The sequence below is a fragment of the Crotalus tigris genome, unplaced genomic scaffold (assembly GCF_016545835.1).
Source record: "Crotalus tigris isolate CLP2741 ecotype Arizona unplaced genomic scaffold, ASM1654583v1 scf7180000017864.473447, whole genome shotgun sequence".
In the NCBI taxonomy this organism is placed as follows: Eukaryota; Metazoa; Chordata; class Lepidosauria; order Squamata; family Viperidae; genus Crotalus; species Crotalus tigris.
Window position 1 is genome coordinate 1 of NW_024096685.1, and position 473,447 is coordinate 473,447.

General features: G+C 40.9%; 1 protein-coding gene across 8 annotated transcripts; it reads left to right on the forward strand.

Moving 5' to 3' along the window:
- Positions 1-63,828: 63,828 nt before the first annotated feature.
- Positions 63,829-438,433, forward strand: LOC120308080 (protein NEL-like). Of its 8 annotated transcripts, none has more exons than XM_039343560.1 (17): positions 63,829-64,331; positions 64,659-64,787; positions 131,220-131,370; positions 136,229-136,402; positions 136,504-136,600; positions 178,157-178,229; positions 178,476-178,558; positions 179,570-179,698; positions 186,745-186,847; positions 251,347-251,438; positions 259,686-259,788; positions 275,570-275,698; positions 323,871-323,996; positions 421,315-421,370; positions 421,486-421,542; positions 422,170-422,265; positions 438,239-438,433. In XM_039343560.1, exons 1-17 carry the CDS (start codon positions 64,274-64,276, stop codon positions 438,431-438,433), a joined length of 1,851 nt encoding a protein of 616 aa, XP_039199494.1. In that variant the 5' UTR covers positions 63,829-64,273. The 8 variants fall into 8 exon arrangements, 7 of the variants coding, with proteins under 7 accessions (XP_039199494.1, XP_039199496.1, XP_039199495.1 ...); XM_039343562.1 differs by having other exon boundaries at positions 63,830-64,331; positions 438,235-438,433; XM_039343561.1 differs by lacking the exon at positions 421,315-421,370 and having other exon boundaries at positions 63,831-64,331; positions 421,420-421,542.
- The last annotated feature ends 35,014 nt before the right edge of the window (positions 438,434-473,447 follow it).

The following is a 473,447-nucleotide window of genomic DNA, read 5'->3' on the forward strand; positions in this document are numbered from 1 at the left end:
GGTTACAATAAACACACATTCAGCATTCAGCTCTTTGAAGTCTACTGAAGGAAGTGAGGGCCATAAAGCCCCTTTGTTCTCCCCCTTCTCCCCCTCTTATGGCAGAATCCAAAGAAGGCAGAATTGGGAGTTTCTATATTTGATAATTAAAGATGAAATATGATTGGATTCTGACATCCGGCCCCTCTTAACAATAAGAGAGATCCACCTGAAAGAAAACACAAGTATAAAATTTAGTCAGGCTTGTTAGGATACTCTGTGTGAAACTTCTTCAATAGCTTCAGGGCTCTGACATGACGTTTATGGACCCACTCATTTTGTGAGGGAGGGAGGTGTTTCCAGGCAACTAGGTACTGAGTTGCTCCATGATATCTCCTAGAGTCAAGGACTTCCTTTATTTCGAAGTGTTGTTCACCCTCCACCATGATTGGAGGTGGTGGGGGGGGATTTTTGGCCGTAGAGGTGACTGATGCTCCCTTTTCAGCAAGCTGCAATGAAAAATTGGGTGTATTTGCCTGAGATTTTTGGGTAATTCTAATTCTACTGTTACTGGATTTATGATTCTTTTAATTGGAAAAGGTCCTATGTATTTTGGTCCAAGTTTTTTACATGGCTGTAGGGACTTTAGGTATTTTGTAGATAAGTACACCATTTCTCCTATAATGAATGGTGTAGGCTCAACCCTTTTTTTATCGTCTTGTGTTTTGTAAGCCTGCCTAGCTTCATCTAGTGCTTTTCTGACTATTGGCCAGGTGTTTTGTAATTTTTCCATCCATTCTTTCAGCGAGGGGATCGTTGGTTCGTTGGGGGTTAATTCTGGCATGGGGTTGAAACTTTGACCGGTGGCTATTTGAAAAGGAGTGTAACCTGTGCTGGATTGGACTGCATTATTGTAGGCAACTTCTGCAAAAGGGAGTAAGTCCGCCCACTCGGTCTGCTGGAAACTAAGAAAACATCTTAAATATTGCTTAAGTACTGAGTTCATTTTTTCAGACCCCCCATTTCCTTGAGGGTGGTGGCTAGATGTCAGTCCCTGAGTGGTTCCTAAGAGGGATAAAAATTCCTTCCAAAATGCAGACGTAAATTGCACCCCCCTGTCAAAGATGATGCGTTGGGGTGCCCCATGCAATCTGTAAATGTGTTGGATGAAAAGTTTTGCTAAGGCTTTTGCAGTGGGAATCTTTTGGCAAGGGATAAAGTGCACCTGTTTGGAAAACAAGTCCGTGACCGTCCAGACCACAGTCTTCCCATTGCTTTCTGGCAATTCCACTATAAAATCCATGGCTCTTTCTCTCCAGGGGGCTGAGGGAGATAAGAAAAAAGTAAAAAAAAAGAAAGATACAGAATAAGAGTCCGGACAAAAAAAATACCTTTGAATGCCCACTAGTTTGCAATAGTCTCGGCACTTTCCTTGCAACCTCTTTGCCCGTGGCACATTTTGGACAGCTGCTATATCTTTCAATTTCCTTTTTCATGGATGCCACCAACAATGCCGTTTAAAATTAATGTAAAGTTTTTACAAATCCAAATGGCCCTGCTGATTTTTGTGTCATTGCAAGGTGCATGAAAGTTTACTCTTTGAGTTGTTGGTATATTTAACTTTTCCCATAATCCAAGCAACCCGTCTTTCGATTGTGCCACATTTTTGTTTTCTGGACCATCATCTGTTTCCAAACTTTTTCTGAATGCAATTCCAGTTTGGCTGTCCAGTTGTGGTTTTAATTTGGCTTGGGTTCTTGTGGTTACTGGTGCTGCCAGTTGTGACTCTGCCATTATTGGTCTAGAGTCTGTGGTTCGTGCGCTGTTATATTGGGGCATGCGAGATAGTGCATCTGCCAGGAAGTTCTTTCTTCCTTGTAAATGTTTGAGCTTAAATTGGAATTGGTGAAAATGCTGGGACCAGCGGGCTTGTTTGGGATTGAGTTTCCTGGAAGTTTTCAGGGCTTCTAAATTTTTTTGATCAGTCCATACCTGGAAGGGGATTTTGTTGCCTTCCAGGAACTGTCGCCACGTGAGTAATGCCCAACGTATCCCATAAGCCTCCTTCTCCCATACGGGCCAGCGCTGTTCTGTTTCCGTGAGTTTCTTAGATGTATATGCACATGGTTGCAATACTGCATCATCATTTTCTTGTAATAGCACAGCCCCCACTGCCACATCACTTGCATCTGCCTGTATTATGAAGGGTTTGTCCATGTCTGGGTGCCGTAGTACTGGTTCGGCAGAAAAAAGTCTCTTTAGTCTCTCAAACGCTGCTTGGCACTCCATTGTCCATTTTAGTGGCTGGCTAGGTTTTACTGAGGATGTTCCCTTCGTTTTTAGTAAGTTAGTGGGGGGCAAGGCTATCTGTGCAAATGAGGGGATGAATTGGCGGTAAAAATTTGCAAAGCCCAGGAAACTTTGTAGTTGCTTTCTTGTGCGGGGTGGTGCCCATTCTAATACTGCTCTGACCTTCTCTGGTTCCATTTCAATGCCCTGTGGGGATATGCGATAGCCTAGGTAGTCTATCCTTTCCTGGTGGAATTCGCATTTTGAGAGTTTGGCATATAGGTGAGCGTCTCGCAGCTTCTTTAAAAACGCTCTGACAAGTTTGACGTGTTCTTCTTTTGTTTCGGTAAAGATAAGAATGTCGTCCAAGTAAACAAGGTCCCCCTTAAACAGGTGCTCCCTTAGAACGTCATTGATTAGTTGCATAAAGACTGCAGGGCCCCCTTGTAATCCAAATGGCAAGACTTTGAATTGATAGCACCCCATGGGGCAGTTAAATGCAGTCTTCCATTCGTCCCCTTTCCTTGATTCTTACTCATAGTAAGCTTCCCTTAGTCAGTTTAGAAAAGAATTTCCCTTTCGATAGGTGTTGACAGCATGTCTTTCAGGGGGCACTCGGGTATAGGTTGCTTTCACTGATTGTATTCAGGCCCTATAATCCACGCATAAGACGTGAAGGAGCCATCTCTTCTCTCTAAAAAGGCCGGGCAGCCATTTAGGCTTGGCTGGCTCAATGAAACCTCTCTCCAGGTTTTTTTTTTATAAATCTTTCCATTTCCTCCTTCTCCTTTGGGCTCATGGAGTATAATCTGGGCTTTGGGAGTTTTGCCCCAGGCTTGAATTCAATGGTACAATCTGTGGGTCGGTGGGGGGAAGCTCATTCGCCCTCTCCTCACTGAAGACTTCAGCAAGGTCTCTGTATTCCTCTGGTATTTCTGTTAGTCCCTTTTCCTCTCCTATGGATGCTTTTTCTATTCTTGATTCTGGTAGCCCCCCCTTTGGATTTTAAGTCCATAGGTTCCCCCTTCGGGAATTTGATTTCTGTCGTCCTCCAATTTACCCAGGGGTTCCATTTTTTCAACCATTCCATCCCTAGAATCATTGGGCCTTCCATACCTGGGGTCACCACAAACGTTAAGTCCTCTTCATGGTTGCCCAGGGAGCGATGTATTGGCAAAGTGGCTAGGGTAGCTGGCACCCCCCCTGCTATGGATCCATCTAGCTGGCCAAATGAGATTGGTTGTTCCAGTCTCCTGGATGGGAGGCCCAGATTCCCCACTAGTGTTGGGCTAATGAGGCAGCGGGTGCAGCCAGAGTCTATTAAGGCTTTCACCTTCACAGCTTCGGGCATGGGGGGGATTAATATAGTCACTGTTTTGAGGATGGGTATGATGCATCCACTTACCAGGGGTTCGCCCTCCGAGCTGTCATCTGAGGCATCCACCGGCCCTGTGGTGTAGGCTGGAGTTCTTTCCCCTTGGTGAGCAGAAGTGGGGGGGTTCTGCAATTTCCATCATTCTCATGGCCGTCTCTTTTGGCTTAGCTGAAGACTTTCCGGGTTTGTTGATTGGGGATCTGTCGGGGTTGTGCTGGGGGGCCTTTGAGCGGCATTCTACAGCTCGATGCCCTTCTCTTCCGCACTTGAAACATCTCATTTGCTTCTTGGCTGTATCCGATGATTTCACCGGTTGGTGTGTCAGCTCAGGCGGGGGGCGGCTCCATTGTTTTCCTCGGCGGTGCCTATTCAATATGTCGATCTCTGCTTCCTCTGCCAAGACGTACCATTCCTCAAGTCGATGTGGGTCCCCTCGGGGCAGGCAAGCATCATATAGATCATAGTTTAGTCCGTATTTGAAATGGCCAAGGAGGATGTCTTCTGGCCAATTCAGTTTGCTGGCAATGGCCCGGAATTCTTGTGTATACTCAGCCATTGGGCGTTTGCCTTGCCTTATCGTTTTTATCCTTTCACGGGCTTTGCGATCAGCCAGGGGGTCTTCAAATCGTCTTCTCAAAGAGGACATGAAACGGTTGAAGTTACTGAGTTCTGGGGCATTGGAGTCATGCAGGTTCACCACCCAATCGGCAGCTGGTCCATCCAGGGCAGATTGCACGATCCGGATGCGGGCTTTGTCGCTGGGGATGTCCTGCCCATATTCCTCCATGTAGCTGAGGACTTGGGTTAGGAAAAACCCCAAGCGTGTTGGCTCCCCTTTGAATTTCACCTCCAACGGTGGACGTCTTGGACTGGATCGGTGCCTCCGGTGTGGGTGGTAGTGTCTTCCGTCCAGATTGCCATCTGTGGTCCGGTAGGGGGTGGGGGCTCCTGGATCAGTAGATGTCCCTGGGGTTGCAGGTTCCACGTCCCCCTCGGTGTCTCTCCCTTTGCGGCTCCAGGAGCTGGGGCGGCCGTAGGGCTCAGTATTCTCCTCTCCTAGGAAGCTGAGAGTTCTCTTCATCAGTCAATAGCTTTCTCTAGGATCCAGTCTGAGTACGGTGCCCAGCTTCCTCCCTCTTCACTTGCGTGCAGGGATTTCTCCATCTCCTGCTTCCATTCTGGTTGCTTGGTCCCCCGTCTCAGGGTCACCTTTCTTGATTCCTTTCCCCACTCACTTTTCTTTCCAATGCCCATTGACCAGCAAGGCTTGTGGTCCCGTGTCTCCACCACTTCTTCTCCTGAGGAATCTGACCTCTCAGATCCCAACATCTGGCAAGGTTCCAAGTGGGTCAGCGGCTCTCTTTCCAGGGAGTTTTCCCCGTCTCTTGCTCCATTGTCTGACATGGTAAATTTTTGCAAAATCCCCCGGCAAGGGTCTCCCTTCCAGGCGGATTAATTTTGCAAGTCCTGTCTAATGTAAGGACCCACCCTACTTTGCATCTTAAGAAGACAGAACTCTTGGAATAATTCTTCCAACAGGAATCCTTTATTAAGAAGAAGTGGTTGCAGGCATGCTAGACAGGACTTGGGGTCCAAGCTCTCCCATTCAAGGTTTTAAGGGGTTCCCCAGCAGTCCCACCCAATCACCCCCCCTTCCAGTGATAGTTTCAGGCATCACAATTCCACCCCCTTGCTCCTTTCTTTCGTCTGTATGGAGACTTCAGATAACTACATGAAAGGTAATTAGCTCTCTTTTGTGATGGTAAAGTTCTTTGATGCTATTTACATTCAAAGTCTCTCTTTGAAGTTGCAATAAACACATTCAGCTCCCTAGAAGTCTACTGAAGGAAGTGAGGGCCATAAAGCCCCTTTGTTCTCCCCCTTCTCTCCCTCTTATGGCAGAATCCAGAGAAGGCAGAATTGGGAGTTTCTATATTTGATAATTAAAGATGAAATATAATTGGATTCTGACACTTAGTTTTATATTCCCAAAGTAGGCAGGAGCCACAGAATTGAGAAGGGGGAAGAAGGTATTCATGGGCTTTTACAGGAAAATCCATGGAAAGCAGGAAAGGTAAGGTAAGGTCTCACCCAACTCCTCCAGGTTGCTTTCATCGTGCTTAGTAGTGCTTTGGACGTTCGGCAGGAACGGCTTGGTGATCGCCTATGTTAACGGCCGATCTTTTCTTTGATGGTCCAGAGGAGCTCCCTCAGATCCAACGGGAAGGTTGCCACCCTTCCGCGGTCATCGAGGGTCCTTCTCAATGGTAGTCGCCCCTCCAGTGTGATTTTTGACCCTTTGCAGGGTCTTCCAACGAAGAAAAACCGGATGGCGGAGAGAGCAGCCTCTCAGAACGTCCACTGGTGCCACGATCCCAAACCGGAAGCCTTTTTGTACTTGTGCCTTTTGTCTTTCAGTTTGTCAGAGAGATCTTTGTACAGCCATGCTGATTTTTTCTTAGATTTCTTGTTTTTCTTTTTCAGTGGTATTGTGTTCGACTGGGCTTTTGTGATCATATTTTTCGGTTTCCCACTCTTCTTGAGTTGTTTTCCTCTTTAGGATTTTCATCCATAGAATTTTTCTTAGGCTCTCTCTTAGTTTGTTAAAATCAAACTCTTTTAAAGTTTAAGACAGTGGTTGGATTATGTTCTATTGCTTGTGTTTGCATTATATTGAATTCCAATATGACATGGTCATTCTTGCCCAAGGTTCCAGCAACTTCAACTCCCTCTATCACTTCTTCTCTATTAGTAAGAATTAGGTCTAGTTTAGCTTTTCCTCTAGTTCTCTCCTCTACCTTATGGATGACAAAGTCGTCAGCACTCTGATCCCCACTTGCTGCAGTTTGTCTCCCAGTTGATATGAGGGTAGTTAAAGTCTCCATTACTTTATTGTATATTTCCTACATACATTTGTTAATTGTTTAGCAAAAAGTTTATCTATTTCTTCTGCTTGTTTGGGTGATCTATAGCAGGGCTTTTCAACCGGTGGTACGTGTACCGCTTGTGGTACATTAATGAGTGGCAGGTGGTATGCAGCCCTGCCTAGCTAAGTGTAGTGGTAGAGGGAAAGAGCCAGTGCAGGCAAGGACTTACTGTGAGAGAGTCCTCTGGAGCTGCAAAGCCGCTGGGGCGCCCCAGGCTCACTTCTGGCTCACCCTTCCCTATGAGAAAGGAGGAAGAGGGGGGCAGAGACAGGAGAGGCTATAAAATGAGGCAGTTTGGGCAGGAGAGGGAGAGAGAAAAAAAGAAGCAGCCTTGGGAGGAAGCAGAGTCAGCTCTATAAGAGCCGAGGTGGCGCAGCAGTTAGAGTGCAGTACTGCAGGCCACTTTAGCTGACTGTGTTCAGCAGGTCAGCGGTTCAAATCTTACCGGCTCAAGGTTGACTCAGCCTTCCATCCTTCCGAGGTAGGTAAAATGAGGACCCAGATTGTTGGGGGCAATGTAATATATATATATATATATATATATATATATATATATATATATATATATATATATATATATATATATATATATATACATTGCTTATTGGTGTACACCGCTTAGAGAGTGCTTGCACTTAAAGTGGTATATAAGTCTCATAAAAATAAAATAAATAAAATAAATAAAATAGCTGCACCAAAGAGAAAGAAGAAGAAGAAGAAGAAAGAGGAGGGTGGGGGGAGAGGAGATCAAACAGGCTGACCATGAGCTGATCTACAACTGCTGTGGCAGCAATCTGTGCTGGCAGCAGCACACAGGCAAGAAATGCAGTGGGGGAGAGGTCGCCCTCCAAGCAGAATGAAAAAAGACAGCAATGGCTGGAGGTGAGGGATGGATGGAGAGTGGAAGGATTCTTATGTGCTTTTGTGACTTTGAAGTTCTGGGATTTGTGCAATGTGGGCTTTGTGTTCTTAAGGAGTGTTTGGCAATTTCTATTTGGCTGATGACTGATTCTCGTGTTAGATTCTATTGCTCTGCTATTGTTAGCTGTAAGTTTTGCTGCAAGGGATTTTGAAGTATTTTTCTCCTGAATGGATTTTGCCTGTAGCATTCCTTTACTTATGAATGGAGCCATTTGGGGAGGCTGCCTTACTTACTACATTTTTTTTCTTCCTTAAGTGCTGGCTGCCAGCTCCTTAACTTCCCTTTCTAGCCAGTAGCTAATTCTTAAAGGGGAATGTGTTTTTTAAAGCTAGTTCACTCAGCAGTTTGTCTTTTCTGTCTCTGGAGGCTTTTCCTTGTTTGATGAGTATATGGAAGAGAGAAAATATGGGGTTTTTTTTTCAAATTCTTCCTTCAGAAGGAGGTAAGAAAGAGGAAGGCAGGGAAGGAGGGAGGGAGGGAAGTCCCACCTTAGCACTTGGCCACCAGCAGCCCTGCCATTGACTTTGCTTGTCAAAAGATTGCAAAAGGGGATCACATGACCCTGGGACACTGTGACCATCATAAATATGAATCAGTTGCCAAGCATCCAAATATAAATCACATGACCCTGGGCATGCTGCAATGGTCATAAGTGTGAAAAATGGTCATAAGTCATTTTCAGTGCAATTGCAACTTTTTTTGGTCAAGTTTTTGACACCTTGCTAGGTGGTACTTGAATATTGCCATATCCTAAAAGTGGTACATTCAGTGAAAAGACTGAAAAGCCCTGACCTATAGTATACATCTATAGCAATATCATTCTTTTTTCCTTTTATATTGACCCATTTGGATTTTATGAGGTTTTCATCCTTGGTTTTGTGGATTTCTGTAGAGATGTAGTGATCTTTTAGATATAATGCAACTCCATCTCTTCTTTTGTTGGGTCTGTTTCATTTGAATAGTTTATATCTTCCACCAATACATTCCAGTCATGAGTTTTGTTATGTCCTGGGCCTGCTGAGTCACTCAGCAGGTGCAGGAAGCTGCAGAAATGCCTGGGCAGACCATGTTAATGCCTGGGACCAGACAGGCTGTTTTCCGCCTTGTGCATGCGCAAGGTGGGAGAAATGCCTTGCATTGATTGGCTGATACTGTCCCTGAAAAGGGGTATAAGAGGAATCCATGCCATTTTGTTTTTGGTTCTGTTGTGAATTGAATAAATACAAGACTGTTTGTTACTCCTGCCTCATCTCAATGCCTTTTATTTGGAAACAGAACATTGACTACGAGGATGGGATGTGCTGCAAGAGAAACAATGAAAGAAGATAGACTGACTCACCAAGAGAGGCCTGAAGCACTGGGAAGTTCGGCGTCCGGAGAGTGCGACTCTGCCTGCCAGTACGAGAATGCTGGAGGAGAGCTCAGCAAAAGGGACCCCTTCTCAACCTTTGCAGCATGAGGCATTGATGAGGCTACCGGGCAGTAATGATGTCCAAACTAGGCCGTCTCTCTGAATTTGACACAGCTCATCCAGAACACTGGAGTTCTTACGTGGCCCGGGTAGAGAACTACTTTCGGGTAAATCAAATCTGAGTAGATGGTCTTAAAGCTGCTATGCTACTGTGTGTCTGTGGGCAAGAGACTTTCAATATTGCAAAGAATCAGGTCACCCCAGCACCACTTGAATCAATTGCTTATGCTGAGCTGAAAAGAATGTTGTGAGAACATTTTGAACCGAAGCTTTCGGTGATTGCATAGCGATATGCATTCGAGCAGAGGGACCAGAGGCCTGGTGAGTCTTCTGCAGACTTTATTGCTGCATTAAGACAAGCAGCTAGGCCATGCAAATTCAAGGATCTGGAAGAGAGACTTCGGGATCATTTAGTTTGTGGACTGAGAAGTCGTGAGCTGCAACAGAAGATCTTCGCAAGGGAAGACGTCTCTTTCCAAGATGCCTTGAGAGAAATTGCAGCCGAAGAAGTGGCGGTTGGAGCTGTGAAGGCTTTGCAGCTCGCCAAAAACCTTCCAACTTCGATCTCCGTCCATCAAGAGGTTGCTCGAGAAGAATCCGAACAGGAGCCAGAGATGGAGATGGACTGACTACAACAGCCAGTGGAGAGAAGCCCTCAAGAGTGCAGAGACAAGGCAACCTCATTCCCTCAGTGTTTCAGATGTGGAGGATGCCACAAGCACTCCCATTGCCATTTCTGCTCCGCCATTTGCCGGGCATGTGGTAAACAAGGCCACATTGCCTCTGTCTGTTTGGGTTGCCAGAAGGACCGTTCTTTGGAAGAATTGCTTCAGAAAGGTACCAGGGTCCCCAGCCAGAACAGGGTGAGTTTTTGCGTGTCCCGTAGAACCATTTTTAAAGCCGGGGCCCAAAGGCCGCTTAGGAAGAAGCTTCACATTGACGTGAAGATGCAAGGGGTTCCCTTATCGATGGAGTTGGACACAGGGTCCGCTTTATTGATCATTTCCCAAGACACTTTCAAAAAGATTTATTGTAGAAGTGGCCTACGAGTTAAACTCAGGCCTTTGAATTTAATTCTTACTGACTTCCAAAATTCCCGAGTCAGCGTGAAGGGGGAAGCCACGCTCAAGGTGCAGCATAGGAATTTTGAAGGGTTGCTAGATATGGTGGTAGTTGGGGGTGATCACACGAGTCTTATTGGATTCGATTGGTTCGAGGCCCTTGGGATTCAAGTGACTGGACTTCACAATCTGCAAACATCAGGCCTGGCAGAAGTTTGCAAGGAGTTTGCTGATGTGTTCAGTTCAGAGCTTGGCTCGTACAAGGGGACTCCCATTGCTTTATGTTTAGACCCAGCCATCACACCCATCAGGATCAATCCCCGAAGGGTGCCTTTTGCCCTAAAGAACAAAATAGATGCAGAGCTGGACAAGCTGCTCCAGCAGGGCATCTTAGAGCCTGTGGACTCTAGTCCATGGGAAACCCCTATAGTCACGCCACTGAAGGCCAATGGAGAAGTCCGAATTTGTGCGGACTATAAATGTACACTAAATAAGGCATTGCAGCAGCATGCCTACCTGATGCCTGTGGTGAGCTACATTCTGGCCTCACTCAAGGGGGGGGGGCAATTCTTTGCAAAGCTTGATTTGGCTCAGGCCTATCAACAGCTACATGTTGATGAGACAACGGCTGAGGCCCAAACAATTGTGACGCACCGGGGAGCCTTTAAGGTAAAAAGGCTGCAGTTTGGGGTTAATGTGGCCCCTGGAATATTCCAGAGTGTGATGGAGCGAATGCTCCATGGTATTCCAGGCATTTGCCCATACTTTGATGATGTCCTCATCGCTGGGGAATCATCTGAAAATCTGGCTGAAAGGCTTAGAGCCGTCTTGCTGCGTTTCCACCAAGCAGGGCTGAAGCTAAAGCAAGACAAATGTGAAATTGGAGTTACCTCCACAGAGTTTCTGGGGTTCCGTATTGATGCTGAAGGCATCCATCCTGCTGAATCCAAACTTAAAGCAATTCAGCAGGCCCCTAGTCCTAAGTCCAAAAGCGAACTTCAGGCTTTTCTGGGACTGTTAAATTTTTGTCATTCATTCCTCCCTCACAAGGCTGCAGTGGCTGAGCCGTTACACTGGCTCTTGGATAAACAGGCTCCATGGCAGAGGACAAAAGTCCACAAAAAGAGCTTTGCAGAGGTCAAGGCCTTGCTGTCATCAAATGCGGTTCTAGCACATTTCAATGAGCAATTGCCTATATGCATAGCCTGTGATGCATCCCCTTATGGTATTGGGCTGTGTTAAGTCACTTGAAGGCTGATGGAACACAAGTCCCTGTAGCCTACTATTCTAGGACCCTATCATCTGTGGAACATAATTACGTACAGATAGATAGAGAAGCCTTGGCCATAGTGGCTGGCATAAAAAAGTTCCATGACTTTTTATATGCCCGGCATTGCACGGTCTTTACAGACCATAAGCCACTGCTGGGGTTGTTTACAACCAACAAGCAAACTCCACATATAATTTCTCCTAGAATGCTGAGATGGTCTATTTTCCTTTCTGCATATGACTACACACTGGTTCACAAATGGCCTCAGCAGATTACCTCTACAGCTAGTAGAGTCAGATCCTGCTCCAGCTCACCACATACTTTCCATTCAGGAATTGCCTGAGTCTCCCCTCAATGCTAGGGACATGGCTGCAGAAACAGCCACTGATCACATGCTAACACGCGTGCTGACATGGGTGCTATCAGGATGGCCTGACACATGTCCTGGAACAGAGTTCCAGAGTTTCTGGAAGAGGAAGCACAAGCTATCCACCTTCAAAGGTGTGTCCTATAGGGTAGCAGGGTAGTCATCTCAGCCTCTTTGAAGACTAGAGTCTTGCTCTCTCTGCATGAGGGACATCTGGGAATAGTCCAGCTGAAGGCGCTTGCACGCAGCCATCTTTGGTGGTCTGGGCTTCATAAACAGATTGAGGCTCAGGTCCATGGGTGCACTGTTTGCCAACAGTCTAGGCCTGAAATGCCTCAGGCTCCTGTACATAGGTGGGAGGTGACACATGCCCCTCGGTCGAGGGTTCATATCGACTATGCTGGGCCCTTTCAGGGGCAATTCTTTCTCCTCTTCGTGGACAGCCATTCCAAGTGGCTAGAGGTCATTCCAATCTCCTCCTCTACTACTGCCAGGACCATCCAGGTGTTGAGAGGGATTTTCGCCTCTCATGGACTTCCAGATGTCATTGTCTCCGACAATGGACCCCAATTCACTCCCTCTGAGTTTCAGGCTTTTCTACAGGTCAACTTGATCCATCATGCCACGTCAGCACCATTTCATCTAGCATCCAATGGCCAAGCTCAGCATATGGTGCGCACAACTAAGGATGCTTTAAAAAGGCTCACTCATGGAAATTGGCATCACAGGTTAGCTGACTTTCTTCTTTGCCACCGCACCACACCTTGCACAGCCACTGGGAAGAACCCAGCTGAACTCTGCTGGGGTCGCAGACTCATTACTAAATTGGACAGGTTGTACCCAGACCAGGTGGCTTCACAGGTGTCACAGCCACAGGCACCTAGGAGACTATAGGTGGGCGATCCGGTCAGAGCACGAAACTATGGACCTGGACATCTCTGGGTGACAGCAGTGGTATGTAAGGTCTCTGGGTTGCTCATACGAAGTGGCTTTGGATGATGGCCAGGTGTCGGTCGACACATCAACCAACTGCACTGGAGGCTTCGCAGCCACACTTCCACTCCTGGCTCTGCTCTCGGGGGGGGGGGGAGGACCCCAATTACGATTGTGGACCACAGTCTTTCCATGAAAGCAGAATTTCCGAGGCCCAGTAGGGAGTCTTGCCATGGAGGCGGCTCTTGACTCTAGCACTCCTGACTCTGGCACCGGCACCAGGTTCATGGGACATTGCTTGCAACTGGCTTTTCAGGCCAATCCATTTGCTGGTCTTGGGTTCACAGGACATTGTGGGTTTGGGGAATTCCACTCCACCAATGGACTTGGGGAATTCGACCCCACCAAGGAACTCTGATCTAGATTTAGAGGATCCAGCCAGTCAGCAGCATGGAGGGTCGCCTGAGTCTAGGGGGTATCAAAGTCCTGGTCTGCCTAGCCTGGCAGGCGAGCTGGCAGACCAGGCAATCACACCTGCTACTAGAAGGTCAGAGCATACCAAGGCCAAGGGTCCACCCATATATTTAAAGGACTATGTGAGGTTCATGTCAAGTATGGAGGAAGCTTAACAGTTCTACATAAAGTAGAACGCTTCAGAAGAAAAAGTGTTGAAGTTATAGTAGTACAAAATATTATTACTGTTGTGAAGAAAGGAGATGAAGAACTGGAATAGTTTGTAGTAATTTAAAATAATTATTTGCTTATTGTTTTATCCAAGGGGGGAGGGGTGTTATGTCTTGGGCCTGCTGATTCACTCATCAGGTGCAGGAAGCTGCAGAAAGGCCCAGGCAGACCACGTGAATGCCCGGAACCAGACAGGCTGTCTCCCGCCTTGCGCGCATGCGTAAGGTGGGGAAAATGCCTTGCATTAATTGGCTGATACTGTCTCTGAAAAGGGGTATAAGAGGAATCCACACCATTTTGGTTTTGCTTCTGTTGTGAATTGAATAAAGACAAGACTGTTTGTTACTCCTGCCTCGTCTCAATGCCTTTTACTTGGAAACAGAATAAGTTTCATCCCACCATGTTACAATAATGGCAACTATAGAATATTTATCTTAATGTACTAGTATTTCAAGTTCACCCTGTTTGTTCCCTAAACTTTGAGAGTTTGTGTATAGGCTTTTGGGTCCTTTATGGATCTTGGATATGTTTCTTATATCTCCTACTTTGTATCTGGGTTTTTCATTCTTTCCATCACTCTCTACTTCACTGTGTTTTTCCTTTTCCCTTTCTTCTTTCTCTTTACTCCCTACCTCCTTGTATGATTGGTTATCTAGTGTTTTTTTGCCTGCAGTTAAGTTCTAAAGGTCTTGAAGTGACTAAATTAGTAGACCAGTGAAACACTGTGGACATAGCATACTTAGATTTCAGTAAGGCATTTGACAAAGTAGATCACAACCTGCTGCTTAGTAAGCTAGAAAAAGGTGCAATAACAACAACATTATCAGATGGATCTGTAGCTGGCTGACAAACCATACTCAGCGAGTAGTCCTCAATGGCACTACATCCACATGGAGAGAAGTAAGCAGTGGGTACCATAAGGCTATGTCTTTGGCCCAGTACTCTTCAATATCTTCATTAAGAACTTAGATGAGGGAATAGAATGGGAACTCATCAAATTGGCAGATGACACTAAACTAGCAGGAAGAGCCAACAACCCAGAAGACAAGCTCAGGATCCAAAAAGATCTTGACAAACCTGAACAATGGGCCCTATCCAACAAAATGAACTTTAATGTAGAGAAAAGCAAAGTTTTACATTTAGGCAGAAAAAATGAAAGGTACAAGTACAGATTAGGTGAGACCTGGCTCAAAAATAGTAACTGTGAGAGGGACCTTAAAGTCCTAGTGGACGATCACTTGATTATGAGGCAGCAGTGTGTAGCAGCAGCCAAAAAAGCTAATACAATCCAAAGAAGAGCAACTAAGATGGTTAAAGGTCTGGAGACCAAAACATTTGAAGAACAGCTGCAGGACTTGGGTTTGGTTAGTCTAAAGAAATGAAGAAACAGGGGCAACATGATAGCAGTATTCCAGTATTTGAGGAGCTGCCACAAAGAAGAAGATATCAAACTATCTCCAAAGCACCAGAGGGCAAGACAAGAAACAATGGTTGGAAACTGACCGAATAGAGAAGCAACCTGGAATGAAGGAGAAACTTCCTAACAGTGAGGACAATTAACCAGTGGAACAGCTGGCCTTCAGAAATCATGTGTAAGGACCCGCTTCAAAACTTCTTCCCAAGAAAGCAGAACTCTTGGAACAGATTCATCCCAAAAGGAATTTTTATTAGGAGAAGTTGACAGCAGGCATAGAAGGCAGGATCTGAGGGTTTCCCATTCAAATCAATGTTAAAGGAGCAAAAAGCAAACCCCACCCCAACATTTCATCCAGTCAGTTCAAATGGGCCAATCCCCAGGTAAGGAATGAAGCTGATAAGACACCATTCCCAAGGCTGTGAAAATTTTGTTGGATCTTCACACCTTCTCTTCTGCAGTGAGAGATAAGCCAGATGGCCAAAGGCACATTCCTTTCTCACCCCAGGTTGACACCAAGGGGAGAATAGTTCAAAGAGCAAGCAGATAGAGGAAGCGGAGAGGATACATTGTAACAGCTAAGAGAAAGGGCAATACACATACAATCCCCCAAAGGACTTCTCCCTCCCCCCAGGAGTATGGCAGAACCCATAGAAGGGGGAAAAAGGCCCCTTGTCTGAAATGGCCTAGGTTCTCCTGCTCGAGCAGGAGGTTGGACTAGAAGACCTCCAAGATCCCTTCTATTCTATTCTATTCTATTCTATTCTATTCTATTCTATTCTATTCTATTCTATTCTATTCTATTCTATTCTTAATTGTCCCCCTTCCCCCTCAGTTTTAATTTAAAACCTTTTGATAAGACGAGCCAGTTATTTTCTGAATATATTCTTTCAAGTTCTTCTGAGTTTCACTCCATCCCTTGTCACTAGCCCTTCATGTAGGTAATGCAGACCATGGTCTAAGAAATCAAAGTTCTCTTGATGATACCAATTTTTAAGCCAGTGTGTCAGAACCCATTTCTATTTCATTTCTATCTATCTCCTCTGATCTAAAAACAAATCTCACTTTTCCCTGGGTTCTGCCATACTCCCAAGGGGGAGGGGGGATATGCCTGCGGGGTTATTGCTTTGGCTTCCTCCGTTCGCTACAATGTAACCTTTTGTTTTGTTTATTGCTTCTGTGTCTGCTGTCCACTGCAATGTAACAATTTGCTTCCTACACTGCATCTCTCTCTGAACCTTCTTCTCCCTAACCTGTCAGCTAAGAAAAGGGGGGGGGGAGAAAGAAATACAACCTCTGGAGCCTGGCTTATTTCTCTGGTCTCAAAAGGAGGTGCAAAGAGCTGCTTGAACATCGTGTTATGACCGGAGCCAGACCGATGTTATCTCCCCATTCCCACAATGGACTTAACACCTGGGGATTGGCCGGTCTGAACCATCCGGATGAACTATGGGGTGGGGTTTGCTTGGGGACACTTTAAAGTATCAATCTGTAAAGGAATCCCTCATATCCTGTCTATTATGCCTGCTATCAACTACTTTTAATAAAAGTTCCTGCTGGAGGAAACCGTCTCCAAGAGTTCTGCTTTCTTAAGATGTGAGATTGATGTGGGTCCTTACACAGTGGTTCACTTCTAAAATCCTTTGCTTCCTCATTGGATGTTGGCCTTTTCTTGGAAATATAGATGAAAACACTACTTGAGCTCCTAATTCTTTAACTTTCTTCCCTAGCTGTTTGTTATCTCTTGTTACTGTTTTTAGAGTCATTGTTGTGTCATTTGTCCCCACATGTAGGAGAAGAAAGTGGTAGTAATCCGTGGGGTTGATTATTTTAGTACGTTTCTCAGTTACATATTTGATTTTTGCTCCAAGGAGACAACATACCTCCTTAGACTGACGGTTCGGTCTGCAAACTATAGTTTCTGTTCCCCGAAGAATTGAATCTCCTATCACAAATATTCACCTTTTTTTCTGTAGGGAAGACTGGGATATTATTCTTCCTGTCACAGGAATGCTGGGTTGTGTCTCCTTTTTAGAAACTATTGATGCCTGCCCTTTTATAGGTGTCTGCATATTTTCCTCCAGGGGGAGGCTATGAAAGCAATTGTTCAGGGTCCTCACTGGAGTAAGCTAGGATGATAATAGGGGCTTTGCTCTTGATTGTTGTTTTCTTCTAAAAGTGACATGTTTCCATTGGTCTTCCTCTTTAGGTTCATATATAGGGTCATTTTGGTTTTGGAAGCTGTTTGTTCCTATTGTGTTCAATTTGGGTGTATCAGTTTTCTTCTTTTTTGTTCATATATGGCATCATATATGTCAATCAGTATTTTCTAGAGAGAAAGGGAGTGTGACTTAATTGGCAGTGAAAGATTTAATTGGCTATGTAACCTTTTTTTAAGAAATGGAATTTAAAAAAAGATGCGCTTGGAACTTATACTTTTTGAAATGACTTACAGTAATCTGTACACTGGCTGAGGAATTCTGGGAGCACGCTGGCTGAGGAATTCTGGGAGTTGAAGTCCACAAGTAATAAAAGGGCCAAGTTTGAAGATCCCTGAACTAAACCTTTAGATTTAATCTAATGATTTTAGGGTGGGTCTATATCCAGAGAATTATTGTTTCTCTTAAATGTAAAGAAACTCCAAAAAGACAAAAACTGGTATAGAAAGCAAGATGGTTCTTTTAAGAGGATTTCCTATCAGTGGATGTATCAAAATGAAGAATGTTTTCAAGAAGTTCAAGGATGAGCCACAGAACACCTTTAATATCTATGGTAATTTAACAGAGAATCTCTAGAGCAAACTAATATCAAAATAAGTGATGCAATTAAAGGGTCAGTAATGTAATTTCTAACTTCTGGTTGCATTGCAGTTAAAACCAGTTAAAAATTTCCTAAGTGATAAGTGTAGATGATATTGAGAAATAAATTTTGCACATATCAAGAATCTTAGTTGATATTTTTTAAAAAGCCAAATAAAACCTATTGAAAAGAAAAAAAGCACAAGGCATAGAAATAACTCTGGAATAGCCTCAAATAGATTTTCAGGTTAAATTACCAAACTACATTCTGGTATATAGTTAGGAATCAAATGAAGAAAAATGGATACACCAAGTATGCACTTCTTGCTGAAGACTGCTTGGGTAAATATTTTATGATTTTCAGGCATAATCTAGCTCTCCAAGAAACTGCAGCATCAAGAACTTTTCTCGGGAATCAATCACTGTTTTGGAAATAATTCAGATTATTACATTTTTTAAAAAAGGGAAATATTTATGACAAGTTGTTAAAATCAAACATGGACTGTTAGAACTTAGGGCTGGAAGCATTTTTCTCATATATGAAAGGTTACTCTATGCCCCCAAAGTTTAGAAACTATCTATTACGTATGAAGAAAAAGAATGATAGAGTTGACCCTAATATCTTCCTATTAGCCTGGTAAATATCATTAGCAAGCTGTATGTCAGACATCTCCTGTGGAAATAACAGGAATGGATGATGAAGAAGAAGAAAAAAATCACTGATGAGCAGGCTGTTATTAGAGTGAGAAAGTTCACCTTAGACCAGGGATAGGCAACCTTGGCTCTTTTATGACTCATGGACTTCAACTCCCTGTCAGAATCCAATTATACTTATCTCTAGTTATCAACTATAGAAAACCCCATTTCTGTCTTCTCTGGATTCTGTCATACAATGAAGGGAAGGGGGTGAACAAAGGGGCTTTATGGCCCTCACTTCCTTCAGTACACTTCAAAGGGACTGGATGTGGATATCACCAAAAGGACTAACCATAACAACGGGGCTATTACCTTTCATGTACTCCTTTCTGAAGTCTCCCTCCAGCCGGCAGTAAGGAAAAGGGGGTGGGAGTGTATTGCCTGAGACTGTCGCTGGAAGAAGGGGGTGATTGGGTGGGGCTACTAGGGAACCTCTTAAAACCTTGAATGGGAGAGCTTGAACACCAAGTCCTGTCTAGAATGCCTGCAACCATTTTCTCTTAATAAAGGATGCCTGTTGGAAGAACTATTCCAAGAGTTCTGTCTTCTTAAGATGCAAAGTGGGATGGGTCCTTACATTAGACAGGACTTGCAAAATTAATCCACCTGGAAGGGAGACCCTTGCTGGGGGATTTTTGCAAAAAAAAAAAATTACCATGTCAAACAATGGAGAAAGAAAGGGGGAAAACTCCCCGGAAAGAGAGCCAATGCTCCGACTGGAAGCTTGCCGGATGTCAGGATCTGAGAGGTTAGATTCCTCAGGAGAAGAAGTGGTGGAGGCAAGGGACCACAAGCCTCGCTGGTCAATGGGCATTGGAAAGAAAGGCGAGTGGGAAAAGAAATGAAGAAAGGTAACTCTGAGACAGGGGCCCAAGCAACCAGAATGGAAGCAGGAGATGGAGAAATCCTTGCACGTAAGTGAAGAGGGAGAAAGCTGGGCACCGTACTTGGACTGGATCCTAGAGAAAGCTATTGACCTGATGAAGAGAACTCTCAACTCCCTAGGAGAGGAGAATCCTGAGCCCTATGGCCACCCCAGCTCCTGGAGCCGCAAAGGGAGAGACACCGAAGGGGAAATGGAAACTGCAGCCCCAGGGACATCTGCTGATCCAGTAGTCCCCACCTCCTGCCAAACCACAGATGGCGATCTGGATGGAGGACACCACCACCAACAACGGAGGCACTGATCCATTCCAAGACATCCGCTGTTGGAGGTGAAGTTCAAAGGGGAGCCAACACGCTTGGGGTTTTTCCTAACCCAAGTCCTCAGCTACATGGAGGAATACAGGCGGAACATCCCCAGTGACAAAGCCCGCATCAGGATCGTGCAATCTGCCCTGGATGGACCGGCTGCAGATTGGGTGGTGAACTTGCATGACTCCAATGCCCGAGAGCTCAACGACTTCAACTGTTTCATGTCCTCTCTGAGAAGGCAATTTGAAGACCCCCTGGCTGATCGCAAAGCCCACGAAAGGATAAAAACGATGAGGCAAGGCAAATGCCCGGTGGCTGAATATATGCAAGAATTCCGGCCCATTGCCAGCAAACTGAACTGGCCAGAAGACATCCTCCTTAGCCATTTCAAAGACGGACTAAATTATGACCTATATGACGCTTGCCTGCCCCGAGGCGACCCACACCAACTTGAGGAATGGTACATCTTGGCAGAGGAAGCAGAGATCGACATATTGAAGAGACACCGCGAAGGAAAACAATGGAGCTGCTCCCTGCTTGAGTTGACACATGAACAAGTGAAACCATTGGCTACAGCCAAGAAGGAAATGGGGTGTTTCAAGTGCGGAAGAGAAGGGCATTGAGCTGTAGAATGCCGCTCCAAAGTCCCCCAGCACAACCCAGACAGATCCCCAATCAGCAAATCCGGAAAATCTTCAGCTAAGCCAAAAGAAAATGCCATGAGAATGATGGAAATTGTGGAACCCCCCACCTCTGCTCATCAGGGGGAAAGAACTCCAGCCTACACCGCAGGGCCGGTGGATGCCTCAGATGACAGCTCGGAAGGCGAACCCCTGGTAAGTGGACGCATCGCACCCATCCTCAATACAATGACTATATTAATTCCCCCCATGCCCGAAGCCGTGAAGGTGAAAGCCTTAATAAACTCTGGCTGCACCCGCTGCCTCATTAGCCCAACACTAGTGGGGAATCTGGGCATTCTGTTGAGGAGACTGGAACAACGAATCTCATTTGGCCAGTTAGATGGATCCATAGCAGGGGGGTGCCAGCTACCCTAGCCACTTTACCAATACATCTCTCCCTAGGCAAACATGAGGAGGACATAACGTTTGTGGTGGAAAGCCCAATGATCCTAGGGATGGAATGGTTAAAAAATGGAACCCCTGGGTGAATTGGAGTACAACAGAAATCAAATTCCCAAAGGGGGACCCTATGGACTTAAAATCCAAAGGGGGGTTACCAGAATCAAGAATAGAAAAAGCATCCGTGGGAGACGAAAAGGGACCACCAGAAATACCAGAGGAATACAGAGACCTTGCTGAAGTTTTCAGTGAGGAGAGGGCAGATGAACTCCCTCCCCCACCGACCCACAGACTGTGCCATTGAATTCAAGCCTGGGGCAAAACTCCCAAAGCCCAGATTATACTCCATGAGCCCAAAGGAGAAGGAGGAAATGGAAAGATTCATAAAAAAAACCTAGAGAGGGGTTTCATTGAGCCAGCCAAGCCTAAAGTGGCGCCCCGGTCCTCTTTAGAGAGAAGAAGGATGGCTCTTTACGCTTTTGCATGGATTATAGGGCCCTGAATACAATCAGTGAAAGCAACCTATACCCTCTGCCCCTCATGAAAGACATGCTGTCACACCTCTTGAAAAGGAATTTTTTTTCTAAACTAGACCTAAGGGAAGCTTATTATCGCGTGAGAATTAAGGAAGGGGACAAATGGAAGACTGCATTTAACTGCCCCATGGGATGCTATCAATTCAAAGTCTTGCCATTTGGATTACAAGGGGGCCCTGCAGTATTTATGCAATTAATCAATGACGTTCTAAGGGAGCACCTGTTTAAGGGGGTCCTTGTTTACTTGGGCGACATTCTTATCTTCACTGAAACAAAACAAGAACATGTCAACCTTGTCAGTGGTTTTAAAGAAACTGCGAGCCACCCACCTATATGCCAAACTCTCAAAATGCGAATTCCACCAGGAAAAGATAGACTACCTAGATTATCGCATATCCCCCCAGGGCATTGAAATGGACCCAGAGAAGGTCAGAGCAGTATTAGATTGGGCACCACCATGCACAAGAAAGCAACTACAAAGTTTCCTGGGCTTTGCAAACTTTTACCGCCAATTCATCCCCTCATTTGCCCAGATAGCCTTGCCCCTCACTAACTTACTAAAAATGAAGGGAGCATCCTCAGTAAAACCTAGCCACTAACATGGACAATGGAGTGCCAAGCAGCGTTTGAGAGATTAAAGAGACTTTTTTCTGCCAAACCAGTACTAAGGCACCCAGATATGGATAAGCCCTTCGTAATACAGGCGGATGCAAGTGATGTGGCAGTGGGGACTGTTCTATTACAAGAAAATGATGATGGGATATTGCAACCCTGTGCATATACATCCAAGAAACTCACAGAAACAGAACAGCGCTGGCCCGTATGGGAGAAAGAGGCATATGGGATACGTTGGGCATTACTCACGTGGTGACAGTTCCTGGAAGGCAACAAAATCTCCTTCCAGGTGTGGACTGATCACAAAAATTTGGAAGCCCTGAAAGGGCCCAGGAAGCTCAATCCCAAACAAGCCCGCTGGTCCCACCATTTTCACCAGTTCCAATTTAAGCTCAAACATTTACCAGGGAGAAAGAACTTCCTGGCAGATGCACTATCTTGCATGCCCCAATATAACAGTGCATGAGCCACAGACTCTAAACCAATGATGGCAGAGTCACAACTGGCAGCACCAGTAACCACAAGAACCCAAGCTAAATTAAAACCACAACTGGACAGCCAAACTAGAATTGAATTCCGAAAAAGTTTGGAAACAGATGAATGGTTCCAGAAAAACAAAAATGTGTGCACAATGAGAGACGGGTTGCCTTAGGTAGGGGAAAAGTTATACATATCAACAACCCAAAGAATCACGTTCATGCAGCTTTGCCATGACACAAAATCAGCAGGGCATTTTGGATTTGTAAAAACTTTACACTTAATTAAATGGCAATTTTGGTGGCCATGAATAAAAAAGGACATAGAAAGTTATGTAGCCAGTTGCCCAAAATGTGCGACTGCAAAGAGGTTGCAAGGGAAATCGCCAGGACTATTACAAACAGTGGCAAATCCCTCAGGCCCCTGGAAGGAAATAGCCATGGATTTTATAGTGGAATTGCCAGAAAGCAATGGGAATACTGTTGTCTGGACCGTCACGGACTTGTTTTCCAAACAGGTGCACTTTATCCCTTGCCAAAAGATTCCCACCACAAAAGCCTTAGCAAAACGTTTGATCCAGCACATTTACAGATTGCATGGGTACCCCAATGCATCATCTCTGACAGGGGGGTGCAATTTATGTCTGCATTTTGGAAGGAATTTTTATCCCTCTTAGGAACCACTCAGGGACTGACATCTAGCCACCACCCACAAGGGAATGGGGGGGGGCTGAAAAAATGAACTCCGTACTTAAGCAATATTTAAGATGTTTTCTTAGTTTCCAGCAGACCGAGTGGGCGGACTTACTCCCTTTTGCAGATGTTGCCTACAATAATGCAGTCCACTCCAGCACAGGTTACCCTCCTTTTCAAATAGCCACCGGTCAAAGTTTCAACCCCATGCCAGAATTAACCCCAAATGAACCAACGATCCCATCACTGAAAGAATGGATGGAAAAACTACAAAACACCTGGCCAATAGTTAGAAAAGCACTAGATGAAGCTAGGCAGGCATACAAAGCACAAGCCGATAAAAAAGGGTTGAGCCTACACCATTCATTATAGGTGAAATGGTGTACCTATCTACAAAATACCTAAAGTCCCTACAACCCTGTAAAAAACTTGGACCAAAACATATAGGGCCTTTTCCAATTAAAAGAATCATAAACCCAGTAACAGTAGAATTAGAATTACCCAAAAATTTCAGGCAAATACACCCAATTTTTCATTGCAGCTTGCTGAAAAGAGAGCATCAGTCAGCTTTACAGCCAAAAATCCCCCCCACCACCTCCTCCAATCATGGTGGAGGGCGAACAACACTTCAAAATAAAGGAAATCCTAGACTCTAGGAGATATCATGGAGCGACTCAGTACCTAGTTGCCTGGAAACACCTCCCTGCCTCACAAAATGAGTGGGTCCATAAACATCATGTCAGAGCCTCGAAGTTTTTAAAGAAGTTTCACACAGAATATCCTAACAAGCCTGACTAACTTTTATACCTATTTTGTTTTTTTTTCAGGTGGATCTTGCGTATGTTTGAGGGGGCCGGATGTCAGAATCCAATTATATTTCATCTCTAGTTATCAATTATAAAAAACCCCATTTCTGCCTTCTATGGATTCTGCCATACGATGAAGGGAAGGGGGTAAACAAAGGGGCTTTATGACCCTCACTTCCTTCAGTACACTTCAAAGGAACTGAATGTGTGTATTGCCAAAAGAGCTAACCATAAGAATGGGGCTATTACCTTTCATGTAGTTTTCTTTGAAGTCTCCATCCAGCTGGCAGTAAGGAAAAGGGGGTGGGAATGTAATGCCTGAGACTGTTGCTGGAAGAGGGGGGTGATTGGGTGGGGCTATTGGGGAACCCCTTAAAACCTTGAATGGGAGAGCTTGGACCCCAAGTCCTGTCTAGAACGCCTGCAACCATTTTCTCTTAAGAAAGGATGCCTGTTGGAACAATTATTCCAAGAGTTCTGTCTTCTTAAGATGCAAAGTGGGGTGGGTCCTTACAGGTAGCTACATGTGAGTGCCTTCATCCAGACTATTCTCTCATGCAGAGATTCAAGGATTCTAGCCCTCAGTGAGGTCGGGATTATGACCCAGCTGCCCCACAAAATGCAACCCTTCTTCCTTCTCCAAAAACTCTGAAAGTTAGGGCCCAGACACATTTCCAGCCATCCGGTGAGCACACAGTTCAACACACGGCTCAGTGTGTTGTCTGAAACTGTCTCAGCAGCTACATCCCCTATGTTAAGGGGAGACTCCGGCAAATCCTTGAGGATGCGGTTAGCTGGAGTGGGGTCTGACTCTATGTGCAGTAGGGGTAACCTACTAAGGCAATCTGCATGGCCCATTTCTTTGCCTGGTTTGTGAATCAGACAATAACTATAAGCAGACAGGAATATTGACCACCTCAACATCCTAGGAGAAATAATCTGGGGTGTTTGCTTGTTCATAGTGAACAACCCCAGAAGTGGCTTGTGGTCTGTGAAGACTGTGAAATGGTGGCCATACAAATAGTCATGGAATTTTCTTATACCCGCCACGATGTCCAATGCCTCCCTATCAATCTGTGCGTAATTGCGTTCCACTGAGGAGAGGGTTCTAGAATAATAGGCTATGGGAACTTGTGTCCTGTCAGCCTGAAGATGGCTTAACATAGCTCCGATCCCATATGGGGATGCATCACAGGCAATGTTGATTGGAAGCTGCTCATTAAAATGGTCAACACCGCATTTGATGACAGCAGTGATTTAACTGCTGCAAAATGTTGCTAGTCCACTTCTATTGAGCCTTCTTGTCCAAGAGCTGGTGTAACGGCTCTGCCACTGTGGCCTTGTGGGGAAGGAAGGCATGATAAAAATTAAGAAGTCCCAAAAAGGCCTGAAGTTCTCCTTTTGTCTTGGGACTGGTGGCCTGCTGAATTGCTTTGAGCTTGGATTCAGCAGGATGAATGCCTTCGCATCTGTATGAAACCCGAGGAACTCTGTGGAAGTAACCTCAATTTTACATTTTTCCTGCTTTAGTTTCAGCCCCACTTTGTGGAAATGCTGCAAGATGGCCCTAAGCCTTTCAGTTAGGATTTTGACTGATTCCCCGGCTATGAGGACATCATCGAAATACGGGCACACACCTGGAATGTTTTGGAGCATGTGCTCCATTACACTGTGAAAAATCCCCTGGGCTACACTAACCCCGAACTGTAACTCCCACACCTTGAAAGCTCCCCGGTGGGCTATTTTGGTCTGGGTCTCAGCTGTGGCATTGTCCATCGGCAGCTGTTAATAGGCCTGGGCCAAATCTAATATGGTGAAAATGCAACCTCCCTGTAGAGATGCCAAAATGTGGCTGACTACAGGCACCGGATAGGAGTGGTGCTGGAGGGCTTTATTTAGCACGCATTTATAGTTGGCACAAATGCGGACTTCCCCGTTGGCCTTAAGTGGCGTAACTATGTGAGTTTCCCATGGACTGCTATTCACCGGCTCTAAAATGTCTTGTAGCAATAACTTGTCCAGCTCTGCATCGATTCTCTGCTTCAGGGCAAAAGGCACCTGACGAGGCTTTATCCTTATTAGTGCTATTGTAGGATTAAGCCAGAGGGCAATTGGGGGGCCTTTGTACTCCCCTATCTCTGAGTTGAAAACATCAGCAAACTCTTTACAAACTGCTGAGTAGCTCGACATTTGCAAGCTATTTAATACGGTCACTTGAATTCCCAATACATCAAACCAATCAAGTTCGATGAGGCTAGTGCGATTGCCCTCAACTACTACAACTTCCAGGGGACCCTCAAAATTCCTGAACTGCACCCCGGGTGTGGCCTCCCCCTTGACTTTTACATGGGAGTTTTGGAAATCAATTAGAACGAGGTTTGACAGCCTGAGCTTAACTTGCTTGCTGCTTCAACTACAAATTTGCTGGAGAGTCCTTTGGGAGATTATTGATAAGGCTGACCCTGTGTCCAACTCCATGTCAGAATAAACCCCTTGCAACTTGACATAACAACAACAACAACAACAACAACAACAACAATAATAATAATAATAACAAAGTTGGAAGGGACCTTGGAGGTCATCGAGTCCAACCCCCTGCTCAGACAGGAAACCCTACACAATTTCGGCAAATGGCTGTCCAGTCTCTTCTAAAAAACCTCCAATGTTGGAGCATTCACTGCTTCTGGAGGCAGGTTTTTCCACTGGTTAATTGTTCTAACGGTCAGAAAATTTCTCCTTAGTTCTAGGTTGCTTCTCTCCTTGATTAGTTTCCATCCGTTGCTTCTTGTCCTGCCTTCAGGCACTTTGGAGAATAGCTTGACTCCCTCTTCTTTGTGGCAGCCCCTGAGATATTGGAACACTGCTATCATGTCCCCCCTCGTCCTTCCCTTCTTTAAACTAGACATACCCAATTCCAGCAACCGTTCCATATATGTTTTAGCCTCCAGTCCCCTAATCATCTTTATTGCTCTTCTCTGTACTCTTTCTAGAGTCTCAACATCTTTTCTACATCATGGTGACCAAAACTGGATGCAGTATTCCAAGTGTGGCCTTACTAAGGCATTGTAAAGTGGTATTAATACTTCACCTGATCTTGATTCTATCCCTCTATTCATGCAGCCCAGCACTATGTTGGCTTTTTTGGCAGCTGCAGCACACTGCTGGCTCATATTTAAGTGATTGTCCACTAGGAGTCCAAGATCCCTCTCACAGTTACTTCTGTTGAGCAAGATATACCCTATACTATACCTGTACATTTGGTTTTTCTTGCCTAAATGTAGAACTTTACTTTTTTCACCCTTGAATTTCATTTTGTTAGATAGCACCCAGTGTTCAAGTCTGTCCAGGTTCTCCTGTATCTTAAGCTTGTCTTCTGGAGTGTTGGCTATTCCTGCCAGCTTGGTGTCATCTGCAAATTTGATGAGTTCCCCATCTATCCTCTTGTCTAAATCATTGATGAAGATGTTGAAGAGCACTGGGCCCAGAACAGAGCTCTGGGGCACCCCACTACACACTTCCCTCCATGCAGATGCAGTTCCATTGAGGACCACACACTGAGTACGGCCAGTCAGCCAGCTACGAATCCATCTGGTGGTGATGCTATCTAACCCACATTTTTCTATCTTATCAAGTAGTAGGTTGTGATCTACTTTATCAAATGCCTTACTGAAGTCAAAGTAAATTATATCCACTAATTTTGATCCACTAATTTTGTCACTTGGTCAAAGAATTCAAAAAGGTTTTTTCTGGCTTGCTCTGTTTGAGATGTAACTTTTCCTTGAGTGGGCGATGGGCGCCTGTCCTAAACACGCTCCTTCTACTAGCGCAATAGCCCACCCTGTTTTGTCCAAGCACCCCAGTACCTTTCCGAGGCATCTCTTCAGATGGGTGTTCTCTCCTGCGGCCCCTACACACAGCGGTGATGTGGCCTTGCTTGCCATACGCCTGGCAGGTTGGCAACTGTGAAAAGTGAGAGTATAAGATTAGCACTGGCATTGGCAGTGGCATATAAGCATAAAATCTGGCAATTTGATATCACATTTGATATGCATTCCTCAATGCTGAGTTAGAGGAAGAAATATATATGATCCAAGCACCAGGGTATGAAATTGCAAAGCCTAACATGGTATATAAATTAAACAAGGCTATTTATGGGCTGAAGCAGTCAGCCAGAAACTGGAATATCTGTTTAGATACTGCTTTAAAGGGTCTTGGATTTAAGAGTTGCCAAGCTGATAATTGTATATATACTGGACAGTTACAAGGAGGGAATTGTCTATTGTTATCATTTGTGGATGATCTTTGCTTTATTGCAAAGGATGCATCACAAGTCAAGGAATTTGCTGATAAATTAGGAAAGAAATTTGAATTAAAGAATTTGGGATAAATAAAAAATTATCTCAGTGTAGAGATATGGAAAAATGAAAAAGGTGGTTATATTCTCAGTCAAAGGAGAAAATTTGAGCAGTTATTGGAAAAATATAATATGAAAGATTGCAATACTGCTCCCACACCCATGAGTACGGATTTTTATAATAGTTTAAGTGCGGACAAAGGTGAAACCTGTGATCAAGAGATATATCACTCAGCAATAGGGAGTTTGTTATATCTATCACAGTGGTCCAGACCAGACATAGCTTGCGCAGTAAGCATTTTGAATTGTTTTACTGCTGCACCTATAACGTTACATTGGATGGGTGTAAAAAGGGTTCTCAGATATTTAAAGTGAACCATAAATTTGGGTCTTCAAATACAGATTACTGAGGAATTGAAATTAAAGTGTTATGTCTATAGTGACTATGCAAATGACATAAACACAAGGAAATCAAATTCTGGGATTATAATATTGTTTGGAGGGATTCTTATTGGATGGAAGTCCAGAAAACAAACAACTGTTGCTATTTCAACAGCGGAAGCAGAGTTTATTGCTTTATCTGAATTGTGTTCTGAAGTAACATGGTATGCACAGTTGTTGCAAGATTTAAATATTAATGTAAAAGAATCTGTAAAGGTATTTGAAGACAATGCTGCCTGCATAAAAATGGCAACTGGTGACAGGGTGAAGAACAGAAGTAAACATGTAGACATTAAGTATTGTAATGTCAGGGAAGCTGTGAAAGGAAAATTGATTAGTTTACATCATTGTTCTTCTGAGGATAATTTGGCGGACATGATGACTAAACCATTGGGTGGTGTTCACTATGGAGAATGTATTAAGTCTATAGGTCTGATGTCTCTTCCTGTCATGAAGGGAGGAGTGTTGGAATATTCATAAGCAGGAAGAGTCATGTGGTAACTCAGCCAATGTGAAAAAAGTGCTACTGAGTCTGTGCAAAAAGGTATTGAGTTAGAAGCTGATTTTGTATATTCAGTCTCAGGTCTGTCTCTGTATCTCTCTGTAAGAAGTCTTCATTGTGCTATGTTGCTGTAAAGAAGAATGTATGGTACTGTAAATATTTTTATATGAATATAAAGAGGTTATTTGAATCAGCTAAAGGCAGTCAGTTGTGAGAGCTTCTGATTTATTTTTACCAACAGAGAAATTAAAATTCTCTAACAGGTTATGGGCCCAGAGCTTACTAAGGACTGCATTGTAATTTAAAGCTGGAAGAAATTGCCTGTGTTTAGAAAGTATAAGATCAAGGCAGAATTAGCAGAATGGCTGCAATGGAATTTAAGGAAAGCTCTGTGCCTTGTTTGGGCCAGAAAAATTACATTGTGTGTGCTGCAAAAATGGAATGTTTGCTGAAAGCTAAAGAGCTGTGGTATAATGTAGAAAATCCACCACAAGTGTTTGCAGCTGCTGATCAGAAAAGTCATGATCAAGCAATGGATTATCTCATCTTGAATTTAGAGGATGAACAATTTTTAAATGTTGCAAATTTAAAGACTGCAAAGGAGATTTGGTTGAAGTTGAGAGCTGTGCATGTGAATGTTTCTGCATGCAATATAGTGCAATTGTCAAGAAAACTTTACAGGGCCTGTTTGCAACCAGGCAAATCTGTGAAACAGCATTTAAATAAAATGCAAAGTTTATTTTTGGACTTAGAACAATGTGGGATTAAATTCCCTGAGTCCCAGAAGGTTTTATTGGTGTTGAACAGTTTAGATAAAACCTGGGACACAGTTTCTGCAATATTTGAGTGTAAAGAAGAGCAAGACTTAAATTTTGAGGCTTTAAAGGCATGTTTGCTTAATGAAGAAGAAAAGTACCATTTTAGGAGTAGCCACAAGGAGGTGAAATTCCTGAGGAGGGGGTCCAGACTGCAAGTCTCTGGAGAAGGAACAAGCAGCAGATGGGACCAAGTTGCAACAAAGGAAAGATTGTGCAAGCAGAGGGCTCAGCAAGAGAAAAATTGCTACATTTGCGGTGCAAGCACACATCTGAAAAGGAACTGTTTGCAGAGGAACAATTTGCAGCAAAGGACATTTGTGTAAGCAAAGAAGACTGATTTGCAAAAGGAACATTTTGGTGTTGCAACAGAGACAAGTGGCTAATAGATAGTGGGGCAAGTCAAACAATTGTTAATGACTCTGAATTATTTTGCAGGTTTGTTCCAGTAGCACAAGAAGTGGTGGCTTTGGCAAATGGCCAGAAAGCAAAAGTCATCAGAAAAGGCGATGTAAAAATTCCATATTTGGAGTCAAATATTGTTTCCATATAACAATTAAAGTTATAGTCTAACAGTTAATTTTAACTCATTATAAATCTAAGTGCTAAATATAAAAAAACCATTATCTCTAAAAAGCTGCTTTATTCATTAGGTAGATTTCTAAATCCCATTTTTAAATCTGACTCCGGCTTTCCTTTTGTGCCAAATAGGTTTCCATGCCAGTGCCTCTAAAACCTTGAATGTATCTTCCTTCATTCCTACACTTGTTGTTTGAATCAAGGAAGAACGTCCAGTTATCAGTCTTTCAAAAGAACTGGCCTCTTTGTAATTGTTAAGTTGTTGCCCTAATAATTCAAATCTCCATGTTTGGTTTAGGATATTTATAGTCGGTTCAGTAGACTGGTCCTCTTCTTCTTCTTGCAATTTCATCTGAGTAGAATAGAGAGTCATATCCGGTGTTGTTGTTGTTTGATTATCTAAAATGTCTAAGTTCTCTGCTTTGGGAGTTACAGGTGCTGTAATTAAAGTCATCTCAGCCAGTTGTGCATGTTATATGAAGTCTTCTTTAAAGTTAAATTATTCATCTTCTGTTATTTTTGGGGTTATAGGTTGATCAGTTTGAGTCTGAAGTTCAATTTGTAATTTTGTAAAAATGTCTTTGGCTTTCACTCCTAAAATGATTAGCTGTGCTGCTTCATGGATTTTTTCAAGGATAAGTTTGTAATTAAGTTGTGGATAGAATTCATCCATTTCCATGGTGATTAAAGATAGTCCTTTAGTGGAAGCTATGTTTAGTAAGACTCAGCTATTGTCATTTTAGTTAGACTGACAGGTTTCGAGGTTGTTAATAAGGTAAAATATTTGGGGGTTATCTTATCTGCTTCCAATGCAAAACTGTATAAAAATAATTATGAAAGGCTGTGGTTTAAAATACAAAAGGATTTAGAGAATTGGAAAAAGCTGCAATTGTCTCTATTGGGGAGAATAGCAGCGATTAAAATGAATGTCTTGCCAAAGTTTCTTTTTCTATTTCAAATGATACCTATTTTAAAGAAAGAAGCAAACCTAGATGAATGGCAGAAAGGTATCAATAAATTTATCTGGGCAGGGAAAAAACCAAAAGTAAAACTTAAAATTATACAAGATATACGAGAGAGAGGTGGACTCAAGGTACCGAATTTGAAATTGTATTATGATGCTGTGGTTTTAACATTAATTAGTGATTGGGTTAATTTAACAAATGTAGATATACTCCTTTTGGAAGGGTGGGATTTATTATATGGATGGCATGCCTATTTAATTTATAATAAAAAAGTTGACAGGGTTTTTAAATATCATATTTTAAGAACTTCTTTACTTCGGGTTTGGAAGAAATATTATAGAATTGATTCAAGAATTCCATTATGGGCTATTCCATGGCACGCAATAGAAGGAATAAGAAAAGGAGTTAAGATGGATAGTATTTCTTATATACAATTACTTAAGTGGGATGGTAAAAATTGGCAATTAAAATCCATAGATGAATTAGCACAAGAAAATATTAATTATTCATGGTTTCAGTACAGACAATTATTGGAAAGGTGGAAGATAGATTATAAAGTGGGTTTGCTTAGAGAGGATGAGAACTTGCTAAAACAAATTAGAGATCAAAGCCGAACCCACATAAAAAGAATTTATGGTGTATTAGTGGAATTGGATTCAGAAGCAGAATTAGTTAAAGATTGTATGGTTAAATGGGCTCAAAATTTTGATGAACCGATTTTATTAGATACATGGGAGACTATTTGGGTGAGGAATGTTAAATTTACACAAGCGCAAAATTTACGGGAAAATTTTTATAAAATGTTTTATAGATGGCACCTTGATCCACAAAAAATGTCTCGTATGTACTCAAATTTGCAACCTAAATGTTGGAGATGTTGTTGCTTGGATGCAACGTATTATCATATCTTTGTGATCATGTAAAAGCATAAAAGCCTTTTGGATCAAGATATGGTGGAATATTCAAAGAATTTTCAAAATAAGGATAAAATTTACCCCACAACTGTTTTTGTTGGGTATTGTTTCTGATTGTGATGACAAAGAGATTATTTTAATGTTAAACTTAATTACAGCGGCAAGGTTGTTAATAGGGCAATATTGGAAGAAGGAATTTTTGCCTACTTTGTAGGAATGGTTTTTTAAAGTTTCTTACTTAGCTGAAATGGCAAAAATTTCAGCTTTTTTGAAAGATCAATCGCAAGAGAAGTACCTCTTGGTGTGGAAAAGATGGATAAATTTTATACAATATAAGTATGATATAAGAAAATATTATTTAGCTTTTGAATAATTTATATTTAAAGTTTAATATATTATTTAGAAGTGTAGAATAGTTTTTTTATTTTTTTATTTTCTTCTTTTTCTCTTTCTGTTTTTTATATATAATGGAGTTAAAGTATTTTATAATTTGTTTACTGAATGTAATTATATTTGTTTGAGGTTTATTTGAGTTTAAAAGTTTTTTCTTTTAAATTCTAGTTAACCCTGTACTCAGCTCTGGGAAGAATGGGGGAGGGTTTTGGGGTGGGTTGGGAGGGATTGGGGAAGGGGTTTTTATTGTAAAATTGTAAAAAATTATATAAAAAAAGACTCAGCTATTGTCCACCTCCACAACTTGTAAGAATTATTGTCACCAGAGCTGTTTCTACGTCTTATCTTTTTTAATAGTATGAAGGCAAATAAAAGTAATCAGCAAGCACAATTGAAGAGAAATTCCGGTTGCTATGCCAAATTTTGTCACAAGATGTCCCCAGCAGACCACAAAATCTTTTCCCAGATGCTGAATAGCATTCAGTTAACACAGAAAAAAAAGCCAATATTTTGCAAAGTTAATAGTTAAAGAAGTTAAAAAAATGCTAAGTCTCTATAAAAAAAGTTTTGGGCCCCCAAGGTATCCACAAAACAAAGATCCAATTATTTGGTTGTTGAAATTAGTAGTTCTTTCCTTTTCTTTCCAAGCTGTACAATCCCATGTATGCAAATGCTGCTGAATTGAGAGCGGGGGAACGAATTTCAAAAGGCTTTCACAGGAAGGTAATTAGGAAAAAAGAGAGGTAACAAAGGATCTTACCCAAATCCTCCACTCCTGCTTCATATGCTGAGCTGTGATTGAGATTTTCGGCTGGTGTGACTAAGTGATCGGCCATGTTAATGGCTGATCTTTTCTTCGTCAGTCCTAGGGAGCTGCCTCGGATCAAACGGAAGGGCTGCCGCCCTTCCGCGATCTTGCAAGGGTCCTCCCCAACAGTGGTCACCTCTCCAGGGTGACTTTTGACCCTTTCCAGGGTCTTCCAATGAAGGGAAACCAGACAACAGGGAGAAACTTCCCCCTGCGTGTCCGAAGGCATCATGTCCTCTGACATAAACATCTTTGTTGTTTTTCAATAAATGCTTGTTGTCTGGAAGAAGGTTCTCCATGAGATCTGGATGCCTTCTGGTATTTCAAAGGGCCTTGAAGACCTGACTCTTCATGCACACCTTTGGTGAGGGTGAATGAAAACCTCTGTCAAGCCTGAAGACAAAAATGACACATAGTGATTCTTCCAAGCTGAGTTTTTATTGTTTTTATTCTTATAGGCAAAATGTTGTCAGTCTGAGGACTCTATTATCTGCATCTACAACATATTCTTCTGTACTATTAGAAGGGGATGCCTTCACCCTCTTTCTCTCACATCTAGTATCTGGGCTGAGTCACCTCTTACAACTTTGTAATGCAGCCCTTCCCTCCTGGGATTCCACCTTCTTACTACATGCCCTCACACCCTCTTTGGATTATGTGGATTTGTTTCTTTTTCATTCTTTTCCAGTTTTTGTTAATCTTGGCATCTTTTGTTCTTTTATTTCTGTCTGTTACTGGATTTTGTTTTCTGTCTGTTACTGGATTTTGTTTCAGAGTCATTAGGAGTTGGACAGCATACAAATATAACAACATTAGAAGCTAGTAGGGAATGAGAAACATTTTTTTCAGTTTAGCAATATTTGTCCTCTAGAAAATTTTCCAGAAGATATCACTAGGTCTTTCGTATCAGTCCTGATGTTTAAATAAATGGTGAAAATATACTTGCTATGTAAATTTTGTTATTCTTAGTTCTCATCTGATCTTTTTCTACTGCAATTTTAAATTAAATTAGGTTGTCTCATTTCTTATACACCCTTGGAGACCTTTTCATATTTAAATGCTCTGCATGAATGTATAGATATATATTACATAATATCAGTTTGGAGATTTTTGTCCTTAACTTCACTGGAAACATCTCATGACAGTCCATGCCCATCTGGGAATTGCCTTAGCATAGTAGCATGTATAGTATCAGAAACCATTTCTTTGGTGGGGGGGGGACTTTTACTAGTTGGGTCTTTTCTTTTCCCTTCTGCGGGTTCTACCATACTCCTGGGGGGAGGGGGAAACCTTTGGGGAATTGTTGTGTATCTTTTCCTTTTGCTTAGCTGCTACAATATATCCCCTCCGCTTCCTCTATCTGTTTGCTCTTTTGAACTGTTCTTCCCTTGATGCCAACCTGGGGTGAGAAAGGAATGTGCCTCTGACCATCTGGCTTATCTCTTGCTGTGGAAGAGAAGGTGTGAAGACCCAACAATGTTTTCACAGCCTTGGGAATGGAGTCTTATCAGCCTCGTCCCCACAGCAGACTTAACACCTGGGGATTGGCCTGTTTGAACTGACCAGATGAACTGTTGGAATGGGGTTTGCTTTTTGCTCGTTTAACGTATTGATTTGAGTGGGAAATCCTCAGATCCTGCCTTCTATGCTTGCTGTCAACTTCTCCTAATAAAAGTTCCGTTCCAAGGGTTCTGCTTTCTTGGGAAGAGGTTTTGAAGCGAGTCCTTACATATAGTCTGTTGAAAGGCAACATACCTTATTAAAAGGTTTGGGAGGGGGAAAGCACATTTGTTCTTATATTGTAGAATATTATTGTGCAGATAACATACTCAGGCAGCATTTGCAAGCATTAAAATGCATCTCTCTGATAAAAACCACATTAAAGGATAGCATTTTATTTTTGAATATATGAAATGGGGAATAGGGACCTTAGTAATACTTAATGTACAATATATTACTATACATAGTATTATTGAGAAGATACTCAACTGAGAGATCAATAAAATAAAATATTCATAATTTTTCATGGCAGTTCTGTTATTTTTCCTTCACAATTCAAAAGAATTATTTTGCTGTTGTTTTGAGTAAACCTGGAAAAATAGAAAAAAAACCCCTTTATCTTGAATTATACTTCACATAGATCTTGACTGATCTGTCTAAGCAGAATGCTCCACTCAATCAGACTTGTCAATTTAAATATTCACCTCTACCAGTCAAAGAAGCTGCTGTCTTTGGCAATATGGAGGATATTAACAGCCTGCTTTGATTAATCTTGTCAGGGCCCATTACGTTATTTCATAAACATGGTTCTCGAGATAGGAATTGGCAGACCCCAGATTCCAAATGGTTTTCTCTCCCTGACATTCATCATAATCAGTCTTCCGGCCAGAGAGTAATATTTTTCAGTAGTCACATCACCTGTGCTTGATATCAGATTTAATATATTTTCATTGACTTGTTAAGGCCTTTGGTTTTTTAAAATTATCCTAATCTCCCCATGCATATGACTGAAATTGACAGTAGTATGATTTATATTAGTGGTGTTGGAATTACTTGCTCACTGTAAGGTTTTAATTGCTCTGTTGTAGTTTTCCTATTTCATCTCATTTTGGTCTTTAGTTTTGGTTATATGAAAAAAGAGCAGAGAAAGGGTTTTAAATTTATTTATTTATTTCAGCAATGTCTGCATTTTTTTTGTAACATTCTGTATTTCCCATTTTGTATTGAGAAATACAAATCAGTTGCAATCTAACATCCAATTTTCTTACTGTCATTCCTGTGCTTTCTTCACAGGTAATGGTAGGTGATTCTGTAGAAAAGATGTTGTCTTAAATTCACCCTCACCAAAGGTCTGCATGAAGAGTCAGGTCTTCAAAGCCCTTTCCAACAGACCGGGTGGGCGGACTTACTCCCTTTTGCAGAAGTTGCCTACAATAATGCAGTCCACTCCAGCACAGGTTACACTCCTTTTCAAATAGCCACCGGTCAAAGTTTCAACCCCATGCCAGAATTAACCCCAAACGAATCAACGATCCCATCACTGAAAGAATGGATGGAACAATTACAAAACACCTGGCCAATAGTTAGAAAAGCACTAGATGAAGCTAGGCAGGCATACAAAGCACAAGCCGATAAAAAAAAGGGTTGAGCCTACACCATTCATTATAGGAGAAATGGTGTACTTATCTACAAAATACCTAAAGTCCCTACAGTCCTGTAAAAAACTCGGACCAAAATATATAGGGCCTTTTCCAATTAAAAGAATCATAAACCCAGTAACAGTAGAATTAGAATTACCCAAAAATCTCAGGCAAATACATCCAATTTTTCATTGCAGCTTGCTGAAAAGAGAGCGTCAGTCACCTTTACGGCCAAAAATCCCCCACCACCACCTCCAATCATGGTAGAGGGCGAACAACACTTCAAAATAAAGGAAATCCTTGACTCTAGGAGATATCATGGAGCGACTCAGTACCTAGTTGCCTGGAAACACCTCCCTGCCTCACAAAATGAGTGGGTCCATAAACGTCATGTCAGAGCCCCAAAGCTATTAAAGAAGTTTCACACAGAGTATCCTAACGAGCCTGACTAACTTTTACACCTGTTTTGTTTTCTTTCAGGTGGATCTCTCTTATTTTTGAGGGGGCCGGATGTCAGAATCCAATTATACTTCATCTCTAGTTATCAATTATAGAAAACCCCATTTCTGCCTTCTCTGGATTCTGTCATACAAGAAAGGGAAGGGGGTGAGCAAAGGGGCTTTATGGCCCTCACTTCCTTCGGTACAACTTCAAAGGGATTGAATGTGGATAGAACCAAAAGGCCTTATCATAACAAAGGAGGCTATTACCTTTCATGTAGTTTTCTCTGAAGTCTCCATCTAGCCGGCAGAAAGGAAAAGGGGTCGGAAATGTAATGCCTGAGACTGTTGCTGGAAGTAGGGGGGGATTGGGTGGGGCTACTGGGAAACCCCTTAAAAGCTTGAATGGGAGAGCTTGGACCCCAAGTCCTGTCTAGAACACCTGCAACCATTTTCTCTTAATAAAGGATTCCTGTTGGAAGAATTATTCCAAGAGTTCTGTCTTCTTAAGATGCAAAGTGGGGTGGGTCCTTACACCCATATCATAAACCATATTTACTCTACATATCATTTATCCATCTTCACCTCGCTGAGTTGTATATTTCTTTTAAACAACCATTCGTCCATAATAAACACAAAATTTTCCCTCCAATATAACCTAACCAACAAACTTACGTTCGATAAAATTGGCTCTTTGCTTTTTACCCCTAAGAAAGTCTATTAATACCCTCCTACTTAAAAAGTTTCAGCAAACCATTCATCTTCTAAAATTCTCACCAACAGAGATCATTAAAATTTTGAATTCTTTTACACATTTACCCATAATATCTCATAATTATTTTTCACTTTAAATTAAGAATTTATAATATATATACTCCCAAATATTTAAACTTTTCCACTAAATCAACACCTTCTATTATTCTTTTACTTTACATCTACATACTACAAGGAACCCTTTTCTTGTCAGCCTGCTCTTTGTACATTTTTGAAGCTTTCGCTAAAGGCTTTTTTTACATTATCCCAAACAGTTTTCCAGGAAGTCACCCACTGTTCTAAGGTTTGAGAAGTGGGATGATCCTGCAGGTATTCAGGCATAGGAATGAATTCTCTACCAGTAGCTATCTTAAAAGGAGTGAGTCCAGTGCTGCTATGTACTGTGTTATTATAAGCCACCTCAGCAAAAGGGAGAAGGTCAGCCCAGGTTGTCTGCTGGTAATCAACATAACATCTAACACCATTGTATTCGCTTTTTCAGCCACTCCATTCATAGATGGATGAAAAGCCGACAATAGTCCTTGCATAGATCCAATCAGTGTAAGGAAGTCCCTCCAAAATCTAGCAGAAAACTGGACCCCCCTATCAGAAATAATCTGTTTTGGTGTACCGTGGAGCTGGTAGATAGGTTTGAGGAACATGTTGGCTAACTTTTTTGTGGTGGGGAGACTGGAACAGGCTATGAAATGAGCCTGCTTTGAAAAAAGGTCAATAACAGTCCATATTACCATATTTCCCCTACTTTCTGGTAATTCCACAATAAAGTCCATAGCAATCTTTTCCCAGGGTTGGGAAGGGTCTGCAACTTGTTACAATAATCCAGGAGGCTTACCGGGACTTTCCTTCATTGTTGCACATATTGCACAGCTTTTTACATAATTTTCAATATATTTTTTTAAACCCGGCCACCAGAATTGCCTCCAGACTAAATGTAAAATCTTTAGGTATCCAAAGTGGCCAGCTTGCTTGATATCATGGCTGTGCTAAAGTGCTTGAACTCTAAGTGTTTCTGGCAAATACAGTTTTGACCCCTTCTAGGCTAATCCATCTCAATAAGTCAGTATGACGTTTTTTTCCTGGAACCAGGAATTGGCTTTCAACTCCTCCTTTAGCCTTTTCATTAATGGGCCATCTGGTTCAGGTGGATTTACTTGCATTTGCCCCCTAGGCAATCTCTGAGAGATTGACTGTGGTTGCGGAATAATGGAGTTTACAATATCCTCATGGTAACTTTTATACTGAGGCATTCTGGATAGGATGTCAGCCAAGACGATTTTTGCCCCTGGGATGTACTTTAGGGTAAAATTGAAACAGTTAAAATACTGCACCCATCAAACTAGTTTGGGAGATAACTTACAGGAGATTTTCAGTGCCTCTAAATTTTTATGATCAGTCCATACTTCAAAAGGCACCTTGCCCCTTCAAGAAAATGACGTCAAATTAGTAGGGCCCACCTTACTGCAAAAGCTTCCTTCTCCCAAACAGCCCACCTCCACTCAGTGTCTGTTAATTTTTTGGAGGTGTAGGCGCAGGATTGCAAGTCTCCCTTTTTGTTCCTTTGCAAAAGGACTGCCCCCACAGCTACATCGCTAGCATCGGCTTGGATGATAAAGTGCTTCTCAGGGTTAGGGTGTTTGAGAACAGGCTCGGCTGCAAACAGACTGTTTAAGTTCTCAAAAGCAGTTTGGCATTCGATAGACCATGGCAGGGGGTGACAGGGTCATGGCTTTCCCCCATTTTTCCCAGTTTTCAACAGTTCAGTAATTGGCAAAGCAATCTCAGCAAAAGGGGATAAATTGCCAGTAGAAATTTGCAAATCCCAAAAAGCTTTGGAGTTGTTTACAGGTCAGTGGGGGCTGCCATTCTATAACAGCTTTAACTTTGGATGGATCCTTCTCCACCTCCTCACTGGAAATTCTGTATCCTAAGTAGTCTAGACATGTTCGATGGAATTCACATTTTGAGAGTTTAGCGTAAAGTTTGGCATTCAGTAGTTTTTTGGTATTTTGTGCACTAATTTAATATGTTCTGCCATGGTCTCTGTGTAAATGAGGATGTTATCAAGGTAAACTAAAAACCCCTTGTACAGGTGATCATGCAGCACTTGATTGATCAATTGCATGAATACAGCAGGGGCCCCCTGCAGACCCAATGGCATAACATTGAACTGAAAACTTCCCAGGGGGCTGTTAAAAGCCGTCTTCCACTTGTCTCCTTTTTTGACTCTCACTCAATAGTATGCCTCCCTTAGGTCCAACTTGGTAAAAAAACCTTTCCTTTTTCCAAATGGGCTAACATGTCTTTCATTAAAGGGAGGGGGTACATATTCTCCACTCTGTCCACATTTAACCCTTTAAAATCCACAAACAGCCTCCGCGACCCATCTTTCTTCTCTTTAAAAAGCACAGGGACAGCTACTCAGGATTTTGCTGGCTGAATGAACCGTCTAGCCAAGTTATTATCAGTGTACTCCCTCAGCTCTCTCAACTGGGGGGGGGGCATCATTGAGTACATTTTCGGCTTGGGCAGTTTGGCTCCCGGCAAAATCTCAATAGCATAGTCAGTCATTCTGTGGGGAGGTAGGATGTCACACTCCATCTTGCTGAATGCCTCAGCTAAGTCTTGATATTCACTTGGGATGAGCAGCATTCCAGGAGGGGAGTTTACAACAGATTTCAGAGTCTCAAGGGATTGCCTCTAGCTTTCACTTGTGCTGCTGGCAGGGGCGGGAGGTGAAGGTCCTGTTGCTAACCTTAAAGTCCTCACTCTGTTTTCCCACCAGATCATGGACTGCCACTTATCAAGCCAGGTTAATCCCAAGATTACTGCCTCAGTCATTTTTGGGACCACCATGAACCAGATATGTTCCCAATGCTCTCCCACCTCTAGGCATACTGGTTTGGTCAAGTGAGTGGCTGGAACCCTTCCTATAAGGGATCCATCTGCCTGCTCAAACCTCATAGGTATGGGCAATAATTTGGCATGAATGCCTAGCTTAAGCACCATGGGGAGGTTGATCAAGCATTGGGTGCAGCCTAAGTCAATTAAAACATGTAAATCCATTTGGGCTCCCATTTTAGGGACCAAGAGCTTTGCAGAGAAGGCAAAAGTTTGGAAAGGCTGACTCACCATTGGGTCATTTTCTCCTTCGTCATCACTGTCACAAGGAGCAGGCATAGGAAAGCATTTGGCTGGAATCTCAAGCTCCCCTTGGGCAGGAGAGATAACTTGTGCTGCTTGCTCCTGGCTGGCCCAATTCGATTTCTCTCAAGGTCTTCTTTTGGGTTTGTAGAAGTGGTGGATGCACTCTTAGTTGGTGTGAAAGGGACTGGACAGTCAACTGCCTAGTGCCCTAGTTGTCCACATCTGAAACACTTGATCAGGGGCCCAGCAGGTACTCTAGGGGACCAAGTGGCCACAGCAGGTGAGGGCGCTGAGGTACCTGGTGTCTCACTTGGTCTCAGCTTGGTCTGGATCCTGATGCTGCAGGTTTTTGATAGCGGTTCAGTTTGATGTCTAAGTTTATAGCCAGGCGGTACCATTCATGTAGTTTGTCAGGAATTCCCCTGTAGGTGCACACTTGGAACAAATCATGGTCCAAATTGGCCTTGAAGTGGTGAATCAGTGATCGCTCAGGCCATTGCCTGATCTATCCAGCCACTCTTCGGAATTCCCTTATGTATTCTTTTGCTGATCGGCCCCTCTGCTTCAAATTGTGGATGTCTTTTCCAGCTTGTAGAGCTTGGGATTCATCTTCAAATCTGGCTCTCAGATCTTGTGTCATGCAGGCCACTCACCCACTCAGCTACTTCCCCTTCTAAATTTGCTGCCACAGCATCAACCATGACCTCATCTGAGTAAGCATGGGCATAATGATTCATGTGAGCCCACACCTGGTTCAGGAAGAAGGAAAGCTTCTCGGGATCTCTGTCAAAGGTGGGCTTGATTAGAGGTGGATCCAAAGGTCGCTGATCCCAAAGAGCTTGAAGTATGCTGAGTGTTGGGGTCGCTGAAAGCACTCTCATTGGAAAGCCCTTGGCTGGGGTCCTGGACTGGCATGGCATCAACAGCAGTCAGAGCTGGCATGATGTTGGTAGCGGTCAGGACTGGCGTGGCATCAGCAATGGTCAGAGCTGGCATGGAGTCTGTAATGGTCATGGCTGGCAGGACATTGGTAACAGTCAGGGCTGGCATGGCATCAGTGATAGTCAGGGCCGGCATGGTACTGATAACGCTCTGGACTGGCAAGGTGTCAGTAATGGTTGGGACTGCACCAGCACACTGGGCTTGTTGTTAAAGCTGGTCTAAGTAACGGGGAGGTAGCATGAGCCATCACTATGGGATTGGGGCTTTGCCATGGCGGTGGATGTCCATGGGGACGCCTGTCCTCTTGCCCACTGGAGATCACCTAGTGGGTGATTGACTCGCCTTCTCCCATCTCAAGTCAATCAAACTTCTCTCTCAAGCATTCAACGGAATGACTGTGGATGGCTGTCAGATACCTCCATTCCCCTGATTCATCCCAAGTGGCTGGCCACTTCGCCTTTCTCAGCACCATCAAACGAGATCCATGGGATGAGAGCAATGGGAATTCAGCTTCCACAGCCTTCACAGTGCTTTTTGACCAACAAGATGGCAGTGCCTTGCTTGGCTGTGGCTGCTTCAGCTCTCAAAAGTGTGGAGGTTAGGGAGGGAAATCAATGATCCAGACTGAAATACTCTTCAGAAATAGGGACAACTAAACAGAGTTGAGCTGCTAAACTTTCTTATGAACATCAGTCCATATTGGAGTTGAAGAATTTCAGCGTGAAAGGAACGGTGGAGAAAACTGTCTGGGAGATTCTGCATGGGCTCCGATTACTATGGAAGAGTAAATCAACAACGATGTTGCAAGCAGCTGACATGGAGGGTGAGAGATCAGCTGCAAGATCTGGAGGAGCGGGGAGGAAGAAAGGAAATTGCTGGGGGTGGAAATAGCATTGTGCTCAGTGTTTTGAGCAACGAGGACAGTGTTTCATGCTGCAGGGGCTGAGTGGAGGAGCAGCCATTGCAGCTGGGAAGTTTCCCTCCGTTACTGACCATCTTCGGAAGAAAAGGAGGAGGTGCGACCGTAAGAGGAAACATGGCAAACGCAGAGGCCTAACATCTAGGCTAAAAGCTAGACCTTACAGAGTGTCTCTTCCATCTATTTTGTTTGCAAATGCTCACTTCTTAGAACTAAAAGTGGATTACTTGAGGCTGGGTTTAACAACAAACTGGGAGGTGAGAAATTGTTGTGTCCTTATTGCAACAGAGACTTGGTTAAGGCCCTCTGTCCCAGATAGTGCTGTTAGCTTGATGGGTTTTTCAACATTTCAGCTGGACAGGAGTCTTGCCCTTAGTGGCAAATCTCGGGGAGGGGGTGTCTGTTTTTATAAAAATGACAGATGGTGTAATAATGCCAAAGTGGTTTCAAGTCTGTGCTCCCTAGATATGGAGCTTCTGACCATCAAATGCAGACCCTTCTATCTGCCTAGAGAATTCTCTGTTACCATTATCACAGCTGTGTATATCGCTCCTGATGCAAACAGAGGAAAGGCCCTGAAGGTTCTCTGTCATACCATCAGTGACTTACAAACTACTCACCCAGAGAGTGCATTTATTGCAGTGGGAGACTTTAATCAAGTGGATTTGAAAACTACCCAGCCACACTTCCATCAATATGTGGACTTTGCAACCAGAGGAGAAAATACATTGGATCTTTATTATTCCAACATCAAGAAAACTTTCAAAGCTATCCCCTGCCCCCAGCTGGGCTCCTCTGACCATCTCTCAGTGCTGCTTATTCCAGCATATAAACCTTTACCAGTCAGAGTGAAACTGTAAGGACCCATCTCACTTTGCACCTTAAGAAGACAGAACTCTTGGAATAGTTCTTCCAACAGGCATCCTTTATTAAGAGAAAATGGTTGCAGGCGTTCTAGACAGGACTTGGGGTCCAAGCTCTCCCATTCAAGGTTTTAAGGGGTTCCCCAGTAGCCCCACCCAATCACCCCCTTCTTCCAGCGACAGTCTCAGGCATTACACTCCCACCCCCTTTTCCTTACTGCCGGCTGGAGGGAGACTTCAGAGAGGAGTACATGAAAGGTAATAGCCCCATTGTTATGGTTAGTCCTTTTGGTGATATCCACATCCAGTCCCTTTGAAGTGTACTGAAGGAAGTGAGGGCCATAAAGCCCCTTTGTTCACCCCCTTCCCTTCATCGTATGACAGAATCCAGAGAAGGCAGAAATGGGGTTTTCTTTAGTTGATAACTAGAGATGAAATATAATTGGATTCTGACATCCTGCCCCCTCAAAAATAAGACAGATCCACCTGAAAGAAAACAAAACAGGTATAAAAATTAGTCAGGCTTGTTAAGATATTCTGTGTGAAACTTCTTTAATAGCTTTGGGGCTCTGATGTGACGTTTATGGACCCACTCGTTTTGTGAGGCAGGGAGATGTTTCCAGGCAACTAGTACTGAGTCACTCCATGATATCTCCTAGAGTCAAGGATTTCCTTTATTTCAAAATGTTGTTTGCCCTCCACCATGATTGGAGGTGGTGGTGGGGGGATTTTTGGCCGTAAAGGTGACTGACGCTCTCTTTTCAGCAAGTTCCAATGAAAAATTGGGTGTATTTGCCTGAGATTTTTGGGTAATTCTAATTCTACTGTTACTGGGTTTATGATTCTTTTAATTGGAAAAGGCCCTATATATTTTGGTCCAGGTTTTTTACAGGACTGTAGGGACTTTAGGTATTTTGCAGATAAGTACACCATTTCTCCTATAATGAATGGTGTAGGCTCAACCCTTTTTTTATCAGCTTGTGCTTTGTATGCCTGCCTAGCTTCATCTAGTGCTTTTCTAACTATTGGCCAGGTGTTTTGTAATTGTTCCATCCATTCTTTCAGTGATGGGATCGTTGATTTGTTTGGGGTTAATTCTGGCATGGGGTTGAAACTTTGACTGGTGGCTATTTGAAAAGGAGTGTAACCTGTGCTGGAGTGGACTGCATTATTGTAGGCAACTTCTGCAAAAGGGAGTAAGTCCGGCCACCCGGTCTGTTGGAAATTAAGAAAACATCTTAGATATTGCTCAAGTACTGAGTTCATTTTTTCAGCCCCCCCCCCATTCCCCTGTGGGTGGTGGCTAGATGTCAGTCCCTGAGTGGATAAAAATTCCTTCTAAAATGCAGACATAAATTGCATTCCCCTATCAGAGATGATGCGTTGGGGTGCCCCGTGCAACCTGTAAATGTGCTGGATGAAAAGTTTTGCTAAGGCTTTTGCGGTGGGAATCTTTTGGCAAGGGATAAAGTGCACCTGTTTGGAAAACAAGTCCGTGATTGTCCAGACAACAGTATTCCCATTGCTTTCTGGCAATTCCACTATAAAATCCATGGCTATTTCCTTCCAGGGGGCTGAGGGATTTGCCACTGTTTGTAATAGTCCTGGTGATTTCCCTTGCAACCTCTTTGCAGTAGCACATTTTGGGCAGCTGGCTATGTAGCTTTCTATGTCCTTTTTTATGGATGGCCACCAAAATTGCCATTCAATTAAGTGTAAAGTTTTTACAAATACAAAATGCCCTGCTGATTTTGTGTCATGGCAAAGCTGCATGAATGTGACTCTTTGGGTTGTTGGTATATATAACTTTTCCCCTACCTAAGGCAACCCGTCTCTCATTGTGCACACATTTTTGTTTTTCTGGAACCATTCATCTGTTTCCAAACTTTTTCGGAATTCAATTCCAGTTTGGCTGTCCAGTTGTGGTTTTAATTTAGCTTGGGTTCTTTTGGTTACTGGTGCTGACAGTTGTGACTCTGCCATCATTGGTTTAGAGTCTGTGGTTCGTGCGCTGTTATATTGAGGCATGCATTCTCCCTGGTAAATGTTTGAGCTTAAATTGGAACTGGTGAAAATGCTGGGACCAGCGGGCTTGTTTGGGATTGAGCTTCCTGGGCCCTTTCAGGGCTTCCAAATTTTTGTGATGAGTCCACACCTGGAAGGGGATTTTGCTGTCTTCCAGGAACTGTCGCCATTTGAGTAATGACCAACGTATCCCTTATGCCTCTTTCTCACATACGGGCCAGCGCTGTTCTGTTTCTGTAAGTTTCTTGGATGTATATGCACAGGGTTGCAATACATAATCATCGTTTTCTTGTAATAGAACAGCCCCCACTGCCACATAACTTGGATCCGCCTGTATTACGAAGGGCTTATCCATGTCTGGGTGCCTTAGTACTGGTTCGGCAGAAAAAAGTCTCTTTAATCTCTCAAACGCTGCTTGGCACTCCATTGTCCATGTTAGTGGCTGGCTAGGTTTTACTGAGGATGCTCCCTTCGTTTTTAGTAAGTTAGTGAGGGGCAAGGCTATTTGGGCAAATAAGGGGGTGAATTGACAGTAAAAGTTTGCAAAGCCCAGGAAACTTTGTAGTTGTTTTCTTGTGCGGGGTGGTTCTCAATCTAATACTGCTCTGACCTTCTCTGGGTCCATTTCAATGCCCTGGGGGGATATGCGATAACCTAGGTAGTCTATCCTTTCCTGGTGGAATTCGCATTTCGAGAGTTTGGCATATAGGTGGGTGGCTCTCAGTTTCTTTAAAACCGCTCTGACTAGGTTGACATGTTCCTCTTTTGTTTCGGTGAAGATAAGAATGTCATCCAAGTAAACAAGGACCCCCTTAGAACGTCATTAATTAATTGCATAAATACTGCAGGGTCCCCTTGTAATCCAAATGGCAAGACTTTGAATTTATAGCACCCTATAAATTAAATGCGGTCTTCCATTCGTCCCCTTCCTTAATTCTCACGCGATAGTAAACTTCCCTTAGGTCTAGTTTAGAAAAAAAATTCCCTTTCGAGAGGTATGACAGCATGTCTTTCATGAGGGGCAGAGGGTATAGGTTGCTTTCACTGATTGTATTCAGGGATCCTAGGGATGGCATAAGCATAAAGAACCATCTTTCTTCTCTCTAAACAGGATCAGGGCAGCCACTTTAGGCTTGGCTGGCTCAATGAAACCCCTCTCTAGGTTTTTTTTATGAATCTTTCCATTTCCTCCTTCTCCTTTGGGCTCATGGAGTATAATCTGGGCTTTGGGAGTTTTGCCCCAGGCTTGAATTCAATGGCACAGTCTGTGGGTCGGTGGGGGGGGAGCCCATCCGCCCTCTCCTCACTGAAAACTTCAGCAAGGTCTCTGTATTCCTCTGTATTTCTGGTGGTCCCTTTTCCTCTCCCATGGATGCTTTTTCTATTCTTGATTCTGATAGACCCCCTTTGGATTTTAAGTCCATAGGGTCCCCCTTTGGGAATTTGATTTCTGTCATCCTCCAATTCACCCAGGGGTTCCATTTTCTTAACCATTCCTAATCCCTAGGATCATTGGGCATTCCATGCCTGGGGTCACCACAAACATTATGTCCTCCTCATGTTTGCCCAGGGAGAGGTGTATTGGTAAAGTGGCTAGGGTAGCTGGCACCCCCCCCCTGCTATGGATCCATCTAACTGGCCAAATGAGATTGGTTGTTCCAGTCTCCTCGAGGGAATGCCCAGATTCCCCACTAGTGTCGGGCTAATGAGGCAGCGGGTGCAGCCAGAGTCTATTAAGGCTTTCACCTTCATGGCTTCGGGCATGGGGGGAATTAATATAGTCACTGTCTTGAGGATGGGTGCGATGTGTCCACTTACCAGGGGTTCGCCTTCTGAGCTGTCATCTGAGGCATCCACTGGCCCTGTGGTGTAGGCTGGAGTTCTTTCCCCCTGATGAGCAGAGGTGGTGGGGGGGTTTCCACAATTTCCATCATTCCTCATGGCATTTTCTTTTGGCTTAGCTGAAGACTTTCTGGATTTGCTGATCGGGGATCTGTCTGGGTTGTGCTGGGGGGCTTTGGAGCGGCATTCTACAGCTCGATGCTCTTCTCTTCCACACTTGAAACACCCCATTTGCTTCTTGGCTGTAGCCAATGGTTTCACTGGTTCGTGTGTCAACTCAGGCGGGGAGCGGCTCCATTGTTTTCCTCAGCGGTGTCTCTTCAATATGTCGATCTCTGCTTCTTCTGCCAAGACGTACCATTCCTCAAGTTGGTGTGGGTCATATAGGTCATAATTTAGTCTGTCTTTGAAATGGCTAAGGAGGATGTCTTCTGGCCAGTTCATTTTGCTGGCAATGGCCCGGAATTCTTGCATATATTCAGCCACCGGGCGTTTGCCCTGCCTCATCGTTTTTATCCTTTCGCGGGCTTTGCAATCAGCCAGGGGGTCTTCAAATCGCTTTCTCAGAGAGGACATGAAACGATTGAAGTTGTCGAGCTCTGGGGCATTGGAGTCATGCAAGTTTACCACCCACTCTGCAGCCGGTCCGTCCAGGGCAGATTGCACGATCCAGATGTGGGCTTTGTCACTGGGGATGTCCCGTCTTTATTCCTCCATGTAGCTGAGGGCTTGGGTTAGGAAAAACCCCAAGCGTGTTGGCTCCCCTTTGAATTTCACCTCCAACGGCGGACGTCTTGGAATGGATCGGTGCCTCCATTGTTGGTGATAGTGTCTTCTGTCCAGATCACCATCTGTGTTTCGGCAGAGGGTGGGGACTACTGGATCAGCAGATGTCCCCGGGGCTGCAGGTTCCACTTCCCCCTCTGTGTCTCTCCCTTTGCGGCTCCAGGAGCCTGGGCGGCTGTAGGACTCAGGATTCTCCTCTCCTAGGGAGCTGGGAGTTCTCTTCATCAGGTCAATAGCTTTCTCTAGGATTCAGTCCAAGTACGGTGCCCAGCTTTCTCCCTCTTCACTTGTGTGCAGGGATTTCTCCATCTCCTTCTTCCATTCTGGTTGCTTGGCCCCCCGTCTCAGGGTCACCTTTCTTGATTTCTTTCCCCACTCGCTTTTCTTTCCAACGTCCATTGACCAGCGAGGCTTGTGGTCCCGTGTCTCCATCACTTCTTCTCCTGAGGAATCTGACCTCTTGGATCCCGACATCCGGCAAGGTTCCAGTCGGGACAGCGGCTCTCTTTCCAGGGAGTTTTCCCCCTTTCTTGCTCCATTGTCTGACATGGTAATCTTTTGCAAAATCCCCCAGCAACAGTTTCCCTTCCAGGTGGATTAATTTTGCAAGTCCTGTCTAATGTAAGGTCCCACCCACTTTGCATCTTAAGAAGACAGAACTCTTGGAATAGTTCTTCCAACAGGCATCCTTTATTAAGAGAAAATGGTTGCAGGTGTTCTAGACAGGACTCGGGGTCCAAGCTCTCCCATTCAAGGTTTTAAGGGGTTCCCCAGTAGCCCCACCCAATCACCCCCTTCTTCCAGTGACAGTCTCAGGCATTACATTCCCACCTCCTTTTCCTTACTGCCGGCTGGATGGAGACTTCAGAGAGAACTACATGAAAGGTAATAGCCCCCTTTGTTATGGTTAGTCCTTTTGGTGATATCCACATCCAGTCCCTTTGAAGTGTACTGAAGGAAGTGACGGCCATAAAGCCCCTTTGTTCACCCCGTTCCCTTCATCGTATGACAGAATCCAGAGAAGGCAGAAATGGGGTTTTCTATAGTTGATAACTAGAGATGAAATATAATTGGATTCTGACAGAAAAAACAGGTGAGGGTGTGGACAGAGGGAGCTATAGAAGCATTATAAGACTGCTTTGAATGCATAGATTGAGGCATATTTAAGGAAGCAGCTACTGATAACCAACTTAAAAATGTTGAGGAATATGCCACCATGGTGTCTGCATATATCCAAAAGTGCATAGAAGATGTCTGTGTCCTGAAAAGCATTGTTGTGAGAGCGAATGAAAAACCATGGCTGACTTATGAGGTCCACAAGATGCTGAAAGCATGGAATGTGACTTTTAAATCTGGTGACATGCTGGCACTTAGAACAGCCAGAGCAAATCTGAAAAGTGTCATAAAAGGTGCAAAGCAAGCCCATTGCCAGAAAATTCAAAACTTTTTTCAGGACCCAACAAACACCAGGCGAATGTGGCAAGGGATCCAGGCCATCACAAATTACAAGGTGACCCTATCAAGATGCAAGGACGACACAGACTTCCTGTTGGAATCCAATTATATTTCATTTCTATCTACCTACTCTGATATAAAACCAATTCTTACTGTCTTCTGGATTCTGTCATACTACAAAAGGGGAGGAGGGTAAGCATGGGGGTTTTATGACCCTCACTTCCTCCATTAACTACAAAGTAACCGTTTGTTGATTCTCTTCGAGAGTACTAACCAAAACAATGAAGCCATCCCCCTTTCATCTTACTCCCTCTGAATTTCTCCCCTTTGCTGGCAGCAAGGGAAAACAGGGGGAAAATGCAACACCTGGGGTCTGGGAAAAGAGAGAATGAGTGATCGTGCCAACGGAGCGGACTGACGATATATTTCCTGGACTTAACAACTAGACATCTGCTGAATTGAATCGCCCGGAAGAACTGTGGGGTGGGGCTCCTTGGGAACACTTTAAAACATTGAATGGTAGGGGGGATCCCCCAGATCCTGTCTAGCATGGCTGCAATCAGTTTCTCTTAATAGAAATTCCTGTTGGAAGACATGTTCCAAGAGTTCTGTTTTCTTAAGATATAAATTGAGGTGGGTTCTTACATTAGACAGGATCTGCAAAATTAGTCAACCTGGAATGGAGAACATTGCCCGGGGACTTTGCAAAAATACTATGTCAGATGACAAAGCAGGGAAGGGAGAAAGCCTCCCGGAGAGGGATCTGTTGCCCCGACTGAGAATCTGCCACATGTCGGGATATGAAAGGTCAGATTCCTCAGGAGAAGAGGTGGTAGAGACACATAACCACAAACCTCAGTGGTCAATGGGCGTTGGAAAGGAAGGCAAGTGGGAAAAGAAATCAAGAAAGGTGACCCTGAGACGGGGGGCCAACCAACCAGAATGGAAGCAGGAGATGGGGAAATCCCTGCACGCAAGTGAAGAGGAAGGAAGCTGGGCACAGCACTCAAGCTGGATCCTAGAGGAAGCTATTGACTTGTTGAAGAGAACCCTCAGCTCCCTAGGAGAGGAGAATTCTGAGCCCCATGGCCGCACCAGCTCCTGGAGCCGCAACTGGAGAGACACTGAGGGGGAAATTGGAATCTGCAGCCCTGGGGACATCCACTGATCCAGTAGCCCCCATTCCCTGCTGACCCACAGATGGCGATCCAGATGGAAGACAATATCACTGACAACGAAGGCACTGATCCATTCAAAGACTCCACCGCTGGACGCAAGATTCAAGGAGGAGCCTACACACTTGGGGTTTTTCCTAACCCAAGTCCTCAGCTACATGCAGGAATACGGGCGGCACATCCCTAGCAATAAAGTTCGTATCTGGATTGTGCAATCTGCTCTGGATGGGCCGGCCACAGATTGGGTGGTGAATTTGCATGACTCTGATGCCCCAGAGCTCAACGACTTCAACCGCTTCATGTCCTCTCTGAGAAAGTGATTTGAGGACCCCCTGGCTGATCGCAAAGCCCGCAAGAGGATCAAAACGATGAGGCAAGGCAAGCACCTGGTAGCCGAATATACGCAAGATTCCGGGCCATTGCCAGCAAGCTGAACTGGGTGGAAGACATCCTCCTTAGTCATTTCAAAGATGGCCTAAATTACGACCTATATGACGCTTGCCTGCCCCGAGGGGACCCACACCAACATGACGAATGGTACATCCTGGCAGAGGAAGCAGAGATCGAACTACTAAAGAGACACCACTGAGGAAAACAATGGAGCCGTTCACCACCTGAGTCGATGTGCGAACCAGCGAAACCATCAGCTATGGCCAAGAAGCCAAATGTGGGAGAGAGGGGCATCGGGTTGTAGAATGCCGCTCGAAAGTCCCCAGCACAACCCAGACAGATCACCGGCCAGCAAATCTGGGAAGTCCCCAGCTAAGCCAAAAGAATCTGCCATGAGAGTGATAGAGGCTGTGGAATCCCCTATCTCTGCCCATCATGGGAAAAGAACTCTAGCCTACACCACAGGGCTGGTGGACACTTCAGACGACAGCTCGGAGGGTGAACCCCTAGTAAGTGGACCCGTCGCACCCATCCTCAAGACAGTGACTATATTAATTCCCTCCATGCCCGAAGCTGTCAAGGTGAAAGGCTTAATAGACTCTGGCTGCACCTGCTTCCTCATTAGCCCAATGCTAATGGGGAATCTGGGCATTCCGTCGAGGAGGCTAGAACAACCAATCTCATTTGGCGAGTTAGATGGGTCCATAGCAGGGGGGGGGTCCCAGCTACCCTAGCCACTTTACCAGTCCACCTATCCCTGGGCAACCATGAGGAAGACATAACAACTTTAGTGACCCCAGACATGGAATGCCCGATGATCCTAGGGCTGGAATGTTTAAGGAAATGGAACCCCTGGGTAAATTGGAGGATGGCAGAAATCAATTTCCCAAAAGGGGACCCTATGGACCTAAAACCCCAAGGGTATCTACCAAAATTAAGAACAGAAAAAGCGTCCATGGCAGAAGAAAAGGGGCTACCAGAAATACCAGAGGAATACAGAAATCTGGGAAAAGGGAAAAGAGGGAAAACAGAGTGGACTGACAATATATTTCCTGGACTTAACAACTAGACATCAGCTGAATTGAATCGCCCAGAAGAACTGTGGGGTGGGGCTGCTTGGGAACACTTTAAAACATTGAATGGTAGGGGGGGGGGAATCCCCCAGATCCTGTCTAGCATGCCTGCAATCAGTTTCTCTTAATAAAAATTCCTGTTGGAAGAGACATTCCAAGAGTTCTGTTTTCTTAAGATGTAAATTGAGGTGGGTCCTTAGACTTCCTAAACAAACTGAATACATTTTTTGGTAGATTTGAGGCATCAAATAATATTCCTGCTAGGAAAGCTATGCCTCATCCTGACGAGCAAGTGCTAAGTTTTGATGTCACCTCTGCCTGGAAAATACTGCAGAAAGTTAACATTCAGAAAGCAGCAGGCCCAGATAACATCCCTGGACGTGTCCTCAAGGAATGTGCAGAAGAACTGGCTTGTGTTCTGATAGATATTTTCAATCTCTCATTGCAGCAGGCAGTGGTCCCATCGTGTTTTAAGACAGCCATCATTTTGCCAGTGCCAAAAAAGTCTACAATTATAAGTCTCAAATATTACCGTCCGGTTGCACTGACATCCACCATTATGAAATGCTTTGAGAAGCTGATAAAGGACATTATTGTATCTAGCCTCCCACCAGCATTTGACCCACTTCAATTTGCCTACCGACCAAATCGCTCTACGGAGGATGCTATTTCTTCTGTTCTACATCTGAGCTTGAAGCACTTAGAGGAAAGAAATGCTCATGTGCATTTGTTGTTTGTCGACTTCAGTTCAGTGTTTAACACAATCATTCTCCAGCATCTAGTAGACAAACTGGGCCTCTTAGGCTTAAACACTTCCTTTGTGCAACTTGATTTTCTTATCAACAGGCCCCAATATGTGCGAGTTGGAACAAATACTTCTAATACCACATCCTTGAGTACAGGTTCCCTTCATGGCTGCATCTTAAGTCCGCTGCTGTTCACCCTGTTGACCCATGACTGTTGTGCTAGGTTTTCCACCAACCATATTGTGAAGTTCGCAGATGATACAACAGTAGTGGGCCTTATTCATGATGACAAGATGGAAGCTTACCACAAGAAGGTTGAGGGATTGGTGAACTGGTGTAAGGAAAACAACCTAGTTTTAAATACTGGAAAAAACCAAAGAGATCATTGTTTATTTCAGAAAAGGCAGGCACAGCCACACATCTCTGTGCATAAATGATTCACCAGTGGTTACCAGCATCAAATTCCTGGGTGTGCAGCTAACGAATAGGCTGGCTTGCTCACTCAACAGTGAGAAACTGGTAAAGCGGGCACAGCAGCGCCTGCATTTTCTGCGTCGCATGAGAAAAGTACATCTTCCTTCTCCTGTCCTGACCACTTTCTGCAGGGGGACGATCGAGAGCATCCTGACATACAGCATCACAGTCTGGTTTGGAAGCATCATTGCTTCAGATAGGAAGGCAGTGCAGAAAGCGGTGAGAATGGCCGAGAAGATCATTGGCAGTCCCCTCCCTCCCATCCAGGACATAGTACAGAAGTGCTGCTTGAACAGGGTCTGTAAGATTATCTGGGATACTACACATCCTCTTCATGACCTGTTTTCCTTGTTACCTTCTCGGCTTTGTGGTATCCACAGCAGAACATCCAGATTCAGCCATAGTTTCATTCCATATAGCATTAACCTTGTGAATTCTCAAGCTTCCTCCTTCCGTTATATATTCAAGATGGACAGTATTTAATATTTACTTGTTATGTATATGTAGGGGTGTGGGTCTATATATATGTTGTATATAGTATGTTTTTAGGGCGTGTCATGTACGTGTTTCACTTTGAGAGTGGGCAACTAAATTTCATTTTTGATGTGTGTCGTTGTGCCCACAATAAAAAAATGTCAATAAAGGTTATCTTATCTTTTCCATGGCAGAGCAGTATCTGACCACCAAGTCCCTCTGAGGGTCAATGCTTCTTCCAGCTGCATCAACATCTCTGGTGGGATCTCCCAGGCTTTTGGTCTTGCTCTGGTCACAGGGGCTGCACCTGGACTATAGCCTGCATTCCGAGGCTAGCAGCCGATTCCCCCTTCTTTTCCATCTTGGTGTCTTCCCTGAGTCTTTGTTGTCCTCCCAAAAGTTTAGGTAGGCGACTGGGGCTCAGGACCCCACATTTTAACATAAATTGGAATCTTGGTTGAATGTCATGGTTCCAATAGATGAGACCAGTAAAAACAGAACTCCAAGGCAAGAAGTTTCCTTAAAGAACATATTTATTGCCTACAAAGTATCGGCATGATCATAAGTGAAACCAAGACTGAAGTTCCCTCCCAAAGTTTACAATGTTACAAAGTTGAATTTCCCACCCCAGTAACATAAATCACATTCCCCAAATAAACTCCTTTGGTGGGCTTTCTAACAGAAGCTTAAGCCTGCCAAAACTCAGGCAGCAATGACCTTGGTTCCCACAGGACAATTTATTGTTTAGTCTAAACTTAAAAACACACATTCCCCCCTCCCACCACTGTGGCAACTGAAAACGAAGTAAAAATGGCTTCAGCTAATTTCATTGCAGCATTGACACTATAATTATTTTTCTTGGCTCCATAGTTCCTTCCTTCCTTGTTGCTGAGTTATGTCTTGCCACTGAGGAAGGTCTTCTTCAAGGTGTACCTGGACTGTTCTAGGTTTGTACAAACCTACATAAATTGACTGAACTTTAAAAAGAGAAATACAAAATTCCTAGCATGAACATTTACTTTTAAAATTGTTCTTTTGTATTTACGATTTATGTTCCTACAATAAGCACAAATGAAATAGTATGCAATTATAATCCTGTGACTACTCGAGGCGCATTCCTATGATAAAACCCTCATCAAAAGATAACATTTTAGTCTTTAAAAGAATAAAATGGGAAATGGGAACCTTACTAATATTTAAGGTACAGTATCTAACTATCCATTGTGAATATTGTTGAAAACTATTCAACTGAGAGATCAATAAAATAAAAATATTAATAATTTTGCATGGTAGTTCTGTTAATTTTTCTCCATAATTCAAAAGGATTATTTAGCTGTTATTTCCAATAAATTTAGAAAAATAGAAAAAAAGTTTAATTCTGATAGAAATCTAACCATCAATTTTAAATACTGTATATTAAATTAGTATTGCATCTGTAGATAACATTTTTTCCCAACCCAGATAGTATAGAATTATTTGCTTTTAGAAATGTTAGATGCCAGTTTTTCGCAGATCAGACAGAGAATTCTTCCATGATGTTTCCTCAAGTGGTTAATCACAATTTGATTTGATTGAAAAAAGCACCTTGGTCATGCATTAGATACAAATTAGATCTCACAACAAGCATGATATGGACTCTTCCATGCTTAATTGTAATTCATTATGTGTGCATGTGTGTGCCACAGAAAAGAAAATATCCATCTCCATTATGATGAAAGGAATATACTTGTCTTTTCTCATTATTGCCCTGGAAGAGAAAATGGCATTAGCCTCTTACAAACAACACATTGGTATATGATACAACTTTGAAATAATAGAAAATACTTGTAGCTAAGATTTTAGATTTTGGTAGTGGTTTGCTCTCCAAGCTTGTTTCAATTTAGTTTCTGAATGTTTCGTTACCAGGCTAGGTAACATCATCACAGGATTTTCTTGTCTTATTTTCCTTAGCTTATAAATGTGTGGTTAGTTAGTCATGTGACTGGTTGTTCGTTTGGAGCTATATTTAAATTCTGGTACCACATTGATAATAAACAACACCAGTTCAACTGAGAAGGAACAAAAATCATTGGGCATGCCAACACCCGCCACAGATGTGAATTTATTGAGGCCTGGTATTCTACCAAAGGAGCAATTAACAAGCATATTGATCTGGATCCAGCATATGAATATGTAAGAAACCAGACTATTTGAACTACCAGTCAACAAGAGAAGCAGTCCACTGCTCAGAATTTAAATATAGCTCCAAACGACCAACTGACCACACTGGTATACAAGACATTTATAAGCTAAGGAAAATAAGACAAGAAAATCCTGCTGCTGATGTTACCTACTCTGATAACAAAATGTTCAGAAACTAAATTGAAACAAGCTTGGAGAGCAAACTACTGCCAAAATATAACATAACTGTTTAATGGCCAAGCCAGGTGGATCTCTCATTTTTTAAAGTGGGGCAGCATGTCAGAACCCTATCTTTCTATGGGCATGGGATTTCTTGTTCTTTTGGGGTTCTGCCATTCTCCTGAGGGGGGAGGGGGAAGCTTGGGGTTGCTAATGTGTATTTTCTTTGCTTTGTTCTTTGCCCTATCCTGTTTGATGTTTCTTTATCAGGGTGAGAATGGAATGTGCCTTAGGTCATCTGCCTTATCTCCGGGCATGGAAGAAGCAGCGCAGAGACCCAACAGCCTTGGAAGCGGCACCTTGTTGCGTTTTCACATCTGTGGATTGGCCTGTTTGAACCGTCCAGATGGACAATTGGGGTGGGGTTACTATTGACTCTTTTGACTTATTGATTCGTGCAGGAAACCCTCAGTTCCTGCCTTCTATTCCTGCTATCAACATCTCCCAATAGAAGTTCCTTTTGAAATGATGCCCATTTCAAGAGTTCTGCTTTCTTGGGAGGACTGATTGAGGCAGGTCCTTACATTAGGCAGGATCTGCAAAGTGGTCAACCCGAAGGGAGAATCCCTACTGTGGGGACTGTGCAAAAGATGTTGAACCATGGCAGTGAGAGAGGAGAAGGCACCCTTTGTTGGGAAGCTCCCCCCAAGGCTGGCCTGAGCGGGAGCAGCTCGGATTCCTCCAGCTTGTCTGACTAGGCCGTGACTGGTGTATGCTGGCCTAGGAAGCCAAGATCAACCAAGCCCAAAGGCAGCAACGCCTGGGGTGAACCTGGAGATGCTCCCCCCCCCGAGAGAAGATGATAGGTGACAAAAAAAACCCACCACAGCACCATGCTCAACAGATTGCTTCAAGTGTGGTAAGGAGGGGCACCAGGTGGCAGAATGCTGTTCCAAGACTCCTGTACGCAAGCCCGACCGAGCTGGTAGAGGGAAGCCTGGGAAGATTCTGCAATGACCTTGGGAGACTGTCATGAAAAGCATTGTGGTTGTCGAGCTCCATTCCTGAAATCCTGGGGGAAGGAACTCCGGCTCCAGGTGGAAAACCACCCAACTCTCCTGATAGCAACTCTGAAGATGAACCCCTGGTAAGTGGACCCATCACACCCCTCCCCAGAACTATAGAACTGTTAAGTCCAGGGGTGCCAAGAAAGGTGACCTTGAAGGCCCTATTGGGCTCAGTTGTACCTGTTACCTCATAAGCCCAACCTTGGTGAGGAACCTAGGAATTCCAGTGAGGAGGTTGAAGAAGCCAATTTCTTTCTGCCAATTAAATGGGTCCATCTCAGGAGGGATACCAGCCACCCTTGCCACACAGCCAATCCAGCTCATGATGGGGGATTACACAGAGACTTTGACATTTATAGCAACCCCTGGCATGGAGTAGCCCCTAATATTGGGGATGACATGGTTGAGGAAGTGGAACCCAAGGGTGGACTGGTGAACCGGAGAGTTGAAGTTTCCAAAAGAGAGATACACCATACCTGGAAAAAAAAGTAACTTCTGCTCCCTCCTCTGCTTCTGCAAGTCCAGTTTATCAGAGATCAGTTGATACAATGCTCCAACAAGAAAAGGCTAATAACTTCCAAAAAGAAACTCAAGCAATACTACAAGCAATTCAAGAGGCAATTGCTACTCACATGGCAGCTACAACGAGAAACCATGAGAATATGAAAAAAGATCTTGATAAAATGAACCAAAAAATTAATAACATGGACTCTCAATTTGAAAATTTCAAACAGATGGTTACAAACAACCAACAAAGAATTTAAAAACTAGAAGATAAATCAACTGAGGTTGACCAAAAATTAGAAATCTTTAAAGATGAAAACCAGAAATTGATGCAAATAAATGGAGAACTAGAAGACTCAATTGCTGTCATGGAAATGGAATAGGCCTCATACTTTTTAAGATTTCAAAATATAATGGAAGATAAGGAAGAGGATCTTCTAGACCTGATAACAGAATTATTGGCAGAAGCATTAGGAACTAGAAAACAAGAAATGGAAGGAGAATTAGATCATATCTATTGAGTCAGCTCACACTATGCTAGAAGAAATAAAGTCCCCAGAGAAGTACATGTTAAATTTCTTAAAAGATCCATAAGAGACGAGATTTTGAGAAGAGTAAGAGATGAACCTCTGAAATACAAAGAAAAAGAAATTGTAGGTTCTGAAACAAATCCCTAGGAGAATAAGAGAATCCCAAAGAGAATACCAGTTTCTAACTAGAAAATTAATTGAAAAAGGAGTGAATTTCAGATGGCTGATTCCAGAAGGGATTTTAATCTATTGGGACATGAAAAGATATAGACTGGATACGACACATAAAGCAATGGAATTCTATGACAACCATAGAGTATTTCTGGAAGGAGGTGATTTTGAACCAATGAGAGAAACAAAGAAACAGGAAGAGATGGCAGTAGAAGGAGCAGTTAAACCAAGAAAGGAGGAAGAAATTAAAAATACATACATAGAAGAAAGAGCAAGACCAAGAAAACAGAGACAGATAAGATTGACTAGAAGATTAAGACCTGGATATAATTGAAAGAGATGGAGAAGGAAAGTGGGATCTTGTCAATGAATATAAATGGACTAAATTCTCCCTTAAAAAGGAAAAAAACTTTACACAACTACAAAAATTAAAAATGGACATAATTTGCCTCCAAGAAACACATATTAAGAGACAACACTATAAATTGTTAGAACAGCCGAGAATTGGTAAACTTCACTTTGCATTAGCACATCAAAAGAAAAGAGGAATAGCTCTATACATTAAAGAAACGATGAACCCTAAACAAATGTATGCGGATGAAGAGGGAAGAATATTAATGGTGGAAATAATGATGAATCAAAAACAGATACTGATGGTAGCAATATATGCACCAAATGATAAACAAGAACAATTTTACCAAAAATTAAATAAAAAATATTAGAATAGGACGATTAAAATCTTTGTATAATGGGAGACTTCAATGCAATAACAGATGGAACTTTGGACTATAAAAACACCAAACAAGTGAGAAAAGAAAGAAATATATTACCTAATGCATTTTTAAAAATGGCAGAAGAACTCTGTATCCAAGATATATGGAGAGAGAAAAAAATCCCAAAAAACTACAATATACATTTTACTCAAATAGACATAAATCATGGTCTAGAATTCATATGATATGGACATCCTCGGAACTTAGCACGATGATACAAGAAATTGAGATAGAAACTAATATCTGGGCAGATCATAACCCAATAAAGATGACTTGGAGAGAAGCCAAGAAAAAATTAAGATGATCCTTGAACAAATCTATATTGAAAGAAAAAGAATTCATACAACTAGCAACAAAGGAAATGGACTTTTTTTCAAAATAAATACGAAAGAAGAGACTTCGCTTCAAAATGTGTGGGACACAGCTAAAGCATATTTCAGAGGGTTGGCTATAACTTATACTGCTAAAAAGAATAAAGAAAAGAAACAACAACAGTTAAAGTTGAAGGAAGAGTTCAGAAAATTAGAATCAGAATTACAAATAGACCCACAAAGAAAATACTTAAGAAGCAAACGGAGATAATAAAACATAAATTAAATCTAACTGAGACGGAAACAGTGGTGGGATTCAAATATATGAACAACCAGTTCTCTGTGTGGATGCTGCTTCCGGAAGTCCATTCTGGGCCTGGCCAACAAAAAATTAGCTACCGGTTCTGCCGAAGTGGTGCGAACTGGCTGAATCCCATTACTGGATGGAAATAATGACTTAACAGATTAAAAGGGGTAAACAGAACTTGTTTGAAAATGCTAATAAACCGGGGAGATGGTTAGCACATAGACTGAAAAAAGAAAAAGAGAAAACACTGATAAACAAGTTGCAAGACTCAAAAGTGAATTACAGTTTCAAAACGATACAATTAAGAAAATTAGCAAAGATTATTACGAGATACTTTACAATGCAGAGGAAATTTCAAAAGAAAAAATACAGCAATATTTTTAAAAAGCAAACTTACCAAAAATCTCAGAGAATATCCAAAATTTATTAAATGGAAAAATATCAATGATAGAGATTAAAAAGGCAAAAAAATGATAAGACTCCGAGTCCAGATAGATTACCCGCAGAGCTTTATAAATCATTACAAGATATACTAAGCCCAATCTTGAAAGAATTGTGCGATGAAATACTTTTGGAGGCTAAAATACCAAATAATGGACTGAAGCCAATATTACCCTAATACCCAAAGAAGACTCTGATCTAACACAAATTAAAAATTATAGACCAATATCGTTATTAAATGTAGATTATAAAATTTTCACCTCAATTATAGCAGAAAGATTAAAGAAATTTTTGACCGAATTTATACATACAGATCAAAATTGTTTTCTATCTAAAAGACAGATAAAAAATAATTTAAGAATGATTCTAGATGTGAGTACTATGAAATTCATCCAGGGAAACAGATGGCTTTAATATTTCTTGATGCACAGAAAGCCTTCAACAACGTAAACTGGCAATTTATGTTTCAGCAACTAGAGGAAATGGATTTTGGAGAAAACTTTATAAATGTAATCAAAACAATTTATTATAAACAAAAAGCCAAAATAATTGTAAATAGAGATTTTACAGAAAACCTTGACATTAAAAAAGGCACAAGACAGGGATGTCCACTATCTCCATTATTATTTATAACACTGGAAGTATTGAATAGAAACATCAGACAAGATATAGAAAATTAAAGGATTGAAGATAAAAGATGAAAACTACAAGCATTTGCAGATGACTTGGTTTTTATATTGGAAGAACTGCTTGAAACAAGCACTAAACTTATGGAAAAAATAGAAAACTTTGGAGAAGTGGCAGGGTTGAAAATAAACAGAGAAAAGACTAAAGTTCTAACTAAAAATCTAACAGAAAAACAAAAAAAACAACTAGCAAAAAACAAATCTTCAAATAGTTAAAAAATTTAAATACTTGGGAATTTATTTAACAACAGAATGTGCAACAATAAAAGAAGAGAATTAGGCAAGATCGCTAAAACAAATAAAATTGGATTTGGAAAAGTGGAAAAATTTACAACTTTCAATGCTGGGGAGAATAGCAACAGTGAAAATGAGTATCTTACCAAAAATACTCTTTCTGTTCCAAACGATACCTATAAGGCTGGGAAAAGCCTTTTTTGATGAATTAAATACAACAATACTGAAATTTATCTGGCAATGAAAAAAAGCTAGAATCAGACTGAAAATGTTACAAGAAGTGAAAGAAAGTAGAGGATTTGGACTGCCTGTCTGGATGTTATACTACCAAGCAACTATATTAACATGGCTTAAAGAGTAGATAATGCTCAGAGATAAAAAGACTATTATACTTAGAGGAGCATGACCTACAACTTGGTTGGCGTGCCTTTCTGTGGTATGGGAAGAATAAAATTCATAGATACTTTCAAAACCACTTTATATGAAATGCACCTGGATGGCTTTCAACAATGGAAGCATTTGCTTACCCAAATTTAATTAATTATGAGAAAGGTGTGACCTATAAAGATATTTTGGACAATGAAGAGAAATTGAAAGACAGACAAGATTTACAAGAACAAGGTATTGATCTATGATGGTGGCCATATTTGCAGACCCAAACGAGATATGAAAAAGATGCTAAAACATGAGATTTTATAAAGAACAGAAAGAATTCGACCAGATACTGCTAAAAACAGATAAAAAACTGTTTAAGAAACTCTATAAATATCTGTTAAGCTTAAAGATGGAGGAGGAACAAATAAAAGAAACAATGATAATGTGGGCAAAAAACTTTGGACATAATATAGAATTAGAAAACTGGCAAAGGTTATAGGAAAGAAATTCTAAATTAACAAAAGCAGTGGCATATAAAGAAAACTTATATAAAATGTTTTACAGATGGCATTTAACAACAGTGAGATTAGCAAAAATGTTTAAAAATACTTCAAACAAGTGTTGGAAATGCAAACAATTACCATATCTGATGGACATACCCTAAAGTTAAAAGATTTTGGTCAAAAATACACTTATGGTTGGAGAAAATGACTCAAAAACAAATAGATTTTAAGCCAGAATGATTTTTGTTAGGAGTAATAGGAGCAAATTATGAGAAAGACTATATATATTTAATTTTACACGTACTAACTGCAGCAAGAATTGTATTTGCCCAATATTGGAAAAATTAAAATTTACCAACAGAAGAACTAATTAAGAAAATTTTAGAGTGTGCAGAAATGGATAGATTGACTTTAAAGATTAAAGAGAAAGAAGATTCAGTGTATTTTAGAACACGGGATAATTTTTATCAATGGTTAAAAAAATGAGTTAGAGAGAAAGGAACGTGATATGTAACATTGAATATATACTAGTAAGAAGAAGACTACTGAGCAATTAATTAACATATTGTTTATGATAATTATTCTTCATTGTTTTTTTAAATACATGAACCCAGACAACATGCTGTTTGCTAAATATTAAGAATGTGTGTATGTGTGTGTGTGTGTGTGTATGTATATATATGTATATGTATATATATAATGTTGTATGTAGGTCTTTGGTCATTCGGGTTTTCTCCCGCATCAAATTGGAAATTCGTCATCTTCAGGCTGCTGTTTTCAGCTTCCTCCTTTGATTTCTCCTCTTCCAGATCTGGACTGTCCACGAAAAGCTCGCTCTTGGGCGGAGAAGCTTCCAACTGGGTTTCTTCTGAAGCTTCGCAACCAAGATCTTCCACAGAGACAGCCTCTGCTCCTGTGATCACCCAGCTGTTGTTTTCCGTCTCCTGCGAATTTGTGTGTTCAGCCATGCCTTTTCATGCCCTGAAATACTCAAATATCCACCTTAATCTAGGGGGCGCCCCGTTTGCGCCCAGCCGAGTCGGGGGAAATCCGGACGCGGCTGCAAAGTTGCCAGCCCCCATATAATTTCTCCACAGTTTCCAAGTCACATGAGAATTCTGGGACCTCCCCGAATGTGTTACTTTAGCCATGAATGGAGATGCGCACCGACGCTCTACAGGGTAAAGGAGGATGAAGATGTGCCGTTCTCCAACTACTGGAGACGGTTCAACTCCCAGTGTAGGAATTTCCAGCTTTAGATCAAGAGACGGTTGCGCGCTGTGGGAGTACCGAATGGGGACGAAGGTGGATGGCTTTGCGTCTCTTTGGAAGAAAGATGAACCCAGAAACGAAGCCTGCGAAGAGGTCCAACAGGAGAAGGATTTCCCGGTGCTCGGCGCTTTCCAGCCAAAGGCACCTGCGGTAGGAACCGAGGCGCGCGAGGAGGGTGCCTCCCTTTCGCCGCCCACCCGCCTGTCATCATCGCCCCAGCCCGCCTCCTCTTCTTCCAAACTGTCGCCGTCTCGGCCCCTTTTAATGCTGCTGCAAGGAGGAGCCTGAAGCCTCGCTGGCGCCGGTGGACAGAGCGGCGGCGGCGGCAGCGGCTCCTGTTGCTGCCATTGGTAACGGCCGCGAGGTTTAGCCAGGAAGCCCAAAGGGAGAAAGCGATCTAGGCGCGCCTTAGATGCCTCTTCCCCGCGCTACTCGCCTGGCTTCCCCCGGGAAACTCTCGGCATTGCCCCAGGCGCGACGCGCTCTCCGGCTCTTTTTTGCCACTGTTGACAGAGGAGGCTTCAGGTTTCGAGGCGCCGGGAGGATGCTGCTCTCGGCTTGACACACCCGGGAGGATGCTGCGAGCTTTGGGGCTGGCTCTGACCTTGTTGATTTTCGCCTGCGGGATCTTCAGTTTGTCCTGAGGGAAAGCTTGAGAGGCTCCGAGCATTGCTTTTTTCGCCGCGATCCTCTTCCTGAGGAGAACTATGGACTGATCACCGCTCCTTCTCCAACCCTATGGCGTCCCCGTCGGTATCCGCGAGCACTTTGTGCCTGCTCTTCTGCCTGAGCTCCGGTAAGGGCAAGAAGCCGTGGGTTCCCCACCTATTCCTCTTCTCCCCGAACCCTTGATCCTGCTCTTTGTTTCTCATGGGGAGAATCAGAGTCTTTCTCCGCCAGGGAAGAGGTCGGGAGGATTGTTGGGAACCAACATCCGACTCCCAGAACTTTGTCAATAGACCGCACGACACTAGGTCTCGCAGCCAAACTGGCAGGTGCGGCTGAATCAAGGGGATCTCAGGTCCTGGGTCGTTAGAGGGGAGAAAACCGGGGTCGGGTGAAGAAAATGTCGGAGGGAAAATAGTTGCCCTATTCTGTGGTAATCTTATTTTTCTGGATCCAGTGTTCGGCATTGGCGTGGACCCGTCGGTGCAGATTGATGTGCTGAGCGAGTTGCAGTTGGGGGATTCTGTGGCTGGAGTGCGGCAAGTTCAGGGACTGCACAACGGCAGCAAAGCTTTCTTCTTCCAAGGTAGGGACGCCCACCCTTTCTGGGTTGCAGCGATGGCCGAGAGCTGATTCTCCGGGAAGGGTCGGCTGAGTCCACTTGAACAATTCCAGAGCTTGCGGACTCAGGCATTTGATCGAACCTTTTCCATTAGTTTTTAAGGCAGGCGCTATTTCATTGGGCTCACCAGGCAAGATTTGCTCAGCAAGGATTCTCCCAGTGCTTTTAAAGCATCGCCTATTTCCTACTCCCCCCCCACTCCCCCACCTCCCTTCACCTTTCTAGTTCTTCTTTGACTGATAGGCCTTTCATTAAGGGTCAGCAGGAAATCTGGTGAGAGATGGCTTATTTTGCTAGCCATAGAAAGTCCTGCATAATAAATACAGATTGGTTTAGACAGGCTGAAATTGGTTTATTTGCTAGGACAGACTAAGCTTTTGATTTAGTTGTTGCTTAGAAGAGAATGCTGGCAATAAATACATTACAGCCTATATCTGGCATTGCAAATGTTGCAGGAATAATGTCAGTCACTCAAAAATATTTGCCTTTTCCTTTGATTATAACTCCCCAAAAGAACAAAATTGAAGAAACCCCATTATTTCTGTATACAATAACTTTAGCAGTTTCTAATTAAGCTATTTTTTCCCTTATGGTTCCTTTATTCTTTAGTTTGCAAACAGCAACACCTTCCATGAGATTGATACTTAATGATTTTATAAAAATAAAATATTTTCTGTTGAAAGTGCATTTGTTGTTTCTATTCTGATTTATTTTGGCCAAATTACATAAATTAATGTGTTGTGAAATTAAGCTGTAGAGCTGATTGCCTTTTTTAAAAAAATAATTAATATATAATTTCTTTAATGTTGATAATTATTTTAATGTTTGTTTAGAGAGTGAACTAGTAATAATATATTGTTAGGTATTCCAGTAATGAGAAAAGTTTTTTCCCCCCTGGTGTCAAATGTAAGATAAATGTAACTTTATAAAACAAATGTACAAGTGTTTTTACCTGTCAAAAAAAATTACAGGCTTTTTCAGATTGAGGTAGAATCCAAAAACCCAACCAAACTCAGATTTTGATAATGAACAATTCCAAACATTTTTAGAGGTCACCAGGTTGGGAAAAGCAAGTCCATAGCTGCCCACATAATCACTGGGGGTTCTGTAGATACTGTTCTTCTATAGATCAACCAGAGTGTGTCACTGTAACCATCATAGAATATTCTGGGCATTTAAATAAAAAGATTGGTACATACTATTTTTATATAGAGGAAGCCTCATTGCCCCAAGATCTACATTAACGGTCATTCAACAGAATGAAAATCTCAAAAGTTAGCTTTGGTACTAGTAACACGGACATTTTAGAATGGTGCTCATTGTTGTAAGGGATAGATTTATTCTTGACTTTTGTTGAAAGAAAAAAAATTAATGGGTTTTTTTTTTGACATTTTAAAAGTTTAACATTTATTTTTGTTTTGCTTCTACTTTCCTTTTTTATTCTCTCCCTTATCAAGTCATTCAGTAGAAGCGTTCATTTTTATTTCCTATCCATTCTCAGATACCATTAATCTGTGGTGCATCATAGGAAGTGATATAATTTTTTCAACTTGAATGAAAAATAAATGAATATAGATAGGCATCTGCCCTACCTTATTTTAATTTTTATTGCTGCCATTTCCCCATTCTCAGAGTTCTAAAAATCTGTGTAAGGTCTTGTCCAAATCATGACAATATATTTTGATATATTTGGCAAATAGAGATCTGGAGGTATTCAAGAGTTTTCCTTACCTAAGCTAGCATTTTGCTTAACATATTAGTGCTTTATAGCTAATTGTAAATTGATTCCAAAATCTGGGTAGATGCCTGGAGATCTTACTGCATCGTACAGAGAGAAGAGTGATGGCTTTGTGAGCCAATAGTGAAATGCTACATAAAAATTGCCTACTATTAAGGAAATGTCTCTTTCTCTGTGGCCCTACCCCATCACAAAAGAGAGAAATCTGGAATGAAAGACAAAACAGGAATTGGATTACCTTTAACTACTCAAGATTATTATCTGATCAAATTAAGATTGATGAAAGGAATTGGGGAAAATATAAAGACATAACATTGGGCCATATAAAATTGTTTTGCCATGCAAATTTGCTTTGTCCTGCTATTCCTGGAGTAATATCACTAAGAAACCAATCAGATGTTTCCTTGTGATGCATTCTCATGAAACCCATTAGTTCTGTGCTGATCAGGTTGTGTAGACCTGGCAATATAGATGGTATTTCTGGTTTTCATTGCTTCTATTGGGATTATTTTTGCTATTAATTATTCCACTCCTGTCTCTCTCTCCCTCTCTCTCTCTCTCTCTCTCTCTCTCTGTGTGTGTGTGTGTGTGTGTGTGTGTGTGAGAGAGAGAGAGAGAGAGAGAGAGAGAGAGAGAAACATGCACAGAGAAAGGAATAAAGAGAGAGAGAGAGAGAGAGAGAGAGGGAGGGAGGGAGGGAGAGAGGAAGAGAGGGAGGGAGGTGACTATTTCTTTTGTCACTGGGAAATCTGTCAGGCCTCCCTACCCCTTCCCTGGCAAAACAAAAAAACAAACAAATAATCAAATAAACCCTTTGAAGAATAGATTCCAAGGCAGCAACATTTTAGATAAATAGGCACAAATAAAGTTTATTTATGCAAAGTTTCAGATAAATTGTACAAAAGCAATATAGTTATTGTAAATGAATCTCAGTGACTCTGGTATCAAATATAAGCTTTATTTATAGTGAAATTAAGGCTTAAATTCTTTCATTTTTTTCTCTTGCCTGTATAATGTGGCATCTGTCTTTAGTAACAAACAGATCTGGTATCAGGCTGTTTGTTTTTGACCATGCAAGCTTTCACACCACCTCCCACTTCAAAAGCAATTCTTCCCATCCACTTTAGGTAAGGAAGGTTGGTGCTTCTTTCCTCCCTCTTTTACACATAGCCAACTCAGCAAGGTTCTGTATTTTTTCTGCAGATTCTCTGCATCTATTGATGTTGAACACCTCTCCTCCCTTCTTTCTCCCTCCGGAGAACTTGGATGAAAAGGACTATCTCTTCCCTTCTCCCATCCTAAAATGTCATTTTTCAGAGGGAGAGAAGTGGGAAATCTATCTTTATATCCCCCAGAGAGATAACTACAAGTGGGCAGTTTCTGATACAATAGCTTGATCAGATGCAGTTCCCAGATCAAAACTCATCCCTCAAGGATCTAGTGAAGCTGGGTGGGAGGCAGAAACTGCCTATTGTAATTTGGGGATCAGAGGCAGGCAAGGAAAGAATATTCATTTCAGAAATGTATTCACTTATTATTCTCCCACCCTCCCATCCCCATCCAGAAGTTTGTCCTGCAGAAGGTTTCTGGTTGGCAGTTAATATATCATCTACCAGACCAAGTGTTCCAATTATATTTCATCTTTAATTATCAAATATAGAAACTCCCAATTCTGCCATCTTTGGATTCTGCCATAAGAGGGAGAGAAGGGGGAGAACAAAGGGGCTTTATGGCCCTCACTTCCTTCAGTACACTTCAAAGAGCTGAATGCTGAATGTGTGTTTATTGTAACCTCGAAGCGTTAACATACCAAAGGAAGGTATTTGCCTTTCATGTAGTTATCTGAAGTCTCCATCCAGACAGAAGAAAGAAGAAAGGGGGCGGAAGTGTGATACTTGAAACTATCACTGGAAGGGGGGTTGATTGGGTGGGACTACTGGGGAACCCCTTAAAACCTTGAATGGAAGAGCTTGAAACCCAAGTCCTGTCTAGCATGCCTGCAACCATTTTCTCTTAATAAAGGATTCCTGTTGGAAGAATTATTCCAAGAGTTCTGTCTTCTTAAGATGCAAAGTGGGGTGGGTCCTCACATTAGACAGGACTTGCAAAATTAATCCACCTGGAAGGAAGACCCTTGCCGGGGGATTTTGCAAAAATTTACCATGTCCGACAATGGAGCAAAAGAGGGGGAAAACTCCCTGGAAAGAGAGCCGCTGACCCAGTTGGAACCTTGCCAGATGTTGGGATCTGAGAGGTCAGATTCCTCGGGAGAAGAAGTGGTGGAGACACAGGACCACAAGCCTCGCTGGTCGATGAACGTTGGAAAGAAAAGTGAGTGGAGAAAGGAATCAAGAAAGGTGACCCTCAGACGGGGGACCAAGCAACCAGAATGGAAGCAGGAGATGGAGAAATCCCTGCATGCAAGTGAAGAGGGAGGAAGCTGGGTACCGTACTCAGACTGGATCCTAGAGAAAGCTATTGACCTGATGAAGAGAACTCTCAGCTCCCTAGGAGAGGAGATTACTGAGCCCTACGGCCGCCCCAGTTCCTGGAGCCACAAAGGGAGAGACACCGAGGGGGACGTGGAACCTGCAACCCCAGGGACATCTACTGATCCAGGAGCCCCCACCCCCTACCGGACCACAGATGGCAATCTGGACGGAAGACACTACCACCCACACCGGAGGCACCGATCCATTCCAAGACGTCCACCGTTGGAGGTGAAATTCAAAGGGGAGCCAACACGCTAGGGTTTTTTCCTAACCCAAGTACTCAGCTACATGGAGGAATATGGGCAGGACATTCCCAGCGACAAAGCCCGCATCCGGATCGTGCAATCTGCCCTGGATGGACCAGCTGCGGATTGGGTAGTGAACTTGCATGACTCCAATGCCCCAGAACTCAGTAACTTCAACCGTTTTATGTCCTCTTTGAGAAGACAATTTGAAGACCCCCTGGCTGATCGCAAAGCCCGTGAAAGAATAACAATGATGAGGCAAGGCAAACGCCCAGTGGCCGAGTATACACAAGAATTCCGGGCCATTGCCAGCAAACTGAATTGGCCAGAAGACATCCTCCTTGGCCATTTCAAAGACGGACTAAACTATGATCTATATGATGCTTGCCTGCCCCGAGGGGACCCACATCGACTTGAGGAATGGTACGTCTTGGCAGAGGAAGCAGAGATCGACATATTGAAAAGGCACCGCCGAAGAAAACAATGGAGCCGCCCCCCGCCTGAGCTGAAACACCAACCGGTGAAATCATCGGATACAGCCAAGAAGCAAATGGGGTGTTTCAAGTGCGGAAGAGAAGGGCATCGAGCTGTAGAATGCCGCTCAAAGGCCCCCCAGCACAACCCAGACAGATCCCCAATCAACAAACCCAGAGAGTATTCAGCTAAGCCAAAAGAAACAGCCATGAGAATGATGGAAATTGCAGAAACCCCCACCTCTGCTCACCAAGGGGAAAGAACTCCAGCCTACACCACAGGGCCGATGGATGCCTCAGATGACAGCTCGGAGGGCGAACCTCTGGTAAGTGGATGCATCACACCCATCTTCAAAACAGTGACTATATTAATCCCCCCCATGCCCGAAGCTGTGAAGGTGAAAGCCTTAATAGACTCTGGCTGCACCCGCTGCCTCATTAGCCCAACACTAGTGGGGAATCTGGGCATCCCATCCAGGAGACTGGAACAACCAATCTCATTTGGCCAGCTAGATGGATCCATAGCAGGGGGGGTGCCAGCTACCCTAGCCACTCTGCCAATACACCTCTCCCTGGGCAACCATGAAGAGGACTTAACGTTTGTGGTGACCCCAGGTATGGAATGCCCAATGATTCTAGGGATGGAATGGTTGAAAAAATGGAACCCCTGGGTAAATTGGAGGACGACAGAAATCAAATTCCCGAAGGGGGACCCTATGGACTTAAAACCCCAAGGGAGGCTACCAGAATCAAGAATAGAAAAAGCATCCATAGGAGAGGAAAAAAGATTAACAGAAATACCAGAGGAATATAGGGACCTTGCTGAAGTCTTCAGTGAGGAGAGGGCGAATGAGCTTCCCCCCCACCGACCCACAGACTGTACCATTGAATTCAAGCCTGGGGCAAAACTCCCGAAGCCCAGATTATACTCCATGAGCCCAAAGGAGAAGGAGGAAATGGAAAGATTTATAAAAAAAAACCTGGAGAGAGGTTTCATTGAGCCAGCCAAGCCTAAAGTGGCTGCCCCGGTCCTTTTTAGAGAGAAGAAGGATGGCTCTTTACGTTTATGCGTGGATTATAGGGCCCTGAATACAATCAGTGAAAGCAACCTATACCCACTGCCCCTCATGAAAGACATGCTGTCACACCTATCGAAAGGGAAAATTTTTTCTAAACTAGACCTAAGGGAAGCTTACTATCGCGTGAGAATTAAGGAAGGGGACGAATGGAAGACTGCATTTAACTGCCCCATGGGGTGCTATCAATTCAAAGTCTTGCCATTTGGATTACAAGGGGGCCCTGCAGTCTTTATGCAATTAATCAATGACGTTCTAAGGGAGCACCTGTTTAAGGGGGTCCTTGTTTACTTGGACGACATTCTTATCTTTACTGAAACAAAAGAAGAACACGTCAAACTTGTCAGAGCGGTTTTAAAGAAGCTGCGAGCCGCTCACCTATATGCCAAACTCTCAAAATGCGAATTCCACCAGGAAAGGATAGACTACCTAGGCTATCGCATATCCCCACAGGGCATTGAAATGGACCCGGAGAAGGTCAAAGCAGTACTAAATTGGGCACCACCCCGCACAAGAAAGCAACTACAAAGTTTCCTGGGCTTTGCAAATTTTTACCGCCAATTCATCCCCTCATTTGCACAGATAGCCTTGCCCCTCACTAACTTACTAAAAACGAAGGGAACATCCTCAGTAAAACCTAGCCAGCCACTAACATGGACAATGGAGTGCCAAGCAGCGTTTGAGAGACTAAAGAGACTTTTTTCTGCCGAACCAGTACTAAGGCACCCAGACATGGACAAGCCCTTCATAATACAGGCAGATGCAAGTGATGTGGCAGTGGGGGCTGTGCTATTACAAGAAAATGATGATGCAGTATTGCAACCCTGTGCATATACATCCAAGAAACTCACGGAAACAGAACAGCGCTGGCCCGTATGGGAGAAGGAGGCTTATGGGATACGTTGGGCATTACTCACGTGGCGACAGTTCCTGGAAGGCAACAAAATCCCCTTCCAGGTGTGGACTGATCACAAAAATTTAGAAGCCCTGAAAACTTCCAGGAAACTCAATCCCAAACAAGCCCGCTGGTCCCAGCATTTTCACCAATTCCAATTTAAGCTCAAACATTTACCAGGAAGAAAGAACTTCCTGGCAGATGCACTATCTCGCATGCCCCAATATAACAGCGCACGAACCACAGACTCTAGACCAATAATGGCAGAGTCACAACTGGCAGCGCCAGTAACCACAAGAACCAAAGCCAAAATAAAACCACAACTGGACAGCCAAACTGGGATTGAATTCAGAAAAAGTTTGGAAACAGATGAATGGTTCCAGAAAAACAAACATGTGTGCACAATGAGAGACGGATTGCCTTGGGTAGGGGAAAAGTTATATATACCAACAACTCAAAGACTAACTTTCATGCACCTTTGCCATGACACAAAATCAGCAGGGCATTTTGGATTTGTAAAAACTTTACACTTAATTAAACGGCAATTTTGGTGGCCATCAATAAAAAAGGACATAGAAAGTTATGTTGCCAGCTGCCCAACCTGTGCATCAGCAAAGAGGTTGCAAGGGAAATCGCCAGGGCTATTACAACCAGTGGCAAGTCCCTCAGCCCCCTGGAGGGAAATAGCCATGGATTTTATAGTGGAATTGCCAGAAAGCAATGGGAATACTGTTATCTGGACAGTCACGGACCTATTTTCCAAACAGGTGCACTTTATCCCTTGCCAAAAATTCCCACTGCAAAGGCCTTAGCAAAACTTTTCATCCAGCACATTTACAGATTGCACGGGGCACCCCAACGCATCATCTCTGATAGGGGAGTGCAATTTACGTCTGCATTTTGGAAGGAATTTTTATCCCTCTTAGGGACCACTCAGGGATTGACATCTAGCCACCACCCTCAAGGGGATGGACAAGCGGAACGGTGCCAGTCGGTACTTGAGCAATATTTGAGATGTTTTTTAAATTTCCAACAGAGTGATTGGACGGACTTACTTCCTTTTGCAGAAGTTGCCTACAATAATGCAGTCCACTCCAGCACAGGCTACACTCCTTTTCAAATAGCCAACGGCCAAAGTTTCAACCCTATGCCAGAGTTAACCCCAAAAGAACCAACGATCCCTTCACTGAAAGAATGGATGGAAAACCTACAAAACACCTGGCCAATAGTCAGAAAATCACTAGATGAAGCTAGGCGGGCATACAAAGCACAAGCCGATAAAAAAAGGGTTGAGCCTACACCATTCATTATAGGAGAAATGGTGTACTTATCTACAAAATACCTAAAGTCCCTACAGCCCTGTAAAAAACTTGGACCAAAATATATAGGACCTTTTCCAATTAAAAGAATCATAAATCCAGTAACAGTAGAATTAGAATTACCCAAAAACCTCAGGCAAATACACCCAATTTTTCATTGCAGCTTGCTGAAAAGAGAGCATCAGTCACATCTACGGCCAAAAATCCCCCCACCACCACCTCCACTCATGGTGGAGGGTGAACAACACTTCGAAATAAAGGAAATCCTTGATTCTAGGAGATATCATGGGGCAACTCAGTACCTAGTTGCCTGGAAACACCTCCCTCCCTCACAAAATGAGTGGGTCCATAAACGTCATGTCAGAACCCCGAAGCTATTGAAGAAGTTTCACACAGAGTATCCTAACAAGCCTGACTAAATTTTATACTTGTGTTTTCTTTCAGGTGGATCTCTCTTATTGTTAAGAGGGGCCGGATGTCAGAATCCAATTATATTTCATCTTTAATTATCAAATATAGAAACTCCCAATTCTGCCATCTTTGGATTCTGCCATAAGAGGGAGAGAAGGGGGAGAACAAAGGGGCTTTATGGCCCTCACTTCCTTCAGTACACTTCAAAGAGCTGAATGCTGAATGTGTGTTTATTGTAACCTCGAAGCGTTAACATACCAAAGGAGGGTATTTGCCTTTCATGTAGTTATCTGAAGTCTCCATCCAGACAGAAGAAAGAAGAAAGGGGGCGGAAGTGTGATACTTGAAACTATCACTGGAAGGGGGGTTGATTGGGTGGGACTACTGGGGAACCCCTTAAAACCTTGAATGGAAGAGCTTGAAACCCAATCCTGTCTAGCATGCCTGCAACCATTTTCTCTTAATAAAGGATTCCTGTTGGAAGAATTATTCCAAGAGTTCTGTCTTCTTAAGATGCAAAGTGGGGTGGGTCCTTACACCCTTCAGGGTTTGAATTGCTAGCAAATGTTATAGGAGGACTGTAGGGCCAGTGAGGAGGCTTGGACATATGTGGATATAACAAATGGAATTGGTAAAAAATACAGAATGTCCAGCCCCGTGGGCTTGACATTAATGGGAGAGGGGAGTGAGACGATACCTGGGGAAGTCAGGAAGCCAGCAACGCTGCCGAACAGCTGATGGTAACAATGCTGAATGCTGAATATTTAGGAGGACCCTCAGTCAATTACCAGACAGCTGTTCAGCACAGGAAATCCCTGCAGAGGCTGGTGGCAGGGATCACACCCAGGGAGAAGCCGGGACGGTCCTACCTGCCCTGAGAAACCACCGAACAGCTGAGCAGCTGCGCCACCAACAACCAGCTGAGCGGTGCAGGAACGACACCCGGCAGCAAGGACTGAGTAGCAGACCAGAGAGGAAAGCCAGGGACCTCCTTTGCTGCTTTTGAAGTTACTCCACCAGATCCTGGCTACCTGGATGGGGGGTGGAGCTGAGGGGACAGACTGCATGTAAGGCTCTGGGAGAAGATCACTCCCAGTACTGACTTTGTTTTGCTGTAAATAAACGCTGGTCAGGCCGTTCCATTTTCCAGCCACCTTGACGATGTCGACCACTTGTCTTCTGTGGGACCAGGGGTTGGTAAGGACACTGACAGAAAGTCAGCACCACCACCATCACCCATTGGGATGGATAACACCAAGCGTATTGGTCAAAATGGCTAATGACCTGACTTAAGAACATTGCCAAATGATCCAGGTTCCCATCGAATGTCACCTTCAGCGGTGGAGGATCCCAGGCTACCCCATGGGCCCACGACCCCAAGGGCCACCCTGGGCCTTGTAGAGTGTCGACTGCAGGGGGAGAACACTGTTCCCCGGTCCCTATTCCCTGCCAGGCCGCTGCTCTGGCCACTGGAACTGGACGCCTAGGGGGAACTCTGCTTGGAGCCATCAGCGACCTGCGGTTGTCCTTTTGGAACGGACAGGAACATACCTTGATCAGACCTCCCACCTGTGGGGTGTCAGGGGCATGGCCGGTACCTAACTTCAGCTTCGGCTAGACAAACGAAACCTGGTCGGCCCCGACTAAGGCGGCTGGGTCCCTGTCCATGGCCATGCAACCGTCTCAGGTCTGACCTCCCACCTCGGCCAGGAGGGAGGATCCTGGAACCCTGCCTCTCCAACCTTTCACAGTGAAAGTGTTATTCCAGGACTAAATAGGTCCTTTAAGTATCACCATGAGCTTGTGGTTGATGTATCCAAGAAAAATAGAGCTTAACATCTAAATATTGGGGGAGGGAATATACTTCCAAAACAATCCATGAGTTGAATGCTATTTGAAATAAGGTGATTGGGGACATCTTAGTACCAAAAATATAGCAGATGAGTAAACAAGCATTCTGTACTGCACAAACAAGGCTGTTACAGAAAATAATATGATCCACCATTGTTAAAAGGTTAACAAGTATAGCAAGCTTCATTGCTAAAGGTTTAACTATGATAAGGTATGATAAGAAGTCACATATGATAGGTTTTGACATTTGCTTGGATGTGAGGGCACTCAAATCTTCAAGTTAAAAATGGATAGCCTTAAATATTCAAACATGTCTGGCTAGTCTGCTGTCATAGCAAAGCTTCACTAGCCCCATGTATTAAAATGTATATTTGGAATGCATAATCAGTTTTGTGCAATTCTCCCTATTCCCAAGAAAAGAGAAAGAATGAACTCCATGTTCCCAAGAAAAAGGGAAAGATGAAGTTACCTGTCTGAGTTTTTACAAAAAAAGCATACACATTTATTCAGTGTGGAGTGTGTATCTCAGTGTCAGATCCACCATCTTCGGCTTGGCACCTTGCTGTGTTCTGCCATTAACTAGGGAAGAGAGGGGGGAACAAATGGGCAATAAAGCTGGATTATTTTATGATGGGAAATTGGGAGGGGGGATTGACAGTTGAGGGAGAACAAAGTGCTTTGGAATCCAGTTAGGGCTAGCATGCTGGCATCTTCAAGGCTGTTTGTCCTGAGAGTGGAATTTCACCAGCCCAAACACCTCAGCATTTCCTAAAACATCTCAGCTGTGCAGGATTGGCTACACACAGATGGACCACAGGGGGAGGGCTAGGGGAACCAGGGGTTTAGTTCTGTATTGGTGCCCAGGAATTTTAGATTCCACTTGATTTTACTGCAACCAGCATCTCTTAGTAAAAATACAGTATCTTTTGTCTTCAACCAAATGAAGTCAAGAGTTTACTTCCCTAGGAGATCAGACTGGGGCAGGTCTGACACTCAGCTTCTAGAGTTTCTCCAATCAAGACTAGTTTTGATGGTGAGATGGGATGGATGCTCAGGCTTTCAGATCACTAGATACAAATGAAATTATTCAGGTCCTTCAGGTCAAGGAAGGGATGTCGATAACCCTTAATGTTAAAGGCATTCTTCCAGTGTTCAGAGATGCTGATAACAACAAAATCAGGTATGACTGTCTTTATGTTAGATCTGGCTATGTAGAGAAGCTAGGAATGTTCCTGGTATAATGACTGAAACTGGTTTCCTGGCTGATGATAGAAAATCTCCTCTCTTTGGTAGTTGAGGAATTCAATCTGCCAACTCTGGCCAGCTTCATTAAAGTTTGGAAGCTCATGTGCTCTATGGAGACCATGGACTTATATCTAGTAGTCTCAAATCCAACCACCTTGGTGAGCATAACTTGGTTTTTGTCTTTATATTAGAGCAGCTAATGGATGATGTAGAGAGAGGAAATTTTAATCACCCCATTGATATGAAGAGAACATCCCAGATGAATTCTCTGATCTGATTATAATACAAAATCACCTGTGATTTCCTTAAGGTGGTTGAACCCACTCGTGTGGTCTGCCCCAAATGTCAAATGGACTCAACACAATACTGTAGGGGAATTTCCCAGCACTTTAGCACTCAATTCTGTACACTCTCTGATATGTAACTGGCAGCAAGAAATGCACTGGGCATTCTAGAATGGTTTCCCCTTAAAGATCAGACTTGTTCTGTCCCAACTGACTTTTAGGAAATTTCTAAAACAATTATTCTGAGGGGTCATATTCTTGATTTAATGCATTGTGCCATTTTCATTATTTTATTTGCTTATAGTTTTATTGTCATTTTTATTGTTATTTTGTGATGGATGTTTATTTATGTGTGATATACTTACAAGCTACCAAAATTTAGTTGAATGAAGAAGTGCATAGGTCAAAGAAGCAAATAATTCACACATACAAAACAGCTCTACTTGCTTATTTTATGAACCAGGAATAAAGTTGACATGAACATTAAAATGGGGGGAAATTGTATCCATCCAATTTTATGTTCTGTTGGATTTTGCAAAGTTTGTAGATGTACAGTTTTTGACAGAGTAAGGATATTTCCAAGAAGTGGTGGCAGTGTTTAAACACATCATTAATCCAAAGAATTTCTTGCTAAAATGATCATCTTTTATTTTAGCAGAAAATAACTCTCTAAAATAAAAGGCACAAACCAAATGTTTTCTTCTACGAACAACAAAGAGGGAAGAGTCTTTTTGGCAGATGAGAGGCTTGTTTTAGTGATAAATAGGCACGTTGTGCATTGGAATCTAATTTAAATGTTCCCCACCTTAGCAAGCTGAGTTGAAACTGTTCTGCAAGCTGCAAAATTAAGTATGAATTGCTGAATTTTTTTAATTTTTTTTATTTATAATATAGTTAAAACAAAAATGGACATAGCGTAACATTCCAGTATAAATATTTCTAACAATTTGTTCCTCTTCATACATATAGTTCTTAATCTCTATAAATACATACATATATATTTTTCTATACAATACAATATCTAATTTATTTCTCTATATACTATCATACAATTATATATGTTTCTATCTTAACACTAGCTTATAACCCGAACAGTCCTCCTTGACTCACACCAATAGTAAAATTTGTCCCAGATTTCAAAATAATGTGACTCTGTCTTGTCTTTCATTTCCATTGTGAGCCTATCCATATCCGCACACGATAGAATTTTGTATAGAATCTCTTCTTCTGTGGGAGTTTCTTTATTCCTCTAGTTTTGTGCATACGCCAGTCTAGCAGCCGTGAACATGTGTAGCATCAAATAAAATATCCCTTTATCGTATTTCTGCGTAGTTATGCCTAATAAGAAGAGTTCTGGTTTTAACTCTATCTCCATCATTAATATTTCTTCCAGCCATTTTTTTATCTTGTTCCAAAAGTCACGGGCTTTTGAGCACTCCCACCACATATGGTAATAGGTCCCTATTGCCAATTTACATTTCCAGCATATGGAAGAAAAATTTTAGCTAACCTTGTGGGTGGGAGGTGCCATCTATAGAACATTTTGTAGAGATTTTCTTTGTAGGAGGTGGCCAAAGTAAACTTCCTATTTCTTACCCATAATTCTTGCCATATGTGCAGATAAAAGTTGACATCAAGATCCCTGCTCCACGTTAATATGATTTCTTTTACCTGTTCCTCATACATTGCCTGATCTAACAAAAAATGATATAGTTTTTTAATAATTTTGTTCTTGGTTCCTAATAATATTTTGTCCAGCCCTGTCGGCTCTATTTTTATGCCTAGCTCTTTTTTATCTTTCTAATATCTTGCCTGTAGTTGAAGATATGCCTACCATTCTAATTTTATCCCTTCGTCTTGAAGGGTTTTCCTGGATTTCAATTCCCCTTTCTTGTCTAGTACATTTTTATATGTTATAATTTTCTCTAATTGTATAAACTTTGGGTGTATATGCATTTCTAACATTGAAATCCAGCTGGGGACTTGTCTATAATTTGGTTGCCAAGTTTTAACCCATACGTCAATTAGAGCTCATCTGATATAATGCCTTCGAAAATATTTGTTTCTTTTATATTTCTGATCCCATAACAAAGCATGCCATCCTGGCTGTAAATCATGATCTTCCAAACATAATAGTCTCCTATTCTTCAATAATATCCAATCCCGCACCTATAATAATACTATGGCCTGATAATATTTTTCCAGGTCAGGGAGGCCAAGTCCACCCCTTTCCTTCGCATCCTGCAATAATTTTAATTTAATCCTTGCTATTTTTCCTTGCCAAATAAATTTGTGTATGGTTTTATTAAAGTTTTGAAAGAATTTCTTATCTAATTTTATGGGTATACATTGGAACAAAAATAGAATTTTAGGTAGCACATTCATTTTGATTATGGCAAATTAATTGCTGAATTGTTGATGAAAGTTATATAGTTCCCCAAAGTTCTGTATTTCCTTAACATTTCTTTGATGGTGCAAAGATAATATTATAGGATCTATTTGGATTTCTACAGAAGAGATATTGTACGCTAAATAACTTAAGACAGGAAGACTGAAGGATATGTTTTAAGCTTAGCATACAAATTGTGTTGGTGAAACACAAACACAATTCAAGCATTGGGGCAGGATTTAATGTGAGTAGTTGGGTCTTTAGAATTAAATAATAAGTCAACTAAATATAGAACCAAGTAAAATGCAAAAATCATTAAAATCATTTAAAAATTCAAACTTTCCAAACTACGTATCAAATATACTTACATATTTGTGTCTCTTCTTTATGAAAATCAGATTCTAAACCATCCAAGATCCAGCTTGGTAGAAGCACATGTTTGTGTAACTGTTTCTTATATTCAGACATGAAAAAAAGAGATAATAATGATTCCAAACTCTGAAATCAAAGCCTGATGCCAAAAACCTGAATGCAGAAGTAGAATTTGGGACAAACTTTTTCTGTACATAATCATCACCAAACTCCTTTGAACAGGTTAATTCTGCTGATGACGTGTTATGGACATTTAGTAAGGATGTAAGCTCCTGAAATCAAGTTTATAATACTGTCACAGGGTTCATGCAGGGTAGTGTTCATGCATCTTCTTTCTCAAAAACTTCACATAATAATCAGTAAGGATAGGAGAACTGCAACCCAAACTGCAACCCAAAACCCACTTATTTATTGCCGGGTGCCAGGTGGGCATGGCCCACTGGGTGGGTGTGGCTGTGATGGTCATGGCAGACTGCGTGGGTGTGCCCAAGGTGGGTGTGGTCATCTCGATGTTGCTTGTGGGGAGGGATGCCTGTGGGGCTGGGCAGGGTTAGGGGAGATCCAAGGGGTCTCTGGCAGGTGGGGCGGTTGGCAGGAGGCTCATCCTGTGGGGTGAGGCAAGGTGAGGCAGGGCAGGGGTGCCATTGCCGCAGGGCAAGGCGGAGCAGGGGCTGGGGTGGCTGCTGCCTGACATCATCGACCCCGCACTAAGAGGCCAGTGAGTACATGGGGGCTGACAGTGTCCATCAGCAGCCACAGCCTGCCAGCCCCTCGACTGGCACACTCTGGGGCTCACTCTGGGGCCAGCAGTTCAGAGAAGCTACCTCTCAGCTGGACGGCTGGACGACAGATGAGGAGGCGATGCAGTGGGTTGTGCCAGGGAAAAGGAGAGCATGCGAGGCCAGGAGGAATGGGATGGGGGGAGGGAATCCAGCCATGGTGGGATGCATCTGGCCATGTGGACCTCGTCAAGTTAGCGGGCGGCTAGTTGAAGAGGGATGGTTGCCATCTCCAGGGCATGGCGCGCATGCCCGCAGAGAGGGCTCTGAATGCTGCTTCTGGCACACGTGCCATAGGTTCGCCACCACTGGTCTAGGAAACTAAAATGAAGCAGGAGAATTGCCAGTCTCTGCCAGTCCAATAATTGCTTCATTGATAACACAGTTTTTGTTATGTGATTGACACAGCAGGTGCAGGAAGCTGCAGAGAGACCCGGGCAGACCACGTGGCTGCCTGGGCCAGACAGGCTGTCTCCAGCCTATGGCGCACGTGCAAGGCGGGAAAGATACGATGCATTGATTGGTTGATGCTGCTCCCTGTAAGGGGGTATAAAAGGGATCCGCGCTATTTTGTGTTGTTCTGTTGAAGATTAAATAAAGAAGCAATTGTTGTTACTCCTGCCTCGTCTCAATGCCTTACCAACGCACAGAAAAGAACATTGGCAGCGAGAATGGGATTGTGCTGCAAGAAAACAACAAAAAGAAAATAGGCTGACTCACCATGGAAGGCCAAAGTGCTTGGAAGTTTGGCGTTCCGATTGTGCGACTCTGCCTGCCAATACAAAGATGCTGGAGGAGAGCTCGGCAAGAGTCGTCCTGGAACCCCTTCACAAGCTGGAGCAGCATGAGGTGTTGACGAAGCTGCTAAGAAGTAATGATGTCGAAGATAGGGCGTTTGTCCAAATTCGATACAGCTCACCCTGAACGTTGGAGCTCATATGTGGCCAGAGTAGAAAACTACTTCTGAGTAAACCAAGTTCGGGAAAACAGGCTCAAAGCCGCAACATTACTGTATGTCTGTGGGAAAGAGACATTTAATATTGCCGAAAATCTTGTTGCCGCAGCACCTCTGGAATCCATTGCTTACACTGAGATGAAGAAAATGTTAAGGGAACATTTTGAACCAAAGCTATCGGTGATTGCCTGGCGTCATGCATTCGAACAGCAGGACCAAAGGCCAGGAGAGTCTGCTGTGAACTTTATTGCTGCGCTGCGACAAGCTTCTAGGCCCTGTGAGTTCAAAGACTTGGAGGAAAGACTTTGAGATCGTCTAGTTTGTGGTTTGAGGAGCCGTGAGCTGCAACAAAAGATTTTTGCAAAGGAAGATGTTTCCTTCCAGGATGCACTAAGGGAGATCATGGCCAATGAAGCAGCGGGAAGAGCTGTTAAGGCCTTGCGGCTTTCCAAGCATCCTATGAGTTCAGGCTCTGTCCATCAAGAGGTTGCTCGAGATGTAGCTGATCCTGATTCCGAAAACGAGGTTGACTATCTACAGCAGCCAGCGGAGAGGAGGCCCCGTGAGCAAACTGACAAGCGAGCTGACAAGGCAGTTCAATTCCCTTGGTGTTTTGGATGTGGAGGCTGCCACAAGTGCCCCGATTGCCATTTCCGCTCTGCCATTTGCTGGGCATGTGGCAGGCAAGGCCACATAGCTGCTGTCTGTTTGGGTCGCACAAAAGACCATCCTTTGGAAGAATTGCCTCGGAAAGGTATCAGGGTCCCCAGCCAGAATAGGGTGGGGTTCTGCACATCCCGCAGGAGCATTTTGAACACAGGGGCCCATAGGCCATTAAAGAAGAAGCTTCACATTGATGTCAAATTGCAGGGGGTCCCCTTAACGATGGAGCTGGACATGGGTTCAGCTCTGTCAATCATATCCCTTAAACAAATCTGATACAGACGCGGCCAGTGAGTTAAACTCAGGCCGTCAAATCTGGTCTTAACAGACTTTAAGAATTCCCGAGTAAGGATAAAAGGGGAGGCTCAAGGTGCAGCATGGGAAATTCGAAGGGTTCCTGGACATTGTTGTGGTAGAGGGCAACTGCACGAGTCTAATTGGACTCGATTGGTTCGAGGCACTTGGGATTCAAGTGACTGGGCTACACAGCTTGCAAACGGCAGGCCTTGCAGAAGTTTGCAAGGAGTTTGCTGATGTGTTCATCCCAGAACTAGGGTCATACAAGGGGCCTCTGATTGCTTTGCGGTTAGACCCATCCATTGCCCCGATTAGAATTAAGCCTTGTCAGGTGCCTTTTGCGTTGAAGCAAAAGATTAATGCCGAGCTGGACAAACTGCTCCAGCAAGGTATTTTGGAACCTGTGGATAGTAGTCCATGGGAAACACCCATAGTTATGCCACTGAAGGCCAATGGGGAAGTCCGCATTTGTGCTGACTATAAATGCACGCTAAACAAAGCATTACAGTAGCACGCTTATCTGGTGTCTGTGGTGAGCCACATTTTGGCCTCACTTAAGGGAGGCCGTGTTTTCACCAAACTTGATTCGGCTCAGGCCTATCAACAGCTACCGGTTGATGAGGCAACGGCTGATTGTAACGCACCAGAGAGCTTTCAATGTCAGAAGACTGCAGTTTGGGGTTAACGTAGCCCCTGGCATTTTCCAAAGCGTTATGGAGTGAATGCTCCATAACATTCCGGGAGTTTGTTCATACTTTGATGATATCCTCATCGCAGGGGAAAAACCCGAAAACTTGGCTGAGAGGCTTCGGTCCATTTTGCTGCGGTTCCGTGAAGCGGGGCTGAAGCTTAGGCAAGACAAATGCAAAATTGGAGTCATTTCCACTGAATTCCTGGGGTTTCATATAGATGCAGAAGGCATCCATTCTGCTGAATCTAAGCTCAAAGCGATTCAGCAAGCCCCAAACCCCAAGTCGAAGAGCGAGCTTCAAGCCTTCCTTGGGCTTCTAAACGTCTATCACTTCTTCCTACCTCACAAGGCTGCAGTGGCAGAGTCGTTACACCGGCTCTTGGACAAACAGGCTTCATGGAAGTGGACACAAGTCCACGAAAAGAGTTTTGCAGAGGTCAAGGCATTGTTATCTTCAAATGCTGTTCTCGCTCATTTCAATGAGCAGCTGCCAGTGTGTATAGCCTGCGATGCATCCCCTTATGGGATCAGGGCTGTCTTAAGTCATTTGAAGGCTGATGGGACACAAGTCCCTGTAGCCTACTATTCTAGGACTCTGTCATCTGCTGAGCGTAATTATGAACAGATAGACAGAGAAACCTTGGCCATAGTGGCTGGCATAAAAAAGTTCCATGACTTTTTGTATGGTTGCCACTTCACGGTCTATACAGACCATAAGCTACTGCTGGGGTTGTTTACAACAAACAAGCAAACCCCACACATATTTTCTCCTAGAATGTTGAGGTGGTCAATTTTCCTTTCTGCATATGACTACTCACTGGTTCACAAACCTGGCAAAGAAATGGGCCATGCAGATGGCCTTAGCAGGTTGCCTCTACAGCTTGTAGAATCAGATCCTGCCCCAGCTAACCACATACTAGCTATTCAGGATTTGCCTGAGTCTCCCCTCAATGCAAGGGATGTGGCTGCAGAAATAGCCAATGATCACACGCTAACATGTGTGTTGACATGGGTGCTGTCAGGATGGCTTGACACATGTCCTGGCACTAACTTCCAGAGTTTCTGGAAAAGGAAGCATGAGCTATCCACCTTTAAGAGTTATGTCCTGTGGGGTAGTAGAGTAGAGATCCCAACCTCATTGAGGACTAGAGTCTTGCAATCTCTGCATGAGGGACATCCGAGCATAGTCCAGATGAAGGCTCTGGTGCGCAGCTATCTTTAGTGGCTGGGGCTTGATAAGGAGATTGAGACCCAGGTCCAGCGCTGCCAGGTTTGCCAACAGTCCAGGCCTGAAATGCCACAGGGTCCTATACACAGGTGGGAGGAAACATATGCTCCTTGGTCAAGGATTCATATCGACTACGCTGGCCCCTTTCAGGGGCAATTCTTCCTCATTGTTGTGGACAGTCACTCTAAATGGCTAGTAGGTGGGCAGGCTTAAAAGTGTACTTAGAAATAAGAACACGCTCAAAAGAACTGAAAGGGTATTAGATTTGTAATAATGTGAAATTATTCTATGTGTTTTTGAGCTAAGTTCTATGTGTTTTTGAGCTAAGAGGGGAGGGGTGTTATGTCCTGGGCTGTGATTGACACAGCAGGTGCAGGAAACTGCAGAGAGACCAGGGCAGACCATATGGCTGCCCAGGCCAGACAGGCTGTCTCCAGCCTATGGCGCATGCGCAAGGCGGGAAAGATACGTTGCATTGATTGGTTGATGGGTATAAAAGGGATCCACGCCATTTTGTGTTGTTCTGTTGAAGATTAAATAAAGAAGCAACTGTTGTTATTCCTGCCTTGTCTCAATGCCTTACCAATGCACAGAACAGAGCAGTTTTCCTACTACCAGATGAGTCCACAACAAACATATTTATTATATTATCACTAGTATAAGGAAGTGAAGGAGCTTAGTTCTAACAATAAAGACAAGCCCATGATTGAATGTCCTTGGGAATGTGGAAGAGATTATGAACGGCCCATATGTAAATTCTACATTAAAGCTAAAGTAGAAGATAAAATCAATCAGTTTAAATGACCAAGATATTGACTATCTACCTGTCATTTTCAAAGGCAACATCAGAATTGTTTTAAACTACTTAATATGGAACCAGAGGAATTGTGGATTGAAACAAAAAAGGTTGTTAAGGATGAATGTGAAAAGGGACTGCCAAAAACTAAGAAATATAAGGTAGAAAACTGCATGTCAGAATTTTGGTGGACATTTCCAGAAAGGGAAAAAAACTATGCAAGATAGAAATCTCGGGAAAGAACTTAACAAAGATTTTAAGAGACCTGTTAGAAGAAACGGGATAGTATTACAAGGAAATCTTTAAAGACACTGAAGATAGAAACAGACATGGAAAAATAAGAAATGTCTTCCAAATAATCCTCCAACAGAAGGATGTTCCAACCTCAAATTCTGTACAGTATAGGTGCAATCCTCCAAGATACATAAGCTGATATTCCATTCTTGAAAGAATCTCAACAAGTAAAAGATGAAGTTAGACTCCTGCCATTACCAAGTTGAAAGATTACAGGAATTGATGGATTCTCTATAGAAAAATGGCAAACAACACAAGAAGAATCTATAAAAATATTTGGTATATTTTATATTCTTTCTATTCTTGTAGTGTTGTGCTTTTATTTTTGCATTGGATAATTGAAAACAGCCTTCAGTCTGCCTTTGAAATAAGCATAATTATTCAAAATGTTGTTATTTTGCAGAAAAGATATCACTAAATTTGCAGCCTCTCTGATTGAAAGACCATGTATCAATTCTACCCTGAAAGAGTTTGTGGGAAACCTCTCTAATCATAAAGGAATCCAAAATGCACCTGGATGCCCTTAATATTTTGGTGGATCTATTAAGAAACCATTGAATAAAGAATCACAGGTGCCATGAACCTTTGAAAAAAATGTTAGTGTGGTTGAAAAGAAATAGTCTTTTACTTGAAGTATATCTTCATAATTCATATTTAGAAGTAGAATAGAATACAATAACAGAGTTGGAAGGGACCTTGGAGGTCTTCTAGTCCAACCCCTGCTCAGGCAGGATACCTATACCATTTCAGACAAACAGTTGTACAATCTCTTCTTAAAAACTTCCAGTGTTGGAGCATTCACAACTTGGGGAGGTAAGTTGTTCCATTGGTTAATTGTTCTAACTGTCAGGAAGTTTTTCCTTAGTTCTAGGTTTCTTCTCTCCTTCATTAGTTTTCAAACACGGCTTCTTGTCTGACTCCTTCTTTTTTGTGGCAACCCCTGAAATATTGGAACACTGCTATCATGTCACCCATAGTCCTTCTCTTCATTAAACTAGACATACCCAATTCCAGCAATCGTTCTTTATGTTTTAGCCTCAGTCCTCTGATCATCTTTGTTACTCTTCTCTGTGTTCTTTCTAGAGGCTCAATATCTTTTTTTACATCGTGGTGACCAAAACTGGATGCAGTATTCCAAGTGTGGCCTTACCAAGGTATTATAAAGTGGTATTAACACTTCACGTGATCTTGATTCTACCCCTCTGTTAATATAGCCTAGAACTGTGTTGGCTTTTTTGGCAGCTGCAGCACATTGCAGGCTTATATTTAAATGATTGTCCATTAGGACTCCAAGATCCCTCTAACAGTTATTACTATTGAATGAGGTACCACCGATATTGTACCTGTGCATTTGGTTTTTCTTGCCTAAATGAAGAACCTTACTTTTTTCACCATTGAATTTCATTTTGTTAGATAGCACCCAATGTACAAGTCTGTCAAGATCCTTCTGTAGCTTAAGCTTATCTTCTGGAGTGTTGGCTATTCCTGTCAGCTTGATGTCATCTGCAAATTTGATGAGTTCCCCATCTATCCCCTCATCCAAATAATTGATTAAGATGTTGAAGAGTAGTGGACCTAAAACAGAACCTTGGGATACGCCACTGCATACTTCCCTCCATGCAGATGCAGTTTCATTGAGGACTACACAGTGAGTGCAGTTGGTCAGCCAGTTACGAATGCATCTGGTGGTAATGCTGTGTAACCCAAATTTTTCTATCTTATTAAGTAGTAGATTATCTTCTACTTTGTCAAATGCCTTACTGAAGTCCAAATAAATTATATCTACAGCATTCCTCTGGTCCACTAATATTATTACTTTGCCAAAGAATGCAATAGGATTTGTCTGACATGATCTGTTTTTGACAAATCCATGTTGACTTTTGGTTATGACTTTGTTAGCCTCTAGGTGTTCACTGATTCGTTGTTTGATTATCTTTTCCAGAATTTCCCAGGTATTGAGGTCAGGTTGATAGGTCTGTAGTTTCCTGGATCCATTTCCCCCCATTTTTGGAGATGGGAATCACATCAGCTCTTTTCCAGTCATCTGGTAGTTCCCCGGTGCTCCAAGATCTTTGAAATATATAGTTCAGTGGTTCTGAGATCACATCTGCCAATTCTTTCAGAGTCTTGGGGTGTAGTCCAACTGGTCCTGATGATTTGAACTCATCTAGGGTGGACAGGTGCTCACTTACTATTTTCTTGCTTATTTTAACTTGTATTCCTAATCGGTTTTTACAATACTGTTTTTGATAGGTTGGACTGTTTTTTCCTTTTGTGTAAAGACAGATGTAAAAAATGAGTTAAGTAGTTCTGCTTTCTCCCTGTTGCTTGTCACCTTCTTGTCACTTTTTCCCACTAATGGACCAATCATTTCCTTGACTTTTTTCTTGTTTTTTACATGTTGAAAGAAGCTTTTTTGGTTGTTTTTGACTTTTGTTGGAAGCCTTAGTTCATTTTGAGGCTTAGCTTTCCTCACTTCATCTTTGCAGGCTCGGGCTATTTGCTGATATTCTGCCTTAGTTATGTGTCCCTCTTTCCACTTTTAAAATTTGTCTTTTTTGTCTTTCAATTTATCAGAGAGTTCTTTATGTAGCCATGCTAGGTTTTTTTGAGAGCTTTCTTCTTTTTCATTGGTATTGTGCTAGACTGGGTTTTTAATAATCTCACTTTTCAAAATTTCCCAAGCTTTTTGAGTTGTTTTCCCCTTTAGGATTCTCATCCATGGAATCCTTCCCAAGCTCTAAGTTTATTGAAATTAGCTCTCTTAAAATTCAAGTTTCTAGTTTGACTATGTTCTATTGCTTGTGCTTGCATAATGTTGAATTCCAATATTGCATGAACACTGCCCCCCCCCCAAGGTTCCTCTAGCTTCAACAACTTCTATCATTTCATCTCTGTTAGTGAGAATTAAGTCCAATATGGCTGATCCTCTAGTTCCCTTCTCTACTTTTTGGGAGACAAAAAGGTTGCTAGGTTGATCAGGAACCTATTGTCAACGCTGCTAACATTGGATGTTCTTGCTTTGACAACATATGGAGATGCAGCCTTTTTCTTTCTTATGCTTTACTCTTAGAATTAGATGATGCTGTGGGAGGAGGCAGAATGTGGTGGAAGTTAGTTAGACATAACAATATTGTACTAGTGTGTGAATTCAGAGCTTGTAATAAGAGATGATAAGAATTGGTGGGTTAGAGAACAGGAGGGAAAGCCTGCAATTCAAACTAATTGGAAAATGTGATTTATGACTGTTAATTAGAGGAGGGAATTGTGCTTTGATACTATGTGCTCAGGGAAGGGGAATTCAGATTTCAGCTTCGACCACGTACATGCTGATGCCATGCAACTTAAATACAGATTCTTTAAGGTAAACAATGCTTCAAAGTTCTTTGAAGAATTTCATTTGTTGGAACCATGACACCTGTTTGATCTTCCACTTGGTGCAGAGTTTGTCTCCCAGTTGATGTCAAGGTAGTTAAAGTCCCCCATTACTATTGTGATGTGCTTCCTATATACCTTAGTTAACTGTCTAGAAAAAAGTTCATCTATTTCCTATTTGGTTGGGTGGCCTATAATATACACCCATGGCAAAGTAATTTTCCCCCCTTTTATATTGACCCAAATGCATCAAGACAATTTTCATCATTGTTGCACTCTATTTCTGTAAAGATGTAGTTATTTCTTATATATAGTGCAACTCCACCTCCTCTCTTATTTGGTCTGTTTCTCTAGCTGCATGTTCCATTTGTGGGTTTCATCCCATCAAGTTTCTGTAATGGCAACAATATTATATCTGGCCTCATTTACTTAAATTTCTAATTCACCCTGTTTATTGCTTATATTCTGCACATTGGTGTATAGACATTTGAATCCTTTTTGACTGACCCTGTGTTTACTTTCTACATAACCTGTGTGGTGGTGCCTGAGTTCCCTTACTGCCTTGCCATCTTATTTGATTAGTGCACTTGGTATGGTACTCACTATTAAAAGCTTGATCTTGCTTGACAGCAAGGTTGATATTCTTACTCGCACAAACATCTATGTTATATGCACTGATAACGCTATTAGTTTCAGATTGCTGGGGACAGAAATGTTCTATATCAATTAACTCACTGTCCCTGTTGTTTAGTTTAGTTTAAGTATTAATCTATACCTGTAAAACATACATTAAAGAAATGCCTAAATGAAAAAAACTTTTCACATAATAATTTTGTAGTGTGAGATTTTTTTGGTCATTTTATTAAATAGAATAAAAAAGCTAGAGAATAAAGGATAAATAAATATTCTAACTAATATTCTTGTATTCTTCTTTGCATTCCTGCATGAAAAACAAGTCAATGCAAATAAAGGGAGCAAATAAAATCCAAACATTAGTCCTAGATTTGAAATATCTTTATTTATTTAACTAGAAACTTAAATTTGCATTATGTATACATGATTTTATTCAACAGTTATAAATGCAGCTACTAAATAAATTCATGCATACATAATGCAGAATTTTTACAAAATGTCATGTTTTATTCAATTAATGAATTGTTACCTATCATCCAGTGGTGGGATTCAAATATATGAACAACCGGTTCTCTATGTGGATGCCGCTTCTGGAAGTCCATTCTGAGCCTGGGCAACAAAAAATTAGCTACCAGTTCTGCTGAATTGGTGCGAACTGGCTGAATCCCACCACTGCTACCATCTATTTTATAGTTTTTGACACACTGAGGACAATATTACATATCTAGTAGTGTAAATAACACTGACATGCTGAAAGAACTGTTATGAATACACTGTCATTCAGAAATAAGCTTTTGCTTCATTATTTGTGGCTAACATTTAAGGTTATACTGAGTAAAAAAATGAAAATGCATAATATCAAAGAACAGATTTAACATGTCAGAATGATACATGAAGGAAATTTAGAATAAATGTTTTCTTAAATAAATAGTTATTTCTGGCACAAGCTGTTGCCATAAAATAAAGCTGAAATAGACTGACTTGAACAACAGAATAGCTCTCATTATGACTATTACAGGTAGTGACCATTTTGCATAATAATGTTTTATTTGTCCCTGTATTTTATTTTAGAACCAATTATGATGTTGAAAAGAATCAATTATAAATCTATTTATTCACAATATTAAACAAATGAATTACCAGACTGAAGTGAATGAGTGACAGCAAAGAGTATTGTGTTCAGTTTTACAGAAGTACCAAATGTTGCAAAAAAAAAAAAAATTAACAGTGCAACTAGATTAGACTTCATCAAATCCCTGATAAGCAACATGTGCACATTAAAAAAAAAACAGCAAGGATTAACAATTCTTCTTGGCCTCCAAGTGTCATGGAATGTTGTGGGTCAGTGAGAAAAAATATAAATGGGAAAAGTGGTAGTAAGAAACAGATTTGGTCTTTTAGAACCTCTTCACAATTCATAGCATCTTGACTGAGAATAGGCCAATTGGAATCCAGAGCAGAACCAGATAACTAGTAGGCATAGGTAGAGGCCCTGGATTTGCACGAAGCCCATAAATGTTTTGAATACAAGCCCTTGAAATCCTTCCATTTTGGCATCCTATTCAATTACTGTATAATCAACTGAACCATATTAAAATGCCACTTCAACTCAATCAGATTTAGTTTTTGTTCTAATCTTATGCATACCTTTCAAAGCTCATATGTTTGGTCCTAAAAGACATTGATGCCCTTGCATAAAGAGCAGAAAATACATTGCAAGGCTTACTTTGGGTAATCAAAAATTGAATAAATGTTGAATCCTCTCTTTCAACCTTAGTTCATTCCTAGATACCTATTCAAGTGGAAATAAAATACTAAACAAGGTTAGGAATAAAACTGAATTAAAATTTGTAACAGCCCAAGACAGCAAGGCAAACGGTAACATACAGGTAGTCCTTTACAGTTTCATCATATCAAATTAGACAAAAAATTAAGAATTAAATATTTTGGGTCACAGTTATAATTTAGAATGATAAAGCCATGGAACATAAATGCAGTTTTACAGTCTATACTTTATTCAAGTATTATAAAGAATTTAGTCATTCCCTTTATAAACATCTTATATGTTTGCCTATAACACAAATAATTTAGTTTAAGATAAGTAATCCTATTGAAATCTTCCAAATGGAAAATTATGCATATTTTTTTAGAATAGTGTAGCTTATAATTTTCACAGTAGTTATAATCATAGGTTTCTACTACTAAATATTGGTCAAATATTTGACTTTTATCACTAATAGTGATACAGGATTGGTATAATAAATCAGTCCAATCACTTCATTTCCAAATGATGTATCATTCTAAACTGAAACATTTTTTTTTCAAAACATGGCTTACTCATTCTCAGCTGAAAATATTTTGTTAAAATGTTGGATTAAAATGAGACGAGATTGCCATATATGCTGCCCTGTTTTCCCCGAGAGAAGGTGGGATATAAATGCAGCAACGGACAAGTCATTTATTTTAATTAGTTAAGTTTATTTTTATTTATTTATTAAATTTATATGTCACCCATCTTATAGTCACCTGACTTTGGAAGGCTTACAAAATAATAATTCCATTCCATTGATTCCATTGAGTTGATCTGAATTGAGGAAAATTAAGTGAACAAATACTCCACCTGTTCTTAGCAGTGACCATACTATCTGAAGGGACATTCCAATAAATTCTATGATTCGATATTATCCATTGTCATTTCCTATTTTATTCAATCTTGCCTAATAATTTTTCCAGGTCCATTATCTACCTGGATCACATATCCAAAGTATGTGAGTTTCTGCTTGTTCAATATCACTTCAAGAGAATAGTCAGTTTGTACAGGATTGGCTGACTGAGTCTCCTTGCAGATCCTGATACTCTTAGTAATTATATTTGAATCTTTAATTCTAATGTATCTATTTTCTTTCTTACTTACAAAGGTATTAATCATGTAGTCTATCCATCAGTTGCTTGTGCACTTTCATATCTTCTATACAAAACATTTCTATATTATGTGTAATAAATCTCTCCTTGTTGGAAGATTCTTAACATGAGATTTTTCATATTGGCCTGGATCATATAACAACAGAGGTAAAATCACTAGTTTGGGTATCATTCTAGAAAGAGTAATGTAACAGCATATGGAAAATAAATTCAACGAAACCATCATAACCAAAGCAAGTTTATCTAACTGCAGGAATTTTATTAAATCACCAGCATAATAGTAATAAAGGCATACTATTATATTTGGCTCAGAAGAAATTTTTTGTTGAAATTGGAAATTATTGAGTTGATGTAATTAACTAGTTTCATTGAAGGCATGATGAACATTTTGAAAAAAATTGCTTCTATCCAAGAAGCATGGAATTTGTTGAATAAAAGAAATTGGATCAATGCAACTGGAAAGGAGATAAGAGTCAAACCCTTCTATCTCTGGTGCCTGGAGAAATTGCTGAAAGGCTGCACTGCTGGACATTTTTTTAAAAAAATTAGAAAACTTGAAAATTCAATGGGAGAAAATAGTAATTAAAAGTCAGCATGGTTTCAAACAGCAACTATTCTATTTAGATCTAGGAACAGAGCCTTTGTTACCATTGCCCTGGGCCTCTGTAACAGCTTAGCCCCAGAAGTGAAGCAGCCCCCCCCACTCTTTGGGTCTCCAGAAAGAGTGTTAAGACCTGTCTCTGTCTTATTAATCCAGATATTGAAGAGGGATATGTGATCCTGGGATAATTGGTGTCATAAGAGTGTTTTTGTCACTTTGTTAACTTTTTAACTTTTAATACTGTACTTTACCTTTCAAATGTTGTTTTTAACTTTGTTTTATTTATGTTTTTAAACTCTGATATGTTTTTATTGTAAGCTGCCCAGAATCATTTAGGTGAGATAGGAGATGTTGAAAAGTGCTGGGTGAATGAATGAATGAATGAATGTACATTCATAGGAAACAATCTTTCAGAGGTACCTGAGGCCATTTATAATCACTGATTTTGTTGAAGGAGCATTTCTGCCTCCAAGATGAAGGCAATGAACTGCTCGGGTTAGCCTGCAACAAACTGTACTACTCAAGTCAAAACAGACATGAACATGACATGCGGTGATACATCATGGGAAATTATATATTAGGAGTAGAAAAACACACAATAAGAGTCATCAGTCTTGCTTTCCAGAAATGTAAGTCTAGTCTACTGACAGGGCAATTGGGAAGTGTGGCTAAACTCTGTTGTATAGGTACTTTCCTGATGTGTCTATCAATGAAGTTAAAAATGGGTTGGATTTTTTGCAAAAGGAGGAACATATGGTGAGGAAGCAGAATAGTTTACACCTTTTGGCTCTATAATGGATTACACATGACAAAGTGTGTATTTGCTTCTGTAGGATTAATATAAGATTGTTTAAAATATTGGAGAGAATTCCTGTAGATTTTACTTCGCTAGTTGTTGCCAACTACACAGGGCAGTGCTCATATCTGTTTCAAGGCCATTGAGCCATGCAGTCTGAAGATATTTCTATAGTCATGTGTTTAGCATGACATCACAAAGCACTGTTAAAATATAGCCTGGGTATAACATAAAGCCAGGTTATATATTCAAGGTAGAACATTGTGTTTACCAGAGCATTTTGGTGCTAATTTAAATTGTGAGTGGGAAAAACTCATATATCTCTTTTTTCCTGTTTGATGTCTCGTGTACTGATACAAATGAAAATCTATACTTAAAAATAGATCTGGCTTGTTGCAAAAGAGAATCATAAGAGCACCGCATAAGATGCTTGGAAAAGAAGTGCTTCATTAGAGTTTATTTTTGGTCTTCATCATAGCCATTGTCAGAGAAGAGGCACACTGGGGAGCATACATACATTTCTTATTTCTGACTGGCTTGCTCCTATATTTAATTTGCTGACAATTAAGGCAGAAAAAGTCAGATTGATGATAATGAAAGATATTTTTTTTCAGATATGCTTGTTTTAGAAGTTGTGAGGAATTTTACAGTTAGTGATGGCAACAGTGCAGTGCAGTATCATTAATTCACTGCCATTATGCTACGATCCTTGCACATCTGTTTGTGTCTCAAAATCTCTAGTTTTTGGAGACTTTAGAGTTTTGAATGTATGCTCTTATCTGCATTTGATGCTAATCTTTTCTTAAACTTGCTTGTTTGTTAAACTGAATTTTTCATGGACTATTTAAGCATCTTAATAGCTAATTGGACTGAACAGGTTTTAGAGAGTGATTGATTGATTGATTCTGTTTTGATATTTACCTTTCTCAGCAATGAATATTTAGACAGCATGGTCCTGAAAGTTTTTTAGACAAAGAGTCATGGCATTATCTATTGGGATATATATCATAGAAAGTAAAGTTTTAAATGAGGATTTCAGTGTTGATTATTTATCACAAAGTAGCCTAAACAAATTCAAGGAAAGTAATCAAGAGCAGGAAATTTGAAAGGCGGAGCCAGCTGTCAAACAAAATGGCTGTGCTGAAACGCCGCTCCGAATGAGCGTGCCGATTTCACAGCCATTTCTCTGTTCCCGGTGGGTTTTTAAAAGCCCCAGATCTCCCAGAGGGAGATCAGAAGTGGAGGCGCCCAGCTGAGCGGCTCAGGACGGTGGTCCGAGCCACAGAAAGCAGGAAAGTCTAAGAGAAAGCTGGGTGAAATGAGAAAGCTCATTTATTCATGGCAGCCGTGAATAAATGACAGCTGTCAGAAATAGTGGTGAATCAGCGGGACAGTAACTCAACTAACCTGGTGGAGTGAACACTCAGCAAACTCTTGTAAGTGTCCCGGATTGTGAAATCATTCCAGAGAATTTCAAAGAAGAGAAGAAAAGAGGAGAAGCCCCAGAGCGAAAGAGGAAAATCACCTCCCCTGTCAGTTAGTGGCAAAAAAGGAGGCAGGGGAAAAAAGAGATCTGACCTTAAAGTAACAGACTCACAGCTGTAAGGACTGGTGATCAAGGGTGGTTTCTCTTTCTGACTCTTACAGCAAAGCCAAGAAGAAGTTTAACAAAAAACAAAATAAACTTGAAAAATGACAGTGTGGACTGAGCAGAGAGAGTGGACATCTTGAATAAGAACTGTGACCAATCAGCATTAAATGAGGGAAGAGTGATACTCAGAACTTAAGAAGTGAATTAATTGCTTTAAAAAGTTTCTAAAACAAAAGGGATAAATTGTAATTGATTTGAGAGCTTAGACCAATAAGAATTAATTGAACATAACATATTGTATGATGGAATTGGAGGAGGCTAACTAGGAACAAAAGGTTGAATGCCCAAGGAGGGTGAGAAAATTTATTTACTTGTCTCCTTGTTGAATATAATAATATTTATAACTGTTAAGGGATTGACTGTAAAACCTGGTCTTTATTGCTAATGAACTGAATATTGGTTATAATATTGAGGTAATTTAATGGTTATATCTCTTCAGGAAAATTGGAGATATGAAGGGAACGTTACATGCAAAGATGGGCATGATAAAGGACCAAAATGGCAGAGACCTAACAGAGGCAGAAGAGATTAAGAAAAGATGGCAAAACTACACAGAAGAACTATACAAGAATGAGCTTAACATCCCAGATAACCACAATGAGATGGTCATTGACCTCGAACCAGACATCCTAGAATGTGAAGTGAAATGGGCCTTAGAAAATCTGAGCAACAACAAAGCTAGTGGAAGTGACAGTATTCCAGCTGAGCTATTCAAAATCTTAAAAGACAATGCAGTAAAAGTGCTACACTCAATTTGCCAGCAAATCTGGAAAACTCAACAGTGGCCACAGGATTGGAAAAGGTCAGTTTACATTCCAATTCCAAAGAAAGGCAATGCCAAAGAATGTTCAAACTATCGCACCATTGCGCTCATTTCACATGCTAGTAAAGTTATGCTTAAAATCCTACAAGCTAGACTCCAGCAGTATGTGGATCGATAACTACCAGAAGTACAGGCAGGATTTCGAAGAGGCAGAGGAACTAGAGATCAAATTGCCAACATACGCTGGATCATGGAGAAAGCTAGGGAGTTCCAGAAAACCATCTACTTCTGCTTCATTGACTATGCTAAAGCCTTTGATTGTGTGGATCACAACAAATTGTGGCAAGTTCTTAAAGAGATGGGAGTATCAGACCATCTCATTTGTCTCCTGAGAAACCTATATGCGGGTCAAGAAGCAACAGTGAGAACCGAACACGGAACCACTGATTGGTTCAAAATTGGAAAAGGAGTCCGGCAAGGCTGTATACTGTCACCCTGCCTATTTAACTTATATGCAGAGCACATCATGAGAAAGGCAGGGCTAGATGAATCAAAAGTTGGAATTAAGATTGCCGGGAGAAATATCAACAACCGAAGATATGCAGATGATACCACTCTAATGGCAGAAAGTGAAGAGGAACTAAAGAGCCTCTTGATGCGGGTGAAGAAGGAGAGTGCAAAAGTTGGCTTGAAACTCAACATTAAGAAAACCAAACTCATGGCATCCGGCCCTCTCATTTCCTGGCAAATAGATGGGGAAGAAATGGAGGTAGTGACAGATTTTATTTTTCTGGGCTCCAAGATCACCTCAGATGGGGACTGCAGCCAAGAAATCAAAAGACGCTTGCTCCTGGGGAGGAAAGCTATGGCAAATCTAGACAGCATTCTAAAAAGCAGAGACATCACCCTGCCAACAAAAGTGCGTATAGTCCAGGCCATGGTTTTCCCAATTGCAATGTATGGCTGTGAAAGTTGGGACCATAAGAAAGGCTGAGCGCCAAAGAATTGAGGCCTTTGAACTATGGTGCTGGAGAAGACTCCTGCGAGTCCCTTGGACTGCAAGGCGTTCAAACCGGTCAGTCCTAGAAGAGATAAACCCCGACTGCTCTTTAGAAGGCCAGATCCTGAAGTTGAAACTCAAGTACTTTGGCCACCTAATGAGAAGGAAGGATTCACTGGAGAAGAGCCTAATGTTGGGAAAGATTGAGGGCAATAGAAGAAGGGGACGACAGAGAATGAGATGGCTGGATGGAGTCACTGAAGCAGTAGGTGTGAATTTAAATGGACTCCAGAAGATAGTAGAGGACACGAAGACCTGGAGGAACATTGTCCATGGGGTCGCGACGGGTCGGACACGACTTCGCAATTAACAACAATGGTTATATTATTGTTACATGTTATTATATAGATAAATTAGGACTGTAGTGGAATATAAACACTTGCAACTGATTAATATTGATTATTGTGTATTAGAAATGTAAGTGTAATAGGTTTCATATTGTGTTAGCAACAAAATATATCATTGTTAAGATATAAGGCACTAGTGATTATAACCTTGGAAGAATAATAAATTCTCCAGGTGTGGTGGAGGGAAAGACAAAGATCATGTACAAGTTGGAGGATTGGTTGACATCATTTAGAAAGATGACAAGCATCCCAAATCTAACAAGAGTTGGGACTGGAAGAAGGCAGATAACCCAAGCCTCATCAGCGGAATTAAGCCCTGCAGGGCAAAGATCCATAGAAGAGATGATGCCACAGGAGAGAGCAGGCTCACTTAAAGACCTACAAGCAATGCTACAATCCATGCAAGAGGTTATACTGAGAAATCATGAGGATTTAAAAAAAGAAATAGGTGAAGTAAGGAATGATACTGGAGAACTTAAAGAGAAGATAGGAGCAATGGACAGAAAATTTCAATGTTTCCAACAACAGATATTGAAAAATGAACAGAAATTATTAGAAATGGAGGACAGAATGAATAAGGAGGAAAGAAGAGTAGATGAAATGAATGAAAAACTCTTGCAATCAAACAAAGAATTAGAAAAAACCATCATCCTGCTTGAAACTGAGAAAGCAGACCATTATTTACATTTTCAAAATGTGAAAGAAGAGAAGGGGGAGGACCTCTCAGAAATGATGATGCACTTGTTAGCAAGGGCCCTAGGGACAGGGAAAGAAAAGATGGCAAATGAGATTGATGAAATATACAGAATCCACACAAATTATGTGAGAAGAAATAACCTACCCAAGGAAGTACATATCAGATTTGTGAAGAAGTCAATTAGGGATGAAATTTTGCATAGAACAAGGGGCGACCCAATAGAATACAGAGGTAAACAACTTACTGTTCTTAAACAAGTCCCTAGGAGGGTAAGAAACCTGAGAAGGCCCTACCAACATATTACATCAAAATTAATAAGACAAAACATCAGTTTTAGGTGGCTAATGCTGGAAGGGATTCTGGTGACCAGGCAAGAAAAAAGATATAAGCTAGATTCGATTGACAAAGCAGAAGAGTTTTTCCAGCAGCACCTAGGCAATGAAGATGAACTAGAAGAAAGAGAGTTAAGAGAAGAGAACAATACAGAGAGATATAATAGAAAGACACGAGAATTATAAGGTAAAGAATGAGAAACGGAGAGAAGAGAAAAAATGAGAATGAAGTATGACAATGATGATGAAAGTAGACACAAAGAACTCAAAGAAGATAAACTGACAAGAGCAACAAGATCAAAACAGAGGCAGTAATGTAGAAATATTAACAGTATTATCATTAAATGTAAATGGACTAAACTCCCCGGCTAAGAGAAATATAATTTTGAATAAGCTCAGTAAGAAAAACTTCGATATAACAATTTTACAAGAAACACATATAAAGACTCAAGATCAGGATCTACTAAACTACTCTAAGTTAAGAATCAAATTTGTATCGCTTTCACAGCAGAAGAAAGGAAGAATTGTGATATATGTTAAAGAAAGAATCCTCAAATCTATCGAGATGAGGAAGTTAGAATACTGATTATTGAAATTTCCCTGAATAAAAAAAAGGTCGCCCTGGTAGGAATTTATGCCTCCAATGAAAAACAAAGACAATTTTATAAGAAACTGCATAAGGTTATTGCTGATATGGAATCCGAGAGTATTTGTATAATTGGCGATTTTAATGCAATTATAGACAGAGAATTAGATTATAAGAGTGAGTAAGTAAGGAAACGAAGCAGGAGAATGTTACCTTGTACTTTTTTTTAAAATGGCGGAAGAATTAAATATTCAAGATAGTTGGAGGGAGAGAAATCTGAATGAAAAGCAATTTACATACTATTCAGGGCGGCATCAATCATGGTCCAGAATTGACATGGTCTGGACAACAAAAGAATTAAATTCAGATATTGATGATGTAGTAATAGACATTAATACTTGGGCAGACCATAATCCTATTATAATTAAATGGAAAGAACAGAAGATAACAGCAAGGAGGTGAACTCTAAAAAAGGCAATCTTAAACCAAACAGAATTTAAACATAAGATGGAGGAACAAATGCGGACATTCTTCCAGATAAATAAGAAAGAGGAGACTAGCACTCAAAATTTATGGGACATGGCCAAGGCTGTTATGAGAGGAACTGCAATTGCATACATGGCCAATGAATATAAAAAGAAAAGGCAATATTGAAAAAGTTTAGAGGAAGAATACAAAAAAATAGAATCAGAACTACAAAAAAGCCCACAATGTAGAGACCTAAAACAACAGCTAGATTTAAATAAGCATAAATTGAACATTATAGAAAGGGGAGAAATGGCAAAAAAATATTTAGTTGAATTTATCCATACTGACCAAAACAGCTTCTTGCCTAAAAGACAAATTAGATTTAATGTTAGGATTATACTAGACATCTTAGAATATTATGAATTACATAGTGAAAAACAAATGGCAATGATTTTCGTTGATGCTCAGAAAGCGTTTGATAATGTCAAATGGAATTTTATGTCGACTCAACTTAAACAGATGAAATTCGGGGAAAAATTTATAAACATGTTTAAAGCAATCTATTCCAAACAAGAAGCAAAAGTAATCATAAACGGACAATTAACAAATAGCGTCCAAATACAAAAAGGCATGAGACAAGGTTGTTCACTATCTCCTCTATTATTTATTCTTTCGTTAGAAGCACTCACAAGAATAATTTGAAAAGATAAGCTGATTAAAGGATTAGAAATCAGAAAAAATACATTTAAATTACAGACTTATGCAGACGATTTAGTTTTCATTCAGGAAGACCCCTTAGAATCTGGAATAAGATTATTACAGGTGCTGGAAAATTATGGAGATGTCACAAGGTTGAAGATCAATAAAGAAAAAACTAAAATGTTAGTTAAAAACATGTCCAATTTACAAGAAACTGAGCTAGTAGAGAAAACCAATATCCAGACATCTAAAAGAGTAAGGTACTTGGGGATCGGTAAGATATATTACACTCGAAAGAGAAAATTATGATAAATTAATAGATCAAATTATAGCAGACTTAGACAGATGGAAAAACTTGCAGCTCTCCTTTATGGGGAGAATAGCGACAGTCAAGATGTATATACTTCCCAAATTACTCTTTTTATTCCAATGTGTACCAATTAAATTAGGCAAGGACTTTTTTGAAAATTTAAATAGAATTACATCCAAATTTATCTGGCAAGGTAGAAAACCGAGAATTAAATTAAAATTATTACAGGATGCAAAGGAAAAAAGAGGGCTCGGCCTCCTGAATTGGGAAAATATTATCAAACAGCAATATCGGTATGGATAAACTATTGGATACACTTAAGGAACAGAAGACTACTGGCATTAGAAGTCCATGACACGCAAATAGGGTGGCATTCCATAATGGACGGGAAATATAAGGCTCATCAGTACTTTCAGAATCACCATATTAGACAGGCACTATTAGACGTGTGGATAAAAATTAAAAAAATTAATTATATAGAAATTTCCAATTGGCTATCCATATTAGAGATATTCATACACCCCAAATTCATAAATTTAGGAAGAGTAATCACATATAAAGATATCTTAGACGAGAATGGAGACCTGAAAACAAGGAAAAGATTATTAGAAGATGGTATAGAGTTGGAATGGTGGGCATACTTACAAATAAAGTCGCGATACAGAAAAGACAAAAAAGAACCAGGGATAAAATTAGAGCATACACAATTAGATAAAATCCTTCTAGGAACAGAAGATCAAATGATAAAAAAGATATATCAATATTTATTAGAACAAAATTTGTTAGAAGAACAGGTAAAAGAAACAATGTTAATCTGGAGCAAAAAGTTTGGTTACAGTATTGACCTAGATAATTGGCAATCACTATGGGATAGAAACAGGAGGTTAATGCTAGCCACCTCATATAAAGAAAATCTATACAAGATGTTTTATAGATGGCATCTTCCCCCTACAAGGCTAGCAAAAATAGATTAAAAAACCTCACCGACATGCTAGAAATGTAGAAGGCTTCCAGGGACGTACTATCACATGTGGTGGGAATGTTCATAAGCGCAAAAATTTTGGCATCAGATAAAAAATTGGTCGGAAGAAATACTATTACAAAAAATTGATTTAAAACCAGAAACCTTCTTATTAGGGATTATTAATGACAAACTCAGCAAAGCATCTTTCTACTTACTATTGCATAATTTAACTGCAGCAAGATTGGCATACGCCCAAAAATGGAAAAGAAAGGAAACCCCCACTGAAGAAGAAATAATAAATAAAATCTTATCCTGCGTCGAAATGGACAGGTTAACTCTAGAGATTAAAAATAAAACTGAAATGGGGTATTATGAAATTTGGGAAAATTTGAACAATTGGTTAGAGATAAGGAGGAATGCTCAGATGATTATCGATTGATTAGTTGATATCGTAAGGACTTCTTATTAACATCTATATTAGGACACAACTGAAAGATATGTAAATACAACGTTGACGACTGAAAAATAGTTTACCAAAAAATTTACAGATGTTATATGTACAATTTGTTATAGTCTGTCCTGTTATAGAATGTATTTTAAGTTTCTGTTTTTCTTTCTGTAACATAAGGTAATACTAATAGCAGTGTTGTAGCCAGGGAAGTTGAATCATATCCACTTCTGTTTTTAAATGTACATTTAATAAAATTTGAATTTTTTAAAAAAAAGAGCAGGAAATTTCTTTTTTTGATGGGATTCCTACTTCAGAATAGCAGTTCAAATATAAACATTTTGTTGCAATATAGTTTGAATGTTTAATTAAAACCTAAACGTTGCATTTTATTTTATTTTTAATATATTTTATTGATTTTTTACGATAACAGTCTTTAGTGCTTAGTAAACAGCATGTTGTCTGAGTTCATATATTTTTTTTTATTTTCAATTTTACATTACATTCATAAAAAATACTACAGATAAAAAATAAAATAAATTTATACACACAACTTTCGGTATTGCTCACCCATTTCTCCCCAAACCGCATCCACCCTCTAACCTCTTCTCTCACTTCCCTCTTTCCCTCTTCTTCCTCACTCTCCCCCTCTCTTCCTTCTCCTCAATCTTCCTACTTACTTCTCCCCTTCCTCCTATCTTCTCACTCCGGATGCAGTCCAGGGGAAATGCCCAAGCAATTCCTCTCTCCAAATTAAAACATCAATATTATATACAATAAAACTATTTCTATTTATCTGACCTATTTAACCTCCAACCCATCCTCCCCCCACCCCTCCCCCCCAACTTCCCAGAGCTAAGTATAGGGTTATACAAACATATTAAACATAATCTATTTAAGTTTACTAATTATACGATAACCAAAATCATACTAACCCTTAACTCTCTTCAAACTTTAACATCATAATTTTATAAACAAATCCATTACTCATAAAATAAATGAAACTTTGTAGTTCCATATTTCTTCTGAACATATTCTATCCATCTTCTCCATACAATAACATATCTCTCTTGTGAATGGTCCTTTAAATAAGCAGAAATTTTAGCCATTTCTGCTAAATTAGAAACCTTAAATACCCATTCTTCTAAAGAAGGCAGAGTATCCTGCTTCCAATATTGACCCACAAATAATCTTGCTGCTGTTATTAAATTCAACATTAAAATAGTTTCTTTAGCATCAAAATCCACAAAAATACCCAAAAGAAATAACTGGGGAGTAAACTTAATCTTCCTTTTAAAAACCTTTTGAATGTTCCACCAAATCATAATCCAAAAGGCTTTAATATTTTTACAGGTCCACCAAACATGAAAATAGCTTGCATCCAAGCAACCACATCCCCAACATTTAGGTTGCATGTTCGGGTACATACAAGACAACTTTTTAGGATCCAGATGCCATCTATAAAACATTTTATAAAAATTTTCCCTCAAATTTTGAGCTTGCGTAAATTTAACATTTCTAATCCAATAAATCCAGTGAAATCAGTTCCTGAATATTCTGGGCCCATTTAATCATACAGTCTTTTACTAACTCTGTTTCCGAATCCAATTTTATTAACTCATTGTAAATTCTTTTAATATGAGCATATTTCTGATCTTTAATCTGAATTACCAAATTTTCATCTGCTAAAGTGATTCCAACTTTCTTATCTAAGGTCCACCTCTCCACTATTTGCAAATATTGAAACCATGATTGTAAAATATTTTCTTGCCTTAACACATCTGAAGACTTTAGTTGCCAATCAGTACCCGACCAGATAAGTAATGCTTTATAAGAAATATTATCAAAATTCACCCCCTTAGAAGCCCCCTGAATTGCTTGTCCAGGAATCCCCCAAATAGGTATTTTATAATTTAACTTATAATAATACTTCTTCCAGACTCGAAGTAAAGCATTTCTTAAAATGTGTGACTTAAAAACCAGATCTACTTTCTTATCAAAAATTAAATATGCGTGCCAACCATATAATAAATCCCAACCTTCAAGAGCAAGAATATTTTTATTTGTTAAATTAAGCCAAACACTTACTAAAGTTAAAGTGGCCGCATCATAATATAATTTCAAATTAGGTGCTTTAAGTCCACCTCTTTCTCGAGCATCTTGTAAAATCTTAAACTTTACCCTTGATTTCTTCCCACCCCAATAAATTTATTGATACCCTTCTGCCACTCATCCAAATTAGCATCCTTTTTTAAAATAGGTATCATCTGAAACAAAAAAAGAAAGTTTGGTAGAACATTCATCTTTACTACTGAAATTCTCCCCAGTAACGATAGTTGTAATTTTTGCCAATCATTTAAATCTTTTTGTACTTTTACCCATAAGCGTTCATAATTATTTTTATACAATTTTCCATTAGATATTGTGATATATACTTAACCTAAATACTTAACCTTATTAACTACTTCATAACCTGTTGCTTCAACTATAATATCTTTTCCCTTCATAGACATATTTTTCAATAATATTTTAGTTTTATTCTTATTCACCTTAAAACCAGAGACCTGTCCATACTGTGCTAAAATTTCAACCAAGTCTCTGACCGAATCTGTTGGGTGGGATAACGTCACAACCAAATCATCAGCAAAAGCTCTCAGCGTATAATCAATCTTACTTATTTTTATTCCTTTTAATCTAGATGAATCTCGAATTTTAATAAGTAAAATCTCCATTGTTAATACAAATAGCAAGGGGGATAAGGGACAACCTTGTCTCGTACCTTTTTCTATTTTAAATACATCTGTTAATCCCCCATTAATTATAATTTGTGCCGATTGTTGCTGATATATGGCCTTGAGAGCACACAAAAATTTGTCTCCAAAGTTCATTTCCTCTATGACTTTCAATAAAAATTTCCAGTCTAATTGATCAAAAGCTTTCTCAGCATCTATAAATATTAAAGCAGCAGGGATTTGGTTGTTCTTATCCAAATACTCTATTAAATTAACAATTTGTCTTACATTATTTTTCATATATCTTCCCATTATAAATCCAGATTGGTCAGTGTGAATCAATTGTTTCAAAACCTGCATTAATCTATTTGCCAGTATCTTTGCAAAAATCTTATAATCTGTATTTAAAAGAGATATAGGCCTATGATTTCTAGGTTGGGACAGATCCTGGTCTTCCTTTGGAATCAGTGATATGAAGGCCCTTCTCCAAGATGGAGGTAGCTCTGCTCCTAACAAAATGTCATTAAAAAATTCCTTTAATGGTTCTATCATTTCTTCAGATAGCATCTTATAATAAATTGCTGTTAGTCCATCAGTACCTGGAGTCTTGCCAACCTTCAATTGTTTAATTGCAGAAATAATCTCTTCAGAAGTAATTAAGCCATTAATCCCATCACGTTGGTCAATCGTAAGTCTAGGAAAATGTGCTTCTTGTAAATATTTTTCTGTCTGAAATTTGTATAGTTTCACTAGCATATAACTTTGAATAAAAATCTAAAAAAGTCTTTTTAATCAAATTTTGTTGATACACTTCTTTACCATTATAAATTATTTTATTAATAGACCTCAATTTCTGTTTCTTACGTAATTGATAAGCCAACCATCTATCAGGTTTATTTGCATTACAAAATGTATTGTGTTTCATATACCTCAAATTAGTTGCCATCTGATCCACTATTAACATATTAATCGCTCCTTAAGCAGAGTTATAGAAACCTTTAAGTTATTATCTATTGGGTTTGATATTAAATTTTTTTCCTTACATTTAATCTCATCTTCCAACTCTTTACGTTTCTGAATCTGTTTACGTCTATGAGCATTATTCATAGAGATCAAAATCCCTCTCATATATGCTTTACTAGAATCCCATACCATTGGCATCGAGGTACCCTTATTCATGTTCCAAGCAAAAAATTCCTTTAAGTAACCTCTACATCTCTGTATATTCTCTTTATATCTAAATAAATTCTCGTTCAACCTCCAAAACCTTCTAGTCCCTTCTTCCAGTGAAATTTCCAACCATACAGGACTATGATCTGAAATTATTTTAGGAAATATTTTGGTATTCTTCACCCTAGAAAAGAAATCTTTAATAACTAAAAAAAAGCCAATTCTAGAATAAGATTGGTGCCTATCTGAAAAAAAGGTAAAATCTTTTTCCTGGATGTTCCGTTCTCTCCAAATGTCTCTAAGTTCCAAATCATCCTTTAAATCAAAAAATGGTTTAGGAAGTCTTGTGTGATTAGACACTTTAGAAGAACCCTTCTTATCTTTACTTGAATCTAAAACACCATTCCAATCTCCCATCATAATAACTGACTTATAGTCCAAAGAAGTTAATTTCTGGTGAATCATCTTGTAGAAATATTTTTGTTGTTGATTGGGAGTATATAATCCAACAAGAAGAGTTCTCTTATCATTTATTAATAAATCAATGATGACATATCTACCTTGTGAATCAAAATCAATTAATTTCGGTGAAAGCCGCTGTCTCACATAAATAACTACACCTTTTTTTCTGCAAAGCAGGAGCTATGAAATGTACCCAAAGTGAGTTCATATATTTAAGAACAATTAATAATGTCTATAATTCCATAATCAATATATTAATTAATAGTATATTTTGATCTTCTCTTCTTCCAATATTATTCTCCTTTGTCAACATTAAACAAATGTAATTCTTAATATTTTTAATACATATAAAGTCGATATAAACATTTTTCTTGTGTTTGTACAAATTACAATAACAACCATATATAACATCTTTTCTGGTTGGCTTATGTTTCAATTGTATTTGTAAATGTCATCTTATTAGGTCACTATATGTCCTGTTTTCAAGATTCTTATTTAGGCTTGATTTCTCCTTAGTATTCAAATCATTCTTACCAGTCATAATTTTCTTAAAATTAATTACCTTTAAATGTCCAAACTTTTTATTCACATACATACTATTTTTACATTTCATATATTATAAAAAAATACTATACTACTTATATATCTTATATATCCTCTTACTGTAGGCCCTTTTATATCCAAAATTTATCTATTTTTTTAACCATATTCAAACAAGTGTTTCATCATATAGTACTCCATCTGGTAAGTCGAGTCAGGTCTCTTGAGTCTAACTCTAGCCTTCTTCTTTTGCCAAGTAGCTTTCCAAGTCAGTATGTTCCTCTTACCAGGGAATTCCTGTATTTTTGTTTTGAAATCCTGAAAGATAAAATACCTTTTCCATTTTCATTGTTGTGGCAAAATCTTGTAGATTTTCTTCTGTTTGTGTTAAGTTGTGGTTCTCTTCCTTTGTAGCTTCCATGTTTAAGTCACTTTCTTCTAGTTTGTGTTCTGTTATTTGATTTGTTTGTTCATTCTTTATTATCATTTTCTGAGAGTTTTAAAACGTTTAGGTTGAAGATATGCTCATTTATGTCATCAAAGTTGTTTTTAATCTCATAGTAGTTTGAAATCATTGTCATTTGAATCTGTCACAGCATTGCATACATTTCCTCCTGGAAAGTATTTGCCTTATCCTGAAATATTGCTCCTGCAGATCTCTAATGTTCCAGGCTAGGGCCTTCAAAAGGGAATATTAGATGTGGTTTCATGTTACTTTTAGATAGGTATGCAACATCCATTTTCTCTCCCCCCTCCAGATAGTCTTTCACCAGCGCCATAGTCTCTGTGATTAGCCTTTTCAAACCAGCCAATCTTAAAATCCAAACAACCAAATCTTATATAGTTCTTATCTTTATATATGGTTTTTGTAATCCAATGTGTTTCCAGTTGTCAAAGCATCATTGAAAGCAGTGTTTTATAACAGTTCTTCTGTTCAAGGATCTTAGAATTATCAACCAGCCATAATTGCAGTCCAGAATGTTTAGCCACCTAAAAGCTTTCCAGTAAATTCCCCCCAGATGATTAGCCAAAAGTCAAGGTTTTTCTTTCTCTGCAAATAATTCTTGGACTTAGAAATCACAGCTCAGTAAGTATTTATAGTCCCAGAAGGTAAGCAGTTTTTAAAACAAATGTAGTTCTCAATCTATAGTAGATGGCCTTGTATTTTCTTTCCTCTGTTCCCAGCTGTTCTTTATTTGGGTAAAAATCACTGAGATACAAAGGAACAATTTTTTTTGTTTCTGGGCATCTTGCCAATTTCTGAGTCAATGCAGCTATAGTTATGCTCTAATCCTCCACTAGATGTTAGTATCTATTCATTTTCCAACTTTTAAAACAAATAATTATTTTCTTATAGTTTCATCAATACTCTTTTAGATATAAAATCTTAACAATTTTCAGAATTTTCAGATTTATCCAGTCTGTAGTATTATTAACTTCATTTCAATATATTTCTGTCCCCCATAAACATTAATTCGCCACTTCCGTCTATGGAAGGGTGGCAGTGTAGTCCCCTCCCTTCTCCCTTTTTGCTTCTTGGGGATCTGTTCACTGTTGTTCTGATTAGTGCTTTTGGACTTCGGCTTCCGGTAGCTTGGGCTAGTCACCGAGGTGTGGCTAGCCTTTCTCCTGTCTGGTTGGAGGGCAGATCAATTGCCATCATTTCATGATCAGCGGGGGGCTCCTCCTTCTTCAGGGTGACTTTAGACCCATTTAGAGCCCTGCAATCCCTTGGCTGTAAAGTGGTACCTGGAAAAATACTGATGGTCCAACAAAGGATGTGTATAAAAGGCAGATGGCCCAACAAAAATGTGGGTAAAAGGGAGGTTTGTTTTACTTACTAGACAACTCTTAAATTTAGGATGGCCAGACATCCTGTTCCCAGCTCTGCACATGATATATTACTAACTGCCTGTCACATGGTGTAACTAAACTGCTTAACACTTGATATATTACTAAAAGCATTCCAACGTAAATGAGGCGCTATCGATTATAGATCTGTCTAGTAGTTTTCCTATGTTAGAATAAGGACCTATAGAATGTAACCATGTGAGGAATGTGACCTGCTCAGGAAATAACTCTGCTTGAAGGGTTATAAAAATGGTAATCAATGATCAGGCTTTCGTTCAGAATTTTTAGCCACGATGGCTCTCTGAACCTGCGCAATAAACTTCCCTTTCCTGGAAAGAGCTGACTCAAGTCTTTCAATTCTACAACATTTTCTGGTGCATTGGCCGGGAAAAGCTTGAGTGAGGCGATATTTCGCTGAGGACGGCTTGACCCTTCGGATCTGCTGGTAAACCATCTCTGAACAATTCTCCAGGCGCCGTGGGGGTGTGTTTCCTCCAGGAGACAGCTGTGGCTTCTCAGCAGAGCCGACAGTACTGGAGGCCAGTCCAAGAACCCTTTGGGAAAGGAAAGGAAGTCTGAACCAACTCCTGGCCAGGACGGGTGTAACTACAAGGCAGGCGAGTATGTGTTTAAAGTAATGGTACCTATCTCATTTGAAGATAGAAGAGGGGGCCTGATCACTCCCCTGGACTCGGGACGGCGATCCTAAAGAAGTCCGTGTTAGGTTGTGTGGGTGGTTAAGCCAGTGCATTCCCTACTAGTGACCGTTGGAACGTCTGGCGCTGTAGGTCATTGGCAGTGTGTTAGGATGGGGGGGGCATAGTAGCGTTCCCAGCACCCCGCTGGAATGCATGTTAAAAGGATTTGATAATTATTTTAATTGTTACCCTAAAGTAACTAAGGATAGACTGAGGTATCTGTGTGAATATCAATGGCCCTTCATGGATGTGGGGTGGCCCCCAGAGGGAACTTTTAACCTTCAAATCATTGATAACCTAACCTCCCTGATAGCAGCAAATGAAGAAAAATATCCTAACCAATTTCAGTATATTGATCAGTGGGGGGATGTGGTTGCAGGACAGGCAGAGGATTTGTTGGAGTGTCAGGCTGAGATGGTTCGTTTGTGTGTGGCTAGACCCAAAGAAAAAAAGCTTCAAGTGCGAACTAAAAGAGTGAAGGATATGAAGATTTCAGAAACCAAGGTGTCAGATGCTAAGAAGGAGATAAGGATGGAGGTAGAGGAGTTGATTCTCAGACCTCCTCCCTACGTTCCACCTCTCTCCCCCTCCCCCCCAGTGCCGGCTCCGGCAGCAGCCGCTCTGCCGGAGGAAGGGCTGATTGCCCCTGCTGTGTCTGAAGAAAGGCAGCCAGCTGTGAGACGAAAACAGAAAGGGAAGCCGTCGGCCCCTACGGAGGAAAGGGAGCTACGGGAGACAGATTTCCCTTTGGAAGTTAGGGAGGAGCTGGGTGAAGAGGATGAGATAGAAAGCGATGCAGGAACGGCTGTGGCATCTGGCATTGTGACGCGAGCGGCTGCTGCAAAGGCTAAGGCTGTAAGACCTGAAGTGGTAGCTCCCTTGAGACAGGTGGACCAGGCAGTGCCAGATCAGCAGGGAGCCGTACAGATTAAGTCCATGTTCCAGTATGTTCCGTTCACTACGATGGATCTTTTGAACTGGAAGGAACATTTTGGCCCTTTGACTACTAAGCCGGCTGAAATGGCAAGCTTGTTTCAGACCATTATGCGCACCCATAATCCAATGTGGCAGGATGTGCAACAGTTGTTAGATACTTTGTTGACTCCTGAGGAAAAGGAGAAGTGGAGAACTGCGGTTAGGCAGTGTTTGAAGGATAGGTTGCCGGCTGTGCGGGATATACAGCCAGAGATGGAAGCCAGGGCACCAGAAAAGGACCCTGAATGGGTCACACATGACTTGGTTAAAGGAATATCAGAATCTAGTGGTGGAGGCTCTTCGCAAGGCTGGAAAGCCTCCTGTGAATATGTCAAAACCCTCTTTAGTGATGCAGGAAGCAGATGAAAGTCCGGAAAGTTTCTTGCAGAGGTTGATTGAAGCTTATGAGCTTTATACACAGGTGGATCCAAGGAGTGCAGACAATGTGCGGATGTTGAATGAGAGATTCATAGCGCAGAGTTATGAAGATATAAGAAAGAAGTTGCAGAGGCTGGAGGGAGCATTAGGAAAGAACACTACAGAATTGTTGGAGGTGGCTAGGAAAGTGTTTGTTAATAGGGATAAGGTGGGAAAACAGGAAAGAAATGCTAGAATGCATAAGAAAACTGGGTTGTTGGCTGTGGCATTGCAAGGAGGGATCATGCTGGGACCTAATCAGTGTGCTAATTGTAAGGAGGAAGGGCATTGGCAAAGAGAATGTCCAAAAAGGCAGATGCGAGGTAGAGGTTGGAGAGGAAGAGGAGGAAGAGGCCGTGGAGGTGTTGGCAGTGGGCCCCCCATGCGCTCCCCCTTCATGGGTAGAGGGCAGAGAGGGGCTCCAGGGAATGTAAGAGATGGTCTGAGGAATGGGAGAGATTGGAATAGAGACAGGGAGATTGAAGGAATTGGATTGGCAGGAACTAACTGGTCGGATTGACGGGGACCTGGCTTGGAGGAAGCCCCCCCTGAGCCATTGGTTACTTTAAATATAGGGGGCAAACAGACAACGTTTTTGGTGGATACTGGAGCAGGCAGATCAGTTGTGAATAATCAAGTTGCTGAAATAGGACCCCATAAAATTCAGATTCAAGGAGTGTCAGGGGAGATTCTAGGGCGTTCGGTCTTACAGCCTGTCACGTGTGTGTTTGAGGGCTCAAAGATTCAACACGAGTTCTTATTTGTCCCCGAATGTCCAGTTTCCCTGCTAGGTAGGGACCTACTTAGCAAGCTAGGGGCCACTATTTCTTTTGATGAGGGACGACAAACACTTCAGATTAAACACCAGCCAGAGGCAATGTGGAGATTGATGGTTAACAGGACTGTGGAAGAGGAGGTTGTGGATGAGACATGGAGGGAGTTTGGAGTGCCGGGGCTGTGGGCTGAGGATAACCCCCCTGGTTTCGCAGCTCACCACCCCCCTGTGATTGTGGAAATGAAACTTTTAGCAATGCCTGTGTGTATCAGGCAGAGATCTTGCTCCAAGGAGGCTATAACTGCTATATATGAGAGCATCCAAAACTATTTAAAAGCAGGCATTTTGGTGCCCATCCAATCACCTTGGAACACCCCTATTTTGCCTATTAAAAAGCCCGATGGTTCCTTTCGACCAGCACAGGACCTAAGACTCATAAACTCCATAACTGTCACGATCCATCCTGTTGTGCCCAACCCCTACACGTTGTTGAGCTTGATTCCTCCAACTGCAAAGTGGTTTTCAGTTGTGGATTTGAAAGATGCTTTTTTCACGATTCCTATTCACAAGGCTAGCCAGCCGTTGTTTGCTTTTGAGTGGGAAAATCCAAATACTGGGCAAAAAGCACAGTATACCCGGACCAGGCTGCCACAGGGCTTTAAAAATTCACCTACCCTGTTTGGAACAGCCTTAGCAGAAGATTTACAGCATTTTGTGCCCCGACAGAGGGGTGACATGCTTCTGCAATATGTAGATGATGTGCTGGTGACAGGCAGAACTGAAGAGACATGCTGGGAGAACACGGAATCTCTTTTACACTTACTGTTGAAGTGCGGCTATAGGGTCTCCAAAAAGAAGGCACAGTTAGTCAGACGGAAGGTGAAGTATTTGGGATATGAGATTGAGGAAGGGCATAGGGCTTTAGGCTGGGAGAGGAAACAAGCTGTGCTAGCTATTGCTGAACCCCTTAATAGGCGGCAACTGAGGGGCTTTTTAGGTCTGGCAGGGTTTTGCAGGATATGGATACCAAATTTTGCTCTATTAGCAGCACCTCTTTATTCAGCTACAAAAGGAGGTGATAGAGAACCTTTTGAATGGGAGGGAGAACAAAAGAATGCCTTTAGGGAAGTGAAACGAGCCCTCACATCAGCTCCAGCTTTAGCCTTGCCTAACTTAGAAAAGCCTTTCAATTTGTATGTTGATACCAGGAAGAATGTTGCCTTGGGGGTGTTAACTCAACAATTAGGACAGTGGCAACGTCCGGTGGCTTACTTATCTAAGCAATTAGATGGGGTTGCCCAAGGCTGGCCACATTGTCTGAAGGTCCTTGCTGCTATAGCAGTCCTTTTACAGGATTGTAATAAATTGACCTTCTCATGTCCCATAAGTGTCCACACCCCTCAAGTGAAAATCCTCAAGTGAAATTAGTGGTGTCTAACCGGCTAAACCCTGCCACCCTATTGCCCACAGAAGTGGATTCAGAACACAACTGCTTGCAAGTTTTGGAAACTGTATATTCAAGCCGTCCGGATTTATCTGATATTCCTCTTCAGGATGCTGCCCTGAATTGGTATACAGTCGGCTCGAGTTACATGCAGGATGGGAGGAGGGTTTCTGGATATGCGATTGTGAATGATGAGGAAGTGGTGGAAAGTAGTCCGCTAGGAGCAAGCTGCAGTGCTCAAGTGGCAGAATTGTGGGCATTAATTAGGGCATTGGAAAGAGCTGAAGGGGAAACTTTAAATGTCTGGACAGATAGTAAATATGCTTTTTTGACTCTGCATGCTCATAAGGCTGTGTATAAGGAAAGGGGATTCAGGGATTCTGCGGGCAAACATGTGTTGCATGGACATTTGATCAAGCGACTTCTCGATGCTGTGCAGAAACCAGCAAAAGTTTCTGTGATGCATTGCAAAGGACATCAGCAAGGGGTGGATCGGGTGGCTCAGGGGAATAGAAGAGCTGACTTGGAAGCTAAGAAGGTGGCAATGAAAACAGGGCCCATTCCTGATCTGTCAGTATGTGTGGCAATAGACATAGGGGACTTGCTCCTATCATTAAACCAACATACTCTCAGCAGGAGTATGTGAAAGCAGTGAATGATCTCAAAGCTACTATTAGGGATGGGTGGTATCTTTTGCCTGATGGACGTATTTTTGTCCCTCAATCTTCAGCATGGGCTTTACTTCAGGCAGCACATGAAACAACACACATGGGGAAAACTGGATTGGATGCTGCTATTGGGAGGGATTACTATGTACATGAGTCGGCTGGGATAGCTGCTCGAGTGATTTCACAATGTGGCATCTGTGCTAAGGTCAATCCTCGACAAGGGCCCCTACTACCACTTGGGACCATATCTGTTTCTTACTTTCCTATGGACTCTGTCATGGTTGACTTTACAGACATGCCAAGATGTGGACTATACAAAGCTTTATTGGTATTTGTGGATAAATACACTGGCTGGCCAGAGGCTTTTCCTACAAAGACTAAACAAGCCAGGGAAGTGGCAAGACTATTGTTAAAAGAACTAATATCTCGTTTTGGTTGCCCACTGCTGTGGGATCCAAATGGCGGTTTCATTGTGCTTTTCATCCTCAGTCCGGTTCGAATTCTGAACGAATGAATCGCACACTGAAAGAGAAAATTACTAAGATCTGTGCTGAAAGTCACCTGAAATGGCCTGATGCATTGCCCTTAGCTCTCTACGCTGTGAGATGTGCTCCACGTAGACAATACAACCTATCCCCATATGAGCTGATGTTTGGGCGTCCTCCTATGCTGCTGAGAAGAAGTTTGGCTGGATGGCCTGATTTGGGCCATCAGGGGGGAGTATGAGCTCTGAAAATGGTGCAGGAACTGAATAAGCAAGTGGAAAAACTTAGGAATTATGTTGTTGAACAAACACCTCCTAAACTAATAACAAGATGTCATCCCTTTAAACCAGGGGATAGGGTGTGGGTGAAACATTGGAAACATGAACAACTGGAGGGGAGATGGAAAGGACCTTATGAAGTAATAATGGCCTCCCCTTTAGCAATAAAGATTGCAGGATCTAAATCTTGGATTCACTGGACCAGAGTTAAAGCAGCTGCAGAACCTCTGTGGACAGTGAACAGGGACCCCAAGGTTCCCACCAAACTCACTCTTAAACGTGTTTAGTATGTTTAAGGAATATTTTATTGTTTGTAAACCAGATATTGTATTAGCACAAGTGTTTCCTGCACATATATCTACGGCTGTCTGGCTGAAATTCAACCCCCTGCTAAGCCACACCCGGAAGCTGGCTTTCTACGCACGGGAGAAGAAACGTTTAAGGAATATTTTATTGTTTGTAAACCAGATATTGTATTAGCACAAGTGTATCCTGCACATATATCTACGGCTGTCTGGCTGAAATTCAACCCCCTGCTAAGCCACACCCGGAAGCTGGCTTTCTACGCACGGGAGAAGAAAGGATGAAAGGCTTCCTTCTGCTTTTATATAGTACTATTGTTGCATGTAATAATGTTTGTCTTTCTAATTTAGGCCAATGGAGCAAGCCAGAAGAAGCTCCACGCATTATTCAATCTTATGCTATAGGCACGGGCACTTGTAAAGGTCACCCCCTATTGGATTTTCCCCAGAATGCTGGAATGGTAGCTGGCCTCATCCTTGTCAATTTCCCCAAGCATTTGACAGAATAGTTAAAGAAGCCTGTATGACAAGACAACCTGTCAATCCCGAAGCCTGTCAGTATGTTGGGTATATTCTTAGGAAAGGCATATGTGTAAAGGCCCCATATAAGAAGCCTCCTCCTCCTGTTACTCTGGAGTGTGGGCCTCCCTTATTCTGGGGATGGGAGCGGGTCACCCTAGTCTCGCAGTTGAAGACGGGATGGAAGGGGACTTGCATCGTACATGTTATCCCGGTGGAATTTGGAGTAACTATCCAAAGACCCCCGAGGAAGCGCCCAGAGAGAAAGCGAAGTAAAAGGTCCCAGCAGAATAAGGATATGCCCCATCCATTGGAGTCAAGGATGCAATATAATTTGTGGGTCCAATTGGCTAAACTAGCCAACACAACTGATTTTTGCCTTTCTGAAGCATATGACATGGAGAATCTGCTGTCCACATGTTTAATACCGTATGTGTTCCTGTCACAGCAGCCAAGGAGTTCAGTCACACGAGTTTAAAGAACATATAGGCTATGAAACAATGTACAGCTGGGGTCACATTTCCAAGTTTCTACCCACTGATGCTTTAGCTTTACATACTCCTAACGTAGCCATTCCAGAAGACTTACAATGTGCACATATCACGGGGTGTGAGCAGAATACACCTTCACCTCATTGCCTGAAAGTGAGCCAAGAAAGGCTAAATTGCACATCTTTCCAAACAATGTCTTTTGGGTATGCAAACATATAGTTACCTAAAGGGTGGTTCTTCACTTGTGGGAAAGACACTTTCAATTATATTCCTGCCAACATAAGAACACTACCTAAACGAGTGTCCCTGCTTGCAGAGAGAAAAGCTACAGCTCAGGTTATGGCTATGTGGGAATTCCAGAGACAAGAATATAACAACATAAATACATCAGACCCCAGTGTTATGGAATGAAACTTATCTGCAAGGATGAGATAAGTCTCATCAGGGGGGAATAAAGTGATACCTGGAAAAATACTGATGGTCCGACAAAGGATGTGTATAAAAGGCAGATGGCCCAACAAAAATGTGGGTAAAAGGGAGGTTTGTTTTACTTACTAGACAACTCTTAAATTTAGGATGGCCAGACATCCTGTTCCCAGCTCTGCACATGATATATTACTAACTGCCTGTCACATGGTGTAACTAAACTGCTTAACACTTGATATATTACTAAAAGCATTCCAACGTAAATGAGGAGCTATCGATTATAGATCTGTCTAGTAGTTTTTCTATGTTAGAATAAGGACCTATAGAATGTAACCATGTGAGGAATGTGACCTGCTTAGGAAATAACTCTGCTTGAAGGGTTATAAAAATGGTCATCAATGATCAGGCTTTCGTTCAGAATTTTTAGCCACGATGGCTCTCTGAACCTGCGCAATAAACTTCCCTTTCCTGGAAAGAGCTGACTCAAGTCTTTCAATTCTACAACAGCTGTGTCTCTATTATGCAAGACCAGAAGTCCTAAAAGTTGCATTTTAATTGACTATATATATTAAAGGTTAATAAATAGGGATTTATTCTATTGGGAACCCCTGCTATATATAATAAGCATTATTGTTGTTAGTTGCGAAGTTGTGTCTGACCCATCGTGACCCCATAGACAACGTTCCTTCAGGACTTCCTGTCCTCTACCATCTTCTGGAGTCCATTTAAGTTCACACTTACTGCTTCAGTGACTCCATCCAGTCACCTCATTCTCTGTTGTGCCCTCAATCCTTCCCAGTATTAGGCTCTTCTCCAGTGAGTCCTTCCTTCTCATTAGGTGGCCAAAGTACTTGAGTTTCAACTTCAGGATTTGGCCTTCTAAAGAGTAGTGAGGGTTGATCTGCTCTAGGACTGACTGGTTTGATCACCTTGCAGTCCAGGGGACTCGCAGGAGTCTTCTCCAGCACTATAGTTCAAAGGCCTGAATTCTTTTGCACTCAGCCTTTCTTATGGTCCAACTTTCACAGCCATACATTGCAACTGGGAAAACCATAGCCTTGACTATACGTATTTTTGTTGGCAGGGTGATGTCTCTGCTTTTTAGTATGCTGTCTAGATTTGCCATATCTTTCCTCCCCAGGAGCAAGCATCTTTTAATTTCTTGGCTTCAGTCCCCATCTGTGCTGATCTTGGAGCCCAGGAAGATAAAAGCTGTCACTACCTCCATTTCTTCCCCATCTATTTGCCAGGAATTGAGAGGGCCGGATGCCATGATCTTGGTTTTCTTTTTTTTTTAATTAAAAGTTTTACAAATTTAATATAATAAAACCCAAACCCCTCCCACCCCTTCCCCCCTCCCCCACTTCCCAGAGCTGATTACAGGGTAACAAATTGACAATCATAATCTAACTAACATTACCTGCCTGTACTATCAATCAAACTATAACATACTTTAACTCCTTTTCAAAACTTTCTTTTGAAAAAATTAACAAATTAAAAACAAAAATAATAATATAGTTAAATCTTAACACTAAAAATAATATAAATTCAATCATATTAAACTATTAATAATAACCTAAAATCTATTCATAAGCAAGATAATACTTTTCAGTCTCATATTTCTTTTGAATATAATCAATCCATCTTCTCCAGACCGAAATGTATTTTTCTTGTGAATGGTCCTTCAAATAAGCGGAAATTTTCGCCATTTCTGCTAAGTTAGATACCTTAAGTATCCATTCTTCCATAGTAGGCAAAGAGTTTTTCTTCCAATATTGACCCACCAATAATCTTGCAGCTGTTATAAGATTCAGCATCAAATCAATTTCTTTGACATCAAAATCAACCATAATACCCAACAAAAATAATTGCGGAGTAAACTTTATCTTTCTCTTAAAAATCTTTTGAATATTCCACCAAATCTTAATCCAAAAAGCTTTTAATCTCTACAAGTCCACCAAATATGAAAATAGGTTGCATCTAAGCTTCCACATCTCCAACATTTGGGCTGTAAATTAGGATACATGTGGGACAACTTTTGGACAACTTTTTATGCCATCTATAAAACATTTTATAAAAAATTTTTCTTAAATTTTGTGCTTGGGTAAATTTTACATTTCTAACCCAAATTGTCTCCCATGTATCCAATAAAATTGGTTCTTGAATATTTTGAGCCCATTTAACCATACAATCTTTAACTAACTCTGTTTCGGAATCTAATTCTACTAAAACATTATAAATTCTCTTTATCTGGGCTCAAGTTTGATCTTTAATCTATTTTACCAAATTCACATCCTCTAAAGTAATACAACCTTTTGATCTAAACTCCACCTCACTAACAATTGATTATACTGAAACCAAGAGTGTACAATATTTTCTTGCTTCAGCTCAGTTAAAGTCTTTAGTTGCCAATCCTTCTGTACCAAACTAAGTAATTCCTTATAAGAAATCCTATCCAAATTCACACCCCTAGATATTCCCTCTATCGCGTGTCCAGGAATTCCCTAAATTGGAATTTTATAATTTAACCTATAATAATACTTCTTCCCGACACGCAACAAAGCACTTCTCAAGATATGGGATTTAAAAACCTGATCCACTTTTTTTTATCATAAATTAAATAAGCATGCCATCCATATACTAAATCCCATCCCTCAAGAGAAAGGATATTTTTATTTGTTAAATTGAGCCAATCACTAATCAGCGTTAAAGCCACCGCGTCATAGTACAATTTTAAATTAGGCGCCTTGGTTTTCTTAATGTTGAGTTTCAAGCCAACTTTTGCACTCTCCTTCTTCATCCGCATCAAGAGGCTCTTTAGTTTCTCTTCACTTTCTGCCATTAGAGTGGTATCATCTGCATATCTTAGGTTGTTGATATTTCTCCCGGCAATCTTAATTCCAACTTTTGATTCATCTTGCTTTGATTCATCTTGCCTTGCTCATGATGTGCTCTGCATATAAGTTAAATAGGCAGGGCAACAGAATACAGCCTTGCCTGACCCCTTTCCCAATTTTGAACCAATCAGTGGTTCCATGTCCAGTTCTCACTGTTGTTTCTTCACCCGCATATAGGTTTCTCAAGAGACAAATAAGATAGTCTGGTACTCACATCTCTTTAAGAACTTGCCACAATTTGTTGTGATCCACACAATCAAAGGCTTTAGCATAGTAATAATAATAATAATAATAATAATAATAATAATAATAGTAAAGTTGGAAGGGACCTTGGAGGTCATCTAGTCCAACCCCCTGCTCGGGCAGGAAACCCTACACCATTTCGGACAAATGGCTGTCCAGTCTCTTCTTAAAAACTTCCAGTGTTGGAGCATTTACTGCTTCTGGAGGCAGGCTGTTCCACTGATTAATTGTTTTCACTGTCAGGAAGTTTCTCCTTAGTTCTAGGTTGCTTCTCTCCTTGATTAGTTTCCACCCGTTGCTTCTTGTCCTGCCTTCAGGTGCTTTGGAAAATAGCTTAATTCCCTCTTCTTTATGGCAGCCCCTGAGATATTGGAATACTGCTATCATGTCCCCCCCTTGTCCTTCTCTTCGTTAAACTAGACATACCCAATTCTCGCAACCGTTCCTTATATGTTTTAGCCTCCAGTCCCCTAATCATCTTTGTTGCTCTTCTCTGTACTCTTTCTAGAGTCTCACATCTTTTTTACATCGTGGTGACCAAAACTGGATGCAGTATTCCAAGTGTGGCCTTACCAAGTCATTGAAGAGTGGTATTAATACTTCACGTGATCTTGATTCTATCCCTCTGTTAATGCAGCCTAGCACTGTGTTGGCCTTTTTGGCAGCTGCCGCACACTGCTGGCTCATATTTAACTGATTGTCTACTAGGACTCCGAGGTCCCTCTCACAGTTACTACTATTGAGCATGGTGCCACCTATGCTGTACTTGTGCATTTGGTTTTTCTTGCCTAAATGTAGAACCTTGCTTTTTTCACCATTGAATTTCATTTTGTTAGTTAGTGCCCAGTGTTCAAGTCTGTCCAGATCCTTCTGTACCTGAAGCCTGTCTTCTGGAGTGTTGGCTATTCCTGCCAGCTTGGTGTCATCTGCAAATTTGATGAGTTCCCCATCTATCCCTTCATCCAAATCGTTGATGAAGATGTTGAAGAGTACTGGGCCCAGAACAGAGCCCTGGGGCACCCCACTACACACTTCCCTCCATATAGATGCAGTTCCATTGAGGACCACTCGCTGAGTACGGCCGGTCAGCCAGCTACGGATCCATCTGGTGGTGGTTCTGTCTACCCCACATTTTTCTATCTTGTCAAGTAGTAGTCAATGAAGCAGAAGTAGATGTTTTTCTGGAACTCCCTAACTTTCTCCATGATCCAGCTTATGTTGGCAATTTGAACTCTAGTTCTTCTGCCTCTTCAAAATCCTGCCTGTACTGCTGTGAGTTCTCGATCCACATACTGCTGGAGTCTATCTTGTAGGATTTAATAATAAATTTAATAATAAACATATACCTTCAATAACCTGCTACACTTCAGAATTTACTATTTTATTACTTGCCCATTTATTCAGTCATGATCAACATTTAGAAGTCAATTCCTCCTATAGTTCTGCATTTCATTTTTAATAGGTATGTACAGCTTCATTATGGGGGCTGTTCTGTTACACACATATTACTATATTACCATTTAACTTTAGATTTATACATGTAGTAGGGAATAGAAGAGAATATTTTAATAAATAATTACACAAGACTAGGACTTTCAATCTTGGGTAAAAGCATAGCTCCAGGTGGGGGAATGTCAACCCTACAAGACAGTCCAAAGGGAAGCCAAAATCATATATATCTTTAGCCACCCTTCCCTGCCTTTACTTTCTAGGGAACTAGAGAGGGTCCCTTCTGAAATGCTAATTCCTTCCCCATTTGTCCTTTGAACTCACATTGTAGTTATTATTTGTGTCATTTCCTCCTGTCTCTCAAACTATTTTCAAAACCCATTATAGAATTCCACTTATTCTTGAATGGATGTTGGAATCTGGGTAATGAGAACAGAAAATTATTGTTTCCTGGGAATGAGATTTTAAATAAATGGCTCCACTTTCCCCTTTTAAGCCTAAGCATTTTTGCAGTGTGTAATGCTAAGGGCAATACCCAATATCAAAGTAAAAATTAGCTTTTCAGTTATATAAGGCTGAGATCTGCATGCTAAAACTAGCAATCATTAATCTGGGTAAACAAAGATATAAAAGAACAGAGAAAGGGAGCACAAGTAGCAGTGAAAAGAAATAAAAAGTACATCTTGCATTTGTCTCTATTTTCTCTGCCAACTTTACCTTACCAATTCCCACTCTCTCAGGGCTCTTTCTGGAATTGAACTATCAGTCAGAAATGTTTTCTCAGTGCATTTGAGTCTCAGCATTTCTAATTTTAAATAATGAACACCACTGCCAAACAGATAAAAGTCACAACGCCATGAATGTGTGATAGGTTTCCACTTCTCCCATGCCCATAATATTGATCCAGCAACATAGTAGAAAGACTTAGTAGTCCAGAAAGGTCCCTAAAAGGTCCTTATGCTACAAATCTTACCATGCAGAAAGCAAAAGAAGAAAATAAACCAATTGTTTGTCTACAGCTCTTGCTGTACTTTATTGTTATATTTTAGCCATAATAGTTTGTATTTTAATCAATAAATGGTGAATCTGAACTCGCAATCTTTACCCTGCTTGCTAGAACTATCACAGAGCTAAATTAGATTTACTTAATGAATAAATCTGTATAGGCTAAATATAACAAGTACAGATAGCTAGCTCTCCACCATTAATGATGGTAATTGGAACCCGCAACTCAATCACTAAGCAGTGCATTGTGAAAATGTGACCACACCAACTTATGACAGTAGTTCCTGCAGTCCCAGTTGCCATTGTTAGATGAATCCCATGCAGTCGCAGTGCCCACTTGATTGCCATTTGCAACCACCTGGTGGCTTTTCCACTGACTTCACTTTTCAGAAGCTGGCAGTGTAGGTCACAAATGGTGATCCCATGACTGCAGGGTGCTGTAACATAATTGGTTGCCAATTTGCAATGCTATGACCATGGGCTTAGTGCCACAGCTACAGCTATAAGGAATATTTGTGACTCCCCTATTCAGCACTGAATGGTCAGTGAACCAGTGGTTGCTGAATGAAGACTACTTATGTGTCTTTTTTAGATTTTTTTCCCTCCCATATTTTATTTTTCTTTTCCATTTTCCATTTCCATTTTTCTTATCAGTTTAGCCCAGCGGATCTCAACCTGTGGATCATGACCATTTTGGGGGTTGCACAAGCCTTTCACAGGGGTTGCCTAAGACCATCGGAAAACACATATTTCTGATGGTCTTAGGCAGGGCTTGTCAACCACCTTCTTTTCCTCCCCCCCCTCCGCTCCACCTCACTGTTTGTGGAAAATATGCTGCTTGGCGGCAGTCTGCATGAACTCTACCAAATGTGCCCTGCAGGGGGCGCATGAAGAGCGCAGGCACAGAGCAAGGCCCTGCCCTCCCCAGAGACTCATTGTGCAGCAACTGGATTGACTTCTTCTCGTGCATGCAGGTCAGCAAAGGGAAGGCCGCCACAGCACCCAACTCCTGCATCCATCAGCTGGCGACCCCCAAACTTGCGCTTGTCAGCCGGGAGGCTGCCAGTCTCCTTTGCCACCCCGCCTGTCCTCGACTCCTCCTCTGCCCATTCATGTTGAGCCTGCTGGGGCTTGACAGGGAGAGAGGGAGGGAAGGAGGAAGGGACTCCTCCTCCTCTCCTAACTTCAAAGCATGATCGGCTTCCCAAGGGCGCCACAACCCTCACGAAAGCGGGGGGGGGGGAGAAGCAAAGGGGGTGAGAAAGCTCATGGCAGGCTCGAAGGAGCACCTGTCAGCGTTGGTGATGAGAAATTCCCCACAAACCCAGGGAAGGGGTGGAGAAAAGGAGCCCCCTTTGGGAGGAAACCGCCACCTTCTTCTCCTTGGCTTTGTGCTCTTCTGTTTCTCGGCACCAGGCTGCCAAGCTGGAACTTCCTTTCCTTCCCTCCCTCTTGGTTTCTTCCTCTTTCCCTCCCTCTCCCATTGTCCCTTCCTTCCTTCCTTCCTTCCTTCCTTCCTTCCTTCCTTCCTTCCTTCCTTCCTTCCTTCCTTTCACCTCCCTCTTTGTACCTCCTTCCCTTCCTCTCTCCCCTTGTCCCTTCCTTCCTTCCTTCCTTCCTTCCTTCCTTCCTTCCTTCCTTCCTTCCTTCCTTCCTTCCTTCCTTTCTTCCTTCCTTCCTTCCTTTCCTTCACCTCCCTCTTTGTCCCTCCTTCCCTCCCTCTTTCCCCTTGTCCCTTCCGTCCTTCCTTCCTTCCCTCTTGTCCAGGATCGGAGTGAACCTCTACAGCTGATCCGTGCTTTTGCAGAGCAGCCAAGAAGCAGGTCAGCTGTAGCAGCTGTCCTTGGCTCCTGCCCAGCAAACTTGCTCGAGCTTTGCTAGAAAACATACTGCTTGCTAATTTAGCAGAAGCACGAATCAGCTGTAGCCCGGCACTGATCCTGGGGCTTCTGCTAACTTAGCAAGCGGCTTGTTTTCTGGCGAAGCTGAGCAAGTGAGCTGGGCGGAGCTCTCCTCTGCCTCTGGCAGCCTGTACCCCTCCCCTTGTCCCTTCCTGGGCACGGAGGGGGGGAGGAAGGAAGGGACGAAGAGGGAGAGAAGTAAGGGACAATGAGAAAGGGAAGGAAGGAAGGAACAATGGAAGGGAGGGGAGGAAGGAAGGGACAAAGAGGGAAGGAAGGAGGGAAGGAAGGAAGGAACTAAGAGGGAGGGGAAGGAAAGGAAGGAAAGAAGGAAGGGACAATGGGAAAGAGGAAGGGAAGGAGGAAGAGACTAAGAAGGAGGTGAAGGAAAGGAAGGAAAGAAGGAAGGAAAGAAGGAAGGAAGGAAGGGACAATGGGAGAGAGGGAGGGAAGGAGGAAGAGACTAAGAAGGAGGTGAACGAAAGGAAGGAAAGAAGGAAGGGACAATGGGAAAGGGAGGGAAGGAGGAAGAGACTAAGGTGAAGGAAAGGAAGGAAAGAAGGGACAATGGGAGAGAGGGAGGGAAGGAGGAAGAGACTAAGAAGGAGGTGAAGGAAAGGAAGAAAAGAAGGAAGGAAGGGACAAGGGGAGAGAAGGGAGGGAAGGAAGGCAGGCACCCACCCCAGTCCCATCCCAGAGACCCACAGATTCCCCCCCCCCACAACCTGAGTGATCAGCTGGCCACGCCCCCTGGCCATTGTTCACGTGACCCTGGGACACTGTGAACGTCATAAGTATGAATCAGTTGTCAAGCATCCGAATGTAAATCACATGACCCTGGGGATGTTGCAACAATCATAAATGTGAAAAATGATCATAATTCGCTTTTTCAGTGCTGTTGTAACTTCAAACAGTCACTAAGTGAATTGTTGTAAGTCGAGGACTACCTATACTTTCCAATTTTTCCTTTTTTTTTGGTCAAGTTTTTGATACCCCCCAGCCAGCTGGATGGGGGGGTTGGGGGTCACCACAACATGAGGAACTGTATTAAAGGGTCGCGGCATTAGGAAGGTTGAGAACCACTGGTTTAGCCAAACATCTCTGGACAATAAAGTGTGTGTGTGTGTGTGTGTGTGTGTGCGCGCGCGCACGCGCGTGCATATGCATGCACATACATATATGTGTGTGTGCATATCTGCATGCATTACCAAAACAGGCAAGATGGAAGATGCAACAATTGAATCTCATATGTAACCACAAAGTGACAGGATTTCCATTGCAATGCCATAGTTATCACTTTTCCTGTTTTGATCCTCCCCTAGAGATGCTGCTAGTCCTGGAGAACTAAAATAACTTGCAAGCTGTTACTTAAACATGGATTGTCTCATGTGTCATTATAGCTGTTTTAATTTTTTAATAGAGAAAAAAAGATAATTTAAAGTCTCTTTGAAGCTCTGTTACATAAAAAGGATACATAGGCAGTAGGGGATTTCCCTGTGTGCTTAGAGTAATAACCAGAATTATTCAAACTTCTTTTTAAAATTACTTTGCAATGGTGAAAAAATATATTTCTACATCCTAGTTTTTATCACTAAGCATATTACACTTAGAATTGGGAATTTTATTTTATTTTTTTAAAAAATATATTTTATTGCTTTTTTACAATAATAATCTTTAGTACTTCGTGGACAGTGTGTTGTCTAGGTTCATATATTTAAAACAATCAACAATAATTAATTTCTACAATTAATCAATATGTTGGTAATATATTTCTTGATCCTCTCTTCTTCCTGTAATATTCTTCTTTTGTCTACATTAAACAAATATAATTCTTAATATTTTCAGTATATACCAAGTTGTTTAGTCATATAATATTCCATCTGATAGGTTGAATCACGTCTCTTGACTCCAACTTTAATCTTCTTCTTTTGCCAGATGGCTTTCCAAATCAGTAAGTTTGGCTTGCCGGGTTGTATTTTTGTAAGTCTTGTTGGGGACAAAAAAGACAAATTAAGTAAAGTATCTGTTTTTTGTCTCCCACGTTTTAATGATTCTTCTGACAGTTCTTTTTTTTTTAATAAATATTTTTATTGAGTTTTATAAAGGTAATAAGGGAATAGGGTCAAAAAAGGTAAGACAATGGGAAACATACAAAAAGGTTAGACCAGGGAAAAGGGATAACACAAAAGTGGGATTAATCCCACAAAATAACATTGCTTCAGCAAGTCTCATTCATTTCACTACTTAATAATGCTTAATATTAATTAATTATAATCACTTTAAAATAATAATATACTACATATTAATTGCAGTTTACCATATTATTTAAGATCACAAATATACAAAGAGGAAGAAGAAGAAGAAGAAATAAGAACAAGTTCATAAAAATAATCATGGAATATAAATACAAATTATCAATTATCTCTTTAAATTTCATAACCTTTTCTCACTCTAGCGTGTTTCTAACCAATAATAAAATTTTCCCCATATTTTAAAGTAAACTGTGTTTTCTTTCTCTTTCATTTCTAAAGTCAGTCTATCCATTTCTGCACATTCGAGTATTTTTGTTATTATAGCCTGGTCAGCTGGTAAATTTTTATTTTTCCAAAATTGGGCAAATATTATTCTTGCGACTGTCAGCACATGCAATATTAAATACTCGTTCTCTTTTCCATAATTCAAACCTAATATTCCTAACAGAGTTCTGGTTTAAATTCTATCTGTATTTTAATCATCTCTTCTAGCCACATATGGATCTTAAACCAATTTTTTTTTAACATTAGGACATATCCACCAGAGATGGTAATAAGTGCCTGGTTGTTGTTTGCATTTCCAAACATATTTGATACATTTTTAAACATTTTCTCTAATCTAACTGGTGTCATGTGCCATCTATAAAACATTTTATATAAGTTTTCCTTATATGCAGCTGCTTTAGTAAATTTAATATTTCGGTCCCATAGTTTTTGCCAATCTTCTAAATCTATAGAATAACCAAAATTCTTTGCCCACACTATCATTGTTTCTTTCACTTGTTCTTCTTCCATCTTCCAGTTTAGCAGGAATTTATAAAGTTTCTTAATCAGAGTTTCATCTGTTTTCAAAAATATTTTATCTAGTGATGCTTCTGACAGTTCTTTAATCAATTTTATTAGTTCTTTTTTATTCTCAAATTTGTTTTGAAGTCCTGGAGGATAAAGCATCTTTTTTGTCTTTATTATAGTAAGGTTTTGCAGATTTTTTTGTTTGTATTAAGTTTGTATTCATTTGTAGCTTTTCTATTTAAGTCACTTTCATTTAATTTATATTCTGTTGTCTGATTTGTTTGTTCATTCTTTGTTGTCATTTTTTGAGTGTCATTTAGTTCTAGGTTTGTTAGAGATATGTTCATTTATATTGTCAAACTTATTTCTAATCACATCATGGTTTGAAACAATTATTGTTTGAATCTGTCACAGCATTGTGTATATTTTCTCCTGGAATGTATTTGTTTTGTCTTCAGTCATTGTTCCTGCAGATCTTTGAAGCTCCAAACTGGGGTCTTCAGGAGAAGGTATTGGGTATGGTTTTCTATCACTTTTAGATAGGTATATAATATCCGTTTTATCTCTCTCCTCTAAGTAGTTTTTTATCAGTGTCATAATCTTTTTAATTAGCTTTATCAAGCCAATCCATCTTAAAATCCAAACAGCGAAATCTTATGAAGTTCTTATCTTTATATAATGGTTTTATAATCCAATATGTTTTCAATTGTCAAGGCACCACTGAAAACAATAATTTTGACAGTTCTTCTTTTCAGGAATCTTGTAATTATCAACCAGTTGGGATTCAGTCCAAGTATTTGACCATCTAAAAGTTTTCCAGTAATTTCTCCTTTAGAAGATTAGCCAGAGATCAAGATTTTTCTAACTCTGCAAGCAGTTCTTAGATTTAAAAGTGCAGCTCAGTGTGTTTATAATTCCAGAAGGTCAGCAGTTTGTTGCTATTTCTAGGCATCTTGCCAAATTCTGTGTCAGTGTTGCTATAGTTTTTCAATTTTTTAGAACAAAAAAGTTATTTTTGTTCATATATATATATATATATATATATATATATATATATATATATATATAAACAAAAATATATATATTTCTGAGGTTTTCGCGGGTGTTTGTATGTAGGTCTTTGGTTATTCGGGTTTTCTCCCATGTAAAATTGGAAGTGTCTTGATGACGTTTCGACGAAGTCCCATTCGTCATCTTCAGTCTGGTGTTTTCAGCTTCGTGCTTCGAGGAGCAATGTGTGGTCTTAGCTGTTTCTTCCTTTTAACTGCCAGTGGGGGTATGAATTGATTGGGTGGGAGCTTGGCTATGTTCTGATTGGGTGGAGGTATGTTCTGATTGGTTAGGGGCTTGGCTGTGCTCTGATTGGCTGGGGGGTTGGCTGTGCTCTGATTGGCTGGGGGAGTGTTCTGTTTGGGTGGGGGCTTTGTTGTGCTCAGGTTAGTCTGAGTTGCAGGGGGATTTAAGATGGTAGTCTGCCTTGCTATTTTTTGGCTTCACGTTCGTGGTCATGCCTCATCTTCATAGTGGGTGTCAGTTTGCTTCATGTATGGATTGGAGGGGTTTAAAGTGGCTAATGATGCAGCTGCGGTCTGGCTTCTGGTCTGTGGTCATGCTTCATTATCGGTGTGGCTTTGGGTTTGCTTTTTGCTTGGATGTCTGGTGGTGACATTTGTGTGGTTTTTGGAAGTGTGGGTCTCATGTCATTTTTTGTGTTAGGGAGTCGTTTGTCAATAAGGGCGGCTTTCCAAATGGCTGGTAGGCAGGAGGTATCATTACCTTTGAAACCCAAGCTCTAGAAAAATCTGAACACAAACCCAAACTCTGGCTCAGATACGTAGACGACACCTTCATATTCTGGCCACATGTGAAAGAAAAACTGGACAACTTCCTCACACACCTCAACAGCCTACACCCCAAAATACAGTTCACCATGTAAACAGAAGCTAATAACCAACTTCCCTTCCTGGATGTCTTAGTCTACAAGAATTCCAATGGGTCACTAGGACACACCATCTACCAGAAGAAAACACACACTAACCACTATCTGCATGCTCTCTCACACCACCACCCAGCAGAGATCAACTCTGTAGCCAAGACACTCATCTCCAGAACAAAACATTTAGCTGACGAACAACACCTAAAAACCAAACTACACACTCTCACCAATGTACTAACATCCAATGGATTCCAAAGAAATAAGATTACAAACCTAATCCAAAAAGAAACCCCCACTAAAATCCAAGACAGAGAACAAGAAAACGGCAAAGCCCTCCTCCCATACATAAAAGGCACTACAGACAGAATCAGTAAGATCCTCCATAAACACAACATCAAAACAGCATTCTGCACAAACAGAAAAATATCCACCATCCTAAGAAACCACAAAGATAAAATTGAGTTAGAAAATCAAGGAGTATATGAAATCCCATGCACTGCTTGTCCCAACACATACATCGGACAAACCAACAGAAGAATAAGTGCACGCATTGAAGAACATAAGAACTCAGTCAAAAAAGAGGAACCAATATCTTCCCTGGTCCAACAGCATGAACAAATGAGATGATACCTCCCGCCTACCAGCCATTTGGAAACCCGCCCTTATTGACAAACGACTCCCTATCGCAAAAAATGACACCAGACCCACACTTCCAAAAACCACACAGGATGTCACCACCACACATCCACGCAAAAAGCAAACCCAAAGCCACACCGATAATGAAGCACGATCACAAACCAGAAGCCAGACCACAGCTGCATCATTAGCCACTTTAAACCCCTCCAATCCATACATGAAGCAAACTGACACCCACCATGAAGATGAGGCATGACCACGAACGTGAAGCCAAAAAATAGCAAGGCAGCCCAGCATCTTAAACCCCCCTGCAACTCAGACTAACCTGAGCACAACAAAGCCCCCACCCAAACAGAACACTCCCCCAGTCAATCAGAGCACAGCCAAGCCCCTAACCAATCAGAACACACCTCCACCCAATCAGAACACAGCCAAGCTCCCACCCAATCAGTTCATACCCCCACTGGCAGTTAAAAGGAAGAAACAGCTAAGACCACACATTGCTCCTCGAAGCACGAAGCTGAAAACACCAGCCTGAAGATGACAAATGGGACTTTGTTGAAACATCGCCAAGACACTTCCAATTTTACGCGGGAGAAAACCTGAATAACCAAAGATAGATAGATAGATAGATAGATAGATAGATAGATAGATAGATAGATAATTTCATCAATACTTTTTCAGGTATAGAGTTTTAACAATTTTCTTAGCTTTCAAATTTATCCAAACTGTGGTATTTTATATTTTTATTCCCCATAAGGTTTTAGTTTACCGTTTCCATCTATAGAAGGGTGAGGTAATCCCCCCTTCTCACTTTGGAAGGGTTTTTGCTTCTTGGGGAACTTTTCCAGGAAATCAGATATAAAATAAGAGAGAGAAGATCAAATTTCTCACCCAGTTTCAAGCCCGCTGGTCACGTTGTACTGGTTAGTGCCTTTGGACTTCGGCTGCAAGTAGCTTGGGCTAGTCAACAAAGTGTGACCAGCCTTTCTCCTGTCAGGTTAGAAGGCTTTCCCCAAATCAAGTGAAATGACCACCATCATTCCAGAATCATTGGGGCACCCTTCTTTTCTTCACTACCTCTCCAGGGCAACCTAGACCCATTTAGGGTTCCCTGGCATGGCAAAACTAGCTGTGGAGTGTGGACATCTGTGACCCCACAACTGGGTGCTACAGCGCAAAACCAGAAGTCTCCTAGAATTGTGAATTTTATTGTCTGTTTCTTGCAAAGAGTAAATGCCACAGTGTTTTGTAAAGAGCTGCAGTGTGTTTTAGCCTTTGGGTAAGATACATGTTTTCCTGAGTATTTTTCCTTTGTTCTTTGCCAACTTTGGTAAACAAACTGTTTATATTTTCAGACTTTGGTGTACACTTTACAGAATACAAATGTGTAATACTTTATAATTTTAATTTATGATTGGTAAAACAATGAACACTGAAGTGATTACATTTAAATTGCTCCATAATTTATTAATACTGATATTATGTAACAAAATAAGGAATACTAAGGAAATTAAATGTAATTTCAAAATTAATACAATATTGTTACAAAAATGAACAGTTTAAAGATCCTAAACTGAATTTAAATTTCTCTTCTTGATGAAAATTTGGTAAAAATTTCTAGGAAGACATGGTTCTAATAAATGGAATCCATTGAAAACAACATGTTTATATGTAAAAAAAACCTTTAAATGTTTTAAACAATTTTAAAAAATAGCATTTCAGCGATGATGAATACTTGACTTTAATTCTATACTAAAATACATAATGAAATAGGTCTGAAAGTTTTTTTTGCATTTGACTAATCAATTATTTTTTCATTATAATGAACTCTAAAGATGTTGCTGTGCCTAATTTGCTTTTGAATTAGAATAATTTGTTTTTGTTTTTGTTTTGCTTTATTTCAGGAACTGCAAGAAATATAAAAGCATCTCCAGAGAAAGCTGAACTTTTTTTTCAGAAACTGAGAAATAAACATGAATTTACCATGTTGGTATCTCTCAAACAAACACTTTTAAATTCAGGTGTTATTTTTTCTGTTCATCATTTAGATCACAGGTATGCATAAACATATACATTTCTTGACATTTATTTATTCATGGTATATTTAAACTGACTTATAAAAAAATTAGGATCAAACCTACTTTATAGTTAACAAGGGAGACCATTGGAAAAAAGAAGCAGGATTAAGCATTGAAAAAATACTTTTGGAATAAAACAAAAGCAAAAAGAATGCTTGGCTATAATAGCACCTAGCTGAGCTCAACTCCAAGAAGTTTAATTTTCCCAACTTAGAACAAGCCTAAAATAAATCTAAAAGATGACAGACACTAACTTGGATGGTGATCCTATGCATATCAGAGGCAAATTTTATTGAAGCAGATTAGATTTATTTCTAATACATTTATTGAGGACTGTGAGAGTAGTTAAAACACAGCTTTTAATTTTGAAAGAGTGAACATTCCCCCAATTTGTAGAAGTCTACCTACAGTAAAAACAGAAAACTAAAGAAGATGACCTGAGGGCATTTGAGAAAGATTTCTTTATCATATGGTAAGGCAAATCTTATCACAGGTAAAACAGTTGTTACCAAAGTTCTTGTGTATCTGCTATAGCAGATGAAACAGTCAATATATGTCTCTAGCAAAGAACTATCAACCTGATCCTTAAAGATATAGAATCTAATGTAGTTTTGGGCTATAAATTGCATGTGATAAGCTGCTGAAACATTTTTTTTGTTGGTTGTCTAATCAGTAATATAAGCCATTGTAATCTTTTTTCCCCTCCTTTCCTCTGTCCCTTTCTTCATTAAAGGGATGTGTTTTTTTTCCTGCATAGGCTGTAAAACATTTACCAATGAATTTTGTTTGGAGTATGATTGTCCAGATGCTAGTTTTAAAATGAACATTTAATAATATACTTATTAAACTGCTTTTTGGATATCTGAGGCCAACAGGATTTTTTTTTAGAAAAATTGTTTAGGCCTTAGAAAGCTACTTATAGAATAAATAACAGTTTTACTCTCTAGAATTGGCTAGCACAAAACTTTCTGTGTTTAAAGTCATATTCAAGTGCCATATTTAGTTAGTCTTTTACAACTTTCAGACATTATTGTGGAGTGAAATAAAACATATAATGTCTATTATAGGGAGATAGGACTCAATTATTATTCATGAAGAAAAAAGCCACGAGGAATCATTTAGAATGTGGTCCCGTAATTTCTGCATGAGATATTCCTGATTTTGTGAATCTTTCAGGGATAGATGTACTATAGATCATAGCATAATAGCCAATATACAGTAATTATTGAGACTTCTTTCCGGAAAGTATTGCCAATTATTTTTGTTCTTAATCTGTCTATTAAACTTAGGAAAAGGAATAGTTATTTGAGAAGTATTAATAACTAGTTAATGAAATTTACTGAATCTATAATAATAGTGTCAAACTTGCAATGAACCCGACTGAAGGCATCTTGTTCATTTTCGGTTGCCACAAAATTGGAGGAAGGAGGTATGGGAAGTTCTATGCTAACCTAAACAATTCTTTGTCCCATGGGAACCAAGGTCATTTCTGTTCCCTCAGTTGTGGGGGGGGGGTTTGAGCTTAATGTCAGAAAACCCATCAAACTATTCTATTGGGAAACATAGTTGATTGCATAGATTTGGGAATTTTAACTTTGTAATATTGTTGCTTTTGGAGGGAACTTTAGTCTTGGTTTCACTTTTGATCGTGCCAATACTTTGTAACCAATAAACATGTTCTTAGAGGAAAACTCAAGCCTTGGAGTTCTATTTTAATTGGTCTGATCTATCAGAACCATGTGCAGGTGATGTGCACTCTGATTTTATTGGAATCTTACAAATAAATAGAACAGATATGACTAAAATGATAAATAAATGCAATATTTATATTAATTATTGCTAGCATTCAGTGCATATCGTGATATTTACTGCCTGCATGTAAACTTTAAAACAAGATAAAGATGTACAATTTAACAGATGTTGACATATTTGCCTCCCATTGCCAATTCCATTGCAGGAAATGAGGGCTTATTGAGATTTTACCACTAGCTGTTGTTGGAATATTATTTTGATATAATTCAGCTAACAGTGACATATGCCTCATGGATTAAAAATGAGTTGAAGTCATCCCTTGGGAAAAATGGAAAAAGTGCTGCAAAGCAAAGTTGTAATGTTGTTAGGTGCAAATGAGCTTTTTCTGCTGTATCATCTGCATTGTATTCTTCTCTCATTACTCTTGACCTTTCAAATGTCTCTGAAGACCTGGTCATGCCAGCAGGGCTGGGGAACCCAGGGATGGATGAACTCATATGGGGCTCCATTAACATCTCTCCATCTACTATTTTCTTTTTCTTTTAGTTCCTCTTTTATACTTTCTAATGCTTTTTAAATAATTATTACATAATGTTTTTTAGGAAATTATTGTATTATTTTATTGGATTTTTGTGCATCATCAGAATCATTTCCCATGAGATGGATGGCCATATAAATTGCATTAATAAATAAATAAATAAATAAAAACAGGAGCATAGCCTAACAATCTATGTTTTGAACTTATGTGTTGTAAATGGCTAGGAAGACACTTTGATGCTTAATTGTTCTATATTTATTTTTCCTTATTACTCTAGTTCCAAATGATTCTCTATATATCTATTAGTTATCTTAGAAGAACCCTTCACATGCACACGATAAAATAGATAATATTTTATGAAACGTTATCCTAAATGTAATCAATATCATTTGTTGCTTTTGCTTCAACATTGTGACTGATAACTTTCTTATGACACTAGTCTTATTGGCAATACTGACATTTCTCTGCTACATATACCAGCTTATGCGATTATTAAATACATAGGCTAAAGATTTAATACACTTGATATTCAACATCTCTAGGTATTCAGTTTGGAAAAGCTGCTATTAATAAATCAGTTGACATTATTTTACAGTGCTGATAATTCTCTCCATCCTTTACTTTCTTTTAAGTAAACTGTCATGGTTCCGAAGGAAGAAACTCTTCAAAGAACTTTGAGGCATTGTTTACCTTAAAGAATCTTTAATGAGAAAAACATAGCTTCCGGCACGTACATAGGCGAAGCCAAAATCTGAATTCACTCCTTCATTTAACAGTCATTAATCACATTCTCCAATTAGTTTGAAGTGCAAACTTTCCCTCCAGTTGCATAACCCACCATTTCTTATCTCCTCTTATTACATACAACCTGAAGAATACTCTACTGAGATATTGTTATGGCTAACTAATCCACCTGCACATTCTTCTCCCCTCCCCTCCAGCACCATCTAATTCTAACTCTAAAAGTAATAAATAGGTTAAATAGAAAATGTCTACATCTTCGTATATTGTCACAGTAAGAACATCCGATGTTAGCAGCGTTGACATAAACAGCATTAATACTGTCTAATATTGTCTTATTCCTTTATATGCCAATTCATCAAAAATAGCAAAAATGTATACTTTTATAGTTTTCTAATCTAATCTATAATATGCATTAATTTTTATCAGCCACATTCTTTTACATCAGAAGCTTAATAATGACATATTGTTTAGAATATTTTTAAATAGAATACAGTCAAATGTGCATAACTAAGAGTAAGCTTAGAAACTCAATAAAACAGGCTTCTGGGTCTTTATCTACAGAAGTAGCTATAGAAATATATATTTTGTGGAGCAACAGTATTTTTATATGGCTTTTATGTTTTTATGGTATACTGCCAGGGTCACAGAGAATTACATAGGCAGTTTCTAATTTTGATGGATAAATAAATAAATATATGTATTTATAACATATAGTATTTTATATCAGGCTTCTGTAGATGGCTTAGTACTAGATTATATGAATACAACCACTATTCTACATTTTATATGGATAGAAGAAGTGAATGTTAGATTTAATTAATGCTAAAATTTTGCAATAACATATCTCTATTCCTATGAATAACTCAATTTTATTTGCTTCAGTCAATGGCTTTACAAATTGATTAGGAAAGAAAATAAAATTATTGAGTTTTCTCCTTTTCTCTTTTGTAAACAATTATTTTATCCTTTTCAAATTTTGAGATGGAAGAAATTATTATATTAAATTATGTACCATTGATTTTTTTATATGTTCATTCATTTATTTATTTTTTAAATCAGTAAACCCAAAATATTTCCTTGTGTAAGAACTACAGAAGGAAAGAAAAAAAGAAAGAAAATGACAGAACATAAGACTGCTTATTTCATGGAAACATGCATTTATACCGACATTTATGACAGTTATATGTTTAATTTTTGATATAATTTCAAATTTGAGTTATTCTTTGCCATACTGAAACCAATTTAGGAGAAAATCTAACTATGCAGTCCCAAAGATACTTTTTTCATGAAGCAACTGGACTTTCTTGTTTTTCTTTAAAGACATTTCCCTTCTCATCCAAGAAGCTTCATCAACTCTGACTGGATGGCGGGGAATGGCAGGATTTATATTCCTTGCAGACAGCTGGTCATTTGTATTCTTTTAGCGAGTCATTGAAGCCCTTGGAGGCTTATCTGTGTTGTCAGGGTCACCTGAGTAGTGCCAATGGGTATGGAGCCTTCTTGGAACTGTTGAAAGGACTGTGTTGTAGACTGGAGATAGCTGATGTCATATCCCTCCCCCACTGTTGAGAGAGGGCTATTCAATTTTGACATAGATGGCCTCTTTGACCCCTCTTTCAAACCAGCGGCCCTCTCTGTCTGGAATGTGGACTTTACTGTATTCGAAAGAGTGACCTCTATGCAGTATTTGCTTTTTATGAATAGCTGTTCATTTTTATTGTAGTATGTATGCAAAGAAGCATGTTTTCTATTTCTTTGTTGTTAAATTACTTCATAACTTTCTGGTCCATTTCTGATGCAGATACTTGGAACTAGAAAGCAGCGGCCAGAGAAATGAAATTAGATTGCACTATCGTTCAGGAAACCATCGCTCACACACCGAAATATTTCCTTACATTTTGGCAGATGACAAGTGGCACAGGTTGTCCTTAGCAATCAGTGCATCGCATTTGATTTTGCATGTAGACTGCAATAAGTAAGTTAAAAGTTACAATTTGTATCAGTAACGTGTATGAATTGAAAGAACAGGACTTCTTCTAAAAAGTATTTTACTCCTACTTTCTTTTTTAAAAACAGAATATATGAGAGAGTGGTGGAAAAGCCGTATATGAATTTACCAGTTGGCATTACATTTTGGTTGGGACAGAGGAATAGCGCTCATGGTTTTTTCAAGGTATGTTTTTTTTCTTGAAATCCTTTTACCAAGTTTAGGTAGACATAGTCATTTAGCTTAAGCAATGCGTATATAATTGTCTTATGATTTTAGTTTCTCCAGCTTACGACACTCTGGGATTTTTTGCTATTTAAATTAGATTTTTTGTGTTTTTGTTCCATGTTTTATAAAGTTAAACTTGATATGAAGTTCTTTTCCTCCTATCCTGAAAGAAGAACAGGTTGAGCTAAACATTACACTAATCGTCAAATCCCTCTGTTAACTATCTGTTATTATATTTAGCACATAGAAAGTCCAGAAATGGTTTCCAATCTCTTATAAAGCTGTCTAGTCCATTATCTCTACTCCAAGAAGTTAATTTTGCCATCTCTGTTAATTTAGTCAATTTCAAAAGCCATTCTTCAACAGTCAGCATCTCTTCCCCCCCCCCCCAGTGTTTGGCAAATACAATCCCCGCAGTCATTACCATGTGAACGAATAGCACCCCAAATTGTTTTTCAGTTGGCTTGTCCATCATACCTAAAAGAAAAACTTCAGGTTTCATTAATATTTGTATCTTAAATGTATTTTGCATTGTCATTGTTATGTTTATCCAGTATGTTTTCACATGTTTGCAAAACCATCACATATGATAAAATGAACCTGGATTTTGACTGCATTTCCAGCACTTACTAGAAATCCTTTTATATATTTTTGCTAGTCTACCTGGGGTCAAGTACCAATGATACTACATTTTATAAAGTTTTTCTTTCGAACTATAATTTAATGTAAATTTTAGTCCATTCATCTGATTTATCTAGCATTATACCCAGCTTATTTTGCCCATTTTACCATAACTCTTTTTAATGTATTACCTTCTAGGTTCATCTTGGTTTTTTATATTTTAGAAATCAAGTGGTCACTTCCAGTGACCTTCAGTTCAGATTTAATTCCTGTGAAAACAAAACTTTTTAAAATCAAATTTAAATATTTCAAAATTCTATACTAATTAAACCAATCACAAGCAAATTCTTCACTTATTAATTGTTCTTTTGTCTTTATCTTAAATCCCTCTTTTTCAAATATCAATAAGTCTCGATATGCCATCCATTTACATTTTGATATCATCTCTGTTCTATGTAGCACTTTATCAGTTAATCTTCTTTTATACTTCCTCTATCGATTGCCTAATAGCCTGAATCCTAAAACCAGGGTTAATTTTTATTTTATCATACTATAGATAGGCATGGCACCCAAATCTCAAATCAAAACCTTCGAGGTCTAACAGCCTTGAATTTGTTAAAGTTCTTTTAAAACTTTTAATCTTTTAATCATACCAGACAACAAGCATCATAATATAATCTAAGATCTGGTAAACCCATTTTTAGAATCTTGTAGAACTTATATTTAATTCTTGGTTTTTTATTTTGCCAAATAAATTTAGATATATCTTTCTGCCACTGTTTGAAAATGGAACCTTTTAATCAATATTGGTATAGTCTGAAATAAAAATAACATTCTAGATAGTTTATTCATTTTAATTACTGAAATTCTTCCCATTAATGAAATCTAATTTTTGCCAACTATTTAAATCGAATTTTATCTCCTTCCATATTTTAACATAATTCTTTTATAAAGCTTAGAATTTTCCTCAGTAAGAGTCACCCCCAAGTACTATACCCTTTTCACAACTTTAAAACCAGTTTTAAATTCCACTTTTTTGATCTTCCACATTTATGTTCTTAATATTGTTGTCCTTGATTTATTTATTCTGAAACTCACCATTTCTCCAAACATTTTAATCTTTCTCATAACATATTCATTGTTCTCTAGCAGGTTTTGCAAATCAATAATTTGTAATTATGCACTTTAATTTGTAGTCCTTTTGCTCTGTTATAACAGTTCCAACATTATAATAAATAATAAAGGGGATAAAGGACACCTCTTGTTCCCTTCTGGATTTCATGTGGTTTTGTAAAATCTCCATCCGAGCTTTTAGGAGTATATAGATTGACTTCAGACTCTGTATAAAACCTGCCTCAACTAGATCTCCCAAGAAAGCAGAACTCTTGAAACAGAGATTGTCTCAAAAGGAACTTTTTATTGAGAGTTAGTGATGGCAAGAGAGCAAAGTAAGGTCTAAAGATTTGGCACGTAAAGGATTACATCAAAAAGGCAATTCAAAACTCCTCCCCCCAGTGTCCAACTCTCTGGTTGAAATCCAGCCAATTCACAGGTGCCACCATATTATGAGAAACTGAAGATTTAGTGCCTTTCTCAAGGTCTCTCTTGGTTTTGTTTCCCAACGGTCCCAGGCTCTGTTGTCTGGAGATAAGGCAGATGTTTTCAGGTGACATTCCTCTCGCCCAGAGGAAGGGCATCTCATACAGAGCAGAGCAAAGCAAAGCAAATAATAATCCCCATGCAAGCACCCTCCTCCAACAGTACGGCAAGCCTGAAAATACATAGGCAAAACCAAGAAAGGAAGAAATGGAAGGATTAAAGGCAAATACTGTATATTTGAGGGGCTCTGACATTCCCCCCCCCAATAGAAAGACAAATCCACCTGCAAAATAAAACAGGAAGGGGGAAAGGAAACAAAAATAAACACATTAATCAGGTTTATCTTGATAGCATGTATGGAAGCTTATGAGCAATCTAGGGGCCCTGACATGTTTTTTTTTATAAACCCATTCATTCTGTGAAGCAGGCAAGTCTTTCCAGGCCACTAAATACTGTGTGGACCCGTGATATTTGCAAGAATCTAAAATATCTTTAATTTCAAAGTGTTGCTCACCCTCAACCATAATAGGTTGAGGAACCGGAACGGTAATAGGTCATGGTTTGGAGGTGACCTCAGGTTTCCATAAGCTACAATGGAAAACTGGGTGGATTTATCTCAAACTCTTAGGGCAGCAGTTCTCAACCTGTGGGTCGTGACCCCATTTGGGGTCAAACGACCATTTCACGGGGGTCGCCAAACAACGCAGTCCACCATTTTTTCCCCTTTTCCTTAGCTGTGCTACTCCTTTTTATTCTATTGGCTTTTGAAAGCCAATAGAATAGACTGTCTTGAATAGAGTCTAATTCTATTGGTTTTCAAAAGCTAATAGCAATTGTCCAGGCTGTCTCTGCCCTGCTGAGCCCGCCAAAAGCCCCAGTCTGCAAACAGTGCTGCAAGTTGTCTGCAGCGAAGACGAGCTGTCTGGAAGCTTCCACCCCTCCCTGCTGAGCAACTACTAAAAATGTAAGTAAAAGAGGGCCAGGGGTGGGAGGTGGGAGGCCAGCAGGCACAGGGAGGGTTGCTGGCGCATGTGGGGCCTGGCGGGTGCTTTACCTCCCTTGGGCTGGACTAGCTGGTGGCCCAGCCAGTGGTCGCCCTACACCGTCGCTGCCCCTTGCCAGATACACCTTGGCCGGCGCAGGGGGCAGCACCACGCATGCGCGGCACTCCCGGGCAGGGAAAGTCCTCGATTTATGACCAGTTGGGTAGTCCTCAACTTACAACCGGTTGGGTAGTCCTTGATTTACGACCGGTTGGTGTCGCGGCATTAAAAAAGTTGAGAACCACTGTCTTAGGGAGTTCCAGCTCCACTGTAACAGGATTGATAATGCATTTAATAGAAAACGGACCAATAAACTTTGGCCTCAGTTTCTTTGATGGCTGCAACGACTGTAAAAATCTAATGGAAAGATGAACTCTATCTCCAACATGGAAAGGCTTAGGCTTCATTCTTTTTTTGTCAGCCTATGTCTTATAAACTTCCCTAGCCTCATCCAAAGCTTTTCTAACTACTGGCCAGATGTTCTGCAATTGATGAACCCACTCTTTTAGGGAAAGAATGGCAGGTTCATTGGCAGGCAACTCATGCATAGGAAGGAAACTCTGGCCATTTGCCACTTGGAAAGGAGTGAACCCAGTACTGGACTGGACTGCATTGTTGTAATCCACTTCAGCAAACGGCAACAGATCAGTCCAATTGCCTGCTGATAATTAATAAAACAATGGAGGTATTGTTCTAGAACTGAGTTTGTTCATTCTACACCCCCCATTCATTTGAGGATGATGATTAGATGACAGTTCCTGATCCGAACCTAAAAGGTCCAGAAATGCTTTCCAGAACTTAGAGGTGAATTGAACACTCCTATTGGATATTATGTACTTTGAGGCACCATGAAGGTGATAAATATGCTGCACAAACAACTTAGCCAAAGTCTTTGTGGTTGGGATATTCTGAGACAGGGTAAAATGGGTTTGTTTAGAAAACAAGTCAGTGACAATTCAAATGACAGTGTTTCCCTTACTTTCAGGTAGCTCCACAATAAAATCCATGGAGATTTCTCTCCAGGATGCTGAAGGGCTCACTACCAGCTGCAGGAGAACAGGCATTTTCCCTTGCCTATGTTTAGCAGCAGCACAAGACGGGCAGCTAGCCACATAACTTTCAATAGCCTTCTTTAAGGAAGGCCACCAAAATTGCCTCTTAAGTAGGTGAAAAGTCTTTACAAACCCAAAGTATCCTGCCATTTTTTAATTGTGACAGGTCTGCTTGATTCTCAGTCTCTGACTTGCAGGCACATACAGCTTTCCTTCAACCCAAGCCAACCCATCTTGCACTGAGCAGAGATTTTTATGGCCGCTGAACCACTCATCCTTCTCTAGCATCTTCTTGAATTGCCCAATCACCACATTATCTAACAGTGGGGGTTTCTTAGTCTGAGCCCTTATAGTGTCTGGGGCAGCCAATTGCTGTGGGGAAAGTAGAGATTTAACCACTTCTGCCTTCCCACTGTTATATTGTGGCATTCATGACAAAGCATCTCCCAGGAAGTTTTTTCCCCCTGGCAGATAGTGGATGGAGAAATTAAAAGGATGAAAGTGCTGGGCCCAGCGTGCCTATTTCAGAAACAACCTCCTGGGGTTTTTCAAAGCTTCAAGATTCTTATGATCAGTCCAGAGCTGGAAAGGGATTTTACTCTCTTCTAGGAAATGCTTCCAAGTTAAGAGGGCCCATCTCAGTGCATAGGCTTCCTTTCCCCAAGCCCACCATTGTTCAGTCTCCAACAATTTTTTTGATGTGTAGGCACAGGGTTGTAACTGGCCCTGCTGGTTTTTCTGCAGTAACACTGCCTCCACCGACACATCGCTAGCATATGCCTGAATTACAAATGGCTTTTCCGGTTCTGGGTGTTTCAGCAACAGTTCCGTGGAAAAAAGTCTCTTAAGTTTCTGAAATGTGGCTTGGCATTCAGCTATCCATTTTAGTGGCTGGTCGGGCTTTGGCTTACTCCCTCCCTATGTTTTCAGTAAGTTTGTGATAGGGAGCATGATCTGAGCAAACAAGGGGATAAATTACCTGTAAAAGATGGTGAACCCCAGAAAGCTCTGCAGTTACTTCCTAGTGCAGGGAAGGGTCCGTTTCATGACAGCCCGCACCTTCTCTGGGTCCATCTGCACCCCCTCGTGAGAAATACCATAGCCCAGATAGTCAATTCTATCCTTATGGAATTCACACTTTGAGAGCTTGGTGTACAATTTAGCAGTATGGAGATTCTTCAAGACCTCCCTGACTAATTTCACATGCTCAGCTTTAGTTTCGGTGTAAATCAGGATATCACCAAATACACCAGGACCCCCTTATACAGGTGTTCCTGGAGAACCTCATTGATCAGTTGCTTGAACACTGCTGGGGCTCCCTGTAGCCCAAAAAGGAGCACCCTGAACTGGAAGCAGTTGAAAGCAGTCTTCCCTTAATCCCCCTCCTTAATCCTGATGCAATAATAGGCTTCTCACAGGTCTAACTTAGAAAAGATTTTTCCTTTTGCCAGGTGGGCTAACATGTCCCTCATGAGTGACAGGGTACTTTCTATGGATACCATGTTTAAACACCTATAATCTATGCAGAGTCAAAGAGACCCATCCTTCTTCTCTCTGAATAGAATAGGGGCTGCTACCCGAGGTCTGGCAGGCTGGATGAACTCCTGGGCTAAATTCTTGTCGATGAACCTGTGGAGCTCATCCCTAAGTGTCATTGAATACAGCTTCAGCTTTGGCAACTTAGCCTCAGGGTTGATCTCAATAGCATAGCCCATAGGTCAGTGAGGGGGAAGCTCATCTGACCTCTTCTCACTGAAAACCTTGGCTAGATCTCAGTAGTCTTTCAGAATGCTCTGAAGTTCTTGCTCGCTCAGCACAGAGGCTAGTTCCTGCTTCAGACCCTCTATTCTATTTCCAGGCAACCCTGGGAGAGGCACTCTCTTCCTTGGGAACCTTAGTCACCTCTCTCTCCAGTCAATTAGGGGGTTCCATTTCTTTAACCAAGTTAGCCCAAGAACCAAGGACCATTCCATGCTGGGAGCCACGATGAACACTAAAGTCTTTGAGTGGCTTCCTATGGTCAGTCCCAGGGGTTCGGTGACAAAACATGCCAGGATGCCCCCTGCTATGGACCCATTAAGCTGGCAAAAAGTGATGGGGTTCCTGAGTTTTCTTATGGGCATGGTTGTGGGGTCAATCAGCCCACTTACCAATGGATTGTCATCATAATCACTCCCCAACTTGTTCTCCATTGGGGTTGGAGCTCTATCCCTTGCCTTTGGGTCTTGGGAAAGCACCATGACCTCTGTGGACTTCAGGGCTGTGTCTTTCAAGCGCTGGGTGGATTTACTTGGCTTCTCTCCAGAAGTGCAATCCGACTTCCTAACTGAGGTTTTGCTGTGGCACTCCGCAATGTGATGCCTTTCCTTGCCACAGTTGAAGCAGGCAGTGGAATGTGGTTGGGGTGTGGAAGCTGTGCCGGTCTCTCCCCTTCTCTCAGGCTTGCTTCATCTCCCTGATTTCACAGGATGGTACTTGTTCCAAGCCTGGTCAATTTCCAACTCTTCAGTCAAAAGACACCATTCATAGAGACAAGCAGGTGCTCCATGAGCCACACAGGCATTGTACAGCTGTTGTTTAGCCCTGTAGATCCTGGAAACAGCTTATCAGGATCTCTTCAGGCCAGTTCAGGAAGCAAGTGAAGTCTTGAAACTCCTTGGCCCCTGTTTTATGGTTTCTATGTGATCCCTAGTTTTCTGCTCTCCAGGCAGTCTTCAAAATGGAGTCTCAGTGCGGTCATGAAGTGGTTAATGTTCAGAAGCTCAGGAGCATTGCAGTTATATAGGGTCACCATTCACCTGGCAGTGGTTCCTTCCAGGGCTAAGGAGATGACCTGGTTTCCTGACATGAGCCAGGAAAAAGTCCAACTGCTGAGGATCCCCATCGAATTTGACTACAAATGGAAACAGCTTTGGTTCCTCATGGGGAGTTTTCTCTCTGGGCAGTCATGGGGTCTGAGCTCTCTGGGGGTTTGCTTGCTGCCACGATGCTGGTATAGCCTCTACTGTCTCTGTTGCACCCGTGATCCCTGCTGCCATCTCCATTATCACTGTCTCTCCTTCTCTATTTCCAATCTGCTCAGTCAGTTCTTCCTCTTTTTCTGGGCAGCTCAAGGATTTGGCTTTTAGATCCTCAAAAGCTTCCACCATGTAATGCATGGCTCACCTCAGGATCCCCTCCATAGGGTCTGACTGTGGGTCCAGATAATCATCATTAGAAAGCAGCTCCATCTTTTTTTTTTTTTTTTTGGCGAGTCTTTTTCCAACCTCTTTGGATGAGAGTTACTTTTGGGGACCTTTCCTCCCAGTCCTCTCTCCTCCCAACACCAAGCAACCATCTTGGCCTTAAGGCATCTTTTAGGGCAGCAGATTCCTCTACTCAGGTGGAGGTGCCTCCTCCAAGATAAATCTAAGTGGCTACCTCACTCCAGTCTTCAGTTTAAATTTCTCCCATTTCACTATCATGCAGAGACATGCTGTGCACAGCCTCACTCAGTAGGGCAGATGCCTCTCCAAGTGGGGCACTACTACAGACCTTACTTTATGTAAGGACCTACCTCAACTAGATCTCCCAAGAAAGTAAAACTCTTGAAATAGGCATTGTCTCAAAAGAAACTTTTACTGAGAGTTAGTGATGGCAAGAGAGCAAAGCAAGGTCTGAGATTTGGCACATAAAGGATTATATCAAAAAGGCAATGTCCAACCATCTGGTTGAAATCCAGCCTATCCACAGATGCCACTGTGTTATGAGAAGCTGGTGATTTAATACCCATCTCAAGGTCTTTCTTAGTTTTGTTTCCCAATGGTCCCAGGCTGTGTTGTCTGGAGATAAGGCAGATGTTTTCGGGTCACATTTCTCTCGCCCAGAGGGAGAACATTTTGTACAGAGCAGAGCAGAGCAAAGCAAAGCGAATAATAATCCGCATGCAAGCACCCTCCTCCAACAGTATTGCAAGTCCTGAAAATACAAAGGCAAAAGCAAGAAAGAGACAAATGGAAGGATTAAAGGCAAATACATTTTTTTAACAATATTTTATTGAGTTTATATAGGTAAGGGAAAATTAGGAACAATATGGGTATGGTAAGGGAGGGGGATGGGAGGGAAGGAAATAGGGGATTTAGGATAAAATAAGGAAAGGTACAATCACATATTTTAACAAACAAGCAACTGTCCGGATCATAATAATGAATGAATACCTTAAAATAAGCTTAACTATAGCCATATTACAAATAGTTAATACACAAATAAATTCATCTATTAAATAAACACGAATAATAAAATCTCAGAAAATCCTAACTATCAACATAGATAAAAATCACTAAATCACTAAAAATAACAATGTCATCTACCTATTAATTAGAACTTGGTTAGAAATCAATCATCTATTCTGAGATGTTAGATCCTTTTCAAATTCTAACATGTCTCTAACCATTGATAAAACTTATCCCAAGTTATAAAATAAACTGAATCATCTTTTTCTTTCATCTCCATTGTTAATCTATCCATTTCTGCACACTCTTAAGATTTTAGTAATTATAGTCTGGTCAGATGGTAGATTCTCATTTTTCCAATATTGGGCAAATTACTATCCTCGCGGCTGTTAAAACATGCAGTATCAGATAATCATTCTCTTTACCATAGATAGGTTTTAATATTCCTAACAAAAACAATTCCGGTTTATATTCTATCTGTATTTTCATCATCTTTTCCAGCCATCTATGAATCTTAGACCAGTATTTCTTAGCATTGGGGCATATCTACCAGACATGGTAATAAGTGCCTGGTTGTTGCTTACATTTCCAACAAATATCCGAAACATTTTTAAACATTTTCGCTAAGCAACTGGTGTCATATGCCATCTTATATAAGTTTTATATAAAACATATATGGTTAATAACACTAATAGTTTTATTACCTTGGTGTTCATTTTATCTTTGACACAAAACATATATGTTTATATGTTTTATATAAAACATCTTATATAAGTTTTCTTTATATGCTGCGGCTTTTGTGAACTTAATATTTTTATCCCAAAGTTTTTGCCAATCTTCTAAATCTATAGAATATCCAAAGTTCTTTGCCCATACTATCATTGTTTCTTTCACTTGTTCTTTTTCCATCTTCCAGTTTAAAAGAAATTTATAGAGTTTCTTAATTAAGTTCTCATCTGTTTTTAAGAAAATTTTATCTAGTGGAGTCTGTTCTTTATAAAATCCTGTTGATTTTACATCTTTTTCATATCTTGTTTGCATTTGCAAGTAGGACTACCATGTCAGGTCAATACCTTGTTGTTGAAGAGTTTGCCTGTCCTTAAGTTTTCCCTCTTTGTCCAAAATATCTTTATAACTAACCAGTTTATCATAATTAATCAGGTTTGGATAAGCAAATGCTTCCATTGTTGAAAGCCACTCAGGTATTTTCATATATATATATTATGTTTGATTTTCTTCCATTCTGAAAGTAGTACGTTTCTTACTGCATGGTTTTGAAAGTATTTATGTGCTTTAATTTTCTCATACCATATAAAAGCATGCCAACCTAATTGAAGATCATGTCCTTCCAGATAAAGCAATCTTTTATTTCTCAATACAATCCATTTTTTTAGCCAAAGGAGAATAGCATCTTGATAATAAAGTCTCCAATCTGGCAGTCCAAAGCCCCCTCTCTCCTTAGATTCTTGTAACAATTTACATTTGATTCTAGCTTTCTTTCTTTGCCATATAAATCTTAAAATCATTGCATTTAGATCATCAAAAAAGTTTTTAGTAAGTTTAATAGGAACTATTTGGAATAGAAAAATTAGCTTTGGTAAAATGTTCATCTTAACCGTTGCTATTCTTCCTAGAAGTGATACTTGAAGATTTTCCCATCTTTCCAGGTTTATTTTTATTTGTTTCATTAATCTCTCATAATTATCTTCTTTTAATGTAGTATATTTTGCAGTTAAATAAATGCCCAAATATTTGACTTTTTTGACTATTTGAAGGTTTGTCATTTTAGCAAGTTGAATTTTCTGTTTATCTGTTAAGTTTTTTGTTAATACTTTGGTCTTTTCCCTATTTATTTTCAAACCAGCCACTTCTCCAAATTTCTCGATTTTCTGCAAAAGTTTATCAATGGCTCCTCTAAAATAAAAACCAAGTCATCCGCAAAGGCCTGTAGTTTATATTTCTGATCTTTAATCTCCAAACCTTTAATTTCTGTATCTTGTCTGATATTTCTTGCCAGTACCTCTAATGTAAGGATAAATAAAAGGGGAGACAGTGGACATCCCTGTCTAGTGCCTTTTTTAATCTCAAATCCATCAGTATAATCTCCATTTAGAAGTTTTCTTGCTGTTTGTTTCTTATAAATTGCTTGAATTGCTTTGTTAAAATTTTCACCAAAATCCATTTCTTGAAGTTGTTGAAACATAAATTGCCAGTTTAAGTTATCAAAGGCTTTTTGTGCGTCAAGAAATGTAAGTGCCTTCTGGTTCCCTGGATGAATTTCATAATATTCCAAAACATTTAAAATAATCCTCAAGTTGTTCTTTATCTGTCTTTTTGGTAGGAAACCATTTTGGTCTGGGTGTATAAATTCAATCAAAAAGTTTTTCATTCTTTCTGCCATTATTGCAGCAAAGATTTTATAATCCACATTTAGTAGTGATATTGGTTTGTAATTTTTAATTAGTGTATGATCAGTATCTTCTTTAGGTATCAAAGTAATATTAGCTTCAGTCCATGAGTCCGGTATTTTTGTCTGTGTAAAAACTTCATTACCATATTTTCCGGTGTATAAGATGACTTTCTAAACCATGAAAATCTTCTCAAAAGTTGGGGGTCGTCTTATATGCCCAGTCGTCTTATACACCAGAAAATACCCACATGTGCATCAGAGGCCAGCCGGGCTGGGAGGGGATAAGCGGTACCTTCCAAGTGGGAGCTAGCGCTCCGGCCGTGCCTCTCTCGTGGGCGATGGGCTGCGCGGTGTGGAAAGGGGCTCCCACAACCCCACTGCTGTGATGGCACTTAGGAGGCTGGAGGGATGGGCAGGTCCCCGGGGGTGGCTGGGAGAGGGCAAGAGGTGCCTGGATGAGGATGGGGGGCTCCTGGTTGGTGGGTGTGAGAGTGCAGCAGGCAGCTCCGAGGCGCGCAGATCCTCTGCGCAGCTTCCGAGGCCCTGGATGTGCTGCCGCTTGGCTCTCCACCAGGCTCTCTCCCAGAGCCTCCACCCCTCCCCGGGCAATTGTGCGGAGCTGCTTGTGCATCCTTGGCAGTGTCTCCCCCCTTCAATCTCTCTCTCCTTCCTTCCTTCCTTTCTTTCCCCTTCAATCTCCTTCCTTGTCCATCTCCTTCCTTTCCCCTTCAATATCTCTCTCTCCTTCTTTCCTTCCTTCCTTCCTTTCCCCTTTAATCTCCTTCCTTCCTTCCTTCCTTCCTTCCTTCCTTCCTTTCCCCTTCAATCTCCTTCCTTGTCCATCTCCTTCCTTTCCCCTTCAATATCTCTCTCTCCTTCTTTCCTTCCTTCCTTCCTTTCCCCTTTAATCTCCTTCCTTCCTTCCTTCCTTCCTTCCTTCCTTCCTTCCTTCCTTCCTTCCTTCCTTCCTTCCTTCCTTCCTTCCTTCCTTCTTTCTTTTCCCCTTGTCCATCTCCTTCCTTTCCCCTTCAATCTTTCTTCCTTCCTTCCTTCCTTCCTTCCTTCCTTCCTTCCTTCCTTCCTTCCTTCCTTCCTTCCTTCCTTCCTTCCATCTCCATCTCCATCTCCATCCCTTGGCGGGTGTGAGAGGGTGGCCGGCGGCTCCGAGGCACGTCCAAGGCCCCGGATGTGCCACTGCTTGGCTCTTCACCAGGTTCTCTGCCAGAGCCTCCCCTCCCTCCCCGGGCAATTGTACGGAGCTGCTTGTGTATCCTTGGCAGTGCCTCTCCCCTTCAATCTCCTTCCTTCTCCATCTCCATCCCTTGGTGGGTGTGAGAGGTCAGCCGGCTGCTCTGAGGCACACAGATCCTCCACGCAGCTTCCGAGGCCCCAGATGTGCCGCCACTTGGCTCTCCACCAAGCTCTTCGCCAGAGCCTCCCCCCCTCCCTGGGCAATTGTACAGAGCTGCTTGTGCATCCTTGGCAGTGCCTCCCCCCTTCAATCTCTCTCTCCTTCCTTCCTTCCTTCCTTCCTTCCTTCCTTCCTTCCTTCCTTCCTTCCTTCCTTTCCCCTTCAATCTCCTTCCTTTTCCCTTCAATCTTCCATCCATCCTTCCTTCCTTCCATCTCCATCTCCATCCCTTCCCCTTCAATATCTCTCTCTCCTTCTTTCCTTCCTTCCTTCCTTTCCTCTTCAATCTCCTTCCTTCTCCATCTCCATCTCCATCCCTTCCCCTTCAATCTCTCTCTCCTTCCTTCTCCCTTCAATCTCCTTCCTTCTCCAGATCCTTTCTTTCCCCTTCAATCTTTCTTCCTTCCTTCCTTCCTTCCTTCCTTCCTTCCTTCCTTCCTTCCTTCCCCCTTCAATCTCCTTCCTTTCCCCTCCAATCTTCCTTCCTTCCTTCCATTTCCATCCCTTCCCCTTCAATCTGTCTCTCCTTCCTTTCCCCTTCAATCTCCTTCCTTCTCCATCTTCTTCCTTTCCCCTTCAATCTTCCTTCCTTCCTTCCCCTTCCCTCCCTCCCAACATTTTTGAGCAAGGAAGAGTAAGCTTCTCCAGCGAGCATTGCTATCGTATTTTCCGGCGTATAAGATGACTTTCTAAACCATGAAAATCTTCTCAAAAGTTGGGGGTCGTCTTATACACCCAGTCGTCTTATACGCTGGAAAATACGGTACATAAGTCTTTCAAAGTTGGAGTTATAATATCTTGTAACGCTACATAAAATTCAGCGGGAAGTCCATCAGGTCCTGGTGTTTTATCTTTCTTTTGCTTTTTTATTGCCTCTGTAATCTCCATCATTGAAATATTCTCGTTTAACCTGTGGCAATATTCTCAGGAACCTTTGGGAGGTTTGCTTCTTTTAAGTAAGCCTGAATTGCCTCTTTAGGAATCGTCTCTGCCTTGTAAAGTGTCTCATAATAAGCCTTCGTAATTTTTTTCATTAAATCATTATGGCAATGTAAGTTACCCTCTGAGTCCTGTAGCTTATTTATTAATCTTTTTTCTCTTTCTTTTTTAAATCTATATGCAAGCCATCTCCCTGGTTTATTAGCATTTTCCCAAAAAAATTCTGTTTAGACCGTTTAATCTGTTGTGCCATTGTATTTGTCTCAAATAAGTTTAATTTGTGTTTTAATAGTTCCATTTGTATTTTTGGGAGGACTAGCTGAGGCAGGACCATACATTAAGCAAGATCTAATGTTCCAGGTATGTCTAGGTACACCAAAACTTCCTTATATTAGGTGCTAATGTAACACTCATTGATCAGCTGCATGAACACCTATATAAGGGAGTTTTGGTGTACCTGGATGATATATTAATCTACACTGAAATGAAGGCTGCTCAGGGCATCCTGAATAAACTCCAGGCAGCCAAACTGTATGCAAAGCTGTCAAAATGTGAATTCCACAAAGAAAAAAAATCTACTATCTGGCCTACCGGAACTCTCATGAAGGGGTGGAGTTGGACCTGGAAAAAGTATGTGGCATTTTGGAATGGATGGCCCCCTGCACCAGAAAGCAACTACAGAGTTTCCTGGGCTTTGCAAACTTCTACCTGACAATTCATCCTTTCATTTGCCCAGATTGCCCTACCTATCACAAACCTGTTAAAAACCAAAGCCCAGCCAGCCCCTGAAATGGACTACAGAGTGCCAATTGGCATTCAAAAAGCTAAAGAGTCTTTTCTCAGCAGAACCGAATTTAAAACATAATTCAAGCTGATGCCAGTGATGTTGCAGTGGGGGCTGTGTTACTCCAAGAAAATGAGGGCCAATTCTTCCTGTGGCTGTGTTGGTGTTGATGGCAGCTGTTTTATAGCTGCCTCTCCCGGGAGATCATAAAAGCCGGTTAAACAGCGACGACCAGCTGTTTTATGGCTTGAAACCTTCTTCCCGGGTGAAGGGAAGAAGGTGAGATTTCTCCTGGATAGGAGCTGAACCTCACCAACCTCCCAGGGATTTTTTCTCGGGAGGTGAAGTGTGAGAGCTCCTCCAAAGTCCGGGTGTTGCTCCGTTTCCTGGGATGTCTTTGTTCTCCGAAGAGAACGAAGCCAGATGCCGCCTCCACTGCTGCTCTCCTAATGAAAACTGTAAGTGACTTTTAAAGCAGACAGAGCTCTCAGGAGGACAATGACTGGATTTTACTTCTAACTTAACTTGGGGAGAACTAACATCTTCTCCTGTTACTTATCTGAACAAATTGCTGCAGCAAGAAAGATGGCGGAGGAATATTGTTTCTTTGTTACTCTTCTTGTTTGAACACTTTCATTTTCTACTTTTTACTGATCGAGCTTTAACAACGTAATGGACTTGATTTGTTTAAGAGAATTCTTTTTTTTTAAGAAGTAAACTTCTTTTTTTTTGCTGTTCTTGCTCTTTTTACTTTTATTAGTTTTTAATTCTTTAAAAAAATTTTTTGGGGGTTAAAATGGCCTCAAAACGTCCTGGACCTGCTTCTCTTCCTAAAGTTGCAACTCCTTCTTCAGTAACTCAGACTGTACAACAACAACCCAGACCTAAACTTTCTCCACCCTCACCACCACCGCAGTCAATAACACTTAAAGATTTGCAAGATGCTTTGGAGAACATTTATGAGAAAACTATACAAAAGACAGCAGAACTTATTGAGAAAAAAAATGATCAGATGAGAGTAGATATTATTTCTACACTGAAGGGGCTTGCTGGACTTGTAGAAAAAATTGATGACAGGGTGGATGAAGTGGTGGGGAAGGTTGAAATACTACAAGATAGAGTTGATAAAATAGAAGATAATGCAGACAATGTACAGGATGAGATTTTAATGTCACAATATAGAGAAATGGAGTTCGCTTTGAGAATAAGAGGCTTGAAGGAGAATGTTCAGGAGAATTTGAAGGAAGAAATTGCAATTGAACTGGCTTCTGTTTTGGAATGCGACCCTGAAGCAATGTTGAGAGATATAGAAAAGATTTTTAGAGTTAATTCATGGGTCGCAAAACAGAGGAAGCTACCAAGAGATGTGGTGGTTTATTTTGCTAGAAGATCATTGCGGAATGAAATTATTCAGGCTTTTTATAAGCACAGATTTCAGATTGCAACTCAAGATGTGATAGTCTTAAAAGAAATACCTTCAAAAATCCTTAGGAGAAGGAGAGATTTTGCTTTTTTGGTGGATGAACTTAAGAAACAACAAATTCAATTCAGATGGGATATTCCTGTGGGGATAGTGGTGACTTATCTTGGCTTACGTTATCGTCTTAATACAATTTCTAAAGCAAAAGATTTTTATATGACTGTGTTAAAAGCAGAGTCACCACCATCTCCAAGATCAAAAAAAGATGAGAGCAAGGCAGAAACACAATCTGATGTAGGCTTAAAGCCATTCCCAGGAGAAGAGTTATTGGTTGAATCTATTCAATTAATTGATGACCCAAAACAACCGAGAATTACACGTGCTGCTTATAAACATAGAGAAAGAGAACAACAACAGCAACAGCAACAAAAGGTTGATGATGGATTACACTTTACTTCGGAGCCAGTGGGAGGAGCAAGGCCAAAGAAGTCATCGACTGCAAGTCTACAGGTTTTGTTCCAAAGGCTTTGTAAGGACCCACCCCACTTTGCATCTTAAGAAGACAGAACTCTTGGAATAGCTCTTCCAACAGGAATCCTTTATTAAGAGAAAATGGTTGCAGGCATGCTAGACAGGACTTGGGGTTCAAGCTCTCCCATTCAAGGTTTTAAGGGGTTCCCCAGTAGTCCCACCCAATCAACCCCCCTTCCAGTGATAGTTTCAAGTATCACAATTCCATCCCCTTTCTTCTTCCGTCTGGATGGAGACTTCAGATAACTACATGAAAGGCAATTACTCTTCTTTGATATGTTAAAGCTTAGAGGCCACAATAAACACACATTCAGTCCTTTGAAGTGTGCTGAAGGAAGTGAGGGCCATAAAGCCCCTTTGCTCTCCCCCTTTTCTCCCTCTTATGGCAGAATCCAGAGAAGGCAGAATTGGGAGTTTCTATGTTTGATAATTAAAGATGAAATATAATTGGATTCTGACATCCGGCCCCTCTTAACAATAAGAGAGATCCACCTGAAAGAAAACACAAGTAAAAAATTTAGTTAGGCTTGTTAGGATACTCTGTGTGAAACTTCTTCAATAGCTTCGGGGCTCTGACGTGACGTTTATGGACCCACTCATTTTGTGAGGCAGGGAGGTGTTTCCAGGCAACTAGGTACTGAGTTGTTCCACGATATCTCCTAGAGTCAAGGATCTCTTTTATTTCGAAGTGTTGTTCCCCCTCCACCATGATTGGAGGTGGTGGGGGGGGGATTTTTGGCCGTAGAGGTGACTGATGCTCTCTTTTCAGCAAGCTGCAATGAAAAATTGGGTGTATTTGCCTGAGGTTTTTGGGTAATTCTAATTCTACTGTTACTGGATTTATGATCCTTTTAATTGGAAAAGGTCCTATATATTTTGGTCCAAGTTTTTTACAGGGCTGTAGGGACTTTAGGTATTTTGTAGATAAGTACACCATTTCTCCTATAATGAATGGTGTAGGCTCAACCCTTTTTTTATCGGCTTGTGCTTTGTATGCCCGCCTAGCTTCATCTAGTGATTTTCTGACTATTGGCCAGGTGTTTTGTAGGTTTTCCATCCATTCTTTCAGTGAAGGGATCGTTGGTTCTTTTGGGGTTAACTCTGGCATAGGGTTGAAACTTTGGCCGTTGGCTATTTGAAAAGGAGTGTAGCCTGTGCTGGAGTGGACTGCATTATTGTAGGCAACTTCTGCAAAAGGAAGTAAGTCCGTCCAATCACTCTGTTGGAAATTTAAAAAACATCTCAAATATTGCTCAAGTACCGACTGGCAGCGTTCCGCTTGTCCATCTGTCTGAGGGTGATGGCTAGATGTCAGTCCCTGAGTGGTCCCTAAGAGGGATAAAAATTCCTTCCAAAATGTAGACGTAAATTGCACTCCCCTATCAGAGATGATGCGTTGGGGTGCCCCGTGCAATCTGTAAATGTGCTGGATAAAAAGTTTTGCTAAGGCCTTTGCAGTGGGAATTTTTTGGCAAGGGATAAAGTGCACCTGTTTGGAAAATAGGTCCGTGACTGTCCAGATAACAGTATTCCCATTGCTTTCAGGCAATTCCACTATAAAATCCATGGCTATTTCCCTCCAGGGGGCTGAGGGACTTGCCACTGGTTGTAACAGCCCTGGCGATTTCCCTTGCAACCTCTTTGCTGATGCACAGGTTGGGCAGCTGGCAACATAACTTTCTATGTCCTTTTTTATTGATGGCCACCAAAATTGCCGTTTAATTAAGTGTAAAGTTTTTACAAATCCAAAATGCCCTGCTGATTTTGTGTCATGGCAAAGTTGCATGAAAGTTAGTCTTTGAGTTGTTGGTATATATAACTTTTCCCCTACCCAAGGCAATCCGTCTCTCATTGTGCACACATGTTTGTTTTTCTGGAACCAATCATCTGTTTCCAAACTTTTTCTGAATTCAATCCCAGTTTGGCTGTCCAGTTGTGGTTTTATTTTGGCTTGGGTTCTTGTGGTTACTGGCGCTGCCAGTTGTGATTCTGCCATTATTGGTCTAGAGTCTGTGGTTCGTGCGCTGTTATATTGGGGCATGCGAGATAGTGCATCTGCCAGGAAGTTCTTTCTTCCTGGTAAATGTTTGAGCTTAAATTGGAATTGGTGAAAATGCTGGGACCAGCGGGCTTGTTTGGGATTGAGTTTCCTGGAAGTTTTCAGGGCTTCTAAATTTTTGTGATCAGTCCATACCTGGAAGGGGATTTTGTTGCCTTCCAGGAACTGTCGCCACGTGAGTAATGCCCAACGTATCCCATAAGCCTCCTTCTCCCATACGGGCCAGCGCTGTTCTGTTTCCGTGAGTTTCTTAGATGTATATGCACAGGGTTGCAATACTGCATCATCATTTTCTTGTAATAGCACAGCCCCCACTGCCACATCACTTGCATCTGCCTGTATTATGAAGGGCTTGTCCATATCTGGGTGCCTTAGTACTGGTTCGGCAGAAAAAAGTCTCTTTAGTCTCTCAAACGCTGCTTGGCACTCCATTGTCCATGTTAGTGGCTGGCTAGGTTTTACTGAGGATGTTCCCTTCGTTTTTAGTAAGTTGGTGAGGGGCAAGGCTATCTGTGCAAATGAGGGGATGAATTGGCGGTAAAAATTTGCAAAGCCCAGGAAACTTTGTAGTTGCTTTCTTGTGCGGGGTGGTGCCCATTCTAATACTGCTCTGACCTTCTCTGGGTCCATTTCAATGCCCTGTGGGGATATGCGATAGCCTAGGTAGTCTATCCTTTCCTGGTGGAATTCGCATTTTGAGAGTTTGGCATATAGGTGAGCGGCTCGCAGCTTCTTTAAAACCGCTCTGACAAGTTTGACGTGTTCTTCTTTTGTTTCGGTAAAGATAAGAATGTCGTCCAAGTAAACAAGGACCCCCTTAAACAGGTGCTCCCTTAGAACGTCATTGATTAATTGCATAAAGACTGCAGGGCCCCCTTGTAATCCAAATGGCAAGACTTTGAATTGATAGCACCCCATGGGGCAGTTAAATGCAGTCTTCCATTCGTCCCCTTCCTTGATTCTCACGCGATAGTAAGCTTCCCTTAAGTCTAGTTTAGAAAAAATTTTCCCTTTCGATAGGTGTGACAGCATGTCTTTCATGAGGGGCAGCGGGTATAGGTTGCTTTCACTGATTGTGTTCAGGGCCCTATAATCCACGCATAAACGTAAAGAGCCATCCTTCTTCTCTCTAAAAAGGACCGGGGCAGCCACTTTAGGCTTAGCTGGTTCAATGAAACCTCTCTCCAGGTTTTTTTTTATAAATCTTTCCATTTCCTCCTTCTCCTTTGGGCTCATGGAGTATAATCTGGGTTTCGGGAGTTTTGCCCCAGGCTTGAATTCAATGGTACAGTCTGTGGGTCGGTGGGGGGGAAGCTCATTCGCCCTCTCCTCACTGAAGACTTCAGCAAGGTCCCTATATTCCTCTGGTATTTCTGTTAATCTTTTTTCCTCTCCTATGGATGCTTTTTCTATTCTTGATTCTGGTAGCCTCTCTTGGGGTTTTAAGTCCATAGGGTCCCCCTTCGGGAATTTGATTTCTGTCGTCCTCCAATTTACCCAGGGGTTCCATTTTTTCAACCATTCCATCCCTAGAATCATTGGGCATTCCATACCTGGGGTCACCACAAACGTTAAGTCCTCTTCATGGTTGCCCAGGGAGAGGTGTATTGGCAGAGTGGCTAGGGTAGCTGGCACCCCCCCTGCTATGGATCCATCTAGCTGGCCAAATGAGATTGGTTGTTCCAGTCTCCTGGATGGGATGCCCAGATTCCCCACTAGTGTTGGGCTAATGAGGCAGCGGGTGCAGCCAGAGTCTATTAAGGCTTTCACCTTCACAGCTTCGGGCATGGGGGGGATTAATATAGTCACTGTTTTGAAGATGGGTGTGATGCGTCCACTTACCAGGGGTTCGCCTTCCGAGCTGTCATCTGAGGCATCCACCGTCCCTGTGGTGTAGGCTGGAGTTCTTTCCCCTTGGTGAGCAGAGGTGGGGTTTTCTGCAATTTCCATCATTTTCATGGCTGTTTCTTTTGGCTTAGCTGGATACCCTCTGGGTTTGTTGATTGGGGATCTGTCTGGGTTGTGCTGGGGGGCCTTTGAGCGGCATTCTACAGCTCGATGCCCTTCTCTTCCGCACTTGAAACACCCCATCTGCTTCTTGGCTGTATCCGATGATTTCACCGGTTGGTGTGTCAGCTCAGGCGGGGGGCGGCTCCATTGTTTTCCTCGGCGATGCCTCTTCAATATGTCGATCTCTGCTTCCTCTGCCAAGACGTACCATTCCTCAAGTCGATGTGGGTCTCCTCGGGGCAGGCAAGCATCATATAGATCATAGTTTAGTCCGTCTTTGAAACGGCCAAGGAGGATGTCTTCTGGCCAATTCAGTTTGCTGGCAATGGCTCGGAATTCTTGTGTATACTCAGCCACTGGGCGTTTGCCCTGCCTCATCGTTGTTATTCTTTCACGGGCTTTGCGATCAGCCAGGGGGTCTTCAAATCGTCTTCTCAACGAGGACATGAAACGGTTGAAGTTACTGAGTTCTGGGGCATTGGAGTCATGCAGGTTCACCACCCAATCTGCAGCTGGTCCATCCAGGGCAGATTGCACGATCCGGATGCGGGCTTTGTCGCTGGGGATGTCCTGCCCATATTCCTCCATGTAGCTGAGGACTTGGGTTAGGAAAAACCCCAAGCGTGTTGGCTCCCCTTTGAATTTCACCTCCAACGGTGGACGTCTTGGAATGGATCGGTGCCTCCATTGTGGGTGGTAGTGTCTTCCGTCCAGATTTCCATCTGTGGTCCGGTAGGGGGTGGGAGCTCCTGGATCAGTAAATGTCCCTGGGGTTGCAGGTTCCACGTCCCCCTCGGTGTCTCTCCCTTTGTGGCTCCAGGAACTGGGGCGGGCGTAGGGCTCAGGAATCTCCTCTCCTAGGGAGCTGAGAGTTCTCTTCATCAGGTCAATAGCTCTCTCTAGGATCCAGTCTGAGTACGGCATACAGCTTCCTCCCTCTTCACTTGCGTGCAGGGATTTCTCCATCTCCTGCTTCCATTCTGGTTGCTTGGTCCCCCGTCTCAGGGTCACTTTTCTTGATTCCTTTCCCCACTCGCTTTTCTTTCCAACGCCCATCGACCAGCGAGGCTTGTGGTCCTGTGTCTCCACCACTTCTTCTTCTGAGAAATCTGGCCTCTCGGATCCCAACATCTGGCAAGGTTCCAACTGGGTCAGCGGCTCTCTTTCCAGGGAGTTTTCTCCCTCTCTTGCTTCGTTGTCTGACATGGTAAATTTTTGCAAAATCCCCCGGCAAGGGTCTACCTTCCAGGTGGATTAATTTTGCAAGTCCTGTCTAATGTAAGGACCCACCCCACTTTGCATCTTAAGAAGACAGAACTCTTGGAATAGCTCTTCCAACAGGAATCCTTTATTAAGAGAAAATGGTTGCAGGCATGCTAGACAGGACTTGGGGTTCAAGCTCTCCCATTCAAGGTTTTAAGGGGTTCCCCAGTAGTCCCACCCAATCAACCCCCCTTCCAGTGATAGTTTCAAGTATCACAATTCCATCCCCTTTCTTCTTCCGTCTGGATGGAGACTTCAGATAACTACATGAAAGGCAATTACTCTTCTTTGATATGTTAAAGCTTAGAGGCCACAATAAACACACATTCAGTCCTTTGAAGTGTGCTGAAGGAAGTGAGGGCCATAAAGCCCCTTTGCTCTCCCCCTTTTCTCCCTCTTATGGCAGAATCCAGAGAAGGCAGAATTGGGAGTTTCTATGTTTGATAATTAAAGATGAAATATAATTGGATTCTGACAGGCTTCAACCTGCCAAGAATGGCAAAGCTTCTAACCTGGAATGTTAATGGGCTAAACACTCCACAGAAAAGAAAGAAAGTTTTTTACTATTTGAAACAACATAAAAATGATATTATTTGTTTGCAAGAGACTCATATTATTTCCAAAGATCAAAAATATTTGTTTAACCCTCGGCTTGGGGTACATTTTATAGCTCCTGCATTGCAGAAAAAAGGAGGTGTAGTTATATATGTAAGAAAAGAGCTTTCACCAAAATTAATTGACTTGGATTTACAAGGCAGATATGTTATTATTGATCTTTTAATAAATGATAATAGAACTCTTCTTTTTGGATTATATGCTCCCAATCAGCAACAAAAACATTTTTACAAGATAATTCATCAGAAACTAATTTCTTTGGATTATAAATCAGTTATTACGATGGGGGATTGGAATGGTGTTTTGGATCCAAGCAAAGATAAGAAGGGTTCTTTTAAAGTGTGTAACCAGACCAGACTTCCCAAAACTTTTTTTGATTTAAACGAAGATTTGGAACTCAGAGATATTTGGAGAGAACGTAACCTTCAGGAAAAAGATTTCACCTTTTTTTCAGACAGGCATCAATCTTATTCTAGAATTGATTTTTTTCTAGTTACTAATGACTTTTCTTTCAGAGTGAAGAATACTAAGATATTTTCTAGAATTTTTTCAGATCATAGTCCTGTATGGTTGGAAATTTCTTTGGATAAAGGGTCTAGAAGGTCTTGGAGGTTAAATGAGAATTTATTTAGATATGAAGAGAATATACAGAAATGTAGAGGTTATTTAAAAGAATTTTTCTCTTGGAATATGAATAAGGGCACCTCGATGCCAATGGTTTGGGATTCCAGTAAAGCATACATGTGAGGGATTTTGATCTCTATGAATAATGCTCGACGTAAACAAACTGAGAAGCGTAAAGAGTTGGAAGATGAGATTAAATGTAAGGAAAAGATTTTATTATCAAATCCAATGGATAATAATTTGAAAGCTTCTATAACTCTGCTAAAGGAACAATTTAATATGTTAATAGCGGATCAGATGGCAATTAATTCGAGGTACATGAAGTATAATACATTTTGTAATGCAAATAAACCTGGTAGATGGTTGGCTTATCAATTACGTAAGAAGCAGAAATCAAGGATTATAAACAAAATATGTTTTAAAGGCAAAGAGGTGTATCAACAAAATTTGATTAAAAAGGCTTTTCTAGATTTTTATTCTAAGTTATATACTAGTGAAGCTATACAAATTTCAGATGTAGAAAATTATTTACAACAAGCCAATTTTCCCAGACTTACGACTGAACAGCGTGATGGAATTAATGCTTCAATTCTAGAGATTACCTTTGCAATTAAACAATTAAAGGTTGGTAAGACGCCAGGTACTGATGGATTAACTGCAATTTATTACAAGATGCTATTGGAAGAAATGATAGAACCATTGAAGGAACTTTTTAATGACATTTTGCTGGGAGCAGAGTTACCTCCATCCTGGAAAAGGGCCTTCATATCATTGATTCCAAAGGATGATCAGGACTTGTCCAAGCCTAGAAATACGGATTATAAGATTTTTGCAAAGATTTTGGCAAATAGATTGATGCAGGTTTTGAAACAACTGATTCATACTGATCAATCGGGATTTATAACGGGAAGATACATGAAAAATAATGTAAGACAATTGGTTAATATAATAGAATATTTGGATAAGAATAATCAAATTCCTGCTTCCTTAATATTTATGGATGCGGAGAAAGCTTTTGATCAATTAGATTGGAAATTTTTATTGAAAGTGGTAGAGGAAATGAATTTTGGAGATAAATTTTTGTGTGCTCTTAAAGCTGTGTATCAGCAACAATCAGCACAAATTATAATTAATGGGGGATTAACAGAGCAATTTAAAATAGAAAAAGGTACTAGGCAAGGTTGTCCTTTATCCCCTTTGTTATTTGTATTAACTATGGAAATCTTACTTATTAAAATTCGAGAATCCTCTAGATTAAAAGGAATAAAAATAAATAAGATTGATTATAGGTTGAAAGCTTTTGCTGATGATTTGGTGGTGACATTATCTTATCCAAAAATTCGGTTAACAAATTGGTTGAAATTTTAGCGCAGTATGGACAGGTTTCTGGTTTTAAGGTGAATAAGAATAAAACTAAAATTTTACTTAAAAATGTGTCTATGAAGGGAAAAGCTACTATAGTTGAAGCAACAGGTTATGATGTAGTTAATAAGGTTAAGTATTTAGGAGTATATATCACAACATCTAATGGGAAATTGTATAAGAATATTTATGAACAATTGGTGATAAAGGTACAAAAAGACTTAAATGACTGGCAAAAACTACAATTATCATTGTTGGGGAGAATTTCAGTAATAAAGATGAATGTTCTACCAAAGTTTCTTTTTTTATTTCAGATGTTACCCATTTTGAAAAAGGATGCAAATTTGGAAGAGTGGCGGAAGGGTATCAATAAATTTATATAGGGTGGCAAGTTTAAGATTTTACAAGATGCTAGAGAAAGGGGTGGACTTAAAGCACCTAATCTGAAATTATATTAGGATGTGGCCATTTTAACTTTAGTAGGTGATTGGCTCAATTTAACAAACAAAAATATTTTGGTTCTTGAAGGCTGGGATTTATTATTTGGTTGGCACGCATATTTAGTTTTTGATAAGAAAGTAGATTGGGTGTTTAAGTCACATATTTTAAGAAATGCCATACTTCGTGTCTGGAGGAAGTATTATTATAAATTGAACTATAAAATACCCATTTGGGGGATTCCTGGACAGGCAATTCAAGGGGTTTCTAAAGGGGTGAATTTTGACAATATTTCCTATAAAGAGTTGCTCATTTGGTCAGGTACAGATTGGCAATTAAAGTATTTTGATTTGTTAAGGCAAGAAAATATTTTACAATCATGGTTTCAATATTTACAAATAATGGAGAGATGGAGGGTAGATAAGAAGGTGGGAATTACTTTAACAGATGAAAACTTGGTAATTCAGATTAAAGATCAGAAATTTGCTCATATCAAAAGAATTTATAATGAGTTGATAAAATTGGATTCAGAAACAGAGTTAGTAAAAGATTGTATGATCAAATGGGCCCAGAATATACAGGAACCAATCTTAATGGATTCTTGGGAGATAATCTGGGTTAGAAATGTTAAATTTACTCAAGCACAAAATTTGAGAGAAAATTTTTATAAAATGTTTTATAGATGGCATTTGGATCCTAAAAGGTTATCTTGTATGTATCTGTAAGGACCCACCCCACTTTGCATCTTAAGAAGTCAGAACTCTTGGAATAATTCTTCCAACAGGAATCCTTTATTAAGAGAAAATGGTTGCAGGCGTTCTAGACAGGACTTGGGGTCCAAGCTCTCCCATTTGAGGTTTTAAGGGGTTCCCCAGTAGTCCCACCCAATCACCCCCCTCTTCCAGTGACAGTTTCAGGCATCACAATCCCACCCCCTTTCCCTTTCTGCCGGCTGAATGGAGACTTCAGAAAAAACTACATGAAAGGTAAATAGCCTCCTTTGTTATGATAGGGCCTTTTGGTGCTATCCACAGTCAATGCCTTTGAAGTTGTACCGAAGGAAGTGAGGGCCATAAAGCCCCTTTGTTCACCCCCTTCCCTTTCTTGTATGACAGAATCCAGAGAGGGCAGAAATGGGGTTTTCTATAATTGATAACTGGAGATGAAGTATAATTGGATTCTGACATCTGGCCCCCTTAAAAATAAGAGAGATCCACCTGAAAGAAAACAAAACAGGTGTAAAAGTTAGTCAGGCTTGTTAGGCTACTCTGTGTGAAACTTCTTCAATAGCTTCGGGGCTTTGACATGACGTTTATGGACCCACTCGTTTTGTGAGGGAGGGAGGTGTTTCCAGGCAACTAGGTACTGAGTTGCTCCATGATATCTCCTAGAGTCAAGGATTTCCTTTATTTCGAAGTGTTGTTCGCCCTCCACCATGATTGGAGGTGGGGGGAGATTTTTGGCCGTAGAGGTGACTGACGCTCTCTTTTCAGCAAGCTGCAATGAAAAATTGGGTGCATTTGCCTGAGATTTTTGGGTAATTCTAATTCTACTGTTACTGGATTTATGATTCTTTTAATTGGAAAAAGTCCTATATATTTTGGTCCAAGTTTTTTACAGGGTTGTAGGGACTTTAGGTATTTTGTAGATAAGTACACCATTTCTCCTATAATGAATGGTGTAGGCTCAACCCTTTTTTTTATCAGCTTGTGCTTTGTATGCCTGCCTAGCTTCATCTAGTGCTTTTCTAACTATTGGCCAGGTGTCTTGTAATTGTTCCATCCATTCTTTTAGTGATGGGATCGTTGGTATGTTTGGGGTTAATTCTGGCATGGGGTTGAAACTTTGACCATTGGCTATTTGAAAAGGAGTGTAGCCTGTGCTGGAGTGGACTGCATTATTGTAGGCAACTTCTACAAAAGGGAGTAAGTCCGCCCATTCGGTCTGCTGGAAACTAAGAAAACATCTTAAATATTGCTTAAGTACGGAGTTCATTTTTTCAGCGGCCCCATTTCCATGTGTGTGGTGGCTAGATGTCAGTCCCTGAGTGGTTCCTAAGAGGGATAAAAATTCCTTCCAAAATGCAGACGTAAATTGCACCCCCCTTTCAGAGATGATGCGTTGGGGTGCCCCTTGTAATCTGTAAATGTGCTGGATGAAAAGTTTTGCTAAGGCTTTTACAGTGGGAATCTTTTGGCAAGGGATAAAGTGCACCTGTTTGGAAACAAGTCCGTGACCGTCCAGACAACAGTATTCCCATTGCTTTCTGGCAATTCCACTATAAAATCTATGGCTATTTCTCTCCAGGGGGCTGAGGGACTTGCCACTGTTTGTAATAGTCCTGGCGATTTCCCTTGCAACCTCTTTGCAAACGCACATTTTGGACAACTGGCTATATAACTTTCAATGTTCTTTTTCATGGATGGCCATCAAAATTGCCGTTTAATTAAGTGTAAAGTTTTTACAAATCCAAAATGCCCTGCTGATTTTGTATCATGGCAAAGCTGCGTGAAAGTGACTCTTTGAGTTGTTGGTATATATAACTTTTCCCCTACCCAAGGCAACCCGTCTCTCATTGTGCACACATTTTTGTTTTTCTGGAACCATTCATCTGTTTCCAAACTTTTTCTGAATTCAATTCCAGTTTGGCTGTCCAGTTGTGGTTTTAATTTGGCTTGGGTTCTTGCGGTTACTGGTGCTGCCAGTTGTGACTCTGCCATTATTGGTTTAGAGTCTGTGGTTCGTGCGCTGTTATATTGAGGCAACTGCCAGGAAGTTCTTTCTCCCTGGTAAATGTTTGAGCTTAAATTGGAACTGGTGAAAATGCTGGGACCAGCGGGCTTGTTTGGGATTGAGTTTCCTGGGCATTTTCAGGGCTTTCAAATTTTTGTGATCAGTCCACACCTGGAAGGGGATTTTGTTGCTTTCCAGGAACTGTCACCACGTGAGTAATGCCCAACATATCCCATAAGCCTCCTTCTCCCATACGGGCCAGCGCTGTTCTGTTCTGTGAGTTTCTTGGATGTATATGCACAGGGTTGCAATATGCCATCATCGTTTTCTTGTAATAGAACAGCCCCCACTGCCACATCACTTGCATCTGCCTGTATTACGAAGGGCTTGTCCATGTCTTGGTGCCTTAGTAATAGTTTGGCAGAAAAAAATCTCTTTAGTCTCTCAAACACTGCTTGGCACTCCATTGTCCATTTTAGTGGCTGGCTAGGTTTTACTGAGGATGCTCCCTTCATTTTTAGTAAGTTAGTGAGGGGCAAGGCTATCTGGGCAAATGAGGGGATGAATTGGCGGTAAAAGTTTGCAAAGCCCAGGAAACTTTGTAGTTGCTTTCTTGTGCGGGGTGGTGCCCAATCTAATACTGCTCTGACCTTCTCTGGGTCCATTTCAATGCCCTGGGGGGATATGCGATAACCTAGGTAGTCTATCCTTTCCTGGTGGAATTCGCATTTTGAGAGTTTGGCATATAGGTGGGCGGCTCGCAGCTTCTTTAAAACCGCTCTGACAAGGTTGACATGTTCCTCTTTTGTTTCGGTGAAGATAAGAATGTCATCCAAGTAAACAAGGACCCCCTTAAACAGGTGCTCCCTTAGAACGTCATTGATTAATTGCATAAAGACTGCAGGGCCCCCTTGTAATCCAAATGGCAAGACTTTGAATTGATAGCACCCCATGGGGCAGTTAAATGCAGTCTTCCATTCGTCCCCTTCCTTAATTCTCACGCGATAGTAAGCTTCCCTTAGGTCTAGTTTAGAAAAAATTTTCCCTTTCGATAGGTGTGACAGCATGTCTTTCATGAGGGGCAGAGGGTATAGGTTGCTTTCACTGATTGTATTCAGGGCCCTATAATCCACGCATAAACGTAAAGAGCCATCCTTCTCTCTAAAAAGGACTGGGGCAGCCACTTTAGGCTTGCGTGGCTCAATGAAACCTCTCTCTAGGTTTTTTTTAATGAATCTTTCCATTTCCTCCTTCTCCTTTGGGCTCATGGAGTATAATCTGGGCTTCGGGAGTTTTGCCCCAGGCTTGAATTCAATGGTACAGTCTGTGGGTCAGTGGGGGGGGGGGAGCTCATTCGCCCTCTCCTCACTGAAAACCTCAGCAAGGTCTCTGTATTCCTCTGGTATTTCTGTTAGTCTTTTTTCCTCTCCTATGGATGCTTTTTCTATTCTTGATTCTGGCAGCCTCCCTTGGGATTTTAAGTCCATAGGGTCCCCCTTTGGGAATTTGATTTCTGTTGTCCTCCAATTTACCCAGGGGTTCCATTTTTTTAACCATTCCATCCCTAGGATCATTGGGCATTCCATGCCTGGGGTCACCACAAACGTTATGTCCTCCTCATGTTTGCCCAGGGAGAGGTGTATTGGTAGAGTGGCTAGGGTAGCTGGCACCCCCCCTGCTATGAATCCATCTAACTGGCGAAATGAGATTGGTTGTTCCAGTCTCCTTGATGGGATGCCCAGATTCCCCACTAATATCGGGCTAATAAGGCAGCGGGTGCAGCCAGAGACTATTAAGGCTTTCACCTTCATGGCTTCGGGCATGGGGGGAATTAATATAGTCACTGTCTTGAGGATGGGTGTGATGTGTCCACTTACCAGGGGTTCACCCTCCGAGCTGTCATCTGAGGCATCCATCGGCCCTGCAGCGTAGGCTGGAGTTGTTTCCCCTTGGTAAGCAGAAGTGGGGGGTTCCGCAATTTCCATCATTCTCATGGCAGTTTCTTTTGGCTTAGCTGAAGACTTTCCGGATTTGTTGATTGGGGATCTGTCTAGGTTGTGCTGGGGGGGCTTTGGAGCAGCATTCTACAGCTCGATGCCCTTCTCTTCCGCACTTGAAACACCCCATTTGCTTCTTGGCTTTAGCCGGTAGTTTCACTGGTTCGTGTGTCAACTCAGACGGGGAGCGGCTCCATTGTTTTCTTCGGCGGTGTCTTTTCAATATGTCGATCTCTGCTTCCTCTGCCAAGATGTACCATTCCTCAAGTTGGTGTGGGTCCCCTCGGGGCAGGCAAGCGTCATATAGATCATAATTTAGTCCATCTTTGAAATGGCTAAGGAGGATGTCTTCTGGCCAGTTCAGTTTGCTGGCAATGGCCCGGAATTCTTGTGTATATTCAGCCACTGGGCATTTGCCTTGCCTCATCATTTTTATCCTTTCACGGGCTTTGTGATAAGCCAGGGGGTCTTCAAACCGTCTTCTCAGAGAGGACATGAAAAATTACCATGTCAGACAATGGAGAAAGAAAGGGGGGAAACCCCCTGGAAAGAGAGCCGCTGACGCAATTGGAACCTTGCCAGATGTTGGGATCTGAGAGGTCACCACCTAATCTGCAGCCGGTCCATCCAGGGCAGATTCCACGATCCGGATGCGGGCTTTGTCGTTGGGGATGTCCTCCCCGTATTCCTCCATGTAGCTGAGGACTTGGGTTAGGAAAATCCCCAAGCGTGTTGGCTCCCCTTTGAATTTCACCTCCAACAGCGGACGTCTTGGAATGGATCGGTTCCTCCGTTGTTGGTGGTAGTGTCTTCCGTCCAGATCGTCATCTGTGGTCCGGTAGGGGGTGGGGACTACTGGATCAGCAGGTGTCCCCAGGTTTGCAGGTTCCACGTCCCCCTCGGTGTCTCTCCCTTTGCGGCTCCAGGAGCTGGGGTGGCTGTAGGACTCAGGATTCTCCTCTCCTAGGGAGCTGAGAATTCTCTCCATCAGGTCAATAGCTTTCTTTAGGATCCAGTCTGAGTACGGTGCCCAGCTTTCTCCCTCTTCAGTTGCATGCAGGGATTTCTCCATCTCCTGCTTCCATTCTGGTTGCTTGGTCCCCCGTCTCAGGGTCACCTTTCTTGATTCCTTTCTCCACTCACTTTTTTTCCCAACGTCTATTGACCAGTGAGGCTTGTGGTCCCGTGTCTCCACCACTTCTTCTCCTGAGGAATCTGACCTCTTGGATCCCAACATCTGGCAAGGTTCCAATTGGGTCAGCGGCTCTCTTTCCAGGGAGTTTTCCCCCTTTCTTTCTCCATTGTCTGACATGGTAATTTTTTGCAAAATCCCCCGGCAAGGGTCTCCCTTCCAGGTGGATTAATTTTGCAAGTCCTGTCTAATGTAAGGACCCATCCCACTTTGCATCTTAAGAAGACAGAACTCTTGGAATAATTCTTCCAACAGGAATCCTTTATTAAGAGAAAATGGTTGCAAGCGTTCTAGACAGGACTTGGGGTCCAAGCTCTCCCATTCGAGGTTTTAAGGGGTTCCCCAGTAGTCCCACCCAATCACCCCCCTCTTCCAGTGACAGTTTTAGGCATCACAATCCCACCCCCTTTCCCTTTCTGCCGGCTGAATGGAGACCTCAGAGAAAACTACATGAAAGGTAAATAGCCTCCTTTGTTATGATAAGGCCTTTTGGTGCTATCCACATTCAATGCCTTTGAAGTTGTACCGAAGGAAGTGAGGGCCATAAAGCCCCTTTGTTCACCCCCTTCCCTTTCTTGTATGACAGAATCCAGAGAGGGCAGAAATGGGGTTTTCTATAATTGATAACTGGAGATGAAGTATAATTGGATTCTGACAGTATCCGAATTTGCAACCCAAATGTTGGAGATATGGTTCCTTGGTTCCAACTTATTTTCATGTTTGGTGGACTTGCAAAAATATTAAAGCTTTTTGGATTATGATTTGGTGGAACATTCAAAAAGTTTTTAAAAGGAAAATTAAATTTACTCCCCAATTATTTCTTTTGGGTATTTTTGTGGATTTTGATGTTAAAGAAACTATTTTAATGCTGAATTTAATAACAGCAGCAAGACTATTGGTGGGTCAGTATTGGAAAAAAGATTCTCTGCCTTCTTTAGAAGAATGGGTATTCAAAGTTTCTAGCTTAACAGAAATGGCTAAAATGTCTGCTTACTTAAAGGACCATTCACAAAAGAGATAGGTTTCTGTATGGAGAAGATGGATAGAATATATTCAGAAGAAGTATGGAACAACAAAGTTTCATTAATTTATTTATTAAATTATGAATTCAAGTTTGCAGAGAGTTAAGGGTTATTAGGATTCCGGTTATTGTATAAGTAGTAAATTTAAGTTGACTATGTTTAGTTTTCTTTTTTTTTCTTCTTTTTTTTGTAACCCTGTACTGAGCTCTGGGAAGACGGGGGGAAAAGGGGGTGGGGGGAGGGGGAGAGGAGAGTATGGGTAGTATGTTCAATAGTTCAGATTTTGGTGATAGAGGATTGCTTGGGCATTTTCCCTCAGACCGCATCTGATTGAGAAGAAGAGGAGAGGGATAAGTAAGTAGAAAGATGGAGGAGAGAGGGAGGGGAGGAGAGGAGGTAGAAGGAAGGGGGAAGTGAAGAGTTGAGAGGGGGATGCGGTCTGAGGGGAAATGGGTGAGCAATGTCGGAATTTGTGTGTTGTATTTTAACTTCTTATGTATCTGAATTTTTTTTCTTATGATTGTAATGAAAATAAAATAATAAAAATTAATTAAAAAAAAGAAAAGAAAATGAGAGCCAATTACAACCATGCATCTACACCTCCTGAAAATTATCAGAAACTGAACAGCGCTGGGTGGTCTGTGAAAAGGAAGCTTATGCAGTGCACTGGGCCCTCCTCACCTGGAAGCACTTCTTAGAAGGGAGAAAAATCCATTCCCAAGTGTGGACTGATCATAAAAACTTAGAAGCTCTAAAAATGCCTAGGAAGCTGCCCCCTAAACAAGTGCTGTAGGTCCAACACTTCCACTGATTCAACTTTACCCTCCACTACTTGCCAGGAGGGAAGAATTTTCTAGCTGGTGCTCTATCCAGAATGCTGCAGTATAACAGCACCAAAGCAGAAGTAGTCAAGCCTTTATTACCAACACAGCAATTGGTAGCCCCAGTGGTTATGAGATCACAAAAGAGAACACCCATGCCAGTGGACAGTGCTACCTCAACAGTGTTCAAACAAGCCTTAGAGAAAGACGATTGGTTTTAAAGCACAAAAATCTGTGTTTGATTCAGGATGGACTAGCATGGGTGGGGGGCAAGTTGTATGTCACAGCCATGGAAAGATTAAGAACTATGCAAATCTCCCACATTTCCAAACTTGCAGGACATTTTGGATTTGTTAAAACACTACACCTAATAAAAAGGCAGTTTTGGTGGCCATCGCTGAAAAAAGACATTGAAAGCCATGTCACCATCTGCCCTACATGTGCTATGGCAAAACAAAGGCAAGGGAAAAAGGCATTGAAAGCTATGTCGCCACCTGCCCTATGTGTGCTGTGGTAAAACGAAGGCAAGGAAAAATGCCGGGCCTTTTGCAGCCGGTAGCAAGCACCCTGGAGAGAGATCTCTATGGACTTTATTATGGAACTGCTGCAGAGTGCAGGAAATACAATTAAGTGGGTCATGACTGACCTGTTCTCAAAACAAGTCCATTTCATTCCATGCCAGAAGATTCCCAACTAACAAGATCCTAGCTAAAATGTTCATCCAACCCACATATTGATTGCATGGAGTCCCTGAGCATATAATTAAAGATAGGGGTGTCCAGTTTACCTCTAAGTTCTGGAAGACCTTTTTGGACTTTTTGAGTATTGAACAAGGCTTGAGTTCTATTCATCATCCTCAAATGAACGGAGGGACAGAATGAATGAACTCAGTTCTGGAGCATTACCTTAGATGCTTTATTAACTACCAGCAAGACAATTGGGCTGACCTCTTGCCATTTGCTGAAGTGGCATATAATAATGCTGTCCACCCCTTTCAAGTAGCTACTGGGCAGGTGTTCAAACCAATGCCTGAACTAGCAACCAATGAACCAACCATCCCTTCCCTTAAGGAATGGATGATTCAGTTGCAAAACACCTGGCCGGTAGTCAGGAAGGCTCTAGATAAAGCCAGGGATGCCTATAAAGCTTACGTTGATAATAAAAGAACAGAATCCAAACCTTTCCATATTGGGGATAGAGTGTACTTATCCACTAGATTTCTGCCATCACTGTAACCTTCTAAAAAACTAGGGCCCAAGTTCGCAGGCTCCTTTCCTATTAAGCCATCATAAACCCAGTCACTGTGGAATTGGAACTCCCTAAAACCCTAAGGCAGGTTCACCCCATGTTTAATTGTAGCTTGCTGAAACCAGAAATAACCTCACCTTTAAAACCAAAAGCCACAGCCCATTATGGTAGAGGGTGAACAACACTTAGCTTTGTGTAGGCATCATGGGGCTGTCCAATATTTGGTGGCCTGGAAAGATCTACCACTTCTCAGAATGAATGGATTCACAAAGAGGATATTAGGGCCCCTAGACTACTTAAATGCTTCCATGAACGTTACCTTGATAAGCTTTGTTGATCACCTCTTCCATTTTATTGTTTTCTCTCTCCTGCAGGTGGATCTCCCATTCTTTTAGGGGGGTGCCATGTCAAACCCTCAACTTTTATATTCCTTTTTACTTTTGGGTTCTGCCATTTTGCTGGGAGGAGGAGGTTGCTCTGCCAGGCTGTGGGGAGGGAGGAGGTCTGTCAGTGTTTCCTCCACTTTGTTCTATTCCCCTTTGATGCATCTGGATGTGAACAGGAGAGGAATGAGCCCTGGGCTATCTGTCTTATCTCCACTACAATGGGAGGAGGATGCAAGGAAACAAAACCCTGAGAATAGTGCCTGGGAACTGCGCTTATCACCTCAGTTCCCATAACAACTTTGCACCTGATTTGACCATTGGGGTGGGGTTTGAAAGGGATGTTTTAATGTAATGTTTCGCACAGGAAAACATTAGATTTTGCTTTGCTCTTCTGCTATCACTGACTCTCAATAAAAGTTCCTTTTGAAAACAATGCCTGTTTCAAGAGTTCTGCTTTCTTGGGAGGACTAGCTGAGGCAGGACCTTACACTGTGTCCAGACTGTCTTCAGAAGGGCCGGGACACACTGCAGCACTACAACATTAAGAAAAGCAGACGAGAAATGGCTGCTTGAGGACTTTGTCCATAACAACTATCAAAAAAACTTTATATTCGACACACAGCACCCAAACAACAACATACCACATAGCCAACCACCATGAAAAAACTAACCCTATTATACACAAAAGGGGTATTGGAAATGACAGCCAGAATTCTCCAACCCCTAGGAATAACAATAGCCCACAAACCCACAGCCACACTCTCCTGGGAATTATCCAGAACCAAAAACAAGATACAGAAGGATGAAAGAAACAATGTAATCTACAAAATCAATTGAAACCATTGTAACCAATTCTACGTGGGATAAACATCACATAAATTAAAAACCAGGATCCACGAACAGTCAAATGTCACAATCCCAAGTCTTTAAACTCTACCCACACTGACACCAAACAATACCAGTTCGACTGGAGCAACACAAAAATCATTGGCCACGTTACCACCTGCCATGCTCATGAATTCATCGAAGCTTGGCATTCCACAAGGAATTCCATCAACAGACACATCGACCTACAACCAGCCTATGAGACAGCACCAACTTTCAACCAACCCACGCAAGCCTCCCTCCCACCAGCAGTTCACCTCCCAATGACCCTGACCTGATGTAACTTCCCCATCACAAGACTCACTGATGACTCACACCTGACTCATCACAAGACACATCACAGACTCTCACTTGATGCACCCACACCTGAAGCCCTTATAAACAGAAGAACACTGACACTGACATCCCCTAAACTCTGCTGAAGATGTTACCCAACCTGGTAACGAAACCAACCCACAAGCTCAGAGAACGAACCTTCACCTTCATGAACAGCAATAACCAGTGGGGTTATTGAGAAGATGGACTTTATTCCTAAAATATCTTCTGTTCAGTTCATAGTTAACTTTGTATATCTTGGTAGAACTAATTTCACATAAGTGTTCAAACCAATATATTTTATCATATTTTATTCCATCGTGTTTCACTCTAATGGCCTTTTTAGATGTATATGCTTCATTTAAATAATCATTAAGACTTGGATTTTTATTTATTTATTCTGAATTGAATTTCACAAATATACCCAAAACATTTGAAATCAATGTGGCTGCTAAAAAAGATTAGTACTTGATTTGTAATCAGGAATAATCAGCTGCTGAAATTTGGAATATGATCATATCTTATTTTATGGTACAAAATAATTTGTTTCTTTAATAACTGTATACTATATATTGCTTCATATATTTTTATGGATAAAGTATGCCTTTGAAATTCATACAGGATTATGTAAAAAGAAATTAATAAATATAGCTGTCTAATTTGTTTAAACACCAATGGTTGTGTATTCCATTTTACTATTAAATCAGGTAACTTGTGATCCTTTAGAAGCTGTTTAATTACCATTCCTACTGTCTGTCACCATGCCATGCTGGCTAGATGTAAGCATTAAAGTTCAGCAAAAAGGAAGTTTTAAAAAAATAAAACCTAATTTTCATTGAGTTAATCCCATCCCCACCTCCCAGTACTATAAATCTTTTTCTCAAGTGTGTAAAAATAATTCCAGATTAGGAATAGAATTATGTTTGCACTTGTTTCTGTACAATTATTCTTAAGACATTTATGAAGTATAATTGTTGAAGACCTTCATGATTTGGAATACAGTCTACCATGCATTATCTTGCCTAAACCCTCCTTAAATAAATTAACGTCACCATTGTAGCTATATTGCCATATTTTATTTGAAGAATGTCTCAAAACTCAGTTAAACTGCATAATATGTCTAAATTTCTTTTAAAGGTCACTTGAAAACTTTCCTTTGGCAACTAAATAAAAGTGACAGTGAATTCACAGCAAGCAGTCTTTTCCTAATTAATTACACCTTGACATTTAATCTTAAATCTCTGAAAATTGTTGAATGCATAGATATATTGGTATGTGCATGCATTAATACCTATAATTGTACAATATATAAAATAGAGAAATAATAATTTCATAGAAACCGTGTTTTTGTTTACAGGAAGGTGCAAGTATACTAAAACTGTGACAAACCTTTTTATATAGAAATATTTTTGGGATATTATACAGATAGTCTTCAACTTGTGATCACAATTGAGCCCAAAATTCACGTTATTAAGTGAGCATTTGTTAAGTGAGTTTTGCCCCATTTTATGACCTTTCTTGCCACAGTTCTTAAATAAATCATTGCAGTTGTTCAGTTAATAATATTGTTATTGTCTGACTTTCGGTGGCTGCGCCGGTGACAATGGTGGCTATCTGACAGCTGTCTGTCACAGGGAAGCATAAAAGCCAGCAAAACAGCGCCAATCAGCTGTTTTGTGGCTTGAAACCTTCCTCCCGGGCGAAGGGAGGAAGGTGAGGTTTTGCCCGGATAGAGGTAGAGCCTCACAAGTCTCCCAGTTTTTTCCTGGGAGACGAATAGTGAGAGCTCCCTCGGAGTCTGGGTGCTGCTCCATTTTCCTGGATGCCTTTGTTCTCCGTTGGGAGAACGAAGCTAGACGCTGCCTCCACTGCTGCGGTTTAAAGGAAAACAGTAAGTTAATTTAAAGCAGACAGAGCGGTCAGAAAGATAAGAATTGGATTTTATTTTAAACCTAACTCAGTGTGACTAAACATCTTCTCCTGTTATTATTTCAACTGGAGTGAAGAAATATGGCGGAGGAATCCTGCTTCTTTGTTACTTTCTTTGTCTGAGAACTTTCACTTTTTACTTTCCATTTACTATTTTCAACTGGTAACAAAGTTTTAACAATCTGACAGACTTGGTTTACTTAAAGAAATTTTTCCTGTCAAAGGGGGAACTGCTTTTTCTTCTCCTTTATTTTTATTTTATTACTTTTTGAAAAAAGAAGGGGGGGGAACCCTTTTTTCCCCTTTTTAAAATGGCTTCAAAACGTCCTGGACCTTCTTCTCTTCCTAAAATTTCAACTGCCTCTCCAGTAACTCAGACTGTACAACAACCTAAACCTAAACCTTCTCCACCTTCGCCTCCACCTCAGGCACTTACTCTTAAGGATTTACAAGATGCTTTAGATAAGACACTGGAAAAAACAGCAGAGCTCTTGGCTCAAAAACATAATGAGTTCAGAGAAGATATTGTGTTGGCACTTCAAGGGCTTGCTGGCCTTGTGGAAAATATTGATGACCGCATGGATGAAGTGGCTGGTAATATTGAAATATTACAAGATAGAGTTGAAAAAATAGAAGATAATGTGGATGTTGCACAAAATGAAATCATAATGTCACAATATAGAGAGATGGAGTATGCTCTGAAAATAAGAGGCTTGAAGGAGAATTTGAAAGAAGAAATTGCAGCAGAACTGCCTTCTATTTTGGAAATTGATCCTGAATTAATGTTGAGAGATATAAAAAAGAGAATATACAGCGATGTAGAGGTTATTTAAAGGAATTTTTTACTTGGAATATGAATAAGGGTACCTCGATGCCAATGGTATGGGATTCTAGTAAAGCATATATGAGAGGGATTTTGATTTCTATGAATAATGCTTATAGACGTAAACAGACTCAGAAACGTAAAGATCTTGAAGATGAGATTAAATGTAAGGAAAAGATGTTAATATCAAACCCAATGGATAATAATTTAAAGATTTCTATTACTCTGCTGAAGGAGCAATTTAATATGTTATTAGCGGATCAGATGGCAACTAATTTGAGGTATGTGAAACATAATACATTTTGTAATGCAAATAAATCTGGTAGATGGTTGGCTTATCAATTACGTAAGAAACAGAAATCGAGGATTATAGATAAAATAATTTATAAAGGAAAAGAAGTCTACCAACAAAATTTGATTAAAAAGTCTTTTTAGACTTTTACTCAAAGTTATATGCTAGTGAAATTATACAAACTTCAGATATAGAAAAATATTTACAGGAAGCACATTTTCCTAGACTTACGAGTGATCAACGTGATGGGATTAATGGTTTAATTACTTCTGAAGAGATTATTTTTGCAATTAAACAATTGAAGGTTGGTAAGGCTCCAGGTACTGATGGGTTAACAGCAATTTATTATAAGATGCTATCTGAAGAAATGGTAGAACTATTAAAGGAACTCTTTAATGATATCTTGTCTGGAGCGGTGTTACCTCCATCTTGGAGAACGGCCTTTATATCATTGATTCCAAAGGAAGACCAGGATCTGTCCCAACCCAGAAATTACAGGCCTATATCTCTTTTAAATACAGATTATAATATTTTTGCAAAGATACTGGCAAATAGATTAATGCAGGTTTTGAAACAATTGATTCATACTGAGCAATCTGGATTTATAATGGGGAGATATATGAAAAACAATGTAAGACAAATGGTTAATTTAATAGAGTATTTGGATAAGAACAACCAAATCCCTGCTGCTTTAATATTTATAGACGCTGAGAAAGCTTTTGATCAATTAGATTGGAATTTTTTATTGAAAGTTGTAGAGGAAATGAATTTTGGAGATAAATTTTGTGTGATCTCAAGGCCATTTATCAACAACAATCGGCACAAATTATAGTTAATGGGGGATTAACAGACGTATTTAAAATAGGAAAAGGTACAAGACAGGGTTGTCCTTTATCCTCCTTGCTATTTGTATTAAAAATGGAGATTTTACTTATTAAAATTCGAGACTCATCTAGATTAAAAGTAATAAAAATAAGTAAGATTGATTATAGGCTGAGAGCTTTTGCTGATGATTTGGTTGTGACATTATCCCATCCAACAGATTCGGTCAAAGATTTGGTTGAAATTTTAGCACAGTATGGACAGGTCTCTGGTTTTAAGGTAAATAAGAATAAAACTAAAATATTATTGAAAAATATGTCTAGGAAGGGAAAAGATTTTATAGCTGAAACAACCGGTTATGAAATAGTTAATAAGGTTAAGTATTTAGGAGTTTATATTACAACATCTAATGGAAAATTGTATAAGAATAATTATGAACGCTTATGGGTTAAAGTTCAAAAAGTTTTAAATGATTGGCAAAAACTGCAACTATCGTTACTGGGGAGAATTTCAGTAGTAAAGATGAATGTTCTACCAAAGTTTCTTTTTTTGTTTCAGATGATACCTATTTTAAAAAACGATGTTAATTTGGATGAATGGCAGAAGGGTATCAATAAATTTATTTGGGGTGGGAAGAAAGCAAGGGTAAAGTTTAAGATTTTACAAGTCGCTCGAGAAAGAGGTGGACTTAAAGCACCTAATTTGAAATTATATTATGATGCGGCCACTTTAACTTTAGTAAGTGACTCGCTTAATTTAACAAATAAAAATATTCTTGCTCTTGAAGGTTGGGATTTATTATATGGTTGGCATGCATATTTAATTTTTGATAAGAAAGTAGATTGGGTTTTTAAGTCACATATTTTAAGAAATGCTTTACTTCGAGTATGGAAGAAGTATTATTGTAAATTAAACTATAAAATACCTATTTGGGGGATTCCTGGACAAGCAATTCAGGGGGTTTCTAAGGGGGTGAATTTTGATAATATTTCATATAAAGAGTTACTTATTTGGTCAGATACTGATTGGCAACTAAAGTCTTCAGATGTGCTAAGGCAAGAAAATATTTTACAATCGTGGTTTCAATATTTGCAAATAGTGGAGAGATGGACTTTTGATAAGAAAGTGGGAATTACATTAGTAGATGAAAATTTGGTAATTCAGATTAAAGATTAGAAACATGCCCACATTAAAAGAATTTATAATGAGTTAATAAAATTGGATTTGGAATCAGAATTGGTAAAAGATTGTATGATTAAATGGGCCCAGAACATTCAGGAACCGATTTCATTGGGCTTATTGGAGGTAATTTGGATTAGAAATGTTAAATTTACGCAGGCTCAAAATTTGAGGGAAAATTTTTATAAAATGTTTTATAGATGGCATCTGGATCCTAAAAAGTTTTCTTGTATGTACCCGAACATGCAACCTAAATGTTGGAAATGTGGTTGCTTGGATGCAACTTATTTTCAAGTTTGGTGGACTTGTAAAAATATTAAAGCCTTCTGGATTATGATTTGGTGGAACATTCAAAAGGTTTTTAAAAGAAAGATTAAGTTTACTCCCCAGTTATTTCTTTTGGGTATTTTTGTGGATTTTGATGTTAAAGAAACTATTTTAATGTTGAATTTAATAACAGCAGCAAGATTATTGGTGGGTCAATATTGGAAGAAGGATACTCTGCCTTCTTTAGAAGAATGGGTATTTAAGGTTTCTAATTTAGCAGAAATGGCCAAAATTTCTGCTTATTTAAAGGACCATTCACAAGAGAGATATTTCAATGTATGGAGAAGATGGATAGAATATGTTCAGAAAAAGTCTGGAACTACAAAGTTTCATTTATTTTATGAGTAATGAATTTGTTTATAAAATTATGATGTTAAAGTTTGAAGAGAGTTAAGGATTAGTATGATTTTGGTTATTGTATAATTAGTAAACTTAAATAGATCATGTTTAGTATATTTGTATAACCCTGTACTTAGCTCTGGGAAGTCAGGGGGAGGGGGGTTGGGGAGGGGGGTGGGGGAAGGATGGGTTGAAATTTTAGTAGTTCAGATAAGTAGAAATAGTTTTTATTGTATATAATATTGAGGTTTCAATTTGGAGAGAGGGATTGCTCGGGCATTTCCCCCGGATAGCATCCGGAGTGAGAGGATAGAAGAAGGTGAGAAGTAAGTAGGAAGGTGGAGGAGGGGGGGTGAGGGAGAAAGAGAAAGAAGAGGGAAAGAGGTAAGTTGGTTAGAGAGTGGATGCGGTTTGGGGGGAAATGGGTGAGCAATACCGAAAATGGTGTGTATTAATTTGTTTTATTTTTTATCTGAAGTATTTTTAAGATTGCAAAATTGAAAATAAATTTTTTTAACAAAAAAATAATAACAAGGTTATTAAATTAATCTGGATTCCCCATTGACTTTGCTTATCAGAAGGTCACAAAAGCTGATCACCTGATTCCTGGATACTACAACTGTCATAAATATGAACCAGATGCCCAGCATCCAAATTTTGATCACATGACATGGTCATAAATGTAAAAAATGGTCATAAGTCCCTTTTTCCAATGCCATTGTAACTTTGAATCATCACTAAATGAACAGTTGTAAGTTGAGGACTACCTGTATTGCCAGGAATATAAACTTTCTTGTATCACTTTGCTACAGGGCATAATGCAAGATGCGAAATTTCTTATCATGCCTCAAGGATTTATCTCTCAGTGCCCAGATCTTAATCGCAGTAAGTCCTCTAGTTTTTATGCCACAATATCCAGTATGATGGATCTTGTTTAATTTTTTATACATTAAGATTAGTTCTTAAAATGTATTGCTCTTCAGTACAACTTGAGATTGAAAGGACAATCTTATGAATGTCTATAGAGTTGCTGTTTGTATTAAGTTCAGTCAGCTTTGGTAGATATATAAGATTGCAATTTTTTTGCTTAAAGGAAGTACAATGGGATCAATGCAGTGTTTGTAATTTCAGCATGCCCAACGTGTAATGACTTCCATGGTCTTGTGCAGAAAATAATGGAGTTGCAGGATATTTTAGCCAAAACATCTGCAAAGGTAATAAGCTCCTCAGAAGCTTTTTAGTGAACTGAATAACACTAACGTATTTCACTTAAACAACAACAAAAATTGATTTGAAGTGCAGTTTTTACACAAATCTAACATTGAAAATCTAAATAAAGCTTCTTTATGAACTACTTATGTATATGTAATTATTATTGCATTCATTCATTGGAAGTATCAGGTAATTTACTCACATTGTAGTAACATTGTTGCTGTTAGTTTAAACTGATAAAATATAAGACATTTTTAATATCAGTGTTCTGAAAAATGATCCTAATTTTAAATATAATTGATTCAACAAATGAATATATGACGTTTTTAGCATTGTTATACCTAATAGCTTGGTCTTTGTGAATTAATTCTATATAATTAGATGATTATATTATTACCATTACTGTATTACTATATTAACTACCTGAAATGATAATTACATAGGCTCAATTATGCTAAGAAATTCCCTAAGTGCATGAAATTTTATTGTAAAATTGCCATTAAAAGCAAAGGAAAGAAGAAAAAACAGAGAGAGAGAATAAGTTAATAAAAGTTGTTTCTTATACTATGTTAATTAGTTGGGGATCTGTTTATTATTCCATAAAGAAGAAATAACATTCTTCCAAAATATTGTGTGAAATATAGTACTGTCTATAGTATACCTCTAAAGTAACAAAATACATTGGCACATAATTGTGCAATTTGATATTTGATTCTTAAAATATTAACAGTAATGTTTAGAACAATTTCACTCCCTCCTAATAGTCAATTGGACATGCTACAAAATTTAAAGTGTTGAATTAGGTACTTATCATAAGAGAAAATGTAGCATATTGAAATTAGTGGTCATAAGAAGTTAAGACCTTTCCTTAACTTTTTAGCTTCAAGCTAGGATCAAAATTTATGTTTTCATATTTAGCAATATTCTTCTGTAGATTGAGATGAATTACATAGTGAGCTTAATTTGTGAAGGCAAATCTTTCTGCAGTTAATAAATCTCTTTCTGTGACCTAGCTGTCCCGAGCTGAGCAAAGGATTAATAAGTTGAATCAGTGCTATTGTGAAAGAACCTGCACTATGAAGAGTATCAGCTACAGAGAATTTGAATCTTGGACAGATGGCTGTAAGAACTGCACTTGCATGGTATGAGTGTAAATTTGAAAAAATTCTAGGACCTAATTGTATATTAAAAATGCTTATGTGTTTTGATAAAAAAAAATATCAAACTAAATTACTTAAAAGCAAAAGAAATCCTAGTGGCCAAAAAATTGCAGAATCTGTAATTAGGCCAACCAATGTTATAAAATCATATGCATAATTTTTATAAATTTTATTTACATTATAATATGTTGTACTTCCTCTTTTAAAATGTTGCAACATGCTTTTAGACAAATATTTTTGATGAAATAGAGCTATTCTAATATTCTAATGCTGAGAAATATCAGAATCAGCAAAAGTATTGCCTTTTCAGCCTGTTCTCCCTGTGGCTGATGTTTGTTTATTTATAGCTTTTATATGGCTTTCCAATTCACAACATGAATTGGGTAGCACTAAAAGTACCAATAGAAAAAATAAGACAAAATAACAGTACTAGGTATAACGAAGGTATAACTATTAAAAAGCCAAAAGGGGCTCAAATTTGTTAAATGTCACCAGAAGGGAATTCATTGTAAACCAAATGCCTGAGGAAATAGCCTGATCTTCTCTGTTACAATGAATAATAGGATTTGTGGTCGGAATGTATTAAAATATGGCTAAAGCTTATAGAAAATAGAAACTTGAGTGAAAGCTTAATAAAGCAAAGAAATAAGTGTAACAAATTCAGTTCATTTCAGTGAAACTGGTATAAGGAGTACATTAAAAATAGCAGATGGCTTTAGGATCAGTTCACAATTATACTGTATTTTATGCTGTCGGAAATGTAGCTGCATTTAAAACATGTTAACCACAATTTAATGCTTCATGAAATACTCTTCCATTATTGGGACTGTCTATTTTGTGTTAGTGAAGCAATCTCAATGTTGTAAAAAATGTTAATTATTCATGTAGAACATACCCAATTCACTAGATTAGGAAGTTGGCTTATTGCATTTGATTTTATCAGAACTATGCAATTATTATTAATAATTTAAGAACAGGAAATTTCAAATGATGATGTTACTAAAGCATTCATTGGTTAGGGTGGCTAGTCTTGTCTACATTCTGCTCTGCTTGCGTTTCTCCAACAGATTTACATTTTAGAGCTGTGCTTTATCTTCTCAAATTATTAGGTGACTTCTTACCTAAAGGAATGTTTCATAAGAAATTTATAGCTGGGGACTTCCGATTTTGCCCAGTAGTACAAGGTCGTGCCCCTTTATGGATTACTGCCTTGTTGGGTAACTCAATGAAGCTATAAGCTATGCCGTGCAGGGCCACCCAAGACGGACAGGTCATAGCAGAGAGTTCTGACAAAATGTGATCCACTGGAGAAGGAAATGGCAAACCACTCCAGTATCTTTGCCATGAAAACCCCATGGACAGTACTAAAAGGAAAAAAGATATGATGCTGGAAGATGAGCCCCTCAGGTCGGAAGGTGTCCAATATGCTACTGGGGAAGAGCAGAGGGCTAGTACTAGTAGCGCCAGAAAGAATGAAGCGACTGGGCCAAAGCCGAAAGGACGCTCAGCTGTGGATATATCTGGTGGTGAAAGGAAAGTCCGATGCTGTAAAGATTTTTTCTCCATAGGAACCTGGAATGTAAGATCCATGAATCAAGGCAAGCTAGACGTAGTCAAAAAAGAGATGACAAGACTGAACATCGACATCTTAGGAATCAGCGAACTAAAATGGACAGGAATGGGTGAATTTAACTCAGATGACCATCAGGTATACTACTGTGGGCAAGAATCCCTCAGAAGAAATGGAGTAGCCTTCATAGTCAATAAAAGAATAGGAAAAGCAATACTGGGATACAATCCCCAAAATGACAGAATGATCTCAATTCGAATCCAAGGCAAACCATTCAATATCACAGTAGTCCAAATCTATGCCCCAACTACTGGTGCTGAAGAGGATGAAATTGACCGGTTCTATGAAACCCTACAGCACCTTATAGAATTAACACCAAAAAATGATGTCCTTATCATCATGGAGGATTGGAATGCTAAGGTAGGAAGCCAAAAGATAACCGGAATAACAGGCAAGTTTGGCCTTGCAGTACAAAATGAAGCAGGGCACAGGCTAATAGAATTTTGTCAAGAGAATACGATGGTCATAACAAACACTCTTTTCCAACAACCCGAGAGACGGCTCTACACATGGACATCACCAGATGGTCAACATAAAAATCAGATTGACTATGTGCTCTGCAGCCAAAGATGGAGAAGCTGTATACAGTCAGTAAAAACAAGACCAGGAGCTGACTGTGGCTCAGATCATGAGCTTCTCGTTGCAAAATTTAGGCTTAAATTGAAAAAAGTAGGGAAAAGCACTAGGCCACTCAGGTATGAATTAAATCATATTCCTGATGAATATGCAGTAGAGGTGACAGATTTAAGGAATTAGATCTGATAGACAGAGTGTCTGAAGAACTATGGATGGAAGTTTGCAACATTGTACAAGAGGTAGCAACTAAAACCATCCCAAAGAAAAAGAAATGCAAGAAAGCAAAATGGCTGTCTGAGGAAGCTTTGCAAATAGCTGAGGAAAGAAGGGAAGCGAAAGGCAAAGGAGAAAGAGAAAGATACACCCAATTGAATGCAGAATTCCAGAGAGTAGCTAGAAGAGATAAGAATGCCTTCTTAAATGAACAGTGCAAAGAAATAGAAGAAAACAACAGAATAGGGAGGACCAGAGATCTCTTCAAGAAAATTGGAGATATGAAGGGAACGTTTCATGCAAAGATGGGCATGATAAAGGACCAAAATGGCAGAGACCTAACAGAGGCAGAAGAGATTAAGAAGAGATGGCAAAACTACACAGAAGAACTATACAAGAATGAGCTTAACATCCCAGATAACCACAATGAGATGGTCACTGACCTCGAACCAGACATCCTAGAATGTGAAGTGAAATGGGCCTTAGAAAATCTGAGCAACAACAAAGCTAGTGGAGGTGACAGTATTCCAGCTGAGCTATTCAAAATCTTAAAAGACGATGCAGTAAAAGTGCTACACTCAATTTGCCAGCAAATTTGGAAAACTCAACAGTGGCCACAGGATTGGAAAAGGTCAGTTTACATTCCAATTCCAAAGAAAGGCAATGCCAAAGAATGTTCAAACTATCGCACCATTGCACTCATTTCACATGCTAGTAAAGTTATGCTTAAAATCCTACAAGCTAGACTCCAGCAGTATGTGGATCGAGAACTACCAGAAGTACAGGCAGGATTTCGAAGAGGCAGAGGAACTAGAGATCAAATTGCCAACATACGCTGGATCATGGAGAAAGCTAGGGAGTTCCAGAAAAACATCTACTTCTGCTTCATTGACTATGCAAAAGCCTTTGATTGTGTGGATCACAACAAATTGTGGCAAGTTCTTAAAGAGATGGGAGTACCAGACCATCTCATTTGTCTCTTGAGAAACCTATATGCGGGTCAAGAAGCAACAGTGAGAACTGGACACGGAACCACTGATTGGTTCAAAATTGGAAAAGGAGTCCGGCAAGGCTGTATACTGTCGCCCTGCCTATTTAACTTATATGCAGAGCACATCATGAGAAAGGCAGGGCTAGATGAATCAAAAGTTGGAATTAAGATTGCCGGGAGAAATATCAACAACCTAAGATATGCAGATGATACCACTCTAATGGCAGAAAGTGAAGAGGAACTAAAGAGCCTCTTGATGCGGGTGAAGAAGGAGAGTGCAAAAGTTGGCTTGAAACTCAACATTAAGAAAACCAAAATCATGGCATCCGGCCCTCTCAATTCCTGGCAAATAGATGGGGAAGAAATGGAGGTAGTGACAGATTTTATTTTTCTGGGCTCCAAGATCACCTCAGATGGGGACTGCAGCCAAGAAATTAAAAGACGCTTGCTCCTGGGGAGGAAAGCTATGGCAAATCTAGACAGCATACTAAAAAGCAGAGACATCACCCTGCCAACAAAAGTGCGTATAGTCCAGGCCATGGTTTTCCCAGTTGCAATGTATGGCTGTGAAAGTTGGACCATAAGAAAGGCTGAGCACCAAAGAATTGAGGCCTTTGAACTATGGTGCTGGAGAAGACTCCTGCGAGTCCCTTGGACTGCAAGGCGTTCAAACCGGTCAGTCCTAGAAGAGATCAACCCCGACTGCTCTTTAGAAGGCCAGATCCTGAAGTTGAAACTCAAATACTTTGGCCACCTAATGAGAAGGAAGGACTCACTGGAGAAGGGCCTAATGCTGGGAAAGATTGAGGGCAATAGAAGAAGGGGACGACAGAGAATGAGATGGCTGGATGGAGTCACTGAAGCAGTAGGTGTGAACTTAAATGGACTCCAGAAATGGTAGAGGACAGGAAGACCTGGAGGAACATTGTCCATGGGGTCGCGATGGGTCGGACATGACTTCGCAATTAACAACAACAACACGGTCATGGGATTGCGAAAGCTCCACTTCCCGCAGCTCTTTTCGCTCTGCCAGGGGACCCTAAATGGGTCTAAAGCTGCCCCGAAGAGGCAGTGAAGAAGAGGGGTGCCCCAGTGATTCAGGAATGATGGCGGTCATCCCATTCAATTGGGAAATTCCCTCTAACCCGATAGGAGAAAGGCTGGCCCCATCTCAGTAACCAGCCCAAGCTACTTGCAGCCGAAGTCCACAAGTACTCACCAGAACATCAGTGAACAGTGTGCTGAAACTGGGTGAGGAATTTGATCTTCTCTCTCCTACTCTATATCCTGAACTTTTGGAAAAGATACTCCAAGAAGCAAAAAAGACTCTGAAAGTGAAAGGAGGGGGAGCTTTGCCCTACCCTCACACAGAAGGAAGTGGTGAATTAAACTATTAAGGAGGACAAAACTTACTGTTGCTGACATCTAGTGGTGGAAGAGAATATATAACTTTAGCTGCTTTGTTATAAGTATTGGCAGGATGCCCAGAATGAGATAACACAGGGCTTTTCAACCAGTGGTACGGGTACCACCTGTACATTGGCACCTGGCAGGTGGTACGCGACCACCCTAGAAAAGTGGTAGTGGGGGAGGGGAATGAGCTGAACTGGTGGCAGCACCACCCAAGCCTGAGCGAAAGATGTCTGGAGCTACAGGGCTATCAGTGCTCCGTGGAAGCACCAGGATCAGTGCCAGGCTCCAGCTGGAGCTCAGAAGAAGCACTGATCAGCTGAAATGTTGCAGCATCTACAGGGTCTTGAGATAGGTCTTGAGCCCTGAGATAACATACTTCTTTGATCTTTAAAAAGAGCTAACAAAGATTCTGGGCCAGCCACAAGAAGCAAAGATTATAACTGAAAAAAACATAACTGACCTTCCTGGATGATAAACACCTATTGACTGTGACTTTAAAGCTGTTTTCAGAGAAAGAAAAATATTTGAATTCTAGTTATCATGGAATCTCAAGAGCTTGCAAAAAGAGCTTGTCAAGAAAAAACCAAATGCTTTCCAGGAGGACATGCTCGCTATGTTGCAACTAATCCAAACAACAATGGCTCTAAATCACAATGAAATTAAAAACAACTTTGATGACATAAATGGACATAACTTTACGTTAACCCCACAACATAAGAATTTTCAGAAAATGAAAGAATCTACCAATGGAAGGGATTATGATTTAATGCAGATGGAGGAAAACACACAAGACATGAGTGAAGCACCCGAATTGGAAGAGATAGTCCACACCCCAGAATCACAAAACAAAGCCAAAGATAAGAAGAAAAGCCTGACAAAATGGATTACAGAGATACCAAAAAATCTACGACTTAAGAGACAAAAAAAGATAAAAGAAATCTTACTTGGTTTGTTTCTCCCATCCTTAACAACATCCACAAGAAAATGGCAAGACTTTTTAACTAAATGGAATAGATGGACGAGAAAAGCTATTTGGCAAAAGAAAAAAGACTAAAATCAGATTCAAGGGATTAGAAGATTGGACCTATCAGAAGCAATTTTTAAAGATTAAGCATTTGTTTGAATATGGTTAAAATATAACATGGATTACTTAATTAGTAAATATCGAATGGAATAAAGTTAAAAAATGAAAAAATGGGGGATATAAATGCATTTTAGTTTTTCCTCTTTTGCTTTTTCTTCTTTCTTCTGAGTAGTATTGTATTTTTTTATGATATGAGAAATATAATTGTTGGGAGGATTATTGTGAGGGAAACAGCTTAGATATTTAACTGTAAATCAACTGAGAAAATCTTAACAGATAAAAATGATTTCAATTTTGTGGAGAAAAAGTCTAAATGAGAATGTTGAAAACAGGACATATAACGCAACCAAGAGGACTAACTAGAAAAGAAGTTCTATATTGATGCTATTATTAATTGGATAAATGTTAGAAAAATGTTTATATTTAACCTCTTTGTTACTAAAATACTAATGCTTGCAAAAGAGAACAATATGGGAAGAAGAGAAAATCAAGGAAAGCTGTTATGCAGAGTACTAATGCTTGCAAAAGAGAACAATATGGGAAGAAGAGAAAATCAAGGAAAGCTGTTATGCATAGTACGATATGATAGAAATTGACTATTATTGATTGTTGTGAAATGTGAATTCAGACAACATGCTGTTTACTAAGCACTAGGTTGTTAGTTTTTTAAAAAATCAATAAAATATATAATAATAAAAAAGAAATGTATAGCTGCACAATTATTCCTTAGCAGTTTACAGAGTAGAGAGATGTAAAGACAGAGATGCAGAATAAGATAAGAGAGATATAATAGTTGATTTGTGGAAGACACATCATAATTTGAAAGACTTTGATTTATGAAAAATCATACTGAAATGTAATAGTTGCTAGCCTTCCAAATTACAGTACAATACAGCATCTTGTTTGAAAATGACAGGATTTGGAACATTTTTAGGAATAATTGAAATGGTTTATCAGAAATCTAAATCATCTTAGAATGTTTTTCGCCTTCATAATTACTGTTATATAAGGTATGATATGTTTCAAAGAATTCATGTCTTCAACTGCCCAGTTTTATTTATTTGGAAAATTAATAGTCTAGGTCCTGGCAATGATTTTTAAAAGAAGCTTTTGTTTTTTAGAATGGTACTATCCAATGTGAAAGATTGATTTGCCCACTTTTTGATTGTCCTCATAATTCTGCGCCTGCGTACGTTGATGGCAAGTGCTGCAAGGACTGTCAACGTAAGTCTTTAGATTTTTATATATATAATATTCATTGTTCCTTATTAGAGTATATACAACCCTTCATTTCTGTGCATTTGTCTCAGGTTTTCACTTTTCATCATTGAAACAGAGTGTAATTTTATTGTTAATGAGATTGGTGCCAAGTGTTCACAATGAACATTTATAGATGTTGCATTAAGAGAAAATATAGGCAGTTCAGCCAAGCTTAAAGTTAAATGGAATAATTGTTATTTATCATTTCCAATGAGTTTCTGGATGTGACTGTTTAGTATGTGAACTGATCTATTGAATATCAGAATTTTCTTTTCTTTTTTTTAATTTTTTTTTTATTTTTCACCATACACCATACACCAAAACAAACTTAAAATACATAAACCTAAATCTTTTCTTTTAACAGAACAGTACTATACATTTTAAGCATTCTTTACATCTTATTTACATTTTATGTACATCAATAGTTATGTCTTTTCCTTTCTCTGTTCTAGCCAATTATAACATTTATTCCAAATTTCATAAAATTCTGTTGCCTCCTTGTCTTTTAATTCTTAAAGTAAGTTTGTTCATTTCTGTGCATTCCAAGATTTTGTACATAATCATATCATTTGTGGGAATATTTTCACTCTTCCAACATTGAGCATATGCTATACGAGCTGCAGTCAATATGTGTATAATGATGTGTTGGAGTTGTTTTTTTCATCTTTAAATTTATTATGCCCAAAAGAAATAATTCTGGTTTGAAATCCATTTGTATCTCAGTTATCTCCTGTATCCAATCTCTTATTCGTTCCCAATAATTTTTTGCTTTGGGGCACAGCCACCACATGAGAATATCTTTTCTTAAAGGAAATTGTCCAGAAGAAATCATGAAATTTAGATATCTAGCAGGTTCCATTCCTTGCAGTTCACAAAGCTTTGTGTTAGGTCTATTAGTCTTTAACATACACCATAATTTGCTAGTCTTTAAGATACCATAGCATTCTTTCTTGTAATTTATGTTACCTCTGTATGCATATGATTTAGGAATGGGTAATAATATTAGTTATTCTAGAAGAAAATTTTGCTCATGTTACTCTGCCTAATTGTTTTCTTTAAAATCAATCTGCACTTTAAAAATCATTCCAAATTTATGGAGTATAAAAATGCAGATGACTGCAACCCTATTTCTATCAAATTTAGATACATTGTAGAATTGTGCTTTTATTAGGATTGAATCCTCATTTTCTCAATGTTGTTTCTACTTAATTTCAGCAATGTGTATTACTTCTATGGTAATATTTAAATAGCATTATTTTCTATTGCATGTTATCATGGGACAAAATGATTTTTATATAGGTAGTCTTCAACGTATGACCAGTTGCTTACTGTCTCGCTGAACCTACAACAGATCCCCAAAAGATAACATCACAGTTCCAAAGTTCCAACAGCCCCTCCTCTGTCACATGACCACATATTTGTGTTTGTGTATTTGTGTGTGTGTGTGTGTGTGTATGTATGTATTCAAAAACTGGAATTTATTTCCATTATGGAAAGTAAAATTTCCATTATGGTCGTAAGTCAAGGATTTCCTGAAATATGTATTTATTTGTCATAACATTTTTCAGAATGTCAATTTTGAATGTAACATTACTACTTTCTTCCACTCCCCCTACCCACTTTCTTTATGAATATATATCACATATATGTATTAAACTTTATTCTTTATTTTTAGTTTATTTCTTGAATTAAATCAGGACAATATTTAATTACACTCTATTTTTTTCAAGTCATCAATATTTTTCCCATTAAAATGAATCCTATATTTGATTGAATCTGAAAAGACAACAGAAATCATGCCATTACACAAAAATTCTATGGCTCTTATAACTACTAAATCTTACAATATATAGGCTCAATTATCTTCTTTCTAAACTTATATAAATGTACAATATATCATATAGCTACTTGTATATAGTAGTTAAGGCACCAGGCTAGAAATTATGAGACTGTGAGTTATAGTTCTGCCTTAGGGAAGAAGCCAGCTTGGTGACTTTGGCCAATGACTCTCTTTTAGCCAGGCCTAAGAAGCAGGCAAAGGCAAACACTTTGGAAATCTTGCTTAAAAAAACTGCAAGGACTTGTCTATGTAATCATGAGGAGTCAACACTCCTTTGAAGGGACGAACATTATTTTTTTTAAAAAAAAATATAATAATAGTATATATCAAATTACATCTTTATAATCATGTTCTGTTCTAAGTTTTTTTATATTCAATAGCTTTTTTGCAGACTTGTACATATAAACACAAATATGATAATTATGATAACAAATCAAATCAGTTTATTACAGCCCTAAGTCCAAATACAATAAAATATATCATGGTAGAATATGAAACACAATAAATATAATAGGATATAAAAATAATTAAGAACAGATGAAATAAAATAGAATGAAAAAATAATGTTGTGGGTTTTGTATAGATGGTAGCACCAAATTGGGAAGCTTGGAAAAATATTTTTGACTTCTTGTGTGCATAAATGAAGGTCTCAATAAAGGAGAATATTTGTAGCTCATGGTTGAAATGAGGGATTCTTGGTGCTGTCTGAACTTGGTTGTTTTCTTGCACATGTATGATTACCCAAACTAGGTAACTTCATCAGTGCTAGTCATCACTGAAAACAACCAAGAAAACAACCAAGCTCAGAGCGCGCCAAGGGTCCCTCAAATGAAGGTCTACTTAGAGTTCTTATATAAGGAGTAGCATAGTAATATGAGTTTCTATTGAGCCATCACCATATGGACATAACTCAAGGTACCCAGAAGTACCCGCAAAAGATCCAGAAAGGACTAGTGAGGGTAATGCACCCAGCCTGCTAAAGTGAAGACCTGACAAAATTTCAGAATCATAATGGATGATAAAAAGGAGATTGCAGCAAACCATTTCTGCAGGAATATAATAAATATTGGGGTAGCACCTTGCTTGAATTTGTTTGAGATCTGCAGTATATACCAAATTTATTGTTTCAGAGCAGTTCTAGCATCATCAAAATATCTAAGAACAGAAGTTTCCATAGAGAAATCCAGTGAATAAATTTTATCTAGGACTTTTTGAAACCATGCTTATTTAAAATGATCTCTAAATACCAGTGGGGCCAAACCTATAGGAAGTAGCTTTACCTAGAAGGTAATAAGAAACGATGGTATAGTGTCCACTGAGACTATAACTACCTCTATATGTAAGATGGCATTTTGGGAACCATTGGCATAGCTTGAATAAACTTATTTTGGGGCTTCCGGCTGTGACGTCATCGTGCAGCGGGTGAAGAAACAGAGCTTTGTTTCTAAATCCCGAAAAATCTTCACTAAGAGCCCAGCAAGGGCTTTACCAATCCCGGAGAGATTGGTAAATTAAAGAGGAAGCTTCAGAGAAGCCGGGTGGAAAGCAAAAGGAGCAGCACTTTTAAAATTGGCGAAGAAGAAGCCGGTCTTTAAGGCTGGCCTGGAGCGATAGCAGCAGTCTGAGAGGGAGTGAAAAATAGAACTGACAGCTTTGTAACGGAGACGAGGAAAACCCCTGAAGGAGATGAGAACATTTGGCTGAGAGAAGATGCAGAAAAAGCAAAGCTATAAGGAGAGAGACACAGCGGCAACTGAATTGGAATAGAGCGGAGAAGGGAGCAATGGAGCAGAATGAGAGCAGCGTGAAGATGCAGTGAGTTCACAGTAAAGTTTATAAAATGTGAGAGACTGGAATTTAAGAACTGCAAGAAGTAGAGACTGAAACCAGAGAAAGGACTGGAGAAAGGACTGTTGGAGGCAATAAAGGGTGATTAAGAAGGACTTTGAAAAATTAACATAAGGATTGAAAGGTGAAGTGAGACAACGGAGAAATGTAATACTACTTAGTAGAACCTATTTTTGAAGAACAAACTGCATTGAAATTTGGACTTTAACTGACATATATCTGGGTAAAGTGACGAGTGGACGTTTTGGAAATATTGGATATATAGAAGAAGAAAGAGGTGACATTTGATGGATCGGTGGATATATTAAATTGAGACAGAGAGAAAAAAAAGGCTGATGCAATATTGTAGCACTCATATACAAGCAGTGACTAAGCTACAAGTAGAAAAGGGGCATCAGGCAATGTATTAAAAGTAATGAAGTAAATGAATTGTATTAACGAAATAGAAATAGGCATAATTGTGTAATTGAACTAAATAGAAGTGAGAAAGTAATTATAGTATTGTAAAGAAATATAGACAGGTGATTATTCAAATAAGAGTGATAGTGAATGAAATTAAGAGTGGTGATAATACATATACACATGATGCATATGTATATGCATCGTGTGTAGTGCTATAAAAATATATATAAGAGGTGTTTAGAGTATTATAAATTGTACTAGATAATACTGATATAAGGAAAGGTACAACTCTACTTGTAATTTTATTTTTCAACGTTAATCCTAAGAATAACGTTCTATAAAGGTATTATAGTCATATATATTGATACATAATTAGAAATATTATATATATATATATATATATATATATGTGTGTGTGTGTGTGTGTGTGTGTGTGTGTGTGTGTGTGTTCACTGATGCAATCTTCGATCTCCTGGAAGAGTATACTCCAGTTATTTATTGTTAAAACAACATTTAAAACAATAAAAACAGTTATATACAAGATTAAAACAACTTAGCTTTCGCTGGTCCTCTGCCAGAGTCCTCAGAGTGGGGCTTAGGGGGTGGGAAGTTCTTTTTATTCCCTTGCTGATCCAATTGCCTATTCTTTGCTAGCAATCCAAATTTTAGAAAAGTATATGATGTCACAGTTGTGACTGCTGCCTGTGGATGGCTCTAGTTTGAGCTGATACAAGGCAGGACATTAAAATCACAGGACATGAAATTGACTTTAAAAAGACCAGAACTATCGCCAAAACTGAACATTTTAATAACAGAATAATCAGAGAAGCCATCGAGATAGAAAAACGCCCACACAGCATGAACAAACGAGATGATACCTCCCGCCTACCAGCCATTTGAAAACCCGCCCGTATTGACAAACGACTCCCTAATACAAAAAATGACACCAGACCCACACTCACAAAAACTACACAGGCTGTCACCACCACACATCCACGCAAAAAGCAAACCCAAAGCCACACCAATGATGAAGCACGACCACAAACCAGAAGCCAGACCACAGCTGCATCATTAGCCACTTTAAACCCCTCCAATCCATACATGAAGCAAACTGACACCCACCATGAAGATGAGGCACGACCACGAACGCGAAGCCAAAAAATAGCAATGCAGCTCACCATTTTAAACACCCCTGCAACTCAGACTAACCTGAGCACAACAAAGCCCCCACCCAAACAGAACACTCCCCCAGCCAATCATAGCACAGCCAAGCTCCTAACCAATCAGAACACATCTCCATCCAATCAGAACACAGCCAAGCTCTCATCCAATCAGTTCATACCCCCACTGACAGTTAAAAGGAGGAAACAGCTACAATCACACATTACTCCTAGAAGCACGAAGCCGAAAGCACCAGCCTGAAGATGACGAATGAGACTTCATCGAAACGTCGCCAAGACACTTCCAATTTTATGTGGGAGAAAACCCGAATAACCAAAGACGTACATACAAACACCTGCAAAAACCTCAGAACACCAGGAGAGTATAAATATAAAAATATACTTTACTAAAAGCTGCCAAGCTTTCGTTTGGAAACTCCAAACATCATCAGGGCTAAGGAGCCAGTAAACAATGATGACTTAAATGGGTTTTGCCGGCATCTGCACCCGGTTCATGGACCGCGTCACTGGTCCCGGCCGGTTAATTAGTGTTCCAGATGTTTCTTTATTACTCTCCTTACGCTTCCTTCTATGGTTCTTCTGGATCATTCCTTCCACTATCTCATTACTGGTATTCATCTCCTCCACCACCCTTTTATCCTTATTTCCTTCCATAGCACTGACCCTCCTCCCCTTTTTGTTTTCATTCTCCACCCTGGGGGCATCTGTTTCTCCTCTATCAGTGTTACAAGCTTCCCTGGGCTCACAGACGCTCCCCCACACACACGCTTTTCCCAATCCCTGCTCCACACCCTTTCTTCTCACTCTTCCACTGTCATGAGTAACTTTCATACAGGTGTTACATATTTGGGGGTCTATGCTCTCCTCCTCCGTCCTGGTAATCTTCGTGTCGACAGTTCTCCACTGTTCCATTTGTTTGCTGCGTGATCGGGTGCTTACCCCGTCTCTCAATTCATCCCTCCTCCCTATCGCACGCTCTTCCCCATTGCTGATAGGAACGGTATTCAGGCGGACACCAGGTCTCCAGATCTCTGCATTCTGATTCCCCGTGTTCTCACTCCCCTCTTCTGTGCTCGTCTTTGGGGGGACTTCAAAGTGTTTGTCCCGGGAGGGGGCTGTATTGTTGGTGGGGGTATTCCTTGTCTGCAGGGAATCCAGGCAGAATTCCGTGTCTCTCCCTTTCACCGTATGCCTAGGCAATCGAGCCATGCTTTCGATCTTCTTCTCCCCCCTACCCACAGCGTCAGGCTGCAGGCTCCTCATGCTGGATCTTCCACACTCTCACAGTTGTTGTTAAGTTCTGGGGGTGGGGGTCTATCATGATGATATTGGGGAAGGGGGAGGTCTTCCATCGGTGGATGATTATGTGTGTTTGACAGTGGTAGCCTCCTCAGACGTTCATTAGAGCGGTATTGGTGTTGATCGGGCGAAACGGGGGTGCCCCTGGAGTGTAGAGGGTTGGCCAAAGTTCCATCTATCTGTTCAGGATGGAGGCCAGGTATCCCATCACGTTTACAGCTGTACAAGCATTGTTCAGGCCGCTTATAATGATTGGCATGGTGTTTAAAATCCCATTTCCTCAATGCTTGTTGCGCTGGATGTAAGTCAATGTGACGATTAACCGCATCTTTGTTGGAATACCACGCCTCTTTCAATAGCCGGCCTCCCTTAGTGGCATCCTCAGACATAACGCAAACATTCACAAAGTCAAACTGGTGGCCATGTTGTGCCATATGCATCCACAATTGAGAATGCTGCTCGCCCCTTCTTATAGCTAACGGATGTTCATGCAAGCGAGATCTTAAACGCTTAGCTGTTTCACCCACATAGTTGCCATCGCAGTTCTTGCAATTGATTTTATAGATTACTGCTGATCTATCCATGGCAGGGAGTGGGTCCTTGGGGAGAACGACTTTGGACCGTAATGTCTGATTGGGTCTGTGGGCCACTTCTATTCCATGGGGGGCCAGCAGTCTGGCTGTTGCTTCCGAGACGTTATTAATATATGGCAAAGAAACACGCATTCTTTGTAATAATGGTTCCTCTCTCTTTTGGTTGTTCCGGGACTGGGGTGTAAGACCGTACTGTCTGATAAACCTCAAAGGATACCCATTACATTGACAAATCCGGAAAAGGTATTGCCTTTCTTTCTTCTTAAACTCCTCAGTGTTGCAGTGGGAGTCCATGCGCTTAAACAATGCTTTAATGCAGCTAGCTTTATGAGATACGGGGTGGTTGCTCCTATAGTGGAGTATTCTGTCCATGTGGGTGGGTTTACGAAACACCCCTGTAAGTAACGTCCCATCCAACTGGCAGTATATTGACACGTCCAGGAAGGCTAGGTGACCTTGTTTTTCTTCCTCCACTGTAAACTGGATGTCGGAGCAGATCGAGTTGAGTACTCTCATAAAGTAGATGCAGATGCCGGCAAAACCCATTTAAGTCATCATTGTTTACTGGCTCCTTAGCCCTGATGATGTTTGGAGTTTCCAAATGAAAGCTTTTAGTAAAGTATATTTTTATATTTATACTCTCCTGGTGTTCGTATTTTATTTGTACCATAGACATGCCCAGGAGTCGTATTTTTATGCAAATTTTCCAGCATATATATATATATATATATATATATATATATATATATATATATATATATTCTTTACTATCTATATTATATATACATTTGCATATTTAAGCTTAGACTATATAGATTGAAAACTAACTTGATCAACAAAAATAACTTGCCATAAATTGGTATATGCAAAAGTGGAGAAATATTATTCAAATAATAAAAATGACAAGTACCGCAACAACAACTAAAGTTGGCAAAAAAACAGTTACAAATCCCACACCTATAATGGCCTCTCCTACAGGATAAAGAATAATAGCGACCATGTTGGGGAAAGAAAAAGAAAAAGCAATGAACCCACAGAGCATGCAGATAACTCTACAAATGATTCAGGAAACAATGATGATGACCCAAGAGGCAATAGCAAACAATCATGAAGAAATGAAAATATATCACAAAAAAATTAAGAATGATATTGGAGAAATGAGAGATGAAATTAAAAACATGAATGATAAGATAGGCAATATACAACAAACAATGATGGAAAATGAACAAAGAATCCAAACAGTTGAAACAAAAATGGAGCATGTTGACAGCAAAATAGAAAGGATGGAACAGAAATCTGAGCAGGTAAATAGGGAGTTGACTGATTTTTGGAAATGAATAAAGCTTTGTTCTTTCTAAGATTCCAAAATATTGTGGAGGAAAAGGAAGAAGATTTGGGAGAGAAGATGGTGGAGATGTTGGAGGAGATATTAGGCAAGGAAAAAGAGGAAGTAAGAAGAGACATAGACGAAATATATAGAGTATATACAAATTATGCACGAAGGCATAGATTGGCGAGAGAGGTCCATATAAGGTTTACTAGAAGATCAATAAGGGATGAAATCTATAAAAAAAACAAGAGACGAACCAATAATATATAAGGGTGAAGAAATAATTGTATTAAAACAAATACCACATAGTATACGAAATCAGAGACGAGAATACCAATTTCTAATGACCCAATTAATTAAATATAAAGTTATGTTTCGATGGTTAATACCTGAAGGCATATTTCTAACTTGGCAGGAAAAAAAATATAAGATAGATACACTTGAGAAAGTGCAGGACTGTTATGAATGTTACTTTACACAGGGAGAAGAACAAGAAAGTAGGGAAGAGTCAGAGAGTAAAAGTCAGGATGAAGAAGTATTAGAGGAAGTCGAACGAGAGAGAAAAACAAAAGATACAAGAAAGAGAAAGGTTAGAAAGAGAAGGAGCAAAAGGAAGAGTAATAGAGACAAGAAGCATAAAGAAAATAGATCAAATAAAAAATGGGAGACGCAATTAAGCTCTTCTCTGTAAACATTAATGGATTAAATATACCAAGAAAAAGAGCACAAACGTTTAACAAATTCAGGAAATTGGATGCAGATATGATATGTCTTCAGGAAGTTGATATAAAAAAGGATTATAGAAAATTACTAGAGAATGTAATATTAGGAACACTATACACAACATTAGCACAAAACAAGAAAGGAGGAATTGCTATATATGTCAAAGAAAAAATAAAATCAAAATCAATATACTCGGATGAAGAGGGGAGAATTTTAATGTTGGAAATAGAATTAGAGCAAAAACAAATCTTATTAACGGCAATATATGCACCAAATAATAATCAACAAGAATTTTTTTTAAAGGTACATAAGAAACTAGTGGATCTGGATTATGAAAATATTTGTATGATTGGGGATCTAAATGCAATAGTTGATGTTAGGAAAGATTATAAGAGTAGTAAAAATAACAAAAAGAAGAAAAATATATTACCAAAATCGTTCTTTGACATGGTAACAGAACTCAATCTTCAGGATATATGGAGAGAGACACACAGATCAGACAAACAATATATGTTCTATTCGTATCCACATCAGTCTTGGTCTAGGATCGATATGGCCTGAGCAACAACAGACGTACAAAAAGGGATAGAGGAAATTGAAATAGGGCTTAATAATTGGGCGGATCACAACCCAATAATTTATTTTATTTATTTATTAATAAAATTTATATGCCGCCCAATCCCTAGGGACTCAGGGCGGCGTACAAAATTAAAACAATAAATATAACAATAAAAATGAGTGCATTCATACAGCATGTCCCAATCGTATCCCGCCCCCCCCCCGGGGACATCAACCCCAGGCCTGCCGGAACAGGAGAGTTTTAATGGCTTTCTTGAAGGCTGGTAAGGTGGGAGTAGTTCGAATCTCGGGGGGAAGTTGATTCCACCACGTCGGATTCATCACAGAAAAGGCCCTTCCCTGAGGGCCTGCCAGTCGACATTGTCTGGCCGACGGGACCTGAAGGAGGCCCAATCTGTGGGACCTCACCGGTCTCTGGGAACTATGCGGCAGTATGCGATCCTGTAAGTAACCTGATCCTAAGCCATGAAGGGCTTTAAAGGTGATAACCAACACCTTGAATTGCATCCAGAGACCCACAGGAAGCCAGTGCAGCTCGCAGAGGATAGGTGACACGTGGGTGTACCTTGGTGCACCCACAATCGCTCTTGCGGCTGCATTCTGAACCAACTGCAGCCTCCGAACACTCTTCAAGGGTAGCCCCATGTAGAGCGCATTACAGTAATCCAGTCTTGAGGTGACAAGGGCATGAGTAACCGTGAGTAGAGCCTCCCGGTCCAAATAAGGCTGCAACTGGTGCACCAGGCGAACCTGAGTAAAGGTCCCCCTGGCCACAGCCGATAGATGTTCCAAATTTAGCTATGAGTCAAGGAGGACACCCAAGTTGCGTGCCTGCACTGAGGGAGGTAAATTTACCCCCCCCAGGACTAATGATGGACCATCAGGATGACTCTTGGGGGGCAAGACCCAGAGCCACTCGGTCTTGTCAGGGTTGAGTCTAAGCCTGTTCACCCCCATCCAGACCTCACATCTTCCAGGCACTGGCACATCACGTCAACTGCTTCACTGAAAGGACACGGGGTGGAGATATACAATTGGGTATCATCTGCATACTGATGATACCTCACCCCGTGTCACCGAATGATCTCACCCAGCGGTTTCATGTAGATGTTAAAAAGGAGGGGGTACAGGACCGAGCCCTGAGGCACCCCATAATCGATTTACCTAGGGGTCGATCTCTGTCCGCCCGCCAACACTGACTGCGACCTGTCAGAGAGGTAGGAGGAGAACCACCGCAATACAGTGCTGCCCACCCCCACCTCTCCGAGACGACGCAGAAGGATACCATGGTCGATGGTATCGAAAGCCGCTGAGAGGTCAAGGAGCACCAAGATAGAGGAATGACCCCTATCCCGGGCTCGCCAGAGGTCATCGGTCAGTGCGACCAAAGCAGACTCAGTGCTGTAGCCGGGCCTGAAACCAGATTGAAAAGGGTCCAGATAATTTGTTTCATCCAAGGATCGCAAGAGTTGGGACGCCACCACCTTCTCTACAACCTTCCCCACAAAGGGACGTTGGAGACAGGATGAAAGTTCTTCAAAACAGCTGGGTCCAGGGAAGGCTTCTTGAGGAGGGGCCTCACCACCGCTTCCTTCAAAGGTTTTGGGAAAGACCCCTCCATCAAGGAGGCGTTGATTATCGCCTGGAGCCAGCCTCGTGTCACCTCCCTACTGGTAGAAACCAGCCAGGAGGGGCACGGGTCCAATAAACAGGTGGTGGCATTCATCAGCCTCACGGCCTTGTCAACTTCATCAGGGGTCACAGGCTCAAACTCACTCCAGATAACATGACTAAGACCAGCCCCCGGCATCTCGGCTGGCACTGCCCAGTCAGAGTCCAGGTCCCTCTGAATCTGAGCGATTTTGTCCGAAAGAAACTGAACAAACTCCTCAGCTCTCCTCTGCAAGGGTTTCTCAGCCTCCTCCACTTTAAGAAGGGAGTGGGTCACCCTAAACAAGGCGGCCAGGTGAGATTCTGCAGATGCAATAAGTGCGGAAAAGTGAACACGCTTTGCCACCCTTATCGCCACTAAATAAGTCCTAAGATAAGCTCTTAATTGTGATCGGTCAGATTCAGAGTTACTGGCCCTCTAACGTCGCTCTAGACGTCTCTTGTGGTGCTTCATCTCCCGGAGCTCCTCAGTAAACCAAGGCGCCCTCCGGGGACCACTACCACAGAGAGGTCGCAAAGGCGCAATTCGATCCAGGGCCCCGGATGCCGCCTCATTCCAGGCCGCAACCAGGGACCTGGATGAGTTGTGGACAAGGGAGTCAGGTATTTCCCCAAGCTCCTCCTGGAACCGATCTGGGTCCATTAGGTCCCTGGGGCGGAATCACCTAGTTGGCTCCACCTCCCTGCGGTGGGGGAGTGATGATCTGAAGTCCAGACTCAATAGGAAATGATCTGTCCATGACAAGGGAGAGATCTCTATTCCCCTTAATTCCAGATCATGTCTCCATTGCCCCGAGAGAAACACAAGGTCGAGCATGTGACCACCCCTGGATTACCTGGGTCAGGTCCATGGTTGCCATGGAAGCCATGAACTCTTGCGCTGCCTCTGAGTGTTCGCCGAGTGATGGCAGGTTAAAGTCCCCCAGTACCATAAGTCTGGGAACTCCACTGCCAACCCGGCTACTGACTCCAGCAGCGCAGGCAGGGCTGTTGCAACGCAGCTGGGAGGTAGGTACGTCAGCAACAAGCCCAACTGAACCCGTGAACCCAACTTCAATAGGAGGGACTCACACCCAACAATCTCCGGGGCAGGAATCCCACGAGGACTCAGGGACCTCCGAGCGATGACTACCACTCCCCACCCGTGCCCTGATGTCGAGGCTGATGAAGCACCACAAACCCGTCTGGGCAGATCTCCGAGAGGGGAACACCCCCCTCAGGGCCCAGCCAGGTTTCAGTTATACATGCCAGGTCCGCTCCCCTGTCCAATATTAGATCACGGACAAGGGGGGCTTTGTTGACAATGGACCTGGCATTAAGCAACAGCAGCCTACAACTAGGGCCCTGTACTCCCCTGTCACCAGTACTACAGGATGGGACTTTTGAGGGGCCGGAACAAGGAGTCGCTCTAATATAGCGAGTCCTCGTTCCCCGAAAATGGCCTGCCCCTCGGCTCCCACCATAACTGCCCATCCCAGTCATAACCAGGATGCTCCGACCTTCTCCCATCCCCGGAGTACCCCCACGCTCACCAACCTTCTCCCTTCCCTACCGGACTAGCATTCCATGCACACCAAGCCCAAGGGTAAGTCCTGCCCCCCCGCTTTTGCTATTGCACTCAGCAGAGGGGGCACCAGGCTCCACCCCTGACTCTACCATTCTCCTACCACAGACACTCAATACACATACACATTCAGTTAATGTACATAAAAGATAATTCACATTCATATGCCCTTAAATACAATAATAAAATTTATAACTAACAGGGCAACCATTCATCTGCATACATACACATACTCACAACAAACATTCTCTAAAATGGCGGACAACAGTTGTTACAGTATAATAATAAAATGGAAAGGCCAGAAACAGAGAAAAAGATGGTCAATGAATCAAAGACTGTGTAAAAATAAACAATATATACAGATACTAGAAAAGGAGTTGACATTATTTTTTCAGGTAAATAAAAAGGAAGAGACATCAACACAAAATTTGTGGGATACTACAAAAACTTACATTCGGGGATTGACAATTGCATACAACTCTAAGAAAAACTAAGATAGGAGACGTCAACAAGGAAAATTACAAGAAGAATTAAAAAAAAAATAGAAGGTGATCTACAAAATAAAAAGATAAAAGAAAAATGGAATATTATAAAACACAAGATTAATCTGACAACACAAAAAGAAATGGCACAGAAAATCAGGATGGCAAAACAAAATTACTTTGAAAATGCAAATAAAACTGGTTGATGGTTGGCCTATAAATTAAAAAAAGAAAAAGGCAAAAGAACAATTCACCAACTACAAGATGAAAGTGGAACACTACAATATAGACAGGAAGAAAAAAAGAAAATAATACAAAATTTATTTTCAAAGCTATACCATCAGGAAGATATACCGGATGATAAAGTCAAACAATATATAGAGGCAGCAAAAATGAGCAAAATTACTGAAGAACAAAAGGAAATGTTGAATAGACCAATAACTGCAATAGAATTAGAAACAGCATTGAAAAAACAAAAAAACAACAACAAATCACCAGGCCCAGATGGAATTCCGGTCGAGTTTTATAAAAATACACAAGAGTCACTACAGTGGATAATGTTGGAGATTTATAATGAGGTGTTGGAAGAGGCGAAGATACCGACAACTTGGACTGAAGCAATCATCACCCTCATTCCTAAGGAAGACTCAGACCTACAACAAATTCAAAATTATAGACCAATTTCTTTACTGAATACAGCTTATAAGACATTTACAACAATAATAGCAGAAAGGATTAAAAAAAAATTTGAATAACTACATTCACCCAGATCAAAATGGATTTTTACCAGGACGATAAATAAAAAATAACATGAGGATAATACTGAATACTTTAGAACAGTGGTTCTCAACCTTTTTAATGCCGCAACCCCCAACTGGTCGTAAGTCGAGGACTACTCAACCGGTCGTAAGTTGAGGACTACTCAATTGGTGCAGCACCATTTGTAGAATGGGACTTTTGGTGGGCTCAGCAGGGCAGAGACAGCCTGGACAATTCCTATTGGCTTTTGAAAGCCAATAGAATTAGACTCTATTCAAGAGAGTCTATTCTATTGGCTTTCAAAAGCCAATAGAATAAAAGGGACTAGCACAGCTAAGGAAAAGGGGGAAAAAATGGCGGACTGCGTTGTTTGGCGACCCCCATGAAATGGTCGTTCGACCCCAAATGGGGTCCCGACCCACAGGTTGAGAACCACTGCTTTAGAATTTTACGAAGTTCATCCTGAAAGACAAGCTACACTGGTTTTTCTTGATGCCCAGAAGGCATTTGATAATTTGAATTGGAATTTTATTATAACACAATTCTACTATATGGAATTTGGGACAAAATTTGGAAAGATGGTTGAGAAAATATATACTAAACAAACAGCTAGGGTAATTATAAATGAGGAAATGACAGAAAAATTGATATAACCAAAGGAGTAAGACGAGGATGCCCCCTTTCCTCTCTTCTATTTATTTTATCATTAGAAATACTTCTTACAAAAATCAGAGAGGACCAAGAAATAAAGGGTTTAAAAATTAAAAAGGAAGAATATAAGGTCCAGGCCTTTGCTGATGATTTTGTATTTATTTTGGAAGATCCATTAGAAACTGGCTTTAAATTGATTCAAAAAATAGAAAAATTTGATGAGGTAGCCGGACTTAAGATTAATAAGAATAAATCCGAATTAATAACAAAAAATCTTACAAAGGCACAAGAAAGGGAATTGGAAGATAAAACAAAGATAAGTATAACCAAGAAAATAAAATATTTAGGGATTTGGCTTACAGCGAAATGTTCCTCGGTTAAGGAGGACAATTATGATAAAATACTACACCAGATAAAAAAAGATTTAGAAAATTGGGAAAATTTGCAAATTTCATTTTTAGGGAGGATCGCTATGGTCAAAATGAATGTATTGCCAAAATTATTATTTCTGTTCCAGGTTATTCCAATAAAATTAGGGAAAACATTCTTTCAAGAATTAAATAAATTGATCACTAAATTTATATGGCAAAGGAAAAAACCCAGGATTAAATTAAAACTCTTGCAAGATACGAAAGATAAAGCGGGATTGGCATTACCAGAGTGGGAAATATACTACCAAGCATCGAGCTTAACTTGGCTAAAAGATTGGATGGATTTGAAAAATACTAGAGTTTTAACAATAGAAGGACGTGACTTGAAAGCAGGGTGGCATGCATTCCTATGGGACGAAAAACATAAAATACACAGATACTTTCAAAGACACATAGTTAGGAATGCATTGCTACAGACTTGGGAAAAAATAAAACAAAAACATTATATAAGAATTCCAATGTGGTTATCCCCAACAGAAGCTCTGAAATACCCAAACCTATTGGATATAAATAAGATAATTAGATACAAGGAATTAGTAACAGGGAAATTTGAAAACAAAACAAGAATTGGAACAAGACATTGGCAGAGAGATTGATTGGTGGACATTTACACAAATTCAATCTAAATATACAAAGGACAAAAAATTATATGAAATCCAAAAAGAGCCGCAAGAATTGGATAAAATTATACATGGAACAGAAATAAAATTAATTAGCAATTTATACAAATACCTATTGAGATATAAAATGGAAGACGAGGTTGTCAAAGACACAATGATTAGATGGGCAAAAAATTTCAGATATAATATAGAAATGGAGAAATGGGAAAAATATGGGAAATAAATATAAAATTGACTATGTCGGCAGCATTCAAGGAAAACCAGTTGAAGATGTTTTACAGATGGCATCTTCCACCAGCAAAGCTTGCAAGATGTTCCAGAATAATTCACCAACATGCTGGAAATGTAAAAAAGTACATGGAACATATTATCATTTATGGTGGACATGCCCAGTTGCAAAAAAATACTGGTCTACAATAAGAAAATGGATCCAAGAAATAATAAACCAACCCGTAGACTGGAAACCAGAGATCTTTTTGTTGGGTATTTTAAATAGAAAATATAGTAAAGAAATATGGTACTTAATTTTATATATAATAATGGCGGCAAGAATAGCATATGCACAGTGCTGGAAAAATGAGAATATACCATCAGAGGAAGAAGTTATAAGAAAAATCCTGGACTGTGCTGAGATGGACAAATTAACAAAAGAGATAAAAGAAAAGGAAGACACAGAGTATTATATAATATGGAACAAGTTGTATGTCTGATTGGAGACTAGAAATAATAGAGGAGAATAAATATGGAAAGGTCAAAAGTGAAAATATGTGTATAATAATGTATAATAATAATAATTTGAATTATTCTTAGTAAGAAGTAGAACATGAAGGAAGAAAAATGTAAATAAGAAATAACGGGGCTATAAGGACAAATATTCTAAAGAAGAATAAGGGGGAAATGTAAATAATAGATTACTGTCACGCAATTGCTGTAAAAAAAAGGAGGAGTATATATTGTGTGTGTATGTGTGTTATGTTTTGCTTTGTTTTGTTTTGTCTTGTTGGTTAAAAATATTTTTTTTAAAAAAAAGAATAAACTTATTTTGAATAGTTTCAAGAATGTGAAGCTTTGCAAAAATAAATTTGAGTCATAAAGAAGCCAGGGATGTAATGAGCTCCTGTTGAATAATAAAAGTAATTTTAAAAAAATGTACAACTTATAATAGTTGTAGAAGTAACCTATGCAACACTTGCCCAACAAAGAAAAAAAAGAGCATTCCAGATCAGAAGAATACAGAACTGCACTCCAAAATATTTATAGATATACACCTGTTCAATTTGAATCCCATTTACTTAACATTTGTGAATTTGATGATAATGTCAGACAAACACTGAACCTTACTTCTGTTGGTTTAGTAATAGTTTTTGTTCAGAAATCAAATTATGCAGAATAAAACTAGTGCCTTTTTGTCAGGTCTGCCCCAGTCAGGTCCCTTAGGAAAGAAAGATCCTCGACTCCATGTGGGTGGAGTATAGGTTCTTTTATTAAAGTTGCTGGCTGCAGGAAAACCAGGCTAGAACAAAATTTCTCACACAAAAAGTTATACATTTTTCCCCTCATCCCAGCCCTCCCCCATGACCAATTTCTCTTAAGTCAATGAAGAGCCGAATAAGTGTTTTGAGAATGCTGAGATGTTTGAAGTAGTCCACATTCCAGGGTATGTTGCCTTGAGTGCTGGCACAAACTGGTTCCGGGCTTCCCTGGTCTTCGTCAAGCTATTATCCCCCTCCCTATTTCCCATCACATCCCCATATGCATTTATTGCCCATTTATCATCCTCCCCTCCACTCTGTCCCTCCTAGCTTTTGATGACAGAATGCCAGTGAGGTGCCAAACTGAAGATGACAGACCTGAGATACTGCCCCCCCTTAACAGAGATGTTAGTTCTCCAGAGGAAACAAGGAGGGGAAGACACACATGAAAACACATAATTAATTAAAACAGTCATCGAGATTTATCTCGGTATTCATGGAACTTTTTAAGCAGTTTAGATGCTTTAATGTATTCTGAATTCTTCCTTTAGTTTCAGAGGGACAGAAGTACATGCCTAAGGGTTTTTGTTAATTCGAGTTCCACAGTCACTGGGTTACTAACTTTTAGGATAGGGAAAGGACCAACATACTTCAGACCCAGTTTTTTGTAAGGTTGTCTAGATTGCAGGTATTTAGTGGATAAATAGACCTTGTCCCTGATTTTGGTCTTTCGGCTTCATGCGCCTTTTGACACCTTGTTTTTTATTTTCTTCCCTCACCTCCTCCAGCGCTTTTCTCACTACCAGCCAGGTATTTTATAGTTGGGTAATGCATTCTTTTAAGGAGATAGTCAAGGGGGTGGCCTGGGGCCACTTAGGGATAGATACAAAATCCTGCCCCCTGGCCACCTTAAAAGGAGTGAATCCAGTGCTATTGTGCATTGAGTTATTGTAAGCACCTTCAGTGAAAGGAAGAAGATCCGCCCAATTGTCCTGTTGATAATTAATATAACAGCTGAGGTACTGCTCCAGGACCCCATTCATATGTTCACAGGCTCCATGCATTTTCAGATGATATGAAGAACTAAGCCCCTGAGTGGTCCCCAAAAGTTTTAAAACCTCTTGCCAAAATTGCAAAGTGAATTGAACTCTGTGATCCAAGATTATTCTTTCTCAGGCTCCATGCAGTCTATAGATGTGCTGCATGAACAATTTGGCTAAAGTGCGAGTGGAGGGGATTTTTTGACAGGGCACAATATACACTTGTTTGGAAAATAAATCAGTTTTCATCAAAATCACAGTGTTTTCTGAACTCTTGGGTAGTCCATTGAGATCTCTTTCCATGGGACTTTGGGTTCCACTACCGGCTGGAGGAGTCCTGGTGTTTTCCTTTGTTGCCTTTTGGCGGAGGCACAGAAAGGTAGCTAGCTATACAGCTCTCTCTGTCTTTCTTTAGTGATGGCCACCAAAACTGGCACTTAACCAAGTGCAAGGTTTTGACAAAGCCAAAATGCCCCCATTACTTTTGAATCATGGCTTTTCTACAAGACCGCTTGTTGCTGACTTTCAGGAATGTAAAATTTGGCCCCCACCCAAGCTAAGACATCCTGCATCGTATATTCGCTCTTATGGGTTTGGAACCACTTGTCTTTCTCCAGTGCCAACTGGATTTTTAGCTTTCACTCTGGTGATGACTGGAGCTGCTAATTGCCAGGATGGGATAACTGATGTAATTACCTCCAGCTTTGAATTGTTATATTGTGGCAATCTGGGATATCTGCTAGGAAGTTCTTTCCCCCTTGGAAGATACCGCAGCATGAAATTGAATCAGTTAAAGTACTGAGTCTAGCGGACTTGCTTGGGTGACAATTTCTGGGGAGTCTTTAAGGCTTGTAAGTTTTTTATGGTCAGTTCACATTTCAGAAGGGGTTTCTTTTTCACCCTTCCAAGAAGTGCCTCCAGGTTAAGAGCGTTCAGTATACTGCATACACTTCCTTTTCCCAACCTACCCACCTACATTCAATTTCGGTAAACTTTTTTGATGTATAGGCACAGGGTTACAGGACCCCCTGCTCATTTTGTGGCAGGAATACTACCCCCACCACCACTACCCCCACATCATTAGCATCTGCTTGAATGACAAAGGAGCCATTGGGGTCTGTGTGTTTCAGTACCAATTCTGCTATGAAAGGTGCTTGAGTTTTTTTGAATGCTGCTTGGCATTCCATTGTCCATTTCAACAGCTGGCTAGGCTTAGGCTTCCCCTCCCTTTTCATCTTGAGTAGGTTGGTGATGGGGAGGGCTATCTGGACAAATAATGGGGTGAATTGGCAGAAAGGTTTGTGAACTTTTTGTGAGCTTTATAGTTGTTTCCAGGTGTCCACTAAAGCATTGACAGCACTTTCTTAGGGTTCATTTCTATTCTTTCTGGAAAATGTGGTATCCCAGATAGTCAATTTTACTTTGGTGGAATTCGCATTTGGACTGTTTGGCATACAATTGCACTGCTCGGAGCTTTTTGAGCACAGCTCTGACTAATATTACATGCTCCACCATAGTCTTGATATAGCTTAAAATATCATCCAAATAGAATCAGAATAGAATAGAGCTGGAAGGGATCTTCGAGGTCTTCTAGTCTAACTGCCTGCTCAAGCAGGAAACCCTATACCATTTCAGACAAATGATTGTCCAGTCTTTTCTTAAAAACCTCCAGTAATGAAGCACCCACAACTTCTGATGGTAAGATGTTCCAATGGTTAATTGTTCTCACTGTTAGGAAGTTTCTCCTTAATTCCAGATTGATTCTTTCCTTGATTAGTTTCCATCCATTGTTTCTTGTCCTGCCCTCTGGTGCTTTGGAAAATAAATTGATTCCCTCCTCTTTGGGGCAACCTCTGTAATATTGGAATACTGCTATCATGTTCCCCCAGTCCTCCTTATCTCTAGACTAGCCAAACCCAAATCCTACAACCGTTCATCATATGTTTTTGTCTCCAGGCCTTTAATCATCTTACTCTTCTTTGAACTTTTTCCAAAGTCTCAACATCTTTTTTGTAAGATGGTGACAAAAACTGGATGCAGTATTTCAGGTGTGGTCTTACTAAGGCTTTATAAAGTGGTACTAATACTTCACATGATTTATATAACCAAGGATTGTGTTAGCTTTTTTTGGCTGCCACCGCACACTGCTGGCTTATATTTAAGTGATTGTCCATTACAACTCAAAGGCCCCTCTCACAGTTACTGTTTTTGAGCCAGGTTTCACCTAATCTGTACTTGTACAGGTTTTTACTGCCTACGTATAAAACCTTGCTTTTCTCCACATTAAATTTCATTTTGTTGGATAGGGCCCATTGTTCAAGTCTGTCATGATATTTTTGGATCCTGAGCTTGACTTCTGGGGTGTTGGCTATTCCTGCCAGTTTAGTGTCATCTACAAATTTGATTAGTTCCCTTTCTATTCCCTCATCTAAGGCATTTATAAAGATATTGAAGAGTACTGGGCCTAAGATGGAACTTTATGGTACCCTACTGCTTACTTCCCTCCATATAGATGTAGTACCATTAAGAACTACTCATTGAGTATGGTTTTTGTCAGCCAATAATAAATGCATCTGGTGGTGATGCTGTCTATTCCACATTTTTCTAGCTTACCAAGAAGTAGGCTGTGGTCTGCTTTGTCAAATGCCTTGCTGAAGTCTAAATATACTATTTACATAGCATTCACTAGTCTACTAATTTAGTCACTCTGTCAAAGAATGAAATAAGATGGTTTAGGCATTATCTGTTTTTAACAAACCCATGCCGGGTACTAGTAATAACTTATTTGTTTCTAGATGTTTTTTTATTATTTTTTCCAGTATCATCCCAGGTATTGATGTTAGGCTGATTGTTCTGTAGTTTCCTGACTCTGTTTTTTTCCTTTTTTGAAGGCTTAAAAACTGGTGTTGTCAACAGAAGTTCAGCTTCCTAGACCATGGTCTGCATTCCCTACATGAAGGGCTACTGGCAAGAGATGGACTGTACCTCACAAGAACTGGAAACAATATATTCAGAAAATGACTGGCTTATCTTATCAAAAGGGCTTTAAACTAAAAATGAGGGAGGAGGAGGGCCAAATTTCATGATCTATAGAATCTGTTGTTGTTAATTGCGAAGTCGTGTCCGACCCGTCGCGACCCCATGGACAATGTTCCTCCAGGTCTTCCTGTCCTCTACCATCTTCTGGAGTCCATTTAAATTCACACCTACTGCTTCAGTGACTCCATCCAGCCATCTCATTCTCTGTCGTCCCCTTCTTCTATTGCCCTCAATCTTTCCCAGCATTAGGCTCTTCTCCAGTGAATCCTTCCTTCTCATTAGGTGGCCAAAGTACTTGAGTTTCAACTTCAGGATCTGGCCTTCTAAAGAGCAGTCGGGGTTGATCTCTTCTAGGACTGACCGGTTTGAACGCCTTGCAGTCCAAGGGACTCGCAGGAGTCTTCTCCAGCACCATAGTTCAAAGGCCTCAATTCTTTTGCGCTCAGCCTTTCTTATGGTCCAACTTTCACAGCCATACATTGCAACTGGGAAAACCATGGCCTGGACTATACGCACTTTTGTTGGCAGGGTGATGTCTCTGCTTTTTAGAATGCTGTCTAGATTTGCCATAGCTTTCCTCCCCAGGAGCAAGCGTCTTTTAATTTCTTGGCTGCAGTCCCCATCTGAGGTGATCTTTGAGCCCAGAAAAATAAAATCTGTCACTACCTCCATTTCTTCCCCATCTATTTGCCAGGAATTGAGAGGGCCGGATGCCATGATTTTGGTTTTCTTAATGTTGAGTTTCAAGCCAACTTTTGCACTCTCCTTCTTCACCCGCATCAAGAGGCTCTTTAGTTCCTCTTCACTTTCTGCCATTAGAGTGGTATCATCTGCATATCTTAGGTTGTTGATATTTCTCCCGGCAATCTTAATTCCAACTTTTGATTCATCTAGCCCTGCCTTTCTCATGATGTGCTCTGCATATAAGTTAAATAGGCAGGGCGACAGTATACAGCCTTGCCGGACTCCTTTTCCAATTTTGAACCAATCAGTGGTTCCGTGTTCGGTTCTCACTGTTGCTTCTTGACCCGCATATAGGTTTCTCAGGAGACAAATGAGATGGTCTGGTACTCCCATCTCTTTAAGAACTTTCCACAATTTGTTGTGATCCACACAATCAAAGGCTTTTGCATAGTCAATGAAGCAGAAGTAGATGTTTTTCTGGAACTCCCTAGCTTTCTCCATGATCCAGCGTATGTTGGCAATTTGATCTCTAGTTCCTCTGCCTCTTCGAAATCCTGCCTGTACTTCTGGTAGTTCTCGATCCACATACTGCTGGAGTCTAGCTTGTAGGATTTTAAGCATAACTTTACTAGCATGTGAAATGAGTGCAATGGTGCGATAGTTTGAACATTCTTTGGCATTGCCTTTCTTTGGAATTGGAATGTAAACTGACCTTTTCCAATCCTGTGGCCACTGTTGAGTTTTCCAAATTTGCTGGCAAATTGAGTGTAGCACTTTTACTGCATCGTCTTTTAAGATTTTGAATAGCTCAGCTGGAATACTGTCACCTCCACTAGCTTTGTTGTTGCTCAGATTTTCTAAGGCCCATTTCACTTCACATTCTAGGATGTCTGGTTCGAGGTCAGTGACCATCTCATTGTGGTTATCTGGGATGTTAAGCTCATTCTTGTATAGTTCTTCTGTGTAGTTTTGCCATCTCTTCTTAATCTCTTCTGCCTCTGTTAGGTCTCTGCCATTTTGGTCCTTTATCATGCCCATCTTTGCATGAAACGTTCCCTTCATATCTCCAATTTTCTTGAAGAGATCTCTGGTCCTCCCTATTCTGTTGTTTTCTTCTATTTCTTTGCACTGTTCATTTAAGAAGGTATTCTTATCTCTTCTAGCTATTCTCTGGAATTCTGTATTCAATTGGGTGTATCTTTCTCTTTCTCCTTTGCCTTTCGCTTCCCTTCTTTCCTCAGCTATTTGCAAAGCTTCCTCAGACAGCCATTTTGCTTTCTTGCATTTCTTTTTCTTTGGGATGGTTTTAGTTGCTACCTCTTGTACAATGTTGCGAACTTCCATCCATAGTTCTTCAGGCACTCTGTCTATCAGATCCAGTTCCTTAAATCTATTTGTCACCTCTACTGTATATTCATCAGGAATATGATTTAGTTCATACCTGAGTGGCCTAGTGCTTTTCCCTACTTTTTTCAATTTAAGCCTAAATTTTGCAACGAGAAGCTCATGATCTGAGCCACAGTCAGCTCCTGGTCTTGTTTTTACTGACTGTATAGAGCTTCTCCATCTTTGGCTGCAGAGCACATAGTCAATCTGATTTCTATGTTGACCGTCTGGTGATGTCCATGTGTAGAGCCGTCTCTTGGGTTGTTGGAAAAGAGTGTTTGTTATGACCATCGTATTCTCTTGACAAAATTCTATTAGCCTGTGCCCTGCTTCATTTTGTACTCCAAGGCCAAACTTGCCTGTTATTCCGGTTATCTTTTGGCTTCCTACCTTAGCATTCCAATCCCCCATGATGATAAGGACATCATTTTTTGGTGTTAATTCTATAAGGTGCTGTAGGGCTTCATAGAACTGGTCAATTTCATCCTCTTCAGCACCAGTAGTTGGGGCATAGATTTGGACTACTGTGATATTGAATGGTTTGCCTTGGATTCGAATTGAGATCATTCTGTCATTTTGAGGATTGTATCCCAGTATTGCTTTTCCTATTCTTTTATTGACTATGAAGGCTACTCCATTTCTTCTGAGGGATTCTTGCCCACAGTAGTATACCTGATGGTCATCTGAGTTAAATTCACCCATTCCTGTCCATTTTAGTTCGCTGATTCCTAAGATGTCGATGTTCAGTCTTGTCATCTCTTTTTTGACTACGTCTAGCTTGCCTTGATTCATGGATCTTACATTCCAGGTTCCTATGGAGAAAAAATCTTTACAGCATCGGACTTTCCTTTCACCACCAGATATATCCACAGCTGAGCGTCCTTTCGGCTTTGGCCCAGTCGCTTCATTCTTTCTGGCGCTACTAGTACTAGCCCTCTGCTCTTCCCCAGTAGCATATTGGACACCTTCCGACCTGAGGGGCTCATCTTCCAGCGTCATATCTTTTTTCCTTTTAGTACTGTCCATGGGGTTTTCATGGCAAAGATACTGGAGTGGTTTGCCATTTCCTTCTCCAGTGGATCACATTTTGTCATATAGAAGCTAGTTCCAAGCAAAAACCATTACATAACCGATCACATAAGGAGGAAGGGAATAGAGAAAAAAGAAATAAAAAGAAAAACATAATGAAATAGTAATGGAAAGGATGGAAATCCCAGTTACAAAGTAGGAAATACAAGAAACATATCCAAGACCAATAAAGGACTCAAATGACTATATATTAAGGCTCAACGTTTAGGGCACAAACAGGGTGAACTTGAAGTATTAGTACATGAAGGCAGATATGATATAGTTGCCATTACTGAAACTTGGTGAAATGAAACTCATGAATGGAAGGATATAAACTATTCAAAAGAAACAGACCCAACAAAAAAAGAGATAAGAGTTGCATTATATATAAAAGATCACTACATCTCTACCGAAAAACACAAAGCCAAGGATGAAAACCTCCTAGAATCCATATGGGTAAATATAAAAAGAAAAAAAAAAGAATGACATTGCTATAGGCATATACTACAGGCCACCCAACCAAGCAGAAGAAATAGATGAACTTTTTGCTAAATAATTAACAAATGTAAGTAGTAAATATACCACAGTAGTAATGGAAGACTTTAACTACCCTGATATCAACTGGGACATAAACTTTACAGTAAGTGGGAGATCAGATTTCTAACCAACGTAGCTGACAACTTTGTCATCCAAAAGGTAGAGGAGGGGACTAGAGGAAAAGCTATACTAGACCTAATTCTTACTAATAGAGAAATTTGTTAACTGGCTGACAAAGAATTCATCTATTTCTTCTGATTGGTTGGATGGCCTGTAATACACACCCTTGGCAATGTCACTTTTTCCCTTTTATATTGACTCATATACATTCTGGAGGGATTTTATCTTTGATCATGTGCATTTCTGTAGATATGTAGTGTTCTCTTACATATAGTGCAACTCCCCCTACTCTTTTTGTAGATCTATTTATTAATTTATATCTTTCCATCAATACATTCCAGTCATGGGTTTAATCCCACCAGGTTTTTGTTATGCCAACTATATCATATCCACTCTCATGTACTATTGCTTCCAGTTCACCTGTTTGTTCCCCAAGCTTTGAGCATTTGCCATATTTATGACTTTTATGCCTGTCCGTGGATATGTCTCCTGCATGTCCTGATTGTTGTTTGAATTTTTCTTTTTTTCTCATCACTCCCTACCTCATTGTTTGATTTGTTTTCTTGGGATTTATGATTGGTTTTGTGTTCTAGAGATTCTATAGATTGGTCACCCTTCCCCATCAATTTTAGTTTAAAGCCCTCCTGATGAATTGGGCCAGTCTTTTTCCAAGTACATTTCCCCTGTTTTCATGATGTGCAGTCCATCTCTTGCCAAGAGTCCTTCACGTAGGAAATGCAGTCCATGGTCCAGGAAACCAAAGTTTTCTTGGTGGCACCAACCCTGTAGCCAGTGGTTTATTTCTACAATTCTTTTTCCCCTCAATGGGTGTTGGCCTTTCGTTGGGAGTACTGATGAGAACACTACTTGTGCTCCTAGCTCCTTAACATTATTGCCTGGCTGCTTATAATCTCTCAATATTACACTCAGGTTCTTTGGTGTGTCATTCGTCCCAATATGAAGGAGAAGAAAAGGGTAGTAATCTATGGGTCTAATTATTTTGGTTAGGTTCTTAGCCACATCTTTGATTTTTGCTCCAGGGAGACAACATACCTCCTTGGATTGTATGTCCAGTCTGCAGATGGCTGATTCTGTTCCTTTGAGGATAGAATCTGCTATTACCAACACTTACCTTCCTTTTTTGGTGGGTGCAGTCTGGGGTGCTTTTTTGTTTATCTGAGGTGTGTTTGATGATGTGACCTTTTTAGGGATATTTTATGTGGCTTCTTTGCTAGGTGTCCACATGTTGTCTTTGAGGGGGAGGTGGTGGGTCTACATATTTCCATCTAGGGAGGGAAATAAATTGCTCAGTTTTAATGGAGATGCTTTTGTTGGGATAGATTGGGTAGTAGTTTGTTAGATATATGCTGCTTCTTTCTTTGATTATTGTGTTTCCTTCTGTGTGTGACATACCTCCATTTGTCTTCCTCCAAGAGTTTATTAGTAGGGTCAAATCATCTGGGGGTTATTCATTCATTATTTGGTTTGGTTTGGGTATAGCTTTCTTTTTTTTTTAATTGAAAAGTTTTATAAAAGTTACAATATACACCCCAAAACTCACCCACCCTAAACCCCCCTCTCCCTCCCCCACTTCCCAGAGCTGAGTGCAGGGTAACAAATATAATAAGCATAATCTAACTAACATTAACCAATTATATAAATAACCAAGTCCATAATGCGCTTTAACTCCCCTTTAACATAAAAATAAACAAATTGAAAATAAACATAATAATATAAACAAGTTAATATCGACTTCCGGTGGTTAAAGCGGTGGAGATGGCGGCTACTTTGTAGCCGTCCTCCTGAGAAGGTGTCAGATCCGCGGAGCACAGCGTTTACCAGCTGGCCCGCGGCTCGCAATCCCCTTCCCGGGCGAAGGGAAGGGGTAGAGATCGCATGAATAGAGGTAGAACCTCTTAACTCTCCCTGGATTTTTATTTTTAGGGGGGTAGAAAGAGGGTTCCCTCGGAGTTCATTGCCTTCTCCGCCTCTCAGCTGTCTTTGTTTCTTCGGAAACAAAGCGAGACGCCGCTACCATCTCCGTACTTAAAGAAACCGTGAGTAATCTTAAACCGGACAGAACTGTTTAAAGGATTTTATTTATAGTTTAGCTTTATTTTATTTTTTTTTAGTTTATTTAGTTTATTTAGTATGTGCTGATTTTTTTTTATTTTTTTGAGCTTTCTCTTTTTTTTTTTTGGGCGGAAAAGTGAGAGTGAAAGTAAAATGGCGTTTTGAAAGTTTTTTCCTTTAAAAGACGGATCGGCTGAATTGTTGTTTAATACTGCTTTTTTTTTACTTTTCTACTTTTTTATTCTTGGTGACTTTTAGATTGATCTTATTTTATTCTATTTTATCTTATTTTTAATTTTTTTTTTTTGGATTACTTATTTTTATCGGTATTTTTAAGAAGAAAGGAAGATAAATTAAAATGGCTTCAAAACGACAACCAGCTACTGCAGCTTCTAAAGTAACTTCTTCTCCTGCTACTTCTACTGTGCAACAACAACTTAAAATAATACCCTCAGTGCAGCAACCTAAATCCACTCCACCTTCACCTCCCCCATCTGGCACATCAGCACAAGACATTAAAGAAATAATGGTAAGTGCTGTCTCACAGTTTAGGGAGGAAATGAAACAACTTTTGGACCAGAATAAATCTGAAACTAAGGAGGAAATGAAGAAAGAGATGAAGGAGCTTTTAGAACAGAATAATGCTATTTTGAGGGATGATATACTTCTAGCTCTATCTGGAATGGCCTCAGTGGTTGTGAAGCTGGACTCCAGAGTAGAGGAAATTGAAGAAACAGTTGAACTTTTGGATTATAAATTTCAAGATATGGAGAAAAAAGTGGAGACTTCACAAGATGATATTCTTATGTTCCAGTATAGACAGATGGAATATGCTTTGAGAATAAGGGGTCTGAAAGAAGATAAAACTCAAGATTTGATGGAAATGGTGATTAATGACTTGGCTGTTATTTTGAATATTGATAAAGAAGAGTTACGTGGGGATGTGGAAAGAATTTATAGAGTTAATTCTTGGATTGCAAAACAGAGGAATTTGCCTAGAGATGTGGTGATATATTTTGCTAAGAAGTCTTTGCGAAATCAGATTCTACAAACTTTTTATAATAAAAGATTTCAGATTGCTGCCCAAGATATTATTATTTTAAAGGAAATTCCACCTAAAATTTTAAGAAGCAGAAAAGATTTTGCTTTTTTGTAAATGAACTTAAAGCAAGACAAATGCCATTTAGATGGGAGATTCCGATGGGCATTGTTTTGAGCCATGCGGGGACACGTTATAGACTTAATACAGTTGCTAAAGCTAAGGAATTTTATAAAACGGTCCTGGGAGCAGGCTCTCCTTTGCCCATGATGCATAAAGTCTTGAGTGACAAAGAGATGGAACAGAAATCTGAAGGTACAGGGATGATGACTGCTGGACAGGTGGTATGGATGTCTCAACCAGAAGTTAAAGAACAGAGAATGACCCGTGCAGCACATAAACGTAAAGAAAAAGAACAACAGAAAAAAGAAAAAGAAAAAGAAATTGAAGAATCTACTCAGCAAATTGCTTCAGTGCCGGTGGGAGGAGCAAGACCCAAAAGCTCTGCTACATATTCATCAGCAGCAGAATTTGAGCGGATCTTCTCCAGGCTGAAGGCCAAGGGAGATGGCAAAGCTCCTGTCCTGGAATGTTAATGGATTAAACATTCCTCAAAAGAGAAAAAAAATTTACCACTATTTGAAACAACATAACAATGATATTATTTGCTTGCAAGAAACTCATATTACAGCTAAAGATCAAAAATATTTAAATAATCCTCGCTTGGGATCTCATTTTGTATCTCCCGCCCCTGGGAAGAAAGGGGGTGTGGTAATCTATGTTAAACAGAATTTATCTGCTACCTTGTTAGAATCAGATCCTTACGGAAGATATGTTATGCTTGAACTTGGTTTATATGGCAAGAAAATTCTTATTGTGGGGTTGTATGCACCAAACCAGCAACAGGAGCAATTTTATAGGTTACTACATCAGAAAATAACTTTGTTGGACTATAGATCTGTGATTTTAATGGGAGACTGGAATGGTGTCTTAGATATACAAATGGACAAAAAAGGCTCTTCTACCTTTTTTAAACAGGCTAAATTACCTAAAGCCTTTTTTGATATGAAAGAAGATTGGGAATTGAGAGACTATTGGCGTGAACGTAATCAAGAAGAAAAGGATTTTACGTTTTTTTCAGATAGACACCAATCTTTCTCAAGAATTGATTTCTTTTTGATCACAACAGATTTATACAACAGGGTGAAGAATGTAAAAATTTTTCCTAGGACATTGTCCGATCATAGTCCAGTTTGGATGGAACTGTTTGTAGAGAAAGAAGATAGGAGATCCTGGAGGGTGAATGAGAATTTATTTAAACAAGAAAAAAATGTTCATAAATTAAAGGAATGTTTAAAGGAATATTTTACTCTAAATATGAACAAGGGAACATCAATGTCAATGGTCTGGGATGCAAGTAAAGCTTTCATGCGTGGTATTTTGATAAAAATGAATAATTTGCATAGACAGAAACAGACTCAGAAACGGAAAGACTTGGAAGAGGAGATTAAATTAAAAGAGAAACTTTTAATTTTAAATCCCTTAGATGAAAAGGTTAAAGGAGCTTTAAAATTGTTAAAAACACAATTTAACATGCTGATGGCTGATCAAGCTGCAACTAATTTGCTATTTATGAAACAAAATACATTTTGTAATGCTAATAAACCAGGGAGATGGTTGGCTTATCAGTTAAGAAAAAAACAGAAACAGAGGAACATAGATAAAATAAATTATAATGGTAAATTGGTTTATCAGAAAGAATTGATTAAGAAATCTTTTTTAGAATACTATCAAAAATTATATAAGGGTACTAATATTCAAATTACAGATATAAATAATTATTTAGGCAAAGTTAACTTTCCTAAATTAACAGAAGATCAGGAAAAAAAGATTAACGGTTTAATTACTAAGGAAGAAATTGTTACAGCTATTAAACAATTGAAATTGGGCAAAGCGCCGGGTACGGATGGGTTGACATCTATTTATTATAAAGCTTTAGTAGAAGAGATGATTCAACCGTTGTGTGAACTGTTTAATAATTTATTACAGGGGTTAGAGATCCCTCCATCCTGGCGTAATGCATTTATATCATTGATTCCAAAAGATAGTCAAGATCTTACTTTGCCTAAAAATTATAGGCCTATATCTCTTTTAAATGTGGATTATAAAATTTTTGCAAAAATTTTAGCTAACAGGCTTATGGGGATCTTGCAGCAGTTTATACATAGGGATCAATCGGGTTTTATAACTGGAAGGTATATGAAGAATAACGTTAGACAAATTATTAATTTATTAGAGTATTTAGAAAAGAATAACCAAGTCTCTGCAGGCCTGATATTTTTGGATGCTGAAAAAGCCTTTGACCAAGTGAATTGGCAGTTTATGCTGTGTTTAATCAAGGAGATGAATTTTGGACAAAATATATTACAAGTATTATCCAATATATATCAAAAACAGACTGCTCAAATTATTGTAAATGGGGGTTTGTCAGAGGCTTTTGTAATAGAAAAAGGAACAAGACAGGGATGCCCGTTGTCTCCGTTATTGTTTGTTTTAACACTGGAAATTTTGTTGATTAAAATTCGGGAGTCTCAAGAAATAAAAGGAATAGAAATTAATAAAAAAGAATATAAATTAAGAGCCTTTGCAGATGACTTGGTTGTTACTTTGTCTCAACCTGTTTCTTCGGTGGTGAAATTATTACAATTGATTCAACAATATGGACGTGTTTCTGGCTTTAAAATTAATAATAATAAGACCAAAATATTAGCCAAAAACATGACTAATGGTGATAAACAGGCTCTAGTTAACTTAACAGACTTTGAAATTGTTGATAAGGTAAAATATTTGGGGGTTACATTATCTGCTTCTAATGTAAAATTGTATAAAAATAATTATGAAAAGCTGTGGATGGAGGTACAGAAGGATTTAAAAAACTGGAATAATTTACAGTTATCCCTTATGGGCAGAATTGCAGTTATTAAAATGAATGTCCTGCCAAAGTTTATTTTTTTGTTTCAAATGTTACCTATTTTAAAGAACGAACGTAATTTAGATGAATGGCAAAAAGGTATTAATAAATTTGTTTGGGCAGGGAAAAAACCAAGGGTGAAACTTAAAATAATGCAAGATTTTCGTGAGAGAGGTGGACTCAAGGTACCAAATATGAAATTGTATTATGATGCTGTAGTATTGACATTGATTAGCGACTGGGTGAATTTAACAAATACAGAAATACTTCATTTGGAAGGCTGGGACCTACTTTTTGGATGGCATGCCTATTTAATATTTAATAAAAAAGTGGATTGGGTTTTTAAGTCTCATATTATAAGAAACTCTTTGCTAAGAGTGTGGAGAAAGTATTATAAAAGTGACTTCAAAATACCATTATGGGCTATACCTCGGCATGCCATAGAAGGTATAAGGAAAGGGGTAAATATGGACAAGGTCTCTTACGTACAGTTACTAAGATGGGATGGCCAAGACTGGCAGTTAAAATCTTTGGAAGAATTAACACATGAAAACTTAACTTATTCATGGTTCCAATATAGACAAATAGTGGATAGATGGAAGATGGATTGTAAAATGGGCTGGCTTAGAGAAGATGAAATTTTTTTAAAACAAGTAAGAGATCAAAGGCCAACCCATATTAAGAGAGTTTATGGGGTTTTAGTGGAATTAGATTCAGAACTTGAACTAGTTAAAGATTGTATGATTAAATGGGCACAGAATATTGGTGAAACGATTTCAATGGATACTTGGGAACTTATTTGGATAAGAAATGTTAAATTCACACAAGCGCAAAATTTAAGAGAGAATTTTTATAAGATGTTTTATAGATGGCACCTTGACCCAAAGAAAATGTCCATTATGTACCCTAATCTACAGCCGAAATGCTGGAGATGTGGATATTTGGATGCTACCTATTACCATATTTGGTGGACGTGTAAGCATATAAAAGCTTTTTGGATTAAGATATGGTGGAATATTCAAAGAATTTTTAAAAGGAGGGTAAAATTTACTCCGCAATTATTTTTACTAGGTATTGTTATTGACTGTGATGCTAAGGAGGTTATATTGATGTTAAATTTGATTACAGCCGCTAGGTTGTTAATAGGACAATATTGGAAGAAGGAATCTTTGCCTACTTTACAAGAATGGTTTCATAAAGTTTCGTATTTGGCAGAAATGGCAAAGATTTCGGCTTTCTTAAAGGAGCAATCTCAAGAAAAATTTTTTGCGGTATGGGAAAAATGGATAAATTTTATACAACATAATTTGGATATGGAAAAATATTATTTAGCCTTTTTATAATTTGTAATGATTGTTTTTTCTTTCTTTCTTTCTTCTTTTTCTTTTTTATATATATACATTTTTTTATGTATTATTATTCATATATTTTTTTCCCTTTTTTTTTTTTTTTATATATATATGCTTTATTCTTCGTCTACTTTCTTCTTTCTTCTTTCTCTCTCTCTCTTCTTTTTTTATTTTTTTTTTAGTATATATTATTCATTTTAAAGTTCATGTTATGTATATTATTATTATATATATTATTACTGTGATTTTTATTATTATTATTAATTATTTTATAAGTTGCAAATGTTATTTTTAAAATATTTGTTAAATAATCCTATATTCAGTTCTGGGAAGTCGGGGGGGGGTGGGGTGGTTGGGGAGGGGGGGGTGGATTCTTACTTGTAAAACTTTTGAAAAATTTCAATAAAAAAAAAAATATATATAAACAAGTTAATATCCTAATTCTTGAACAATACAATATCCAAATTGTTAAACAATACTAATACTAAAAATAATAATAAAACTAATAAAAATTCCACTATAATAAACTATTAATAATAATAATACTCTAAAATTTACTCATAAGGTAAATGGAACTTTTTAGTCCCATATTTATTCTGAATATAATCTATCCATCTTCTCCAAACCGAAATGTATCTTTTTTGTGAATGATCCTTCAAATAAGCAGAAATCTTAGCCATTTCTGCTAAATTTGATACTTTAAGCGTCCATTCTTCTATAGTAGGCAAACAATCCTTCCAATATTGCCCTATCAATAACATTGCAGCTGTTATCAAATTCAACATTAAATTAATTTCTTTAACATCACAATCTACAATTACACCCAATAAAAATAATTGTGGAGTAAACTTTATCTTTCTCCTAAAAATCTTTTGAATGTTCCACCAAATCTTAATCCAAAAAGCTTTTATATTTCTGCAAGTCCACCAGATATGAAAATAAGTAGCATCCAAACCACCACATCTCCAACATTTAGGCTGTAAATTAGGATACATACAAGACAACTTTTTAGGATCCAGATGCCATCTATAAAACATTTTATAAAAATTTTCTCTTAAATTTTGGGCCTGGGTAAATTTTACATTTCTAACCCAAATTACCTCCCATATATCCAATGGAATCAATTCCTGAATATTTTGGGCCCATTTTACCATACAATCTTTAACTAATTCCATTTCCGAATCCAATTCTATTAAAGCATTATAAATTCTCTTTATATGCACTTGGCTTTGATCTTTAATCTGTTTTACCAAATTCTCATCCATTGAAGTAATACCAACCTTTTGATCTAACTTCCACCTAGCCAACAATTGATTATACTGAAACCAAGATTGTACAATATTTTCTTGCTTTAACTCAACTAACGGTTTTAATTGCCAATCATTCCCTACCAATTTAAGTAATTCCGTATAAGAAATCCTATCCAAATTCACATCCATAGATACCCCCTCTATCGCATGTCCAGGAATCCCCCAGATTGGTATTTTGTAATTTAACTTATAATAATACTTCTTCCAGACACGTAATAAAGCACTTCTTAAAATATGAGATTTAAAAGCTTGGTCAACTTTTTTGTTATAAATTAGGTATGCATGCCACCCATATAATAAATCCCATCCCTCAAGATAAAGTATACCTTTATTTGTTAAATTAAGCCAATCACTAACCAGTGTTAAAACCACCGCATCATAGTATAATTTCAAGTCCTCCTTTTTCCCGTACATCTTGTAAGATCTAAAGTTTAATTCTTGGTTTTTTCCCCGCCCAAATAAATTTATTAATACCCTTCTGCCATTCATCCAAATTGGCATCTTTTTTCAAAATTGGTATCATTTGAAACAAGAAAAGAAACTTTGGTAGAAAAGTGGCAAGATAATTGCACTTTTTTCCAATTGTTTAAGTCCTTTTGAATTTTTACCCATAATATCTCATAATTATTTTTATATAATTTTGCATTAGAAGCTGTAATATATACTCCCAGATAGTTAACCTTTTTCACTATTTCAAAACCTGTCAATTTAACTAACATTTCCTTTTCCTTCATAGTCATATTTTTAGATAATATTTTAGTCTTATTATTATTTACCTTAAAACCAGAAACTTTCCCATACTGAGTTATAATTTCCATCAAGTCTATAACCGATTGAATCGGTTGAGATAATGTCACAACCAAGTCATCCGCAAAAGCTCTCAACCTGTAATCATTCTTTTTTATTTTTATTCCCTTTATTATAGTTGATTCACGAATTTTAATCAGTAAAATCTCCAATGTTAAAACAAACAACAATGGCGACAACGGGCATCCCTGTCTTGTACCTTTTTCAATTTTAAATGTCTCTGTTAATCCCCCATTAATTATGCTTTGTGCCGATTGTTGTTGATATATAGCCCTAAGAGAAAATCAAAATTTATCCCCAAAATTCATTTTATCAACAACTTTCAATAAAAATTGCCAATTCAACTGATCAAAAGCTTTTTCAGCATCCAAAAATATCAATGCCGCAGGGGGGTTGGGTATAGCTTTCTTGTGTAGGTTGGAGTTTGGCTAGAGTTGCCTTTAAGTCCCTTATATTTTCCTCTTGTAGTTCATGTAGTTTACATTTAATGCATCTATAATTTGGGTATTTTTTGGGCATAAGCACATACATGGAACATGTATTGCATACCACAATAGTATCAGTCACTTGTTTGTTGTTTGAAAATCCCCCTTTTTTGGTGGATGGATGTGCTTTGTTGTTAGCCTTGTTCCTTCCTTCTCTGTTCTAGGTAATTATTCCTTTATTTAATCCTTTTTTCTGCCTGTTTGTGCTCATTTTTCTACCTTGTTATTTATTTAACTTTCTTACTATTATGTTAGTTTTATTTATCCTTTTCTTCCTTATATTTTTTAAAGTTTTTGAGCTCCAATTCCTCCCTACCTTATTATTTAAGATTTGCCTTGTTAAGATTTGCCTCTTCATTAATCCTATTATTCCTTGATTTCTAATGTTCCACTCTTGTTCTTATTATTTGCCTATTTATTTAACTTTTATTTTCTGTCCTATATTTATTTTTATTCTCTACTGGGGTCTTCCCTGCATTTCTATTGGGACTTCAAACTTAATTGTTGCCTTCACTTCTGTTGCTCGCTGCTCTGGCCTCTTGTTGTCTCTGTTCTGATAAGGCCTCTGTTCAGCTTTCTGATCGGCTCAGCTCCCCTGTCTGGTCTGCTCTACTCAGCTAACCACTCAATTTTAGAGATCAGAGCTCTCTAACTTGATGTGCCTCTGCTGCTGCTTCTGCGTTTCTCCCCTCCACAAATTTTGCCACCATCAATTTCTCACAATCACCAGTTCCCTTTGTTGTTGCTCCAGGCCCTTTTTCCTCTGCCAGATGGGCTGCCAGGCTAATAGAAGGCGGTGGGGGGGGGCTTGCTGATCTCTCTGGGGAGAGAATGTTGATCAAGTCCTCCACCTGGGGAGGTCACTGGGATGGGCTGAGGGGCGGGAAGGAGGCAGGGAGAGGGCTGTGGTAGTCAGGCTGCCTCTAGTTTGCTGGGCCCTGGGTCAGGATGCCTGGTTGCCCCTGGACCCGAGCTGCCTAGATTGGAGTATGGGTCTAGGCTATTCCTGAATATACTGTGACCCACTGGTTTGCTGCCTCCAACAGTCTCCCTTCTTGTTTGTTGTTCAGTTGCCGGGTCTGCTGTTCTTAGTTGCCTCTTTTTCAGTGTTGGGCTGCTTAGTTGGGCTCCTGAGCTGGATCTGTCATTCTCTACTGCCAGTTGCCCCCAACTCCATGTGCATCCATTTGTTCATTGCACTGTTATTTGCTGGTGTTTTCCTCCTTACTCCAGTTTCTTCTTTTCCTTTATCTTTTCTATCTTCCTTATCTAACTTTCTGCTTCTTTTTCCTCCCTTTTTCCATCTCTTTGTATCTTCCTAGTTTAGTAACTTCTCTCCCTGTGATCTGATATTGCTTCTTACGCTGCTGCCATCTTGAATCACAGGTGAACAGCAAGGTCAGCACTGCTTCTATAATTGCAGGGCTATGGGGGGGTGCGGCAGATGAACAGAGGGGACACGCAAACTGCCCATTCAGTGTCCAGGAGCAGAGGCAATGGAGAGGAGGGTGGAAAAAAAAGGAAGCCACTGCTCCACAGGTTTTTTTTTAAGCTATCAAAGGCTCCAGGCAGAGGGAGCAACAGGCAGGCAGCAGTGGGTGGAGGCTTCCCATTTTATTACCCTTGCCTCCATTGCCTCTGCACTTGGGCTCCAGTGTGACAACAAATGGACAGTTTGCGTTCCACCTCTGTTCACCTATAGCACCTGTCCATGCCCCCCTGCAATTGCAGAAACTGTGCTGGCCTTGCTGTTCACCTGCACACACACTCCCATGCCCCCCGCAATTGCAGAAGTCGGGCTGGCCTTACCGCCCCAATTTAGAAGCTATGATGGCTTTGCCATTCGCCTACGTGTCCCCCCCAACCCCAATTGCAGAAGCTCTGCCAACCTTGTTCCTCCTTCCCCCTTTCTTTTTTTTTAAAATATATTTTACTGATTTTTTTTAACATAAACACCTTAATATTTGGTAAACAGTGTTTTGTCTGGGCTTATATTTGCAAAGTAATCACTAACAATCAGTTTCTATATTCCAAAGTTCACATAATAGCTTTGCTTAATTTCTCTTCTTCCAATAATATTCTCTTTGCCAACCTTGAATTGATACAATTCTTATTAGTTTGATAGGTAACAATTAAATATAAAGATGTTTCTAAAATTTCTACAAATAATAATCACATCAATATCATGTTTCTTTTCTATCTGGTCATCTTGGTTGCCTCATCATAAATCCTGTTTACAATTCTTATTTAAATTTGTTTTCCCTACAATGTTCGAAACATTCTTACTGGTTAAGATTTTTTCAAGGTTAATTACATTTAAGTATTTAAATCTATTTTCCCCGTACAGGCCATCCCAACACTTTTAGATTTCTCATGTCTTAAAAAGTAAAAAAAAGGCAAAAAAGAGAGAAGAGAGAAAAAAGAGAGAAAAGAATAAGAAAATAATATACTATTTAAAATACATATCCCTCTTAAACTAATATACATTTATTTCCAATTTTTTTCTGTTCTTTTTATCCATAATTAAACATATGTTTAATGTTTAGATGTTTTACAAGGATAAGGAAAGGGTGAGATCGATATGGGTATTAGGTAGGGTTCGGGAGTGGGATTAGGGTAAGGGTAGATATAAAAATGGGGTTGCCCCCAACAATAATTCCACACTTTAGCAAGCAGACTGTCATCCGGATACAAATATTAAATAACAGCAATTTATATAATGGTAAATAGTTATAATCAATAAGAATAGCAGTAATCATGAAAATATTAGTCAGTAAATATCACTCATCCTATTAAATTTCACAATCCTTTCTCGCTAGATCAATGCTAAGCATTGATAAAAATTTTCCCATGAGTCTTCTTTCTCTTTAATCTCTAGGGTTAATCTGTCCATTTCTGCACATTCTAAAATTTTTGTAATTATAATCTGGTCAGATGGTAAATTTTCATTTTTCCAGAATTGGGCAAATGCATTCTCGCAGCTGTCAATACATGTAATGTTAAATATTCATTCTCTTTTCCATAATTAAGTCCTAGTATTCCCAACAAAAAACAGTTCTGCCTTAAATTCTATCTGTATTTTAGTCATCTTTTCCAGCCATATATGACTCTTAAACCAAAATTTCTTTGCACTAGGACATACCCACCAAATATGATAGTAGGTACCTGGTTTTTGTTTACATTTCCAACAATTATTCGAAACATTTTTAAACATTTTCACTAAGCTAACTGGTGTCATATACCATCTATAAAACATTTTATATAAATTTTCTTTGTATGAGGCTGCTTTAGTAAGTTTGATGTTTCTGTCCCAGAGCTTTCGCCAGTCTTCTGAATCTATAGAATATCCAAAGTTTTTTGCCCAAATTATCATTGTTTCTTTTATTTGTCCTTCTTCCATCTTCCAGTTTAGGAGGAATTTATAAAGTTTCTTGATCAAATTTTTGTCTGTTTTCAAAAGTAATAATAATAATAATAATAATAATAATAATAATAATAATAATAATAATAATAATAATAATAATAATAATAATAATAATAGTGCCATACCGGCTCGGATGTCGCCCGGGTTAACAAGGTCCGCGCTAGATATTGGAGTTCCTGGATATCTGGTGAAAAATGGGTTACAGGACTCAGGACTGTTGGCTGAGCAACCAGGGCCAGCAGCTGCAGAACTACTGGAAGAAAAGGTGTTTACCCGTCGCAGATACACAGTGATGGAAAACAAAGAAATAATGATCTGTTACTACAGATCAAGTCCAACAAGAAGAGGATATCTAAAACGAATGCACCAGTTCTGGAAAGAACAACATCCAGAATCAGAAATAACAGAACAGAGACTAGCAGATCAACGCCAATTTATAACACGAAATAAAGTATTCACAGAAACAGAATTGGACGAACTGCAAAGGTTTACCCAGGGCAAAGAAATCAAAGCCTTACAAGAAGTAATTCAGAATGTAGAGGCAAACCAGGGGGAGTTGGCAGTGAAAGAATCCAGTAGAGATATACAACTGTTCTCATTTGGAAACCAGGCACCTCTTCCTCAGGAAGAACAAAACCCTCTAACTAAAGAAATAAAAGAATTGAAACAAAGAATAACTGAGCATCTAGAAAAGCACAAAAACAACAGAATAAGGCTGCCTGCATTGAAGCTTGTTTCAAAGAAACAGCTAGCACAAGCATTAAAAGATGCAAATACTGCAATAGCAAGTATAAGCACCAATTCACTGCAAGAAACAAACCAATTAATGTACAGCACAGCTGCAGTTATAACTGAATACCTGGGATGCAAAATCAACAAAGAAGAAAAACAAACAAACAGTGCATCACAAAAATGGAAGGTTAGACTAGAAAATAAGATCAGCAAGTTAAGATCACATGCAAGCAAGCTAGAAAAGATGAAAGAAAAGAAGCTGAAGAACAAGAAGACCAAAGAATACCTAATCAAGAAATACCACTTAGAAACAAGGAAGATCAAGGAAGCACTGGAAATAATAAAGCAACAAATAACAGCTATAGCCAGGAAAATCAGTAGATATGAAGCTCGAATTGCAAACTATAGGCAGAACCTCCAATTTCAATCCAATCAGAAACGTTTCTACCAATCCATCAATGGAGAAACTGCAAGGAATCAGTCAGTACCTGACAAGGAAGAAACAGTGCAGTTCTGGAAGCAGATATGGGATAACCCAAAGAAATACAACAAGGATGCGGCTTGGTTAAAAGAGGTGGATGCAAATAAAACAGAAGTTGAAATGAAAGAACTAGTAATAACAACAAAAATGGTAGAAAAAAGAGCAAAGAAAATCAAAAATTGGTCAGCACCAGGTGAAGATGAACTGCATGGGTTTTGGTTGAAACATCTAACTGTTATACACCCACTCATTGCCAAGCAGTTCAACAATATACTACAAGGAGGAGAAATTGAAAAGTGGCTAACAACTGGGAAAACCTACCTAATAATGAAAAATCCAGCAAAAGGGGCAACACCAGGTAACTACAGGCCAATTACCTGCTTACCAACAACTTTCAAATTACTAACTGGTGTGGTAGCTGATGCAGTACAACAGCATCTAGTTGAAAACAATCTCTTTCCACCTGAGCAGAAAGGAAACCGCCCCAATAGCAGAGGAACAAAAGATCAACTCCTAATAGACAAAATGATCTTGGAAAACTGCAAGAGAAGGAAGACCAACCTGAATGTGGCATGGATTGACTACAAAAAGGCATTTGACTCTCTGCCACATGATTGGATAATCAAGTGCCTAGAAATAACAGGAGTCAGTAGAAACATCAGAAAATTTGTGCAAAGATCGATGGCACAATGGAAGACACAGTTGCAGATCAATGGTGAGAAGCTGGGAGAGGTTAATATCAAGAGAGGGATATTTCAAGGAGATTCATTATCACCATTACTATTTGTTATTGCACTGTTTCCTCTGTCAACAATACTGAATAACTCAGGACATGGCTATCAAACATCAAAAACATCTGCTAGATTATCCCACCTCCTTTACATGGATGATCTGAAGCTGTATGGAAAAACATCATCTGAAATAGAATCGCTGCTCAACACTGTCCGTATATATAGCCAAGATATTGTAATGGAGTTTGGCTTGGACAAATGTGCCACACTTACTATCAAACAAGGAAAAATAGTGAAAACTGAAGGAATCAAGATGCCCCACGAAAATAACATTAAGAGTCTGGATGAGGAAGAGTACTACAAATACTTGGGTATCCTTCAAGCTGACAACATCAAGCACACTGAAGTCAAGAAAAAGATTAGAGGTGAATACATCAAGAGAGTGAAGAAGATCTTAAAGTCCAAACTCAATGGAGGAAATACCATAAAGGCAATCAACACCTGGGCAATCCCAGTCATTAGGTACACAGCTGGAATAGTGGACTGGACTCAAGCAGAACTAAAAGCAATGGATAGGCAGACCAGAAAAATAATGACAATGAATCATGCCCTTCATCCACGCAGTGACATTGATAGACTTTATCTACCAAGGCAAATAGGTGGGCGTGGAATGCTACAAGTACATCAGATGGTTGAAGAAGAAAAAATGGCTTTGGAAGAATATCTGAAGAACAATGATGAAGATGCACTGAAATTAGTATATCAGGAAGGTTTACTAACTACTGGAGAGACCAAAGTGGCCTACAAGAAAGACCAAATGAAGAACAGAATAGAGGCATGGGAAGACAAAGCACTACATGGCCAATACATGAAAAAAATAGCTGGGAAAGCAGATAATAATAAAACCTGGCAATGGCTAAGAGCAGGAAAATTGAAGAAAGAGACCGAGGGACTAATTCTGGCTGCACAAGACCAAGCCTTAAGGACAAATGCATACAAAGTCAAAATTGAGAAGACAGCAACAGACAGTAAGTGCCGCCTATGCAAAGAAGCTGAAGAAACAGTGGACCACTTGGTAAGCTGTTGCAAGAAGATTGCACAGACTGATTACAAGCAGCGGCATGACAAAGTAGCAACAATGGTGCATTGGAAGATCTGCAAAAAATATCATTTGCCTGTAAGCAAAAACTGGTGGGATCATAAAATAGAGAAAGTCATAGAAAATGATAAAATTAAACTGCTCTGGGACTTCAGAATTCAAACAGACAAGCACCTGCAACATAACACCCCAGACTTAACAATTGTCGATAAGAAAGACAAAAAAGTCTGGATAGTGGACGTGGCAGTGCCTGGAGATAGCAGAATAGAAGAGAAAGAACTGGAGAAGATAACAAAATACAAAGACCTACAAATAGAAATAGAAAGACTGTGGCAAAAGCAAGCAAGGGTAGTACCAATAGTAATAGGCTCCTTGGGTGCAATCCCAAAACAACTGGAGCACCACTTGAACACCATTGGCATTGACAAATTCGCTATTAGTCAATTGCAAAAGGCGGCCTTATTAGGAACTGCTTCCATCCTGCGACGATACCTGTAATACCATCAAACATCCACATCTGCCTATCCCAGGTCCTGTAAGGACTCGATAGGTAGACAAAATGCCAAATCCAGTTTGAACATCTGGCTGACTGTGTGATGATCCATATATAATAATAATAATAATAATAATAATAATAATAATAATAATAATAATAATAATAATAATAATAATAATAATATAAAAAGTTGGAAGGGACCTTAGAGGTCATCGAGTCCAACCCCCTGCATAGGCAGGAACCCTACACCATTTCGGATAAATGGCTGTCCAGTCTCTTCTTAAAAACTTCCAGTGTTGGAGCATTCACTGCTTCTGGAGGCAGGTTGTTCCATTGGTTAATTGTTCTAACTGCCAGGAAGTTTCTCCTTAGTTCTAAATTGCTTCTCTCCTTGATCAGTTTCCACCTGTTGCTTCTTGTTCTGCCTTCAGGCACCTTGGAGAATAGCTTGACTCCCTCTTCTTTGTGGCAGTTGTATTTTTTATCTAGTTGTATTTGTTCTTTATAAAATCCCATTGACTTTGCATCTTTTTCATATCTTGTTTGAATTTTTAAATAGGGCCACCATGCTAAGTCAACACCTTGTTGTTGAAGGTCTTGCCTGTCTTTAAGTTTTCTGTCCTTATCCAAAATGTCTTTATAAGTAACGAGTTTATCATAATTAATTAGATTTGGGTAAGCAAACGCTTTCATTGTTGAAAGCCACTCAGGTATTTTAGGATAATTTTTTGGTTTAATTCTCTCCCATTCTAGCAAAAGTACATTCCTTATAGCATGGATTTGGAAATATTTGTTGTTGGAATATTCATGAGCAGGAAGAGTCATGTGGTAACTCAGTCAGCCAATGTGAAGAAAGTGCTACTGGGAACTTCCTGTGGCTGCGCTGTGCCGATGGCTGCTGTTTAACAGCTGCCCGTCCTGGGAAATAGTAAAAGCTGGCAAAACCAGCAATGATCAGCTGTTTTACGGCTTGAAACTTTCCTCCTGGGTGAAGGGAGGGAGGTGAGCTTCTGCCTGGATAGAGGTGAAGCCTCACAACTTTCCCAGTTTTTTTTTTCTGGGAGATGAAGTGAGAGCTCCCTCGGAGTCTGGGTGTTTGCTCCGTTTCCTTGGATGCCTTTGTTCTCCGAAGAGAATGAAGCTAGACGCTGCCTCCACTGCTGCTATCGGATGGGAACAGTAAGTTAACTCAAAAGCAGACAGAGCGGTCAGGAAGAGAAGAATTGATGATTTTACTTTAAACCTAACTCAGTTTGAATTAACATCTACTCCTGTTACTATTCTAATTGGAGTGAAGAAATATGGCGGAGGAATCCTCCTTCTTTGTCACTTTCTTTGTTTGAGAACTTTTACTTTCTATTTTTTACTAACTATCTTTAAACTGGCAACAAAGTTTTAACAATGTAATAGACTTGGTTCATTTTAAAGGGGAAAAATTCTTATTCCCTTTTTTTTAAGGGGGAATTGCTTTTTCTTCTCCTTTGTTCTTATATTATTATTTTTTGAAAAAGGGAAGGGGGAAAACCCCTCCCTTTTAAAAAAAATGGCTTCAAAATGTCCTGGACTTTCTTCTCTTTCTAAAACTTCAACTGCCACTCCAGTAACTCAGACTGTACAACAACCCAAACCTAAACTTCTCCACCTTCGCCCCCACCTCAGGCACTTACACTTCAGGATTTACAAGATGCTTTAGATAAGACTTTGGAAAAATCACTAGAAAAAACAGCAGAGCTTCTGGCTCAAGAAAGCAATGAGCTCAGGAAAGATATTGTTTTGGCACTCCAAGGGCTTGCTGGCCTTGTGGAAAAGATTGACGACAGGGTGGATGAAGTGGTCGGGAATGTTGAAATATTACAAGATAGAGTTGAAAAAATAGAAGAAAATGTGGATGTTACACAGAATGAAATTATAATGTCACAATACAGAGAAATGGAGTATGCTTTGAGAATAAGGGGCCTGAAGGAAAATATTAAGGAGAATTTGAGAGAAGAAATTGCAGCAGAACTGGCCTCTATTTTGGAAATTGATCCTGAAGAAATGTTGAAAGATATAGAAAAGATTTTTAGAGTTAATTCGTGGATTGCAAAACAGAGGAAATTATCAAGAGATATGGTGGTCTATTTTGTGAGAAAATCACTTCGTAATGAAATGATACAGGCCTTCTATAAACAAAGATTTCAGATTGCAGCTCAGTGATAGTTTTAAAGGAAATACCTTCTAAAATTCTTAGAAAAAGAAAAGACTTTGCTTTTTTGGCTGAAGAACTTAAGAAGCGACAAATTCAATTTAGATGGGACATACCTATGGGGATATTAGTGACTTACGCTGGTACACGATACCGTCTTAATACAGTTTTAAAAGCAAGAGATTTTTATGTTATTATTTTAAAAGCAAGTCCACCACCATCTCCAAGATTAAAGAAAGATGAGAGCAAGGCAGAAGCACAGTTGTCTGTAGGTTCAATGCCATCTTTGGGAGAAGAATTGTTGGTTGAAGTTATGCAACAGAATTTGCAAATAACAGAAGACCCAAGGGAACAGAGAATTACACACGCTGCTTATAAACGTAGAGAAAGACAACAACAACAACAACAACAGCAACAACAACAAAAGGCAGATGATGGAAGTTTACCACAGTTTATTTCAGAGCCGGTGGGAGGAGCAAGGCCAAAGAGATCATCGACTGTAAATCTAGAGGCTTTGTTCCAAAGGCTTCATCCTGCCAAGGATGGCAAAGCTTCTAACCTGGAATGTTAATGGGCTTAACTCACCACAGAAGAGAAAGAAAATCTTTCATTATTTGAAACAACACAGAAATGATATTATTTGTTTACAAGAGACTCATATTATTTCTAAAGATCAAAAATATTTGTTTAATCCCTGGCTGGGGATATATTTTATAGTTCCTGCTTTGCAGAAAAAAGGAGGAGTAGTTATCTATGTGAGAAAGGAGCTTTCACCGAAGTTAATTGATTTTGACTTACGAAGAAGATATGTTATTATCGATTTACTAATAAATGATAAGAGAACTCTTCTTGTTGGTTTATATGCTCCCAATCAACAACAAAAACATTTTTATAAGTTGATTCATCAGAAATTAACTTCTTTGGATTATAAGTCAGTTATTATGATGGGAGATTGGAATGGTGTTTTAGACTCAAGTAAAGATAAGAAGGGTCCCTTTAAAGTTTCTAACCATGCAAGACTTCCTAAAGTTTTTTTTGACTTAAAGGATGATTTGGAACTTAGAGATATTTGGAGAGAACGGAATCCTGAGGAAAAAGACTTTACTTTTTTTTCAGATAGACACCAATCTTATTTTAAAATTGATTTTTTCTTGGTTACTAGTGATTTCCTTTCTAGGGTGAAGAATACCAAGATATTTCCTAGAATAATTTCAGACCACAGTCCGGTATGGTTGGAAATTTCATCGGAAGAAAGAACTAGAAGATCTTGGAGGTTGAATGAGAATTTATTTAGATATGAAGAGAATATAAAGCGATGTAAAGGTTATTTAAAGGAATTTTTTGCTTGGAATATGAATAAGGGTACTTCGATGCCAATGGTATGGGATTCTTGTAAAGCATATATGAGAGGGGTTTTGATTTCTATGAACAATGCTCACAGATGTAAACAGACCCAGAAACGTAAAGATCTTGAAGATGAGATAAATGTAAGGAAAAGATTTTAATATCAAATCCAATGGACAATAAGTTAAAAGTTTCTATTACTTTGCTGAAGGAGCAATTTAATATGTTATTAGCAGATCAAATGGCAACTAATTTGAGGTATGTGAGACATAATACATTTTGTAATGCAAATAAACCTGGTAGATGGTTGGCTTATCAATTACGTAAGAAACAGAAATTGAGGATTATAGATAAAATAATTTATAAAGATAAAGAAGTCTACCAACAAAATTTGATTAAAAAGTATTTTTTAGATTTTTATTCTAAATTATACGCTAGTGAAAGTATACAAACTTCAGATATAGAAAAATATTTACAGGGAGCACATTTTCCTAGACTTACGAGTGATCAATGTGATGGGATTAATGGTTTAATTATTTCTGAAGAGATTATTTTTGCAATTAAACAATTGAAGGTTGGTAAGACTCCAGGTACTGATGGGTTAACAGCGATTTATTACAAGATGTTATCTGAAGAAATGATAGAACCATTAAAGGTACTTTTTAATGATATTTTATCTGGAGCAGAATTACCTCCATCTTGGAGAACGGCCTTCATATCATTAATTCCAAAGGATGACCAGGATCTGTCCCAACCTAGAAATTACAGGCCTATATCTCTTTTAAATACAGATTATAATATTTTTGCAAAGATACTGGCAAATAGATTAATGCAGGTTTTGAAACAATTGATTCATACTGAGCAATCTGGATTTATAATGGGGAGATATATGAAAAACAATGTAAGACAAATGGTTAATTTAATAGAGTATTTGGATAAGAACAACCAAATCCCTGCTGCTTTAATATTTATAGACGCTGAGAAAGCTTTTGATCAATTAGATTGGAATTTTTTATTGAAAGTTGTAGAGGAAATGAATTTTGGAGATAAATTTTGTGTGATCTCAAGGCCATTTATTAACAACAATCGGCACAAATTATAGTTAATGGGGGATTAACAGACGTATTTAAAATAGGAAAAGGTACAAGACAGGGTTGTCCTTTATCCTCCTTGCTATTTGTATTAAAAATGGAGATTTTACTTATTAAAATTCGAGACTCATCTAGATTAAAAGGAATAAAAATAAGTAAGATTGATTATAGGCTGAGAGCTTTTGCTGATGATTTGGTTGTGACATTTTCCCATCCAACAGATTCGGTCAAAGATTTGGTTGAAATTTTAGCACAGTATGGACAGGTCTCTGGTTTTAAGGTAAATAAGAATAAAACTAAAATATTATTGAAAAATATGTCTAGGAAGGGAAAAGATTTTATAGCTGAAACAACCGGTTATGAAATAGTTAATAAGGTTAAGTATTTAGGAGTTTATATTACAACATCTAATGGAAAATTGTATAAGAATAATTATGAAGGCTTATGGGTTAAAGTTCAAAAAGATTTAAATGATTGGCAAAAGCTACAACTATCGTTATTGGGGAGAATTTCAGTAGTGAAGATGTTCGAGAAAGAGGTGGACTTAAAGCACCCAATTTGAAATTATATTATGAGGCGGCCACTTTAACTTTAGTAAGTGACTGGCTTAATTTAACAAATAGAGATATTCTTGTTCTTGAAGGATTGGATTTATTACATGGTTGGCATGCATATTTAATTTTTGATAAGAAAGTAGATTCGGTCTTTAAGTCACATATTTTAAGATATGCTTTACTTCGAGTTTGGAAAAATATTATTATAAGTTAAATTATAAAATACCTATTTGGGGGATTCCTGGACAATCAATCCAGGGGTTTTCTAAGGAGGTGAATTTTGACAACATTTCGTATAAAGAGTTACTTATTTGGTCGGGCACTGATTGGCAATTAAAGTCTTCTGATGTGTTAAGGCAAGAAAACATTTTACAATCGTGGTTTCAATATTTGCAAATCGTGCAGAGATGGACTTTGGATAAGAAAGTGGGAATTACTTTAGTAGATGAAAATTTGGTAATTCAGTTCAAGGATCAGAAATGTGCCCATATTAAAAGAATTTATAATGAGTTAATAAAATTGGATTCAGAAACAGAGTTAGTTAAAGATTGTATGATTAAATGGGCCCAGAATATTCAAGAACCGATCTTGTTGGACCTATGGGAAGTAATTTGGACTAGAAATGTTAAATTTACACAGGCCCAGAATTTGAGGGAAAATTTTTATAAAATGTTTTATAGATGGCCTCTGGATCCTAAAAAGCTATCCTGTATCTACCCGAACCTGCAACCTAAATGTTGGAGATGTGGTTGCTTGGATGCAACCTATTTTCATGTTTGGTGGACCTGTAAAGTTATTAAAGCCTTCTGCATTATGATTTGGTGGAACATTCAAAAGGTTTTTAAAAGGAAGATTAAGTTTACTCCCCAACTGTTTATTTTGGGAATTTTCGTGGACTTTAATGTTAAAGAAACTATCTTAATGTTGAATTTAATAAAAGCAGCAAGATTACTGGTGGGTCAATATTGGAAGCAGGATACTCTGCCTTCTTTAGAAGAATGGGTATTTAAGGTTTCTAATTTAGCAGAAATGGCTAAAATTTCTGCTTATTTAAAGGACCATTCACAAGAGAGATATTTTAACGTATGGAGAAGATGGATAGAATCTGTTCAGAAGAAATATGGAACTACAAAGTTTCACTTATTCTATGAGTAATGATTTTGTTTATAAACTTATGTTAAAGTTTGAAGAGAGTTAAGGGTTTTTATGATTTTGTGCATTGTATAATTAGTAAACTTAAATAGATTATGTTTAATATGTTTGCATAATCCTGTATTTTGTTCTGGGAAGTCGGGGGGGGAGAAGGGGGGGAGCGGGTGGGGGTGGATGGGTTGAAGTTTAAGTAGTTCAGATAAAGTAGAAATAGTCTTATTGTATATAATATTAATGTTTTAATTTTGAGAGAGGTACTGCTCGGGCATTTCCCCTGGACCACATCAAGAGGCAGAAGAAGAAGGTGAGAAGTAAGTAGGAAGGTTGAGGTGAAGGAGGAGAGGGGGTGAGTGAAGAAAAAGAGGGAAAGAAATAAGTTGGTTTGAGGTGGGATGCGGTTTGGGGGGAAATGGGCGGGCAAGACCGAATGTGGTGTGTTTCAATTTGTTTTATTTTTTATCTGAAGTATTTGTAAGATTGTTATGTATTGTAAAATTGAAAATAAAAATTTTTACAAAAAAAAAAAAAAAGAAAGTGCTACTGAGTCTGTGGAAAAAGGTATTGAGTTAGGAACTGGATTTCCAGTCTCAGGTTTGTCTCTGTATCTCTCTGTAAGAAGTCTTCAATTGAGCTATGTTGCTGTAAAGAAGAATGTATGGTATTGTAAATATTTTGATATAAATATAAAGAAGTTATTTTGAATCAGCTAAATGCAGTCAACTGTGAGAGCTTCTGATTTATTTTTTCACCAATAGAGAAATTAAAATTCTCTAACAGGTTATGGGCCCAGAGCTTACTAAGGACTGCATTGTAATTTAAAGCTGGACGAAATTGCCTGTGTTTAGAAAGTATAAGAACAAGGCAGAATTAGCAGAATGGCTGCAATGGAATTTAAGGAAAGCTCTGTGCCTCGTTTGGGCCAGAAGAATTACATTATATGGGCTGAAAAAATGGAATGTTTGCTGAAAGCTAAAGAGCTGTGGTATATTGTAGAAAATCCACCACAAGTATTTGCAGCTGTTGATCAGAAAAGTCATGATCAAGCAATGGCTTATCTCATCTTGAATTTAGATGATGAACAATTTCTAGATGTTGCAAATTTAAAGACTGCAAAGGAGATTTGGTTGAAGTTGAGAGCTGTGTACGTGAATGTTTCTGCATGCAATATAGTGCAATTGTCAAGAAAACTCTACAGGGCCTGTTTGCAACCAGGTGAATCTGTGGAACAGCATTTAAATAAAATGCAAAGTTTATTTTTGGACTTAGAACAATGTGGGATTAAATTCCCTGCGTCCCAGAAGGTTTTATTGATGTTGAACAGTTTAGATCAGTGGTTCTCAACCTGTGGGTCAGGACCCCATTTGGGGTCGAACGACCATTTCACGGGGGTCGCCAAACAATGCAGTCCGCCATTTTTTCTGCCTTTTCCTTAGCTGTGCTACTCCCTTTTATTCTACTGGCTTTTGAAAGCCAATAGAACAGACTCTCTTGAATAGAGTCTAATTCTATTGGCTTTCAAAAGCCAATAGGAATTGTCCAGGCTGTCTCTGCCCTGCTGAGCCCGCCAAAAGTCCCATTCTGTAAACAGTGGTGCACCAGTTGAGTAGTCCTCGACTTACGACCAGTTGAGTAGTCCTCGACTTACGACCGGTTGGGGATTGCGGCATTAAAAAGGTTGAGAACCACTGGTTTAGATAAAACCTGGGACAGTTTCTGCCATATTTGAGTGTAAAGAAGAGCAAGACTTAAATTTTGAGACTTTAAAGGCATGTTTGCTTAATGAAAAAAAAGCACCATTTTAGAAGCAGCCACGAGGAGGTGAAATTCCTGAGGAGGGGGTCCAGACTGCAAGTCTCCGAAGAAGAAACCTTTTGCAGGCAGAGAGCTAAGCAAGGAAATAATTGCTACATTTGTGGAGCAAACAACCATCTGAAAAGGAACTGTTTCCAAAGGAACAATTTGCAGTAAAGGACATTTGTGCAACCAAAAAGGACTGATTTGCAAAAGGAACATTTTGGTGTTGCAAAAGTTTGCTATAGCAACAACAGAGACAAGTGGCTAATAGATAGTGGGGCAAGTCAAACAATTGTTAATGACTCTGAATTATTTTGCAGGTTTGTTCCAGTAGCACAAGAAGCTGTGGCTTTGGCAAATGGCCAGAAAGCAAAAGTCATCGGAAAAGGCGATGTAAAAATTCCATATTTGGAATCAAAGTTTACCAATGTGCTTTGTGTACCTGAGATAGAAGATAATTTGTTAAGTGTGTCTAATTTAGACAAACAAGGTTTTGAGATCATTTTTGTAAATGGGAAGTGTCTCATCAAAAGGAATGGGAATATTTGTGCAGAAGGCATAAAGGAAGATAATCTATATGTATTGCAGGGACAAAAGGTTCAATGTTCCCATATATTTAAGAATGTTGCAGAGCATGATTCATGTGTTCATCTTCTACATAGAAGACTTGGCCATGCAAGCTTTAAAGTTTTGCAGCAAATGCAAGATTTTGCAGAAGGGCTAAATTTGAAGGGATGCAAAACATATTTGGACTGTGCAGTATGAAAAGCATCAAAGTCAAAGGCATTCCCAGTTAGTAAATGTAGCACAAGACAAACAAAAAGAGTTCTAGAGCTGGTTCATGCAGATCTGGTGGGACCTATGCAAGCCAGTTTGGGAGGAGCAAAATATGCACTGGTAATTGTTGATGATTATATCAGGTACTCATTTTGCTATTTGCTTAGAACAAAGACAGAGGTGCTACAACAATTCAAACAGTGGGTAAGTTTTGTAGAGAGAAGGTACAGACAACAAGTGTGTCAGTTGCAAACTGAATTTATGTCAACTAAATTCCAAGAATGGTTGGGGCAGTTGGGGATAAGACACAGACATACAAATCCTTACACAGCAGCAGAGAATGGTGTAGCTGAAAGAAGGAATGGTGTTTTGCAAACAATGAAAGATTCATTATTGGAGGATTGAAGAAGATGCTGAAGGAACATTTCCAGCCTAAATTATCTGTCACACGTTCAAGCAGAGAGACCAGAGGCCGGGTGAATCTGCTGCGGACTTCATTGCTGCCTTAAGACAAGCGGCCAGGCCTTGTGAGTTCAAGGATCTGGAAGAGAGGCTGCGAGATCGCTTTGTTTGTGGCTTACGAAGTAGATACCTGCAACAGAAGATCTTTGCGAAAGAAGAGGTATCGTTCCAAGATGCTTTGAAAGAGGCTGCAGCTGAGGAAGCAGCAGGTGGTGCTGTGAAGGCTTTGTGGCTCACCAGGAATCCTCCAGCCACCGTGACCGTCCATCAAGAGGATGCTTGAGAAGATTCAGAAGTGGATCCTGAAGAGGAGGTGGACAGACTTCACCAGCCAGCAGAAAGAAGGCCAAAGGGGCATCCAGACAAGGCCCCAGCATCTCTTCAGTGCTTCAGGTGCGTAGGACGCCACAAGCGAGCTGACTGCAGATTTCGCTCCGCCATTTGCCAGGCATGTGGCAGGCAAGGCCACATTGCCTCCATCTGTTTGGGTCGCCAGAAGGTCCAACCTTGGGAAGAATTGCTTCAGAAAGGTACCAGGGTCCCCAGCCAATACAGGGTGGGTTTCTGCGCATTGCGCAGGAGTATCCTGAGGACAGGGACACACAAGCCCCTCAAGAAAAAACTTCGCATTGACGTGAAGTTGCAAGGGGTTCCCATTGATGGAGTTGAACACAGGGTCCACTCTATCAATCATTTCACTTGACATCTTCAAAAGGATTTGCAGCAATAGTGGCCTTAAAGTTAAACTCAGGCCATCGAATTTAATACTCACTGATTTTCAGAATTCCAAAGTCAGTGTGAAGGGGAAGGCCACACTCAAGGTGCAGCATAAGGATTTTGAGGGTTTCTTAGATGTGGTGGTAATTGGGGGTGAATGCATTAATCTTATTGGACTCAATTGGTTCGAGGCTCTGGGAATCCAAGTGACTGGGCTTCACAACTTGCAAGCGTTGGGCCTTGCAGAAGTCTGCAAGGAGTTTGCTGATGTGTTCAGTTCAGAGCTAGGATCCTACAAGGGGCCTCCCATTGCATTACGTTTAGACCCAACTATCATGCCCATCAGGGTCAAGCCTAGAAGGGTGCCTTTTGCCCTCAAAAGCAAGATAGATGCAGAGCTGGACAAATTGCTCCAGCAGGGCATCTTAGAACCTGTGGACTCTAGTCCATGAGAAACCCCCTTAGTAACGCCTCTAAAGGCTAATGGAGAAGTCCGCATATGCGCAGACTATAAGTGCACATTGAATAAAGTGTTGCAACAGCACACATATCTGTTGCAAGCCAAGGGAGGCGCATTTTTGCGAAACTTGATTTGGCACAGGCCTACCAACAGCTATCTGTTGACAAGGCAACTGCAGAGGCCCAGATGATTGTAACTCACAGGGGGGCCTTCAAGGTCAAGAGACTGCAATTTGGGGTTAATGTAGCCCCTGCATATTCCAAGGTATCATGGAGTGCACACTTCGTGGTATTCCTGGAGTCTGTCCCTACTTCGATGACGTCCTCATTGCTGGGGAATCATCTCAAAATCTAGCAGAAAGGTTAAGGGCTGTCTTGCTTCATTTCCGCAAAGCAGGCCTTAAATTGAAGCAGGATAAATGCAAGATAGAAGTTACTTCCACTGACTTCTTAGGTTTCAGGATTGATGCCCAAGGCATTCACCATGCTGAATCCAAGCTTCAAGCGATTCAGCAGGCACCAAGCTCCAAGTCCAAGAGTGAGCTGCAAGCTTTCTTGGGGCTCTTAAATTTCTATCATACATTCCTCCCACATAAGGCTGCAGTGGCAGAGCCATTACACTGACTCTTAGATAAGCAGGCTCTATGGCAGTGGATTAAAGTTTCAATGAAAGGAGTTTCAATGAGGTTAAAGCCTTGCTCTCTTCAAATGCTGTGTTAGCACATTTCAATGAGCAACTGCCTATATGTATCGCATGCGATGCTTCTCCTTATGGGGTGGGAGCAGTACTTAGCCACCTGAAGGCTGATGGGACACAGATCCCTGTAGCATATTATTCAAGGACTCTGTCATCTGCAGAGCGGAATTACACTCAGATTGACAGAGAAGCCTTGGCCATAGTGGCTGGCATAAAGAAATTCCATGATTTCTTATATGGCCGCCATTTCACAGTCTATACAGACCATAAGCCTTTGAAGGGATGCTAAAATGCCTCAGGCCCCAGTACATAGGTGGGAGGAAACTCAAACCCCGTGGTCACGGGTACATATAGAGTATGCTGGGCCTTTTCAGGGGCAATTCTTCCTTCTCCTCGTTGACAGCCATTCCAAGTGGCTAGAAGTTGTTCCTGTTTCCTTCACTACTACTGCCAGGACCATCCAGGTGTTGAGAGAAATTTTTGCCTCACATGGACTTCCAGATGTCCTGGTTTCAGATAATGGCCCCCAATTTACCTCTTTTGAGTTCCAGGCTTTTCTTCAGACCAACTTGATCCAGCATGTGACTTCTTCTCCCTTCCACTCATTGTCCAACGGTCAAGCAGAGAGGATGGTTTGTACTACCAAAGATGCTCTCAAGAAACTGATTTACGGTAACTGGCATCACAGGTTAGCAGATTTCCTTCTTGCACACTGCACCACACCTTGCACAGCCACAGGGAAGAGCTCACCAGAACTCCACTGGGGTTGCCACCTTATCACCAAACTGGACAGGCTGCACCCAGACCGGGTGGCTTCACAGGTGTCACAACCGCGGGCACCTAGGAGACTTCAGGTGGGCGATTCGGTCTGGGCACGGAACTATGGGCCTCACATCTCTGGGTCACAGCAGTAGTATGCAAGGTCTCTGGGCTGCTGTCATATGAAGTAGCCTTGGAGGATGGAGGTATTCTTCGCAGACACATAGATCAACTGTGCTGGAGGCTTCACAGCCATGTTTCTGCTCCTGGCTCTGGTCGGGGGGGGGATGAGGACCATAATATGCATGCTGGGTCACAGGTTCCCAGGCCTAACGGCCTCACAAGTTGCTGAGGCTGCTTGGGGGTCATCTCAAGTTTCCGCAAGTGCACCAAACAGGAATTCCCAGGAAGAGGGGTCACCCCACACATCCGTTATTGCTCCAGACAGGGAGTTATACTGGGGGTATCCACATTATCCAAACACTTCAGACAGTGCTCCAGACAGGGAGATGCACCGGGGGTATCCACACAATTCAAACACAGCCATAGACAGGGAATTCCATCAGGGGCCATCTCACAATTCAGCTATTGCTCCGAAAAGGAAGTCTTTAGCAAGGGGGTTTGCCATGGAGGTGGCTTCTGACTCTGGCACCTCCGGCACGTGCAAGGGGCTTCAGAGTACTGGGGCACTTCTGCCACTCAGGCCACTCCAACTGCTGGCCTTGGGTTTGAGGGACAGAGTTCCCAAGAGGAGTCCATTGTGGACTCAGGGACTGCCACCCCTCCAAGGTACACTGGCTTGGACTCAGAGGGTCCAGTCAGTCAGCAGCTGGGTGGGGCACCTGGGTATTTGGGGCATTAAAGTCCTGGCCTGCCTAGCCTGGCAGGCGAGCAGGTAGGCCAGGCACACTCACTGGCCATTAGAAGGTCATAGTGGGCCAAGTGCCCACCCAAACATCTAGGAGATTATGTGAGGTTTCTGTCAATACATGGGGAATCTTGCTAATTGGTCGCTGGATGGGGGTTAACACTCAGTAAAGAGTATCATATACTATTATGATTTTGGGTGCGTTTTGTTTAATTTAATAATTATTTTGTCAAAGTGTATTGTCTCTGTGCAGGCCAGAGTGACTCCACTCTCCTTGCCTTGAACAATGTACCTGTGCGTAAAGCTAGGTGTGTTTTATCTAGGGGGGAGGGGTGTTGTGTCCTGAGCCTGCTAGAGCAGAAAGCAGGCTCAGAATTGTTGCAAATGGTCCCAGGCAAGCCAAAAGCTACCCGAGATCAGACAGGGTGGCGCCAGCATTATGCTCATGCGCAAGGCGTGAAAATGGTCAGTTCCTATTGGTTCACACTGTCTGGTCTCAGGTCCTATAAAAGGCCTGCATGCCTTTTGCTGTTTGCTTGGTTGTAGGAGAAGAGTAATAAAGAACTTGTTGTTTCACTATGTGTCTTCGTTAACTGCCAATGAACGGAAAACACAACAGGCTTATTTTCTGGTTGGGTTTTATTTTCAGGAAAACACAGTACTTGCTCTTCTTTGCACTTTTTTCAAAGTCTCAACCTCTTGTTTATAATATGGTAACCAAAACTGGATGCAGTATTCCAGGTGTGGTCTTACTAAGGTTTTATAAAGCGGTACTAATAGTTGACATGATTTTGATTCTATACCTCTTTTTGTATAACCAAGGATTGTGTTAGCTTTTTTGGCTGCCACCGCACACTGCTGGCTCATATTTAAGTGATTGTCCACTACAACTCCAAGGCCCCTCTCACAGTTACTGTTTTTGAGCCAGGTTTCACTTGTACCATTGGTTTTTACTGCCTACATATAAAACCTTACTTTTCTCCACATTAAATTTAATTTTGTTGGATAGAGCCCATTGTTCAAGTCTGTCACAATATTTTCGGATCCTGAGCTTGTCTTCTGGGGTGTTGGCTATTCCTGCCAGATTATTGTTATCTGCAAATTTGATGAGTTCCCCTTGTATTCCCAAATCTGTCATTTATGAAGATATTGAAGAGTACTGGACCTAAGATGAAACCTTATGGTACTCTACTGCTTACTTCCCTCTATATAGATGTAGTACCATTAAGAACTACTCATTGAGTACAGTTTTGTCAGCCAATAATAAATGCATCTGGTAGTGATGCTGTCTATTCCACATTTTTCTAGCTTACCATGACCTGGTCTACTTTGTCAAATGCCTTGCTGAAGTCTAAGTATACTATGTCCACAGGATTTAGCCTACTAATTTAGTCACTTTATCAAAGAATAAAATAAGAATGGTTTGGAATGATCTATTTTTAACAAGCCCATGCTGGCTTTTAGTTATAACTTTATGTTTTTCTAGATGTTCGCAAATCTGTTTTTTAATCAGTTTTTTAATTAGTAAAACTAATCATGTAACTCATATGTATCAGATCCATTATTGTTTTTCCTACATATGTGCTTTTGTTTGGGGCCTGCCATTCTTTGGGCTTTCACTTGGGATAACTTTCGCTTTCTAATTTTGTTCTCCCGCCTCCATCCACTTGAGAGAAGAATAAGAAGAGAGAAACAAAACTGGAGAAGATCATGAGATGCGCGCCAACTGTGCCAGTTAACCAAACATCATGCCACCTAACCCTAACCCTAACTCCATGATCAACTGGAGTGAAGGACGGTTAAAATTCCCACAGGGGGAAGCCCTGTCTGTCTCAAAAAATGGCAGGAGATATGGATTATAATTTTGCCTCCGCCTTCAGTGAATCAGATCTGCAAAGCCTTCCAATAGAATACTGAGATTTGGCTGAGGCATTCAACGAACAGAGAGCAGACGAACTCCCCCCTCACTGGCCCACAGACTGTGATTGAAACCATTCCAGGCATGAAACTGCTCAAGCCAAAAATGTACTCTATGACTCCCAAGGAATTAGATGAACTGGGAAAGTTTATCAAAAAGCCCCTATTAAGAGAATTTATGGGGTGCTAGTTGAATTGGACTCAGAAACGGAATTAATTAAAGATTGTATGATTAGATGGGCCCAAAATTTTGGCGAATCAGTCCCACTGGATATATGGGAAACCATTTGGGTAAGAAATGTCAAATTTACACAGGCACAGAACTTAAGGGAGAATTTTTATAAAATGTTTTATAGATGGCACCTTGACCCACAAAAAATGTCTTTCATGTACCCGGACTTACAGCCTAAATGTTGGAGATGTGGTTGCTTGGATGCCACCTATTACCACATTTGGTGGTCGTGCAGAGAGATAAAAGCATTTTGGATTAAGATATGGTGGAATATTCAGAGAATTTTCAGAAGGAGGGTAAAATTTACTCCGCAGTTATTTTTGTTGGGTATAGTTACTGATTGTGATACAAAGGAGGTTATATTGATGTTAAATTTGATTACAGCCGCAAGGCTGTTAGTAGGACAATATTGGAAGAAGGAATCCTTGCCTACACTGCAGGAATGGTTTTTTAAAGTGTCCCATTTGGCGGAAATGGCAAAGATTTCGGCTTTCTTAAAGGAACAAACGCAAGAGAAATTTCTTGCTGTTTGGGATAAATGGATAGAATTTATACAATTTAAATTGGATATAAAAATATTATATTGCTTTTTCATAATTTTTATTTCTATATACATATACATATATTTCAGTCTTAATTTTTTTTATATATATATAATTTTTTTTAATTCTTTTTTAATTAAGCCTATATTCTGCTCTGGGAAGCTCAGGGGGGGAAGGGGGGGTGTTTTTTTGGGGGGGATGGGGAAGGGGATGTTATGTTTAGTTTTTTGTATATGTTGTTTTCTGTTTTTGTATTGTATTGTTGTATTTTTTTCTGTTTTTTTGTAAAAACTTATAAAAATTTTCAATTAAAAAAAAAAAAAAGAATTCAGAGCAGGGTTTTATAGAGTCGGCTAGACCCGGGTAGCAGCCCCTGTATTATTCAGAGAAGAGAAAGATGACTCTCTTCGTCTATGCATAGATTATAGGAGTCTGAATGCTATGTGCATGGAAAACATGTACCCACTATATTTAATGAAAGACATGTTAGCGCACTTGTCAAAAGAGATTTTTTTCCCAAGCTAGACTTGAGAGAAGCTTATTATCGCATATGAATAAAGAAAGGGAATGAATGGAAAACTGCCTTCAACTGCCCATTGGGTTGCTTCCAATTTAAAGTTCTCCTTTTGCAGTGTTCATGCAATTGATCAACGAAGTTCTACGTGAGCACCTGTATGAAGGAGTTTTTGTTTACTTAGATGATATCCTTATTGACACCAAAACCAAAGATGAACACATTAAGCTAGTCACAGCGGTACTCAAAAAAGCTGCGCTCTGCCAAACTGTATGCCAAACTGTCAAAGTGTGAATTCCACAAAGATCATATTGATTACTTGGGCTATGGTATATCCAATGAGGGGGTAGAGATGGACCCAGAGAAAGTGAGAGCAGTCTTGGACTGGGCTCCTCCAAAAACCAGGAAACAACTCCAAAGTTTCTTAGGATTTGTGAACTTTTATAGACAATTCATCCCATCTTTTGCACAGATTGCTCTCCCAATCACAAACTTGTTAAAAACCCGAGGGGGGGGGGAATAAGCCAAAGCCCAGTCAACCATTAAAATGGACAGGAGAGTATGAAGCAGCTTTTGAAAAACTAAAGAGACTTTTTTCTGTGGAGCCGGTTTTGAAACATCCAGACCTAGAACAACCATTTATAATCCAAGCTGATGCCAGCAATGTGGCTGTGGGAGCAGTTTTACTACAGAGAAATAATGAAGGATAGTTGCAACTTTGTGCTTACACCTCTAGGAAATTATTAGAAACTGAGCAAAGGTGGGCAGCTTGGAAGGAGGCCTATGCTGTAAGATGGGCCCTCCTTACTTGGAGGCATTTCCTGGAAGGGAGTAAAATACCATTGGTATTCTTATGGACTGATCATAAGAATCTTGAAGTGATGAAAACTCCCAGGAAACTCTCGCCCAAACAGGCAAGATGGTCCCAACATTTCCATCATTTTGATTTCACTATCCATTACCTCCCTGGGGGAAAGAATTTTTTGGCTGATGCATTGTCCAGACTACCACAATGTAACAGCAAGAAAGCAGAAGTGACTAAACCATTTTTACATCTTCGTCAATTAGCAGCCATGGCAACCACCAGGGCCCAGTCGAGACCTGTGGCCCTTGTGGAAAAATTTTTGTTACAGAATTTTAAAAGTTCGTTAGAAACCAATGACTGGTTTTGAAATCATAGTAACCTATGTCTGGTAAAAGATGGATTAGCCTGGATTGGAGAAAAACATTATGTCCCAGCAGCCTTAAGACTTAAAGTAATGCAAGCAGGGCATGACTCGAAAACTGCTGGACATTTTGGATTTGTAAAAACTTTACATCTCATTAAGAGGCAATTGAAAAAGGACATAGAAAGCTATGTAGCCAGCTGCCCCACATGCACAGCAGCTAAATGGCAACAAGGGAAATATCCAGGACTGCTTCAACTGGTAGTCAATCCGTCAGCACCCTGGAGAGAGATCTCTATGGATTTTATTGTGGAACTGCCTGAAAGTGCTGGAAACACTGTAATTTTGGTCATAATGGATTTGTTCTCTAGACAAGTTCACTTCATTCCATGTCCCAAGATCCCAACTGCAAAGAATTTAGCTAAACTCTTTGTGCAAAACATATATCAATTTCATGGGGCCCCACAACACATAATCTCAGACAGAGGGCTTCAATTCACCTCTAGGTTCTGGAAAGCCTTTCTGGACTTGATGGGTTTTAGTCAAGGCTTGTCATCTTCCCACCATCCTCAAACGAATGGGGGGACAGAGAGACTGAACTCAGTTCTAGAACAATACCTGAGATGTTTTATTAATTATCAGCAGGACAATTGATCAGACTTATTGCTATTTGTTGAAGTTGCTTATAATAATGCTGTGCACTCCAGTACAGATTTCACTCCATTTCAAGTAGCTAATGGTCAAACATTCATGGCTATGCCTGAACTCCCTACTAAGGAGCCTGAAATCCTCTCTCTGCAGGAATGGATTAAACAGTTACAGAATACCTGGCCAGTAGTCTGGAAAGCTCTAGGTAAAGCTAGGGAAGCCTATAAAACTCAAGCTGATAAACAAAGGGAGGAACAAAACCCATATAAAGTTGGAGACAGAGTAAACCTCTCCACTAAATATTTGCAATCTTTACAACCTTCAAAGAAATTAGGCCCTAAGTTTGTAGGACCTTTTCCTGACAAATGCATCATCAATCCTTGTGACGGTTGAATTGGACTTGCCAAAGAACCTACGGAAAATCCACCCTGTTTTCCACTGCAGCTTACTCAACCCGGAGGTTACTTCTAGCCTTAGGCCTCCTGCACCTCAGGTGCCCATGCCTATCGTGGTTGAGGGTGAACAGCACTTTGAAATCAAAGACATTTTGCCCTCTCATACACATCATGGGGTAACAAAATATCTAGTAGCATGGAAGAATCTCTCTTCCACCCAGAATGAATGGGTGTACAAGAAACATGTTAGGGCCCCTAGACTTCTCAAATTTTTAGACTTTAGACTTCTCAAAGTTTTCATACTAAATATCCTGATAAACCTCATTGAAATGTCTATATTGTTTGTTTTCCCCTTCCTTTTTCTGTTTTCTATGTGGATTTCCCATTCTTCTAGGGGGACTATATGTCAGATCCCCAAACCATTATTGTTTTCCTATATGTGTGCTTTTATTTGGGGCCTGCCATTCTTCTGGGAGGGTGGGGGATTTGCTTTCCCTTGGGATAACTTTCACTTTCTATTTTTTTTCTCCTGCCTCCACCCGCTTGAGAGAAGAATGTGTCTCCTTTATCAGGGGGACAGTTATGGAGAAACAAAACTGGAGAAGACCTTGAGATGTGTGCCAACTGTGCCAACTACCCAAACATCATGCCACCTGTGGATTGGCTGGATTTCAAATGGACATTATGACTTCGGTGGGAGGAGGAAAATTGCTAGTTTAACTATACCGTTTAAGCAGGATTTTCCCCAGATCTCGCCTTGACTTCCCTACTGCCACTAACCCTTAATAAAAGTTTCTTTTGAGACAATGTCTGTTTCAAGAGTTCTGCTTTCTTGGAGTGTTAGCTGAGGTGGTTCCTTACAATAAGATTATGGTTAATTCCCGGGCTTCTGGTTCCGGTTTTGTGGCGGTGCGGTCAAGTGAAGGGCATCGTCCCTTTGCCAATTGAGTTTCCCCTGCTGGTAGACCCCTTAGAGGGTCGAAAAGACTCTCTGGAGGAGCATCTACCATTGAGGAGGCTTCTTGTATAGTTGCAGAGGAGCGGCAGCATCCTCTGTGCACCGAGTATCTCCTTTGGGCTGACAGGGTAAAGATTGGCCAGTAAAATGGCCGATCATTTAGCTGTGTCAACCGTAAACCATAAGATCATCTAAGCAAGCAGACCCACCATGGAAGATTTGGTGAGATTTTTTTTACCTCTATTTTCTTTTCTTTTTTTCCTGTGAAAATTTTTTTTTCTGGAATTATTTCCATTTTTGTTGAAGCAGCATTTTAAATGGGGGGAGGAGAAGCTTAAGAAAAGAATGAAACCTATTTTTGTTTTAATGGCTGATTCTATTTTTGAATACATTGGAGCCCCCCCCCCAATTTTTCTTTTAGAGAGACTTAAGAGGCTATGCATTTGGAGAGTATTATTTTTTCTTATTTTTTTATATTTTCTGAAAAGACTGATTATTTGATTAACTTTGAGTACTCATTGGGGGACATCTTCTGCTGAAACTACATATCGCTCTTGCTATTTTTTTTTTGTTGTTCTTTTCTCTTGGAATTTGCATAAAGGAAATAGACTAAGAAACTTGGGAGGAGATGGATATTGATGTGTTTAAATATAGTCTCCCCCCAAAAAGAGAATGTCTTCAAATACGATAAAAATGGAGGAAACCTGTTCAGACTCTATTTATAAATATATTCTGGATAAAATCTTAGAAAACATGGAGATGATAATTGCTTGTAAAAAGGAGATTTCTTTACATTGACAAAGTCAAGCACAAGCTTTAAATGAAACTGTAGTTTGTATTCAAAAGACTTGCTCTCAGCTTACTGAGACGGAAGAAGCAAATGTACAGTTGGATTTGCAGTCAATACCAGGAATAAGCCTTGATATAAATGGTCAGATGTCCTATAATATGGAAATGGAGGAGCTTAATTCGAAAGGTCAAGCTGATTTGCAGATACCATTTGACTTTCTGAGAGAGGAAAAACTATTGGAAGAAGAGCAAAACTTTACTAAAGGGGACCATACCAAAAAAAGGATTCCAACTAAAATTTATGCAACACTGAAAAAGATGGGAAATTAAGTTTTGGCACGAGCTTTTCAGAATGACTATATACCAGCCTAAGAAAATGGATAATGGGAGATCTCTTGCTCTTATGTACAGTGTGGCAGGAGACAATGGGAGAGCTATTTGCGGAACTAGAGACTCGACTTATGGAAACCTATTTGGAATAGAAGGAAACCCAGAATAAGATATAAATATTAAATTTGAGATGATAATTATGGATGGTAAAGGTTTTACAGCGACTTGGACTATTTTGGATTTGGTTTGTGCTAAATGGGAGGTTATTATGAAATGATTTAGAATTTAATATTGAAGTATAGCATGAATATGTGTTCTTTTTTCTGTGTGTATATTTTTCTTTTTTTCTTTTCCCATTTGTGGATTTTGTTTTGGAATGAGATGGAATTAATAATTGGAGAATTATTGAAAAAGAATAGAAATATAGTTGAGAAATGTAGGAATTTAGTTTTGGAGCTAATATGTTTGAATAAGAGAAATTTGGGAGCCCTGAAATACTTAAGTAATTAGGTTAGCTTAAATTTAAATATTTGGAAAAATTAATAAAATTTAAAACAGGATATTTGGGCTAGATAAGGAGCTTTTGTAAAAGATTATTGACTAATGAAATTTATATTTGGCAATATACTTAATGAAAATATATGTTAGAAATGTACTAATGAAATTCCAATAATTTAAATAGATAGAGAGCGTTGGTTCTGATTTAAGCATTTAATTTATATATAGCAACATATTAAAGAATGAATTGGCTATAGGAGTGTATTAATTTGATTATTATATTGATATTGAGCAGTTGAAAGTTTTTATTGATTAAGGAAATTTATATTTAGATATATTAATGAATGAATTTATTTGAATTTAATTGATTATAATTTCTACATAGATAGAGAGGGAAGTTTTAAGAAATATTGTGTGAATTATATATATATAATGTTATTGTTTTCTCTTTGTAATTGACCACCATATCTCCACGCTGGATCTTAAGCTTCTATTGATGTAAAATGGAAAAATAATAAAAATTGTTTTTTAAAAAAAGATTATGGTTATGAGTAATGCTCAGAGACTATTTAATTATATGTTGCAAATCAGATTTGCTGCTTTTCTTCCTATCACCTAATTTTATGGATTACTTTAAAACATATCTAAGTAGGATTTTTTAATTTTTAATTGAAGGATCAAGGTTTATGTAATCTCAGGGTATTTTCTCAGGAGTGATTTAAGACATGATCTTATTAGAATATTAATTATATTACTTGGTAAGCGGGGTGGAGGGAATAAACATGTATTGTACACTTCGTAGCCATCTTGTTCTGTTGCTTATTAAATCATATGCTTATTATGTATATATGTATACATAAATAGAATACATAATACTATTTATATTTCAAAAGTGTTTTGCAAACTTTAAAATAAAATGAAGTATATACTGCCTACATTTTCATTAAGACACCAATAATAACTTGCTTATAGATTCAGGTTTAACAGGTTCTTGTTTAAATATAAGTTGTAAAAGTAAATATTTATTTCTATTTAAGTAAATAAATTTACTGTCTCTTTTGCTTGGCAACAAGAGGAAAACAGAATGATCCTAGCCTGAATAATCATTCCCTCACATAAAAATGCAATAGTGATTAACGAATTCTAGCTGCTAGTAAGAATTACTATATTTCTAAGTGATATTTAAATGATTAATACCTAGAGTTTTCTGTTATGTGGTGTAAACATACCTTGGAGCATCGTATAATTATATAGAATCTAAGTACCAGAGTATTGTTCTGTTTTTTTTTAACTTTATAGCAATCTGTGTATTTGAAGGCAAAACCTATTTTGAAGGAGAAAGAAAATCGGTATATTTAGGCTCAGAGGTCTGTTTTCTGTTTGAATGCAAGGTAAGATTACTTTTAATTTCTCTTTCCCCTGTAATTTGTTCCAACTTTGTAAATAAACTTTAGAAGATGTTATAAAAGTGACAATTATGGCTTTTCAAATTGATGTACATTTTTCCATATCATTTTCAAGTGGAACATCCTTCTTAAAAATTGCATACAATATTTAATAAGGGTAACTCCACTGAAATAAACTTAAGTATCCTAAGTGCCATTAATTTTGATGCACATCCTATACAAAGTAGAGCTGCATTCTTTCAGAACAGTTTTAGATCTCTTTTAAAAGATGAGGGGAATATATTTTGAATGTTACATAAAGAAAATATTTGCTACATTAATGAATTATTGAGTTCACTCTTAGAGGATAATGAGATTTGTGTTATCACTCTAGCAACTTCCTTTATACTAATGAAAGGCAATGTTTTGGGAATATTTAAAGAGAAATATGTTCCAGGAAGTTTGGTCTGGAAATACAGCTACACTTATTTTCATGAAAACTTTTTTGATGCACTATTGTTGGCTAGAAGAACTGTAGATTTTCCTAGAAGGTCCAATCTGACAGTCTCCCCCATTTTCCGAATGCAATAACTATTAGTTTTGTAACACAAATTTCACAGTCCAAACCATTTTTTCTTGGCAGCTGTCAAGTTCCGGCTGAGAAGCCCAACAAAGCAAAACACCAGAGGCATTGTGTTCTCTAATGTATTCTTTATTAGGCATTAGCAAACTGGTATGTTGGAAATAAAGCTAGCTCTGAGAAAATGGCAGGAAGCAGTTAATTAAAAGAATGAAACTTTCCTTCCCTTCTCTGACAGTTCAGGTCACACTGTCCAATATATCTTCCAGTAATTATTACGAGAAGAAACTTTAGTCTGACAAAACAACTCTTCAACAGCTTCGACTCTCACGTTGATAAGGAACACCTGTGGACTCAAAACTCTCCCCTCTTTCTCTCCCACACTGTTGGCAAGTTAGAAGCATGCAGCAGTCCTAAAGACAGTCGGTTTCATAGCTTGACATGTTGCCCCCCCTAAGAAGGAAAGGGAACCTGGAAAACAAAAAGAATACACATCAATGCTTGCTAATCTCTCCCTTGTAGTAGTCCCAGCTTCCAGGGGTATTTTATGTGGAATCATTTTACCAAATGATCCGCTTTTACGTGCTGGGTTTTTACCCATCTAGATTCTGACATTGGATAACCCTCCCATTGATTAAGTACTGCAATTTCCCCTGGTGGATTCTGGAATTGAGGATTCGCTTAACTTCATAATGCATTTCCTGTTCTACCACTATTGGGGCAGGAGCCGTCATCCCTACTGATCTCAGTGTGGATTCCTTGAATGGCTTCAGTAAGCTGCAATGGAATACCAGGTGCACTTTACCCAACAACCTTGGTAGTCTTAGCTCTACTGTCACTGGATTGACTACTTTCACTATTGGGAAAGGACCTATGTACTCCAGCCCTAACTTCTTGCAACTTTGTATCAGCTTAAGATACTTTGTAGACAGATACACTTTATCCCCTACATGGAACGTCTCCTGCAGAGCTCATTTCTTATCTGCCTGTTTTTTCTGACTTTCGGCTGCCTTAGCTAAAGCTTTCTTCACATTGCTCCAGACCCTTTGGAATGAACCCACCCAATCGCTTAGAGTGCTCAAAGAGGGAGGCTTCTATGGGCACTTTGGTATTGGCATGAACTCCACCCCTGTTGTAACTTAAATGGAGTGAAACCAGTATTGCTGTGCACTGTGTTGTTATACACCACCTCTGCAAATAGGAACAACTCTGCCCAATTTGTTTGTTGATAGTTGACATAGCAGCACAGGTACTGCTCTGCTATGGTGTTAGCTTGTTCTACGGATCCATTCCTACTCAGATGAAAAGCAGAACTGATCCTCTGAGAGGACCCAATCATTCTCACAAACTCCTTCCAGAACTTAAGAGTAAAGTGAACCCCACTGTCAACTGTCCAGTAGGCATTTCCAGAAAAAGAAACTCCTGGGACATGATTTTATCAAGATTATAATATTTTACTGAAAAATCCACATTGGCACAGAAGAAAGTGAAACCAGCTCTGGGGTTGCTGCTTGGAAACATACTTAGTTAAATGATAGACTCCCTCACCCCCACCCACCGTGTGTTCACATTGTCCAATAGTAATAATTTTTTTTGTTATGGATACAGTCCATTTCTCCTTTGAGACCTGGCCTTGGGCTCCTGGTTGCTTAGCTACCACACCTCCCCCTGCATATCATTGTCAAGTTATGAGAAAAGAGAAAATCTAGGTGAAAGGCGAATCAGTCTTGACACTCACGATCTAAAATGATGCATTTAGGTGTTCCACGCAGTTGGTAGATATGTTGCAAAAACATCTTTGCTAATTTCTGGGCTGAGGGGAGGCCACTACAGACAATGAAGTGTGCCTGTTTGAAAAATAGGTCTATTACAGTCCAAATCACAGTGCTCTCTCCACTCTCAGGTAGCTCCACTATAAAGTCCATGGCTATCTCTTCCCAGGGTCTGGTCGGGTCAGCCACTTTCTGCCGCAGCCCCGGACTCTTCTCTGATAGTCTTTTGCTAGCCTGCACAAACAGCACAGCTTCCCACATAGTTCTCAATGTCTTTCTTCATCTTTGGCTATCAGAACTGAAATTTGCGAAATGCAATGTCTTCAGGAACCAAAAGTGGCCTGCCTACTTAGCATTATGGCTGCATTGCAGGACTTGTAGTTACAGGTGGTGTGGGACATATAATTTGTCCCCCTTCCACACCAACCCCTCCCTCGTGGTTAGCTTTTTCTGATAAGCCACAAACCATGCATCTGTTTCCAGCTCTTGCTTCAGTTGTTATGCAAATGTATCAGTGTGGGGGGGGGCTGAGCTCCCCTTTTTCTACTGCCATCTGGTTGTCACTTGTGCTGCTTCCTGCCTATTAGGAATGACAGAGCTCACCACCTCCTGCTGGGTGCTTTTGTATTGGGGCATGCAGGAAATTCTTCCCTCATGGGATGTATTTTAGTTCAAAATCAAATCTTTTGAAATACTGTGCCCATCTGACTTGCTTAGGAGAAAGTTTGTGGGGGGTTTTCAGGGCTTCTAAGTTCTTTAATCAGTCTACACTTCAAAGGGGGCTTTGCTTTCTTCCAGGAATTGCCTCAAAGTTAGTAGCACCCACCGTACTGCCAAAGCCTCTTTCTCCCACACAGTCCACTGCAGTTCCATTTCATTTAGTTTACAAGATGTGTACGTGCACAGCTATAAGTTTCCCTCCCCACTGTATTGGAGGAGGATGGCTCCCACAGCCATATCACTGGCATTTGCCTGGATCACGAAAGACTCTTTGGGGTTTGGGTGTTTTAGCACTGGTTCAGTGGCGAATAACCCGTTCAATCTTTCAAATGCCATTTGGCATTCCATCAACTAGTTCAAGGGCTGATTTGGCTGGGGCTTATCCCCCCTTTTTCCAGTCTTTAACAACTCCATGATCAGCAGGGCAATCTTGGTGAAAGAGGGGATGAATTGCCTGTAAAAATTGGCAAACCCCAGGAAACTTTGCAGTTGCTTGCGGGTGTGAGGGGCTTGCCACTCCAAGATGGACTTAACTTTTCCCGGGTCCATCTCTATTCCCTTGCACGACACACAGTAGTCCAAGTCTAGATTTGTGAAACTCGCATTTTGACAGCATGGTGTACAATTTAGCATTCAATAGTTTTTTAGCACTTGTTGCACAAGCTTCACATGCTCATTCATGGTTTCACTGTAAATGAGGATATCTTCAAGATGCACTAGAACCCTGTTATAAAGATGCTCATGCAGCACCTCGTTTATGAGTTGCATGAACACAGCAAGGGTTCCTTGTAGTCCAAATGGCATCACTTTGAATTGATAGCTACCAAGGAGGCAGTTGAAGGCTGTTTTCCACTCATCACCTTCCTTAATTCTCTCTTGGTAGTATGCCTCGCTGATGTCTAATTTCATGAAGACTTTCTCTTTGGCTAAATGTCCTAGCATGTACTTCATGAGAGGGAGGGGGTACATATTCTCCACACACACACCATTGATCCCATGGAAATCCACACATAGTCTCAGCGACCCATCTTTCTTTTACTTAAAGAGTGCTGGTACTGCTACTTGAGATTTCGCTGCCTGAATAAACCCTCTCGCTAGGTTCCTATCAATGTAGTCCCTCAGCTTCTTCATCTCCTTCAGAGTCATGGAATACATCTTTGGCTTAGAGAATTTCGCCTCAGGCAGGATCTTGATGGCACAGTCTGTGGGATGTTGAGGGTGGAGGACATTGCATTTTTTCTCGCTGAATGTCTCCATGAGGCCTCAGTACTCCTTCAGGATGGATTTCTGTGCTCAGGGATTTTCTCCCCCCCTTCTCGGGCTGCCCCTTTCCCTTGTTAGGGGGGCTCGGGGCCTGCTTCCTCATAATCATATGCTTTGAGGCTTTCTCCCAAGCCAGGTCCAGAATCATGTCCTCTGCCATCTTTGTGGCAACCATAAAATGAATAGTCTCTTGGTGGTCTTCCAACTCTAGTTGTATCTGCTCTGTTAGATGGGAAGTGGCCTTGCCTCCTATCAACGTGCCATCAGCCTGTTTGAATTTCATAGGTTTCCTCATGTGTAATCCTAGTCTCTGCACTGCAGGTTCACTAATTAGGCAATGGGAGCAGCTAGAGTCTATGAGGGTCTTTACCATCCCCCTCGCCCTTGAGCGGGGTGCCTTGATGTCTACCCTAACTTCAAGGTGGTTGATAGATCCACTCACCTTTGGGTCATCCATGCCCTTGCTCTTGCTATCATAAAGGATCATCAGTGGTCTCTCTTTGGTCAGAGTTCCATCCCCTTTGCTCTCCTTCCCCTTCTTCAGTGGCTTCTTTGGCTTTAAAAGAATTGGGGCTGCGGGAGCCACCCGAGGGGCTGGTGCCAGGCACATCACGGTCATGTGACCCTCCTGGCCACAGCAAAAGCACTTTATGGAGGTGCAGTCAGACAGTCCTGCAGGAACAAGGGATGCTGCTGCTGGTGGCATTCTCCCTAAAGCACGCCTCTCTTGCTTTTCTTAAGCTGCGATCCAAAGCCCCCATGGTCCTTGAAGACCACCAGGTCTAATTCCACAGTGATGACTAGCTGGTACCAGTCACCAAGTCGTTTTGGGATTCCTCAGGCCAGACACACGTGGAACAGGTTGCAGCTAAGCCCCTCTCAGAAATATAGGGTGAAGAGCTGCTCTGGCCAGTACCTAGCCTCCCACAATCCTCCTGAAATCTTTAATGTACTCAGTCATGGGTCTACTCCCGATTGACCTTGCAGACCTCTACCTCCACTTGTTGGATCTGCACAGGGTCCCTGAATTGGGCTCTGAGACCGCAAAGAAATGAGCCCAGATCTGCCAATTTGGGGGTGCCTTTATCATGGAGAATTGTCACCCATTCTGCCACCTCCCCTTCGAGGTTGACCACCATGACATCCACCTGGGCCTCATCATCAGGGTAATCTTCTCCATGTCGGTTGAGGTGGGTCCAGACTTGATTGAGGAAGAATGCCAGCTTCTCAGGGTTCCCATAAAAGGTTGCCTTCAGTGGTGGGGGTGTAGGTGGGCTTGGTGCTGGCCAGGGTCCAGGCATCCAGACCCCACCATATGGGTACATCCATGGACAAACCCCATACCTGGGGTTGGTAGTGGCCACCAATCTGCCCCCCTCAGGCTGAGGAGGAGGCATCAGTGGCAGGCTATAGGCTCTTTGTCCTGGACTGGGAGGTAACCCTGGCTGTGGGCTAACTGCTCTCCCAGCCCCATGGCTGCTGCTCCTGTTGAGTGCCAGGGCAAAGGGGCTGGTGCTGGTGCCAGGAACAGAGCTGAGACCTTTTGGGGGACCGGCTCTCTTCCATGGACCTCTAGGCTGCTAAACCTCTGCCTCAGTTGCTCCACCGACTGACTGCCACACCTTGGCAAGTAGCGCTCCCTGGGTCTGTCTCCTCTAAAGCTCCTCACTCCCACCATTCCAGCTCTCTGCCCCATTTGGGCTGAGGGCAGTACAATGAGAATTTGGCTGCAGCGGCTTTCCATAACTCCTCTCACCATTTCTCCAACTCGGCTGGTTGAACGCTCCACTCGTCCATTCCAGGCTTGGGGTTGGGTCCTTACGTTCAACTTGCTACTTAGGACATTATGAAGATGAGGTTACGAAGCAGCTTTCGGGCCCAGCTGGAGTCTCACTGGTTGATCCCAATCTGGCTCCAGCCGGCTTCTCTGTTTCAGGCATCAGGAGTCTTCACTAACTCTCTGGAGGCTACCAGAGGGTGTAGGGACTCAGGACCCCTTAGTGCAATTGGAATTGTTTAGAGAGCTAGCTTAGTGTCAAGTTGTGACTGAAAAGCCAAACAAAGCAAAACACCAGAGACATTGCATTGTCTAATGTATTCTTTATTAGGCATTAGCAAACTGGTATGATGGAAATAAAGCTAGCTCTGAGAAAATGGTGGGAAGCACTTAATTGAAAGAATGAAACTTTTCCTCCCCTCTCTGACAGTTCAGGTCACATTGTCTAATATATCTTCCAGTAATTATTATGAGAAGAAACTTTAGTTTGCCAAAACAACTCTTCAACTGGCTACTGCTCTCACATTGATAAGGAACACCTGTAGACTCAAAATTCTTCCCCTCTTTCTCTCCCGCACTGTTGTCAAGCTAGAAGTATGTAGTGGCCCTAAAGACAGTAGGTTTCATAGTTTGATAGCAGCATTCTGAAGAATATACTATTTTTTTCCCTAACCCTCTATTGAAAGGTTTTTTATCAATTTTAGATCTGGGTTCATAATTTGTCCAACTTCACTCTTGAATTGGAGAGGGGTTAGAACTGTTGTCCTATTCTTTTCTCAAGCCATAATTTTTGGTGCTGCAGAGTTGTATCTTTACAGCTATTTTATGTTTAGTTAATGACAAAAGGAGAATCCTAAAGAACTAAGTTAATGCATGAGAATAGCAGAGTTAACAGAGACTCCTCTTCAATATAATTTATCTTTCTCAATTCTTTTTAATGACTTCAGTTATGCACTCAACCAACCGTAGAGTTATTCACTCAGAGCAACAGTTATTAAAAGGAGACTGCAACAATACATGGCAGAAGTTTCAGTAGCATAGCTCATAGAAAAATTAGCTATTGTTACATTCTTTATCAAAGCAGAATTAGGAAACTTTAGGAATAGGGTTCTGAACAGATGAGGCATTAGACCTTAACAGCTAGAATAGTTAGAACATTTGTGTGTGTGTGTTGTACAATTCAATTTGAGGGTGCCTAAACTGAATAGTCTCTAATATGCTCTGAGAAATTAACCTAGTACTAGTAGTAAGCTAATAGTGAATGAATGCTGTTATGCTGAGTGAATGAAGTAGGAGAATTAATTTATTGTGTTTGTGCCCGTTGTCAATGGAAGATAAGACCTCCCTCTGGATTGCCAGGCACTGAGCCATTTAAGATTTATAGATCATTTTTTAATAATCAATTAGACCAACCTCTATCTCCTTTTCTTGGTGGCTTTATACTGTGGAACAAGCTTAAAACATCAAAGTTAAAATGTAAAGAAAAAATGGCTTATCATCAGAACCCATCCTTGCATTAAAATTACCAGTTACAATCAACTCAGAGTTTGGATATAGAGACAATGATTTCTTTAATTACAACTCAGCAAGGTGCCTTTTTTGTGACAGACATTTAGAGGGAAGGAAATAAACATTTGCTAATAAATAGCTGGGGCTTCCAATTTTCAGTTTGAGGGAGATGCCTTGGGCAGCCAAATTAGAATGTGGTTTTATAGAGATACACAGTTTGATTAGTTGAATTTAAAAAAGAACCCTGAAATAATCAGGGAACTCCCAATTCTCTTTCAGTTAGCTAGGCATATGGCTTTATATACTTAAGATAAGCAGACATACTAAAACTCTATCAGCCTTCAGAACTTTCTACTTCTGTCAAAATCACACAAATATGTTAGGTATGACATTTGAATATATGACAAACAGCGTGATGAACTAGATGACATCTGACTAACAAATCCATGTGAATCAATAAAAATAAATAGCACAAAAATGATTTATAACCAAGAGATTCCAAATAGTTCTGTATAAATGATTAATGTGAATACAACTGGTTATTAATTATGTACTTGTATTTTTATTGAATGATATAATTATGCCAAAAATATAGTTCATAGCCAACACAAATAATGATCTTGATTCAACAGAATTACAAAATGCAACGTACAATGGAGTTGAATTGTCCTGCTTTGAACTGTCCTGAGTCTCAACAAATATCCTTATCTAAAAGATGTTGCAAAGTTTGTAAAGGTAAGATAAAAGAAAAAAACTAAAAAAATGCCTGCCATATTCATATAATTTTATCTTACAGTAGGTATTTTAAGCTTTTTAATACCATATTTGCTGTTTTATTGTAATATGCTAACAGCAAACTTTTTAAAAAATACTTGCCAGTATACAATATATGTGAAATAGATGCAACACAAATAGATTCAAAAATTTCTTAAAAATGAATGCTGTTCTGTATATAATTTACTACAGAACCATTATTGTATGGTTGGCATAAAATAATTGTTCAGTTGGCATAGGTGTCAATTCCATGTGTCAGTTCCACTTCATTAATTATTGTGAAGTTGCTGAAGAGGTAGAAATCTGATGGAATAATCTTGAAGTACCCCTTATGTGGTAAGGCATATTTTTACCAAGTTTTATTTGCCAAACATTTGCATAACCATTTCATTTTTTAAAAAAATACAGTTCTGATTATGAAAATAATCATGTAATTCATGCTCATAACTGAGCAACATTTTTGAGGTATCTGAGGATTTATCAGTTTCTTTAAAGTATTCTGTAAATTCTCAACATACCATTACGTTATATAGTTGGAATGGTTTATAAGAAGCAATATTAATTCTGAGTGACACTATAGTACAATGGGTAGCTGAGCGGAGTCTGAGATACTGATTGAACACTTATGCCCTTCTTCAGATAAGGACCAATCCAGTCCTGGAAGGCAAGGTTGCTATATCTTCCTGCTAGACCGTGATGATCATGCATTAACCATGATGATGCTTATAATGATGATGGTCATGCTAGAGTAAAAGCCCTTGTATGAGGGACAAAGACAAAATGTATAAATAATTAGGGTTAGGTAAAAACCTGTTAACAATGGTCAGTTTTACAATGCCAAGTGCTTCTCCTCCTCTTGTTCTGCAGGTCTAGATCTACATTGTTTGATCTCTTATAGGGCACTTTCAGAATCTTGTGTAATCAATGATTAGGTTAAGAATTTGTAGTAAGTATAAGTTTGAAGTAATGCTTTTTCCCCTGAGAAGTCAGACGTCTACAAGAATTACCTGAAATAGGGTCCTCTTCCCTCAAATTAGTTTTACGCAGTATTTCAATCACAAATCCTCATATGTAACTCAATTGTTACCAATTTGAAGGCTCTTTTCCACTCAGATAGTGGTTATTGTCCTCCTATTGCAAGATTAGCTTTTGATTCTGTGGGAAATAGACAGGAGAATGAGGATAATATAACTACCCACAACAGTTTTCAAATAAGATGGTCAAAAAAGTGTTACTTTTCTTTTTTTTCTTTGGTTTCTATTGTTTTCCCAACTAAAACAATCTTTATCTAATCCAGGGTCTCAGTACAAATTTCTAAACATATTTCATCACTTGATTACTACTATTCCAAGGTCTTTAAAAGTGAAGTCTCTAATTACTCAGAGTATTATCTTAGGGGCATAAACCTTGGCTTGACAAAAAAAATCTGTAAAATCTTAAGTTCACTTAGTTACATGCAACAGAGCTTATAGGGAAGGTGGCAGTGGTGGAATTCAAATATGTGAACAACTGGTTCTCTGTGTGAATGCTGCTTCCAGAAGTCCCTCCTGGGCCTGGGCAACAAAAAATTAGCTGCCGGTTCTGCCGTAGTGGTGCAAACTGGCTGAATCCCACCACTGGAAGGCGGCCCCTTTCTTCAAAATGAACTTTACAACTTAAAGATATCAAGTCTTTATGAAATTAATAAAACAACAAATGGAAATGGAAAAATGATGTAAACTGTAAAAGAAAAAAAATCCTCTGCTAATTGATATTCTAGCACAGACGAAAGCCAGGATGCACCATATAATTCCTCTTCCCAGATGAATGAGTATTTAAATGTCCTTTATGATGCTGGTTTAAATGAATTTGCCCCTCCAAATTAACTACCTGTTCTGTTTTAGAATCAGAGACATTGAAGCAAGGCAGGAGTAACAAAACATAACTTCTTTATTGAGATCACAAACAGAACAGAACAGCAAACAAAATGGCGCTGGCCCTTTTATACTCCCTTTTGCAGGGACAGCATCAGCCTATCAATGCAAGGCTAGTCTCCTACCTTGTACATGCTCATAAGGCTGGAGACAGCCTGTCTGGTCCCAGGCAACCACATGGTCTGCCTGGGCCTTCTACAGCCTCCTGAGCCTGCTGAGTCATTCAGCAGGCCCAGAACATAACACCTCTCCCCCCTTGGATAAAACAATAAGTGAATACTTACTGTTTTTATAGCAGCATACATATACATGTGTTCAGTTAAGCATGTTGTTATTTCTAACACAGTGATGCCTGCACGCAGGCAGACCCAGTCATGATATTTCTCATATTTACAAAAATATCACATATTGTTTAATTCTATCAAACAAAACACCCCAACTCTGAGTGTGCCCTTAGTTCAAGAGAACTATTAAGCCTCCCTTACATACATTCTATTTTTTCACAAGACTATTAGGCCTGTCCTGGAATTGACAAGAACCTTACATAGTCTTGTAAATGCTTGGGGGGACCCCTTGCTCGCTCTGATCTTCTTAGGGCTGTTGTGGGCACCTGGCCTGCGAGCTCGCCTGCCAGGCTTGGAAGACCAGGATGTAGATGCCCCCTTGAATCCGGTGACCCTCCATCGTACTGACTGGCCGGAGCCTAGGAGCTTGCATAATAGCCTCTAATTTAGACTCAGCAGGATGAATGCCAGTGGCATCAATTTTGAATCCCAGAAAATCTGTAGAAGGCACCCCAATTTTACATTTGTCTTTTTTAAGCTTGAGGCCTGTTTTCCTGAACCGCAGCAAGACAGCCCTCAATCTCTCAGCTAAATTTTGAGTGGAATCTCCAGCAATTAAGACATCATCAAAATAGGGGCAAACCCCTGGTATACCCCTCAAGGTATTTTCCATTACTCTTTGGAAAATTCCAGGAGCCACATTTACTCCAAATTGTAGTCTTTTGACTTTGAATGCCCCCCTGTGTGTTACAATGGTTTGTGCTACAGCAGCAGCTTCATCAACAGGTAACTGTTGATAAGCCTGTGCAAAATCTAGCTTTGCAAAAACATGCCCCCCCCCCTTGAGGGAGGCCAGAATATGGCTGACTACAGGTACAGGATATGCATGTTGTTGCAATGCCTTGTTTAGAGTGCATTTGTAATCTGCACAGATGCAAATGTCCCTATTAGCCTTAAGAGGCGTGACTATGGGAGTTTCCCAAGGACTGGAGTCAACAGGTTCTAAGACTCCTTGCTGATTCAATTTGTCCAATTCAGTATCAATTTTTCCTTTTAAAGCAAAAGGTACTCTCCTTGCTTTTACTCTGATAGGAGTGACAGTGGGGTCCAACTTTAAGGAAACTGGGGCAGCGTACAAAATTAAAACAATAAATATAACAATAAAAATAAATGCATTCATACAGCATGTCCCAATCGTATCCCAGCACCCCCGGGGACATCAACCCCAGGCCTGCCGGAACAGGAGAGTTTTAATGGCTTTCTTGAAGGCCAGCAAGGTGGGAGTAGTTCGAATCTCGGGGGGAAGTTGATTCCATCATGTCGGAGCCACCACAGAAAAGGCCCTTCCCCAAGGGCCCGCCAGCCAACATTGTCTGGCCGACGGGACCTGAAGGAGGCCCAATCTGTGGGACCTCACCGGTCTCTGAGAATTATGCGGCAGTATGCGGTCCTATAAGTAACCTGGTCCTAAGCCATGAAGGGCTTTAAAGGTGATAACCAACACCTTGAATTGCGTCTGGAGACCCACAGAAAGCCAGTGCAGCTCGCGGAGGATAGGTGACACGTGGGTGTACCTTAGTGCACCCACAATCGCTCTCGCGGCTACATTCTGAACCAACTGCAGCCTCCAAACGCTCTTCAAGGGTAGCCTCATGTAGAGCGCATTACAGTAATCCAGTCTTTTTTTTTTTTTTATTGAGAATTTTTAACATTTTACAAAATAAATCCCCTCCCCAAACCCGCCCACCTACCCATACCCTCCCCCAACTCCCCAAACCTCCCTAACCCTCCCCTGAACCTCCCAGAGTTGATTACAGGCTTATCCAAAATGTTTCAAAAGAAAAAAAAGAAAAAGAACTTAAAACACATATAAAACTTAAGACACCTATAAATCCTAAACAATCCTAAGAACCTTAAATTAAATGAATTATTTCTAGAAAATAATAATAAACACATTATAATATACTCTAAAAATCTTCTAATCTTACTTATAATATTATCCATCCTTCTAGATAAGTTTCTTCCAAGACACAATTTTAAGCACTGCTTTCTTTAAACATCTATAACTACAATATAAAGTCAGCATAAATCATAAGCAAATCTAAATACATTTAGTTAAACGAGTTATAGTCCCTCCAAAACACAAATTTAAACAATCAAAACTTGAAACATTAGAACAAACAAATTATAGTCAATCAAAAACACAAATCTAAACATTACTTAAAACTTTAAACATTAAAAATCCCGCCCAAAACACTAAACACATTGTAATATACTCCAATCCTTCTAATATCATAAATATTATTATCATTTTCATAAACTCCCCCAAAACACAAATTTATACATTACTTAAAACTTAAAAAAGGAAAAAAAAAAACAAGACACCTTTATACTCATTTAAATCTTATCAGATTCCATCCTAAATAGACAGTTTATAGCAAATTCCACCCTCAAAAAACACTATAAGAAATTCCATCCACCATAAACACAATAAATATTCAAATCTTCATCAGTAACAAGTTGCAACCACAAAAACCCCAGTCCTTATCAATCTCAATTATCCATTTTCATTCTCCATTCATTATCATACTGATATTATTATTGTCAGCCTCGATTGTCCATTTTCGTCATAAAACTTAAAACAAATGCTTTAGGATCTGTCCTCAAAAGTTGCTCCAAATTTTCTGAGTCTCCCAACGACTCAGAAGCCAGTACATATGGGGATTCCTTAAGCTCCTTATTCTGTTGGTCTTTTTCTTTACAATTATACGTTGCACAGATTTTCCTCTGCCCCTTCCTCTCAACTTGTTGACGCCCCTCAGGCTGAAATTTCCCCTTTTTCATCTCAGATGACCCTTCCATCCTTGAAGATTGCTCCAAAGGATTTATGGGTCTTGCTTCTCCCACAGATTCAGCAATCACTAGGTGTGAAATTTCATTACTCTTCTTCAGTTGCTGCTTTTCTTTACAGTTTTGTGCTACACAAGTTGTCTCCTGCTCCTCAATCTGAACATGTTGAGATCTCTTAAACAGGGGTTGCCCAATTTTAGAGTCTTCAAACTGTGATTCTACATCCATTTCTTCCAAAGTCTTGAACTTAATAGATGGAGATGAACATACCCCCAATACTGAAGTATAAAAATCTTTTGCTTGAGAAACAGTATTAAGTCTGTAACATATTCCCAGGTAATTCACCACCATTCCAATCGGAACATCCCATCTAAACGAAATTCGTCTCATTTTAAGTTCATTTGCTAAAAAGGCAAACTCCTTTCTTCTTCTTAAAATTTTAGATGGGATCTCCTTTAAAATTATAACATCTTGTGAAGCAATTTGAAATCTCTTCTTATAAAAAGCTTGTATAATTTCATTGCGTAAAGATTTCTTCCCAAAGTAAATTACCACATCTCTTGGCAAATTCTTTTGTACTGCCACCGCAGAGTTAACTCTAAATAGTTTTTCAATTTCACTAAGTATTCCTTCTTTTTCTTTATTCAAAATTACAGCAAAGTCCTTTGCAACCATCTCTTTCAGATCTTCTTGCAAGGACTCTTCCAAGCCCCTAATTCTTAAGGCATATTCCATTTGACCATATTGAAGCATAAGAATCTCGTTTTCCATTTCTTTTTCCATACTTTCAATTTTCCCCTCCATTAATTCCACTTTTTCAGCTACTTCTTCCACATGGGAATTCAACTTTTCAAGAACAGAAGCAACTCCTTTTAGAGCCAAAACTATGTCTTGCCTCAAAATCTTATTATTTTCTTCCAAAATCTTTTTCATTTCTGCCCTGAATTTGAATTGTAAAATTTCCCATCATTTGTTGCATATCCTTCACAGTTGTTGGCTGGGCCACAGAAGATTTAGGAACTGTGAAATTCAGTGGACGCTTTGGAGCCATCTTAAAAAAAAAAACTTTACTCCTTCTTAAAAATTACAAAAATTCCTTCAAAAGAAAATCATAACTCCCTCAAAGGAAAATCTTTAAAATAATGAGAAAAATAAAAAAATAAAAAAAGGGAGTTAGAAAAGAAGAAAAAAAAAATAAAAAAAATTAAGATATACACTCCAATCATTAAAATGAAAAAAAAGAAGGAAAAGAGGAGGGAAAAAACCAGAATGCCTGCCCTTTAAAAATACAAGAGACAAAACCACAAATCAAACCAAAACAAAAAGTTAAAATATACACTCCAATCGTTAAAGTGAGAAAAAAAGGGAAGAAAAACCAAAATGCCTGCCTTTTAAAAATACAAAAAGCAAAACAAAAAATCAAACCAAAACCAGAATGCCTGCCCTTTAAAAATACAAGAGACAAAGCAACAAATCAAACCAAAACAATAATAATACTTCTAAAATCCATCCAATTCATTAAAAAGAAAAAAAAAAAGGAGAAAGTAAAAAAAGCCGATCGCCACTCTAGCTTCCCCCCCAAAAAAAAGAGAAAAACGCTAGAAGGTCTCCCGATCGCCATTTACTTTCTCTTTCAACAAAAAAGCAAATAGTAGAAAAAAAAGACTGTAAACAAAACAATAAACCTTTGGATTTAAAATAAAATCGAAAAAGGCAAAAAATAAATCAATAAAAGAAATTAGAATATACACTCCAATCGTTAAAGTGAAAAAAAGAAGGGGGGGGGGAAAACAAAATGCCTGCCTTTTAAAAATACAAAAAGCAAAACAAAAAATCAAACCAAAACAATAATGTTTAGAAAATTAAACAACAAAAATTAATAATACTCTAAAATCCATCCAGTCCTTAAAAAAAAGAAAGAAAAAAAAGAGAAGGTAAAAAAGCCGATCGCCATTCTAGCTTCCCGAAAAAAAAACACTAGAAAGTCTGCCGATCGCCATTTTACTTTCCCTTTCAGCAAAAAGCAAAAAATAAAAAGAAAGACTATAACAAAAGAATAAACCTTTAAATTTAAAATACATGTAAAGTCAAGGAAAGCAAAAAAATAAATCCTCTAAACAACTCTGTCCGCTTCTTAAAAAAAACTCACTAGATCACTTTAAACGCGGAGGTGGTTGCGAGGGCTTGTTTTGTCCCAAGGACAAAAGCAGCTGGGAAGCGGAGACAGTCTGAACTCCGTGGGAGCACTCTGTCACCCCCAAAAAAGAAAAATTGGGGGTACATAAGAGGCTCTACCACTATTCAGACTACCCTCTGCCCCCCCCCTTTGCCCGGGAGGGGGATTTTGAACCGCTGAACAGCTGATGTCTGCTGTTCATAGTGGTTCATTACACTTACCCAGGAGGACGGCTAGAAAGTAGCCGCCATCGCCCAACGCAGATCCACCGGAAGTCAGTAATCCAGTCTTGAGGTGACAAGGGCATGAGTAACCGTGAGTAGAGCCTCCTGGTCCGAATAAGGCCGCAACTGGTGCACCAGGCGAACCTGGGCAAAGGTCCCCCTGGCCACAGCCGATAGATGTTGTTCCAAATTTAGCTGTGAGTCCAGGAGGACACCCAAGTTGCATGCCTGCACTGAGGGAGGTAAATTTACCCCCCCCCAGGACTAATGATGGACCATCAGGATGACCCTTGGGGGGCAAGACCCAGAGCCTCTCGGTCTTGTCAGGGTTGAGTCTAAGCCTGTTCACCCCCATCCCGACCCTCACATCTTCCAGGCACCGGCACATCACGTCGACTGCTTCACTGAAAGGACACAGGGTGGAGATATACAATTGGGTATCATCCGCATGTACCCAACTGTGGGCTGAAGACATCTGCAAATTCTTTGCAGACTTCTTGTAGACCTATTGTTTGCAAACTGTTAAGCCCTGTAACTTGTATTCCCAAGGCCTCAAACCAATCGAGTCCTATGAGACTCGTGCGCTCACCCCCAACTACCAATAGATCTAATGGACCCTCAAAATCCTTATATTGTATATTAAGGGTGGCCTCCCCCTTAACACACACTTTGGAGTTTTGAAAGTCTGTTAGAACTATATTGGATGGCCTAAGCTTGGCCTGGAACCCACTGCTAGAGCAAATCTTTCTGAATGTGTGAATGGAAATAATTGAAAGTGCAGACCCAGTATCTAGTTCCATAACCAATGGAACTCCTTGCAACTTCACTTTAAGTGACAGTTTCTTTTTGAGTGGCTTGTGTGTGCCTGTCCTATAAATGCTTCTTCGTGAAGCACAGAAACCCACCCTATTTTGGCTTGGGACCCTGGTACCTTTCAGGTGCAATTCTTCTCGGGGTTGTACCTTCTGACGGCCCCGACACACAGCTGCTATGTGGCCTTGCTTCCCACATGCTCTACAGATTGCAGAATGGAACCTGCAGTCGGTCCTCTTGTGGCGACCTCCACACCTGAAGCACTTGGGTACAGCTGAAGACTTTTCTTTGCCTTCCTTCTGCTTCCTTTCTTTGGCTGGGTAGAGATGATCCACCTCTTCTTCAGGATCCTCTTCCGAGCTCTCCTGGACTCCCTCATGGTGCACGGAAACAACTTCTGGAGTGCTTCTGATAGGCCTCATATTCTTGATTGCCTCACCTGCTGCCTCTTCTGCAGTAACCTCTCTCAAGGCATCTTGGAACGATATGTCTTCCTTTGCAAAAAGTCTCTGTTGCAAGTCTCTGTTTCTAAGCCCACATACAAATCTGTCTCTTGGCCTTTCTTCTAAGTCTTTAAACTCACAAGGCTTAGCTGCTCTTCTCAAAGCTGCAATGTATTCTTTAGCTGATTCACCAGCCCATTGATCCTTCTGTTCAAAAGTATGTCTCCATGCAATAACAGACAACTTGGGCTGAAAATGTTCTTTTAGTAATTTTTTAAAATCTGTGTAGGTGACAGATTCAAGAGGCGCAGGGGCTGCTAAGTTTTCAGCAATTTCAAATACATTTTGACCACAAACACACAGCAAGGTAGCGACCTTTAAGCCATCTTCTCTTACTTGGTTTACTCTAAAATAGTTTTCTACTCTGGCCACATAAGACTCCCATCTTTCTGGGTGCGTGACATCAAATTCAGAGTTTCTCTATCTTCGCCATTTTCTCCTTTGTAAGGAAGGGGTCTATCAGCCAGCTTACCTCCAGCGACACTGTACTGGCAGGTGCTGAATTTAACGCCGTCTTCCTAGCTGCTCTCAGGACTCCTGGGTAAGCTTACAATTCTTCTTAATTAATTGTAAGGCATCCCATCCTCATCATCAGTGTTGAGTCCTCAGCTTAATGGCAAATAAGCACAGAACATCTCGTAGTGTCAAGAAGACTTTATTGTAGTCTCTTCTGCTCCATTACAACACTGAGGCTCGCAGGCCTCTCTGCTTCTCTTAAGAACGCTTCCCCGGGCCAAATAGCAACAATTGGCACGCGAAGCCGGCACCAGCCAGTCTGGTCCCGGGCAGCTTGCAACTGCCCGGGACCATTGCAACGTCCTGAGCCTGCCTTTGCAAGGTGGAATTCTCCGAGTCCACAATGGACCCCTCTTGGGAGCACTTTCCTGTGAGCCCAAGACCAGCAGATGGAGAAGCCTGTAGTGCCGGTTGACTGGCCAAATCCATAGACCCAGTGCCTGAGTCAGGAGCCGCCTCGTAAGCAGAACCCCCTTCTGGAGCCAGTGTATCCCCACTTTCATGGAGAGACTGTGGTCCACGATCATAATCGTGGTCTTCCTCCCCCCCCCCAAAAGCAGAGCTAGGAGCGAAAGTGTTGCTGGGAAGCCTCCAGCGAAGTTGATTGATGTGCCGCCTTAACACACAACCATCGTCCAAGGCCACTTCGTATGACAGTGGCCCAGAGAGCTTGCATACCACTGCAATCACCCAGAGACGTCCAGGTCCATAGTTCCTTGCTCAGACCGGATCGCCCACCTGTAGTCTCCTAGGTGCCTGCTGCTGTGACACTTGTGAAGCCACCGAATCATTCCAGTTTGGTAATGAGTCTGCAACCCCAGCAGAGTTCAGCTGGGCTCTTCCCAGTGGCAGTACAAGGTGTGGTGCAGTGGCAAAGAAGAAAGTCAGCTAACCTGGGATGCCAGTTGCCATGAGTGATTCTCTTTAAAGCATCTTTGGTAGTAAGCACCATATGCTCAGCCTGGCCGTTGGAAGCTGGATGGAACAGCGCAGATGTGGCATGCCAGATCATGTTGGCTTGAAGAAAAGCCTGAAACTCAGAAGATGTGAATTGGGGTCCGTTGTCAGAGAAAAGGACGTCTGGAAGACCATGTGAGGTGAAGATTCCTCTCAGCACCTGGATGGTCCTAGCAGTAGTAGTGGAGGAGACAGGAATAACCTCTAGCCACTTGGAATGGCTGTCCATGAGGAGAAGGAAGAATTGCCCCTGAAAGGGCCCAGCGTAGTCAATGTGTACACTCGACCATGGAGTATGTGTCTCCTCCCACCTATGTACAGGTGCCTGAGGCATTTCAAGCCTTGACTGTTGGCACACTTGGCACCCATGAACCTGGGTCTCAATCTCTTTATCGAGCCCAGGCCACCATAGATGGCTACACGCAAGCGCCTTCATCCGGACAATTCTGGGATGACCTTCATGTAAAGATTGCAAGACTCTAGTCCTCAATGAGGCTGGGATGACTACCCTGCTTCCCCACAGGACACACCCCTTGAAAGGGGGAAAGCTCGTGTTTCCTCTGCCAGAAACTCTGGAATTCTGAGCCTGGACACATGTCAGGCCACCCTGACAACATCCATGTCAGCATGCGTGTAAGCGTGTGATCAGTGGCAGTTTCTGCAGCCACGTCCCTAGCATTGAGGGGATATTCAGACAATTCCTGAATAGAGAGAATGCGAAGAGCAGGAGCAGGATCTGCCTCTACCTGCGGTAGAGGTAATCTGCTGAGGCCATCTGCATGGACCATTTCTTTACCTGGTTTGTGGACCAAAGTATAGTCATATGCTGACAGGAAAATTGACCATCTCAGCATTCTAGGGGATATTATATGAGGGGTTTGTTTATTTGTTGTAAACAAACCCAGCAGAGGCTTATGGTCTGTGTAGACCGTGAAATGGTGGCCATATAAGAAATCATGGAATTTTTTTATGCCAGCCACTATTGCCAAGGCTTCTCTGTCAATCTGCACGTAATTACGCTCTGCAGATGAGAGAGTTCTGGAGTAGTAGGCCACAGGGACTTGCGTCCCATCAGCCTTGAGGTGGCTCAGCACAGCCCCAACCCCATAAGGGGATACGTCACAGGCTATGCATACAGGCAATTGCTCGTTGAAATGAGCTAACACAGCATTTGAGGAAAGCAAGGCCTTGACTTCTGAAAAGCTCTTTTCATGGACTTGTGTCCACTACCAAGGAGTCTGTTTATCCAAGAGCCGGTGTAATGGCTCAGCCACTGCGGCCTTGTGAGGTAGAAATGCATGGTAAAAGTTTAACAGTCCCAGAAAAGCCTGAAGTTTGCTTTTGGACTTGGGACTTGGGGCCTGCTGAATTGCTTTGAACTTGGATTCAGCAGGATGGATGCCTTCAGCATTAATATATGGAACCCCAGAAATTCAGTGGAGATTAACTCCAATCTTACATTTGTCTTGCTTCAGCTTCAGCCCTGCTTGGCGGAAATGCAGCAAGACAGCCCTCAGCCTTTCCGCTAAGTTCACAGATGACTCCCCAGCAATGAGGACATCATCAAAGTAGGGACAGACCCCAGGAATTCCACGGAGCGTTTGCTCCATCACACTCTGGAATATTCCAGGGGCCACATTAACCCCAAACTGCAGCCTTTTTACCTTAAAGTCTCTCCGGTGCGTCACAATTGTTTGGGCCTCAGCCGTTGCATCATCAACAGGTAGCTGTTGATAGGCCTGAGCCAAATCAAGCTTTGCAAAGAATTCCCCTCCCCCTTGAGTGAAGCCAGAATGTGGCTCACCGCAGGCACCGGGTAGGCATGCTGCTGCAATGCCTTATTTAGTGTACATTTATAGTCCACACAAATTCAGACTTCTCCATTGGCCTTCAGTGGTGTGACTATAGGGGTTTCCCATGGACTAGAGTCCACAGGTTCTAAGATGCCCTACTGGAGCAGCTTGTCCAGCTCTGCATCTATTTTGTTCTTTAGGGCAAAAGGCACCCTTTGGGGCTTGATCCTGATGGATGTGATGGCTGGGTCTAAACGTAAAGCAATGGGAGTCCCCTTGTACGAGCCAAGCTCTGAACTGAACACATCAGCAAACTCCTTGCAAACTTCTGCCAGGCCTGACGTTTGCAGATTGTGAAGTCCAGTCACTTGAATCCCAAGGGCCTCGAACCAATCGAGTCCAATAAGACTCGTACAATCACCCCCAACTACCACCACATCTAGCAGCCCTTCAAAACTCCTACATTGCACCTTGAGCATGGCCTCCCCCTTCATGCTGACTCTGGAATTCTGGAAGTCAGTAAGGATTAAATTTGAAGGCCTGAGTTTAACTCGTAGGCCACTTCTGCTGCAAACCTTATTAAAGGTGCCTAAGGAAACTATTGATAGAGTGGACCCTGTGTCCAACTCCATCGACAAGGGAACCCCTTGCAACTTCACATCAATGTGAAGCTTCTTTTGAAGTGGCCTGTGAACCCCAGTTTTGAAAACGGGATGCGCAGAAGCCCACTCTGTTTTGGCTGGGGACCTTGGTACCTTTCAGAGGCAATTCTTCTGGAGACCGATTCTTCTGGCGACCCAAACAGACAGAGGCAATGTGGCCTTGCCTGCCACATGCCCAGCAAATAGCGGAGCGGAACTGGCAGTCAGAGCGCTTATGGTGACCTCCACACCCGAAACACTGAGGGACTGAGGTTGTCTGCTGTCTACCTTCCTGAGGCCTTCTTTCTGCTTGCTGCTGAAGCCTGTCTACCTCCATCTCGGGCTCCTCTTCGGAATCCCTCTGAGCGACCTCTTGATGGACGGTACTAGGTGTTGAGAGGTTCTTGGCAAGCCTCAAGGTCTTCACCGCTCTGCCCGCTGCTTCTTCAGCTGAAATCTCTGTTAATGCATCTTGGAATGACACATCTTCTTTTGCAAAAAGTTTCTGTTGCAGCTCATGACTCCGAAGCCCAGAAACTAAAAGATCCTGGAGCCTCTCTTCTAGATCCTTGAATGCACAAGGCCTAGCTGCTTGTCTTAAGGGAGCAACAAAGTTCACAGCAGACTCACCAGGCCTCTGATCCCTCTGCTCAAAGGTGGGCCTCCATGCAATTACTGAGAGCTTGGGTTCGAAGTGCTCTTGCAGCATCCTCTTTAAGTCAGCATACACAATTGATTGATTCCAATGGTGCTAGGGCTACAAGATTCTTGCCCACAAGAATCTTGTGTGTCTGTGTGTCTCTTGCCCACAGACACACAGCAATGTAGCAGCTTTAAGGCCATCTTCTTGGACCTCGTTTACTCGAAAGTACCTCTACTCAAGCCACGTAGGAGCTCCAGTGCTCAGGGTGAGAAGTATCAAATTCCGATAGATGGCCTAGCTTTGACATTGTTACAGCCTGAAGCCTCTTCAATGCTTCTTGCTGCAAGGTATGAGATGGGGTCCCATGAAGCCGAGCTCACCTCCAGCATTCTCGTACTGGCAGGCAATCGCTTCCTCTGGACGCTGAACTTCCCAGCGCTTCAGGCCTCCTCTAGTAAGTCAGCCTAGCTTCTCCTGTTGTTCTTCTTGCAGCCAATCCCACCTTCATCACCAATGTTCTGTTTTAGAATCAGAGACATCAAAGCAAGGCAGGAGTAACCAAACATAACTTCTTTATTGAGATCACAAACAGAACAGAACAGCAAACAAAATGGCGCTGGCCCTTTTATATTCCCTTTTGCAGGGACAGCATCAGCCTATCATGTCAACGCTGCAAATATTGTCAACGCTGCAAATATTGTATATTCTTGCTTTTGACAATATGCAGAATTGTCTGGTAAATATGGGGTTAATAAAGAGCAGAAGGGGCGTTGGGGGTAACGCCCGGGAAAGAAAGAGGAAGAAAACATTTGACCTTCACACTAATTGGATAGTGTGAGATATGACGGCTAATTTAGGGAGGGAACATGCTGATAATTTAACTGCTCAGAGGAAGAGAACTTAGATCCTAGCATCCCTCCATTGTGCCTCTGCCGACATTTTGTAACAATAAAAGACTTTTAGGAAAATAAATGCCTGGAAGTTCTTTGGAATGTTTCATTAGCCGGAACCACAACAGCAAGGCTAGTCTCCCACCTTGCACATGCTCACAAGGCTGGAGACAGCCTGTCTGGTCCCAGGCAACCACATGGTCTGCCCAGGCCTTCTACAGCCTCCTGAGCCTGCTGAGTCATTCAGCAAGCCAGGACATAACACTACCAATTCTCTTCTTTTTTTCATAAATCTTCAGTTTCAAGTTCAGAAATTTCTAATTCCCAAACTTAAAACCAGCTAAAAATGGGAAGGCAGCTATTGGACATCTGATTTCTACACAATTAATAAAAGCTTACAAGTAGTGTTGATTTCCATGTTAGTCTCTCCCTTTAGACAGACTGATCACTGTAAACAGATGCCCAAACACTAGTACTGTTTTGTTATTGTCCCAATCTTTAAGAAAAGTGATAAATCTGATCCTGCTAATTTCTTTCCAATCAGCTTGTTAAGTATTATTAATGAACCTTATGCTAAATATCTGAATGAGATATGCTCTGATTGGCGAGAACATGAGGAAAACTTGATTAGACCAAGTGAGCAGAACTATCAACAGCAGATTAATGTATTTGAAACTATTTGTTAGGGAAAAAAGCCCCAATTCTTGAGATTTCTATGTAGATTTAAAGGTATCTTTTCATTCAGCCTTAAAGGAGAGATTGGAATGGACAGTACTAAATACATCTATGGGGTGCCATTTTTTAAATTAATCACAATTTCTGTGAAGCCATGCAAACAAAACTATATAAAATACAATATCAGGCATAAGCATAATATGAATTATAAAATAAAATTGGAAACAGTGATAAATTCTTGTTCTGAATTGAAAAAAGAAAATAAAGAATAAATGTCAGTAAAAGCATTGTAAGAAAAAGAAACTAGAAATTAATTAAAATAAAACAGACGTTTTGTATTTATAAAATGTGTTAAATGTACTTTTAAAAGTAGATTTTCTTAGTAAGACTTTATTTTTTTGTGTTGAAATATGTTTCCTGTGTTAGCAATAAGAAGTACCATTGTATAGAAATAACACATTTGTGTGAATTAAGACTAATTCAATTTAAGTGATCCAGAAGAAAGAAACAATAAGTTTAAAATAAATGTCTATTCTTTGATTTAAAAACATGTAAATCAAGGTTGACATCAAGATCAAGGCAATAGCCTAAGGCTAGGTCTGGCTGATTATATTACTGTTGATATAGAGTTTGGGAGCTTTTCTCATCTATGTAATTATTCATGACTGTTGATGTACCTTTTCTATAATTCTTGCCCAATATATTGTTGACCTCTTGGTGAAGTTTGGATGGGAGCCCAGGACTCATTGTAGAGGGAATTCTAATAAAGAAACATTCATTTTCATTGCTTTGGTTCATGTTTAATGGATCATTATGTTTCTACACTGTCACTCAGTTAGAATTTGTTTGTTTGTTTATTTTTAGGCCATGACTTTTGCTCTGAAGGACATAAGTGTTTAGAAAATTCTTTTTGCAGAAATGTTGAAGAAAAGGCAGTTTGTAGCTGCCGAGATGGTTTCCAAGCTCTTCGAGATGACAGTGTATACTGTGAAGGTAAATTCTTATAAAACATGGTCACATCAGCAACAAAAAATAGTTTGGAATATTGCATGAAGTATAATTAATTCATAGCTTGCCCAAGTGATGGGGTCATCAGAAAATTTAATGTAAAGCTTATTAATCAAATGAAATAATTATATCTCAAATTAAAGTTTAACTTCTTTAAAAAGTTTGATTTGTGTCAAAGCAATAAGTTACTATGATTGAGTACTTGATTTATAAGTAATATATTAACACAGTGTTGATTTTGTTCCATTAATCAGATTTCAGATAAATTATTTTTTATGTATCAGGCCATTTTAATACGTTTTTGAGCTGTTGCATCATTGTAATTAAACCATTTTGATTGTCCTTAAAATCATAGCATTCAAAGTAAACAAAAGGATGGAGGTCTCAGGATTTTATAATATGCATAATTTTAATAACAGCATTACATTTGGAAGATCGTTTACAAATATTGCTAGTTATGAATGTGCTAACTCATTACATGGTTGGTTCATGGAATACACACACACATACACTGTGTGTGTGTGTGTGTCTGTGTGTATAGAATGCATTGCAGTAGTCAAGATGGGAGCTGACTAGGGTGTGAGTGACTGTGAGCAGGGATTGTTGGTTCAGAAAAGGGCATAACTGGCGCACAAACCGCAGTTGTGCATAGGCCACCTGGAGTTTTCAGTCTAGGAGAAACCCCAGATTATGCACTGGCTCTGTCTTGGGCAGTGCAACCCCATCCATATATATAGGATAGAAGCCTCTCCTATCCTATCCCCTTCTCTCCTTCAGGCTTGCCCCATAGAAGCCTCTCCCATTCTATTCCCTTCTCTCCCTCAGGTTTACCTCACAGAAGCCTGGGCCTCACATGAGTCCCAACTCCTCTCTGCCCTCTCGCTGACTTCTCCTCCAGGCATCTCCCTGCTGCCTCTTCAGCTCATTCCATCCCCGTTACATACTCCCCCCACCCAAAATTCTTTGGTCCCCCAAAGAGTGAGGAGTGCTCACCAAGAGTCTGGGGTATCAGGAGATGGATCAGAATTTCGTCTAGCAGTGAGTACTGTGCTGTGGCCTAAAGCATCATATGTCAGTCTTCTAAGGAGATTTATCACTTGTTTTCATCTCTGTACTTTGAGTTCAGCTGTATAGAATGACTTCTAGCACCCAAAAGTCTCAGGGGCTAGAGGCCCAATCTCTGGTTCTGGCTGTTGCAAGGAATGTGGAAGGATTGAGTCTTCCTCCAGAGGCACCTCCAACCCAAGAATCTCTGGAGTTGGTAACATTTTCTCCAGTTCTGACAGCTGCTTAGGCTACTCAGCCTTCCACTCGGGTTCTTTAAGGACTTCTCCCTGTCCCTGAGCTTTAGGTACAAATTCAGGGCCTGAGCTGCTCAGGCCCCATCTCAGTGCCTCATGCAGGGGGAGCTGTTGCAATATTTTCCAGTGACCACAACCAGTTCATACAGCCCTTTTCCTCATCATTGTCATCCTCTTCTCGTGCTACAATGGAGCAGGTTGTCACTCGTCTCCTCCTTGTCGGGCAGGGTTCAGTTGCTTTTGTAGCAGATGGCTGAGAGGCTCGTATTGCCTCATTTAAAGGGAATAGATGATTTTGGTGCCATGCTTTCAGAGCCCTGAACTCCCTTCCATTTGAATCCAGTACACTGGAAATCCATGTAGCTTCTCACTGACAATATATGGCCCAGAACTCCATCAGTCCACCAGTTCATGTTTCCCAAGAATGCCCAGATTTCTCAATAATACCCGATTGCCAGGTTGCAAATCTTGAATCTCACCATCAGATCATAATTTGTCCTGTTTCTCTGTCCTTGGACCGCTGAAACAGCTAGAGCCTTCTCATATGCCATCTTCAGATTCCTTCTCAACCTGTTCACATAGTTGCAGTGTGAATTGAGGGAGGTTTTGTCTGTTGGGATGCCAAAGGCTATATCTACTGGCAGTTGAGCCTCTCTGCCAAACATCAGTCAATATGGAGAATACCCTGTAGCATCATTTTTCATGCTATTATATGTGTGCACAACAGTAGAAATGTGTTGTGTCCAATGTTGCTTCTTCTCTGCAGTCAGCATCCTTAACATGTCCAGAAGAATACAATTGAACCTCTCAGGCTGTGGGTTTTCTTGTGCACCCACAAGGGAGTGGTGCATGACTTCCAAATGCCCAGTATGTCCAGCAGTTGCTTGCTTTTGAAAGCTTGCTTTCAAAATCTTTGCCTTGAATGGAATATATGCACTGACATAGCCCACTTTGCATCTTAAGAAAACAGAACTCTTGGAATAATTCTTCCAACAGGCATCCTTTATTAAGAGAAAATGGTTGCAGGCATTCTAGACAGGACTTGGGGTCCAAGCTCTCCCATTCAAGCTTTTAAGGGGTTTCCCAGTAGTCCCACCCAATCACCCCCTACTTCCAGCGACAGTCTCAGGCATTACATTCCCACCCCCTTTTTCTTACTGCCGGCTGCATGGAGACTTCAGAGAAAACTACATGAAAGGTAATAGCCCCCTTTGTTATGATTAGGCCTTTTTGGTGCTATCCACATTCAGTCTCTTTGAAGTATATTGAAGGAAGTGAGAGCCATAAAGACCCTTTGTTCACCCCCTTCCCTTCATCGTATGACAGAAACCAGGGAAGGCAGAAGTGGGGTTTTCTTTAGTTGATAACTAGAGATGAAATATAATTGGATTCTGATATCCTGCCCCTCAAAAATAAGACAGATCCACCTGAAAGAAAACAAAACAGGTATAAAAGTTAGTCAGGCTTGTTAGGATATTCTGTGTGAAACTTCTTTAAAAGCTTCGGGGCTCTGACATGACGTTTATGGACCCACTCGTTTTGTGAGGCAGGGAGGTGTTTCCAGGCAACTAGGTACTGAGTCGTTCCATGATATCTCCTAGAGTCTAGGATTTCCTTTATTTTGAAGTGTTGTTCGCCCTCCACCATGATTGGAGGTGGTGGTGGGGGAATTTTTGGCCGTAAAGCTGACTGATGCTCTCTTTTCAGCAAGCTGCAATGAAAAATTGGGTGTATTTGCCTGAGATTTTTTGGTAATTCTAATTCTACTGTTACTGGGTTTATGATTCTTTTAATTGAAAAAGGCCCAATATATTTTGGTCCAAGTTTTTTACAGGGTTGTAGGGACTTTAGGTATTTTGTAGATAGGTACACCATTTCACCTATAATGAATGGTGTAGGCTCAACCCTTTTTTTTATCGGCTTGTGCTTTGTATGCCTGCCTAGCTTCATCTAGTGCTTTTCTAACTATTGGCCAGGTGTTTTGTAGTTTTTCCATCCATTCTTTCAGTGATGGGATCGTTGGTTCGTTTGGGGTTAATTCTGGCACGGGGTTGAAACTTTGACCTGTGGCTATTTGAAATGGAGTGTAACCTGTGCTGGAGTGGACTGCATTATTGTAGGCAACTTCTGCAAAAGGGAGTAAGTCCGCCCACTCAGTCTGCTGGAAACTAAGAAAACATCTTAAATATTGCTTAAGTACGGAGTTCATTTTTTCAGCCCCCCCCCCATTCGATTGTGGATGATGGCTAGATGTCAGTCCCTGAGTGGTTCCTAAGAGGGATAAAAATTCCTTCCAAAATGCAGACGTAAATTGCACCCCCGTCAGAGATGATGCGTTGGGGTGCCCCATGCAATCTGTAAATGTGCTGGATGAAAAGTTTTGCTAAGGCTTTTGTGGTGGGAATCTTTTGGCAAGGGATAAAATGCACCTGTTTGGAAAACAAGTCCGTGACCATCCAGACAACAGTATTCCCATTGCTTTCTGGCAATTCCACTATAAAATCCATGGCTATTTCCTTCCAGGGGGCTGAGGGATTTGCCACTGGTTGTAATAGTCCTGGCGATTTCCCTTGCAACCTCTTTGCAAACACACATTTTGGGCAGCTGGCCACATAACTTTCTATGTCCTTTTTTATTGATGGCCACCAAAATTGCCGTTTAATTAAGTGTAAAGTTTTTACAAATCCAAAATGCCCTGCTGATTTTGTGTCATGGCAAAGCTGCATGAAAGTGACTCTTTGAGTTGTTGGTATATATAACTTTTCCCCTACCCAAGGCAACCCGTCTCTCATTGTGCACACATTTTTGTTTTTCTGGAACCATTCATCTGTTTCCAAACTTTTTCTGAATTCAATTCCAGTTTGGCTGTCCAGTTGTGGTTTTAATTTGGCTTGGGTTCTTGTGGTTACTGGTGCTGCCAGTTGTGACTCTTCCATTATTGGTCTAGAGTCTGTGGTTCGTGCGCTGTTATATTGAGGCATGCGAGATAGTACGTCTGCCAGGAAGTTCTTTCTCCATGGTAAATGTTTGAGCTTAAATTGGAACTGGTGAAAATGCTGGGACCAGCGGGCTTGTTTGGGATTGAGTTTCCTGGACGTTTTCAGGGCTTCCAAATGTTGTGATCAGTCCACACCTGGAAGGGGATTTTGTTGCCTTCCAGGAACTGTCGCCACGTGAGTAATGCCCAATGTATCCCATAAGCCTCCTTCTCCCATACGGGCCAGCGCTGTTCTGTTTCTGTGAGTTTCTTGGATGTATATGCACAGGGTTGCAATACTCCATCATCATTTTCTTGTAATAGAACAGCCCCCACTGCCACATCACTTGCATCTGCCTGTATTACGAAGGGCTTGTCCATGACTGGGTGCCTTAGTACTGGTTCGGCAGAAAAAAGTCTCTTCAGTCTCTCAAACGCTGCTTGGCACTCCATTGTCCATGTTAGTGGCTGGCTAGGTTTTACTGAGGATGCTCCCTTCATTTTTAGTAAATTAGTGAGGGGCAAGGCTATCTGGGCAAATGAGGGGATGAATTGGTGGTAAAAGTTTGCAAAGCCCAGGAAACTTTGTAGTTGCTTTCTTGTGCGGGGTGGTGCCCAATCTAATACTGCTCTGACCTTCTCTGGGTCCATTTCAATGCCCTGGGGGGATATGCGATAACCTAAGTAGTCTATCCTTTCCTGGTGGAATTCGCATTTTGAGAGTTTAGCATATAGGTGGGCGGCTTGCAGTTTCTTTAAAACCGCTCTGACAAGGTTGACATGTTCCTCTTTTGTTTCGGTGAAGATAAGAATGTCGTCCAAGTAAACAAGGACCCCATTGAACAGGTGCTCCCTTAGAACGTCCTTGATTAATTGCATAAAGACTGCAGGGCCCCCTTGTAATCCAAATGGCACGACTTTGAATTGATAGCACCCCAGGGGCAGTTAAATGTGGTCTTCCATTCGTCCCCTTCCTTAATTCTCACGCGATAGTAAGCTTCCCTTAGGTCTAGTTTAGAAAATTTTTTCCCTTTCGAGAGGTGTGACAGCATGTCTTTCATGAGGGGCAGAGGGTATAGGTTGCTTTCACTGATTGTATTCAGGGCCCTATAATCCACGTATAAGCGTAAAGAGCCATCCTTCTTCTCTCTAAAGAGGACCAGGGCAGCCACTTTAGGCTTGGCTGGCTCAATGAACCCTCTCTCTAGCTTTTTTTTTATGAATCTTTCCATTTCCTCCTTCTCCTTTGGGCTCATGGAGTATAATCTGGGCTTCGGGAGTTTTGCCCCAGGCTTGAATTCAATGGCACAGTCTGTGAGTCAGTGGGGGGGAGCTTATTCGCCCTCTCCTCACTGAAAACCTCAGCAAGGTCTCTGTATTCCTCTGGTATTTCTGTTAGTCCCTTTTCCTCTCCCATGGATGCTTTTGCTATTCTTGATTCTGGTAGCCCCCCTTGGGATTTTAAGTCCACAGGGTCCCCCTTCGGGAATTTGATTTCTCTCATCCTCCAATTTACCCAGGGGTTCCATTTTTTTAACCATTCCATCCCTAGGATCATTGGGCATTCCATGCCTGGGGTCACCACAAACGTTATGTCCTCCTCATGTTTGCCCAGGGAGAGGTGTATTGGTAGAGTGGTTAGGGTAGCTGGCACCCCCCCTGCTATGGATCCATCTAAGTGGCCAAATGAGATTGGTTGTTCCAGTCTCCTCGATGGAATGCCCAGATTCCCCACTAGTGTCGGGCTAATGAGGTAGCGGGTGCAGCCAGAGTCTATTAAGGCTTTCCCCTTCACGGCTTCGGCCATGGGGGGAATTAATATAGTCACTATCTTGAAGATGGGTGCGATGTATCCACTTACCAGGGGTTCGTCCTCCGAGCTGTCATCTGAGGCATCCACACGCCCTGCGGTGTAGGCTGGAGTTCTTTCCCTCTGATGAGCAGAGGTGGGGCATTCCGCAATTTCCATCATTCTCATGGCAGTTTCTTTTGGCTTAGCTGAAGACTTTCCGGATTTGCTGATTGGGGATCTGTCTGGGTTCTGCTGGGGGGCTTTGGAGCGGCATTCTGCAGCTCGATGCCCTTCTCTTTCGCACTTAAAACACCCCATTTGCTTCTTGGCTGTAGCCAATGTTTTCACTGGTTCGTGTGCCAACTCAGGCAGGGGGCGGCTCCATTGTTTTCCTCGGCGGTGTCTCTTCAATATGTCGATCTCTGCTTCCTCTGCCAAGATGTACCATTCCTCAAGTTTGTGTGGTCCCCTCGGGGCAGGCAAGTGTCATATAAGTCATAATTTAGTCCGTCTTTGAAATGACTAAGGAGGATTTCTTCTGGCCAGTTCAGTTTGCTGGCAATGGCCCGGAATTCTTGCATACATTCAGCCACCGGGCATTTGCCTTGCCTCATCGTTTTTATCCTTTTGCGGACTTTGCGATCAGCCAGGGGGTGTTCAAATCGTCTTCTCAGAGAGGACATGAAATGGTTGAAGTCGTTGAGTTCTGGGGCATTGGAGTCATGCAAGTTCACCACCCAATCTGCAGCCGGTCCGTCCAGGGCAGATTGCACGATCCGAATGCGGGCTTTGTCACTGGGGATGTCCCGCCCATATTCCTCCATGTAGCTGAGGACTTGGGTTAGGAAAAACCCCAAGAGTGCTGCCTCCCCTTTGAATTTCACCTCCAACGGCAGATGTCTTGGAATGGATTGGTGCCTCCATTGTTGGTGATAGTGTCTTCCGTCCAGATCTCCATCTGTGGTTTGGTAGGGGGTGGGGACGACTGGATCAGCAGATGTCCCCGGGGCTGCAGGTTCCACTTCCCCCTCGGTGTCTCTCCCTTTGCAGCTCCAGGAGCTAGGGCGGCCATAGGGCTCAGGATTCTCCTCTCCTAGGGAGCTGAGAGTTCTCTTCATCATGTCAATAGCTTTCTCTAGGATCCGGTCTGAGTATGGTGCCCAGCTTTCTCCCTCTTCACTTGCGTGCAGGGATTTCTCCATCTCCTGCTTCCATTCTGGTTGCTTGGGCCCCCGTCTCAGGGTCACCTTTCTTGATTCCTTTCCCCACTCACTTTTCTTTCCAATGCCCACTGACCAGCGAGGCTTGTGGTCCCATGTCTCCACCACTTCTTCTCCTGAGGAATCTGACCCCTTGACATCTGGCAAGATTCCAATTGGGTCAGCGGCTCTCTTTCCGGGGAGTTTTCCCCCTTTCTTGCTCCATTGTCTGACATGGTAATTTTTTGCAAAATCCCCCAGCAAGGGTTTCCCTTCCAGGTGGATTAATTTTGCAAGTCCTGTCTAATGTAAGGACCCACCCCACTTTGCATCTTAAGAAGACAGAACTCTTGGAATAATTCTTCCAACAGGCATCCTTTATTAAGAGAAAATGGTTGCAGGCGTTCTAGATAGGACTTGGGGTCCAAGCTCTCCCATTCAAGGTTTTAAGGGGTTTCCCAGTAGCCCCCCCAAATCACCCCCTACTTCCAGCGACAGTCTCAGGCATTACATTCCCACCCCCTTTTTCTTACTGTGGGCTGGATGGAGATTTCAGAGAAAACTATATGAAAGGTAATAGCCCCCTTTGTTATAATTAGGCCTTTTTAATGCTATCCACATTCAGTCTCTTTGAAGTATACTGAAGGAAGTGAGAGCCATAAAGACCCTTTGTTCACCCCCTTCCCTTCATCGTATGACAGAATCCAGGGAAGGCAGAAGTGGGGTTTTCTTTAGTTGATAACTAGAGATGAAATATAATTGGATTCTGACACTTAGGCACCATTGCTAGGCTGGGACACATGGTGGAATGGTGATCAGTTTCTCTCACCAGGCAGCTCACATGAGATGATGATGGTCAGGCCCTCTCAGCAGGCAGGTCACATGCAGGGAATATTCAGGTAACTGGTCAGCCTCCTCCTTCTTTTCTCTATCTCTCTCTCTCTCTTTCGCTACATGGAGAGAGAAAGAGAGAGAGAGAGAGAGAGAGAGAGAGAGAGAGAGAGAGAGAGAGAGAGAGAGAGAGTGTCAATCACAAGTCAGGGATATTTTGCTTCTGTTCTATATTTTTTCAAAACTCTGACATTCAGGTGATTTCAATAGTTATAATTCAAATATTAGAATTACTATTGATTTAATATTGTCCAGAGTTTTTGTAGTATTTTAAGGGTAGAGAGGACATGTCTCTCTTTCTTTCTTTTCATGAAGATATGTTTATTCTACCTGGAAGAAATGTGATTGTCTTTAAAGACAAGTGTCATGGTTCCGATAGATGAGACCAATTAAAAGAACTTCAAGGAATTCTTCCTTAAAGAACATATTTTTTTGGCTACAAAATAATGGCACATACAAAGGTGAACCCAAGACTAATTTTCCCTCCCTCTGGTTACAAAGTTGCAAGTTGCAATTCCTACCGCAATTAGATATCATAAATCACCTTCACCAATTAGTAAACTCAAGCACTCCTCCCAGCTCTCCAGGCCGCCAAAATGTTATCAGTAATGACCTTGGTTCCCATACATGAGAATTGTTATGGCTAACTTAAAACTACACTTTCCCCCGCCTTCTTTCTTAATATGTGGCAACCGAAAATGAAGTAAAAATGGCTTCAGTTCAGGTTATTGCAGTGTTGACATTCGGCTCCCTTTAAAGAAAGGAGAAATCCTGCATTTCAAACAAGAATAAAAATTAAGAATCCCTTCTCGGTTTATTTGGATTTTCATGGAAAATTTTCATGGAATTTGTGTATCAATCTATCAGCTTTCACATCAGTATTTTTCACCCAGGTGGCCTCTGATAACAGATATCCCTTCCATTGCACCAAATGTTGCAATTTACCTTTGTATAATCTAGCATCAAGAATGTATTTTATTTTGTAATGTGTCTCTCCGGCCACCACAAGCAGGCCAGGTGCTTTCTTGGGAGGGGTTATCAAAGTTGACTCTTTGAAAGGCCTTCAGACTTCTATGGAACACTGGGTGGATCTTTCCTAGGAGACATGGGAGTTTTAACTCTAGAGTGCCTGGGTTTGTGATCTGGACTATAGGAAATGGTCCTAGGTATTTTGGTCCCAATTTTTTGCTAGGTAACTTAAGTCTTAGATACTTTGTAGAAAGATAAACCCTTCCCCCCCACATGGAATGATTTCTGAGGTGCTCTTTTCTTATCAGCTTGTTTTTTGCAAATCTCTGAGGCTTTTGTTAAAGCTTTCTTTGTATTGTCCCAAACACCCCTCCAAGCAGATACCCACTGATCTAATGTTTGAGAGAGAAGAGGGTCCTGGGGGTATTCAGGCATTGGAATAAAATCCCTTCCAGTGGCTATTTTAAATGACATAAGTCCAGCGCTGCTATGTACTGTGTTATTATAAGCCACTTCAGCAAAAGGGAGGAGATAAGTCCAGTTCGTCTGTTGCTAATCTACATAGCATCTAAGATACATTCACTTTTTAAGCCACTCCATTCGTAAAAGGATGAAAAGCCGATGATAGTCCTTGTGTAGAACCAAACGGTTTGAGAAAATCCCTCCAACATCTGGCCATAAATTGAACTCCCCTGTCAGAAATCATCCATTTTGGTGCACCATGCAGCTGGTAAATATACTTAAGGAATAATCTGACTAATTTCTGGACAGATGCGAGGCCAGAGCATGTTATAAAGTGAGCTTGTTTTGAAAAAAAAATTAATTACAGTCCATATTACCATATTTCCTCTACATTCTGGCAATTCAACAATAATACACCTCTCTTAAGTCTAACTTGGTAAAAAGTCCATAGTGATCTCTTCCCATGGCTGAGAAGGATCTGTGACAGGCTGTAACAGTCCAGGGGGCTTTCCTGGGATTCTCTTCATGGTAGCACAGACTGCACAACTTTTTACATAGTTCTCCACATCTTTCTTTAAGCCTGGCCACCAAAATTGCCTCCAAATTAAGTGTTGTGTCTTTAAATATCCAAAGTGACCAGCTTGTTTAACGTCGTGGCTATGAATCTATGATCTGTTCACGTTGGCTTTTATATTGAGGCAGTCTGGAGAGGACATCAGCTAAAAAAATTCCTTCTACTCGGTATATATTTCAAGGTAAAGTTAAAATGATTAAAATATTGCGCCCAGTGTACTTGTTTGGGGGACAATTTACAGGGAATTTCAGTGCCTCTAAGTTTTTGTGATCAGTCCATACTTCAAAAGGCACCTTGCTCCCTCTAGGAAATGATTCCAAGTAAATAAGGCTCATCTGACTGCAAAGGCTTCCTTCTCCCAAATGGCGCACCTGTGCTCCATGTCAGTGAGTTTTTTCAAAGTGTAAGTGCAAGGTTTTAATTCTCTTTTCTTACTCTCACCCGATAATACATCTCTCTTAAGTCTAACTTTGTAAAAATTCATCCTTTCTCCAGGTGGGCTAACATGTCTTTCATTAAAGGGAGACAGCACATATTCTCCATGCTAATAGTGTTTAATACTTTAAAATCCACACAGAGCCTCAGCAATCCATCTTTTTTTTCTTAAAAAGTGTGGGGACAACCAGTTTGGATTTTGTGAGTTCAATAAAACCTCTCGATTAATTTTTTATCAATGTATTCTCTCAATTCCTTCACTTTGAGGAGGGTCATTGCATCTTTGGCTTTAGCAATTTAGCTCCTGGTAGAATCTCAATGGCATAGTCAATGGTTCTATGGGGGGGGGTAGGATGTCACATTCTGTCTCGCTGAACACTTCAGCCAAGTCTCAGTATTAACTGGGAATGAGAGGCACTCATGGCAGGTGATTTGCTGCCACCTTTAGGGTTTCAGAAGGCTGATCTGGGATCCTGCTGGTGTCACTAGAGGGGTTGGGGGGTGATGGCCCTATGGCTAACCTCAGAGTTCTCATTCCATTCTCCCATCATATTAAAGGTTTCCACTTGTCCAACCAGGCTAATCCCAAGATCACTACCTCAGTCATTTTTGGGACCACCACAAACCAGATAAATTCCCAATGCTCCCCACCTCTAGTCATACTGGCTTTGTTAGGTGGGTGACTAGGGCTCCACCCAGTAAGGACCCATCTGCCTGTTTGAACCTCATGGGTGAAGAAAGCTTTTTAGCTCTGTTGCCTAACTTGAGAATAGTAGGGAGGTTGATTAGACATTGTGAACACCCAGAGTCTATCAATACATGTAAGTCCATCCGTGCTCCTGTCTTGAGCTTGGCAGAGAGGGAAAAAGGTGGAACAGGCTGACTCACCACTGGGCTGTTTTCTCCTTCATCATCATTGTCATACGGAGCAGGTAAAAGGGCAGCTTCAGTCAGGGCCTCAGCTTTCTCTTGAGTAGGGGAGGTGACTTGAGTGGCTTGCTCTTGGTTAATCCAACGTGATTTTTCTCTGGTGGACCGTGGGCTCCCTTTTGGTTTTGCTGATGTAGTCAAACGGCTTTTTGGCTGAGGGAAAGGAACTGGACTGACAGCTGCTTGTTGACCTGGCTGGCCACATCTAAAACATTTGATTGGGGTCCCAGCTGATGCTTTTGGAGCTCCAGTGGTCCTGGCCAGTGGAGCTCGTTGGGGAAGCTGATGCCTTGCTGGATCTGGTTTCAATCTAGGTCCAGGGGTTGGTGGCTTCCTATAGCAGTTTAACTCAATGTCTAAATTTACGGCCAAGTGATACCACTTGTGGAGTTGATCAGAGATCCCCCTGTAGACACATGCCTGGAATAGATCTGGGTCCAATCCGGACTTGAAATGATGAACTAGCGATTGCTCAGGTCACTGCACAATTCTGCCAATTCTGGAATTCACGCATGTATTCCTTTGCTGGCCGACCCCCTCTGTTTTACCTCATGAATATCTTTTTCAGCTTGCAGGGCTAGGGAACCATCCTCGAACCTGGTCCTTAGACCTTGGATAAACAGGTTGTAGTCCCATAGCTCAGGTGATTGCTTGTTGTACAAGCCATTCAACCATTCTGCTGCCTTCCCCTCCCAAGTTTGCCAGTACCACATTGACCATGTTGGAAGGGTCTGGATAGGCATTGGCATTCCTGTTCATGTGAAAGCACACTTGATTCAAAAAGAAAGTTAATTTCTTGGGTTTGCCATCAAGCGTGAGTTTGAAAGGAGCGGCTTCTGCAGGTTGCTGTCGATCTAAGAGAACCTGCAGCAACCCATACTGTTGCAATTGATCTCATGCTCTGTCAGCTCTTGGCAGAGGCCTTGGACTGGTGTGACATCAGCAACATTCAGGGCTAAGTCACCAGGGGTGTTGATTGGGGCTAAGTCTGTAACGATGATGGTCTGGACTAGCATGGTGCTGATATCGATTCAGACTGGCCTGACATGGATATCAATCAGGGCTATCTGGGTATTGGTGGCGATCAGGGCTTGCTCTATGCTAATAACATTTGGGGCTGATCTGGTGTGGGTACCAGTGAGGGCTCGCATAGCGATGGTGCTGATTGGGGCTAACATACCGTTGCCGATGGTCAAGATTGGCATAACGTCGACGGCGATCAGAGCTGACAGGCTGCCAATCGCGGTCAAGGCTATCGTGATGCGGAGGCCGGTCCGGGCTTCACCTCCATACTGGGCTCGAAATTAAAGCTGGTAGCTTTGGTTGTGAGGAGGCAGCTTTGGCCCCAGCTATGGGACTGGGGCTTCACCTGGATTGGGGACAGTCTTTGAGGTATCTGTCATCCCGGATTGCAATCAGATATTTCCACTTACCTGACTCGTCCCAAAGTGCTAGTCATTTGGTGCCTCTTTGGTCAGGAGAGCATGATTTGTGAGAAGCAGTTAGCAGGAATTCAGCTTCAGCGGCCTTTACTGAACTCTTTTTCAATTGGTTTGTTTCTGAATGCCAAGTGTTTCCAATAGATAGGACCCCCTCCCATAGCAATAAGGGCTCAACTGAATCTCCTGTTCCTTTGGCCTCTCACCCGCTGCCAGAGTCACTGAAGTCATGCTCTCTATTGGGATGATGGCCTGTACTCCATCTATGGATGTGGTCGCTGTAGCCTCGAGGCCAGTAGCAGGCTCTTCCTTTTTCTCCATCATGGAATCTTCCCTGAGTCTTTGTCATCCTCCCAAGATTTTGGGTAGGCAACCAGAGCTCAGGATTCCATGGTATTAAAATAGTTTTGAGTCTTGGGTTAATATTATGATTCCGGTAGATGAGACCAATTAAAGGAACAAGGCAAGGAATTCTTCCTCAAAGAACATACAAAATAACGGCACATATAAAGGTGATCCCAAATTCCCTTCCCCCTGTTTACAAAGTTGCAAGTTGCAATTCCCATCCCAATTAGATGTCAAAAATCATATTCACCAATTGTTATTAAATGCAGGCACTCCTCCCAGATCTCCAGCCGGCCAAAATGTTATCAATAATGGTCTTGGTTCCCATACATGAGAATTGTTATTGTTAACTTAAAACTACATTTTCCCCCTCCTTCCTTTCTAAATATGTGGCAACCGAAAACAAAATGAAAATGGCTTCTGTTCAGTTCGTTGCAGTGTTGACAACAAGATTATCAAGAGTTTTTCTTCCCTTCCCCACTTTTTTTAATGAACATTTTGCCACTCTTCAAATGAAAACTTCGTTATTTCCCAAAGCATTTTGAGAGAACGAAGTCATCTACAAGTATTTCAGCTTTTGCTGAATATGACACATGTCCATTATTTTTGTTCTTCTCTTATAGATCCTTTTTTGGAAAATAAAATAAAATAATGTATAATTATATATTGTTGTTATTAATTGCGAAGTCATGTCCGACCCATCGCGACCCCATGGACAATGTTCCTCCAGGTCTTCCTGTCCTCTACCATCTTCTGGAGTCCATTTAAATTCACACCTACTGCTTCAGTGACTCCATCCAGCCATCTCATTCTCTGTCGTCCCCTTCTTCTATTGCCCTCAATCTTTCCCAGCATTAGGCTCTTCTCCAGTGAATCCTTCCTTCTCATTAGGTGGCCAAAGTACTTGAGTTTCAACTTCAGGATCTGGCCTTCTAAAGAGCAGTCGGGGTTGATCTCTTCTAGGACTGACCGGTTTGAACGCCTTGCAGTCCAAGGGACTCGCAGGAGTCTTCTCCAGCACCATAGTTCAAAGGCCTCAATTCTTTTGCACTCAGCCTTTCTTATGGTCCAACTTTCACAGCCATACATTGCAACTGGGAAAACCATGGCCTGGACTATACGCACTTTTGTTGGCAGGGTGATGTCTCTGCTTTTTAGTATGCTGTCTAGATTTGCCATAGCTTTCCTCCCCAGGAGCAAGCGTCTTTTAATTTCTTGGCTGCAGTCCCATCTGAGGTGATCTTGGAGCCCAGAAAAATAAAATCTGTCACTACCTCCATTTCTTCCCCATCTATTTGCCAGGAATTGAGAGGGCCGGATGCCATGATTTTGGTTTTCTTAATGTTGAGTTTCAAGCCAACTTTTGCACTCTCCTTCTTCACCCGCATCAAGAGGCTCTTTAGTTCCTCTTCACTTTCTGCCATTAGAGTGGTATCATCTGCATATCAATTATATATTATAATTATATAATTATAATATATATTATATATTATTGATAATTATATAATATAATTATAATTATAATTAACAACACCATCAGATGGATCTGTAGCTTGCTGACAAACCATACTCAGCAAGTAGTCCTCAGTGGTATTACATCCACATGGAGAGAAGTAAACAGTGGGGTACCACAAGGCTACATCTTAGGCCCAGTACTCTTCAATATCTTCATTAATGACTTAGATGATTTAATAGAATGGGAGCTCATCAGATTTGCAGATGACACCAAACTGGCAGGAATAGCCAACACCCCAGAAGACAAGCTCAGGATCTAAAAAGATCTTGACAAACTTGAACAATGGGCTCTATCCAACAAAATGAGTTTTAATCTGGAGAAAAGCAAAGTTTTACATTTAGGCAGGAGAAATCAAAGATTTAAGTATAGCTTAGGTGAGACCTGGCTCAAAAAGAGCAATTGTAAGAAGGATCTTGGGATCCTAGTGGATGATCACTTGATTGTGAGCCAGCAGTGTGCTGTAGCAGCCAAAAAAGCTAATAAAATCCTGGGTTGTATAAACAGAGGCATAGAATCATGATCACACAAATTATTAGTAGCAGTTTATAAAACCCTAGTGTCGTGGAAAAACCCAGTAGAAAAGACAAAGGACAGTAACACAAAGAACAATTCTTACTTTAAGATTCAGAGGTTTATTTTCTAATAATTTGGAACATAGCATAATAACATGGCATTACTTATATCAATAACCCATTGCAATGAGGACCAAGTGGCAATAGCATATTCCAATAGAACAGCTATAGACCAATGGCCCCGAACCAGACTTAAACCAACAATTTTATACTTTTCTTCTACTGACCACCCACTCATAATTTTTACTTTGCAATGATAGTTCCCAATCTGAAACTTCTATACATCTGCTACTTTCACTTCCTCTTTTCCCATGGGTAAAATATGTATATTCCAAATATGTATAGAATTACATACTTTGCATTTTATATTGCACAGAGCCCAGCTGATTACAAATAGCACATTCTTATTCTGAAACAGCATAAAGTTCAAGTTAAAGCTTTAAATCACTAATATGGCGACTATTCTATGTTTATTCATTCCTATCCTATTGGATGGGAAGGGGCAATATTTCTCATTTCCCACAGTCCCCACTTCTTGTCCATAAGGACTACACACATGATCAGCAAGCAATACACAAGAAGCAAATCCTATTATAAATGCATTGTCCTTCATGTAAGATCAAGGAGGAGAACTACTGTGATTGGCAGGCATTACATCTATAGAGGAAAAAGGAAAAAATGCTCTAAGCAGACCGAAAAGTAGAGGATCTGCGCATAGGAGCATAATTAAGATCATCTGTGAGTAAGCTTACATAAGTAGGATCTTCTGCAGTTAAAATGACAACTGACTGCACAGAAGACCTAACAGAGGAGAGCTGGAGGTTAGCTGAGTGTAAAGAAGGAGAACTGGACAAAGAGGAATGATGTGAAGGTACAGTAGATTAGGGGCTGAAGTAGCAGCATGGGCAGTAACTGTCATAATGGGCACTGGAGAGGATTTGGAGATGGCAGTAAAGAGGCATCTCTTGACAAGGCAAAACATCAGATATAAAAGGAAAAGGACAAACAGAACAGATAACAAAAAGAATACGATCCAGCCTCCTAGACCAGAAAACATGTTAGAAAAAACTCCCCCAAACCCCACATCATTAAAATCGCCAAAAGAGGTAAGGAGGCCATCTTTGTAATTCCGTACTGCTTGCTGTATTTTAACAATATTGTGGAATAGACTTTTGCTGCCATCAGGAATGTAGACATAGCATGATGAACCCACAAGCTTGCACACACCTCCTTTGTTGGCTAGAATATAATCAAGAGCCAAACGATTCAGCAAAACAGTGGTGCACATTGCAGTGAGTTCAGAACCAATGATGTCTAAACTAGAAACTGTAGTGTTGATCAATGTTTCTAACAGAACAGAAAATCATTTGCATTCTTCCCATAGCATATTAATACCTAACTGGGGAACAACGGTGCCAAACATTTGGTTCCATCCACTGGAAAGGATGTCACGTTTAGGATGAGAATAAACAGGTTTATGGAGGTCAGTAGGGGCTACCAAGGGTAACAGCCCTGGAAAGATGGTGCCCAAGTAACAATGACCTTTTCATCCTGGAGGGGAAGAGTGATAATCCCAGTTTCCACAAATGAACCGCAATCTGGAAGGAGCAACCATCCCAAATACTACCTTTGCAGGGGGAAAGACAAATAATTCCTCAACAGAAGCGTTGGATTCTGTACTGTATGGCTGAAAATATGGGGTTATTTCACTCTGCTGCATAGCACTGATATGGGAGCAAAAGTGAAAGGACAAGTGGTGGAATTGAATATACAACAACAAACCCTGAAATAAGGAGTAAGGCCTGTAGGGGAACTTGGAGTGATAGCCTTATATACCATGTAGTCATAACAGGGATACTGTTGCCAAGGGTCAAATATGCATTTCCCTTTTGAAGGATCACACCTAATGATGTTTTGTTTTAAAATGGATTTAAAGTTGCACGGTCTATATAAAGGATTTCCCGGATGTTCCCTCCAAACAGCATCAAAAACTATTGTGACATAACATGCGCTATACCCCATATTAGTACTGCTATACTGTATTTCTTTACTATTTCTAAAAGACAGGTTAATACCATTGGATTCTAAACAAAAATCTCCCAAGGCAGTGTCAAGCAAGGGGAGCACTATAGGCTTATATGGGGATGGAACAATAGACCAATATGGGTCAGGTGCAAAAAAATCTAGTGGCAAAAAGCATAAAAGACTGGGAGATACCAGCTGGGAATACCATGAGCGAGGTAAGGCTCTGGTAAAAAGAGAAACCATATTATCAGTATCCCCTTTATAATTGCATACTCAATACTTATCAAGCTTACTGGAGGCATGAGCTGCTTGATAAGCATCAACAAGACCCAAATACATGTTGCTAGCAAAATCATGACTTTTAGGTGCATCTGTTGGTACACTCAATTGCACATCTTGCCATTTTTGAAGGATCTCATTTAGAGAATGACATTCCTTGATTTGGCCAGGAGCTTCAGTATATAGAATGTCGAAGCTTTCCTTTTTGTATGTAGATTGAGAAAGGGGCTAACAAATAGCAGAACCGTAATAATCCAAACAGCAGGCATAAGGCCTTTTCTAATGCAGGCAGTTCCCTGTAGGCGTCTTTGTGCCTCCATAGGATTACCCTTATGTTTCCTCATTGATTGTCGGAAGAGATGGTAGAGGTCGGTGCTGACGTTATTTGGATCATAGGTTGTATTGAGATGGGAAGCAGAGGTTATTAGCACTTGCTTCCTTGGTGGGCAAAACTTCAGTTTTTGCCTTGTTGACAACAGATAGTTGACTGGGATCCTTGTCTGGGGCTGGAATCTTCTTACAGTGTGAAGCATGCACCCAGGAAGCCAGACCTTGACACTTCACTGCAGTATTACTGGTCAGGAGTATCTGGAAGGGGCCCTTCCAACAAGGAGCCAGATAATTCTTTCACTGAAATATCTTGACAAGCACCCAATCACCAACAGCCAATGAGTGACAAGGATGTAGAGGCTCTTTAGGGAGTGCAGCATAACCTGTAAATGACAATCTTTTAAGGTAGCCACTAGGGCATGGCAATAGTCTAACAGGACACTGTCCAAAACATGAATATCAGCCAGGTGAAGAAAAGATGGAGGAAAATCAGGCATCTCCATAGGTCTCCTCATTAAAATTTCATGAGGCGATAGACCAGTTACTCTAGAGGGAGTCATTCATATAGACATCAGAGCAAGGAGAAGACAATCTGGCCATTTCAAGTTACTTTTGTCACACAATTTTGCTAACTTTTTCTTAAGGATGGAATTCACGCGTTCCACCTTACCTGATGCCATCGAATGATTGGGACAATGAAGCTTTTGATCTATTTGTAAAGCTTTGCAAATTTCCTTAATAACCTGATTGGCACAATTTGTACCTTTATCACTCCCTAAATAGATGGGTATACCAAAACAGGGCAAAAATTCTTTTAGGAGTCATTTAGCAACAGTGATGGCATCGGCCTTTGCACATGGATAAGCTTCTACCCAACCACTATACATGCAAACCAGAACCAAGACATATTCATAAGAACAGCATTTGGGCATTTGAATAAAGTCCATCTGGACATGTACAAAAGGGCACCAAGGTGGAGGGTTGGAGCCAGGTTGAATGGGAACAGAATGACCAATATTAAATTGTTGATAGGTAGTACAAGTAGAGCAAACTTGTCTTGCCATAGCATGGGCTCCAGGAGCAAACCATTCTTTGTTGATGGCAGAAGACACTCCCTCCTGGCCAACATGGGCAGGTCCATATTGGAGATGAACAACGTAAGGCAAAAGGGACTGAGGGCAGATGGGGCGGCCATCCGGATACCTCCACACCCCAGCCAAATCAGGAACACAGGAAGATCTAGTCCAAACACGGTGTTCAGAGGCAGGGCAAAATGTTGAGTGGCGACCAAATGATCAAGGGAGGAAGAAGGAGGGACCAAGTCCAGAGCGCATATCAGCACAGGGGGGAGATGTCTGGGAGAAGAGCTGCCTGTTTGTCTGTTGCATCGGCCAGTGAGTTTCCCAAAGCAATTTCATCAGAGGAGGTTTGGTGAGCAAGGCACTTGACAATCACCACCTGGGAGGGCAAGTGAAGAGCATCCAAAAGATCCTTGACATATGTGGCATTTTTAATAGGGAGCCCTGGGCAGTAAGGAATCCTCAGAGCCTCCAGAGTTGGCCAAAATCATGCACAACTCCACAGGCATAACAGCTATTCAAATAAATGGTCACTGGTTGTCCAGTAGCAAATTGAAGAGCTCGAGTAAGAGCCACTAATTTGGCAACTTGAGAAGAAGATACATCGGGAAGAGGGCCAAACAAAAAAGGCTCAAAGGAGGAACAGACAGCAAATCCAGTGACCAGGCTTCCAGCAGAGGAACAAAAACAAGAGCCATCAACAAATAGGACAAGATCAGGATTGGAGAGAGGTTCATCCTGGAGATCCTGACGTGGCTTCAAAAGCTGTGTGCAAAGGAACTCACAATCATGGGGTTCACCATTTGATGGAACAGGGAGTAGGAAGCAGGGTTAAGGGAAGGGCATCATTTCAAAGAAATATGAGGTGAAGATAGAAGTAAGGCTTCATATTTAGTAAGACGCAAGGCACATAAAAATTTAGTCCTAGTGTGAAGCAATAGAGCAGAAACAGAATGGGTCAGTGGAAAGTTTCATCAACAGGGCAGCAGCAGCCATGGCTTGCAGACAAGGCAGTAAGCCAGAAGCAACAGGCTCAGGAGAGGTAGAAAAATAAGCAATGGGATGCTGGGCAGAGCAGTAAGACTGAGTTAAAATGCCTAGTGCAAAACCTTCATGTTCATAGCAGAAAAGGGTGAAAGGTTTAGAATAATCGGGTAAACCAAGGGCCGGGGCCGCAGACAAGGCTTGTTTCAAAGCAGAAAAGGAAAACTCGGCCACAGGGGGCCAAGGAAGGGGTTCAGGGGTATCATGACGGGTGAGGTCATAAGGAGGCTGAGTTAAGGGAGCATAGGCAGGAATCCACTGGTGACAGAAGCCAGCCATTCCAAGAAAGGAGCACATGGCCTTTTGGGTAGTAGGCTTGGGATGTTGTAGAATGATCTGAACATGAGAGGGGAGAATAGAGTGAGAGCCATGTGACAAGAGGACTCCCAAATAAGTGACTTTGGGGAGACAAAGCTGCAGTTTAGCCCGCAAAGCTTTATGCCCCTTAGCAGCAAGGCTCTGAAGCAAGACAAGAGTCAGTTAGACACACCTCCATAGTGGAAGAGGGCAATAGGTCATCGACATATTGAACAAGGGTAGAATTTATGGGGAACACGATGTCAGCTAGATCTTGCTTCAAAATTTGGGAGAAGATAGAGGGCAACTCACAATAGCCCTGTGGCAAGCATCGCCACATAAATTGTAACCCATCAAATTGAAAGGCAAACAGGAACTGAAAGTCAGGGTGTATAGGGATAGAAAAGAAAGCAGAAGAGAGATCAACCACTGTGAAATATTGAGCAGAGGCAGGGATGGAAAACAAAATAGTAGCCGGATTAGTGGGATAGGAAGGGATAACCACTTGGTTTACTTTGTGTAAATCTTGCACAAATCTCCATTTACCTGTAGATCATTTTTGAACAGGTAGAATAGGGGGTCTTGTATGCCAGTGTGTTGTTCAAAAAACAAAGTTAAACGTTCCATATATTCAGCTGGAGATTCCTTCTCCTGTTGTTTACAAGCCTTTATTTTACTCGAATCAGGTTTAACAGGACAAACCTGTACAACATTAGCAAGTAATTGCAATCAGACATTAGGTAATTCAGAAGCTGCCAGAGCCTGTGGAGGCCATGCAGCTTTTTCTTTGAGGCACTCTCATACTCCCTTGGGGCAAATTGCCCACATTAATTGATTCAAATCAGTCCAAGTGGGGCTATAAGCCTCAATAATAGTCTCTAGCTCCTCCCTAAATTTTGCAGCCTCTTCCCTAATACTAAGAAAGGAGGCCGCCATGTTACAAATTTCGGCTTGCGACAAGGGGACATGAACCTGAACAAGTTTAGGCACGGGTACGCCATTAACATTTTCAGAAGAACCAGGAAGAGTTTGCAAGAGAAACTGGCCAGCAGGCTGGTCAGAAGCATGCAAAGGAGTGAAAGAAGAAAGAGCCTTAGGAAGAAAGAGAGAGGCAGCCCCCAAAGGAGTAGAAGAAAGAGGGGCAGCACTCCTGGTCCGGGAAGCAATACAATCATGAGTAGTTAGGTCAGAAAGAATTGAAGCCACACCCAAAGAAAGGGGCATGGTAGGTTGCGGAGGAGAAGTGGGGGTCTGATTGGGAGAATTAGAGAATGGTGACAAAAGTGCAGAACCGCATTCCAACCCCAAAGACTCATTAAGGTGCAATAATTCAGAGTGGAGAAGAATAGTTGGGCTGATCAAGCATTGATCAGCATTAAGCAAGGATTGCCTAATTTCTTGAATCAACTGTTCCATTTGCGGGGAACCAGCAGAAGCAGAAGAGGGAGGAGGGGAAGGAGCATAGTGAGGAGAAGGTTGGAGGGCGGAGGAGGGAGGCTGATCATGGGGAGGGGAAAGGGACAATTGAGAAAGGACAGGGAGTGGAGGAGGGGAGAAGGGTGGAGAGGAACCAAGGGAAGGAACTCAGAGTGGAGATGCAACAGGAAACAGAGGGTGAACATAGGGAGGCAGGAGAGAGGAAGAGCGGCATGGATAGTCAAGTAACAAATCCGGCTCAGGGTCTTGAGGGAGGTCGGATACGGCAGATTCCAATGGACAAAGTTTAACAACAGGCATTTGAGAGCATTTGGCAGCATCCACAGCAGAGTCTTTGTGAATTACTGAAATAGTATTTTTAAGGTCAGAAACAGACTTTTCCAACGTTTCTTTAGTATGCTTAAAGGATTGAAGATGATGTTCTCTGCACCGTTTTTCTATTTCCACATACCAAACAAATAAGGCGGACAAATTTCCAGACTTTAAAGAGGCATCTGCTGCATCCATTTGGAACCACAAGAAATTAAGTTTGTCCCCCCCCTTTTTTTTTACTTCAAGTGCTTCACCCAGTTCTGGCTGTTTTCTTCGTGAAAGAACAGAACTGCAGAGCTGGGCTGCAACACTTGCTTTGGAACATGAGCCCTGTCTCAAACATAACACCAATCACACACCAAGTGTGCCCTATTGGCCAAGCAAATTTCATACAAACTGGATTTCATAATAACTTTGTGTAAAAATGTCATGCCAATCAAAGAAGGCAGGCTTATTACTCCTCTTTAGTCTCCCAATTTAATTCTTTAACTCTTTGTCAGAAAAAGAAATTTGGATTTGTAAATGTTTCGCAGTTGCAACTTGAGCCTTCTTAACACCCCTAGTTGGGGGGCTGCAAGGCAAAAGAGATTGTAAAAAGTATAACTGCAGTATAGCAGTTAAAAAATGTCAAGGTGTAATCAATCAGACCGGTCTGTCTGAAAAACTTCCTGAGCACAATAAAGCCCCCACCCAAACAGAGCACAGCCAAGCCGCTAACCAATCAGAACACTCCTCCACCCAATCAGAACACAGCCAAGCTCCCACCCAATCAGTTCATACCCCCACTGGCAGTTAAAAGGAAGAAACAGCTACGATCACACATTGCTCCTAGAAGCACGAAGCCAAAAACACCAGCCTGAAGATGACGAATGGGACTTCGTCAAAACGTCGCCAAGACACTTCCAATTTTAGGTGGGAGAAAACCCGAAAAACCAAAGACCTACATATATATATATATATATATATATATATATATATATATATATATATATATATATATATATATATTGGACCCACCCCACTTTGCATCTTAAGAAGACAGAACTCTTCGAATCTTTCTTCCAACAGGCATCTTTATTAAGAGAAACTGGTTGTAGGCATTCTAGACAGGACTTGGGGGCCAAGCCCTACAGTTCAAGGTTTTAAGGGGTCCCCAGCAGTCCAGCCCACCCCACCATCTTTCCAGCGGCAATCTCAGCCGTTACATTTCCACCCCCTTTTCCTCACTGCCGATGGAAGGGAGACTTCAGAGAGGAGCAGATCAAAGCTGATGGCCCCATTGTTAGTCCTTTTGGTGAAATCCACATTCAATCCCCTTTGAAGCTGTAGTGAAGGAAGTGAGGGCCATAAAGCCCCTTTGTTCACCCCCCTTCCCCTTCATCGTATGACAGAATCCAGAGAGGGCAGAAATGGGGTTTTCCATAGTCGATAACTAGAGATGAAATATAATTGGATGAAATATAATTGGATTCTGATATATATATATATTTAAAACCAAACAAATAAATGTGAGCACCAGGGAGTGCTAAAAAATTTAATAAAATTTAGTAAAATGTCAATAAAATTACAATAAAACCAATACAATGCCTAGCTTTTGTCAGCAACTGCTGACATCATCAGGGCTCGAAATGCCGGTCAATAGGAGAGCCCTCTTTATAGATTGGCCAGAGTCTGCACCCGGCTCCTAGATCTTGTCATTGGGCCTGATGGAATAGGCTGTTTCCCGGTTGCTGGTTTCTTATTAGCAGTAATTGCTTTCTTGCATTTCTTGCTTGTGTAACTGTCATCAGGTGTTTTCTCTTTGCCAAATTTGGGGTTTGATGGAATGTCCCCCCTCTTTTTTTTGCTTTATTACCACACCCACTTTGTTTAGTTGCACACCTCCATCCCCCCTTTTTTTATTCTGTTCTGATTGCCCCGTTGCAATGCACTGTCTCTTATTATCTTTGTGTTTTCCCCAATCATGGTCTCCACAGATGTTATTCAAGTTAATTGCCATCACACCCCGTTTCCTCCTTGCTCCTTGCTTGCACGGTGCCACCTTGAGGGTTCTTCTGTGTTGCCTGTTGATACGGGCAGATCGGCATTGCGAGGTGGGGTGGGCGGGTCGTATTCACCAAACATGCTAATGAGGCTGTTTCTCCCCTTTTCGAGTACGATCTGGTAGTTGTTGCTCCCAGGCATCTCCTCTCTTTATCTCCGATCTTTATACATTCCATCCTAGTTTTAAATAACTCGCCCCGGATGTTCTCTATACGGCAATCAGGAGCATCAGTCTTCAGTTCCATTCATCATCTTCAGGCTGGTGTTTTTGGCTTCGTGCTTCTAGGAGCAATGTGTGATCGTAGCTGTTTCTTTCTTTTAACTGCCAGTGGGGGTATGAACTGATTGGGTGGGAGCTTGGCTGTGTTCTGATTGGGTGGAGGAGTGTTCTCATTGGTTAGGGGCTTGGCTGTGCTCTGTTTGGGTGGGGGCTTTGTTGTGCTCAGGTTAGTCTGAGTTGCATCAGACAAACCAACAGAAGAATAAGTGCACGCATTGAAGAACACAAGAACTCAGTCAAAAAAGAGGAACCAACTTCTTCCCTGGTGCAACATCTTAAAGCCACAGGACATGAAATTGACTTTTAAAAGACCAGAACTATCGCCAAAATTGAATACTTTAATAACAGAATAATCAGAGAAGCCATTGAGATAGAAAAATGACCACACAGCATGAATAAACGAGATGATACGTCCCGCCTACCAGCCTTTGGAAACCCACCCTTATTGACAAATGAGTCCCTAACACAAAGAATGACACCAGACCCACACTCACGAAAACCACACAGGATGTCACCACCACACATCCACGCAAAAAGCAAACCCAAACCCACACCGATGGTGAGGCACGACCACAAACCAGAAGCCAGACCACAGCTGCATCATTAGCCACTTTAAACCCTTCCAATCCATACATGAAGCAAACTGACACCCACCATGAAGATGAGGCACGACCACGAACGCAAAGTCAAACAACAGCAACGCAGCTCACCATTTTAAAAACACCCAGCAACTCCACTAATCTGAGCACAACAAAGCCCCCACCCACACAGAGCACAGCCAAGCTCCTAACCAATCAGAACACACCTCCACCCAATCAGAACATAGCCAAGCTCCCACCCAATCAGTTCATACCCCCACTGGCAGTTAAAAGGAAGAAACAGCTATGATCACACATTGCTCCTAGAAGCACGAAACCGAAAACACCAGCCTGAAGATGACGAATGGGACTTCGTCGAAACGTCGCCAAGACACTTCCAATTTTACGCGGGAGAAACCCGAAAAACCAAAGACCTACACACACACACACACACACACACACACACACACACACACAAACACACATATATATATATTCAAAAGATAAAAACGAGCACCAGGAGGTAAAACAATTAAATGTTTAATAAATAAATAACCTAGCTTTCGATGGCTATATTGCTGCCATCATCATCAGGGTGTTAAAAGCCAGAGGGTGGGGGAGCTCGTTTATAGGCACAAACGCGCCTGCACACGGCTCATAGACCTTGTTATGGGGCCCGGTCGATTGATCCTCTCATCACTCATGTCAGAAGTGTTTCTGAGTTCTAAGTTCTTGCAGCTGATTACTTCTCTGTTGCATGCGGCTCCTAGGCTGACATGAGTGATGAGAGGATCAATCGACCGGGCCCCATAACGAGGTCTATGAGCCGTGTGCAGGTGCGTTTGTGCCTATAAATGAGCTCCCCCACCCTCTGGCTTTTAACACCCTGACGATGATGGCAGCAATATAGCCATCGAAAGCTAGGTTATTTATTTATTAAACATTTAATTGTTTTACCTCCTGGTGCTCGTTTTTATCTTTTGAATATGTATACACCCAGGAGACTACGTTCCTCAATTTTTATGTTAATTTTTATATATATATATATATATATATATATATATATATATATATATATATATATACGTTTAAGAAGATTAAAAACATGAATCCTGGGAATATTCAGGGCAAGAAATAAAATGATCACGAGGATAATAAAAACTATAAAATTTATTAAAAAGCGCCTAGCTTTCGCCGTTTTGTAATCCTCCTTCGTCCCATTGTTCTTCCTACGGCGAGTTTTTCCTTTGATTTCAATACTTTCACTTCTTATGCAAATGTCATCTGGATGATCTTGCAAGTCCTTCCGAAGTGGATGCAAACCACCGGTGGTCTGGGGCTGGAGGGTAGGTTGTTCAGTCACGGGAGGAGGGGGTGGTTCCCTAGCTACCATTGCGTCCAGCTGCTTTGCGCGTACTATACTGTGCTTAGTCAGTCCGGGGGGAGTGGCGGTGGAATTGTGTTTTCGCTCCCCCCCCCCGGGTTCAGATGGCAATACACATCCCGTCCCTGTCTTGCACTCCTCCTTCATCCCATGGTTCCTCCACGGTGGGCCCCTCCCTTGGCTTCAACACTTCTGCAAACCCTGTCTGAGCAATCTCGTGAATCCCTCCGGGGTGGATGTAATTTGCTGATGATCTGAAGTTGGGGGCTAGATTGTTCAACCGTGGGCGGGGGGGGGTGGTTCCTTAGCCACCACTGCGCACAGCTGTCTTATACGCCCCCTGCTACGGGTAATCGGTCCGGGGAGGGTAACGGTGGGATCATGTTCTATTTGATCGTCGCAGCGTCTCTCTTCGATTCGCCTCCTCCCTCTTACATCGTTGTTATCTATACGGGTCCTCCGGAGTTCTCCGGGATGCGCAAACGGGGGCGTGATGGTCCGGTCTCCTGTGTTTTCTCTCCCTCTCCAATGCCGTTCATGGGTCCACCTCCGATCGCGCTCTGTAGTTCTCTCTCTCTCAATCTGGCCATCCTGGTCCGACAGGGGGGCCTTTCCTTTCTTTCCGAATCGGCCATCATATTTTTCTCCGTGTGTGGGTGAGCTGTCATATCCAGAGCTCCCTCTCCTCTTCCATTGGTCATGTCCTCCTTTATACAGGAAAACACAATTCCACCGCCACTCCCCCCGGACTGACTAAGCACAGTATAGTACGCGCAAAGCAGCTGGACGCAATGGTAGCTAGGGAACCACCCCCTCCTCCCGTGACTGAACAACCTACCCTCCAGCCCCAGACCACCGGTGGTTTGCATCCACTTCGGAAGGACTTGCAAGATCATCCAGATGACGTTTGCATAAGAAGTGAAAGTATTGAAATCAAAGGAAAAACTCGCCGTAGGAAGAACAATGGGACGAAGGAGGATTACAAAACAAACATGAAATGTGTATTACTACCCGAACCCGGGGGGGGGAGGGGTTAAAACATAGGGACCACCATAATAAGAGAGATATTTACCCATCCACCCTAAGACCAAGGGAAAGAAGGATGGATGATGATGAACACGCAATTGAAATGAACAGGAAAGAACAGACCATTTGTGCGCAGTCATACCAACCGGGCCCGATGACGAGGCTGAGGAGTCGTGCGCAGACTTTGACATGCCTTTAAAAGTGATTCTCTCACTCCCTGGCGCATTAGCCCTGAGGATGCCGGCAGGTGACGGCAAAAGCTAGGCGCTTTTTAATAAATTTTATAGTTTTTATTATCCTGGTGATCATTTTATTTCTTGCCATATATATATATATATATATATATATATATATATATATATATATATATATGAGGTTTTCGCGGGTATTTGTATGTAGGTCTTTGGTTGTTCGGGTTTTCTCCCGCGTAAAATTGGAAGTGTCTTGGCACGTTTCGACGAAGTCCCATTCGTCATCTTCAGGCTGGTGTTTTCAGCTTCGTGCTTTGAGCAGCAATGTGTGGTCTTAGCTGTTTCTTCCTTTTAACTGCCAGTGGGGGTATGAACTGATTGGGTGGGAGCTTGGCTGTGTTCTGATTGGGTGGAGGTGTGTTCTGAATGGTTAGGGGCTTGGCTGTGCTCTGATTGGCTGGGGAAGTGTTCTGTTTGGTTGTGCTCAGGTTAGTCTGAGTTGCAGAGGGGTTTAAGATTTTGGGCTGCCTTGCTATTTTTTGGCTTCTCGTTCGTGGTTGTGTCTCCTCTTCATGGAGGGTGTCAGTTTGCTTCATGTATGGATTGGAGGGGTTTAAAGTGGCTAATGATGCAGCTGTGGTCTGGCTTCTGGTTTGTGGTCATGCCTCGTCATCGGTGTGGCTGTGGGTTTGTTTTTTGCGTGGATGTGTGATGGTGACCTCCTCTGTTGTTCTCCACCACTAGATGGTCCAGAGAACTAACTGTCACAGCAATAAGAAGGCAAAAGAGACCCTGCCAACAAAGAAAGTTCTTATGTATGGAAAAGGTCCCAGGCCTCCTGGGGAGGTAAGGAAAAAGCATGCTACCTTGGCAAGAGAGCCAACCCTTATGTACAGAAAGGGCAGCAAGCATAAGGACAATGTATGCACCCTCCCAGCAAACAAGCTGACCCTTATTTATGGGAAAAAGGGACAAGAAGTAACCCAAAAATGGCGAGAAAGAACATAGTTACCCGCCTTCCAATAAGATACCGTAAACATTTTGAGCACAAGCAAAAAAGGAGAGGACAAACAAAGCCGAACAGTACAAATAAAGGAAAATCATAAGACTCAATGAAAAAGCAAAGGGAGAAAACAAAATGTGGAGAAACAATATGAAGGGAAAAGTAACTCCTGACACTGTAACCACCACACTTGCAATAAAGGCAAATGATAACATGAAGGAAGTAACCAAAGGGCTGTGCCAAAGGAAAAATATGAGATAATAATCTATCGAGTAAAAAATCAACAGCTTGGATAACATGAAAAAAGTCAAGGGAACATAGAAGGGATAGACCATTACAACAATACACAACAGAAACTAGTATTCAAAGAAAGGGGTAGAACATAAAAGCAAAGACACGGAGAAAGGTATTTCTTTTTAATTAAATTGAGGCATAGCCATCATCAGAAGGAACAACTGAAGTAAGCTCAATGTAGGGAAACAACACATCTTCAAAACCCTCATCACAAGAACCATTGAAATAGACACATTCAACATGGTCAGTGTGGCAAACAATACAACGATAAAAGCAACAGCATTGACACCAACATTCACAATTACAAAACTTACACATTTCAGAAAAAATTCTTGTTTGTACAGGGAGGAAATTGTGAACTGAAAGAAGAGTGAAATTACCAAGAACCTTAAAAACCAAAATCATAAAACAGTCCACGAGAAAATGATTGAAATACAAATCATAAATCTCCTACCTTACCGCACGTCATTAATGAAGGACAAAAGCCTACAACAGAAGCAAGATGCAATAAGAATACACACAAGAGGCGTGACCTCACCAGGACGCAACCCTTCCACAATCCAAGGGGCTGGTCAAGCCCCAGGACCTGCCAGACTCTCACCGGGTCCCAGCCACGACTGCAAGTCCAACTGTTTTGCCAGTGAGGATGGCCCTTTACCACACACTTAGTCTGTCCTCAAAGTAAGTCCAGGCACGACCCTTCCCTTACTGCCAGATTAGGAGGACAGGCTTAACTAACTAACTAACTAAATCAGAACTTCCCTATCTATCTACCCTAAGGTCCCAGTATAGAGGACCTTTTGCTTACTTCTGTTCCAAAGTAGATTGTGAGTGCTCGGAGAGAGCAGGCTGGTAACCTGTTACCCAAAGCCAGGAAGTGGTCAGAAATCCTAGTTGGACAGCAGGTCTCTTCCAGCAACCGTCTCTTCCCAGCCAACGCACCAAAAACTGTCGTGGAAAAACCCAATAGAAAAGACAAAGGACAGTAACACAAAGAACAATTCTTAATTTAAGATTCAGAGGTTTATTTTCTAATAATTTGGAACATAGCACAATAACATGGCATTACTTCCATCAATAACCCATTGCAATGAGGACCAAGTGGAAATAGCAGATTCCAATAGAACAGCTATAGACCAATGGCCCCGAACCAGACTTAAACCAACAATTTTATACTTTTCTTCTACTGACCACCCACTCATAATTCTTACTTTGCAATGACAGTTCCCAATCTGAAACTTCTATACATCTGCTACTTTCACTTCCTCTTTTCCCACAGGTAAAATACATATATTCCAAATATATATAGAATTACATATTTTGCATTTTATATTGCACAGAGCTCAGCAGATTATAAATAGCACATTCTTATTGTGAATGTGAAACAGCATAAAGTTCAAGTTAAAGCTTTAAATCACTAATATGGAGCCTATTCTGTGTTTATTCATTCCTATCCTATTAGATGGGAGGGGGCAATATTTCTCATTTCCCACACTAGTAAGACCACACCTGGAATACTGCATCCAGTTTTGGTCACCCTACTACAATAAAGATGTTGGGACCTTGGAAAAAATTCAGAGGAGAGCAACTAAGATGATCAAAGGCCTGGAAACTAAAACATATGAAAAATGGCTGGGTTTGGCAAGTCTAAAGAAAAGAAGGAATAGGGGTGACGTGATATCAGTATTCCAGTATTTCAGGAGCTGCCACAAAGAAGTGGGGGTCAAATTATTCTCCAAAGCACCAGAGGGCAAGACAAGAAACAATTGTTGAAAACTGATCAAAGAGAGAAGCAACCTGGAATTAAGGAGAAACTTCCTAACAGTGAGGATAATTAACCAGTGGAACAGCTTGCTTTCAGAAATCATGGGAGCTCCATCACTGGAGATTTTTAAGAAGAGACTGGAAGTCACTTATCTGAAATGGTGTAGGTTCTCCTGCTTGAGCAGGGGGCTGGACTAGAAGACCTCCAAGGTCCCTTCCAGCTCTATTCTATTCTATAAATTTTCTTCTCCATTTATTTTACTTAATTGCACCAGGTACAGATGAAAATTTTATATTTTTTAAAAACTGGTATTTTCAGAATCTATATTACGAAATAGATATAGTGCTCTGTGGGAATGACCTTAGAAGAAAGAAGGAAGAGACTCAGTCTAGATATCAATCTGATTAATGGAATTGGGTCCAAAATAGGAGAAGGAATTAAATCAGCTCAGAAGGTACCCTTCATAGTTTGAGGAGAAAGTACCGTAAATGCCGGCGTATAAGACAACTTCCGCGAGCGCTGAAATCGGCACCAAAGACGGGGGTCATCTTATACGCCGAGTCGTCTTATACGCCGGAAATACTGGTAGTTTCCGGCGTATAAGACGACATTCTAGGAATGCGGCCCGGCTATAAAGACAGGGGTCATCTTATACGCCGGGTCGCCTAATACGCCGGCATATACGGTAAAAGTGAAGGATGGAAGGAAGGTTATGTTCAGATTTGCAAGACTCTGGTTGTGCTTCTTGTCTGAACTATCTCACAAAGCTAACAATAGCTAAGTATCATTATCATGACTAGTTTGATTTTTATGAACAAAGAAAATTCTTATGTATTTTTATTACTGTGCTAGAACAAGTAGTTTTACCCCATGATCAATAAATAGCAATCAAATTCTTAGATTTTAACCAACTATATTTACAATATTTTTTATTGAAAATGCTATTTTATTACCAAAAAGTTAGAGAATAAAGCTGCAGTTCTAATTACTACCATTTTCCAATTACTCCCTGCATCTAGTACATACTTACTTAAGATTAAGTATTACTGTACATCGCTGAGCTTTGTCCCAAATAGATCTTCATGAAATTAACTACAGATATTTAAATTAGGTTTTCTATTGAAGATTTTTTTCATCATCATAGCAATGCTTTTGCATACATTAATGTTTGCCAGTAGAAAAAAATCTAGAGTCATTAAAAAAAGAAAATGTTTAAAGAGGCATAAACCATTTACAGTAAATACATTTAATGAAAACTTGTGCCATCTGCAATATATTTACACTTACAATCTTTAAGCTTTTAAAAAAGAGGAATTTACAAATAGTCACTATCTCCACTTCTAAGAACAGAGCTATTTTCTCTCAATAGCTTTCTTAATTATTTGGACTCCACAAGATTGCTCATTAACTGTAGTTATGCTAGATTTTCTAGATTCTTTTTCTTATTCCCTATTCATTATTCAACACTTTAGATACTAAACCCCATAAATTTTCTTTCTTTTTCTTAATCCATTCCTTCATTTAATATTAACTGTTATTATATCTAGTTCTTTAGTTCAGAGGTCCCCAACCTATGGGCCGCGGCCCACTATCAGGCTGTGGCCTCTTGGCCTACAGGCTGAATGAGTAGCTGGGCTCACCCCCCCCCATGCCACCATTGCTACAAGTGTTGCGCAGGCGGCATCAGTGCAGCTAGTATTGCGCGGGTGGAGGCATTGCCATGAACCTCGCATGGGCAATGGCAGTGCCGCAAGCGGCAGGTAAGCCACAGTGTGAACCTCATGCAGAGGCAGTGGTGCAATCCTTATGCAGGTAGTAGCATTGCCGCGAGCCTGGCGGTGGCGGTGCTACAAACCTCATACAGGTGCCAGCATCGCTGAGAGCCTCGTGCGCATGCTCACAGCCCTGTTTGTGTGGTGCATATGCTCGCGGCCTGTTTGTGTGCACGTGGACATGTGTGGCCACATTCACATTTGCACATGCATGCATAAGGCGCCTGCCCGTCTGTCTCCCACCAGGCCGCCAACCCAGAAAGGTGAAATATAACCTTAGAGGTTATGAAAAATATTAATTCCATCTCTTCTTAAAATTGCTTAATAAATCATGCCATATTTTGATTTCTTGTGCTAATTTGGTGGAATTCAAGATTTTTTTAAAAAATAAATTAGATAATGGCTTAAAGGAAAATTTATGTACCAGCATCATTTGTGTTCCTTTCAGCGTAGACCAATTATTTCTTATACATGATTTAATTGGAACAAAACTTTGTTAATATAATACACAAATTCAGATCTGCTTTTCAATAGAACTCACATGAAATGTGGTGGCTGCTGCTGTGATCTCTTTGAGATAATTTTTTACCCTGCATAAGTAATAAGAATAATTTTACAAATATAAGTGTTGCGGATATTTGTTCTTCCATTTTAATCAATGACTCTACTAATACTTAATATCTAATATTAATTAATAATTCCAGTCATTATTCTAATTAATGAAAATTACTAAAATATTTTATATACTTTATAAATTGTATATATTTTATATATAAATATATATATAATTAATTAATTACCAATACATATAAGAGTGGAATACATTTTATTATTTATGAGTAGAAGTAGTGTATACCTTTTTTTAATGAAAATTATCAGCACTTTTGATCAGTGACGTCATCAAAGTAAACAAACCCACGTGCTGATTACGTCAACAGGGCACAGCCCTAAAAGGAAGTGACGTGCTCAGCCCCCACCCTCCGGATGTGACGTTTTGGCCTAATCCCATCAAGATTGGCAGTCAATCCTCTGGGTACATGATTAGGTTAACCCTAGACTAATTCTATGGACATTCAAAACCAAAAAGAGCTAAGTAAAGTGAATAATTAGCAGAGGCCTGTGTTTTTGGGGAACAAGCCCTACTTTGGGGAGCTGTTAACCCTAGACTATTTCTATGGACATTCAAAACCCAAAAGAGCTAAGTGAATAATTAGCAGAGGCCTGTGTTTTTGGGAAACAAGCCCTACTTTGGGGAGCTGTGAAATAAAAAATAAAAAAAGGCTTTTTATTTCTAATCATTCTAGCCTAACGATGCTTTTAATTTTTGTGGAGTTTTAAAAATCAGTGCCTCAAAAGCTGGGGAAAAAGAAGCCCCTGAAAGGCAGCCAGAGCCTGCATTTAACCCCTTTTTTCTAAAAGATATTTTTTTCTAAAAGGTATTTATGTCTAGGTGGTTTTAAAAGCATTTCCTCGAATGCAGGGGGAAAAACAAACAAACACAGCCCCTTTTAAAACCCACAGCTGGTTTTTACCTTTGTAAAAAATCTAAACACACATATTTTGCCATTTGTACCCCGAATAAAATTTATTCTGCCCGCCTTCCCACTATAGCAAAAGACAAGGAATATTAACAGGAATTAAAATGCTCACAAGAGGCAAGCAGCCAACCAGGCTCACAAGAGGCAAGCAGCAAGCAGCCATGTGTGTTTCTGTCTGTCTGCTAGTAAAAAAAAAAGAAGGGGTAGGCCTTGTTTGGGATGTGCCCGGGCATGTCATGCTCCCCGTGATCTGGGCATGCGCTATGCTCAAGGGCGTGTCATTGCAAGGGGCAGGGGAGTTTGCTCCCCCTGATCTGGGCATGCGCAATGCTCAAGGGCGTGTCATTGCAAGGGGCAGGGGAGTTTGTGCGGGCAGGGACATGCCCGGGCATGTCATGCTCCCCGTGATCTGGGCATGCGCAATGCTCAAGGGCGTGTCATTGCAAGGGGCAGGGGAGTTTGTGTGGGCAGGCCTGAACAGCTAGCGATTTAACCCCAGCAGTCTTTTGAAGATGGCAGCCTCTGATGGAGATTTGTTTGATGTAAATTTGACCCCCAAACCACCCAAGCGTGGGCGCAGAATAAGAAAAGGACCTGAGTTATACAGTTTCATTGAAGAGAACAAACTTATAAAACTTTGTTATTGCAGATTCTGCAAAACATCAAATGGTAAGTAAATATATATATATATATATATATATATATATAATTAAGAAAACATTATTTTGATTGGTTGAAACAGCTAGCCTAAATCTACCTTATTTCATGCTTTAGAAACGGCGGAGTCTCAAAATGCCAGCATGCACCAGATTCTGAAAGCGTGTATTATTAAAATATTACACCACTGTTTAATGGGGTGTCTACAATCAGATGAAGACCACGTGGATGGTACCAGTGAAACAGAACATATTAAAAGCTTATGCTTTAGACTTTCTATGCCTCATGTTCTCTGGATCATCATCAGTATTTCTGACAAAATGAATAACTTATATTTCACCCAGGGTTCCCTTGATGAGGTCAAGACATTCATACAGCGCATCGAAAAGAGCCGTAAACCACTGTCATTAATGTCAAAGATTGAATCTGAATTGCCATTGTCTCTGAAGAGGCTCATATGCCAAAATGTAACAGAAATTAATTACAAGAATCTCTTAATGCTATGAAATTTATAATAAAATGGGTTTTACAAATCACATGAAATATGTATTATGTTTTTCTTTTGCTGACCCCTGTTTAACTTTGGCAGATGTTAAACACAATTTAATCAAAACTCAAGGGGTATTATTCAATTGGGTTTTCCTGATGAGGCGGGGCTGGCCAGATTTGCAAAAGTTGTGAAAAACACACCTCCTCTGATGTGATTAAGTTGTGACATCACCAGCGTATACAAAAGCAGGGTCCATACTGGTCTAGTCACATTTGCTGGTTTCTGGCATATCTGTACCTCTGGAGCCATTTGATCTGCTAAGAAGACCCTTTTCAGAATGGAAGCCACTATTGTAAGTAGTTTTATGGCTAATTTTTGAAACACTTAGATGCAAAATGGAGTTTTAGAATATTCTTGTCTGCTTGCTTGTTTGACTGATTGATTGTTTTATTTCACTAGAATGAATTGACAGACTCAGAATGCTTGAGGGCTTATGAAGGTATTTGTCTTTCATACTTTCACACATTTAGATTCTGGTAAACATTTCTGCAACAAATCTGACCATAGGATTTCTCTTTTCCTTCAGAATGGGAGGATGACCAGTTATTCACTGATGTTGCTATTACTGTAGAGAACCAATTGACAGACTCAGAATGTTTGAGGGCGTATGAAGGTATTTGTCTTTCATATTTTCATAACATTTTAGATTCTGGTAAACATTTCTGCAACAATTCTGAACATTGGGGGCTTTTTTTTCCTTCAGAATGGGTGGATGACCAGCCATATGTAGACCTTACATTACCCCAGGAGCCCCAAGAGGCCCAGCCATGCACAAGCTACACAACACGAATGCTGTTAGGAGGTATAATATCTAGCATTTTATCCAACTACAAAATCATTAGTATTATTTTTTTTAGAAACTAAAGGGAGGGAGCGTTATTACATTATTAGGAATGTTGGTGATAGCCTTTTGTTTGTTTGTTTAACCAGAGCCGGCCTGCAAAAAAGCAAAAATGCATGGAGGTGGACTTCCCGCATCCCCAGCAGACAGTCATAAATGTGATTCCATGCCAGCATCTCAACCAGAAGGGGAGATATGTCATTCTACACCACAGCTACAAGCCCCTAACTCTGCAAACTCTCAGAATATGAACAATGTTTATTTGGATATGGTACAGGAATGGGAGAAGCCTATCAGGAATTTCAGGGCTGTGGAATATTATCAACGCTATAGATTTATTAATCTTGACCAAATCCGGTCTTTTGTAGATGCTATAGAGGCTGTTCATAATGTGATACAGCCTCTTTTGAATAATGTTGCTAGGGACATAGGTCCAAATGATTTTGTTCAACTCCGGCTGGATGCAGAGGGGTTAAATCATCCTCTCTTTTCTCTCAGGAGGAATATCAATGATTTAAATGCTGAGGATTTTCTGACCGGTATTGAAAATCTGCTGCAAAGTAAGGCCGAGATATTGTGGGGGGGTGATTTGCAATTAGTGGTTACCGTCGTGAAGAACAAGGAGGGGGGAGGTCTTAGGAAGTTAAGCACTGTGCTGCTCACCAGAGTGCTGGAGAAAAAAAGGCAGCACCTAGTAGATTTCAATGTGGGAGGTGAATTTCTATGTTTTGCTAGCTGTTTGCTCTGGCTGATTGGCGGGGATGTTAGAAATCAAGAAATTATTACCAGGGCCAGGGAACTTCACAATAGACTGGGTGTTTCCACAGAAAACAGAATTGACTTTTCTCAGATACACCTCTTTGAAGAAGCTTTAAGGGTCACTATAAAGATCTTGTTTTATATGCAGGACGGTTGGCGGTTTTTTGTCACAGGTAGCCCCCAGCAAGAAAAAATAGTGTTTATATTGTTACACGACAAGCATTATTATGGCATCAAAAATATCAAGGGCTTCCTGGGTGAACGCTATTTCTGTAAATTCTGCCACACAGCCTACCACCACAAATTTAGTCATGGCTGTCAATATATCTGCAGAGCCTGCCTCACCCAAGAATGCCAGCAGGTGGTGGGGGAGAAGGCGCGCTGCTGTAGGTGCAAAGAGTTTTGCCGGTCTAAGGCGTGTCTTGAAAGACACACACAGCTTGCTATGGAGGGAAAAGTAGACTGTAAGAATAAAGAATATTGTGAAACGTGTGGGGCTTACGTCTTTAGCCCCCACAAAAAGTGCAAGGAAACCAAGTGTGGACAGTGCTCTGAGAAGGTTGAAAGCTTGGAAGGGCATTTATGCTTTCTAAATTCGTTGGACCGGCCGCAAATTGGCAAAAGATACATCATTTATGATTTTGAATGCTGTCAAGAGACAGGCATCCATATACCTAATTATGCCTGCGCCAGGGATATGTTGAATGATGAGGATGATAAAGATGTTGTGAGGTGGGATTGTTATGGTGTTAGATGCCTGGAGCAGTTTGTAAAGAATTTTATAAATCATAAGTTTAAAGGATGTACTTTTATCGCTCACAACTCCAAAGGTTATGATGGGTACCTAGTACTGAAGCAGCTGATCCGTGAAAAGGTTAAGGTTCAGCTTATAAATCAAGGGGGGAAACTTTTGTGTATCACCCTGCCAGATTATAAGATCCGGTTTATTGATAGCCTCTCATTTTTGCCCCTTAAATTAAGCAAATTACCCAAAGCTATGGGGTTTCAAGGCAGCAAAGGATATTTCCCCCACTTGTTCAATACAATGGCCAATCAAGACTACGTGGGGCCACTCCCTGAAATCAAGTATTACAGCCCTGAAACCATGATGCCCGGGGAGAGAGAAGAATTCATGAAATGGCACTCTGCTAATACAGGTACCGTGTTTAAACTAAAGAAGGCTCTGGCTTACTATTGCAGACAAGATGTAGATATATTAAGAGAGGCCTGTATTCGATTTAGGGAACAGGTGATGGAAATGACTGAGCGAGAGGGTTTCAGGGGGGTCGGGGGAGATATTGTTGAGGAGATAGCAATTCGAGGCATTGACCCCTTCCAACATATCACACTGGCATCTGTCTGTATGGCCCAGTACCGGTTCATGTATTTGAAGAGCTATACCATTGCATTAGCTCCTTTGGACAATTATCACAAGACACAGAAAAGGTATTCAGCTCCAGCGATTCAATGGTTGTTGCATATAGAGCACACTGAGAATCTCAATATCCAGCATGCTCTGAAGGGGGGTGAAAAGCAAGTAGGCAAATATTTTTTGGATGGTTTTGCTGTCATAAATGGAACTCCCACAGCTTTTGAATTTCACGGGTGTTTTTTTCATGGGTGCCCTGTCTGCTACTCTGAAAAAGACTTCAACAAATTACTTGATTCAACATATGGAGGCCTGCACAACCGTACTAAGATTAAAGAAGAGTACCTCAGGGGCCAGGGGTATGCTGTGCGCTGCATCTGGGAACATGAATGGAGGGCCATGGTGGAGGATGACACCTCTTTGAAGCAGTTTCTAGTTGAGAATAAGCTCCCAACTCCTTTGAATCCTCGAGATGCTTTTTTTGGTGGTAGAACAAATGCTACATGCCTGTACTACAAACCCAAACCCGGTGAACAAATCTTATACTATGATTTCACCAGTTTGTACCCGTTTGTGAATAAGACCAAGGAGTACCCAATTGGCCATCCGCAAATCATCTACCAAAACTTTGGGGACATAAAGCAATATTTTGGGTTGGCCAAAGTCAAAGTGTACCCACCAAGGAATCTCTATTTCCCAATCCTACCCCACAAATCAGGGGGCAAATTAATGTTTAGTTTGTGCGCAACCTGCACAGAAAAACTGCAAACCACCCCCTGTAAACACAGTGATGAGGAAAGAGCTCTGACTGGGACATGGTGTACCATTGAATTGAATGTAGCTTTAGAAAAAGGTTACAGAATTGTTGAAATCTATGAGATCTGGCATTTTGAAAGAACATCAAATGAGCTATTTTCAGGTTATATGAACACGCATCTCAGACAGAAACAGGAGGCCAGTGGTTACCCTGACTGGTGCAAAACAGAACAGGATGAAGAGCAATATATTCAGGATTATGAAAAGATGGAAGGTGTCCGCTTACGACGTGACCACATTGAAGTAAATCCTGCTAAAAGACAGATTGCCAAGCTGTTTTTAAATTCGCTGTGGGGCAAGTTTGGTCAGAGCACCAATCACCTGACCACATCCGTGGTGACAAACCCTGAGGATTTATTCAAATACCTTTTTGTGCCCTATTATGATGTTTCCTCATGTGAGTTTGTGGATACAGAGACAGCTGTTGTGACATGGAAAACAGCCAAGAACCACCCCACCAAATCGACATGCACTAATGTATTTATCGCCAGCTTTACTACTGCTTATGCCCGGCTGGAATTATACAGACTACTGGATGGGCTGGGCGATAGGTGCCTGTACCATGACACCGATTCAGTCATTTTTGTAAGTAGAGAGGGGGCGTGGACACCTCCTTTGGGTGATTATTTAGGACAGCTGACAAGTGAGATTCCACCAAACACTACGATAACAGAGTTTGTTGCGGCTGGTCCCAAAACGTATGCTTATGCTTTGTCCAACGGGGAAACGGTGCTAAAAGTGAAGGGGATCACGCTAAACTGTGGTAATAGCAACAAGGTTAATTTTGACAGCTTGAAAGATTTGGTAGATGATTATTGTGTGTCTGGTGCAGAGAGAAAAAAGGAGATTGGGGTAGAGCAGTTGGGGATTGTTAGGGTTAAGAAAAATTGGACCCTAGAAACGCGGGTCCTCCGAAAAACTCTAAAAGTAGTGTATAATAAAAGGTTATTAAAGAGTGAGGATTACTGTACGCTGCCTTACGGTTATTAAGGATGGCGGAAAACATTGCACAATTTGTACACCCTTTCTCCTGTATTATAAGCGGCCCGTCCAATTCTGGCAAATCTTTTTTTATCAAACAAATGTTAGAACATGGTGATGTTGTGTTGTCTCAAATGCCTCAAAATATTGTATGGTTTTATAGTTGTTGGCAACCTCTGTACAAAGAACTGCTTAATAAAATTCCTTATATTAAGTTTATGGAGGGGCTTCCGTCTTCTTTTGAAGATGATGATTTGTTTCCGCCAAAACAAATCACTCTAGCTGTGATAGATGATCTCATGGCATCGGCCGGTGACAGCGATCAAATAGAGAAGGCTTTTACACAGTACGTCCATCACAGAAACCTGAGCATTATTCTCATACTACAAAACCTGTTCTTTCAAGGTAAGAAAATGAGAACAATAGCTCTGAATTCCAAATATTTGGTTTTGTTCAGCAGCCCCCGTGATCAGATGCAAATTGTCACACTGGCCAGACAAATGTATCCCACTAACACAAAGTATTTTTTAGAAGTATTCCAAGATGCCACTCGCAAACCACATGGGTACCTTTTGGTAGATTTGGCAGCCACCACTCCAGAATCCTACAGGTTGAGAACAGGCCTCTTCCCGCCTGATTGGCCTACTGTTTACACAATGAAAAAGAAGTGTAAAAAGCAGTAGCTCAGTTACCCTAGCGCTAGTTCATTTAAGATGTCAGAGAGGGTACGTAGAAATTGGGGGCTTTTAAAAATCTTAGTAAAGGCTGGACCAAGACAGAGAAAAGCCATCTTATGCAATGCTAACAATGACCTGGTGGGGGCAATAGCAGAAATAGCTCTGAACACCCTAAAAGGAAACCTTCCTCTGAAACCTTCACAATTCCGGTCTCTAAAGAGAAAGAAAGGGGTCATTAAAAAGTTGAGTGATAGAAAGGTCTCACTCAAAAAGAAGAAGAAGATCATACTTCAGTCAGGCGGTTTTATCGGGCCCTTACTAGGGATAGCTATTCCGCTATTGACTAGCCTGTTAGCTGGATAAACCATGGATCATGCCGAAAAAATGTACCTGGTGTCGCGTCATCAGATGGAGCAACTACAGGGTAGGCCCCCTACTATGGGGGCTATAGCCACTAACCGGTTGGATGATGAGATGCGTACCATTCTTCAGAGAGCTGATTTGTCTGAGGATGACAAGATTAAGCTCTACAATTCTACACTGCAGAGGTATCTAAGACTGACCAGGCAAAATGAATCTGAAAAGGACAGACTGAATCTCATTTATCCACCGGAAGAGCCTCGACCACTTCCAACTTTACCAGAACAGTCGCCACAGCCATCTCCGCAGGACACAGCGATGGATGAGATCCTAAGGGGTGTGAGCACCCGTTACAGGAAAAATGCAGAACTTTTACTGAACAAAATGAAGCAGCATCAGGACGTCTCAACCTGGGATGATCGTGGTACCTTTTTATACAAAGGGGTCCCTATTCCTGGTACTAATATTTTAGACTTGGTAAAAGGAGCCTCACAACACCGAGCTCCTACTGAGAAGCGGAAACCTAAAGGCTGGGATGACTTTATGAATGCTATGGCTGAGGTGAATGTTCCAACCTCTGTGTTGGGGTCTACAACTGTTAAAGAGCAAATAGAAAAGTTGAAAGATTCTCTGGTTGTTAAGGATGAAGCTGCTACTAACCCCGTCTCTGTTATGACACCCCCTTTTGAAACTCAGAAGCCTCTGATTACCGGTACCCCCTCTAGCCCTTGGACATTAAATCCTAGAAGTAGGTTCAAGTTTGGTGACTGGCTCAATTTGTAAAATGAATAAAAACACAGTGAAACAAGTAAAAACGTTTAAGTCTTTTTCTTTATTTTACAATAAGGCATGCAAGTCTGCATGCATTGGTGACGGTTACAGGTTCCAAGCCCCCTCCCCACCTTTATAGTTTTTACAAACAGCTTTACCATTTGATCATTTTTAATATCTGCATTGGAGTACATCTTTAAAATATTTTCATAGTCCACTCCTTTAGTCCGGTTCAGTAGAAAAAACGCACAGTGTTGCCCGCAGGTCACAGCGCTGGGGTGTTGCAGTTGACGTTGGTGAAATGTGTATTTCTCAGCTTGCTGCTCTAGAAACATCACTATAGAGCCAGGAAAGTCAGGGCTATCCGGCGGTCTTCCATAAGAATCAAAAAATTCACCATATCCAGGAGATGGGAAGTAGAGGGCCAGCCAGTGTTCACCAGGCAGAGTGTGAGGGTGAGTATTTACAATTAATCCAAAAGGTCTTTTGGAGATATGTCTCTGGGGTAGCAGATCACAAGGGTAGACCCCTAGAAAGGCAGTATTTCCAGAGAACAATTGGAGGAGCTGCAGTGTGTCCATACTCACATATAATCAAAAAGCACATTCCTTGTGTGACTTATTTCAATAAGGTTTTCAAAAATTGCATAGAGAATCATGTTGACGGTGTTGGGGAGGGGTTGTGCAAATCTAATTTCGGCTCTGAGGTTACCATTCTTGATCAAAGAATAGTGCTCAGAGCATCCCTGATCAGGACTCAAGTCAAAACAATACAAGGTATACCCTCGGTTAAACTCTTCCCGGCTGATTATCAGTGGCCTGTCTTTCATGCCTTTGCCTGTGGCTTGCACCATCTGCATGTACTCTCTCACAAAAAGACCGTGTTCATAATCAGGCTGAAGAGGCTTTGCGGGGATCTGCTCGCCATCACAATACAGGGCGCAAAAATTGACATTGCAGTGTTGAAAATTGAATGGGTTTCTTTCATAATCCCCACTAAAAGATGCATTGTCCACAAACCCAATCACTAATTGTTTAGGTAGCTGCCCCAGAAATAGATTTTCCTGATTACACACAAGGCTCCCTGCAGGAATGCTGTAAACCTTCATCCCCACTCGATCAATGGGGTATTTGGCATTGGAGGTGAGCAAAGCTTCTGCATGGCCAAGGCGCACTCCCGGGGCTATTTTTACACGTTTTACAAAGAGAGAAGCTGCCAGGAGTTGCACTTTATAATTCTCATTGCCATCCTTCATCACACAAAATTCATTTCTGCTTCTTGTGAGTTTGACTTTCACATCAACGCCATTAATCAGCAGTCTATCTTGAAAAAACAGATCGCTATGCAGTGGTCCTAGCAAATCCCATTTACGACTACCGGCCGTGTGTCTTGCTCTCGCTTTGAAACCGGAGTTCCCAGCAGCTGTCAGTAGAGTACTCTCCATGAGTTCTGAGTCATCTTTGTAAAAACCCCCAGCTGTAAATTGGGAACCCAGTGCATCACTACCAAAGTTCAGAATCAGTTCAATCATGGCCCGATAAGAATAGCAATGATGGCTCTGTGTAATGAGCCGATCTCCCAAAGTAACATCCAGCTGGTTAAATAGTGATGCTATAGGGTAGTTGGTCAGGCCCACCCTTGCCCCATCATCAATATCCGTCCCATCCGCCTTTACAATCTTGCAACTCACATACAGCAGAGTGTTGTTTAAATCCGTGTAATGCTCACCATGCCCCGTGATAAAAAATTCCAGGGGTGCGTTGGGTGTTAGCGCTGATAAAGGAGGGATCTCGACATAGGTACTGTTTTCAATACTGGTCTGTGTAGGCGCCAGTTGAAAAAGATCCAGTTCTGATTTAACACATTCCTCTGAAGCAGAATGAATAAATGACATATTGTATTAGAATATGTCTTCCTTGTCACAGAGCTTCCTCTTCTGCGCACGTCTCCTCTTGGTATGACGGGCCTTTTTCACAAGTCTTTTCTTTTTAAGCGGAATAGGCGGGCCCGATGCATAATTCTTCCTGGCTATGAACAACCCTGATCCAGCCTGCCCCCTATCAACAACTTGGGATACAAGATTCCCCGCAACATCTCTGACAATGTTTTTGGCAGCAGATTTCACATGCGGCTTAATGATTTCTAATCCACGCCTCAAAAAAGGCATTGCTTTTCGAAAAAGCCCACGGAACAGACCCCCTAACCCTGTCCCGTACATAATGGGGGCTCCTCGGAAGCCTGGAAGGCCTCCACCGGCTTGTGCCCTGTAGTAAGCCACATAGTCTTGAGGGTTTCCGTGCTCCTTGATTACAACCATCCTTCACTTTTCCGAGGCCTAAAATGAAGCTTGACAATCACCTTCCCGTTATAAAAACGCACGTTTTTGTCCTGGTCGGTTTTGATTTCTATAGTAACGGTATCGATGTGATGTTTGCTGACCGGTACATAATGTGGACGGTCATAGGTTATTGTGATGAAATCGTTGTCTTGCCCTTGCACAGGCACACAGCGCAGTAATGGCACATAGTAGTCACCCACTATCTGGAGCTCTACAATGTCTGTGTAAACATATAAGGTGTTGAATCCAGGAAACGTACTTAACAGATGTCCAAGTTCTCCGCTAACTAGAATGGTATGCGGTTCATCACCTTTAAGGTTAATTTTTCGACCCACTGCATCATACTGTAGGGTTGTCTTAGGGCCGTCCTTGGCACTTGATATAAGCTTGTTCATATTTTCTAACAGTTGTCGGATGCTAGTATAGTATCCGCTTCTCAAAGAAAAATGCCATCTCTTTCTCTCATTAGCAATTTCAAAATATCCAGGAGAAGTTAATGTGTGCCAACTATGCGGATACTGTATCTCTGCTAGCCCTACTTCCCATGACCCTGGAAGATCCAATGATCTTGCTAATTGTATAGTGAAATTAGAATTTCTGTTTTGGGGGAAAATTGCTGCTGACGCATTGCTGGGAAGGGTGATGTAAAACTCTGCCATATCAAAGATGTTGTACTTCAGTCTCCTTAACCCAACTGTTGAACTTCTCTGGCCATCCAGTCCATTTGACTAGAAATTCTCTGTGTCTCCCCCGCCCTCTTTTTTGGATAATTTTCTCTATTCTGTATATGCGCTGTTGGTCAGCAGGAACCTTTTGGAGCTCCTCAAAGTAAAAAGCCCCCTTTACAGGGTCACCAGTGTAATCATTTAATCTATACACCGCTCTTTCCCCCCTTGTCTGCAGTTCTTTGACGATGAATATCTCATCCGTATAGGTTTGCTGATAGCCCTTTTCAAACTTACCCTTCAGTCTGGATACCCTGACATGATCCCCCATCTTAAGACATTTTTCCTTTCTTTTTCTTTTTAAAGTTGCCCCATAAAGCCTCATCCACACACCCCTTTCGTTAGACAAATTTACGGTGTTAGGAGCAGTACCGATGCTACGATGGTAAGAGCTATTGTACCCCTGAATAGTATCTGCTAAAATGTCCACATACCGGTGGGTATTTCTAGCTGTGAAATATCTCCAGAGTTTGTTTTTTAGGGTTCTATTAAACCTCTCTATAACGGCTGCTTTAGTTTCGCTATGAGTGACAAAATGATGAATGCCGTAACGTGCTAAAAGTTTCTTCAGTGGAATATTCAAGAACTCTTTACCTGCATCTGTCTGTAATTTTCGGGGTGCACGTCCTGTTTGAAAGATATTCTGGAAAGCGGATGTAACTTCCCTCCCTGTTTTATCAGATAAAGGGGAGGCCCAGGCATATTTAGATAACACATCGATAACTGCTAAGATGTACTTTTTTCCATGATTCTCTTTAGAAAATTTGGAGACATCTATGAGGTCAGCCTGCCATTGATGATCTAAGCCAGACACTACTGTTTTATTTCTAGGAAAATTAATTCTTGCAGGCTTATGAAGCGTATAAGCGTCTTCCCCTGACAGCCACGTCTTGACTTGCTTCATGGTCAGGTTTTTATCATGTTTTCTAGCTTCCTGAAAAAGGGCATTCACACCTCCATAACTCCCTACACACCCCGGAGTATAATAAATACGACTTAAAAGCTTTTCATGCATCGTTATACTGAAAGACCACTGACAAATGTTCAAGTGTTGACATTAACGCAGTCTTTTATTGGTTATACAGAATTCAGAGGGCGCACAGCACCGCCATCAGAAAAATATCCCTCATCACCACTATCAGAATCAGAAGATAAAGGCCTATAACACGCTATTTTATAATACTCTGGCCCGCCTGTGCCCCATAAATCACGTCCGTAGTCACAAGCAAACCAGTCTTTACACAAATTGCAGCTCTTTAACTCACAAGGTAGATAGTGTGGTCTCTGGGATAACTCATAATCCCTGTTACAGTCTAGATCAGAAAAATCTGCAGAAGCTTTCTGACCACGGCGATTATCACAGGAATCTAAAAGCGGGGTGTCTTGAAGTGTTTGCTGTCTAGGTATTACTAATTCAGAGTCTGCAAAATATAAAGCACATTCTGTTAGCAGTGTATCCGCTCCAGCATCATTTACATTATCATAAATAAAAACATATTTACTTACCATTGCTGGGAGATAATGTAGTATCATTCACCATTTCACAGGCTGTCCGGTAAGTACTCTGCATCTCATCGTTAAAGTTACAACACACCATGCTACAGCCATGTAACACAGGTCTGAATAAAAAATTTTCTTTATCATAACCCCTGCAACAGATTTTGTTGCATTCTGTTGGCTGGGGCCTTGTATCAGAGTGTCCGAAGCTATCTTTTGCTGTTGGTGTAAAAACACCTTTGGAATCAGAGGCTGCCATCTTCAAAAGACTGCTGGGACTAAATCGCTAGCTGTTCAGGCCTGCCCACACAAACTCCCCTGCCCCTTGCAATGACACGCCCTTGAGCATTGCGCATGCCCAGATCACGGGGAGCATGACATGCCCGGGCATGTCCCTGCCCGCACAAACTCCCCTGCCCCTTGCAATGACACGCCCTTGAGCATTGCGCATGCCCAGATCAGGGGGAGCAAACTCCCCTGCCCCTTGCAATGACACGCCCTTGAGCATAGCGCATGCCCAGATCACGGGGAGCATGACATGCCCGGGCACATCCCAAACAAGGCCTACCCCTTCTTTTTTTTTTTACTAGCAGACAGACAGAAACACACATGGCTGCTTGCTGCTTGCCTCTTGTGAGCCTGGTTGGCTGCTTGCCTCTTGTGAGCATTTTAATTCCTGTTAATATTCCTTGTCTTTTGCTATAGTGGGAAGGCGGGCAGAATAAATTTTATTCGGGGTACAAATGGCAAAATATGTGTGTTTAGATTTTTTACAAAGGTAAAAACCAGCTGTGGGTTTTAAAAGGGGCTGTGTTTGTTTGTTTTTCCCCCTGCATTCGAGGAAATGCTTTTAAAACCACCTAGACATAAATACCTTTTAGAAAAAAATATCTTTTAGAAAAAAGGGGTTAAATGCAGGCTCTGGCTGCCTTTCAGGGGCTTCTTTTTCCCCAGCTTTTGAGGCACTGATTTTTAAAACTCCACAAAAATTAAAAGCATCGTTAGGCTAGAATGATTAGAAATAAAAAGCCTTTTTTATTTTTTATTTCACAGCTCCCCAAAGTAGGGCTTGTTTCCCAAAAACACAGGCCTCTGCTAATTATTCACTTAGCTCTTTTGGGTTTTGAATGTCCATAGAAATAGTCTAGGGTTAACAGCTCCCCAAAGTAGGGCTTGTTCCCCAAAAACACAGGCCTCTGCTAATTATTCACTTTACTTAGCTCTTTTTGGTTTTGAATGTCCATAGAATTAGTCTAGGGTTAACCTAATCATGTACCCAGAGGATTGACTGCCAATCTTGATGGGATTAGGCCAAAACGTCACATCCGGAGGGTGGGGGCTGAGCACGTCACTTCCTTTTAGGGCTGTGCCCTGTTGACGTAATCAGCACGTGGGTTTGTTTACTTTGATGACGTCACTGATCAAAAGTGCTGATAATTTTCATTAAAAAAAGGTATACACTACTTCTACTTTTATGTAACAATATACATATTAAGTAATACTAAAGCAATTAGCAGTTGCCTTTCAGATTTGTAGTCATAAACATTCTTCTAAGGGATGAAGGAAATTGCTTCTATGACTAAATAGTCGCAGAGTAAAAATTGGTAATTGGGGTACTGTAACTTAAATCTCTGCCTAGGAAGTAAGACAGAGAGAATTGCTATAATTGATGACATTATTACAACAGCAGGATATTCAGCAGTGTTTGTTCATCTGGCCTTGTTATTTTATCCACAGATATTGATGAATGTTCTGAAGGGAGACATTACTGTCGGGAAAATACCATGTGTGTCAACATACCAGGGTCATTTATGTGTGTCTGCAAAACAAGTTACATCAGAATTGATGACTATTCTTGTACAGGTAAGAATAGTTTCTTTCCTCCCCCCCCCCAATATTTTATTAATTATTTATAGTCACAAATCCTTAATATTTTATCAGCAACATATTGTCTGGGTTCCAGTGTTTAGTTTATTAATACATGTCAAATTCCTTTCTTTCTACCTCATTTTTCTAACCATTCATAAAACCGGTGGGATTCAAATATGTGAACAACCAGTTCTCTGTGCGGATGCCGCTTCCAAAAATCCATTCTGGGCCTGGGCAACAAAAAATTAACAACCAGTTCTGCCAAAGTGGTGCAAACCAGCTGAATCCTACCACTGGATAAAATGTATCCCGTGTTCTAAAGTAATCTGAATCTTATTTTTCTTTCATTTTTAGTGCTAGTCTAAAATTGTCTTAATTATCTCTTCCTCCGCTGGTAATTCTTCATCCTTCCAATGTTGAGCAAATACAATTCTCGCTGCAGTTAATACATGTAACATTAAATATACACATTCCTTCTCATAATTTCCTACAATTATGTAAGAGTTTTATAGCTTCTAGCGCAAAAATAAGCCCAAAAAATAAGCACACATTCAAAATGAGCAGGAGGCATAGTTTAGAAAAACTTCATCTATAAAATATATATAAACATGATACATACAGTTTCATTCAGCTCTGAGGAACATCAACAACTCTTAACTTGGAGATCAGGACACAGGGAGAGACTAAGACATGCCCAGACCTAGGCTGGATCACATGCCTCAAACAGCCAATCCTATGTCTCAGTTATATAATATTTCCCATTGGCTGGTTCGTTGCTATGGCTATTCCAGTTCATAAATTCTTGCACATTGATACTCCTCCCTTTATGACTGGAATAGACATAAAACCAAATAATTTAATACTTTTCCCATGGTGTACTCCATCCAATGGCTTGGTCATTACATCTGCCAGATTGTCATCTGAAGAACAATTAAGCAAGCGGATTAGTTTACTTTTGATGGCTTCTCTGACATTACAGTATTTAATGTCCACATGCTTGCTTCTACTTTTCACCCTGTCACCTGTTATCATTTTAATGCAAGCAGCATTATCTTCAAATACTGTTACAGCTTCTTTAACTTCTATACTTATATCCTTTAACATCTGTACATACCAGGTTACCTCTGAACAAAGTTCAGACAGAGCAATAAATTCTGCCTCTTGCAGTAGAAATAGCTACAGTTGTTTATTTTCTGGACTTCCATCCAATCAAAGTCCCTCCAAATAATACTACAAACCCAGAATTGAACTTTCTGGTTTGCACATCATTGGCATAATCACTGTCAACATAACATTTTAACTTTAATTCTTCAGAGACCTGTATTTGAAGACCCAAATTCACAGTTGCCTTCAAATACCTGAGAATTCTCTTCACACCCATCCAATGCAACTGCATTGGTGCAGCAGTAAAGCGACTTAAGATGCTTACTGCACCTGCTGTGTCTGGTCTGGACCACTGTGACAGATATAACAGGGTTCCTATTGCTGACTGATATATCTCCTGATCACAGGCTTCACTTTTGTCCTCGCCCAAAGTATTGTGAAAATCTATGCTCATACTGTAGGTGTTGGAGCAGAATTACAATCCTTCATGTTGTATCTCTCCAACAGTTGTTCAATTTTCCTTCTTTGACTGAGAACATAACCACCTTTCTCAGTTTTTTGTATCTCTACACCAAGATTATTTTGTATTTCACCCAGACTTTTCAATTCAAACTTTTTCTCCAATTGATTAGTAAATTCCTTCACCTGTGCCAAATTCTTTGCAATGAAGCAAAGATCATCCACAAATGCTAATAATTGGCAATCCCCACTGTTATGTCCTGGATCTGTGATTAACAGAGCAGGTGCAGGAAGCTGCAGAGAGACCTGGGCAGATCATGTGGTTGCCCGGGCCAGACAGGCTGTCTCCAGCCTATTGCGCATGCGCAAAGTGAGAAAATATGTTGCATTTATTGGCTGACGCTGTCCCTGCAAAAGGGTATACAAGAGATCCGCGCCATCCTGTGTGTTGTTCTGCTGAGGTTCAGTTGAATAATAAAGTAACAACTGTTATTAATCCTGCCTCATCTCAATGCCTTACCAACGCACAGAACAGAACATTGGCGATGAGGATGGGATTGTGCAGCAGAGAAAAGTAGGCTGACTCACCATGGAAGGCTGAAGGGCTGGGAAGTTCGGCGTTCTGACTTGTGTGACTGCCTGCCAATACGAAAACACTGGAGGAGAGTTCAGCAAGATTTGTTCTGGAACCTCTTCGCAAGACGGAGCAGCACGAGGCATTGATGAGGCCACCAAGGAGGAGTGATGGCTAAGATTGGGTGTCTGTCCGAATTCAATACAGTGCACCCTGAACATTGGAGTTCATACGTTGCTCGGGTAGAAAACTACTTTTGGGTAAAACAAGTTTGGGAGGACAGGCTCAAAGCTGCAATGTTACTATGTGTCTGTGGGCAAGAGACATTTGATATTGCTGAGAACCTGGTCGCCCCAGCACCGTTGGAATCCATTGCTTATACTGAACTTAAGAAAATGTTAAGAGAGCATTTTGAACCAAAGCTTTTGGTGATTGTATGGCATCATGCATTCGAGCAGCGGGACGAACGTCCAGGAGAGTCTGCTGCTGACTTTATTGCTGCTCTACATCAAGCTGCAAGGCCCTGTGAATTCAAAGATTTAGAAGAATGGCTGCGTGATCGGCTAGTTTGTGGCTTGAGGAGCCGAGAGCTGCAACAAAAGATTTTTGTGAAGGAAGACGTTTCCTTCCAAGATGTGCTAAGGGAGATCACGGCCAACGAAGCAGCGGGAGGAGCTGTTAAGGCCTTGCAGCTTTCCAAGAACCCTACAAGTTTGGGCTTCATTCATCAAGAGGTTGCTCAAGAGGTATCTGAACTGGATTCCGAAAATGAGGTCGACCGTCTGCAGCAGCCAGCAGAGAGAAGGCCCCAAGAGCGAGCTGATAAGGGGTCTGCCAAGGCAGTTCTATTGCCTCGGTGTTTTGGATGTGGAGAACACCACAAGTGCTCCGACTGCCGTTTTCACTCTGCTACTTGCCGGGTGTGTGGCTGGCAAGGCCACATAGCCGCCGTTTGTTTGGTTTGCAAGAAAGACTGTCCATTGGAAGAGTTGCCTCAGAAAAGTATCAGGGTCCCCAGCCAGAATAGGGTGGGCTTCTGCGCATCCCGCAGGAGCGTTTTGAGAACAGGAGTTCACCAGCCATTAAAAAAGAAGCTGTGTCTTGATGTCAAATTGCAGGGGATCCCCTTAATGATGGAGCTGGACACGGGTTCAGCTCTGTCAATCATTTCCCAGGAAACCCTCAAGCAGATTTGCTATAGGAGCAGCCAGAGAATTAATCTCAGGCCCTCAGATCTTATCTTAACTGACTTCCAGAATTCCCGAGTCAGTGTGAAAGGGAGGCCACACTCAGAGTGTAGCGTAAGCATTTTGAGGGGTTTCTGGACATCGTCATGGTTGAGGGTGACCGCATGAGTCTAATCAGACTCGATTGGTTCGAGGCACATGGGATTCAAGTGACTGGGCTACATAGCTTGCAAATGGCAGGCCTTGTGGAAGTTTGCAAGGAGTTTGCTGATGTGCTCAGCCCAGAGTTTGGGTCGTACAAGGGGCCTCCCATTGCTTTGCAGTTAGATCCCTCCATTGCACCTCATCAATTAAGCCTCATCAATCTTTTGCGCTTAAGCAAAAAATTAATGCCAAGCTGGATAAACTGCTACAGTAAGGTATTTTGGAACCTGTGGATAGCAGTCCATGGAAAACACCCATAGTCACACCACTCAAGGCCAACAGGGAAGTCCGCATTTGTGCTGACTATAAATGCACATTAAACAAAGCGTTACAGCAGCACTCTTATCTGGTGCTGATGGTGAGCCACATTTTGGCCTCACTTAAAGGAGGCCGAGTTTTTGCCAAACTCAATTTGGCTATGGCCTATCAACAGCTACTGGTGGATGATGCAATGGCTGAGGCTCAGACCATCGTAACATACCAGGGAGCTTTCAAAGTCAGAAGACTGCAGTTTGGGGTTAACGTAGCCTCTGGCATTTTTCAAAGCGTGATGGAGCGTAACTTTCAGGGAGTTTGCCCTTACTTCGATGATGTCCTCATTGCAGGGGAATCACTCGAAAATCTGGCTGAAAGGCTTTGCTGCGGTTCCGCGAAGCGGGGCTGAAGCTTAAGCAGGAAAAATGCAAAATTGGAGTAACTTCCACTGAATTCCTGGGGTTTCGCATAGATGCCAAAGGCATCCATCCTGCTGAATCTAAGCTCAAAGCGATTCAGCAGGCTCCAAGTCCCAAGTTGAAGAGCGAGCTTCAAGCCTTCCTTGGGCTTCTAAATTTTTACCATTCCTACCTCCCTCACAAGGCTGCAGTGGCAGAGCCGTTACACTGGCTCTTGGACAAACAGGCTCCATGGAAGTAGACACAAGTCCACAAAAGGAGTTTTGCTGAGGTAAAGGCATTGTTGTTTTCAAATGCTGTTCTCTGTTTTCAATGAGCAGCTGCCGATGTGTATAGCCTGCGATGCATCCCCTTATGGGATCGGGGCTGTCTTAAGTCACCTGAAGGCTGATGGAACACAAGTCCCTGTAGCCTACTATTCTAGGACTCTGTCATCTGCTGAGCGTAATTACGCACAGATAGATAGAGAAGCCTTGACCATAGTGGCAGGCATAAAAAAGTTCCATGAGTTTTTGTATGGTTGCCACTTCATGGTCTATACAGACCATAAACAACTGTTGGGGTTGTTTACAACCAACAAGCAAACCCCACACATAATTTCTCCTAGAATACTGAGGTGGTCAATTTTCCTTTCTGCATATGATTACTCCCTGGTTCACAAACCAGGCAAAGAAATGGGCCATGAAGATGGCCTTAGTAGATTGCCTCTACAGCTTGTAGAATGAGATCCTGCTCCAGCTAACCACATCCTGGCTATCCAGGATTTGCCTGAGTTTCCCCTCAATGCAGGGGATGTGGCTGCAGAAACAGCCACTGATCACACGCTAACACACGTATTGAACTGGGTGCTGTCAGGATGGCCTGACACATGTCCTGGCACTAATTTCCAGAGTTTCTGGAAAAGGAAGCATGAGCTATCCACCTTTAAGAGTTGTGTCCTGTGGTGTAGCAGGGTAATGATCCCAACCTCATTGAGGACTAGAGTCTTGCAATCTCTGCATGAGGGACATCCGGGCATAGTCCAGATGAAGGCTCTTGCGTGCAGCTATCTCTGGTGGCCTGGGCTTGATAAGGAGATTGAGACCCAGGTCCAGGGGTGCCACATTTGCCAACAGTCTAGGCCTGAAATGCCACAGGCTCCTGTACACAGGACACACATGCTCCTTGGTTGAAGGTTCATATCGACTACACTGGCCCCTTTCAGGGGCAATTCTTCCTCATTTTTGTGGACAGTCACTCTAAATCGCTAGAGGTCATTCCAATGTCCACTACTACTACTGCCAGGACCATTCAGGTGCTGAGAGGGATCTTTGCCTCTCATGGGCTACCAGATGTCCTTGTCTCCAACAACGGGCCTCAATTCACCTCTTTAGAGCTCCAGGCTTTCCTGAAAGCCAACATGATTCGTCATGCTACTTCGGCACCTTTTCATCCGGCTTCCAACGACCAAGCTGAGCGTATGGTGTGCACAACCAAAGACACCTTGAAGAGGCTCACTCACGGGAGCTGGCACCACAGGTTAGCTGATTTTCTCCTTTGCCACTGCACCACACCTTGCACACCTACAGGCAAGACCCCAGCTGAACTGTTGGAATATTCATGAGCAGGAAGAGTCATGTGGTAACTCAGTGAGCCAATGTGAAGAAAGTGCTACTGAGTCTGTGCAAAAAGATTATTGAGTTAGAAGCTGAATTTCCAGTCTCAGGTTTGTCTCTGTATTTCTCTGTAAAAAGTCTTCAATTGAGCTATGTTGCTGTAAAGAAGAATGTATGGTATTGTAAATATTTTGATATAAATATAAAGAAGTTATTTTGAATCAGCTAAATGCAGTCAACTGTGAGAGCTTCTGATTTATTTTTTACCAATAGAGAAATTAAAATTCTCTAACAGGTTATGGGCCCAGAGCTTACTAAGGACTGCATTGTAATTTAAAGCTGGAAGAAATTGCCTGTGTTTAGAAAGTATAAGAACAAGGCAGAATTAGCAGAATGGCTGCAATGGAATTTAAGGAAAGCTGTGTGCCTCCTTTGGGCCAGAAGAATTACATTATATGGGCTGAAAAAATGGAATGTTTGCTGAAAGCTAAAGAGCTGTGGTAGAAAATCCACCACAAGTATTTGCAGCTGCTGATCAGAAGAGTCATGATCAAGCAATGGCTTATCTCATCTTGAATTTAGATGATGAACAATTTCTAAATGTTGCAAATTTAAAGATTGCAAAGGAGATTTGATTGAAGTTGAGAGCTGTGTACGTGAATGTTTCTGTATGCAATACAGTGCAATTGTCAAGAAAACTTTACAGGGCCTGTTTGCAACCAGGTGAATCTGTGGAACAGCATTTAAATAAAATGCAAAGTTTATTTTTGGATTTAGAACAACATGGGATTAAATTCCCTGAGTCCCAGAAGGTGTTATTGGTGTTGAACAGTTTAGATAAAACCTGGGACACAGTTTCTGCCATATTTGAGTGTAAAGAAGAGCAAGACTTAAATTTTGAGGCTTTAAAGGCATGTTTGCTTAATGAAAAAAAAAGCACCATTTTAGAAGCAGCCACAAGGAGGTGAAATTCCTGAGGAGGGGGTCCAGACTGCAAGTCTCCGAAGAAGAAACATTTTGCTGGCAGAGAGCTAAGCAAGAAAAGAATTGCTACATTTGTGGAGCAAACAACCATCTGAAAAGGAACTGTTTCCAAAGGAACAATTTGCAGTAAAGGACATTTGTGCAACCAAAAGGACTGATTTGCAAAAGGAACATTTTGGTGTTGCAAAAGTTTGCTATAGCAACAACAGAGACAAGTGGCTAATAGATAGTGGGGCAAGTCAAACAATTGTTATTGTGAATTATTTTGCAGGTTTGTTCCAGTAGCATAAGAAGCTGTGGCTTTGGCAAATGGCCAGAAAGCAAAAGTCATCGGAAAAGGCGATGTAAAAATTCCATATTTGGAATCAAAGTTTACCAATGTGCTTTGTGTACCTGAGATGGAACATAATTTGTTAAGTGTGTCTAATTTAGACAAACAAGGTTTTGAGATCATTTTTGTAAATGGGAAGTGTCTCATCAAAAGGAATGGGAATATTTGTGCAGAAGGCATAAAGGAAGATAATCTATATGTATTGCAGGGACAAAAGGTTCAATGTTCCCATACGTTTAAGAATGTTGCAGAGCATGATTCATGTGTTCATCTTCTACATAGAAGACTTGGCCATGCAAGCTTTAAAGTTTTGCAGCAAATGCAAGATTTTGCAGAAGGGCTAAATTTGAAGGGATGCAAAACATATTTGGACTGTGCAGTATGCAAAGCATCAAAGTCAAAGGTATTCCCAGTTAGTAAATGTAGCACAAGACAAACAAAAAGAGCTCTAGAGCTGGTCCATGCAGATCTGGTGGGACCTATACAAGCCAGTTTGGAAGGAGCAAAATATGCACTGGTAATTGTTGATGATTATAGCAGGTATAGTTTTTGCTATTGCTTAGAGGTAAGACAGAGGTGCTACAACAATTCAAACAGTGGGTAAGTTTTGTAGAGAGAAGGTACAGACAACAAGTGTGTCAGTTGCAAACTGACAGAGGTACTGAATTTATGTCAACTAAATTCCAAGAATGGTTGGGGCAGTTGGGGATAAGACACAGACATACAAATCCTTACACAGCAGCAGAGAACGGTGTAGCTGAAAGAAGGAATGGTGTTTTGCAAACAATGAAAGATTCATTATTGGAGAATTCTGGTATGAGCAGGTCATATTGGGGAGAAGCCATATTGACTGACAATTATATAGTTAACAGGGTGTGGAGTTCCTCCATTAATAATACTCCATATGCCATTCTATATGGGAGAAAACCAACACTGGCACATTTGAGAATTTTTGGAAGTACTGCATGGGTACATATTCTGAAAGCAATCAGAAGAAAGGGACAGCAAAAGGCAAGAAAGCTCAGATTTGTGGGCTATGAGCCAGGGTCAAAAGGATATCGCTTTAGCAATGGAAGTAAAAGAATTGTAATTTCAAGGTCTGCTAATTTTGCAGAACAAAATTGGGACAGAATTAATGCAAATTCTGGGTATGTCTCACTTAATGATGGTGATCTATTTAACCACAATAACTCATCTAATGATGGAAAAATGATTATTGAAGATGTCAACATTCAGGGAGGAGAGGCTGAACAAGACATGAAACCAGAAAGACTTGAGACACAGGAGCAGTTAATACCACATAGGTCAGAGTGATGTAAATAAATGAATTCCGCCTGACAGGTATTCTGCCAGCAAGGTAAAGGTTTGCAATGTGTGGTATGAGCCAAGAAGTTATAAAGAAGTGTTGGCATTACCAAAAGCTGAACAAGAAAGATGGAAGGAGGCCATGGATAAAGAGATGAAATCCATGGGAGACCATGAAGTATTTAAATCAGTGACTTTGCCACAGGGAACCAAAGCTGTGGGTTATAAGTGGGTATAAAAAAAAGTATTGCCAAATAATGATGTACAGTTGTTGCAAGATTTAAATATTAATGTAAAAGAATCTGTAAAGGTATTTGAAGACAATGCTGCCTGTATAAAAATGGCAACTGGTGACAGGGTGAAGAACAGAAGTAAACATGCCGACATTAAGTATTGTAATGTCAGGGAAGCTGTAAAAGGAAAATTGATTATTTTACATCATTGTTCTTCTGAGGATAATTTGGCAGACATGATGACTAAACCATTGGGTGGTATGAGCTGAGGTGGCGCAGCAGTTAGAGTGCAGTACTGCAGGCCGCTTTAGCTGACTGTGTTCAGCAGGTCAGCGGTTCAAATCTCACCGGCTCAAGGTTGACTCAGCCTTCCATCCTTCCGGGGTAGGTAAAATGAGGACCCAGATTGCTGGGGGCAATGTAAATATAAATATATACATTGCTTACTGGTGTACACTGCTTAGAGAGTGCTTGCACTTAAAAGCGGTATATAAGTCTCATAAATAAATAAATAAATAAATAAAATTCGCTGTGGAAAATGTATTAAGCCAATAGGTCCGATGTCTCTTCCTGTCATGAAGGGAGGAGTGTTGGAATATTCATGAGCAGGAAGAGTCATGTGGTAACTCAGTCAGCCAATGTGAAGAAAGTGCTACTGACTCTTTGCAAAAAGAGTATTGAGTTAGAAGCTGAATTTTCAGTTTCAGGTTTGTCTCTGTATCTCTCTGTAAGAAGTCTTCAATTGAGCTATGTTGCTGTAAAGAAGAATGTATGGCATTGTAAATATTTTGATATAAATATAAAGAACTTATTTTGAATCAACTAAATGCAGTCAACTGTGAGAGCTTCTGATTTATTTTTTCACCAATAGAGAAATTAAAATTCTCTAACATGAACTCTGCTGGGGTCACCATCTCATTACCAAACTGGACAGGTTGCACCCAGACCGGGTGGCTTCACAGGTGTCAGAGCCGCGGGCACCTAGGAGACTACAGGTGGGCAATCTGGTTTGGACAAGGAACTATGGACCTGGACATCTCTGAGTGACAGCAGTGGTCTGCAAAGTTATGGGGCCACTGTCATATGAAGTGACCTTGGACAATGGTTGCATGCTGCGTCGGCACATTGACCAGCTGCGATGGAGGCTACCTAGTCACCCTTCCACTCCTAACTCTGCTCTCGGGGGGGGGGGTGGAAGACCACTATCACTCAGTCTCTCTGCGAAAGTGGGGGTTTGCACTCTGCAAATAGGGGTTTTACCAACGAGGTGGCTCCTGACTCCGGCACTGGGTACATGGGACATTGCACGCAACCAGCTTTTTATGGCACTTCTACTGCAGGCCTTGTGCCTACAGGACAGTGCTCCCAACAGGGGTCTTTTGTGGACCTGGAGAGTTCCACCCCACCAAGGAACTCTGGTCTCGGCTTATGGGAAAGAGCGAGCCGAAGTCAGATGGACAAAGGGTTGGGTCTACCGGACCAGGCCAGTCAGCAAGATGCGGGTTCGCCTGTATCAACTGGGCCTCAAAGTCCTGATCTGCCGAGCCTGGCAGGTGAGCTTGCAGGCTGGGCACTTTCAGCAGCTCTGAGATGGTCGGAGCGGGCCAGAGGCCCTCCAAAGTTCCTACAAGATTATGTAAGATTCCTGTCTGTAAGCGGGCAGGCCTAGTATTTCTCTAGAAATAAGAACACGTTCAAAAGGATAACTTTGGAGTAGTTAAAAAAGAATAGTGGTGTGTGTTTTTTTGAACTAAGAGGGGAGAGGTGTTATGTCCTGGGCCTATGATTAACAGAGCAGGTGCAGGAAGCTGGAGAGAGACCCGGGCAGACCATGTGGCTGTCCGGGCCAAACAGGCTGTTTCAAGCCTATTGTGCACGCGCAAAGTGGGAAAATACATTGCATTTATTGGCTGACGCTGTCCCTGCAAAAGGGTATAAAAGAGATCCATGCCATCTTGTGTGTTGTTCTGTTGAGGTTCTGTTGAAGCTTTAATAAAGTAACAACTTTTATTACTCCTGCCTCGTCTCAATGCCTTACCAACGCATAGAACAGAACACCCACTGTTATGTATTGAATATATATTCATACATAAAGAAATGGAGGAATGTCTTGGCATATGTCACACATTTTAGTCCAAGTAATGGCCTGAATGTTTCTTGTGATAGTGATTTGCCAGTTATTTGGCAAATAAATACACAGAGTTATTTCAGCTGTCACCTTACCAACACTGACATGCCCTTTAAAATCATTTTCCTCTTGAATAATCAGTTGAAGAGATCATCACTGCAATGTTGGATTCAGGATTGGGGAATTTGCCGCTTCATAACTAGGTTTGTCTTAGAGAAACAATGTAGAATTTGTTTGATTTGATGTCATTTTGACCTAACTCATATGCTTTCTGTTATGTATTGAATATATATAAAGTTGTGTTAATCCCTGCTAAAGTGAAACTAACTTAACTCCAACTGCTTGTGAAGCTAAAATGAAACTAACCTTTAGATGAGCCTGACTGTAAACTACAACTGCTTTGGAGGGAAACTTTGAACATTCATATTTGGGCGGGTTTTTCAAGTATTGTGATTGGTTAAGGCCCTGTGAGCTCAGAGTATAAATTACAGGCAATTGCCTGCACTTCTCCAGTTCTAGTCAATAAGTCAATAAATAATGTTGTAACTATGCTGGTCTGCTCCTTGCCTACTGAAGCCCACTACACAATAGTGGTGACAAAGGTGGGATACTGTAGAGAAGAGAGTTGCTGCTAACCAAGAGACTGAAATCACTGGGTGATAGGCTGGGTAAAGAGCCCCAGCAGGCCTCTTTTTCACCCCCTCCTCCCACTTACCAGCAAGCCATGCTGGAGGCACGCTGAAATCACTGCGTGTCAGACCAGGTAAAGAGCCCTGATGGGACCACACTTCCCGCCCTGCCTGCCAGTAAGACACACTGGAGGCACAGATATTATAATAATAATAATAATAATAATAATAATAATAATAATAATAATAATAATAATAATAATAATAATAATACAAATAGAAATAGAAAGACCTACAAATAGAAATAGAAAGACTGTGGCAAAAGCAAGCAAGGGTAGTACCAATAGTAATAGGCTCCTTGGGTGCAATCCCAAAACAACTGGAGCACCACTTGAACACCATTGGCATTGACAAATTTGCTATTAGTCAATTGCAAAAGGCGGCCTTATTAGGAACTGCTTCCATCCTGCGACGATACCTGTAATACCATCAAACATCCACATCTGCCTATCCCAGGTCCTGGGTAAGGACTGGATAGGTAGACAAAATGCCAAATCCAGTCTGAACATCTGGCTGACTGTGCGATGATCGATAATAATAATAACTACTACTACTACTACTACTACTACTACTACTACTACTACTACTACTACTACATGGCCAATACGTTAAAAAAAAAGCTGGGAAAGCAGATAATAACAAGACCTGGCAATGGCTAAGAGCAGGAAAATTGAAGAAAGAGATCGAGGGACTAATTCTGGCACAAGACCAAGCCTTAAGGACAAATGCATATAAAGCCAAAATTGAGAAGACAGCAACAGACAGTAAGTGCCGCCTATGCAAAGAAGCTGAAGAAACAGTGGACCACTTGGTAAGCTGTTGCAAGAAGATTGCACAGACTGATTACAAGCAGCGGCATGACAAAGTAGCAACAATGGTGCATTGGAAGATCTGCAAAAAATATCATTTGCCTGTAAGCAAAAACTGGTGGGATCATAAAATAGAGAAAGTCATAGAAAATGATAAAATTAAACTGCTCTGGGACTTCAGAATTCAAACAGACAAGCACCTGCAACATAACACCCCAGACTTAACAATTGTCGATAAGAAAGACAAAAAAGTCTGGATAGTGGACGTGGCAGTGCCTGGAGACAGCAGAATAGAAGAGAAAGAACTGGAGAAGATAACAAAATACAAAGACCTACAAATAGAAATAGAAAGACTGTGGCAAAAGCAAGCAAGGGTAGTACCAATAGTAATAGGCTCCTTGGGTGCAATCCCAAAACAACTGGAGCACCACTTGAACACCATTGGCATTGACAAATTCGCTATTAGTCAATTGCAAAAGGCGGCCTTACTAGGAACTGCTTCCATCCTGCGACAATATCTGTAATACCATCAAACATCCACATCTGCCTATCCCAGGTCCTGGGTAAGGACTCGATAGGTAGACAAAATGCCAAATCCAATCTGAACATCTGGCTGACTGTGCGATGATCCATAATAATAATAATAATAATACCATCAAACATCCATATCTGCCTATCCCAGGTCCTGGGTAAAGACTCGATAGGTAGACAAAACGCCAAATCCAGTCTGAACATCTGGCTGACTGTGTGATGATGATGATTAATAATAATAATAATAATAATAATAATAATAATAATAATAATAATGCATTAAAAGATGCAAATACTGCAATATGAAGTATAAGCACCAATTCACTGCAAGAAACAAACCAACTAATGTACAGCACAGCTGCAATTATAACTGAATACCTGGGATGCAAAATCAACAAAGAAGAAAAACAAACAAACAGTGCACCACAAAAATGGAAGGTTAGACTAGAAAATAAGATCAGCAAGTTAAGATCACATGCAAGCAAGCTAGAACAGATGAAAGAAAAGAAGCTGAAGAACAAGAAGACCAAAGAATACCTAATCAAGAAATACCACTTAGAAACAAGGAAGATCAAGGAAGCACTGGAAATAATAAAGCAACAAATAACAGCTATAGCCAGGAAAATCAGTAGATATGAAGCTTGAATTGCAAACTATAGGCAGAACCTCCAATTTCAATCCAATCAGAAACGTTTCTACCAATCCATCAATGGAGAAACTGCAATGAATCAGTCAGTACCTGACAAGGAAGAAACAGTGCAGTTCTGGAAGCAGATATGGGATAACCCAAAGAAATACAACAAGGATGCGGCTTGGTTAAAAGAGGTGGATGCAAATAAAACAGAAGTTGAAATGAAAGAACTAGTAATAACAACAAAAATGGTAGAAAAAAGAGCAAAGAAAATCAAAAATTGGTCAGCACCAGGTGAAGATGAACTGCATGGGTTTTGGTTGAAACATCTAACTGTTATACACCCACTCATTGCCAAGCAGTTCAACAATATACTACAAGGAGGAGAAATTGAAAAGTGGCTAACAACTGGGAAAACCTACCTAATAATGAAAAATCCAGCAAAAGGGGCAACACCAGGTAACTACAGGCCAATTACCTGCTTACCAACAACTTTCAAATTACTAACTGGTGTGGTAGCTGATGCAGTGCAACAGCATCTAGTTGAAAACAATCTCTTTCCACCTGAGCAGAAAGGAAACCGCCCCAATAGCAGAGGAACAAAAGATCAACTCCTAATAGACAAAATGATCTTGGAAAACTGCAAGAGAAGGAAGACCAACCTGAATGTGGCATGGATTGACTACAAAAAGGCATTTGACTCTCTGCCACATGATTGGATAATAAAGTGCCTAGAAATAACAGGAGTCAGTAGAAACATCAGAAAATTTGTGCAAAGATCGATGGCACAATGGAAGACACAGTTGCAGATCAATGGTGAGAGGCTGGGAGAGGTTAATATCAAGAGAGGAATATTTCAAGGAGATTCATTATCACCATTACTATTTGTTATTGCACTGTTTCCTCTGTCAACAATACTGAATAACTCAGGACATGGCTATCAAACATCAAAAACATCTGCCAGACTATCCCACCTCCTTTACATGGATGATCTGAAGCTGTATGGAAAAACATCATCTGAAATAGAATCGCTGCTCAACACTGTCCGTATATATAGCCAAGATATTGTAATGGAGTTTGGCTTGGACAAATGTGCCACACTTACTATCAAACAAGGAAAAATAGTGAAAACTGAAGGAATCAAGATGCCCCACGAAAATAACATTAAGAGTCTGGATGAGGAAGAGTACTACAAATACTTGGGTATCCTTCAAGCTGACAACATCAAGCACATTGAAGTCAAGAAAAAGATTAGAAGTGAATACATCAAGAGAGTGAAGAAGATCTTAAAGTCCAAACTCAATGGAGGAAATACCATAAAGGCAATCAACACCTGGGCAATTCCAGTCATTAGGTACACAGCTGGAATAGTGGACTGGACTCAAGCAGAACTAAAAGCAATGGATAGTAAGACCAGAAAAATAATGACAATGAATCATGCCCTTCATCCACGCAGTGACATTGACAGACTTTATCTACCAAGGCAAATAGGTGGGCGTGGAATGCTACAAGTACATCAGATGGTTGAAGAAGAAAAAATGGCTTTGGAAGAATATCTGAAGAACAATGATGAAGATGCACTGAAATTAGTATATCAGGAAGGCTTACTAACTACTGGAGAGACCAAACTGGCCTACAAGAAAGACCAAATGAAGAACAGAATAGAGGCATGGTAAGACAAAGCACTACATGGCCAATACATGAAAAAAATAGCTGGGAAAGCAGATAATAATAAAACCTGGCAATGGCTAAGAGCAGGAAAATTGAAGAAAGAGACCGAGGGACTCATTCTGGCTGCACAAGACCAAGCCTTAAGGACAAACGCATACAAAGTCAAAATTGAGAAGACAGCAACAGACAGTAAGTGCCGCCTATGCAAAGAAGCTGAAGAAACAGTGGACCACTTGGTAAGCTGTTGCAAGAAGATTGCACAGACTGATTACAAGCAGCGACATGACAAAGTAGCAACAATGGTGCATTGGAAGATCTGCAAAAAATATCATTTGCCTGTAATCAAAAACTGGTGGGATCATAAATTAGAGAAAGTCATAGAAAATGATAAAATTAAACTGCTCTGGGACTTCAGAATTCAAACAGACAAGCACCTGCAACATAACACCCCAGACTTAACAATTGTCGATAAGAAAGACAAAAAAGTCTGGATAGTGGATGTGGCAGTGCCTGGAGATAGCAGAATAGAAGATAAAGAACTGGAGAAGATAACAAAATACAAAGACCTACAAATAGAAATAGAAAGACTGTGGCAAAAGCAAGCAAGGGTAGTACCAATAGTCATAGGCTCCTTGGGTGCAATCCCAAAACAACTGGAGCACCACTTGAACATCATTGGCATTGACAAATTCGCTATTAGTCAATTGCAAAAGGCGGCCTTATTAGGAACTGCTTCCATCCTGCGACGATATCTTTAATACCATCAAACATCCACATCTGCCTATCCCAGGTCCTGGGTAAGGACTCGATAGGTAGACAAAATGCCAAATCCAGTCTGAACATCTGGCTGACTGTGCAATGATCAATAGTAATAATATAAAGTTGGAAGGGACCTTGGAGGTCATCAAGTCCAACCCCCTGCTCAGGCAGGTAACCCTATACCATTTCAGACAAATGGCTGTCCAGTTTCTTCTTAAATACCTCCAGTGTTGGAGCATTCACCGCTTCTGGAGGCAGGTCGTTCCACTGGTTAATTGTTCTAACTGTCAGGAAGTTTCTCCTTAGTTCTAGCTTGCTTCTCTCCTTGATTAGTTTCCATCCATTGCTTCTTGTCCTGCCCTCAGGCACTTTGGAAAACAGCCTGACTCCCTCTTCTCTGTGGCAGCCCCTGAGATATTGGAACACTGCTATCATGTTCCCCCTCATCCTTCTCTTCATTAAGCTAGACATATCCAATTCCAGCAACCTTTCCTTATATGTTTTAACCTCCAGTCCCCTAATCATCTTTGTTGCTCTTCTCTGTACTCTTTCTAGAATGTCAACATCTTTTTACATCGTGGTGACCAAAACTGGATGCAGTATTCCAAGTGTGGCCTTACCAAGGCATTGTAAAGTGATATTAATACTTCACGTGATCTTGATTCTATCCCTCTATTAATGCACCCTAGCACTGTGTTGGCTTTTTTGGCAGCTGCAGCACACTGCTGGCTCATATTTAAATGATTGTCTACTAGGACTCCGAGATCCCTCTCACAGTTACTACTATTGAGCAAGGTACCCACTATACTATACCTGTACATTTGATTTTTCTTGCCTAAATGTAGAACCTTACTTTTTTCACCATTGAATTTCATTTTGTTAGATAGTGCCCAGTGTTCAAGTCTGTCCAGATCCTCCTGTATCCTAAGCCCATCTTCTGGAGTGTTGGCTATTCCTGCCAGCTTGGTGTCGTCTGCAAATTTGATGAGTTCTCCATCTATCCCCTCGTCCAAATCATTGATGAAGATGTTGAAGACCACTGGGCCCAGAACAGAGCCCTGTTCTGGGCCCAGTGCTTTTCAACATCTTCATCAATGATGAAGATGTTGAAGAGCCCTGGGGCACCCCACTACACACTTCCTTCCACATAGATGTGGTTCCATTGAGGACCATACGCTGAGTACGGCCGGTCAGCCAGCTACGGATCCATCTGGTGGTGATGCTGTCTAACCCACATTTTTCTATCTTATCAAGTAGTAGGTTGTGATCTACTTTATCAAATGCCTTACTGAAGTCCAAGTAAATTATATCCACAGCATTCCTCTGGTCCACTAATTTTGTCACTTGGTCAAAGAATGCATTAAGGTTTGTCTGTCATGATCTGTTTTTGACAAACCCGTGTTAGCTTTTAGTAATGACTTTGTTTGCTTCTAGGCGTTCACTGATTCGTTGTTTGATTATCTTTTCCAGAATTTTCTCAGGTATTGAGGTCAGGCTGATAGGTCTGTAATTTCCTGGATCCATTTTTCCCCCTTTTTTGAAGATGGGAACTACATCAGCTCTTTTCCAGTCCTCTGGTAGTTCCCCAGTGCTCCAGGGTCTTTGAAAAATATAGTTCAGTGGTTCTGAGATCACATCTGCCAGTTCCTTGAGAACCTTGGGATGTAATCCATCTGGTCCTGGTGATTTGAACTCGTCTAGGCTAGACAGGTGCTCACTTACCATTTTCTTGCCTATCTTAACTTGTGTTTCTATTCTGTTTTTCATGGCACTATTTTTGATAGGTTGGTCTGCTTTTTCCCTTTGTGTAAAGACAGATGCGAAAAATGAGTTAAAAATTCTGCTTTCTCCCTGTTGCTTGTCACCTTCTTGCCACTTTCACCCACTAATGGACCAATCGTTTCCTTCACCTTTTTCTTGCTTTTTACATGTTGAAAGAAGCTTTTTTTGTTATTTTTGACTTTAGTCACAAGCCTTAGTTCATTTTGAGCCTTAGCTTTCCTCACTTCATCTTTGCAGGCTTAAGCTATTTGCTGATATTCTGACTTAGTTATGTGTCCCTCTTTCCACTTTCTATACTTGTCCTTTTTATCTTTCAATTTATCAGAAAGTTCTTTGTGCAGCCATGCTGGTTTCTTTTGAGAGCTGTTATTTTTCCTCTTTGTTGGTATTGTGCTAGACTGGGCTTTTATTATCTCCCTTTTCAAAATTTCCCAAGCATCTTGAGTTGTTTTCCCCTGGAGGATTCTCATCCATGGAATCCTTCCCAAACCCTAAGTTTTTTGAAATTAGCTCTCTTGAAGTCCAAGACTCTAGTTTGACTGTGTTCTAGTGCTTGTGCTTCCATAATGTTGAATTCCAATATTGCATGATCACTTCCTCCCAAGGTTCCTATGGCTTCAACACCTTCTATCATTTCATCTCTGTTAGTGAGAATTAGATCCAAAATGGCTAATCCCCTAGTTCCCTTCTCTACTTTTTGGGAGACAAAGTTGTCTGCTAGGTTTGTCAGGAATCTGTTTGATCTTCCACTAGGTGCAGAGTTTGTCTCCCAGTTGATGTCAGGGTAGTTAAAGTCCCCCATTACTATTGTGATGTGTTTCCTACATACCTTAATTAGCTGACTAGCAAAAAGTTCATCTATTTCCTCTGTTTGGTTGGGTGGCCTATAGTATACACCTATGGCAATATCATTCCCCCCCCCCCTTTTATATTGACCCAAATCTGTCCCCAGGATTCCAAAGTGCAGCACAGTTCCAACTGCAGCAGTACATGCATTAACCAGTACCACAGGGGCCTCCCCAAAATGGCTAAATTCATATTTGGGCGGGTTTTTCAAATATTGTGATTGGTTAAGGCCCTGTGGGCTCAGAGTATAAATTACAGGCAATTGCCTGCAGTTCTCCAGTCCTAGTTTGAGTCAATAACATTGTAACTATGCTGGTCTGTTCCTTACCTACTGAAGCCCACTACACAATACCCACGTGGAACCTTGCAGTATATATGCGACCATCAGCCTTGAACCCAAGATCCTTCAATGCCACATCTAAACCGATGTTCCAGTTTCTGGCTGATTGCTTCTGCCCATAAATGGCCTTGTTCAGTTTACACATAGTGCCAGGCTTTTTACTTTCATACCCTGGTGCTTGAACCATGTAAATTTCTTTGCATTGAGGAATGCTATGGTTATATCAAAATGCCAAATTTTATGCCCACGTGCCATTGCCAATGCTAGTGCCAACCTTATAGTTTCACTTTTTACCGTTGGTGCAAATACCCCATCATAGTGCACATTTTTCTTCAGTGAAAACCCCTATGCCACGAATCTTGCCTTATATTAGACTTCATTGTTGGATAACACTTTTTGTATACCCATTTACATCCTACAGCTTTGTAATCTTGTGGCAAAGTCATAGAGGTGAATGTCATGGTTCCAACAGATTAATCTTTTCAAAAGAACTTTGAGGCATTGTTTTCCTTAAAGAATCTTTTATTAGAGAAACAAAGTATCAGCATTACATAGTTGAAGCCAAAAACTGAATTCCCCTCCCCTGGCACAAAGTAGCAAAGCACAATTCCCTCCTCCAATTAACAGTCATAAATCATATTCCCCAATTAACTTGAAGTGCAGGCTATCTCCCCATCTCTCCAGCCCACCAAATCTCTATCAACTCTGGACCTAATAACCTTGGGTTCCTACGGCTGAGCTATTATTGTTATGACTAGCTGGACTCTCATCCACATTTCCCCTCCCAGCATCAACGAACTCTAAAAGCAATAGAGAAAAAATGGCTACATTTCCATCTGTTGTCAAAGCAAGAACATCCAATGTTAGCAGCATTGACATCTGGCCTCCCTTCAAAAGGGACAAATCCTGTAATGTAAACAAAAGCACAGGTTAGGGGTTTGCCTCTTGGTTTGTTAGGGTGTTTCTTATAGAACCTTTTACATCACTAGATTTCACCCAGGTGGCCGCAGACAATGGATATCTCTTCCATTGCACTAAATACTGCAATTTCCCTTTAAAAATTTTTGAATCAAGAATTACTTTATTTCATAGTGAGTCTGTCCTGCAACTACGAGGGGTCTGGGTACCTTATTAGGGGGAGGTCAAGGTGAAACCCCAAAAAGGTTTCAACAGGCTACAATGGAAAATGGTAAACTTTTCCTAAGAGCCTAGGAAGTTTTAATTCCACCGTGATTGAGTTAATAAACTTTACAATGGGGAAGGGTCCTAAGTACTTCAGTCCTAACTTCTTACTAGGTAACCTCACAGTCCTCATTCCCTTCTCCCACCAGATAAATGGTTTCCATTTGTCTAACCAGGTTAATCCTAGGATCACAGCCTCAGTCATTTTCGGAGCCACTATGAAATGAATGAACTCCCAGTGTTCATCTATTTCTAAGCGTAGGGGTTCAGTCAATTGAGTGCTTAAAGTTCCTCCTATTAGGGAGCCATCGGCTTGCTCAAACCTCATGGGTTTGGAGAGCAGCCTTGCTCATATGCCCATTTTCAGGGCAAGTGATAAACTAATAATGCATCGGGAGCATCTGGAGTTGACTAGTACTTTCAAATCTACCTGTGCCTCCGTCTTTGGTATTATGAGTTTGGCAGGTAATGAAAAAGTGAAACGTGTCAACTCACTATCGGGTCATTCTCTCTGTCATCGCTGTCATAGGAGGGTAGAGCGGTGGCAGGTCCGGCTTGGGTTTCGGCACTCTCCTGCATGGGGGATGTGACTTGGGCATCAGATTCCTGCGCGATCCAGTTGGATTTCTCTTTTGCCGGCTGCTGGGCTGGTTTCTTTCTCGCTAGTGGTCCCAGTCTATTCTGCTGCTGAGGGTAAGGGACTGGGCAACTCGCTGCTCAATGTCCCTGTTGTCCACATCTGAAGCACTTGATTGGTGGGCCTGCAGGTAGCCTGGGATTGTCAGTAGCCGCAGCAGGCTTTCGGGGGGGGGGATGGCTATCATTTGGGTTAATCTGGCCTCAGCTCGGCTTCTTGTGGGGGTGGCTTCTTATAGCGGGCAAGCTGAAGTCCAGTCTTACTGCTGCCTGGTACCATTCTTGCAGCTCATTAAGAACTGCTCAATAGATACAAGCCTGGGAGAGGTGGTCGTCTAGTCCTTCCTTAACCCTAGGGATTGTTCAGGCCACCTCTCTATTCGGCCAGCTATCTTGTGAAACTCTCGTATATATTCCACTGCAGGCCTGCCGGCTTGCTTTATCTTGTGGACTTGCTCCTCCGTTTTGAGGGCAATGGATGGGTCCTCAAACCATGCTCTCAATCCTAGGTGGAAGAGATGGAGGTCCTCCAACTCAGGTGCTTGCTCGTTATGTAGATTGTTCAGCCACTCGGATGCTTCCCCTTCCAACCACTTCGACCATAGCGGCTGGTTTCGGGTAGAAATAGGCACAGCGGTTCAAGTGAAAACATACCTGGTTAAGGAAAAAGATCAGCTTCTCTGGGTCCATATCAAAGGTTGCTCTAAGAGGTGGCACCATCAGTGGTTGCTAGCCTCCCCACGGTAGATGTTGCACCCACACTGGTTGCTGGCTCCCCTATGGTGGCTGCTGCATCCCCAGTTGCTGCAAGCATCCCAGCAGTTGTTGCACGTTTGAGGGCTGTTGCCACCCCCACAGCTGTTGCTAAATTGCTGGTGGCTGTGGCATCCCCAATTGCTGTCCAACCTCCAATGGTCTCAGCTGCTGCTATGTTGGCACCCCCAGTTGCTGTGGGCCTCTCAGTGGTTGCTGCATGTGCGGGGGCTGCTGCCATCCCTACTGTTGCTGACCTGCGGGTGGTTGTGGTATTCCCAGTTATTGTAGGCCCCCCCATGGCCTCGGAGGTGGTCATTGCTGGATCACCATCAGTTTTGGGACCCTCAGCGGTTGCTGCATGTTCAGAGGCAGCGGCCAGCACCACTGCTGCTGTACGTCCAGCGGTTGCAGACTACCTGGTGGCTGCATCACCACTTGTTGTTGCAAGGTCCCCATTTGCTGCTGCACATTCGGGGGCTATGGCCACCCCCAGTTCAGTTGCTACACCGCCAGCGACTGCTGGCTTCCCATCTGGGAGGCTGCGACATCCTCCATTGCTGTATGGGCCCCGGGCTGGGTGGCTGGTAAGTGAGTTGATTTGGGGTTTGGCTGTCCTGGTGACAGCTCGGGTTCTCATCTCATCAGTGGTGATAAGGGCTTTTGGAGGGGTGATGACTGGAGCTGTCTTTTTCCATGGGGCTGGAGGCCATGGTTGGTGGCTTCGAGGATGGGAAAGCTGCCTGACCTGCACAGGTTTAGACTGGGGCTTCCCCTTGGCATGAGTTGGTGACTGCCTTGCCGATCATCATGATCGCTCGTGTATGGGAATGGGAGGGTTGTTCTCCACTTCTCATTTCTAGCTCTTCAAATCTTTCCACCAATCCACTCCATTCTGTCTTTCAGCCACGCCATTCTCAGCTGCTGTGTATGGATTTGTGCGTCTATGTTGTATTCCTACCTGTTGAAAACTTGCTGACATGAATTCTGAACCCCTGTCAGTTTGCAGCTGGCATACCTGTTGCCTATATCTTCTGTCTGCGAAGCTCACCCATTGCTTGAACTTCTGCAGCACCTCTGTTTTGCTCTTTAGCAAATAACAGAAACTAAATCTGCTGAAATCATCTACAATGACCAGTGCATACCTGGCTCTTCCCAAGTAGGCTTGCATTGGTCCTACTAAATCTATATGTACCAACTCCAGAACCTTTGTTGTCTGCCTTGTGCTCTTCTTGCTCATGGGGAACACCTTGGATTTTGATTATTTACATACTGCACAGTCTAAGTATGCCTTACACCAGGGCTTTTCAACCAGTGGTACCGGTACCACCTGTGGTAGATTGCCACCTGGCAGGTGATATACGACCATCCTAGAAAAGTGGTAGTGGGGGAAGGGAATGAGCTGAACTGGTGGCAGCACAAGCCTGAGCGAGAGATGGCTGATCGGCACTTCTTCGGGGCTGTCAGGGCTAAGTGGAAGCACCAGGATCAGCACCAGGCTCCAGTTGGAGCTCGGCGCTGATCCTGGTGCTTCTGCTGAGCCCTGAAGAAGCACCAATCAGCTGAAAAGTAGTGCTGATCCTGGCACTTCTGCTGAGCCCAGAAGAAGCGCCGATCAGTTGGAATGTTGCAACATCTCCGGGGTCTTGTGATTTACATTCAGATGCTTGGCAATTGATTCATATTTATGATGGTCACAGTGTCCCAGGGTCATGTGAAGTGACCAAAACCTGCTACAACCACCCAGCAGATGGGGGGAATAAAAACCAAACACCCCTCACCCCTGCTGCCAATCCTCAACAGAAATGCTCACAACAATGGAAACCTCGGACAGGAAGAAAAGTGTGACTGGGTGGGGAGGCAGGTATCTTGCTTGGCTGTGCCTTGGAGGGCACTTTTTCAGTGCCGTTGTAACTTCTAAGAGTCACTAAGTGAACTGTTGTAAGTCGAGGACAATTTGTACTTTATCACTTTTTTCCTTTTTTTTTTGGTCATCATGTTTTTGACACCTTGCTAGACGACTGGTGGTACTCATATGTTGCCATATCCTAAAAGTGGTACAAAGGTTGAAAAGGTTGAAAAGCCCTGCCTTACACCATTTCAAGGTTAATCCCTCTGCAAACTCTGGCATCCTTTGCAACTCTCTGAAACTGGCATGGCCAAACTTTCTGTGCAACAGATGAATGCATGAATCATGTTGTGCCACATTACCAAATGTTTGGGCACATTTAACCTTTTGTGCCTGTAACACATAAAGATTATCCTGCTTTATGCCCTGTGCACATACATTCCCATTTCTTTTTGTGAGACATTTCCCATTTACAAATGTGGTCTCAAACCCTTGTTTGTCAAGACTGGAGACACTCAGTAAATTATGCTCCATTTCAGGCACATATAATACATTATTAAACTTTTCCTCCAGACATGGAATCATGCCTTTCCCCATGCCTTTTGCCTTCTGGCCATTTGCTAAGGCCACTGCATCTCCTCTAGTTGAATTCAATCTGGAAAACAGCTTAGAATTATTAACAATTCTTTGATTAATCCAGTGGTGGCGAACCTATGGCACGTGTGCCAGAGTCGGCACTCAGAGCCCTCTCTGTAGGCACGCGTGCTATGCCCCAGAGATGGGAACCATCCCTCTTCAACCAGCTGCTTGCTAACTCACTGAGGTCCCACGTGGCCTGGTTTCTCTCTCCCCTTCCCATCCCTCCTGGCCTCACATGCTCTCCTTTTCCCAGGTATGACCCACTGCATCGCCTCCTCAGCTGTCGGCCAGCCATCCAGTTCAGAGGCAGCTTCTCTGAGCTGCTGGTGGCAGGCTGCGGAGCCCCAGAATGCACTGCTGATGGACACTGTCAGCCCCCATGTGCTCACTGGCCTCTGTGTGCAGGGGCTGATGGTGTCAGGCAGCAGGCACCCGGGCCCCTGCCTCGCCTTGCCCTGTGACAATGGCACCCCCACCCTGCCTTGCCTTGCCTCACCCCACACGATGAGCCTCCTGCCACCGCCCCACCTGCCAGAGACACCCTGGATCTCCCCCAACCCTGCCCAGCCCCACCCAACATTGAGGTGACCACGCCCACCTTAGCCACACACACAGTCTGCCATGAACACCACAGCCACACCTACCCAGTGGGTCACGCCCACCTAGCCCCACTGCCTATTAACCATTTGTCTCTGCTATTACAATAGCTAACTTTTGCAACAACAGCTTATCCATTTTCTGTTGTTCTTTCTTGTAAACAGTTTTTCTTTAAATGAGTTTCAGCCCCACAGAGGAAGCATTTCTCTTTTTTTTCTGTTCTTTCCTCTTGGTAATTCTCTGCTGAGATGCAATCCGATCTCTGCAGACAGGCAGTCTGCTACTCTACTCTCTCTGCTTCTTGGACCCCCACCTCAGGAATTTCTCCTCATGGCTTGTTCTAAAACAGCATTTCTGTTCTTCAGAAATCAAACAGGCTTTAAGTCCTTCCATACTTAATTCCTATTCTGGTCTGCATTCAAAAACAGCTGAAACAGCCCACCTTTCATCAAGACTATTTAGTACCAACAGCACCTTCTGAGGTTCATGAATCCGCATTTCTCACTGTTCTAATTCAACAAACAGTTTCTGCACGTGGAACAAATGCTCTTCTACACTCTCATGTGGCAGCAACCAGGCTCTGTACAATTGCACTATATTGCATGCTGACTCACTCACACGGATGCTTCTCAACTTCAACCAAACTTCTTTTGCAGTTTTTAAGTCAGCTACATTTAAGAACTGTTCAGCTTCCACACTTAAGATGATGTAAGCCAGTGCCTTATCATGCCTCCATTGATCTGCAGCTGCTAATTGCCCCTGGGGTGGATTAATCACAATATCCCAGAGCTCCTTAGCCTTCAGAAAGCATTCCATTTTTGCAGCCCAAATAAGATACATCTTTTATCCCAATCAAGGCAGAGAACTCTCCTTTAAATCAGCTATCCTGCAAGCCTTCAGTTGAGTCTTTGCCTTTTTCTTTCTTAATTGAACACAGACAGTCCTTCAGCTTAATTACAGCTCCATGATGAGCCTCAATCTTTTCCTTCAGTCTGAACTGTGTGCAAGGGCTGGCTGGGATCTGGGCCCATAACCTGTTAAGAGTTTTACAACTTCCAGTGCAAAAATAAGCCCAAAAAATAAGCACACATTCAAAATGAGCAGGAGGCATAGTTTAGAAAAACTTTATCTATAAAATATATATAAACATGATACATACAGTTTCATTCAGTTCTTGGCAACGTGGTAGAGAGCAACAACTAACTCAGGAGATCAGGACACAGGGAGAGACTAAGACACGCCCAGACCTAGGCTGGATCACATGTCTCACACAACCAATCCTGTGTCTCAATTAAATAACAGTTCCCATTGGTTGGTTCATTGCTATGGCTATTCCAGTTCATAAATTCTTGCACACTGACAAATTATACTTAACAAAAATAATTCTGGCTTAAAATCTATGTGTTTTTTAGTCATTTTTTTCTAATCATATATGTATTCTTGACCAAAATCTTTTGGCTTTAAGGCATGTCCACCAAAGATGATAGTATGTGCCAGGTTTTTGTCTACATTTCCAACAATTGCTAGACATATTTTTAAACATTTTCACTAATCTCACAGGTGTTAAGTGCCATCTGTAGAACATTTTGTATAGATTTTCTTTGTAAGTCACTGCCTTTGTTATTTTAGAATGTCTTTCCCAAAAACTTTGCCAGTTTTCTAACTCTATGTTATGCCCAAAGTTTTTTGCCCATGTTATCATTGTTTCTTTAACTTGTTCCTCTTCCATCTTTAAACTTAACATATACTTATAGAGTTTCTTAATCAATTTTTCATCTGATATCAATAATATCTGGTCAAATTCTATCTGTTCTTTATAAAATCTAGATATTTTAACGTCTTTTTCATATCTTGTTTGAATTTGCAAGTGTGGCCACCCTGATACATCAATGCCCTGTTCTTTCAGTTCTTGTTTGGGTTTTAGTTTCCCTTCAATATTCAAAATGTCTTCATAGGTCACAATTTTCTCGTAGTTAATTAAGTTTGGGTGAACAAATGCTTCCATTGTTGAAAGCCATCCAGGTATTTTCATGTAGATTTTCACTTTTACTTTTTCCCATTCTAAAAAAAGTGTGCTTCTTATGTAGTTGTTTTGAAAGTATCTATGTATTTTATTCTTCCCATACCATAAGAAGGCATGCCATCTGAGTTGTAGGTTATGCCCCTCTAGGTATAGCAATCTTTTATCTCTAAGAGTTATCCATTCTTTTAACCAAGTTAATATAGATGCTTGATAATATAAAGCCCAATCTGGCAGGCCAAATCCTCCATTTTCTTTCGCTTCTTGTAGCATTTTCAATCTAATTCTAGCTTTTTTTCCTTGCCAAATAAATTTCAAAATCAGTGTATTTAATTCATTAAAAAAATTCTCCCCCAGTTTTATAGGTATTGTTTGAAATAAAAAGAGTAGTTTTGGTAAAATATTCATCTTCACCATTGCTATTCTCCCTAGCATTGAAAGTTGTAGATTTTTCCATTTTTTCAGGTCTAATTTTATTTGTTTTAATAATTTTACATAGTTGTCTTCTTTTATTGTTGCACATCTTGCTGTTAAATATATCCTCAAGTATTTGATTTTCTTAACTATTTGAAGGTCTGTTTTTTCTGACAATTGATTTTTTGTTTATCTGTAAGATTTTTAGTTATCACTTTGGGCTTTTCTCTATTTATTTTCAATCCTGCCACTTCTCCAACTTCTTCTATCTTTTTCATAAGCTTGAGGCTTGTCTCAAGCAGCTCTTCTAATATAAAGAATAGTTTCTTAACATAAGCAGATGCCCATTATTTCATTTTTTTAAAGATTATTCGCTTTTATAAGTCATTAGCAGATATTAAAAAATGTTACTTTTTTATTGAAGAGTTTTATGAAAGTTACAATATAAACCCCCAAACCAAACCACCTTAAACCCTCCCTCCCTCCCCCACTTCCCAGAGCTGAATACAGGGTTACAATTATAATAACCATAATCTAACTAACATTAACCAACTATATAAATAACCGAATCCATAATGCGCTTTAACTCCCATTTAGCATAAATATAAACAAATTAAAAGTAAACATAATAATAATAAAAACATAAACAAACATAATATCCTAGTTATTAAACTAATTATTAAACAATACAATATCCAAATTGTTAAACAATACTACTATTAATAATAATAATAATATCGTATAATTAAAACTAATTTAAAAAATTCCACTATAATAAACTATTAATAATACTCTAAGATTTACTCATAAACTAAGTGGAACTTTTTGGTTCCATATTTATTCTGAATATAATCTATCCATCTTCTCCAAACCGAAATGTATCTTTCTTGTGAATGATCCTTCAAATAAGCAGAAATCTCAGCCATTTCTGCTAAGTTTGACACTTTAAGCGTCCATTCTTCTATAGTAGGCAAACAATCCTTCTTCCAATATTGCCCTACCAATAACCTTGCTGCTATTATCAAATTCAACATAAAATTAGTTTCTTTAGTATCACAATCTGTAATAACACCCAGTAAAAATAATTGTGGAGTAAACTTTATCTTTCTCTTAAAAATCTTTTGAATGTTCCACCAAATCTTAATCCAAAAAGCTTTTATATTTTTACAAGTCCACCAGATATGAAAATAAGTAGCATCCAAACTACCCATCTCCAACATTTGGGCTGTAAATTAGGATACATACAAGACAACTTTTTAGGATCCAGATGCCATCTATAAAACATTTTGTAAAAATTTTCTCTTAAATTTTGGGCCTGAGTAAATTTTACATTTCTAACCCAAATTACCTCCCATATATCCAGTGAAATCGGTTCTTGAATATTTTGGGCCCACTTTACCATACAATCTTTAACTAATTCCATTTCCGAATCCAATTCTATTAAAGCATTATAAATTCTTTTTATATGTGCTCAGTTTTGATCTTTGATCTGTTTTACCAAATTCACCTCCATTAATGTAATACCAAACTTTTGATCTAACTTCCACCTAACCAACAATTGATTATACTGAAACCAAGATTGTATAATATTTTCTTGCTTTAACTCAGCTAACAATTTGAAATGCCAATCATTCCCTACCAATCTAAGTAATTTCTTATAAGAAATCCTATCCAAATTCACACCCATAGATACCTCCTCTATCGCGTGTCCAGGAATCCCCCAGATTGGTATTTTATAATTTAACTTATAATAATACTTTTTCAAGACACGCAATAAAGCACTTCTTAAAATATGAGGTTTAAAAACCTTGTCAACTTTTTTATTATAAATTAGGTAAGCATGCCATCATATAATAAATCCCATCCCTCAAGATGAAGTATACTTTTATTTGTAAATTAAGCCAATCACTAACCAATATTAAAACCACCGCATCATAGTATAATTTCAAATTAGGCGCCTTAAGTCCTCCTCTTTCCTGTGCGTCTTGTAAGATCTTAAATTTAATTCTTGGTTTTTTCCCCGCCCAAATAAATTTATTAATACCCTTCTGCCATTCAACCAAATTGGTGTCTTTTTTCAAAATAGGTATCATTTGAAACAAGAAGAGAAACTTTGGTAGAACATTCATTTTAACAGCTGAAATTTTCCCCAACAAGGATAATTGTAATTTTTTCCAATTGTTTAAGTCTTTTTGCACTTTAAACCACAATATCTCATAGTTATTTTTATACAATTTTACATTAGAAGCTGTAATATATACTCCCAGATATTTAACCTTTTTCACTATTTCGAAACCTGTCAATTGAACTAACATTCCTTTTCCTTCATAGTCATATTTTTAGATAATATTTTAGTCTTATTATTATTTACCTTAAAACCAGAAACTTTCCCATATTGAGTTATAACTTCCATCAAATCTAAAACCGATTGAATCGGTTGAGATAATGTCACAACCAGGTCATCCGCAAAAGCTCTCAATCTATAATCATTCTGTTTTATTTTTATTCCCTTTATTATAGTTGATTCATGAATTTTAATCAGTAAAATCTCCAATGTTAAAACAAACAACAATGGCGATAGTGGACATCCCTATCTTGTACCCTTTTCAATTTTAAATGCCTCTGTTAATCCCCAATTTATTATGATTTGTGCCAATTGTTGTTGATATATAGCCCTAAGAGAATATAAAAATTTATCCCCGAAATTCATTTTATCAACAACTTTCAATAAAAATTGCCAATTCAACTTATCAAAAGCTTTTTCAGCATCCAAAAATATCAATGCCGCAGGGACTTGGTTGTTCTTATCCAAATACTCAGTTAAATTAACAATTTGTCTTACATTATATTTCATATATCTTCCAATTATAAATCCAGAGTGATCACTATGAATCATTTGCTTCAATACTTGCATTAATCTATTTGCCAATATTTTTGAGAAAATCTTATAATCTGTATTCAAAAGCGATATAGGTCTATAATTCTTAGGCTGGGTAAGGTCTTGATCCTCCTTTGGAATCAGCAATATAAAAGCCCTTCTCCATGACGGAGGCACTTCTCCTCCAATCTGGATACTATTAAAAAGTTCCTTTAATGGTTCTATCATCTCTACAGATAATATTTTATAGTAAATTGCTGATAATCCATCTGTACCAGGAGCCTTACCCCCCTTTAACTGTTTAATTGCCCAAATAATTTCCTCCAAAGTAATTAAACAATTCATCTCCTTTCGTTGCTCATTTGAAAGTCTAGGAAAATGTGCTGCCTGTAGGTACCTATCTATAGCTAAAGCTCGTGTATTTTCACTAGCATATAATTTTGTATAAAAATCTAAAAAACTCTTTTTAATCAACTTTTGTTGATATACCTCTTTACCTTTATATTCTATTTTCTGTATAATACGTGATTTCTGTTTCTTCCGTAATTGATAAGCTAACCACCTACAAGGCTTGTTTGCATTACAAAATGGGTTATGTTTCGCATAACGCAAATTGGTTGCAATCTGATCAGCCATTAACATATTAAATTGCTTTCAACATATTTATAGAAACCTTTAATCTATTATCTGATGGGTTCAAAATAAAAGCCTTTTCCTTCGATTTAATCTCTTCTTCCAGCTCTTTACATTTTTGCATCTGTGTATGCCTATATTCATTATTCATACAAATCAAAAAAACCCTCATATAAGCTTTACTAGCATCCCAAACCATTGCCATCGAAGTACCTTTATGCATATTCAAAGCAAAAAATTCTTTCAAATGTTCTCTACATTTCTGCAAAAGCCTCTCATATCTAAATAAATTTTTGTTCAGTCTCCAAGATCTTCTATTCCCATCTTTAGCAAATAACTCCAACCATACAGGGCTATCATCCGACAATGTTCTAGGAAAAATCTTAGCATTCTTGACCCTGAGGAAAAGATCAGTAGTAATTAAAAAAAATCAATTCTGGAGAATGATTGATGCCTATCCAAAAAAAAGTAAAGTCCCTATCTTCCACATTCCGTTCTCGCCAAATATCTCTAAATTCCAGATCATCTTTCAAATCAAAAAAGGCTTTAGGTAATTTAGAATAATTAGGAGAATTTTTGAAAGATCCCTTCTTGTCTTTACTTGAATCCAAAACACCATTCCAATCACCCATCATAATAACAGATTTATAATGATGTAAAAACTTATAAAACTTTTTTTGTTGTTGATTAGGGGCATATAATCCAATAATAAGAACTTTCTTGCCTTGTAGCACTAGTTCAATAATAACATATCTTCCTTGTACATCAGCTTCAATTAATCTAGCTGATAAATCTCTTCTTACATAGATAACCACTCCCCCTTTTTATCTGGGGCAGAAACTATAAAATGTGATCCAATCTGAGAATTGATCAAGTACTTTTGATCTTTCGCAACAATATGAGTCTCCTGTAAACAAACAATGTCATTTTTATGTTGTTTCAAGTAGTGAAATACTTTCTTTCTTTTCTTTGGTGACATTCCATGTCAAAAGCTTTGCCATCCTTAGTGGCCCATAGCCATAGCCCATAGCCTTTGGATCACTGCTTGAAGATCAGCTGTTAATCTCTTCCATCGTGCCCCTCCCACAGGCTCTGTAATAATCGGGCCTTGTATCATTGGTCCAAAATTAGTTTTCTGCTTTTGCTGCTTTTCTTTATGTCTATACACAGCACGGGTCATCCTCTGTTCCTTTGAATCATCCTTTACCTCCAAACTCTGATCAGTAGGCACAGCCTGCAGCAAATCTCCTACAACCAGTGACATTGCATCTTCAACTGGTTGTTTATCTTCTAGCCTTTCTTCTATTCTCTTAGGTCATGAAGATGGTGGTGAACCTGCTTTCAGGACATAAGTATAAAAATCTTTTGCCTTTAAAATTGTATTAAGTCTATATCTTGTTCCTGCGTAATTCACCACTATTCCAATAGATATCTCCCATCTAAACTGGACCTGTTGATTTTTAAGCTCCTCAGACAGAAAGGCAAAGTCTTTTCTTTTTCTAAGAATTTTTGGAGGTATCTCTTGTAAGATTATAATATTTTGATCTGCAATTTGAAATCTCTGTTTGTAAAAAGCCTGAATAATTACATTTTGAAGTGATCTTCTACAAAAATAAATAACCACATCTCTGGGTAAATTTTTCTGCCTCGCAATCCATGAATTGACCCTAAATATTTTATCCATCTCTCTTGATAATTCCTCAGGTACACATCCCAAAATAGGAGCTATAGTTTTTGCCACCTCCTCCTTCAAATCTTCTCGTGGATCCTCTTTTAATCCTCTTATTCGCAATGCAAATTCCATATCTCTATATTGTGAGATGGTAACTTCATCCTCTGTTATATCAATCTTATTTTCAACTTTGACAACTCTGTTTTCTAGTTTTTCAGTATTTTTCACAACTTCATCCACCTAGTCATCCAAACGTTCAATATGTGTAGCTAATCCTAGAAGTGCAAGCAATATATTTTCCCTCATTTCTCTATTTTTATTCTCAAGAAGGTCAGCCGTCTCCTCCTTCATTTTACTGTCAAGGAGATCAGCCATCTCCTCCTTTATTTCTTGTGTTGCTTGCTTTAAAGCATCTTGAATATCTTTAAGCATAAATGCGGGTGGTGGGTAGAAGGTGGGGGGGATTTAGGTTTAGATTGCACTACAGACTGTGCTACCAGAGAAGAAATTGTACTTTTAGAAACAGCAGAAAATCCTACACGCTTTGAAGCCATTTTCCTGCCTATATGAATCCACTTCTTATAAGTTTCACTTTCCCCTTAAACTTTGTTACCAATTATATCTCTTTCTTGACACTGTCCTTTCAAAAAAAAAAAAAGCAGCATTCCAGCACCATTTTTCCCTTTTAAGTCAAATGAAAATATGGAGAAGATTATTTCTCCCCGAGTTAAAGATTCCAGCACTTGCAATTTTAACTTCTCCTGGTCAGCTCTATCTGCTTTTAATTTACTAACAAGTCCCTTTAAAATGCAGATGTGGATGCAGTGTCTTGCTTTGCTCCTGAAACTCAGGGCAAAGACGTCCTGGAGTGCGGAGAAAGCCTTAGGTTCCGAGGGAATTCTCACCCTCTGACTTCCAAATAATTAAGCAGGTCTAGGGGAACAATACCTCTACCCATGGTAAACTCTCCTCCCCCTCTTCTCCTTAGGGGAGAGGTTTTCAAGCTGTGGGACAGCTGATTTTTGCTGTCTCCGCACTCTTTTACACAACCACAGGGCTGGAAGCCGGAAAAAAGCCGCCATCAGTGCAGCATCACCACCGGAAGTCAAAAAAATATTACTTTTATTTCATACAATGAGAGTCATATGATTCAAATTTTACCAGAATTTATTATGACATCTGTTTTGGTTAATTCTACTGTATTCTTACTGTATTCCTCTAGTTTAAAGGGGAAGGCTTGAATTTGGCACTAACATAGAATATGTATGAATAAATGTAATGTAAGAAGTGAAATGTAGGGAGACAATCCCAACTTCCTTCTTTCCATAATTTTAAGCTCGTTCCCTCCTGCCCACTTTATGATGTAGAGATTGGAAAAGTTATTCAGAATAAATTGCTTAAGTCTGACACATAATAAACATATTGCATTAAGCCTCATTCTATAAAAGCACAACAAAAATTAAACAGTTCAAAACAGACAACTTGCTTTTCCATTTTATTCTTTCACTTCTGAGAGGCTCACAAAACCCACATAGCTGGGTTAAGAGAATTATGTCAACGCTGGTAATATTGGATATTATTGCTTTGACAAGATATGCAGAACTGTCTAGTATTTTTAGAGTTAATTTAGATGATGCTGGGAGGGGAGGAATGTGCAGAATACAGAACGGAAGTGAATCTTTGTGCTTCGGGCTGATTGCAAAACGTGATTTATGACTGCAAAATAAGGGAGGGGAATAGCCTGGAATGTTATGTGCAAGGAAGGGAAATTCAGATCTTGGCATCCATCCATGCCATGCCAACACTCTGTTACACAAAGAATAAAGACTTTTTAGGAAAAAATACCTGGAAGTTCTTTGAAGTGTTTCATTAGTCAGAACCATGACATCATGCCAAAATCTAAATCCTTTTCAAACAACTGGGGGTGCAATACCCCCACCTCTTCCTCCTAGGCTTGAGAGAAGCTGGCAAAGATTCAGGAGGAAAATCTATTATGAGAAAAGGGAGTTTGCTTGAAGACGATAACCCGGCAGCTGCTGATACCGCAGAGGGGGAAGCAACAGATAGCATGATGTGGGAAGATGAATTTTGGCAGACAAAGCAAATTGGTGGAGAGCTACCAGATCGCCTGTGATTGCGTCCAGCCTAGAGGGAGAAGCATCCGAATGGCTGAACAATTTATATAATGAGCAAGCCCCAGAATTGGAGAACCCCCACCTCTTCCTCCTAGGGCTGAGAGAAAGATTTGAGGACACATCCATTGGCCTCAAGACAAGAGAACAAATTCACAAAATAAAACAAGCCGGCAGGCCTGCCCTGAAGTATGTGCAAGAATTTCACAAGATAGCAGGTCGAATAGAGGGGTGGCCTGAGCAATCCCTAATCCATTACTTCATTGAGGGATTAAATGATCACCTCTCTCAGGCCTGTTTCTATCAAGCAGTACCTGATCAGCTGCAAGAATGGTACCAGGTAGCAGTGAAGTTAGACGTTCAGCTCTCCCGCTATAAGAAGACTCCCCCACCTGAATCTGAGTAGCAGCCAGAGCAACCCAAACAGCAATCACCCCCACAAGAACCTCCAACTACTGCGATGGCTAGAGACCCAGGCCACCTGCAGGCCCATCAATTAAGTGTTTCTGGTGCGGACAGGAGGGACATTGAGCAGTAAACTGTCCAGTCCCCTATGCCCAACTACAGAGCAGACCGTAACCAGTGGCAAGAAGGAAACCTGCCCAGCAACTAACAAGAGAAAAATCCAACCAGGTAACGCAAGAACCTGTTGCCCAGATTACACCCCCACACACAGGAGGACTCGCCCGTGCTCTACCCTCCTTTGACAGTGACGACAAAGGAGAGAATGACCCGATGGTGAGTTAACAAGTCCCACCTTTTTCACTGCCTGCCAAAATTATAATCCCTAAATTGGGGGCACAAATGGACTTAAACATGCTAATCGATTCTGGATGCACCCAATGCATTATTAGCCTGCCATTTGCCATGAAAATGAGCATATGGGCAAAACAGCTCTCCAACTTGTGAGGTTTGAGCAAGCCGATGGCTCCCTGATGGGAGGGACTCTAGTCACACAATTAACTGAGCCCCTACACCTAGAAATAGGTGAGCACTGGGAGTTTATTCGCTTCCTGGTGGCCCCAAAAATGACTGAGGCTGTGATCCTAGGATTAGCCTGGTTGGACAAATGAAAGCTGTTTATCTGGTGGGAGAAGGGAATGAGGACTGTGAGACTACCTATAGGGCCTAAGCCTCCCACTGATTCAACTGACGTTACGGGACACTTTAGGCTACCCAATGAGCGAGTGCACATGGCTGCCTAACCACCACCAGGTGAACCACTCATCCCCAGCGAATACTGGGACCTAGCAGAGGCATTTAGTGAAAATAATGTGATGCCCTGCCTCCTCACAGACCCAATGACTGCTCTATCGAACTAGTTCCAGGAGCCAAACTCCTACGCTGTGGTCTCAATGCTGTGAGTGTGGAAAACAAATATCCCCTCCCCCTCCTAAAGGACTTATTAACCCCTCTGGCTAAGGGGAGTGTCTTCACTAAATTAGACCTGAAAGAGGCATATTATTGGGTGAGAATAAAGGAGGGAGACAAGTGGAAAACTGCCTTCAATTGTCCTATGGGGAGCTATCAGTTCAAAGTCATGCCATTTGGACTACAGGGAGGCCCAGCTGTATTCCTACAGTTGAGTAATGAGGTCCTACATGATCACTTGTACAAAGGGGTTCTGGTGTATCTTGATAATATCCTGATATACAGCACGAATATGACTGAACACATAAAGCTGGTGAGAGAAGTGTTAAAGAAATTATTGAATGCCAAGCTTTATGACAAATTGTCAAAATGTGAATTTCACCAGACCCGATTAGATTATCTTGGCTACAGAATTTCCAACGAGGGCATTGAAATGGATCCAGCCAAAGTGAGAACTATAATTGAGTGGCAGCCCCCAAAGACTTGCAAACAGCTTCAGAGCTTTTTAGGTTTTGCCAACTTCTATCATCAATTCATCCCCTCCTTTGCCGAGATTGCCCTACCCCTTACAGAACTACTCAAAACAGGCAAAGGAGGAGGAAAACCATGACTGGGCCAGCCACTTAAATGGACTATGAGCTGTCAAACAGCTTTTGAGAATTTAAAAATACTATTTGCTGCTGAACTGTTCGTAAAGCACCCCTGCCCAGGGAACCCTTTGTAATCCAAGCTGACGCCAGTGACGTGGCAGTCGGAGCTGTTTTACTGCAAAAGAACAAAAGTGGAGTTCTACAACCCTGCACCTACACCTCTAAAAAATTTATTGAAAGTGAGAGGGGATGAGCAATCTGGGAGAAGGAGGCTTTCGGAATTAGGTGAGGGCTATTAAATTGGCGACAATTTATCTAGAAGGGAGCAAGGTGCCATTTGAAGTATGGACAGATCATAAAAACCTAGAGGCACTGAAAACTCCCCACAAATTGTCCCCAAAGCAAGTACAGTGGGCACAGTACTTTAACCATTTTAACTTCACTCTAAAGTACATACCGGGAAGAAAAAAACTTCCTAGCTGATGTGCTATTGAGATTGCCCCAGTGCAAAAGTGAGTGCGAAGAGGTTAATGAGGCAATTATCTCCAATCTACAAACTGCTGCTCAACTCACACCTCACAGGGTCCCTAATCCTGATGACCCTGGGGTAAAGAAAATAAAACAAGAGCTCCTCACTGATCAATGGTTCAAAGATAATCAAACCTCCTTAACATGCAGAGGTGGTTTGGCTTACGGGGGGGGGGGGAAACTGTATTTGTCTGAAGCCCTCCATCTTAATGCTCTCAAACACAGCCATGATGTAAAACAGGCTGGACACTTTGTATATCTGAAAACTCTACATCTTATCCACCGGCAATTTTGATGGCTGGGGCTGAAACAGGATGTGGAAAACTATGTAAAGAGTTGTACTGTATGTGCCACAATGAAAAGAATCCCAGGGAAAATACTTGGGTTACTGCAGCCAGTGGCAGACCCTTCCCAACCCCGGGGAAGAAATAGCTATGGACTATATAGTAGACCTACCTGAAAATAGAGGAAATACTGTCACCTGGACTGTGATAGACCTGTTCTTGAAGCAGGCTCATTTCATCACCTGCAAAGGACTCCCATCTGCCCAACGACTGACTAAATTGTTCCTGAAACATATCTACCAGCTGTATGGCGCCCCTAAGCGAATAATTTCAGACAGTTCACAGTGAAATTTTGGAGGAGTTTTCTTAAATTAATTGGATCATCCCAAAGCTTATCATCTGCTTTTCATCCAGCTACCAATGGGGCTGCAGAATCCGCTAACAAAATGGTGGAGCAATATCTCAGATGCTACATTTCCTACTAACAGACAAACTGGACTGACCTTCTCCTTTTTGCCAAGGTGGCTTACAATAATTCTGTTCACAGCAGTAGTGGCTACACGCCTTTCAGATAGCCACATGAAAAGAGTTCAGCCCAATACCTGAATACCCTCAGGTGCCCTCCACCTCCAAGACACTTGACCAGTGGGTGAGGGGGTGGGAAGAAGTTTGGAGAAACATGAAAACTGCATTAAAAAAAGTCTTCCAAGACCTATAAAAAGCAGGCTGATAAAAAGAGGGCTCCCCATGAACATTCCAAGTTGGGGGAAAGGTTTATCTGTCAACTAAATATTTATACCTCAAATTGCCCAGCAAGAAATTGGGACCAAAATTCTTGGGGCCTTTCCTCATAGTAAGGATCATCAACCCAGTCACAGTAGAATTGAAACTCCATAGGCTTTTGGGGAGGATTCACCCTGTCTTCCATTGCAACTTGTTAAAACCTTGTCGGGGCTCCACTTTAAGACCTCCCCCTAAAAAGGCACCTGTGGCCCTCATGGTAGCGAGTCAGACTCATTATGAAGTAAAACATATTCTTGACTCTAGAATTTTTAAAGGGAAATTGCAGTACCTAGTATAATGGAAGAGGTACTCGCTGTCTGAAGTTACTTGGGTGAAATCTAGTGATGTGAAGGCTGACCGACTCATCAAAAAGTTTCATGAGAAAAAACCCCAACAAACGAAGAGATAATCCCTGACATATGCTTTTGTTTACATACAGGACCTATCCTTTTTGTAAGGTGGGCTGGATGTCAACGCAGCTAATATTGAATATTATTGCTTTGACAAGATATGCAGAACTGTCTAGTATTTTTAGAGTTAATTTAGATGATGCTGGGAGGGAGGAATGTGCAGGATACAGAACGGAAGTGAATCTTTGCCCTTCGGCTGATTGGAAAATGTGATGTATGACTGCAAAATAGGGGAGGGGAATAGCCCAGAATGTTATGTGCAAGGAAGGGAAATTCCTTGCAACCCACAGCTCCGGAGCCACATGTGACTCTTTGAGCCATCCCCTGTGGCTCCGGCGCTTCCTCCGCCATTTGCAGAGAGAAACAAGGAGAGAGAGAGAGGTACTTGCACTTCCCCCCTCTCTCATGTGGACTTCCCCCTCCCAGGGCTCCTGATTGGCCCTGCGCTCGGGTGCCCCACCTCCTGGGAGAAGGGCAGTCAGGAAGTCCCTTTCCCGGGATGGCCCAGTCTGAGGCACACATGGCTGGGGAGCCATGTGGGGAAGCCCCAAGATCCCCGCTGGGAGCGGCCCACCCAAGCCTCCGCTAACCACGACCCCGAGGGAGAGCAGCCCCTCTGATGCCCAGCCAGCGTGACCATTGGCCAAGCAGCAGCAGAGCTGGAGACAGAGGGTCACTGGCAGGGGGAGGGAGGGGGCTCTGAGTCCATGGAGCACTGCCGCAAAGCAGCCACGGGGCAGGTGGTGCGTTCCCCGGCTTACTTGTTCCAGGCGGCAGTCTTGGCTGGGGCATCACTTCCTGGGCTGTCCCCGGGCTGCTCCATGGGCAGCTGAGCCAGCCACATGTCTCCCTGGGCCAGGTGGCAGTCATGGCTTGGGTGGCGGCCAATGGAGACATCGCATCCCAGGAAGCAGAGCTGGCCACTTGTCTCCCCAGGTTGGGCCAGGCAGCAGTCCCGGCTGGGGTGGCGGCCAGTGGGGGCATCACTCCCCGGGAAGCTGAGTTGGCTACATGTCTCCCCAGGCTGGGGGGGCAGCAGTCATGGCTGGGCCGGCGGCCGGTGGGGGTATCGCTACCTGGGAAGCCGAGCCAGCCATGTGTCTCTCCAGCTGAGCGAGGCCGGAGAGGTGGCATCAAACGGGCAGCCGCACCCCTTCACCATCCTCCTGCTGCTGCCTGGCTGTTGCGGGGCTCTCCGCCACCCGGCCCCACCTCGGCCCCATCGGTGGCACCTTGCTCGGCCGTTTTCGGGGAGCCATCGCTCGGTGCTGCAGGAGAAGGAGACCTTGGGCTGCGAGGGCGGTGTGACCGGTGGCAGTCAGGACCCCCCTCATTCCCACGGCAGCACTCCCGCTTGCTGGCGCAGCTGCCCATGGTGCACCCAGGCTTGGCACCCTCCTCTTGTGACAGTGAAGTGGCTGAGGATGTGGCGGGGCGGTGGCCAGGCCAGGGGTGGTGGGGACCCCCAATGATGCTGCAGTGGCCGCTGCCATGCTGCTGCCACCGGAGTTGCTGCGCCCCGTCCTGCTCCCCCTCCCCGCCCATTCGGCGCTGTCTGCCTTTCGTTCTCTCTCTCTCTCTCTCTCTCTCTCTCCTCACCTGGAGAGAGAGGAAGAGGGAGAGAGAGAGAAAGAGAGAGAGGAGAAAGAGAGGAGAAAGAGAGAAAGAGGAAAGAAAGAGAAGAGAAAGAGAGAGGAAAGAGAGAAAGAGAGGAAAGAAAGAGGAAAGAGAAAGAGAAAAGAAAGAGAGAGGGAAGAGAAAGAGAGAAAGAGGAAAGAGAGAGAAGAAAAAGAGGAAAAAGAGGAAAAAGAGAAAGAGAGAAAGGAAAGAGAAAGAGAGAGAGACAGAGAAAGAGAAAGAGAGGAGAGAGAGAGAAAGTTAGAGGAAAGGGAGAAAGAGGAAAGAGAAAGAGAAGAGAGAAAGAGAGGAAAGAGAAAGGAAAGAGAGAGACAGAGAAAGAGAGAGGAAAGAGAAAGAGAAGATAAAGAGAGGAAAGAGAGAAAGAGAAAAGAGAAAGAGAGAGCAAAGATAGAAAGAGGAAAAAGAGAGAGAGAGAGGGGAAAGAGAGAGAGAGAGACCCTTTTGACATCTAAAATGAAGATAATACTGCATATATCTTTTAACCTTAATTTTATATATACACACACACAAACACATATACATACATTCGTACATACATACATACATATATGTTGTTGTTGTTAATTGCGAAGTCGTGTCCGAGGATATATGCAGTGTTATCTTCATTTTACATATCAAAAAGGTTTTGCAGCTCCCAAGTGTTTTGTTTTCAGTGGGAAACGTGTCCAGGTGGCTCTTTGAGTGTTTTGGGTTGCCTACCCCTGACTATACCATCTCAGACAGGTGGATGTCCAGTCTCCTCTTAAAAATCTCCAGTGATGGAGCACCCACGATTTCTGGCGGTAAGCTATTCCACTGGTTGATTGTTCTCACTGTCAGGAAGTTTCTCCTCAATTCCAGGTTGTTTCTCTCTTTGATCAGTTTCCAACTGTTGTTTCTCGTCCTTCCATCTAGTGCTTTGGTGAACAACCTGGCCCCCTCTGCCTTGTGGCAGCCCCTCAGATACTTCGTATGTTTTAGTCTCCCGGCCTTTGATCATCTTAGTTGCTCTTCTCTGAATTTTTTCTAAACTCTCAACATCTTTTTTATGATATGGTGACAAAATTGGCTGCAGTATTCCAGGTGTGGTCTTACTAGGGCTTTACAAAGCAATAATATTACTTTGTGTGATCTTGATTCTATGCCTCTGTTTATACAACCCAGGATTGTATTAGCTTTTTGGCTGCTGCACTGCTGCTGGCTCATAGTCAAGTGATTGTTCACTAGGACTCCAAGGTCCCTCTCACAGTTACTGTTTTTAAGCCAGGTCTTGCCCAATACTTTTGGTTTTCCTGCTTAAATGTAAGATTTTGCTTTTCTCCACATTGAAACTCATTTTTTTTGGCTAGAGTCCATTGTTCAAGTTGGTCAAGATCTTTTTGGATCCTGAGTTTGTCTTCTGGGGTGTTGGTACTCCTGACAGTTTGGTGTCATCTGCAAATTTGATGAGTTCCCCTTCTATTCTCTCATCTAAGTAATTGATGAAGATATTGAAGAGTACTGGGCCTAAGACGGAACCTTGTGGTAGTCCACTGCTTACTTCTCTCCATGTGGATGTAGTGCCATTGAGGACTACTTGTTGAGTACAGTTTGTTAGCCAGCTACAGATCCATCTAGAATATTCAGGCATTCTGGCCTGAATCTGGAAAAAAATCTGATGTAAAAATACAGGAAATTGAGAAGCAATATAGCTTTTTTAAAAGCAGCTTTCTTTGTGTACTGTAATTTCTTAAAAACAAATCTGTTTCTGTTTTGATTAAATTCCTGGTTGCTATAAACATGACATATTTTTATATTACTTAAATTTGCAAGATGATATGTACTGTGCTTAATGTTATCTCATTTTTCAATAGGTTCCTTGGTTACCATTATGTAGAAATGACCATGGTATAAATAATGCATGCATAGTAAATTAGATCAAATTTCTTTGAAACAAAGATGAATTCAGTGCAGATGGAGGTGGATTCAGCATTAATTGTCAACTGACAGTAATTTCTGATTTACTATTTTTCATACAAGGACAGTAATATGACTTCTTTATTCTAAATTATTACTGAAATGAAGAAAGAAAGTGACCAAGACCCAGAGGTGTTTTTTCAAGAGGCAACTGGATTTTCTTTGTTTTTCCTTGAAAACATTTTGCTTTTCAATTGAAGAAGCTTCTTGTATGAGAAACAAAATTTCTTCAATGAAAAACAAAGTCCAGTTGCCTTTTGAAAAAGCATCTTTGGGATAACCATGATCTGGATGACTGAGAATCACCATAGACCAGTGGTTCTCAACCTGTGGGTCGGGACCCCATTTGGGGTTGAATGACCATTTCACAGGGGTCACCAAACAACGCAGTCCACCATTTTTTCCCCTTTTCCTTAGCTGTGCTACTCCCTTTTATTCTATTGGCTTTCAAAAGCCAATAGGAATTGTCCAGGCTGTCTCTGCCCTGCTGAGCCCGCCAAAAGTCCCATTCTGCAAATGGTGCTGCACCAGTTGAGTAGTCCTCGACTTATGACCGGTTCAATAGTCCTCGACTTACGACCGGTTGGGGGTCGCGGCATTAAAAAGGTTGAGAACCAGTGCCATAGACATTTAGCAAAATGACCAAGAATTTATCTCTTTCTGTGGAAATTTGAGTTCTATTGAAAGCAGACTAAATCTTGATCTCTAGCAGTTTGATATTATGATACCATTCCAGTTGTTTGTTCTCAGATCCCAGAAAAAAATAAAAATAAAATAGTTCAGGACTGTCTGTCTATCCTGATTTTATCATGTTCAACTTAAAGGTCCCTCCACTTAAGCACCATAAGTGTGTATATGCTTATCCTTCTGATTTGGCTAGAGAGACATGATGAGGCTAGGACAAAGATTAGACAAAGAAATGCAGCCTGATATTTTCCGTTTGATACTATTTTTATTTGTTTGTTTGTTGTATATGCCACCTGTGTCAAAGTTAAAGCAACTCTGTAAGAAGACATTGGATAGCCATTTGTCTGAAATGGTATAAGGTCTCCTGCTTGAACAGGAGGTTGGGCTAGAAGACCTCCAAGGTCCCTGCCAACTCTATTAGTCTGTTATGTTCTAATTTCTTAAACAAGAAGCCAACTTAGCCTTTTTGCTATGTAACCACTAGTCACTGGTGCATTAGTATTCTGCCTATCAAAAGAGAGTTATTTCTATAAAACCTTCTTGAGAGAAAGAAAAATCAGCATTGCCACTTGTTCAAGGACAGCTGTAATGACCCACCCCACTTTGCATCTTAAGAAGACAGAACTCTTGGAATAATTCTTCCAACAGGCATCCTTTATTAAGAGAAAATGGTTGCAGGCGTTCTAGACAGGATTTGGGGTCCAAGCTCTCCCATTCAAGGTTTTAAGGGGTTCCCCAGTAGCCCCCCCTTCTTCCAGCGACAGTCTCAGGCATTACACTCCCACCCCCTTTTCTTTCCTGCCGGCTGGATGGAGACTTCAGACAGAACTACATGAAGGTAATAGCCCCATTGTTATGGTTACTCCTTTTGGTGATATCCACATCCAGTTCCTTTGAAGTGTACTGAAGGAAGTGAAGGCCATAAAGCCCCTTTGTTCACCCCCTTCCCTTCATCGTATGACAGAATCCAGAGAAGGCAGAAATGGTGTTTTCTATAGTTGATAACTAGAGATTAAATATAATTGGATTCTGACATCCTGCCCCCTTAAAAAAAAGACAGATCCACCTGAAAGAAAACAAAACAGGTATAAAAGTTAGTCAGGCTTGTTAGGATACTCTGTGTGAAACTTCTTTAATAGCTTCGGGGCTCTGACATGACGTTTATGGACCCACTGACTGATGCTCTCTTTTCAGCAAGCTGCAATGAAATATTGGGTGTATTTGCCTGAGATTTTTGGGTAATTCTAATTCTACTCTTACTGGGTTTATGATTCTTTTAATTGGAAAAGGCCCTATATATTTTGGTCCAAGTTTTTTACAGGGCTGTAGGGACTTTAGGTATTTTGTAGATAAATACACCATTTCTCCTATAATGAATGGTGTAGGCTCAACCCTTTTTTTACCAGTCATTTAAATCCTTTTGCACTTTTGCCCATAGTAATTCATAATTATTTTTATACAATTTTCCATTTGAGGCAGTTAAATATACTCCCAGATATTTAACCTTTTTCACCATCTGAAAACCTGTAGCTTTAACCAAACTTTCCTTGTCATTGGCTAACATATTCTTAGATAATATCTTAGTCTTATGGTTATTGACTTTAAAACCAGAAACTTTTCCATACTGTGTTATAAGTTCTAATAAACAATCAACCGCTCCAATCGGTTGTTCCAAAATCAAAACCAAATCATCCGCAAAAGCCCGTAATTTATACTCAGTTTTTCTTATCTTTATGCCCTTGATTACCGTTGATTCTCGAATCTGGATCAACAAAATCTCCAATGTTAAAACAAATAACAATGGAGATAATGGACATCCTTGTCTTGTCCCTTTTTCAATATTAAAAGTCTCAGTCAATCCCCCATTAACAACAATTTGAGCCGATTGTTGCTGATATATAGCTTTAAGTGCATGTAAAAAATTATCTCCAAAATTCATTTTCTCTACCAATGAGAATAAGAATTGCCAATCTAATTAATCAAAGGCTTTTTCAGCATCCAAAAATATAAAAGCCACAGGAATCTGGTTGTTCTTATCCAAATACTCAATTAAGTTAATAATTTGTCTAACATTATATTTCATGTATCGCCCTGTTATGAATCCTGATTGATCACTGTGAATCAAATCCTTCATAACCTGCATTAATCTATTTGCCAAAATTTTTGTAAAAATCTTGTAATCTACATTTAATAATGATATCGGCCTATAATTCTTAGGCTCTGTAAGATCTTGATCCTCCTTCGGAATCAATGATATAAACGCTCTTTTCCAAGAAGGGGGAACTTGTGCTCCCAGCAAGATACTATTAAAAAGCTCCTTTAATGGCTCCAACATTTCTTCATATAAATTTTTATAATACGTCGAAGTCAATCCATCTGTTCCTGGAGACTTTTCCACCTTTAACTGCTTGATAGCTAAGCCAATTTCCTCCACAGTAATTAAACAATTCATCCCATTTTGCTGTTCCTCAGAAAGTTTAGGAAAATGTACTGATTGTAAATATTTATCTATATCCATTCGCTTTATATTATCACTTGAGTATAGTTTTGTGTAAAAATCTAAAAAACTCTTTTTAATCAAATTTTGCTGAAAAACCTCAGTACCTTTATATTTTACTTTCTCTATAATCCTAGCCTTCTGTTTCTTTCGTAACTGATAAGCCAACCACCTCCCAGGCTTATTCGCATTACAAAAAGTATTATGTCTCATATAACGGACTTCCTGTGGATCAAGCAGCTACGACGGCTGCTTTTCACAAAGCAGCCCGTTCCTGGGTTGTGTAAAAGCCGCAGGACTTTTACAATCAGCTGTCCTGCGGCTTGAATCTCTTCCCTGGGAGAAAGGGAAGAGAAGAGCTGCTCAGGTAGAGGTAAGAGCTCCCCTGGATCCCCATAATTTCAGGGATCGGAGGGTAGAGCTCCCTCGAAGCCTGAGCCAACTCTGCACTCCAGGACATCTTTGTCCCGAAGTTCTGGGATGAAGCAAGGCGCTGCTCCCACATCTGCTTTTTTGGGAGGCTTGTGAGTATTCAAATGCAGACGGAGCAGACCAGGAGAAAGTGGGTTTAAGATTTATTGTGACTTTAACTCCTGCAAGCATCTCCCCCCCCCTTTTTTGTTTCTTCAAAAGGGAAAGTGAAAGGCAAAATGGCGACTGTCTTTCTTGTTTGACTTTGTAACAAAGTTAAAAGTTCACGTTTTAAATATAGAGGCGAGAATTTTGTTCCTCTTTTTTTTCTTTTCTTCCTTCTTTCTTTTTTTTATTATTTAAAGAACTGTGATGTTATAGAGCAGTGGTTCTCAACCTGTGGGTCGGGACCCCATTTGAGGTCGAATGACCATTTCACGGGGGTCGCCAAACAATGAAAGCCAATAGAATAGACTCTCTTGAATAGAGTCTAATTCTATTGGCTTTTGAAAGCCAATAGGAATTGTCCAGGCTGTCTCTGCCCTGCTGAGCCTGCCAAAAATCCCATTCTGCAAATGGTGCTGCACCAGTTGAGTAGTCCTCGACTTACGACCGGTTGAGTAGTCCTCAACTTACGACTGGTTGGGGGTCGCAGCATTAAAAAGGTTGAGAACCACTGTTATAGAGGCAAGAATTTTGCTCCTTTGAAATTAACAGAATGGCTTCAAAACATTTGGTCTCTATCCCTAAAGCTTCCATCTCTTCCCCAATGACTCAGCCTGCTTCTCAGCCTAAACCAAAATCACCCCCACCCTCTTCTCCTCCTGCAATCTCTCTCAAAGACTTTCAAGAGGCTTTAAAAATGACTGCTTTGGACTTCCGGTGGTTTCAGCGACGACGATGGCGGCTTTTTATAAAGCCGCCCGTTCCTGGTCCGTGTAAAAGCCGCGGGACTTTGACAATCAGCTGTCCTGTGGCTTGAATCTCCTCCCTGGGCAAAAGGGAGGAGGAGAGCTCTCAGGTAGAGGTAAGAGCTCCCCTGGATCCCTATAATTTTGGGGATCAGAGGGTAGAGCTCCCTCGGAGCCCGAGCAATCTCCGCGTTCCAGGGAGCCTTCGTCCCAAAGTTCTGGGATGAAGCAAGCTGCCGCTTCCACATCTGCTTCTTTTAACTGCTTGTGAGTACTTAAAAGCAGACGGAGCAGACCAGGAGAAATTGCGCTTAAGTTTGATGGTGTCTTTAACTCCAGCAAGTATCCTCTTCTTTCTTTTTTACTGTTCACTTTCCCTTTTGAAGAAAGGGAAAGTGAAAGGCAAAATGGCGATTGTCTTTCTTGCTTGATTTGCATTATAAAGCTAAAATCTGGATACAGATTAATGCTTTAAATATAGAAGCAAGAATTTGGCTTTTTATTCTTTTTCCTTTCTTTTTTCTCTGTAATTTTTTTTTAAAGAAAAAGAACTGTGATTTTTTTTTTTCAAACAAGAATCTTTCTTCTTGGAACTTAAGAAAATGGCTTCAAAATGCTTGCCTTCTCCTCCTAAAGCCACTATCTCTTCCCCAATGACCCAGCCTGTTTCTCAGAAACAAAATCACCTCCACCCTCTCCTCCTCCTGCAATTTCTCTTAAAGATTTACAAGAAGCTTTAAAAAAGCATGCTTTGGACATTAAGGAGGAAGTAAAAGATCTTATAATTGCAGAGAGGGCTGTCACAGAAGAACTATTGGAGAAAAAAAATAAGCAAGTAAGGGAGCACATACTTTTTGCTTTCCAGAGCCTTGCTCTGCATTTAGAGAGAATTGACGACAGAATCGAGGAGATTACTGAAAATGCAACAAGAATGGAATCTAGGATGGAGGAGGTAGAGAATAAGATAGAAATTACACAGGATGAACAAATTATTTCACAATATAGAGAGATGGAATATGCATTGCGTATCAGGGGGTTGAGAGAAAATTTTCAGGAGGACTTAAAGATGCTTATTGTGAAAGATATTGCTCTTAATCTGGACTAGAAGCCTGAAATAATTGGGAATGAGATAGAAAAAATTTTTGGAGTCAACTCACGGGTTGCTAGACAGAGAAACTTACCAAGAGACGTGGTCATTTATTTTTCCAGAAGATTTATTCGTAATGAAATTATACAGGCTTTTTACAAACAAAAGTTTCAAATTGCAGATCAAGATGTGATAATTTCAAAAGGAATACCTCCCAAAATTTTAAGAGGCAGAAAAGATTTTGCTTTTCTGTCTGATGAGTTAAAACATCGTCAAATTCAGTTTAGATGGGAGATTCCAAGAGGAATAATAGTGAATTATGAGGGGATACGTCACAGATTAACTACAGTTTCGAAGGCAAGAGATTTTTATCACTCTGTCTTAAAGGCAAGATCGTCCTCACCCCCACAAACAAGGATAATGGAAGAGCCTGTTATGGCAGGAGCCTCATCAATGATGGTCATGGAACAAGCTGTACAGAATCTTGAGATAAAAGAGCAAAGGATGACACGAGCTTCCCATAAACGTAAAGAAAAAGAGCAGCAGCAGAAGAGTGGTAATAAAGTTTAAGGCATGGTTACTACAGAGCCTGTGGGAGGGGCAAGACCAAAAAGTTCTTCGACAATGGATCTGCAGGCTATGCTCCAGAGGCTCCAGGCCGGTGGAGATGGCCAGGTTCCTGACCTGGAATGTTAATGGCTTAAATGTGCCACAGAAACGAAGAAAGGTTTTTCATTATTTGAAACATCATTACAATGATTTGATATGTTTGCAAGAGACTCATATAACTTTAAAGGACTCTAAACTTTTGATGAATTCTCATTTGGGTTCACATTTTATTGCTCCAGCTCCAGGGAAAAAAGGGGGAGTGGTAATTTATGTGAAGAAAAATTTTTCATCTAAATTAATTGAGACTGATTCTGAAGGAAGATATCTTTTTGTGGAATTATCATTACAAGGTAAAAAAGTTCTTATTGTTGGATTATATGCTCCTAATCAGCAACAGAAACAATTTTACAAGTTTTTGCATGGGAAGATATCTCAGTTGGATTATAAATCTGTAATTTTGATGGGCGATTGGAATGGGGTTTTAGATTCAACTATAGACAAAAGGAGCTCCTCTAAAACTTTTACCCAAACTAGATTACCTAAAACTTTTTTTGATTTGAAAGAAGAATTGGAGCTCATTGACATTTGGCGAGAAAGGAAAATAAGTGATAGAGATTTCACTTTCTATTTGGATAGACATCAGTCATATTCAAGAATTGACCTTTTTTTGATTACTAGTGACTTTCTCTCTAGAGTGAGGAAGGTGAAAATTTTCCCCAGAACTTTGTCAGATCACAGCCCGGTGTGGATGGAACTACATTCAGAAGATGGGAATAGAAGACCCTGGAGATTGAATGAGAATTTGTTTACTCGGGAAGAGTTTGTACAAAAATGTAAAGAGCATTTAAAGGACTTTTTTTGCTATAAATATGAATAAAGGAGCATTGATGTCCATGGTTTGGGACGCCAGTAAGGCTTATATGAGGGGAATTTTGATTCAATTGAATAAAGTTTTTAGGGAAAAAGGGTTACAAAGACGTAGAGAAATAGAAGAAGAGATTAAATTAAAAGAACAAGAGTTTGTTCTTAATCCACCTGATAATAATTTAAAGGTATCTATAAAGATGCTTAAGGAACAATTTAATATGCTCATATCTGTCGTATATGAGACATAATACTTTTTGTAACGCGAATAAGCCTGGGAGGTGGTTGGCTTACCAGTTACGAAAGAAACAGAAAGCTAGAATTATAGAGAAAGTAAAATATAAAGGTATTGAGGTTTTTCAGCAAAATTTGATTAAAAAGAGTTTTTTAGATTTTTATACAAAATTATATTCAATTGATAACATAAAGGGTGTGGATATAGATAAATATTTACAATCAGTGCATTTTCCTAAACTCTCAGAGGAACAACAAAATGGGATGAATTGTTTAATTACTGTGGAGGAAATTGGTTTAGCTATTAAGCAGTTAAAGGTTGGAAAGTCTCCGGGAACAGATGGACTGACCTCGAGTTTATTATAAGACTTTATCTGAAGAAATGATGGAGCCATTAAAGGAACTTTTTAATAGTATTTTGTTGGGTACACAAGTTCCTCCTTCTTGGAAAAGAGCTTTTATATCACTGATTCCAAAGGAAGATCAGGATCTTACAGAGCCTAAGAATTATAGGCCAATTTCATTATTAAATGTTGATTATAAGATTTTTACAAAAATTTTGGCAAATAGATTAATGCAGGTTATGAAGGACTTGATTCATAGTGATCAAGCAGGATTTATAACAGGGCGATATATGAAATATAATGTTAGACAAATTATAAACTTAATTGAGTATTTGGATAAGAATAATCAGATTCCTGTGGCTTTTATTTTTTTGGACGCTGAAAAAGCCTTTGATCAATTAGATTGGCAATTTTTATTCTCATTGGTAGAGAAAATGAATTTTGGGGATAATTTTTTACATGCACTTAAAGCTATATATCAGCAACAATCTGCACAAATTGTTGTAAATGGGGGACTGACTGAGAATTTTAATATTGAAAAAGGGACAAGACAAGGATGCCCATTATCCCCATTGTTATTTGTTTTAACGTTGGAAATTTTATTGATTCAGATTCGAGAATCAAAGGTAGTCAAGGGCGTAAAGATAAGGAAGAATGAGTATAAATTGCGGGCTTTTGCGGATGATTTGGTTTTAATTTTGGAACAACCGAATCAAGCGATTGATTGTTTATTAGAACTTATAACACAGTATGGGAATGTTTCTGGTTTTAAAGTCAATAATTATAAGACTAAGATATTATCTAAGAATATGTCAGTTAAGGATAGGGAAAGTTTGGTCAAAGCTACAGGTTTCCAGATGGTAAAAAAGGTTAAATATTTGGGAGTATATTTAACTGCTTCAAATGGAAAATTGTATAAGAATAATTATGAACCATTATGGGTAAAAGCACAAAAGGACTTAAAAGACTGGAAAAAATTGCAATTGTCATTGTTGGAGAGAAATGTAAAAATGAATGTTCTACCAAAGTTCCTTTTTTTGTTTCAGATGATACCTATTTTAAAAAAAGAGGCAAATTTGGATGAATGGCAAAAGGGCATCAACAATTTTATATGGGCCGGAAAGAAACCAAGGGTTAAATTTAAGATTTTACAGGATGCTCGAGAAAGAGGAGGACTTAAGGCACCTAACTTGAAATTATATTATGATGCAGCCGCCTTAACTTGGTTAAGTGATTGGCTTAATTTAACAAATAAGGATATTTTTTGGGGGGGAAGGTTGGGATTTAATATATGGTTGGCATGCATACCTGATTTTTAATAAGAAAGTTGATCGGACTTTTAAATCACATATTTTGAGGAATGCCCTACTTCGTGTTTGGAAAAAGTATTATTACAGATTAAATTATAAAATACCTATTAGGGGGATTCCCAGACATGCAATTGAGGGAACTTCTAAGGGGACAAATTTTGATAAAATCTCGTATAAAGAATTGTTAATTTGGTCTGGTTCGAATTGTCATTTGAAATCCCTAGATGTATTAAGGCAGGAAAATATCCTACAGTCATGGTTTCAATATTTACAAATAGTGAATAGATGGACTGTAGATAAGAAAGAGGGAATAACATTAGAAGACAAACAATTGGTTATTCAGATTAAAAATCAGAGTCAGGCTCATATAAAAAGAATTTATAATGTTTTACTAGAGTTAGACTCTGAAACAGAATTAGTTAAAGACTGTATGATTAAATGGGCTCCAAATATACAGGAACCGATTTCATTGGATATATGGGAGACAATTTGGACTAGAAATGTTAAATTCACACAAGCTCAAAATTTGAGAAAAAATTTTTATAAAATGTGTTATAGGTGGCATTTAGATCCTAAAAAATTATCTTGTATGTATCCTAATATACAGCCCAAATGTTGGAGATGTGGCAATAAAGATGCGACATATTTTTATATGTGGTGGAATTGTAAAAAGGTAAAGGCTTTTTGGATTATGATTTGGTGGAACATTCAAAAGATTTTTAGAAGGAAGATAAAGTTCACTCCTCAACTATTTTTATTGGGTATTTTTGTGGACGTAAATGATAAAGAAACTATTTTGATGTTGAATTTATTAACTGCTGCAAGGTTATTAATAGGTTTATATTGGAAGAAAGATTCTTTGTCTACTTTAGAAGAATGGGTATTTAAAGTATCTAGTTTTGCAGAAATGGCAAAAATTTCTGCTTATTTAAAGGATCATACACAAGAAAGATATATTACTGTATGGAGAAGATGGATAGATTATATTCAGAAAAAGTATGGAACTAAAAAGTTTCATTTATTTTATGAATGAATATTATAGTAAATATTATAGAGAATTGTCTTATAGGTTATTGGAGTTAAAGATTAAGTATGATATTTTTTTCTTTTTTCTTTTTCTTTTCTTTTCTTCTTATTATTATAAATTTTCTTATTATTAACCCTGTATTCTGCTCTAGGAAGTGAAGGGAGGGGGGTTGGGGGTGGGAGGGAGGAAATGTGGGGGGGGGTAAGTGTAATATAGATAATGGCTGCTTATAGGGATGTGGCCTGGGCACTCCCCTTATGCTGCGTTCATGGGTTTGATAGGGATGAGAGGTGAGAAAGTGTAGAGAGGAAGTAGGGCAGTGAGAGGAGAGGGGGAGGGGAAGAGAGTAGGATGGGAGGTGAGAAAGAGGAGGGAAGTAGGGAATCTTTTAAGAGAGGGTGGATGCAGCCTGGGGGGAGTGGGCAGGTCATACCAATGGTTATGAATTTATCTTATTTCAAAATTGTATTGTATTTTTTTATAATGTTTACATGGAAAAAATAAAAAACTTTTAATAAAAAAAATGACTGCTTTGGATATTAAAGAGGAGGTAAAAGATCTTATAATTGCAGAGAGGGCTATTACAGAAGAATTATTGGAGAAAAAGAACAAGCAAGTCAGAGAAGACATACTATTTGCATTTTCTGGTCTTCCCCTGCATATTGAAAGGATTGACAATAAAATGGAAGAGATTACTGAAAATGCAGAAAAACTGGAATTTAGAATGGAGGAAGTGGAGAATAAGATAAAGTTACACAGGATGAACAAACTATTTCACAATACAGAGAAATGGAGTTTGCATTGCGTATCCGAGGATTGAAAGAAAATTCCCAGGAAGATTTGAAGATGCTTATTGTTAGAGATATTGCTTTTAATCTTGGATGGAGACCAGAAGTAGTTGGGAATGAGATAGAAAAAAATCTTCAGAGTTAACTCACGGGTTGCTAGACAGAGAAATTTACCAAGAGATGTGGTTATTTACTTTTCCAGAAGATCTATTCGTAATGAAATTATACAGGCTTTTTATAAAAAGAGGTTTCAAATTGCAGCTCAAGATGTGATAATTTTAAAAGAAATATCTCCAAAAATTTTAAGAGGTAGAAAAGATTTTACTTTTCTGTCTGATGAGTTAAAACGTCGTCAAATCCAGTTCAGATGGGAGATTCCAAGAGGAATAGTAGTGAATTATGATGGAATACCTTACAGATTAACTACAGTTTTAAAGGCAAGAGATTTCTATCACTCTATTCTAAAGGCAAGACCGTCTTCACCTCCACAAACAAGGATAATTGAAGAGCCCGTTATGGCAGGAGCTTCCTCATTGATGGTCATGGAACAAGCGGTGTTGCCTGTACAGAATCTTGAGATAAAAGATCAAAGGATGACACGAGCTGCCCATAAACGCAAAGAAAAAGAGCAGCAGCAGAAGAGTGGCGATAAAGTAGAAGGAATGGTTAATACAGAGCCTGAGGGAGGGGCAAGACCTAAATGATCTTCAACAGTTGATCTTCAGGCTATGCTTCAAAGGCTTCAGGCTGGTGTAGATGGTCAAGTTCCTGACCTGGAATGTTAATGGCTTAAACTCACCTCAGAAACGGAGAAAGGTCTTCTACTATTTGAAACAACATAATAATGACTTGATATGTTTGCAAGAGTCTCATATAACTTCAAAAGACTCAAAATATCTGACAAATTCTCGTTTGGGATCACATTTTATAGCTCCAGCTCCAGGGAAAAAAGGGGGTGTTGTAATTTATGTAAAGAAAAATTTATCGGCTAAATTAATTGAGGTTGATCTTGAAGGAAGATATGTCTTTGTGGAACTACTGTTACAAGGCAAGAAAGTTCTTATTGTTGGATTATATGCCCCTAATCAACAACAGAAGCAATTTTATAAGCTTTTGCATGGGAAGATATCCCAGTTGGATTATAAATCTGTAATTTTGATGGGTGACTGGAATGGAGTTTTGGATATAACTATAGATAAAAAGAGCTCTTCAAAAAATTTCATTCAAACTAAATTACCCCAAAATTTTTTTGATTTGAAAGAAGAGTTGGAACTTATTGACATTTGGCGAGAAAGGAACACAACTGATAGAGATTTTACCTTCTATTCGGATAGACACCAGTCATTTTCAAGAATTGACTTCTTTTTGATTACTAGTGATTTTCTTTCTAGGGTGAGAAAGGTAAAAATCTTTCCCAGGATCCTTTCAGACCATAGTCCTGTGTGGATGGAGCTATACTTGGAAGATGGGAACAGAAGGCCTTGGAGACTGAATGAGAATTTGTTTACCCGGGGAGAGTTTGTACAAAAATGTAAAGAGTATTTAAAGGAGTTTTTTGCTTTAAATATGAATAAGGGTACATCGATGCCCACGGTCTGGGATGCCAGTAAGGTGTATATGAGGGGAATTTTGATTCATTTAAATAAAGTTTCTAGGGATAAAAGGATACAAAGACGTAGAGAAATAGAAGATGAGATTAAAATAAAAGAAGAAGCGCTTGCTCTTAATCCAACTGATAATAACTTAAAGGTTTCTATAAAGATGCTTAGGGAACAATTTAATATGTTGATGGCAGATCAGGTGGCTACCAATTTGCGGCTCAACCCTTTTTTTATTGGCTTGTGCTTTGTATGCCTGCCTAGCTTCATCTAGTGCTTTTCTAACTATTGGCCAGGTGTCTTGTAATTGTTCCATCCATTCTTTCAGTGATGGGATCGTTGGTTTGTTTGGGGTTAATTCTGGCATGGGGTTGAAACTTTGACCGTTGGCTATTTGAAAAGGAGTGTAATCTGTGCTGGAGTGGACTGCATTATTGTAGGCAACTTCTACAAAAGGGAGTAAGTCCGCCCACCCGGTCTGCTGGAAATTAAGAAAACATCTTAGATATTGCTCGAGTACTGAGTTCATTTTTTCAGCCCCCCCATTCCCTTGTGGGTGGTGGCTAGATGTCAGTCCCTGAGTGGTTCCTAAGAGGGATAAAAATTCTTTCCAAAATGCAGATGTAAATTGCACTCCCCTATCAGAGATGATGCATTGGGGTGCCCCATGCAATCTGTAAATGTGCTGGACGAAAGGTTTCGCTAAGGCTTTTGCGGTGGGAATCTTTTGGCAAGGGATAAAGTGCACCTGTTTGGAAAACAAGTTCTTGACCGTCCAGACAACAGTATTCCCATTGCTTTCTGGCAATTCCACTATAAAATCCATGGCTATTTCCCTCCAGGGGGCTGAGGGATTTGCCACTATTTGTAATAGTCCTGGCGATTTCCCTTGCAACCTCTTTGCAGTAGCACATTTTAGGCAGCTGGCTACGTAAATTTCTATGTCCTTTTTCATGGATGGCCACCAAAATTGCCGTTTAATTAAGTGTAAAGTTTTTACAAATCCAAAATGCCCTGCTGATTTTGTGTCATGGCAAAGCTGCATGAATGTGACTCTTTGGGTTGTTGGTATATATAACTTTTCCCCTACCCAAGGCAACCCGTCTCTCATTGTGCACACATTTTTGTTTTTCTGGAACTATTCATCTGTTTCCAAACTTTTCCGGAATTCAATTCAATTCAATTCAATTCCAGTTTGGCTGTCCAGTTGTGGTTTTAATTTAACTTGGGTTCTTGTGGTTACTGGTGCTGCCAGTTGTGACTCAGCCATCATTGGTTTAGAGTCTGTGGCTCGTGCGCTGTTATATTGGGGCATGCCAGGAAATTCTTTCTCCCTGGTAAATGATTGAGCTTAAATTGGAACTGGTGAAAATGCTGGGACCAGCGGGCTTGTTTGGGATTGAGCTTCCTGGGTGCTTTCAGGGCTTCCAAATTTTTGTGATCAGTCCACACCTGGAAGGGGATTTTGTTGCCTTCCAGGAACTGTCACCACGTGAGTAATGCCCAACACATCCCATATGCCTCCTTCTCCCATACGGGCCAGCGCTGTTCTGTTTCCGTGAGTTTCTTGGATGTATATGCACAGGGTTGCAATACTCCATCATCATTTTCTTGTAATAGAACAACCCCCACTGCCACATCACTTGCGTCTGCCTGTATTATGAAGGGCTTATCCATGTCTGGGTGCCTTAGTACTGGTTCGGCAGAAAAAAGTCTCTTTAGTCCCTCAAATGCTGCGTGGCACTCCATTGTCCATGTTAGTGGCTGGCTAGGTTTTACTGAGGATGCTCCCTTCGTTTTTAGTAAGTTAGTGAGGGGCAAGGCTATCTGGGCAAATGAGGGGATGAATTGGTGGTAAAAGTTTGCAAAGCCCAAGAAACTTTGTAGTTGCTTTCTTGTGCGGGTTGCTGCCCAATCTAATACTGCTCTGACCTTCTCTGGATCCATTTCAATGTCCTGGGGGGATATGCGATAACCTAAGTAGTCTATCCTTTCCTTTTGGAATTCGCATTTTGAGAGTTTGGCATATAGGTGGGTGGCTCGCAGTTTCTTTAAAACCGCTCTGACAAGGTTGACATGTTTCTCTTTTGTTTCAGTGAAGATAAGAATGTCGTCCAAGTAAACAAGGACCCCATTAAGCAGGTGCTCCCTTAGAACGTCTTTGATTAATTGCGTAAAGACTGCAGGGCCCCCTTTAATCCAAATGGCAAGACTTTGAATTGATAGCACCCCATGGGGCAGTTAAATGCGGTCTTCCATTCGTCCCTTTCCTTAATTCTCACACGATAGTAAGCTTCCCTTAGGTCTAGTTTAGAAAAAAAATTCCCTTTTGAGAGGTGTGACAGCATGTCTTTCATGAGGGGCAAAGGGTATAGGTTGCTTTCACTGATTGTATTCAGGGCCCTATAATCCATGCATAAGCGTAAAGAGCCATCCTTCTTCTCTCTAAAGAGGACTGGGGCAGCCACTTTAGGCTTGGCTGGCTCAATGAACCCTCTCTCTAGGTTTTTTTTAATGAATCTTTCCATTTCCTCCTTCTCCTTTGGGCTCATGGAGTATAATCTGGGCTTTGGGAGTTTTGCCCCAGGCTTGAATTCAGTGGCACAGTCTGTGGGTCGGTGGGGGGGGGAGCTCATCCACACTCTCCTCACTGAAAACTTCAGCAAGGTCTCTGTATTCCTCTGGTATTTCTGTTAGTCCCTTTTCCTCTCCCATGGATGCTTTTTCTATTCTTGATTCTGGTAGCCTCCCTTGGGATTTTAAGTCCATAGGGTCCTCCTTCGGGAATTTGATTTCTGTCATCCTCCAATTTACCCTGGGGTTCCATTTTTTTAACCATTCCATCCCTAGGATCATTGGGCATTCCATGCCTGGGGTCACCACAAACGTTATGTCCTCCTCATGTTTGCCCAGGGAGAGGTGTACTGGTAAAGTGGCTAGGGTAGCTGGCACCTCCCCTGCTATGGATCCATCTAACTGGCCAAATGAGATTGGTTGTTCCAGTCTCCTCGACGGAATGCCCAGATTCCCCACTAGTGTCGGGCTAATGAGGCAGTGGGTGCAGCCAGAGTCTATTAAGGCTTTCACCTTCATGGCTTCGGGCATGGGGGGAATTAATATAGTCACTGTCTTGAGGATGGGTGCGATGAGTCCACTTACCAGGGGTTCGCCCTCCGAGATGTCATCTGAGGTGTCCACTGGCCCTGTAGTGTAGGCTGGAGTTCTTTCCCTCTGATGAGCAGAGGTGGGGGGGGGTTCCACAATTTCCATCATTCTCATGGCAGTTTCTTTTGGCTTAGCTGAAGACTTTCCGGATTTGCTGATTGGGGATCTGTCTGGGTTGTGCTGGGAGGCTTTGGAGCGGCATTCTACAGCTCGATGCCCTTCTCTTCTGCACTTGAAACACCCCATTTGCTTCTTGGCTGTAGCCAATGGTTTCACTGGTTCGTGTATCAACTCAGGCGAGGAGAGGCTCCATTGTTTTCCTCAGCAGTGTCTCTTCAATATGTTGATCTCTGCTTCCTCTGCCAAGACGTACCATTCCTCAAGTTGGTGTGGGTCCCCTCGGGGCAGGCAAGCATCATATAGGTCATAATTTAGTCCATCTTTGAAATGGCTAAGGAGGATGTCTTCTGGCCAGTTCAGTTTGCTGGCAATGGCCCGGAATTCTTGTGTATATTCAGTCACCGGGCATTTGTCTTGCCTCATCTTTTTTATCCTTTTGCGGGCTTTGCGATCAGCCAGGGGGTCTTCAAATCGTCTTCTCAGGGAGGACATGAAATGGTTGAAGTCGTTGAGTTCTGGGGCATTGGAGTCGTGCAAGTTCACCACCCAATCTGCAGCCGGTCCGTCCAGGGCAGATTGCATGATCTGGATGCGGGCTTTGTCGCTGGAGATGTCCCGCCAGTATTCCTCCATGTAGCTGAGGACTTGAGTTAGGAAAAACCCCAAGTATGTTGGCTCCCCTTTGAATTTCACCTCCAACAGCGGACGTGTTGGAATGGATCGGTGCCTCCATTGTTGGTGGTAGTCTTCCGTCAAGATTGCCATCTGTGGTTCGGTAGGGCGTGGGGACTACTGGATCAGCAGATGTCCCCAGGGCTGCAGATTCCACTTCCCCCTCGGTGTCTCTCCCTTTGCGGCTCCTGGAGCTGGGGCTCAGGTTTCTCCTCTCCTAGGGAGAGGAGAGTTCTCTTCATCAGGTCAATAGCTTTCTCTAGGATCCAGTCTGAGTACGGTGCCAAGCTTTCTGCCTGTAAGGACCCACCCCACTTTGCATCTTAAGAAGACAGAACTCTTGGAATAATTCTTCCAACAGGAATCCTTTATTAAAAGAAAATGGTTGCAGGCGTTCTAGACAGGACTTGAGGTTCAAGCTCTCCCATTCGAGGTTTTAAGGGGTTCCCCAGTAGTCCCACCCAATCACCCCCCTCTTCCAGTGACAGTTTCAGGCATCACAATCCCACCCCTTTTTTCCTTTCTGCCGGCTGGATGGAGACTTCAGATAAACTACATGAAAGGTAAATAGCCTCCTTTGTTATGATAAGGCCTTTTGGTGCTAACCACATTCAATCCCTTTGAGGTTGTACTGAAGGAAGTGAGGGCCATAAAGCCCCTTTGTTCACCCCCTTCTCTTTCTTTATGACAGAATCCAGAGAGGGCAGAAATGGGGTTTTCTATAATTGATAACTGGAGATGAAGTATAATTGGATTCTGACATCCGGCCCCCCTTAAAAATAAGAGAGATCCACCTGAAAGAAAATAAGGTTACAAATCCAAAATGCCCTGCTGATTTTGTGTCATGGCAAAGCTGCATGAAAGTGACTCTTTGGGTTGTTGGTATATATAACTTTTCCCCTACCCAAGGCAACCCATCACTCATTGTGCACACATTTTTGTTTTTCTGGAACCATTCATCTGTTTCCAAACTTTTTCTGAATTCAATTCCAGTTTGGCTGTCCAGTTGTGGTTTTAATTTGGCTTGGGTTCTTGTGGTTACTGGTGCTGCCAGTTGTGACTCTTCCGTTATTGGTCTAGAGTCTGTGGTTTGTGCGCTGTTATATTGAGGCATGCGAGATAGTACATCTGCCAGGAAGTTCTTTCTCCGTGGTAAATGTTTGAGCTTAAATTGGAACTGGTGAAAATGCTGGGACCAGCGGGCTTGTTTGGGATTGAGTTTCCTGGACGTTTTCAGGGCTTCCAAATTTTTGTGATCAGTCCACACCTGGAAGGGGATTTTGTTGCCTTCCAGGAACTGTCGCCACGTGAGTAATGCCCAATGTATCCCATAAGCCTCCTTCTCCCATACGGGCCAGCGCTGTTCTGTTTCCGTGAGTTTCTTGGATGTATATGCACAGGGTTGCAATACTCCATCATCATTTTCTTGTAATAGAACAGCCCCCACTGCCACATCACTTGCATCTGCCTGTATTACGAAGGGCTTGTCCATGTCTGGGTGCCTTAGTACTGGTTCGGCAGAAAAAAGTCTCTTTAGTCTCTCAAAGGCTGCTTGGCACTCCATTGTCCATGTTAGTGGCTGGCTAGGTTTTACTGAGGATGCTCCCTTCATTTTTAGTAAATTAGTGAGGGGCAAGGCTATCTGGGCAAATGAGGGGATGAATTGGTGGTAAAAGTTTGCAAAGCCCAAGAAACTTTGTAGTTGCTTTCTTGTGAGGGTTGCTGCCCAATCTAATACTGCTTTGACCTTCTCTGGGTCCATTTCAGTGCCCTGGGGGGATATGCGATAACCTAAGTAGTCTATCCTTTCCTGGTGGAATTCGCATTTTGAGAGTTTGGCATATAGGTGGGCGGCTCGTAGCTTATAGATTGGGGATCTGTCTGGGTTGTGCTGGGGGGCTTTGGAGCGGTATTCTACAGCTCGATGCCCTTCTCTTATTAAATGCATAGTCATATTTATAAGACACAGAAATTAAACACTGTTGAACAGATTGTTTTAAAACTGGTGCAGTTAGAATGTTGATCAGAAAGAAAATATTTTTAGGTGATTTTAATATTTGAAAGAGTTTAGAAATCTGAATCCTTTGACAGTGTGATAATTGAACAATTATCTTTAGGATGAATACCTTGATTCAACAGTTATAGTATATGGCCTTATGGAGACTGATAAACTCTACTGGTATCTCCATTACATATACATTGAACAGATAAAAAACAATGAAACAGAAATTCTAATGTATAAGGTGACAAAGCAAATATGATGTCATTCATAGAAACCTAATGAGATTAATTAGGTGCAATTTTGTACATGTACTGTAGCTGCCTTTCCAGCTACCAAATATGCATTAATTCAGAAAGGCAAAAGAAAAAACCCTATATATTTATGTATATAGTGTCTTGACTTCTATCTCAGGCAGGATGGGACACCTCTGTTGTTGACAATTTCAGTTTTAAGAAAGCAGAAGAGGAAATAAGGGGCTCAGCTGTTCTAGATGTAATTCTAGAGATAACAGAGATAAATGGACGGATTAAAAATATTGGAGAAAATGATCAACATGTTGAAGTTCAAGTAACTAGGGAGGGACAGTAAGAGAAGTCTGCTAGGTATCTTGAAATTCAGGAAGGCAATTATAAATTAAATAATAACAACAACAACAACAACAACAACAAAGTTGGAAGGGACCTTGGAGGTCATCGAGTCCACCCCTGCTCAGGCAGGAAACCCTACACCATTTCGGAAAGATGGCTGTCCAATCTCTTCTTAAAAACTTCCAGTGTTGGAGCATTCACCACTTCTGGAGGCAGGTTGTTCCATTGGTTAATTGTTCTAACTGTCAGGAAGTTTCTCCTTAGTTCTAGCTTGCTTCTCTCCTTGATTAGTTTCCATCTGTTGCTTTTTGTCCTGCCCTCAGGCACTTTGGAGAATAGCTTCACTCCCTCTTCTTTGTGGCAGCCCATGAGATATTGGAACACTGCTATCATGTCCCCCCTTGTCCTTCTCTTTGTTAAACTAGACATACCCAATTCCAGCAACAGTTCCTCATATGTTTTAGCCTCCAGTCCCCTAATCATCTTTGTTGCTCTTCTCTGTACTCATTCTAGAGTCTCAGCATCTTTTTTACATCGTGGTGACCAAAACTGGATGCAGTATTCCAAGTGTGGCCTTAGCAAGGCATTGTAAAGTGGTATTTGTTGAGTCCGTGGCGGGAAAACAGACACGAGAAGCAGCTGGAGTTCTCAGTTTCATTTATTCAGCGTTCAGCTTACAGGAAGATGGCTTCAGCCTCGCCCAAACGCCTCGCAGCCTCTTATATAGGCAACTCCCGGGTAAATGGGTTACTTTTCCCGCGCCAGCACCCGCGCATGCGCACGGCGCTGGCGACAGCCTGTCTGGTCCCGGGCAGCTTTGCACCTGCCCGGGACTGCCTGCAAACGCCCGAGCCGTTTGCAAGGCTCGGGACATAACACCCCTTTCCCCCGGGCTAAAACTACTACCAACATACAACATTTATTTTATATGACATTTTGCTCCCCAGTGCTCCCACTGATTACTGGCTTTTGCCTTGCCAGCAATGTTATGTAATCTTCTAGATACTTAGGAGATTTCTTTGCTCTCTGTGACCTTCTTAGCTCTGGGTTACTGGCATAAGTCCCCTGACTGGAGGGAGGCGTGAGCCTGTTCTCTCTATTGTGCCCTGGTGTCTTCCAAGGACTGTGCCCCGATGCCTGGCCTGCTTGCTTGCCCACCGGGCTCGTCAGGCCAGGGCTTCTGTTACTTTGTGACCTGGTTGACCTACCTAGCTGTAGACCCTCAGGCCCCTTGAAGTGATAGCCGCTGCTGGGCGTCTCTGTAGAACCTCCTAGGTCAGTCCAAGACCTGTCAGGAGGCTGTCCATTCCCTGAACCCCATTCTGTGTTCGGGCTCGTGTGGGTTTCTGTACTTTCCCAAAACTCAGGTGTTCCCTGATTTGTGCTAGGGTTGTTGTAGTCGGGACTTGGTTCCTCGACTAGCTCTGTGTATGTTTGACCCCCTGTAGGATTTGGGGTAAGGTCAGGCCAACCTTGGGAATTGTGTGCCAGTTCTCTTGCGGGGAATGATTTGTTGGGATGCCCCCGGGTATCCTCCGTTGCTGGAGTGCTGTGTGATGTGTGTGGAAAGTGAGTATGCCCCCGGGGTGACTCCCTGGCTGGAGTAGGCGTGAGTGCCTGTTGTGTGGGTAAGCTCCATGACTTCTTTTCGGAGCAATTGCAGAACCTTGGGACGGGCCGTTTGTGGCTCCCTCAGTGGAGATGGGCAGTAGCTCTTGCCCTTCCCTTTGCTCCAAAGGGTCCCCCTCCCCCCCTGGAAAAGACCCAGGAGTCTCAGCAGAAAAGTCCGCCTAGAGCGAAGTTGGTCGATGTGCCGACGCAGGACACGACCGTTGTCCAGGGCAACCTCGTAGGAGAGAGGACCTGTGATCCTGGACACAGAAGCGGGGACCCATGTATGACCAGGCCCGTAATTGCGAGCCCAAACCGGGGCACCCACAAGTAGTTGTCTAGGTGCCCTAGGATGTGAGGTAGATGAAGGCAGTCTGTCCGGATGCAACCGGTCAAGTCTAGTAGTAAGTTGGCGCCCCCAACGAAGTTCAGCTGGACTTCTCCCTGTAGAAGTGGACGGTGTGGTGCGATAAGAAAGGAGAAAGTCAGCCAACCTGTGATGCCAGTCCCCATAGGTGAGTCTCTTCAAGGCGTCCTTTGCGATGCGCACCATGCGTTCAGCCATACCGTTGGTGGACGGGTGAAAAGGCGCAGACGTGGCATGACGAATCAGGTTTGCCTGTAAGAAAGCTTGGAATTCGGAGGAGGTGAATTGAGGGCCGTTGTCGGACACAATGACATCTGGCAGCCCGTGTGCAGCAAAAATCCCCCTCAGTACCTGAATAGTCTTTGCAGTGGTGGTGGATGAGACAGGCACAACCTCAAGCCATTTTGAATGGCTGTCAACAAGGACCAAGAAGAACTGGCCCTGAAAGGGCCCAGCGTAGTCAATGTGCACCCTAGACCATGGGGACTGTGTTTCCTCCCATCTATGCACAGGAGCTTGGGGCATCTCTGGGCGAGATCGTTGGCACAGGTGGCATGCGTGTACCTTAGCCTCAATATCTTTATCTAAAGCAGGCCACCACAAGTGGCTGCGTGCAAGAGCCTTCATACGAACAATGCCAGGATGACCCTCGTGGAGGGATTCTAAGACCCTAGTCCTCATTGAGGTGGGAATGACAACTCTGTTTCCCCAAAGCAGACAACCCTGAGAAAGGGACAGTTCGTTTCTTTTGGACCAGAAACTCTGAAACTCAGGACTAGGGCAGTGCTCAGGCCACCCGGACAGGACCCAGGAGCGGACACGTGAAAGTGTGTGATCTGTACCTGTTTCAGCGGTAACATCCCTGGCACTAAGAGGGAGCTCGGGCAAGGCTTGGATTGATAGAATGTTGACAGCTGGCGCGGGGTCAGCTTCTACTACTGGCAGAGGCAATCTACTGAGGCCATCAGCATGGCCCATTTCTTTCCCAGGCTTGTGGAGTAATGAAAAATCATATGCAGACAAAAAATAGACCACCTAAGCATTCTAGGGGAAATGATGTGGGGAGTCTGCTTACGTGTGGTAAACAGTCCCAGCAGAGGCTTATGGTCAGTGAAGACCGTGAAATGCCTGCCATATAGAAAATCGTGGAATTTTTTAATTCCAGCAACAACAGCCAGAGCCTCCCTGTCTATCTGAGCGTAGTTGCGCTCGGCAGAAGACAGTGTTCTGGAGTAGTATGCAATAGGAACCTGAGTTCCATCAGACCTGAGGTGACTCAGGACAGCTCCAACCCCGTAGGGGGACGCATCACAAGCGATGCACACAGGGAGAGACTCGTTGAAATGTGCAAGAACACTGTTAGAAGTGAGCAAGGCCTTGACTTCTTTAAAGCAAGCCTCATGCGCTTGTGACCACAGCCACACAGCCTGTTTGTCTAGTAGCCTGTGAAGAGGCTCAGCTACACTAGCTTTATGTGGAAGAAAAGAATTGTAGAAATTCAGGAGGCCTAGAAAGGCCTGAAGTTCGGCCTTAGACTTTGGCCTGGGTGCATCTAAAATAGCAGTTAGTTTGGATTCAGCAGGATGAATCCCAGCAGCAGCAATTTTGAATCCCAGAAATTCAGTAGAAGGCACCCCAATCTGGCATTTGTCTTTTCTGAGCTTGAGGCCTGATTTCCTGAATCTTAACAGGACAGCCCTAAGCCTTTCAGCTAGAATGTGTGTGGAGTCTCCTGCAATCAAGACATCGTCAAAGTAGGGGCAGACCCCTGGTATACCTCGTAGTGTGTTTTCCATAACGCTTTGGAAAATCCCAGGAGCGACATTCACTCCAAACTGTAGCCTTTTTACTTTAAAGGCTCCCCTGTGGGTCACAATGGTCTGAGCTATGGCAGCATCATCATCAACAGGCAGCTGTTGATATGCTTGAGCTAGGTCAAGCTTTGCAAAAACACGCCCCCCCTTGAGAGAGGCCAGGATGTGACTGACCACAGGAACAGGATAGGCATGTTGCTGCAATGCCTTATTGAGTGTGCATTTGTAATCAGCACAAATGCGAATGTCCCCATTTGCCTTTAGAGGCGTGACAATGGGGGTCTCCCACGGGCTGGAATCAACAGGTTCTAGGATTCCCTGTTGGATTAGTTTGTCTAGTTCAGTGTCAATCTTACTTTTTAAAGCAAAAGGGACCCTTCTTGCTTTAATCCTAATGGGAGTGACAGTGGGGTCTAGCTTTAAGGACACAGGTGGTCCTTTGAATGTGCCCAGCTGGGGGCTGAAAACATCTGCAAATTCTTTGCAGACTTCCTGTAGGTCGAGTGTTTGTAAGCTATTGAGTCCTGTGACGTGTATCCCCAGGGCCTCAAACCAATCGAGTCCTATGAGACTCGTTCGTTCACCCCCTACTACTAATAAGTCTAGTGGACCTTCAAAACTCTTGTATTGCACGTTAAGGGTGGCCTCCCCCTTAACACACACTCTTGAGTTCTGAAAATCTGTTAATACAATATCAGAAGGCCTTAACTTGGCCTTAGACCCACTTCTGGAACAAATCTTCCTAAATGTATGCAATGAAATGATGGACAGGGCAGACCCTGTGTCTAGTTCCATAGATAATGGAACCCCTTGTAGCTTCACGTTGAGTGACAGCTTTTTCTTCATGGGCTTGTGTGTGCCTGTTCTACAGATGCTTCTTCGCGAAGCGCAAAAACCTACCCTATTCTGGCTGGGGAATCTGGTACCCTTCAGGCGTTCTTCTTGGGGTTGTGCCTTTCGTCGGCCCAGGCACACAGCTGCAATGTGCCCTTGTTTACCGCATGCCCGGCAGGTAGCGGAGCGGAACTTGCAGTCGGTTCTCCTGTGGCGACCTCCACAGCCGATGCACTTGAGCGGAGCCGAAGAGCTTCCCTTCTGGTTCTCTTCCCTCGCGGGGTGTAGACGGTCGACTTCCTCGTCCGGATCCTCCTCGGAGTTTCGTCGGACGTCTTCCTGGTGCACGGACGCACCCTCTGCACTGTTTCTGATCGGCCGCATGTTTTTGACGGCGCCGCCTGCTGCTTCTTCTGCGGTGACTTCCCTTAAGGCGTCTTGGAAGGATAATTCTTCCTTTGCAAAAAGTCTCTGTTGTAGCTCGCGATGCCTTAACCCGCACACGAATCGGTCCCTCAGTCGTTCCTCGAGGTCCTTGAACTCGCAGGGCTTGGCGGCCTTCCGTAACGCGGCGATGTATTCCTTGGCTGACTCACCGGACCGTTGATCCCTCTGTTCGAAGATGTGGCGCCATGAGATAACGGACACCTTGGGGTTGAAGTGCTCCTTCAGCAGCTTCTTCAGGTCTGCGTAGCTTACAGACTCTACTGGAACAGGTGCTGCAAGGTTTTCTGCGATTTCGAAGGCGTCTTGGCCGCAAACGCAAAGCAGGGTGGCCGCCTTCAAGCTATCTTCCCTCACTTGGTTTGCCTTGAAGTAGTTCTCCATTCTGGATACGTAGGACTCCCACCGCTCTGGATGTGAGACGTCGAATTCCGAAAGCCTTCCGATTTTCGCCATCTTCGGATCTTCAGGAGACGGGTCTATCAGCCAGCCTACCCCCGAATGCGCACCGGATTGGCGGGCAGCTGCCGAGTCGACGCCGTTCCTCTTCCGCCGCTCAGGACTCCTTGGGTAAGCTTACACTTCTTCCTTTCCAGGTAGTGCAAGGCATCCCACCCTTCGTCGCCAGTGTTGAGTCCGTGGCGGGAAAACAGACACGAGAAGCAGCTGGAGTTCTCAGTTTCTTTTATTCAGCGTTCAGCTTACAGGAAGATGGCTTCAGCCTCGCCCAAACGCCTCGCAGCCTCTTATATAGGCAACTCCTGGGTAAATGGGTTACTTTTCCCGCGCCAGCACCCACGCATGCGCACGGCGCTGGCGACAGCCTGTCTGGTCCCGGGCAGCTTTGCACCTGCCCGGGACTGCCTGCAAACGCCCGAGCCGTTTGCAAGGCTCGGGACATAACAGTATTAATATTTGATGTGATCTTGATTCTATCCCTCTGAGATAGAATCAGCACTGAGTTGGCTTTTTTGGCAGCTGCAGCACACTGCTGGCTCATATTTAAGTTATTGTCCACTAGGACTCCGAGATCCTTCTCACAGCATTCTATGACTTAAAAAGCTAAAAGATGAAACCCTAAAAAAATGAATACTGTTGTTGAAATAACAGGTTTGAGAAGAAGAGAAAAAATGGAGAAGCATGAATAATGAGCACTGGGATAGAAAAGAAAATAGATTGGAAATGGAAATGGGGGCTAATAACTAAGGATGAATCAAACTACTGCTTTAAATCTGAAAAGGTGGAGTTAAGCTAAGTCCAGAATGAAATGAGCCTTGAAGGAATATAAAAGGTATGGTAAAGTTTGGGAGTATATGGATGTAAGAAAAGAATAATGAGTTTGGTTGTTCTGATGTGAGATGAAGCTGAAGAGGTGATGTGAGGGAAAAGGAGAAGACATGTTTTTAGACACTTTCTTTTCATTCCTTCATAGAAAGAAGAAATAGATTCCTAACATGACTGAGGAAAGGGGTGAATTATAGATCTAAACTGATAAAAATGTGGTATGAAATAAACCTTTTCACCGTAAATTGGAATGTATTGATTGTTAAACTGCAGTTCTGCAAGCATTTAGAAAAAAAATGGCTTTCTTAAGAACAGGTTTAACTTTATTTCTTTTTATAATAGCATGAATAATTTGATAAACAGAAGAATGTTGTACATTGTAATCTCAATAAAGTTTTTCACAAAGTCTCATGATTTCTTTGTTAACAAAGATAAATATGGTGGATTTGGAATAGGTTAGAGAACTGCACTCATAGAATAATGATCTATACAAATAGCCTGTTTTTGTCCATGGTTCAGTGCAATTCTGCATCTTATAAATGTCCTAGAAAATGAAGCAGAAGCTGCCATCAAACTGCAGGAGTTTGCTAATGCTCAGAAAACAATTCAAAATAACTTCAACGGGTTTGGGCATTGGGTAAAAGCCAAGAAAATAATGACAGATATAAAATCTGTATCTGAGTAGAGAAAGTCAAATATTTAGATAACTGGGTTCAACTGAGTTAGTGACAATGCATCTGGGAAAGATCTAGATATCTGTAAATCTGTGACTGAATATGAACAAGAAGTGGAATGCAATAGTTTTAAAAATCAATGCAATCTTGGGTTGCATCAATAGAAACACTGCATCTAAATCATATGAGGTGGCAATTCCATTGTACTCTGCACTGTGGCTAGAAAAGGATCAATGGATTGAGATTAAAGAATATTCAAGATGGGTGTTAAAAAAAGAATTACCGTATATGCCGGCGTATTAGGCGACCTGGCGTATAAGACGACCCCCGTCTTTATAGCCGGGCCGCATTCCTAGAACGTCGTTTTATACACCGGAAACTACCAGTATTTCCGGCGTATAAGACGACTCGGCGTATAAGACGACCCCTGTCTTTGGCACCGATTTCAGCACTCGCGGAAGTCGTCTTATACGCCGGCATTTACGGTACCTGATGATAAAAGCTATTAAATAGTATTATAATCTGCCTGGAACAGTAATATATTTTCCCTTTACTGGAGATTTTTAAATAGGGACTGAATTGCTGGAGTTGGTTAGATTAAATCATAATATCAGGCGTCTCCCCATGTCATACATATTCAGTAAGCATGAAAAAAAATCATGATATAGTTATTGTAATTAATATTTTTATATTCTTAAATTGGAGTGGAGTTGGAGATTGCTGTATACTTCTCCATGTAGTTTTGGGACCTCTGTACTATAGCTCTGATTTAAGCCAATTATATTTTTAGCTGCCTTTAAGTACCTTGGTATACAAAAGTTAGTATTGTAAAGATTTGTATAATGTTAAACACAAATTCAGTCTTATAACCTAGCTAGCCTGAAGACTAGGAAGCTGATTATAACTAAATAGGTACAAACAAATCTGGTCTATTGTAGAAGGCAGCAGGGTCAGGACCATAGAGAGTTCATTAGAAGGCAAATTGATTCTAAGCAGACTGTTGTATGTGTTTCATCAATGGATATAGTAAGAAGGCTAAATGCAGACTGTCCTTTGGGTTTGCTCCTGCTTGTTCCTGACACATGCATAACTGGAAAATTGAAGAAGTTATGAAACAATTCTGAGTGTGAACTAATAATGGCTAGCCATAACTTCTGGCTAATACTATAGGACTAAAATGAGATTTTCCAAATTGGAGTGGCTGAATTTCCTTATAATTGAAATGACTTAATGGCCTTGTTGGGTTCCTAAGCCTAGGGAAATAGCAATTGGGCTTATCATTAGTGGCTGTTGGGTACTTGATTTAAAAACAAAAAGAACAAAACTTAGTGTACTATCAGTGTACTTTCAGTGATCAAAGTTGTTTCTCTTATTTTTTAAAAAAACATGCATACTCATAGTTTTTGAGTTAGCTTTTTTAAAAAAAATTATGATTCTTTTTATGAATTTATTAAAGTTTGTATCAAGAGTATGCAGAGACTAGTAGCAATCGCAAAATATATAAAATAATTACATATGCAATGAAGTTATGTACAGAAAGAATAACACATGAAAAATGTGAAATTATATAAATTGATATTTACTGCAATGCTTTTATATAACGTTTAGTTCTGAGACAATGCAAGAAAGAAGAGTGGGTTGGTTTTAACATTACAAACTTTATTATCAATCAGTAAAGTTCCCTTAAAGGAACTTTTTATTGGAATTTTTAATTTTAATTTTTAATACATTATTCTACATAAAATTTTTGGCATATTATAATGGTACAAATTAGCAGATGCTTATTAAGTGCTACATCATGAAATCAATAAACAGTGGCGTGATGAGCTAAAATCAAATATAGGCTCTTTTCTTTTAAAAAATATTTTCATTTCCATGTGTTGCTCTTCCCCTTATTCATATCGTTAATTATATTTAAATGAAAATAGATTATATCTAATTAATTTATAAACTGGTGTTAAAATTAGAAGTTGCTTGATAAAAGAACAATGAAAGCCCAATTTACGCAACTTTCAATAATATTTTACTTTAATTGGACTTTGGGAAATTAGTATCTACACAGGGATATAGCATACACCAGGAGGTTAGAGCAGGGCTTTTCAATCTTTTCACCCATTGTACCACTTTTAGGATATGGCAACATCCAAGTACCACCAGGAAAAGGAAAAAAGTAATAAAGTACAGGTAGTCCTCGACTTACAACAGTTCACTTAGTGACTCTTAGAAGTTATAATGGCACTGAAAAAAGTGCCCCCCAAGGCACAGCCAAGCAAGACAACTGCCTGCCCACCCGGCTGTGCTCTTCCTCCTGTCCGAGGTTTCCATTGTTGTAAGCATTTCTGTTGAGGATTGGCAGCGGGGGTGGGGTGGAGGGTGTTTGGTTTTTATTCCCCCCGTCTGCTGGGTGGTTGTAGCAGGTTTTGGTCACTTCACATGACCCTGGGACACTGTGACCGTCATAAATATGAATCAATTGCCAGCTTCCAGTTCCAGTTTTTGACGCTGGTGGACATGCAGAGAGTTTTCTCTCCCTGTTGTCCAGTTTTTCTCCTTTGGAAGACCCTGGAAAGGGTCAAAAGTCAGCCTGGAGGGGCGACCACCATTTTGGGGGACTCTTGCTGGATTGCGGGGGGGTGGCAGCCTCTCCATCTGATCTGCATTAACTCCCCAGGACCGAAGAGGAAAAGAGCGGCCACTAACATGGCCCCTCACTTAGTTGAACCAGCTGAAAGCCCAAAGCACCAACTAAGTATGAAGAAGCAACTGGAGGAGTTGGATGAGACCCTATTTTTCCTTTTTTCCCTCCCAACTACTTTCCTGTAAAAAATTTTGAAATACCCCTTTCCCCCAGCTGAATTTCGCAGCTTTTGCTCACTTCGGGAATATAAAACCAAGAAAGAAAGAAAGAAAAGGAATAACAAGATTAAATGACTACTTACCTGGATTTATAATATCTGGATACCTGGGCTCCCTAAAAGCTCTGTATCTCGACAAAAACTTACTGTTTATTATTTCTTTGTTAACCGGGGGGGGGGGGGAACAGAACGTTCTTTGTTTCTTCTTTTGAACCAGAAAAAAGCCCTATTTTGTATGTTCCTGGGGACATCTAGTGGTGAAAACCTGCTACAACAAGTGGAATAAAATTTTTCTCATTGGGAGATTTCTGAGAACAAAATTTGTCCTTGACAGCAACAAAGATAAGAACTTGAAACAGCTGTGTGGTGAAAATAGTGCTTTATAGTGGAGGTGGAGAGATATTAACTTTTATTAAAAATAGCCTCTACATTAGACTGTTTACATTACAGAAATGGAGGAATATCACCCACAGCTTAATGTCAAACCTATACTTGAAAAAATTCTAGAGGCTACTGAACTAATGAAGTCTACAATGAAAGACTTACATGCCACTTTAAAGCTACAAACCCCATTAGAGAAACCCACACTTCAAAAAGCAATAGAAGAAGGAACTAATAATAAAATGGAAGAATGTCAGAAACAATCTACCCAGAGTTTTAATATTCAGAGTTCGACTTTACTTAAAGACTGGACAACTACAACAGTAGCAGAAACTGATCAAAGCAATGCTACGATGGAACTTCCAGAGGATTTATGACAATACACTGAGATTTCAGATAGTCTAGATGATCCAAAAACAACTACAACATCAAATATGAACTTTCATTTACTTCAGTTGAAACTAGAAGAAGACCAATCAGAACACATGATAAACACATCAATTCATATATGGAGACTTAAACCATTGGGTCAACAATTTAATGACTGTGAAGGGACTGGCTTCCTTGATAGGCTGATGACTGGATGGTCTCACCTGTTTCAAATGATATGAAGGGAGGAAGGGAGAGCCATTTGAGGCCCAAAAAGCTTTTTTATGGAAGCCAGTTTGGCATAAAAGGAAGGCCAGAGTTAGATTTTTTAAAAAATGGTTTTCTTTGTTTGATATTTAATAAAAGAGTTTTAAACTTTATCTAATGAGCTAAGGAGATTTTAAAAGATATTATTGGATTTAATAGTTAGACTTATACCTATAAGGGAAATAAATTAGTTATTTAAATAATTGTTTTGAACTATAAATAGAAGATAGATTCAGAGGATAAAGGTTATTTTATGAGTAAGCGATGATATTAAAATGAGAATTAGAATATGATGGTGAAATAAATTAAGAATTTATTGGAATAAATAATAAGTGTATCTTAAAGATGATACTATTTTGTATGAATTAAGGGAACTGTGGGCTATTCAAAATCTAAATATTATTGATTAGGGCTATAAATAAACAAAAAATTAATAAGGCGACAGGCCCAGATGGAATACCTGTTGAATTATATAAAGAGCAACAAAGTGTATTTAATCAATACTTATTAAAGGTCTTTAATGCAGTACTAATCGAAGCTAAAATACCCAAGTCTTGGTCAGAGGCAAATATAATATTGATTCCAAAAGCAGACGCAGAAAAAACACGGATACAAAATTATAGACCTATATCACTATTGAATTCGGATTACAAAATTTTCACCTCAATAATGGCGGAGAGATTCAAAAAGTACCTAATTGATTTTATACGCCCAGACCAAAATGGGTTCTTACCAAACAGGCAGACTAAACGGAATATAAGAACAATTCTAGACATCCTCGAATTTTACGAATTGCATAGTGATCGGCAAGTGGTACTTCTGTTTCTCGATGCACAGAAGGCTTTTGACAATGTCAATTGGCAATTTATGATCCAACAATTAAAATTAATGGAAGCCGGGGAAAATTTTTTAAATGTAATAGCCACAATATATTCTAAACAAAGCACGCAGATTATAGTAAATGGAGAGGCCACTGATAGATTTAACATACAGAAAGGCACAAGACAGGGATGCCCTCTTTCACCATTGCTGTTTATATACACTTTAGAAATCCTCGCTAGAGCAGTAAGGCAAGAGGAGCAGATTAAAGGATTTAAGATCAAGAAAGAAACATATAAATTTCAGGCTTATGCAGATGACCTAGCATTTATTTTAGAAGACCCAGAACATTCAGGGCAGAAACTATTCAAAATTCTGGAAGAGTACAGGGATCATGCAGGCTTAAAAATAAACAAAAATAAAACAAAGATCATTACAAAAAATATGACTAACATACAAAAAGGATCCCTCAAGGCAAAATTAGGCATACCAGTAGTTTCCAAATTTAAATACCTAGGGATAGTTATTTCAGCACGCTGCTCATCAATTAAAAAAGACAACTATGGTAAATTAGTACAGAATATTAAAGTAGACCTAGAACGCTGGAAAAACTTACACCTCTCATTACTTGGGAGAATTGCAGCAGTAAAAATGAACATCCTACCCAAAATGATATTTTTGTTTCAGAATATCCCAATTCAATTAGATAAGAAATTTTTCAAGGAGTTAAATAAAATAATCTTAGAATTTGTGTGGTCTGGTAAGAAGGCTAGAATAAAATTAAAGGCTCTACAAGATGCCAAAGAAAGGGGTGGTTTAGGTTTCCCTGATTGGGAATTATATTACCTAGCCGCGCCCCTGACATGGATTAGCGATTGGATAACCTTAGAAAATCAAAGATGTTTACAGTTAGAGGGTTATGATTTTCAGCAGGGATGGCATGCTCACATGGGGATGGGGCAAAGTGAAATCACCAATACTTCTTAAGACACAAGGTTCGGCAAGGATTAATAAAAAGCTGGAATACAGTTAAACGTCAATATTATACAAAGATTCCAGCCTGGTTATCGCCACTGGAGGCAGTTACATACCCCAATCTGTTTAGGAAAGACAAGGTTATTACTTATAAAGACATTCTGACAGAAGAGAGTTATTTAAAATCAAAACAAGAGTTAAGGCAACAAGGAAGAGACATAGAGTGGTGGTCTTACCTCCAGATTCAAGCAAGATACATGAAAGATAAGCAAGAATTAATAGATAAGATATGGGGCTAGACAAAATATTGCTAGACCCGGAGAAAAAAAAAAGAATATTTATAAACACTTATTGAAATATAGACTATTCGAAGAACAGGTCAAAGAAACAATGGTGACATGGGCGATAGACCTAGGACATAATATTAATTTGGATCAATGGCAGCAGGTATGGATGCGAAACAATAAAATCACATTGGCGTCAACATATAAAGAGAATTTGTGTAAGATGGTTTACAGATGGCATCTCCCTCCAGCCAGATTAGCCAAAATGTATAACGGATATTCATCTATGTGTTGGAAATGTAAAAAAGAAAGGGGCACTTTTTTCATGTTCGGTGGACATGTAGAAAAGCACAGGTGTATTGGCGTATGGTCTGGGAATGGGCGATAGACTATGCAAAACATTCAGTACAAACCTGAGACATTGCTGTTAGAAATACTTGAAAAAAATGTAAGTAAAGATGACACATATTTATTCATTCATGTGGTTACAGCAGCAAGGATATTATTTGCTCAAAAATGGAAAGCTACAGCTATACCGAGTGAGGAAACATTAATTCAGAAAATTATATATTGCACAGAATTAGACAGGATAACTAAAAGATTAAAAAATCAGGATGAAACATACTTTTATCAAATATGGAATAAATTTTATAGATGGTGGGAAAAAATGGAGGTCATTGTAATGAGATAAGTTAAGATTGAGATTAGAATGATGTTACGGTAAAGAGATTTATTTGTAATTAATGTAAATATGGACTGAGATGTCTGTCAAATGTTGATTTACCATGTTCAATGTTTTTAATTCCTTTTTTATTCAATAAAATTAAAAAATATTATTGGACATAAGCCAGCTTAAATACTCTAATTGAAACTAGACAAAAGTTAAAAACAGGATTTGGAGATATACAATTTAAAAGCTGTTTATAAATGTTTTAAATGATTGAATTATAACTAGCAATCTACCAATTTGAATTTGTTATAATGATTAAGGGAAACAAGAAAATTTTGATGACGTAAACTGATATATGTATGGATAAGCATGTTGTTAGATTATGTATTACCCAACCACCATGTTGCTTCCTTAAATACCTGAAGGTTTGTAAAAATGGAACGTTAATAAAACTTGTTATATAAATATGAATCAATTGCCAAGCATCTGAATGTAAATCACAGGACCCTGGAGATGCTGCAACATTCCAGCTGATCAGCGCTTCTTCTGGGCTCAGCAGAAGTGCCTGGATCAGCGCTGCTTTCCAGCTGATTGGTGCTTCTTCAGGGCTCAGCAGAAGCACCGGGATCATCGCTGAGCTCCAGCTGGAGCCTGGTGCTGATCCTGGCACTTCCACTGAGCCCTGACAGCCCCAAAGAAGCATCAATCAGCTGGAAAGCGGCACTGATCCTGGCGCTTCTGCTGAGCCCTGACAGTCCCGAAGAAACGCTGATCCTGGCACTTCCGCTGAGCCCTGACAGCCCTGCAGCTCCAGCCATCTCTCTCTCAGGCTTGTGCTGTGCTGCCATCAGTTCAGCTCATTCCCTTCTCCTGTTACCACTTTTCTAGGATGGTCGTGTACCACCTGCCAAGTGTCAATGTACCACTGGTTGAAAAGCCCTGGGTTAGAGACTGTACTGACAGGATAAAAAGCAAAGACTCATAAAGTGATCACCAGGGGAAAATACATTGTCTGTAGTAGTAGTAGTTAATAGCAGATACTGTAAATTATGTCATTTGCTGTTTCATTCCACTGATCCTGGAACATGCATTTACCTTTGATATTTAGAGCTATAGAAAATTATCCAGAGCTTCATAACAAAATTAAAGGTTACATGAAAAGCAACTTAACTCTGCATTGATAGATGGCTCATCAAATAATGCATCAGTAGAGGTTAACCATATAAAACTATCACATTAAAAAATAAGAAAGCTTTTATCTAATGCTGAAAGGATGACAGAATTGGTGTCAGTGCACTTCAGCTGGGGTTCTACAATACAGTGCATGTTTCTGTCATGATGGATAGGAATTGTAAAGAGTAACCACAGCTTAATCTCCTTGTCTATGCAGTTCATACTGGAAGCATCCAAGACTAGAACACCACTGAATTTATACATGGATTATTCATTTTGGACTTATGACATATATGGGACATGCATAAAGAGGAGGAGCCTATGTACACTGGCATTTAAAAACCATTTTAACTCAGCAATCAGCAGTGTCCCTCATCAAATGTCCCTTCAAAAGGAATTCTACTTTTTTATGGTGGAATATTCAAAGAATTTTTAAAAGAAGGGTAAAATTTACTCCGCAATTATTTTTACTAGGTATTGTTATTGACTGTGATGCTAAGGAGGTTATATTGATGTTAAATTTGATTACAGCCGCTAGGTTGTTAATAGGACAATATTGGAAGAAGGAATCTTTGCCTACTTTACAAGAATGGTTTCATAAAGTTTCGTATTTGGCAGAAATGGCAAAGATTTCGGCTTTCTTAAAGGAGCAATCTCAAGAAAAATTTTTTGCGGTATGGGAAAAATGGATAAATTTTATACAACATAATTTGGATATGGAAAAATATTATTTAGCCTTTTTATAATTTGTAATGATTGTTTTTTCTTTCTTTCTTTCTTCTTTTTCTTTTTTATATATATACATTTTTAATGTATTATTATTCATATATTTTTTTTTTTATATATATATATGCTTTATTTTTCGTCTACTTTCTTCTTTCTTCTTTCTCTCTCTCTCTTCTCTTTTTATTTTTTATTTTTTTTCTTTTTTAGTATATATTATTCATTTTAAAGTTTATGTTATGTATATTATTTCTATATATATTATTACTGTGATTTTTATTATTATTATTAATTATTTTATAAATTGCAAATGTTATTTTTAAAATATTTGTTAAATAATCCTATATTCAGTTCTGGGAAGTCGGGGGGGGGTGGGGTGGTTGGGGAGGGGGGGGTGGATTTTTATTTGTAAAACTTTTGAAAAATTTAAATAAAAAAAAAAAAAAAAAAAAAAGGAATTCTACTTTTTATTTTAATCTCTTTCTTTTACAGACTTTGTATCGTCAAAGCAGAAGCAACATAAACAAATGGGCAAAGCAAAGGTTTAAGAAGAAACAAGATCCCTACACTATTTTTTTTTAAAAAAATCCTGATATTATTGAAAATTTGCACCTCATATTTGTGTATTCCAGAAAAGAAATTTATTGCAATAAAAAGGGCAAACTGAGAGGGAAAATACACAGATTTTAAAATAATGTAGGATTTCTATCGGTTGATTGCATAGATCTAGGATACCAGTTTTCAGGTTTAAGCAAAAACCAAGCCAGGTTGATTAGCTGTGGATTCAGAAACCAACTAATTTCAGAAATGTTCCATCTTTAATTTGAGATAGGATGAAGCTCCCCATACCAACTTGGCTCCTAATGTGGAGGCCCACTGAACTGATGGTTCCTATTTCATTGTTAAAGATCTGCTGTGCTTCTGCTGCTAAGCCTTGAATACTATAAATCTATCGGGGGATATATTTCAAAGTTCCACATTCATTCATGTCAAGTGATTTTTTTTCTAGGCTTTCTTGGGCTTTAAATTTCTACATACCCACCACTGTCATATTGCAGCATTTTGAGGAAAACACTTGTAGCAGTACTGAAACAATCTTTGGATGAAACCTGTGTGATTGAACTGATCTTCCTTTTGAAGAATCTCTGACAGGCCTCAGAGGAACTCCAGAGTTCCCTGAATCACATTTTGAAAGCTAATAATCTCAAGCATCAAAGTAGAGGCATAAAATGAAATGTCTTGATGTATCTAAGCTGTCTAAAACTAAATATTTTCTATATATTTTAAAAGAATATCTGATTAGCAACTAGATTAATGTGGATTAATAAACAATCACTAGAATAATGATGTGTCTGCATAATTACTAGAATAATGCTGTGTTAGTAGTATGTGACTAACCTAATGCGCATTGCACTTGGATATTATTTATGTAGTAAACTCTCTCCATTGTATACCCGTGAGAAACGAACCTAATGTATTACAATGTGTATCACAATGTGTATTCCTTTGTTCTTGAGAAAAAGAAAGTATAAAACTGAAGTCTGAACCCACCCTCGGGGTTCAGAATTGCTGGTTGCTACTGCTTCTGAACCTGCACAATAAATCTCTCTGCTAAAACCCTCTGGAATTTGTAAGACTCCTTCCGTTTTCCACAAGAATTCTGGCGACTCCGCCAGGACTCTTAGGAAGAGGCCATTGACCTTCCAGATGGACTGCCATGGTGGGTAGCCCCTCTCCTAACGATGACTCCTCCAAGCCAGCTCTGTGGCCTTTGTCTATGGGGAGACCTCAACGGGACGGGAGGGGAATTCACCCACCAGCGAAGCACTCCAGTCAAGGATCCACCGAGGGTAGCAGATGGGTCTTTAATCCGTGGAAGGGTCTGGAACGCCTGCAGGCAAGTATTGTAAAAGGGGATACCTGATCCCGTTTGGATCGGAAGAGGGGATTGATCACCCCCTAGAAGACAAGGCAGCGTCCTTAGGTCTTCAATAGGTAGGATTGTGTGGGTGGTTAAACCATTGCATTTCCTGAAGAGTGACTATTGGAACGTCTGGCACTCCAGGTCGGTGGTAGTGTGTTAGGGAGAAATGGGAGGAAACCAGACTAAGAAGGGCGTTGGTTAGACACCGCTTCAGTGTATGTTAGGAAATTTCAAAAAGGGTTTTTCTAGGGATTATGGGGACCCACGACCAAATCCAGCCATGTTAAAAAGATTCTGTGAATCTGAATGGACCACCTTTGGCGTAGGGTGGCCCAAAGAGGGATTGGCGAATCCCGAACTTGTGGCACGGGTTCATTAAATTGTGACTGGAAGTGGTCATTGGGACCAATATCCCTATATAGACCAATGGCAAATCAATATTAAAGAAAAGCCTTGATGGTTAGCAAAGTGTCAGATAGAATGTGCTAAAATATATTTGGCAAACCAAAAAGCCAAACCTCAGACAAAAGCTAAGATTTTGAGCCAGGAAGAAAGGGAGGAAGTTGCCAGGCCCCCGCCCTATGTTCCTAGAAGAGAAGAAGGGGGGATATATCAGCAAATTCCACCCCCTCCAGTTGAAAGAAATGAAGTCCACCTTCAACCAGAAGCCGGTGTGAAAAGAAAGATAAAAAAAGATAAAACCATTCAGAAGAAAGATCAGGACTTGGGTAGCGATGGTATCAAAACATCAGTTTCTAGTCAAACTAGAAGTAAAATGAGGGTAAAAACAGAAGAAATGATAGCCCCTCTAAGAGAAGTTTTGGTCCCTGGACCAAACAACACCAATATTCCGATGCTCCAGTATGTTCCCTTTACAACCACTGATCTACTCAATAGGCGTCGGCAATATGGACCATTTTCAGAAAAACCTCAAGAAATAATAGACCTATTCAGACGCATAACCCCACATGGGATGATATGCAACAACTTATTTCTACTTTACTGGATATGGAGGGGAGAGAAAAATATAGGTTAGGAAAATTAAAAGTACTTGCCCGCCGACACCCCGATGGGGGAGCGAATTATCAGGCAAGCAGAAATACCGAAGCAGTAGAAGAAAGACCAGACTGGAATGCTAATGATGTACAACACCAAACTTTGTTGCAGAATTATCAGCTTTTGTGTTTAGAAGCCCTGAGAGAAGTCGCAATTCGTCCAGTTAATTATGCTGCAGTAACTAGTATTTGGCAAGATAAAAATGAGTCACCAACCACTTTTCTCAGCTGACTGATAGAAGCTTATAAAGTAAACACAGGTCTTGATATGGAGGTGACACAAAATTGCCCACTCCTAATTGAAAGATTTATCACCCAAAGTGCCCCAGACATAAAGAAAAAGTTACAACGCACAGAAGGGGCATTAGGGAAGAATATAGCAGAGATCATGGAGATAGCTCAGTGTTCCATAACCGTGAAAAGGAAGAAGAACATAAGTCAGATCAGAAAGAGAAAAAGAAGGTTGAAATGTTAGCAGTGGCCTTGGGGGGAATGTGTATTGGACCCAACCATCTGTGCCATCTGTAAACGGGAAGGACACTGGCAAAGGGACTGCCCCCAGAGGAATGGCCAACCTAGGGGACAATCTCACCAATATGGAAGAGGACAAGGAAGAGGATTTAGAGGGACTTTCCAGAGAAGTTGTAAGGGAAGCTTCAGGAGAAGAGGGCATCCAGCCTATCCCAGTCAGACAGAAGAAAAAGAAGAAAACATGATCGGCTTAGCTGACATGGAATGGGGAGATTGAAGAGGACAGGGTTCTATGGTCCCACCCCCGGAGCCCATTGTTAAAATACGGGTGGGAGACAGATCGTCCCAATGTTAGTTGACACGGGAGCCACCAGGTCGGTCCTAAATAAATCTATTGGCAAACCATCAAACCAGACCATCCAAATTCAGGGAGTATTGGAGAAACTCAATTTTGACCACTCCTGGAACCCCTAACATGCCAAGTGGAAAAGGAATCATTAAACATCAATTTTTATATGTCCCAGTCTGTCCAGTCCCATTATTGGGAAGAGACTTGCTAAATAAGTTAAAAGCAACCATTTCCTTTGACAATGGGAAGCAATTAATTCAAGTGCACCACCCAGGGGAAGAAATATGGTGCTTGATGATAGTGACAGAAGAAGTAGAAGGTACTAAGTGGTTACAATTTAATGTTCCACTCCTGTGGGCAGAGGATAACCCCCTGGATTTGTGAAATATGCCACGCCCGTTATGGTGGAACTAAAACTACAAGAATATCCTCTTAGAGTGCCTCAATGATATTGTACTCCAGAGGCTGCTACTGCCATTCAAGAATTAATCCAAAAATACTTGATAGCAAAAATCATTAGAAAAATTCAGTCACTCTGGAATACTGCAATTCTACCTGTTTGTAAGCCTGATGGACAGTGGAGACTAGTGCAGGATCTCCGCCCCGTTAATAAATTGACATTAACCCTACACGCAACTGTTCCTAATCCATATATTCTTTTAAGTACAATACCTGCATCCACTAAATGGTTTTCAGTTGTGGACTTAAAGGATGCATTTTTCACCATACCTTTGGCTGAGAATTGTCAGCCGATCTTTGCATTTGAATGGGCTAATCCAAAGACACAAGTTAAGACTCAATATACCTGGACTAGACTACCACAAGGCTTTAAGAATTCACCTACGTGTTTTGGTCAAGCTTTAGTCTAAGATCTTGCATATTTGAAGTTAGTCAGACAAGAGGACTGTTGCCTTCAATATGTGGATGATGTTCTGATAACTGGACAAACAGGGAGGATTGCTTTGAAAACACATCCAGACTGCTCCGAATGTTACAAGACTGTGGCTACAGAGTGTCCAAAAGGAAAGCACAATTAGTTCAAATGACCGTAATATATTTAGGCTATGAGCTATCACAAGGACAAAGAACTCTGGGCCCCAAGAGAAAGCAAACTGTGTTACAGATTCCCATCCCCCAAACAAAACAGGAAGTTAGAGCCTTTTTGGGAATTACATGCTTCTGTAGAATTTGGATTCCTAACTTCACTCTCACAGCTAAACCATTGTATCAAGTTTTAAGGGGACCAGAAAAGGAATCTCTTTTGTGGCAACAAGAACAGACCCAAGCAATGAAACACCTTCAACAGGCTCTTACTACAGCACCGGCTCTAGGGCTACGTGATATATCTAGGTCATTTTCACTTTATGTCGATGTGAGACAGAATGTGGCTTTAGGAGTCCTTACCCAAAAGCAGGGAAATTGGAATCGCCCAGTCGCTTATCTGTCAAAACAATTGGATATGGCCACGCAAGGTTGGCCACAATGTTTAAAAATTCTAGCAGCAGTTATGCTGTTACTACAGGAGGCAAGTAAGTTAACTTTTTCTGCTCTGGTGGCTGTTTGTACTAGTCATGCCTTGCAGACGATTATTGACAATAAGGAACATTTATGGATTAGCAATCAAAGGATGCATAAGATACAGGCCCTTTTTTTAGAAAATCCACAAGTTACACTGCAACAGAGCTCTACTCTCAATCCGGCCACTCTTATGCCAATACCAGATTCAACTATGCCTGTGCATAACTGCATGCAAACAATAGAACTACAATATTCTTGCAGACCTGACCTTAGGGACTAACCATTGCATAATCCAGACTTTCAGTGGTTTACCGATGAATCCAGCTTTATGGATCAGGGAATTAGATACTCTGGTTACGCAATTGTTTCTCAAACTGCAACTGTAGAATCAGCACAATTACCTAGCCAAGCAAGTGCACAATTTGCAGAATTATATACCCTAATCCGAGCATTAGAAATAGCTGCAGGAATGATTTTAAATGTATATACGGACAGTAAGTATGCATTTTTGACAATTCATGCATATGCCGCAATCTACAAAGAAAGAGGATATTTGGACTCCACTGGCAAGGTCATCCAATATGCAACTTTGATTAAAAGACTTATTAAAGCAGCCCACCTACTGTCTAAAGTTGCAATCATCCATTGTCCTGGACATCAAAAAGACTCAAGCCTTATTACCAAGGGCAATAGGAAGGCAGACAAAGAAGCCAAAAGAGCTGTGTTAGAACGCCCCCTCTCCAATCGGATGTCACCAGGTTCATGTATTTAGACACTTGATCCTACATATACGAAAGAGGAAAGCCAAAAGTTGAAGCAGGATGTACAAGCCGAACTGATTAAAGGCTGGTACACCCTTCCCAATGGACGCATTGCTGTTCCTCTTGTGCTTGCCCGCCCCCTTATTTTTCAGGCTCGTAAGCAACATCATTTGGGAAAAACTGCAGCTTGAATGATTTTTCTATCTTCCCTTTGCTTCTTTGCTAATGGCCCAAGTATGTTCTCAATGTTCCATTTGTGCCCAAACCAATGCATGCCAAGGACCGGTAGTGCCACCTGGTTGGCAACCAATCGCTTATTTTCCAATGGATTATGTCATTGTTGATTTTACTGATATGCCTAGGAGTAAGAAATATGTAGCCCTGTTAGTTATAATTGATACCTATTCAGGGTGGATTGAGGCCTTTCTGACTGTAAATAAGAAAGCTATACAGGTTGCCAGAATCTTTCTTAAAGAAATTATTCCTAGATTTGGTTGCCCTTCTAGGATTTCATCAGATAATGGCCCTGAGTTTGTACACCAAATTAATAAGGCTTTAGCCCAGGCATTAGGAATTAAGTGGAGATTTCATTGTGCTTTCCACCCCCAATCGGCTGGTAGGGTGGAATGTGCTCATCGCACAATTAAAACTCTTATTACCAAATTTTGTTTGGAAACTCATCTCCATTGGCCAGACGTTTTGCCTATGGTTTTGTATGCAATCAGACTGGCCCCCCGCACTAAATTACAACTTAGCCCTTATGAGTTCATGTTTGGCCGTCCCCCTTGTCTATTTAAACCTGACAGTCAGGGTTGGCCGGACTTGGCTCATAAGGGGGGAATAGACCAACAGAAATTGTTACATCAGTTACAGCTTCATAATTTAGCTGTTTCAAATTTACGCCATTATATGATGGAACAACAACCCCCTCCAGTGGTCACAGCAACACATGGGTTCAAACCAGGAGATAGAGTATGGGTAAAACACTGGAAATAAGATCCCTTGAGCCCAAGATGGAAAGGACCATATACTGCTGTCATGTGTTCTCCTTTGGCAGTGAAAACCTTGGAGGGAAAGTCCTGGGTCCACTGGAGTAGATTGAAAGCAGCTGCACCTGCCAATCCAGTAACTTACAAGGTTATAAAACTGACAAACCTTTAGTGTTAAAATTTACAAGAAATACACCCTGTCGAACCCTACCGGCAATGGGTTCTCAACATACGGTGTGAACATCAGACCTTGCTGTGACACTCCAGAAGCTGTCTCTCTACACACGGTGGAAGACATGAGGATTCTACAGCTCATAATATCTGTTAGTTATTTAATATGGGGAATGTACACACACATTCCTACACAAATCAGTGCAATGGCTACATGAGAGGTCATACCGCAGAAACCCTCTAATAGAAAACTATTGAATAGTACACACAAAGAAAGAACAAAAACACAGGGAAACCAGGATTGTCAAAACTGTATCAAGATTACAAAACAAGGAAGCCAAATAACTAAGACTTTGATTTATCATACAATGAAACCAGAAGGGTGCCAAGATAGCTCCCCTAGCTCCTGTGCATACAATAGAACTACATATAAAGTTTGTAGAAAAAGGGTCCAAGATCAGTGTTATAACCCAAAGTCTAATCCTGATAGTTGGGCCTTACAAATCTGAACACATAGAACAGATAGGAGCTCTAGGGACCAGGCACTATTAGGGATCTCCCAATGGAAATCCAACCCACACTCCAGTTTTAGCGTCACCTTTGATGTTTGTAAGGCAGCTAATTATTGGGCTGCAATAGATGGTTGCGGAGGGATCAGTCAAATCCACAGCTATATCCCAAACCATAAGTATTTGTGTCCACCAGATGGGTGTGCAGTCTCCACGGTCAGATGTAAGTGGTGGTCGTGTATTAAGTGGCATACCCAAGACCCAAAGGAGATGGAGCACATCTTGTTTGAAAAGAATAATACAAAAGCAGACTCCTGTAGAAGGGATAACTGTAATTTGGTGACTCTCACAGTCAAGAATGGCAGTTGGTTCCTGGAACAAAATAAATGGGAATATAAAATGTTGCCCCCTAAAGATCCTGAATTGGAGATAGAATGATAGAAGTTTAAGTAGGAAAACTTCCAAAGGGGGGAATAATGTGGATTAATAAACAGTAGAATAATGATGTGTCTGCATAATTACTGGAATAATGCTGTGTTAGTAGTATGTGACTAACCTAATGCGCATTGCACTTGGATACAATGTATGTAGCAAACTCCATTGTATACGCATGAGAAACGAACCTAATGTATTACAATGTGTATCACAATGTGTATTCCTTTGTTCCTGAGAAAAACAAAGTATGAAACTGAAGTCTGAACCCGCTCTCGGGGTTCAGAATTGCTGGTTGCTACCGCTTCTGAACTTGCACAATAAATCTCTCTGCTAAAACCCTCTGGAATTCGTAAGAGTCCTTCCATTTTCCACAAGAAGATAGTAACCAGTCCAAATTGGCTTGCAATTCTAAATTTCTTTAACCAGCTGAGACACAAAAGGTACAGGTATTCCTCAACTTGCAACAGTTCATTTAGTTACCATTCGAAGTTATAACAGCCACTGAAAAGAGTGACTTATAACCAGTGCTTTTTTTATAAAAAAAAGGTGCCAGAACTCACATCTTGTTAATATTTTATTTATATAATTTTATTTATATATTTATTTATATAATTAAAAATTATATATTCGGTTCTTAACATAAATTTAATTTATTGTATTTAAGGCAAACGTCCATAGTAAATTCCAAAGTTTTGTCCAATTCTCGTCTGACAAATCTTCTCGATTCTTTTCCTTGTTGTTAATATCTATGGCCAAATGTCGTCCTCTGAGTAACCATAGATCAATGTACTTTGAAGGATCAAAAAGGCTTAGAGGTGGTCCGACAAGTTTGATGAACAAAATGCTGAAATTGTCTTAGTCTTTAATGAAGCTTTTGTTGGGTGGCAATTAGATTCATCTGCAAAAACCCACGTTCACATTCACTTGAAGAAATGGGAATGGCATTCAGAGTCCGTATCAAATGCAACAGTTTTTCTGGATATGTCTTTTTGAGAATGCATTCATGGACTCCATGAATTATTTCTCTATTATTTAGTTGCAGTCTGATTGACAAGTTTCTAATTTCCACTTCTCCAAATGTCAGTTGAGTATTAACATCTTCAGGCCAATGTTTTTGATCAAGTACGCGAGACCAATATGCCAACTCATCGTCTTTGCTATCAAGCAATCTTTTTTCAATTGAGTCTTTCAATTTTGTATAAAATATACTTGGGTCAATGGGAGCATCCTTTCTTGAATCTTTTTCATGGAGTAAAACTTCATGAAAGCGAAGATTGCATACAGCAGCAACAGCGCATTTATAATAGGACCCAAGTTCTGTCTTCTTTTTTCAAAAACTTGTACTAGTATTTTTATTTTCTTATTTGCCTTGTACAGGTCCATGTTGTGGTCCTGTAGGTCCAAACTTAATTCTGATAATTCTTGGAGAACATCACACATCAATCCTAGGTCCATTAAAAATTCTGTAGATGTGACTTCCGGTGGATCTGCGCGCATGATGGCGGCTACTTTGTAGCCGTCCTCCTGGGTAAGTGTTTGAATCGCTATGAACAGCGGCCATCAGCTGTTCAGCGGTTCAAAATCCCCCTCCCGGGCAAAGGGGGGGGAAGAGGGTTGTCTGAATAGCGGTAGAGCCACTGTCATGCACCCGCAAGGTTTTTTTGGGGGGGGGTGAGAGGAGTGCTCCCACGGAGTTCAGACTGTCTCCGCTTCCCAGCTGCTTTTGTCCCTAGGGACAAAACAAGCCGCTGCAACCACCTCCGCGATTAAAGTGATCTGGTGAGGTTTTTTTTAGAGGCGGACAGAGCTGAGTAGAGGATTTAGCTTTTGCTTCCTTTGATTTTATTTGGATTTTAAGTTTAAAGATTTACTTTTACTTTTATATTCCCTCTTTTTATTTTTTTCCTTTTGTTGAAAGGGAAAGTAAAATGGCGATCGGCAAGCCTTTCGGTTTTTTTTTGGGGGGGGGAAGGTAGAATGGCGATCGGCAGGCTTTTTGGTGTTTTTTTTTATCCTTTTCCTTTTTTTTTAATGATTGGAACGGAATGTGGATTTGATTTTGATGTTGGGTTTGGATTTTAGAAGCATTATTATTTTTGTTTAACTTCTTTGTTTTGCTTTTTGTACTTTTAAAAAAATGGAATGGATTTTTTCTATTTAATTATTTTTTTCTTCTTCCCTTTTCTTTTTTTAACTCCTTTCTTTTTATTATAATGATCTCCTTTTGAAGGATTTTTTGATTTTTTGGAGTTAATCTCTCTTTTTCTTTTGTTTAATTTTTGTAACTTTTAAGAAGGAGTAAAGATTTTTCTAAGATGGCTCCAAAGCGTTCAGTATCTTTTTGTTATAATGATCTCCTTTTGAAGGATTTTTTGAATTTTTTGGGACTTAATCTCTCTTTTTCTTTTGCTTAATTTTTGTAATTTTTAAGAAGGAGTAAAGATTTTTTTTAAGATGGCTCCAAAGCGTCCAGTAATTCCTACAGCTCCTAAGGTGGTTTCTTCTTCGGTGTTATCATCAGTGCAACAACCTAAATCAATAGCTTCACCCTCTTCCTTGGTACAGCCAATAATTGTGAAAGATTTGCAAGATATGATGAGAAATGTTATATCTCAAATTAGGGCAGAAATGAAAGAGATTTTAGAGGAAAATAATAAGATTTTGAGGCAAGAGATAGTTTTGGCTTTAAAAGGAGTTGCCTCTGTTCTTGAAAAGCTGAACTCTCGTGTAGAAGAGGTAGCAGAAAAAGTGGAATTGATGGAGGGAAAATTTGAAAGCATGGAAAAAGAAATGGAAAATGAGATTCTTATGCTTCAATATAGACAAATGGAATATGCCTTAAGAATCAGAGGTTTGGGAGAGTCTGTGCAAGGAGATCTGAGAGAGATGGTTGCAAAGGACTTTGCTGTGATTTTGAATAAAGAAAAAGAGGAAATACTTAGTGAAATTGAAAAATTATTTAGAGTTAACTCTGTGGTGGCAGTGCAAAAGAATTTGCCAAGAGATGTGGTAATTTACTTTGGGAAAAGATCCCTGCGCAACGAAATTATACAAGCTTTTTATAAGAAGAGATTTCAAATTGCTTCACAAGATGTTATAATTCTAAAGGAGATCCCATCTAAAATTTTAAGAAGAAGAAAGGAGTTTGCTTTTTTAGCAGATGAACTTAAAAAGAGACGAATCTTGTTCAGATGGGATGTTCTGATTGGAATGGTGGTGAATTACCTGGGGATATGTTATAGACTTAATACTGTTTCTCAAGCAAAAGACTTTTATACTTCGGTCCTGGGGGTATGTTCATCACCATCTATTAAGTTTAAAGCTTTGGAAGAAAAGAAGGTAGAATTGCAGTCTGAAGAGCCTATACTTATGAAAATTGGGAAACCTCAGTTTGAGGGGCCTCAACAAGTTGAGATGGAGGAGCAGAGGATAACCTGTGCAACATATAACTGTAAACAAAAGGAGCAACAGAAGAAGGTTAAGGAAGCCTCACAACTATTGGTTTCTGAATCTGCGGGAGAAGTAGGATTTATGAATTTTTTGGAGCAACCTTTAAGGGTAGAATTGCAGTCTGAAGAGCCTATATTAATGAAAAATGGGAAATCTCAGTTTGAGGGGCCTCAACAAGTCGAGATGAAGGAGCAGAGGACAACTTGTGCAACATATAATCGTAAAGAAAAAGAGCAACAGAAGAAGGAGTTTAAGGAAGCCTCACAAGTATTGGCTCCTGAGTCTGTGGGAGAAGCAGGATTTATAAACTTTTTGGAGCTACCTTTAAGGGCAGATTTCAAAGCACTTCTTTCGAGATTTATGGATAAGAGAGACTGACAAGGATGGAGATCGAATGAAAATTCTAGATAAGAAGTTTAAGTTTAAGTACTTAGTTTAAGTATTCAAAAGAGTACTGAGTCTGTGGGAGAAGCAAGATTTACAAACTTTTTGGAGTTAGCTTTAAGGGCAGTTTTTAAAGCACTTCTTTTGAGGTTTATGGACAAGAGAGACTGATAAGGGATGTGTTTATTGTGGATGGAATTTGTTATTGGTAAAGATTTAAATGTGTATAAGGGAATTTTAATGGTTTATGGACAAGAGAGACTGATAAGGAATGTGTTTATTGTGGATGGAATTTGTTATTGGTAAAGATTTAAATGTATATAAGGGAATTTTAATGGTTTATGGACAAGAGAGACTGATAAGGAATGTGTTTATTGTGGATGGAATTTGTTATTGGTAAAGATTTAAATGTGTATAAGGGAATTCTAATGTTTTAAGTAATGTTCAAATTTGTGTTTTGGAGGGAGTTTATAAAGAATGATGGATAATAACAGAAGTATGATATGAAAAGGTTCAGAGTATATTATAATGTGTTTAATGATTGGGTTTTTTATTATTATTATTATTATTATTATTATTATTATTATTATTATTAAGAGAAGATAACTTGTTTAATTAAATGTACCTAGATTTGTTTAGGATTTATATGTCTTTTAAGGTTTTTTTTGATAGGAGAGAAGATTATGGAGATTGAATGAAAATCTTAGATAAGAAGTTTAAGTTTTAGTTTAAGTATTCAAAGAGTATTTAGTTTTAATGGTATAATGAAGGTTTATATGTTTATTTTTGTGTTCTAGGATAAAGAAAGAGGGAGAGATTAAATTTTATATTGTAGGTATAGATATTCAAAGAAAGTAATGTTTAAATTTGTGTTTTGGAGGGAGTTTATACAGAATGATGGATAATAATATAAGTATGATACTAGAAAATGTTTAGAGTATATTATAATGTGTTTAATGATTGCAATTATTATTTTTAGAGAAGATAACCTATTTAATTTAATGTATTTAGATTTGTTTAGGATTTATATGTGTTTTAAGTTTTTCTTTTCTTTTTCTGAAAAAAATTAATTAAGCCTGTACTCAGCTCTGGGAAGGTTGGGGGAGGGTTTGGGAGGTTTGGGGAGGTGGGGAAGGGTATGGGAGGGGGGGTTGGGGAGGGGATTTGTTTTGTAAAATTTAAAAAACTTTCAATAAAAAAAAATTTCTGTAGATGTGATTTTTCTTTTCAAGCCATCATAAGTGCATTTATCATTTTTATCTCTTGTAGGATCATGCATTGCTTCTTCAAAATGATACACAAGGAATTCAAAATTATTCCACACCACCAAAACAGTACGCAAACTAGATGACACCATCGGGTACTTAAAATTCTTCCAATTTTCAGCAGTTCATCCCCCAGTAATTCTGCACATAAATGCAACTCTCTACTATTCTTTGCCAAACTATAATAGAAGGAAAATGTTCTGACAGCAATTTTTTCACTCTACGTTTACATCCTATCATCACAGCAGCACCATTGCATGCCAGAGAAACCAAATATTTTTTAAAATAATCTTCTGTCATCCCATAAGAGTGAAGACATTGGAGTAAGGAATCAAATACTCCTTCTGCCTTTACTTTTTCAAGTTCTACCAAGTCCAAAAACAAATTTACCGGTGAATTCATTCTAACACCTTTGATACAGCATTGAACATATACTATGAGGGTAATTTTTTTGCTTATTGTGGTTGATTCATCAATTATCAATGAAATTTTATTATTGGATTGAACAATTTCTTTAACCACAGTTTTCCTCATTTCTTCACTTATATAATTAACAATGTTAATACACGCATTTGTAGAATGAAGAATACGACCCATTTCAACTCCGTTCTGTTCTTGCAGATCAATTTTAGTTTCAAAATGATGGAATGATTGATTTTCCTTCGCTACTTCATATGCAGTTCGAAAAATTTTTGTAGTTATTCTTTTGTGAGATAATGACGTTAAAACAACGTTCTCAAGAATCATTTTTTTCGCTTTCAGCAACTATTTTTTAATGCTGCTTTATGTGCAGCAGATTCTCTGTGATCAAATTTTTTTTTCGAAGTGAGCTCAACTGTTGCTTCATGTCTTTGCCAGAACAGGTTATCTCATTGATCCATTCTTTGGAAAGTTTCATTCCAATTTTCATTTCAACTCCAAGAGTTCCAACTTTTCTACAAGGTGTACAGCCAAGTTTCATTTTGCAAACACAGAGCCATTCATTTTTCAAACAAAAATCTTTTTTTTTTATCATAGGTACAGCAGTCTGGCCAGTCATTTGTAGTTTGGCTTTGCTTCTCAAGATCAGATTCAGAAATATCAACAGACATCGTTATTTCCGTGTATTCTATCATTGTGTCTGTTAATATTCTGGCCTTTTTATTAGCAGGACCGGTGGTTGAGAAGTAATTAGTAATTTTTTTTCAATATTAAATTTGGGCTCACACTTTTACACTAAAAATAAAAAAAATAAAAATATCAGTTAGTCCTACAATTATGTTTTTTTTTTAAGTTTCCTAGTTTTTTTAGTAGTGCAAATTTAAATTGAAGGAATGCATGGAAGCTGACATTCATACTTTGATTTTTTTTTTACACATAACTTAAATTATATTTCCAGTGCTTCTGCCAAGAGTTCCATTGTTTCTTTGAAAATATAATCTTAAAGGGCTTGCCATTGTGATAGAAGATTTCTACTACTGCTCCAGGGTTTGGCTAACATAAATATGCATAGCATAATTAGATTTATTATTGCTGGTAATCATATCTTACAAAACATGAATGTACTTTCAAACATTTAAATCTGGTTTGTTTGGGGAATACCTATCACCTTCTCCATTTGAAATAACCAGTGTTTCAGCAGAGATGTATCTGATTTACTATCAAGTGTTCCTGTTAGAATAAGAACACTGAATTTATTGCAGATGGTTTGTAATTTCACCCTTGGGACATTCTTACTAAATACTGCATCTTAAAGATTTGAGCCAAGTTTAATTCATAATTGCATTTAGGTTTTTTTCATCTGTTTTTGGCTTAGGTGAAGTAATGCATTTTTCAGGCATTCACCAGATAAACTAGAATTTGTTGTGAGCATCTCCTTAAATACTCATAAGCTGGACTTAACTATATTAGCAACTACATTATTGAAGGCTTGTACATACCATTTTAAAGATATGATCACATTGGTTCAAGTGAATGAGATGCTCCTATAACCCAAAATGCATGCTATTAATTCATCCCTGCCAAAATACTTGGTTATTTTCATCAGACTTAGTTCATGATGAACTTAGAACACTAAGTTCTGTTTTATCAAATTAATCATGAAGACAGCATAGTAGACTGCCATAGGGGGGGAGGGAAATTGTGGGATAGTTCCTCCATGTTTATATATTGCAGGTGGGTATAGTAAAGATGGAATATTATTTTTTGTCTACTTGGAAAATGATGTATTGTACTTTAATAGAGGAGAAGACAACTTTTGCATATATAATCTGACATATATTGAGTTCCTTTCGGAAGGACTAGCAGTGGGTGATAATAGATGTCTAATACAAGTGCATATGCTGCCTTCAACAGATATGTGTTTAATTGATGGAGTCATGTTAATGACAAGATAATGAACTGCAAAGAAATTGTGTTATTAATACATAAGTTAAAAATTTTGTTTCTATTTCTTTACAACTGCTGATAAAAAATGGCCTGGCTATGTTCAAATTATACACACAAGAGAACAGGTTTAGGTGAGGGGGAAAGTGTTACAATTCAATCTATTTATGAATATGAATTAAAATGTCCATAATTGCCCAGTGTATTTTAACAGTGATATAGAACTGTGCTATGAGGAGCTTACAGTTTACATTTCTTATTCTTGGGGAATTAATGTCAGAAAGAAAATGGATTGAAAAAAGTAGATGTAAAAGTAACATTAGATAAATATGAGAAAATATAGTTGCATATCTATGTCAGCCAGGCTCTCCATGACACGCTGCAGCTGATTGGAGGCAGCTGGCCAGGCACTAAAGCACCAAAAACAGCGGAGTCCATGTTTGCATCTGCTATGTGCTCAACTGTCAGACATGCTCTTCACACCTCAGATCAGTTGCAGTGCACTGTGGAGAGCAACACTGATGAGGGCTAGGCAGGCATGTACACAGACTCCACTGTTTTCAGCTGCAGCGCGCCATGGAGAGCCTGGCTGACACGGGGTGAACGTGAGGCAGGCATGCACACGGACTCTGCTTTTTTCAGCGGGGCTTCGGTGCCTGGCCAGCCGCCTCCAATCAGCTGCAATGCACCATGGAGAGCCTGTCTGACAAGGGGTGAGCACAAGGCAGATGCACACACAGAGTCCACTTTTTTCAGTGGGGCTTCGGTGCCTGGCCAGCTTGGCCAATTTCCCTCTTTCTTTTCCCCATTCCTTTGACAGTGATGGGATTTGGGGATGATCAATCCCCATTCATGACCTGGCCACCAGCCAATCACCATGCTCTCCTCTCGGGATAAATATACATTATTTAAATTGTATTTTGTTTTTTGCTTTTTAAAAATTTTATTTATTCCTTTTTCACTATACAACAAAAATAAAAATACATTTTTTTCCTTAACAGTACTGTGTTATACATCTCATATATATTATTTACAATTATTTACATTAGTAATCATGTCTTTTTGTTTCTCTGTTCTAGCCAATCATAACATTTGTTCCATATTTCATAAAATTCTGTTGCCTCCTTGTCTTTTAGTTCTAGCGTAAGTTTGTTCATTTCCACACATTCTAGTATTTTATATATAATCATATCATTTGTAGGTTTTCACCCTTCCAACACTGGGCATATACTATGCGGGCTGCTGTTAATATATGTACAATGATGTATTGGAGTTGTTTTTCCATCTTTAAATTTATTACACCCAAAAGAAATAGTTCAGGTTTGAGTTCAATTTGCACCTTTGTTATCTCCTGTATCCAGTTCCTTATCCGTTCCCAATAGATCTTTGCTTTAGGGCACAGCCACCACATATGATAGAATGTTCCCTCCTTATTTTTGCATTTCCAGCATTCCAGATTCATATTTTTGTACATTTTAGCCAATCTCGCTGGTGTTAAATGCCATCTATAGAACATTTTATATAGATTTTCCCTATATGCAGTTGACAATGTCAGTTTACAATTTCTGTTCCATAATCTTTCCCATTCTTCCAGTTTTATATTTCGGCCCACATTTCATGCCCATGTTATCATTGGTCCTTTCACTATTTCTTCCTCCAAATCTACCTCTAATAAATATTTATAAGTTTTTGTTACTAATTTTCCTTCCTTACCTGTTAAAAAATTATCCAATTGCTGTAGGGTCTGATTTATTCCGTGCTCTTCCATATCCTTACTATGTTTAGATTGAATCTGTAAGTATGACCACCAATCTATAATTATTCCCTGTTCTTCTAATTCTTCTCTTGATTTGAAGTTTCCTTGGTTATCTAGTAATTCTTTGTATCTAATCATCTTTTTTTATCCAATGTGTTAGCGTGAATCATTGCCTCCATCGGTGAGATCCAATTTGGGATTTTCATATAGTGTCTTTTTTTAACTTTTTCCCATGTCCGAATCAGTGCATCTCTTATCTGATATTGATAAAAATATGTGTGTGTTTTCTTGTGTTTTCCCCATAAAAAGGCATGCCAGCCAGCCTGCAGGTCATGCCCTTCAATCATTAAAACCCTTTTATTGTCTAGGTTTATCCAATCCTTAATCCAAAGTAATCCAGCTGCTTGGTAATAAATTTCCCATTTTGGGAGTCCAAGTCCACCTCTACTTCTACTATCTTGTAACATTTTCATGTTTATTTGTGCTTTTTTGCCCAACCAAATAAATTTGTTTATTATTTTGTCCAATTCTTCAAAAAAAAATTCTCTAATTTTATCGGGACTATTTGGAATAAATATAATAGTCTTGGTAATATATTCATTTTAATCAACGCAATCCTACCTAGTAGTGATAATTGTAATTTTCCCCAGGCCTCAAAATCTTTTTTCATTTGTAATATCAATTTTTTATAGTTATCCTCTTTTATTGAGGAACATCTTGTGGTAAGCCAGATTCCTAGATATTTAATCATTTTTACAATTTGCAATTCCAGATTCTCTTCTAATTTCCTTTTCTGTTTTTCAGTCAGGTTTTTAACTAACATTTTGGTCTTTTCTCTATTAATTTTTAATCCTGCCACTATTCCATATTTTTCTATTTCATTCATCAAAATATTTCCTCTCTCTAGTGGTTCCTCTATTAAAAAGACCAAATCATCCGCAAATGCCTATGTCTTATATTCTTCTGTCTTAACCTGTACCCCTTTTATCTCTTTATTAGTTCTAATTTGAGTTAATAGCACTTCTAAAGTCAAGATAAAAAGTAGAGGTGACATTGGACATCCCTGTCTTACTCCTTTATTTATTTCAAAGCTTTTTGTATTATCTCCGTTAATTATCACGCTGGCCTTTTGTGTTTTATATATTGCCTTTATCATGCTCTCAAATTTCCCTCCAAATTTCATATCCTCAATCTGTTGGAACATAAATTGCCAACTGAGATTGTCAAATGCTTTCTGGGCATCTAAAAAAATTAGTGCCACCTGTTTTCCAGGGTGTGCTTCGTAATATTCTAAGACATTTAACACCATTCTCGTATTATTCCTAATTTGTCTTGTGGGTAAAAAACCATTTTGATCTGGATGTATTATATCCTGTAATATTAGTTTCAATCTTTCTGCAATTATGGTGGTAAAAATTTTGTAATGAGTGTTCAACAACGAGATTGGCCTATAATTTTTTATCTGTTTGGGGTCTGTGCCTTCTTTTGGGATAAGGGATATAGTAGCTTCTATCTGGGAGTCTGGTAGTTTGGCTATCTCCAACACATCATTTTACACTTCCAATAGTATCTTTTCAAAGTCCTTGTAAAGGGTCTTATATACTTCCCCTGGAAGGCACTCTGGCCCCGGGGTTTTATTATTTTTTTGTTTTTGCACCACGTTTTTTATTTCCAAGGCTGTTATTTTCCCATTCAATATTTCTCTCTGTCCTTCTTTTAATTCAGGCAAGCCATTGGCCTTTAAGTATTGTTTTATGCTCTCCACATCTATTTCCTCTTTTTTATATAGTGATTCAAAATAATTCTGAATTATTTCTTTCTTTTTATCCATTTTATATTCCGACTCTCCATTTTTATCTGTAGTTCCTGAATAAATCTTTTCTCCTTCTCTTTTTTTAATTTAAAGGAGAGCCATCTCCCAGGCTTATTTGTGTGTTCAAAAAAAAAATTTGTTTTGCTATTTTCAATTCCTTTGCTCTTTCCTCTTGATCTATCATGTTTAATTTATGTTTAGCCAAAACCATTTCTGTTTTAATCGGTTCGTCCTGGGGCTCTTTTTGTAATTTAGATTCCAATTTTTTTAATCTCTTCCTGGAATATATTTTGCGTTTGCCTTTTCACCTTGTTTTTTCTTGCTATATAGTCTATTGCTAAGCCTCTCAAATATGCTTTCGTAGTGTCCCAAATAATTTGTACTGATGATTGTTGTTTTGTATTCTCTTTAAAAAAAATCCATTTCTCTTCTAATCCTTACTATAAATTCTTTTTCTTTCAAAATGTGAGAGTTCATTATCCATCTTCTTGTTACTTTTTTCTGCCCTTTCCAAACTATTTTCAGAGGATTATGATCGGCCCATATATTTGGCATTATTTCTATTGTCTCTATGTCTTGCCCTACTTCTTCATTCAACCATGCCATGTCTATTCGAGACATAGATTTATGTGGGTTCGAGAAAAAGGTATATTCTTTTTTTTTATTCCGTTTCCTCCACTGATCAGATAAATTAAATTCATGTACCAAATCAAAGAATGTCCTTGGTAGTGTTTTCCTTTTCTTTTTATTTTTCATATCACTAATATAGTCTTCTTTTACATTCACTACCGCAGGGCTTTTCAACCTTTTCACCCATTGTACCACTTTTAGAATATGGCAACATCCGAGTACCACCAGTCGCCTAGCAAGGTGTCAAAAACGTGATGACCAAAAAAAAAAAAGGAAAAAAGTGATAAAGTATAGGTAGTCCTCGACTTACAACAGTTCACTTAGTGACTCTTAGAAGTTACAATGGCACTAAAAAAAGTGCCCCCCAAGGCACAGCTGAGCAAGACACCTGCCTGCCCACCCAGCTGTGCTCTTCCTCCTGTCCGAGGTTTCCATTGTTGTGAGCATTTCTGTTGAGGATTGGCAGTGGGGGTGGGGTGGGGGGTGTTTGGTTTTTATTCCCCCCGTCTGCTGGGTGGTTGTAGCAGGTTTTGGTCACTTCACATGACTCTGGGACACTGTGACCATCATAAATATGAATCAATTGCCAAGCATCTGAATGTAAATCACAAGACAATGGACATGCTGCAACATTCCAGCTGATCAGCGCTTCTTCTGGGCTCAGCAGAAGTGCCAGGATCAGCGCTGCCTTCCAGCTGATTGATGCTTCCATCAGAGCTCAGCAGAAGCACCAGGATCGGCGCTGAGCTCCAGCTGGAGCCTGGCGCTGATGCTGGTGCTTCCACTGAGCCCTGACAGCCCCAAAGAAGCGCCGATCAGCTGGAAAGCAGCACTGATCCTGGCGCTTCCACTGAGCCCTGACAGTCCTGAAGAAGCGCTGATCCTGGTGCTTCTGCTGAGCCCGACAGCCCTGCAGCTCCAGCCATCTCTCGCTCAGGCTTGTGCTGTGCTGCCACTGGTTCAGCTCATTCCCTTCCCCCACTACCACTTTTCTAGGATAGTCGTGTACCACCTGCCAGGTGGCAATGTACCATAGGTGGTACCCGTACCACTGGTTGAAAAGCCCTGGCCTAAACAGTGGTGGTGAATACACTTAACACTGTATTATATTGGTACAGCAGATTTCTTCTAAGTTATCTTTACTCAAGTCCTACTAAATCCAATAAGACATGGTAAGGACACTGTTTCTGCAGAACTTAACTCAATATATTAATATGTTTATTTACAGCCAAATTACAAGGAGAAAAAATGCAGGCAGAAATGCAGGCAGAAATGAATATCAAGGTATATCACAATATTAAATGCTAAGTGGCTTTCTTTTTTTAACCTTTAGAGCATGATGAATGCCTCACCAACAAACACAACTGTGATGAAAATGCATTGTGTTTCAATACTGTAGGAGGACATAACTGTATTTGCAGAGCAGGTTATACTGGAAATGGCACCATATGCAAAGGTAAGATGTCACAACATGATTCAGATTTCAAATTCCTTTGTTTCTCTAACCTTTGCATTCTGACCATCCATTGTTAATACCATTTCCTTTCTTGATGCTGCATTTAGCACCAGATATTTATCTTTTACACTTTATGTGCTAAACTTGTTTTTTTACCTGAAAGATGAATGTTATTGCAGTTCAAAAATTCAAAAGGTATGTTTAAAATATTCAAAGGGTATATAAGTTTGATCTACTTAAATATTTCAGCAAAATAATGATACATTATTATGTGAAATCATCCAAGGTCAAGGTCAGAAAGGTTACAGAGAGTCATGAAGATGACTGTAGCAGAGATATGCAGGCCCTATCACCAAAGAAAAAGGGATAATATATATCTGAAGCCCATAATAGATAGTATACAGACGAATATCAGTCAGACACTTCCTAATTCACAGATCTGTAGATGGGGGAGGTTCAGTACAAATTTGCAGGATTGTTTTAGAAGATTGTAATATTTACTGTGTATTCAAATTAGACTTAAATCGTTGTTATTCAGATATTTGGGGAAAGATCCTTCTGTCCCACTTGAAATAGAATTGAAGATCTTATAATTTTTCCTCTTACAAATTTCTTTAATGGTTTCAGCCTTTTGCAAGGATGGTTGTAGAAATGGTGGAGTTTGCATTGCCTCCAATGTCTGTGCCTGTCCACAAGGTTTTACAGGCTCAAGCTGTGAAACCGGTAAGAAATTCTTTACTATATTTACCAAGCACATAACTGAAGTTTTGTGTATAACAAAAAAAAATAAGAATATCTTCTCAAATACCATGGTTTCTGTTGAATGAGACAAGAATTACCAGGACATCTGTGCACCCCAAGCTTACTCTATAAAAGTCTAGCAAAAAAAATGTTCATTTTTGGCAACATTTTTTTTGTCTAAAGGGTATAAACAGGTGGAGGAGCAAATTCCTCCTTTTTTCATTTTTAATCCTGCTCCATTGCCACATTAAAATTACACTGCTGAAATTTTGTAATTTTGCTACCAAATTGAAGCAGCAATTAGGGTAGTGACAGAAATGAGTAGTTTGCTTTTCAATGTTCCCCATTTCTGATCCCAGACTTAAAAAATAAATAAAAATAACAGCCAAAAAAAATCTCTGATGTCACTATTTTCTAGTGACATAATCTACATCCCATACCTCTACCCCAGTTGGTCAACAAGTAAATTGTTGTTTCTAAATAACAACTAAAATAGAAATAGTCATGTATCTATTACTAGTTAACTCTACATTAACAAATTATTGTGGTTTTACCTGGTAAAAGTGAACACTGTATAAAGAGTTTTTTAAAGTATGGCATCATGGTAATCTTTATTTTTGTTGTTTATGTATATGTGAACTTTTTTTAAATAATATGTGATACATTTTAAATTGCTGTCAATGCAAAATCTAGAATGGATTTAGAGAGAAATTGTCAAGTGCGAAAAATCAGGTCCACACATGAAGGTTCAAATTAACTGATTCATTGCTAAAAGCCTAAGCACAGGAATCTTTGCAACCAATGGTCAGCTTGTTTAGAACTAGATAAGGGTCACTGGCATTTAAGGGGGGGGTTGGACTTAATTCACTTGTGACTATGTAACAATTCTAAATTAACGTCTCTTTTAACTCTTCCCCCGCTCTGCCAGTCTTTCTCCTACAGAAATAATTATTTATTTATTTTTCTTTATTTCAAGTTAGTTGAATTAATTATGTCCCATTCTTATGTGATCAACCAATCTATCTCTTGGTCTATACATGATAAAATATCTCTTATCTAAATATATATTAAGTGTGCATATGACAGCAATATGTGTAACAGATTTATGGTCACTATCCAATCAAACCATTTCTTTATGGCTTATCTTGTTAATACCTGCAACTTAAATATATTATAAATGAAATTGCTGTTAAGCATACGCTGTAATTATGAAAAGAGTTTATTCAGATTTCAGTCTTCCTTATTACAAAAGATGTTGCTCTTTTTAAACATTGCATTGTCATTTATTTTTCAATAGTGGAAGAATTACAGACTTTTCCTTTAAAATATGCATAGGTTGGTATAGCACATGTTATCTTTACTTCATTTTTTTCCTTTACTTTATAAGAAATCTGTGAACATGTATATATGGATAGAAAGTTCCTGTACAATATAAGAATACTTGATTAGCTACTGAAATGGTAGTATTAATTTATATCCAGTACTCTGTGAGATATATTATAAAAAAATAAACCCATCCATATACTCGTGTATACTATTATTATTTTCAGGAATTAATCTGCTTTTCTCCTTGTTCTGCAAAATTCTTTGAATGAAATTATTCTCCCTTGACTATTCTTTTATTTACACCTAATGGATACCATGTATAAAAAAATAAGAAATGAAAAGCTTTCCTCTTGAAATGATGAAAGAAAATAATTATTTGAAAAGCATTTCATTTCCTAGAATTCTAGGCAATTAATTTATGACTATAATGTTGAGTTCTACCATATTTTCTTTTTTCTCTATAAAAGTCTAGATAGCAGATTTTGAAAATTCCCACTAGAAATTTATCAAATATTTAACAAAAGAAGTAAGATGGATGTTGCAATATTATTGGACTCTGCAAGGAGATGAAGTCTGGATTTAAAGTAAAAGTCTTTATTAATTCATGAATCTTGGATTCTATAAGAAATTACTATCTTTTGCAGTATTTCAGGAGTTCTCTCTCAGGCCAATTCATACTGAGTTTTCCAAATTATTCACTCTACTTCTTTGGGGCAGGGTTAGTTGTATGTATGGTTAATTGCATGGTGAACAATAACCTTATGCTCTACATAGATATGTAACACTCTTAAATATAGGATTAGCACCAAACCTTACAAGGCTGTGATGTAAATCTATTAATACTTGTCAGAAAAAACTATGAGTTTCTAACATCGCTTGTGCTTTCCATTCAGGTTATACTTAAGGATAAATGAAGCTAAACACTTCACTTTCTTTTTCCCCCTGTAACTTGAAATATTTAATATGACATTGAAAGGTTTAGGAAGCTAAATTAAAAACTCATGTCCAAAATATTTTCTCATTTACAGACATAATCAATTGGTATGTATGCTCTTATGTTCTTATGGCATAGGTAATACATTTGCAGATAGACCATAGATTACCCTAATCATGGAAAAACGCAGCCAAAACAAGGGGACATAAACAATTGATACAAAATGCTTACTGGAGGGCAAAAAAGGAACAAGAGCATGAAATACCTCCCCTTGAATATCAAATCAATCCCCAGGAGGAAATGTCTGGCACTGTATATTTAGTCATTACTTTATAATGCTGCCATTAATATTTTTTGATGTTTATAAGATTAAAATTCAGCTGACATGTATAAATCATCTATTTATTTATGCCTATCTTTATTTGTATGTCACTTTCTATGGAAGTTAAATACTATGTTTCCCTGAAAATAAGCCTCACCCAGAAAAAAAAACCTATCCTGATTTTTGGAGATGGGCCTAATATAAGACCTACCCCCCAAAATAAGCCCTAATTAGGACTCATCCCACCTCAGGAGGCCACGTGGCACATCACACAGCTGCTGCCACAATGAGGTGAGGCAGGTGGAGGAGGGGGTGGAGCTGCCCCATGCACCTGATACCCGCTTCCTTCAGGGCCCCCATCAGCCAGGCCATTCCTTGATTGGTGACCTTCCCTTGCACTCCCCTCCTGAGCCAGATTGCCATGCTACGGAGGATGGGCGGGGTAGGCCTGGTCCACCTCTGCCATTTCGTAGCCAGGGGGGAGTGATGCGAAAGGCTCCACTACTACTGTGCACTGCTGGAGGGGCTTTCTTCATGCTTCACCTCACAGATCACCTGCCTGGTGGCATCTGCCTCTTCTTTCTCCACCACATGGCTTGCGCCATGACCGGGTAGCACAAGCCTCCCCCACTGCTTCCCACTGCCAGCCCTTCATCGCTACCACTGGAGAGACTGGAGAATGGAGAGTGGAGCAGCTCTACGCAGCAATGCAGAGCAGAGAAGAGCACTTTCTTGCCACCCTATATAGCCCCGTGTCTCCCTTCTCCCTTCTGGAAATGGCAGCCTCATTTCCTGCTGCTTCTGCTTCCTTCTGGCGCTGCTGTAGAGTTTGGCACTACCACCCAGCTCCTCCCTCTTCCCGAAAGCAAAAAAATTCTTCACTAACCTGCTTTCCAGCTCTGGCACGTTTCTATCCTGCTACAGGAAAACGGGGTTTGTGGGACTAAAAAAGTTCAGTCAGACCTTCCAACTTCTCACAAGATCTTTTTTTTTCTTTCATGAGAAGTTGGAAGGTCTGACTGAACTTTTTTTATTGCAAATTCTACTATGCATGGAACCTTTTACATTCTCATTGTATCTTAACTTATTTCCATTAATCAATCCTTTTTCCACTTTTAATCAGTATTCAGAGTGAATGTATGCCCTTTTAAAGATATCTGAGAGAAAGCAGGCTACCATTAAAGTTTGTGCTTTTCACTATGTAGGTATGAATCAGGATTAAATAAATTAGACTGGGTCAATTTCAGAAGCTCCTTTATACCATAAAAATGCACTGTGGTGCACTTTTTAAAAATTAATTTAAAATGTTTTACAAAAGAGACTGAATTTACCTGTCAACTTTCTGATCAGAAAGCAGAATGAATGGATAATGTAGAGGAGATATATATATATATATATATATATGTAGGTCTTTGGTTGTTCGGGTTTTCTCACACGTAAAATTGGAAGTGTCTTGGCGACGTTTCGACGAAGTCCCATTCGTCATCTTCAGGCTGGTGCTTTCAGCTTCGTGCCTCGAGCAGCAATGTGTGGTCTTAGCTGTTTCTTCCTTTTAACTGCCAGTGGGGGTATGAACTGATTGGGTGGGAGCTTGGCTGTGTTCTGATTGGGTGGAGGTGTGTTCTGATTGGTTAGGGGCTTGGCTGTGCTCTGATTGGCTGGGGGGTTGGCTGTGCTCTGATTGGCTGGGGGGTTGGCTGTGCTCTGATTGGCTGGGGGAGTGTTCTGTTTGGTTGTGCTCAGGTTAGTCTGAGTTGCAGAGGGATTCAAGATTTTGGGCTGCCCTGCCATTCCTTGGCTTCGCGTTCGTGGTCGTGCTTCCTCTTCATGGAGGGTGTCAGTTTGCTTCATGTATGGATTGGGGGGGTTTAAAGTGGCTAATGATGCAGCTGTGGTCTGCTTCTGGTTGTGGTCGTGCCTCATAGTCAGTGTGGCTTTGGGTTTGTTTTTTGCGTGGATGTTTGGTGTGACCTCCTGGTGGTTTTTGTGAGTGTGGGTCTGGTATCATTTTTTGTGTTAGGGAGTCGTTTGTCAATAAGGGCGGGTTCCAAATGGCTGGTAGGCGGGAGGTATCATCTCGCTTGTTCATGCTGTGTGGGCGTTTTTCTATCTCGATGGCTTCTCTGATTATTCTGTTATTAAAATGTTCACTTTTGGCAATGGTTCTGGTATTTTTAAAGTCAATTTCATGTCCTGTGGCTTTAAGGTGTTGGACCAGGGAAGATGTTGGTTCCTCTTTTTTGACTGAGTTCTTATGTTCTTCAATGCGTGCACTTATTCTTCTGTTGGTTTGTCCGATGTATGTGGTGGGACAAGTGGTGCATGGGATTTCGTATACTCCTTGATTTTCTAATTCAATTTTATCTTTGGGGTTTCTAAGGATGGTGGATATTTTTCTGTTTGTGCAGAATGCTGTTTTGATGTTGTGTTTATGGAGGATCTTACTGATTCTGTCTGTGATGCCTTTTATGTATGGGAGGATGGCTTTGCCGTTTTCTTGTTCTTTGTCTTGGATTTTAGTGGGGGTTTCTTTTTGGATTAGGTTTGTAATCTTATTTCTATGGAATCCATTGGATGTTAGTACATTGGTGAGAGTGTGTAGTTCGGGTTTTAGGTGTTTGTTCGTCAGCTAAGCGTTTTGTTCTGGAGATGAGTGTCTTGGCTACAGAGTTGATCTGTGCTGGGTGGTGGTGTGAGAGAGAGCGTGCCAGACACTTCCAATTTTACGTGGGAGAAAACCCGAACAACCAAAGACCTACATACAAATACCCGCGAAAAACCTCAGAAAACATATATTATATATATATATATATATATATATATATATATATATATATATGTGTGTGTGTGTGTGTGTTGGTGTGTGTGTTTGTGTGTGTGTGTGTGTGTGTAGGTCTTTGGTTGTTCGTGTTTTCTCCCGCGTAAAATTGGAATGTCTCAACAAAACCACACAGGATGTCACCACCACACATCCACGCAAAAAGCAAACCCAAAGCCACACCGATGATGAGGCATGACCACAAACCAGAAGCCAGACCACAGCTGCATCATTAGCCACTTTAAACCCCTCCAATCCATACATGAAGCAAACTGACACCCTCCATGAAGAGGAGGCACAACCACGAACGCGAAGCCAAAAAATAGCAAGGCAGCCCAAAATCTTAAACCCCTCTGCAACTCAGACTAACCTGAGCACAACCAAACAGAACACTCCCCCAGCCAATCAGAGCACAGCCAAGCCAATCAGGCACAGCCAGCCCCTAACCATCAGAACACACTCCACCCAATCAGAACACAGCCAAGCTCCCACCCAATCCGTTTCTACCCTCACGGCATTTAAAAGGAAGAAACAGCTAAACCACACATTGGCTTCTCAAAGCACGAAGCTGAAAACACCAGCCTGAAGATGATGAATGAGACTTCGTTGAAACGTTGCCAAGACACTTCAATTTTACGCGGGAGAAAACCCGAACAACCAAAGACCTATATACAAATACCCGCGAAAACCTCAGAAAACATATATATATATATATATATATATTATATATATATTATATATATATATTCTACTATCGGTCTTTGGTTGTTCGGGTTTTCTCCCGCGTAAAATTGGAAGTGTCTTGGCAACGTTTCGACGAAGTCACATTCGTCATCTTCAGGCTGGTGATTTTAGCTTCTTGCTTTGAGCAGCAATGTGTGGTTTTAGCTGTTTCTTCCTTTTAACTGCCAGTGAGGGTATGAACTGATTGGATGGGAGCTTGGCTGTGTTCTGATTGGGTGGAGGTGTGTTCTGAATGGTTAGGGGCTTGGCTGTGCTCTGATTGGCTGGGGGAGTGTTCTGTTTGGTTGTGCTCAGGTTAGTCTGAGTTGCAGAGGGGTTTAAGATTTTGGGGTTAGGGAGTCGTTTGTCAATAAGGGCAGGTTTCCAAATGGCTGGTAGGCGGGAGGTATCATCTCGCTTGTTCATGCTGTGTGGGCGTTTTTCTATCTCGATGGCTTCTCTGATTATTCTGTTATTAAAATGTTCATTTTTGGCAATGGTTCTGGTATTTTTAAAGTCAATTTCATGTCCTGTGGCTTTAAGGTGTTGGACCAGGGAAGATGTTGGTTCCTCTTTTTTGACTGAGTTCTTATGTTCTTCAATGCGTGCACTTATTCTTCTGTTGGTTTGTCCGATGTATGTGGTGGGACAAGTGGTGCATGGGATTTCGTATACTCCTTGATTTTCTAATTCAATTTTATCTTTGGGGTTTCTAAGGATGGTGGATATTTTTCTGTTTGTGCAGAATGCTGTTTTGATGTTGTGTTTATGAAGGATCTTACTGATTCTGTCTGTGGTGCCTTTTATGTATGGGAGGAGGGCTTTGCCGTTTTCTTGTTTTTGGTCTTGGATTTTGGTGGGGGTTTCTTTTTGGATTAGGTTTGTAATCTTATTTCTATGGAATCCATTGGATGTTAGTACATTGGTGAGAGTGTGTAGTTCGGGTTTTAGGTGTTGTTCGTCAGCTAAGCGTTTTGTTCTGGAGATGAGTGTCTTGGCTACAGAGTTGATCTGTGCTGGGTGGTGGTGTGAGAGAGCGTGCAGATAGCGGTTTGTGTGTGTTTTCTTCTGGTAGATGGTGTGTCCTAGGGAGCCATTGGATTTCTTGTAGACTAAGACATCCAGGAAGGGAAGTTGGTTGTTAGCTTCTGTTTCCATGGTGAACTGTATTTTGGGGTGTAGGCTGTTGAGGTGTGTGAGGAAGTTGTCCAGTTTTTCTTTCCCATGTGGCCAGATTATGAAGGTGTCGTCTACGTATCTGAGCCAGAGTTTGGGTTTGTAATCCGATTTTTCTAGAGCTTGGGTTTCAAAGTGTTCCATGTAGAGGTTGGCAATGACAGGTGAGAGGGGTGATCCCATGGGTGCTCCTTCTGTTTGTTTGTATTTTTGTCCATTATAGATGAAGTATGTGTTGGATAGGCAGTGGTTGGTCAGATCTAAGATGTGTTTGGGGGGTTTATATTTGTTTTGAATAGCTGTCAAGGCTTCTTTGATAGGCACTTGGGTGAAGAGGGATATGACATCGAAGCTCACTAGTAGGTCGCTGGGCTGTAAGCTTTTGTTTCTTTATGATCTCTATAAACTGGAATGAGTTTTTTACGTGTGAGGTGATGGATTCTGCATAGGGCTGTAGTTGTTTGGCGAGAAATTTGGCTAGGTTTTGTAGAGGTGAGCCTATGGAGCTGACTATAGGTCTGAGTGGGGTTCCTTCTTTGTGTATCTTGGGGAGACCATAGAGTTTAGGGCATCTGGATGATTTCTCTCTGGGAATGATTCTTTGCTGGATCTCTTCGCTAATGGGGGAGGCTTTTATCTTGGTTCTGGTGGTTTTTTCAGGTAGGTGGTGGGATCTGTATTTAGGGGTTTGTATGTGGAGTCTTGGAGTAGGTTGGTTAATTTGGTTTGGTAGTCAGATGTGTTCATAACCACCGTGGCGTTGCCCTTGTCTGCTGGTAGGATTATTATGCTGGTGTCTTCTTTCAGGTTACGTAGTGCTGTCTGTTCCTCTTTGGGTAAGTTGCTTTTGGGTGGCTTGCTGGTGCAGAGGATGTTGGTGATTTTGAGTCTGATTTTGTTAGCGTCATCGGGGTTGATTTTGGTCAGGCTGGTTTCAACTCCACATATAATGGTTTCAGTGGGGATGTGTTTTGGGAGCGACTGCAAAGTTGAATCCTTTGGAAAGGACATTGGTTTCGGCTTTGGTGAGGATCCTATCTGAGATGTTATGCACTGTTTGTTTCATGTGTGGCTGTGAGGGAGGAGGGGTTTGTTTCTGGCGTTCTTGTAGTCTTCGGAGTTTGTTGGTGTGTGTATCTGTCTTGAGGGTGGTCTGTGTTTCGGCTCTCCAGACGGCGAGTTGTTTGGATTTGTCCCAAAGTGCGGGGTGGATCTTGTTGCTGAGTTTGAGGTGGAGTGTGAGGAGATCTTTGTTAATTCGGTCTAGGAGGAATCTTTTTGTGTGAAGTTCATTTCTGATTAGGGCCAATTCTGTTCTTTTCAGGATCCGTTTGGTGGCTGCAGAGTTGGAGTGGAATTTCAGTTGGAAACATGTGGGGATTAGATTTTGATCTCGGCAGTTACGTAGGAATGCGAGGTCACATAAAATGGAAGCTCTTTGGACTTCAAGTTTTTCATAGGTCCTGGTCAGATGGTGGATTTCCTCCCCGTAGAGGTTCGATATTTGTTTTCTGAGGTTTTCGCGGGTATTTGTATATAGGTCTTTGGTTGTTCGGGTTTTCTCCCGCGTAAAATTGGAAGTGTCTTGGCAACGTTTCGACGAAGTCACATTCGTCATCTTCAGGCTGGTGTTTTTAGCTTCTTGCTTTGAGCAGCAATGTGTGGTTTTAGCTGTTTCTTCCTTTTAACTGCCAGTGAGGGTATGAACTGATTGGATGGGAGCTTGGCTGTGTTCTGATTGGGTGGAGGTGTGTTCTGAATGGTTAGGGGCTTGGCTGTGCTCTGATTGGCTGGGGGAGTGTTCTGTTTGGTTGTGCTCAGGTTAGTCTGAGTTGCAGAGGGGTTTAAGATTTTGGGGTTAGGGAGTCGTTTGTCAATAAGGGCAGGTTTCCAAATGGCTGGTAGGCGGGAGGTATCATCTCGCTTGTTCATGCTGTGTGGGCGTTTTTCTATCTCGATGGCTTCTCTGATTATTCTGTTATTAAAATGTTCACTTTTGGCAATGGTTCTGGTATTTTTAAAGTCAATTTCATGTCCTGTGGCTTTAAGGTGTTGGACCAGGGAAGATGTTGGTTCCTCTTTTTTGACTGAGTTCTTATGTTCTTCAATGCGTGCACTTATTCTTCTGTTGGTTTGTCCGATGTATGTGGTGGGACAAGTGGTGCATGGGATTTCGTATACTCCTTGATTTTCTAATTCAATTTTATCTTTGGGGTTTCTAAGGATGGTGGATATTTTTCTGTTTGTGCAGAATGCTGTTTTGATGTTGTGTTTATGAAGGATCTTACTGATTCTGTCTGTGGTGCCTTTTATGTATGGGAGGAGGGCTTTGCCGTTTTCTTGTTTTTTGTCTTGGATTTTGGTGGGGGTTTCTTTTTGGATTAGGTTTGTAATCTTATTTCTATGGAATCCATTGGATGTTAGTACATTGGTGAGAGTGTGTAGTTCGGGTTTTAGGTGTTGTTCGTCAGCTAAGCGTTTTGTTCTGGAGATGAGTGTCTTGGCTACAGAGTTGATCTGTGCTGGGTGGTGGTGTGAGAGAGCGTGCAGATAGCGGTTTGTGTGTGTTTTCTTCTGGTAGATGGTGTGTCCTAGGGAGCCATTGGATTTCTTGTAGACTAAGACATCCAGGAAGGGAAGTTGGTTGTTAGCTTCTGTTTCCATGGTGAACTGTATTTTGGGGTGTAGGCTGTTGAGGTGTGTGAGGAAGTTGTCCAGTTTTTCTTTCCCATGTGGCCAGATTATGAAGGTGTCGTCTACGTATCTGAGCCAGAGTTTGGGTTTGTGATCCGATTTTTCTAGAGCTTGGGTTTCAAAGTGTTCCATGTAGAGGTTTGCAATGACAGGTGAGAGGGGTGATCCCATGGGTGCTCCTTCTGTTTGTTTGTATTTTTGTCCGTTATAGATGAAGTATGTGTTGGATAGGCAGTGGTTGGTCAGATCTAAGATGTGTTTGGGGGGGTTATATTTGTTTTGAATAGCTGTCAAGGCTTCTTTGATAGGCACTTGGGTGAAGAGGGATATGACATCGAAGCTCACTAGTAGGTCGCTGGGCTGTAAGCTTTGTTTCTTTATGATCTCTATAAACTGGAATGAGTTTTTTACGTGTGAGGTGATGGATTCTGCATAGGGCTGTAGTTGTTTGGCGAGAAATTTGGCTAGGTTTTGTAGAGGTGAGCCTATGGAGCTGACTATAGGTCTGAGTGGGGTTCCTTCTTTGTGTATCTTGGGGAGACCATAGAGTTTAGGGCATCTGGATGATTTCTCTCTGGGAATGATTCTTTGCTGGATCTCTTCGCTAATGGGGGAGGCTTTTATCTTGGTTCTGGTGGTTTTTTCCAGGTAGGTGGTGGGATCTGTATTTAGGGGTTTGTATGTGGAGTCTTGGAGTAGGTTGGTTAATTTGGTTTGGTAGTCAGATGTGTTCATAACCACCGTGGCGTTGCCCTTGTCTGCTGGTAGGATTATTATGCTGGTGTCTTCTTTCAGGTTACGTAGTGCTGTCTGTTCCTCTTTGGGTAAGTTGCTTTTGGGTGGCTTGCTGGTGCAGAGGATGTTGGTGATTTTGAGTCTGATTTTGTTAGCGTCATCGGGGTTGATTTTGGTCAGGCTGGTTTCAACTCCACATATAATGGTTTCAGTGGGGATGTGTTTGGGAGCGACTGCAAAGTTGAATCCTTTGGAAAGGACATTGGTTTCGGCTTTGGTGAGGATCCTATCTGAGATGTTATGCACTGTTTGTTTCATGTGTGGCTGTGAGGGAGGAGGGGTTTGTTTCTGGCGTTCTTGTAGTCTTCGGAGTTTGTTGGTGTGTGTATCTGTCTTGAGGGTGGTCTGTGTTTCGGCTCTCCAGACGGCGAGTTGTTTGGATTTGTCCCAAAGTGCGGGGTGGATCTTGTTGCTGAGTTTGAGGTGGAGTGTGAGGAGATCTTTGTTAATTCGGTCTAGGAGGAATCTTTTTGTGTGAAGTTCATTTCTGATTAGGGCCAATTCTGTTCTTTTCAGGATCCGTTTGGTGGCTGCAGAGTTGGAGTGGAATTTCAGTTGGAAACATGTGGGGATTAGATTTTGATCTCGGCAGTTACGTAGGAATGCGAGGTCACATAAAATGGAAGCTCTTTGGACTTCAAGTTTTTCATAGGTCCTGGTCAGATGGTGGATTTCCTCCCCGTAGAGGTTCGATATTTGTTTTCTGAGGTTTTCGCGGGTATTTGTATATAGGTCTTTGGTTGTTCGGGTTTTCTCCCGCGTAAAATTGGAAGTGTCTTGGCAACGTTTCGACGAAGTCACATTCGTCATCTTCAGGCTGGTGTTTTTAGCTTCTTGCTTTGAGCAGCAATGTGTGGTTTTAGCTGTTTCTTCCTTTTAACTGCCAGTGAGGGTATGAACTGATTGGATGGGAGCTTGGCTGTGTTCTGATTGGGTGGAGGTGTGTTCTGAATGGTAAGGGGCTTGGCTGTGCTCTGATTGGCTGGGGGAGTGTTCTGTTTGGTTGTGCTCAGGTTAGTCTGAGTTGCAGAGGGGTTTAAGATTTTGGGGTTAGGGAGTCGTTTGTCATATATATATATATAAATGGAATGAATAAAGCGCGTTCACCAGGAGAGTTTAAAGTTAAAATACTTTAATTAAGTGTGTATATATATATATATATATATATATATATATATATATATATACTATATATATATGGCAAAGAATAAAATGAACACCAGGGTAAAGATAAAACCATAAAAGTTTAATTAAAAAGCGCCAAGCTTTCGCCGTCACCTGCCGGCATCCTCAGGGCTAGTGCGCCAGGAAGTGTGAGAGTCTTTTTATAGGTATGTCAGAGCCTGGGCGCGGCTCCTCGACCTCGTCACCGGGCCAAATTGATTCAATTGCACAAGATTGGTCTGTTCTTTCCTGTTCTTTTCAGTTACGTGTCTCGCCTCGTCCATCCTACCTTCCTTTAACCCTGGGGTGAATGGATAAGAGTCTCTATTATTTCGGTGGTCTCTATGCTTTACTTCCTTCCCCCCGGGTTCAGGTAGCAATATGCATTTCATGTTCTTTTCACAATCATCCTTTACCCAGTTGCTCCTTTTGCGGTGTCTTTCTCTTTTGGCTTTAATGCTTTCACTTTCTACACAACTCTCATCCGGGTGATCTTGTAAGTTATTCCGAGTTGAATGTGACATAATGATGGTCTGAGGTTGGGAGGTAAGTTGTTTAGTTGTGGGGGGGTGGTTTTCTAGCTGTCGTTGTATTTAGTTGTTTTGCGCAAGCCATGCTACGGGTAACCGGTCTGGGGGGGGGTAGTGGTAGCGAGACTACATTCCCCTTGGTTGCTACAGTACTTTTCTCCCGTTTTCCTTTTCTTTCCTACATTGCTGGTGTCTACGCAAGTCTCACGGAGGCCTTCGGGGTTCACAGATGGGGGCGTGATGGTCCGGTCTTTTGCGCCTCGTCGACCTCGCGAATCTCCCCCCTCCGTCTTCCCCTCCGTTCCGATCTATTCTTTTCTTTCTCCCCAATGGCATTCCCGGGTCTATCGCTAGTTACACTTTGCAACTCCCACTCCCCCAGTCCGGTTATCCTAGCCGAGCGGGGGGATCTTTCCTCCCTTTCTGAATCGGCTAGTGCATTCCTTTCTATGTACGGATAGACCATCGTATTTAGAAATTCTTCCCCCCTTTCACTAGTTATATCCTCCTTTACATTAGTCCTAGTACCTCGGATATTCGTGGTATCGGGGTTCTGGATCTTAATTTTCACCGTTCCTTTGGTCCTTTGGGGTTGTGGCACCCTTGCTGGTATCACAGGGATATTCCACGGTTGGCTTTCCTCCTTTGGATTACTCCGGATCAGTTGGGGGGTTAACTCTTCCTCTTTAATGCTGCTGAGGTTGTTACTGGGTTGTTGGGGGTGCTGCCGCTGATTACTTGCACTCCACGATCTTAAAGCCACATACGCTGGGCACAGGTCAACATGTCGATTGATAGAATTGCTATCTGAAAGCCATGCCTCTCTAAGTAGGCGGCCTCCCTTGGTGTTGTCACTCGCCAGTACGCTAATCTCATTGAAGTTGAATCTATGGTCCCATTCAGCCATGTGTGCCCATATCTGGGAGTATTGATCCCCCCTTCTCACTGCTACCTATGTTCATGGACTCTGGTCTTAATTCGTTTAGCTGTCTCCCCAGCATAGTTGCACTGGCAATCCATACAGTCAATCTTATAGACGGCTGCCGATCTTTCAATGTTGGGGAGCGGGTCCTTAGGGCGCATTATAGCTGCCTGCAGTGTTTGATTTGGTCTATGGGCCACTTGTATATTATATGGTGCCAAGATCCTTGCTGTAGCCTCTGAGACATTGTGGATATAGGGGAGGGTAACCCGTGTGGTTGTCTGAGGTGTGGGTTCTTGGGGTGTGGGGTTACTCCGGAGTCCAGATGGTTTACTAACTCGATTAACAAACTTAGCCGGGTACCCGTTACGTTTGCACACCTGGAAGAGGTGATTTCTCTCTTCCCTCTTGGCTTTGGCAGTGCTGCAATGTGACTCCACACATTTAAACAGGGTCCTGACACAGCTGACTTTATGGGCCGTCGGATGATTACTCTCGAAATGGATGAGGATGCCGGCAGGTGACGGCGAAAGCTTGGCGCTTTTTAATTAAACTTTTATGGTTTTATCTTTACCCTGGTGTTCATTTTATTCTTTGCCATGAATATTCCCAGGGCTCATGTTTTTAATTTTCTTAATCGTGAATATATATATATATATATATATATATATATATATATATATATATGTATATGTATATGTATATGTATATGTATATGTATATGTATATGTATATGTATATATATATATATGTCCTCTACATTATCCATTCATTCTGCTTTCTGATCAGAAAGTTGACAGGTAAATTCAGTCTCTTTTGTAAAACATTTTAAATTACTTTTTAAAAAGTGCACCACAGTGCATTTTTATGGTATAAAGGAGCTTCTGAAATTGACCCAGTCTAATTTATTTAATCCTGATTCATACCTACATAGTGAAAAGCACAAACTTTATGTATGTATGTATGTATGTATGTATGTATGTATGTATATGTATATGTATATATGTATATGTTTTCTGAGGTTTTCGCGGGTGTTTGTATGTAGGTCTTTGGTTGTTCGGGTTTTCTCCCACGTAAAATTGGAAGTGTCTTGTCGACGTTTCGACGAAGTCCCATTTGTCATCTTCAGGCTGGTGTTTTCAGCTTCGTGCTTTTCTTGAACAAGAAAACAGCAAAGCCCTCCTCCCTTGCATAAAAGGCACCACAGACAGAATCAATAAGATCCTCCACAAACACAACATTAAGAGAGCATTCTGCCCAAACAGAAAAATATCTACCATCTTAAGAAACCCCAAAGATAAAATTGAATTAGAAAATCAAGGATTATATGAAATCCCATGCACCACTTGTCCCACCACATACATCGGACACACCAACAGAAGAATAAGTGCACGCACTGAAGAACATAAGAACTCAGTTAAAAAAGAGGAACTGACTTCTTCCCTGGTCCAACATCTTAAAGCCACAGGACATGAAATTGACTTTAAAAAGACCAGAACTATCGCCAAAACTGAACACTTTAATAACAGAATAATCAGAGAAGCCATCGAGATAGAAAAACGCCCACACAGCATGAACAAACGAGATGATACCTCCCGCCTACCAGCCATTTGGAAACCCGCCCTTATTGACAAACAACTCCCTAACACAAAAAATGACACCAGACCCACACTCACAAAAACCACACAGGATGTCACCACCACACATCCACGCAAAAAGCAAACCCAAAGCCACACCGATGATGAGGCACGACCACAAACCAGAAGCCAGACCACAGCTGCATCATTAGCCACTTTAAACCCCTCCAATCCATACATGAAGCAAACTGACACCCACCATGAGGATGAGGCATGACCACAAACGCGAAGCCAAAAAATAGCAATGCAGCTCACCATTTTAAACCCCCCAGCAACTCAGACTAACCTGAGCACAACAAAGCCCCCACCCAAACAGAACACTCCCCCAGCCAATCAGAGCACAGCCAACCCCCCAGCCAATCAGAGCACAGCCAAGCTCCTAACCAATCAGAACACACCTCCATCCAATCAGAACACAGCCAAGCTCTCATCCAATCAGTTCATACCCCAACTGGGAGTTAAAAGGAGGAAACAGCTACAACCACACATTGCTCCTAGAAGCACGAAGCTGAAAGCACCAGCCTGAAGATGACGAATGAGACTTCGTCGAAACGTCGCCAAGACACTTCCAATTTTACGTGGGAGAAAACCCGAATAACCAAAGACCTACATACAAACACCCGCAAAAACCTCATAAAACAATATATATATATATATATATAATTCACACAAGTAGAAAAGCTCTGGCAATGGAAAAATGTTGAAGAGGCCAGAGAAGAAAGAACGAAGGAGATGGAATTTACACATACACACACTGTCAAGTCCCCAAATCCTTATTGTCTACCTTGCATATATATTCTTGTTCTTTTGTTTTGGGGCCTGCCATTCTACTGAAGGGTGGGGGGTGTTTGCTTTCGCTTGGAATAACATTTGTTTTCTACTTTTCCTCTCCCACCTCTATCCATTTGAGAAAGGAATGTGTCTCCCTTATCAGAGAAACAAAACTGGAGAAGACCTTGAGATGTGTGCCAACTATGCCAGTTACCCACACATTGTACCACCTGTGGATTGGTTGGATTTCAAATGGACATTATGACTCTGGTGGGAGGAGGAATATTGCTGGTTTAACTATACCATTTGAGTGGGATTTTCCCCAGATCTCATCTTGACTTCCCTACTGTCATTAATCCCTAATAAAAGTTTCCTTTTGAGACAATGGCTGTTTTAAGAGTTCTGCTTTCTTGGGTGGTTAGCTGAGGTGGGTCCTTACATAAGGCGATATCTGCATAGTACTCAACCTGGAGAAGCTGCTGCCTTACTGGGGGAGTCACAACTAAATTTCACATGGAGGAATTCCAGGCAGAGAAAGGGGCTGAGGATCTCCTTTGTTTGAAACCAGATAAAAGCCTCTGGAAGAAGCCAGACCTTCTGGTGAAGAAGATTGGGCCAGATGATCACTCAGGGCTGGAAAAAAGGAAGTATGGGAAGAAAAAGCCCCGAAGGTCACCCTTGCCTGAGGAGGAGGGAAGAAAAAGGCAAAGAAAAAAAATGCAGATCCTGCTCCTCCTGATAAAGATGGAGAAAAGGAGGAATTGAAATCAGGGACAATGGAAGCTGTGATGGAGTATGTGAAAAAAGCCCTTGACAAATTTAAGGTGCAGTTGAAAGAAAGACCCAAATTGGAGGAATATTTGGAGTAGGAATCGGAGGAATAGGAATCGGAGGTCTGAGAGATGGCAGTGGCTAGAGCCTGAGAGGCAGCACCATGGTGAGGCTGTCTATCTCAAGGAACCAGAGGCAGACCACCCCAACCAGCCTTGAAGCCGATTCCAATTGGAGTGAAGTTTGATGGAGACCCGAAGCGATTGGGGTATTTCCTGGCACAAGTGTTCACCTACAGGCCAATCTATGGGAAAAAACTGCCTACCAATGTTGAGAAGGTCCGGGTAGTTATCCTAGCTTTGGAAGGTGGAGCAGCTGACTGGATGGTGACTCTGTACAATTGCAGTGCACCCAAATTGCGGAATTTCAACTGGTTTATGGCTGCCCTCCACAGGTGTTTTGAAGACTGGCTGGCAAACAAGAAAGCCCAGGAATGCATAAAAACAGTGAAGCAAGGAAGGAGACTAGTCACTGAATACACTGAAGAATTCAAAGATTTGGCCAGCCGCCTTCACTGGCTGTGAGATATCCTGATAAGCTGTTTCCAGGATGGGCCCAATGAAGAGCTATATAATGTCTGTGTAGCTTGAGGAGACCCAGGCCGGCTGTACGACTGGTGCCTGCTAGCTCAGAATGTAGAAATCAATCAATACAAGCACCTACATCGCCCATTGAGACCAAGCTTCAAACCGCAGTCAGAGAAGCGAGGGGAGACCGCATGAGGTTCACTTGCCCCATCTTGCAGCACCGCTTGTTTCAAATGTGGTAAAGAAGGACATCGAGTCATAGATTGCTGTAGCAAGTCACCAAGAGAGGGGACCGTCTACTGGCTGGAAGATCTCCAAGAGTCTTACCGCACCCTAGGGAGACTGCGATGAGGTCTGAAGAAGTCGTAGAGCTCCCCTGGGACTATGATCAAGAGGGTCGAGTTCCGACTCCACACTGTGATAGCCCAGAAGGGATGGAAGATGACTACGAGGATGCCTATTGGTGAGTGGGCCAATTGACCCCATAACAGTGTTCCTAGAACTTGTTGGACTCAGGATGTACCCAATGTATGATTAGCCCAGAACTAGTGGGGAAAATGGGAATACCCCTCAGGAGGCTAAAAAAAACCCAATTACTTTCTGCCAATTTGATGGCTAGGTCACAGGGGGGGTGCCCACCAGCTTTGCTACCAGACCTTTATGTATTGACTGGGGGGATCATGCAGAGACTCTAGTATTTATTGTGGCCCCAGGGATGGAGTGGCCATTAATTCTAGGACTATCTTGGTTAAAGAAGTGGAACTCCTTGATCAACTGGAGGGAAGGACAATTAAAATTCCCATAGAGGGGAGCTCCGCATACTCCTAAAGAAAATGGTGGGAAATGTGGATTATGCCGCGATTTTGCCTCCACCCTCAGTGAATCAGACTTGAAAGCCCTCCCATGATATACCAAGATTTGGCTGAAGTCTTCAGTGAACAAAGGATGGACAAACTCCCCCCTCACTGATCCACAAACTATGCTATTGAGATCATCCCAGGGGTGAAACTGCCAAAACCAAAAAATGTACTCTATGACTCCCAGGGAATTAGATGAAATGGGAAAGTTTATCAACAAGAATCTGGAGCAGAGTTTTATAGAGCTGGCTAGACTCCGGGTAGCAGCCCCTATATTATTCAGAGAAAAGAAAGATGGCTCTTTTCGTCTCTGCATGGATTATAGGAATCTGAATGCTGTGTGCATGGAGAACATGTATCCATTACCTTTAATGAAAGACATGTTAGCGCACTTATCTAAAGGAAATTTTTTTCCAAACTACACTTGAGAGAAGATTATTACCGTATATGGATAAAGAAAGGGGATGAATGGAAAGCTGCTTTCAATTGCCCACTTGGTTGCTTCCAATTTAAAGTTCTCCCATTTGGGCTACAATGGGCTCCTGCAGTATTCATGCAACTGATTAACGAAGTCCTACATGATCATCTGTATAAAGGGGTTTTGGTTTACCTAGATGATATCCTTATTTACACCAAAACCAAAGATGAGCATATTCAACTGGTCAGAGCGGTACTAAAAAATATGCACTCTGCCAAACTGTATGCCAAACTGTCAAAGTGTGAGTTCCACAAAGACTGTATTGATTACTTGAGCTATTCTATATCCAACGAGGGAATAGAGATGGACCTAGAGAAAGTGAGAGCAGTCCTGGATTGGGCCCCACCAAAGACCAGGAAACAGCTCCAAAGTTTTCTAGGATTTGCAAACTTTTACAGACAATTCATCCCATCTTTTGCACAGATTGCCCTCTCAATTACAAACTTGTTAAGAACCAGAGGGGGATAAGCCAAAGCTTAAAATGGACAGGAGAATGAGAAACTAAAGAGACTTTAGTGAGAAACTAAAGAGACTTTTTCTGTGGAGCCGGTTTTGAAATATCCAGATCCAGAACAGCCATTTATAATTCAAGCAGATGCTAGTTGTCATGGTTCCAGTAGATGAGACCAATTAAAAGAACTTGAAGGCAAGGAATTCTTCCTCAAAGATCATTTTTATTTGGCTACAAAATAACAGCACATACAAAGATGAACCCAAGACTAAATTCCTCTCTCCTTGGTTACAAAGTTACAAGTTGCAATTCCCACCCTAATTAGGTGTCATAAATCACATTCTCCAATTATTAGAAAATGCAGGCACACCTCCCAGCTCTCCAGCCCACCAAAATGTTATCAGTAATGACCTTGGTTCCCATACATGAGAATTGTTTTGGCTAACCCAGAACTACACCCCTTCCCTCTTTCTTTCTAAATATGTGAAAACGAAGGGAAAATGGCTTCAATTGAAGTTGTTGCAGTGTTGATATTTGGTTCCCTTTAAGAAAGGAGAAATCCTACAATTCAAACAAGAATAAAAGTTAAGAGTCCTCTCTTGGTTTATTTGGATGTTTGTCATAGAATTTGCGTATCAATCTATCATCTTTCACATCAGTACTTTTTATTTAGGTGGCTTCCAATAACAGATATCCTTTCCATTGCACTAAATATTGCAATTTGCCTTTGTATAACCTACCATCAAGAATGTGTTTTACTTCGAATGAGTCTATCCAACCACTACAAGTGGGCCAGGTGCTTTCTTGGGAGGCACTCTCAAAGTCGACTCCCTGAAAGATTTTAACAGACTGCTATGAAACACTGGGTGGATGTTTCCTAAAAGACAAGGGAGTTTTAGTTCTACAATGATTGGGTTTATGATCCGAACTATAGTAAAGGATCCCAGATATTTTGGTCCCAATTTTTTCCTAGGTAACTTAAGTCTTAGATATTTTGTAGAAAGATAAACCTTTTCTCCCACAAGGAAATATTTCTGAGGTGCTCTTTTCTTATCAGCTTGCTCTTTGTAAACCTCTGAGGCTTTTGTTAAAGCTTTCTTTGTATTATCCCAAACACCCCTCCAAGCAGACACCCACTGATCTAATGTTTGAGAGGTAGGGGGGTCCTGGGGGTATTCAGGCATCTGAATAAAATCCCTATTTAAAATGGCTATTTTAAACAGTATAAGTCCAGTGCTGCTATGTACTGTGTTGTTGTAAGCCACTTCAGCAAAGGGAGGAGATCAGTCCAATTTGTCTGTTGGTAATCTACATATAAGATACTATTACACCATCGCGTTTGCTTTTTCAGCCACTCCATTCATAGAAAGATGAAAAGCCGATGACTGTCCTTGCATGTAACCAATCAGTTTTAGGAAATCCCTCCAAAATCTGGCCAAAAATTGAACCCCCCTGTCCAAAATTATTCATTTTGGTGTACTGTGCAGCCGGTAAATATGCTTAAGAAATAACTTAGCTAGTTTCTGGGTAGATGGGAGGCCAGAGCATGCTATAAAGTGAGCTTGCTTTGAAAAAAGATCAATTACAGTCCATATTATCATATTTCCTCTACTCTCTGGTAATTCAACAATAAAGTTCATAGCGATTTCCTCCCATGGCTGAGAAGGATCTGCGACAGGCTGTAACAGTCCAGGGGGCTTTCCTGGTAGCACAGACTACCAGGCAAATATAATTTCTCCCCTTTCCAAGCTAACCCATCCCTATGGGTTAGGATGGTTTGATTTTCCTGGATCCATATGTCATTTTTCAGTTCTTGCTTTAATTTCTTTATCAATGGGTCATCTGGGTTAGGGGACTTCAGGTGTCTTTGTTTCCCAGGGGTATTTGAGAAATAACTTGAGGTGGTGGCATAATAGAGTCTATGACTTGTTCATGTTGGCTTTTATACTGAGGCAGTCTGAAGAGGGCATCAGCTAAAAAATATTTTCCATCCGGTATGTATTTCAGGGTAAAGTTAAAATGATTAAAATAATGCACCCAGCATACTTGTTTGGAGGACAGTTAACGGGGAGATTTCAGTGCCTCTAAGTTTTTGTGATCAGTCCATATTTCAAAAGGCACCTTGCACCCCTCTAGGAAATGACGCCAAGTCAATAAGGTCCATCTGATTGCAAAGGCTTCCTTCTCCCAAACAGCCCACCTCTGCTCCGTGTCAGTGAGTTTTTTCGAAGTGTAAGGGCAGAGTTGTAATTCTCCTTTATGTTTTTTTTGTAACAGCACTGCCCCAACAGCCACATCACTGGCATCAGCTTAAGTAACAAATTGCTTCTCAGGATGAGGGTGTTTGTGAATTGGTTCTGCAGCAAACAGTCTTTTTAAATTTTCAAAATGGCTTGGCACTCTAATGACCAGTGTAGGGGTTGACCTAGTCATGGATTATCCCCATGTTTGCCAGTTTTTAATAGTTCTGTAAGGGGCAAAGCAATCTCAGCAAATGACAGGATAAATTGACCTTAGAAATTAGCAAATCCCAAACAACTTTGGAGCTGTTTCCGAGTTTGTGGGGGCTGCCATTCAATCACAGCTTTTACTTTAACTGGATCCATTTCAATGCCTTCACTAGAAATTCTGTAGCCCAGATAATCCAAACATGTCTGATGGAACTCACACTTTGAGAGTTTTGTGTAGAGTTTAGCATTCAGCAGCTTTTTAAATACTTCTTGTACTAAAATTATATGTTCTGCCATAGTTTCTGTATAGATCAAGATGTCATCAAGACACACCAAAACCCCTTTATATAAATGATCATGTAGCACCTGGTTGATTAGCTACATGAATACAGTAGGAGCTCCTTGTAATCCAAAAGGCATGACTTTAAACCGATAACTACCCAGGGGGCTGTTGAAGGCAGTTTTCCATTCATCACCTTTTCTTATTCTCACGTGATAATATGCCTCGTAAGTCTAATTTGGTAAAAAAATTGTCCTTTTGTCAGTTGGGCTAACATGTCCTTCATTAAGGGGAGAGGGTACATATTCTCCTCGCTAACAGCATTTAACCCTTTAAAATCAATGCAGAGTCTCAACGATCCATCTTTTTTTCCTTAAAATCCACTTTGGATTTTGTGGGTTCAATAAAACCTCTCACCAAATTTTTATCAATGTATTCCCTCAATTCCTCTACTTCAAGGGGGGTCATTGCATATATCTTCAGCTTTGGTAACTTAGCTCCTGGTAGAATCTCAATGGCACAGTCAGTGGTTCTATGGGGGGGGGGATAGGATGTCATATTCCATTTTGCTGAATACTTCAGCCAAGTCTCGGTATTCGCTGGAAATGAGAGGCACTCCTGGCAGGGGATTTGCTGCCACTTTTAGAGTTTCAGATGGCAGTTCTACTATCCCACTGGTGTCATTAGAGGGGTTGGGGGGTGATGGCTCTATGGCTAACCTTAAGGTTCTCATTCCATTCCCCCACCATATTAAATATTTCCACTTGTCCAACCAGGCTAAACCTAAGATTACTGCTTCAGTCATTTTTGGGACCACTTCAAACTGGATAAATTCCCAATGCTCTCCCACCTCTAGTCCTACCGGCTCAGTTAGGTGGGTGACTAGGGCTCCACTCAACAAGGACACATCTACCTGTTCAAATCTCATAGGGGAGGAAAGCTTTTTTGCTCTGATGCCTAATTTGAGGATGGTAGGGAAGTTGATTAGGCATTGTGAACACCCAGAATCTATCAGTACATGTAAGTCCATCCATGCTCCTATCTTAGGGACCAAGAGCTTAGCAGAGAGGGAAAAAGGTGAAACAGGCTGACTCACCATCGGGTCGTTTTCTCCCTCATCATCGCTCTCATACAGAGCAGGCGAATGGGAGGCCTCACGCAGGGCTTTGGCTTTCTCTTGAGTAGGAGAGGTGACTTAACTGGCTTCCTCCTGGTTAATCCAACTCAATTTTTTTCTAGTGGATGGTGAGCTTCCTTTTGGTTTTGCTGGTGTAGTTGAAACACCTTTTTTCTGAGGGAAAGGAACTGGACAAAGAGCTGCTCAGTGACCTGGCTGGCCACATCTAAAACATTTGATCGGTGGTCCAGCCGACATCTTTGGAGTTCCAGTAGTCCCAGCCAGTGGGGTTCCTTGGGGAAGTTGATGCCTCACTGGATCTGGTCTCGGTCTAGGTCCAGGGGTCAGTGTCTTCCTGTAGCGGTTTAACTCGATGTCTAAATTCACAGCCAAGTGATACCACTCATGGATTTGATCAGGGATCCCCCTGTAGACACATGCCTGGAATAGATCTGGGTCCAAACTGGACTTGAAATGATGAAATAGCGATCTGTCAGGCCACTGCACAATTCTGCTAACCACTCTTCGGAATTCACGCATGTATTCCTTCACTGGCCGACCCCTCTGTTTCACCTCATGAATGTCTTTTTCAGCTTGCAGGGCTAGGGAACCATCCTCAAACCTGGTCCTTAGACCTTGGATAAACAGGTTGTAGTCCCATAGCTCAGGTGATTGCTTGTTGTACAAGCAATTCAATCACTCTGCTGCCTCCCCCTCCAAGTTTGCCAGTACAACATCGACCATGTTGGCAGGGTCTGGATAGGCATTGGCATTCCTGTTCATTTGAGAGCACACTTGATTCAAAAAGAAAGTTAACTTCTCAGGTTTGCCATCAAATGTGAGTTTGAAAGGAGGGGCTTCTGCAGGTCGCTGTCAATCTAAGAGAGCCTGCAGCAACCCATACTGTTGCAATTGATCTCGTGCTCTGTCAGCTCTTGGCAGGGGCCCTGGACTGGTGTGGCGTCAGCAACATTCAAGGGGTGTTGATCGGGGCTAAGTCTGTAACGATGATGGTCTGGACTAGCATGGTGCTGATATCGATCAGGTCTATCTGGGTATTGGTGGTGATCAGGGCTTTCTCTATGCTGATAACATTTGGGGCTGATCTGGTGTGGGTACCAGTCAGGGCTCGCATAATGATGGTACCAATCGTTGCCGATGGTCAAGACTGGCAAACATCGATGGCAATCAGGGCTGACAGGCTGCCGATGACGGTCAGGGCTATCGTGATGCAGAAGCCGGTCCGGGCTTCGCCTCCATGCTGGGCTCGAAGTTAAAGCTGGTGGCTTTGGTCGTGGGGAGGCAGCTTGGGCCCCAGCTATTGGACTGGGGCTTCACCTGGATTGGGGATGGTCTTTGGGGCATCTGTCATCCGTTCACTGAAAAGTAACTGATGGGAGACCTATTCCTTTCCTCCCACCTCCAGTCCTTCAAACTTCTCTCTTAACCCCTCAACGGATTGGCTCCAGATTGCAGTCAGATATTTCCACTCACCTGACTCATCCCAGGGTGCTAGTCGCTTGGCGCTTCTTCGATTAGGAGAGCATGATTCATGAGAAGCAGTGGGAATTCTTCTTCAGTGGCCTTTGCTGAACTCTTTTCTGGTTGGGTTGTCTCAGAACACCAACTATCTCTAATAGATAGGACTCCCTCCAACAGCAATAATGGCTCCAACAGGATCTCCCATTCCTTTAGTCTTGCGCCTGCTACCAGAACCACTGAAGTCACACTCTCTATTGGGGCAATGGCCTGCACCCCATCCACTGATGTGGTTGCTGCAGCTTCAAGACTTGTAACAGGCTCTTCCTTTTTCTCCATCATACAATCTTCCCTGAGTCTTTGTCATCCTCCCAAGACTTTGGGTAGGCAACCGAAGCTCAGGCCCCCATAGTATTAAAATAGTTTTGAGTCTTGGATTAATGCCATGGCTCTGGTAGATGAGACCAATTAAAAGAACTTCTAGGTAAGGTATTCTTCCTGAAAGTACATTTTTATTTGGCTACATAGATAACGGCACATACAAAGGTGGACCCAAGACTAAATTCCCCTCCCCTTGGTTACAAAGTTACAGGTTGGAATTCCCACCCCAATTGCATTCTAATAATTGCATTCTCCAATTATTAGAAAATGCAGGCACACCTCCCAGCTCTCCAGCCCACCAAAATGTTATCAGTAATGACCTTGGTTCCCATACATGAGAATTGTTTTGGCTAACCCAGAACTACACCCCTTCCCTCCTTCTTTCTAAATATGTGGCAACCAAAAATGAAGTGGAAATGGCTTCAATTCAGATTGCTGCAGTGTTAACACTAGTGATGTAGTTGTGGGAGCAGTTTTATTGCAGAGAAATAAGGAAGGACAATTACAACCTTGTTCTTACACTTCTAGGAAATTATCAGAGACTGAGTAGAGATGGGCAGTTTGGGAGAAATAGGTATATGCGGTAAGATGGGCTCTCCTCACTTGGAGGGATTTCCTGGAGGGGAGTAAAATACCGTTTCAAGTATGGACTGATCATGAGAATCTTGAAGCTATGAAAATCCCAGGAAGCTCTCCCCTAAACAAGCAAGATGGTCCCAACATTTCCATCATTTTGATTTCACTACTCATTATCTCCCTGGGGGAAAGAATTTTTTAGCTGATGCATTATCCAGGTTACCACAATATAACAGTAAGAAAGCAGAGGTGACTAAACAATGAGGATATAGTTTTGAAAGAGGATCGCAAACAGAGAAACAGGGGGAGGAGAAGAGAAATAGGGAGTACTAAGAAGGAGGATGAGGAGAATAAACAACATAAACACAGACAGTGCACATCTAATTACGTGGAATTAAGGAGTCCCCCCAACTTACAGTTATGCAAAGAAGGGAGGAAGAGCTGCGGTACCAGCACAAGTAAGGAAATTACAGCTTGCAACACAGAAACTACGATCAAAACGCAGGTGGATTGGCTGGGACCCATGACGAGGTCAAGAAGCCGGGTGCAAAGAATGCCACATTTATAAATAGCTTCTCCCATCGACTGGAGACTACCCTGATGATGCTGGCAGATGCCAGTGAAAGCTTGGTTTTATTCTGGTTTTATTAAAACTTTTTATAGTTTTATAACTTCCTGGTGTTCGTATATTTTATTGTTTAATATATATATATATATATATATATATATACACACATGGAATGAATAAAGCGCGTTCACCAGGAGAGTTTAAAGTTAAAATACTTTAATTAAAGTATTTTACTATATTAAAAGGTTGCCAAGCTTACCAATGTAAGTTGTCTTTTCTTCCACTTGAATTAAATCATACTCTTTTATTTTGTGAAAGTCCATCTTTAAGTCTTTTTCCTCTAATTTATATTCAATCATCTCTGCTGTGTTCTGAGGATTTTTTTGAAGTGAAATTAAATTGGAGATAAGTTGATTTATACTTTCAAAGTTATTTTGTATTTCTTTGTGGTTTGAGATAATTGTCCTTTGAATGGATTGCAGCCTATCATATATTTCCTCTTGTAAAACATCCATTGTTTCTGTAAATATCACTTTATCTAAGCAGCTGTGTTTACTGAGACTTTGAAGGCCACAGACAGAAGTTTTATAATTTTTATAGTCCTCATCCACCAGTAGGTGTCAGCGTTGGATCATTTTTCAGTTCTTTCTAATCTTTTTCCTCCTTAAAGAATTAGATTTGCCACTTCCAATAGCCAAAAGGGGGGGGTCCCTCCTTTTTTTACTCTCGGAGGTATTTTTGCTTCTTGGGAGTTCTTTTTTTCAGGAAAATAAGTAGGATAGAGAAAATTAGTTCTTACCCGGCTTCAAACAGACTGTTTACAATCAGCTTAAGTAGAGCTTCTTGACTTCCATTTGCTTGCAGCTGGTGCTAGACAATGGAGTTAGCTAGCCTTTCTCCTGTTGGTTTCTGGGAGGCTTCTCCTGGACCGATCGGGGAGACCGCCGTCTCTCCTAGGTCCCTGGGACTACCTTCCTTCATTGCCACCTCTCCAGGGCGGCTTCTGGCCCATTTAGGGTCCCCAAACAGGAAGAAACTCAGCTGAAGAGCTCAGCATCCTGAATCTCTTAGCTGATAGCACTGCTTGCCAGAACAGGAAGTCGATTATACGTACTTTTGTTGGCAGGGTGATGTCTCTGCTTTTTAGTATGCTGTCTAGATTTGCCATAGCTTTCCTTCCGAGGAGCAAGCGTCTTTTAATTTTTTGGCTGCAGTCCCCATCTGCGGTGATCTTGGAGCCCAGGAAGATAAAATCTGTCACTACCTCCATTTGTTCCCCATCTATTTGCCAGGAATTGAGAGGGCCGGATGCCATGATCTTGGTTTTCTTAATGTTGAGTTTCAAACCAACTTTTGCATTCTCCTTTTTCACCCGCATCAAGAGGCTCTTTAGTTCCTCTTCACTTTCTGCCATTAGAGTGGTATCATCTGCATATCTTAGGTTGCTGATATTTCTCCTGGCAACCTTAATTCCAACTTTTGATTCATCTAGCCCTGCCTTTCTCATGATGTGCTCTGCATATAAATTAAATAGGCAGGGCGACAGATTACAGCCTTGCCAGACTCCTTTCCCAATTTTGAACCAATCAGTGGTTCCGTGTCTAGTTCTCACTGTTGCTTCTTGACCCACATATAGGTTTCTCAAGAGACAAATAAGATGGTCTGGTACTCCCATCTCTTTAAGAACTTGCCACAATTTGTTGTGATCCACACAATCAAAGGCTTTAGCATAGTCAATGAAGCAGAAGTAGATGTTTTTCTGGAATTCCCTAGCTTTCTCCATGATCCAGTGTATGTTGGTAATTTGATCTCTGCCTCCTCAAAATCCTGCCTGTACTTCTGGAAGTTCTCGATCCACATACTGCTGGAGTCTAGCTTGTAGGATTTTAAGCATAACTTTACTTGCATGTAAAATAAGGGCAATGGTGTGATAGTTTGAACATTATTTGGCATTGCCTTTCTTTGGAATTGGAATGTAAATAGACCTTTTCCAATCCTGTGGCCACTGTTGAGTTTTCCAAATTTGCTGGCAAATTGAGTGTAGCACTTTTGCTGCATCATCTTTTAAGATTTTGAATAGCTCCACTGGAATACTGTCACCTCAAGTAGCTTTGTTGTTGCTCAGATTTCCTAAGGCCCATTTCACTTCATATTCTAGGATGTCTGGCTCGAGGTCAGTGACCATCCCATCATGGTTATCAAGGACGTTGAGCTCATTCTTGTATAGTTCTTCTATGTAATTTTGCCACCTCTTCTTAACCAGTCAGTCTTAGAGGAGATCGATCCTGACTGCTCTTTAGAAGGCCAGATCCTGAAGTTGAAACTCAAGTACTTTGGCCACCTAATGAGAAGGAAGGACTCACTGGAGAAGAGCCTAATGCTGGGAAAGATTGAGGGTAATAGAAGAAGAATGAGGTGGCTGGATGGAGTCACTAAAACAGTAGGCGTGAGCTTAAATGGACTCCCAAAGATGGTAGAGGACAGGAAGTCCTGGAGGAACGTTGTCTATGGGGTCGCGATGGGTCGGACATGACTTCGCAACTAAAAACAACAACTTCTTAATATCTTCTGCCTCTGTTAGGTCCCTGTCATTTTGGTCCTTTATCATGCCCATCTTTGCATGAACAACTGCATCCAGTTTGGTCACCACATTACAAATAAGATATTAAGACTTTGTAAAAAGTGCAAAGAAGAGCAATTAAGATGATTAAAAGCCTGGAGACAAAAACATACGAAGAACAGTTGCAGGAATTGGGTATTGCCAGTCTAGAGAAAAGAAGGACTAGGGGTGACATCATAGTAGTATTCCAGTAATTGAGGGGCTGCCACAAAGAACAGGGGTCAACTTATTTTCCAAAGCACCAGAAGGCAAGATAAGAAACCATGGATGGAAACTACTCAAGAGAAGCAACCTGGAACTAAGGAGAAACTTCCTAACAGTGAGGACAATTAATCAGTGGACCAACTTGCCTTCAGAAGTTATAGGTGCTTCATCACTGGAAGTTTTTAAGAAAAGACTGTCTGAGGGTCTCCTATTTGAGCAGGGGGTTGGACTAGAAGATCTCCAAGGTCCCTTATAGCTCTATTCTGATTGATAGAGATAAGATATGTGTTGAGTCCTCGAGTCAATGGTGAAAGAAGAGCACACATTCTGTTAATTCCAAGAGCCTTTATTCTCAGTAGTTCTCTCCGACACAACTCTGAGACTCGCAGGCCTCTCTGTCTCCTTTAATAGAATCCCTGGGCAAAAAGGTAACAATCTGGCATGCTTCCGCGCCTCGCGCATGCGTGCAAGGCCGGCACCACTCAGTCTGGTCCCGGGCAACTTGCAACAGCCCGGGACCATTGCAATGTCCCGAGCCTGCCTTTGCAGGCTCAGGAAACAACACCCCTTCCCTCCTGGATGAGACTTACTAACTATATAGGAAGTTATACGTGACCTCAACACGAGCGTGGTGTGCCAACCCATGGAACCTGCACATCTGTTGCAGCTACTCACTAGCCACACTACAGCATGGTACCAGGCTATTGTTTTGAAATTAAGTGCCCAACACCCGCACTTCCAAGTTCCCCCAACAACAGCAGGCACCTCTTCACCTCCCTTGCTTTGACAGCAAAGTTACAAAATCTTCAAGGTATTTGGGAGATCTTTTTACTCTCTGTGACCTCCTCAGATTTTGAGAACTCCCTAATTCCTCTTGTGCAGAGATTGGAGTGGAGTTGCCCCCTCTTTTAAACCCTGGTGGTCCCTGTGAACTGGGTCCTGTTGCCTGGTCTGCTTGCTTGCCCGCCGGGCTCGTCAGACCACGACTTTGCTCCCCACTGTACCTGGTTGACCTGCCTAACTGCAGGCTCTTGGGCCCCTCTAAGTGCCCGCCAGTATTTGGCATTTCTGCAGTACTCTCCAAGTCCACAATGGACCTATCAAGGGAATGCGTCCCTTCACTCCCAAGCCCCGTAATGGGATTGTCTGGTGTTTCTGCAGTGCCCCAATACTCGGTTACCCCCCATTCAATGCCGGAGGTACCAGAATCAGGATTTGCCTCTCTGACTACCTCCCTGTGTGTAGACTTCCTTTTGGAAGCAGTAGCAGTACTGGGCCAGCTTATTTGTTTGTGTGCCAGTTCTCTTGTATTGTTTGGGTTGTTTGGATGTTCCCGATTATTCTCCCTGCTTGGAGTGCTGAATTGTGGTTGTGAATGATGAGTATGCCCCCTGGGTGACTCCCTGGCTGGAGTAAGCACTGGTGCCTGTATTGTTTCTTGTTCCCCTGAATTCCTGTTAGGGACACTTGCGGAACGTTGGAACAGGCCTTCTTCCGTTTGGCCCCGGCTGCTGCTAACACCCTTCCCTTTGCCCACAGTGGTCCCCCTCCCCCCTGGAGAAAACCCAGGAGTTGCAGAAGGTGAGTCCAGTCTCATACGCAGCTGATCGACATGCCACCGAAGGACACGACTGTCGTCCAGGGAAACTTCATAGGACAATGGACTAGTGACCTTGCATACTACCGCCGGAACCCACAGGTGACTGGGCCCATAGTTCTGGGTCCATACTGGGGCATCCACTTGCAGACATCGTGGTGCCCTGGGTTGGGTGACCCTAGGAGCCAGTCTGTCTGGATGCAACCTGTCAAGTTTGGTGATCAGTTTGCGCCCCCAGCGAAGTTCAGCCAGGCTCTTCCCAGTGGAAGTGGAAGGTGTGGTGCAGTAAGCAAGAAGAAAGTCTGCCAACCTGTGGTGCCAGTCCCCGTAGGTCAGTTTCTTTAAAGCATCCTTGGTGATGCGAACCATCCACTCAGCCATACCATTGGTGGAAGGGTAGAATGGGGCCGAAGTTGCATGACGAATCATGTTGGCCTGCAAGAAAGCCTGAAACTCAAAAGAAGTGAATTGAGGACCATTGTCAGAAACCAGAACATCTGGGAGGCCATGTGCAGCAAAAATCCCTCTCAGTACTTGAATGGTCTTGGCAGAAGTAGTGGAAGAGACAGGAACAACCTCAAGCCACTTTGAATGGCTGTCAACAAGGACCAAGAAGAATTGTCCCTGAAAGAGCCCAGCATAATCTACATGCACCCTAGACCAAGGTGACTGTGTCTCCTCCCATCTATGCACAGGAGCCTGAGGCATTTCAGGGCGTGAATGCTGGCACAAGTGGCATCCATGCACTTGGGCCTCTATTTTCCTGTCTAATCCTGGCCACCATAAATGGCTACGCGCAAGCACTTTCATCCTGACAATGCCAGGTTGACCCTCATGGAGGAAAGCTAAGACTCTAGGTATCAATGAGGTAGGAATAATTACTCTGCTGCCCCACAACAGGCAACCCTGGAAAGTGGATAACTCATGGTTCTTGAGCCAGAAACTCTGGAACTCAGTACCTGGACAACTCTCAGGCCATCCAGACAAAACCCATGACAGCACACGAGTGAGTGTGAGATCCGTGGCTGATTCAGCAGCCACATCCCTGGCATTTAAGGGGGACTCAGGCAACACCTGAATTGAAAGAATGTTGATGGCAGGGGCAGGGTCGGCCTCTACCATTTGTAAAGGTGATCTACTGAGGCCATCAGCGTGGCCCATTTCCTTGCCAGGTTTGTGAACCAATGAAAAATCATAGGCTGACAGAAAGATAGACCATCTCAGCATTTTAGGGGAGATGATATGGGGAGTTTGTTTGTTTGTGGTAAACAACCCCAACAGAGGCTTATAGTCAGTATAGACCGTGAAATGTCTGCCATATAGAAAATCATGGAATTTTTTAATTCCAGCGACAATGGCCAAGGCTTCTCTATCTATCTGGGCATAGTTTCGCTCAGCAGAGGACAAGGTTCTGGAGTAATATGCAACAGGAACCTGAGTTCCATCAGCTCTTAAGTGGCTAAGTACAGCCCCCACCCCATAAGGGGAAGCATCACAAGCGATGCACACAGGAAGAGTTTCATTAAAATGTGCAAGCACATCATTTGATGTAAGTAAGGCCTTGACCTCATTGAAACTTTTTTCATGTGCTTGGGACCACTGCCACACTGCCTGCTTGTCTAAAAGTCTATGAAGTGGCTCTGCTACATTAGTTTTGTTAGGTATGAAAGCATTGTAAAAATTCAAGAGGCCCAGGAAAGCTTGTAACTCAGCTTTAGACTTAGGCCTAGGAGCTTGCAGTATGGCCTTCAATTTAGACTCAGCAGGGTGAATACCCCTGGCATCTATTCTGAATCCCAGAAAATCTGTAGAAGAAACTCCAATTTTGCATTTGTCTTTTTTAAGTTTTAGGCCTGTTTTCCTGAAGCGCAGCAGAACAGCCCTCAATCTCTCAGCTAAATTCTGAGTGGATTCCCCTGCAATAAGGACATCATCAAAATAGGGGCAAACTCCTGGTATACCTCTCAGAGTGTTTTCCATAACACTTTGGAAGATTCCAGGAGCTACATTTACTCCAAATTGTAGTCTCTTCACTTTGAATGCCCCCCTATGAGTTACAATAGTCTGTGCTTCAGCAGCAGCTTCATCAACAGGTAACTGTTGATAAGCCTGTGCCAAATCTAGCTTTGCAAAAACATGCCCCCCTTTGAGAGAAGCCAAAATATGGCTGACTACAGGTACAGGATATGCATACTGTTGCAATGCCTTGTTTAATGTGCATTTGTAGTCTGCACAGATGCGAATGTCCCCATTAGCCTTGAGAGGCGTGACTATGGGGGTTTCCCGTGGACTTGAGTCAACAGGTTCTAAAACACCTTGCTGGATCAATTTGTCCAATTCAGCATCAATTTTCCCTTTAAGAGCAAAAAGTACTCTTCTTGCTTTCACCCTAATAGGAGTGAAGTGGGGTCCAGTTTCAAAGAAACCGGGGGGCCTTTGTAAGCTCCCAGCTGGGGGCTGAAGACATCTGCAAACTCTTTGCAGACTTCTGCTAGGCCTAGCGTTTGCAAATTGTGTAGCCCTGTAACTTGGATTCCCAAGGCCTCAAACCAATCGAGTCCAATGAGACTTGTTCGTTCACCCCCAACTACCAATACATCTAATGGACCTTCAAAATCTTTGTATTGTACTGTAAGGGTGGCCTCTCCCTTTACACACCCTTGGAATTTTGGAAATCTGTTAAGACTATATTGGATGGCCTAAGTTTGGTCTGGAACCCACTGCTAGTGCAAATCTTCCTGAAAGTGTGGATAGAAATGATTGAAAGGGCAGACCCAGTGTCCAGCTCCATGACCAATGGAACTCCTTGCAACCTCACCTTAAGTGACAGTTTCTTTTTAAGTGGCCTGTGTGTGCCTGTTCTATAGATAATAATAATAATAACAATAATAATAATAATAATAATAATAATAATAATAATAATAATAATAATAATAAGAAAGACAAAAAAGTCTGGATAGTGGACGTGGCAGTGCCTGGAGATAGCAGAATAGAAGAGAAAGAACTGGAGAAAATAACAAAATACAAAGACCTACAAATAGAAATAGAAAGACTGTGGCAAAAGCAAGCAAGGGTAATACCAATAGTCATAGGCTCCTTGGGTGCAATCCCAAAACAACTGGAGCACCACTTGAACACCATTGGCATTGACAAATTCGCTATTAGTCAATTGCAAAAGGCGGCCTTATTAGGAACTGCTTCCATCCTGCGACGATATCTGTAATACCATCAAACATCCACATATGCCTATCCCAGGTCCTGGGTAAGAACTTGATAGGTAGACAAAATGCCAAATCCAGTCTGAACATCTGGCTGACTGTGCGATGATCCATATAATAATAAAATAATAATAATAATAATAATAATAATAATAATAATAATAATAATAATAATAATAATAATAATAATAATAATAGTAAAGTTGGAAGGGACCTTGGAGGTCATCTAGTCCAACCCCCTGCTCGGGCAGGAACCCCTACACCATTTCGGACAAATGGCTGTCCAGTCTCTTCTTAAAAACTTCCAGTGTTGGAACATTTACTGCTTCTGGAGGCAGGCTGTTCCACTGATTAATTGTTCTCACTGTCAGGAAGTTTCTCCTTAGTTCTAGGTTGCTTCTCTCCTTGATTAGTTTCCACCCGTTGCTTCCTGTCCTGCCTTCAGGTGCTTTGGAAAATAGCTTAATTCCCTCTTCTTTATGGCAGCCCCTGAGATATTGGAATACTGCTATCACGTCCCCCCTTGTCCTTCTCTTCGTTAAACTAGACATACCCAATTCTAGTAACCGTTCCTTATATGTTTTAGCCTCCAGTCCCCTAATCATCTTTGTTGCTCTTCTCTGTACTCTTTCTAGAGTCTCAACATCTTTTTTACATCGTGGTGACCAAAACTGGATGCAGTATTCCAAGTGTGGCCTTACCAAGGCATTGTAAAGTGGTATTAATACTTCATGTGATCTTGATTCTATCCCTCTGTTAATGTAGCCTAGCACTGTGTTGGCCTTTTTGGCAGCTGCAGCACACTGCTGGCTCATATTTAGGTGATTGTCTACTAGGACTCCGAGGTCCCTCTCACAGTTACTACTATTGAGCATGGTGCCACCTATGCTGTACTTGTGCAGTTGGTTTTTCTTGCCTAAATGTAGAACCTTGCTTTTTTCACCATGGAATTTCATTTTGTTAGTTAGTGCCCAGTGTTCAAGTCTGTCCAGATCCTTCTGTATCTGAAGCCTGTCTTCTGTAGTGTTGGCTATTCCTGCCAGCTTGGTGTCGTCTGCAAATTTGATGAGTTCCCCATCTATCCCTTCATCCAAGTCATTGATGAAGATGTTGAAGAGTACTGGGCCCAGAACAGAGCCCTGGGGCACCCCACTACACACTTCCCTCCATATAGATGCAGTTCCATTGAGGACCACTCGCTGAGTATGGCCGGTCAGCCAGCTACGGATCCATCTGGTGGTGGTTCTGTCTACCCCACATTTTTCTATCTTGTCAAGTAGTAGGTTGTGATCTACTTTATCGAATGCCTTACTGAAGTCCAAGTAAATTATGTCCACAGCATTCCTCTGATCCACTAATTTTGTCACTTGGTCAAAGAATGCAATAAGATTTGTCTGGCATGATCTATTTTTGACAAACCCATGTTGGCTTTTAGTAATGACTTTGTTTGCCTCTAGGTGTTCGTTGATTCGTTGTTTGATTATCTTTTCCAGGATCTTCCCAGGTATTGAGGTCAGGCTGATAGGTCTGTAATTTCCTGGATCCATTTTTTTTCCTTTTTTGAGGATGGGAACTACGTCAGCTCTTTTCCAGTCCTCTGGTAGTTCCCCTGTGTTCCAGGATCTTTGAAAAATATAGTTCAGTGGCTCCGATATCACATCTGCCAGTTCCTTGAGAACTCTGGGGTGTAATCCATCTGGTCCTGGCGATTTGAACTCATCTAGGCTGGACAGGTGCTCCCTAACGATTTTCTTGCCTATCTTAACTTGTGTTTCTGTTTTGTTTTTTATGGCACCATTTTTGATAGGTTGGTCTGTTTTTTCCCTTTGTGTAAAGACAGATGCAAAAAATGAGTTAAATAGTTAAATACTTCTGCGTGATGCACAGAAACCCACCCTGTTTTGTCTGGGGACCCTGGTACCTTTCAGGCGCAATTCTTCTTGAGGTTGTGCCTTCTGACGGCCCAGACAAACTGCTGCTATATGGCCTTGCTTGCCACATGCTCTGCAGATTGCAGAACGATACCTGCAGTCGGTCCTCTTGTGGCGACCTCCACACCCGAAGCACTTGGGCACAGCTGAAGACTTTTCTTTGCCTTCCTTCTGCTTTCTCTCTCTGGATGGGTAGAGATGATTCACCTCATCTTCAGGATCTTCCTCCGAACTCTCTTGGACTCCCTCGTGGTGCACGGAAACTGCTTCTGGATTGTTCCTGATAGGCCTCATATTCTTGATTGCCCCACCTGCTGCCTCTTCTGCAGTGACCTCTCTCAAGGCATCTTGGAAAGAAATGTCTTCTTTTGCAAATAGTCTCTGTTGCAAGTCTCTGTTCCTAAGCCCGCATACAAATCAGTCTCTCAGCCTTTCTTCTAAATCTTTAAAGTCACAAGGCTTAGCTGCCCTTCTCAAGGCTGCAATGTATTCTTTGGCTGATTCACCAGCTCCTTGATCCCTCTGTTCAAACGTGTGTCTCCACGCAATAACAGACAACTTGGGCTGGAAATGTTCCTTCAATAACTTCTTTAAGTCAGTATAAGTGACAAGAGGAGCAGGGGCTGCCAAATTTTCTGCAATTTCAAATGCATCTTGACCACAGACACACAGCAAAGTAGCAGCCTTTAAGCCATCTTCTCTAACTTGATTCACTCTGAAGTAATTTTCTACTTTAGCAACATAAGACTCCCATCTTTCTGGGTGAGTAACGTCGAATTCAGACAGTCTCCCTATCTTCGCCATCCTCGCTTCTAGCTCTAGGAAGGGGTCTATCAGCCAGCTTACCTCCAGCGACGCTGTACTGGCAGGCCAGATGCTGAGTTTAACGCCGCCTTTCTCTCTCCAGGACTCTTGGGGTAAGCTTACAAGTCTTCTTCTTTAATCTTGCAAGCGATCCCACCTTCGTTGCCAGTGTTGAGTCCTCGAGTCAATGGCGAAAGAAGAGCACACATTCTGTTAATTCCAAGAGCCTTTATTCTCAGTAGTTCTCTCCGACACAACTCTGAGGCTCGCAGGCCTCTCTGTCTCCTTTAATAGAATCCCTGGGCAAAAAGGTAACAATCTGGCGTGCTTCCACACCTCGCGCATGTGCGCAAGGCCGGTGCCACGTAGTCTGGTCCCAGGCAGCTTGCAACAGCCCAGGACCATTGCAACGTCCCGAGCCTGCCTTTGCAGGCTCAGGACACAACAATATGGAAAGAGGAGAGAGACGCTGCTTAGGCCAGATAGAAAAGTTTAAGCAACATTCCCAAGCATTAGTTATTCTTTAGATAACTCTTTGTTTTCTTTATTCTGGTGCCCACTTACTCACTGAAATTTGGATGACCCTAGTCCTTTGACTTTTGAAAGGCACTGAAGACCTGGCTGTTCTTATGAACATTGGGGTGTGAGTGAGTTCAATTCTGAAATAAGCTTTTAAGAGGTGTCCTATGGAATTGGTTGCTAGTTTGTTTTTAATATTTTAAACCTTATTTTAAATGTGTTGTAACCCACTCACAGTTGTTTTGAATTGGTTGACTAAGTAAGTAAGTAAGTAAGATAAGTAAGTAAGTAAGTAAGTAAATATTATGTCTTGCAGCATATGACTGCAGCTATTTGCCTCTTCTGTTCTGATTTCTTTCATTTTCACTGCTTTTTCTATTTTTGTCATTCCATGAAAAAGATCTTCCCATCATATGGCAGTGGGGAAAACTTTCTTCTCCTATAAATCAGTATTCCTATTCTGAAAATCTCTACTAATATTTATGAACGTTGGAGTGGCTTTTCTTTCACGTTTAGAAAGACAATGCTAGGTCTGAATACAAAAAACTTAACTTGCATTAAGAACTTAAGTGCCTTAGACACAGTAGCTTTCTTCTTATCCTTTCCTATCATCCCAGCATCTAATTTAATGACCCAAATCCTTTTGAACAGGAAAGTCTGCTGCTCTGCAAAGATAGAAAGAGGAAGATCTTGGTTACATTTCATGGCAGTTTTTTCTGTGTGCTGCTGCTATATTTCGGTTGACTAGTAGTAGCCCTTAGTTCTTAAATATACAATGTGGCATAAATAAAACCTGAATTTTAGCAGTAGCTGAACAATATATTATAATATAATTTTGTTCCACATAGGAAAAGCATAAAGAATGACTTCGTAATTCACTCCAAGCACTTTCACTTAGGAGTTATAGTCCATTATATAATTAAAGGAAATACAATGAATAATGTCATTAACATTCTTACACGTCCCTCTTTCTCATTTTAAAGGAAGCAGCAGTTCCTATATTTAGAATAAAGTATACCTAAGCATATATGGGGAATGGTTTAACAACCCCCCCCTCGAACCCAGTATCCTTAGATAGCTGGATTTCTATGTGCTTCCTATTTTGTGTAGGATATTTGCTTACAATAGGAAGAAAGAGTCGAATAGGACAAGAGGAAGAAGAAGACTGAGAGAAAGGTGATCGATGGAGTTGATGAGTTTCCCAAAAAAGAGAAAGGTGAAAAAATTAGATGACAAATAGCAATATTGAACTGGTATATGGATACAGTGAAAGCAAAAATGCTTCACAAGGGAAAAAGATATGAAGAGGTGTAGTATATTGTACAGGTATAAATTAGATTTATCTGGATTTTTGTTTGTTTTGCATATCTCAGGGCTTAATTATTTTCGTTTACTATTTGTTTTGTTTTTATGCACTTTACATAATGCTTTTTACTCCAAAAGGAAATGTATTATATGGGTACATCAGATATTCTAAATGTATAATTTTCATGGTTAAGACTCCCTCAAAAAAGGAAAAATAAAATCCAACAAACTAAATAAGAATGTTATCTATAAAGAATTTAATTTCATTCCTATAAGTCAATCTTAAATCCTGATTTAGAGATAGGCTTAGATATGAATATTTTCTTTCAGGAAATATAAACTGTTGGAGATTAGAAACAAGGGCAAAATCAGTCAATGCAACTATGAGTCAATTTGCATACAGAGTTGATAAGATTTAATTTTGCTTGTGTAATCACACAATTACATTAAATCCTTCCTGTTCTATAGGTAGTCCTCAATTTACAACTACACTTGAGAGTGGAATTTCAATTGCTAAGTCAAACAGTCATTAAATCAGTCATCATGTGAACAAACCCAATTTTATTACAATTTTATCACAGTTGTTAAGCAAATCGCATGGTAATTAAATGCAATTGTTATCTGAACACAGCTTTCCAATTGACTTTGCTTGTTGGAAATTGGCTGGAAGATTGCAAATCACGATCATATACAAACTTTGTAAATGCAAACCAGTTGCTAAATGCTCATATTGTGATCATGTGACTCTGGTACAACAGTCATAACTTTGAGGTCTGGTTGCAAGTCACTTTTCCTGAGGCTGTTAACATTGAGCCATTGTTAAATCAATGGTTATAAACTGAGGACTACCTATGTTCTTAATGTTTGATGGCATTTCCTTCCTTCCTTCCTTCCTTCCTTCCTTCCTTCCTTCCTTCCTTCCTTCCTTCCTTCCTTCCTTCCTTCCAGAATATAAATTCTCACCTAAACTATAAGCAAACTTAATTGGAACTCACTTGAAGGCAATGTAACCTATGTTGATGTCAATGAAGCCTGTAATTGCTTTTTATAGTCAAATGCTGCTGAAGATATACTGGAGGAAAAATCTTTAGAGAACTAGTTTCAGTGTTGAAACCAATTAACTAAATGAATTTGCAGTAATTAACTTTTTTTTCTAGTCAGTCCATGATTAGACTAAGACATGGGTTGCCCCAGGCCGGGCGGCAGTCATGGCTGGGGCAATGGCTGGCATGGGCATCACTCCCCGGGAAGCTGAGCCGGCCACATGTCTCCCTGAGCCAGGTGGCAGTCATTGCTGGGGCAGTGGCCGGCACGGGCATCACTCCCCGGGAAGCCGAGATGGCCACATGTCTCCCCAGGCCAGATGGCAGTCATTACTGGGGCAGCAGCCGGCGCGGGCATTGCTCCCCGGGAAGCTGAGCCAGCCACATGTCTCCCCAAGCTGGGCCAGCTGGCAGTCAGGCATGAAACTCACCTGGCTGCCACAGGGCTCTCCACCGCCCGGCCCCACTGGTGACGCCTTCCTCAGCCGCTTTCAGGGAGCTGCTGCCACCGCTGCCACCGCCGCCCTCAGTGCTGCAGGAGGAGACCTTGGGCTGTGGGGCCGGCAGGGCCGGCATCGATTGGGACCCCCCTCATCCCTGTGGCGGCACTCCCCGTTGCCGGCGCGGCCGCCCATGGTGCACCCGGCCTTGGCACCCTCCTCTTGCAATGGCGAAGTGGCTGAGGATGTGGCGGGGGCCGGGCCGGGGGCAGCGGGGACCCCGACCATGCTGCAGTGACTGCTGCCGGAGCTGCTGCCACCACCGCCACCAGAGCTGGGAGCTGCTGCCTCCCTTCCTGCTCCCCCTCCCCGCCCGTTCGGCCGAGGATGCGGCGGGGGAGGGTGGCTGGGAGCTCCTGCCTCCCTTCCTGCTCCTCCTTCCCATCCGTTTGGCGCCATCTGCCTTTTGCTCTCTCTCTCTCTTCACCTGGAGGGAGAGGGGGAGAGAGAGAAAGGGAGAGAGAGGAAAGAGAGAAAGAGGAAAGGAAGAGAAGAGAAAGAGAAAAGAAAGAGAGAAGAAAGAGAGAAAGAGAGAGGAAAGAGAAGAGAAAGAGAGAGGAAAAAAGAGAGGAAAGAGAAAGAGAAGAGAAAGAGAGGAAAGAGAAAGTTAGAAGAAAGAGAGAAAGAGAAATAAGAGAAAGGAAAGAGAAAGAGGAAAGAGAAAGAGAGAAAAGAGAAAGAGAAGAGAAAGAGAGAAAAGAGAGAGAAAGTTAGAGGAAAGAGAAAGAGGAAAGAGAAAGAGAGAGAAGAGAGAGAGAGGAAAGAGAGAAAGGAGAAAGAGAGAGAGAGAAAGAGAGGAAAGAGAGAGAAAGAGGAAAGAGAAAGAGGATAGAGGGAGAGAGAGAAAGAGGGAGAGGAAAGAGAGAGAAAGAAGAAAGAAAGAGGGGGAGAGGAAAGAAAAAAGAGGAAAGAGAAAAAAGATTGAGAAAAGAGAAAGAGAAGAGAAAGAGAGAGGAAAGAGGAAAGAAAGAAGAGAAAGAGAGAGGAAAGAGAAAGAGAGAGGAAAGAGAGAAAGTTAGAGGAAAGAGAGAAAGAGGAAAGAAAGAGAGGAAAGAAAGAGAGAGGAAAGTGACAGAGACCCTTTTGACATCTAAAATGAAGATAACACTGCATATATCCTTTTTTTACCTTTATTTTATATATATACACACATACACACACACAAACATACACACACACAAACACACACATTAAAGGTAAAAAATGATATAAGCAGCGTGTCAGAATCCAATTATATTTCATCTTTAATTATCAAACATAGAAACTCCCAATTCTGCCTTCTCTGGATTCTGCCATAAGAGGGAGAAAAGGGGGAGAGCAAAGGGGCTTTATGGCCCTCACTTCCTTCAGCACACTTCAAAGGACTGAATGTGTGTTTATTGTGGCCTCTAAGCTTTAACATATCAAAGAAGAGTAATTGCCTTTCATGTAGTTATCTGAAGTCTCCATCCAGACGGAAGAAGAAAGGGGATGGAATTGTGATACTTGAAACTATCACTGGAAGGGGGGTTGATTGGGTGGGACTACTGGGGAACCCCTTAAAACCTTGAATGGGAGAGCTTGAACCCCAAGTCCTGTCTAGCATGCCTGCAACCATTTTCTCTTAATAAAGGATTCCTGTTGGAAGAGCTATTCCAAGAGTTCTGTCTTCTTAAGATGCAAAGTGGGGTGGGTCCTTACATTAGACAGGACTTGCAAAATTAATCCACCTGGAAGGTAGACCCTTGCCGGGGGATTTTGCAAAAATTTACCATGTCAGACAACGAAGCAAGAGAGGGAGAAAACTCCCTGGAAAGAGAGCCGCTGACCCAGTTGGAACCTTGCCAGATGTTGGGATCCGAGAGGCCAGATTTCTCAGAAGAAGAAGTGGTGGAGACACAGGACCACAAGCCTCGCTGGTCGATGGGCGTTGGAAAGAAAAGCGAGTGGGGAAAGGAATCAAGAAAAGTGACCCTGAGACGGGGGACCAAGCAACCAGAATGGAAGCAGGAGATGGAGAAATCCCTGCACGCAAGTGAAGAGGGAGGAAGCTGTATGCCGTACTCAGACTGGATCCTAGAGAGAGCTATTGACCTGATGAAGAGAACTCTCAGCTCCCTAGGAGAGGAGATTCCTGAGCCCTACGCCCGCCCCAGTTCCTGGAGCCACAAAGGGAGAGACACCGAGGGGGACGTGGAACCTGCAACCCCAGGGACATTTACTGATCCAGGAGCTCCCACCCCCTACCGGACCACAGATGGAAATCTGGACGGAAGACACTACCACCCACAATGGAGGCACCGATCCATTCCAAGACGTCCACCGTTGGAGGTGAAATTCAAAGGGGAGCCAACACGCTTGGGGTTTTTCCTAACCCAAGTCCTCAGCTACATGGAGGAATATGGGCAGGACATCCCCAGCGACAAAGCCCGCATCCGGATCGTGCAATCTGCCCTGGATGGACCAGCTGCAGATTGGGTGGTGAACCTGCATGACTCCAATGCCCCAGAACTCAGTAACTTCAACCGTTTCATGTCCTCGTTGAGAAGACGGTTTGAAGACCCCCTGGCTGATCGCAAAGCCCGTGAAAGAATAACAACGATGAGGCAGGGCAAACGCCCAGTGGCTGAGTATACACAAGAATTCCGAGCCATTGCCAGCAAACTGAATTGGCCAGAAGACATCCTCCTTGGCCGTTTCAAAGACGGACTAAACTATGATCTATATGATGCTTGCCTGCCCCGAGGAGACCCACATCGACTTGAGGAATGGTACGTCTTGGCAGAGGAAGCAGAGATCGACATATTGAAGAGGCATCGCCGAGGAAAACAATGGAGCCGCCCCCCGCCTGAGCTGACATACCAACCGGTGAAATCATCGGATACAGCCAAGAAGCAGATGGGGTGTTTCAAGTGCGGAAGAGAAGGGCATCGAGCTGTAGAATGCCGCTCAAAGGCCCCCCAGCACAACCCAGACAGATCCCCAATCAACAAACCCAGAGGGTATTCAGCTAAGCCAAAAGAAACAGCCATGAAAATGATGGAAATTGCAGAAAACCCCACCTCTGCTCACCAAGGGGAAAGAACTCCAGCCTACACCACAGGGACGGTGGATGCCTCAGATGACAGCTCGGAAGGCGAACCCCTGGTAAGTGGACGCATCACACCCATCTTCAAAACAGTGACTATATTAATCCCCCCCATGCCCGAAGCTGTGAAGGTGAAAGCCTTAATAGACTCTGGCTGCACCCCGCTGCCTCATTAGCCCAACACTAGTGGGGAATCTGGGCATCCCATCCAGGAGACTGGAACAACCAATCTCATTTGGCCAGCTAGATGGATCCATAGCAGGGGGGGTGCCAGCTACCCTAGCCACTCTGCCAATACACCTCTCCCTGGGCAACCATGAAGAGGACTTAACGTTTGTGGTGACCCCAGGTATGGAATGCCCAATGATTCTAGGGATGGAATGGTTGAAAAAATGGAACCCCTGGGTAAATTGGAGGACGACAGAAATCAAATTCCCGAAGGGGGACCCTATGGACTTAAAACCCCAAGAGAGGCTACCAGAATCAAGAATAGAAAAAGCATCCATAGGAGAGGAAAAAAGATTAACAGAAATACCAGAGGAATATAGGGACCTTGCTGAAGTCTTCAGTGAGGAGAGGGCGAATGAGCTTCCCCCCCACCGACCCACAGACTGTACCATTGAATTCAAGCCTGGGGCAAAACTCCCGAAGCCCAGATTATACTCCATGAGCCCAAAGGAGAAGGAGGAAATGGAAAGATTTATAAAAAAAAACCTGGAGAGAGGTTTCATTGAGCCAGCCAAGCCTAAAGTGGCTGCCCCGGTCCTTTTTAGAGAGAAGAAGGATGGCTCTTTACGTTTATGCGTGGATTATAGGGCCCTGAATACAATCAGTGAAAGCAACCTATACCCGCTGCCCCTCATGAAAGACATGCTGTCACACCTATCGAAAGGGAAAATTTTTTCTAAACTAGACCTAAGGGAAGCTTACTATCGCGTGAGAATTAAGGAAGGGGACGAATGGAAGACTGCATTTAACTGCCCCATGGGGTGCTATCAATTCAAAGTCTTGCCATTTGGATTACAAGGGGGCCCTGCAGTCTTTATGCAATTAATCAATGACGTTCTAAGGGAGCACCTGTTTAAGGGGGTCCTTGTTTACTTGGACGACATTCTTATCTTTACTGAAACAAAAGAAGAACACGTCAAACTTGTCAGAGCGGTTTTAAAGAAGCTGCGAGCCGCTCACCTATATGCCAAACTCTCAAAATGCGAATTCCACCAGGAAAGGATAGACTACCTAGGCTATCGCATATCCCCACAGGGCATTGAAATGGACCCAGAGAAGGTCAAAGCAGTATTAGAATGGGCACCACCCCGCACAAGAAAGCAACTACAAAGTTTCCTGGGCTTTGCAAATTTTTACCGCCAATTCATCCCCTCATTTGCACAGATAGCCTTGCCCCTCACTAACTTACTAAAAACGAAGGGAACATCCTCAGTAAAACCTAGCCAGCCACTAACATGGACAATGGAGTGCCAAGCAGCGTTTGAGAGACTAAAGAGACTTTTTTCTGCCGAACCAGTACTAAGGCACCCAGACATGGACAAGCCCTTCATAATACAGGCAGATGCAAGTGATGTGGCAGTGGGGGCTGTGCTATTACAAGAAAATGATGATGCAGTATTGCAACCCTGTGCATATACATCTAAGAAACTCACGGAAACAGAACAGCGCTGGCCCGTATGGGAGAAGGAGGCTTATGGGATACGTTGGGCATTACTCACGTGGCGACAGTTCCTGGAAGGCAACAAAATCCCCTTCCAGGTATGGACTGATCACAAAAATTTAGAAGCCCTGAAAACTTCCAGGAAACTCAATCCCAAACAAGCCCGCTGGTCCCAGCATTTTCACCAATTCCAATTTAAGCTCAAAAATTTACCAGGAAGAAAGAACTTCCTGGCAGATGCACTATCTCGCATGCCCCAATATAACAGCGCACGAACCACAGACTCTAGACCAATAATGGCAGAGTCACAACTGGCAGCGCCAGTAACCACAAGAACCCAAGCCAAAATAAAACCACAACGGGACAGCCAAACGGGGATTGAATTCAGAAAAAGTTTGGAAACAGATGATTGGTTCCAGAAAAACAAACATGTGTGCACAATGAGAGACGGATTGCCCTTGGGTAGGGGAAAAGTTATAATATACCAACAACTCAAAGACTAACTTCATGCACTGTCCATGACACAAAATCAGCAGGGCTTTTGGATTTGTAAAAAACTTTTACACTTAATTTAAACGCAATTTGGTGGCCATCAATAAAAAAAGGACTAGGAAAGTTATGTTGCAAGTGCCCAACCTTGTGCACATGCAAAGAGGTTGCAGGGAAATCGCGGGGTTACAACCAAGTGGCAACCTCGCCCCTGGAGGAAATAGCCCATGGATTTTATCGGGAATGCCTGAAAGCAATGGGAATACTGTTATCTGGACAGTCACGGACCTATTTTCCAACCAGGTGCACTTTATCCCTTGCCAAAAAATTCCCACTGCAAAGGCCTTAGCAAAACTTTTTATCCAGCACATTTACAGATTGCACGGGGCACCCCAACGCATCATCTCTGATAGGGGAGTGCAATTTACGTCTACATTTTGGAAGGAATTTTTATCCCTCTTAGGGACCACTCAGGGACTGACATCTAGCCATCACCCTCAGACAGATGGACAAGCGGAACGCTGCCAGTCGGTACTTGAGCAATATTTGAGATGTTTTTTAAATTTCCAACAGAGTGATTGGACGGACTTACTTCCTTTTGCAGAAGTTGCCTACAATAATGCAGTCCACTCCAGCACAGGCTACACTCCTTTTCAAATAGCCAACGGCCAAAGTTTCAACCCTATGCCAGAGTTAACCCCAAAAGAACCAACGATCCCTTCACTGAAAGAATGGATGGAAAGCCTACAAAACACCTGGCCAATAGTCAGAAAATCACTAGATGAAGCTAGGCGGGCATACAAAGCACAAGCCGATAAAAAAAGGGTTGAGCCTACACCATTCATTATAGGAGAAATGGTGTACTTATCTACAAAATACCTAAAGTCCCTACAGCCCTGTAAAAAACTTGGACCAAAATATATAGGACCTTTTCCAATTAAAAGGATCATAAATCCAGTAACAGTAGAATTAGAATTACCCAAAAACCTCAGGCAAATACACCCAATTTTTCATTGCAGCTTGCTGAAAAGAGAGCATCAGTCACCTCTACGGCCAAAAATCCCCCCCCCACCACCTCCAATCATGGTGGAGGGGGAACAACACTTCGAAATAAAAGAGATCCTTGACTCTAGGAGATATCGTGGAACAACTCAGTACCTAGTTGCCTGGAAACACCTCCCTGCCTCACAAAATGAGTGGGTCCATAAACGTCACGTCAGAGCCCCGAAGCTATTGAAGAAGTTTCACACAGAGTATCCTAACAAGCCTAACTAAATTTTTTACTTGTGTTTTCTTTCAGGTGGATCTCTCTTATTGTTAAGAGGGGCCGGATGTCAGAATCCAATTATATTTCATCTTTAATTATCAAACATAGAAACTCCCAATTCTGCCTTCTCTGGATTCTGCCATAAGAGGGAGAAAAGGGGGAGAGCAAAGGGGCTTTATGGCCCTCACTTCCTTCAGCACACTTCAAAGGACTGAATGTGTGTTTATTGTGGCCTCTAAGCTTTAACATATCAAAGAAGAGTAATTGCCTTTCATGTAGTTATCTGAAGTCTCCATCCAGACGGAAGAAGAAAGGGGATGGAATTGTGATACTTGAAACTATCACTGGAAGGGGGGTTGATTGGGTGGGACTACTGGGGAACCCCTTAAAACCTTGAATGGGAGAGCTTGAACCCCAAGTCCTGTCTAGCATGCCTGCAACCATTTTCTCTTAATAAAGGATTCCTGTTGGAAGAGCTATTCCAAGAGTTCTGTCTTCTTAAGATGCAAAGTGGGGTGGGTCCTTACACAGCGTTATCTTTATTTTAGATATCAAAAGGGTTTTGCGGCTCCCAGTGTTTTGTTTTCGGTGGGAAACGTGTCCAAGTGGCTCTTTGAGTGTTTTGGGTTGCCTGCCCCTGGACTAAGACATATACTGTATGCCTATGCTTTACAGGAAGGGTGGATTTACAATTCACAATTCACATCAATCTCTAAGAGACCACAGTTTTTGGCAGTAAATAAATAAATGTATCTACTGAAGACTGACTTTGCTGAAAAGAAACCCTTCCAAAACCTCATGAGTTCTGAGAGTTTATTTACAGTCAGTTTTATTGCAATGAACTATAACAGACTCAACTATTTTGAAATAATGTTTCAAGCAGAGCTGATTTTTTTTCTCCTGACTTTAAAATAAAGTATCTTTCCAATTTTTTTCACACCATTAGTTATTACCAACCCTTGGCATTGTGCCAGATTGCCAGTATTGGCTGTGTAATGAGAAATTCTCATAGTTTTGGTTTTCAGTAGATTTGTGATTGATCAGTTTCTGACAACAAAGAATTGTTAACAGGGCCACATGGTGAAGCACTTAGTAGAGAAAAACATTTTTCATAATGTTCCTATCTAACTTTGTGGTACATTGCCATAGTCACAAATAAATTAACATTATTGAATTTCATTTTTATGGCATTTAGAAGGACGTTTAGGGTGTAAAAATTAGTGGAAGATCAGGAGTGTGGAAAATTACATATTTGAAGAATTAATGAACTATCATATTTTGCTTCCTTTTCATTAATAGAGCTAAATTAGTTTTTCATGGTTTTTTTTAAAAAAACAGTCACTCTCTTATAAAAATATATATATACTCAGTGCCTACAAATTAGAGTGTCACAAGAATGAGTTTCTTCTTTCATGAAATATGACAACAGAAATATTGCGGTGAAGATCTATGTTAATTCAATTTGTTAAACAATTTGAAATGGATTTGCTATAACTAATTTCCTTCTCTTTGAGAAAAATTAATATTTTAAGTTAATTCATGTGACCTTTTTGCTGAGCTCAAGCCAACAATAATATAGGGAAAAATATACATTCCTCTGGGCATAAGCATCATTTGTGAAGACTCATCTTCTGAGTCATTTATTGTTCATTCTGTTATGTGCTCCTAGCCACTTTCCTTTGTGACCAGAGGCACGCTCGCCTGGCCAATAAACAGCCAAGACACAGTGAAGTCTTTTGTTTCATTTATTGCAATAAGCAGGGAGAGAAGCTATCAAAGCTTGGTTCTCTCCAAAGTTTCAACCCCCAATATTTCCTTCTTTATACATCTCTGTGCTGGGTGCACATTCCTCCTGTTTCCCCATTGGCTGAGGTACTATGAGGTTACACTCTTTCCGACCGCCTCCTACATATTTTCTGCTACATACTAAATCATACATCACATGTACATTAAAATTAAGAGATAATTTATGCAAGGTGTGTCAGTTAATATTAATCAACTAATTGCTCATGCTCAGTTGCCTGAGTTCTGGCCCCCCTTTTTATGACTTCTTAGAAAAATAAGTTCTTTCCTGTTTTGCTAGTTATCTTCTCTTACAGCTCCTTTTCCCATTGTGAAGACCCAGATAACAATTTTGCCTATGTGTTTCTATGACATCTTTTCTTTATGTTATCCTTTCCTGTTTCCCAGCCATCATAGCTTCTCCACTCAGTAAATTTCCACTGCAGCAAATTCAATTTAAAATTTCTCTTTCAATATTAAATTTTGAAGACCTTTCCTTTGCTTCTATCAAATCCCCCCTTTTAATTTTTATTACTCTGAAAGGTCTTCATTATCATGCTTAGAAAATCTTATAACCATTAACTGTATAACTTCTTCTTTTCCTAAGACTTTCCTAAAGCTTTTCCTATGCTTTGGTTAAAGTAGATGCACATGAAGAAATATATTGCAGACATGCACAGGAAACATTTGTCTTAACCATTCAGTGTTGGGAATACAATTAGTTAACCAACCCCAATCGCTCCATATATTTTCATACTTTTGTTCAGGAGCTTTAGCCACTTTCCTGATTCCTTTTGCAATATCCATTACTGCTTCATGATTGTCATCTATCTTTAAATCCCACAAACAAATTTTTACCTTTATTTCCCAAGCTGCTCTGGTGTGCTGTCTTCAGTAATATTAGAATTAGAATCCACCCCTCATGATTATTTCATAGTATTTCACACCCAGAAATTGATCCACAATCACAACAGCAATAACAACAACAGCAATCACACTGACAATAACAAAAATATACATTTACTACCTAATTCTTACAATTTACAATTCTACATTTTCAGTTTCTAATGGTGTAACTTCTGTCTCAGTTATTGGTTTTATTTGTAACAAACCACTTTTACTTCTCTCATGAGTCACCACCAACATCTTTGTTCTTCGTCTGGGGTCACCTGAAATTCTAATAGAGATATTCAAAATAGGGGTTCTGGTCCAATACCCATTCAAGTCCTTTTAAACATGGCTTTCAGTCCTTGTCCTGGAATAACCGTCCAGCCTCTTTCAGGTCCAGTCACCACTTTCACTCATGTGTAGTGAGTCCAACCCTTCTCAGCCCCCTGGACAGCAGATTCAATATAAGGAACTTCCCTTCTTTGGTTGTAGAAATTCCTCCTTCCATTTACAAATCAGCACCCACTGTCCCGGCTGGATCTTATGGACTGGAAATTCCAAAGGAGTTGTTTGCGCTACCAAGCCTTCTTGTCAAAGAGAAGACAAACTCCAGTACTTGTTCTACATGTAGCTATTTGTCTCTCTCCTTTGGGAGCCTTAACCCTTTATTAACCCTTTTACATATCAAACATCCCTCTGTAGCCCTTTGAGCGATCCCATAAATTCCAAGGGTAGCATAGAATTTCAAATACATTTCTACCTATGCTTTAGTTCCCCAATATTTCCCCTCATATAGTTTTTGGATCACCATTCTTGCAGTACCTTGTGATAACCACAGAATCCCCTTAAGACCATTTTTGTTGTTTGGTAATTATAAATCTACTATAATCTCAATCCTTTTACTATCTATTTTCCTTTCCCCTTCAACTATAATATATTCTAGATATTTTACCTCCTTTCATACCAATTAGGCATTATTTGCTAGACACCCTCAATCCTTTCTTCTGCCAAAAAGTTGCTTTCCCATTTCCTTATAATTCCCAGAATAACATCTTACAAAACTGGGAAACTACATAAGAACATATTTGCTTCCACAGCTTAAAAGTGGAGGGGAAAAAAATATTTTTTGTGTAAGATAGACTATACTTGTCCATGGAAGCTCTATCAAAAATTATCACATTTTTCTTTCTCCTCCCCCTTTCACCCTGATTAAATACCATGTTACAAAAATATAACTCAATAAACTTATTGTAAATAACACATTCAGGATTTTAAAAGGTAAAGCACATAGGCTCACCAATCAATATTGGGCCAACATTTCTGGAATGCCTTTTGTCTCAGACAGATAATATTTAAATCACTCTTGTGGCAGCACAGCAAACAGGATAGCTGAGAAGACAAAAGATTGTCTCCCCCTTCCCCCACTCACCAAACCAGACAGAGTAAAATTTTATACAAAACTTTTGCTTTCAGAGAACTATCCTCAAAGTATTAAACAGAAGGAAAATTGCCATAACACTTACAGAAATGGCTTGCCAAAACCTCCCTCCTGGGGCTGAACAAAAATAAACCAGCCCCAAAACACTCAGCCATCCCTCATGGCCAAAGCAGGATTTGAACTCAAATCCAGCCTTGCAGCCTGTGGCTGTAACCCTGAAACCAAATTGGTTTTCTATAAAGGTTTCCCTTCCCCTCCTTGGCTCCAAGGAAAAGAAAAACAAATTGAACACACACAGTATGCAGTGATTAATCATCTCTTTTGCAGTTTTAAGGAGTCCCAAAGACATATGTATCAGATGTTAAATAAAACATCATAAGATTGTTCCTTTTTGACAAGAGTACCTTCTAATGCATTATTAAGGATAAATCCAAACTAAAATGCAAAGGAAAATCACTGAAGCATGCCACACATACAAAAACAGAATATCAGAGTTGGATGGGACATTAGAGATCCACTAGTCCAGTGGTTCTCAACCTTTTTAATGTCGCGACCCCCAATCGGTCGTACGTTGAGGACTACTCAACTGGTGCCGCACCGTTTGCAGAATGGGACTTTTGGCAGGCTCAGCAGGGCAGAGACAGCCTGGACAATTCCTATTGGCTTTTGAAAGCCAATAGAATTAGACTCTATTCAAAAGCCAATAGAAGAAAAGGGAGTAGCACAGCTAAGGAAAAGGGGGGGGGGAAATGGCGGACTGCGTTGTTTGGCGACCCCCGTGAAATGGTCGTTCGACCCCAAATGGGGTCCCGACCCACGAGTTGAGAACCACTGCTCTAGTCCAAGCCCTTACTGAAACAAGAAACTCTATCCATTTCAGACCCTATCAATTTCTAGCTATGGAATATCCTCATGAGAATTCATAACTTCTTCAGGTAAAACATTTTAGTGAATTATTAATCACATTCCTGTTTAAGGTCCCTTAAAATAATTACAAAGATAAAAGAAAATACATT

What these genes read in the sequence shown, in the direction of transcription:
- LOC120308080 (XM_039343560.1), top strand. Translation starts at nt 64,274, where the DNA reads ATGGCGTCCCCGTCGGTATCCGCGAGCACTTTGTGCCTGCTCTTCTGC. An exon ending in CAAAGCTTTCTTCTTCCAAG is followed by an intron (nt 64,788 to 131,219) that starts GTAGGGACGCCC and finishes GCTTTATTTCAG; the next exon opens with GAACTGCAAGAAATATAAAA. An exon ending in GTGCTGCAAGGACTGTCAAC is followed by an intron (nt 186,848 to 251,346) that starts GTAAGTCTTTAG and finishes TTAACTTTATAG; the next exon opens with CAATCTGTGTATTTGAAGGC.